Source organism: Peromyscus maniculatus, chromosome 8 (assembly GCF_049852395.1).
Source record: "Peromyscus maniculatus bairdii isolate BWxNUB_F1_BW_parent chromosome 8, HU_Pman_BW_mat_3.1, whole genome shotgun sequence".
In the NCBI taxonomy this organism is placed as follows: Eukaryota; Metazoa; Chordata; class Mammalia; order Rodentia; family Cricetidae; genus Peromyscus; species Peromyscus maniculatus.
This window is the reverse complement of record NC_134859.1, coordinates 63,484,644-63,947,213: the sequence shown is the minus strand read 5'-3', so window position 1 is coordinate 63,947,213 and position 462,570 is coordinate 63,484,644. Positions and strand designations below refer to the sequence as shown.

At 48.2% G+C, this 462,570-nt stretch overlaps 8 protein-coding genes, 3 long non-coding RNA genes and 2 pseudogenes across 42 annotated transcripts; 6 read left to right on the top strand and 7 right to left on the bottom strand.

Annotated features, from left to right (window-relative positions):
- Nucleotides 1-12,680: 12,680 nt before the first annotated feature.
- Flot2 (flotillin 2) lies at nucleotides 12,681-32,884 on the bottom strand. 9 transcript variants are annotated; one of them, XM_076542944.1, is made up of 12 exons: nucleotides 32,685-32,864; nucleotides 23,883-23,964; nucleotides 19,495-19,585; nucleotides 17,934-18,024; nucleotides 16,856-16,979; nucleotides 15,846-15,964; nucleotides 15,611-15,724; nucleotides 15,387-15,506; nucleotides 15,089-15,303; nucleotides 14,509-14,692; nucleotides 14,047-14,196; nucleotides 12,681-13,934 (listed from the first exon to the last, which is right to left on the bottom strand). In XM_076542944.1, exons 4-12 carry the CDS (start codon nucleotides 18,006-18,008, stop codon nucleotides 13,896-13,898), a joined length of 1,140 nt encoding a protein of 379 aa, XP_076399059.1. In that variant the 5' UTR covers nucleotides 18,009-18,024; nucleotides 19,495-19,585; nucleotides 23,883-23,964; nucleotides 32,685-32,864; the 3' UTR covers nucleotides 12,681-13,895. The 9 variants fall into 9 exon arrangements, with proteins under 9 accessions (XP_076399059.1, XP_076399061.1, XP_076399060.1 ...); XM_076542946.1 differs by having other exon boundaries at nucleotides 32,716-32,823; XM_076542945.1 differs by lacking the exon at nucleotides 32,685-32,864 and adding an exon at nucleotides 25,837-25,969.
- Nucleotides 32,885-32,932: 48 nt separating this feature from the next.
- On the bottom strand, nucleotides 32,933-39,034 carry Dhrs13 (dehydrogenase/reductase 13). Its single transcript, XM_006977452.4, has 5 exons — nucleotides 38,809-39,034; nucleotides 38,604-38,722; nucleotides 36,926-37,049; nucleotides 36,479-36,790; nucleotides 32,933-33,946 (listed from the first exon to the last, which is right to left on the bottom strand). Exons 1-5 carry the CDS (start codon nucleotides 38,933-38,935, stop codon nucleotides 33,495-33,497), a joined length of 1,134 nt encoding a protein of 377 aa, XP_006977514.1. The 5' UTR covers nucleotides 38,936-39,034; the 3' UTR covers nucleotides 32,933-33,494.
- Nucleotides 39,035-41,049: 2,015 nt separating this feature from the next.
- Phf12 (PHD finger protein 12) lies at nucleotides 41,050-91,603 on the bottom strand. 2 transcript variants are annotated; one of them, XR_013041755.1, is made up of 15 exons: nucleotides 91,380-91,589; nucleotides 90,559-90,740; nucleotides 65,669-65,741; nucleotides 62,413-62,806; nucleotides 59,059-59,179; nucleotides 56,347-56,479; nucleotides 52,696-52,860; nucleotides 49,162-49,320; nucleotides 47,840-48,635; nucleotides 46,577-46,850; nucleotides 45,571-45,714; nucleotides 44,134-44,232; nucleotides 43,249-43,331; nucleotides 42,602-42,740; nucleotides 41,050-42,261 (listed from the first exon to the last, which is right to left on the bottom strand). XR_013041755.1 is itself a non-coding variant. In XM_006977450.4 (15 exons), the coding sequence occupies exons 1-15, from the start codon at nucleotides 91,443-91,445 to the stop codon at nucleotides 41,927-41,929; spliced, it is 3,015 nt and encodes a 1,004-aa protein (XP_006977512.1). In that variant the 5' UTR covers nucleotides 91,446-91,603; the 3' UTR covers nucleotides 41,050-41,926. The 2 variants fall into 2 exon arrangements, 1 of the variants encoding a protein (XP_006977512.1); XM_006977450.4 differs by having other exon boundaries at nucleotides 46,577-46,702; nucleotides 91,380-91,603.
- LOC121831371 (uncharacterized) lies at nucleotides 91,111-92,823 on the top strand. Its single transcript, XR_006074746.2, has 2 exons — nucleotides 91,111-91,186; nucleotides 92,655-92,823. It is a non-coding gene; the product is annotated as an uncharacterized LOC121831371 (long non-coding RNA).
- Nucleotides 92,824-96,282: 3,459 nt separating this feature from the next.
- Nucleotides 96,283-143,608, bottom strand: Sez6 (seizure related 6 homolog). 3 transcript variants are annotated; one of them, XM_015996236.2, is made up of 17 exons: nucleotides 143,387-143,608; nucleotides 120,576-121,238; nucleotides 119,720-119,853; nucleotides 111,034-111,229; nucleotides 105,899-106,084; nucleotides 102,375-102,543; nucleotides 102,108-102,274; nucleotides 101,311-101,505; nucleotides 100,961-101,099; nucleotides 100,653-100,849; nucleotides 99,927-100,121; nucleotides 98,652-98,843; nucleotides 98,374-98,571; nucleotides 98,065-98,103; nucleotides 97,699-97,816; nucleotides 97,511-97,613; nucleotides 96,283-97,341 (listed from the first exon to the last, which is right to left on the bottom strand). In XM_015996236.2, exons 1-17 carry the CDS (start codon nucleotides 143,439-143,441, stop codon nucleotides 97,312-97,314), a joined length of 2,976 nt encoding a protein of 991 aa, XP_015851722.1. In that variant the 5' UTR covers nucleotides 143,442-143,608; the 3' UTR covers nucleotides 96,283-97,311. The 3 variants fall into 3 exon arrangements, with proteins under 3 accessions (XP_015851722.1, XP_006977510.1, XP_076399058.1); XM_006977448.4 differs by having other exon boundaries at nucleotides 96,283-97,357; nucleotides 143,387-143,605; XM_076542943.1 differs by lacking the exons at nucleotides 119,720-119,853; nucleotides 143,387-143,608 and adding an exon at nucleotide 120,463 and having other exon boundaries at nucleotides 96,283-97,357; nucleotides 111,034-111,123; nucleotides 120,576-120,761.
- LOC143266919 (uncharacterized) lies at nucleotides 105,862-110,691 on the top strand. Its single transcript, XR_013041756.1, has 2 exons — nucleotides 105,862-105,951; nucleotides 110,528-110,691. It is a non-coding gene; the product is annotated as an uncharacterized LOC143266919 (long non-coding RNA).
- Nucleotides 143,609-150,366: 6,758 nt separating the features above from the next.
- Pipox (pipecolic acid and sarcosine oxidase) lies at nucleotides 150,367-191,434 on the top strand. 3 transcript variants are annotated; one of them, XM_076542941.1, is made up of 9 exons: nucleotides 150,367-150,699; nucleotides 178,325-178,499; nucleotides 180,172-180,320; nucleotides 187,958-188,171; nucleotides 188,600-188,782; nucleotides 189,270-189,416; nucleotides 189,777-189,935; nucleotides 190,481-190,556; nucleotides 190,811-191,434. In XM_076542941.1, the coding sequence occupies exons 2-9, from the start codon at nucleotides 178,386-178,388 to the stop codon at nucleotides 190,987-190,989; spliced, it is 1,221 nt and encodes a 406-aa protein (XP_076399056.1). In that variant the 5' UTR covers nucleotides 150,367-150,699; nucleotides 178,325-178,385; the 3' UTR covers nucleotides 190,990-191,434. The 3 variants fall into 3 exon arrangements, with proteins under 3 accessions (XP_076399056.1, XP_076399055.1, XP_042138374.1); XM_076542940.1 differs by having other exon boundaries at nucleotides 178,321-178,499; XM_042282440.2 differs by lacking the exon at nucleotides 150,367-150,699 and adding an exon at nucleotides 177,939-178,138 and having other exon boundaries at nucleotides 178,321-178,499.
- Nucleotides 191,435-194,683: 3,249 nt separating this feature from the next.
- Nucleotides 194,684-198,305, top strand: LOC121831650 (uncharacterized). The gene is made up of 3 exons (XR_006075164.2): nucleotides 194,684-194,812; nucleotides 196,497-196,576; nucleotides 197,961-198,305. It is a non-coding gene; the product is annotated as an uncharacterized LOC121831650 (long non-coding RNA).
- A 6,985-nt stretch (nucleotides 198,306-205,290) lies between these two features.
- Nucleotides 205,291-309,882, bottom strand: Myo18a (myosin XVIIIA). Of its 18 annotated transcripts, XM_076542931.1 has the most exons (46): nucleotides 268,955-269,043; nucleotides 263,100-263,238; nucleotides 261,141-261,202; nucleotides 258,220-258,936; nucleotides 256,372-256,449; nucleotides 255,223-255,258; nucleotides 253,274-253,361; nucleotides 252,953-253,059; nucleotides 252,680-252,856; nucleotides 252,144-252,357; nucleotides 251,782-251,924; nucleotides 250,869-250,969; nucleotides 250,060-250,123; nucleotides 249,736-249,880; nucleotides 247,467-247,643; nucleotides 247,169-247,259; nucleotides 246,746-246,938; nucleotides 245,870-245,956; nucleotides 243,234-243,375; nucleotides 242,960-243,119; nucleotides 241,716-241,902; nucleotides 241,183-241,426; nucleotides 238,735-238,844; nucleotides 234,307-234,372; nucleotides 229,903-230,031; nucleotides 229,123-229,266; nucleotides 228,695-228,784; nucleotides 228,448-228,567; nucleotides 228,162-228,273; nucleotides 227,436-227,563; nucleotides 227,032-227,186; nucleotides 225,283-225,406; nucleotides 224,998-225,198; nucleotides 224,302-224,412; nucleotides 223,708-223,812; nucleotides 223,275-223,421; nucleotides 222,611-222,724; nucleotides 221,167-221,283; nucleotides 220,766-220,849; nucleotides 220,189-220,326; nucleotides 217,667-217,852; nucleotides 217,143-217,282; nucleotides 216,364-216,408; nucleotides 212,762-212,884; nucleotides 210,301-211,608; nucleotides 205,291-206,549 (listed from the first exon to the last, which is right to left on the bottom strand). In XM_076542931.1, exons 2-45 carry the CDS (start codon nucleotides 263,134-263,136, stop codon nucleotides 210,309-210,311), a joined length of 7,239 nt encoding a protein of 2,412 aa, XP_076399046.1. In that variant the 5' UTR covers nucleotides 263,137-263,238; nucleotides 268,955-269,043; the 3' UTR covers nucleotides 205,291-206,549; nucleotides 210,301-210,308. The 18 variants fall into 18 exon arrangements, with proteins under 18 accessions (XP_076399046.1, XP_076399037.1, XP_076399043.1 ...); XM_076542922.1 differs by lacking the exons at nucleotides 258,220-258,936; nucleotides 261,141-261,202; nucleotides 263,100-263,238; nucleotides 268,955-269,043 and adding exons at nucleotides 294,802-295,881; nucleotides 309,751-309,882 and having other exon boundaries at nucleotides 255,115-255,258; XM_076542928.1 differs by lacking the exons at nucleotides 258,220-258,936; nucleotides 261,141-261,202; nucleotides 263,100-263,238; nucleotides 268,955-269,043 and adding exons at nucleotides 294,802-295,881; nucleotides 309,751-309,882.
- A 31,720-nt stretch (nucleotides 309,883-341,602) lies between these two features.
- LOC102923178 (small ribosomal subunit protein eS12 pseudogene) lies at nucleotides 341,603-341,986 on the top strand (annotated as a pseudogene).
- A 2,242-nt stretch (nucleotides 341,987-344,228) lies between these two features.
- Nucleotides 344,229-351,925, top strand: Cryba1 (crystallin beta A1). The gene is made up of 6 exons (XM_006977442.4): nucleotides 344,229-344,271; nucleotides 346,112-346,176; nucleotides 346,953-347,071; nucleotides 348,624-348,765; nucleotides 351,250-351,392; nucleotides 351,778-351,925. Exons 1-6 carry the CDS (start codon nucleotides 344,229-344,231, stop codon nucleotides 351,923-351,925), a joined length of 660 nt encoding a protein of 219 aa, XP_006977504.2.
- Nucleotides 351,926-354,894: 2,969 nt separating this feature from the next.
- Nucleotides 354,895-394,813, bottom strand: Nufip2 (nuclear FMR1 interacting protein 2). Of its 2 annotated transcripts, XM_076542921.1 has the most exons (7): nucleotides 394,757-394,813; nucleotides 394,186-394,324; nucleotides 388,970-389,169; nucleotides 388,453-388,850; nucleotides 381,508-383,226; nucleotides 366,349-366,381; nucleotides 354,895-361,598 (listed from the first exon to the last, which is right to left on the bottom strand). In XM_076542921.1, the coding sequence occupies exons 4-7, from the start codon at nucleotides 388,721-388,723 to the stop codon at nucleotides 361,546-361,548; spliced, it is 2,076 nt and encodes a 691-aa protein (XP_076399036.1). In that variant the 5' UTR covers nucleotides 388,724-388,850; nucleotides 388,970-389,169; nucleotides 394,186-394,324; nucleotides 394,757-394,813; the 3' UTR covers nucleotides 354,895-361,545. The 2 variants fall into 2 exon arrangements, with proteins under 2 accessions (XP_076399036.1, XP_006977503.1); XM_006977441.4 differs by lacking the exons at nucleotides 394,186-394,324; nucleotides 394,757-394,813 and having other exon boundaries at nucleotides 388,970-389,252.
- A 50,606-nt stretch (nucleotides 394,814-445,419) lies between these two features.
- LOC102924104 (small ribosomal subunit protein eS28 pseudogene) lies at nucleotides 445,420-445,689 on the bottom strand (annotated as a pseudogene).
- Between the last annotated feature and the right edge of the window lie 16,881 nt (nucleotides 445,690-462,570).

The following is a 462,570-nucleotide window of genomic DNA, read 5'->3' as shown; positions in this document are numbered from 1 at the left end:
GACAGGGAGGGTCCTGGCAGCTGGATCTGTATAGAATCTATCAGGGAGCAAGCTCAGTGGACCTCTCAGCCTAAATTTCCATTCTAGAATTGGTATTTTTGCTGAGCCCAAGAAACTAGAACTAGATGGGCAGAGTCAAAGCTTGTTCACCACTGTTCTGGCAAGGTCCCCTGGGTGAAGGTTACTCTGCTGGGAAACTGAAGAGCACCTGAGTTCCCAGCTCTTGTGAGAGCCAGTGTAAGGGCCTGGGGCTCAGTCCTTCAGAGCCCAAGACACTTAAAATGAGAGCCTGGCACTATTTGGGTCTCTCCCTGTGGGGAAGGGGAGATTTCTGGTGAGACACTCTCTCCACAGCGGAGCCTCTGCCGGAGCCTCTGCCATTTAGACCCTCATTCTGGGGCATGTTCCGCCCCCTTTTCTTATCCTAGACAGTCTGGCCTGTTTCCTCCTTTGCAGGTGCAAGCTGCATTAGGATGGGTGGGGGTGGGGTGGGAGGAAAGACCTAACCTTTTGGTTTTTCAGAGGTGTTCTGTTTCCTGCCAAGGACTAGGCGTGTGGTCTGCCTCCGCTATGCATGGTCTTCCCTCGTCTAGTTAGCACTGTTTTCTCTGCAGGTCTGTAAGTGTTACCTCCTCTGTCTAGTCTTTTGGTAGTGGTGGTGGTGGTTTTGGTTTTGATTTTTGAGACAGGGTCTCTCCATGTAGCCTTGGCTGTCATGGAACTCACTCTGTCCACCAGGCTGGCTTTGAACTTACAGAGATCTGCCTATCTCTGCCTCCTGAGTGCTGGGATTAAAGGCGTGCAAACCATACCTGGCTCCTGTTTTTTTTTGTTGTTGTTGTTTTGGGGGGTTATTTGTTTTTGAGATAAGGTTTCTCTGTGTAACAGCCCTGGCTGTCCTGGAACTCTCTTTGTAGATCAGGCTGCCCTTGAACTCACAGAGATTCCCTATCTCTGCCTCCTGAATGCTGGAATTAAAGGCATGCACCACTACACCCATCTCCTGTTTGTTTTTTGAGGCAGGGTCTCCTTACGTTGTCCTGACTGGCCTGGAACTCAGATCCGCCAGCTTTGCTTCCTGAGTGTTCGGGTTAATCGTGTGCTCTATCGTGCCTTGCTCTTATTATTATCGAAACAGAGTCTCATGTGGCCTTAAATTCCATTTGTAACTGAGGATGACATTGGACTTCTGAGCCCCCTGTCTCTGATTTCTGAGTACAAGGGCTGCAGGCCTTCCTCACTGCCAGGCTTATTCAGTGCTGAGAAACGGGCCCAGAACCTTACGTGTGCAAGCACTGTGACAACTGAACGACATCGCCAATCCTCTACCCCTCTTTTTACTGCCTATTTTAAGTTGCCCAGACTGTCATTTAAGCTCACTGTATAGTTTAGGCAGGCCTTCATTTTTCAATCCTCCTGCCTCAGCCTCCCAAGTCATTGGAATTATAGGCCTTTGCTTCCAGCTCACTTTGATAAAATACTCTAACAGCACCGATGCCAGCCACAAGAGCTGGAGAAAGTTAGTACCCAAGTCTGCTCTGCTCCTTCCCAGAGGAGATCACAGGGAATGAATCTGAACTTCCCCTTCCCTCCCTCCCTCCCTCCCTCCCTCCCTCCCTCCCTCCCTCCCTCCCTCCCTCTCTCCCTCCTCTTTCATCCTTTCTGTGTGTCCAAGTCTGTCCTAGAATTCCCTATGTAACTTGATCCTGCTTTCGCTTGCTGAATTATAGGTAGGCATCCATCTCCATCCCTGGCTCCCATTCTTGAAAACACTTAGGAACCACCGAGCTTGCCCAGCTTTAGCAGTGACCATCCCAGCTCACTGCATCCGGCTCCGTAACTTAGGACCAAATTCAGCCTCCATTTCCTCAAATCTAAAACGGGAGCTCCCGATGCCCATGTCTGTGGTGACTGTGGACCAGCACCCTGGATGCTGCAGCCTGCTTCCCTCCTCTCCTATGGCTCACTAGCTGTGTGGCTGGTGGTCAGTTGCTCTTCTCTGAGCATCAGGGCTGCTGCATGCTCCACCACGAGGTGAGAATCAAGTGAGAAATACAGAAGTGAGAAGCTGTCACCACTGACGCTCTAGCCAGGTCAGCTCCTGCCTCCCTGTGGCCCTCTTTCCTCTCTTGTAACCCTCCTAAGGCCAACTCTCCTCCAGGACCCACAGATAGCCAAGCTTTACGGAGTGAAAGCTTCCTACATCAGGGCCAAGCTTCATGCCACCCACCACAGTGCTGAGGCCCCGTCTCAGGGTGAACTGGAGAGCAGTGACGGGTCCTGGAAGTAGAGGACAGAGATATCTCTGCCAGCCAGAGATTCTGTGGCTATGGCCTGTAAGTATGGGTGGGGGCTTCTGTGATCAGGGTGTGGAACTAGAACAGAGTCCGGGCCTAGGCGAGATAGCCTGGGCTCCCTGATAAGCTGACCTTACTATCAGAGTAGGGGCCTAGCACCTGCTTATCATGCCTGCAGGGGCCAGAGCGGGGACCGAGGCCACTTTCCCCACCCAAGTCTGTCTTCCCTGATGCCTACTCTTCCATTTCTCTGCCTCCCCAGCTCCCCACAGGGAACTGGAACAGAATCCCTCTCCCTTTCTGGAAGTCACATAATAACCAGCAAGCGTGGGGGTAGGGAAACACCGTGGGAGTGCTTGGGCCTGTCCTCATTCTACCAGCCTTTGCTTCATGTCCTGGAGCTTCTTCCTGAGGCTGCCGTGAGCCAGTCCAGGCCTCTCCTGACAGCCAGCTCTGACCCCTGCCTCTGCAGCCTTAAACTCTACGCTCTTATTCAGATTTGTTCAGAAGCCTTTAGACTAAGCTGGGCATGATGGTGCAGGGCTGTTTCTCCAGCGCTTGAGAGGTAGAGGCAGGAGGGTCAGAAGCTCAAGCTTATCCTCGGCTACATAGCCGGTTTGAAGCCAGAGTAGGCTAAAAACAAGTCAAAGCTGAGCCTGGTAATCTATGCCTGTGTTCCCAGCACTAGGAATGCTGAATCGGGTAGATTGCCACAAGTTCAAGGTCAGAGTGGGATACATAGCTATTTCTAGACCAACCATGGCTGTATAACAAGACCCTGTCCAAGGGTTGGGGATTTAGCTCAGTGGTAGAGCGCTTGCCTAGCAAGCACAAGGCCCTGGGTTCAGTCCTCAGCTCAAAAAAAAAAAAAAAAAAAAACAAGACCCTGTCCAAAAACCAGCATAGCTGCAGTCCTTGGTCTAGGTCTGGGGTACAGATGAGTGGGAGAGAACAGTAGCATGTGCAAGGCCTTCAGTACTGTCTGTTGCACCCAAAATAAACCAATCAGTTAGGCATGGTGGAACATGTCTGTTACCCTAGCACTTGCAAGGTGGAGGCAGGAGGAGCAGGAATTCCAGGCCAGCCTAGGCTACAGGAGACAGTCTCAAAACAAAACAACAAAAATCCAAAAAAACAAAGTAAATAGACTGAGTAAAATTAAGAATGTCAAATCTGGGGTAGAAAGTCTAAGCAGTTAAGAATGTAAGCTGCACAGCCAGGCAGTGGTGGTGCACGCTTTCAATCCCAGCACTCAGGGGGCAGAAGCAGGAGGATCTCTGTGAGTTGGAGGCCAGCCTGATCTACAAAGCGAGTTCTGGGACAGCCAGGACTGTTACACAGAGAAACCCTGTCTCAAAAAAACAAAACAAAAAACAAAAAAAGAGCGTGAGCTGCTCTTGCAGAGGACCCCAGTTCAGTTGCAAGCAACCATGTTAGGTGGCTTATGTGGGACCTGATACCTTTGGCTTCTTGGACACCTGTACCATCATGTGCACATAACTATATATAGACATGCTCACATACATATACATAATTAAAGACAGTTTAAAAATTCTACAAGCACACAAAAGCCTTATCAAATCTGCAAAAATCCTTTCAAATGATGGAGTTGGAGCAGGTTTTGCTGGTGCGTGACTGCAGTCCCAGCACCCTGGAGGCTGGGAGTGCTTAAAATTCACGGCCAGCCTAGGTATAGCACGGAATCTGAAAAGCAAGCAAACACGTCAACAACAAAAAGCAAGTCATGAAGCTCAAGTCCCTCATTTATAAAAGAGGGGAAACTGAGGCCTGAAGAGTGGTGGCAAATCATTTGAAGCCTCAGAGTTCCTGCCGCCTGAGTGTCAGGAAATCTCTGGCCCTAAAAGATCAGGAAGGTGGGATGGATTCGCACAGATACTAGGAAAGCACACATGCCTGTAGAGTACTCAAGAACATGTGTACAGACTGCCCGCATGCGCAGACACAGCTCAGAGGTACAGCAGCCACCCCGCTAAGAAAACAGACTGCTGGGAGGATGACTCCCAGCTCCCTCTGGATTGCCTAGGCTATAGGAAGCTAGCAGTCTGTGAGGTTTCGGTGTTTTGTTTTGCTGTTTTGAGACATTGCAGCCCAGGCTGGCCTTAAACTCATGACGAATCTCGAACCTCAGTACCACCAGTGCTGGGGTTACAGGCATGAGCCCATACCTGGCCTTGTTTTATCTTATTTTATTGTTACTGTTGTAAGACAGTATTTCACCCTGTGGTCCAGGCTGTCCTCAAACTTGTGACATCTTTAGCCTCAGCCTCTGAGGATGTGGAATTACAGGTGTGAGTTGCCATGTCTGGCTTTCCTGTTGTGTTTTAGATATAAGGAATTAAAAGTGAGCCTGGTGTGACTCGGAGCTAATGAGTATGAAAAGAGAAACCTAAAAGGCTTGGTATGGCTAGTGGCAGAGCACATGTGTAGTGTGCAGGAGGCCCTGAGTTCGATCCTCAGCATGGAAAAGTAAACAATGAAGAAGACAGGAAAAGAGCAGGGACTGGAGAATCGGCCCAGCACCCACATCAGGCAGCTCACAACTATTATAATTCCAGTTCCAGGGGATCTGACCCCTCTTCTGGTCTCAGGCAGGGCACCTGCACACATGTGACACATAAACACACTCTTACCCACAAAAAAAATTCTTGAAAAAAGCAGAAAGCTTCCCTGACCCTAAACTGCCCATGTGGTTGGTAAAGGACGAAGGGAAGCTTGGCTGTGTATCCCACCTTAGGTCCATCGTGACTGCTCTGTGACACTTCCAACTCGGACACTTTCCCCTGTGTCCACACTTCGCTTCTTTCCTTTCTGTTATCCTCAACACCAGTTTCAGAGTCACGTGATGCCTGGGTATTCACAACTACTCTGTGAATGGGTTCATGTTGGATTTACTTCTGTGGTCCAGGACCCTTCATAGGCCGTATTCTGGGAAGTGTTCAGAGAATGCGTTACACTGAACAGATGTCACCTCTGGGATGGTGCACCAAGTCTCCTCACGGCCTCAATGTGTTCCCATTGGCCCCATAAGCAAGTGTGCCTTGTGATCAATGTCCACAGATGCTCCTGGAGCCCTTCCAGGGAATGGGGTCTTAGACATGGCTTTCCTGGAGAGGGGTCTTGCCAGTGTTCATCAGTCTTCAAAAGGTGACTGCATGCTAAATTTACAATAGGAAAACTGAGGAGCGAGTACTTGGCTGTGCATCCCAGTAAATCAGTTAAGGATGCAGGGCTCCAGCTCTGCTCTCCAAGATTCTGCACACATGTGTGCTAAGAATTTGGTGGGTCTCGTGTGTTTCTGTGGCACCATTTAAGTTTCATGGGCAAGAGAATCAGACCTAAGTTTACCAGTTACCAGTAATGAGACTGATTTGTGTAGACTGCTTAATTGAATCTCTCTGTGCTGCAGTCTGCTTGCCTATAAAAACAAGGATGATGTTAATAGCACCCCCACCCTCCTTGGGCAGATTCAGTGGAAGGATGTGTGGAAAAACCCCTGAAGGACACTGGGTTCCTGTCTGTCTTCCATTTCCATTTCCTGAGACTCCACCCACCCACCAGGTCCCTGCCATATGGTAGGGAAGCACTCTATAAATGAGCTACACACCCAGCCCCAGACCTTTCTCTTCCTCCCTCCCTTCCCTTAAAAAAAAAAGTGTGTGTGTGTGTGTGTGTGTGTGTGTGTGTGTGTGTGTGTGTGTGTTTTGTTTTGAGTAGCCCAGAGTAGCCTCATGCTGTACAAGTGGTTGAGCTGATCTCCAACTTGGGATCTTCCTGCCTCCATCTTCCAAATGCCAGGATTACAAGTATGTCCTCCCACCATGTCCTGGCTACATGGTCTCAGGCAGCCTAGGCTGGCCTTGAACTTGTTATATAGCTAAGGATGACTTTGAACTCTTGATCCTCCTGCCTCCTTCTCTCAATTACAGGTATGTGCCACCATACTCACATCCCAGACCTTCCTGAAAGCCTCCTCTAGTGCTGCTGGTGGCCAGCTCACCCAGCGATTCTGTCTTTCTCTGACTTTTCTGCAGCTTGTGAGCTGTCCGTCATGTGACTTGGCTACCCTGACATCACGGACTGTCCATGACTTGAAGCAGAGCTTTCAGCTTGCATGGACAGGAAGTGTGCCTTGCTTTTGGACCACTGTCCAGGATGGACATAGAGCCAAAGGGAACGGCATGACTTTGAATTTGTCAGGGCCTGAGCCTTACTGACACCTGCTAAGTGGCTCTGGCCCCTGTCTATCATCTTGCAGTTTGGGCTTCTTCATCAGAAACTTTAAAGTGCCTTCTTTTCTACATTCTTGTGAGGTTCAGTGAGATCATCAAGATGGACATTTCTCTCCTACAGCCTGGCGTGTATACAATGGAGCTCATCCAAACCAGGCTTCTTCCCTCTGGCTTTGCAATGGGCGTTCCCTGTTCATCTCCAATGCAGCTGTGGACACCTGTGTTCACTCTCACACCTGCAAAGATGTGTGCATTAGAGTGTGTGTCTCTTGCACACCTGCTGAGACACATGCAGGAAGAATGGACATTACACTATGACCTCCTCAAGCCTGTTCTGCTCTAAATTCTTGTTCTCAGGATCAGGAGGGACCACGGTGTCTATTTACACTCAGGTCATCACCTCTCCAGTCACAGCCCCACAGAGAGTTGTTCAGTATAGAAAAGCCCCAGAGAGCCTGGGAGTCCCCGTCTTTGGAAGCAAACCCTTCCCGCCATCAGAAGGAGGCTCTTAGCTCCCTCCCTTCTTGCTAGGACAACTTGCCTGCCTCACAGCTGCTCTGGAAGAGATAGGCAGTGTGGATTATCAGGCCAGAGGAGGCTCCTGATGACAGTTCTCATCCACCCCAGACACGAAGATTCCTGGCCCCTTAACCCTCCCTGTGCCAGGCCCTCAGGCTTGGGACCTGGGAACAGTGTGAAGCATGGTGAGCCCCTGCTTCATGCAACCTGGAGTCAGGAGCACCAGGAGGTGAGGACAGCAGCATCTAGGAGCCATCCAGGAGTTCTATCTGCATAGTGAACACTTCCTGCCCTTCACAAGTACGTGAAAGCCCACAGTATACTCTGAGAGTGTGCACTCTGGGAGTCTTGGTCCTGCCGTCTCCACTTTGGGAGTCCATTGGTCCCATCCCAACCCCAAACCATCTTCACCAGGGCTCTCTCTCCTTGCTCACCACTTTTTCTAGACTACTTTGGTTGTTTCCTCTGACTAGGCAATTGTTTTTGACCAATCTAGACCAATTGGCCAATCTAGACCCAGTTGGACTCTGTTATGGCACACAGGCCTAAAAGACGTGAGCTTCAAGTCTAGGAGTCTGGGTTCAGGTCCTGGTTCTGGAGCATACACACACACACTACATCACCTTGTACAAGTCTCTTCCCTTCCATGTGGCTCAGTTTCCTTATCTACTAAACAAGGGCAGCAGTAGTCTATTTTTACACAATCAACTAGAGATTAAAGGAGAAAAACATTTAATTAGAGCCAGAGTGGTGATGCACACCTTTGATCCTGAGGCCAGCCTGATCCAGAACAGCCAGGGCTACACTGAGAAACCCTGTCATAAAAACCCTACAAGTCAGCTGGGCGGTGGTGGCGCACGCCTTTATTCCCAGCACTCGGGAGGCAGAGGCAGGCAGATCTCCGTGAGTTCGAGGCCAGCCTGGTCTACAACGTGAGTTCCAGGAAAGGTGAAAAACTACACAGAGAAACCCTGTCTCAAAAAAACAAACAAAAAAAAAAACCTAAAACAAAACAAACAAACAAAAAAAACCCACAAGACAAACAAACAAACAAAACATTAGTCTTTAGGTATTTGTATTGTATTTTTCTTTTTTTCACAGTTGTTTTAAAAATTAGTTTTTGAGGTAGGTGTGGTGACACATACTCTTTCTTTCTTTCTTTCTTTCTTTCTTTCTTTCTTTCTTTCTTTCTTTCTTTCTTTCTTTCTTTTTTCTTTTCTTTTTTTTGCCTTTTCTAGACAGGGTTGTAGCCCTGGCTATCCTGAAACTCACTCTGTGAGCCCAGGCTGGCCTCAAACTCATAGATCTGCCTGCCTCTGCCTCCCAAGTGCTGGGATCAAAGGTGTGTGCCACCACTGCCTGGCTGAATTTAGGCATCCTTATTCATAATACTGGTATGAATCTTATTGTACCTACATATATGCATACTTCTGTTAGGTGTGGAATGGTGGAATATGGGATACACAGACACACACAGACACAGACAGACAGACAGACAGACAGACACACACACACACACACTCAGGAGAGCTATAGTAGTGACTATTCTCCCCTCTGTTTCTATGTCTCTTTGAGACAGTGTTTCGTGCTGGAGGCTTGCCTGCACTCCTGCTCTTCCTGCTCCCACCTCCTCCAGAGTGCTTGGAATGGTTGTTCCTCTGTGCATTTCTTTCTGTCTCTCTGGGGTATGGGGATGTGAACATGGGGTCTTGTGCATAGTAAGCAAAGCATTCTACCACTGAGCTATGGCTCCAATCCCTTCTTTCTGTTTCTCTGATAGGATGTCATATAATCTAGGCTGGCCTTGAACTTTCTATGTAGCTGAGGCTGGCCTTGAGCTCCTGATCCTTCTGCCTCTACTTACTCCCCAAGTGCTGGGATTTTGGCCTATACCAGCATGGCTGGCTAGGTTTCCTCTCTCTCTCTAGCTAGGGGTTGGACTTGAAGTCTTTGACATTCTTGGCAAATGCTCCATCACTGAGCCGTCTCTTCAACCCTTCAAATTAAAAGTGTAAACAGTGGATAACTCTGAAGGATCTCTCTTGGATTCTGGGTCTGAATCTTAGGAGTTTGGCTAGGCAGTCTGGTTTGGGTGTCTTTCATCTAGATAGAGCAGCTAGAGCCTGGCCAGGTAGCTCCGTCTCTTCAGGGAGCTCAGAGCCTGCCCTTATGGTCTCTCCACCTAGACTTTGTCATAGAACAAGGACCTTAAGACAGAGCTACAGTCACATGTGGCTTAAAGACAGAGTGGCTTAAAGACACCAGGCTGGTCTTGGTGGCACACAACTGCAGTTCCCAGAACTGTGGAGGGAAGGGCAAGAAGACCAGAAATTCAAGTTCAAGGTCATCCTGGACTGCTTGAGACCCTGTCTCCACAAAATAAAATAAAAACCAACAGAAAAGAGAGTCTAGTCAATAAGACAGAAGTTATGTCTGTTTGGTATCGCCATCTTGTATGACACAGTCTCAGAGCATCTCTTAGAGGTTACATCCTTGTGACCTAAATAGTGAGACCCACCCAAGCAGTCTGAAGGGAAGGAGGCATGGGCTCTATCTTTAGTTAGAAGGACGTCAAAGGCACAGTGTAAGAGGAACATGTGGGATGGAGGATATTCTTGCCACTATCTTTGGAAAGGATAATCTGCCACATACATTTTCGTTTATCTATTGGCCATTCTGTGGGTGCCCGTGCCAATCATTTTTTTTTTTTGTATGTAGGGCATCTATTTATTAACCGTGAAAAGGCATTTACCCAAATGTGCCTGTCTTTTGTGTTGATTTGTCTACTGAGTTATCTTTTACCTTCTTTATTGGTAAAAAAATAATAATCTGCTTTGTGGATGCTGGGAGGGTTGTTGTGTTTTAGGAGTTACATGAAACCCTTTTTAAAAAGGCCAAAAAAATCATGCTATTAGGTTATCATTGACTTGTAAGTGGTCATTTTTACCCGCCTCCATTTTTCTCCTGGACTAGAATGGTTGGGAATCTAACCTCGTGCTCTGACATGCTGGCCAGTGCTGTCACTGAACTTCCTCCCTTCCTTCCCTTCTTGCATTTAGAGACAGGGTCTCGTTGATCCCAGATTGGCCTCCAATTCCTGTGTAGTTGAGGATGACCCAGAACTGCTCATCTTGCCCCCCCCCCCGGGGGGGGGGCTGGGATTACAGGCCTGCACCATTACTAAAGGCTTTAGGGGTGCTGAGATCAAGCCCAAGCTCTGAGCATGCTAGGCAAACACCTCACTCACTGAGCTACATCCCCAGCTCTTCTGAACCAAGGCAGCAGTCTGTAGCCCAGGCTGGCCTTGGACTTGACTTGATCCTCTTGCTTGTGTCTCCTCAGGCTGGTGATTTCAGGCTGTTCCATTGTGCTAGTGCAGATGGGATGCAGGCTCTTTGCTAGATAGAGAGATGATAACCTGGGGCGTACTTGCCTCGTTTTTAGAAATTTTTTTTATCTTTAATATGTATGAGTGTTTCCTTGCGTGTATGTCTATGTACCACATGCATACCCGGTCCCCATGGAGGGCAGAAGAGGACATCTGATTCTCTGGTACTAGAATTAGAGATGGTCGTGAACCACCATGCGGTGTTGGGAACTGAACCAAGAAGTGCTCTTAGACCCTGAGCATCTCTCCACCACCCCAAAACAAGCTCCCTTTAAAAAGTTTCTTTTGATGATTGCTCTTACTTTGGTGGTCTAATAAATAGGTCAATATTTATTCTTATTTTTTTAGGCAGGGTTTAACTCTGTAGTTGAGTCTGGCTTTGAACTTATGGAAATCCTTTGGGCTGTGCCTCATGAGTGCTGAGGTTATGGGCTCAACTTTATTTTTTTGGTTTTTCAAGACAGGGTTTCTCTGTGTAGCCCTGGTTGGTCTAGAACTCAGAGATCCACCTGCCTCTGCCTCCTGAGTGCTGGGATTAAAGATGTGCATCACCACTGCCTGGCTCAACTTTGGGTTTTTTTAGACTAGATTTCATGTAGCCCAGGCTAGCCATGTAGCTGGTTATGACCTTGGACTCCTAATCCTCCTGCCTTTACTTCTTGAGTGATATGATTATAGATCTGTGCCATCAAGCCTGGTTTAGTATTTTTTTAGGCAGGATCTTACCAGGTGGCCCTGGCTGGCCTGAATTTGCTATGTGGAGCAGGCTAGCTTTGAACTCAGAGATCCACCTGCCTGCTCCCAGAGTGTTGGGATTAAAGGGCTGTGCCAGCACACCTCGCACGGATTCGAACTTTCTAAAAATGTTGTCCATTAGTATTGTGTGTGCATGATGTGTGCAGGGAGGTACACACAGGCAGGAGCATCTGGGGAGAAGCAGAGGACGACCTGTGGGGTCAGTTCTCTCCTGACACCTTTCAGCAGGTTCCCGAGTTGAACTCTGGTAGTCAGGTTTGTATGAAAGCACTCTACAAGTGAACCATCTCCCCAGCCCCACGAGTGCTGTGTGAGTGTGTGTGTGTGTGTGGTGTGAATGTGTGTCTGTTTGTGTATGCTGTGAGTGTCTGTGTGTGGAATGTGAGTGTGTGTCTGTGTGTGTGGTATGTGAATGTGTCTGTGTGTATGCTGTGTGTCTGTGTGTGATATGTGAGTGTGTCTGTGTGTGTGTGGTGTGTGTATGTGTCTGTGTGGTGTGTCTGTGAGTGTGGTGTGTGTCTGTGAGTGGTGTGTGTGTGTGTGTGTGTGTGTGTGTGTGTGTGTGTGTGTGTGGCGTATGTACGTGCTGCAGGTGCATGCATCCTTGTTGCTCCGCCTTGTTCTTTGGAGAGTTCTCACTGAAGCCGGAACTTAACGTTTTTTTGGCTAGGCTGATTGTCAGCAACCCTATCCTGTCCCACTCTAGCACTGGGGTTACGGGGTACATGGCTACACTGTTTCTATGTGGGGGCTGGGGATTGAACTCAGGTCCCCAGGCTTGCACAGTGAGTGCTCTTACCCACTGCGCCATCTCCCCAGCCCCACTTTCGTTGGCACGTTAGGAAATCTTGCTGGATGTCGTGGCACACGCCTGTAATCCCAGCACTTGGAAGGGGAAGGCAGAAGGAAGTGGAGCTCAGGGTCAGACCTGATTACATGTCAAGTTTGAGAACAGCCTGGGCTAATGAGGAGACCCCGTCTCCAAGCAAAAACCCACAAATAGCAACAAAAGAATACTGAGGCCTGAGAAGATGAAGTTATTTATCAACAACAGAATTAAAATTTAAGTTAAAATACAAGCAGCCCTATCAGAGTACAGGCTTTTTTTTCTTATTGATTTATTTTATTTATTTATTTTATGCTCAATTGAACTCAGGACCTCTGGAAGAGCAGCCAGTGCTCTTAACCTCTGAGCCATCTCTCCAGCACCAAGTTCATGCTCTTAGGCCTGAGAACTGGGCTCCATTGCTGAGCGGGAGTAGGTCTGGCAGCGAGCCTGCTACCTGCCCCACCCTCTCCCAGGTCTTGTCTCAGTGCCAAGGTCAGTCTCTACTGAGGGCAAGGCCAGTATACTGATGCCTCCCAGTGGCTAGGGTAGGAAAGGGCAACCCTGATGCTGATGTGGTCACCTGGGGGGACCCAGTTGGTTCCTGGTTCCTACTCTCTCCTCATAGAATACACAATGAAAGGTGTGGGCATAAGAGGTCTTTATTTTCACCAGAGGGGCCAGGCAGGGGGGCAGGGCAACATCCAACCCCCAGACCAGACATGCAGCATTCACATGCAGAACAGCTACACAGGCTGGGGCGGGGCCAGGAGTGGGGACTGGGACCATGGGACACCCTTGCACCCCTACTAGGATACTTGGGCATTGGGCTCTTCTGCCACCAATGGTGCAAAGACACAGAAGATTTAGCTGCTTCCCATGGCTAGAACCCCACCGTGCTGGCCCAGAAGAACATGGCATAGAGTGAGGTTTGGCCAGTCTACAGCACTTGGTTCTCTTAGGGTTGGCACAGCCTTGCCTCCTGGGAGAGCCCCGTGCCCAGGACAGCGTAGCACTGGCAGGAAGAGCCATAGACTTTCCTGTCCCCAACAGAGCTAGACACTGACCTGGGAAAGACTTAGCGGAACTGGACAGAGACCCACCCCACCAGTCAAGGACAAGCCAGTGAAGGGGATGTCCCTGAGCACGAGCAGGGCCTCCTAAGGCAGTAGTAAACTGAGGGAGCCGCTAAGACAGGAGGCCTTGCCTCTGTGCCGCTGGGATGCGGGGGAGAGGGGCAGGGATACAGCGGGCCCGGGCCTGGGGTGTGTGCAGGGCATTACTCTGGGCCCAATAGGCCATGGCCACTCAAGCCTCAAAGGGCAGGAGTGTGTGGGTTGTGGGCTTCCTGTAACAGAGTTTAGGAAGTTCAGACCAGGAGAAAGGAGAGTGAGTGTCCCACCCAGAACCCTTGTACCCATGCTGGGCTCTGCCAGGGCTAGGGAAGACAGACAGAGACATGTAGAATTGAAGGCACCAGGATTCTGAGGAGCAGTGGGGCCACTCCTTACAGACAGACAGTGATTATCATAAACAACTTCATCTTCAGCTTGAACTATCTGATGTGTGTGGAGGTGAGAAGAAAGGGGGGAGAGAAACAGATAGCCAGAGGAAGAGGCACATATGGCAGAAGAGAAAACACACTAGATGAATGTGGCAGTTGATGGGAGGGTGTGGGAGAGAGAGGAAGAAAGGGCTAACGGGAGAGGAGGGAGGCTCGCCAGAGATGGCCTGAACACGCAGCAGTTCTGGTCCCTGCAAAATAAGGCACCAGAGTAGTAACGTCCTCGTTGTCCCTGTGATGTTAGGAGGTGCTGGGAAGGTGGGCAGCTGCTGAAGGCCGTGCGTCTGCAGGGGCCTCACACCTGTGCACCAGTGGCGTTCTTGATCAGGGGTATCTGCAAGGATGAAAGACGACGTCGATGACGGAATGAGGGCTGCTGCCCTGAACCCATCCGCCTGTGCAGTCCCGTGGGCTGCCTAGGACTCCCACCGAGGGAAGGTACACACCTTGGAGAGGTCCACACCGGTGAGGGCATGCACAGAGGCAGGCAGCTCTGCCAGCAGCCGGCTCACTTCTGATGTCACCTTGCTGTTGTCTCCACTGAGAACGACAATCTCATCGACTTTGGTCAGCGGGGCGGAGATTTTGGCAGCAATCTAGGAGGTGGGGTGTTTGGCATTGAGACAGTGCTGACTCTGTTCGTCTGTCCTGTCCTGTACTTCCCCCTCTTCTCCATGTCACCCACACCCAAAGCAACCCGGACAGCAAGGGACGGCCACAGAGGCCCATGAGCCAGAGTCTGGGCCTGCCAGAGGGTCCCTGCCTGCCCGCTGAGTGTTTTCATCATACCCTCCAACAGAGTGTGGATGTTACAGACTGGGCCCAGAGAAATCCTGACACTTGCCCAGTGGTCAAGCAAGGAGACCAGAACGTTGAGTGCACACTTGGGTGGGAGGAGAGAACCTCACCTGGGGAAGGGCCTCCAGCACCAAGGCCATCTTGGCCGCGTCCCCGTACTTCTGGTAGGCCTCAGCCTTAAGCTTCATCCTCTCAGCCTCGGCCTTGCCCATTGCCTCAATGACTGCTGCCTCTGCCTCTCCGATTTTGCGAATCTTCTCAGCTTCTGCTTGTGCCAACAGGACTTGCTTCACCCTGAGGGAGCCCAGGCCAGGCAGATCAGTTAGTTAAGAGATGCTGGGGCTCTCTTGAACCTTACCTGGGGCCCAGCACACCCTCTAGCTCTCTGCTCTGGGGGCTGTTAGGGACAGGAGACACTTGAGGAGGAAGGCCTGTCCTGCTAGCTCTTGTGGAACACAAGCCACCAGTTCCCAGCTGCAAGTGGGAGGGACCGACGAGGAGGCCTCTGTGCTGAGCACTGTCCCGGACACCCTGGACTCTTAGCTTACTGAGGAGTCCTCCAGACAACAAGCCTGGGCACTTATCTGCTTCACAGAAAGGGGCAGACTTGGGCAAGCTGTTGTTGGGAGCATGGAGAACACTGGTGGCGGGGCAGCCTGATTAGCCTGCCTGCCGGGCCCAAGCGCTCACTTCTCGCCCTCAGCAATCTGCTGGATGCGGTGGGCCTCTGCCTCTGCAGGGCGGCGCACGGTGGCGATGAGCTCCTTGTCCGTGCGGAGGATCTCCTGGGTCTCCACAGCGATCTGCTTCTTGCGCTGCACTACTTCAATCTCAATCTCTTCCTGCCGGATCTTCTGCTGCTCTCGGGCCCCCTGCAGCTCGTAGGCCAGCTGCGCCTCAGCCGTCTGTAGCAGGAGGACTGGCATGAGAGGGTGGACAGCGTACCCTGAGGCCTGAGCCCCGTGCCTGGGGACCTCGGGCTTCTCACCTTCATGTTGACCTCTTCGCTGAAGGCTGACTTTTGCAACTCAAAGGCTCTCTTGGAGTCGGCAATCTTGGTGTCTGCCATGAACTTCACATCTAGCATCTCCTTCTTGCACTCAGCTTCCTGGGAGTAGCAAGGGGGTGGTGGTGTGAGGGTTAGCTGAGGGACCACAGGGCCATCCACCCTGAGCTCCCAGTCCTGAGGCATGCAAGGGAAAGCCTGCATACCCGGATGCCCGCGTCTCGTTCTGCCTCTGCCACACCAATGTCTGCATCTCTCTGTACCACAGCAGTCTGTGTCTTGCCCAGGGAGCTTAGATAGTCTACTTTGTCATAAACGTCCTACGGAAGGAAGGAGGCACAGCTGTCCCTGGGAACAGTCATAGGTCCAAAGGGTGGCCCTCCTACCAGGCACCCATCTCCCAGATGGACACAAGGGTATAGCCTTCCTAGTACACCTTACCTTGATGGTGAAGCTGAGGATTTCGATGCCCATACGGCCAACATCGGGGGCTGCCACTTCCCGGACCAGCTTGGCAAACTGGTCTCGGTCCTGATAAATCTGTTCCACAGTCAGAGTCCCTGAGGGACAGAAGGAGCATAAACCAATCTCCAGGGACTAGCCAGCTGAGAGAGGGAGGAAGCATTTGAGGGCAAGCCTGGGTGCATGCAAGGGTCAAGCAATATGAGCTGGATCTTCCTGAAGTGCCTTTTCAAGGGTTTAACTCTGAGCCTCCTTGTGTAGGGACCAGGGTGAATGAGCGAACGTGTCCCAAGCAGTACCAGATGTCTGAGCAGTCTGCCACCGCCACCTCAACGCCCTTCCTCTCCAAGTCCCCATTTAAAAAAAATTTTTTTTTCTTTTGGTTTTTCAAGACAGGGTTTCTCTGTTTAACTGCGCTGGCTGTCCTGGAATTCTCTCTGTAGACCAGGCTGGTCTCGAACTCAGAGATCTGCCTGCCTCTGTCTCCCGAGAGCTGGAAGTAAAGGTGTGCACTTCTACCACCTGGTAATGGTGGCTTTTTAAATTTAATTTTAATTTTTTTGAGACAGAGTCTCTCTGCAGAGTCCCTGGCTGGTCTTGCACTATGTACAGCCTTGACCTCACAGAGATCCAGCTGCCTCTGCCTTTAAAGTGCTGGGATTGAAAGCGTGCGCCACAACCTATTCCAGCACGTGATGGCTTTTTAAAGAACCCTGGGTTCTAAAGACTGAACATCTTCTTGCTTGTAGACAAGCACTTTACCAATGGAGCTATTTCCCCAAGCCTGTTTTCTTCTCCTTCTAGTGTTGGGCATCAAACACAGGGCCTTTTGCATGCTAAGCTTCATCACTGAACCACACCTTCAGTCCACCTCGAGTTTGGAAATTAAAAACTTAGAAAATGTTTTAGCTCAAACCTCAGTGGGACAGGCTCCCGGCCCAGCCATGCACATGTTCTGGCCCTGGCTCAGAGGCTGGGCAGGGCCTCACCAAGGATGGAGCGTAGATGCCCTTCCAGGGTCTGTAGGACGACGTTCTTAATGTCCTGCACATGCTTGCCCAGGAACTGTTCACAGGCCACGGCCAGGAGTTCCTTCTCGGTCATGATTTTCACCTGCCAAGGACACAGAGCGCCGAGTCAGCTGGAAGGCAGACAGAGGCCCAGGCCCTGAGCTGCAGAGGCTGGCTGACAGCTGTGCTCACTCCCTCCTTGTCAGACTGCTTGGCCCCGGGACTGCAGAGGGGCCTTCTGAGACCCCTGAAGGGAGAGCGGCACCACCAGGAACTCTTACACTGAGATTCAGTCTTCACTGGTGGTCCCAGGTCCTGATCTGGCCTCTCCCACACCCATTTCCCCACCCTCCAGCCCACTGTTTTCACACCAGCCAGCTCTTCCTCTGCAGCCTCCCCAGAGATGGAAAAGCCTCAGGCTTAGAGGCAGGAGTGTGAAAAGGAGAGTGAGCAGTAAGGACACAGACAGACAGACAAATGGAGTTGGAAAGACCCTAGACAGGGCAGGAGACAGTTCCTCAGGGTGTAAATGACAGTGGCTTTGCCTCTCCAGGTGTTCTGTCAACTCCCTCATCAGAGACAATAACAGGGAGAGAACCTCACTGCCCTGTGAAGTTGACGGTGGGTTAGGGTGGGACACCCCTCCCAGGCCCCAGCCGAGGAGGTCAGGAGGTCGACAAGCAGCTCCTAGAATACCCAGAGGCCAGAACTCCTCGGCCTCACAGTCTCTTCCTCTGAGCTACCCAGGGAACAAGGGAGGCCTGAACCCTGGGGTCCGTTGGGTCCTATGCCTGTAAAAAATGAGGGTGGGTTAGTAGGACAGGAGCCCTCAACACTGGTTTTGTCTTGAGAGGCCACTGGGGAGAGAAAGAGTGTCTGTTAGTTTTGCGGGAGGCCACTGGGGCCAAGTGGGCATGTTCCAATGATGGTCCTGGTGCAGCGGTGACAGTTCTGGAGAGAGACATCCCCTGGCTGCTGTCCTCTCCTCCTCCCCCAAAACCCGCAATGGGGACGAGGCACCTCAATGGACATGCGTGGGGCTGCTGAGTTACTATACCTGGGCGACACCAGTCACAGTTAAAGCTACCCCCTCGGCCGTCTCTACGTCCTCACAGCGGGGCTGCAACGTCATAATCTCTAGGGAAATCCTGCCAAGAAATGCAAAACAGGGACATGGGTCTGGGGGCCCAGGGCTTGGGGTGTGGAAGAGTCCAGCATCTCACTGCGCCAGCCGGGACAGGCCAAAGGTCCCGGTGAAGAGGAGCCTTCAGCGGTATGTAGCTGGCTGTGTGTGGAGGGAGGGGAGGGGCAGGTGGCTCCAGGGGAAGCAGGTAAGTGGGTGACATATGTATACATATGTGTTATGTTGTTATGTTTATCATCCTGGCTTGAAGTGTAAGGGAAATCAAGCAAGAAAGAGGAGGCTGTGGCGCTCTGGGGCTGATGGGCACAGGGAGAGCCTAGGCAATAGCAGTATGTGTGTGTGTGTGTGTGTGTGTGTGTGTGTGTGTGTGTGTGTGTGTTCTAGAACAGAAAGCGGATGCTGGGCCTCCAGACTGTCATGAAGGCTGTGCGTGGGTGTCACCTCAATGTTCCCCAGGGGTCCCTCCTTACTCCCTGGGTCTACTCAGTACCTCAGTATGCCTTAGGAGGCTCTCTAGAAAGCTCTGCCTACTGGACAGGCATGCTGAGGGTATGCCCACAGTTAGGCCAATATATAAATAACCCTACACTTGCCCCTTGCCAGGGAAGCTGTCTGGCCCTTCTCCTAGGCTACAGGTCATGACTTGAAGGACACCCTTTGGTACTGGGAAATGCAGCCTGGAGTTACACTAGCATGATCACCCTTAGAGAGAGCTGTTGTCCCTAACAATGTGACTCCCCGTGTCTTCCTTTACCTAAGCTAAAAAGGGACCTGGGCATTGCCAGAGGTCTCAAGTATAGTGCTGGTATAGAAGGAATTACGGTTGCTGAGGGAAGCCTGGACACTACTTGTACCACACAGGGGTACAGACCTCTGTACTGGAGCCTGTCTTTCTCATGGGTGCAGAGGCTAATGGATGAGGATGTCCTTCCTCGCTGGAGCTGGTGGGACGGGCAAGGAACAAAGTGGGGATGCTGGGTTTTTGCCTGAGAAGGCTGCAGGGCAACTTAGTGTTGAGGAAAGAGAAGGACAAGGTGCCGTTCAAACCTCTCCAGCCTGGGGAGCTACTGGCAAGAGCTGGTCGGGGCCTCTGATGGGCACTGCCTCATTCCCAGTTCCTGAAACTAAGACAGTGCACACCAGAGCTGACACATGAAGCAAGGAAGACAGGAATCTGCCTGCTACGGAGAAAAGCTCTTGGAACTGCTCAGCAGTCTAGCCAAGCTATGGCTGCAGGACAACCACGGGGACCCGACAGAACCTGCAGACCCCGAGTGTTCTCTACGTAGCCTTCCGGGGCAAAGGCAGGGAACCTGGGGATCTACCTGAATCTACCCTGGCACCTACAGCAGCAGCAGAGTGGGGCGGGGGAGGCACACTCTCAGGAGGAGATTCCATCCAGCTTCCGCCTGCCAGGCCCCACAGGGCAGGAAGAGAAGGTTAGACACAGAGGAGGAGGCAGGCGGGTTATTACCTGTGCAACCCCTGTTACGAATAGCGGGACCCCCTCCGACGTCTCAATATTCTCACAGCGACACAGGATGGTCATAACCTCCAGAGACAGTCTGAGGAGCAGCCGGGGGCGGGGGGGGGGGGGGGGGGGAGGAAGGGGAGGTAGGGCAAGGTGGGGACAGGAAGGGTAGGAAGGGACACAGTAAACACACATCGTGGTTACCAGATAAGCACGGATGCCTGACACACAGGGCATGGTGTGGTGTTCTCAATACGTCCACCCGCCCCCGCCAGCTCCGTCTAAGGCTGCAAGGAACACAGGAACCCCCTTGCTGGCCTGAGGCTTTCTAGCCTTTCATCTTGGCCCCACCCCCTCTTCACAGCAGAGCTGCTGGGCTGGGGGAGAGGTCGGCTTGTGTCCAGAGCCCAGGGGCCTATGCAGAGAGCACCCAGGTTGCAACAATGTCACTTTTCAAGACACTCCTGCCGTGATCTGGGGAACTTAGCCTTATCTCCACCCTCCTAACAGGGAAACCTGTTTCCAGAAGTCAGGATGAGGTGGCCACTCTGGGAATTAACAAGCCACAGCAAATACTTAATCCTGTTTGGGGAATGGACCCTCAAGGTTGGGGTTAATATCACTAAAAGGCAATTTAGATCTAGGATATCTCAAGGAAAATCTGGAATGTCTGACTGGGAAGGGGGACCAAAGAAGGCCGGGGAAAAAAAGAATACTTTTGCAAGAATATTCAGAGACTGATGAGTGATGATGGGATGATAGTATGTGGAATCCCAAAGTTGGGGATGGGCAAAGAAAAGAGTACTAGTAAAGAAAACAAGTGGGCGGTGGTAAAGAGTACTAGTAAAGAAAACAAGTGGGTGGTGGTGGCGCACACCTTTAGTCCCAGCACTCGGGAAGTAGAGGCAGGCGGATCTCTGAGTTGCAGGCCACCCTGGTCTACAGACCGAGTTCCAGGACAGCCTGAGATACACAAGAAACCTGTCTCAACCAACCAACCAACCAATCAACCAAACAAACAAAAAAGAAAAAGATAAAACAGTGCCTGTAGGCTGGGAGATTCACTCCAGCTGTGTGCACATGTGCAGGGCAGTGGTACAGGCAGAGGCAGGCTATAGATAGTGTGAATGGGTTCCTTAAACCCAAGGAAGGGCAAGCAGAGGTTGAGAGTCAAGGGGCAGAGGCTGGTGGATGGGGTGGGAAGGCTGGGGAGGGACAGGCCGCTCTCAAAGCTGCAGCCTGGGGGCTCTGGGCATGCAGATGTGCAAAGGTTGCCTTCAGTTGATCCCTTCATACTGGCACCCCCAAGCCCAAGAGGACGACTTTTTACATTTTTTTCAGTGCTGGGTCTGGAACCCAGGGCCTTGAACATGCTGGACAAATACTAAACCGCTTCACTACACCTTGACCTGGCTCAGACAGGAACCCAGCAGAGCCTTCTTCTGGGAAAGGAGGGAGGGAAGGAAGAAGAGGGGAGGAAGGGAGGGTGAAGGAGGGAGGGAGGAAGGGAGGGGGGAGGGAGGGAGGCTGCAGCTCAGATGCCAGAAGTACAAGAATTCCTCAGGTAAGGGAAAGAGCTATCACATAAGGGCCTCAGGAATACAGAGGATGCTGCAGCGAAGAAAAGCCAGAGGATTCACCTGCCTTGAAGAAGGATGACCAGTATCACAGCTGAGTGACGGACACCAGCTGTGCAAAGTTCTCCAGAAGGAGGCTGAGTTACAGGCCTGATTCTTTCTTTCTTTTTTAAACTTTATTTTATGTGTGAGGGTGTCAGATCCCCTGGAACTGGAATTACAGACAGTTGTGAGCTGCCATGTGGGTGCTGGGAATTGAACCCGGGTCCTCTCGAAGAGCAGCCAGTGCTCTTGACCGCTGGGCCATCTCTCCAGCCCTCTTCTTTCTTTTTAAAGACTTTTACATTTTATTTTTATGTTTAGAAGTGTCTGCCTGCATGTAGGACTGTGTATCATGTGTGTGCTGGTTCCCAAGGAGGTCAGAAGAGGGCATCAGACCCCTTGGACTGGAGTTAGGGACAGTTGTGAGCGGCTATGTGGGTGGTTAGGATTGAACCTGGGTCCTCTGCGAGAGCAATACATGCTCTTTATGTTCTTTACCACCGAGCCAACCCTCTAGCCTCACTCCCCTTCTGTTTAAGAGTCTACAGCCTAGCCTGCTAGTCAAGAACTCTCTGTAGCCCAATTCTATGTTGAACTTTAGGTCTAGTCTCTAGAGTTGGCCACCACACTAGGTTAGAGGCCTCTGCTCTGACCCAGAAGGCTCCTGCCAGGCTAGGGAAATGAAGGTGGCCAGCTATGGAGATGTCCCACACGTGGGCTAGGGGCTGGAGAAGGGGCAAACTCTAGAAAGGAAAAAAGAGGGAGGAAGCTGTAGGTGAAGCCTGCTCACCCAGAGGGAGCATGGTGAACTTGAGGTCAGCTCTCACCTCCTACCTGCTGTCTGTCAGGGAGACTTAGCCTTCCTGTCTTGGAGCTCTGTTCCCTGGGGTAAGGAGGAGGAGACCTGAGATGGAGAGAACAGGAACACACGGCCATTGCCTCGGCAACAGCTAGCCGTACTGGACCAATCTCTGGCCAGGTCTAGCTGTCTGGGCCTTTGGAGGGTGTTCCCATGCCTTCTGGCAGGCTAGCTGATCCAGCCAGGTGTGCCTAGGACTCTTGGAAGTGGAAACTGTAACTGATTACGACATTGATGGTCTTGGGGGAGAAGAGTCCCTCAGGATCCCCTTAGGTAGGGAAAATAGAGTAAAGGGGAAGACAGGAGAGTGGAGGGGGTTACTGGGAATCAGTGATGTTAGAAAGTCATGCTTCCCATCCCTCAGCCTTAGGATGCCACAGACACCCAAGCACCAGCAACTTCATGCAGACATGGGGCTCTTTGCTGACTGGTGGGAGCTGGGGAGGGGGATTTCTGCTGGAATTTCCATTGCTACCTCCTTGGGATACCAGCTCCATATTCTACCATGAGGAAAGGATGGTGGCTGGAATGCTCCTGGGTTGTAGGCACTGATGCAGCGGGGAAGCTGGATCTGGCCCTGTGCTGAGCTCTGGAGGCACCAGCAGGGAGAACTGGAAGGTGGACACTACGGGAAACCAACACTTCTCTGCCTTTATTATGTTTATTATGCTTCAGCCTGGAGATTCTCCATACTGACTTAGGATTCCAAACTGTCTTGCCAGACCCCAGCAGAAAGTTCTTATATCCCTAGACCACTGCTGTTACAGATCACATCTGACTGTACATCCATTCTGACTCTGGTGGGAACTGCCCCTAGGCGAGTACAGGAGAGGATGGATGTAGATCCTGCCTGATGTTTCCTCCCTCTGTATACCCCTTTCAAGTAGTGTATAATTAAGACTTTTTTGTTTGTTTGAGACAGGGTTTCAAGCAGTCCAGGTTGGTCTCAAACTCATATGTAGCTCAGGCTGGCCTTGAACTCCTGATTCTCCTGCCTTCACTTCCCAAATCTGTGCTAGCATGTCAGGTATAATTAAGATCTTTTTGAGCCAGGGTCTTTCTGTGTACGCCAACCTGGATTGGAACTCCGTAGCTTAGGCTGGTGCCGCATTTATGACAGTCCTTGACCTCAGTCCTCCTGAAGGCTGGGCTGGCAGACGTGAGCCTGGCAAGCCTTTCTGAGTCACTGAGCTAGCGTACAGACACTAAGATCCCGCCTGGGTGTGACCTGCAGTCTTTGGGACAGGAGCAGAACCACTTCCGATAGGAAAGAACACTCAGTAAATGGAGGGGAGGGCTGTGCTGACTGTTTCCTGTCAAACTGACACAATCCCAGACACACCCGGAAAGAGGAGATCTTAATAGAGAAAATGTCTCCGCAGACCGGCCTGTAGGCAAGTCTATTGGGTATTTTCTTGATTTTTAATTGATGTGCGAGGGCCCAGCCCGTTACAGGGGTTGCCACCCTGGCCAGGTGGTCTTGGATGGTTAAGCAAGCCATGGGGAACAAGTCGGTAAGCATTCTTCCTCCATAGCCTCTGCATCACTTCCTGCCTCCAGGTTCTTGCTTTGCGTTCCTGCTCTGTGACTTCCTCAGTGATGGAGTGTGACCTGAGAGTTGTAAGCTGAAATCATTTCCCTCTTCCCCAAGTGGCTTTTGGTCATGGTTTTTATTACAATTTAAAACAAAAACCAAAACCAACAAAGACAGGCTGACAGGACAGATCTTCCTGGTGTGTGCCTCCTTTATCCCTGCGCAGCCCATTTCTGTCTCTCCTCACGGGGCCTCCTCCCCCAAGATGGAAGGTGGGATGGGAGATGCTCTGTCTGGCTGTGTGGTGAAAGGAGCGGGCCCACTGGACACCCCCTTCCTGCCCACCAGGATGACAGACGCCAAGCCCCTAGGCCCTTACCTTTGAGTGTCCGAGATACACCACCAGGCCCAGGCCCAGCCGCCAAACACATACTGTTTATAGTCGGAGCCACAGCAGCCCCCTGGGGAGCAAAGCAAACCACCGCTGGTCAGTCAGTTCTCCGTCCACCTGCCCTCCACCCCACGACTCTGGCCTGTTTTACATATTAAGTATTTTTGTTTGGTTGTTTTTTATTTTTATTTTTTTCCCTTTGAGACTGGGTTTCTCGGTGAAGCCCTGGATGTCTTGGAATTCACTCTATAGATCAGGCTGGCCTCGAACTAAATATTGTTTTCAAGTGACATTGATTTGTGTGTGCGTGAAGGTGTGCCACAGCCTGTGTGTGGAGGTCAGAGGACAGCTTGGAGAGGCTGGTTCTCTCCTTCCCCCGTGTGGGTTCTGGGGACTGAACTCAGGTCATCAGGCTTTGCCTACTGAACTCTATGAACTGGCCTTGAACTTTCAGTGACCCTCTTGCCTTAGCCTCCTGAAGGACCAGTTACAGATAGGAACCACAACTCTGGCTTTGTTTTTTTATTTTGAAACTGGGGCTTACTATGTAGCCCAGGCTATCCCGAATCCTCCTGCTTCTGCCTTCCCAATACTGGGATTACGGGGTGTGTGTGTGCGTATGGCACCACACCCAGTTTAACTCTGGCCTTTAACTGCTCTGAGACTTGACAACTGCTACTGTTGGTGGTCAGTGCTGAGATTACACATAAATGCAAGACAAGTTCTCCGCCTTCAGGGTAGAACCTGGTTTTTGTTTTTTTTAATGATTTATCTATTTTTATTTCATGTGCCCTCATGTTTTGCCTGCTTGTATATCTGTGTGAAGGTGTCTGATCACCTGAAATTGGAGTTACAGGCAGTTAAGAGCTACCATGTGGTTGCTGGGAATTGAACTCAGGACCTCTGGAAGAGCAGCCAGTGCTCTTAACCGCTGAGCCATCTCTCCAGCCCCTAAAACCTAGTTTTTAAGACAGGCAATTTGCAACCAGGATGGTGGTGCACACTTTAAGCATTGGGAGGCAGAGGCAGGCAGTTCTCTGTGAGTTTGAGGCCAGCCTGGTCTACAGGGAAAGTTCCAGGACAGCCAGGGCCACACAGAGAAGCCCTGTCTCTAGGGAAACAAAACAAAACAAAAAACCAATCAACTAACCAAATAAAAACTGGAAAAGACAGGCAATCTGTGTCAAAAGGATAACCAATGGAGTATTTTGGAGTGTAAGTGCTTCAAGAGGACAGACCAAATGAATGGACAGGAAAAGCTTCTATTTTAATTTATTCATTCTACCAACAAATAGAGAATCTGTTTCCGTGCTAGGGAAATAGAGATGAAGATAAAATCTTTTTTTTTTTTTTTTTTTGGTTTTCCAAGACAGGGTTTTTCTATATAAGTCTTAGCTGTCCTGGAACCTGCTCTGTAGACCAGGCTGGCCTCCAACTCACAGCAATCTGCCTGCCTCTGCCTCCCAAGTTCTTGTAAAGGTGTGCGCCACCACTACCGGGCTAAAATCTTACAGGAGGAGGCTGGAGAGACGGCTCAGTGGTTAAGAGCAGGGGCTGCTCTTCCAGAGGACCTGGGTTCGATTCCCAGCTCCCACATGCTGGCTCACAGTAACTCCAGTCCCAGGAGATCCAATGCTCTCTCTGGCACCAGGCACACACATGGTACACATGTATACATGTTGGCAAAGCATCCATACACATAAAATAAAAATTAAAAAGCCTCATAGGAGGTAAGACTGGAAGAAGCATATCCTGGGAGGATCATATCCTGAGGCTCACTCACCACTGTGAGCCAGATGGAGCGGGATAGAGGGGCAGCCCTCTGGGGAGAGGGTGGGGGAGGGAAGTCTTAGGAGTCCAGGCAACAACCAAGCTGTGCTTGACAGATCTGTCTCAGAGGGGCTGGTGTTCTGCTCCCAAAGCCCAGAGCACTTAGAATCACCTTGTTTCCCTTGTGGGCACAGGCAGGGAAGTGAGGCCTGAAAACTAAGGCCAGCTTGTAGTAGTGAGATAAGGGGAAGACTTCAGAAGGAGAGGCTCCTGAAAGCTGGCGGTGGTCATGCTTAGCATGTTCTCTGCTCAGAAATGAAAAAAAAAAAAAAATCAATTGCTGAAATTCTCATGGTGAACTCCTGCTACTCATCCATTTCAGGCACTGTTAGTAAAAGCTGCATGGAGAGTTAATGTACTGTGCAAAGAGACACACAGGAAACATGAATCAAAGGAAACAGAATTTTGGAGTTTAAAAAAAAAAAAGAGTTTGGGTTTTCATGAAAGCTTAAGGATGTCTGCCTCCCGAGGGTAAGGGTCTAGTAGATTTTTGTAACTGGTTATGCTGTCTCTGAGGACCTGTCTTACCACCACCACCACCACCACCAACAACAACAACAACAACTACAAAACAAAACAGACACAAAGACTACTTTTCTGAAGGAGGAAGAGACTGAGGTTAAGAAAACAGACTGGAGAGCTCCTGCAGTAACCCAGGCAAAGCACATGGCTGATACAAGTGTAACTTCTGGTGCAGGATTTTTTGTTGTTTTTAAAGACAGAATCCCATTGTGTAGGCCAGGTGGCCTGGAAGTGACTATAGAGACCAGGCTGGTCTGTAACTCCCAGAGATGCCTATGATCGAATGTGGAGTTTCTGAATGCCAGTCAAGCACTCTACTACAGCCCCAGTTTCTGGAGCATTCTATGGTGCACAAAATGGTAGCTACTAGTCACGTGTGGCTGTTGAACACTTTAAACATGGCTTATATGAATCTTACTATGTCTTTTCAATGCTGGGGGGAAAATAGGGCCTTGCACAAGAGTGCTGTGGAATAATCCTCTGTACACCGTGAAAATGTGTTGCTCTCTCTGTTAATAAAAAGCTGACTGGTTGATAGCCAGGCAGGATTTTTGGGACAGAGAGAATGCTGGACGCAGAGAGATGAACGCACCGTGTTGAAAGAAGGTACTGCCACGTGGCAGAGGGTAGGTAAGAAATATGGTTAATTTAAATGTAAACATTAGCTAATAAAAGCTTGAGCTATATAATTAAAATTAAGTCTCTGTGTCAGTTATTTGGAAACTGGCGCGGGGGAAAGAAAAGTCCACCTATACAAGAGCTGTATCTCTAGTACCCTTGCATATTTTTGTGTGTGCATGTGGGTGTACTTACTTATTTGTGTGTACACCACTACACCCAGTTTATGCAGTACTGGGGCTCAAACCCAGGTCTTGAGCATGCTAGGCAAGCACTCTGGGCTACAGCCCCAGGATTTGTCTGTTTTGGTTTTAGGCAGGGTCTTACTACATGGACCAGGCTGGCCAGCCGGCCTCAACTCAGAGATCTGTCTACTTCTGCCTCTTGAGCCTGAGATTAAAGGAATGCACCAACATACCCAGCTTTTTTTTTCTTTTTTCTTCAAATATTTACTTATTTATTTTTTGTTTTTTCAAGACAGGGTTTCTCTGTGTAGCCCTGGCTGTCCTGGAACTCACTCTGTAGACCACGCTGGCCTTGAATTTACAGAGATCCGCCAGTCTCAGCCTCCTGAGTACTGGGATTAAAGGCATGTGCCACCGCTGCCTGGCTTCCAGGATTTATTCTTATTTATTTATATTGTGCATGTGAGGGCAGGCATCCTTAGGGACCAGAGTAGGGTGTCATAGCCTCTAGAACTGGAGTGACAGGCAGTGGTGAGCTGCCTGATGTGGGTGCTGGGATCCAAACTCTAGTTCTCTAGAAGCAACAGTGCTCTGAAGCACCAGACCATCTCTCCATCCCCCCAAACCACTGCCTTTTGTGTTTTTTTTGGAGGCAGGATTTTATTCTTTAGCTCAGTCTGGCCTTGACCTCATGGCCTGGGCTAAGTCTGGTTTTCTGGAGTGGAAATACCTGTCTGCAGGGCTGTCCCTGTCCCGGGTGTGTTGTGAGAGAGGCCTCAGAGGACAGGCAGTCACTCTGAAACCCGAACCATCTTGGGATCAAATAAAACTGGAAGAGAGTCAGAAATCACAACTCCCGCATCTTCTGGCCCGGCCAGGGCTGGGACACGGCTGCCTTTGACCAGCTTTAGGAGACTTCTCAATACACTGCGGAATAGGCAGTAGCTGTGGGGGACCCGTGGGACAGGGTGGTGGGTGTCTACCCTTTACCTTTAATTACTCTTTGGCCTTAGGAGCGTCTGTCACAGATCATGCTTGGCTGTAGCCGAGGGCAACATGCCAGGTTCCCAGAGGCAGTAACAGGAAGCTGGGACATGGCAAACTGCCCCTACTCCCAGCAGCCTCTTAGCCCAAGCACCATTGTGTGTGTGTGTGTGTGTGTGTGTACACTTGTCCATGCAGGCTCATATGAAGGCCAGAGATTGGCACTGGAATGTCTTACCTCAAACACTTCACCTTCTTTATCTCTCCCTCTCTCTCTCTCTCTCCATCCATCCATCCATCCAGACACCCTCACCGACTCCAAAGCTCACTGTTTTAGCTAGGTTGGCTGGCCGTGGAGTTACACCTCCTCCTGTCTCTGCTCCCCAACACTAGAGTCACTAGCGTTACAAGCAATGCTGCAGCACCCACTTTTTCCATGGGTCCTGGGTAGGGTGGGTAAGACATTTCCCGTTGGGCCTTCTATGCAGCCGGTTGTTTGTTTTTACAGCAGGGTTTACTATGGCGTTCCAACTGGCCTGGAACTTGCAGTGAATACGAGTTCTCCTGTCTCCTCAGTGTTGGCATTACAGGGATGAACCAGCATGCCTCGTGAACAAACCCTTTTAATAATCCAGCTGTATCTAAGGACTCATTCTAAAAATGTCTATACATGCATCAAATCAAATACCTAAGAAAAAATAACAGAAGCTAATGAACTGCTAGAAAAACAAAATAGACAATATATGAAAAAAGCTTTTTTTTTTTTTCTTCCTTTTTTTGAGACAGGGTTTCTCCATGTGGTTTTGGTGCCTATCCTGGATCTTGCTCTGTAACCCAGGCTGGCCTCGAACTCACAGAGATCCACCTGGCTCTGCCTCCTGAGTGCTGGGATTAAAAGCGTGCACCACCACCGCACGGCTAACAAGGTGCCCGCAGCTTCGGGGTGGTAGGTAAATATCCGCCGTAGGATCCTGGCTTGTGCTGACACAATCATAGGAAATATTAACTATCAGTTATGGTTCCCCCTTTCCCAATGGAAAGTTTTTCCTTAAAATTTTCTTTTCTTAAGCTGGGCATGGTGGCATACACCTGTTACCCTAACACTTAAGAGGCAGGTGGATCTCTGTGAGTTGGGAGGCCAGCCTGATCTATGTAGTGAGATCCTGTCTCAAACAAACAAACCCTAAAACTTTCCTGTTTTCTCTTCTGTTCCTCTTGTCTTAATCACCTATGTGCCGAGATTACGCTTGGGTGTTCATCACTGTAATTACTGGTGCTAAGATTTAACTCTTACATGTGCTAGGCAAGTACTCTGCCAGTCACACCCCAGCCTCTCCTCAATTTTTTTTAAAGACATTTGTGTCTTTTTATTAATTTAAAAAATGGTTTATTTTTATTTTATGTGCATCGTGTTTCACCTGCATGGATGTCTGTGTGAGGGTGCCAGATCCCCTGGTACTGAAGTTACAAACAGGTGTGAGCTGCCATGTGGGTGCTTGGAACTGAACTTTGATCCTCTGGAAGAACAGCCTGTGTGCTCTTAACTGCTGAGTGATCTCTCCAGGCCTCCTTTAAAATGTTTTTAAGGTAGGAATACACACACACACACACACACACACACACACACACACACACACACACACACACACAAAGGCCTCATGTAGCCCAAGCTATCCTCCAACTCTATATGCAGACAAAAATAACATTAAACTTCTGATTCTCTTGCCTCCCCACCCCCACCCCAAGTGCTGGGGTTAGAGATATGCTTTGGCCTTGTGCACAATTAAGCTACACCTCCAGCCCTAAACAAATAAAATTTCTGACACTAGAAGGAGAAAGCAGTTGTGTGTTACAGAATGATGGAGGGAGGCTGGACAATAACAAGGAATGTAAAAGAGGACCACCGGAATTAACAGCTTCTCCTGAAACATGGCCAAGCGCCTCTGGACTTAGACGCAAGTTCAAGGGACACACAGACCAGAGGGGGCGGTCGCTCTGCTCTGTTCTGGGAATCCATTCAAAAGAGGGCACTGGGGGGCTGGAGAGATGGCTTAGTATTTAAGAGCACTGACTGTTCTTCTAGAGGACGCAGGTTCAATTCCCAGCACCCACATGGAGGCTCACAACTCTCTGTAACTCAAGCATGTGGAGCACAGACTCATGCAGGCAAAACACCAATACATATAAAATAAATAAATAAAACTTAAAAAAAAAAAAAAAAAAAGAGGGCACTGAGTCTGGCATTACCTCAAGTCCCAAGGTACTATTATGCTAAGACACCCCCTCCCTGGTCCTCCAACCCTGTGCCCATCCTTGATTCTCAGAACAGTTCCCAGTCTAGCACTGCATTGCTCTGGCCTGAGAGCAGGCCACCGAGAAAGTAGAAAATGTGCACAGCAACCCATCTCGGGGCCTCCGCTCACCTCGGAGTCGCCAGGCTTTCCATAGGGCAGAACCCAAGCTTTGGTCTCCTCAGCCCAGAGTCTGGGCTTCCTGAAAAATCGTAAGAAAAAGTGCAGTGCAGACTCTGGTTTTGTTTGTCTTTGAGATTTTTTTCCCCCTCGATACAGGGTTTCTCTGTGTAGCCCTGTCTGTCCTGGATCTCGCTCTGTAGACCAGGCTGGCCTCAAACTCACAGAGATCTGCCTTTGCCTCCTGAGTGCTGAGACTAAAGACATGTGCCACACTACCTGTCTTTGAGATTTTATTTTACTTTTGTGTGTGTAGGTTTTTGCCTGCATGTGTGTCTGTGCACCACTTGTGTACAGTGTCAAGGAGGCCAGAAGAGGGTGTCTGGCCCGGGTTTGGAGGTGGAGAGCTGCTGGCTGCAGTGTGGGGGCTGGAAATGGAACCCTGGTCCCCTGCAACAGCAGGAAGTGCTCTTAACTGAGCCATTTCTCCAGCCTCAGACTTCGGTTTCTTCTGATTTATTCGTTGAAAACAATTTTCATTTCTATGTTCTGACAGCCCTGGCTATGGCCTCAAACTCAGAGATCTGCCAGACTGTGCCTCCCAAGTGCTCGGGATTAAAGGCGTGTGCTACCATACCCATTGAAAGAAAACATTTTCAGCATTGTGTGTGTGTGTGTGTGTGTGTGTGTGTGTGTGTACATGCGTGTGGATCTCTTACAGTAGTGGGTTCCTTCCTGAGTCCTGGGGGTTATACTCAGATCATCAGGCTTGGTGCAATCTCCCTTACCTGCTGAACCCCAGATGCTGGTGTCTAGAAGCCTTCTAGGCCTGAGGAGTGCGGCACAGTGATTGACCAGCATGAGTTGAGTTCTCAGGGTTTGGTTCCCAGCACCATAAGCACACTCACACGAAACCAAGCTGGGTGTGGTGGTGATCCCGTCAGTGGGGAGTCAGAGGCAGGAAGATCACTGCAAGCTCCAAGTCAACCTTGTTTACACAGTTCCAGGCAGGGGCACCAAGAAAGTCTTTCTCCCAAAACAAAGAAACACCGGCTGAAGATATGGCTCAGAGGTTGAGAGCACATATTGCTCGTCCAGAGGATCCAAGTTCAATGCCTAGTACTTATGTCAGGTGGCTCATAATCATCTCTAACTCCAGCTCCAGAGGGATTCAACACCTGGGGCCTCTGTGGGCACCTGCACTCACCTACACATATCCCCAGACACACAAACACACTTAAAAATAATAAAAGTAACCTTCCAAAAAAAAAAAACAAAAACCACCAAACCCAAACAACAACAACAACAAACTAGCCCCTCCCCCCCAAAAAAAACCTGGAAACCCAAACCCACTCAAATTATTATACGGCTCCAAAAACCATCTTTAGGTATGGGTGGTGGGGGGAGACGAGCCTGGGCTTTCGGATGCCAAAGTTGGCCTCTGTGTGTTCCCTTCTAACCCCGACTTCTAGTCTTTAATGAGATGGGGTATCGTATTTCTCCCACTGGGGCAGGGTCCGGGTTGGAGACTGTGAGGATGTCTCAGTAAAGAGACTGATTTTGAGATCCCAATCTGAGGGCCCAGTGGATTCATTACCACTCCCCAAGAATGGCAGCCAGAAGCCCTGGCTCGGGGCTTCTACCTCCCCTTTTGGCAGCCAGCCTTGGTAATTCTGCATACACGCTGAAAATCAGTGCTGATGGTGGGAAGAGATACAGCGAGCTAGCATGCAACAGGACCCCAGGTAGCTTTAGCTGCCTCCTAAGACATCCTAATATACCACCTACATAAACATCAGCCCTAAGGCTCCCAATGCGGTAGTCCCCCAGCCCCACCCAGTCAAAGCTAGAGCGTGCAGCATTTTGTAATCTAGAGCTCTACAGGCCAGAGCCCGGTTACCCAACAGTAGAGGCCGCACCAGCGTTTCCAGGGCGCTAGGTCGATGCCAGTAAGTCCTGGCAAGCCCCAGCCTGCTCGGAATTAACGGGTCTGCCTTACCCGGAAAAGAGGAACCCGTGCCTCCGGCCCTCCCGGCCAGGCACCTGCCTTCCAGAGCTACGCGACCGTGCACTGGGACCCACACACATTAGAAGCCCCCAACCCACCGCGGAGGAGAGGAAGGGCTGAGCGCCCGAGGCCACGCCGTGGGGAGGGATACCGCTCTTGGGGGGCTGGCTTCGGGGCGGCCCCGGGGTCCCGCACCCTCGGCCGGCCTCCCCCGCCCTCCCCGTCGCCTCACCTGAGACCACCAGTGCCTCGTTGGGCCCTACCGTGTGGCAATTGCCCATGGCGCCGCAGGTAGGCAAGCAGGCCCTCGGTCTGCAGTGACCCGGAGGGCTGTGGCGGGTCCGCAGCACCGGCCGCGCCCAGCCTATCCCGCCTCCCCCCGCGTCGCCTGCCTACGCCCCTCCGCGGCTGCGGCCCCGCCGGAAGTGTGGCGGCGGCGGAGGGCGGGGCCGGCGAGTGGAGAGAGGCGGGAGCCTGCGCGTCTGTGGTCAACTCGCTTTATTCCAGGGGGCTTGGCCCCCCTAGCACCTTTGGGGCCCATCAGTAGTAGTAACTCCTTGAGCGGCGTCCCCTCGGGCACCTGCCTTACAGCAGACCCCGGGGCTCAAATAACCAGTCTCTGCCCTGAGTCCTTTCCTAGTCCTGCCTCGGTAAAATGGGGGTCAAGGAACTACCTAGCTAGAAAGTTGCAAAGGGCTCCCTTGGTTCAGGAACGTTCAACATCAACAGTGCATCAGCGGCAAAGTCCCCAGCCCTTCCCCGGGGCGGATCATTATTCAGGGAAGAGCCCAGAAACCGGAAAATCAAATTCCAAAAGCAATCCAGTGTCTTGACATATCATCCCTGGACCTGGGATTACTGTCCGTTTTAGGAAGTAGTACTTATTTCCTTTCACTAGGAAAAGGGCTGTTTAGGACATAAGAGGTCCCCAAACTGAACCACCAAGGTAAATGTGGCAACCCCTCCGTGGCCAGGCACACAGCTGAGGTTTTGAGGGGTCCTACTGCACTACAGAAGCATTCTAGCCGACGGGTTAGGAAAGTTAGTGTGTAGGCTCAGCCTTCATCTGAATTCTTCGCTGTGTCAATGTAGACAAGTCTGGTGAGCCCTGAGAGCTCTGAGAAGGTCCAGAAACTGTGGTTTTCTCAGAGCTGGGGGCATCCAGAGAAGATGGGGCCCCTAGATCCTCCTGAGGTCGGGGCTCTTCATCAGGGCTATCATCATCCTCTCCAGGCCCAAGCCCTGCCAGCTTCTTGGTAGCTTTCCATAGCCTGTGGGCAGCCTGGTCATCTCTAGCAGCTGGGGAGACCTCCTCCACACGGCAGTTGGCAAAATATCTCCCACTGAGGGGCTCAATGCCCTCCTGCAGAGCACAGTACAGGGGTGTCTGGGCACCCCCTTGAGGGGCCCGGAGTACCAGCCAAGCCAGTGGGCGCAATATAGGACACAGCCATCCGGGGAGGTGACGCAGGAAGAGCTCGGAGTTCACAGGTCCTGTGGAGGAAGAAAGAAGAGCTGTGGAGGATCGCCGTGGGGCCCCAGGGAAAGCAGGTTAGTACCAATCAGGTATTCAGGGACTCCACGAGGTGACTTAACCCATTTCCTACCGGAAGCCTGTACTACCATCCTAATGGCCTGAACATTCCCATCCCCCAGGCTGTGTCCTCTGCTGCCCAATCTCCATCATTCATTCATCTTTTTTGTTGTATCTCCCGCCCCGCCCCCCCCCCCCCACAGAGGGTTTCTCTGTGTAGCCCTGGCTGTCCTCCAATTCACAGAGATCCGCCTGCCTCTGCCTCCCGAGTGCTGGGATTAAAGGCGTGCGCCACCAAGGGCTGGCTTTAACCATCAGTTTTTAAGCACCTTGGGTCTATCAGCCACTGTTTTGAATGCCAGGGATCTGTAATTGAAATAAAAGCTTAATAAAGGTTCCTAGTAGTACTGCTACTGTAATTACAAAGGAGCCTTGGGCAGTGGTTTTCTCAAATGCAGTTTGGAGAGCTGGGCAGGACAGATGTTGTTGGCCTATTATAACCTAGTGTCTAAAGATGATCATGATTCACGGTCTTTTAAAGACCAGTCATTTTACTCAGAGTAAAATAGTCAAGTGGACCTTCCAACCCTTCAAACTCAAGCCCATCTCTGTGACCTGTCTCTTCCCTGTCATCCCACTCTCTCTGTTCTCCTCACAGCTATCCTACAGCACACCAGGAACTTCTGCCTTTGCGTCTGCTGATTGCTTTCTGAGCTTCAAAGATCCCTTTATCTCATTCAGATCCGTGTTCAATTCTTCCCTTTACAAACCTCTTCCTTGACTGTCACTGACAAAAACAAAACATCCTGAGAACTCTAGACCTCTCTTATGCCTCCCTTCCTCATCATTTTATTATCACCTGTCACTGGATAGGAGGGTCAAGTCTTTGGTTTTTGTTTTTGTCCAGAGAGACAGGGTTCCCACTATAGAGCTCTGAGTGCTGGGATTAAACATTCGTGCCACCACACCTGGCAGATCTTTATTTTCCTTTGCATAATTTTTAGGTCCTGGAGATTGAACTGAGACCAAGGTTGGCTCACTGCTTTTGTTCCAGCACCATAATGCCTATTGTATAGCGGCTGCCACAAAGAAAGGGCTCCTTGACTAAATGGTAATTTATCATCATCACCATCATAACTTTTTTTTTTTTGATGGTGTTGGTGATCAAACCCAGGGTCTCAGCTTGACATGTGGCCTACACTTGAAATCTAAGCATGAGGCAAGACAAATAGGGTAAATTTGGGGCTTAACTGAGCTACATACAATGTCAGGCCAACCTGAGCTCCAGAGTAAAACAGTGTTTCAAAAAAAAAAAAAAACAAACAAACAAAAAAAAAAAAAACAAAAACAGGGCTGGAGAGATGGCTCAGAGGTTAAGAGCACTGACTGCTCTTCCAGAGGTCCTGAGTTCAATTCCCAGCAACCACATGGTGGCTCACAACCATCTGTGACAGGATCTGGTGCCCTCTTCTGGCCTGCAGTCATACATGCTGTATACATAATAAATAAATAAATCTTTAAAACAAACAAACAAATAAATAAATAAATAAAAAACAAAAACCAACGAACCAGGGGCTAAAGAGATGGCTCAGTGGTTAAGAGCACTGGCTGCTCTTGTAGAGGATCCAGGCTGGTTTCCAGCACCCACATGGATGCCCACAGCCATCCCTAACTCTTTACAGTTCTAGAGGGTTCTGGCCTATACAGGTACCACACACACACATGCCAAAAAAACACTAATATACACACATTAAAAAACAAACAACAACAACAAAAACTTGCTGGGTGGTGGTAGCGCACACCTTTAATCCCAGCACTCAGGAGACAGAGGCAGGCAGATCTCTGTCAGTTCGAGGCCAGCCTGGGCTACACAGTGAGTTCCAGGACAGGCTCCAAAGCTACACAGAGAAACCCTGTCTCGAAAAAACAAAAACAAAACAAACAAACAAAAAAACAAAATGAAGCCAGGCATGGTGACCCACACCTTTGATCCCAGCACTCTGGAGGCAGAAGCAGGTAAATCTCTGAGTGTTTGAGGACAGCCAAGGCTACATAGTGAGACCCTGTCTCAAAACAAAACAAAACCAACAAATACCCAAGTAAGCAAGCAAACAGTACAAACTCAGGGCCTTACCTCTACTAAAGCAAGTGTTCTACCACTGAAATGCAGCGCTAGCCCTCAGAGTTACTATCAAGGTCTTGTTCTTTTTTTTTTTTTGAGCTGAGGATCGAACCCAGGGCCTTGCTAGGCAAGCGCTCTATCACTGAGCTAAATCCCCAACCCTAAGGTCTTGTTCTTATTCCCCACCTGGTCAGCATCCAAGCTTGTAGGTAGGAAAGGAAGAAAACAGGTGAGGGGAGAGCCTGGTTCCAAGATCAGAAAGGAACAGGTTTCTCCCTGACAGTGTTTCCATCCTGTGACTCAACAGACTGGGGACTAGCACAGGTAACGGTACACAGATGACAGGCAATTGAGAGCAGTCAGGCCTCACCTGGGTGGGCCGCATAGCAGGTAACCCCAGTGCCCTCAAGCTGGGTGGCAAGCTCCCTGGCAAACAGCACATTGGCTAGTTTGCTGTCAGCATATGCCCGAAGCTCCTGCTGCCAGCCCACCACTGGGCAATCCAGACGTGTGAAGTCGAGGCGACCGCGCCGGTGGGCGGCCGAGGACACTACCACCACACGGCTGGGGGCACATGACTTCAGGCGGGGTAGCAACAAGTGTGTCAGCAGAAAGGGCCCAACGTGGTTCACTCGCAACAGCAGGTTAAAGGCCTCCCGAATCCGGCCACAGGAACTGATCCCTAGGGCAGAAGCCAGGCATGAGTTGCTGTTTCAGGGAATCCCCATCTGCGAGACGAGTCTGCTGGCCCCTGGTGAGGTCAAGCTTACCTCTCCAGGCCACCAGCCACCCCCCTGCAGGGCCTGCTGCTTCTCACCTGCATTGTGGATGAGGATGTCCAGCCTTGGCTCAGAGCTCAGGAAGGCAGTGGCAAAGGCCTGTACTGAGGCCAGACTGGCCAAGTCCAAGGCCATGAAGATGATCTCATTGTTTCCACTCTCCTGTGGAGCAGCAAGGGCTAGGATTGTTACCAGGTACCTCCCTCCTTCTCCCTCTTCCAGGCATCTGAGAGCCTACCCACTATGACTAAAACCTGTCCCAGTGCCTCAGAGTGTATGTAATGGGTGTGTGGATTCAAATCTCAACTTTGCCTCTAACTAGAGTGCGACTTCAGATAAGATACTTAATCTTTTTGGGTCTCTGTTTTCCCACTGTAAAATGAGATGATGATGATAATGATGATGATGATGATAATATAGTAAAACTTTCTACTGGAAGAAAAAGAATTGTGAAGATTAAGTCAGATAAAATACATGTTATGTCTGGTGTGGTGGCATACACTGGTTATCCTAGTTACTCAGGAGTCTGAGGCAAAATGATCATGAATTCAAGACCTGCCTGAGCTAGAGTTAATGTAAAATATTACATGTACATGTACAATATTCAGTCAGCACTGTGCAGATATTTGCTATTATCATCTCCTCTCTCTGTTATCATTTATCTTAAAATCTACTACATACAGCCTATCGCCTGTTGTAGACAGCTTCTGCTCTGTAGCCCAGGCTGCCTTGGAACTCATGAGTTCCCTTCCTCAGCCTCTTCTGCTGGAATTACAGGTGTGCACCATGACCAGCTGTAACGAGTTGTCTTTCTTTCTTTCTTTTTTTCTTTCTTTTCTTTTCTTTCTTGGGTTTCTCTGTGTAGCTTTGCGCCTTTCCTGGAACTCACTCTGTAGCCCAGACTGGCCTCGAACTCACAGAGATCCGCCTGCCTCTGCCTCCCGAGTGCTGGGATTAAAGGCATGTGTCACCACTGCCAGGCTACAAGTTTTCTTAAGAGACTTAACCCGCCCCCCCCCCTTTTTTTTTTGAGACCGGGTCTTACAATGTGGTCCTAGCTGGTCTTGAACTCACAGAAATCCACCTGTCTCTGCCTCTCAAGCACTAGGATTAAAGGTGTGTGCTGAGACCGGCCCTCTTACTCCTGTCCTCTGCAGTCTGGGTACCACACAGCTAGGAGTACTTCATTCCAAAAAGCCATCGGGATGGTCGGTCCAGAGCCTACTGAAGAGTCTTCTCGGAGCTCAGCTGTCTTAAACTCCTCGATGGGATCTGTAAAGGCCTCCAGAAGCTGGCTGTGGCTCAGAGCCCCTTTAGGACATTGCTCTTCTCATCCCCCGCTCCCTAAATCAGACTCTCTTGTCTCAGGGCATTTGCACCTGCTGTTCTTTCTGGGGCTCTTCATTAGCCTAACCATTTCCTTCCTTGTCTTTCCAGTGCCCAGGATGGCCTTGAGCTCCTGGCCCTGGGCTGGGACCACACCTGGCTTCATTAACTCTTTCTGATCCTTAACCATCTCAAGACTAGCGACTCCTTTCTTCTGTACGTCTCCTCCGGGATTTGGTTCTGATGTTCCTCCCCTGTGTGTCCCCACATCCTCTTCAGTGTTTAAGAGGCGGTGCGGCTCTCTCCTCTCTGATCTCGATTCCTCGAGTCGCTCTGCTCCGCCCTCCGTGTCCCAGGCTCACCGCGCCCCGCGTCCCCCGGTGGCCTCACCTGACGGAGGTCGAAAGCGGCCGCCTCCCCTCGCTCCCGGCTGCGGCAGGCCAGCACCACGCGCGCTCCCCGGCGCGCCAGCTCCAGCGCTGTCATCTTCCCGATGCCGCTGTTAGCGCCTGCGGGCGGCGGGCGGGAGCCAGCTGAGCCGGTCGGGCCGCGGCCACCCGCCCGGCCTCCCCGCCGCCCGCCCGCGCGAACTCACCCGTGACCACGGCCGTGCGGCCCCGCAGGCTGCCGATGCCGCCGCACGGTGGGGCCTTCACCAGGTTGTAGTAGACAAGCACGTAGGCGCCCAGCAGCAGCCCGGCGCCCAGCAGCAGCGTCTCCATGCCGGCTGCGCTCCCGACTCCCGCCCGGGCCTCGTCGCTCCCGCTTCGGCCTCGCGAGGGCGGCGGCAGGCGGGAGGTTGTGCAGGGGTGTGCGCGCGCGCGCGTGGGCCGTGCGAGCGCCCCCTAGGCGTGCGTCTGCGTGCCCTGGCGGCGTGCCTGGGCGAACATCTTTGGGGCCCTGGGAGCGCCCCCTAGGCTCGTGAACTCCCCGGAGCGTGTGCCAGGTAGGTACAGGAAACATGTGCGTGAGGGACTGGTGGGTGTGTGCATGCCCGTGGCCTTAAGATCACCGCTCAGGGTTTGGGCGTGCTTCTGGATTCTGGGCGCGCGCCGGTGTGAGAGCACTGCGTAGGCGTCTGTGCCCATGGCGGGAGTCCCTCCAGGCTGTGCCTGCATCTGTAGTCTCCACCAACGCGTGTGACTGAATGAACATCTCTGTTTACTCTAGGTGTGAGTATGTAGCTCAGTGTCTCAGTCTGGAGTCCTATGTACATGAATGAGCCCGTGTATTTGGAGTCGGTCCTGGATGCTTTCCCTTCAATGAACCGATTCTTTAATTTCTCATCCTTTCATTATCCCAGCCTGCAGCTTCTAGGACTCTCCCGGTTCAGGCCAGTGAGGCTTCTCACCATGGCAGACAGGGTTGTCCGGATTCTACTATGTGATTTCCTGACTCCATGACTTCACCTGACCTTTCTCTGTTTTTGAGGTAGTTTCTCTCGGTAGCCCAGGCTGGTTTTAAAACTTGAGATGCTCCTGCCTCAAACCTCCAAAATAGTATTACAGGTATGCTCCTCCACCTGACCCCTGCCTTCCAAAGGAAAGAAAGAGACAGTGTCAGGAGGTAATTTGTCTCTGGAACAGTTATCACAGGTAGCAGAAGTACATGGACACTCCATTACTCAGGAGGAGTGACTGAGGGTAAGATGGACGGGGACAGCTAGGGAGGCGTGGGTGCAGGCACTCCGGGTGGGAAGGACCTTGCCTAGGACAGTGACTAAACACTTGATGTTTGACAATTATGACATGCCTAGCGGTGTGGATAACCTGCTGACACTGAGGGGACTACAGAGCGCCTGCCTTTAGGAGTCTTTCCTGCAGTGGCAGTAGATGGCTTGGAAAAAACTACACCAGGAGTTTGCAGCCAGGGTCAGATTTCTGAGACCAGAGAAACTCTCTATTTAACTGCACTGTGTACTTGGAGCACAACTGTAGATGCTGTGGGTGTAAAAACTCATCCTCGCTGGGTAGTGGTGGTGCACGCCTTTAATCCCAGCACCTGGGAGGCAGAGGCAGGCGGATCTCTGAGTTTGAGGCCAGCCTGGGCTACCAAGTGAGTTCCAGGAAAGGTGCAAAGCTACACAGAGAAACCCTGTCTCGAAAAACCAAAAAAAAAAAAAAACAAAAAAAAACAAAAAAAAAAACTCATCCTCAAACCTCAGCATAGACTAGTGCGTGAGTAGGTATCACTTAGAACAGTGTCAGAACACAGGTGTTTTCTGGGAGACTGTTCTCCAGAAGAACTTCCTGAGAAATCACCTTAGTCTCCGAGAAGAAAGTGGCGAGTTTGCCTTGGTGAGGATGCCCCAGGCTTTAGATACTTGCTGCATTACGTTCACAGTACACTAAGGGTTGCAGAGTCGAGAGCAGCAGCCCTTAGCCTGTGAGTGGAGACCCCTGGAGGGGAGGTGTCGAATGACCCTTTCACAGGGTTTGCATATCAGATATCCTGCATGTCAGATATTTACATTGATTCCTAACAGTAGCAAAATTCCAGCTATGAAGTAGCAATGAAGTAATTTTATGGTGGAGGGTCACCACAACACCAGGTATTGTATTAAGGGGTCACAGCATTAGGAAGGCTGAGAACCACTATTCTAGAGAATGAATTTCACCCTATTACAATTCTCCAGAGAAACAGTACCCCCTAAAAGCCAAGTACTCACCTTTTCATTTTCCTAGCTTAGGCTCACCTCTAACATCTTCCTTCTCTACCAAGCTTCCCTTGGAGGCTCCTTGAGACTGATAATAGTTCAAAGGGTGCAAAAAGTGAGATCCCAGGGAAGGTCCCCTCTAAGGTGATGACAGGCAGGACAGACAGGCAGAAAACATAATTTGAAGTATTTTTGGTTTTTTATATACAGAATACAGGAAAGTTTCTGTAAAGTCTAAAACATTACAATTACTATGTACATTGGTACTAGTTGTGGAGAGGAGGAGGGAAGGAGCTGGGCTGAGCAGTGGCGAGAACAGAAAAGGACACACAACAGGCTTACGACAAAAACGCCTTCGCTACAATAGACATTTGAGAAAAACACTCTACCACATGTACTGTACAGCTTTAAAAACATTGAAAAAATGGCATCACTAGATGTATTTACACAAAATCCAATACACTTTTCCTTATTTGAATAAAATAGATGGACAGCCAGAAAAAGAAATCATTTCTCATTTGTCCATACACAGTAGCTACCTGTAGTGCAACCGCCGCAGAAAGGGAGAATAACTTGTAGGGGGGACCATGGGAGGGGTGGGTAGCGATCTTTATATTAAATAAAACAATGATATTGTATAGATTTTGCTGTATGAAAACTGTATTTTTTTCTTTTAATATAAAACTATTGTCACTGCCACAAAATAGAACAAGTTTCTGATTATTTTACAACAGCAGGCAGGTGGTCGAGGAGGAGGGAGCAGGAGGCGGGTGAGAGGTTGTGCTGGAAGTGTCCAGACCAGGGCCTTCCCCTCCCTGCCCATGCTGTTCCTCAGCTCGGGTCTGCCGCTTTCCCATGAAATGTTGAGTACAAATATATGTGCAAATGCCCCCTAGAACTTGAGAAAAGAAAAAAAAGTCTTAAAAAACAGTCAAAAGGTTTTCTTCATTTCATGCAAAGATTGTGGTTGGAGGGTTTCTGGGATAGAAAACACCCGGGCTTGGTTCGTGTACATTTTTGCATTGCAGGAGTCTTGGGTGGGTGTCCCGGCCAACGCCTAGGGAACGGAGTTGGAGCGCAGCACAGGGCCCTGGTGGGGCTTGAGAGAGAGCTTCTCGGCCAGAACCCCGTCCTGCAGCAGGCTGGCGTCGCCTTTGGGCTGTCTGGTCGCAAACTCAGTGATGCTGAAGACGAACTGCAGGCAGCCCAGCTTGATGTAGCTGCCGTGGTGCAGCAAGGCTGTGCCCTCCCAGCCTGCCCCACTGCCCCCGATCAAGCTCGAGCTGCTGGCTTTGCAATTGCAGGGTCTGCGCTGTGGCCCCTGGGCCTGGGAACTCATCATGGCTGCCTCCTCACTTGGCTCTTCATCCTGTTTCTGGTGTCGGCGGCGCCCTGGGAAAAAGGGGGATGATCATAGGAGGGGAACAGTGAACAGCTGGCCTATCTGGGCTGATTGGCAGGACTGGGCCCCTGCATCTCCCCATTCTCTATGCTATATGATCGGGGCTGAGGGATGCTCAGAATGGGCTGGTGGAGTCTCAAGTCCCCAGAAAGGTCTGATACATATGTGGGTGTTCAGCACTTGGTTCTTGGTGACCTTTCCCAGGCCCACCAACAAGGAGCTTGGCCAATGGGATTGGGAAGGCCAAGAACTGTAGGTCATTGACAGCATGGCAGGACCAAGGTGACCAGGGCCTTAGCTGTGTGGTCACAGGCCTCTGCTCCAACTTACTGATGACATTCTGCACTTTGGCAACAATACTGCTTGGGGGGGTTGGCGGGGTCTTCTCAGAGAAGTCACATGAATACAGCACATTGTCCACCGTTGTCCCGTGCTCACTGTAGTTTAACAGCTCATAATGTTTGGTATTCTGAGGAGGAGGGGGAGACACGATGTGTAGTTGCTGTGTGAAGCCTTGGGCGAAGGAGAGAGGACATAGGGCTTGCTGCTCTGCCTAGCAAGCTCACATACTCTTCTTCAGTTACAGTGTGGCTTTCAGAATTCGTCCACTCACCTTTTTGTGCAAGCCTGCCCTACTGACTCCTTATTACCTCTCTGCCTCCTCAGCACCGTCCTGTTGATCTGATATTCACTGGCACATACTTAGGATGAAACTCAGGGGCACATCCTTCTATTTTGGTCCCCTCCCCCGCTTTGAGGCGGCCTCCCTCAGCTGTTCCTATGAGCAACACCAGCTGCAATGACAGCCTGCTCCTCCTGTAAGCAGCTTGTCATGGTGGAATGCCTTACAGTACTCTTCCCTCCAAGGGAAGGAGGACAGGCCAGGTCTCTGCTCACTCTTGCCCCTGCCCTAGAGCCCAATGCTGGGGAAAGATCTCAGGTTGGGAAAGCTCCCTTCCACCCATCTCGGCCCTCACCTCATCGTAGAATATGCAGGCGTGTTTCCCGGACACGTAGTTACAGTGACCATAGTTTGTAAGGCACACATCCATGTCAGCTCCTGCAGGGTGGCAGGAGTCAAGGAAAAGGCAGAGAACAGACGGTAAGGTGTATGTGGGGGAGTCAAAGAGAAGGGAGGTAGCTTCTGGGTGGCTGCTAGTGGAAAGCTCAAGGTAGCTCAGAGCCCTTCTCTTTCCTTCCCCCCCTTTTCTAGTCTTTTCTTTTTGGTGATGGGGTAGCTTTGAACTCCTGACCTCTTTGCCCCTGTTTGGTAAGTACTGGGATTACAGATGTGTGTCACATGTCCAGCACTTCCCTTTGTTGCTCTAAAGTTAGTCTGCTTTAGACTAACTATGTGGCTGTTTTCCAGATGGAGCACTAAGTTACTGAAGAGGACGGTGAATCTGAGTGGACACAATAGTGCAGGCCCTTTAAGCCGCCGTATCACTTTAAAGGGCAATTTCCAGGATAAGGGGTGCTCTGGGGTGTGCTGGGCTACACCTGTAGTTTTAGTACTTGAGAGGAGGCTGAGAGAAGAGGACAGACATGAATTCAAGGCCAGCCTGAACTACAGAGGAGACCCTAACTTAAATCAGCTCGACGGGGTTAAGTGTGAGCCTGTCACCCCCGGGGATAGAAGTGTCCCCTTTTTGAAGTCCTTCCCTACAGTGTTTCAGATGCCCCTGAGGAGCAGGTAAAGCAGAAGGCCTGAGCCAAGGAAGTAGCCCACTGGAGTGTCTAAGGTTCTTAGTCTCTCCTGTCCGGACAACCACTGCTTAGACCCATCAACTCCTGAAAGGGCTTCTGTAAATGTCCATCAGGCTGAAGATCCAGTGCCCCTCCCGGTTTCCTGGCTGGCTCACCTGTCCCGATGTAGAGGGTTCGATAGCACATGTTCACAGCTCCTCCCAACCCTAAGAGGGGGTAGAACACAGCTCGGGCCTGTACCTCCTTTCTTTGCACTACAAGACAAACATAGGGATAGGATCATTCAGAAACTCAGAACCTGTGACCCAAACATAAACCCACAAAATCTGGGAAAAAATCCCACTGGGTGACTCATGTTAAAACCCACACCTGACCCAGAGCTGCTTCAGGGGAGGCTTCACCCCACCCACAGCATTTCCAACACAGGTTAGGAAGGATCTTCACTGGAGATAGTTAGGATATGATATTTTAAGTTTCTGGGCTCCTGGTAAGGAACTTAACAGGGATATTCCAACTGATGATAAAAAGAGAATGATAAAAAGAAACATGGAAAAAATAAGGCATAGGCCAGTGTTTCTCAAGCTTTAATGAGCACATCAACTGCCCATGGATTCTGTTCAAAGATAGAATTTAGCTGTACAATACTTGTCCAGTAAAAGTCAATGGATCTGATCCCTAGGACCACCACCGCGACCACCACTACCACCCATCCACCCACAAACTGATTTTGGATTTGGAATGGGAGGATCTAGAATTTGCAAATTTGAATTTCATGTGTGCTCATCTACACACACGTGATCAGGCATATGTGAAAAAACAAACAAAAAACCAATCCAAAAAAAAAAAAAAAAAAAAAAAAAAAAACCCACCACCTTTGGGTGTTGTTTCTCATATTCTTTTTTTTTTTTTTTTTGAGACAGAGTCCCTCACTGGCCTAGAATTTGAGAAGCAGACTAGGCTGGACAGCTAGCAAGTCCCAGGGGTCCATCTGTCTCCACTTGCTCAGCTCTGCGATTTAAGCATGCACCACAACTGGCTTTTTAACGTGGGTTTTAGGAGTCGAGCTCTACCAACTGAGCTTTCGCCCTGTCGCCAGAATTGGTATTTCTAAGAAGCTCTTGGGATTCTGAGAATACTGGCATGGTATTTTAAGTTCCTGAAGCATCAAAGCTCTTGAGGGCTAAGAGCTCAGAGATAACAAAGTAGGATTAGTATTTGAGAAGAATTTCCAGGAAGCTTACCTACTGTTTTTCTGTTTCTCACCTTGAACCTTGCATAACCCTTCTAATTCAAATATTACAGAGTAACTGAACAGAAAGCATACAACATATACCCCAAGTACTGGTAGCTGCTTTGCTGTGAATCAGAGTGGACTCATGTGAAAGGAAGTTATGGTAAACTCCCCAAATCTGATCAGAAAGTTGTTGTTCATCTTGTTCGTGCTGATAAAAAACCTTGGTGCTTTATTAAACCCATCAAAGGTACAAAGAGTTTGAGCTACTCAAAGTGGGGTTCTCCATGGAGCAAGGTGGTCACTCACACACATCAGACAGGAGAGCTGATGGTGTGGTGGCAGGGGTGTGCGCGCGCACCTTCTGTGTGGTGCCCTCCGGAAGCCAGCGGATGTGTCCCAGCACTGCCCGGTGAAGCTTGGGCCCGGGAGGGGAAAAGCTGATGGATTCTCTGCAAGGCCAGAAACTTGATCAACTTCTCATCCAACATATTTATCTCGATCTCTATCAACCAAAGAGAAAGATCAAAAAGCTGAGAAATGGAACGTGGAAGTAGATTAAGGGCTATAGGGCAAATCCAGCAAGTGACTTTTGCTCAAACAGAGATCTGAAAGTGGGCATCTCATGTGTAAAAGGGAGGGTCATTCACATATCAGACGGGGGGGGCTGAGATTTAAGCATGCACCACTGTACCTGGCTTTTTAAATGTGGATTCTAGGGATGGAACTCAGGCCTATTTTTTTTTTTTTTCTTGAGACAGGGTTTCTCTGTGTAGCTTTAGAGCCTTTCCTGAACTCACTCTGTAGTCCAGGCTGGCCTCGAACTGACAGAGATCCGCCTGCCTCTGCCCCCCAGTGCTGAAATTAAAGGTGTGCTCCACCACCGCCTGGTGAACTCAGGCCTCTCTGCCAACTGAGCTATCCCTCTGTCTCTAGAATTTGTGTTTACAGTGAGGGGTGTCCAGTGCCTTGGTTTCTTGTAAGGTAGGCTAGTTTTAAGTAAATAAAGGGCAGAACCAACAACCCCAGTTGCCTGTGGGGCAAGGTATGGATGGACCCTCTCTATCCACTCTCTGTACAGAAAACCCCAGTGCTTTTTCTCTTTGACTTCGGGGTTTTCCACAGATGGAAGCAAGCTCCTAGTTCTGTTCTGCTAGCACCAAGTGATCTTCTGCCTAATGCGATTCTGTTCTTTCCCACTGGTTCATCTTGGCTGTGTTCTCCTTTTCTTCACCTCTGATTATATTTTGTGCAAACCAGAAGGCAGAGACGGGACAGAGCCTTCTTTCTACCCAAATGGGTGCGGTGCACCCCCATCTCCTTATCCCTCTTCAAAAGGAACTGAGCATTACTGGGACATCACTCACCTCCATTGACATCCATAAACGCTCGAAGTGAGTTGGTGAGGTCCACCATGGCAGTAGAGTTGGCTGGGAAAGAGGGTACGGTTAAAGCGCTTCCTATGGATAACGTGCCGGGGCTGACCTTGCCATCTGGGGACGGAGCAGGAAGACTGTTACTTACGTCGCCTGAGGGAAACCCACCGGTCCAATCCCCCATTGCTGAGACAGTTCTGGATTTCGGACCCAAGGTGATGTTCCCTTCTTGATTCTCAACCCACAGGCTCTGGAACTCCTAGAGCTAAAAACGTGTGGTGAGGAAGGGTAGATGGAACAGTAACACACCCAGGCCGCAGGAGTTTCCAGAGCACTGAGAACTGCTGCAATCTACCACCCTGGGGCAAGTGGTGAGGTTGCTTCCTTCTGTGGGTCATCACCATCTGTCTAACTCCCTGCTCCCTCTACTCTTCCGTGGCACCTGTCCCTGCAATCCCTTTCTGCTCAAGGACCACTGACAGTTCCAAAATTTATTCCCCCTGGCATTACAGAGGAGGAGACAGGACCAGGGGCTCACATGGAAAGAAATCCCAGGCACCTGGTTGCTGAGACTCCTAGCTGACTAGGAGGATGACGTCAGTTCACGTGGGAGACCAGAGGTGAGAGCAGCATGTGAAACCTGGTTCAGATGCTGGGATCAGCAACCTTGAGGTCCAAAAGCTGCCAGGGGCAGCTGAACGAACAAGTCTATACTGGGCCAAGAACAGACCTGAGGGATTTTCCTTAGGCATGTGGCTGAGAGCAAGCTCCTAGGCCAGACCAACACTGCTTTCTGTCCTTGTTTCTTGAACATGAACATTCCTCAAATGAGTTGGCTTAGACTCTGTACCAGGTGTGGATTTGGTCTTGTATGTGGAAGCACACCCTGAACCTCAGACTGACCCCAGTGGTTCCAGATAGCACGTGCCTTCTAAAGTGATGAAACAGACATGCAGAAGACTAGGTCCAGAAGGTGAGGGTCAGTGACCCAAGCTGCAATTCAGGGCTGGACCTGGCAGGCCACCCTAAGGGAAGTGACTTAAATTCATGAGCACAGCCCCATCTTATAGCTGGGACAAGGTAAGCTAACACAGCCTTTCTCCTGCCATAGAAACAAAGGGAAGATGGATCACTGACACAAAGATCAAAGTCCTCTCAAGTATTCACAGGGATAGTATGTTTTGGACTCTCAACTCTGTGTGCTAGAAAGAACACAGGATTGTTCCTGATCATTTGGGGCCGAGGGGCACTCACCTGATGATGGCGCTGGTGAGCAGAATCGTTGGTTGGCGCCTGTGGCCAAGACACTGTCTCCTGCAGCTTGTGGGGGAGTGAGCACCCGGGTGGCATTTGGGGGTGAGCCCAGAGGCCTCGAATCTGTCAACGAAGGTCCTATCTGTGATTGGACAGTCTTTCTATGCAAAGTGCTGGTGTTCTCGATGCTGGCACAAGAGCTGGGGATGGAAGGGGGCAGGCTTGGGACAGGTACCAAACTCCTCTGGGGACAAGAGCTGGGGCCAGTGGCATTTTCTGTCTTCACAATGATGCCGACGGTGTGGTTCTGAAGCCCCCCAGCCGATGGTGGCGTGAGGGGCCGGGGCCAGCCTTGCCGGTGTGTGGGGCCTGGTAAGGGGGTGTTGGCGCCAGGAAGTCGCCGGGGATCCGTGGAATCAGTGGGGCTGCTGTAGAGGTGTGGACCATTGGCTTTTCCCTCTGTGTTCACTGGCCCATTGGCAGTCCCACAAGGGGTTTTCTTGGACTTTTCCACACAACAACTGCAGCTGATGTCCTCTAGGGCTGGGGGTTGGTGGGGTGGAGAGCAGCCCAGGGAATTCTGGGTGCTAATTGCTGAGGGGCAGGACAAAGGGTAGTGGGAAGGTAGAGGTGCCTTGTCAGCGGTTTGCAGGGAGGTGGTGATTGAGCTGTCAGTCACAATAACAGGCTTAATATCAGCCTTCTCTGTCTGTTCAGAGTCCCAATGCGAAGGCATCTGCTTAGCAGATAAATGTTTCAATATGCTGCACTGGAGCGCAACAACACTACAGAGCCACTGCAACGGAAGGAGAGGAGAGGAGGTGAGAGGCCGGGAGGTGCCGCTCTGTCCTGCCACAGGCTCCAGGGCTACGGCAGAGTCGACAAGCACGTAACAAGTTTCCAACTGACCACAGAGGGGTCCCACTCTCATTCCCAGGCAAGACGTACTGGTGCACTCGGCAGTACTACCTTAGTCAGTGGGACGTGAGACTCCTGATTTGGCTCTGCCCTCAAGGCTCCCCTTGTGATCAGCAGTCAGCAAGTACCCCAGTGTATCTGCTGTGTGTCTGGCTGGATCACCTAACCTCTCTGTGGATCTGCTCATCTACTCCTACAGTACAGAACTGCCCAGCTCGAAGATGGGGAACGGATGAGGGAGCCTGTTTGATGACGTTCTCTTGCCTTTGGCATTCATTCCATGGTCACTCAACTTTTAGGGACTAGGGTGGAGAATAGGGCGGAGGTAGGAATGACCGACAGTGGAGCTCTGTGACACAGAAGAGACAGATGGATTTGGGAATACCAATTCTCCTTCCACTCACCTCTTGCTGCTCTGCCTGGGTGGCTAAGTGCTCAGAGTTCAGAAGGTGCATCTGTGATTCCTCAGGGACCCCATTGCAGATCAGCTCCCCATCCCGAATGGCCGCGGATGCAATGAGAGGGGGTGGGAACTGGTACTGGGATTTTATAGCATCAGGAACCTGTTGAGGATAGGAGGAAAGATAGTGCCCAGCTGAATTCTGCCGTCACTAGACACTGTTTCATCTGTAGTGCTGGTGCCCAAGGGACCTTCTACTCTGTGACCCACCAAGGACAAAGAGGCTCAGTGTGCTGCAACTGTTTTGGGTTGCCCTGACTCCAGCACAGCCATTCTGCCCTCAAAAAGCACAGCTATAGAAACAATAGGTAGGGCTTTCATTCTTCTTCATTAAGGTCCAAGGTCTTACACAACTTTTTTTTTCCCCGAGACAGGGGTTTGCCACGTAACAGTCCTGGCTGTCCTGGAACTTGCGCTGTAGACTAGGCTGACCTCAAACTCACGGTGACCGCCTCCCTCTGCCTCCTGAGTGCATGCCCCACCACCACCCGGCCCCTTGCACAGTTCTAAAACCACCACATGCTATCTTCCATTTTGTCCCAAATATGCAAGATTGACACTGGACTGAGCTTCAGCATGGTCCAGGCTGTAGGTCTGTAGTTTCTAGTGCCAATGGGCAGGGGTGAATAGTAACTGAGAAATAAGTTAAAGGGGTGATATTCATGGTAGAAAGATTAAGCAGATGCCTGACTAATATGAGCACTTAATCAATGTTAGTTTTCATCATCCATTCATTCATTCATGACTGATGAAACAAATGAAGACTTCTTTGTTACACAAAGAAAAGACACACTCTGACTTACATTATATAAGAAAGACTCACACAAAAAGTCATTCATATAGCCAACCAACATTATTGAGTGTCTCAGGAGTCTGGAACTGTTCCAAATTCTAGAGGTCTAGAGATGAATATAAAACTTAAGGCCTGCCCTCAAGGAACTCACAGTCTAGTGGGGGAAAACAGAAATGTTATCACAATACAAGGAAATTCATTACAGAATACAGATACATCTGAAGTGCTATTAAAAAGGGAAAATGAGGGGTTGGGGATTTAGCTCAGTGGTAGAGCGCAAGGCCCCAGGTTTGGTCCTCAGCTCTAGAAAAAAAATAAATAAATAAATAAAGGGAAAATGAGCCAGGTGTGGTGGCGCACGCCTTTAATCCCAGCACCAAGGAGGCAAGAGACTGGCTGATCTCAGTGAGTTCAAGGCCAGCCTGGTCTACAAAGCGAGTTCCAGGACAGCCAGGGCTATAGAGAGAAACCCTGTCTTGGAACTTCCCACCGAGAACATAATTTTAGCCTGGAATTGGGAAGATTTTCTAGGAAGTTAGTATTCGAATTGGGAATTGGAGGTTGAGAAGAACTTTTGAGTTGGTATATTTGGTAACCAGTCCCATGGGGCAAGGGAAGAGGAACTGAAAATGATTTCTAGAATTTTGACCAGAGAATGTGAGTAGAGATTACAATTACTAATTGGAATAGAAAATACAAGGGAAAAGTAGATTTGGAGAGGCAGAAGACTTTTGGTCTTAGGGTGAGAATAAGGCACCTGGAGCCAGGCGTGGTGGCGTATGCCTTTAATCCCATCACCCAAGAGGCAGAGACAGGCAAATCATGGTGAGTTTGAGGTCAGCCTAGAATACGTAGTGAGTTCTAGAACAGACAGGGCTATGTAGGAAGAAGACCCTGTCTTAAAAAACCGAAAATAAACCAACCAACAAAAAGAGGTATCTGTGAGAATGGTAGGCAAACACGAGCACAGAGGAAAGGATCATGGAGTTGGGAATCACCACCTAGTGCTATGGCTTTCTGAAGCACCCGAGGAAGAGCAAGGGGCCAGACCCCAGCTGCCCGCTGTGGGCAGTGCCAAGGCAGAAGGCTCGGACACAGGGTTCAGGTTCTCAGCAGCTTTTTCTCTACACTCCTAGTATCGGGCTTATCACTGTCCTATGGTGCTGTAGCCTTCATTTCATACTTACTGTCCAAGAACAAACTATTCTTCAGGCAATTTATAACCCCAACTTCCTCCTCAACAATAAGAAAGCCAATGAAAAGATCTAATCAAGGCCTTTAGCATCCAGGCTATCTTCTTTTTTTTTTTTTTTTTCCTTTGAGACAGGGTTTCTCTGTGTAGTTTTGGAGCCTGTCCTGGAACTCACTCTGTAGACCAGGCTGGCCTCGAACTCACAGAGATCCCCCTGGCTCTGCCTCCCGAGTGCTGGGATTAAAGGCGTGCACCACCATCGCCCAGCCAGTCTATCTTCTGAATCTACATAGTAAATGAATTACAATTTGGGTTACTTTTAGATCCCTTTAAACAGAGATATGAAGCATAGCACCTCATATGCTATTCCTGCAATGAGAAATGCTTTAATTTGAGAAAACCACCTACTGAAAGATAAGTAGTTACCCAGTTAAGAGGATGTTGTACAATTTCCAGTAGTTAAGCATCTTTGCTAGTTCTGGAATGACACCCACTAAAAGTGATGGGAATAATTGAGGTTAAAACATGGCTGCCACCAAGTGGCCATTTTTGAGAATTGCTAATGGAGATCTAGAGTGTTAAGCCTTCTAGATCAACTGAATTAGGAGATTGAAAACTCTGAAAATAGCATGTTTTTCAATGAAGGAAATTCTCTCAGTTTCTTTGGTATAGTTTAGCAACATCAAGTACACAGAAATACTAGGCAGCAAGACTACAGTTGTCTTGGTTGTCATATTAGTCTAGAAGCATACATAGACCCATAGGTAGAACTTTCCTTTGGACACATTTGTTCTTAAAATTTTCAGCTGAATATCGATCACTCTTCTTCTACACAGCTATCTGCTTAACACAACTTCACCTCACCAGAGTTCTCAGAAGGGGGCCATTAACAGGGACAGACAACAGAAGTGGCAGTCAAGTATTAAGCTGGTTAGTTTTATGTTAACTTGATGTAAGTCAGAATCACTTGTGAAAAAGGAACATCAACTGAGAAAATGCCCTTTCCAGAGTGGCCCTGGGTAGTCCACTGTGGGCAAAACAAACCCTGAGGTCCAGGCTAGTAAGTGACATTCCTCCACGGCCTGTGCACCACTCTTACCTTCAAGTTCCTGTCCTTTGAGTTCCTGCCTGATTTCCCTCAGCAGCGAAGGTGCAACCTGCCCCCCAGCCCTAAGTAGATTGAGGTCATGGTGTTTATCACAGCAATAGAAACCCTAGGACAAACATCGCGTGTGACAATGGGGCACAGCAGGGCTTGCTGAGATGGGCTGCAGGGCGCTCATCCTTTGGAGAAGTATGAACAGATTTCAAAACCACACCCGGAATCATGCCTTTGTCATCCTGACTACCATCCTCAAGGATTACTACACATTTATTATTTGCTGAGACACCAAAGATGTATCTCTGGGGCTTCAGTCCCCCAATGTGTGTTCCTGTGCCATGAAAGACACCGGAGCCCCCCTCTTGCCTGTTCTGATTGGGCTGTGACTCACCTTCAAGCCTCTTCTTTTGACAGACTGGAGCACACGGCGGTTAGGAGGGTGCTTCTTGTGGATTCGGTTCAGGAAGTCCACCTTGACAACATGCTGTGAAATGGTGTCCTGGAAACGATCGAACACCTGGCACCGATTGCTCAGTGTCAGATTCTTCTGGTTCAGCTGGGGACAAGCAGAAACGCCACTGTGTTGAATGTCTAAGTGCTGCCCCTCCAGCTAGCCCCATTCTCCAGGCTTAAAAAACAGAAACTCTCAGCTAAATGGACAGAAGGCCTGTCATGGAGCAGGGAAACTCCTGCTCCCCTAGAAAGGCTTTCAGGAGTTAGGAAACAGCAAAGTAGCCTGGAAGGGCCTCTAATTCAGCCAGACAGTACTCTAGGTCAAGGCAACTCATTAGGGTCCTTCCTAGCAGCACAGATTTTAAAGGAGATGGCGGCCTTGGTCCTCAAGTGAGCCAAAGGACCAGACTCCCTACTCATCAAGGAACTCTACAGAAACAACTGTCCTACATAGAAGCCTTGTTGGGTTAAAAATCCCACGCATTCTGTCCTCTTCCTGTTCCAGGGTACCAGGAAGCATTACCGAACTTATCTCAGTTCAGATATTACGTCTTCCCCCGTGGAAGGAGAAACCTCTGGCCTGCTTTTAAAGGTCAAAGGGAAAGAGAAGTTGCCGACCTCTTCTATTGTATCTGACCCTATACTTTAGTTCAAAAGACAGGATCTGGATGGTAAGAGATGGCTTGGGGCTAAGAGAACTTTCTATTCTTCCAGAGAAAACACGCTGAGTGGCTTACAATCACCTCTGCTCAGTTCCAGAGTCTGATACCCTCCTCTTTTGTCCTCTGAGGTCACCCACACACATGTGGCATTCACTCACACAAACATCCATGCACAGAAATAAAAATAAGTCTTAACTATTTTTTAAAAACTTATTACTTTTTGCTGGGTATGGTGGCACACAACTTTACTCTCAGCACTTGGGAGGCAGCTGAGACAGTCGAACCTATCTGAGTTCCGGAACAGTCTGATCCACAAATCTAGGCCAGCCTGGGCTAGAGAGAGACCATCTCAAAAACAAAATATTTTTTTCTTTACTTTATGTGTATGAATCTTTTGCCTGCATGAATGTATGGTACCTACAGAAGCTAGAAGAGGGTGTTGGATGCTCTGAAATTGAAGTTACAGAAAGCTGGGTGCTGGGAATGGAACATGGGTCCTTAGCAAGAACAACTGCTTTTCTTTTCTTTTTTTTTTAATGATTTTATTTTATTCTTTATTTATTTTTGCTTTTTGAGATAGAGTTTCTCTGTGTCACAGCTCTCACTATCCTGGAACTTGCTTTGTATACCAAGCTGGCCTTGAACTCACAGAGATCCGCCTACCTATGCCTCTCAGGTGCTGAAATTAAAGACACGTGCTACCACTGCCCAGTTAAACAAGTGCTCTTAACTGCTAAGTCAACTCTCCAGCCCGGATAAAAATAAATCTTAGAGACTCAGCAGGTTTTGTTCCTGCAGCTTCCTAGTTAGCAAACTAAGTGGCCAATGAAAGTAACCAACGAGTAATTTTCACCTGTTGGAACTGCTCCTTAGGATGCATATTTGGGTGAACTGTGTATGGCTCTTTTATCTGTTTAAGCAGGACGCAAAGCCCCAGAGAGAAGCTTCCTCCTAGGTCAATCTCTCTGAATGGTATGAATCCAAGAAAGGAAGTAATTCTTCTGTATTTCTGTATGTGCAAATTTTTCTTTCTTTTTTTAATTCGTGTGTGTGTGTGTGTGTGTGTGTGTGTGTGTGTGTGTGTGTGTGTGTGTGTGTGTAGCAGTGCTAGGATTGAACCCAGAGTTTCATATGTACTAGGCAAACACTCTGCCCCTCTACCCTTCAGCCCTCTGCATGCAAGTCGTTAACAGAGGATCCTTCAGTGCTCAGCACATTGGCACAGTGAGGGCTAACAGTCACTCCATGGTTAGCATCACTGGGCATAGGATTCTCATTCTTTCTCTTCTGACCCTTTCTTCCCTCTACCCCTTGTCTTGGGGATAAAACCCAGGCCTTAAACTGCTCTACCACTGAGCTACACCTCTATTACCTTATTGTATGTCTTTTTTGGTTTTTATAGACAGGCTTTCTCTGTGTAGCCCTGGCTGTCCTGGAACTCTCTCTGTAGACCAGGCTAGCCTCGAACGCGGAAACTGCTGCTGGGATTAAAGGTGTATGCCACCACTGCCCAGGCCTCTCATGGTGTGTCTTTGGTTTTAATTTAAAAAGGCTGTTTTTAATGAAGTTGCCCCCATTCAGTGACTGCATAGAAGGACTAACCCTCCTGACGAGGTAGACAACAGGTCTGTTCTCATATAGGAAGCTGTGTGGATAATGTCTAAAGAGGGCCAGTGAGATGGCTCAGTGCATAAAGGTCATTGCCAAGCAAGCCTGGTGAGCCCAACTGGAAAGAGGGGCTAGTAAGATGGCTGAGAGGGTCAGGGTACTTATCACCAAGCCTGGTGACTTTAGTTTCATCCCTAGGGCCCACACAGGGGAAGAGAGAAATGACTTACAAACACTATCCTCTGGGGAGCACACATGTGCACACAGACACAATAATAACAAAGCTGGGTGTGGTGACTCAGACCTGTAACTCCAGCACTTGGGAGGGGAAAACAGAAGTTCTCAGCTACATAGTGAGTTTGAGGCCCCTCAAAAAACAAACAATAACAACAACAACCAAAAAAAGGGCTGGGGAAGGCTCAGTGGTATGTTCTTGCCGAGGATCCAGGTTCAGTTCCTGAGAGACCTGGTGCCCTCTTCTGGTGTGCAGGCATACATGCAGACAGAAAACACTATATATAATAAATAAATCTTTTTTTTTTTTTTTTTTTTTTTTTGGTTTTTCGAGACAGGGTTTCTCTGCGTAACTTTGCGCCTTTCCTGGAGCTCACTTGGTAGCCCAGGCTGGCCTCGAACTCACAGAGATCCGCCTGGCTCTGCCTCCCGAGTGCTGGGATTAAAGGCGTGCGCCACCACCGCCCGGCAATAAATAAATCTTAAAAAAAAAAAAAAAAAAAAAAGGAAGAGAAAGAAAGAAAAATTATCATGGCCATTGGGAAATAAGACAAGATTTTTTTTTTTTTTTTTTTAAAGATTTATTCATTTATTATGTACACAGCATGTATGACTGCAGGCCAGAAGAGGGCACCAGATCTCATTACAGATGGTTGTGAGCCACCATGTGGTTGCTGGGAATTGAACTCAGGACCTCTGGAAGAGCAGTCAGTGCTCTTAACCTCTGAGCCATCTCTCCAGCCCGACAAGATTTTTTTTTTGCAGCATTCACTTTCACTCACTCAACAACTCACTGAAAACCTAGGATGTGCCGACCCAAGCTGGTTATAAAGAACTAATGCAAGAGAAGGGAAACAAAGTCATTTGATGCTTGGGCCACATGTATTCCAACAGTCAATCATTTGTTTTCTTAAGGTTGGCTCTAATAAACTCACTCTTTAGGGCTATAACAGCAACACAATGTTTCATTGCAGGGTAGAACCAACGAGCAAGTCAAGTCTGTCGCCCAGCCACACAAGATCCACGGGGAAGGCAAGATGCACAGGCGAGACCCATGAATAGAGACCTGAGGGCACTGTGCTTACCACCACATGCTCAATATGATTGGGACACATCCATCTGCCCAGGGGCATGGCAGTGAGCGGGGGCTCGAGGCAGTCCATGTGAAACAGGAGCGGGCAGTAGTCACACTGGATGAGAGGGGCCACTCGGCAGCTCCTGCAAAGGAATGAGATGTGACCGGTGATTTCTATGGCATGATGGGAAAATTCAAGACTAACTCTACTCTGTAAGAGTCCTTCCTCCTCAGTCCTCACAGCTCCTTCCATACCCCCTCCCCATCCAGGCTTCTGTCACATACCCAGTCAGTAAGGAAAATGAAAGTGGGTCCTTCATTACTTCCTCTTGTGAATGTAAATGTTTATTTCGAGTATGGCTAAAGTGGCTATCAGAGCAAGAATGACCAGCGCTCAGGACCCAGCTCTGCTCTGTGATCCTCCTATTTTTTTTTAAGGAATTCTCACTTAAAATAAAACAAAACTGGAAGCTGGTGAAACTACCCAGTGGTTAAGGTACCTGCCACCAAGCCTGACTACCCGAGTTCAATTCAGGGGACCCACTGATTAATGGGGAGAATCAACTCTTTCAGGTTGTCCTCTGATCTGTACACATATGTTGTGGCATATGTGTATCCTCCCCCCACAAACAAACAAAAACCCGAATGTCTTTCTGGAGTTGTCCCAACACAACAAAAGATTTCCCTTCTGTGTGAAAAGACTGATAACCAGTACTGAAAAATGGAGATGGAGGCAAGAAAATGATTTTGTATGTATTTATGTAAGCATGCTTCAAGGAGAGGTTGTTGTAAGCAAATACAGACAGTCCCAAAGATATACTAGAGCCACAGCCCAGTTCTGGCACTGAGTTCTATAGTTCTTTTTTTTCCTGAGACAGGGTTTCTGCTGTATAATAGCCCTGGCTGTCCTGGAACTCATTTTGTAGATCAGGCTGGCCTTGAACTCACAGATCACAGAGATCCATCCACCTGCCTCTGCCTCCCAAGTGCTAGGATTAAAAGTGCACACTACTACCACTGCCAAGTTCTATAGTTCTACCATCTAGTTTCCCATAGTTTTTGTTGTTGTTGAGGGTGTGGTTGTGAAACAGTCTCATGTCGCCTGAACTCACTATGTAGCTAAGAATGATCTTGAATTCTTGTTCCTCCTGCATCTAACTCCTGAGTGCTAAGATTAGTTTGCACCACCATCCTGGGTGTCTGTGATGCTGGGTATCCAACACTGTATCCAGGCAAACACTGTACCAACTGTGCTATATCCTCAGCCCCCAAGCATCCTTTGTGATAGCCATTTCCTCCTGCTATCCTGCTCCAACCATAACACAGTTTTTCTGACATATGCAAGCCAACTAATCCTGCTTCAGTCATTGAAACATCTGGTTCCTATAACTGAGGAGAGCTTCTCTGAAGGAAACCAGTGTCCTAGGTCTACTATGTAACTTAGGTAGCCAAAAGTCTTTTGCAATTTGTCTAGTCCAAAGCACACCAACTACCATGGCTAGTTACCCATACGACTTTAAAATTTATCTTGAACAATTTGCTAGCTAGTCTAAACACCTTGTTTGGTTAAAAAAAAAAAAAAAAAAAAGGAACAATCATTTTATGTGCATTGGAAGGAAAGCCCATGTGCCACAGTGTTTGTTCGGGGTCTGAGTCTCTCCTTCCAGCATGTAGGCACTTAGGGTTAATCTCAGGCACTAGGCTTGGCAGCAAGCCATCTCATCGGCCCCTCATTCTCCAGTGTAAGTTTAATTCTAACTATTCTTCTTACGATCGCTCTCAACTGAATTCACACTACTTCTGTACTGTGATCTGTGATTTTTCTTTTTGAGACAGATTTTCATTATACAGCTCTGGCTAGCCTGGAACTCACTCTATAGACCAGTCTGGCCTTGAACTCACAGTAACCTGCCTGCCTTTGCCTGTGGATTAAAGATGTGTGCTACCACACTTGCTTTTTTTTTATTGTCTAGTCTTTGATGGTTTCCTAATAAATTTTAGCTAGGTTCCCCTCTCACTTCCCAAGTCCCTCTGAGTTTCATCTCTTCTATGGGTGTGACCCAGAGTTTAATTTTTTAAAACATTTTTTAAACATTAATTTTTTAAACATTTATTTAGTGTGTGTGTGAGTGTGCATGTGTGCGTGTGTGCATCTGTGTGTGTCTGTGTGTGTGTTTGCATGTGTGTTCATGCATGTGCCATAGCTCCCATGCAGAGGTTAGAAGATAACTTGCCAAAGTTGGCTTTGTCCTTCCAAGATGTGGTTCCTGGGAGTTGAGCTCGGGCTGTGATGATAAGAGCCTTAACACGCTGAGCCATCTCATCAGCTCTGACCCACTGCGTTTAATCACTGTTGATCATGTGAGTTGGGTAGGAGGTACTTACTGAATTTGGTCTTTTCAATGGCTATACCATTAAAGAAAATGACACTCCCTCTCCATCAACCAATAAAAAGTGGGCTTTGTGAGCCTAGGCTAGCTCTGAACTCTCCAAACTGCCTCTACCTCCTAAGTGCTGGGATTATAGGTATTTATCATACATCTGGCTCTGTACCTTGATTCTTCAGGTAGTTTGTTACTGACATATTCAAGGAGGTGGCCAATTAGTTCTATGTGCTTATACCATCAAAATATGGGCTGTCCACAGTTAACACACAGGACTTACAAGGGTAAGAAGAAAAAACCAACTCCATTTGCTGAATATAGGCATAGAAAGAAAATACCTGTTACACGTGAAGCAGACTTTGACCGGCAAGGGCACGAGACCATTATGATCTAACTCATGCTGTGTTCTTTTAACATTCTTCCCTGTGGTTTCCTCCTTTCTTCTCCGTTTGCTAGAACCTAGAAAAGAAGCTGCTGGTGCTGAACTGTCCTTGGCATCCAATTCCTTGTTGGAATATGAAAACATTAAGTGAAAGGAACAGATCTAAGCAAAAGCATGTACATTGGCTGGGGCAGATTTCTTTCTGAGGACCCTAGGGCTGGTTTCAAGTAACAAAAGAAGAGTAAGAAAGAAAGGGGGGGAAAGTGGGGGTGGGGAGACAGAGACAAGGTGACCAGGAACAGATATTACCTGCTTTGTGGCAGAAACACACTCATTTTACCAATATGAAATAAGAAACCTATGATAGTAGCAACCTAAGTATATTTATGTCCAAGTTACATGCTCAGCAAAGACTAGTCTGTGACAATAACTGAGCAAAAGACTGCAATTTAATCATGTTTCTATAGAAACCAGAAAAGCAGATTCCATATGCAGCCCTCACTCCCAGTTTGACACAGGATCTCTCTATACAGTTCTGGCTGACTTGGAACTTGCTCTGTAGACCAGGCTGGCCTAGAACTCAGAGATCCATCTGTCTCTGCCTCCCAAGTGCTGAGATTAAAGATATGCACCAATAAGCACAGCTATATGTACCCTTTAAAAAAAAATAGTATCTGAGGGTACACATGCCATGTACATGTGTAAAGGTCAGAGGTTAACTTTTCCCTACTTCCACTTTTATATGGGTTCCAGGGATCAAACTCAGGTTATTAGGCTTGCATGGCAAGTGCCTTTACCATCTTAGCGATCTTGCTAGTAGCCCAATAGGCATATTCATTCATTCATTCATTCATTCATTCATTCATTCATTCACTCACTCATTCACTCATTCACTCATTCACTCATTCATTCATAGTCGGGTCTCTCTATGTAGCCCTAGCTGGCCTCAATCTCACAGACATCCATCTTCCTCTATCTTTCCATACTGAGATTAAAGGGATGTGCCACATTTGGCTCATGTATACTTCCTGGTACTCACTTTGTATAGGAGGCTGGCCTCGAACTCACAGAGATCCACCTGTCTCTGCCTCCCAAGTGCTGGGATTAAAGGTGTGCGCCACACCGCCAGGCTTCAGGTGTACTTTTTAAGCCTTCCAGTTTTCTTGTTTTTGCATATGCATGCGTGTGCGTGTGCGTGTGCAGGCATGAGGTTGATGTCAGATGTTTTCTTTGACTGCAACTCTGCTTAACAGACCGAAGCAGGCTCTTCCTGTGGAGGTGGCTATTTCCGTGTATTTGCTCCACCTCTGCCTCGCACAGTCTGAGGTTACAGGAAGGCTGTCTGTCACACCCCTGGGATGACACGGACTCTGCAGACACGAGCTCCAGCCCTCACATTTGCATGCTGAGTCTTTATTCCCTAAGCCATCTTCCCAGCCCGCTTCGGTTTTTTGAGACAGGGTCTCATTTTGTAGCCCAGGCTGGTGAAGCCCAGTGCATAGCTCAAGCTGGCTTTGAACATCTGACAATTCTGCTTCTGCCTCTCACAGAGGCAGGAACTACAGGCATTTAAGACACCATGCCTAGTCAATCTCATTTTTTGTAGGAAAAAAAATTAAGATCTAGAAGCATCGTGGTATCAAATAGAAGTCATGACTTGATTTTCTTTGTAAAAGGGACAATTTGATAACAGCTATCAAACTTACCAGTGTAAACTGTGACCTAGCAATTTTAATATTAGGAATCTATCCTACAGATGTCCACATCTTCCAGGTGCAAGATGACGTATTTACAAAGTTATTCGCTGAAGCACTACCTTTGTAACCAAATATTGGGACGGGCTAGAGAGAGAGTTCAGTGGTTAAGGGGACTGGCTGTTCTTTCCAAGGACCTAAGTTCAATTCCCAGCACATGGTGGTTCACAACCATCTGTAACTCCAGTCCCAGTGGATCTGACACCCTCTTCTGGTGACTGTGGGTACCAGTCACACACTTGGTGCACAAGACATACTTGCAGGCAAAATAGCCATATACATAAAAATAAATAAATTAGAAAATACATTAGGAACAATCTAAATGGCAATGAATAGAAAACTGTTTAAGTTAATTATAGTAAATTTGTATAATGGATTATTATGGAGCCATAACAAAAACCTAATGAAATGCTACAGTAAGGTTAAAACCACTGGACTGCATTATAAGAAGAAATAAAGAACAAACTGCAGAACAGTTTGTATAGTATGCTATTTAAGAAGAAAATACAAGCACATACACAGACACACACACTCACACTCTCTCCCCATCTCTCCATGCTACACAAGAACTAATCAATGAGTAGTTATCTGCAAAGGGAAGGAGGATATGCTGGGGATCAAATCCAAGACTTTGTGCATGGGAGTTTATCACCCATGGTAGCTCTGTCACCCAACTATATTCCTAAACTTTGTTTCTTCATTTATTTATTTAAGAACTTAAAAAAATTAAATATGTGCATCTATGTATCTACATGTGGGTTTGTGCATGTGAGTGCAGGTAGCTACAGAGGCCAGAGGTGTTGGATCCCAGAGGCTAGAGCTGGAGATAGCTGTGAGCTGCCTGATATGGGTGCTGGGAATGGAATTCAGGTCCACTGGAAGAGGAGCAAGAATTCTTAACTGCTGAGCCATCTCTCCAGTCCCTCTTTTAATTTTATTTATTTATTTACTTATTTATTTATTCCTTTATGCATATGAATGTTTGCCCACCTGTATATATGTGCGCCATATGCATGCCTGGTGCCTGTAAAGGCCAGAAGAAGGCATCAGATCCCTTGAAACTAGAGTTACTGATGGCTGTGAGTCACTATGTAAGTGATGGGAACCAAACCTCAGTCCTCTGCAGAAGCAGCCAGTGCACTGAACCACTGAGCCATCTTTTTGAGCCCTCTTTTTATGTTTTGAGACAGTCCCAATATGTAGCTCAGGCTGGCCTCAAAATCACCATCCTCTTGCCTTATCCTCCCAAGTGCTGAGATTACTAGTGTGTGTCACCATACTTGGCTTCTTATGTATAATTAAAAAAAAAAAAAAAAAAAAAAGAATGTAGGTCCATAATAGGACAGGAGACAGAATACTCAGAAAACGAAAAATCGATTAAGTGCTATAACAACTAAAACCTTTGATGCTATCTCCAGGCAGACCAAGGAACAAGAACAAAACACAGTGGCTACAGGCAGTAACCTTCAGGCAGCACTGTTCTTTGGGCTGAATGATAATCCGTTGGGAAGCCAGGGTAAGAGAAGGGATATGATGATGATGATGATGTCGCTAACCTGGTAGTGCAGTGGTACAAGTCAGTTCATTGGGTAACTGAAATTGGGTAGGGTTCCGCTCCATGGCGGCAGCAATCAGCAGCTCAAAAGGCCGCCGAAGCTGAGGCTGCACATAGTCCGGCTCTGTTGCTACTGGCTCCTCGTCCACGTCAATGATGTCCTCATCGACGTCATTATGCTCAGAGGTGGGGGTCTCTGTGCTGGCGTTGGATGTGGGGGTGCCAGGCCGGCTGGCTCTCCTTTCCAGGATCCGGGCATGGGCAATGGCCTTGAGTTCAGTTTTGCTAGCTGATCTGTCCAACAAGTCAGTGTCACTGCTGGGGGATGTAGTCCGTTTACTGGATTTGTCCACCAGTCCATTGACGTGGCCCAGCTCCTTTTTCTGCTCTCGTTTCTGTGCAAATGAATAGGTGGGCCCGTCATGAAAAGAACAAAATAGAGATGGGTATACAGTGTCCTGCTAGACCACTTAAGAAAATTACAAAGTCCTTACACATCACAGAATCATCCACCTCGGGACCTGGGACAGCAGCCTATTAAAGTTGAGATATATATTTCACATTTTAATTTTTTGTGTATTAGTGTTTTGCCTACATGTATGCCTGTGTACCATGCATGTGCCTGATACCCATAAATGCTAGAAGGCGGCCTCAGATCACCCAAAACTGGAGTTGAGAGCTGCCATGTAGGTGTTGGGAATTGAACCCAGGTCCTCTGGAAGAACGGGCAATACTCTATTGCTGAGCCATCACTCCAGCCCTGGATATAACTATAACTAACTGAACTAACTAAAATGGAGAAAACATAGCAGTAGTGCATCACCAAAAACAGTCTGGAAAGTTTGGAATAATTGCAATTCATTGTATGATACTTAACATCTATATACACAAGGCAAGCAGCTAACCAACTAAACATAGTGAGAACAAATTCAGTGAGATCAAGGTAAGAACACCATAATGCAAACAAAGGTCACTGTCACTTACTTGCCTGTGACAAGTGCATCCTGACCTATTGAAAGGTTTTGAAAACAGCTCAAAACAGAGAAAGTACACAAAGGTAAAACAGGCTGGGAGAGCTCCCTTTTCAGTGGGGATGGCACAAAAGGGTGCCACCTGAAGAGAACCAACATGGCAAGCAGGTGCCAAGAACTGTGGCTTTCCATCTTAACTAGAACTCTAAAAGTGACACTTCTAGAAGGTACGAAATGGAAAAGGACTGCAGGAAACTTAGCAGGACTGGATAGCGGTCGATGCATTTTCCTAAGACTCTAAATCAAAGGAATGTCACACTAACCTCATTCAGTGGACCCTAGCCAGTTCGTCTGCAAATGAAAGCACTAAATCTTTCTCCTCTTAGGGGTATGGTGGCGATAAAAGGACTGCATATATGAAAGACATGGACGGCTCCGGGCTGGGAGAAGACCTAGCTTCCACTAGGAATCATGAGAGGACTGACCATCAGGAGTTCTTGAGGCCCCAAGGATGCATATATATTTCAATCCATTTCACTGTGAACACTGGAGGTCAAAGGGGAGTGGTAGATAGTGGCCAAGGCAGATTTGGAACTGTTAGGTAGAAAGGTCCATGTGAAAGTGAGTCAGAGCAGCATCTAAGGAGGAACGCCCTATCCTAGAAAAAAAATCATACTATTCCCAGCAAGCAGCACTGTTTCCAAAGAACTCAAGAGGTAACAGAGCTTTAGAATGAGATAAAATTTGGTTCCAATCTTGGCTCTTTCCATCCCTTTGAGTCCTTGGGAAAATAATCTGTATTTCATAGCCTCAGTTCCTTCCCTTCCATAATTAAGATAGACTACCAGCACTCTTGGACAGCTGCTGCACAGAGGAAGTGGAGGAACAGTAGAACACCTGAAACGGCACCACCAAGTTTTTTTCTCCTCTTTCCTCTGGCCGATCCAACTCTTTCAAGCCTGGCTTCTTGGCATAGCAAGTTCCTGAACAGACAGGACACACTCTGTGGGATGCACAGGAAAGGGCTTTGGAAGCTAGGTAGCCTGACAGATAGCCTGTTTTTTTAGGCTTCAGGTCCAAAACTACATACAGTTCTGGTTAGTGGCTGACTGAGCTCTGGCTTACTTTCTAATGGGAACCACTGTGCATACAATGGAAAATTAATGCCTGCTTGTTTACCTTCTTCTTAAATGTTGAAAACAGATTCATAAACCACAATCTCTGAATTAGCTCATTCTGTTTCTGCAACTGAGGAAGTCATCACTGACCATGACATCATGTTGTGACCAAGAAAACAGGAGTGACGTCACAAGAACAGAAATTCTCTGGTTATACAATTAGTATACGAAGAAAGCAGGGTAGCCTACAGAGAAACCCTAGTTTACAGCCTTTAATGTGAGGGTGGGATTAAATACAATCTGGTGGAACACGCCTATTTCTTTTTTTTAATAAAGGAAAGTTTAGCTCTTGCTCTCCATAAAAAATTTCTAAGTAGCCAGGTAGTGGCAGTGCATGTGATCCCAGCACTCAGGAGGCGGAGACAGGTAGATCTCTCGAGTTTGAGGCCAGCCTGGTCTACAGATCGAGCTCCAGGGCAGCCAGGGATACACAGAGAAACCCTGTCTTGAAAAACCAAACAAGCCAGGCGGTGGTGGCGCACGCCTTTAATGCCAAGCACTGTGGAGACAGAGGCAGATGGATGGATCTCTGTGAGTTCAAGGCCAGCCTGGTCTACAGAGTGAGTTCCAAGACAGTTTCACAGAGAAATCCTGTCTTGAAAAACCAAAAAGGAAAAAACAAAACAAAACACAAATAAATAACTAATTAAATTTAAAACTTTCAAAGTAGAAAATGATGAGCCATGCTCACAATTCAGTTAGTACTGAGCTAACAGAAGAGGAAAGGGATGGAGGGTTAAACTCCACCTCTACTACTACTGACCAAGTCTATGGAGACCCCGTCCAACTGAGAAGAAGCAGCCTTCTTTTTTGGAGCCACAGACAGAGGACACCACATTCAGGCTATTTCCTAAGAGGTCAACAAGATCAGACTAAGCCTGTCACTAGTGACTACACAAGGCTCACTGAATTAACACACCCCTTCTGCCCTCTTTCACACCCTTGTCTGGAGTTTTAGCTCTTACAGTCAACATGGAGAGAGTGTAGTGAGTCCAGCGTTAAGAACAAGAAGGATGACAAGGCCCTTAGGATCAAGCCCTTAACTCTGAAGTCTCACTGCTCTAGATCTGGCCTTCGGAGCGAAGCCTTCAGAACGCAGCATTATTACCTTTCGGCGAACAGTGCACCGGTGACACATCCACTCCCCAGGAGGCAACATCTCTTCACTCAGTGGAGGGTTACTGTGGGGAAAAGACAAGGGCAAGACTAAGTAACTAACCCTTGGATGCAGCTGAAAATAGACCTGGCACAAGCTGCATGTCCCTAAACTACTACTGTGGCCGGTTCTGGAGCCCTGATAGAGCTCTCCTGTCCTTCACAGTGCTATTTAACAAATTCCGTTCACACCTTAGAAAGAGAAGCCAAATCCACAGCTATTGACCCTAGGCTTACAGGAAAAGGCATAAAGTACTAGTTGAGAGCCTGAGAGTCATTCCCAAAATCTGGACTATGCTGTACCAAGAGGTCTTCCATACTGTTTTAAAAGTCTGAGTCTAACCCCAACCTCTTCTCTGTGGTTCAGAGTCTTGTCATACAGTCCACTCCAACCTGGCAGGCTCCTCAGGTACCCAGGCCCACTAGTGAGCATTTGCCACCTATCTTTTGTGATACTCTTCTGCCAGGAAAGCTGTATCTCCCCAACTATCCATTCTTAAAGCTTGCTCTGGGCTCCATGGTTTTGTCTCCCATCCACAAGCAGTCCTTTGCCCTCCTCTTGAATTAGGCTTGTCTTGTGACTTGCTTTGACAAACAGAATGTAACAACGTGACATGCTGTAACTTCCAAGTCTGAGCCTTAAGCAATCTGTAGATTCCAACCTTATGTTTGGAATGTTCTATCTCAGAGCTCTGCAGTCATGCTAAGAAAGCCACATGGAGGAGGTCTGAAGTACTCTAATCAATGGTTTTAGCTGAACTCCAACAGGTTGTACCAACTACTGCTATGAATCATCTTAGACATACCAGAACAGATAAACCTCCAAATAACTGTGGTCCTGGCCAACTACATGTACAACAGAAAACCACCCAGCTGACCCCAGTTCAAGCCTCAGAATTTTGAGATAACTAGCTTCTGTTTTGGGCCACTGAATTTTGGTAGTTTGTTATACACTGATAGGTTACCAGATATGGCTTCTCCATCAATACTTTCTAGACTTCTCATAAATCTTATTCTCCCTGCTAAATAGTTGAGTTCCTTTTTCTCTGTGTGTAGGTATGTGCGTGGAGTGCAAGTGACTTCAGTCTCCAGAAGAGGGTGCTGGATCCTCTGGAGCTGGAGTTATAGGCAGCTGTGAGCCACCTGATAGGAATTCTAGGAGCCAAACTCAGGTCCTCTGAAAGAACAGTATGCACTCTCAACTTTGGAGGCATCTTTCTAGCCCGCCTCCTTGCACTGAATTAAATAATAAATGAAGACTGAATTAAAATCAGAGCCACATCAGGCATGACATATGCCCAGAATTTGGGAGGCTAAGGCAGAAAGATTTTTAGTTTAATGCCAGCTTGGGCTACACAGTAAAGTTATAGGCTGGCCAAGGCTGTATGAAACTCTGCCTCAAACAAAGCAAAACTCAGACCAAACAAAACTCAAGCTGTGTAGGACTGGACTTCACACACCGTTAGATCACTGATTTCCATTAAAATTACATGAAGATTTTTATCAATTTCTCAGAAGAGTCACATTTATATTGCTCTCACAAAAGGTATTTTGTTCTAGAAGTCTGATTCCCAGTTAAACAGCAGCAGTAGCATCTGGAAATGCATTAGAAATGTAAATTCTGAACTGGGAACATCACTTAGTTGGTGGAGTACTTGTCTAGCATGCATAAATCAGCTGTGGGGTACACACCTACAATCCCAGGACTCCCGATGTGGAAGCAGGAGGATCAAGTGTTCAAAGGTCATCCTTGGCACAAGTTCAACCCTGGTATTGCTTTTGTTTTTTTCCAGAAAGAGAAGAAAAAAAGAAATGCTAACTCTAGGACTCAGTAATCTGTGTCACAGGCATGCCTTTAAAGTGATTCTGCTGAACCAAGTTTGAAAATCATGCTGTACAGAACAAGGCTACATCCATGCTCATGCTGAAAAAACCCCCTGCCTTTGGTTCTTACGAGTCACCTAGTCAGAATGCTAAGAAGATATGAGAAATATGGAAAGAAGAGTGGGGAGGAACACTTTTATATGTACTACCACTGGCCTTCATTTCCCAGTGCTTAATGCTCTGCTGTTCCTTCCTCAAAGAGCATTAGACCTTATGTTTTCTGTGTTCCTGCTTTGCCATGTTTCCCTAGAGCTCTGGGTACACATGCCAGACACCCACCATTGCTTTATAGCTTACTGCTTCCCTCCTTCCTGTTTTGTGAGTGGCCTGTTGGGACAGATCTCCAAGCCCTAGAGGAGCACAGGTGAACAGCACCTGTAAATTCTTCCCTAATTCTCTCCACTATATCTCTAAACAGATCATTAAGTAATGAAATGAAGGCATGCCATCTGTGAAGGCTCACAGACTTTCCAATGCTTCAACAGCTATTGTAGTAAAATTAACCCTGAAGCCTGTTACTTCTAAGTCTGTTTTCATATGTCCGCTGGCACTGTACCAAGATACCCTATATCAAATATGGGAAGCAGAGAAGGACAAGGCAAGGTGGTTTGGGCTTAGATTTTTTTGCCAAGATGTCAATGTTTATTGGGTACCCTTTATGATTCAGTTGATTCTCAATGTTGCTGGCAGAATGATCTAAAAATTCTGGAGCAGGCATTTGCATTGGCATATGCCTACAATTATTCATTAAACTGAGGCAGGAGCATAGTAAGTTGAGAAGTGCTAAGGCTACAAAGCAAGACCCTGTTTCGAAAGCCCCCCTCCCATTCTCCCATTCTAATCATATCACTCTTCAGACTAGAAAGCCCTTCAAAGCCAGGCCTGGTGGCTCACACCTACAATCCCAGCATTAAGGAGGCTGGGGCAGGAGGATCACTGTGAGTTTGAGGTCTGCTTGGACCACACAGTGAGACTCTGAGCCCGAGGCCACCTCCTTCAGAACCCACATGTTGGAGGAGACAGCAAACTCCTGCAAGCTGTTCTCTGATATGCAGGAACCTCTCTCTCTCTCTCTCTCTCTCTCTCTCTCTCTCTCTCTCTCTCTCTCTCTCTCTCTCTCTCTCTCTCTCTCCCCCCCCAATATTAGGGAGGCACAGGCAGGCACATCTCTGTGAATTCGAGGTTAGCCTGGTCTACAGAGCGAGTTCCAGGACAGCCAAGGCTACACAGAGAAACCCTGTTTTGGAAAACCAAAATTTCAAGCTCCTCACTACTAGAAGACCCCTGTGGCCAGAACCTCATCCTTTTATCCGGCCCCATCAGTCTGCTGGTGTTTTACAGTCTGTACTGTCTCTCTCTTCCTGTCTCTACTCATTGAATGCCACAAGCCACAACCACACAGGCCTTCGCCCAGGCCTTCAGCCAGAGTGCCTTATCTTTTGAGGACTTCTATCAGGTGAGGCATTATTTCTAGAAAGTTTTCTCTGAGAGCTCTGGTTCCTCACAGCACCGTGTCTAAAAATGGGCGGAGACACATACAGAAAGAATAAGCTTACAGGAAGTGAGCCAGGCCCTCAGAAGTCAGGAGACAAGGTCATGCAGTTTGGCAGGCACTTGTTTTGGTGGTCAAATCACATATGAAATTATTTGTTTTCTAAGTCACAAAACAATGAGAAGATATGGGTGTCAAAGGTCACACTTGCAAACTATCTCACCCCTACATTTTTCCTTGTTTCTGCTGTGCTGGATAGCAAACCCAGGGCCAACTGCATGCTAGATGAGTTGGTTTTCAAAAGATCACTTTATAGATACTAAGCTTAAGAACAACATACACTTGAATAATAAAAAATAAGAGTTTTTTTTTTTCTTTAAAAGAACAGTGTTTCTACTAGTTTAGTGTACAACTCTGAAAACTGTAATATGCATGCTGGTCTTTATGATGTGCCTGTTGGGAAAAACAAGGTTCTGCTCTACTCCCACTTCTGCACATACCAATGAAGATAGGGTGCTGGAGGCCACCCTTCATAAAAGGAAATCACTAGCTGGGCAGTGGTGGCGCACCCCTTTAATTCCGCACTCGGGAGGCAGAGGCAGGCAGATCTCTGTGAGTTCGAGGCCAGCCTGGGCTACAGAGTGAGTTCCAGGACAGGCTGCAAAGCTATACAGAGAAACCTTGTCTCAAAAAACCAAAAAAATAAAAGGGAAATTACTGCATGTCAGATTATGCTGAGTTTATTTCTATCCATTTCAATTGTGCAGCAATGGAAACACAGTAACAAGCCAGGGCTGCCTAAAGATATCAATATGTCTCCTAATCACTGAAGCCTGGAAATGGCAGAATGATGACTTCATGTCATGTCTGGTGTATTACAGTTCACAAAGTATTTTAGAAGATCTCTCTCTCCCTCCCTCCCCCCCCCTTCTTTCTGAGACAGGGTCTCACTACGTAGCACTGGATGGCCTCCAACTCTGAGATCCATCTGGGTTAAAGGGACAAGCTACCACACCTGCTTCCGATGCTCTCATCTGATCTTTATTACAGCACTGGAGTACTTCTATTCTCAACGCACAGACGAGGAATTGACACATCCAAGACTACGGAGACAGTCTGTAGCAGAGTTAGAACCTAAATCAGTGTCTAGGCTCTCAGATCTTGAAATGGAGCTGTTTTTTCTTTTAAGACACAGTCTCCTGAAGTTTCACCACATGAACTTCAGGCTGGCTTTGTTCTCCATGTAGGTGAAGATGGCTGAACTTCTCAACCTCCCATCTCACCTCTCAAGAGCTAATGTTCCAGGAATAAACACATCTGGCTTGAGACCAGGTGGTTTGTGTCTGTTTTTAACAGAGTAGAGCTACCTCAAGTTTGTTCCTTTTAGGAACAAAGCCATCTATGGAGGGTGTGGAGGGTTATACCTGTCTATCTTCACACTGGCAGATAGATCCTTTTTATGAGGTATTCACAGGGGCCTGACCTGGAACTAGCTACTGTGTTGGCCTTGGTTTAGGCTTTAGCCTTTGGTGGCAGAGCCTATGCCCTTGGCTCTTTTCAAGCTTGGGGTGAGCAATGAAAGCAGTCAGCAGAGCTTGAGTTGGGGTCCGCTGGCACCCTGGACTTCCCCGATGCTTCCCAGGACCTGGATGGTCTTCACATGCGCACTCACTGCCTCGGCACTGTGTGACCCATCGTCTTCAGGCCCCTCTTGTGCTTCTCGGCAAGCTGTGTTCCTCAGGAACCTGGGGTCTATCTCCTTAGAGATCCCTATCTTTGTGATCGGAGATTCTTGGGCCTCTTTTGGGCCTGGTTGTGTGTGGTCTGATTCTTGGACTTGGCTATGTCTGCACAGTAACCTGAGCTCCTGATCGAAGCTCTTGGGACCGGAAGGCCCAAGTTGTTTTTTTAAAGAACCTTTAGTACTCCTATTTCTGAGGACACAGTGTGTCACGCCTAGCAGAGTCCTTAACCTCCACCCTGAGTGTTTCCAAACAGATCCGGGGAGAGGACCAGACTAGTCTATTTGTCCACTCAAACACTGACAGGGTGCTTTACGCCAGGCAATGTGCTGCTGGGGTTTCAGACAGGGTCTCTTTTCAGAGATCACAGGCAAAGGAAAAAGGGTCCCCAGTAACACCACCACATCTACTCAACAACAAATCAGTTCTTACAGATAGACCTACACCAGTCATTTGGTATTTCAGTGGAAAGCACACTTTCTCTATTATTCATAGCTATTTAGTAAATGGTAATTCAGCCAGTGACCCTTTGAAGTTGGTGAAGTTAAGAAACACATGGATTCTAGAGGAAGCCAGAGTTTTAGAAGTATTTATTTCTGCAGTTTGGTAGCAATGGTCTAATAAAGAAAAGGCTCAGCCGGGTGGTGGTGGTGGTGGTGGTGGTGGTGGTGGTGGTGGTGGTGGTGGTGGTGGTGGTGGTAGTAGTAGTAGTAGTAGTAGTAGTAGTAGTAGTAGTAGTAGTGGCACACGCCTTTAATCCCAGCACTCGGGAGGCAGAGCCAGGTGGATCTCTGTGAGTTCGAGGCCAGTCTGGGCTACCAAGTGAGTTCCAGGAAAGGCGCAAAGCTACACAGAGAACCCCTGTCTCGAAAAAAACCAAAAAAAAAAGAGAAAGAGAAAGAAAAGGCTCTGGGAATAGGGACATATTTCCTAGATGGGTGCTTAGATACATAAAAGTACTGTAGCATCTTAACTTGAAGATTCCCCTGAGAATATCCATGTTCTAGGAAGGTTGAAGTCCTGTAGAGCAAGGACCTCTACTTCCTTTTCTGGCTTTAAAACAGTGTTGGGTGCTTGGGGGACGGCTCCGTTGATAAAGCACCTCCTGAACAAGCTTGAGGAGCCGAGTTATCCCGACACCTTGGTAAAAACCGATCTGGGTGTGATGGTGTGCACGTGACCTTAACACTGGAAGGCCAGACAGGTGGATTCCCTAGGGACTTACCTGCCAGCCAGCTTAGCCTAATAGATAAGCCTTAGGCCAATGAGCAGCCCTGTCTCAAACACCAAGATAGATGGCTCCAGAGGAATAACAACCAGAGGCTGACCTCTAACCTTCACAAGCGTGTGCAAATATTAAAGGTCTGAGTATTCATAGATTGCATATGCAACTAAAGATAGGCTTTTTGATCTTGGTGTGGCTTTCTGTTAGGCCAGAGAAGCCCTATAGATTGCTATTATTTATACATCAACCAATTAGAAAGTTAGTTATGGATATTTTCTTTCTTTTTTTTTTTTTTTTTGAGACAGGGTCTCACTATGTAGATCGGGTTGGCCTTGAACTTATACAGATCTACCTGCCTCCACCTACTAAGTGCTGTGATTAAAAGACATGTGCCATAACACCTGGCCAAAACAAATACTCCTTTTAAAGCCAACTCTGCCGTGCGACTCCAACATAGCTAGATTCCCATGAACAAATTCAAATGACCCAAATGACTCTACCACTGATGAGAATGTCTAGTCATACAGAAAAAACTACAGACATCCCTCACCGGGTCACTGCAATGCTTACATTGACAGACTTCTCCGTCTAAGATTCAAAGTCCATGGCCAGATGATCCCAACTCACAGTCCAGTTCTAATTTAGAATGTCTTTCCTTCTCTAGTGAGCCTGTAGCTCACCACCGCCAACGAGAGATGTTAACAGTTGTCGTGGTTCTTGGCTCTCTAAGAGCATCTATTTCAAGTCCTATACCAGTGCCATTGATCTGAGTCTAACTGCACACATTTCCCTGGCCCACTAATCCGTGGGACCCTGGACAACACTAACATTTACTTGAGACCAGTCACCACCAGCGGGACCTGTTGCCCCACAGCACTATCTTAATCACCCACCCAGCATGAGCAGTTTTCCAAGATGGAACTGGAAGGGAGGGGGAGGGGAACACAAGAACAAAGGGAGGAGAGAGACAGAAGCAGAAAGACTGCCTTCTACTTCAGAGATCCTTTCTTTGTATTACAACAGGCAGATTTGAAAATACAAAACAAACTGGCGTTGAACACTAGACATAAAAAAAAAAAAAGGAAAGAAAGGAAAGTGAGACCGCTAATGTGTGGCTTGCGAATATCCACTCATCTAAGCAGTAACACAAAACTGGAGTCAATGGCAGCCTGAAAACAATGAAAAATCTCACTTAACCAAAGGTGTCGGGAGATATAGAACAAAAGGGGAAAAAAATGGATGAAAATACTAAAAAACAAAAAAAAAAACCAAAACCCAAAAAAACCCAAAACATTCCATTTTCTCTGTAGACTGATAGAATATTTGGTTTAATACAAATACTTAGCAGAGACACTATACAAACACCATCTCAACACAACAGACCAAGAAGCTCTCTCCCGCGCTTGTAAAAGAGGTCAGTCACATGGTAGGGTCCCTCTGTCAGAAAGCATCAATCTCCAAGATTTAAGCTTTCTAAGCCATTTATGGCAGTTTCAGTTGAAATACAGTGGCAGACTCAGAAAAGACTTAACCCCGCGGATGTACATCCCTGCCTTGTTTTGGTGTGAGATGTGGTATTCACCAAGCAAAAACTAAGCAGTTTTGAGTTTTAATTTCATAGTTCACGAGTCTTTTCTATCCATCTGAGGTCTATTACTAGATTAAAATCTCCCAATGATATTTAGCAGCATCATAAAGGCCAACAGAAAAGACAATACAGGCTAGAATTACTCTCAGATTGTTGCTGCTGACCTAGGCTGGCTTAGAAATTAGCACATGTGTGCATGCACACATACAAATTGGTGCTAGCAATAAGGGGTAAGGTGATTGCTTACAGAACCACAATCATTTCAGCCTCACAGCAGCCATCTTGATCTAAGAGGACCCCTGGGTCCTTCCGAAAATAAGCCTTTTGGGACTGGAAAGGTGGTTCAGCGGCTAACAGTACTTACTACGCCCCCCCAAGACCCAGGTTTGGTTTCCAACACCTATATGGTGGCTTATAACTGTCTATAACTCTAGTTCCAGGGGATCTGACACTTTCTTCTGGTCTCTACAGGCGCCAGACACACATGTGGCACACATACATACATACAAGCAAAACACTCATACACATAAAATAAAAATAAACCTAATTTTTTTTAATCTAAAAAAAAAGAAGGGAAGCCAGGCAGTGGTGGTGCACACCTTTAATCCCAGCACTCAGGAGATAGAGCCAGGCGGATCTCTGTGAGTTCAAGGCCAGTCTGGTCTACAGAGTGAGATCCAGGACAGGCACCAAAACTACAGAGAAACCCTGACTCCAAACATCAAAAGAAAAAAGGGGGGGGGGGGGAATATGCCTTTTCAGAAAATATGCTGAAACCAGGTATGTTCTGGAAAAGCTAAGAGGCAGTAGGTAATGTTTAACTTAAAAACAAACAAATAAACAAACATAGATAGACAGATAGATAGATAGATAGATAGATAGATAGATAGATAGATTTATGTAAGATATATATCTGAGCCTGTGAGATGGCTCGGAATAAAAGCACTTGTAATACAATAGTGACAATCGGAGTTCCATTCTCAGAACCCTTGATGGAAGGAAAGAAACCAGCTCTTCAAAGTTGTCCTCTAGTCTCTACTAACATTTTCTCTTTCCTTTTTGAGACAGGGTTTCACTCTGTAGCCTAGGCTGGCCTCCAACTCAGAGATCCACCTGCCTTTGCATCCTGAGTGCTGGGGTTAAAGGTGTGCGCCACTATACCCAGCTAGCCTCCTCACCCCCAGAGTTTCTCTGTGTAGCCCTGGCTGTCCTAGAACTTACCATGCAGACCAGGTTTGCCTCAAACTTAAGAGATCTGCATGCCTCTGCCTCCCCAGTCAACTAAACTTCTTAAAAAATTAAAAAAAAAAAAAAAATCCTTCAGTTAGAAATATAGCTTAGTTGGTAAGTACTTGCCCAGCAGGCACAAGGCTGTGGGTTCAATCATCAGCATTGCACAGATCAGACTCAGCAATGCATGCCTGTTATCCTAGCTCTTGGGAGGCAGAGGCAGAAAGATGAGGATTTTAAGACTACCCTTGGCCATATAATGAGTTCTAGGCCCTGCTGGCTTACATGAGACCCTGCCTTGTGTAAGAAAAGAAAAGAAAAAATTCTTTTGAAACCTGGTGTCATTAATGTAGCCCAGGGCTTTTCATTCTCATTTTCACCCTCCCACCGCTTTTGAGTGACATTGGAAACTAAAACAAGTGTGCCTTGGGAATGCTAGGCAAGTGCTCTATTACTGAGGTATGTGTCAGCCTTGAGGCTGTTTTTGAACTCATGAACTTCTTCAGGAGTGTACTAATTTAAAAATATTAAATGACAAATTTCTAGCAACATATCCAAATGTAATACTTTAAGGAAATGAAATTTAAGTGTCAGCAAAACCAGCAAGCTTCCCCTGGACACCTGTGTGGGCACTAGCTGTTATCTTTAGGTATGGCCTATCTCTCAAAGGCAAAGAAAATGGCCACATTGAAGGATACTGAGAGGGAAGTGTCTTGGGGTGCCTGAGTGAATTCTTTACTAGCCTAACCACTCACTCAAACAGAGCTAAGGCCACAAAGTACATAAATGTACAAGGACTATGGTTTTTTCCTGCAAAGCCTCAGTGGCAGTGTTAACAAGGAAACCAACCAAGTGCCAGGCAACTATAAATGCCCCATTGAGAAACTTAGCTATCTGCGTACGTCACTTCCACAGGCACACAATGCTTTCAAACTAGTTGACTGTGCCCCAAGTTTTATTGCCTTCCATGTAGAACTGGCTTGTGGCATCCTCTCAGCAAAGGGCACCTGGAGAAAAGCATGGCAAGTTAGGAAGGGAGGAGGCAGGGAGAGGACCAGAGTTCTGCCAGTGTTTCCCTCTGCCACCTTTGCTACAAGATAGGCCCAGTGCCACATGCCTGATCTACCACCTGGCTGTTCTCGAAATTTTCTGTAATAGATGGGTTGGCTTTTCTCTTTCACCTCCTGGTAGATGCTACAGCCTACGTAACTTTGGGAAAGGGTCAACACTCTGGCCTCAACACTAATTTTCTTTCTCCTCCTCCTCCTTTTAGTCTTTCAAGACAGGGTTTCTCTTTGTAGCCCTGGCTGTCCTGGAACTCACAGAGATCCACCTGACTCTGCCTCCCAAGTGCTGGGATTAAAGGCGTGTGCCACCACACTTGGCAACAGTAACTTTCTAATACTCCTGGAGAATATTTTAATGTCAGGAAGAACAACTGTATATTTCATAAGAGTATCAGAGGTATGGAAAAACCAAAACCAAGTACTGTTCTGATGTCAAAATTGTGGTTTGTTTTGAGACAGTCTCACTGTAGCCCAGGTTGGCCTTGAACGTGTGAAGTGTTGAGATTTCAGATGTGAGACATCACACCTAGCTTCTGTCACCAAATTTTAGAGAATGACCAAGGAAAAGGCAATAGCCAGACCATACTCATATTATAGAAACAACTCAGTAATCTGGGCCAGTTATTAATATTGGATATAAGACTCTATAAAGGCCTAGAAAGCTAAATATACTAACAATATATTTTTCTGGTTTCTTTCTCTTTTCTTTTGAGACAAGGTCTCACTATATATATCGCCCAGGCTGGCCCCAATTCTCCTGCTTTGGCTTGTGTGTGCACAAGTGTACACACACACACACACACACACACACACACACACACACACACACTGTAATAAAAAAATTGATGGGCTGGAAAAATGGCTCAGAGGTTAAGAGCACTGACTGTTCTTTCAGGTCCTGAGTTCAATTCCCAGCAACCACATGGTGGCTCACAACCATCTGTAATGAGATCTGGTGCCCTCTTCTGGCCTGCGGGGATATGTGCAGACAGAACACTGTATACATAATAAATAAACAACATAATAAATAAATAAATATTTTTTTAAAAATTGAACTTATTAGGCAGCAAGTTTTTACTTAATATTAAAGAGATGCAGGGTGGTGGTGGCACACACTTTTAATCCCAGCATTTGTGGGTCAGAGTTAGGCAAACTCTCTGTGAGTTTGAGGCCAGCCTGGTCTATAGAGTGAGATCCAGGACAGGAACCAAAACTACACAGAGAAACCCTGTCTTGGGGGGTGGGGAGGAGGAATAAAATAAAATTAAATTAAAGAGACTTCTGTCTCACTTGCTACCCTCTGACAGAGGAGGGAAACAATTACTTGGGGCCTACATTATCAGGCTTGTTCCCCACCCCCAATTCTACTCATAAATCTCAAAGCTCCCCATCCTTTAGGACTGAAGTGATCTGGACACGCTGTCAGGCTGTGCTCTTGTGGTTTGATGCCACAGCTAAGTGGTGACTCGGGCTTCCAGACCCTGCAGTTACACCTCTAGTGACTGCCCTATTTAGAGGTTGAACACACTTCTCAGAGAACCATGATTTTCCCTTTGGCCCACTTTGGGATATCTGTGCACATACAAAGTGAAGTAACGCAACAAGCACACAAGCCTGGATATGAGTTATTTACCTTAACTGCACACACTTTGCTAATATACACACCTTATTTCAACACCAAAAAAACCCCACAGCCTACAAAGATGTCCGATATTAACAGAATTAGCCAGGTCCGTTTATTCACTAGGTAAAGAATAGCTATACTAGGCAAAACCGGAGGACCCTAGGGGAAGGATTAAGTCATCACAAATGACAGAGCAAAGCAAGTACCAAACAGCTTAAGTCAGTGACAGAATTCTCTCTAAAATCATTAAAGAAGACACTTTCAAAAAATATGGCAAAGCCAGGCGGTGGTGGTGCACGCCTTTAATCCCAGCACTCGGGAGGCAGAGCCAGGCGGATCTCTGTGAGTTCGAGGCCAGCCTGGACTACCAAGTGAGTCCCAGGAAAGGCGCAAAGCTACACAGAGAAACCCTGTCTTGAAAAACCAAAAAAAAAAAAAAAAATATGGCAAGCCGGGCGGTGGGGGTGCACACCTTTAATCCCAGCACTCAGGAGGCAGAGCCAGGTGGATTCTCTGTGAGTTCGAAGTCAGCCTGGGCTACAGAGTGGGTTCCAGGACAGTCAAGGCTACACAGAGAAACCCTGTCTGGAAAAGAGAAGGAAAAAAAAAAAAAAGCCATGGTAGTGGGGAAAAAAGCAAGAGCAGATAGGTCCCTGTCACCTGAATTCATAATGCAGGGCCTCATCCCAAGTTCTCTGCGTTTTACTAGCTTCTTTGCTCTGCACAAAGAAGACAGGAGAAAAATAATAGCCATCATCTTTGTATGGGTCAGACGGAGTGAAACCCTCTAATCCAGGTGTGCTGCTGTTGCTACAAGTTGGGTTTGACCTGGAACTCAAGCTTGTTAGTAATTTTGAGAGGTTCCCTGCCTGGCCTGGAATTGGAAGTGAGGTCTTCAGGCTGTGGTTAAAAATCAAACCCATGGAGAGTCCTCTCTTGTTCATTCATGCTGGTTTCAGAAGGAGCCTCACACAGAGCAGACAGGGAAAGACGAGTGTTAGGTTCTGGCACTCCCCAACTCACTGGCACTCCATTGGTGTTTTGTCCTGTCAAAACCAGCAAACATTTTTGCGATATATCCCATATTTATATAATTTCTTCAGAAAAAAAGGAAGGAAAAATTAAATACCAGAGTGATTAACATACAGGAAAGCAAATGTTATTACTGGAGGAGAGGAGTAGCCACATTTTGTATTAACTAAAGTATCATCCCCATAGAATAACCTATGTAGCATGGCTGTTCCCTAGCCAGTGTTTATTTTGCACGCCTCTCACTTGTAATCATGCGGGAAAAGCAGGAGGAAAAGCCAGTGGCTTTCAAGTCCTTTCAGTGAATGTTCATTCAGTGCAACAGCAAATGGAAGGCGAACTCGGAAGGAGTGGATGAAGTTTTTCATTACTTGGGAAATTGCATCAGTCTGCAAGATGTACTGATTTACTTATTGTGAATGTAACAACTGTTGTATGTAGTAGTGAATTTGGTTCCTTCTTACTGATGGATTAAAATCAATAACTTCTACCTACCATAGAGATATTCTAAAACCTCATCTTTGTTTTCACTTGCTTAGACCCAGAGTCAGAAATAACCAGCTTCAAAGGATGAAGATTCTGATAGCCTGGAATCACAGGCAGGAAAAACAGTCACCATCTTATTCTCCTTAACTGCTTACAAGTCATGGGAAAAGTAGTCAACAAGTGACCTGTGCATGTGTCCTGGGCATGGTGACAAACAGCACCACCACAGTGCCTTTCTGAAATTTTGTGGTCTAGGACTTGTACGGAATACAATGTCCTCCTCTCTCAGGAACCTGGCAAGGGGACAGCTGTACTCCTGTCCGGTGTCTCCTGGGAGGCTGGCGTTATGTAGAGGTCCTCTAAGTGTCACCTGTGTGAATGCCGATGCAGCTGATCATGTTGTATTCCCTCAGGGCCTTAAGTCAGAGGAACCCAGTGCTGAGGGGTGGGGAGAGGTGAGGAATGAGATAGGAGAAATTATTGATTTTAATCTGTCTTCCAATCGATTGATTTGGAATTCTGGCACCTAAAAGCAAGACTACTGGGGCTGGAGAAGGGGCTCAGTAGGCAAAAGGCTCTGGCCATGAAGCCTGATGACCTGAGTTTGATCCCTGGGACCTACATGGTAGACACAAAGACCTGACTCCCACAAGCTGTATCCTGATTTCCACACAGGTGGTGAAAGTACCCACCCCATCCCTATTTAAACAAAATAAAACAAAAACCAAATACTGATTTTGAGAAGCTTATACCAGGGGATGGAGAGATAGCCCAGTGGTTAAGAACATGTATTGTTCTTGCAGAGGACTTGAGTTCAATTCCTAGCACCCACACCAAACAGCTTACAACTGCTTGTAACTCTATCTAGCTACAGGGAATGGGCCCTAACCTCAGGTACACGCACATATACAGATATATACACATGTACACATAAATAAATAATAATGAAAATATATATATAAAAAAAAGAAGTTTGTACTAATTAAAGAGCCACTAGAAGCCCAAGGAAACTGTCCCACTGATGGCCCATTTAACCACACACCCAGGGAAGTGTATGCGCCGCGCACTGGAGATTGAAGACAAGTTTAGAGATGGATTACCACTCTTACCCATAACCAAAAGCACACATTTATTGCCCTCTGTTTTCTATTTTGTCACTTGCAAAAGAAAAAGATATAACTCATTCTCTCAAAATGATACCTGCATGTCAAGGTAGAAAAAATTGTCTTGATTCTATGAGCTACATAAAACCTTGAGGCAAATATTCTCTACATTCTGATTCCTTATTTACTATCCTTTTGTTTGTCTTTTATCTTTTTTAGGACAAGGTCTCACACAGACAAGGTGAACCTGACCGGATCCTCCTGCCTCTGCCTCCCAAGTGCTGAGATTACAAGGAATCACTACACACATGGCCCTAGTTATTACTCCCCAAGTTTACATAAAGATATGTACAGGCAAGTGAGTATGCTTCAGGGCACAAAAGACAGATCTTGTTAACCAGTTCAAAAAGCTTAAAACTGATTGACATGGAGTTATTTCCACCCCATGCTTTTACCAATCAAACTAAGGCAATTAAAAACTTTATACTTGGAGTTGGAGAGATGGCTCAATGGTTGAAGACACGGACTGCTTTTCCAAAAGACTTGAGAGTTCAATTCCTAGCATCTACATGGGAGTTTACCACTCTCTGTAACTCCAGGACTGGATGGTCCGTCCCCTGGCCTCCGTGAGTATCACACACAAGGTACATAGACACATTTGCAGGAAAAACAGCCATGCATACATAAAAGTAAAATAAATAATTAAAGGGGGGAAAAAAACCAACAAAACCCTTCCTTTTTGGGAACTGGAGAGATGACTCAGTGGTTAAGCATACCTACTACTTTTCCAGAAGATTACAGTTTGGTTCCCGACACCCGTTCCAGCAACCCAATTGGGTGCTCACAATAACCTATAACTCCAGTTGCAGGAAATTTGATGCCCTCTTTTGGCCTCCATACAGTACCTGATATACACTCATATAGACACACAAATATACGTGAATTATAAAATAATAATAAATCTTAAAGAGGACCTGGGTTCAATTCCAAACAGCTACACAGGCAGCTCATCATGGTCTGTAACTAACAGTCCCAAGGGATCCAACACCTTCTTCTGCCCTCCATGGGTACCACACACACATGGCATGGACATACATGCTGTCAAAACACCCATACACACAAACAAAAACAAAAACAAGGCAGCCAGGCATGGGGGAACACACCTTTAATACCAGCACTAGGGAGGCAGAGAACATTTTTAAACGTAAACTCCAAGAGACTAAAAGCAGGCAGTGGGTTTTTGTTGTTTTTCGTTTTCACGTTTTTATGCTTTTTTAATTTATGGGTGGGAGGGTAGGGAATAAACACATGCCATTTCCTGGGTGTGAATGTCAAAGCAAAGCTTGCAGGAGTTGGTTCTCTCCTTTCGTCATGCAGCTCCTGGGGTCACACTCAGGTCATCAAGCTGGGCAGCAAACGCCTTTACTCACTTCTTTTTTTTTTTAAGAGTTTCATGTATCTAAGGCTGGCCTCAACCCCTGATCTTCCTGTTTGAGCACTGGGATCACAGGCGTGTATAAACCACGCCTGCTTTATGTAGTGCATACAGTGCTGGGGACTGAACGCAAGACTTCCTGGATGCTAGCCAGGCAAGCAGTCTACCAATTGAGCTATAGCTCCAATTATTTCTTCTAGTGTAACTCCTAGCCTTAGATTTTTTTGCTGGGAGAGTCATCCAGAAATGTTGAAACAGTATTAAATCAAACCACATAGTAAGTAAGGTTCTCTTCACTGAGATGTATTACTTAAAAAAACAAAACAAACACACACACATTTATTTAGTGTGTGTGTGTGTGTGTGTGTGTGTGTGTGTGTGTGTGTGTGTGTGTATATATATATTTTTTCTTTGCGTGGAATGTACATGGAGGTCAGAAGACAACCAGTACAAATTGGTTGTCTGAGCTGGGCGTGGTGGTGCACACTATTAATCCCAGCACTCAGGAGACAAAGGCAGGCCAATTTCTAAGTTAAAGGCCAGCATGGTCTACAGAGTGAGTTCCAGGATAGCCAGGGCTACACAGAGAAACCCTGTCTCAAAAAGACAAAAACTAAAAAAACTGGTTCTCTACCTCACATGTGGTTTACAGGGATAGAACTCAAATGTGGAGAGCAAGTGAAGTTCTGAATGACTGTGTGCTGTTGACATGGACATAGTCATGTCAAGAACACCAGTGCCTCAGCCACGGGAATGACAAAGTCTTCCCAGGGCAAAACTTGCCTCTGGCTCAAGTGCAAAAGTCAATAGTGTGTGCAGCCCACCCTGGATGTTTACGGCCTGAAGACTGTTCCTACTGAGATTAGCTGAGCCTGCCTCCTTGTTCAGCTGCACATAATACCCTGCCTTCTTGACATCTATATGTAATAATCCCACCCCCTTATTCAGCTGAGAGTAATAACCCTACCTCCTTATTCAAATTATATATACATATATATCATACACACACACACACACACATTTTTAAACATGCTAACTCCAGCTCCAGAGGACCCAACATTGTCTCTGACCTCCTTTGGCACTAGGGTATTTGAAAACACACACACACACACACACACACACACACACACACACACACACACACACACACCCCAAAAGAAGAAAAGAGATAAGGGAAGTGAAAAGACACCCAACAGAATGAGAGAACATCTGCAAACCATATATCTGACTAGGGACTTGTATCTGCATCTCTTATAATCCAATGAATAATAATAACAACAATAAACAACTGGGATGTAGCTCAGTAGTAGAATGTAAGGTCCTGGGGTTTGATCCCCAGTAATGCCAAAAAAATTTTTTTTTTGAAAAAGGCAGCTAGGCAGTGGTGGTGCATGCTTTCAATCCCAGCACTCAGGAGGCAGAAACAGGTGGATCTCTTTGAGTTCGAGGCCAGCCTGGCCTACAGAGTAAGTTCCAGGACAGGCTTCAAAGCTACAGAGAAACCCTGTCTTGAAAAAAAGAAAAAAGAAAACGGACAAAGGAAAAAACAAAACAAAACTAACCACCTGGGCTGGGAATATAGTTAGGTGATAAAGTACTTGACCAGCACGTGAAAGGTCCTTAGATGGATCCCAGCACCAGAAAAACAACAAAACCTATCATTTCACAGAAAACTTACCTTCTTTCCTACTTTTAATATATCTGCTATTTCCTTTTTAAACTCAAAACCATTTGGGCCACAAATACACCAAAATTATACCTCATTTGTCTTTAATTAAAAAAAAAATTAGCTGGGCGGTGGTGGTACATGCTATTAGAACTAAGAACAGTTCAGTCAGGGCTGGAGAGATGGCTCAGAGGTTAAGAGCACTGCTTGCTCTTCCAAAGGTCCTGAGTTCAATTCCCAGCAACCACATGGTGGCTCATAACCATCTGTAATGAGATCTGGCACCCTCTTCTGGCCTGTAGGAATGTGTGCAGACAGAACACTGTATACATAATAAATAAATAAATCTAAAAAAAAAAAAAACAACAAAAAAACAGTTCAGTCACATGACAACATACAAGAATATGTAAGAGAGCCAGTCAGTGGTGGCGCACGCCTTTAATCCCAGCACTCGGGAGGCAGAGCCAGGTGTGTATCTCTGTGAGTTCGAAGCCAGTCTGGTCTACAGAGCGAGATCCAGGACAGGCACCAAACTACAGAGAAACCCTGTCTCAAAAAACAAAACAAAACAAATTTTTAATGTGTTTGGAGTTAGACAGCATGTGTGTTTGGGTACCATGCGCATGCTTGATGCCAAAGGCCAGAGAAGGGTACTGTAGTCTCTGGAGTTACATACTGATGTGAGATACTATGAGGGTGCTGGGAATTGAACCCAGGTCCTATGAAAGAGCCTACCCCTAACTCCTTTGGGACAGCGTCTCACTATGTATCCCTTGCTGGTCTAGAACTCATTAGGTAAGATTAGGCTAGTCTTAAACTTGTGATAATTTTCCTGCCTCTGCCTTATTCAAAGTTTATATCTATGTGCAGATGAGTGTGCATGTGGAAACTGGAGGTTGATGTTGAGAATTTTCCTTGATTCCTCTTCCACCTTATTCTTTGAGGCAGGGTTTTCCATCAAATCCAGAGCTCACCAATATGACTAGTCTTGCTAGCCAGCTTGCAAGGGATTGCATGTCTGGCTTTCCTAGGATGGACTTAACAGGTAGCCTGCCATACACATCTGGCATTTATATGGGTTTGGGGGTCAAACTTCAGCCATCTTGCTAGCACAGCAAATGTTTTAACTGCTATCTCCCCTTCCCCCTAGCCTATTCTAGTTTTTTCTTTTTTTTTTAAATGTGCATTGGTGTTTTCCCATGGGTGTCAGGCCCCCTGGAATGAAGTTACAGACAGTTGTGAGCTGCCATATGGGTGCTCAGAATCGAACCAAGGTCCACTGGAAGGGCAGTCAGTGCTCTTAAGCACTGAGCCATCTCTCCAGCCCCTAGCCTAGTATTTTTAAACAATGAGTATCCTTTATCTTTGTACTGACCACACATCTAAGACTAACAGCCAAGCCCCACATTAAGTCAAAAAGCATGCATTACGAATCTGAGCTCAAGTTGAACACTCCTTTTTCAAGTGGACTGTTATAAACACATCTAGATCCCAATTCATCACAGTAAAGACAAAGTAAGTAAGTAAATAAAATAAGCATAAAATCAACTTAGGTTTGTTTACTGTGGGATGATATTAGTTCTGGGATAGAGTGAGGGAAAGGAATCCAAGACATTGCCACCTGCAGTTCCTCAGGACCGGATTCCTAAGTACTCAGAAAGCAAATTCATGAGTTTAAAACAAGACAAACAAACAAACAAACAAACAAACCCCCAACAAACTACACATTTTTGTTTGTTTGTTTGGAGACAGGGTTTCTCTGTGTAGTTCTGGTGCCTGTCCTGGATCTCGATCTGTAGACCAGGCTGGCCTCGAACTCACAAAGATCCGCCTGCCTATGCCTCCCAAGCGCTGGGATTAAAGGTATATGCTACCAACAGCCGGCTAAACCTACATATTTTAATTCACTGGTTACCTATTAGTCCAATGAACCAAACACAACATAATCAGAAAATTCTTAAAAGTTTAGAGGGAAAGATTTTTCAAGCACAAAACTTGTAGATGCCTTTGTATGTGTGAAACCTTTGTTATGACTCACTGGAAATTAAACATGCAAAACTCCAAGCTGAGCTTAGTTTTGCCTGCGCACAGAGACCTTTTCACTCTTATTCTTCGAAAACCTCATTTTGGATCTTGCTGCCAACACCAGAGAGGAAAGCCAGCCAACAATTCCAAATATAACACGCGGAGGCAAATGCTACAGAAATCTGTCTGACAGGAAGGGACCACGCTGAGATCTGCTGAAGTGGATGCACTTCTCAATCAGACCATTTCGGTCCCTGTCGGTTTGGAGCAGAATTCCATGAACCGTTTTAAGAGGAAACCACCCACTTTGCAGTAGCCTCGTTCCTGCTGCTCTGTGGCAGTCACTCTATCAGTGACAATAATCCTCCAACTCAAACAGAAAGACTATCATCAACTAGAGCTCCACCGTCAGCCCACTTTTTTTTTAAGATTAAAATTAAGCTGGGTGGTGGCAGTGGCGCATACCTTTGATCCCAGCACTGGAAAGACCAAGGCAGTGGGATCTCTGAGTTAGAGGTCAACCTAATCTAGAGTGAGTTCCAGGACAGGTAGGGCCCAGGGCCACACAGAGAAACCCTGTCTTTAAAAAAATAAATAAATAAAATTAATAATAATAATAATAATAAAATAAATTTAAAAATCATTTTATGTGTATGGGTGTTTTGTCTACATATATGTCTACTTGTGTGCCTGATATCCACAGAAGCCAGAAGAGGGCATCAGATCCCCTGGAAGCAGAGTTACAGAGGGTTGTGAGCCACCCTGTGGGTGCCTGACTTGAACTTGGGTCCTCTGGAAGAGCAGCCAGTGCTTTTATCTGCTGAGCCATCTCTCCAGCCCAGCTATCCACTATTTAACAGATTTTTAGGGATCTGTCTGTGTAGATCAGATTTTCAGAAGGCTCAACTTACACAAGAAGGTCAGGATCACCAGGGGACACTTGGAAACCTTCTAGTTTTCCAGGGGCAGGTGTAGTAACTCCTATTATTACTCTGAGGTTATTAATACCAAGCACAGAACAATTCATTTCCTAAACCAGAGGATCATCACAGAAAACCCAGAAAAATAACTGGAATGACTTATTACCACAGTGGGTGAATCCCTGATAGAAAGGCAGCACAAAAGCAAGTTGTGACCAGTCCTTTCCTCCGGTAAGGTGATTGATCTCAGAAAAATCTGCAGTTAAGTGCTGTGTCTTAAGCCCAAGAGATAAGGTTTGCGTAGGTATCACTTCTGTCTAGGCTTGGTATTTCAGGTTTACAGTCTTGGCTACATGGGAAACTGTGGCAGGAGAGTATCAGGCCCTAGCTAGGTTCAACCCCCAGTACCATCCTACCAAAACGAAGCACTTCTGGGACATTTTAATATATACTGATTAAAACAGCCACACAAAGGACTTGTCTCACAGAGCTTTTCTTTTCTTTTTTCTGTTTGTTTTCTTTAGACAGGGTCTTTCTATATAGCCCAGGCAGGCTTGGACTTCTCAATACTCTAGCCTTTAGAATGCTGGGATTAAAGGCAAGCAAACCCTTACCTAACTGTCTCATAGAGCTTTCAATGACGAAAACACAGCAGCACTGAAATTATGATCCACAGCATTAATAAAATTCCAACCTCATTCTCGTACACTCTGTACATAAGGGGCACTATCATTACTATGCTTATCTAAGTGAAACAGTCTCGGCCAGTTCAAAGGGAAAACAGGAGAAAATACAGTTATACCGAACCTCACCCGCACACAAATAAGCAGTAACAGGAAAACTATTGAAAACACACTCAGGAATCAAAATCTCAGGCATTAACTGCTTGACCTCACAACTCTGGCTGAATTAGTACTTCAATTTTGTTGGAGAATGTGGCTTAAAACACAGAAAAGTGAGGAAACCCTTACTTAGGAAGTGAAAGCACCCAGGGTATTCTATTTACAAGATGGCTTCCTGCTCCTGCACTCATACTTAAGAATGTTTTGTGATTTAAAGAGTAACTCAGATAAGTCAATGGTACATTCATCCAGTACTGACACTTTCCAAGGGAGCACTGAAGATATGAAACAGATTCTGCCTCATTCACTACCATTTTCAAACCTCTGATTACCAGTTCTCATTCACGGTCTCAGAAGGGAGGAAGCAGTCAATGAAATGCATAGCCTGAGCAAGCCTGAGTCTCATCAACAACTCGAGTCCCTCCTTCTTTCTCCTTCCAGCTAAAGCAGAAACTGTAGTTAAAACTTGACAAGATTTATACTCATCTATTAAAAGATTCAGAGTTCAGCTTTTAAGAGTTTAAAAGCCCAACCTTAGGCACAAAGATAGCACACTTTTTCCATGTCTCAATTTTTTTTTCTTTTTTTTAAATAAAGGTTATTTATTTTAGGAGCCAGCAAGATGTCTCAGGAGGTAAAGGTACTTGCTGCCAAACATGGCGACCTGACACCCCAAGTCCAATCCCTAGGAACCACAACAGTGGAGAAAAACGACTCCTGGGAGCTACCCCCGACTTCCACCTGTGCTCCACAGCACCCCAAAATAAAAAGGTTTTTTTTTGTTTGTTTGTTTGTTTGTTTGTTTTATTTAAGATAGGGTTTCTCTGTGTAACAGCCCTGGCTGTTCTGGAACCAGGCAAGCCTTGAGCTAACAGAGATCCACCTGCCTCTGCCTCCCAAGTGCTGGAATTAAAGGCTTGTGCCACCACATTCTGGCAACAAATGTAATTTTTAAAAAAATAAAACTAATGTGTGTCTGTGTATGTAGGAGTGAAGGTACATGTGTCCAAGTGCACACTCCTAAGCAGAAGGTCAGAGGGCACTGGGTGTCCTCCATTAGTCTCTGCCTTTTTCTTTGAGAATTCCAGGTGTTTTCTCAGCTAAGCTATGACCTGGACCAACCTGGCTAGAAGCCAGTTAAGCGCCAGTAATCCCTTGTCTCTGCCACCGCCCCGCCCCCCATACACCCAAAGCTGGAGCTAATGGCATATGCAAGACCCCCCAGTTTGCTGTGTGGGTGCTGGGATCTGAATTCTGTTCCTCATGATTGTGAAGCAAATGCTATTAAGATGCTTCAGATTCTTAATAAGGAATCACCAATCTCAGTTAACACCCACTTCACCCTAGAGGCAATAAATATTAGACCAAAATAAAAAAAAAAAAATTCAGCTGGACATGGTGCACACCTGTAAACCCAGTATTCAGGAGAGTGAGGCAGGATGATGGGCATAGGTTGGAAGTCATTCTGGGCTATATAACAAGTACCAAGGCAAGCCAAACCAAACAGGACTACACAGCCAGATTGTCTCAAAAATCATAGAAAAAGGAAGAAAGAGAAGAAATTTAAAACATAGCTTAGTAATATATCAAGTAAGTACAATAAAAACCATAAGCAACACAGACTCAGGTACAAATATCTCCTGTGCTCAAGAACAGCAAGGGAGAGCCAGGCATGATGATGTACACTTTGGAGGATGACTGAGTTCAAGGCCAAGCTGGGCTAGAGTGAGGCTAACTTAACCCACACCCCAAACAAAAGACTAGCAAGAGAAACTGGATCAGAGACATTTTCTGCCGGTGGATTACATTTGAAAGGAAGTAAAGGCTAAAAACAAAACCCACAGGCCCTTACTGCTGGCATTACTCACTTCATATTAAAAATTTAAAAACCAATAGCAAAGCTTCCTCCAGGATAATAATTTTTGTCCCTGGAACATTACAAGCCAAGATGGGGTGCCCTCCTAGGCAAAAGTGTCTTGGAATTAGTAATGGGAATGTCCCACATAACTCCTGACCACAGTCTTAATTGGCCCAGTATCAGTCATCTGTCTAATAAAACCTGCAATTAGTACAAATACAGCAGGCATTATTCCACAAATCAAGAGATGGACTGTAGATGGAACTGGGGAGAGAGCCCTTAAACATTTTTTTATAAAACAAAAGGCTTTAAAATGGGCAACACCAGCTAAAAAGAGCAGCACAAAAAGAAAAAAACAAAAACCAAATCAAGAGAAAACAAAAAACCAGGATCCCCTCCCTCCCAATCTAAGTGGGAGGGCCCTACCTCCCTGCCTCACAGAACAGCCCCTACCGGACCCCAGGAGCCCTCTCCTCCCAGACACTAGCCTCAGTCAACTGTTGCTGAACAGAACAAGAGGCTATTTGGGTTCCAAGTGCAGATGTGGGATTTTTGTGCAGGGCAGAAAGGTGGTCTCCTGGCAGAAGATAGTGTAAACTATCTTTTTTGCCGGATTGTTCTGCGATGAGAAGGATCAAGCCCCGGCGATCCACCCCTCCCCTCCCCCCATTCAGTTGGGGTGAGAGAACGAACAGCTTTCCAGCTCTCAGCTCTTTAAAACTGCCTTTCCGGAGCCACCAAATACAATCCTGCCCCAGCAGCAAAGAATTTTGCAGCGAAGGGCTCGTTGATCCAGAGCAGGGAAGAGAAATCGGCGCCCAAGGGCAATTTTAATTGTCTAACTCGGCCCGATTTCCTAAGAGGCAGCAGAGCAGGGAGGGAGGGAGGAGGGAAGAGGGAGGAGGGAGGCAGCTCTGGAGTGGCAACAGGGGGCAAGCTGCAGAGAAAGGGATCAAGCCGGCGAGATCCTAGCCCTGGCCCTCGAGGAGCTGCTGCAAAAAGGGCTCAAGGGCTACCCCCACCGTTCTCCCAGAGACGTTTGCAAATCATATATGCAGCCAAAATGGCGCTGAGAATAAAAATATAATTTAAAGGCAGGTCGCCATATTGTAAACAGAAAGGCAGAGAAGTGGACTCGAGAGACACCCTCCATGATTTCCTACATCGGCGCAAGTACCCGCTCGCCTGGGTCTGGACCAGGGCGAACTGGGTGGCCGTGGGCTCCGCGCACCAACCCCAAGGAGAGCTCAGGCAGGCAGGAGCCCTGAGGGCGGCGGGAGCGCGCGGCCGCCAAGCGGCACTGGACCTGGAGCTCCTCCCCTTCCTCCCCCGCCGCCGCCGCCGCCGCTGCCGGCCGCACTCGGCCCCATCAGTCCCAGCTCCCTATCTACTTCCAATCTCAGATGGGGCTCACCTCACTCCTCCCAACCCCCACCCCGGGGTCACGCCGCTGCTCCTTCCAGCAAATCGTCCGGATCCCGGCAAAAGCCGGGATCGCAGAGGCGCTCGCCCCAGCGGCTGCAGAGTCAGCTAGCGGCTGCAAGCGCCCGTTATTTCTGCAGGCCTGGTGAAGGAATGTGCCGAGTAGGGTCTGCCAACGGGCTCCAAAGGGGTCCCCAGCCCTTACCAGCACTGGAGGTGGAAGGCGGCAGGGCAGTGATCGCAGCACAAGAGATCCCCACCTTCCTTGCAGCTATCGCAGCTGTCGTGGTTGGTGGCCCTGCCGCTTCTCCGGGACTCTTTCTCCGGCTTCCGACTCCGCTTTTCAGTCTCGTCCGTCTTGGGGGGAGCCAGCAGAGCTTGGATTTGCTGCACACACATACAAACGGCATGTGTGCACATTCGGAGTTCCCGGGCGGCCCGTAGTCCCCGAGGCGCGGCTTCTCCGTCACCCACCCCTCTCCCCCCTTTTGTCCTCCTTCCTCCCATCCAGGCTGCTTCCAGAACCTCTCGGTCCCCGGAACCAGGGGGAGCCCACCCTAACTGCGCTCCTGCAGCACAACAACGAGAAAAGCTCCTTCCAAATGGGGAGGATCAGGGTAGGGGGATGGGGAGAGGGTGCGCGGTTCCCTTCTCGCCACTTCCTTGTATGGACAGTGGGGGACTCCAAAGCCCGGCTCCGAGAGGCCCGAAGCTTGGTACCCGGACGTGCAGGGGGAAGCACAAAGGGGCCGACGAGAAGGGGGTGGGGAGGCCTGCCGGTGCAATGAAATGGAGTGGGCTGAAGCCTCAGGAGAGCAAATCGAGGGCGGCGGGTAGGTGAAACTGCTGCAAACATCCTCGGAAGCTCGGGCTCGGTCCCCCAAATTGCAAAGACGGGAGGGAGAGGCTGGATGAGGAAGAGCCCCCGCCTTCCCCGGCCCTCTGGCGCTTCGAGCTTAGGGCCGGCTTTGTGGGGCGGAGGTTCCCTCCCGGCACTGGGGGGAAGGGGATGAGGGCCACTCTTACCTCCATCAGCCCCCCCGACGTGTCCAAGTCGTATACGATCGTCTTGGTCTCCATTTTCTCCCACATTCATCCACCTCCTGGGCTGGGCGCTCTCTGCTCCGGCCCCCCCAGCCCCGGGGGGAGGGGGGAGGCGGAGGAAGGGGGCACTCCTGACCCCCGACCCCCTTCTCTCTTCCCAACACAGGTTCCGACTTCCTCGCCCTGGCTCCCCCCCACCCCCCGGCCCCCAGTCCCTGGGACGGCAGCGTCCTCCCCAAGGGCCGTGAGAGGGGAGCAACCCCTCAGCCCCGGCCCGGCGGCTGGCTGCACAGTGGGTCCCGGCTTAGGGGGGGGTCAGGCCTCGGCGGGGCCTAGGCCCACAGGCTAAAGCTGGCGCTGGCGACCGCCGGTCCGGCCGGGAAGGCTGGAGGGCGCTGCCATCCCGGGATTGGGGGACCGGAGGGGGGGGTGAGAGGTTAGGTGAGGTTGTGAGACGTGAGGTGACTCGGGGGAGGATGGTGGGGGGTGGTCCCCGGGCTCCGCCTCTCGCCGCTGCCGCCGTCTGCGTCCCGGCTGCCGCGCACTTGGCGCAAACTTACCGCGAGCGCCCGCAAAGCCACCCGCGCAGGCGCCCCGGGATCGCCGCTCGCCGCGCGCAACCGCAGTGACAGCCGGCGGCCCGGCTCCCGCGCAGCCGCGGTGATGGGGTACCCCCCTGCGCGCAGCCGCGCTGGCATTCGCCTGGAGCCCAGAAGGACCGCCTTTCTGCCGTGCGCCAGCGTACTGGGATGGAAGGGCGGGGCCTGCGGCCTCGCTCAGGCGCCTGGGAAAGCGCGTAGGGGTCACGGCGCAGCCGCAGGAACCTGGGGACGCTTCGCCCATTGGTGTTTGTGTGCCGACCGGGGGCTGTGTTCCCGCGCAGGCGTGCTGGGTCGCCACCCTCCCGTCCCCTAACAACGCGCCCGCCTCCCGCGCAGGCGTATTGTCACCTGGCGGCCTGCACAAGAAAGCTGCTCCTTTCGCCATTTTGGCAAGGGGGTTTGGGCTACCCTGCCCTTGGAGTCCTCAGTCACCAAGATGTGAGGTTGTGTGGCGCTGGTGTGCTGTCGGCGGCAGTAGTACTCATAGGCACGTTGTCGTGGATTGTTTGCCTCCAGCATCAGGTGTGGCTGGAGCAGGCCGCCATATTGGTAAAGGGAAAAAAAAAAAGCCATTGCGACAAAAAACGACGCTTCGGGTGGCGGTTTGGATGGCTGCTGTTTCCACTTAACTCCCGCTCTCGACACTTAATTTTAGCACGGACATCGCTGCCTGGCATCGCGATGGAACCAAGGACCGTTCAAGCTGCCTCTTACTACCCTCTCTTAGCCACTGTCCCTGAGAACCACTCTTAAAGAGGAAGTCAAAAGCCCAAACAGTCCGTAATCCTGACAACGCCCAGCTACCTGCCTACAGCTGACTTCAATCCCCAACTTGCAACGCGGCGCAGTATTCAAGGGTGAACGGGAACGCGTTGCACCCTGGGAGTAAGAATCGCGATGGGTCTGATGAGTTGTGGGAGTTGTAGTTTCATATGCAGACGCTGCCCTGTACCGTAGGATGTCTGGGGCCGGGGGATGGGGAGCCTGCTGGGAAGGGTACTGGGATTTGTAGTTTGAGCCCCTCGCCTCAAATTCTGGGTAGAGAGACATATTTCTCTTTGGGTGTGCGCTGTTATCCCCTTATTACCGCCTTCCGATATGGACAGATACTTCTGCCTAACTGCGGATGAAGCCATTGAGAAGGGGACTGGATGAATAAACCCCACTAGACGTTAATTAACATTAGTGACAATACAACTGTGTCCTGCCTTTCTTCTTTTTTCTCCCTTTCCCTCTCCCACCCTTCCTCCCTTTTTCCCTTCCTTTCCTTCCTTCCTACCTTCCTTCCCTTCCCCTCCCCTCCCCTTCCTTCTCCTCCCCTCCCCTCCCCTTCCTCCCTCCCACCTTTCTTTCTTTCTTTTTTTTTTTTCTCCAAAGACAGTCTTACTCTAAAGCCCTAGCTGGCCTAGAACTCGCTATGTAGACCAGGTTGGCCATGAACTCACAGAAATCCGACTACCTCTGCTTCTGGTTCCATTTCTGGGATTAACGTGTGCTACTATTGCTACTATGCCTGGCTGTTCATAAACTCTTCTTCTTCTCCTCCTCCTCCTCCTCCCCCTCCTCCTCTTCTTCTTCTTCTCCCTCTCCTCCTCCTCCTTCTCTTTCTCCTTCGTTTTTCGAGATAAGGTTTCTCTGTGTAACAGCTCTGGCTGTCCTGGAATTTGTTCTGTAGACCAGGCTGGCCTCAGACTCAGGGAGATCCACCTGCCTCTACTTCCCGAGTGGTGGGATCAAAGGTGTACATCATCACCACCTGACATCTAAACTCATTTTTTAAAAAGATTTATTTATTTTTATGGGCATTGGTGTTTTGCCTGCATGTATGGCTGTGTGAGGGAGCCAGATTCCCCAGAACTGAGATACAGAGCTGCCATGTGGGTGCTGGGAATTGAACCCAGGTCCTTTGGAAGAGGAGCCAGGGCCCTTAACCACTAAGACATCTCTCCACCCACCCCCCCACCTAAACTCATTTTTATGTTACTACACACATCATTCTCAGAGTCGTAAAACTGGGAGGGACATAGAGACTATTTGATTTAAACTCTGCATTTCCAGAGTGGAGCAGTGATTTGCTTAGGTTTCGTAGTGCATTTGTAGAAAACCTAAAAAGGAAACATTTCTTGATTCATAGGTCAGAATGTGTCCACTACACCATGTTTACTGTCTCTGAGGAACTGTTGCTCCTCCTTTTGGGACAGTCAGAACTATAGGTCAAAAGGATATGGATAACTGTGAAGTTTTAGGTGTGTGTGTGGCTTTGTACTTCTCCGGTGGCCCTGTGTTGGTGCCCGGAAAGACTAAGGCCACGCAGAAGTGGAGAATGTCATGCAAATTGGCAGCTCTCGGACTTCCAACGTCGCCATGGCCACAATAGATTAGTAACCATAGGACTGAGGTGCGACTCTCAGAGGAGAGGGCTGAGATAGGTTCCTTGAACGGAGAGGCCAGGCTTCATGCCTCCTTCATGCCACATGACCTCAGAAGTTGAAACCTCATATGCCCTCTCTCACTGGCTTCCTTCCTACTGCCCGGAGCACAGCTGTGCTGCTGTGTCAGCCTGAAGGTATTACTGGACAGAGAAGTGAGCTGCTGGCACATGCCCAGTGAGCAAGGCTTCGCTTGGAGCCACACAGCCGTTGCAGCTGAAGGCAGGAGCGGGCAATGGGCTAATGAGGAAAATGAGAGTTGGCTCTGTTGACAGGTGCCAGAGGAACAAATCACTCCACACACCTTTCTTCTGGAGCCTGAAGGATGAGGTCAGCCCAGTGGGGGGGGGGGGGGGGGCAGGTCTTGGTACCACCTTGGAGAGCTCCAGCTCAGGGTGTTCAAGGGGACTCCAGGAAAGAGAGCAGGTGGGATGCAGAAGCCTTTGGAAGCGACCTCTTGTGGTCAACGTAGGTATTGCACTGTGAATGACCTGGAACCCCCAGACGTGTGCATGCGGCAAAGAGGCAGAGGCTGGGAGGAATTTCTGGTCCACATCCACATCTTCCCGGTGAAGATGGTAGGAACAGAAGGTGCTAGTGGATGCTGGTCTTCCTTTCAGGGATTTCTGTCTTTTATCTTCCGGTTGCCCATAATTCTCTGTTGCCTCCCTCCTGGGAAGATACTTTCATCTCCAAAGGCTTTAGGGGCCATAGAGAAGGGCAAGCCACCACTTCTTAAATTTTATTATTTATTATTTATTTATTTTGGTTTTTTGAAATAGGGATTCTCTGTGTAAAAGCCCTGGCTGTCCTGGAACTCGCTTTGTAGACCAGGTTGGCCTCAAACTCACAGAGATCCGCCTGCCTCTGCCTCCTGAGTGCTGGATACACTTTATTTTTATTTTCTGGCTTTTACTAGATAGGATTTTTGTGTGTGTGTAGCCCGCTGTCCTGTAGACCAGATAGGCCTTGAATTCAGAGATCTGCCTACCTCTGCCTCCCTAGTGCTGGGATTAAAGGCATGGGCCACCACCACCACCCACCTTTTATTTTTTGAGATTATAATATAATTACATCATTCCTCCTTTCCTTTTCCTCCTTCCAGCTCCCCTCATATATCCCTTCTTGCTCTTTTCAAATTCATGACATCTTTTAAAATTAATTGTTGTCATATACATATGTGACTACACACACACACACATTTCTAAATACATAAGTACAACCTGCTCAGTCTGTAAGATGTTACTTGTATGTATATTTCCTGCAGCCACTTTACACTCGATCTTAGCCAAAAGGCCGAGAAGCGATTTCTGCAGCCACTTTAAAGAGCCGAGGGGGAGGGCTCTTGCCTGTGCCCCCAGGGTGCCCTGTCGTCCTGCTCACAGTCTGGATGTTTTCTGAGGCCAATCCAAGTTAGCCAGTTTGTGTACAGGGGTTCCGTCTGATTCCAGTCTCTCAAGCTTCACTTGGTAGGAAGAAGCAGAAGGAAAGTTGCACCAGACGTGGGGCCTTGTCAGCAGTCCAGCGGTACTAAAGGGGTTTGGGACTGGGCCAATCTATAGTTCTAGCCACGGCAAAGAGGAGGAAATGAAGCACTGGGGTGGATGAGCACTTGAGTTCGCGAGTCCCCACATCCCTGTGGTATTAATCACCAGGGACTCTCACTTGAGCAGCCATCTGTGACACTGATGTCTTCGGGGCAGTGTTACCTAATGAACTATATAGAACACCTTTTCTCATAAAATCTGGGGGTGATTGATTGGTGGGTCCAGCAGGTCTTCGCATGCCAAGATCTACACCACACTCATCTACCACCTCTCTTCCCTCCAAGAAAGCACCGTTCACACTGCTGAATTGTTTTTTCCAAAAAACGCCATTTTAATAAGGAAACAACAGAAATAAAAGATTGTTCTCTGGCTGGAGCCCAGACCCCATATAATACATCATATGTACAAAGTGGCCTTCGGTCTGGACCGGGCTTCCTCCTCGGGATTTCTCACTTCAGTTCTGTGCCACGTTCCTGGGTCCTTGGACTTCTGCTCCTCTCCAGAATGTACCTGCCCTCTCCTGGTGTGCCATAACCCAGTGGCAGGAAGCAGGTGCATGGTGAGTGGCTCAAAAGAGGGACTCGTGGGGAAGGGGGGCATTTGTGACAGCCAGATAAACATCAAGGAAGGTCTGTCCCTCCTCAGAGTAGAGGGATGCCGGGGAGCAGTAGGGTGTCCTGCTTTGGTGTGGAGCATGAGTGTCCAGTGAAGCCCAACCTGAGCTTAGGACAGAGTCCCTGAACCTTTTAAGATTCCTTAAAATCCTCCCTTCCCCGGGACAGGGCAGAAGGCATAACTCCACTTCTGAGCCTTTAGAGAAGACCAGACATCGCCCTGAGGGGCTGGTGTTGGCATGCCAGGACTACCAAAAGGTCACCGTTGAGAATCATCTTGGCCACTGGTGATGGCCCTGTGAGGGGCACTCTGGTCCCATTTCCACTGCTGCAAATCAGCTCTTCCGGAGTCCCCACATGCCAGGGCTGGATGATGGCAATGTGTAGAAAGTGCCTCTGCTCTGCCTGAAGTTTCCAGGCCTGAGGGCCAGGGCATAAGAGAAGCAGGAGAATGTTGGCTGGTGGTAATGTGCTCCAGCTATGTTCTATCCAAGTCAGGTGCCCCCTGACTTGGACCCAAAGAAGGGCCCGAAGTGGGCAGTGGCTCCAAGAAAACAGGTCACTGTGGGCATTGCAGGCAGGGAAGGGCACAACGTCTTGAGGGATTGGTGGTGTCTCTTCCCAGGTGGTATGTACAGGAGGTGAAGGGACAGCAGAGAGCCGGCAGCCCTGCCACTGGCCTGTGATGCAGGCCTGCGTGCGCATCCACAGGCTGCTCCCACCTAGATGGACACTTCATATTCTCTCGTCTCCTGCAAAGGAAAGAGACTGCGGGGAGTTGGACACTTGTAGAAGATTGGTTGGGCCAGAAGCCACCTTCCCAAGGCAGAGGCGGGACTTGGCAGGACCCACAGGGATATCCACCCAAGGGAGCAGAGAACTGAGTCCTGAAGAGGTATCTAGGCCCACATGGATACTTACTCCAGTCTCATAAGTTGGGTTGTCAAATGCTGACTCCACCGTGATGCGGTTATAGGGGCGAGGGTGAGTTCGGGGGAGTTGCAGGGGACTTTTCCCCTGGAGCCTGTGAGAACAGAGGAGCCGGTGAGGCAGGAGCACAGGGCAGGGGTGAGCTGGGTATGTAGAAGAGGAAGAGAAGCCAGACTCACCTGGAGAAATAGAGGTACACACCTCCCACCAGCAGCACCATGGCAGCCAGTGGCAGGAAGATGGCAGCTGCCATGTGGGCAGCATCCAGGGCACTGGAGGTGGCAGGTGCCTTGGCAACTGAAAGCAAAGGGTGGGTGGGATTGGAGCTGATGTCCCTGTCCCTTAGAGCCTATGTCCCCTCCCTTCTCAAGGGCATTCAGAGACCAGCTCCCATTAGCTGGCTGGGGAAGGGAAGAAGCTTTGTGCTCTTCTAGGCCCCAACTGCTCTTCCTCTGCCTTCCAGTTGTGGGAACCCACAGCCTGGGAGCTGTGAGAACCAAGTGCAGCGGGACCACCAGATCTGGCTCTCAAGCATGGGGACTCACCATCCAGGCTACGGCCGTTGTAGAACCCATCCAGAGAGGCTGGAACAAGAGGGGAGGGCCAAGGGCAGTGGGTGAGCCTGATGGACCAAGCCACCAATGCAAGGAGCACAGAGGTGGGCTGGTCATGGGGGAAGAACTGACCAGGGAGAGCCCACTCCTGCGTTGTCTTGGTGATGTTAGATCAGAGACGGGCAGAGACTGGGGGACAGGAAGGGGCGTGGGCAGGTGCTTCTGATTCTCAACGTGGAATTGCTTTACTACAACAGCGCTTCGGTCCAGACAGGGCTTTAAGGGAGCAGTGGCACTCACCAGCCCTGCAGATGGGTGGGGGGTCACTCCAATGTGAGGGGTGTCCAGGCACGCATTTGATGCTGGCCTGGCCCTTCAGCACATAGCCAGGGGCACAGGAGAAGTGGATGGTGGCCCCTGCTGGGTGAAGCCGCTTCTCAGGACTGCGGGCGCCATTCTCGGGGGCACTGAGGCCATGGCAGGGCTTGAACTGTTCCACTGCAAGGCGGGCAGAGTCAGGTGAAGGTGTCAGGTCCCCCTCATTCTAAAGGGCCCCCTCCTACACACTCGACACTTACAGAGACATTTGGGGGCCCTGTCACTCCACTTGGGGCTGCCAGCCTGACGATCATGGCAGGTGAGGATGGCGCTCCCCGTCAGCACAAAGCCCTGGTCACAAATATACTGCACAGTTGCCCCCACAGGAAACTTGGGGCTGGATATGAGGCGTCGGCTGTGATCCACATCCCCTGGGTCACGGCAGGATGTCACTGTGACGGAGAGGGAAGGAAAAGCAGGGAAGGCTCAGCGTCTGGGGGCATGGCTCAGTTGGGAAGAGTGCTCTGGAAGCATGCATGAAAGCCTGGATTTAACGGACAGCACTAGATAACCCCGGGCTGGTGGTGCATGCCTGTAATCCCAGTACTCCAGATGGTGGATGTAATCCCAGTACTAAGAAAGTGGAAGCAGGAGGATCAGAAATTCAAAGTAATCCTCAGTTTCATAGAAGCTTGAGGCCAGTCTAGGTTAGAGACACTCGGGGAGGGACAAGAGAAAGGCCTGTTCGCCCTGGTTTTGTTCAGGTGGCACAGGCCAGCTAATGCCAGGCTATATGGCTCTACTCTCATTTAAATGTCTCCATCTTCCTTTTTTGGTGTTAGAACCCAGGATGGCATGCATGCCAGGTGGTACTCTACCACTGAGCTATATCCCCAGCCTTTTGGTTTTCTTTGCTTCATTTTTTTAAATGTATGTGTGTGTGCAGAGTTTATGTGTACTGCATACATGTGGATGCCCACCAAGGCTAGAAGGTGGTGTTGGATCCCCTGGAACTGGTTACAGGAGGCTCTGAGTTGCCTGATGTGAGTGCTGGGAACCAGATCTGGGTCTTCTGCAAGAGCAATAAGTGCTCTTAGCCACTCAGCCACCCCCCCCCTTACACACACACACACACACACACACACACACACACACACACACCTTTTTGGGGGAGATAAATGCCTCACACCATACCTTAGGCAGTATTCAAATTCCTGATCCTCCTGCCTCAGCTTCCTGAATGCTGAGATTGCAGGCATGTGACACACCACGCCTGACTGTGCCTACCATTTTGCTGACGTATCCTTTTCCCACTCACTAAGGTCAGCACTGCCTGGTCACCAGTCAGCCAGGGAATGCTCGCAGGACTTACCTGGAAGTCCTGTGACAAGGGAATCATCTCTATTTCACAGATAAGGAAACTGAGGGGACAAGTTGGAAGAGCAAGACTACTAGCAGACACAGGCCCAGTGCTGGATTTTCTCTGAGAACGCGGGACTCAGGCTGGGAGGGACCATGGGGCCGGGCACACTCACCCCTTTGGCATGAGGGCAGGTCCTCACTCCAGCTTAGGTCCCACTGGCACATGAGAATACTGGATCCCACCACCTGGTAGCCAGGGTAGCACTGGTAGGTGACCACTGTGCCGTGCACCAGCTCAGGCTGTGACGGGCTCTTCCAGCCGTTGGGGATCTCGGGTAGCTCTGGACATGTATCATTGCGGGGCACCTCTGGAGACACAGAAGCAGGGAGATGCAGCCCCTTGGCCAGTACCAAAGTGACTGTGCTGGTGCCAACTCGGAGTCCCTTTGGTCCCTGCCGATTATCCTGGGCCTACACTGGCCCAGGAAAGCTCAGTGATTCAGCCTCCCTTCTCAAGCCCCACCCTCTTGCCCATCCCCTGACATCACTGAGCCTCCCAAGATCCCAGGATTGTCCTCTTGGCTTTGACTCAACCCTCAGAAGCATGTGTCCAGATCCTCAGGCCTGAGAGATGGGCAAAGCAGGGTGAGGGAAATCACTTCTGTCCAAGACTGTCGGAAAGGAAGGCCCCGGCACTTTTCTCTAGTTCCTGTTTTTGTTAGGAAGTTCTTGCTGCCTCCCCAAATCTCTCCTGCTCTAACCAGAGGCTCCTGGTGATGCCTGGTGCCCTCCCAGGTTCTGCTTGTCAGAAAGGCCATCCAGGCTCCTTGCTGCCCTGCGCTCTTTGCCCTGCCGTGATTTGGGAATCTACAATCCAAGTCAGACAGAGACAAGCTCACCAAAGAAGTGGATGACAAATCCTTGCTGGTAGCCCAGCGCCGATGTCCCAGGATCTGACTGGAACTGGATGGTGACGTCGGCCATGGAGGTAAAGAGCTTGAAGTGGCCACGGGGCCCTGAGTATTGGCCCAGGACCCGGGCCGTCAGGTCATCCCCATCGTAGAAGGTCAGTACGTCCCCAGAGCCTATGCGCAGCCTGTAGAGGAGGAGGATCAGGGCAGGACAGGCTGGGGGAAGGGCCCAAGATGGGCTGGACAAGAGGTGTCCCCAGCCTCCGGAGCCGGCTTGCCTGACCCGAGGCACTCACACTCGGATGTCCAGCATGATGCGCTTGTCCTCCTCCACATGCACACCCCAGATGCAGTCCTGCCCTCGGCCATAAGGCTCCGGCCAGTTTGGAGAGAGCACCACGCCCGCAGAGTCTGTGATCTCTCCGCTGCACACGGCTGCAAGGAAGGGGAGGCCGGGAAGGCCCATTCTCTCCAATATGGCGTCCAAGAGTGCCCACCCCCACCGCTAGGGGTCCCCACCTCCTCCCTCAGGGGGAAATATCAATCACACACGACAGAGCCTCCGGCGCCCGGCTCTGTGGCTTGCTCCTGGGTGCCCACCCTGTTTTCACTGCCCTGGCAGACCCACCCCCTGGTGCCTGCTGACCTCGGCAGGCTGGCTCTGTCTCATTCCACTGGGGGTCGTGGAGGTCGACACACTCGATGATGATGGAGCCCTGCTCCAGGGTGTAGCCAGGGTCACAGCTGAACTCCACCGTGGTACCCACGGGGTAGGAGGGTGCGCTGCTGCTGAAGTTGCCGTATTTGACAAAAGGCTCGTAGCAGTGGCCCTGCTGAAAGGCTGTGAACCACAGGGCCCAGCCCAGCTCAGCCTCCACCGGGGTAGGCCAGGGGGCGGGTGCTCTCCTACTTCCCTCCTCGGGGCTTTTCTTCCTCAGTGCAAATGGGCTCGGAATAGGAGGCAGGGGAAACAGGGCACCCGACCCTCTTTTGGTCAGGAGGCCATCTTGAATCACCCCACTGCATTCTTGTTGGCTAGTTGGTGCTTAGTATACAGAAGGTGCTCAATACTCTTCTTGATGAGTTAATGAGCACATGCATGTATGTGTGGGTCTAGAATGCCTCTTGCAGCAGTCCCTCGTGTCCCTCAAGTATTGAGGTCCTTTTGCTTTTTTAAAACCTGGGAATCCATTCTCTTAGGCTAGAAATCAGTGCTCGAAGCAAAGGGCTCCTGCAAATACGGGCTGGGAATCTTGGACTGGAGTGAGGGGCCAGGGAGCAGGTGCTAAGCTTGGAAGGAGTGACAGAGTGCAGTTCGAGAGGGGAAGGGCACGGGAGAAAGAGCCCGGGCACCCGGGTTAGGCTCGGCAGGCTCAGCCCGCGCACCCGGGTTAGGCTCGGCAGGCTCAGCCCGGACACCCGCGTTAGGCTCGGCAGGCTCACCCTCATAGCGCAGGGCCATGCCCGCAGCGGCGCCGCTGCTGTCCGTACTAAACTCCACAAAGAAGTGTCTGCCAGAGCTGAGCAGGCCCTCAATGGGCAGGTATTCCACCTCGTAGGAATCGTACACGGGTGGGGCCTCCACGTTGTTCCCATTGCGGATGATGAGCCTGGGCCGGAAGCTGTATGGTTGGTATCCCGCCCCACCCCCCACCCCCCAACAAGGTATTCCCAGGTCCAGGCTCCCAGCCAGCCAGGACAGCCCCTCACCTGTCGTCATCTTCTGCCAGGGAGACCTTTTCAAAGTGCAGGTGCAGCCTCTGGCTCTCAGGAGCCTCTAGCAACCAGTGGCAGGTGAGGTTGCTGCTGTAGTTGCCGGGGAAGCCGGGAGAGACAATGCGGCCAGTGGTGGCGTTTCGAATCACTCCGCCACAAGCAGCTGTGGGTGGCAATGGACTTAGGCTTGGTCCCTGCCTTTCTTCGAAACAGCCTCCAAAGCCTCTTCCCCCCACAGCCCTGTGCCCCTCAGCATGGACACTAGGGACCTTTGCCTGGACATCGGCTTTGCTGGGGTGGCTCCGAAAGCCGGTCTTGCAGGCCTGCCTCTGCGGCTCCAAGCAGCCCAAACCTCAGAATCCCGCCTCCTGACCATCCACATCTCTGAGGCTTCACGTGCGGCTTTCTTGGCAGTGAGCAGATCTGTTGCTGCCTGGCTGTGGGGCCGTGGGCAAGCCTCTTTGCCTTCAGGAGCTGACTCTAATGCCACCAGGCTGACTTCATTATGTTAAAGTGCTTACCCAAGACTGACTGTCTTGGACATAGTTGATATTTTTATGCCACTCTGTCCTCTCCCCCTCCCTCCCTTCCTCCTTTTCTCTAGTCCTTCCCTCCTTTTTTTTTTTTTTAAACCCCAGGTAGGCCAGGCTGGCCTTGAGCTCAGTATGAAGTGGACGATTACCCTGAATTCCTGATCCTCGTGCCTCCATCTCTCAAGGACTAAGATTATAGGCATGCCATTATACATGGCTTCTTCTTTCTTTTCTTCTCTCTCTCTCTCTCTCTCTCTCTCTTTCTCTCTCTCTCTCTCTCTCTCTCTCTCTTTCTCTCTCTCTCTTAAAACAGGGTCTTCCTATGTAGCCCAGGCTAGTTTGGAGCTTGCAGTCTGGCTTGCCTAGCATGATAGCAGGCCTTGGGTTGGAACCCCAGCACACAAAACAACAGCAAATCAGTTATCTGTTTGTGTCTGTCCCTTAACCAGGTCCCCCTTGTCTTTTGAGGCCAGGCTTAGAGTTGGTTTTCCATGTTGAGTGAGCAAAATGCATGCATGAAAGTGGAGAGGAGACAGGACCAATATGCCTTGGCAGATCGCTAGCCACAGATGGCCTCAGATACCTTCTGCAGTAGCTCTCCAGACATCACAACACTGCCATTCATTGACTGACTGCTGAGGAACTCTCAAACTGACCCCTCTGGCCTGGGACTGCAGCTTCGTCCCCAAGGAAAGGCTGAGCTGCTCGTCTGGGCCCAGCAGTGAGGGTTTCTGGGCCGTTTGACCACAGAATTCACAGAAGGGAATGAGGCTGAGAAGCAGACCTGAAGCAGGGAGCTGGTTCCAGGCAGTTCTGGTTATTCTCAGACACACAGCTCTTCTCTTGGAGGCCAGACTACAGACACACAGCTTTGCTCTTGGAGGCCAGGCTACCATTGCCCATAACAGAGCACTATTTCCTCCAAAGGCTTTAGACAACAAAAGAGTTGAATCTAGATCCTGGGGCCCAGGATGAGTCTTGTCTCTTATTCTCCACAGAGCAGCAATCTGACTTTCTGCTTGGTCTCAGCATGGAACTGGCCTTCACATCGACCCATCCCAGGTTTGACTTGGAACCACACGGTGGTTTTCTATTGCCCTTGGGATGAGGGTCAAGCTCATTATGACCAGGACTCTGCTTTCCTTTTCCATCACCCCCACTGGAAACCTTCAGGCATACCCTACTAGATCATGCTGTTTCTGCATGCCTTCACACAGAATCCACCAAACTGCCCTGAGCTGATGTTTCTGGAAGCCCTCCAGGCCATCTCTGTGGGAAGCCCCCCAGGTCTCCTCAGTTTGGAACTGACCTCTCTTGCCCATGCACCTGCCACACTGAGATCACCCCATCCCAATGTTGTCCACACTAAACCACTCCCCAACCTCACCACTAGATGGTGCCCTTTGGAGGCAAGCGAGCATGTCTGTCTCTCGGTAACCAGTGCTAGGAAGACTATAAAAGGAAACAGGGTTCAAAAGCCCAGGTCTCTCCCCTTCCAAATGACAAAGCGCACACGTTGTCTGTCATGTGGCAGACCCAGCACTTCCTCCATGAGCCTTCTGGGTCTGTAGCCATCTCAGACCTAGGAACCATGAACCAGAACTGGCGTCCCTGCTCGCTCAGCCTGGCTCGCTCATCAGCATCTCCGAACTTCCCTCCTCTCAATTCCCAAAGCCACAAAGCCACTACCCCACTTCAAATCCTCTCTACAGGATGGCCTCCCAGCCTTCAGACAACTACTGCTGTTTCTCCGGAGCAGTTCTGACTTCCTCCCCTTTCTCCTAAAAAAACCGCAACACCTGTACACCTAGTGTCTCGGACTGACGGTCCAGGTCCTTCCCACGCCACCTGGCTGTCTTCTATGCCGTAAACACCCTCTCCTTCCTACCCCTCTATCATTGCTCACATTGTTCCCTGCACAGAAACATCAGACCTTCAGTGCCTACCTCCTCAAGGGAGCTTTCTCAATGCCGACTGGGAATGAATGTTTGCTTTCTCCCCAGGTCAGTTCAACCCCCACCCTTCGACAAGGTCTGATGATGTAGCTCAAGCTGGCCTAGAACTCAAAACCTTCATGCCTCAGCCTCTTGGGTGCCGGGACTGTAGTTATGACTACCATGCCAGCCACTTTATGACTCTTCCTTGGTATCTTTTCCTCTCTGCTTTAGAATTAGTGATCTATGCTCGAGGTTGATTTATTATTTTCAAAGTCATATGTATATGAGTGTGTCTGAGTGTGGGCTTGTACATATAAGTTCAGTGCTTGTGGAGGCCAGAAGGGGGCGTTAGATCCCCAAACTGGAGCTACAGGCAATTGTGATCGGCCCGATTGTGTGCTGGGAATAGAAGTCAGGTCCTCTACAGGAGCAGCATGTAGTCCTAACTGCTGAACCATCTCTCCAGCACCTCTATGTCCCTTCTCTCCCCTTCCCTGGAACTGTGGGGCTCTGAGGATAGAAGCCCTGTTCGATTCAGGCCCTTCTTGGCCCCGCTCTCCTTCTGTGAATTCTGTGGTCAAACGGCCCAGAAACCCTCACTGCTGGGCCCAGACAAGCAGCCCAGCCTTTCCTTGGGGGACGAAGCTGCAGTCCCAGGCCAGAGGGGTCAGTTTGAGAGTTCCTCAGCAGTCAGTCAATGAATGGCAGTGTTGTGATGTCTGGAGAGCTACTGCAGAAGGTATCTGAGGCCATCTGTGGCTAGCGATCTGCCAAGGCGTGAATCATCCCCGATCGATCCTGTTTCCTCTCTACATTCATGCATTCATCTTGCTCACCCAACATGGAAAACCAACTCTGAGCCTGACCTGTGATGCTGACATAATGGATGATGAGTGTAGAGTGGCTCCATACCACTGAGATGTGCAACCATCTTCTGGCTTTCTTACAGAAAGCGAGTGGAAGTTCCAGACAGCGATGGAGATGTGAGAAGACCCCCGCGGTACTCCTCTGCTTGGCAGCGGAGACTTCTCCGTGGGGACCCACTCACCAATGCAGACAGGCTCTTGGGCATCCCAGAAGGGCTGGGTAGCATTGAGACAGGTGAGGAACCTGGCACCCTTCAGCTGGTAGCCAGTGGCACAGTGGAAGCGGGCACTGCCCCCTGGGTGGAGGCTGGTGACAGTCACATCTCCGTAAGCTGGACGTCGAGGGAAGTGGCAGCTCAGGAGGTAGGCTATAAAGAGAGAGTGGGGGACGGACGGTGAGGGGGGGGCCTGCACAGCCTGCTCCGGGTGTCTGTGGGCTCCGGGGAAGCATTGGAAGTTCCACAAAAGTGTCCCATCTGTCCCCTTGCAGAGGTCAGTGGGGCTTGGTAAGCAGAACAGCAGAGGACTCGGAGGCTGAGGTTCTGGTCCAAGCCCAGTAACACATTGCACAGCTTTCTCTGTGGGTTTCCTTTCTACTGCTTCTCCCACCCACCCCCATGACCAGTAAACGACTTTTTACATTTTGTTTTGTTTTTTTTTTTGTTTTGTTTTCAAGACAGGGTCTCTCTGTGCAGTCTTGGCACCTGACTCTGCCTCCCGAGTGCTGGGATTAAAGGCATGCGCCTCCACCTCCCGGTTTACTTTAAAAGTAAACAGCTTTTAAAGATGTGGGAGGGGTATGAGAAAGTCACACTAACCTTCTCAGAAATTGGAGGTGGGATTAGCCTTTCTGGGAAACTTGGTTGCTTTTGGACTTATTATACCATATATGACCATATGGTGGCAGCAAATCCCATAAAATTGCCTGGTAAACCCCAACTCTTAAGCTAAGTCCCAGAAATGTTTATAAATGGGGAGTCTGGCTTGGATCTAAGAGGTAGATATGCCCTGGAGCAGTCAAGGAGAGAAGGTTTGGCTATGCCTCTGTGTGCCTTTATGTGAATAGAAAGAGGGGGCTGTCTTTGGGTAGATGAGGTTCCGAAGCTTGAGTTGACTGTGACTCAGTTTTGAGGCTTTTCACACCTGTCTTATTCTTAGTTACTAAGCGAAAACAAGAAGAGAGTTCTGAGGGTATGACCAATAAGAGGCTAGTTATGATTGGCAGGTGGTACATCAATGCCTATGAGATGGGTTCTGGGTTTAACGAAACCAAGACTGCCTGCATTTAAATGCAGACTCCTCTACTTCCCGAGCCGCCTTGGGCAAGTTATCTCTTTGCTCCGCGTCTTGGTTCCTTTGTTCAATCAGTGATTTAGAGTACTGCTTCCAATGCTGGGGAGGTTAAGTGAGAGGCCATGTTGTGGTGCCTGGCACAAAGCACCCACCTAACACCCCAGTCGACTGTTAATGTCTGCGGTCATGAATCCTAACCGTGCCTCACACTTTCCAGCTCCTAAAGCACCGCCACACCCTTCCCACTTAGTACCTGTAATATACGTGGAAGAAAGAAGGTAAGGTAGGGGCTGTGAACCCATTTTAAGATAAGGAAAGCTGAGGTTTGGAGAGCCTGTGTACCCTCGTCATACTGCAAGTGTATGGTAGGGTATGGATTTGGGTTCCTCAGTGCCCCCTGCTTCCTACCTGGCCCAAGGGGTCAGAGAAACCTGAGAGAAACAGACAAGGCTGGCCTTGGAGGTTGTTCCGTGGGTCGTCCCCCCCCCCCAGGCTAGGATAGGGAGGGCTATAGAGAATGGAGGGGTGGGCGGCTGACCCCCTAGGAGCCATGGCCAGGTGTCAGGCTCAGCCCCTGTACTTTCTTCTTCCCTGTGAGTCCCAGCACAACCAGGGAAGGGAGTGGGCTGGGATGATGTGAAAGCAGGAGGCTGGTGGCATTGAGAGGCACCCCCAGACTCCATAATGGGTAAGTGCCACTTCCCAAGATGAGCTTCCTCCTATTGCCATGACAACCAACTGTTCCCAGGGAGTCTGCACCACCACAATCTGTTGAGTTATTTTCTTGCTGGCGGCTGTTTCTGGAGCCAAGTCCAGTGCCAGGAATGCTTGGATGGAGGAGGGAGGGGCCTATCAGGCACTCTGCCTCCCCACCCGGCCTGGGACTGGGCCAGAGGAATCTATCCTGCCACAAGGCCTGTGTGCAAGCTCATAATTGTGACCTCCTTCATCAGCTTGGACAGTGGCTGCATAGGCGTGGTTCTCGGCCCTCACTCACGTTCCGGCATCCTCTTTCTCCAGCCCACGAGAAGTGCCTGTGAGCATACGCTCCTCCTGTTCCCATCTCTGGGATCAGGGCTAATTACAGCCTATAATTAGGGGAATTACACTCATTAAGGAAAGAGCTGATCATTGACAAAAACTGGGCAGGGGAGGGAGGGCTTCTGGGACAAAGAGCAGGAGCGGGCCAGCTCTCCAAGTCTCTCCGAGGGATCCGCTCCCTCTAGCTCGGCCTCCGGCCCCATTGCATTCTCCCACTTTTGTCTGGCCACACAAAGAGGGGACTGGAGTTTTGTGCAAAGGAATTTGCAGCAAGAGAAAAGGTTGCTGTGGCGTGAAATTATGCCTGCTGCCGAGGAGGATTGATGAGCCATTAGGGAGGATGGAGGGGCCGCCCAGTCGGTCATCCCTGCCCGGGGGCGAGGCCTTACCTCCGCTGAGTGCCTGAATAACCTCTGCCCGCCACTAGGATCCCTGCTCTCACACCAGGCTGCTCCCCTAGTTTGGGTGACAAAGCCTTGACAAGGTGAGTGGGCAGGGTGCAAGCATCCCTAGCGCCAGAGGGCTTGCCCATCCATCAGCTCCCCCCCCCCACGGGGTTGCGGAAGTGGTCCATGCCAATGCAAGACAATGCCTTGATTGTTTCTACCGATTATTTCCCTATTAGCACTCCGGGATCCGAATTAAAGTTAACCTGTGCAAAGGATGGAACTGACTTCCAGCCCAGGGAGGGGGATGGGCAAGAAGGATCCCTGCGGGGAAGCGGGGAAGCGGGGAAGGGGCAGCTGTGCCCCGCCCTCTCATCCTGCAAACGGTACAATACTAGTTTCTTTAATGGAGGACACGCTAAGCATTTTCTGTTTTACGCAAATCTTAATTTTGCGGTATAGATGGTTTAGCCTTATTTTACAGCAGGAAAGGGAGGGTCAGATAGCGATGGCCTGTGAAGAGCAGAGAGGGGAAAAGAATTGAGGGTAGATGGGGAAGTGGGAAAGCATTTCGTATAAACATTCTTTTCCAGCCAGCACAGTAGCTCAGGCCTGTAAACCGTACAGTAGGCCTTAGGGTTGTGTGGTGAGTTTGAGGCCAGCCTGAGCTACGCGGCAAGACAAGGGTTGGTGAGATGGCTCATCGGGTAAATGTGTCTCCAAGCTTGACAACCTGAGTTCAATCAACCCCCTGAACCCAAATGGTAAAAGAAGAAAATGGCTCCCTGCAGGTTGTCTTCTGACCGTCGTGTGTGTGTGTGTGTGTGTGTGTGTGTGTGTGTGTGTGTGGTGTGTGTGTGTGTATGTGTGTGTGTCTCTGTGTATGTGTGTGTGTCTCTGTGTGTGTGTGTGTGTCTATCTGTCTGTCTGTCTGTCTGTGTGTGTATGTGTGTTTTGTGTGTTCTGGTACGCCTTTGAAGCATATGCTAATAAAAACTATAAATAAATGTGTGAAGATGCTGGCTAATTCTGAATTGTGGTGTGTAGATAATTATCTTATTTTTTGTACTTTTCCATAGTTTTAAATGTTTTCAAAATGAATAAGAATTGTGGTCAAGGTGGGAACTTGACACTAGAAATACTACAATAGGTCGGGTGGTGGCGGTGCATGGCTTTAATCCCAGGACTCAGGAGGCAGAAGCAGGCAGATCTCGAGGTCAGCCTGGTCTACAGAGCGAGTTCTAGGACAACCAGGGCTACACAGAGAAACCCTGTCTCAAAAACAAAACAAAAAACAAAAGTAACAACAACAAAAGGTATCACCATTCATAAGGAATGAAACTGGGGATCTAACACGGAAAAGAGACAAAGGGCCAACCCCTTGCTTACTCAGGGCGCTGGATAGTTTTATGCCAACTTGACACAAGCTAACCACCTGAGAAGGGGGACTCTCAGTGAAGAGAATGCCTCCATGGCCGGGTGGTGGCAGCACGCACCTTTAATCCCAGCATTTAGGAGGCAGAGGCAGGTGGATCTCTGTGAGTTTGAGGCCAGCCTGGTCTACAGAGTGAGTTCCAGGAAAGCCATGGCTACACAGAGAAACCCTGTCTTGAAAAACAAAAACAAACAAACAAAAAAGCAACAACAACAACAAAAATTATAGAGTTAAAAAAATAGAGTAATTCCTAATCAACTACTTTTACTTATTATTTTCATTTGTCCTGGAACTCTCCCTGTAGACCAGGCTGACCTTGAACTCACAGAAATCCTCTACTACCTGAGTGCTGGGGATTAAAGGTGTGTGACCCCATGCCCAGCTAATTTTTTTTTTTTTTTAATTTTTTGAGAAAGAGTCTCACTGCATAGACCTGGCTAGCCTGGAACTTACTGTTTGTTGACTAGGCTGGCCTCTAACACATGGAGATCCACCTCCCTCAGCCTCTCTAACGCTGGGGTTAAAGGTGTGCACAGCCATGTCCAGTGCAAACACTGAACATTTTACAGAAAACATTTCGAAAATTTTATCAGTGATGAATGGCTAGTCTTGATTCTCTATGTAATATGAAATTATCATGTTTATTAAAATTACAGAAAGGGACCATAGAGATGGACAGATTCAAAGACACCTGCTCCCAAGCCTGATCATCTGAGTTTGATCCCTGGGACCCACATGGTGGGAGAAGAGGAGAGCTCTGATTTCCACAAACTGCCCTCACATTAAATAAATAAATAAGTAAATTTTTAAAGATCAAAAATGACAGTTAGTGTACTAAAACGGAATAGAAGGAAGAGAACTCAGAGAAATCAAACACCCAGCTCAAAGTCGGCAGCTAGCAAGAAGTCCATGTCCTCAGTCAGAGCATGGCTGGTTTCCTCAAGTCCCTCTCCTTTCCTGAGGCGTTCTCAGTCGCCACATGGGGCCTAGACTGGATCCCAGGTGGGTGAGGAAACCCAATCTGGTTAGCTAAAGACCTCCAGATGGTCATTGTCAAGTCCCTTCAGCTCCTGCCTGACCTAGACTGTAATAACACCAGAGCCACCCCGGAGGGCGGGCAGTCAGTCCTGGCTGGTTCCTCTCTCTCTTCCTCAGGTCTTACCTTGGTAGTGGAAATGGAAGGTGCCAGGCCCAGCAGGTAGTGGAAGGCTTTGGAACCTCAGGGCTGCTTGGTGGGTGGGGCTGCGGATGACTTGGCCCCTCAGCAGGAAAGACTGGTTAGCCAGGGGCACTGGGTCAGGCCCCCCCAGGCCCTCCACCGTTATGGTCTCCCCTTCCTGAAGGCTGATGTTCTCCACCTGCAGGTGGACGGGAGAGAAGGGAACAGTGCTCTCAGGACTTCCTGTGCCTGAGCCCTGCTGACCTGTGACTCCATCGGTGTCACGCGTGAGCCTCTTTCTTGTACACTGGACCCCGAGGCCCCACACTAAGTGCCTTACCCAGAAAGAGCCCACCCTGCCTCCTCATAAGTGTGCGATGGGACCCGAGGTTCAGAGATATTCAAGCGCGTTACCCAAGTTCACGCAGAGGTTATGGGCTGACCTGCCGACCTGCTTCCTATCGCTGCCCCCTCTGGGCTGTATTTTTTTTTTTTTTTTTTTTTTTTTTTACAATACCATTCAGTTCTACATATCAGCCACGGATTCCCTTGTTCTCCCCCCTCCCACCCCCTCCCCTTACCCCCAACCTACCCCCCATTCCCACCTCCTCCAGGGCAAATCCTCCCCCCGAGGACTGCGATCAACCTGGTAGACTCAGTCCAGGCAGGTCCAGTCCCTTCCTCCCAGACTGAGCCAAGTGTCCGTGCATAAGTTCCAGGTTTCAAACAGCCAACTCATGCAATGAGCACAGGACTTGGTCCCATTGCCTAGATGCCTCCCAAACTGATCAAGCCAATCAACTGTCTCACCTATTCAGAGGGCCTGATCCAGCTGGGGGCCCCTCAGCCTTTGGTTCATAGTTCATGTGTTTCCATTCATTAGGCTACTTTTCTTCAATAATTGAGTAAACCCGAAATTTATTATAAGCCACAGTCGTCCTAGGGACCTCCATACTATATATATACCCTCTATGGTTCTATGGGTTGTGGTCTGATTGTTCTTTATTTTATTTCTAGAATCCACTTATGACTCGAGTACATACCATGACTGTCTTTCTGGGCTTGGGTTACCTCACTCAGGATGATTTTTTCTAGTTCCATCCATTTTGGGCTGTATTTTCTATTCGTAAGTTTGATGGTACTTGAGGGTCTGGCCAGGAGTGTGAGGCCCTAAATCCAGGCCCATGTGCCCAGCTTCCCCTGGTCATTCCCGTTGTATGCGACACATACTCCTCATGCCCAGCCTGCCCTGTGTCCACCTCTCCCCGCAACAGCAGCTCCTCAAGCTGCTGACAGTCATCTTGCTCACTACCCGGGCACCCAAAGCCTTGCTTCTTCCCTCATACCCCACATCCAGTCAGGCATTCAGTCTGGCAGATGGACTGCAGACCCGCAAACTCGACGTGGTCTCTATTGCCCATTCTCTAGCTCATCACTGTCATGACTCACCTAGATCACCGAAGCGGCCTCCCGGCCAGCCTCCCTGTCTGGAGGGTCTAGCCCACTCCTCCCTGCACGTCAATATTTTCTGAACTGAAACCATTAATAGTTTTAGTCCCTGCTACTCATCACAGGGCTTTCTTGTTTAAATCACCCAGTATTTCTCCATTGAGTCTAGGAAACCTGTGGTATTAGTCCAGACTCTGTGGCTGGCTGGTTCTGCCAAGCATGAACCTTGCTGGCCCCTCAGCGTGCCCTTCTTTCATGCCAGGATACCTGCTCTGATTACTTCGTTTGGTTTGCAGAGGTCTCTTTGAACCATCCCGTTCTTCAGACCCTTATCCCTGAGCATGCTTCTGGGTGCCATGCTTCCTTCCGTTCAAGGACCAGACAACAACAGACTCGGACCAGACAGGAAAGGTGCCCTGGGTTGGTAGAAGGGGCCTAGAAATAGAGGGACTCATCTTCACCCCGTGTTCCTGGACAAGTACACTATTTGGGCTTCATTTTATTTTTTATTATTTTTAGTAGAGTCTCATTATGCAGCCCAGGCTAGCCTCGAATTTATGATCCTCCTGCCTCAGCCTCTTGAGTGCTGGGATTAGAAGTGTGCGCCCCCACTGCCTGGCAGAGCTTTGTTACTCAAAATATGGCCCCTAGATCAGCAGCATCCACATCACATGGGGGCTTCTAAGGAAAACAGAACCAGGGTTGGGAATGCAGCTCAGCTGATGATAGGGCGTTTGCTTAGCAGCATCCAAGCAGCCCTGGTACTGAGCACTACATACACTGTGTGACGGTGTCTGCCTGTAATCCCAGCACACAGGAGGTGGACACAGGTGATTCAGAAGTTCAAGGTCATCCTTGGTCACATAGTAAGTCTGACACCCCACCCCCACGGAGCGGGGGATGGAAAGAAAAGAATTGGGACAGCCCTTAGACCTCACTTCAGATCCATGAACTCATCATACCCCGGATTGGAATGAGGTACTTGAGCAATGGAAATGGATCTCTAAACTCTAAAGTCTGTAGCTTGTTGCTCTGATCGAATGACTTAAATGTTGGGCCTTCAAGAGTTAACCACCTGCTCTGGTTAAGTGGCACCTAGTGAGTCACCAAACCCTTCCCGATCTTGTCTTCCAGGCACCTCAGCTGGTTCCTCCTCATCCTCCTCTTGCCCACTGGTTCTGAGCATGGCCTCTGACCAAATCCCGCCCCTCCTACCCCCACTCACTCTGCCCCAGGTCAGACCTATCCTCTCTCCCATTCCAGCTCCACGGGAGGCTTCAGGTTGCTCAGAGGACAAGGTTCAAACTCCCCACTCCCGATCAGCTCCAGGGGCTTTTCCAGTCTCGGTTCCCTGTTGCTCAGTCACAAAAGTGCCCCTGGTTCCTGCCCCTCTGGACATTAGCACAGGAATTACCGACTCCCCTTTCCTACCTCTGTTTCCCACACCAAACCATCAATCCCTCTTCCCCAGGCTTTCCATCAGATCACCCTCTCCTCATCAAGATAGACAGGTGCTACCAGGCTCAAAGGGATTCCTCTGACGGCGGCTGAGGATACACATGTTCTGGGGACCACTGGGGAGGGGAGCAGCTGGGAGGAGAGGAGAAGCTCCCATCCCTGGCAGGGAGGAAATATCAGGTGGGGGTGGGGGGTGGGGGGTTGAAGAGAAGGTTCAAGTCAGGACGCTAGGGGCAAAAACACCTCCTGTATGCCAGGAGCTCCCCGCCCAGGCACATTTGGGTGGCGGCTGCCTGACCATCTGTTGGGGACATCCCTCAGGGAATCCCTAGCAGGCGGAGGCTGGATGAGGTCCCTTCAAACTTGGAGATTGTGTGATGCTAGAGTTGGGAAAACAAGCCTCACACACGTGGAATCTGTAATTATCGAGAGATGCCAGGCAGCATACAATTCCGCCTTAAGCGGCACTGAATGCAGGCAACAGGAATCCTCAAGGGGAGAGTGGAGGGCTTGGCAGTTCCCAGATCCGCATGCTGCAGGTGGGCCTCAGAGCGCCTTTAAGAGCAGAGAGCTGGGTGTGGGAGGAGGCAGAGGTGTTGAAATCAAGGAGGCCTTTTCTTCCTAGTTTCTCAAAGATTAATACCTCCAGCTTGACTTCTGACTTCCTGTATCTTGTCCTGCTGGGGCCATAGAGTGGGTGCAGCAGCAGATGCCTCAACAGTGACCATTTGTAGAGCATCTACAGTGTGTCGAGGGGGTAAAAGAGCCTCAGAGAGGCTAAGGAACTTTGAAAAGGGCACGCAGCTCTTAAGAAGCAGAGTCTTGCCTTGCTGGAGACGCAAGGCAGCTTCTTTCCCCTCCCAGTCTCCTGGGGCTATCACCTGCAGAAATAGACTTCTAGACATCTTTATTCCCAGGCTCCAGGGCCCCAGGTTGAGCAGGGAGGTGGATTTTGGCTTGGCCTGCCCTGGCCTTTTCAAGATGTTGGGATTTGAGTTCCCATGAGCCGTCCTTCCTCTGGCAGTCTGTACAGCTTGGGAAATTGAGAGCTGAGACCTCTGCACCCCCCCTCTTTGGAGCCAGGAAAGGGGTCTGGCTCCCAGCTCAGCCTGGGGATGAGGGCTGGGATGGGGCTCCCCGAGCAGCCCAGGGATAGCTGTGCGACCGCCGCCTCTGAGCCTCTGGATTCCGAGGACCGGCTTGCAGGCCTGCTGCAGAAGCTGGGATGTAATTCGTCACTTGTTGGAGGACTAGGCTGACAGGGGCCAGACAGGGCTGGGTGTTGGACAAGGGGGGAGATGAAGTCTTGATGTAATTTGCAGGCATCTGAGGAGTCGGGGAGGCAGATTGAAATGTCAGCTCTGCTCATGAGGGCTGTCTTCCCACACCCCATCCAGTGACAGGAGGGGCCCTGGGAGCCAGGCAGCGGGAGCCAGAAGCACAGAGAGCTTGGAGGACAATTCCCATAGGACCCTGGCCTTTCCAGGAGCACTCTCCTGCCTCTGGAAGACCAGGGAGACGTTCAAGGAGAAAACATAGTCATTTTGCTGGGGGCGGGGGTTCTTCCTGGATGAAAGGTAGGGAGGGCTCAGGTTGCCTTCTGCACCCCCAAGGTCACGTGTCTAGTCAGTCGTGTCCGATGGACATAAGCAGACTGCAGTGGTGTGACCCTCCTAGGCAAGTAAGATGATGCTACCGTTTTGTTAGTGGACACCAGGGTGAGCCTGTGTGTCGTCCCCCAGATTCTGGCCACTCCCACATCTAACAGAAGCCCCAGCTTGTAGCTACCAGGAAGCAAGGCCAAAGCCTGATGGACCACTGTGCAGCTGAGCTTAGGGACGAATGTCCTGAAGCAGAGGGACTCAGTGGCAGGGACTGATCTAACTTAACCTTTTGAGGCCCAGAGAAGGCCAGGGGCTTAGCCAGTCACTAAGAGCTGGGCTACGGAAGGCAGAACCAGACTCCAATCCCTTGAGATCTGGTACATCTCTATAATACCTTTTTTGTGTGTGTCGGGGAGGTGGGGTAGGGTCTGCTTTAGGGATGGGATGAAGGACCTAAATGCACGGAGCCAGACTTTCCAGGTACTCTCATTGCCCTCAGATGGGCCTTCCCAGAGTCAGGAAGTAAGGAATTGCCCAGAACCGCCACCCCAACCCATCACACATTACTGATGCTCTCATCAGGGCCGGTCCTGACCTGGCTCAGCAGGGTAGGGTGTTCTGTCCATCAAACTGACAGCTGGCCTGAGGAAGCTGTGTGCCAATGGGGCCGTCTGGGCATGAGGGCAGGGACGGTGGGCAGCTGTGCCCGGGCTCCAGATGGCACAGAGAGCAGCCAAGCCAAGATGGAGGCTGGCAGCGGGAAGGCTCTTAGAATGCCAAATATCGTGAGAGGCAGGCACCAAGTCTCAAATGGCCTATAGTACTCATGGGTGACTGGCTACCCAGGGAGGGCACAGGACCCATGTGGGTCGTAGGGTCCATGTCCTCTGACCTGAGGGGTTTCTTTGGATCTTTCAGGAAAGAGTCCAGCCCAGTGCCCAATGCTCAGCTGCAGCAAGTCAGACTCCTTGGACTATGGGGGAACCTGGCCTGGCCTCCTCCTGGCTCAGACCCCCAGAGGGCATGGAGAGGTACAGCATCATGGAGAAAGGGCAGGCATGGAGTGGAACAGATTATGGAGGCTTGTGGTGGCCCAAATGGGAGAACTCAGCTTTCAGAGAGTCTGGTATTCCCAGGCTGCACCTTAAACAACAAAAGGCAGACCAGAGTTGGATTAAGTGCTGCTTCAGCCTGGAACCTGGCTAACCTGCCCAGGAGTGTGATTTGTGGGCACTTAGTGCCATCCTTTCCCTGGCTTCTCACATCTCCCTTGCCCATCTCCAACTCCCACACGCCCTGGTGATCCTGGTGAACTAGAGGTCCACACTGGGGTTCCCCATAGTTGAGTCCCCATCCCTGGCCCTCATCTGCTGCCTACACAGTGACAATGCTTTCTCGAAACACCTGGAAAGCCTCCCGGGGCCAAGCCTGGCACATCTGCTTCTTCCCAACACAGGCAGTGGCTGCTGCCTGTCACCCTACAGGCTTCTAGAAAGCCCTTCCAGGTTGAGGGAGGAACCCAGAGCCTGGAGTTCCCAAGCTCTTCTGTGTCCCAGTCCCACCTGCACTGAGCATCCTATGGTGACCCTCCTTGAACGGGACCTCTGTGCCCTCAATGCTCAGCACAGAGACCGGGAATATGGTGCTCAAATTCTGATTGTGAAACAAACCTGTTAACCAAAGGCCATTAGTTAATCGTTAACTGAATGATCAAGGGCAAATCCCTTTCCTTGCCTAGGCCTCAGTTTCCCCAGCTATGTAGTGGGTATATTGGTCTATGGTATCGGTAACTCTACAGGTCCCAAGTGGCCTGTGTGGTGTGGCCAAGAGGACCAGGTCTAGGGGAGGCAGCCAGGAATAGTTCCGACCTTACATCCTGCTATTCCATCTTTTTCTCTTTCCCTAAAGTAGGTGGTGACCTGGCTGTGGTCACGCTGTTTCCCCTCCCCCCCCACCTCCCACCCCAACCTCAGATTCTGTCTCAGGCTACAGAGTCCTCAAGGACTCTGCTTCTACAGGGATGAGATGGAGGGTGAGCTAGCACATGCCATGTTTCCTGATGACCGTCCAGGGCTGTGGCTTTCGTCTCAAGGTTGCCTGGTAACCGCTTTTGCATTCTGATGAAAAAGTGTGGCAGTGCCAGACCCAGGGCTGCCTGAGGGGTGGGCATCCAGGGTGGGGCTTGGACTTGGACTAGGGCCAGATTAGGGCCAGGCAGAGCCATCAATACATCTTGCCCCATTATCTTGTTCCCCCGCCCTAGGTGTGTGTGGGGGGTCCAAGAGCTGAACCCAGCCTGGCCTGAGATTTCAGGTGGGTATCAGAGTTGAGGGACAGGTAGGGCCAGTCCAGGTTTGCAGTGGGGTATCCAGTCTGGTACTTGCCCCCTCCCATCTCCTTCCTCACACCTGCAGCTGGCACCTTCCACCCTGTGAGCCACAGCCGGTGCCACCTCTCATTTGGTGATGATTTTACATTAATTACCTTAATTAAGCGGTGCTGAGTGCTAATGGCTTGAGAGGGGGGTGGCTGTTTCTAATTGCCCTTCCAGTCAGCCCACAATGAGGGGCCTGGAGCTCGCTAGAGCAGGAATAAACAGTTGAAGAAAGAAGAGGGGAGGCCAGTACAGGTAGGAGAGCCCCTGCCTCCCCTTCCTGGCTGGGAGACCTGAACTTGACTACCCCAGAGAGGAGAGCTGGAGGTGCTGCCTGGAGACGTGTGCCCGCTGGCTGCCTGCCCAGATCCAGGGCCCCTGTGAGCTGGGCCAGGTGGGAAGCAGGCCCGGAGTGGGTGAGCGGGGAGCAGGGTGGCTGGCGCAATCCAGAGTTCTGAGCTCCCTTCCTGTGGCTTCCTGGCTTCCGGCCTGCTTCCCTTCCACAGTCTTTAAGACGCCAGTCAAATGTCCACGTTTTTTTCCTCTCCACCCATGGTGATCCCTTGTACTACAAGATGCCCCTCTAGCAGCTTACAGTCTAGTCGGGGAGGTGGACAGCTGCAAAGAGGACCACGGAAGGAGAGTGGCGAGGGCTAAGATGATAGCCCCAGACCCTGGGGATAAGGCCCAGAGAACCTGATACCAGTGCTGCGTCCTGCATTTATCCTGGCAAAGGGACTGGCCTGTGTGACTGGGGCTTGTGGGAGAAGACGCGGTAGTCTGTTCAATCAGCTGCAAGCTGTTCAAACCAAAGAAGGAGCGGGCTGTGAGGTAAGAAGTAGCAGAGGTGGGGCCAGGGCTGCCCAGATTCAAGGCCCTCCGGGGCAAGGTGGGAGACAAAAGTGCTAGACTCTCACCTGGGAAAAGTGACTGCTGCGTGGGTAAGGGAGGCTGACAGGGAACGTGTAAGGCGGCCACCAAATCACCAGGAAGGATGACTGGAGGGCCATGCAGTGTCTGGGGTGATGGGGGAAGAGAAGCAGGGGAGGATGAGAGTTTTTCAAGGCAGTCGTGGTGACAGAGTATGGGGGTGAGTTTGGTTAGACTAAGAAAAAAAGACCAGGGGGACCCCATGTTGCTCAGGAGACAAAATCCACATTGTACCGTGGTGGCCTATTCCAGGTTTCTGGCCTGGATGTAATGGGCTAAAAAGCAGGTTTGGGACAACAAAAGGAATATCTAGCTTTGTGGAGGCCGAAAAGTCTGTAGAACATCGGTGAGGATGTTCAGGCTCGGCTCTGGGGCTTCAAGGACCTTCTGAATCCAAAGGAAAGGATGAGCTGCTCAGGAGACTAGGGACAGATTTGACCATGGTGCAACCATGGCAGCCTCCCCCACATCTGCCTCCCAGGACACATTCATGGAAGGAATGAAGAGAGAAACAGGTGCATGGATGAGGCGCCACAGCTTCTTCACAGGTGGTCCTGTGCTGTCTCAATTCCTGTGTGGTTTCAGACGCAGAATTCACATTCACCCGGTCCCCCGTCCACCCAAGGCTGAGCTCCTCTTCAGGCTCTGCTAAGGCATTCATGGAGCCCGAGGAAGAGGCGAAGCACACTCGCTTTTGCTTGGAGCCCTCCCAGGCATGGCTACTGGTGCACAAGACAGAATCCAGCCACGTCTATTCCTCAAGCCCTAGGCATCCCCCACTCAACTGGTACCCCTAAGCATTTCTACCGCTCCCCATAGAAGGCCCCTTTCTGGGGGAGGGTGGCTTTGCTCTCGATGGGTCCAGATCACTCACCTTGATCTCTACTCCATAGCCAGGATAGACAGAGATGTAGTAGAAACAGTCCAGGCCAACATCAGAGGGTGAGCTGGGGGCTGTGGGGGAGTCCAGAGAGCCCTCTGGGCCTGAGAAATTCCAGCTACAAGGGCCTGGGAAACAGGAGGAAACAGGAGGCTAAGACCAGCTCAGGTGGGATAGAGTCTTAGCTATAGCTGAAGTGTGTGTGTGTGTGTGTTGAAGCCCACCTCTAGGAATGTCTATTCCCTTGTTGAAAGAATGGAAGGAACCACCTTATATTGAGTGATTACTATGCAATGCTATTTCATTTCTCACAATGGTCCCGTGAGGTAGGCTTTCATTTACTTATTACTATTATTACTATTACTATTATTATTATTATTTTTTTTTTTGTGTGTGTGTGTGTGTATGAGTGTTTCACCTGCATGGATGTGTGTGTACCACATGTGTGCCTGGTGCCCACTGAGGCCTGAAGAGGCCATCAGATTCCCTGGAACTAGACTTACAGATGGTTCTTAGTGTCCATGTGGGTGCTGGGAACCCAGGTTCTCTGCAAGAGCAGCAAGTGCTCTTAACTGCTAAGCCATCTTTCCAACCCCAGGGTAGGCTTTCTAACCATCACTTTACATTTGAGACTCAGAGAGGCTGAGTAAAACCTCTAGAGCCATGTTAGATTTGGAGAATCAGAACTTGAACCTGGGATTATATGGTTCCAATCCATAGGCTTTATATAAGATGACCCTTGGTGCAGAGGGTAGGGTAGGTTGGTGCAGTGTCAGAAACAAAGGCATTAGGGATCATGGTGTGCCCCCCGCCCTCACTTTCAGCCCTGCCAGCCAGCAGGTAAGCTGACCTGGTGGCTGGACTGTGGTGATGGTAGTAGTAATGATGGTGGTGGTGGTCTCTTCGTCATCCCCGGAAGCTGGGGAGGTGGCAACGGTCCCCTCGATACCAAGCCCTGTGGTCTGAGACATGACCTCTGGAACCCAAGGTCTGCCCATGTCTCCAGGACCCTCCTGGGTTGGAGTCCATGTTCGGCTGGTGGGTGTCGTACTGGGTCTGTCCTCTGAGTGCAAAGTGGGCACTGCCATACTCGGCCCTGGAGGTAGAGGAGATGTGATATGAAGCCCAGGGGGCTCTGACTCTAGGTTCCAAGGCTTCTCCCTGGAGTGGGGCTGGGTGGGTGCTGCAGCCACAGCTGGAGTCGGACTGGTAAAAACCGGGCGGCTGTCCTGGTTGGCCAGGCGGGGAAGCGGGCTTGGAGTGAAGGGTGTAGGAGAATCAGGCTGGAAGGGCAGTGCTGGCCTCAGGGCTTCCTCACTCCTTTCTAGCCCCTCTTGAAGGAATTCCTCCAGGAGTGGATGGTGGTTGAGCAGCTTGAGGGTGGGAGCTGTGGTGACAAAGTGGACGCCTCGGTCTGGCTGCTCAGGTGTTGGGGCTGCGGTCAGCTCCCCATCCATCTCCTTGATGCCTGTGGCTTGACCTTCCCCTGTGATTGGAGTCTCTGAGGAGAGTCCTGAAATAATAATAATGAACGATCAGAGGTTCTCCTGCTACGCCACAGTGAACAGCATCCCACCCAGCACAGGCAGGAGGAGATCCATCTTGCTTTTGACAGAGAGCCTTGGAGAGTGTGCTCATTGTTGAGAATCATGGAGCTATAAAATTTTAGAGCTGGAAGCGAGGTGATATCACATACTTCAAAGATGGCACATGAGCTATCCTTTCTCCTCCAGCAACCAAGACAGACATTACAAATCGATCATTGCACTATTTCCTGCTGTTTCCAGATTCAACTTCAGAATCCTTTTCAACACAGAATGCTAAGAAGCCATGACATGCCAAATATATACTTGCCATTCCTAATGTACCTCAAAGGCCTTATTTTACTAATGAGGAGATGGGTCATGAAGAGCAAGTGCTAGGGCTGGGGCTATAGCTCAGCTGGAAGGATGCTTGCCTAACAAGCATAAAGTTCTGGGTTCGATCCCAGCGCTATATAAACCAAGTATGACAGCTCACACCTGCAATCCCAGCAGGACAATCAGAAATTCAAGGTCAGCTTGAAATTACACAATGAGTTTGAGGCCAGCCTGGGATATAGGAGACTGTCTTTTTGGTTTGGTTTGTTTGGTTTCGGTTTTGGTTTTTTGGGACAGAGTTTCTCTGTGTAGCCCTGGCTGTCCTAGAACTCTGTAGACCAGGTTGGCCTTGAACTCACAGAGATCCACCTGCCTCTGCCTCTTGAGTGCTAGGGTTAAAGCACTGGCTCAGAGATGGGCAGTGGTGGCCCACACCTTTGATCCCAGCACTCAGGAGGCAGGGACAGGAAGATCTCTGTGAGATTGAGGTCAGCCTGGTCTACAGAGCAAGTTCACGGATAGCCAGGGTGGTTACACAGAAAAACCCTATCTCAGGGAAAGAAAAAAGAAAGTAAGAAAGAAAGAAGAGCAGATGTAGCGGCACCTTTGGTTGATCATGCAGGGGGCAAAGGGTTCGAGGCCAGCCTGGTCTATATAATGAGTAGGATAGCCAGGGCTACATAGAGAGACTCTTTCTCAAGAGAAAAGGAAAAAAAGAAAGAAAGAAAATAGGAAGGAAATGCCTCTCTCAGAGTCATATAACCTGCAGTGGGAAAGACAATGATTTTTACCAAGAGTGGTGTCCCTCACAATAGTGACTTTCCTGGCTGAAATTACAAGACATTCAAATTCATGTCCTGTTCCCAGTGAAACTGCTCGTCATTAGTTTCAGGAAACGTACCACATATTTGGAATTTTATTTTAGATCTTCTCAGGCTTGGCTTCTTTGTTTGGTCCCCATGAAATCTCAGTTCTCTAACTTCTTAAGAAATGATTTCACTTCTCCCCTTTCCTGATGATGACGATGTTATTATTAATTATTATTATTATTATTATTATTATTATTATTATTATTATTATTAAACAGGGTTTCTCTGTGTAGCCCTGGCTGTCCTGGAACTCACTCTGTAGACCAGGCTGGCCTCTTACTCAGAAGGATCCACTTGCCTCTGCCTCCTGAGAGCTAGGATGAAAGAAAGGTATGCACCACAATGCCTGGCATCCTTTCCTGATTTTTATGGTCCTTCTAGAGCAGTAATGTTGGTAGAATGGAGAGGCCCAAGTTCTGGAGCAGATAGGACTTCAGATCTCAGGTCCATTTCTTTGGGGCTATGTGGTCTGGGTAAGGTACCTATATCCTTTAAACCTTGGTTTACTTATCTGTGAAGTAGAGCTTCCTTTTTAGATTGGTTGAGAAAATGCTGTTTCCCACTAGATATGAATCATTGAATTCTCCCTTTCTTTTATTTCGAGACACAGTCTCACTCCATAGACTGGCCTGAAACTCATAATCCTCTAACAGCTGAGTGCTGGGATAACAGGCATGCACCCACGCATTATCATGCCCACTTCTTTCATCTTTCTTAGGATACTAGGCAACATCTTAAACAGAGGTAGAATGGGATGCCACCCCTCCATTCATGGCATATGTCCCTGATCAGTTTTGATAATTTCTTGCTAAGACCACGTGAGACTTCAGACTCCTTCTCAACAGTGATCCAGACAGCCATTAGCAACCAATCAGGCTACAGAAAATGAAACTTATTTCCTATCCCTGGTCAGCAGTATAGACTGCTCTGCTATTGATTATGTTGACTCATCACTGAAGAGATGACGCACGTTCTACTTGGGGCCCACTGGACTCTCTAGATCCTTAACTGCCAAGAAAAGGTCAGTGGATGCTGGTTCCACATTCAGTTCATACAGAATTTTGTCAGCTCTGAGAAGTCGGGGGGAGGGGACAGGGAGGGGGTGCGGGAGTGGTATTTCCAATCTCTACAGCTCTCAAAATGGCTGCTTGGAGGATCTGGAAAGGACGTATAACTGGGGTGAGATAACAGAGTTTGCAAGGAGATCGGTTCCTCTCCACGTCTGCTGGTGGGGCTGTCATTCCAAAGGCTCACACCCACCCCATGGACTGGCAGGCACAAAGAGGTGGCAGATGGGCTACATTCTGTTCAGGAGACCATTGTAGCTCTGATGTGTCAGACAAACGGGAGGAGGGAGAAAACTGGGGTGGGAAAGGCAGGTTTTAGTTTGGAGGGTTCTCCATTCTTCTGGGTCACGGGGCCCAGGCTGTCCAAAGCTTTGAGAAACCTGGACCAACTGCTACATCCTACAATGCCCACTAAAGTAGCCCATCTGTGCCCTGGCATTTGTGCCAAGCACTGATATCACAGTGTCCAAACTAGATACTCAGCCAGGCTCATATCCCCCAGAGCAGATGGTCCGACAGTGCTGGGTGTCTTTCATCTGAATCAGTGATGTGGAGGGGAGGGATTGAGGTAGTGTCTGTGACATGCCAGGACAAGGCTACTTTCTTTTTCCACTCCCCAGATGTCATTCTGTCTTTGCCAGGTAAGCAGTGACTATTCTTAGCATGACACACAGGCTGGAACCCCTGGAACTCTCTATTTGTTCCAGGTCCGTTTTCCAGGGGTGCCTATCAAGAAGCATTTTCCTATGGCTCTCGGGGTGGGCACCTGTGGGCACCTTGGAAGAGCGAGAGAGCACACAGAGAGCCTCTGCCTCGGGAAGTGACCATAGCTGGCACAGCTCTCCTGCCAGCAGTCAGGTGGGTGCTGGGCAATGGAGTGGAGCTAATGGGCACCTCCCGTCACTGTCAATTGAGCTGATTGTGTTATCTAGGGGGACCGAAGCACTTGGTTAAATGAGATCGAGATAGCATATCAAACGAGCAAATTGATTCCCAAATCGGCTGCCACTTGTTCCCTGCAGGAGCCACCCACTGTCAGCGAGGGTAAGATAATCTCTGGGAGATAAGCTATTTCTGCAGGAGGTATCTCCTAGATACCCTAGTTGACTGTTGGAGGCCTGAGGGTGGGTGACATGTCCCTGGGGTCCCAAGGGTTGTGGTGCGGAGGTCATGGGCTTCTCTTTGCCTGGCTGAATTCAATGTTCAGGGGCTGATTTAAGGGCAGGGTGTGATACAAGGAGCAGCAGAAGCAGGTGCTAAGGGTCCAGACTGCTAAACCAGTTCCCTCCGAGACCTTGTATTATTATTTACCATTACTATTGTTATTATTAAATTTTGCTACATAGTCCAAGATGGCTTTAAGCTTTCAATCCTCCTGCCTTAGTCTTCCAAGGGCTAGGGCTTTTGGTTTTTATTTTTGTTGTTCTGGGTTTTTTTTTTTTGTTTTTTGTTTTGGTTTGTTTTTTTCAAGACAGGGTCTCATGTAGCTCAGGCTGAACTTGAACTTGCTACGCAGTCAAAGGTGGCGTTTGGCTCATGGATCCTCTTGTCTCTCTACCTGTCAAGTGCCAGGATTATAGGCAAGTGCCAGCATCCCCAGCAAGCCTGCATTACGTAATTGACACAGCCACTCGGTGACAGAGGACTCTTCCTCATTTGTCACTTAGACTTGCCCAGTGCTGGAGCTGAGTCAATCTGGACTATCAGCTCACTATTGATTGTGGGGGCTCGTCTAACCACGTCACTGAAGAGATGACGCACATTCTACTTGGGGCCCACTGGACTCTCTAGATCCTTCACTGCCAAGAAAAGGTCAGCGGATGCTGGTTCCACTTTCAGTTCATACAGAATTTTGTCAGCTCCGAGGAGGCTAGGAGAATAGTCCTGATCTCTGTTTTCAAAATGGCTGTGTGAGAATCAGACAGGGGGAGCCACAGGGGTGGCCCCCAGTCATTCCAGATCATGCTGACTTGTGGCAGGGGTGAATGAAGCTACCAACAGTAAACACTCTAGCCATCTGAAGAAGCCACAGAGCAGACAGAGAGGAAGGGATCCATCCAAGTACTCTGCAGGTTGGAATTGACCCTGGCTCTTGGGAAGGTGTCTCGGCTGGAACCGAGAGAGCCCCCATTCCATTCCCAAAGCTCACCAGTGCTAGAGTACAACACACAGACCTGGTTCCCAGTGTCAGCTCTGCCGCTTAGAAGCCACTTCAAAGTCATCTTGGCCCGCAGGCAGACTTCCCTGCACCTTTAAACTCAGCACTTGAGAGGCAGAGGCAAGGCAGATCTCTCGTAGTTTGAGGCCAGCCTGGTCTACATAGAATAAGAAGAGGAGGAAGAGGAGGAAAAGGAAAGAAAGAAAGAAGAGGAAAAGTTGGTCTCTTCTGGATGCTCTAGATAGCAATGTCCTGGGGCCTGAGACAAGGAAGCAGTTCACTAGGATAGGAAGGATTTAGCTGAAGGTGAGGTCTCTCTTTGGGGAACTATCATATCTGTTGGGTGACAATGTGTATGATCGTGGGACATGCCATCCACAAAACAAGGATAGCTCGGCCTCAGCCACGAAGAGGGCGGTTACCTCAAGGCCTTGCTCATCCCTGGGGACAAAACTGGGGGTACAACCAGATAAACTTCCATGATCCACACCTGCTCAGTTCACCTGGTACCTGGACACAGGGAAGACCCCCGACCCCCGCAGGACTCCAGGGACATGGGGCTGCCCTCTATCATGGTCTGGGTCTGGGAAACACCCTCCTTCGGCTTGGGCAGTCCCCTACAGCAGGGCTGGAGGCCCTCTTGAGCATCCCAGCAACCCCCAGCCCTGGGCGCTGCAGCCTGGGCCCTCCCCCCGCATTAGCTCTTAAGCTATGCAAATAGACATCCGAGGGAGCCCTGTTTAAAGTATTTAGACGAAATGAAAAAAGGCTTTCATCGGCACTAATGAGCCATTCAGGATGCCTCCCCAGAGGATTCTCTCCCGCTCCGCCTCCCGGCCCCTGTGCCTCCCCCGACTGTGGCCCCTCTTAGGAACAGAAATCCCACCCCTTAGGCCTAGCCTAGTGGATCCCTGTCCTGTTTCCCCCTGCATTGCCCAAAGGGGTAGGGGTACAGATGAGGGCTGTGTGTTCCACACCTGGCAGGTCTGGATCAGGAGGGAACACTGGAGACCTCTCTACCTTCTGCTAGGTAAGTCTTGAGGTCTATTTCACAGATGACCACAAGGCTGGTGGGCAGTGAAGCTGGAGGCCTTATACAGTGTCTCTTCCTGGAGGACTTGTGTGCAGCCTCAGGACTTGGCCCTCGGTCCCATCACATCTATAGATCTTTCTGGACCACAAAGCAGGAGCGGGCTCTCACTTCAAAGCTGTGTCTCACTGGCGTGTGAACTGTCTCCCCATCTGTGAAGGGAGGACCTGAGTTCTGGTAGGAGAACTCTCCTGACAGACACAGCTTCCACCCGCCAGGCCCAGCCCCAGCTTCTACAAGCGTGGGGTTGTCTGTCACTTCAAAGCCCAGTGCAGGGCAGGCCCCAGCTGTGACCAGGGCTCATGTCTCAGAGACAGAAGGCCTAAGAGGCTTATATGTCCAGTATGGGGAGAAGCCCTATGGTTCTGGGATGGGTTCAGATGAATTCTCCCACCATAGGGTAGAACCAGTCCTCAGCTTGGAAGTGAAAGTATGACAACATGGGGGGCCAGGAGAGCCTGGGGGATGCAGTGGGTAGGGAGTCCACTCCTCTGAGTTCTAAAGGTTAAGCTGGCCCAGCACTGGAAGAATGAGAATTTAATGGGATCCATTTATTATCCCATAAAAATTAATGAGTTTATTCTGGAGGGTTCCTGGCCCCTTTCAAGTTTTAATAGGGGATTAGTGAGGGCCTGGCCCTGCAGACCCCTATTATCCCAGAACCTGAGGGAGGGAAGGGGGCCGTGTGTGTGTCAGAGTGCCAGGGTGTCCCTAGGTCTGAGTCTGATCACCACACTGACAGAGTAGTGGCTCAGCTCTGTCTCGGTACTGAGGTACCAGGTAGAAGTTGGCAGGGCCACAAGGCCCTGAAGTCCATCCAGTTCTAGAAACTTCTGATTCCATACTCATGTAACCATACTACCCCATGGTATCCAGCCTTTGAATAGGTTCAATGCTGTGTGTCTGCCTCATACTATATATGGGGAAACTGAGGCCCAGAGCTGGGATGTGGTTTTCCAAGGTTATCTAAAAGCTATTCAAGAGCCAGAATGGACACACTTCCTGCTGTGGTCTAAGGCCAACAGCTGGAACTGGTAACAGCTGTCATCCCCTGCCTTCCTCGGGTCTTGCTGTATGAGGACTGTGTTCTCAGCACCCTCTACCTACTCCGTCTAGGGAAGTTTGTGTCATTATCCCAAGAGACAGACATTCTGGGGGCCCAGAGTGGTTAAATAATTCATTCATGATCACACAGAGACCTAGGATTAGAACCCACAGCCCAGCTCTGTTGGCTGCTCTCACTGGGCCTCCTTTCTCCCCTCTAATCTGGGTGCTGTTATACTAGGGCATCTGTGTGGTGAATCCTGCAGCTTGTGGTGATGGGGAGGCTTGGTGGTGTCCTGGAGGGGAAGTATTTTAAGGTGAGAAGAGATTTTCCTTGTCAGAACAGGTACCTTCCACAGTACCCCATTTGCTCATCCCAACCATCCTCTTGCCATGCTTTCTCTACCCCTTTGTCTCTTCACAACCTCCCCATCCTGTCTCCAATTCCTGTCTCCCCTCTGGATGGCCATCCCTGCCTGACTGCCCTCTGATCTCCTGGGATACTTCGTGATGGGTCCCGAGCACATGATTAGTTTGCAATGTGGCAAGGATACAGCACCAGGCATCTCTCTTCCCACATAACTGCCCACAAATGTTGGTCCCTGGTGCTGGGCTTGGTGAAGGGTAGTCTCAGAGCACAGTTCCTGAGCCCAGGTCTGCTTGTCTACACAATCAAGAACCACCCTGCTCCCCAAAGCCTGGCTCTTGACCACATTGGGTGAGCAGCGGTGGGTCCAGCAGGGAGAAGCTGGGTAGCTGCCTTTGGCAATTGGTGGGGAGTGTCTGCTAGCAGGAGCCAGCAGGTCCCGCATCCACATCTGTCTGCTTTCCCTATGACCAACTTTTCCCTATGACAAACATCACACTTTGTCACCGTCCTCTTTCCTGCTCAGCTCCTGCTGATCCAATGAAGCCCAGACTTCAAATGTGAGCAAGGATGCTTCCTTTCAGCTAGATGCTGAGTGGAGAAGTGGCTGGTTCCCAGCACTTGAGTTCTTATCACCTCTGAGCATCTCACCCGTCGTCCTTCGTTTGCCCAGGAGGAAGCAGTGCAGCAGGTCTTCCACAGCAGACCAGGGGTAGGGCCAGATTTAGTGCTGCAGCTAGGAAGCCACCTGTCCCAGCTGCTCCAAAGATGGAGTCCTCCAGTACCTGCCATCCCTGGTCATACCTCCAGGGACAGAGCACTCATTGCCTCCTAAGTGGCTAGGAGCAGCTACCACCCCAGTATGCTTTAGTATCTTTAGGTTGGAGGAGTCTTATTGCTGGGTGGAGGGGGCAGGGGTGGAGACAGTGGTACAAACCAGGGGTCAGGCCACCTCCCCAGGCCTGGTGCCACTGTCCAAACCACTTCCCCAATCCAAGCCTCCATACCCCATCGATAAAATGGAGAAGGGTGTAGGGGTGCTGTCTGCTCTCACATACTAGAACACCACGAACCATGAAGGGCTTAGTGTGTGGAACTATTGCAAGGTACTGTTTATCCATCATTTACCGCATGCCCAGTGACATCCCAAGGGTTTCACCAGAGTCAGCTCACTGAGCATCGCATAGTTGTATCAGATAGGAACTGTCACCCCCCTGTACAGTTGATGGAACAGACCAGGGAAGCACAGCTCCCAGGTTTAGAGTTTGGATGTGGATTGTCTAGCCCCCAAGCAGTACATTTTGCAATAAAAAAAAATTTTGCAATAATGGAGATGTTTTAAAGAGTATTTTTTTTTTAAATAAAATTTTTGTTTTTATTTTATGTGTTTTGGGTGTTTTGCCTGCATGTATGTCTGTGCAACAATTGTGTAGCTGGTGCCTGCAGAGGTCAGAGGAGGGTGTCAAACCCCCAAAGACTGGAATTATAGATGGTTGTGAGCCATCATGTGCATGCTGGGAATCAAACCTGGGTCCTCAGGAAGAGCAGCCAGTGCTCTTAACCACTGAACCATCTCTCCATTCCCTGTTTTAAATATTTTGAAAAAGATGTATTTTTATTTTGTGTATATCTGTGTTTGCCTGCTTGAATATATGTGCACCACATGTGTGCAATGCTCACAGGGGCCAGAAGAGGGCATCAGACCCCCCCCCCAACTGGAATAACATGATTGTTAGCTGCCATGTGGATGATGGAAATCTAACTAGGGTCCTTTGTGAGGGCAGCAAGTGCTGAGCCATTTCTCCAGATCCCATGGAAATGTTTTATGTCTATGTGTTCAGGATGATAGTCAGGGAGCAGGGGCATAGCTCAGAAGTAAAATGCTTGCCTAGCATGCTCAAGGGTCCAGCTTTGATCTCTAGCATTGCAAAAGGTTAAAGACAAAAGTTAGCCATAGTCACATGAAGCTGAGGAGCATTCTGAATGTGGCTAGTGAGGATGAGGTAGTACATTTTAACTTAATTTCATGTTAGTGACTACTACATACAATGAAAAAATGCAAGGTCCATAGTCTGATCTCCCAACCCAACAATATTCACTACCTCTCAGGAGGGAAGAACCTAAGGTGAGAATCTTGGAAGAGTAAGATTGGAGAGGCCGTAGGGAGCTGGAGAGATGGCTCAGCGGTTAAGAGCACTGGCTGCTCTTCCAGAGGTCCTGAGTTCAATTCCCAGCACCCACATGGCAGCTCACAGCCGTCTATAATGAGATCTGGTGCCCTCTTCTGGTGTGTAGGCAAATATACAGGCAGAACACTGTTTACCAAACCTTAAAAAAAAAAAAAAAAAAAGATTGGAAGCTGGAGAGCTGAGCACTCAGGATGGTCAAGGAAGACGACAAAGAGCCTGAGGGCTTCTTCAGGGTTTTCGTGAAGCCCACGGGAGGGCTGGGCCTATCACCCCTCAGTTCTCTAATGGCATTTGCTTCCCAGCTGTAGCCAATATTCTGTGGGTTGTTGGGTGCTTTTTTTTTTTTTTTTAAGATTTATTTATCTTATATGTATGACATATGAGCATTTTGTCTGTATGCATGTATAAGCACCACCCACCTGCCTGGTGTTCTCAGAATCCAGAAGAGGGCATTAAATCCCCAGTCACAGGGTTACAGATGGTTGTGAGCCACCATGTGTCCTGGGATCTGAACTGAGTCCTCTGTAAAAGCATCAAGTGCTTTTTTTTGTTTGTTTTTGTTTTTCGAGACAGGGTTTCTCTGTGTAGCTTTGCACCTTTCCTGGAACTCGCTTTGTAGACCACGCTGGCCTCGAACTCACAGAGATCCGCCTGGCTCTGCCTCCCGAGTGCTGGGATTAAAGGCGTGCGCCACCACCTCATCAAGTGCTCTTAACCACTGAGCCATCCCTCCAGCCCAGGTTGTTGGGTGCTCAATGGGCAATTCTGAGGACTGGAGCAGAGGCAATTTAAGATGATCTTGACTTTATGGAAAGGACATTTGGCCTCCTGTGATCACATCTAAGTTGGGCCTGGGCCTGTGTGTGTTTCGAGGACACCTGCTCCGCTTTTCTTTCCTTCCTCACTGCCCAGTCAGCCGCAGAGGGCAGAGCACCCTGGGGGCAGTCCTGGGGCGGCTGCCAGCCATGGGGCCAGGGTAGGACACTCATGTTTACCAAGCATCGCTGTGAGCCGGTCACAAACCTTCCCAAGAGCCGTCTTCCCTTCAGAACTGTGCCTAGAATCGATAGTTTACATTTTTCATGCGAAGAACTTGAGGCGGAGAAGCAATATGGACCATCCTAGTTCTTTTGAAGGGAAAACGGCCATCAGGATCTGCCTGTTTCACAGCCTGGCATCAGCGCTGCTACTGCATTGGTTGCTGCTTTGTTGTGTGTCTGTGTCTTTGTGTGTGTGTCTGTGTATGTGTGTGTATGCATCTGTGTATGTCTCAGTATATGTGTGTGCATGTCTGTGTGTGTGTGTGTGTGTGTGTGTGTGTGTATGTAAATCCAAATATATGCATGGGCCACTAGTCATTACCGTTTGCCCTTGCTTATGACTATCACAGCCTAGAACCTTGAGCCCAGAAAGACCCTAGGACCCAGCAGAAGGGGATACTGTTGCCCACAAAGGCTGCTGTGGCCCCTTTTTTAACCGTCCTCCTTGGACCCTAACCTGACCTTTCCCAGAGCTGTTTGTCTTGACAGCTCCCCAGACTCTGCGGAGGCGGGGAGGAGGAGAGGACACTGCTCTGGGCTGCAGCAGCCAGGCAGCCCTTTCACCCCACTGTCCCTTCCCTCCTGTGAGGCTGGGATCAGGGGCCCAGGGTGGAAGGAGCTCCCTGCTAACTGCCACGTTCTCCGCTTTCCAATTTAAAATCTAATACGGTCTCGCCACTGCAGAGCTGGGGGCTGGAGAGGTGATTAATGAGGCCTCTGCCACAGCGTCACCTGCTGCGTTCTACACCTTCCCCTGAGGCCTTGTGTTCTCCCCTCCTGTCTGCCTGCTGGCCCTGGGGACCTGGGGGCCAGAGCCCTGCCTGCCTGCCCACTAGTGATTCCTGGGGCCAGGGCCTTAGAGTACTGCCGTGAGGAGTAGGGGCCGTAGGATTGGTCCCTGCCCTTGGGACAGGATGGAAGCAATGGAAGGAGTCCCCGTCTTGTTACCCTTGCCAGTCTGATCCACTGTTCCTCACCTTGACTGGGCTGTAGCAAACAAAGGGTCTAATTCGGCACTGAGGCTGCCTTTCCTCATGTGGGGTTTCTATCCATCAGCTCCTCTGTCCATCTGCTACCAAAAGCCCCTTCTTCTGTTTAGGATCTTAGGAGACAGGGGGGCTGTCTGCTGGTCCCGAGGCAGAGGTATAGAGCAGAGGGACAGAAGAGCATGGCCTGAGCTGGGTGCTCAGGTCACAGCCGTCCTCCACCAAACCATCAAGCAGCAAAAGACTGTATTTCTCCGAAGGGCAAACCTTGGAAATGTCAGCAGGACAAGAAGTCTGCAGAGGCAGGAACTATATTCTCCCTGGAGCCAGTAGCTGGACCAGCTCAGCCAGTCCAGCAACAAAGCTGGGGGACAGGGATGACCAAGAGAGGAACAGCCATCCCCCCCCCCACACCTTCTGCCCTCTCCTCGCCATGAACAGTCCCTTAGAGCCACCAGCCCAGCCAGGCAGAGGTGCAAGGTGACAGGGCTGGAAGGCAGCTATCTTCCTGGGCCCCAGACCAGCATCTCAAGGCTGCTGCCCCTCCTAGCCCCTACCCCGGTGTTCAAAAGCCGCCTCCTCTGAGGCCAAGCCCAGCACTTTTGGCAACTTCTGGGAAGGGTCATTAGTGGGTGTACTCCCAAGGAGCTTTGGCTCCTACAAAGGGACTTACTTGGTGCCTGAGGGCCACTCACCTCCCTAACTCTGCCGTCTTTGCTCCCTGATGCTTTCTGTCTGCTGCATCTGGGGGACTACGGATTCAGAAAATGCAATCCAGGAAGAAAGGGTCCCTGGTTCTCAATGCCGAGCTGGACTCCAGCTACTACTTTGTCTGAAGGTCACTGTGGCGTCTGCTCTTAGCTGTGGAGGCCTTCTCAGAGCCCTGGCTCCCATGTGGCTGTACTTCCACCACCGATGGGCTGTGTGACTTTGGTCTTGGCCTCCCCTCTCTGGGCCTGTCTCGTTTTTTGTTTGTTTGTTTTGTTTTTTGTTTTTTCTCTAGGTTCTTGATTTCTTAAGAAGTCTTTAGGTGGGAAGGGGCAGTTACAACCTTTCTGTTATTGGTGCCCAACTCCAGGAGCTGATAGAGCCTCCTGGTGGGCAGAGCGGGGGGATTGTACCTTGTTACTGGCCGCTTTCCTTCTGTATGCTCTGGAGTCCATCTCCTTATATCTGTCTTTTGGCCACTGTTTGCTGAGCATTGGAGAGTTAGGCTATGTGCGCACATCTGTGAGAGTGTCTATATGTGCACGTGCATGTTACCTGTATGCATGTGTGAGCATGCATGTGTATGTGCAAATGCCAAAGCATGTGTATAAGTGAGTGGGTGCGCATGTGTCTGTGTGTGGGCTTGTGGCATGTTTGTGCTCATGTGTGCATGCATGAGGGGGGGTCTCAGGTGGGGCTGGAGGACCATGAGAGCCCCACAGTTTCTGAGCACCTGCTGTGCTCTGGCTCTGGATCACTGCTTTCTTGCACTATCTGATAACTGTCCCTAATCCCACAGGTGAGGAAGCCCAGACAGAGAGCCAACCTGTGGCAGGTGGTATGGCCGGGAGGCAGGCCTAGGAGTCCGAGATCAGGACCGAGGACAGATGCAGAAACAAGAGGCCTTTGGGAGTAAAGACAGGCTGTGCCCAGAGAAGGGCCTCCTCTGAGGGAGCAAGGGCCGTCTCCCTTTTGGGTCCATTGGCTCAGCTCCTGGACCACTTTGCTCTGTGCTCTGCCAGCTGAGACTAGTTTCCGGGGCCAGTGGGAGCAGCAATAGGGTGAGTGCTTGTTTCTGCTGGGTTTGGAGATAAGGATTTGACGGTGGCCTTTGGATAGAATTGAGCCTTAGTTTGGGCCTGACACCCCACTAGGAAGTGCGAGGACCATATCAGAGGCCCCTGGATGGGTAGCTTCATTGGGCATGCCTTCCTTCTCTCTGCTTCTTGACCCTTCAGCACCCCTCTCCATCTTCCCCAGCTTCTGTGGGGGACTGCCAGGAGTTCTCCCCTATTTCCAAACAACCTAGGGAAGAGTTATTTGGAAGAGAGAGTTAAACCCCATCTTTGGGGACTTGGTGAGGTGGGGTTGGGGAGCAGAAGGAGAGAAGCCTAGGGTCTTCTTCCAGCGGGTACCACTTGCCACCCACCACCTGTGGACTTGGCTGCCCAGTGAGACAGTGAGGCATGGTGGGGGGTGGAGGGGGTGGGGAGCAGGGCGGGGATCAGTGTGCTTTGCCTCTATGTTTTTTGTGACTGAGGGAAGGGGCCTCAACTTCTGAGCACCCCAGTCTGTGAGGCGCCCCAGACTTGCCCTGTCCCTCAACTTCCACAGAATTCTTCAGCAAGGAAGTGGGGGACTCCGCCAGTTTCCTTGAGGGGCTCAGTGGAGCCTGAGATGGAGGGGAGAATGGAGTAGGCTGGTGGGAAGGGGGAGACAGCAGCCCAAGCTGAGGTGTGATCTACTTATTCTGTAGGTCCCTGCCCCAGAACTCGGAGACAGAGGGCACCGACACCCAGGAACAGATGGACAAGTCAGGCAAGCATGCCCAGTCAAGGCTACTTGCATGTCTAGGCTTCTTTCCCCCACAGATTCTTAGGGTTGCTGGTTGCTCAACTCCCCCACCCCTCATACCCAGTCGCTTCCCTCAACCTTGTTTTGACCTCCAAGGACTCTGCTGAGCTGTGTGGATGGATACCTCTAATAGAGAGAGCTAAACTTTCTCCCCGTCTCTTCCTGTTTCTGTTGCTTGAGGCCCAGGGCAGGGAAGGCCGAGGGAGTGCCAGAGTCAGTAATGAGGTTACAGGTACAGCAGGGCTCAGAATCAGGACCAGGCAGCAGTCGGTACTCATGAGCACCACCTTGACCTGAGTAACAAGCTGTCTTAGCCTGGGCTGTAGACAGAGAGGGACCGGAGAAAGGTGACCGGACAGTAGGGTAGAATAGGGCTCTGCTACAGGATGGGTATTGAGTGGGCAGTGCAGGAAGGAGGAGAAAGGAACCTGGGTAAATAAATGTGCCAGTGAGCTGACTTTTGCATGCCTTATTGGATACCTCTTCACACTTTTGCATGGAGATATCGGGGTACTGTGATCCTCAAAATGGGACTTTCCTCCAGTCTCTTTAGCCAGCCACAGAATAGGGTGTCTTGATAGGAGGGGGACTGCCAGCTGTTGGACCAGATGTTTCAAATCACCAGCACATCTCCTGGCTGGATATAAATAATGTCTATGGCAACATTGGCAGAGCAGTGTGCCAGGTGAAGACCCTGAAAAGGTCCATGAACCCGGGCTCTCTGTCTAAGTGTCAGTCTCATCTTGCTGGAAGACCTTGTTGGGCTAATGCTCACCCCTGACTTCCTGGGTCATCAGCAAGTCACCCCTCCCGTAACTGCCTGACAAAGAAGCTCCTGTCTTGGTGCCCTGTATCTCTCTGGCCATTGGAGGCCCGGCTCCTCCAATAGGGATGCTAGTCTCTTCCCAGTCCCTAACCTCTCTGATTTCCTTTGATTCTATGCTGTCTAGAAAAGAGGTGGGATAGAATCTGGTACCGTGAATTAATTCCCACTGGCACAGGGAGGTGACATGATTTATCTAAGGTCACCTAGACACCCAGAGCCAGCACAAGGTTTAAACTTGGGTCCTGGCTCTCTGATTAGCTCTGTGTTGTTGGCATTTTTCCCTGAGACACAGTGTGGCTCTCCACACTGCCTGATTCTCCCGCTCCCCAGGCACTGGGGACTCCCTAGGCACCTGCTGGCTTGTGGGACCCTGGCCAGACACTCAGCAGGTGGCTGCTTGAGGGACAAAGAGGCTGGTGATCGGCTGCAGAGCTGAGAGGGAGGAGGGAGCAGCGAGAACTGAGCGGGGCAGTGTAGCTGAATCTGGGCTGAGAATCGGGACAGAAGGAGGAAAACAGCGTGTAGATAAGATGTAGGGGTGCTCGGTGGCTTGGGGGCTTTCTACTGAGCCTCCCTAAATTCTGCCCTTTCTGATTGATGGGAGGGAGAGGCTTGATTGTAAAAAGAAGAGCCTTTGGGGAAGGGATAAAAGGGGTGAAGGGACCTCTGAAGGACATGATGAGGTTATTACCAGGGTATGACAATTCTGGTTAAGCCCTTGGGGATGCACTTTGGGGATGGAAACCCACAACTTGAATTATGCAATGTATTTGGTTTGGTGACAAGCAAGTGGGACCCTGTACCATATCTGCCTGTTGAAAGTTACAGGGACACACAGACTCAGCAGAGATGGGAAAGGTTTTCTTTTCTTTCTTTTTTTTTAATTGTTTTGTTTTGTTTTTGTTTATTTGTTTTCTGAGACAGGGTTTTGGTGTGTAGCTTTGGAGCCTGTCCTGGAACTCGCTCTGTAGACCAGGCTGGCTTCAGACTTATAGAGATCCGCCTGCCTCTGCCTCCCGAGTGCTGGGATTAAAGGTGTGTGCCACCACCACTCGGCGAGATGGGAAAGTTTTGATGAAGGACTTTCATCATGGCCTGGCCTGGCCTGGGGACCCCAGAGACTTTCTGGGCCTTTACAGAATGAGATGGTGATTTCCTGCTACAAGTGAGACAGTGAGGAACAGAAGGATTCCCAGCCAGGAGTCATCCATCCTTCTGAAGTCCAGGGTAGTTGCATCTGTAGGTTGTATGCTATTTGTATCTGTTGTATGCTATTTGTCATATCTAGCTCATTCAATTAATATCAGAGGGGAAAACAACAATAAAAACAACAAAAATAGAAGTCTCTGGTCGACTTAGAGAGGTAGCAAGGGCTGATCTTAGTTATCAAGGCTGTAGCTTGTCCCTAAACCAAGTTCCTTAAGGTCAGGGCTTGTGCTGTAGTCTGGTTTTTAATAGGTGCTTGTTTTAGTAGGGATTGTTGAATGGAGAATGGAAGAATGGGTGAATGAACAGATGAGTTCTTGACGGGTAGTATTTGCTGGGTGATCAGGAAAGGGGAGGCGGGAGAGTGGAGACAGACAGAAGGACAGAATGCCAGTCTGCAAAGTCAGGGCCAGTCAAGGCATCCTCACTGCCTCTCCTCCCCTCCCTCCCATGCTTCCTCAGTCCCTGCGCATCTCCTGGCAGAGTCCCTTGTTCCTGCTGGTCTCAGCCAGGACCTCCCACCTCACCCCTTCTCTTCCTGCCAGACACCCTGCCAGCAAGACTGCACGCAGGCTCTGCAGCCAGAGCCTGGGATTGTTTTTGGAGACGTGGCAGGTTTGTTTGCTCCCAAGCCCTCTGAGAAATCTCAACAATCAATGGCCAACAACACTCAGCCTGCAGCTGCAGCATCGATCTTCTCCCCGAAGGGCTGGCGGCCGGCTGGACGGCAGGTAGGTAGCTGGAAGGAAGCTGGGGAAAGGCTTCGGCCTTCCGTCTGGGGACTGGGCCTCAATAGAGGCTGATGAGGTGGGGTAACCCAAGATGCCAAGACGGGTGAGACCAGTTCTCTCATTTACCAAGGCTCCCAAAGGGCAGGAGTTACTCTGGACCTTTGAGCTGAGATGTTTCTGTCCTTTGCATTAAGGATAGAGTATGATAAAATGTTAACCTGCTACAATAAAGATTGAGAACAGACATCACCAGGAAAGCAACTGCCAAGGCCAGAAATGTGTCAGGAGAAAGTTATGGACTATTGAGTCTGTCAGACAGTATAAGCTTGAACTTGGTCTACAAAAGGCAAGGAATAGCTTTTATTTCATGGAAATGATATGAGGGGCAATGAGAGAATGCATATAAAGAACATAGGGAGCCTGGCATGTAGTTGGTCCTAACAAACATTTGCTGTTATTGTTGCCACTGATATTATTTGAATCGTGGTGTTCCAGGTTCCTATTTGCCTATACTGCTGCTCTTCTCTAGGCTAGAGGAGACAGAGTCCTGGCTGATGCAACACCTTGCAAAATGGGCAGGCACTTTGGGGTATCCTTTCTGTTCACTAGCCCAGGGTAAGTGACTTGATCTCTCCCAAACTCAGTTTTCCCATCTGTAAAGTGGGGACAGCAACCTCTTACTGTGAACATTAATTAGAAAAGCGGTGGAAAAGGCTTGCTCAGTGAAGCCTGGGCCCCTGTGGGTGAGGGTGTTCTCTGGGCCAGTCCTCACACCCCGAACCATGTTTGTGCATTAAGCAAATGAATGATGGACTGAATGGTTGGATGGCTGTACCCCAACACCTGCTTTTTTTTTTTAAGGAGCTGAGAAAGGTTCATGGACCTGCATTGCTATCTAGATTAATCTTAGGCTTCCGAGACTCCATTCAAGGGCATATCTGATCTCAGAGCTCCATATTGGTCTCTCCAGGCTATGCAATGGTTTCTGAAGCTTGAACGGATGAGTACACTCAGGAGCCCCAGTCCTTGAGTTCATATGAGGCTTCCCTCTCAGCCAGTTGTGAACTGTGGGAGGGAGGGGCTTTGAAAGGCCAGGCCCTGCGCTTTGCTGTGCTGATTTCTACCCGCGCAATTCCTACAGATGTCTTAACATGTATTTAATGTGTGCCACGTATGAGGCCCAAGCCACTGGGGACACAAGCAGTGGTAGCACTAAGGGATGGCTGAGAAAAAGCTTTACTGCATTAAGAATGGCCATCCAGGCCCCACCCCCCGAACCACCTAAGGCTGATGGCATGACAGCTTAATTTGCAGAAGGGAAAAAAAAAAACTAAGTAAAGGCTGTAATTTACAGGCAGAATAATTGGCCAACTGTTAGGGAAGGGGAAAAAAAACTCAACATACAATCTATGTAAAAATAGTGTGCTTGCTATGCCGATTCAGCTTCAAGACGCAGTCCCAGCTGCCAGGGGCCTATCATCCCATTCTAACCGGAACGCTGACCCCCAAGCTCCTCGTAAGTAGGAATTCTGGAGCTGCCCGAGATACACGGGGTGAGCAGACTTCCTCTTTGCTGGGTTGTTGCTGCTGGAAAGGGGCATCAAGCGACCAGCAAAGGCTTCTGATCCAACCATCTGGGGACCAGACGGGGCAGCAAACAGACAGTGGGAGCATGGACAAGTCCTCAGACCCAGGCTGAAAGACACACACCACAGAGCAGATGCCTCATGCCAGTTACCCAAGTGCCAGTCAAGCCGTACTTGAAGCATGAAGTAGACTAACCAGGCTGGCCGAGGAGGAGAAAAACAAATCAGGTAGAAGGAACATGAAGAGCCCAAAAGCCGTTGAGTCTGAAAAACTGATTTGGAGATTCCTTTGACCTGGATTAATCATCTTTCCGGTATGATGTTGCTTCCTATTGAAACTGGCCTTGGAGACCTCCTGGTACCTGCCTTCTACCTCCTGGCTGAGGACTGGCAGCTTTTCCTCTTCTAGGTGACTCTTTTTTATAGAGCTTACCCTCTCACAGGTGAAAAAGCCGCCTTGGCAACTGTCAATTTCATGCAACCATAGACTGAAGGCTCTGGAGAGTGGAGATCTAGTGAAGCCAAGGACATGGTAGGCTGGGCTCCTCCCTGTCTGGGCGGAGAGACTCCTACTTAAGTTACCCCTGTCTATCGCCCCCTCTTCTCTCCGGGGAGGTTGGAGGATAGAATAATGAACCCTGATAGCTCTGCCCAAGTGGGGGTGCAGGATTCCTAAGCTGAGCCCCACCTAGAAGATGGACTTGACTGTCTCTAGGAGAGGTGGAGACAAGCAGGGCTGGAGGAGTCTGGAGGGCCTGGGACTGGATGAGGGAGAGGGGACGGAGGCAGCCTTCTGACATGGCCCCTCTGTTTAGGCAGACATGGGGGGGGGCATGGAAGCTCAGTTTCTAATTAAGCCCAGTCCCATTGTCTTCTTGCTCCCCATTAGTGCCCCACAGCATCCCCAAGGCATTTTAAGCTGCCACCCTGCTGAGGAGGCTGGGATGGCCGCCAGGGCCTGCCAAGCTTGATTCACTTAGGCCCGTGAGGGGCAAAAAGCCAACTCAGAGTTATCCTCCTCTGAGAGCGGTCTCCTCAGAAACCCAGCAGGGGTTCCCTGCCTGCAGTGGCCACCTCTGGGCCTCGAGTGGAATCCAAGCTCTCTCCCACAGGCCCTTGTCCCCAGGAAAAGCCCTCATCCTAAAGTGCCAGGCTAGACCACAGGAAGCAGGAATGCTTCTGAAGCAGCCCCCAGACTCAGCACCAACCTGAGCTCCACCGCGAGCAGCAATTAGCATTTCAGGTTAAGTCGGTCCCAGGCTGTTAGCCCTTGCATCAGTGGGGATCCTGGAAGCCAAATCATTCTTTTTTTTTTTTTTCTCCCACACACTATCCTCCAGTTTTTGGAAGAATAAGCAGTTGAGGTTTGCTATTTCTGGTCCCCCCCCCCCATCTTTCCACCACACTCTCAAAACAGCTTAGAGAGATGGAACCCCGGGTCCAAGGTCACACAACTATGGAAGGCAGCTTCTATACCTGGAGACCTAGTCCCAGCCCAGTCTTGGCTGCTTTTACCTTCACAATCTCCCCAGGCCACATTCACACACGCAGAGTTTAATTAACTTTATTGATATTCAGAAATTAAGAGAATGACTAAAGGTAATTGCTCATTAAAAATCATTAAACTGACACAGCAGGCCTAGGCAGGCACAGCTCCTGACGAACTGTCTTCTCCCCCACTGTGGGAAGACATCCCTGGCACTTCCCATGGGTTGGGAGGACGCCCCATAGTCGGCAATGCCTGTCATACCTGGAACCAATTACATCTAAGAGTCTGCGAAAGAAATGGGGAATTGAGCCTATGGGGTGGGGGCACCACCCATCTATCTTCTTGGTTTTCAGGGCCTCTGCCTCCCCTGGACCACTGAAGGTTGAAAGTTCAGACTGTGACTGACTGCATCCTGTGGCCTGAGTCCCTCTTTTGAGCGAAGCTCTGAGGTCTCCCAGGCTGCCAGGCTGCAGGGATGCATCCTCTGGCTGAAAGACTTACAGTGTAAGGCCTTTACTCCTCACATCTCTCCTAAAGTCTCCAGGAACCCGAGATAGTCAAGTGAGCTACCTCCCAAATGAGAGGGCTCAGAACCCTAATGGGTAACCTTCCTCTATGTCTAGAGGTAAGGGCCTCCTGGCCACCCAGCTCTGGGTTCAGGCTCTCTCACCTGTCAGGCTTGCCACTGATTCCAAATCATATTATTCTACCTATGAAACCCACCAGAAAGGCAATCCCACAGCACCAGAGAATCTAATGAATCACAGAAGGACACTGGCTGGGAGCACAGACTTCTGGCCAGAGTGGGTAAATTCCTCCCGATAAGAACCTCCACACCTCCAGTCTAGGCTGGACTGTTAGCCATACCAGCTTTCTTCCCACAGACCTGTGGTCTTTTTCCCAACCTGCAAGGAGCTGACTGGCAGGGACTAGATCTGCACACTAGTGGCTTAACTGATGAACTGTCACCCAACACTCAAGAGCTCCTGAAGAGCAGACATCCTGCGACCTGCAGAATCCAGACCACACTCACACCCTCTGACAAGGACTCCATTGCCAGAGAACCAACACAGACTCTGTGCCCCAGGGAAGGAGCCAGGATGTGACCAGACCCCATACAGGTCCTGAATACAGAGAGGTATCCTTAGATTGTTGGCCCAGGAGATGGATTTCTCTTCATCCCTTCTCATCTCTGGAGTGGGGCTTGTGAAATTCTTCCACCTCCTAGCAGGGTGAACATACAATCACAAGTTTTCCTAGCTCTAGGAGGAGCCAGTGTGGGCAGCCAGATGGACTGGGTAAAGACCTGGTCTGCTTGTGGGTAGACCTAGAGGTTCAAAGACGTGCTCCAGCGCCCCCAGGGCAGGAGAACAGCTGCTTGGTGCCAGCTCAACCCAAAACAGCCCTAGCCGGGCTGATCTGACCTCCAAACTCTCAGCCTAGGAAGATGGAACCCGAAGGTTAGAAATTCCCTTTCCTCCCTCCTCCACAGCAGACGCTAGGAACCATAACCATATGGCGAGGGACTTGGAGTCCCAAGTCCAAGAGCGGTTTCGCGGACCCCACCAAGCGACCAGTAAAAGCGGAGAAGGACCTGAGCAATTGTAGACTCTGAGACCGCTTGCCTCAGATTAGATTAGCATCTTTTCTGCTTCCCATTCATCTTGCCTCCAAACTCCCTTGCTGCCTCCTACTCCAAGGCCAAGCTTTTCTTGACCGAGACCAATGAAGTTGGGACTTGACTCGGAGTCCGGGGCGGGGGCAAACGGTGAGCTCTGCCAACTAGTCTGCCGCTCTGGGGTCGATAGGACCCTGCAGGAAGGCAGACTCAGAGGGAGGCAGCACTCCGGGCATGTGCATGTGTGCATGTATATATGCAATAAAAGAATTTCGGGGAGGACAGCCAGTCCCAGGACCTCAGTCGCTGCAGCCCAGCAAAGAGCGAGGGGATGTACAGAAGTCTCCTAGGGTCCCCGAATATCTCCCCAGAATCGTGCAATAGGTTCCAATTCTGACACGACAGTGCCAAGGCGAAGAGAGGTGAGAGATGTCCTAATCCCGGGTCCCGCCATCACCCTACCCGGTTCCTCTGCAGTGAGGATGCGAGGGGACACAGACTCAGCAGCAAAGTCGAGCGAAGTTTGGAGAGCGGCAAGGGAAACAGAACGGCGGGCCGTGGACGGTCCGGACTCCGCACCCGCACCGCGATCTCCCGGACCTCCCCACCCTCGCAACGCGCCCTGGCGCCCCTAGACGCCTGGAGTGGAGCGAGGTAGCGCGCGGGTGAGCGTGTGTGTGCGGGGAGGGGGTGGCGTGATGAATTGCAGCAGAGAAATCCCATTAGATCCGGGGAGATGATTAAAGGCGAGGTCTCGGCCGGGAGCGAATGGCGGGAGCCGAGGCAGCTTCCCGCCGGTGGAGCCCGCGCCCCGCCCGGCTGGGTCGGCGCCGGGGACAGCGCAGCCGGCGGGACATGGTGCTTGGGAGGGACAACAAGACGCGCAGAGCGAGGCGCTGGGATGGTCCTGTTTTCCTACCCCTGGGAGTCCGCGCCCGCCCCCCGTCCTGTGGCCGGACGCCGGGGTCCCTTACCGTGAGCCAGGAGCGCCAACAGCGAGGGCAGGAGCAGCAGGGCTGCTGGGCGCATGGTGCTGCTTACGGCCGCGCCCCGGGTCGGGGCCGCGGCAGGGGGACTGGGGAATCGGAGAGGCGTGGGCGCGGGGGGAGCAGAGTCGGTCCCCGGGAGAGCAGCGGGGCCGCCGCCGCCGCCGCCAGCGCCTGACAGAATCAGCACCACGGCCAGCGCCTGGCGTCGGCGCCGGGGATCGCCGCGCGGGGCTGGGGGCGGGGGCGCGGGAGGAGCGGCTTACCGTAAAGTCTCAAGCAAAGGCGCAGAAGACCCGGAGGCAAGAGCACAGGCATCCGAGCCACGCCAGCCCTGGAGAAAGGACTGTCCTGCTAATGTGGCACAACGCCCCCCCCCCCCCGCCCGCCTTCCCGAGCTGCCCACCCCCAGCGAAGCTTGCCACCCTCTCCCGAGTTAGCAGCCTCCCAAGGTGTTAGGTTCTAATCGGATTCTTCATTAAAGAGAACAACCCCCTACCCACCTTTTTCCACCCCATCCTGGTACCTGAAGGCTCCGAGGGTGACCAGGGAAGATGCACACCAGTGAGGCAGCTGGTGAGGCCCGCCTGCCCTTGTGGCAGCTCCATCCTGGGCCGATAATGAAGACGGCTTTTGAGTGTACAAAGGACAATAAATTATTACTTTGCGCTCAATAAATGCCAGGGCTCCAGGCAGCTGCATCAGCAGCAAACTGTGCTCACAGAAAAGCTTAATTATCCTGATATTATAGTTAAAAGCCAGTGGCACTTGTGTCCTGGGGAGACATTCTCCACTTGGTAGGAGACAACCTGGGTCAGGCTGTGGGCTGCTGAAGGCACCCTGGTCCCCATGCAGTCTTGGACTTCCAGATCCTGCTACCTTTATCCCCTCTGTGGGACCAGAACAGCCACAGTGACACAGATCTTTTATGCCAGTACCAACTCAGGTCTTGGAACTGAAGGAGAAAATGGGGTAAACATGAGCATCAGGGTTCTTTATGGCTGTTTTAGTTTTACATTTTCATTTAACTGCTTTTCCCTCCCCAGTGCTAGGAACCATACTTGATAAAAAGGTGCTCTACCACTGAGCCACCTGCCTGTTGTAAAGAGTCCCGGGCAGCAGGTGGCATGTGGCATTACCTGGGGAAGATGCTGGAGAGGATTTTTGGACAGTTGTTTGGAGAAATCCTCTAGGGTTGTTTCAGATGGAGGGAAACTTGAACGGAGGGACAGGGACCAAAAGGCTATACCATTCGATAGTGTGGGCAAATAAGATTCTGTGACTCTTGGTGGTCTGAGGAGCCTCCGTAATTACAGTCCACAGGCCAACAGCAGGCTAGCCGTAATTGTACAGAACTTGAGCTTGCTATTTAGACCCAAGGGACCGTGGTTAGGCTTGCTAGGGGAGTTTCAATGGACACAAAAGACACCGCCATGTGGCTGATGTTAAAATCTGTAGAGGAACCCAATCATTGTCCACCGCATTTCATCCTGGAAGTGGGTGACTTCTGACAGAAGTTTCAGTCGTCAGAGAGTCTTTTGGTCCTTACGGTCTTCCAGCTCTGCTCCTTTGATTCTCTGTAGATCCTTTTGTGGGCTCTGGGGAGCCACTTGCCTGTTGTAAAGAGTCCCAGGCAGCAGGTGGCATGTGGCATTACCTGGGGGAGATGCTAGGAGAGGATTTTTGGACAGTTGTCTGGAGAGTCCATTGGAGACTACAGTCCCAGAATACAGCACTCTCCCCTGAACCCAGAGGATGGGTCTGTGCTACATGATTGGAATAACAACAAAGCTTTCGGTCACTCTTTACTAAAGATCTGGTAAGCCTGGCTTCTGCGGAATGGGCTCCATATTAGGTTGAGGCAGAGCCTGGACCAAGCTAAGAAGCAGTAGAATTTTTGGTAAGCATCTCTTCTCATGCTTTTCAAAGGGCCCATTCTTCCTAGAGCTTGGTATTACCCATAACCGAGGACAATAAAATACCCAAGGGGACATTCATCCATATTCAAGGCTTACAGTTTGAAAGTTTACTCAATTCATAGACACATTGGAGAGTGGCATGGACCAGTGAGCTGGCTCAGTGGGTAAAGGCACTTGCTGTCAAGCCTGATGACTAGAGAACCACACACACACACACACACACAGCAACCTAGGATGACCTGTAAGGCCCTTTTCCTGTGTCTACACCTAGCTGTTTGCTCTCAGAGATTCTGATTTCTCCTGTGTAATGTGATCACTAAATTCTGTTTTGTTTTTACTAGTTGTTGACCTGGTGACTGACTGCATGGCCTGTGTGCCCTCTACTCAAACCCAGCACAGTGACCAGCACATCCTAGATGTTCCGTGAATGTTGTGACAACGTGGGGGTGTCTAAAGCCTGGGGCAGGCCACTGATGCCATATGAAAGGTGTGAGACAGGGGCATTGCTTTAAGTCAATGAGGTTTTCCCACAGCAGATGGTGAAACCAAGTTGAATCTGCCTATGTTTCAGTGACTGGAGGAGGGAGGGGGACAGCATGAGGGTGTGGCTTATGTAGCCAGTGACGTGATGGAAACTTCCAGAGAGCTGAGGTCAGGAAGGAGACTGGTTCAACAAAGCTGAGCCCCACAGGAAAGTGTGAGGAAGGGCTGGAGTCATCTGTGGCTGGGCTGTAGGAGTTTTTTGTTTTTGTTTTTGTTTTTGTTTTTTTCAGTCATCTGAGTGACAGGTCATTCTTGGTGGCTACCTTGAAGGGGTTGCTTCATGATGAAGGTATACAAACTAAAACATATCAGTCTGGCATCATTTGGGTGGGTTTGGGGCACTGCTAACCCAGGAGGAAGACAACTACAGATTAGGGTTGAAAGCCAGAGAGGGGGCTCCTAGCCACTGCCCAGACAGGAGGGGGTCTCTAACCACTTCCCTGGGGAAGCCAGCCTCACTTCTCCGATTCTAAACAGCCTGTCAGCTCATGAGGTCACAGGCATATTGGTGACTTGTTTTGAAGTCTCTGCTGGGATGACACTTGCTTTCTGATCAAGAAGAGGGGGATAAAATATCCAAATCCATTCTTCTCCAAGACAGCTTTCAAAGCAAAGAGAGCATCCAAAGGGGTTTAGGGTTTTAGGGGGGCAGGGGAAGGGGGCTGTGACTATACCTCAGGGCCTATATGGGCACAGCTTTCTAGTCACCGCCACCATCTTTTTGGAGTAAGTCCACAGACTCAGTGGCTTCTGGCACTGCCAGGGATGTCAAGCCTGGTTTCCTGGGTTACTCAAAGTCAATCAGTCAAGGGTCCTGGCTCTGAGCATTCGCTCCCACTCCGGGAATGGGACCAGATCACTGTGGCAAGAGCCTAGGGTGCATCGAGACAGCAGCAGAAAGCGGTTTGATGTGAACTACTTTCCATCTCCAAACTCAGGCCTCCAGCCTGCCCACCACCCCCAGCCGAGGCCTTTGATCCTCCACAGCGCCATAAATGTTTAATGCCGCTAGCTGGGCAGAAATGAGGAAGGTGCTGGAACATGCAGACTGGAGATAGGACTTGAGACCCATCCTGTTGGCTCAATTATTTGCACCCAGGAGTCCTGGGATGGGTGGGAGGAGGCCCTCCCCCACCATGTGGAGGGAGAAGTCCCAGGGTTCAAGTCCGTGGCACTAATAAATGAAGCTCTTTGAAACCACGATGGGGCTGAAACTGACATGAAGAATCAATTGTAGAAGCCCAATTCTCCTCCCCCTCATCCCCCCCCCCACCTTCCCACCCCCGGTTTGATTGAAGGAGAAAGATAGAAAGTTAAATGACAATCAAATGCAAATACAGCTCAACAAACACCACAGCAATTACCAGGCTCAGGAAACACATGGCTTTTGCAGGCAGCAGGGGTTGGCAATTTGGAAGCCTGGGCCTGTGCAGAGGTGACGGGCATGGGGCTATTTTAATGGACAGTTAAATAGATGCAAAAACCTTGCATCTAGTTTGCATACATGCTGATGAGTGGGGAACTGGGGCCCAGGGAGGTTATGCTACCTTCACAGCTGCCGGCGGGTTGTTTTAGATGGGAAGGGACGCTGAGTGCTTGGGAGGCAAAGCCAGTTTGAGTTCCCGGGCCAGTCTCTTTGGTCCTATGCACAAGCTGGTACTGAGGTGTGAGGATTGAAGTTGAAGAGAGCCCAGGGGGTCCTCCATGAAAGGGCTCCCGGCACTGGCCTTCCAACAACCCAGAGGCTCGGGGAAGAGTGGCCTTCTCCTCAATATTTGCATAATGCTTTGCATCTCATTTGAATGCTATTAATTTGGTGTCAGGCTAGGTTGGCACGGTGTAAGAAAGAGAACAGCTGGCCTTCTCCCTCCCCTCTGTACCCCCGGGCTTACTCTTCACATAGCCCTCCCCAACCTGGGAGACAGAGGCCTCCACTTCCCCCTCCATGTTCCCTGACACACGGAAAGTCTCTTAGGCAAACCAACTCCTAAAAGCCAAGGCCACCTATACAGTGGCTGGCTGCAGAGTTATGCTGAAGGAAGAAGAAATGGTCCCCAAGGGCACCCTTGCCAGACCCAGAGACACCATGGAGGATGCTGGGGGCCTTCGTCTCCCCAAGCAATCAAAGCAGCTTGGCTTGGAAAGTGTCCAAGGATAATAACCAAGAGAGGGAGGGAGCAAAGACAGGTGATAATCTCAGAGAAATATGGAAGGCTCTGGAAATAAAATCCTCTGAACTCAGTTGTCCTAGTGCCTGAACTGACATAAAACATATCCGCCAGAGGCATTGGGTTTACGGTGCTGCTCAGGGGCCGGGGACTCAGGACCAGGTTGTTGGCCAAGTGGTAAGGAAACGGGTCACCTGGTGGGTTAAGCTCTGGAGAAGGTGGAAGAGGCCTTAGGCTTAGACGTCCTAGGTCAGTGGGCACCAGGGATTCCATGGTGATCTGTAGATGGTGGCCAAGAGTCAGGCTTGCCAGTTGGCTGAAACACCCTCTCAAAACATCTGAGTTCTGAGATAGGAAAATGGCTCAGTTGGCCGAGTGCTTGCCTAGCATGCATGAATCCCGGGGTTTAATGCCCAGCACTACATAAGCTGGGCATGATGATTCATGCCTATAATCCCAGCCAGCCCTCAGATGGTAGAGGTGGGAAGATCAGAAGTTCAAGGTCAACCTCAACTGTATATCCAGCTTGGGGTCAGTCTGGGATACATGAGACCCCATCTCAAAGCATTCTCCCCACTACAGTTCTCTCTCTGGGGAGGGGATTGCGGCTGGAATGACCCCTCAGATGCAGATGCTGGGCCCAGCGCCATTCACTTCTGCTGATACAAGGCAGGAGAGGGTTGGTGTGAACCAACGGCCCATCCAGGTAGACCCTACACCTGAACTCATACCACCGTCTCTGATAGCTGCCCAGCCTGGCCCAAGTGAAGGCAAAAAGAGTGATTGTTCTCCTGATGCCTGAGGCAGGACTGGGGGGTTGGTTTGAATAATATGAGAGAATAATCATGTCTCCCCTTTGGAACAAACCCTTCTATGAAGCTTTGCAATTGTAGAAGGCATGGGCTTGTAGCTGATTCACATTTTACAGAAAGGCCTGAAGTATTTCCTCTTTAAAAAGATTGCCACATGCATTGAAAGCAAATTCACAATAGATCTGTCTATTCTCCATTTAAAGGGAGTCAGGCCCTGAGTTCAGTGGGTTTTTTTTTCTTCTTCTTCTTTACCTTTAAAAATAATAATAGCTCCATTTATCATTTGCTGTTTGAGGGCATTAAACTAGGGGATTTAACAACACCTTCATAACAATCCTATGAGGCAGGCACAAAGCTGTCATTGTCTCCATTGTACAGATAGGGACATTGAGGCCCCAGGAGACTTGGTGATTCACAGCTACTTAATGGTATAGTTGTGCTATACTGTGAAGGTTAGGAAGAAAGGCATGTGTCAGTGGGCCTTTGTGGAGCAGGTGGCAGAGGGGTCACAGGTTCTCTGGGCCCGTGATTCTGCCCAGAGTTCATCTGTAGGGGCCAAGGCCTAGAGGGTCACCTAGGAGCAGGGTCTGGGGGGTAGCTGCTTGGAACCAGTAGGGATGGTTGGTTCTATAATTCAGCCAGCAGATATTCAATTAAATGGCCAGCACTTAGCTGGGATCCAGAGCAGACTTCAAGTGCTCCATATCATCAGAGACAGCACTCAGAAGCATCTGGCTGAATGCAAAATGGAGATGTGGCCGTGTGGCAGAGAATGAGGAGCCATTCTCTTGTGTGGCCAAAGCTTGTGTGGCCTCCAGTTCCCCACAGGCCTCTCCACCTGTCTCTCCATTTATCCTTCACTATAGACCCTGACCATTCATTATTCTCAGTCACTTGTCTACAGAATGAGGAAGCCTTTGTTGAACACTTTGTGTATGCCAGGACCAGAGTCCTCAAGGAGCTCTCCAGCCTCGGTCAGAAGATGGAGTCCTAACACGCTGTGGTAGAACATCACTGTCTCTACAAGGCTCTGGAGGTCATTGAGATGCAGCATCTCCCTTGGACCTTGCAATCAGAGACTAGGGTACCTATCCCTTTCAGGGAGATCGTCTAGCTACAGATCCTCCAGGTGTCTAACCCTAATCTTTCCTGCTGTAGAAGTAACCCATTTCCTACAGCCCCACAGTGTGGGAATGGGTTTGTTGTTCCTTTTCCTGGACCCTTTCTTTGAGTGCCAGCACAGTGCCGCCCCATGAGACCCCAGGTGGAGTGTCAGAAGCGCTCGTTCTCCCTCGAGGTCCCTAAGGAGCCAGCTGCAGGCCTGCCTCCCGCCTCTTCATTTTCTGGGCAGGAATATAGGACACAAATCTCAAATGGTGCTCAATTCGAGCTGTGCATTTCCATCCCCGACTCCTCTCCTTGAACTACTTGTCCTCTGATTGTGACATCACAATGGTCTCTATGGCAACCGATTGTGAGGTCATTGGTCCTTAAAGCCACAGAGTCTGCAGGTCCAGACAATGCCTGGAGAAAAGAGAGGCTATAAAATAACACACCCAAGAGTTAGAGATCCTTCTCCCTCCAGAAACAGCAGGGCTTCCAAACAAACGCAGGGAGGACTCTGTCCATCCGTCCTCAGTGAGGCCACAGGGGTGACTTCCGAGGACAAAGCCTGTGAGAAAGAGACACTGTTCACCCAGAGGCTGCAAGAACAGGCCTGAATTCAAGTGATCCCAGCCTTATGCCTGCATCAGGCATGCTTCTGAGTCTCCATGTCTTCACCTATAAAAGGAAAATCATGTCACCAGCCTTCCAGATGTGCATTCAGCGAGAAGACCCACAGGAGGACATGACACACGGTTGGTAATCATTAAATGCTTTTTATATTTCCTATCTCCTCTGTCCTTAGCCTGAATTTTTAAATCTAATTATATATTTTTATGATTTATAATTATTTTTTTTTTATTTTTATTTTTATTTTTTTATTTTTTTATTTTTTTTTGGTTTTTCGAGACAGGGTTTCTCTGTGTAGCTTTGTGCCTTTCCTGGAACTCGCTTGGTAGTCCAGGCTGGCCTCGAACTCACAGAGATCCGCCTGCCTCTGCCTCCCGAGTGCTGGGATTAAAGGCGTGCGCCACCACCGCCCGGCTGATTTATAATTATATATATATATATTTAAGGTAGGTGATATTGGTTGGCTTTTTAAAAAAATTGTTTATGTATGTGGGTGTTTTGCCTACATGTATATCTAAGTACCACTTGCAAAACTGCTGTCCATGGAGGCCAGAAGAGGGCATCAGATTCCAGGGAACTGGAGTTACAGACAGTTCTGAGTCACCCTGTAGGTGCTAGGAATCAAATCTGTCATCTGGAAGAGCAGCTGGTGCTCTTGAGTCATCTCTCCAGCCCCAATCACCTGTGTCTTTCTCACTGGTCACTATTGCTGTGTGAAGACAGAGGGCAGTGTTTAGAGCAGGGTTCAAATCCTGCCTCTGCTACTTCCCAGCTTTAAGCCTTTGAGCCGATTTCCACACCTCTGGACCTCAGTGTCCCTGACTATAAAATGAAAAATAGAAATAGTATTGCCTAGGCTGAAAGGAAACTGCTCGGGTAGCACATCATATCAGAGCAGGGCGGATGGTCTTGAAGTCTGCTTGAGGGTCTGCAGCAGGTCAGCACTGTCTTGAAGGCCCTTACTTCTGCCTCAATCATCTCACAGGAAGTGGGAGTTCCTCTGAGAGGCATCCAGAACTGGAGAGCCGGGAGCCTCAGGACAGGACCACAGGGAAGCTGCCTGCCCGGGAAGGGTCACTGTACCCTTCCTGGGTCCCCCTAGTGCAGTACCCTGTCATGCTACCTGTCTTAGGCCAGTCACAGGGGCTGTGTGCTCCCTGTTCAGGAGCATCCATGACTCACTAAGCTGAGAAGGCCAAGCTGGAGCCTGACATGGGGCAGGGCCTCAGTGATGGTTAAGGTTCGGTGAAGGCCAACATCAGACAAGTTAATATTGTTTCTCTGAATATCCTGGACCAGGCTCTGCCCTCAGCATTTTAAATAGCCAGTCCCTAAAACAACCAATAGATGTGTGTTATTATTGTTATCCATCATTGTCCTTTTGTTTTTTGGTGGTACTGGGGATTTAACAGAGGGCCTCATACACATTAGGCAAGTGCTATGTCTCTGAGCTAGATCTCCAGCCCCACAGGTTGTTTTACTTTTGTTTCTTTGTTTGTTGGGTTTTTTGTTGTTTTGTTTTTCTTTCTTTTTTCTTTTCTTTTTTTTTCTTCAGCTTCCTTTTCAGAGACAGGGTTTCTCTGTGTAGTTTTGGAGCTTGCTCTGTAGACCAGGCTTTGTTTTGAGACAGGGTCTGTCTCTATAGCTCAGGCTGGTCTCCAACGTGTAGCAATCTTCCAGTCTTTGCCTCCTGAATACTGGGATTACAGGGTTACAGATGTGTGCCACCGTGGCCAGCCTGTTTTTAAGTGATGATGAGGAGGATGGATTACATTTGTTTATTTAGTTAGTATGTGTGTGTATGTTCATGTGCCTGCATGGTGCATGTGTAGAACTTTCGGAAGTTGGTTCTCTCCTTTTGCCATGTAGATTCTGGGGATCAACCTTGGCTTGTCAGGCTTGGGGGTAAGTGCATTTACCTGCTAAGCCATCTCACAAGCTCCCTGTTTTAAAATGACGAAGCACAGAGAATGAGTGATTTGCCCAATGTCACATAGATAGTATGCAATGATAGAGTTAGTATTTAAGCCCACACACTCTGTTATTATTATTGCTACTACTATTATTACATTTTGTTTCTCCTTTTTTAAAAACATGTAGACCTGGCTGCCTTCGAACTCCCTATGTAGATCAGATTGGTCTTGAACTCATAGCAATCTGTCTCTGCCTCCCAAATTCTGGGGTCACAGACTTTTATTTTATTTTATTCTTCTTTTCCTTTAGATAAGGGTTTCACATATCCTGGCCTGACCTGGAACTTGCTATTTAGCTGAGGACTTCTGATGGCCCTGCCTCCACCACTGGAGTTCTGGGATTGCAGATGTGCGTCACCATGCCTGGCTGATGACGTGATAAGGCTTCAGGCATGCTAGGCAAGCCCTACCAACTGGGCTTCAGCCCCCTCTGAACCCACACGCTCAATTCCCACTTTACCCACAACCCCACAGCTCCTGCCTGTCCAGTCGGCCGTATCTGCCTAGGCTCTCTCCCAGCTTTCCCCCTTGCTCCCTCTTCTTCTTCTGATCTATTCCCAGTGCAGCCCAAAGAATGCAGATTCTCTGCTTGCCTCAGTCACCCGCCTCCCGCTTCCCTCAAGGAAAGCTTTCAGCAGCCACCACCACAGCAGGAGCCACCACCGGATCCGTTGCTTATTTCAAGTCCTCCTAAAGCTTGTTGAGTTCTTAACTTATTAAAGATAAGCACATGGAAATAGGGAGCAAATCTCTTTATTTATGACATAATCTCCAGCCCAGAAAAGCGGCAGGAACAGTGTTGCCTATATTAGGGAACCAATAGGGAAAAAATCAATTAGATCCGCCACAGCACTTCACTATTAACTTTCTTCTGATGTTTCTCTTAGGGCTGGTCGTGGGGGTCTCTGCAGTGGCTAAGCTAGAGGACAGAGGAGAGCTTTGTAGGAACAGGGGGTGGGGGTGTCACAGGGAAGAGAGCAGGGCAGATTGTCAGGCCGACAGGAAACCTCTCCATCCAGCCTTACCTTCACTGTCCAGACCTCAGCCAGGAAGTCCTTATTGATTTTTAACTTCAGTGTTTCTTGCTGTGACTTCGGCTCGGCTTCTGTGGGATGGGTCCTGGGAGTCAGCTGGTCGTCTCTGCTTCTGGTAAACGATCCCCGAATCTGACCACATTTCTACTGGGTGAAGGTGAAGTCTTTTCCAGGACCGATAGGCTGCACAGACTCCTCTTGACTGGTGGTCCTTGGAACTGTTCCCTGTCTCCATCCTCAGTCCACCGGTATGTCTCCAGGAGCAACTTCCAAGAGATCCCCCGGGGGAAGGGCATTTCTGAGGTCTCCAGTGAGGGGGATGCCCAGCTCCATAGCCACTCCAGACTCATCTCAAAAGCAGGTCACCATAGCTTCTCTAGTATGCAGGCTTGTACCATGTACTCAGTCAACACTCATTGTATTAACCTGCACTTCAGTCCCTTGGCTGCCCACTTGCTCTGTGTCTAGGGTGAGAAGGGCAGGTGTTTATGGCCAGAAGTAGGGGTCCTCTGATACCCCCTGCACTGGAATACTGCCCAGAAGAACCCTCTAGTCTTGTGCTGTCAGATCTAGATTTGTGACGCGGAGCAGCGACTTTGGGAAGCCACTTTACAGGGGAGCAGTCAGGCTCAGGGCCTGGGGAGGTGGCACAGGGGTAAAGTGATTTCCACGCAAGCATGAGGCCCCAAGTTCCATCCCTGTGCCCATGTGAAAACCAGGTGTGGAGGACACTGGAGAGATGGAGAAAGGTGGATCTGGGTCTCACTCACTGGCCAGCCTAGCTGAATCCACAAGTTTGTGCCAGTGAGAGACTCTATCTCTAAAGGTATATTAAAAAAAAAAAAAAAAAAAAAAAAAAAAAAAAAAAAGGTGGCTAGAACCCAATGAACAACACCCAAGGTTATCCTCTACCTTCCTCATACACATGCTACTCACATGCAAACACATACAGAGAAACAGACTCAAACGGAAGCAACCTAAGATTTTAAGCGGATTAATATTGTGTGTCCACGAGGAAGTCTCTCTTGAAGTCTACCCTAAACCTTTCCTGTTCCAGCAGTGCTTGCGTCTTCTCAGTCCTATAGAAGTGGAGGATGGTGTTCTCACCCATGCAGACTTCTCTCCGTCCAGGCATGTCCAGCAGCAGCACTCTGCACGCTGTTGATTTAAAATGAATACTAAACACAGAACCTCACAGAGGCCAGCCCTGCAGGGCAGGCAATGAACCCACCCTCTTCATGCCTCTTCATTATTATAATTAATATTGAGCTGGGGTTGGTGGTAACCTCGGCCTTGCTAGGAATTTGGGCTGTTTCAGAAGCTTTTCCAGATCAATGACAGACAGCTCCGAATAGATAAACTCCCCGCCACCCAGACGAATCAATCGCAACCCTGCCGTCACAACAAGCCCAAGAAATCAATCTGATTGCAAGCATCGTGGTAGGCTCAGCGCTGGGCAAGTTGGTTTTAATTTCCATGCAGCTGAAACTCAGTTTCCTGTGCACACGGGAGCATCCCCCTCTTCCAGCTGGTGCTCCACTCCCAGTACAGCTGGTGCTCCACCCCCAGGCACAGCTGGTGCTCCACCCCCAGGCACAGGAGACCTTCAGAGGGCTCAGGCCAAGGGGCCAACAGAATCCGAGGTCCAGGTGACCTTGAAGAGCTTATGACTTTGAAACTCTTGAGCCCCTAGGTCCAGAAGCAGCTGACTCAGACCCAAAGCTGGGAACTTTGTTTTGCTGGCTTCAGCTCCACTTTCCGCTGCCCGATGCAAAAAAAAAAAAAAAAAAAAAAAAAAAAAAAAAAAGCAGCGGGCCTGGAGGCTCTTCTGGGCTGCCTCCCAAGCAGGCACTGCAGAGGTATGCCTACCTCAGGAGCCACCACAGTGACTTCTCTCAGTGTTGGAAACCCGGCATGTCTAGCAGGGCAAAAGCTCACCGAGATAGTGATTTGGGAGTGCTTGGTTTTTGCCTGGACACTAGGCTGTGTATTTTACACACATCTTTTTGGAGTGCAAAGGATCAAACCCCGGGTCTTGCACACACTTAGGCAAGTGCTCTCCTTCTACTGAACGACATTCTCTACTCTCGGGTTTTGTTGTTGTTGTTGTTTTGTGAGTCAGGCTCACTGTGCAACCCTGGTTGCTGATGTTGAACTCGTGAACTCACAGAGACCTCCCGGTCCGCCTCCTGAGTGCTGAGATCAAAAGACATGTACCACCGTATCCCATTGTTCTTGAGGTTTTGAGACAGGGCCTTTGCTAAGTAGCCTAGGCTGCCTCAGACGTTTTCTTTTAGTGGTAGCAAGACTAGAACCCAGGGCCTCCCCCATGTTAAGCAAGTGCCCACTCACTGAGTACTGCCCTATATACTTAGCTACGTAGCCCTTGTGTGTGTGTGTGTGTGTGTGTGTGTGTGTGTGTGCTTCTGTGATGGGGTGGAGGTAGTAGGGGGTGGGAAGGTGGAGGGTAGAACTTGATGCAAGGTGTCTTCCTCTATTGCTCTCCATCATCTTTTTCTTTCTTTCTCTCTCTCTCTCTCTCCCTTCCTTCCTTCCTTCCTTCCTTCTTTTTTTTTTTTTTTTTTTTTTTGGTTTTTCGAGACAGGGTTTCTCTGTGTAATTTTGGTGCTTGTCCAGTCTGTAGCCCAGGCTGGCCTTGAACTCACAGAGATCTGCCTGCCTCTGCCTCCCGAGTGCTCGGATTAAAAGCGTGCACTGCCACTGCCTGGCTCCATCATATTTCTTGAGACTGATCTATCACTGAACTTGGAGCTCACTGATGGGCTAGCCTGGCTGCTCAGCAGCACCAGAACTCTGCCTAGCCTCCTCCTCCAATGCTGAAGTTACAGGTGGTCTGTTGTCCCAGACTTTTCAGGGGACACTAGGGATCCAAAGTCAGGACCTGCTGTTTGAACACCCCTCACTTCACCCGGGACCCATCTTCTGGGTGCCCTCATTTGCATTAAAAAAACAAAACCCCAAAAACCAGACTCTCACTAAATATCCCAGGCTGGCCTTGAACTCATTTTGTGGACCAGGCAGGTTTTGAACTTACTGAGTAGCTTAGCATTATAGTCCCTTCCATGAGGCACTGGCAAGAAAGTCTTAAATCAGGATTCGCCTCACTGGGAAGGCGAGGCCACAGAAACAAAACAGTTGGGGTGGGATGTCTGTGGGGGCTGGTGTTCCTCACAGCCCCAGTCACCAGCCTGGCCTCAGAGCACGGGTCAGGACTTTCTGGACTCCAGCAATGCCGCAGCCACCAGCCCCCTCAGCCTACTGTGGCTTTAGTGTGTCCGTGATGCTGCCGCATGAAACTACCCTGGTGATAGGGAGGTCCCTCAATCTTCTGCTCTGGGGTAGGGTGAGTGTCAAGGCTGGGGAGGTCTCAGATCATGGAGGGAACAAACGTCTGTCCATCCTGGGGAGCACTGGCTGGCCTGGCCTGGGCTGGGCTGGGCTCCTGAGGGAGGCTCGGCAAATGCAGAGTGACCTAAACCACACAGGTATGAAGCCCTGGGCCTGTGTGCTTTCTGAGGGCTAGGACTTCCCTTGGCTTGTTCTCCCCTCCTCTTCCTTCCCTCCTCTCTGCTCCCGACTCCTGTTCTGCCGAAATCATCTAGCAGCCCTTTCACCCACCCAATACAGAACAAGAAGAGAGAAACTGAAATTGAAGCTGGAGGGAATAGGGTTAGCCCCTGGAGGGACTTCCTCATTAGTTTACGGTCAGGATAGGATATTGGAGATGCATTGTACTGGCTTCCCCGTGGAGGCTCTGGTGGGGTCATAGTTCAGCAGGGCCCCTGGTGGCTTTCACACCCTGAAAGCTACTAAGAGGCAAGATGACCTCTGATCCTGCCTTTGTCTTTCGTAACTTCCGGTATTTTTTTTTTTAATAGATAATTTCTGCACATGGCTCTGAAAATAAGGGCATAGAGGTTGGACCGCGAAGCATCCTTCCCCGGGGGCCAGTGGTGTTACCCGTTTCCTATCTGGATGTGCAGCCGGCAAAGGGACACATGGCTGCTCCTTAGCAGTCCCCGCACACTCCTCTGTGCCTTGCTTGTCACCCGACAGTATATCTTGGCGATGACTGGGAATCAGTACATAAAGAGTGCCTTACTCAGGTGTCTTTTTATGGTCACAGGCTTCTCAGGCGCACAGAAGTAATCACAGCTGGTTTGATTAGCTTCAGATGTTGCCATTTACAACATCTCAGCCCAGAGAGGGCTGGAAACCTCTCCAAGGTCACGCAGCAAGGACTGGAGACCTGCTCCCAGAGCTTCCCCCCTCCGATGTGCCCAGCTCCTGTCCCCCTTCATCGCAGCGCTGCCCAGGCGACCAGAGGGGAGGTAGGGAGGAAGGGGGGGGCGTCTCTAATTGAAATGCATTGCTCGCTCCGGACCAGCACCTGGCGGGATGCGCCGATGCTCAGGGAGAGAGCGGCCGTGCCATGCGGAGGGGGCTGCGGCCTGGTGCTCACGTGGGTGCGGGAGAGGCCGGGTTGCTTCCCCGCAATCCGTTGCCGGCATGCTTCCCGGTAATGAGCTCCCAGGGCCCAAGGTGAGCTTCCCCCGGCTGCTCACACGGCAGCCGCGTGGCACCAAAGAACACCGGTACTTTTTTTTCTCCCCTGCCTGACAGCTCATTAGAAGAATTAATTTACTCCAGCGTTTGCAGTTTAAAGGACATTATTTACTGGTTAATTGTTGTTATTACAAAATGTTAAATATCATTATTTATTTCCCAAGCCCTGACAGCTTCTCTGACAGGAATTTATGGGTGATGCTGTGTCACTGGTGGGTGCCCTGCACAGGGGCAGTGTGAAGGTGAGGGAGTTGCCTCTAGGCCTGGACGTCCTGACAGGGGTGACTGTGAAGGGCCCATTGCCTTCTCTGCACCCTCATTTCTGCCCGATGAGGGCTGGAGGATGGAGGAAGGCAGCAGCCAAGGCCCCTGTGTTTGCCTAAAGCTGTAGTTTGGGGCGGGGGGTGTCGAGGTAGCACTTGGCCAGAAGACAAGCTGCCAAGACCCGGGGTCCCTCCGTTTAAAGGCTTATTCCCAGGGGTGGAGGCAGTGTAGCCCAGTTGCTAGAATGCTTTCAAGCCATGTAGGAAGCGCTGCGTTTTAGCCACAACACCACATAAAACTGGGCTTGGTGGATCGCATCTGTAATCCCAGGACCTCGGAGGTGGAGGCAGGAGGATCAGAAGTTCAAGGTCAGCCTCCGACTATACAACAGAGTTTGAGGCCAGCCTGGGATATATGAGGACCCTGTTTCTGCAAAACAAAAATAAAACCGATAAAAGGTTAATTCCCCAAATGGGAAACCTTTAAGTTTCTGTCCTGAAGTCACAGGGTTGAGGCACCCAGGTGAGTGGGCTGAGGACCAGAAGTAGCTGGGGTGTGAGGCCTGTAGACCAACTACGAATCTGAGTTGGACCTGTTCATAAAAGCTAAAGATTTATGGCTTCTCTTGAAAAATCAGAGACTCTGGCCACACTTGACCCGTGGTCCGTTGGTAATGACCTTGGGGTCACTGGAGGGCAGAGCCGTTTAAGGAGTGTGCCTGCTCTCCAGCTTCTGCCTGGCCCGTCCTTTGTTTCCCTTCTCTGCTGTTTTCCAGGCTCCGTGGACATTCGGGTTTTCAGCCTGACCTCCTGTAATGGCCGTGTAGAGATAAAGAAACGGTTCCCGGATGCCAGGGCCACAGCCTCGTCTACTTTTCACCCTACCGCACTGCCTCTTTCAAATCTGTCAGCTTCCACCTCCTCTGGGTCAGCTTGGAGTGGGTTCTGGCAGCCATGGGGCCAGGAACAAGAGGCAGCCCAGTGGGAACTACAAAGATCATGGCTATATAAATAGCATTCGCGTATTCATTCAGCAAATTGTTTTTGAGGACCTTCCACGGGGTATAAGATGACATGGGAATAAATTGTGCCATAAAGGAACCCAGCCTGGGGAGGCTGTGTATGACCGAGGAACACCTTTACAGCAGGCAGATGGAGACGCTTAGGAAGATGTGACTGGCAGGTGTATGTGGGGAGGGCAGGTTTCCAGGGGAGAGAATTAATACTTCACCCAGCTGGTGGACTGCCTGTGTCCTCACTCAGACACTCACGTCTTATTTCATTCTCTCAACATGGCTGATTGAAAATCGCTGTCAGGATCCCGGCATAGTGGTGCAAGCCTGCGCCAGCACCTGGGAGATGGAGGCGGCAGGGGCAGGGTCTTCTGGCTAGCCTCGGCTATAAGGCACCCTGTTTCATAACAGACAAAACAAGCAAAACCAACAGCTCAAAATAGTTGTTGGCAGCCAGGTGTAATAGTGCAAGTCCAACATGCGGAGGATCTTGAGTTCAAGTCCACCCTGAGCTAAATAACAAGGGGACGGCTGCCTGAGGTTGAGGCCAGGGAAGCTCGAAGCTCCGATCATACAGGCTGACTTCAAACAAAGGCCCTTTAGACAAGGTCTTTGGTCTCAGCCTTTCCTCCCCTGGACCCTGACAGCACACGTAGCCTTGAGGAATATATGGGCAAACCAAAGAAGATGAAAAGTTCTTTGAAAGAGAGTGGAATCGGTCTCAGTGAAAACCTTCCCAAGGGCCGGGCCGCAAATTAGCATCAAGTTATTTCTGGACCGCAGTCTGGTTTATTTTAGACCCTTCCTCATTTCCTCGCCTGCTGAGAAAGAGACTGGCACTATGGGGGTGAATCCAGAGCAGATCCAGAAACCGTAAGCCACAGCGTCGATTTTCTGCAGTCTTCGCGTCTCAGGGCTTGCCGCTCCTCACAGGTCTTCCAGCGGGTCTCTCATTTTATTTTATTGCCATATTAAATTTAAAAATTTTTTCTATTCATTTTTGGAATAGGTAATATGTGCCCAAGGTGCACAATTCAAAAAGCATAAAAGAGCACACAGCAAACAGTCTCTCCCAGTCCTGAGAGGCAGCTGATGCCATCAATAGCTTGTTTCGTGATATTTAAAAATAGCATTGTTTCTCTTTTCTGTTCATGTAGAAAATACAATAATTCCTGCAGAAGAAAATAAAAATCACATGTGCCACACTACTCAGAGCTGAGTGCTCTGCACATTTTGGTGTTTAATCAGCCAGCCTTTTCTCTTCACATAGATGGCTACAAGCTTGCATAACCCAGCTTTATTATTTGTTTACATTAAATATGACTCTTCAGAAACAAAGATCAGAGGGGACACATTCGAACTGGCTGGAAGTGGGGTACCTTGGGGAGAGTGATGGCATTAAAGGGGTACTCTGCCTCATTGGTATTATTTGAAAATGCATTTTATGCAGTACTTCCTCTTGGTACTTTTCTATATTTGATTCTAAACGACTGCTTCAGAAGGCTACTATTAAACTAATCCTTCATTATTGTAATCTTAAGATGTTTACAATGTTTTTTGTTTGTTTTATTTTAGTTAGAGTATTATGTAGTCCTGGCTGGCTGGCCTGGAACTCACTGTGTGGAGCAGGCTGGCCTCGAACTCCCAGAGATCTGCCTGCCTCTGCCTCCTGAGTGCTGAGCTGAAAGGTGTATGCACCACACCTGGCCTCTTTGTGAGTGTTTTGAGCAATGGAATGACTGGGTAAAAGAGCCTGTCTGTGGAACTGGGCGTGGTGGCACAGTCTATAATCCTAGCGCTTGGGAGGCAGGGGTAGGTTGATCTCTAGGAGTTTGAGGCCAGCCAGGGCTATGTAGTAAAGCCTTGGCTTAAAAAAAAAAAAAAAAAAAAAAAAAATCATGTAGCCTAGTGCAGTGGCACACATTTGTGATCTCAACACTCAGGAGCCTGAGGCAGGAGGATCATAGCAAGATTGAGGACAGCCTGGACTATTAAAAACATTAGTTTAAAGGAAGAAAAGAAAAATAAATAAAAGCGTATATACACGTTGCGAGGTTTTTGGATCCATAGCGTCAAATTTCTTTCCTTCTAGGTTGTTCTCATCTCTAGCTCAACCAGTAGCACCTGGCCCAGCCCCGCCACCAGACTCATTCCTCACAGGCCAGGGGTCAGGTTAGGGAGGCTGAGATGGAAGCAAGAGGATGATTGGTTTGCTTTTCCCCTGACACATTATTTATTATTTTATGTGTTTTGTCTGCAGGTATGTCTGTGTGAGGGTGTCTGGTCCCCTGGAACTGGAGTTACAGATAATTCAATTGTGAACTGCCATGTGGGTGCTGGGAATTGAACCCAGGTCCTCTGGAAGAGCAGTCAGTGCTCTTAACCACTGAGTCATCCTTCCAGTCCCATGTTTATTCCTTTATACTGAAGATCAGACCCAGTGACTTGCATGTGCTCTACCATTGAGCCCCAGCCCCAGCCCTGGGGCAATTTTTTTATTTTATTTTATTTTTTGAGACAGGGTTTCTCTATGTAGCTTTGAGCCTTTCCTGGATCTCGCTCTGTAGACCAGGCTGGCCTCTGCCTCCCGAGTGCTGGGATTAAAGGCGTGCACCACCACTGCCCAGCGGCAATTTTTTTTTCTAGGTCATGGGGAGGTGCCAGGGGAGCCTTTGTGACCAAATGGGAAGTTGATGTAACTTGGGGTATAGAATCTCTCAGCAGGAGGGGCAGGGGCCTCCAGGAGTCTGGATTATAAGATCAAAGCGTTAGGTAGCCAGGACAGATCTAGATCTTTCCCCTAGATGTTCCATATCCATGAGTTAATGTCACAGAGCTAAAGGCATGGCTTCAATGGCTCCTTTTAGAGTCACATCTGGTCAAGTTCATATGGCACAGTAGAAGACCTTCTAGAACTAATGTCTCTAGCTGCTGCACCCTCTCAAAGTCACAATCAGACTTCTCTTTGGTCCTGAACACCCAATTCTGTGTCTTGCCTTGAACCTCAGCCCCTTTAGCTTTCTGGCAAGTGGACCCGTGTCATTTGGAAATGTTTAGAGAAACAAGGTGACCGTAAGAAAGACTTGTTGATTTAGTATGGAAAGATGGCTTCCTGAAAGTGCCTCTCTCCTCTGGAGCCCTGCATCTCCATAGTAGCCGAGGTTTCCTCTTGATGGGGGTGGGGGAAAGAGAGCCCAAGATTGCATCTCATTGGTGAGATGAATAATACATTTGAAGCATCTCACAAACTGTGTTTGATCCGCCTAAAGCTTCAACCGTTAACGTACTTCTCTTTATCCCCAGCAAGGGAGGGCTGGGAACTGTCAACATTTTCCTTTCTGCTTAATTTCTGCCCTCTCCATAAAGAGAGAAACAGGGGTTTGGGGGAGAGCAGGAGGCTGGGGAGGAGGGTGGTGACACATACTTCCTGGAATAATTCAAGGAGCCTCAGCATCACGGGGCTGTTCCCAGGGCCTGGGAACTTCTAGGGTTGGCAGGACAGAGCTAGAGGGGTGCTGTTCCAGGGAGGGGGCTGTGCTGTGTGTGTGTGTGTGCTGGGGCTTTGGGGAGCCTGTTTGCAGGATGGTGTGCCCTTAAGAAGCTGGTTCCTGGGAGGGCCCTGCTCCAGTATTTCTTGAGGGTGGGAAGTTGAGGCTGGCTGGTTGCTAAGCACCCAAGATGCTTCTTTCATCTCAGCAAGCAGAGGAGCCATGTCCAGGCTCAGGGCACAGTGCTGTGTTTGTGTTTTTATCTACATGCTTCAGCTCCTCTTCCTGTCTCTCCAAGGGGGTGGCCTGAGTACTAAGTTAGATCCTAGCCAAGGCCTCTTTGGTGGTTGAGAGGGGGCCTCTGAAAGTTCACATTTAAAACATCTCTTCAGTTTTAGTTTATTGATTTTACTTTGTGTGTGAGGGTTTTGCCTGCATGTATGTCTGTGCACCATGGAGGCTAGAAGAGGGTGTCAGATTCCCCCAGAACTGGAGTTACAGATGGCTGTGAGCTATCATGTAGGTTCTGGGAACCGAACTTGAGTCCAGTGGATAGGTGCTGAGCGCACTCCCCAGTCTCTGGAAATTCCCATTCTTAACTACATGCTGCTTCTCTGCCAAGTTAGCCTGAAGTGCTCTGTCCTGTGCTGCGGGGAACAAGAGAGAAGACGTCAGAAGCCTAGACAATGGAAGGCTCCCGGGTCTTCTCCTCAACCTCTTCCTGTGCCTCAGTGTCCTTGGGTATAAAATGGAGATGCTCACAGTGACATTCCAAGATCTGGGTGACAATAAATGTCTCCAGGTCTCCAGAGCAGTGCTCGGAACACAGGCTACACCATGTATATTTTCTGGTTTGTTTGTTTGTTCTAAAGGCAGGGTCTTGTTATGTTGTCCATGCTCCCCCGCCTCCAACTCCTGGGCTCAAGAGACCTTCCTGCCTCGGCTTCCTGAAAGGGCGGGGCTATGTGCCTGTGCCGCCGTCATGTTTGGCTGTAATCAGCTGCTGTCGCTGCCTTTCCACAATCATGTAGCCATTCTCTTCCCAGCTGACCTTGACACTACTCCATCTTCCTTCTTGGGAAGGCCCACTCCTCCATTTCTATTCCGATCCACCTAGCCCTTCCCTGGCCTCATCTGCTTCTGCCCACCTTGGCTGGGGCCCTGTGGTCTCCAAACACTCCCGTTCCTTTAGGCTTCTTAGAGACTTCCCCAAATTCTGTGGACAGGTATCAGATTTGGCCAGATCTTTTTGTTTTTGGGGTAGCGTCTCTTGTAGCTCAAAGTGGCTTCAAACTCATAAGTAGCTAAGGATGACCTTGAACTCCTGATCTTCCTCTACCTCTTGAGCTCTGGGAATACAAGCCAGGCTGGCCGGATCATTTTGTTGTTGTTGGTTTTGGGTTTTTTGTTTTGTTTTGTTTTGTTGTTTGTTTGTTTCTAACAGGCCCTCTCATCCTCGTGAACCTGGCCTGACTTGTATGGCTTTTCTGTCTCCTGTGGTGGCTGGTACAGGACATGTCTATCCTCTAGGGAACTGGTGGTGTATTCACAGGAGGCAGAACATGAAGAGACAGCTTCTCTTAGAGGAAAACAACAGGTTATCTCCACTGGGGTAGGTACAAAGAATGGAAGAGCGAGTGATTTTCCTAACAGTCAGTAATGCGTCTCCATCCTGAGCTATTCATTTCACAGGCTTCCGTACCCCAACCTGCTCTGACAGGGAAGCGACCCATCAAGTCTACCCTCAGTCTGGCCAGCTGCAGCTGAGAACTGAGACTTAGGCACAGCAGTGAAAAGACATCCCAGAATCCCCAGGTGCTGAGGAGGAGGCAGGAATCTACTGAAGCAAGAAGAGAGTGGAGATTTTGGAGACGGGTGGGGGTGGGGGCTGTCCTGGGAATGCAGGACCTCCCTGTAGAACAGATCAGGCCCAGCGGTTCTGGCAGCCTGGCCTGCGTGTCTGCCCAGTGCTCCTGGGCCCTTCTGTTCAGGCCTGGCGTCCCATGGAGGCAGCATTCTGCTTAGGAGCTCGGAGCACAGACGGGAGGCAGGCATTGCAGAGAATCGATTTGCGGGAGCAGCGGGGGCCTTCTCTTCCTCCTTACTTCCCAGATCTTTGATCTCTTGTCCTCCCTCCATAGTTCCATTCCTCTCCACCCCCTCCCCACACTAGCTGAATCACAGCGGGCTCGGTTGGGGGAAGGGGGGCCGGTCTTTGTCCTCTTGTGTCCTGTGACTGGGTAGGTCCAAGCCTCCTACTTAAGTCATGAGGCAGGTTCTGTCCTCGGTGGGAGTGGAGACACACACCACATACACACACACACACATACACACACACACACACACACACACACACACACACGAGAGAGAGAGAGAGAGAGAGAGAGAGAGAGAGAGAGAGAGAGAGAGAGAATCCAGAGCATCAGAGAGACCCTGTGGAAGACTGAGGTGCGGTGAATCAGGGGCAGCGGGGGAAAAAAAGAGAATTCAGCAAATTAAAAATTTTACAACCATCCAGCAAGTCTGCAAAAATGATCTTCCCTGCGGTCTTTCATTTATCTCATTATCTGACTCCTAATGTGCTTCTTCCCCCCTTTCTTTTCTCACCACACTTGGTGCAAAATCTTATTAGCTTTTTTTTTTTTTTTTTTTTTTTTTCTGGCAGGGGCTTCATATAGTCTTTTTCATTACATTTCCTAATAAAAGCAATCACTAGGATGGCACGGCTGGAGGATTAAAAAGCCACCTCAGCAGCCTCCTGGCTAGCAGGGCTGTGGCTTGCTGTAGCTTTGTCTTGCTGCCAGGGGAGTGGGCCAGACCAGGAGGGCTAGATCAGAGACACCCAGGTTAGGTGGCAGAACATTCCAGAGCTGGGGGAGGTGCTAAGACAGCAAGGCAGCCAAATCAAGATGTTATAGAGGTGGTGCACGCCTTTATTCCCAGCACTCGGGAGGCAGAGTCAGGCGGATCTCTCTGAGTTCAAGGCCTGCCTGGTCTACAGAGTGAGATCCAGGACAGCCAGGGCTACACACACACACACACACACACACACACACACACACACACGAGTGGGGACAGGAGCCATTCTGGAGGTACTTAGAGCAGGAATGTTAGACACCCATAGTTAATCCAGCTAAGCTCATCTACTTCCCCCTGACGAGAGATTCTGACCTTTGTCTTTGGACTCTGGCCCACACTGTCAGAGTAACATTGAGTAACATTGTTGATGTCAACTACTCAGCTTTTGAAGAAGATAGACTGGATTTTGTTACCTGAACTTGGTTAAAATTTTCATAAGGCATATTTAAAACAAAAATTAGCATTTAGTTATTTTGAAAGTCACACTGTTCTGTCACCATCTCCAGAACTTTTTACATCTTTCCAAACCAAAATTCTATCCCCCCTCCTCCCCTCCCTCCCCTCCCCCCCCCCCCCACCACTAACCTGACTCCTGCTTTTTGACCTCAGTGAGTCCCTGTAGCAGACAGCCCTTGTAAGAGGCACGTTTTCATCCTGGGTCTGCTGTTCTGCTCAGCGCACTGTCCCCGGGGCTCACCCAGGCTGTCAGATGGGAGAGAAAGTGACCCTACCTGTTTTGTTTCTGTTTTTAGAAAAGATTTGTTTTTATTAATTTTAATTGTGTGTGCATGTATGTGTGTGTGCGCGTGTGTGCGTGTGTGTGCAGGTGCCCACAGAAGCCAGAGGTTCAGGTCCCCTGAGCTGTAATTACAGACAGTTGTGAGCAGCCTGATGTGGGTGCTGGGAACTGAGCTCAGCTCCAGGTCCTCTGGAAGAGCAGCAAGTGCTCTTAACCACTGAGCCACCCCTCCAGCCCCAGAAAATGACCCCCTTTTAAGGTTGCATCATATTTTTTTGTATGAACTGCCAAATTTTATTTATTACACCTTAAAAAAAAATCCGCCGGGAGTCGGTGGTGCACACCTTTAGTTCCAGCACTTGGGAGGCAGAGCCAGGAGGATCTCTTTGAGTTCAAGGTCCAAGACCAGCCTGGTCTACAGAGCAAGATCCAGAACCGGCACCAAAACTACACGGAGATACCTTGTCTTGAAAAACAAAACAAAACAAAACAAACAAACAAAATTTCCAGGCTTAAAAATATTTTACATGTAAGGATGTGGAAGAGAACTCTCCGGGACCCCTCTCACTGAGGTGAGGATACTTCCGCCCTTTGAGACGTCTCACCTCTCCTCTGCTAATAATTAATCTTGTGTCCCATCATTGAATAGCTGAGCTCCCTAAAGGCTGACTGGGAATGCTGCTTGGCTCAGCATGTGGTGTGGGGGAAGGGCCAACAGTGACAGGAAACCCAGGTCTGACAAAGCGGGTAAAGGAGAAAAATGCTACAAAGTAACAAGATAGTGTATTGCCTGGGTTATAAACCCACCTGGAGGTTTTTCACAGATCACCCTGCCTGCAAGACGATTTGGGCCACACATTAGGGGCTGCTGGCTAGCCCCATAGTGTCAAGGGGGGAAAGGCTGACTTTGAAGAGAATGACCATCATTTTGAAACATTTGGTTGGGTGTGATTAAAAATAAGGGTACAGCCAGGTGTGGTGGTGCACGCCTTTAACCCCAGCACTCGGGAGGCAGAGCCAGGCGGATCTCTGTGAGTTGGAGGCCAGCCTGGGCTACAGAGTGAGTTCCAGAAAAGCTGGAGCTACACAGAGAAACCTTGTTTGGGGGGGGGGGGGGACGACCCTATATAAACAAATAAATAATGAATGAATGAATAAATGAATGAATGAATGAATGAATGAATGAATGAAGCTGACAAAGGCCAAATCACAAACAACTTTAAATGTCTTGTTTCGGGAGCACTCGGGCCATCCCTCATCCACTGATGTGTTCCTGTGTGCTTGGCTGGGACTGCATGAGCTGGTCACACCCAGCAGCTCGCCAGGATCAGAGACCACCCCAGGTGCTGGAGGGTCGATGCAGGAGTCATGTCTACAGAAGTGCTCTGCCAGAGCCGTTCGCCCCTAGCAGCTCCCGGTCCAGTTCATGGGGATACTGTCTTTAGTCCGTGCGACCTCCTCGGACCCTCTTCCGTGTCCTCCCATTCTCCTCCAGGGCCTTTTGGGCCCTTACTCCCTGCCATCCTTTTCCCTGCCCCAGACCTTAGAGGATGACAGGTGCTCCCAGAGAAGAGAGCCTGCAGGTCAGAAAGACAGCCTGACTGAGGGGCTTGCCTTCCCTCAGGCGATACAGACTCTTGAAAGACTGGCTTGCTTTGATTAAAGATGCGTTTTTTTTTTCTCTCTCCACCTAAGTGGAAGGTATTGTCCACACAGTTAGGTCTTTTCCTTATACACTGACAGACAGACAAGACCCCACCCTCCACCCACTTCCACTTTTCCAGATCCTTCCTTTTCTCGTCTGGAGAGGCTGCCCCTCCCTTCGTCAATACTCTTGGGGGCTTTTGTTTCCTTGGCTCCCTATCAATCAACCAGAGGCAAACCCTGGGTGAGCAACAGCGGAAACCAGCAGCTGCCGGGACAGTGGGGACTTCATCTCCAGCTCTGACATTATGGATGTGGCACAGACTACCAGGAGGGACTGGAATAAATCGAATGGTTTCTCCAAGGGTCCCTAGGGCTGCTTTAGACTTTCTTCCTATCAGGAGTCGGTCGTCTTCTCCGTCTTTGCAGAAGTGGGAGCATGGAGCATGGTGGTGTGGAGCACAGCCGTGTGCAACCCGGAGTGAACTACAGCCTTTGCCCTAGCTTCACAGAAGACACCAGCACCCAGCACCTAGTAGCACACAGAGAGAGGCTGGGGAGAAGTCCAGGGTGGGAGGGTGCTGGCTCCACACTGCAGCTATCAGTTTCTTCATCTGTGAATTTCGTTTTTAGATTTTTGTCTTGTTTTGAGACAGCGTCTCAACTGTGTAGACCAAGCTGGCCTGCAGCTCTTAGAGGTCTATTGGCCTCTGTCTCCAAGCTACAATATATACATATGTACATATACATACATATATGCATACATACATACATGCCTTCCTTCTTAACTGGGCATGTTGGCACATATAATCCTAGCACCTGGGAATCTGAGACAGGAGAATTACTTCAAGTTTGAGACCAATTTGGACAACATGATAAAACCCTGTCCAGGAAGAAGAGTGGGCGTGAGGGTGTGTGTGTGTATGAGGGTGCCTCAGCATTTAAGAACACTTAATGTTTTTTCAGAAGACCTGAGTTCAGTTCTCATGTTGGCGGCTTAGTAACTCCAGCTCCAAGGGATCTCTTATTTTCTTCTGGCCTCTGGGGGTACCTACACACTTGTAGCACACACACACAGACATACGCATGCACACCCACACATTAAAAATAAATATAAAGGAAGGGAGGGAGGGAGGGAGGGAGGATGTACCAGCCTGTTGATTTTACAGAGCTGCTGGTGATGGACTGAGAAGCCTGGGAAGTAAGTACTCTGAAACCTGTAGCAAGTATATGTGAAGAAGTCATGAGAAGAAGCCATCTGAGATGTCCAGAAGCAGCTTTAAAAATGTTTTATTACAGGGGCTGGAGAGATGGCTCAGTAGTTGAGAGCACTGGCTGCTCTTCCAGAGGACCCGGGTTCAATTCCCAGCACCCACATTACAGCTCACAACTGTCTATAACTCCAGTTCCAGGGAATCTGGCACCTTCACGCCAATGCACATAAAATAAATTAAAAAATAAAAAAAAGAATAAAATTTTTTATTTGTGTGGGGGGTGCAGGGAACAGGGATACTTGACACTGTGTGTGTGTGTGTGTGTGTGTGTGTGTGTGTGTGTGTGTGTGTGTATACAACTTTCAGGAATTGATTCTCTCTTTTCATCTTGTGGGTCTAGGGGCTCGAACTTGGGTCTTCAGGCTTGGCAGCAAGCACCTTGGCCCACTGAGCCATCTCTCTGGCTTTCTGAGGCAGCTCCCTGTAGACCTTTCCTTGTCCATTCCAGGAACCTCCACTTTCTTCTTTCCTTTGAGAATTCTGGGCAAGATGCCCTGAGAGTCTGTTCCAAACACAGCTGGAATCGTCCCAATGTCTTTTCTAAACCTTTCTTTCTCCTGCCCCTCTAAACAGCAAGCAAATAAAGGTGGACAAATGTGTGAAGGGAGAGCCTGCCAGCAAGTGGGGGCAGGGTACAGAGGGGGGACTGCAGGGAGAGGGGAGTGGGGAGGGGCTGACAACCACTGTGAGGCAGGAAGCTGGTAGCAGCTGGTTACAACTCACCATGCCACTGAGAACCCAGCAGGCTCCTTTTAAGGTTCTGTAGAGAACCCTGCTAGTGAGATGAAGCCCAGCATGGGCCCCACAAACCTCCTTTTCTTTATATTCTTGGACTTTCCAGACACCGCTTGCTCGTGACCTTTCACCTATTCTAGCTTTTCTGCGGATTTGGATTCTATCTAAGCCAAGGGCGGGCTGTGGCTGAGAGTGAGGCTGTAGGCAGGATGCTGATGATGCCCAGAGCCTATTCCTGGGTCCCATCAGGAATGCAGTGATCTGCACAGCATTTCCTTTTAAGCCTTTCCTATACATAACAAGATTCCACCCAGCTACACTCCCCAGAGGCAGCTACTGGCGCTTCTTGTTACAGGAACCAAGAAAAACCTGATTTTCTTTAAACATTTGTTCAACGCTTTATTTAGAGAGGTTAGGTACCGCACGGGGGACGATGAACGCTAGGCTGATTCTCAGGTGTTCTCTACCATTTGGGATGGTGGGTCATTATACACCTCATTCTTCAAAACATATGCAGGAAGCAGGACCCTGTCTCAGCTAAAGACAATTAACCTTGGGGACACAGCCTACACCCACACCTTATCAACATGGCCTTCTTTTAAACAAATACAGTGATTTCCTAAAGGCAATCTCTTCAGCAAAATTCCTCCTGCACTTATTTCAACTCAAATGTGCTTTGGTGGATGCATACTGGTCCCCCCCACAGCCAAAACCCGGCTGCCTCACACAAAGCCAGCTCTCCTGTTGCCTATTAGGATGAGATTTCCATTTTGCTGCCCAAGGAGGGAGCTGGTCATTTTTGCTGACAATTGTCATTGTCCTTTTCCACCACTGATATCTAGGAAGGAAGGGGATTGGATGACATGAGAGCAGTATAAATGGAGGCCATCCTGGAGGGTTTGTGTGTTCTGAAGCTCACTGATTGGACAAGAACCAAGTCTGGAAGCCTGGTTATTTGGGCCAACCAGGCCAGTAAACAAAGGACAACAATGGAAAAAAAAAAAAAAAAAAAAAGGATATTGAGGACACACCTTTAAAGCCTTGAACATAGCAAGATGTTAACAGGCTAACATGGAAGAGACCAGAGGGTAAAAACATTCTTTCCTTTTTTTTTTTTTTTTTTGGATTTTTTTTTGAGACAGGGTTTCTCTCCATTCCTGTAGCCTTGGCTGTCCTGGAACTCACTCTGTAGACCAGGCTGGCCTTGAACTCACAGAGATCCGCCTGCCTCTGCCTCCCAAGTGCTGGGGTTAAAGGCGTGCACCACCACATTCTTTCCTTAAAAAGCCTGTGTCAATCTTGCAAATCTCAATTTTCATTTTGATGTCTTGGTATAGTGAGGGACCTAGAAATCCAAGGTCCCTCTACTGCCTATGTAGAGTGGAGAGTTCTAACAGAGAAAGTTCTAGTCAGGCGTGGATGCAGGGGCCTGTGATCACGGATACTCTGGAGTCTGAGGCAGGATGACCACAAGTTCAATGGCTTCAGAGTGAGTCTGAAGCTATCCTGGATTCTGTCTTAAAATAAAAGTTAAAGGGGGCTGGGAACATAGTTCAGTGGTGGCAGCGTTTGTCTGACCCAAGGCCCTAGGTTCAAGGCTCTAGTACAAACCCAAAGATTCCTCCTAATAGGATGCAGCCCTGAAGGGATACCACAGCAGGGGAAGGAAAATGGCAGTTGGCAGTCTGGCAGCCTGATTCATGTTGCGTGGGTAGTCCAGGGAACCTCAGGCTGGGACGCCCACCTTGTAGCGACAATGATGTCGGGCTGTGGAGACTGGGAAAGGCAAGGAAATAAAAGCAGGTGCCTGAGAGAGGGAGGCTGCTGACAGTCCCAATCCCTGACACAGCCTCACCTCCACAGTCATGACGGGACACTTCTCAGACCTCTGACTTGTCCTTCCTCCGATGTGTGCTGAGCTTCGGTGAGATGCTCTTTAGTGGGAGAAATGTACCCACTGGGACGCTTTACTAAAGACACCTGCTAGTGAACACCAGGCGAATTTTAGAGCTCCTCAGACAAGGGTGCCAGATACACACGTGTCCATGGGACCGAGACAGACAAACCTGGAGATAAGGGCAAGAGGATTCAGTGTACGGGGCTGGAGAGATAGCTTAATCACTTGCTGATCTTGCAGAGGACCCAGGTTCAGTTCCCAGCACCCACATGGCAGCTCACAACCATCTGTAACTCCAGTTTTAGGGGCTCCAACGTGCTCTTCTGGCTTCCAAGGTCACCAGCTGAACTTGTGACATGCATATATACATATAGGCAAAACATCCCTACAGATAAAAACAAACCTTAAAAAAAGATTCAGTAATCTTAGGTGAAGTTTTCCCTTAAATAAAATCCTGCCTCAGCTGGCTGATGGTGGTGCATAAATTTAATCCCAACACTTGGGAGGCAGAGGCAGGTGGATCTCTGTGTTCAAAGCCAATCTGGTCTACAGAGCAAGTTCTAGGACAGCCAGAACCACACAGTGAATCGCACCTAATTTTTAGTATATCTCCTTATCCCAGGGAACTCTGGGAATGCCCCTTGACCCTCAGTGCATAGGGTTCAAACAGGATTTTATTCCTGCTAGTCAAGGGCTCTTCTGCTCAGTTACATCCCCAGTTCTTAATTTTTGGAGACTGGGTCTTTCTCTCTATCTCAGGCTTGACTTGAAGTGGCAGTCTTTGTGGCTTAGCCTCCCACGACAGACATGTGCCTCCATGGCCAGTAAAGAGTATTTTATACTCCCCACCCTCAAAAACAGGGTCTTGTGAAGTCCAGGCTAGCTTCAAACTTGCTATGTAGCTGTGGGTGGCTTTGAATTCCTGATCCTTCTGCCATAGCTTCTCAAGGGCTTGGATTATGGTGTGTGTCATCACACCAGGCTGGAGAGTATCCTTTTCTAGCTGTAGTCCAACTCTGTCAGACGCAAAGATGATTTCATATTTTCGTAGCGCTGTCAGCCCTCATTCCCAGGACCTTCATTTATTTCCCTTCCCTGGAATCAGCCTAGGGATTTCACTGCTGTAGAGCTGACTCTGAGAGCTGCCTTTTAATAAATATAAAATCAGAGGGACATCAGGATGCAAGAGCCATGGTCTCTGCACTCACCACCTCAAGGCAGAGACTGTCCTGAGCAGCTCGGGGAGGCAACTCTCCCTTGCTGAACACCTAGAACCAGAACAGCCAGAGTCCTGGGAATCCAGGGCATCTGTTATACCTGGAGAACCCTGTCACCCATCACAAGTATGGGTGCTGTCTCTGTGCCAAACGCCTCCTTCGTACCATGTATACTGCACAGTCATCACAGAAATCTGCCAGTCCTTATGACTGATGTGGATCTCGGAGATAAAGGAAATGAAGCTAGCAGGGTGTTATATAGGATCACACACGGGCACACACGCACATACACACAGAGTACATACTGTATGAGCATGTTTGTATACTCACAGAACATCTCTGAAAAGGCACAAAAGACAATAGCAACAGTGTTGCACCTGATAGGCGAGCTGAGCTCGGGGAATGGGTGGAAAGGAGACTCTTTCCACAGTGTTCTCTTTTGTACGGTTTACTGTTGTTCCGTGTGTATGTATTACCTATGAAAAATGACAATAGAAAGAAGACTCCCTCCTTTTAAGAGGCGTAGGGGGAAGGCAGACATGCAAACAATTACAGCACAATATGCGTATTGTTATCATGGATTCTCTGCAGGATAGAGAGGCAGGATAGGAAAGACTGCATCTGCTTGGGGGTGCCTGGGAGTTTGAAATAAACAGGTGAGTGCTGGAACCTCTCTCTGCTCAGTGTTGCTAGGGTGCCAAGAACACAGTGAGAAAGAAAGGGTCAGTGGTGGAGCTCTGGGAACCAGCAGAGAGGTCAGAACAAAAGCCACCTCTGTGCCAAGCTAAGGAGTTCGGATTTTTATCCTAGTAGGAAAGGGCAGCTATGAAGAAAATTTTAACGGGGAGTAACCTGTCCAGATTTGCCATTTAAAGAGATGGGTGGATGACCAGACCTAAGGGGAGCAGAACTGAGGGGCGGGGGGCAATCAACCTGAGATCAGACAGCCAGCGGATCAGCGATGTGTATGGAAAGCGCTCATAAAGCCTGTTCTTTGCGTTCCCACACCCGGCATCCTCTGAGCATTCAGGACCCCAGGCACCCCGGCAGCGGGAAGGATCTGCCCTCGGGGTACAGCTCATCCCTGCCTACCTGCCTCCTTGCCCCAGGCTTCAGCTCCTTGGCAAAGTGGGGCAGGGAAGAAACAGAAGGCTCTCCCATTCCCTCTTATTTATTCCGCGCTCTCTCTCCATTCGGGTCCTCTCATTATTTCTGAGCTGTACAGCTTGCTGCTTCCCCGGCTCGCTCCTTCCACCCCTGTCTGCAAAGTGTCAATCAAGCTATCGGATGAGCAGTTCAGGCTCACACCCTCAGCGTCTCTGCCCCAGGACACGAGCCGCGACAGCTGACACACACAAGCAGCAAGGTGTAGGGCTGTCGGCTCGCCCTTTAATAGTCCTCCGATCCAGAATGGGTGTTAAAATGGAATTTGAGGGGATCGCTTCTCTCTGCCTGCCCCTGTCAGGACATATGCAAGGACGGGCAATCCTGAGAGAAGGGGAAGCCTTTAGAAGCCGATTTGCTTTTCATTTCAAGGTTGGGCCGTGGCCACTGGCGGCTTTCGGAGGAGCTGCCGTTTGAAATTCTTAACAAGAAACAGAATGCTTGAGTCCAGGAATCCAGGGCAGGCTTGTGAAGTAGGGACGGGGAAATGGGATTGTCATTTTATCTCTGAAGGGATATTATATTAAACGGGGGTGGGGGGAATACAGAGTGGCTTGGCCGCTTCCCTGCAGCTTCCCTGGAGGACTGAACAATGTCTGTAGCAGAAAGAACTGAGATTAGAACAAAGAAAGAACTTCCCGGCCCTGGAACCAGTGACCGGGAGATGTGAAGAGTCTGCTTCCCCCGGGGATTTCTCCTTCTTTTACAAACTGTGAATGGAGGCACCATTTTTATAGAATACGGGAACTAATGAGCATTAAGCTCAATTACCTCACCAATTTCTTCTTAGATCTTTGATCAGCATGCACAGAAGTCATGGCCGTGATCAGTGTGTGTTATGTGTTCTGTGTCTCTGTATCAGTTTCATATCGGCATTTCCACAAAGCAGGGTCCTCGCGCCTGCCATTTGGAATAGCCACACAGTTATTGCAGTATGTCAACATGTCGGCGTTTGCTTAGCTATTCCCTGTTGTTGGGTTGTTTCATTTTTAAAAAAATATTTTAAAAGCACAGATATGCACGCCTTCATACAAAAGCCTTTTCTCCCCTGGGGGAGTGGTTTGTCAAGTAGAATTTCTAGGTCAGAATGTTTGAACTCTTTTATCTTATTATGCATGGCCCCAGAACATTCCACAGGATCCAATCTGAATTGCCACCTGCAACACGGACAACATAGTACGGTTGCATCATTTTTATTTTTGTTTATTTAATAGACACATAATAGTACCTTAGAGTTATTTAATTTCCCTTTCTTTGACTGCTGGCGGAACTGGGCACACGTCCATGCAAGGATTTATTGCCTGCTTTTCCTTGCGTGCAAGCTGTTCATCTCCGCTGACATCTTATAAGAAATCCAGGGGCTGATCTTATATATTTCTATCAAGCCCTTACACACTCGGGGTACCATATTTTTCTTGGTTATATCTGCTAATATTTTACTGTAAGGGATCCGTCCAGTGGTGAGGCAGATGCTGTTCTGCCTTCTGTGGGGTGGGGAGACAGAATGCCGTGACCTTTAGACTCTAGAAGGATTTGTCTTTTTCTTTTCTTTTTTTTCTACTTCTCTTTGGGGGAAAAAAAAAAAAAAACCTGGTCAGATGGCAGTCCCTCCTTGGGCTCCTGTGTTCTTAGGAAAGGAAGGGCTGGCCAGAAAGAAGACAGCTGGTTGCTAAGGCTACTCTGGGGGTTGTCTGTGGAGCAGAAGTGTTGCTGGGGGCCTCAGTCAGCCACTGTGCTGAGGAGGTGAAGCAGCTCCCTATAGTCCTACATGCATCCCATGTCACTATTTTCTCTCTTTATTGTACGGTCATCAGAAAAGCAGCAAAGTATGGAGATCAGAAACTTGACTATAAGCTCTGATGAATTGCCACGATAGCTTTGCAGTGAAGGGGATGTCCTGCAGCCGGCATGTGACTCGGTTGATGGAGCACTTGCCTAGTGTGCATGAAACCTGGGTTTGATCCCCAGTTTTTTTTTGCTGGTTTGTTTTTGTTTTTGTTTTTGTTTTTTTAGAGACAGGATTTCTCTGTGCAGTTCTGGCTGTCCTGGAACTCACTCTGTAGACCAGGCTGGCTTGAACTCAGAGATCCGCCTGCCTCTGCCTCCTGAGTGCTGGGATTAAAGGCATGCATCACCACCGCCAGGCCCTCAGCACCATTTTAAACCAAATAGGATGATAGGGTCTACAGTCCCAGGAGGCAGAGGCAGAAGAACCAAAGGTTCAAGGTTCCCCTCTGCTGCAAAGCAAGTTAGAGGCCAGTGAAGCAATGCCTGAGACCCTGTATCCAAAAAAGAAATGAAAACAATAAGAGCAAGTGAGTTTTGGAGCAGACAGACCTGGGTTCATGTCTCAGCATCTAGATACACTGGGCATGGGTTTGGGGCAGATCCTGCTGCCACCTTTGGCTGTGTGGTGGTGTTTGAGTTACAACTATGTAAACAATCATTCTCGAACATTAGTGTCTAAAAGCACGCGTTTTATTTTACCTCACAAAATCGAGGAATACTGAAGCTGGGTCATGTGGCTCCGACTGGGTCACTCAGTGGTGTTCAGTCAATCTGGGCATGAGGTCCCAGGCGGCTTCTCTCTTATGCGTGGCTCTCTGTGTCATCCTGGGGCTTCTTCATCTGCTGTCTCTCACGGCGTGGCTGAACTTCGAACATGGTGGCTCAGGGTCTAAGGATGAGTTCTCCAAAGCAAGAAGAGAAAGTTGCCCAAAGGCCTAGGCCGGAAATATCGTGGCAGTCACCGTGTTCTATCAGGCGAGCACGTGGTGGGAACACTGACAAAGAACTTGAGGCTATCTTCATTCTGCCAAAAAACGAGGATAAAAATACACAAAAAAATGAGAATTTAATGAGATAATGTATTCAGAGGCAAATTTACCAGGAAGCTAATAAAACCTCAACCATGGGGCTCCCTCATTGAGCGCGCTCTCCTAAGTCCTGCCATTTAATTTTGCATGACTAATTTTTTTCTTTCTATTTTTTTTCCCTCTTATATTTTTAGTGGGGATTGAACCCAGGACCTCAAGCATGCTGAACACAATACTATGCCTCCAGTCTCCTTCTCCTTTTATCTTAAAATGGACCTCCAATTGTGTAAGAATCAGGACCTGCCAACCCTGGCTCTGTCCCCAGTGACTGTAACAATACCCATTGAGCCTGATGCTGGGCACAGAAGGCTTCTCTACACATGGCCCTACATGTGCCGGGCTGGTGCCTGGCTCCCTGTGCGCCTGAGGACAAGGTTCCTCCTCACTGTCCTTTCCTGTCATGTTTTTTTTTTTTTTTTCTCCAGGATCATTTATTCTCCGTTTTCAACATGAAAGGAAAACACACTGAGAATGATTTCATAATCACAAAACTGCCCTCCCAATTGGCCCCTGCATCTACCCCCTGACCTCACCACCCACCAGGGAGGAGGGCCAGACCCTGGGCATGCTGCCAAGTTCTTAGCTGGCCCTGTAGATCTCTAGGGGAAATCAAGCTGCAGAGAGGAAAAGCCAGCAGGGGGAGGCAGCATTCCTGGTGCCCAGCTTGGTCTAGGAGGCATTGAAATTCCAGGGCCGAAGTCCTGAGACAAAGATCATAATGAGACAGGAAGGTGGCATAGGAAGGAGCCCATTTGCATGACAATAATTGAGCCAAGAATAGCAAGCCGGAGGGATGCAAGGGTGAGGCTGGCAGCTGAGCTGGGCTAAACCTCACAAATCAGTCTACCCAGTTCTGCTCTGCAGGGGAGGCGGAGGCTGAGCTCCGTGCCAGGCTTTCGGGAGGGAAAGAAAGACAAGGACACGGGCACCAGGGGATTGTAGGAACTCTGGCCAAGCTGGACTTTGCCTTCCTCCTCCCCTAGCCAGGAGGTGCCTTTGTTTGCTCTCTTCTTCCTGGACTTCGTGACTGGAGGCCTAAGCGGACATCATGGCTGCTCAGAAAGGTCTCTGGGACGCCATTGTGATTGGAGCAGGCATCCAGGGTTGCTTCACCGCATACCACCTGGCCAAACACTCCAAGAGGGTCCTCCTACTGGAGCAGGTACACTGTCCCTTCTGTCCCTTTGCTGTTCAAGACTGTCCCTTCCTCTTTCCTCACATAGGGAGGGCTTTCCAGAACCCGCGGGCTACGGGTGAAGCCAAAAGGCTGGACATCACGAATTCTGTGCTTAGCCACTTCACGTGAATCTTGACAAGTCAAAGAAACGCCCCACCCTCAAGTCCATGTGGAGTTTCTTGGTATATTCTTTTTACTGCCTCTCAGTTCTTGGCCTGGATCAAGAAGTTTCTCACCTCTCTTCATTCTTGCTACGCTGTCTTTTCTGTGCCCAAACTGTTGATCCAGTCCAGAAAAAGAATCAGTTCTGCCCTGGGCAGCCTTAAATAAGGACGGTTTTGCCTAGAAGCAAAGGCTGACGTGTCAGCTTCGGAGGAAGGGATCATCGTCCCTGCTTCTCCTTCCAGAACCTAGCAGGGGCCTCTGTCCATCCCACTGCTTTTAGTAATAGCAGCCTCTTTGCCTGATGCTCAGGAACTAAGACTCAGGCCTTCTTTTCTTTAAAGGAAAGGTGGTCACGTGACTACTGTAAATGAGGGTGGCGCTGGGAACCTGCAGGACCCCTTAGGGTGGAGAGCCTACACTGTCCATCATATGGACTTTTTTTTTCTTTCTTTCTTTCTTTGTTTTGTTTTTTGCATTTTTTTTTTTTTTTTTTTTTTTTGGTTTTTCGAGACAGGGTTTCTTTGTAGCTTTGCGCCTTTTCTTGGAACTCACTTGGCAGCCCAGGCTGGCCTCAAACTCACAGAGATCCGCCTGGCTCTGCCTCCCAAGTGCTGGAATTAAAGGCGTGCGCCACCACCGCCCGGCCACATGGACTTTTCTACTTCAGTGGCTTCTCCCTTTCCAGTCTGCCTGCAGCTCTCCACGCTGGTTACCACTTATCCTTCCTGGAATAGTTAGAAATTGTCTCCAATTTCTCTATCTGTTTGCCCAAAGCCCAAGGGATTCCTGTTACATCCCTCAGGAAGCTCTCCATTTTTTTTCCACACACACCCTCTTCCCACCCCAATCCCAAGGTAGTTCCCTTATTCTGAGTAACCTGAAGACACAGAGCGATGGCATCCTTTTTCTGATCCATGAAGCCAAGGGGCTAGATTGGCGTAATCTGGAAGGTTCTTTCTAATCCTGCTTTTCTAGGAGTCTGACTGGGATGCGGCACCGTGGAAGATGGGAGATTTGCTAACAAAGGGACTAGTGGCTGCGAGGGCTGTTTGCAAAAGGGAAAACTCACTCAGTGTCTCTGAGAAAGGGCCACCGCTTGCCTTGCCAGTCAGTGGGCTGCAAGGAGACGCTGGATGGAAGGATTGTATGGAAATATCTGAAAATAGCTAGGCCTGGTGCTGGGGACCTAAAATCCCAGGTACTCAGGAAGCTGATGCAGAGGATTGCAAGTTTAAAGCCTGCCTGTGCTGTATCACAAGACCATCTCTCAAAATAAAAAGTAAAAAGAGGGCCAGGGCTAAGGCTCAGCTGCACAGCACTAGCCTCGTGTGTGTGGGGTGTGTGTGTGTGTGTGTGTGTGTGTGAGGCCAGAGGTTCAATCCCCGGGATCAGAACAAAGGGAACATTTGAAAGACGAGATGGCTCCTGAAGGATAAAGGGAGGGTTGAACAAAGGGCAGTAGCTTCCATCGTCTCTTGTTCTCCTCTTCTAGTTCTTTCTCCCGCATTCCCGAGGAAGCTCCCATGGACAGAGCCGCATCATCAGAAAGGCTTATCCCGAGGATTTCTACACGAGGATGATGCATGAGTGCTATCAGACATGGGCCCAGCTGGAGCATGAGGCGGGAACCCAGTTGCACAGGTGGGCAAGGGAGGAAGACCTTGAATGCAGGGGCTCCACGCCTCCAGGCGCTTTGAATATTTAACGCTGTAAGGTGTGAGCTTGAAATGTAACTGGAGTGGCACAAGCCTGGGAGGGAGGTGCCAGTCATGGGGAAGCCTTCGGCTCACTGTCTTTGTCTCTCCATCAGCCCTGCTGGCCCCTGCCAGCTCTGAGTCCCAGGCCTGCATTAGACCCTGTGTCCAAGGCCAGTGCACGTTGGGTTCTGAAAACCTGAAGAACCACTATGGGCAGATAGCCAGAGCAGGGCAGGCCTACACAGAGCCTTCTGGAGCTATCTTATAGGGCCTGGGTCAAAATGGAAGAGGCAGCTGTATATTCTTATTCGTGTCATAACTTTAAAAAATTACTTATGCATATTTTATGTGTATAAATGTTTTGCCTACATATATGTAGGTACAACTACATGTGTGCCTGGTGCCTGGTGCCCAGAGAAGTCAAAAGAGGGTATCAGACCTTGGAACTGGAGTTACAGATGTTGTGAGCTGCCTTGTGGGTGCCAGGAATTGATCCTGGACCCTCTCCAAGAGCGACAAGTACTCTCACCCTGTGCCGTCTCTCCAGCCCCCTAGTCTCTATCCTATCTCTTTATGCTGGGTCCTCACCCCCGTAACAACCCACAAATGCATTTTATTGATACATTATCTTCGGGGAACGAAATGAGGGTGTTCCATGGGCCAGACAGTTTACCAGGAAGTACCCCTGTAGCAGTGTTCTGTTCCCCTGCGGTTCTCTCCAAACTTCAGGGCTCCTCTCACTGACCCTCAGACACTCCTAAGGAGGAAGCGGGACCCTCTCCCACATGGCCTTTACTCCTCTGAACTCTTAACTGACCTCCCTTTACATAACCCTGGCTCCACCCCACAGGGTGGCAGTTATTTTAATGGCTGTGAACCAAGAGGTTACTGTTCTGTTACGAAAACACCATTAACTTAAGAACAAAGTGAAATCCATTATGCAAATACAGCCAGGGCAGCTAATTAAGGATTTATTCAGCGACAGCGGAAATAAAGCACCCAAATAGAGGAGGATGTCTTTCTGAGGAGTGGCCTGGCTCAGGGACCCTTCTCTGGCAGTCGGCTGTGACTACTACTGAGCATTTTGAGGTCAGAGATGGGCCTGAGGTCTTGAAGGGTACGAGTCTGCCTAGCAAATGTTGGCAGACACAGTTTGAGCTTGACTTCCTGCCTCAACGCCTACCAGCTATGTGGTGATGGTGTGAGGGTCTCTACCTCTCTCATAAGGAACTGTGCAGGTTAAATGAGACCCTGGGAAATGCTCGGCACAGTGCCTGGAGGTCTTTCCCCCTGTTCTGGCCAGCCGCATCCTGGGTTTGTTGGGGGCAATAGAGGAAGAACGAGGACACAAAAGGGGCGCAGCTCAGTTGGTAGCGTGCTTGTCTAGATTGCATAAGGCCCGGGGTCTGATCCCCGCGCCCCATGATGCTGGGCATGGCGGTATACTCCTGTAATCCCAGCGCTTGGGAGGCAGAGGCAGAAGGGGTGGTACAGTGGTTAGAAGAGCTTGCTGCACAGACTTGAGGACCAGAGTTTGGGGGTCCCTGCCTCCAGGTATCGACGTCTAAAGAGATAAGAAACACTTCTGGTCCCAGGCATTCCAGGAAGGGCCGGCCATTCTCCCTACATGTACAGCTTAGTTCATTCCACTTTATAAAAATGAAAAGGGGAGCCACTGAGGTTAGGGTCAGCTCTCTCTCCCTCCTCTTCCTCCTCCTCCTCTTCTGCTGTTTTTAAAACAGGGTCTCTTTGTGTTCCCCGGGCTGGCCTCAAAGCCCCGGATTCTGCTGAGGCATTGGGGACTGCAGGCATGTGCCACCATGGGCTGTGTAGCAGTCATAATTACGGTAAATCAATGAATTACTGCACTCTTGGTTTGTAACAGGGGTCAGCAAACTTCTTCTGTAAGCCACACAGCAAGTATGTTAGGCTTCCCTGGCCATATGGTCTCTCTTGCAAATATCCAAGTCTGCCATTGTAGTGTGAAAGCAGCCTAAGACGCAAATAAATGAGCCTGGATGTGTTCCAATAAAACTTTATTTCTAAAAAAAAAAAATACACTTTATTTCAAGACACTGAAATTTGAATTTCATGTTATTTCTTTGTATTTCTTTGTGTTTTTTAAAGGTTTTATTTTTAATTTTTTTTTTTTTTTTTTTTTTTTTTTTTTTGAGACAGGGTTTCTCTGTGTAGCTTTGTGCCTTTCCTGGAACTCACTTGGTAGCTCAGGCTGGCCTTGAACTCACAGAGATCCGCCTGCCTCTGCTTCCTGAGTGCTGGGATTAAAGGCGTGCACCACCACCACCACCACCACCACCACCACCACCACCACCACTGCCCGGCTTATTTTTAAATTTTTAATTTCTTTTTATTTTATGTGTTTTGAGTGTTTTGCCTGCACATATATGTGTGTTCAAATCATACATACCTGATGCCCTTGGAGGTACCAGAAGAGAGAATTTGATCCTCTGAAATGGATTTACAGATAGTTGGGAGCCACCATGTGGGTGCAGGGAACTGAACCTAGATCTTCTTCAAGAGCAACAAGGGCTCCTAACAGCTGAACCATCCATCTCTCCCACCCTATTTTTTATTTTTATGTATATGAGTGTTTTGTCTACTTATGTGTATGTGCACCATCCATGTACCTGGTGCCCAAGAACTGGAGTTATAGACAGTTCTTAGTCATCATGTGGGTGCCGGGAACCGAACCTGGGTCTTCAGAAAGAGCAGCCAGTGCTCTTGGCCACTGAGCCATCTCTCCACATACCCTCCTTTTTGAGACAAGGTTTTATTTTGTAGCTGGCCCCAGACTTACTAAGTAGCCCAGGCTGACTTCAAATTTGAGACACCGCCCCCCCCCACTTAGTCTCTGGAGTGCTTCTGGGCATGGGCACCACCCTGCTCGAGATTTGTGTGTTTTCAAATGAAATTCTGCTTTAGATTTTAAAAAATCAACCACTTAAAAATATAAAAGTCATCTTAACTTGTGGATTAAATAGACATGAGGCTAGACTTGGTCCAAACTGGTTACGTTGTCCATGCCTATCTCTAAACAAATTCAGGCCTAAGGAATTCCAGGTTGAAAAAGTGCGTCTGTGCTTTTAAAGAGAATACCATAGCCTTTACGAGAAGAATATTCAGATGTCTCACAGCTCCAATTAAGACAAATGAAGAGTAATGTGAATGTGCTTTTAAAAAAACCTTCAAAGCACGATAGAGTGCTGAGTATTATTATTGTTGTTGCTATTATTCCATCATTAGCAAGTCCTGTCTTATGGCTACCCTCATTTTCTCACGTGTACTAGAGTCTTTATTCCTGTTACTGAGGAGGTTGTAGCACAGCTCCTTCCCACTCTCTGAATGGTATCTGAATATAGTTCTCCACCTTTGGGCTGAATGCCATCCAAATTGCCTTAGCTTTGCTCTTAATTTTGATTTTCTAAATGATTTCATCATCTTTGTCGTTCCTGCTGCTCTCTAGCTCCTGCTAGACACACGGGCATAATACCACAAGATAAATGATAGAAATGAGTATATTTAATGTCATCCGATGATGATTTAAAAAAACCACAAAATCCTTTCCGAGCTGGCAGTGGAGCAGGTTGCCCGGTTCCTCTGTTCTGCCTCCTGCGACAGCGCATACGAAACATGGGTGGGCTCGGGATATTTGCATATATTCTGGGAACAGACAATGACATGTGTCGGATCACAAGGCCTGAGTCTTTTGTGATGTGTACAGCCGGGATGCTGGTACCAACAGAAAAGCCAGGCTCTGAGGCCCATCTCTTTCCTGCTCCGCCTTCTCCCTTTGAGTCCTACTACCCGCTCCTGACCCGGGCTGCCCCTGCTTCACTGACAATATCAGACAGGATCACAGCCGTAGGCAGTACAGCTGCGGGCAGAACCTGGTGGCCCCCTCCGCAGCTGCTGCTTCCTGTGCCTGCGAAGTGTCGGGCTTGTCAGCCACATCCCCTCCCTGGAGCAATCTTTGTTAACCAATTCCACTTCGGCCCACTGAGCAGAAGATGAAATACAGAGAGCTGTTCCCAAACCGACAAAGACAGCAGCCATTACCAAGGCCCTTCCCCAAGGTGATGCTGAAAGCTGGTTCACCTGGCACTTTGAGCCGGAGCAGAGAGAAAGGCAGCCAGAGCCCGTGATGGGAAATGGATGATTCAGGAGGGTTGTCTGCCCCTTCCCGGGCCCTCCTGCTCCTTCCTCCCTCCTGACACCCTGCCCTATTTTGTAACTGCTGGAGATTCCTCATCGATCACTGGCTCCCCACAGTACGTGGGCCACAGAGGCGTCAACAAGGCCCTCCAGAGCAGTCTTCGATGGCCTCTTCTCAGTGCTGGAGCAAAGCAGGCTGTAAGGAAGGTGTAGGTCCTAGCAAGGGCCCCCAGTTCAGGCGATGGGCATGCTGGGAAGTGGCAGTTGCAAACTTGCTAGGGTTCCCTGGTAACCCTAGGGTTTTAGACCCTCCTTTCTGGACTAGTCCTAACTATTCATTTCTTAGTCTCCCCCTCCACCCCTTCCCGCTTTATGTAAAGGCCTCTGTCTTTTCATCTTTCTTCTCAAACTTTGTAGCTTGTGTCTAAGAAAAAAAAAAAAAAAAGAAGAAGAAAAGAAAAGAAAAAAAGAAAAAGAAAAGAGAAAAGAGAAGGGGGGATCCCTAAGCACTCTAAGCATAAGAGTAAGGAATTGATGTCGAATGAGTAGGCTATTTATTGGGATCTAGGAAAAACCATTAAGAAAATAAGCACTTAAATGATTTTCAATCTGCCTGTGGAAGTCATCTGTCTTCATACTTGGGGAAAGGCCCGGTCTCCGATCCCGGTTTTGATTGACTGATTTCCAATTCTCTGAGCATTTCCCATAGGAGCCTCTCACCTATCTCCCATAATGACAGGCCTTTGCATTTCCAGGCAGTGTTTTACATTTATTTCCGATTTGCTCATAATGGTCAAAAATCTCTCTTCAATCCAAGGCATTTCTCCAACAGTGCACGTTTTCCCTCAGGCCAAATAGCTCAGCTGTGATCCACGGAAAATGAGAATTTCCCAAACACATCTTCGGACTTGGGGAGGGTCTAGCATCACAGATTCAGATGGAAAATTTCCCACTGTTAGATCAATATCTGGGCTAAGAAATAAATGCCACAGGGGCAGAGAGCTGGAGCAAAATGATTACAATCGGCACAATTACATTCACCGCAGAATCAGCTCACTGATTACTCCTAGGGTTGGGGAGTTCTGGTTTCACCCACCAGAGGACGGTTTGGGAATTAGAACATCACTCAGCATTTCATAATTCGACAGATTTGCCCCGTTGTCTTGGCACAAGTTCATTTTCCCCACACAATATGTCTCTGCAAATGGAGTTCTGTTTCAAGGAAAGAAGGAAGGTAGGAAGGAAGGCAAGATGGAAGAAAGGAAGAGCACATGGGAGGCCAAGGCTGCTAGATTAAAGGCAGGGCTCAAGAGTCACTCTGTGGGGTTTCTGGACCAGAGAGCGGACATATCTGCTCGGGTGAGCTGTAAGCCGCATCTTTCCCACAATTCCACTCAGCCTCGAGTCCATCAGGTAAAAAGGTTCAAGAACACCTGACTAGGCGTAGCGGTACATGCCTGAAGTCCAACATTTGGGAGACGATGGCAGAAAGACCTCGAGGTTGAGGCCAGTCTAGGATACACAGTGAGTCCCTTTCTCAAACAAACCAAAACAAAAGCACACATCTGAGACGGGGGTGTGGCTTGGTGAGGTATTTGTCTAGTGTGCAGGAATCCCTGGTGTCCGTCTCCAGCATCACAACCTAACTACAAAACACTGGGTGCTTTTTATTTTTGGAGATGCTGGGATGTGACCCACAGACTTGTGCATGCTAGGCAAGGGCTCTCCACTAAGTCCCACCTCCCACCCACACCCTCAGCCTTTGGGGTGGCTTCTTAATTATCTTGTTGACCAAGAAGTTGACTAGGCAAGTTTTCAGGACCTAAGAACTAATCTGAAGTTCTTTTGGGCGGCTACAGAAAAGAGACTGGCTCCTGGCTGAGGATTCTGTCTCATGGAGCCTAAGCTGAGCTTTGAAGAGGCAGAGCTGGCGTGGCTATCTCCCCGTGAATGCCGGGTAGGCGGGGGCCATGGCGAATGGATTGGGCGTGCTGCGCGGCTCTGTGTACTGACACCGGCCCCCAGGCCCACGGCATCCCTACCCCCTCCCAGTCTCCTCTTTAATCCCCACAACCAGATAATGTGGGATTTGGAAGCATGTAATAGCCATGAGACTCCATTATAGGCTATTACGAGCTTTATAGGCAGTACCTGGGGGATGCAGCAGGCTGCTGCTGCTGTGCTGTGGGGCTGCTGGGGCCAACAGGGAAGGAACACAGGAGCAGCCCCAAGGGCCAGAGGCACCTTTCCATTGTTTAGATACCCCCCCCCAAGGGACTCTGGTCTCTGGTGTCGGAGAGTCAGAAACCACCGAAGGGAAACGGCTGTCTCCCTCACAGACTGAGAAGGGTGGGAGAAGCCTAGAGATTCAAACACCAGAGATTCTCCGAGTTTATTGTTGGCGATCTGTGCACCATCCAGTGTCTGCGCTTGCGTTCGGAAGTGCCACAGGCCTTGGGGTGATCTTTTGGAGCGCCACAGGCTTGGCATCCCCTGAAGGTTGAGTGGCAACCCCAGGCATCCTGGTGACAACCACGAACCAGCCGGTACCACTTCCATTCAGTGTCCTGGGTTTCACAGGAGGAATTTGGGACGCGGAGTAGTGAGTCACTGGTCAAGGTCACATCAAGGTGACACCCAGATTAGAAGCAGAGTCAGATCTCCTTTTCGATGAAATAAGTCACAGAGAAGAAGCAAATGAGGCAGACAAATTCACAGGAAGGACAAGGCAGTGTATAATAAGAAGACAGATGGGGTGGGGGTGGGGTGAGGGTGGGGGTGAGGTGAGGGGGGTGGGGGGTGGGAGCTAGAGGCTGGGACATAAGAATGCATACTGCTTTTCCAGAGGACCTAAGTTCTGTTCCCAGCAACCATGTTGGGTGTTTCACAGCTGCCTGTAACCCCAGCTCCTGGAGGGGGGAGGTCAGACACCTCTAGCCTTTGTGGGCCCTTGCACTCAAGTATGCACGCACACGTACAAAATTTTAAAAACTTATAATAAAATAAATCTTTGAAAAATAAAGTGGGGAAGGGGAAAAAAAAGAAATGGGAAAGGAAACAGAACAACACAGAGGGCCCCTCAAAGAAGGGACAGGAGGAAGGGCGAGAAACCGCATTTGGGCGGACACCTGCTATTTCGTTTGGCATTTCCAAGGTGTAGTGAAGGTTGTGGGGACTCAGGACCTCTGCTGTCAGGATGGAGGGACAAGCAAAACAGATCTCAGTGTCAAGGGAGGCCTTGGGAATGGCCTGGAAACCGACTGCGGATCTAGATGGCATCACCTGGGCTCTGAATGTCACAGCAAGCTGGAAGGCTGTAGACGTGGGTCCCTCACTGAGGAATGAGGATAGGTGGCCAGGGCCGCGACAAATCCCTTCACCCAGATGGCCTTTTCTTTTTTGAAACAGGCAGACTGAGCTCTTGTTTCTGGGAAAGAAGGAGAATCCAGAATTAAAGACAATCCAGGCCACTCTGTCTAGGCAGGGAATTGACCATGAGTATCTTTCATCAGCGGATTTAAAGCAACGTTTCCCAAACATTCAACTTGCCAGCGGAGAAGCAGGGCTCTTGGACAAGACTGGAGGTATCCTCTATGCAGACAAGGCCCTCAGAGCCCTCCAGGTAAGGCTGTGCAGCCCCAGACCAATACAGCTCCCTTCTCTGGGCATCCTAGCTTCAGACTGGAAGCCCCCAGTGCATTCAATATGAAAGTTTTTGCCTTGTTCACTTTGGTCCTGATTTTTTAAGGCAGGGTTCTCTCTCTCTCTCTCTCTCTCTCTCTCTCTCTCTCTCTCTCTCTCTCTCTCTCTCTCTCTCTCTCTCTCTCTCTCCACCCTGGCTGTCCAGGATCTCACCTCGAATTCACAGAGATCCACCTGTCTCCGCCTCCCTAGCACTGGGATTAAAGGCGTGCACCGCCGCCGCCGCCACCACCACCGCCCATCCTGAGATTCCAAAATCTTGTCTGCCCTAAGTGAGCAGCTCTTGGTCTCCTAGGGTGAACCACGTCACAATTAATTAATTCGTCTTTCTTGGGCCTGCCCTTCCAGCACATGATTTGCCAGCTGGGAGGCACAGTGTGTGACGGAGAGAAGGTGGTGGATATAATACCCGGTCTGCCTGTCACGGTGAAGACCACCTCGAAGAGCTATCAAGCCAACAGCCTGGTCATCACTGCTGGTCCCTGGACCAACCGGGTTCTCCGTCCCCTGGGAATTGAGTTGCCTCTCCAGGTAGGGCAAGCGGAGCCTGAGAGTCAGTAACTAAGAGAGGAAACCTTGGAGCCAGCCAGGCTTGACTCAGCCTTGGACCTGCCACTTCCTAGCAGTCAACACTGGAAATTAGTTCACCTCATTAAGCGTCAGGTTTTACCAGTGTGGGAAATTACAGCTACCTCAAAAGGCTATTGGTAAACTAATTTATCTGCTGTGTGTAGAGCCTCCAGGAGATGGCCAGACTTCTAGTAAGCATAATATGAATAAATAGGAAGTGTATGGACTCCTGGAAAGATGGTGGAGGAGGGCTGGGGTGCTGCCGTGGGAGAAATCTAAGAATAGAGACAAGATAAGTTTGGAGACCTTTGTGCAACATAATGTGTATTATGAGTACGTGAGACAAGAATTAGGTCAAGCAGGCTGGCTAGGAAAGGGCCACAGGACCCTACCAGAATTGGCTATTCCATGACTTCCCCCTTTATCGCCTATTTCCTCCTGCATCAAGACCCTTAGGATCAATGTGTGTTACTGGCGAGAGAAGGTCCCTGGGAGCTATAGCGTATCACAGGCTTTCCCGTGTATTCTGAGTCTGGACATGGCCCCCCACCACATCTATGGACTTCCAGCATCAGAGTACCCAGGGCTGATGAAGGTAAGCTACTGGACTACTAGGGGTCCATGCACTTCTGGGCACTCATACCTAATTCATGTTCCAACATATCTCTGTAGGACCCTCCCGGAGCCTGCTTCACTATTGATCTATTACACTATTTACAGCATAATACCCTATGTCCCACCCTGCCCTGAGGCCTAGGGTGCATTGTCCTTATAAACACAGGGTGGTGCTGGAGATGAGCACTGGGCAACTTCAGGTGCTAACACATCCTAGCCCCTGCCAGGATCGGGGATTGGGATGATGGGTGGAGACACCCTGCGTCCAAACCCACCCTTCACTGGCTGGTATGTTCAAAAGGCCAGCTTTACAGCCTATGCTATTCCAATGGGGGCATAGATCTGCTATCACCATGGTGACAGTGTGGACCCAGAGGAGCGGGACTGCCCCACAACCGTCTCGGGCACCCAAGATGTTCAGATTCTATGCCACTTTGTCAGAGACCACTTACCAGGCCTTCGGCCCGAGCCAGACATCATGGAGCGCTGCATGTACACGGTAAGCCGGCTGTTCCGAGGAACAGGGGAGGAGATCGACAGACCCATAACTGCCAGGCCTGACTCCATTTGACCTCTCACCCAGTATGTGACTTTAAACTAGCCAGCTAATTCCTGTGGGTGGTTCACCTCGATAAGAGAGGGGCCTGTTAGAGATTATTCATATTTCTTTTTATTAGGCGGCGAGGCTTTTGCCTGGCAGTCCTTCCCTATATTTCCCAGAAGAGCTCTAAAACAGTTCTTGGCAAGATGCTCCCAGTTGAGCAGGCCTTGGGGACAAAGAGAAGAGACAGATGCCACTGGGCCCGAGGCATCTTGGCTAAAGTTAGTTCGCAAAGATGACCACCTACTGTGTCCAGGGCACAGCAGGAAAGTGACAGCTGTTCAGTAAGAACCGGCATGTCTAGAAGGGATGGGCCGGCAGGGGCCGACCTCAGCCCCATGCAGTCCTCTAGGGAAAGAGTCCCAGGCCAGTTCCTTCCTGCCCCAGCCTGTAGGCCCTACCCCTCCTGTCCTCAGAGGACACAGGTATGACCTTCTTTCTAGAACACGCCCGATGAGCACTTCATTCTTGATTGTCACCCAAAGTACGACAACATCGTCATCGGCGCTGGATTCTCTGGTGAGCTTGAGGATGGGAAGGTGGGGAACAGACCCACTGAAGTACCAGACAGACGGGGCTCCCGTGGGCATTAACTGAAGTCCGGACACTGGGTGTATAGGGAGGGTAGGCAGTCAAAAAAAGGGGGCACTTGTGGCAGAAGGCAATGTCTAGCTTTGGGATCAGACCAAGAGGAAAGGAAACACTGTTTGGATGTGGAAGGAACTTCCCTAGAGCTCAGAGTCTGTGCTTGAAGACACACATTCTTCACCCAGGGCATGGATTCAAGCTCTCCCCTGTCGTGGGGAAGATCCTCTGTGAGCTAAGCATGAAATTACCACCGTCCTATGACTTGGTGCCGTTTCGAATGAGCCGCTTCTCTCCACGGATCAAAGCCCACTTTAGACTCCAGCTGACTCCTGAGGAGGAGAGCCCTCATGGGGAAGACTTCTAGAAGGAAGTGACCTTAACATGTTTCCTTTCCTTCTGCTTCTATGGAATCTCCTGTAAACACTAAATGATTGACCCTCTTTTCCCAGTCATCTTCCCAAGTCCATCTATCTCCTTTCCCATCCCCGGAAAGTCAGCCAGAGATTCACCATCCCAGAACAGCAAGGAGCTTTAAGATGGATGTCTCAATGGGGAGGGGCTTGAGATGGGCTGAGTAGACTAGGGGCTCCTTGAATTTCTCTTTCTTGAGCATGCTCTGACTAAATCTGCACAGGGGAGCGTGAAGAAGATTATCTTTTATAAACCACTAGTGCCTTTGGGGTTTCCTTCCCAAGAGCTTGAACCGGTCTCCATCACCAGCTCACATAAAGTCTTACCTCTAATAAATAAACATTTGCCAGGAAAAAGAAAAAAGTTGCTGGAAAAAAATAAACAAAAACCCCACATTGCCCAGTGTCTGAGGAAGTCTTTATTGTCTATGTAACTCTATTTCTTATCAGCTTTAATGATCTAAATTAGCACCCCAGAGTCTGCTACCCCCAGGAATCCACAGAGTCTCTGTCCCGGCGACGCACTGTGCCCTTCTTGTCTGCTGTTTGTCTCATCCTCATCTTCTCTCTGGATCTGTGGAGAGGCTCAGCTCCCCACTCTCTCATTAAGGTGTATTGTCAGGTCCTTATGAAGACAGAACTGTTATACCAGAAAGGAAGCCAGAGACACACTCGCTTAGAAACCCCGTTCAATGTTTGAATGTTAAATGTGCCATTTTATTATCATTAGGATTGCTCCCACTTAATGAAACAGCATTAGCACCCGGGCGGCTGGCCTCCTTGCACTAATTGCTTTGGAAGAGAATGGGGCTTGTAACTACCCCTGGGTGGGTGGAGGGGTGAGGGGTGTGAACAGGGATTCAGGCAAGGTTGATGTGCTTAGATGGTACCCAAAAGCCAGGGGGCAGGGGGCCTCCAAAGAGGGCCAGTTCCACCCTGGAGAGCAGGATCTTAGTGTTCCAGGGAGAGAGAAGCTGGGACAAAGAGGGGTGGGTATGACAGGGAAAGTGAGCAATAGGAATAAAATATCCACAAAGAAACACACCGCAAGGAAAATTACTCCACTTACCTTTCAGTCCTTAAAGACCCAGACTTGTGCCTTAGCCCTGATTGATTTCTCCAGTGAGTTCCAAATGCTAGCTCGTCCTGTCAGCCCCATGACAAGTCTGTTTTTGGGGTAATTTCACACAGTTCTCAGAAACTCAGTTCTATAAAATGGCAATAATAATACTGACCAACTATACAGAGGTGTGTAAGGATCAGATATTATTATCACTTACTCATCTGACACAGAAATATTGACTTAGTTTCTATTATATGTCGGGTACTGTGTAGTGTGCTAGTTAGTTTTAACTGTCTATTGGACGCAACCCAGAATATCTGGGAAGAGAATCTTAATGAGGGATTCCATGGATTGACCTGTGGCATGTCTGTGAAGGATTGTCTTGATTACTGACATGTGAAGACTCAGGCCACTGTGGGCATCATCATTCCCTAGGCAGAGGTCTCTAGACTCTATAAGGATAGGGAAGGCTGCTGAGTATTAGGCAAGCAAGGACACATACAGTTATTCTCTCTGCTCTTGACCATAGATGCAATACTTGTAAGTTTCTGCCTTGACTTCCCTACAATAATGGGCTCTAATCTGGATCTGTAAGACAAGTAAATCCCTTTCTTCCCTAAATTGCTTTTTTCCAGGATATTCGTCACAGCAACAGAAAAAGGAACCAAGACAATCAGTAAACACACAGATGGAAATCCCTGTTCTGAAACAGCAGAGTGGGCCTGTCTTAGTTAGTTAGGGTTTCTGTTGTTGTGATAAAGCACCATGACCATAAACAACTTGGGGAAGAAAGGGTTGATTTCAGCTTAAATCTCTCAAGTCACACTCCACTGCTGAAGGACGTCTGCAGGAACTCAAACAAGGCAGGAACCTGGAGTCCAGAGTTGATGCAGAGGTCATGGAGGGGTGCTGCTTACTGGCTTTCTCTTACTGGCTTGCTCAGCTTGCTTTCTTACAGCACCCAGAACCACCAGCCCAAGTGTAGCACCACTCACAATGAACTGGGCCCTCCCACATCAATCACTAGTTAAGAAAATGCCCTGCAGGCTTTCCTGCAACCTGATCTTATAGAGGCATTTTCTTAGTTGAGAGTTCTTCTTCTTCCCAAATGACTCTAGCTTGTGTCAAGTTGACATAAAACTAGCCCGCACAGGGCCTCAAAAAAATTAGAAAGAGAAGTAATCTATGATCTGGCAGTTCCACTTCTGAGTAGGTCTAAAGATTTGAAAGTAGTGTCTCCAAATGATATCTATACACCCATGATTTAGCATCATTATTCACAATGGCCAGAAACAGCCCAGATGTCCATGAACACATGAATGGATGAACAAAACATAGTCTGTACATGTCACGGGGTAGTACTGAGTCTTGAAAAGGAAGAGACCCTGACACGTACTGCTTCATGGCTAAAATGAGGGCGCGTTAAGTGAAATAAGCAAAGAGACAGAAGGACCAATCCTGTGTAGACCCACCTGTGCGAGTCCAGTGGTGAGATTCACAGAGGCTGAGAGAGAATGCGCCAGGGCTGAGAGGAGGAAGAGGAAGCTGTGCTTTGTTATACATCCAGAGCTCAGTTTTTGGAGGATGACAGAAGTTCTGGGAGTTGTGCGAATGTGTTTAATGTCACTGAGCTAACTATGCACCTCACGGAGCTGAGACGATAAATGTTACATGTATTCTACCACGACTTTTAAAACTTTACTCTTATGGAGCTGATGGTGGCAGTGAGAAGACATGTAAGCAGTGCATGCACGTAAATTAATTTATTTTTATTTTTATTTTTTTTATGAGACAGGGTTTCTCTGTGTAGCCCTGGTTTTTGCTCTGTAGACCAGGCTGACCTTGAGCTAAGAACATACATGTAAGTTATAACACATGTAAATTAAAACATATAATGTTCTGGGGGACATCAGACTAGGGAGGGACAAGAAACTCTGGGAGAAGCTGAGCCTTCCCATGAGTGGTCAACGGTAGTCTTACTGAGGAGTGGGTCACGAAGGGCGAGCCATGCACTGGATGTCTATTAAAGAACGGCGTGAAGAGCTGAGGGGGTGTGGCTCCTTTGGTAGAGTATCTGCCTAGTGTGCATGAAGCCCCAGATTCAGATTCCCCAGCAGCACACAAACCAGGCATGGTGCCCACCTGTAACCTCAGCACTTAGAAGACAGAGGCAGGAGGACCAGAAGTTCAAGGTCATGCTCAGCTATATAGAGATGAACTTGAGGCCAGCATGGTTCTGTTTGAAAAAGAAAAGGAATGGGCACAAAGCAAAAGACTGTGGTATAGTATAACATGTGTGTGTGTGGGGGGGAGGGCATGTCAGACCGCGTTCTTCCCATGAGCTCAGCAACTCCATCTCACGCTGACAAAGCTGGCGAGAGCCGTCTAAGGAGCATGCCTCTGCTGCAGGGCCTACCGCCCGCCTTCTGTTTCCTCTGCCTCTCCGATGCGCTGGCCTCCTCCCCCAGCCAGCTGCAGTTCCCCTTCCAAAATATCCAGCTTTATTCAGCTTGTCAGTGACAGCCAAAAGGGGAGACCAATGTCTTGCAGAGGCTGAGAAAGGACAAGTGGGGGAGACTAGCAAACCCTGCCTGAGCAGCCTTAGGCCTTGACCACAGAGTCTCCACGGAAGCAACAGCCACAGAGCGGTAGCCGTGGCGCCAAGGGGTGTGTGGGACCAGGCTGGCAGAGAATGGGGTGAAACGGAGGGTCAGGTGAGGAGAGACTGGCATCCTGCGGCCAAGGAGGAGAGCCGGGCCTGCGGGAGCATGGCACACACAAAGCCGTGCATCGGTGGGAGGCAGGGAGGGAGCTGTCCGTAGCTGGAGTTGGATGGGATCACAGGAGAGGTGACCTAGGGGGAAGTCTGGGAGCACAGGGAAGCAGAAGTCCCTGCGGAAGGGGTTGGAGGACGGGGTGAGGGCCTCTGCAGTAGTCAGGGCTTTGCCCAGCACAGCAGCATTATCTCATTCGCCTGAGCATGGCCAGGCAGCCCCTTCATGGGCAGCCCCTCCATATCTTCAAGATGGAAGAAAAATCAGAAGCAATTGGGAGGTAGTAAGAGTCCTCAGGAGGGGCAGCTGGGGTCTGCACAGGCTGCGAGGGAAAGATAAGGGCAATGAAGAGAAAGAGGCCAGAGTGGTTGCCAACCAGACTAGGGAAAACAGAGGCAGGCTAAAAATAGACCGGGGCTGCAGAGGGAGGAGAGCCAGGCCAGAAAAGGCGGGGAGCCGAGGCAATCGATGCTGCTCCCCACTCTGACCCAATTCTTCATCCCTCGGCCTCACCAAATTGACAAATGAGGTCTTGGTGGGGAAAGAGGGGGAGACTGGCCCAGAGGGAGGGCAGGACCTAGGAACTCGGCGATCTGAAGGTCAGGCCTGGTTCAACTCTCTCGGCGAAGTCTGGTGGTACTCCTGAACAGGCCCGAGAGCTTAAGGAATGTGCATCCAGCCTGGAAGGGGCCAGAACAAGGCAAAGAGAAGAGCTGACCTCCAGACACAGGCTGGAAAATGACTCTAGGCATGCCTGCATTTCACTTCTCAGAGAGAACAATGAAAGAGAATCTGGCTCTTTCTGTGTCGGACAGGCTTTGCAGCAAGAGGGATTTAGATTAGACTTCAGGAAATCTATCCCCTTAGGCAGAAGCGTGAGAAATTAAGACATGGACATGAGCACTGTTAGAGCACTTTCTGCGAGCATCATCGTCGGCATGGAGAAGCCCTTCTCCTCAGGCCTGGAGAGGCTCACCTGAAGGCCAGGGCCTGTGGCATCCCCCTGGAAGACAGCTGGCTAGGCTCCCTGTGACTCTGCACCATTGGAGACAGGTTGCTAGGTGTAGGAGGGATACACAAGGAGGGTTGGATCTGTCAGCCCGGGTAGGGGTGGGGGAGGGGTGGGGAGGGAGGGACAAGGGGCAGGCTTCTATCCTGCGTGCCCAGTGGCATTTGCATAACTTTGAATAATGAATAAGCCCAGCTCTGGGGTTCCTACTCAGCACCGCTCATCTGCATCTTTATTAAGCTTTATAAATGATTCAGCTCTCTACCCCTTCCCTCAGCCCTGCCCAGCCTGCCCCGAGCATCAGGGTAGCTGATTGCTCATTATTTTAGACTAGATTTGTTTCACCAACATCCAGTGAGGCATGGAGTGGGGGACGCAGGAGGGAGGAATGGATCCAGTGGGCAGGAAGAGTGGAGGGGTCGGACCAGAGTGTGGAAGCAGCTACAAGAAGGCAAGTTCGAGGCCAGCTCCAAGCAGAGACAGGGCAGCTACAGACCAGAGCATATTTCTTTAACTTGATCCTGGGGCCAACATCTTAGGGCAGAGCCATTTCGTAGAGTCCCTGAACTGTATGTACTGGGTTCAAATCCTACTTAAATCCCTCACTTTGCTTAGGTCTGCTGCCAAGCTCCCAGCAGGCTCTGGCTCAGCTCCAGCTCTGCACGCAGTAGCGCAGTAGCGTCTTGAACAGCCAAGTGAGTACAGCCCCTGGGGAAGTTCTCACTTTTTCCTGAGGCAGGAATTTTGCTATTTGCACAGAAAAGGGTAAAAAAAAAAAAATCTGTTATCCTTGCAAGGCAAGAGGCAGCACTGGGCTATTAGGGAGAAAGAGCTGGGAACAGGCACGCACGGTGTGTGAATTTGGAGGGAAAGGAGCACCCTGTCCAGTACACCTCAAAAGAGGTGCTGGAGGAGGTGTTTACCCTCTTGGCCAGCTTGCTCATGCCGGCAGCCCTGTGAACTGCCTGGTCTGTCTGCCGACTGAAGGCTGGGAGATGTATTTCACAGCCTGGATAGGAGGGACCTCCAAGTCCTGGATAGGAGGGACCTCCAAGTGCAGGGACCTCTAAGTGCTGGAAGACAGACAGGGCTTTTCTCTAATCTGGCTGCCCATGAAAACTTATGTGATGCAGGGGCCGCACCCAAGGCCAGTTAAATCGGAATCCCTGAGAGAAAAGGCTGTACACATAGTCTTTTATTATTTTTTAAAGCCCTTTAATCTTGTTTGGATCTCGTTTTGAACAAACCAACCCCCCACCTTTTTTTTCAATACTGAGGACTGAATTCAGGGTCCTGCACACGCCAGTCAAATGTTACACAGTTGAGCTGTATTCCCACCTCTTACTATTTTATCATTTTGTGACCGTGTGTGCACGTGGGTGAATGCAGGTGCAAGCTTGCCATGTGTAGAGATCAGGCCTTTGGTATCTCTCTTTATCTTCCACCTTGTTCACCACTGTGTAGTACTCCAGGCTAGCTGGACAGAGAGCCTCCTTGGATTCTCCCACCTTGTCAGAGCACTGTGACTGCAGATGTGCTACCAAGACCAGCTTTTATACAGGCTCTGGGATCTGAACCCAGGTCCTCAGGCTAACAAAGCAAGAGTTCTACACACTGAGCCATCTCCTCAGCCCTTATCCCCTTTTTATTTTTATTTTTGGAACAGACTCACTAAGTTGCCTAGGCTGGCCTTGAACTTGTGATTTTCCTGCCTCAGCCTCCTGAGTACTTGCGATTACAGGCCTGTGCATCTGTTTGATATAAAACGCATGTATAAATACATGTAAAATAAAAACTAGCAACAGTAGGGAAATTTAAATACTGACTGGATGTTTGATAGTAAGAAACTATTGATCAGTTTTTGGGTGTGATGAGAGTGTTGTGATTATCTTTTTGTAAGAGCCATTTTCTTTTCTTTGGGGGGGGGATCAATAAAAAGGGTTTCCTGATGAATCGTCAGCTCTGCCACCACCTGACGGGGGAAGGGAGTGGGGCATAGATCCCTACCGAACACTGTTGTGACTCGAAGGGTAACACGGAGTCATTTTACTTTTCTTTTTACATTTTGTTCACAAACAGAAATGGCTGCAGCTCTGACCCTCGGGGGAACCAGGACTTAGGAGAGCAGGGACCCAGAGCACCTCTGAGAACAGAACCAGCTTCTGGAAGGGTCTTGCATGATTCTGCATAACAGTGGAAGGCCCGTCCTCTAACATCTGAGGCCTCAGGCTACATGGGCACAAAACCAGAGCTGCAGAGTCCTCATCAGGCTTCTTGTGCCCACCAGCCTCTAGAGCAGTGGTTCTCACCCTTCCTAATGCTGCGACCCTTTAGCACAGTTCCTGGTGGTGTGCTGACCCCCAACCATAAAATTATTTTCCTTGCTACTTCATAACTGTAATTTGTTACTGTAAGTATCTGATTTTCGACTCCTGTGAAAGGGTCGCTGGACTCATAAAGGGTGGCGACAGGTTGAGAATCTGTGCTCCGAACACTTGTCTATGTTCTGTGGACCAGAAAGCCACTTCCTGAAGCATCCCACCCTCAGCCGGCTCTCTAGGAGCCTGACCCCCACTGGCTGTCAGCCACTCTTCCCTGGACTCATCGGCCTCTGACCAGTCAGGGCACACTAGCCCAGATGACTTCATCGTCACGGAGGTGAGGGGATGCAGTACACAAGTGGAGGGAATATGGACGGGCAGGCGGGCGGCAGGCGGGTGCCAGGCACCCACCCACAGCGGCGGAAGAAGCTCCGTGGCTGTTGCCGTGTGCTGGGAGCCGCTTCCTACCTAGGTCCTATTTGCATAGCACACTCCTTTAATGAAACAAATCTCAGAGCCTTAAGTCTCTTCCACCCGGGAGCAGTCTCCTCCTCAGCCTAGCCAGGCCACCCTTGCACCGACCATTCACACCTTCTCCAAGGCCCCGGAGATACAATTTCTCACCCAGTAGGGTGAGTTTCCGGTCACAGAACTTAGCCCTGCCCTCCACCCAGCCCTGCCTGGCACTGCTAGCTCCTCCGGCCTCTCTGGCTCCGTTTGGGTCTCAATCATCTCTGCTCCATTACTTTCCCTGATGGCCTCCAGGGGCTGGGAACGGAGGGGAGAGCTGGGGAAAGGGGAGGGTTGGGGAGGGGGGAGGGGAGGTCTGCTTGAGAGAGTGTTGGAATCCGTGCCTGCGCATCACCCGCTGCCATGAGTTATTTCAGCATCGATGTTTGTCTCGAGCTGATTATTCCAGCTCCAGAACAGGTGGAGCAGCCTGCGGTGGCTTATTCGTCAGCCAAGGCCATCTGTTCCCAACAAGCTGAGATTTGTAGCTGATTTCTACTGGGGAGCCAGGAGTGGGGGTGGGGAGGGACATGAAATTGCACTCAGGCCCTGGGGGACCCACTGTCCTTCCCAGTCCTTCTGGTATGCCTCAAGTCCCAGGTGGCCCTTCTACACCCAAACCTTCTTGTTTCCTTCGAGAAACTCCCTGGTCACTTGATTCAATAACAACGCTTTTTCCTTTTCCTTAAGAGGATAAACCTTCCCAGGTGGAAACAGACATTAGATGCACAAATCTATCAGCCAGTACAAAGTTGGGCCAGTGAGAAATGTCTCTTTAGAGATGGGGATATATATATATATCTCCATATGACCTCCATTTCACCTCCAGCCCCTTTATCAATAGGAATGTCCTTACCCAAAGCCATTCCCTGCAGGGCTCTGGGGTTTGGATTCTCTTCTCCCCATCCTCCCCACCCTCCAATCTGTTTCTTTTCCAGCTTCTACTCTCAGGCCTGCCGGCAGATGCCTGCTGCTTTAAGGGCGGCATTCCCTGAGCAAGGAGCCAAGCAGCTCCTAAGCAGCTTTGCCACATGGCTTAGCCACCCCCCACCACACCACACACAGCCCTGACATCTACACAGAGGAGGCTAAGAAAGAATCTTCCAGCCAGCCACACAGGACAGCGGAGGGGCCTTCTTTGGCGTTAGTGCCCACACCTGTACTGACTTTCAAAAATCACATACACATGTCATGTTAACAGCATAGATACCTTACAACACACACACACACACACACACACGCACGCACGCACGCACGCACGCACGCACGCACGCACGCACGCATGTGCACACACGGGGATGGGGTAGGGAAGGGGGTGTGTGTTTGGCTATGCTGCGGACTGGCCCTAGTACCTGGAGTTACAGATACTCACCACCCTCCCAACTCGGGCACACATGCATGGCTGGGAAGAGAACCCATGGCCTCACACATGTTCTTCACCACTCACAGCTATCTCGCTGGCCTGGGACTTGTTATATAGACCAGGCTAGCCTCGACGAACTCAGGAAGATCCATCTGTCCCTGTCTCCCAGAGTGTTGGGATTCAAGGCATTTGCTACCACGGCCAGTTGTCCTGTGTACTTGTAACCTTTAACAGCCCATTAACATCTATAAAACCATTTCTCTGTCCCATCCTCTTCCCTTCCCACCCTTCTTCCTTTCCTTCCTCCATTCTGGGGATGGAACCCAGGTGTTGCAGAGGCTAGACAAGCATGGTACCCCTGAGCTACATCTTCAGCCCCAAGCTGCCTCGCTGCTCTCTAGGTTTATTCCAGTAGGTCCTTGTGAGCAGGAGCAGCCTTCCTATCACCAGTGCCTGCTTGGTGGCTAAGTATGTGTCCACTAGGAAGAGATGCCCCCCTAGAAGAGCTAAGGTCCATGGAGGCACATCACAAGACTTGTCCTTGGCACAAAACCTTCCATAGCCACCCACCAGGGTTACTATGACTTGCTCTACATCATATAGTAGTACCTAGGGGCAGGACTGTGCCCTCCAGCAAGGGTGCCAACCTGTACTTGATGCCAAGCCCCGGGGTTTAAATGAGACACTGACCTATTTCATCACACATGATTTTATGTGTCTGGCTGCTGGCCGTTGACCTGTCTTTCAAAGACTCACTGTTTCAAAGCGGCCAGCTCCACCTTCCCACAGCACCACCTTTCCCCCCAACTCCCTTTTTTTTATTTTATTCCCCACTTTGAAATCCCCTAGCGCCCTCTCTTCCCCAAATGCATTTGCTTCTTCTCCTAATCTAGTCAGATCGTAAATGTGGCACAAAACATATAAAAATTTATTAAAATGTGGAGACTCTTTGACTCTTGAGTCACCTCAAATATAATTTGCCTGAACGGTGTCAAAACTTAATATCCTTTAAAAAATTTTTTTTGATAAAACTGTCATAGCTGACTTTTGATATCAAAAGCAAATTCTATCTGCACATATAAGTATTCTGCTGGGAGATTTGTGCCACCAACTTCAATCGCAAAGCACATAGTCTTTCTGGAATCTCCCTGGTGGATATGACCCTCCGTAGGAGCATACACTACAGAAAACTCAATTTCTCTGTCAAATTCCTTCTAAACAGATCTAGCATCCTTGTTAGCTCCAAAATGGCTATTGCTTTGGATCTCTCTCTTCCCAGATCAAATCTCAAGAATGGTCTGGATTGTTCTGTCATACTGTCCTGAAATTAGATGAAGTGAATATCACTTAAAATATGCACTCAGAGCCGTGTGGAACTGTTATTCATATTGTAGGCACAGTGGGAGTGCAGTGCAAATGTGATAATGTATGGGGGGCGGAGATGCTCTGAAAATTATAAAGAGTAACACAAATGTGAGGTAGGCATTTTATCCCTAAATTGCCAAGAGCGTTTTCTTCCTCAGGCTGGGCCTGCTGAATACCAAGCACATAGCAGCTATGACAGTAGGTCTTCACTTTCCTGCCTCTTCTTTCTTTTTCTGACAAGCCTGGAATGGTTCCAGATGCCTGGCCAGCTGCTGGAACCAAGCAGAAGAATTTGCTTGAAAAGCTGACATCACCTCTCTGAACCCCAGGGACCTGGGGGGAGAGGGGGACAATGACACTTAACAGAATTGTGAGGGATTATGCCAGCCAAGTGCGCACAAGGGCTGGAGACCCAGCAAACTCGGGGCATGGGAGCCATTGCTACCTCCTCAGCAAACAGGGAACTGGGAAGCTCTCCTCCCACTCACCCCACTCTCCTCCACCCCGGTCCACCGTTGCCTCAGCCCCAAGACTTCAAGAGGCCTTAAAAAGGAGGGAAACGGCTTCCTTGGCCTTCTTGATGCTGAAACCATTAAAAGGGCAATGCCGAATGTGATGAAGACTCCAGAACAATCCAGACCACGCTTGTGATTTGATCTGGGAAGAGACAGCTCCAAAGCACTTGGGAGGCAGTTTGAGGCCAGCCTGGTCTACAGACTGAGTTCCAGGACAGCCTGGACTACAGAGAGAGGTCCTGTAACAGGCAGAAAAAAAAAGGCAATGCCATACACAAGGCCCTGTCAACTGCTTGAGACAAAGCAAGAATTGCCCTTTTAAAATGTGTGGCTTCTGGGAGCAATATGGGGGAATCAAGGTGGGGGTGTGGAGCCAGAGTCTACTGAGCTCTAAAACCAGGGCTGTGGACTTGCAAATAAGATCTGACTATGGCGCACACCTTTAATCCCAGCACTCGGGAGGCAGAGGCAGGTGGATCTCTGTGAGTTCGAGGCCATCCTGGTCTACAGAGCGAGATCCAGGACAGGCTCCAAAACTACACAGAGAAACCCTGTCTCATAAAGACCAGCACCTGCCTGGTCTGGCAGAGTGGGGAAGGAAAGAGGGTGATGAGGGATGAGACCACTGGATGGAAGCCAAGCTCAGCTAGATCATGAGCTTCCCCAGCACCCAGGCCTCCCAGCCCTATGGGTGCCACCTCCGCCGGGTGCCCTGGCTGCAGCAGTGAGCTCTGAACTTAGGAACAAAAAGCTCTTGCTAGCAACACCACTCACTTTACAAATGGGGAAACCGAGGCCAGAAGAGTCAGCCCCTTTTCCAAAGGTTGCGAAGTCGGTAGCCTGTTGGTTTTTGCCACTGTGCCTGAACTCCGACTGAGATAGTGTATTGTCAGCTGCCCCAAAGGCAGAACCGTGGTGCAGGGGTGTCCCTGGGCTAGAGGGTTTAGAGAAGACTGTAGCCCGGGGAAAGATGAAAGGATCTGTAGCTGCGAGCAGCGGGCGGGGACAGACTAGCATAGTCCCGTCTGACATGTGCTGCTGTGTAAGAGGTGATGAGTTGTTCCGGGTTCCCGAGAACCGGCTCCAGCTCCGAGGAAATGAAAGGGGAACAGAAGGGATTAAGGTTAGATTTAAGAGAGCACTTTCTCCCAGGGATGATAATGTGGCCCTTTATTCAGTGACCAAGGCAGGCTGTGAACTCATCCCCTGTCCCTCCCACTCCTGAGGCCTTTGGGAATCCATCTTCCAGTCCCACACAGCCTGCTTGGAGTGCAGGAAGCAAATGAGGTGGCTGACTTTAAAAAGTCCCCGCCATTCAGGTAGGCGCTCCTTTCCCTAGATGGGCCTCCTGGGCTCCTTGCTGAGCGTGAGGACTGCAGTCATTCAGGCTCTGGGGCCCTGGGGGGAGAACAGCAGTCATGGCATCTCTTGCAACACGCTCCCTGCCAAATTGATTCAAATTGGCTTGGATATGAACATATGATTAAAGGAGCGGCGTGATTCATTTATCAGGAGAGATTAAAGAGCGGCATCTGCGCAGCCTAGCTGGGGGACAATTAAGGAGCAAATCGCTAAGTGTCTGTGCCACCAGGCACGGGGGCCGGGGATGGGGGAAGGACAGCCGGGATAATCTGCCAAGAGGACTCGTGGACAAAGGGAGCAGTTCGGGGGCTCACCGCCTGCTGTTGTGGTGTCTGGGCGCTATGGGGAGCCCCCCAGGGCTTTGGCTCCTGCCCTTGCCTCTTATTCATTCAGGGAGAATTGAACGGGACACACAGGGCGGCTGCAAGACTCCCAGCACCGGGACTTGGGCTTTGCTTTGTGGACTCACAAGCATCTCGGGAAAGAGGGGTACTGTGGGTATTCCGGAACTTGTGGAGTTTTCCCGGTGTGACCCAAATGAAGACATGCTTTGGTGGCCTTCTGGGCCTCGGGGAGTGGGAACCAAGAGAGTTGCCCCTTCATAACCTGGAGCCTACAACCCTAGCCAAGGCTTATGTGGGAGCTTGGACAAGCATTGGTGGCGGCAGTGCTGTGGCCTCTGGTTTTCCCAGGCGGCTGTGGTATGAGCACTGCTCATCCCGCTCTGCCTCGGGACCTTTGTTCTTTCTTCCCCGTGGATGCCCCAGCAATAACTGCCCACCCATGCAATCACTTTCCTGCAAGCCCTCACCCCAGATACTGCTTTGAGGTTCCTTCAGTCTGCCTTCCCAAGGCATTGTCTTTTCACAGCTCTGAAGCACCTTCTCTGTCCTCCTGCAATATCCCTCGCTCACACCCCCAGAGGACAGGCTCCGTGATTTACTTTCCTCGGGCCGGAAGCTGACACATGGCAGCAGGTGAGGCATATGCTCTGAGTGTCGAATTCCTCACCGGGATTATCCCTGGTCTGAAAGGACCACGCCCAAACCACAGCCGCTAATAAAGACAGCTTTCTCAACTGCCGAGCCTTGAGTGACACACATTTTCTGACTGGAGCAAAAGCCTGCTCGCCCCAACCTGAGTGTGTGGGCTCGCACCTGGGATCCTGGCATTAGGCGGGGCTGAGGCAGGACAAGTGGGAATTGAGGGTCAGCCTGGGCTGCACAGTGAGATTCAACAAACAAATATAACTTCACTTTCATTGCATTTTCTCTTTGTGGGAGGGCAGGCAGCTTTGTTCTAGAAGAATCCACTTCACAGTTCTCCCCGGCTTGTTTTGGTGACTTCCCCTCCTGTTTTCCTCTCTTGACGTTCTGGGTGGCTGACATCACCAGAGCCTTCCCACATACCTCCCCAGACCATTTAACTCCTGTGGGAAATATGTCTGGCCATGAATGTTGGAGGAGGCAGAGGGGGAGGGGGAGGTCTTTGGTTTCTTGCTCATCTGCAGGAGCTGCCCTATGACTGCCACGAAGCACAGGCAAAATGTAGCTGAGGCAGGCAGGCAGGCAGGGGCTGAGCACGCACGTGAGGCAGTATTCCCAGCTTATTCAAATTCCCTGTGGCCAAAAAGGGCCGAGGAACAGAGAAAACACTGCCAAATTTTGATCAAAAAGTCATCTTTGAAGTGACTAAAGTTTTGAGGAGGATGGGGGAGAGATTGAGAGCATGGTTAGCTGCCAATCCACTAGCCACAATACAAACGTGGGGCTCTGTCTCCATTAGCCAATCTCCTCACCTATTTCAAGTGACCTGCCAAGGCTCCATGAGTGGCCCTGGTCTGGCTTGGGAGTAGGCCTCCACAGGCCAAGGTGGCTCCTCCATGTCCCCATCAGAATCCCACCTCTAACCCTGCCCTGGGGTCACCCCGGATTTCCCCCGGGCCTGCAAGGAGAGGCAGGGACACACATGGCCAGGAGGGAAGGGGCCTTTTATTTCCTCAATCAGGTCCACAAGGCGAGCACAGCCCGATGTGTACAAACCAATTGCAGAAGGGAAGGGGGCGGCAGACAGGTCCAGCACCAGGCACCGCCCTTGGGCCCCTGAGTCTGGTGGAGTGGACGGGATGAGCTTTACGGGAAGCAGCTGGGAGGTCCAGACCACTTGTTGCCGTGTCTGGGGTAAGTGTGTGCGAAGAGGGACACGGGCCCAGGAAAGATAGCAAAGGGTTAGGACTCCGGTCCGGTAAGCAGACCAGAACATCCGCCTTCCATTGTGCCCCCCGCAAGTCCTCAGCACCAAATGAGCTGGTTACACCGTGGACCGAAGGCAGGCAGTGCTGGAAGCCGTGGACTGTGCAGGTGGAAGAGATCAGCTCTTAAATAATTGCTCATTGCACTTAATACTCCAACAAGGCTTGCTAGGCCCAAGCCAGAAGCACCAGGCTGCCATGCCTCCCCACACTCTCTCTTAAGAACGTGTCCCTGGGTGCGGGCTGCATGAGAAAGGACCTCCGGAGGAGTGAAGATGGAGAGGAGATTCCCAAGGCATCCCACGGGGCCCAGCTGCGACGGCAGCCCCCCCCCCCCTTTCCAGGATGCAGCTGCGTGGAGGTTTGGGTATTTAAATTAAACAGTAAAAAGACAGCAGGCACTGAGAAGAGAAAGCCCTCACCCCGGCAGAGGGAAGACATTGCTGCTCCCTCCTGACTCCTTCCCATGGGCCCAGCAACTTGGAGTGGTCCAGCAGGTAACCTATCCACCATCCCTGAGCAGGAGGCTGAGATGGAGGTCCACTACTGGCCAGGCCACCTGACATGTCCAGAATGGCCCGGGGTCGGCGCCAACAGCGTGGCGTTTCTGAGGCAGGAGTGGAAGTCCTCCCTGCGGAGAGAGACTCCTCTTTCCCCCACCTCGTCCACGTGGATCCATCAGATCCCCACAGCCTGGAGAGTCCCCCCCGACAGAGAGCCGAGGTGTTTTCCATGCAGATCGGCAGTCAAGTAGGGGCAGTGGTGCCCCTCTATTTCCTGGGAGAGGCTGTGGGGTGGGAGGGCTGTGAACCACTCCTCCGGGGCTAAGCATCGGTCTCCATCGTCGGCCTGGCCTCTGTGTCGCTGTCACTTAGATAGTTGTGGGAGAGTCGTCGTCGTCGGGGTCTGGAGGTGCTGTCCACAGGGTCATGTTCGTCATCGGATGGGTCAGGGGCGAGGGACTTCCAGTGGCTGGTTGGACTGCAGAGACAAAGGGACAAGGTCAAGGTCGACTGCCACTCTGGGGCACCAAAGCTCTGTTCCTGCCCTTCAAAACCCAAATGTTGCTGGGTCAACGCCCTCCTGGGCTCACCCAGGAGATGCTCAATGTAGAGAAAGGAGCACAGGTTGGCACCTGGAAAGCTTTGAAGATTATCAGGACAGGGAGGCTGGTGGCAGCGGGGGACCAGGCTTCCGTGAGCCTAAGAAACAGCCACATGTCCCTGGCTCCTTCCCCCGAGAAGCTGGGGCTGAGTCATGGGGGAGGAACCCAGGGATTCGGAGTGCTCAGCTCCCTCCTCCCATGCAGGTAGGCCACAGACCACGCAGATTCGAGACTGATTACAGCTTGTCCAAGGAGGAAACTCTCAGGCAAGTCACTCCTGACAGGATCCCAGATCTGGACTATTTCCCCTAATCAGGGTTCCCCTGGGCCTGGAAGACATCTGTCCTTGATCATGGTATTCTCTACTGGAAAAGGAATGGAGACCCAGGACAGAGGCTGGCAAGACCTGTTTCAGGATGGGCCAAGGGGAAAAGTCCTTAGCTCCTGGGAGTCTTCATTAGGCCCCGACACTGGAGGATGAAGCAGCACTGTCCCCTGGAGGGAGGAGGACCGTGATATCCCACAGGACCTCATCTTGCACACTCTCTCTTTCCCAGAGCTTCAGAGCCCTCTCCTGTCCCCCGATCACATGCACCACTGGAGAAGATACAGCCCAACACAGCTTCACCTCCACTGGAGCCCTGTCCTCATCTGGGGTCCCTGGGACTGCTGCCATCGCCCGAGCTGAGTGACAAAGGGACACAGCCCTGCCTCCAGGTCCTCATAGCGAGTTTCTACAATCGCTGGGCCGGCTATATTCTGAACTAGGAACCCAAGGACGCCCTTTATTTACTGGTCCTTTTCAAACCGGGTCTTCTTCTCCCCAGCAACCCATGATGAAAAAGCTGGGTCAAAGGGAAGAAGCACCTGACCAAGGTCACAGCCCGAACCCAAACCGGAATCTGCACCTCAACCTTGGGGCACTCTGCCACTAGATTAGACAAGAGAAAACTAAACCAAACCTGCTGGCTAGCGGGGGAGGGGAGGAGGGCCCGGGGTATGTAAAGACAGGTCTCCATGTCCCTGGCGGAAAGGAAGAGCCTGGGAAAATATATGTTCAATTATGCAAAATGGCTCAGCAATGGGGCAGTCCGGTTAATAGTTATCGTATTTCTCATGAATGAATTACCATTTTTAAAGGAATCAGAATAGCACAAAACACACTTAATACAAACTAGACTGAACATAAATGAGTCTTATTCTGATGGGCCAGAAGCACTTAGGGCCTTGCAGCATCTCCAGGACAAAATTATAAAGCTCAAAGATAACTGTGCAACACAGAAAAAATGGGGGGTCATTGTAGCCCTGGGGTTGTTGAGTCCTGAATTAGTGGGACTCAGTTGTTGTCTTTTTTTTTAACACAGAACTTCCATACACCCTGTACTAAAGGTTTGCTTTCCAGCTAAGGAACGCGGGCTTTGAGGAAAGACAGTGGGGTTATTCTGTGAGCAGAGGGCCTGAGGCAGATGCCAGGGCTGGGGTCCAGATGTAAATGAGGCACAGCCCTGTGTGGGTCTCCAGCCTCCACTCCCACACCCCAGGCACCCAGGTAAACGCAGTCAGGTTGCTCTAAAGAAGAGGCAGAGGGAACCAGGAACAGGGCAAGCTCTGCCTGGTGGTGGGGCCACAAGATCAGTAAGCCACCCACTGGGCTGGGGGGGGGGCAGCTCCCTGTCCCCAGAGCAAGAGTCAGGGCTGGCAATTGGAACATTTTAACTAAATTGTTTAAAAAGCTTTCCTCCCCACAGCCAGCGTCTCCTGCTCTGTGCTGTCACAAACAATTTGGTGCACAAGCTAATTCCTGCTGGGAAAGCCCTGGGTGACCCCACCATCTTCTGTGTTTGGGAATTCTTCACTGGGCCTTCTCCCCAGGTGAGGCTCTGTCCCCCACCTTTGCCCAGCACATCTGGTTCAAAGGCAGCGGGTGCCAGCAATGCCCTCCCCGCACACCCCCTTCACGTTAGCTGGCTGTGTTCTAGCTGGGGACCACCGCTCTGTCAACATGGACTCTAATCCTCAGAGTGACGCAGTGTACGTTTTCAGGACTGGGTGGCTCTCCCTGTAGGCAGAAGCATCTGAGCTGTGGGTGAGAGGAGGCTGAAGGAAACGCTTTTCTGTCTCATTCACTGTGAAAGGTGACTAGGAGCTGGAGGGTTTCAGGTAGGACATCTGCTAATCACCAGTCAGCCTGGGATGGCCCAGAAAGGCACTGGCTTCCTCCTGGGAAGGGGGACAGAAAGGCCCGGCGTTCTTTATTTCTAGACCTCCCCTTCCACCCACCAAATGACTTCTCGCCTGTGGTGCGGGGGTCCTTAGCAAGGCTGCTAAAAGGAAGCTGAAATTGTAGACCAAATATTTTGACTATCTTTGCTCCCGATGGAGCTAACAAAGGCCACAAATGCTCCCTGCTCTCCCTGGAGCACTCTGAAACCATCTGCCAGGAGAGAAGCGACAGAGCAGCGCTGAGACCAAGGAGTGCTTTCACCGCTCAGGCCCGAGCTGCCACAAGCCCGGTCTGGATTCAAGCTCTATTTCCTCAATCACTCCCCCCCCCCCCCCATTTCCAAATGGCCACAGGCAACTTCCTCATGTTCTATTCCTTGAAGGGACCTTCAACAGACCTCTTTTGGCATAGCCCAATTCACCAATTCACCCCACACGACACAAGCATGCTACAGGTGTGTTAGTTCATGCTTCAGGGTAAACAACTGTAGCACCCCAGGTGGTTACAGCCTGGGGGTTGTACCTCCTGGGAAGCAGCAAGCATGCCCTGTGAGGGTGCCATGCTGAAAAAACGCTTCACACCGGCTCACAACAGGGGTGATTCAAAATGTCACCACCCACCAGGGAAACTGGTAACAATGGGATCCCAGTGATTCAGGCTCTGCCTCTCTCTGTGGAAGGTGTGGGCACAAGAGGGAAGAGCCGGGGGAGGCAGGAGAGCAGAGAGGGGGTTGTCACTCAGCAGCTGCTAATTTCTAGTCATTAGAACTTTACAAGATGAGCAAAGCTGAGGTGACGCCCATGTGTGGGCTGAGTGTGGGTGGGGAGGGCTAGGGAGGGCTAGGGAGGCAGCAGGCAGCTCCTGGGTCTGCTGGAGGGTGTGGTACAGTGTAGGCTGCAGCCTGGGAGCCACGCTAGGGAGGAAGCCGCAGAGCAGGGAGCCCGGTGCCCATCAGAGCTCACAGCCAGTGTGCCATGTCAGCTGGTGTCCTTCTCTGGGTCCACCTTGTTGGATGAGAGCTCTGAAATGGATGCGTGCGTGCGTGCATGCATGCATGCAGGTGACACCTATGTGCCACCCACATGCTCTGCAAGTGGCCGCATGGAGCAGTTAAGGTTAAAGGTGGTAAACAGATCCCGTGAGCTCCTGGTAACCTTACTTCCCAGTTGTGTAACCTTGGCAGGTAACTAACTTAACCTCGCAGGGTCTTGACTTGCTATGAAAGAGAGCTGAGCAGACCTTTGTCAGACAGTCGTAGTGAAGATTAGTTCCAAAAACAACACAGGAGGCTCTCGGAGGCCCGAGAGGGGAGCCTGAGGTGGTGGGTGGAGGGGGCAGGGAGCAGGTTAGTTCTCAGAGGGTGGCACACGCCATGCTGCACTCCACGCCAGGCCGGGCATCACCTCCTACGCTAGTCACTCTCTGGCCGGTACAGGTACCGCATCATCAGACTGTCGACCTCCTTCTTGCGCTGCTTCTCTTCCTTCTTTGAGCGTCTGGGCGCTTGCCCGGTTTCCTCCATGTCTGCGGCTGGGCCCCTTTTCACACTGGAGCGGCTGTGGCCTGAGACAGTGGAGCCGCTGGACGAGGACGAGGATTCCGACTCGGTCTCTGTTTTCTTCCTTCTTGACTTCGATCTCTTCTTGCCCTTCCGAGAGCGCCCTTTCCTCCGCCGCTTGTGCTCCGAGGAACCTTCCGAGCTGGAGGAGCTGGAGCTGGAGCTGGAGCTGGGGCTCCGGCGCTTGCTCCGGCGCTTGCTCCGGCTTTTGTGGCCACTGCGTGACCCAGAGACATCCACGGCAGAGGCAGAGCGGCGGATGCTGGTGCCCCTTTCTGGGCAATCCAGCTGCGCACTGCGGGCACTCTGGATGCTCTTCCGGTCGTCATCCTCAGAGTCAGGCTCCAGGCTGCTCCGCTTGAAAGGCACAGGTTTGTAGCTCAGGACCTCGTTGATGGCAGCCTCCAGGTCTGGATCCAGGTAGGAGTGGCGGCTGACTGGTCGGACGCTGGAGCCCTCAGTGACAGAGGCTGAGGCTGAGGCTGAGCCCCGTGGCTGGGGTGGCACAGACAGACTCCGGGCCAGTGACGGGTGGCTGAACTGTGAGTGTGCCTCACTGAGGGCCACGCTGGCTCCATCATCCCACTCATCCAGGCAGCTCCGGCCGAGGGACAGCCGGGAGTCAGGGCTCTCCCGGCCCAGGCCCGAGGCCCTGTGCCAGGAAGGGCTCAGGGTCCTTGCCAGGCTGTCGAGCCTGGACGTGCTGCGGCGGGAGCTGGGCGAGCCTGACAGTGAGAAGCTCAGCGAGGAGCCAGCCCTGTCCTCGCCAGAGCCACGCGTGGCTGAGGAGGCCCGGCTGACTGGGGCGGAGACCGTCGAGGCTCGGTCAAAGTCTGAGCCCCAGCGCTTCTCCAGACCACGGCCAGTGCGGCTCCCAGCCCCCGAGAAGACGGAGCTACCGTCATCCTGTTCCTCACACCTCCTGCCCTGGGCCTGGTCGGGTTCCTCCCTGGGGCCCACACGGGCCTTCCTGGGGGGCCTTTCAGGGGAGGTGGCACGCTCACTCAGGGTAGTGAGGAGTGAGTCCTGGTCCCCAGTGCCCCCGATGGAGTCCTTCAGGGTGAGCCTCTTGCGGTAGCTGAGGGAGCTGAGTGCGGAGGCCGGTCTCTCCTCTGGCCCCTTGCCCTCCTTAGGAAGGCTGCTGAGAGCCGTCCTGAGTGGGACGGGAAGCCCAAGAGGAGAGACCCAGAGTGGATGAACGAGAGCAGAGAACAGAGAGAGAGAGAGAGGAGAGAGAGAGAGAGAGAGAGAGAGAGAGAGAGAGAGAGAGAGAGAGAGAGAGGCATTAACAAAAATAAGGACACAGTGGGAGGGAGGAAGGAGGAGAAAACCGCACAGCCCTGGCAGAGCCGTGGCAAGAGCATCCGAGGAAATGAAGCAAAATAATTTGCGTCAGTGAAAATAGCTTCATGGAGAATGTCATGTAAATTAGACTATTGTTCTATTTCATCACTTTTCCCCCTCTAAAACGTTTAGTTCAATTTATTTCATTGTCAACTACCTGGAGCCCGTGCCACACTGTGGTGAACGGCAGCGGGGCGGGGAAGGCGGCATTATCTGCAATAACAAAGTGTTGTTTGGCCGAATAAATTAAACCAATTACAGGGGGCCGCTGGGTGCTAGTGGCGAGGGGCTGGACTTGGGGGAAGGAGCCTGGGGGAGTTGGAAAAGAAAGAGAGAGATTCTTCTTTCCACTCAGCCTGCCTACGGTCTCTGGAGGGGTGGGGAAGGGAGCAAGGAACTCCGTGTGGGAAGGGGTGCGGGGAGTAGGGCCATCATGGGCCAGCGGCGGATGCAAAATGGGAGCTCTGGCTTCTCCAGGTGGCTGTCTGCGTGATAGTCAGAAGACTATGATTGGCTGGAGAGCAGGGGAGCAAGCCCCCAGATCAGCAGGCAAGTCTGGGGGGTGGGCAGGGAAAAGCATAGGGAGCAGAGGAACAGGAGGAGGCAGAAACGAACGCAGCACAGCCCTGGGGACTGCGACTTTGCGTTGCTGCTCTACGGAGGACAGAGGTCCAGAGCCACTGGGGCCGCCCCGTGCAGGGCTCCAGGACCCCGAGGCCCCAGCGCCCTACCCAAGTCTTGACTTCAAAGGCACCAACAGTTAGATGGTTGCTATACAAGAGCTCACACCCAACCAGGGAACCATTACCTGGCTAAGCAGCTGGCCTTCTGTGTTCTTTCCACAGGCCAGAGGAGCGTACGTACGCATGGCCTGAGGGAGGCACCCTTGGTGCCAAGATGCTGCCCACCCATGACCGGTGCCCGAGATGGCTTTTCCTCCTTGCTGGAGGGCAAGTACTCACCTGGAACTCTTCAAGCTGCCATCATCAGAAGCTGCCTTGGAAGGTCCCTTGTTCTTTGACAGCCAAGACTTGACCCCGTCGACCCGGTCCTCCAGCTCTGAGTCCACATCCGAGTCCCCCTCACTGTTGGGGCGAGGAGCAAAGAGGTAGGCAAGGCCAGGCAGCCCAGGACCGCTTGCTGGCCGGGAGGAAAGCAAGAAGGGAGGAGGCGCACCTTGGGGGGTGGGGGGGATGGAATGCAGGCGGCATGCGCATCAGTGAGTCGGGGAGGATAGAAAGGTTAGAGTGAGCACTGTCACCCCACAAGGTGCCCGTCCCTTCCCTCAGCAGGCCACACTGGGTGACAGACAGCTACTAAGAAGATCCTGGGAAGTGTGGAGGCACCGCCCGTTCCTCCAGGTATGAGTGACAGGCTATTCAGCTGGCCGACCAGATGAGCATGGTAGGTGGGCCATCTACTTCGCAATTCCAGCCTAATTAATGGCGCTTGGTTAAAGAGAAGTCTTAGGGCTGACAAGATGATTCAGTGAGTAATAGTACTCGCCACCAAGCCTGAGTTCAATCCCTGGAAGCCATATATATGCCGTAGCACACCCATATCCACATATATACATATATCCACACAATATTGTTTGTATTGCTGGGCAGTGGTGGCTCACACCTTTAATCCCAGCACTCGGGAGGCAGAGGCAGGTGGATCTCTGTGAGTTCGAGGCCAGCCTGGTCTACAGAGTGAGTTCCAGGACAGCCAGGGCTACACAGAGAAACCCTGTCTGGAAAAACCAAATAAAACAAATAGGTGTGTGTGTGTGTGTGTGTGTGTGTGTGTGTGTGTGTGTGTGTGTGTTTCCTGGGCCCTTCAGCTCCCCCTTGAGGCCTATGTTGCTATTTCTTGTTGAGATGCCTCCGACTGTGGCTATGATTACCACCATTTTCTATGTCTTCATTACAAAAGCAGGGCTGCCAGTCATACATAGGACAGAAGGCAGGACCTTCACATGACTTCAGGCTAACGTGAGCCTGAAGGTCTCTTTAGCTGCTAACAATACAAACCTAAGTTAATGAAGCACCAGCCACATCCTAGAGCAGCTTGTGGTGTCCCTGGCTTTTAGAAACAGGGAAAGAAGGGGAGGGGAGCAGCACCTTCCCCGAGGGCCTGCTGGTGCCTTCAGGATCCAGGCAGCTCCAGGAAGCCCAGTGGGCTCAGAGAGTCTCCAGGCAGGGCTCAGACTCTCTGGGCTCCTCATCCTTCCCTCAGGCAGCCTCCAGCCCCTGCTCCCCACTGCTACTGCTGCACAGGCTGACCCCAGGACCTGCGAGCAAGCCTCAGAGTCTAATTCTGAGGCTAGAGTCGGGGTGACCCCTCACCAAGCAGTGGGGGCACAGAGATGGTTTCTGAGTGCAAATGCTTTGCAAATTCTGCAAAATGTCTGCTCTGTAAGATCCCCTGCGATGGATAGGCAGAGATTTCCCCTTGATATAAATTTCCTCTCATCTGTGTCAACAGGAGTGGCCCGGTCCTGAATTATGTTCTTGAATAAATAGCCACACAGGCGCATGCATGTATACTTGCACGCATGCACACACACACACACACACACACACACACACACACACACACACAAAATCAGAGGAAACCAAAGATCTGGGGACCGCGAGAGAGCCTGGCGTGTGGGAAAGGGGAACAAAGAGGCGTATTTTATGGGCTTCCATCAAATACAGAATTATAACAGGGACGAGGCCTGCGGATGCCCCGGGTAAACAGGAGTTTAGCGGGCAGCCCCCAAACCACCAATGCAAGCTCTGTGCCCATCTGAGCCTGGCAGATTTACTGTGGTGCACGGGTCCCATGGAACGCCAACACCACCTGATTTACACACCCGTGCAAAAAACCTTCCTCTATAGCTTCAGAGCCTGTAATTTATCACCGCCGTTCATAACCATATTGATTGCCTTTAGAAAGGAGGTGCTGTATGCATCGCAAAATCTATGTCTACATGTTAAAAGTGTTTCTGTATAAATCTCCCTTAATACTGCACTGTTTACTGCTTTCATTAAGGTTATGGCAATAACAACTGTATCTCTAAGTAAATCGAAACATTATTTTTCTGCCCGCCTTAGCATGCTCGTTCGATAACTCGGAGCTGCTGAGGAAGGAGCCCCTCTGCCATCAGTGGAGCCTGCTTAGAATTGCACGTTTTCATGCACCTGCTTTGAGTGCATGCTGGTGTGTGTGTGTGTGTGTGTGTGTGTGTGTTGAGTCTGTGTGTGCCCAACTATGGTTCAGAATATGATCTTCAGTGTACATTTTATCAGCCCTCAGAGCGCCTTCTGCCCAAGGACGGCAGGATGGAACACACCGGGGACAGATTGAGGCCCAGAATATGAATTTCCTTCCTTACTCAGAGCAGTCAGTGGGCCGAGAAGCTGGCCTGTCTGCCCTCACCTTCCTTTTAGTTGCAAGAATCCAGACAATGTTCGGGTTCTCTTCCTTAAATAATCAGGCCCGTAAACAAACTCCAGGGGCAGGCAGGCTCAGGGGGCAGTTGAAATTTTAAATGGTCGGAATTAAACCTCGCGTCAAATACAATTTATGTCCGGGCTCATGTGCTATTAGTTAACTGGGAGCCGAATCACGGGGGAACAAACAAACGGAGACAGAACGGCAGGGGATATTAATTGTGTGTGACAACCGGGCTCCAGCGGCCCTCTATCACTGTTACACACTATTACATTTATCATTAGCTCTCCCGGACTCCTTTGCAGGGCCGCCAGCCCATCCTGGCCAGGGGAGGAGGCCTGCCAGGCAGGAAATTCAGTCCTCTGCTGAAAAAACCACCTCCAAAGCAGCCCTGTCGAACTCGACAGAGGATCAGCAAACCCGCGTGAAGGCCTTGCACATCCGCACCGCTTTCCAGCCCCCCCCACCCCCCCCACCCCCACCCCCCGCTGCAAAGAGAAAACAGAGGAGGGCAGATGTCCTAGGCTTCCCACCACCTGACAGACGTACCAACACAGATAGGTTCCTCCTCCCACCAGCTCGAGCACCATGGCTGCCCGAGGTGCCCCCAGGGAGCAAAGCAAACACACACCACAGCAGAGCTGGCCCACATTCGCTGCCTGAAGGCTTTCTCCACACAAGCAGCTGTGAGATGCCCCTCACCTTCAGCCCTCATCCTCCTGAGGAAGGTGACGGGCCTTAAACACAAAACAGACCCATGCCTTGCAGGCAGCTTGCCTTCCAAGAGCCCAGGGATGTATCCTGAACACTGAACCCCTAGAGAGACAGGCCAGGGGGGTGGCCACACTTGGTTCCTAGAGAGGGGAGGCTGGGACTTAGCCAGGCAGATGGAGCCTCATCCTGGCTACCGGGGCTATGAGGGTCAGTCTGGCCTTCTAGGAACGAACACACTTCACAGCCAGCCCGTTCTTCCCTTCCAGCCTAAGGACAGTCAGTGGTGTTAGCATAGAGACCAGCTAGAGAGAGTGGGAAGCTGTGTCTGCATGCCGTGCCGCATGCAGCAGGGGCCGGGCAGGAAGCCCTGTGTTAGGGATGGTTAGACACCCGTGGGGAGCAAAGAGCACACGGCTCTGGTCCTCACAGTTTATTCTTTCTTTTCTGATATTTTGTCACCATGTCCTGCAAACTGGAAACAGAAAGAAAAAACGGTGGGCAAAGGGGCCAGAAGAAGCAGATGGGGGGGTGGGGATCAATGGACAAACAGAGGAGTACCCTCATCCACGCTTCCTTCTTCAGTAAATGAGAGCTCTGGCTGGCTGTGATCAGGCAGAAGTGAGTAGCCCAATCCTCAGACCCAGGCCTGATCCACTGGCAGCACTCACCCCAAAGGAGCAAGCTCACTGGGCTGCCCTGCCCTGTCCCTATGATGGGACCTGACTCAGAGGCGGCAAGTGGGGATCTCCGGGATCTACCTAGGTCCCAGCCCCACCCCCACACTGCTGGTCCTCTGGATTTGTGGCTTTCTCCTTGGCCTAGGACTACAAATCTCTTTCCTTCTCCGAAACCATTCCCCGGGTAGGTTTTATGCGGGAAAATCTCGAGCGCGGTAGCAAGGCACCACCGCCCTTAAATCTCTGCTCTCCCTGGAGTGGAGCAGACGCCATCGGAAGTGCAGCTAAACTGGGGGAATAACTCACGGGGAGCAGGCAGCGCCAGAGCCAGAGGCTTTGGAAGGCCTGAGAAGGAGAGCTCGGGAGGGAGGAGGACGGGAGAGCTTCTAATCCTCCCCTCCCTCCGCCTCTCCCATCTGGGTCTAGCACTGGGAGGGTGATTTGGCAGCTTAGCTATGGGATGACCGAGGTTGCAGCTGCCACCTGGGGCTTTTGTCCCACCTGAACCGCCAGAGGCTCTGCCTCTTACCTGTTGATAAGGTCCTCATTCTCATCGCTCTCCATCTCATCCTCAATGGCTGCTTGCAGGTCCCCAATGCGCTTGAACGCCAGCTTTAGGTCAGCTTGCAGGCTTTGGTTAGCGGCTTCCAGGCTCTCCAGGTCCATTTCCTGGGGGGGGGGGGGTCTAGTGTACAGGAGGGCCACCTTGTCCCCCAGCATCTCTGAAGGAGTCCGTAGCAGGTTACTTGCTGCCAGACAGGAGCTACCCTGGTGGCTTGAAGCCTCCAAAAGCTTCTTATTCAAGGGCTGCTAGGCTGGCTGGGTGGGGGCTTCACCTGATGGAGACTTCTGAGGCCACCCCTGACTCTCTTGCCTGTCCTCGGAACTGAACTGTCCCCCACCCAAGCCCAGGGTGAGGTGGGTGTATACGTAACAGGACTTGGGGACTGAAATGCCCCCCACAGCCCAGGGTGAGGTGGGCATGTACTGAGCAGGACCTGGGGGGTGGGGTGGGGTGCTCCAGCCTGGGACCCACGAGGAGCAGGACATTACCAGTTCATGCTTCTTGCGGCTGGCCTCAGCTTCCTTCCTGGCAAGCTCGCTCATCTCCTCCTTGGTGTCACGGAGCTGTCTCTGGAGTCTCTTGTTCTGTTCCTTCTCACGGTTCTCAGCGGCAGCGCGCTGGTCCCGTTCCTCAGTCAGCTTCTCCATGTTTTCCTTGAGCCGATTGGCCAGGCTCTGGGGGAGCAGGTTGAGAAGAAAGAGCAGCAGGCAGGCTGTCAGCCAGGCAGAGGGGCTGTTGGCGGGAAATCTGGCCAAGCGCTCTGGTCCCACTACTTAGTTATGGCTAAGAGATGCGGGAGTTCACTTTTGACTTCTCCCCACCCCTACCCCATCCTTTCTTGTGTCTTCCTGTGTGTAGGAACACATGTGTAGGCCAGAAGTCAACCTGTATTGTTCCTTATGTGGCATCCATTTTGTCCTTTGAGACACACTCTCTTATTGAGACCTAGAGCTCACCAATTAGGCTGTCTGTCTGTCTGTACAGCAAACCCCGATGATCCAGTGCTGGGATGACAAGCAAGGGCACTATACCTGGCATTTTTCCTTTATTTTATTTTTTAAATTTATTTTTACTTTATATGCTTTTGGGTTTTGCCTGCACGTATGTTTGCGTGAAGGTGTTGGATCCCTTGGAACTGGAATTACAGGCAGTTGTGAGCTGCCATGTGGCTGCTGGGAATTGAACCCGGATCCTCTGGAAGAACAGCCAGTGCTCTTAACCACTGAGCCATCTCTCCCGCTCCCTACACTTGGCTTTTTATGGAGGTGCTGAGTGAACTCAGGTCCTCAGCTGTGCAGGGTAAGCACTTTACCAACTGATCTGCCCCCTTAGGTCTTCGCTGTCTGTCAAAGGGGAAGGTGACACTGCGTCCGGGGTCTTTGCAGGACTAGGGAAGGTAGTAATGAGAAGACCATCTGGAAGAAGAAGGGGTGTGGTCGTTCTTACAACTGCAGATTCGGGCAGGCTCTGGGCAGAGGCTGGCCTGTCATATAAGTGTCTCCATGGTCATCAGGGATTTTTTTCAGAGATGCTGAACTCAGAAGGTGCAGCCGGTGTTCAGAGGTGACCGGCTGCATTGTGAGTGCCTGATTAAGAGAGCCATCCAGAGCCATCTCTCTGGGCCTCATGAATCTGTCTCCTTCAGGAAGACGAACATGTCTTCCGTGCCAGCAGAAGGGTCCTAAGCAGGAAATGATTTGGAGTGGAGGGAGGGTGAGGGAGGACTGAGTCAGTGTCCAGTCTGGTTGTACTAATGACTACCAACCGACCTGCCCCAGCCTGGTGTATAAAATGACAGGCGCAGGTTACAGGGTCACTCAGGATGAGTCTGAACCACAATTCCTTCTGGGTAAAAGGGAATCTGAGGGAAGAGATCCCAGCCTGAGAGAAACGTAAGGTGACAAGTGCAGAGGACGAAGCCATCATCCACCATCAGTGGCTTCTTCTGCCCCATGCGGCCACACGAACCCTTTCCTGTGTGTGATATGGGGACTGAAATGTGACCCACTGCCCTGAGGTTCTGGGGGCAGAAAATAAGCGACTAAGTTCCCTGTAGTTCTGCCTGGTTTTCCATGTTGGGAGTTTTGTCCATACTCCTCTCCTATGTCCAGGCGGGTAATGCCCTTGACTGCCCACCTGTGTCCACCTCTCTCCTGCAGCCTTCTCTGCTGACAGGGGGACTGACGGGAAGGGGCAACAGAGAAGCTCCTTATCCACCACAATGAACATGTTCCCGGGCAGGCCTGCCTGATGGTGTTTGGACAGGCGTCCGTAAGCTCAGGAGAGCTTCCAGACGAGGCTCCACGTCAACACTCAGACTTGGCTCTGATGCCTCTCTTTACCCAGGGAGGGCCGGAGCATGCTGGTTACAGGAGACCAGAAGAGGAAGGGGCCGGGGTGGAGGACGGGAGAGGCCACTGTGGGGAAGGAGGGATCAAAGCATGATGAAAAGAGGCCAACCAATAGAGGGGGGAGAGCTAAGAGAAAAGGGGGGGGGATGAGGAAAGAAATGAAGACGCAGGAAGAGAGTAAGAAAGACAGTAACAGAGGAGAAAGAAAGGAGAAGAGCCGAGCCAGAAAGGGTGGCAAGAGCGAGGGAAGGGGGGGACACAAAAAGGAAGAGGAGAGAGCCACGAGAACAGACTTCAGCCCTCAGAGCAGCGGCAGCATCCGCTGCATATTTATGACCCTCCCGGAGAGTGAGTGAGGGGGACGGGAGGGGGAGCTCGTGGCAGAGGAAAATATGAAGACGGAAAGCCAAGCTGCTCTGGTCCCTTGGCGGAAAGCAGGCACGGATAAAGAATGTAAAATAGGCAGGCTCTACGGGGCCCGGAGAGCAGGCCCGGCAGGCAGGAGGGGAGCCCCCCCGCCCTGTCAGCTGGCCTGGCAGCTTGGCAGAGGGAGGACTCTGAGGAGTCCCTGGCTTGCACAGCCCTTCGGAGCATGCGTGGCTGCAGCCACTAGGGCAGCTTGGCTCGGCTTGCAGGGAGGCACGCCAGGCTGAACCCACCTCCAGACGCTTCACTTGGGTCTTCTCGAACTCCAGGCGTGTTTCCAGCTCCCTGATCTTCGCCTCCTGCCTGCTGACGAGGGACTTGTCCACCATGGACTGCTCCAGGAACTCCACCTGGCTCTGCAGGGCTTGTAGCTAGGGTTGGAGGGAGGGAGAGAAGAAGGAGAGTCCAGAATGAATCCAGAAGCGGGAGGGCAGTGGCCAAGTCTGGGATAGGCAACGTCACCATGGTGACTAGAAGGCTGAGGGAGGGAGGGATACAGGGAGGAGGAGGAGCCCCACCCCCGCCCCCAGCAAAGGCATCCCCACCTGCCCCTGCACTTGGCAGTGATACTGCCCTTCTGGGAGGAAGGAGGTTGCTAAGGACCAGAGAGGGAATAGAAACGTGAAGCGAGGCAGCTGAAGCCAAACCATCTACCATGGTGATGTGGCTTTAAGCCTGGGTCTTCCTGCCAGCTCACACTGCTCTGTGACTTACTGATGGCTGAGAGAAACACCCTCCATTCTAGGAGATCAAGGCTTCAGCCCCAGTGATCCCTGATTTCTCACTCCCAAGGGAAGCCACGGTACCCACCTTCTCCTGCAGCTCTTGCTTTTCCTTGTTGGATTCTTCTAGCTGAGCTTGGAGGTCATTCATCTGCGCCATGTCCCGGGAGGCCTGGGAAAGGAGGGGAAGAATGGGGGAAATGTCCCCCAAACAGAAATTCTGCCCCTATCCATCGAGGGCCAGGGCACCTAGACTCACAAGCGATGTCTCTCCAAATAAGTGTCCGGAGCCAGGCGCGGCAGTGCGCACCTTTAATCCAGCACTTGGGAGGCAGAGGCAGACGGATCTCTGTGAGTTCGAGGGCAGCCTGGTCTACAGAGTGAGTTCCAGGACAGCCAGAGCTACATATCTCCAAAAGGAGGTGTCTATCTAGGGATCTACGAGGTGGTCCCGCGACGGTAACTATGATGCCATTCCTGGAGGGGTACCTGGGCCACGGCTGCCTTGTGCTTCTTCATCAGCTCATTCATGTCCTCCTGATCCTCTTCCAGCCGGTTCTGGATCTCATTTTTCTCACGCTGGAGGCGACTCAGCTGCTCCTCCAACTGGACAGAGGCAGGGGTAGATCAGAGGGCATCAGGCCTGTGTCTTCAGGTCCTGGGATGGCAGGTCCAAACCTGTCCCACCCTATGCCACCTCTCCTAGTGGGGGTGAGAGTGGGGTAGGGACATGATGGTATGCTGGAGTGGGTTCCAGAACCAGCGAAGCTCTCTGGTGGGTTCTGGGCAGGGAGATGAGGGGCAGAGCTGTCTGTGGGGGACAGGCAGCAGGCCCTGGGCTTCTAGGTGCTAAATGACAGCTGCTTTCTGGAAGCCCTGTCAAGGCTAATGAGAAGGTAGAAATTCTGCCCATAACAAATGACCCAGCATCCCCGGACGTCAGCCTGACCATTAGCCTGACCAGCATGCACTCTGCCCACATCAGGCCTCAGGGAAAGACCTTTCAAGCTGGTGACATCCCCTGGGGATGGCCCACTCTTGGGTCATCCAGCTCTCCCAGCCTCGGGGGAGGGGAGGAGACAGGTACCAGCAGCTTCAGGAAATGAATGAATCTATTAGCCTGTAATTCCAAACCAAAATGACTGCGTCGGAGCCTTCTCTGCCCCATCCATCCTGTGACTGGGCTGTGGGGAGCTGGGGAAGCCTCCGACAAGAAATTTATTAACTCAGATTTAAATAAAATGGTAATTTTATAACAGCCTTTTTTAACACAATTAAGGAATTTGAATTACTCACCTGGAAACTGCTGAAGAGCACAAATGTCACAAGATAAATCAAGCCTGTGAGATTGGCATCTCTCAGCAGCAGGGTGACTAGCTAGGGGCCATGAAGCCAACAGCCAAACTCAGCCTCCTCCCCTGCCCCATTCCTGGCCTGAGGAGGTACAGGTGGTGGCCACATCCCAGGAGTGAATACTCAGCCAGTGGATGGGCCGTGGGAGAGGTGGGGAATTAAAAGGGAGGCATTAAATAAAAGCTCTAATTAGCTGCCGCCTGGGCTTGTCAGTGGGCTGGGCAGGGGGAGGGGAAGGAAGCCCAGCCATCCTAGCCTCTTATCGGTGCTTCTGCTAATCTCCAGGCACCTGTTTACATCCCTCAGCCACATTAGCTGCCTTTATTTATGGTTCCAGGGCCTGCGGCCAAGCTCCCAGAGGCAGGTGGTTAAGCAGGGAGATGTGCACCCAAGCTGGTTCCCTCCTCTGCCAGCCCCTCCCTCCTCTCGATACTGTGGGTGGGGGGAGCAGAGGATGGAGATGGGGGGGCGCTGCTCTGTCCTGCAGAAATCCCCGGCATGAAAGGCCCTGTGTGGGGTGACCGCAGCTCCCGTCATGGTCCCCAGCCCTGCCCCGTGCGTCCCTGTCGCTGCCCCTCACCGCTGTCTTGGCTTTGGCGATGTCGTCAATCTGCAGGTGCAGATCTTCCATCTCCACCTCCATTGCTTTCCGTGCTTTGACAGCTGCTGCGCAGGTGAACTCCGACTCTTCCAGCTGGACACAGAGGCACCCCCACCCAGGGGGTAGACGTCAGCCACGCTCTGGGGCACAAGGGCCGTGCAGGGCACTGGCCCACCGGGAGAAGGGGCCCAGGCCCTCTCCCTGTCCTCCCCTGCCACCTCCTCCCCCTTCTTGCCCCGCCTCTTTCTTCATGAAGGGCGGTTTCAGAGCCACAGTTGTGCTGTGGTACACACACTGTTCTCTTCTCCAGTGTGCACACCGCATCCGCATCACCCGAGGGCTTGGCAGTCATGCCCAGGGCATACACAGACCCTGGGGAAGCTGGCTGCTATGGGTGGCTTCCTCCCCACATTCCAGCCATCTTCCTTTTCAAGGATTTAAGAGTAGTGGAGAAGAGGGTTGGGGATTTAGCTCAGTGGTAGAGCGCTTGCCTAGCAAGTGCAAGGCCCTGGGTTCGGTCCTCAGCTCACAAAAAAAAAAAAAAAAAAAAAAAAAAAAAAAAAAAAGAGTAGTGGAGAAGAAAACTAAATAAAAGAGCTTCCTGGCTGCCCCTGGAACCAGTGGATTCAACTGAGCACAGTACCTGGTTCTTCAGCTGGGCAATCTCCCTCTTGCTGGGGGCGTTGTTCTTTAAGTGGTCCAGCATGATCTGGGCATCTGCCAGCAGTGCCTTGGTGCGCTTCAGGTCTTTCCGTAACCGCTTCTCTGATTCAAAGTCCCTCTGGTTCACCTGGAGGGGGACATCATCCAGGAAGACACTGAGCTCTACCATGGGACTCTCTTGAGTCCTTCCCAAGCTGACTGCTAATCTTGCCCACCCTCACACTCTCCAACATGAGCAAGGATGCTCTCCTCCTGGGCATGTCAGGATCACGCTGGCTAATGAGAAAGGCCTGGGTGATGGATGATGCCCTCATCGACCCCTGTGATATGGTACCTGCTGCAGAGCAGCATCCCGTGCCCAGCTTTCTGTCCTCAAGACCCCCGTCTCAGGCCGGTGGAGCAGGGAGCTGTACCTGGTCACTGAGTGTGGAAAGCTTGCTCTCCAGCTCTCTCTTCTCCCGCAGCGCCTTCTGCTTGTCTTCATACTCCTCCTCAAGCTGCACTTCCATCTGCTTTAGCTGCGGGGTCATGGGGACAGAAGCTCGCTGTCCTTTGTGTGCAGGGGCAATAGTCCCTTCCCATGCTGAGTGTCCCAACCCACAACAATGGGGCAGGACAGTGTGGGTGACCAAGGAGCTGTGAGTGCTGGAGGGGGACAGAACGCCACCAGCAGCTACTACAGCCACAGGAGACCTCATAGAGTGAGGAGGGTGGGGACCCGTCCAGCTAGGCTGGCTGACCACAAGTGGCCCCAGTGGCGCACACACAGGTAGGGCTGCTACTTGACACAGCAGACGAGGAGCTTTGGTGTTTTAAGGGCCCAAGCTTTTCTATAGGCTGAACGGCACAACCAGGCCAGGCCTGAGTCCTAAGAAGGGAAATGCTGGTCCAGACCAGCAGTAGAATACAGAGGATAACGTGGAAAACCCCTCACGTTGAAGTAGCGACAAAGAACAGGTCCTTACACCAGCCCAGGAAGAGCCCGGACGGCCCAGATGCCATCATACCTTCTTCTGACACGACTGCCGGGCCTCCTCCACCTCCTCATCCCGACTCTCCATCTCCTTGGAATGGGTCTGTCTCATCCTCTCCATCTCCATCTCCAGACGCAGCTTGGCCTGCGGGTTGGGAGTCAGGACTGGGTTCCTTTCCCAACAAGGTCCTGCCCCGCAGTGCGGCTCCCCCGTGTTCAGGATCACAGGCTCGCCCTCCGTCACAGCTCTTTGCCTGCTCACTCTTTGCCCCTTGGCAGACGGCGGCGTCTCCGGGGCAGCTGGAGTGTGCCTCCTTGCTAAACACCTGGCCGTGACTCAGGGACTCAGGAAGAGGCTTGCTGCTGGGGGTGCCCTGCCGCTTTCCCTCCCTGGGCAGGTCCCCCTGAACTAACTCAGCTGTTTAGTCACGTGCTCGGCTGGCTTCTGGCCCTCTGGCTGCATTATCTTTTCCTCATTCTTTCCTCACTAGATCTTTCCAACCCAGACCTGCTTTTGTGAAAATCTCCATGGCAACTTAACTATCTCCACATTGTGGCTGGCGCCGACCAAGTACTCACACAACATTTTATGAGTAGGTGAATGAGTGAATGAAGAGGGTGAATGAATGATGTGGACCTTGCCCTTCCCTGGCGGGTGCCCTGTGCTTACGGTGAGGGTGGCAATACTTCCTGCTGCGCCTTGTCCCTCCCTTGGCCGCCCCTCTGGTACCTGCTCCAGCATCTGTATGCTTCCCGCCTGTTCATCCAGCTCCTCTTCCTGATCCTTGACCTTGGCCTCCAAGTCCCGGAGCTGCTTCTTGACCTTGGCCAGAGACGCCTCATCCTTGGTCTCTTGAGAAGAAATGTCCTGGAGCTCAGCCTCCAAGGAGACGACCTTCTGGGTAAACCCCGCAATGTCCATGTCTTTCTCCTAGATCGAAGGGAAGGTGAGGTTGGCAGGGCTGTCCCCAGGCTGGGGGTGGGGGATAGAGAGGAAGAGGGTCAGCTCTGGTACCTCCAGCTGCTGCTTCAAGCTGAAAGCCTCAGCCAGGAGCATGTCCTTCTCCCGCTGAAGTTTCTCCCTCTGCAGCTTCTCCCGCTGGGTCTCCTCATGTGCCTGGGAAAGCTCACTGTCAAACCTGTGTGGGAGCGTGGTGGCCTCATCAGCAAAGGACAGAGTCTAGGTCTCCAGCACCCAGCAAATGCCAGGAAGTGGGGCCATAGATGGAGCAAGACACCAGCAAGGCACATACAGTCATCACGTGGGGCCCTGGAGACATGAACTTGGAATTCGGGGCCTATAGGTCAGACTGCTGAGGCACCTGATGAACAGCGCGTCACCAGCGGGCCTAGGAGGGCCGCACACACTGCTTCTGGGAAAGAGGCAGACCAAAGCTTGCCTCAGGAGACAAGTCTCTATATCCCCCAACAGATCAAAGTTTAAGGTGCCGGGGTGAGGGCAGGGTGGCATCAGAGTGAGTAGAAATGATGTTCTGCTTGTACAACTCACTCTATGCTCAACTGGGCAACTGCAGGTCCGCTGCTGGCTTCTCCCGGGCCTCTGGTCAGTACCACCCACCCCAGCAGCCCCGGAGCCACCACCAGGGCACCCCATGCTGGGCTGGACCGCATTCCTACCAGGCCCAGCTGGCCAGGTGCTCTCAGAGGCACGCCTCTACTTCCCAGCCTTCCATTTCCCGCCCAGTGACTCTAAATCGGGAGCAAATTGCTGAAATCCCTCTTAGCCCTTCCCTGCATAGCTAATCAGGTTCCCGTGGAAACTCCACAGCACCCTCCCTATCCCACAGCAGAAAAAGAGGAAGAAAACCCCGGGCAGCCCGAAACCTAATAAGTTGCCCAGCGGGGAGCACAGCGACATGGTAATTAGGCCAAGCTGGCACCGTTATGGGGGTGCTCATGAAGGAGGGTTCCTGTTAAGAGTGCTGTCTTCAGGTAAAAGCACAGGGTCAAAGAACGGGAGAAGTGGACTGCTTGGTTGTTCTGGGAGGGACAAAACAACCTCCCGGACCGCCCTGTCCTCCTCAGAGTAACAGGAAGCCGTTAGCAAGGCAGGTGACTGGGAGCTGGGGCCAGACACATAAGGTAGCTCATTCCTGGGAGGAGCCGGGGATCTGTTCTGCCCCTCCCACTCCCTCCCAGGGTCATGGGGTGAGGTTGCCTTTCACAGAGGTGATGAGTCCCTTTCCTGGAAGCTGGCAGAGGGAAGCAGGCACTGTTCTGCTCCCTGAGGTACCCCACTGTTCCCAGGGTGTGTGGGCTCCTCATGCTGCTAATGAAGGCGTCCCATTCCCATTCCCAGCCAGGGAAATTAATTTAGATTGGATTTTCTCCTGTGAGGGCTGCCCCCCCCTTCTGTCATTACCATAATGAGATGGAAGTGGCACGGGAGTTTAACGACATTAGTCAGGAGAGTGTGTTTGTGTGGTGCAGGCGAGCGGAAGCAACTCAGGCGGGGCCGGGGTGAGGACACCCACCGGGGGCGAGGGCCCAGTGGTTCCCGACTTGGCTAAAGCCTGTCCTTTTTGGTTTGGGACAGGTGACCGGCACGCTCAGAGTGGACACATGTGACTGGAGGCCCGGATGGCCTTCCCAGGAGACACGGCCCGAGTCCTGGGGGATCAGAAGGGCGCCTCTTTCACACGCCAGCCAGCGCCGCCGAGGGCCATGCAGGTGTGAGGCTCCGGGCCACGTGCAGGCCCTGGGGCTCTCGAAGGCTCTGAGCGCGCAAGGCTGGGCCACCGACCTCCTCTGCTTCTTCTCCAGCTCATGGTTCCGGACCTGCTGGCCCTCCAGGTGCAGCTTGGTGTCCTGCAGCTCAGCCGTGAGGCGCTGGCACTTCTTCTTGAGCTGCTGCAGGGCCCGCTGGCTCTCGTCGCTATCTGCTTGCAGGTCCCCGAGCTGGAGGCGGAGAAAGGGTGCGTGGTCAGCAGCCACCAGGAGTTCGGGGAGGGCGGAGGACAAGATCAGGGACATCTTCAGAACCCACTCGGGTTCTAAGGGGAGTGGCGAGCTGTCCCTTCAGGACCGGCTCACACACCACTGCCCTGTTCCTCCCGGGGGCTGCCTGCCTCTGGTCTGTTTGCCAGTGGAGCTGGCACTGAGCCCCAGCCCTCCGAGTTGAGGCCTCAGTTCCCCGGCCAGCCTCACCCGCCTCTCCAGCTGCCTTCTGCTCTGCTGCTCCGCCTCCATCTTGTCTTCCAACTCCTGCTGGAGCCGCTTCTTGGTGAAGTCCACCTCCCGCACAGCACGCTCATACTTCAGCCGCCACTCTCCGCCTGCGGGGTAGCGGGCAGACAGCGCCATTCAGAGTCGTTGAGGGTCCCCCAGGAAGGGGCAGGGGACAGAAGGAGAGGGGTAGGAAGGAGGAGCGGGTGGAGCCAGCCGGAGGGACTCAGGAGTGTTTCTGAATGATGGTTAGAAGGAACCACTATGGGGCGGGGGGGGGGGGGGGGCGGGGGGGGGGGAGTCTAGAGAGGGCGACAGGGGACCTGTACTATCTTCTCCCTGGAGGCCACCAGGACCATGGCCCTGGTCGTTACCAAAGCAGTTCAACCTGTTTATTTCCAGCACCTTGACATTGTGGTTTTGAGGTTTGTGTTTGTTTGGTTTTTGAGACAAGATCTCAGTGTATCCCCGGCTGTCCTTAAGTTTATTGTGTAGTTGATGACCTTGAACTTCGGTCACCTGGGGTTATAAGCATGTATCACCATGCCTGGTTTTTAGCAACTCTACTTTCTCATCCATTTATTATAGTTTAGTATTCAAACAGCTCACAGAGGGGAGACAAGCCTGGACAGGGTGTGTGATGACCCAGGGATGGGCATCAGGGCTTGCCATTCAGGCTTCCGCCTACCTCCTCCACGTCAGACCCACCTGCGTCGTCATCATCCACTTCCCCGTTGATCTCCGCTGCCCGAAGCAGCCTGGCTTCCATCACCTCCATTTCCATGACGTCCATCTGTTTCTTCAGTGCATCGTACTGGGTCTGAGGAAACAGTTGTAAGCCTTGCGAGTCTCCCCTTGCCTGTCCTACCCAGTGTCCCGAACCACACGGGCCACGCGCTTACCCCAGGCAGACAGAGATGTCAGGCTAGTGGGGAGGTGCCAAGCGGAGTGTGGCGGTCACTAGCCTGCGGTCCTCACCCTGGCCTGCTCTCACCTGTAGCTCTTTCATTTCCTTCTCTGCTCGGAGCCTCTCGGCTGTCTCTGCGTCCAGCAGCTGGGAGGCGGACTCTCCTGTGTTACGCTCATCAGTCAGCTCCGATGTCAGCTCTGAGATCTGGGGTTGGGGGAGGGAGGGGTCACCAGTCGAAGTGACTGCCTCACTCAGCCAGAACGCCAGGGCTCCTGGGCCAGGGCATTTTGGGACAGTGGGGCCAGTCTGTCTGGTGACTGAAGTCACTCACCCGGGTCTCCAGCCGGTCACTGTTGAGCCGGAGCTCATTCCGCTCCTTCTCCACCTTCTCAAGCTTGCTGCGCAGCTGCTGGATCTCCTCCTGCGGAAAGCAAGGGGACAAAGCGAGGTGCTATGAGGGGTGAAGACCCCAGGTCTGTCCCGAGGACTCAAGGAGGGAAACATCCCCAAGAGGAGAGGCTCCCAGGACCCCTGACCCCTAGACCCTCCTCCATAGGCAGCGGATGCCTACAATTTCATCCTAAGAAGCTACCTAAGGCCCATACAACACTCTAGAGGAACATCTGCTTGATGGGCATAGTTCAAAGACACCAGTTCCTTTGACTAATCCTAAGAGAGCCTTAATTCAAGACAAGCCAGCAAGACCCTTGTATACACAGAGTCCCTCCCAGGACCCAGCTGGCCCCGGGAGTCACGCACGTCTTTGTTGCGGATCTGTTCTTCCGACAGCTGGACTTGGATGAGGGGCCGCACGGTGGTGAAGAGCTTCCACCAGGGCCAGTCCTTCACCCTTTTGTTCTTCTGGATGTTCTTCTGCACGCAGCGAATGGCCAGGTCCTGGATCTGCAGTTGGGGTCGCCACATGACGGACTTTCAGTTCCCTCGGCCAAGCCATGTCCCACCACCAGCACCAGCTCCCCAGGACCCTTCTCTCATGCCCACCTTGGCTCCCACACTGCCCTACCCCTCCGAGGGTGGGCAGCCCGGGGAGCTGTGCATGGGGCGCTCGCGTCCCGCCATCATTAGGAATAATTTCATCTGCTTTGGTTGCTGCCTGATTATTTCCAGCGCCCTGGCCTAGCTGTGCTATAAAACCTAATCTTGCTGAAACACAAGAGGCGGCCGCGCTGGCTGTTTTATGGACTTGCTAATAAGAAAAGGAGTCGCTGACACAGCTCCTTAATCTTCATAGAGCAGTCCATGAACCAGAGCCCACCTTTGCCTGGGCCCTGCTCCCCCCACCCCCACCCCCCCGCCCGCCCTACTCCTGCAATGCAGCCCCCTGGCCAGGACGCATGTCCATGCTGCTGGGCACACTCAAGCACGCTTCCCACTCTGGCCCGGGCGTGGCGCTCTTGGGAGGTTCCCACCTCCCTCTCAGATGATGGTAACTGCTTGGCCTCCCCGGCAGGAATCCTGCATGCCCTCCCACTGGTGCCCTGCTGTGCCACCTAGGCCGGGGTGTCCCCGGAGCAGCACCTTTCTCTTCTTGAAATGCTGGCGGGCGAGGTAGCCCCGGCAGGCCGCTTGGAACAGGGTCAGGTGCCTGCTGGTCTGCTCATCTCGCTGCTCTTCCAACCGTGCCAATGTGCCTGCCCGGAAGAACACCTGTCGGAGAAGCAGCCTGGTAAAAGCCGGAGACTGGGCTGGGGCCGCCAAGAGAGGCAAGATGAGGTGCCAGAGGGGCAGGCAGCTGGCACAGGGAGCCAGCAGGCGAGGGAGTGTGGACCCTGGGTCAGGCAGAGCCTGAAAATCCACTTGCCCAAGAGTGGAAGGGGAGGTGCCCTAGCAGGGCTGCTGGGAAGCGCCAGGCCCAGGTGGAAGGAGGCTCCGGGTCTGGAGGAGTGAGGTGCAAGTCTAACTTCAAAGAGAAAGGACAGCAGCCCAGGGCCAGAGAAGATCCCTGGGGCAAAGAGGAGCAGGAAGCACTCACTGGCCAGACCAGGAGGGGAGGCCCTTCAGCTACAGCCCTGATGCTGTCACTGTGCCCAGTAACACAGCCCACTGCAGGGCCCAGGCACAGCTCCGGCCACCCGGGATAAGGTGGAGAGTGAGAAGGTGCGTCCTGTCCCGGTGTGAGGAGGTCTAAGAAGCTGCATGTGGGGGGCGACTGGAGTGGGGGTGAGGCTTCTGCCCTTCTACCCGCCTGCTCAGCTTCATTCCAGCCACCTCCTCTTTTCAGTGCCCCACCCCACCCCCACGTTTCACACTCTCATGAAGAAGCTGGTGAGGTGGGCGTGAATCGGCCCCAGCAAGGGACCTGTCATACAGGTTTGGGGGCTGGAAGACAGATGTGTGGGGAACCTGCTGGGCACCTGCACCCAGCTGTGCCTCTCATTCTTCGAGGCCCTGAGTGTAAGAGATGTGGAGCAGGGTGATAACGACTCTGGTGTCCTTGAGAAGGCAAAGGGCCACAAGGTATATACCCACCCTCACCTGGTACAGAGCACACACACACACACATCTCCTTTTCAGGGCCAGTGAGTTTGATCCCCACGACGCACGTGGGAGAAGGAGAGCACTGACTACCTCAGGTTATCCTAACCACCACATGTGTACTGTGGCATGCACGCATCCATAAAGAAACAAACAAGTAAATAAATAAACGTAACACATCCTTAAAAAGACAGTCTAGAGAGATGGCTCAGCAGTTAAGACCACTACCGGCTCTTCAGGAAGACCTGAATTTATTTCAAAGCACCCATATCAGCATAATCACTGTAACTCCAGTTCCAGGGTATCTGACCCCTTCTTCTGGCCTCTGTGAGCACCTTTATACACATGGCATACACACACATGCACATTCACATGGAAGCAACAAATCTTAAGAAAGTAAGAAAATGAAATGGGTAATCAAGAATACAGGTAATCTAGTCTTTGTAGGGGAGGATATCAGGGTCTGCTTCAGGGAAGAAGTAGGGAGAGAGCCTAACCCCGATGAGAACGTTGCATCTGGTGACGTCACAAAAGCCTCATCCTCTGAGACTAGCTTGGGGGGGGAAAAAAAGCCAGCTCAGCCCTTGTGATCCTTCCCCACATCCTACGAGCTGGGATTTCCCATGTATCTTAAGTCTGACTCACATCTCAGTTTCCAGTAATATATATGTGAGCCACTAAGGGAAGAGATAGCCAATTTGTTCCTAGGCCAAGCAAACATACTTGGTTAGCAAACAGGGAAGCAGGGAGTACTGATACAGAGAGACATAATGGTTTGGAAACACAGGGAGAAAGAATGGTCTAGGCCTGGCGGTGGTGGTGCACGCCTTTAATCCCAGCACTCAAGAGACAGAGCCAGGCAGATCTCTGTGAGTTCCAGGCCAGCCTGGTCTACAGAGTGAGGTCCAGGACAGCCAGAGCTACACAGAGAAACCCTGTCTGGAAAAACCACATGCATGTGCGCGCGCGCGCACACACACACACACACACACACACACACACACACACACACACACGAATGGTCTAAAGGCTACAGATGCCTCAAACCTCTTGAACATCTGTGGAGTTGAGAGTCCTTTGAGGGGAGCTAAGGAGAGGGCTCCCCCCCCCCCGTTAAGTGCCTGCTGCACAGGCAAAGGGACCTGAATTCGAATCCCCAGCACCCACATAAAAGCCAGGTGTGGTTCCATTTGTCTGTAGCCCCAGTGCTGGGGACTGGGGAGGGGCAGAGAGAAGAGGATCCTGTAGCTTGCTGGCCAGTCTGTCTAGCCAGTCAGTGAGTTCCCAACTCAGTAAGAGACCTTCTCTCAAAAAATTAAGGTGGGCCGGGTGTCGGTGGCGCATGCCTTTAATCCCAGCACCCGGGAAGCAGAGGCAGGCAGATCTCTGTGAGTTCGAGGCCAGCCTGGTCTACAGAGTGAGATCCAGGACAGGCATCAAAGCTACACAGAGAAACCCTGTCTCAAAAAACTTAAAAAACAACAACAACAACAACAACAACAAAAAAAAAACCCAAAAAACAAAAAACCTTCAATAATAATAAATAAGGCAGAGAACAATGGAGGAAGACACCAGATTCAACCCTTGACCTCTATTCAACAGCGCTCACTACAAGCACATATGTGTGAACACACATTTACACACATACAGAAAACAATCTGGGTCCTTTTGAGTATTAGGTGAAAGACTATGGTCATCTCCTTCTCAAGTACCTATTAATGCACACTTTCCAGTGTCAGGAGGCTCTCAGACGCCCAGAGTCTTCGCCTGACCTCCCAGGGCCCCTCCACTGAAGCATCATGAACACCCAGTCCTTGCTCACCAGCCAGTGCTAAGCACAGCCTGCAAAAGCTAAAGCTTTTTGTCTCAAAGCAAACATCCAACCTTACCCGCTTTCCCCCTGAGTACCAGGAGACCCCGCAGCTCACCTGCCTCAGCTTGGCACCTGGGAGGAATCAGGACAGCCGAGGGTCTAAGATGTGGCCAGAAGAAGACCAACCTGTACAGGCCTGTTCTTGCCTGAGATGTGTCTGGGAGCCTGGGAACTGGCTTGGAGGAGTACCACTCCCAGGACCAGCCAGCAGTGGTCCAGCCTGCTCGAGGGGTAGGAGCTCACAGAAAAGCCTGGGTGTGAACTAACCTGAGAGCCACTGAGCAGCTAAAGGAATGGTTTTGACTGCAGGCGGCCCTGCTGGCTGCCTCTGAGTCTCAGAACAGGTGTGTGTGCGCGTGTGTGTGTGTGTGTGTGTGTGTGTGTGTGTGTGCGCGCGTGCATGTGTGTGTGTGGTGGAGGGTGACCAGAGAGAAAGAAGGGGGGCAGATATCACAGACAAAACAGAGACCAGAGCAGGAAAATGGCACCAAAGGTGTGGAACAAACATGGAATAAGGAGAGAAAGGGAAAACAGGACTGGGAAGCAATCAACAGGGCAGGAGGGACTTGGAGAAAGCCAAGGACACAAGAGACTGCAATGAGAAGACACAGTCAGGGAAAATCGCGACCTTACTCAACCTGCAGACTACAGGACACAGGACAAGGAATATGTATGCCTCTCCTCCACCTCACACTCTGCAGGAGGCTTTGTGACCGGGCCCCTTTCCTCTGCTGACAGAGGAACACATCCATAACTCTTTCTCTGGCCACCCCCTGCCCTTCCTCCATGCCAGTCCCCAGAGCACATTTGAGAGTGCTCCCTAGCTAAGCTTTTTAGCTAGGGGAGAGGTGGGCAGGCTCCCTGCCTGCAAGAAGACTGTTCAGCTGACCCTTTGGTGTGGACCCAGGGCCAGGGCTGCCTGCCTTTTATGCTACACATTCCATTTAGATGAGGAATTTGGCCTGTGGGCAGGTAGTGGTGGCTCAGCAGCGCACCATGTCCTCGCTTGCTCTTCTGCTTCCTCTGGCTTTCTCCAGCCCCCTCCCTCCAAGCCCCGCCCCTCCCTCCAAGCCCGGCCCCTCCCTCCAAGCCCGGCCCCTCCCTCCAAGCCCAGCCCCTCCCCCCAAGCCCCTCCCCTCCCCCAAGCCCGGCCTCCTCCCTCCAAGCCCGGCCCCTCCCCCCAAGCCCGGCCTCCTCCCTCCAAGCCCCGCCCCTCCCTCCAAGCCCCACCCCTCCCCCAAGCCCCGCCCCTCCCTCCAAGCCCGGCCCTTCTGTTTCTCACTCCCCACTTGGGCCAAGTTCAGGGCCAGGTTCCAACCCACTCCCTTCTGACGTCACAGATGTTTCACAGTCCTGAACCAGTCAGCTCTCCTGGCAATAAAGTCCAGTTTGCCGAAACCGGAACATCTACACCCTGGCCTGAGTGGTTAGTGGGGAGCTAGGGAATGAGACTCCGAAGGGACAGAGGGAGATTTCAAAGTCCGACTGAGCAGCAGAACGGGGAGGGAGGGCCTGCCATCTGACTAGGGCCACCAGGAAGTGAGCGCCTGGCTGCCCATCTGTGGGCAACTCACCCGACTCAGGCCCATGCAGCAGCTGCTCTTTTCCAGGTCCAGGGACTCTAGCAGTTCCTCCACAGCCTGAGGAGAGAAAGGCTACCATCAGATCCACACAGGCTCTCCCCATCTCCATTCACTGGGAACTCCCTGGGTCCCTCCCAGAAAGTCCATCATTTCTTCCCCAAGCCCCTCAGGTAGGTTTCCATGGCGCCAGCCACAGTGTCCACTCTGGGGACCAGAGGTGACTAGAAGAGGAACAGCTTGTGTTGCCGGAGAGCAAGGTAAGTGGGAGGCAAGACAAGAGAAGTTCATAAAAAGGCCTGGGAGGCGGTCGGTCGGGAGCGGGGTGTGGAGCACCCCAGAGGAGCACGGCTTGGCCGGCGAATTTAGCTACCAGTTATGCCTCCAACCTGAGCAAAGGCCTGGGGTCTCAAGAGGAGAATACATTGTTGCAAGAGTGAGGGGTGGGGATTAAAGTGCAACCGAGGTATGGGAGCCCCGTGTGCCTGGGAACTCTGCACAGCTCTCTCAGGAAGGGGCAGAGCCAGATCCCAACAGATCACTCACAAAGGCGGGGGACACGTGAAGAAGAGGTTTGAGTGGTCTGAACGTGCTCCGTTTGGGGTAAGAGGACACAGAGAAATCCAGAAGGCGGCGAGAGAAGCATACGCTTGGAGTCAACCATATATGTGGTGATTGAAGTGAGGGGTGTGAATGAGGTTGGCCAGGAAGAGAGAGTAGGAGAAAACATTGGAGCCCTGGATGGAGTATGGAGCAATGAGCTCTTTACTGAAGCAGAGACCTTTAGAGGGACGGACAGGAAGAGCAGGAACAGAGGAAAGAGCATGGTGTAAAGAAGGCAAACAGGAAACATTTCAAAATATTAGAGCTGTCAGTCAGGTCACACGTCAAGAACTCAAGGAACAGCCAAGCAGGTGGCACACACCTTTACTCCCAGCACTGGGAAGACAGAGGCAGATGGATCTCTGTGAGTTCTAGGCTAACCTGGTCTACATAGTAAATTCTAGGAGACTCAGGACTACATAATGAGACCCTGCCCCTCCCCCCCAAAAAAGCGACTGGAGAATGGTTAAGAGCACTGGTTGTTCTTCCAGAGAACCTGGAGGCTGCTGCAAGCCGCAGGAAAACGTAATGGAATCCAGCTACTGTCACAAAAGCTACTACTTGGAAAAGTCAAGGACTTTTCCAAAGGTCAAGCCATGGCTTAAGAAGTCTTGGTGATATTTTAGCTTTTGTATATATATTAGCTGGTTCCTACAACGACTTTCTTGTGTGCTTCCAAGAACTCCTAACAGTGTATTTATCTAAAATATCTATCAAGCATCCAAGGCCAAACAATCTCCTGAACTAAGATAATACCCTTATGGAAACAACACCTGTCTCTTAGGCCAGGCGGATAGCTTCATTTCTTATGCAATTTAAGCTGAGACCCTTTCTTTTTCTTTCTTTCTTTTTTTTTTTTAAGATTTATTTATTTATTATGTATGCAGTGTTCTGCCTGCATGTATCCATGCATCCCTGCAGGCCCAAAGAGGGAACCAGATCTCATTACAGATGGTTTTCAGCTAGCATGTGGTTGCTGGGAATTGAACTCAGGACCTTTGGAAGAACAGCCAGTGCTCTTAACCTCTGAGCCATCTCTCCAGCCTGAGACCCTTCTTTCTTATACAGCCTTACTAACAATTATAGACTCCTAATTTCTTACCTAAAAGTTGATCACATAAATTCCCTTTTTGATATACTAACCGATATTAGCTCTCAGCTGACCTCCTCCTTTACCACTCCCTTTTTGGGTTGTAAAAGAAAGCTTGATGGCCACTGCCTGAGGAAAACTCTTGTCTGCCTTTATGACCCTGTAAGAATTCAAGCCTGGTGACCTTGCTTTGGATAGAGCACCACTATTGCATGGGTGTATAACTGTAAGCCTCAGAGACTGAGGAGGATTTTGACTGGAGAACTAGAAGAATGAGATGGAAGATGAGGAAGAGCCAGATGGGTAAGAACGAGATGAGAAAGACCAAGATGGGACAGAACTAAGATGAGAGAATTAAGATAGAACTTGGAGGGGACAGCAGATAAATGTAGAGAGAAATCAGTCAAGAAAGGAGCCAGGCACAAGAATAGAACTATAGCTCTGTAGATAGGATTTTATCCCAGAGGAATAAAGTAGACGGACAAAGAGCTCAGTGTACTTAGATTCATTTCTCAAAAATAATTCTAGCCGTTCATAGTTTCTCTTCTGGGCCCCTGGAAGAATATTATTAAGGATGGTCCTTAATAATATTCGAGAGGGGCGGTGGTGGCGAATGCCTTTAATCCCAGCACTCAGGAGGCAGAGCCAGGAGGATCTCTGTGAGTTCGAGGCCAGCCTAGTCAACAGAGCAAGATCCAGGACAGGCACCAAAAACTACACAGAGAAACCCTGTCTCGAAAAACCAAAAAAAAAAAAAAAAAAAGATGTATGACACCAGAGGACCTGGGTTCCATTCCCAGCACCCACATGGCTCACAATCATCTGTAACTCCAGTTCCAGGGTATCTGACGCCCTCTTCTGACCTCCATGGGCACTGCATGCAAACTGTACACATACATGCAGGTAAACAGACACATAAAAATAATTTTTTTTTTTTTTAAATTCAAGGAACAGAGGATAGAAAAGTGCCCAGTGGCTCTGGCAACATGGAGACACAGGCAGACCAGCCCCAGGATGCCAGGGTGGAGAACAGGACGCCGAGGTGGGGGAACAGAAGACAACAGAGCAGGGGCGGGGGGCAGGGTATGGATGGTCCCAGGCTAGAGCCGAGACACACATGGGTTGGCGTGAGAGCTGGACAAAAAACCTCTTTCAGGTGGAGGCTGCTGTCCGAGGAACCATTTTAACAGAGAAAAGAGTCGGGAGAGGGGGGAATGCAATCTACACCATGGAGGAAGGAACTGCCCCCAAATGGCTCACCTCCACCCTGTTCCCACCAAGGCAGGATGGGAGCTGGGAAGGAGGAAGAAGATGAAGGGATCTCATTAGTTCAGAATCAAGGTCATCCGCAGGGAAGATGACCTGGGAAGGCGGGGTAGGGTAGGAGAAGATCTGAGGAGAAAGGCAGTGAATGGACGAGCAGGCAAGGAGCTTGGTGATAAGGCCGTCTAGGGAAGGACACACAGAAGACCTACTAGGCCATGCCAAGGGCCCACCTGGGGTTGAAGAGCACAGATCTGTAGGGATTTAAGTCTAGAGGGTTGTGTAGCTTCTCTCCATAGCCCTCGGGAGTCTGATATGGAGAGTGCAGCCACCCCAGGGCTGGCCCTTCAGGGTGAGATAGAGCTAAGGGAGTCTCGGGAGAATGGAGGTGAGGAAGATTGAGTGCTGGGTAGGTGGGGCCATGGTGTCAAGGCTACGGAGTAAAGGATGGAAGAGAGAACAGCCTGGGTCTAGACTTGAAAGGTCTCCATGACTCCAACAGCAGACTTCCCCAGCAGGGGACACCACAGGCAGGGTGCTGTGACCAGAGAGGTTCATGGAGAAAGGACGGTCTGGGAAGGACAGCGTTTCCAGGGAGACAAGTACAGCCTGGCCCTGTGAGCGGGAAGCTGAGATGGAAGTCGGGGCCGGGGAGGAGGGGAAGGTGGAACGTTGACGGGCCTAAGACCACAGAAATCTTTGAGGCTCTCATGAATGCTTGTCCGTGAGTCAGAGGCAAGGGGTAGAAGATGCTGGGACAGACGAGGGGATGTTGTGGGCTTTCCTACCCCAGCCTACAGAGCACACTCCCTTCAGGGAAGCCTCCTAAGGACTGGGGTGCTTTCACAGAGTCAAGCTGGAAGCCTGAGGCCAGTGCCCAGGGGAGGAGGTCTCCTCTATTCAAGGAGCCTTTTGGCTGCCTGAGGAGTTGCCTCTGGGGGTCAAGGTGGCAGTGTGAAGTGATAAAGACACTTCTGAAGCCATGAGTTCACCTTTCTTGATTGTAAGAGACCCACAGACTTATGTGCTCTGGACACCAAAGTAGACTTGCTATCTCAGCCTCCTCCTGGGAAGAACGCTTGTCCAGCCCTAGACAGTTTCCTACTTCAAGAACCAGATCCCACCACAGAAGCTAAGGCTAAGGGGCCCCATGCCGTCAGTGGGATACCCAAAACGTAAATCCTAGTCATCCACTTGGGAGGCTCTGGTATGTTTACTCAGTGTGACTGTCTGGCTTCCTGAAGCACAGACACCCAAATCTTTGGCCTCCGATAACAATGGTTCATCCCTAGCCCCTGCAGCTCATGCTCTGAGCCGTCTTCACACTGCCTCGGTGTTGTGTCTGGTTCTAGCCCTGGTTGGCTGCAACGCTGTAACCCTGAGCCAGAGCAATATCTAGGAAAGACAGGCAGAGGGCTCTGAGTGAGTGAGGGGGCACTGCAAAGATCCTGGAGACCCCAACCTACCCGCTTCTCATCCACCACTATGTAGTTGCGCCCATGCTTCTTGGTCAGGTGTGGAGCCAGGACATCAAAGCGACGGCGGAACTCAGAAAACACCATGTGGTCTGGGTAACCTGGAGAGAGAACCAGAGCCAGAGCCATTGTGGACCCCTGACTTGATTGGGTGAGGGAGGGTGGAGGAGGGGGCTGGGACAGGGAAGGCCCACAAAGGACAGACCATCAGAGCTGTTCTACAATAGGATATGACGACTTCAGCTCAAGATAGAGCATGGGTGTGGCCCCAGGTTCCATTCCCCACATCACAAAAATAGAGAGAGAGAGAGAGAGAGAGAGAGAGAGAGAGAGAGAGAGAGAGAGAGAGAGAGAATATGTGGCTTAGAAGTGGTATGGTCACGTGGTTGTAAGGAGCTGGGTCTGGATTCCAGGCCAGCCCCCACATTTTCCTTCAGCTATAATCTGATGTCCTGTTTTTCCTTATCGAGTCTTCAAGGCTTTGGTCTCTGCATTATCACAGAGTCATGCACTTGGGAGCGAAGAGAGTATGCTAGAAGTCACCCAGACCTCCCAGGCTGTCTTCCCTCATCTTCACTCGGAGGCCTTACTGAGTGGGGGCTCCCTTGTCCATCATGAGCCCACTCCAAACCCGCCTTCACCTTTAAACAGGGTCCCTGGACCTCATTCCACATGGCAGTCATGGAGCCCAAGTCAGAAAATACATAGCAAACACAACTTGGTAAACACTCAGAGAAACAGGATTTCCCTGTCTCCTGTCTCCCGCAGCAGGAAAGGATTCCCTCCTTGTCCTGCCTTGACCTTGAGTTTAAGGCCAAATGACCAAAACCCCTGAAATTCTCTTTTCCTAAAGTATGCCTGGGCTTGAGGTCCAGGGAAGGGTGAGATGGCTTCTGACTTTGAACACGGTCAGAATAGTGGATCGCAGGAAGTACCCCCAATCTCACTGATCTCACCAGGGCCCACAGCAGAGGAGGGCCAAAAGCTCCACTCCTCCAGATTACAGCATTTCAAGCCAGAAAGGGATCCCAGCTAGATCCGCTCCAGCTTTCAGCCAGGGAAACTGAGGCCCGAGATTGGAGCCATTGGGTTGCCCAAGGTCACAAAGGCTGCGGCCGGAGGCAGAAGTGGAGTTCACACCTGGGCTGCTGACGCCGGAGGGGGCGGGGCGGGGGGGGGGGGCTTGCTCTGGCCAGCCAGCTCTGGGAAACCCTCCACCTGGGAGATAGGCTGATGCATGTGCCTGATAATTGAAACAGGAGGCGGGGGCTGCTGAGGGGCCAAGACAAAGTGAGCTATTGATTGTATCTGAATTGCAATTAAATTGATGGGCCAGGATAGCGGTCTGGACGCCTGGCATCTTAATTAATCATCAGCGCTATCGATGGTGGCTGGGGGCCGGGGGAGGGGGAGGGGGAGGCTGCCGCCGTTGGCCTCATCGATCTGCTTGTTTGAGTAAAGCACATTGATTTTGGTTCAGAGCGGTAACAATCTGGTTTTGAAATAATAAACACCAACTCCATATCAAGACGTGGGGACGGATCGATGATTTATTTAGAACAGGGTAGGGAGCCTGTTTCCTGGCTTTCACTGCTGAGGAAAAGTGAGGGTATCCATGGGGATACCTCAAGGGGACCTGTCTGCGGGTGGGTAGGACCCAGCCTGCACTTCTGGCTGAGAAAAAAAAAGAACAGAAACCTGGCAATTCCTAACTCCTCAGCTCGAGAAGCCTGGTGAGCCAGCCTGCCTGGCTGGAATCCAGTTCTGCCACTGGGTGACCCTGGGCATGCTCCTTAGCCTCTATGAGCCTTGCCTCCTTATTTAGGGATGATAATAGTTACCACCTCGTGAGGCTGCTGTGAATTAGTATGTAAAAGAGCTGGGAATAGCACCTGGTGGGCCATAAATACTGCGCGGATGACATGGGCTCCTACCGGCACCCTAGTCCCCTCCAGGAGCTAGGTCCATTAAAAGCTATGTCTGACCTTTCTTGGGAATTTTAAGAACTTCCAAGAGATTTAGACCTTCTTTCCCCTGGGGTAGATAATGGTGAAAGGGCACTGAGTCCTCTGTCTGCTGCTGCAGGCAGAGCTGACCCGCCCAGACGAGGGATGATGGGCAAGAAGAGCCATGAGAACAAATACCAGGGCATTTGGGATGGAGTGTGTGGGGTGTGTGTGTGTGTGTGTGTGTGTGTGTGTGTGTGTGTGTGTGTATACAAACACACGCAAGCATAGGACTTGAATGAGAAAGGCAGAGGAGGAAGAGAGGAGTCCCAAAATAGAAAGCATCAGGTTGGGTTGGGAATAGTGAGGAGAAAGGACCTTCAGAAGGAAGGGGACCTCAAGCCAGTCCCTAGGCAGCATAGAGGCAGAGGAGTGGGATCTGGCCAGCTCAGAAAAGAGCACCAGAGCTTGGTGGAACGGGAAGGTGCCTCACCTTGGCGGTACATGCGCATTGCATCAAGCAGGCGGGATCCCCGAAGCTGGGCACGGAGCAGGGACACATCCAGTTGCAGCAGCCCAGCCTCACAGGGGTCTCCCGGGGGCAGGTCCAGCTCACTGCTGCTGCTAACTCGGCGGGAAGAGGCAGATCGGGGTTCCCCGGGCCAGCCCTCAGCCACTGGCAGGAAGCAGTGCACGAAGTGCATCTTGGACCTCTTGATGGTGTCGATGAGGGCATCCTGCCAAAGGGAAGGGGACCACCCTCAGGGCTCTGATGTCCAGCATCCTAGAAAGCTAGCATCTCCATTCCTCACAGGGTAGAGGCTGGTCTGCCCTCTGCTAGGACATTGCTAAGCCTGGACATCTCTGCCCTCCTCAGGCCTGGCTGGCCAGTCATGGTAGAGGCACTAAAAAGGCAATCCCACCAGCAGTGATCAAAGCAGGTGAGCTGGGTGGGCACTGATGCCACGAGTGTGCTGAGTGCCCACCTGCCCAGGAAAGAGACCTGGGACCTTGCTGGACACCCACCACTTGCAGCTTGATCTGTATACACAGGGACTTCTTCTTGACGGCTGCCATGCCGGTGGTGAAGGTTTTCCTCATGCTGGTCGCCCGGCGCAAGGCCAGCTGGGAGCCACCCTCCAGGCCTGCAATAGAGCCCGAGAGCACCGTGGCACCGCCAGCCCGGCCCAGAAACAAGTTGCTGATGATCTTTCTGCAGGGGGAGGCAAGACCAGAAAAGGAGTTAGAACACAGGGCAATAGAAGCTGCACCCTCCTGCCTCCCCCCACCCACCCCCACACACAATATGGCTGTGGCCAGGGGCCTGGGTCATCTTTGCTGGGGCAGTATGTCCTACACCGTACTGCAAAACTAGAAAAAGAGAAAACCCAAGATAGACAGAGGCCAAGCAGGCAAGGACTGGGCAGTGGGGGCAATCCACTCCTCTTCCTCACTAGTGATAATATACAGTTCAGCACACTATATAATCGATGTGTTTCACCTCTTGTTCATTTACCTCTATTCCACTAGAATGTAACTCCACAGGGCAGGGGGGTGTGCGCTCTCCACTGCTAACTGCCCAGCACCTCCAAGGCCCTGTCTGCTGAGGGACTATCTGCTAATCTATGACACAAATGAATGGATGATAGAGCTTATGGGATTTCTGGGTTTTAAAATAATTTTTTGCTTTTTAAATTTTGCTGAGGGGTCTGAAGAGATAGCTCGGCAGCTCAGAGCGCTGACCGCTCTTGCAGAGGACCCAAGTTCAATTCCCAGCACCCACGTTAGAAGGCTCACAACCATCTGTAACTCCAGCTGGGGGGGGGGGAATCTGATGCCCTCTTCTGGCCTCCATAAGCACCTGTACTCAGGTGCCCATCTCCCTGCCCCCCCATATATACACAGTTAAAAAATAAGATCTTTAAAAAATGTAGCCGAGGACGACCTTGAACTTCTGACTCCCCTGCTTCTAATTTCTGAGTGCTAAGGTGATAGGTATGTGCTGCCGAGTTTGCTGACCGGTGTTTCTGCTTTCTCTGAAGAGTGTGTTAGAGCAGTTCAAACAGAAAATTACACACACCTCTAAACATGTTTCCCATCTCTATTTCTGCAGGCGATTCCCGTGTCTTCAAGGCCACAGGGCCTTGACTGCTGTCTCTCAGGGACTAGAGGCTTCTCTATCTGCCTTGCTGGTGATGGGGCTCTGACACATCACCAGGGGAAGGGAACCCAGAGGACAGCTGCAGGGACAGGATGTGAGATGGCCTTACTTCTGGGAATCCTGCAGGAGCCGGGGTGCATTCTGGGTAGCTGGGTTCTGCTTGGTGTAGTTCAGCCAGCCGGCCACACTGTACTCCACCCAGTTAGTGCCATGGCTGTGGCCCAGGAGAAAGTGCCGTGGTTTGCTGCTGCGCAGGAGAGGACTCTGGCCTGAGGGTACATGAGGTAAAGTTCAGGTCGTCAGGGCGCAGGCATAGACGTCGGACTAGAGAGTGCCCCCTGGCTCTTCCAAAGCGGAAGGGTGGTCCTCCAGGCACCACCTACCCTTTTTGTCCCCTTCCTGGGGGCCGTAATAGGAGAAGAGACGGTCGAGGAGAGCCTCCTCCGTGGCCCCTGGCACCAGTGCCTCCTCTTCCAGCAGCCACAGCAATCCCCTTGCCTCATCGGCATGGGCCAGCGAGCGGACCTATGGACAAGGGTGAAGATCCAGCTCAGCCACGTGGGGCTGATGCTCCCTCCCCACAACGCACCGGTCACCGCTGTAGCCACGCTTGTTGGGCCCTGGCTGCTCACTACTGACACCTTGTGGAATTGATGAGCATAGAATGGGAAACTAGCTGAGAAAGAATTCTAAGAACTCACCACAAGAGAAGATCACCGCTGGGACTTGGGGCCCAAAGGTGCTCAAGACTGAAGCTTCTTCCAGTCTGCACCCATATTCAGAGCTCCTCCTCAACCCTTACCTCCTCAGAGGGCACAGGAGCAAGGCCATCCCCATACTGCCCTCAGTTCCCAGCGGATTCAGGACAAAGTCTATGTACAGCAGAAGTTCAAATGAGGCTTCCTCTGTTCATCCTGAAACAGGGTCTGACTATGTGGACCAGGCTGGCCTCAAAGAAGGCTCTTAATACACGATGGCTGTGCAGTTTACATTGGTCCCTACGGGGAGAACCCAGAGGGTGCCCAGATCACTGCTGGCTATAAACTCAAGGACCAATACCCTGAGGCAGGTGACTATGGAGGCAATGGCCAACTGAAGCAGAGTGGGGGAAGCAGGGTGGGTCCCCATCTGAAGGGAATGACTGGCTGCCACTCAAGTAGACCACTGTCCTGGAAAAACACTAGTTGACTGTTAGTAAACTCTCTCTCTCTGTCTCTGTCTGTCTCTGTCTGTCTCTGCCTCTGCATCTCTCTCTGTCTCTGTCTCTGCCTCTGCATCTCTCTCTCTCTCTCTCTCTCTCTCTCTCTCTCTCTCTCTCTCTCTCTCGTGTGTGTGTGTGTGTGTGTGTGTGTGTGTGTGTGTGTGTACAAATGCATGTGGAGCATGTGGAGATCAGAGGTTAATGTCAGGTGTCTTCCTCAACATATCGAGACAGGGTTTCTTGCCTGAACTTACCAATCTGGCTACTCTAGCTAGCCAGCTTGCTCTACAGATCCCTGTCTTCCTCCTGGGTGAATTCCAATCATCATGCTTACACAGCCTGAGCTTTACCCAGCAAGCTGACTCCAGGCCTCTAAGCCTCTGGTTTTTCAAGAGAAGGTAGAATTCTGCTTCCTAAGCCCATGGAGACCTAGTAAACTAGGCCTGTGGCCACATCTGGCCTGAAGTTGCATGTATGTGTGTGTGTGTGTGTGTGTGTGTGTGTGTGTGTGTGTGTGTGTGTGTGTGTGTGTGTATCTCCCTTGTCTTCTTTAGGCAGGAAGAACTGCCCATACCCCATTCTTGCTTGGCTTTTAGGGCCTGGCAGACAAGAATAATAAGGGCTATTTTCCCTCTCTTTGATCTATTGCCTGCATCTTTTCCCCATAGGAATCACAGGACTCCCAGAAGGCCAAGGGCCAGTGGGTGGTGACAGTATTCTATAGCTAGAGATGAATGGCAGGAAGGAGTGACATGGTAAATGGGGCTGGAGACCCCCCTCCCCAGCACCATCAAACAGCAGAAACCTAAGCGCCAGGACGACTGATCTGCAGCCTAACACACGTCTGCCCCCTGGTGCTCATGAGACACAAGGACAACTCCCTTCCATCTGAAGACAGCAAAGACTCTGCAGGGAGCCAGGTGTCAGCAACGGGAAATCCATCTTCCCTGGAGAGTCCTGGCGCTTTAAGCATTTGTGCCCATGCCTGTGCTAGCCCAGCAGGGCCTCAAGGCAAGGCAATAAGGAGAGCCTAGAGGGAGCGCCAGCCGAAGGAGAACTCTGCTGCCCAGCATAAATACCTTTCCAAAAAAGCATAGGCACCGGGTGGTGGTGGCACACGCCTTTAATCGGGAGGCAGAGCCAGGTGGATCTCTGTGAGTTCAAGGCCAGCCTGGTCTACAGAGTAAGATCCAGGACAGGCACCAAAACAACACAGAGACACCCTGTCTCGAAGAAGAAAAGAAAAAAGGGGGGGGGGCCGCACAGGCTGCAAATCCCCAATCTGAAGACAATCACCAAACGCCAAGTACCCATTAAGCCAGCCAGTGTCCCAAGATGTCCACGATACCAGCATAAGAGGTGACATCTTGTTCCCGAGGTTGAGGGTGAGGGCTGACGTCCTTGTCTGCCCCCCGTTGGGATATTTTAAATTTGGCACTGTTTCCCTGTTCAAGGCCCTGACTGACTGTGGGAAGGAATGACTATATCCTCGCCCCAAAGCAGCAGACATCAGACTTGGGGCGGATACACTGAGGGCTCAGTCAGGCTCAGGACAGGGTCTAAGCCTTGCGTAGCCAGAGAAGAGGGACATGTTCTTGCTTGGCTGGGACTACTCTGAATTATGGATTTCCACTCACTAGGCAGGGGAGTGTGCCACCTTCCCAGACAGACGGAGTGCCCAAGGGTAGAGCCCTGTAGTTGTGCAGGGCATGATATACGGGTGGGACCCTTCTTCAGCCCACAGTGGCAACTCCAGCAAGCAGAGACAGATGAGTAGGAAAGAGTCGAGGCTAGCCCAGGCTTCCCTGGCATTCCTACCAGGGACTGGTGGGAGGCTTGGTCCACAACAGCCACGGAGTCATCTGTGGCCGGCTCCAAGTCATCAAATGCCAGTTCGATGTTCTCCTAGGAAGGAAGGCGCAATAGTAATACTCGAGGGGCCACGAAGGGTAGACAGCCACAGGAGCAGGCTGGGCAGGGCCTCTGGGGGCAAATCCAACGCCTCATCTCCACGCAGGAGCCCCCAAACTATCCCACAGGACAAACTGCTCACTGCCTCCCAAGGTAATACTCAGTATCCTTTGACAGCTAAAATTCTCATAATCTCTTTATACTAAACTCAGTCACACTCTGGTGTTAGTCACAGCAGTTGATTAGGCAGTGCAGAATAAGCCTTCTCTCCATTTCACACAATCATCCTCAGAGCTCATGAAGACAAAGTCACATCCCTCCCTCTGGGGGCTTCTTTTAATCAAGACAAATACCCTCCTCCACAGGAGGAAGAAATCCCAGAACTCAGTGCATCCCAGAGACCTCTCCAGGGAGGGGCTCAACAGCTAGCCACCACCTAAGCCTTAGAGTCTAAGAGATCTAGACAAGGATCTGGGAGAAGAGGCCCCCAGGCCCCCCTTGAGGCAGAAACTGCACTGTGGCAATTCACAGACTGAAAGGGGTGGGGTGGGGCATAAAGAGGACAAAGGAGACCTCCCAGGGACTCTGAATGTGCCTTCAGCTTCCTGGAGCACAGCCAAGGTCCAGGACAAAACTCCTGCTCCAGGAAACAGGGAGGGCAGACATGAGGAGGGACGGAGAGCTGGGGATCCGTTGTGCACATTTGCAGATGTCCTGGCCAGGATGCCTTGGCCAGAAGGCGAGGTGGAGTAGGGTCTGGGCACCCTGACGGCAGCTACCTACCTCCTTGTATCTCTCCAGCTCCTGCAGGAAGGTGCGCTCGTGGAACAGCCTCTGCAGCCTGTCTTGGGCATAGTTGTGGCATAGTTCCTCGAAGGAGGCCCCGCGAGCTGAGCCGCCCCGCTCAGGGTTCTGGAAGCCTGGTGTATCCACGATCATCATGGAGCAGAGCGAGTGCTGGCTGGACTTGAGAGCCCTGAGCGGGAAGAGCCTGAGTCAGAGCTGGGTGGGGCCTTACCACACAGGGGGCCCCACTTCTCTGCCCCTGGCATACGGCCAACCCCTTTCCCTGCCCAGGACCCCTCACCTGGCTTATCGGGACAGCGGGTCCTCTGCTGGTGGAGGACAGCCCTGCCTAAGTCACCGCATAAGCACCAACTACTAAAGCAGAAAGTGGGGAGCATCTGGGTTCCCCTTGAAACTTACCTGTTTACCAGAGAGATGAGAAGGGTGAAGAGCTCGCTGTAGAGGCCAGATGCCATGCCCTCTAAGCACTCCAGAGCACTCAGTTTGGGGCCTGTAGGGTAAGAGGGGCAGCTGTAGCGCCAGTCCTTGGGGCCCCTCCGCCTGCCCAGGAATGCTCTCTACCCACATGGTCGGCTGTCCTGGGGCTATCCCACTGGAAACAGCTAGTCACTCTAGCAGTCCCTCCCACCTCCAGGATGGCATCGAGTCCCAGGCAAGGCCTTCCAGTCCTACTCATTAGCAAAGGGGCTCCAGGTACCTGTGCCCTCTCCCAGGCCGCTCTCCTCGGGGCCCTGACGGAAGGATGTGGAACGTTGCAGGGTACCACCTTTAAGTTGGTGCTTAAAGATAGCTGAGGATAGCTCCTCCAGGCTGCAGCCCAGCAGGTATGCGGCTTTCTGGGCCCATTCATGGCGGGCAAACTGCTTACGTCCAGCTGAGGGGGAGAGGGGGGAAAGATCTAGCATCTTAGGTTTTCCCGGGACAACTGAAAACCTCTGTGACTTTTGGCACCTCACCCCATAGGATGGGGGAGTTGGCATCATCCCGATGATAACACTACTCGAGCTTGACATGGGAACGAACAGCCAGCTGCTGCCAGCTCTTCCCTTAGGGGTGGAAAGAGGAGAGAAGGTCCTAAAAGAGGCACTAACTCCACAGGCTGCCACTAGAGGGCACACAATCGGTTGCAAAAATCTCTTTAATCCGGGGGGTGTACAGCTTGAGCTGGGTGAGGGCAGGGTCAGTCAGAGGATGAGGAAGCCCACCCAGCAGGGACACTACAGCCATGTGTGCCTGCGGGGGGGGGGGAGGGGTTAGCAAGGGAGAGCAACTGCACCTGTCCCTTCCCCGATACATTAAGACATCCCCCCCCCACACACACACCCTAAGGGAGACCATAGACACCTTAATGGCTCAACAGTGGGGAGTCAACTGAGCCGCAAGGGAGAGGGAACAGCCCACACAGACATGTGCGCCTGAGCCCACACGTGCCTAATCACAGCAATTAGGGAAAGCTAACAAGAAACAAGGTTTTTACCTTCAGCAGCTTCTGTAAGGCAAAGGACCAGCATGCAGCATGCAAAGAAAAACAGTGTGTTAGCAAACAGTCATCAACTGAGCCCGCCAGGCCCTTGGGAAGGGACTGTGGGAGGCAGGGGTTTATGAAGATGAGCAGGCAAGAAAACACGATCACGTTTAGCCCTGAGATACAAAAGTACATAGTCTCAAAGGAATGTGTTTGTGGATGTCATCACACTGACAGAGAAAGAGACCCACAAAAGATGTCCTACTGTGTATGTGGGCACACACACACATACCATAAGCACGCACACTTGTGCGTGCACACACACACACACACACACACACACACACACACACACACATATCCCTGGGAAATACTAGAAACTTAGGAGAGAACGACCCTTGTGAACACTCAGAGCATTCCATCTGCAGTCACAACTGAGAAGGGTCAGAGGAAACCTGGGCCTGATTCCTCAGAATACAAGCACTTCTCTCAAGACACAATCACACGCCTTCACACTCTCGGCCCAGCAGTCTGAAGATTTAACCGAAAGCTGGTGCTTCTGGACACAGGTCTCACCTACTGGTAACATAAAGAGCAGAACCCCACGCCTGTTCCCGCATGCACCCACAACCACCAATGCTTCCCAACTCGGGATAAGCAGCCTTCACTTTCTCACATCTCCAAGACAGAGCAAAAGCCAGAAATGCCGTCCAGAGCCAGCACCCCCTTTTCCAAGGCTGGAGGAAAAGGGGGTGAAGAGCTGCTACAATCATGGCCCTTCAGTGCACTATCCAAGGAAGAGAATAGTTCTTCCAAGTCCGATTGTGCCCAGGCGTCCTCAAGCATGGATCCCAAGTGCAGAAGCTCAAGTCCATCCACTACCAGGTGCCTGCTGCCCCCTAGTGACCTCCACCTTGACATGCAGGAGAAAGTGCAAGCAACTACCAAACCAGTGGATTGGAAGATGGGGAAACTGGTCTCAGGAAGCCCCAGGTTCTGGATGTAAAGTGGGAAGATATTCTGGGGGCTCTACCATAGCTAACAGGTTCCTCTTCTACCCTCAACATAGGGCTTCTCCCTTAGACCAGTTCCCCATAAGAATGAGCCCAGTGCCCAGGAGCCCGGGAAGCACCAAGACCGTCAAGCAGGTCCCTACACCCCAAGGTACACCAAGGTCAGTTACCGGCTTCCTCCTCAATGGACTCTATCAGGAAGGGAATGAGAAGGACAGTCACTCCGGGTGCTACTCTGAGGGAGTACTTTCCATCCCTCAGTCCCACACCCCAGCCACCCACTCGTGGCTCACTGTGGCAATCATGGGCAGAGATGTTTCCCTAGCCTTCTGCTCCGGTGTGGAGGACTGAGACAGGGTACAACCCAAAGTATGCATGGGGCAGGAGAAGGTTGTCTGGTAACAGCTGAGTGTGTGGGACAAGAACAAACCACACGGTGGGTAGGGACCTCCGAGGCATTCTGGGTAACAGGACAGGCTGCCCCTTACCTTTGGTAGCTCCAGCAGCCCCCAGGTGGTAGATGGAAGCCAGGATAAGCCAGCAGGCCTTCTGTTCCTCGGGGGAGATGGCCAGCACCTTCATGGCCGTCTGTAGCTTACTGAATTGCTGAGCGGCTTTCTGTTTCTCCTCGGGCTGGAGGGCAGACAGGGGTGCTGCCTCTGAGCCTCCGGTGCTTCCCTTCCAGCCTGCCCCACACCCCTGGACCCTCTGGGAATGCACGGCCATGCTGGAACCACCCATGCGGAACCACCTGCCAATGGAGGCTTCTAGCCCCAGAGCCGCCAACTCAGTCCCCACAGCCCGGCTCTCACCTTGGCCAACGGCACGATTCCAAACACATTGTTCTCTGCCAAGTGGTTCAGGTGGAGCTCTGTCCTAGGGGTACAAAAGGGGACATCAGCATGAGGTTTGGTCCCCAGGCCAAGGCCTTGCCCCTCTCAGGGGAGTGACAACTAGTTAAAGCTTCCAGACTACACGGACTATCTGCCCATCACCCCAATCGCCCCAGCCAGCTCTGCCACCTTCCCTAACTGGAGTGGATGCCTCAGCAGGACACCAGCCTCCCTAGGAGAAAGGGTATCATCAGAACCCTGGGAAGGAGCTGGGAGCCTGCCTGAAGGGCACAGCTAGCCAGGCCAGACTGTGCCTCTGCTGGGAAAGGAGAGGAAGAGGAACCTGGAGCCACCAGCTCGACCCTGAGCAGGGAGCCAGTCTGGAGGCATGTATGGAAGAACACACAGTAGGGACGTCCAATGGGGGTGGGGTGGGGCTGAGGGCCAGCTGGAGGGTCCTGGAGGAGGCTTGGCTTCCAGACCAGCTCAGCTTACAGCAGCCGTGACACTCCAGGCAGACCACCCCACCTTCGTCCAGGTGAACTTCCTCCCCAGACCAGACTGAGCACTGGGGAGCCGGTGGTGCCCCAGCACGACCCCAAGATTTAGGGACAAGCAGTTCCTAAATGGCAAGACCTGAGTCCCTATCATCTCGCCATCCGGAGGACCCAGGCTGGAGCCAGCACACAGCAGGTAATGGACGCAGGGCATAGTGGGCCGGAAGGCCCGACATCCTAGTCAGTGGGCTGGAGTCCAGAGCCGCACTGGAGCACGCCCTCCCATCTCACCTGAGGGTGCTATCACCACAGGCCAGCAAGTAGTAGAAGACATTGAACGTGGCCTCGCTGGCTGGGCGTCGGGCCACACGCAGCTTCTCCAGGAGCATCGTCTGCGGCACAGCGTGAATGAGGAAGGGTCACACTCCGCCTACGCCTCAGCAGGAGGAGCCAGGCCCTGGTCCTCCAAGCCACAGAAGCATCATCAGAGCAGCCTGTTCCCAACCACTTCACTCCAAGACCAGAAAACCAGAGCCAGGCTAAAGGGGAAAGTCCCAGACTCCTGGAACGGGGGGTAAGGGGTGGGCACCGCCATGGCCAGCCACCCAGGGACCAGCCTTCTTTGGGTGACAGCCACTTATGGCAGAAAATTTCATTTAGGGGACGGCAAGGTGGCTTAGCAGACAAAAATACTTGCCACCAAGCCTAACTAACAACCTGGATTCCATCCCCAGGACCACATGATGGAAAGAGATGACTGACTCCAGCAAGTTGCCCTCTGACCTTCATACATGTACATGGCATGTGAATGTATGTGCAGATACACACATACACACAAGTAAATGAATATATGTAATCTTTTAAAAAGAAATTTTATTCGGCATGGTAAAGGTTGGTGTGTCTGGGCCTTCCTTTATTGCCAAGTGTGGAACACCAGCCTGAGAGAAGTCCTAAGTCCCCGGGTCTCAGAAAGTCGGCAGAGAGGGGCGGGGTTCCCAGCAGTAGGGTGGGGAGGGGAAAGGAGATGGGCAGGAGGTCTGGAGGGCAGAATTAGGTCAGCACAGACCAGCCTTGCCTACGCTGTCCCGGGCCTCCGTTCCATCGGGGCGGACTTCCAGGTTAATGAGGCACTGGGGAGGCTGACTCCTAGGGCATGGAACCAGGGCTCCTTCTTTGCTCACTCGGCCCGGGCAATGGCCCTTACCTGAATGGAGGCGGAGGCCACCTGGCCGGCTTGGTCAAAGTCCAGGGAGAGGATCTGGGAGAAGCGGGTGGCGCTGCCGTTCATGACAGTAGGGCTGTTCCCAAAGGCTTCCAGGAGGGTGTACAGAGCCTGCCACTTCTCCACTGCAAGCACAGGCCCGGGGGGACATCAGGAAAACCAGGGACAGCTCACCCTCAAGCCAGGGGCTCCGGGATGCCCCAGACAACAACTGCCCAGGGATTGGGGTAAGTGAGTTGGGGGGATAAGGAACCCGGGGATAAAAGAGCTGGCACCTAGGAGGGTCCTTCTCCTTTCCCACAGCCCTGCCCCACCCGTCTTTTTTCCCGCTGCCCATGCCTCACCAGAAAACACCTTGCTCCCGCTGGTGCCAGCAATGGTGGCCAGATACTGCACCAGATGCTGGAAGCTGGTGGTCTTGCCACTGCCGCTGCTACCCAGGAGGACAATGGACTGGTCCTGGCAGCTCATCAACATCGCCCTATATGCAGTTTGGGCCACGGCGTAGATGTGGGGCGCCATGTCCTCTCGCCGACACCCTTTGAACATGTGCATCACCTTGAACAGGAAGGGCACAACGTGAGGGTGGGGGCTTTTAGAGCTGGGCCCCCCTGGCCTCACCACTAGGGTTTGCATCTCTCTGTACTGCCATTCCACGGATGCCCAGGCATTTTGAGGGCAAGGCCACGCATGGAAAAGCAGATATCCACCAACTCTATTAACGACTGCAGGATATAGCCTTCTGTCCCCCACCCTCTGACTCCTCTTCCCAAGGTCAACTATGAGAGCGGGCAGGAAGCCAGTGGACACCAAAGAGGAAGAGTAGAAAGCCAGAACTGGTAGGGTGCGGGTGGGCGGGCGGGTCCATAGGAAGGCACACCTTCTCTGAATACACCGCAGGGGCCCCCCGGGGGCTGAGGACCAGCAAGCTAGGGCCAGCATAGGTGTGTAGCAGGCTAGCCCCATAGCGCTGGCGCAGCGTGTGCAGGGCGCTAGACTCGTTGAGGTACACCAGTGAGGCTAGATCCTCTAGACGGTCGCAGGAGGGAGCATTCGCCTGGGAAGACAGACAGTGGAGACTCAGATCCCATCTCTGTCATGGCGACAGGCTTGCCCTGCCTGGGTCCTCCCTTGCCAGCAGCTTCCTTCCAACCTTCTCTATATCGTCTTCATCCACATCCAGGATGGCTCCATCATGGTCTAGCTTCACGCGCACCTTCCCCTCAGGTAGGCTGAGCTCCTCCGACTTGAGCTGGCTGGCTGCAGAGCAGGGATAGTCGGACTTGGGCCTGGGAAGGCCTGCTCTTCTCCTTAGACCTCCTTGGTCCTGCCTCTCCCCCCCCTCCCCCCCCCCCCCCCCGCTGGCTCGCCAGCCTCTCCTTGCTCACTCCAGCCCTTACCGGAAGTAGAGGCATTCCCCATACCGGGCCTGAGCCACCTCTTAGCATCTATGCCCCACCCCCCAGAGACTCACCTAAGGAGAACCCATCCTTATGGACCAGCCACACCTTCTCCGTCTCATACCAGGCCTCTTCGGCTGCAATCTGCTCTTCCGTCTTGGCCTATCGGAGGGAGGGGAGGAATAAACAGACATTGCATTAAAACAGAGAGAGACAAAGACAGCAGAAATGAGGAGAGAGGGGAGGAGAGGGCTGAGCCACGGGGCAAGCGGGAAGGCCAGGCGGGAGCCACAGGACACAGGGCCTGGGGTTGGGAGTGAGAGGTCAGGGAAGGAGGGTAGGCCACCGGGGGTGCTGAGGACAGAGACGAGGAGATTAGGGATTATACCAACTGTGAGGGTCCAGGGAGCACCAAGGCCGAGAGGACTGGCCCCAGAAAAGCAAGTCACCAGGCTGCTCCTCCAGCGGCTCTATCCCTTCCTCCCTGGGAGCCTTGAGATCTGCACCCTGACTCAAGCCCTGAACTCTGGGCCACGGTCATGGGTTCTTTCATAACAAAAGAAAGGCCTCTTCCTCTAAGGTGGGAAGAGCCATTTCCTGCATCCTAGGATTCTGCCTTATGGGATGATAAGAGGCCCTGGGCTCTAGCCTGAAGATGCTCTATGTGGGCAAGAGGATAATGCCCTTCTCCTCCAAGTTACAGTCTACAAAGGCCCCTACTTGGAAGATGGTAGCTGCACAAACCTAGTAGGCATATTAATGCCACATGAGGGCACAGGGCTGCATGGGCATGGAGACAGCACTGATTTATCAAACACGGGGAGCGTGGAAAGGGTAGGAAAGGTCCCCAGAGATCACCAATCAAAATAAGCATGTATAAGCCTATAAGTCGGAGCGGGGCTATCAGATCTGACGCCCTCTGATAAGAACACTTGAGCTAGGAGACAGAGGCACCAGAGGAACTGGGCAAGCAAGGGGCCTAGCTGCCTGGTTATCAGGCCCCTTGGCAGCATGTGGGCAAAATGCCAGCCAAGTGATGGCATCTTGAGGGAGGCTGGCCACCCCAGCAGACCAGCCCTCAGGCTTGCACCGGCTCCAACACTGTCCCCAGCTGGCACCCCTCCCCCCAGATGTTTGCCCCAGGTGTGCCCCATTCTCATGAGAGCCAAAACTGAGGCAGAGACACCACCCTGTGGAACTGAACCCTGGGTGAGAGGTCAGAAAATGGCAAGAACAGGTAAGCAGGGTACTGTATAGTCTTCGGCACATTTTTAGGTTTGAAAAGTAGGGAGATCAGCAGACTGATCATAAAGCTGTCAACGTTTTGATTTGTCAAAGTGAGAAAAATTTTAAAATACTGGATTTTTATTTTTTAATATTTGAAGGACTGAGCTGGGAGTGTTGGCCCACACCTTTGATCTCAGCACTCAGGAGGCAGAGGCAGGCGGATCTCTGAGTTCAAGGCCAGCCTGGTCTACATAGTAAGTTCCAGAACAGCCAAAACTAACATAGAGAGATTCTCTGTCTCAAAAATAAATCACCAGTATTTTGTTTTTTTCAGATCACTTGAACCAGCTGAAATTTTTCTCTTGAGTGAGCACATTCTATGGCCAGGTGTTCGAGTGATGTTAAGGGTCATGGCCTGCCACTAGCTTCGTTCGAGATCATCTGAGAACAAATTTCTCATGCTGACCATGAGGTGGAGACAGAGACCATCTCATCTTCAGGCTGGGGCTAAGGGGAGGAGGAAGGGTCTTCTGGGTTTTTCCTTATCCAGAGTGACCTGGACTCCAGTGGCTGAGAATCTCATGAGGCAAAGCTGGGGCCGTGATGCTCCCCGACAGCCACAGCTGCACCATCTCAGCTCCCCTGGGCCCCCTACTAGAGTGGGAACCTGGAGGGAAAGAGGCCTTACGCTCCAGCAGGAGGCCCGAGCACAGACGCCAGCCCAGGTGTAAGGTGGGGGTGGTGGGCTGTCACCGGAGAAAGCAGAGAGCTCCTGGGTGGGGCAGGAGCACCCTACCTGGCTGTGGGCAGGAGAGGCGGCCTCAGGGTCCAGCTACCAGCAGCAAGCAAAGAGAGAGAGAGACAAAGGTGAAGACAGGTGGAGACCACTGCAGGTCCCCAAGAGACACCCCTGGACTGGTGAGCCAGCACTCTGCTCAAGACACAGCGTGGAGGTCAAGAGTACTTGCCCGGGACTAGGGCGCTGGCTAGGCAAGAGGCCAGACCACAGCAGGGTGGTTGGAGGTCCTTGTGATCATCAGACCTTACAGAGAAAGGCTCTTATGGGTCACTCCTCGTGGCACATAGGCATCTGTCACTCCGCCTCTAGTCAGTGTCTCCTGGACTGGCTATTCAGCCCACCCTGAATTAATCTCCCTCTTCCACGCCCTTGGCAGGCTAGGCCACCTCACAACACTGAAGGCCTGGGGCCCCTGGAATCCTCCTGATTTTTTTCCCAGGGCACCAGCTTCCCTATGGCTACCAGGCACCAAGAGAAGGCAGTCCCTCTTCTCTAAACACATGCCCAGGGGGTGACTCTCCCCACGCTAAGGGCGACATTTCAGAGATAACACAAGGGCACCTACAGCCTAAATCTAAGACACCTTCCTCAAGCCCCTGTGGCACAATGTTCTACTCCTGGGCAGGTACACCGACCACATGGCAAGCAGAGGCATAACTCCACCCACCAACCTTAGGGCTACCTGTCAACTGCCCAACCCTCGAGCCAGCCTTGACCTCTACATTACAGTCATGTTACTTAAAGCCCTCAAAAGCCTTTCTGGGAGAAATGGGAGCCAGGCAAGCTCTGGATGTTGCCTGTCAGAAATGAGAAGGGTTAATATCTCCACATGGGTCAAGACACTAGACACCAAAATGGGAAACACTGACTACTGCCTTGTCACATACCAGGTCCTAACACCAATGAGTGCCCTCAAAGTGGGAGAGCTGGGCTAGAGAAGGGGACTAGGTCCCCAGCTATGAAGGGCCCCTCCACGGTCACAGCCCTGGGCTGTCTGGAGTATCAATACTCTATGGAGTTCAGCTTTCCAGAGCCATTGTGAGGTTTCGTGGACAGCCACAGAGTTCCCCTCTATCATCACACACACACACACACACACACACACACACACACACACACACACACACGAGAGAGAGGTGGCATTACAGAAGCTGTGAAGATCCTCTCAAGCCGCTCATGTGCCTCCTCTGCGGGACTCAGCCGGACCTCGGGGTCAGCTCCTGTCTAAAGGTTAAACCACTATTAGTTCTGGCCCAGGGGACAGCAGGAGGCACCACATGCCAAGCTCTCAGCCCAGGGAGCCACCGAGACCCAATGCAGAGCGGAGCAGCATCCGGGAGACAAGCTGAGTGCTAACTTGAGTTGTGGAACTATACGAAACAAAAAAAGGAAGAGGTAGACGCCTGTGAGGGCTGGGGTTTCGTCTTCCTACTTCCCTAACCATTGTGAGCTCCAAATGACCTGCTACCCCCCATTCACTCCTGTCCCAGGATGTACAAGAGATGAACTCCAGGTCAAGACATGTCTCAGCGCCCAACTCCACCCTCATGCACGGAGAAGATACAGAGAGCTGGAGGGAGAGGCAACAGCCCTGGACAGGCACATGATACTCCCTGGCTACTTATAGGTTCCCGAGGGACTGAAGTTCAGCTTCTGCTCTGATCATCAGACCAGAAAGCCCCTGCCAACTCTTCCCTAGGGGCCAGGAACACACTGCCCTGACAGAGCATGCCAGGAGGATGGGGAAGGGCGGCAGCTGGCTTTCCTCTACATCCCGCAATACCCAGGAAGAATGGGGGCAAGGCCACTTCCGGGAAGATGGCTACCAAGAGGAGGCACCCAGTGAGTGCCTCGAGGTCCCTCAGGCCGCCTCCTGGCATCCACCTCATTCCTCTCTTTCTAGCTACAAGAAACTTAAGAAAGCTGAGGGAAGCAGGATGAAAGTTAATGTCTATCCCTCAACATATAGCCTGTGAGACCTCAGCAGGGCCCACAAGGTGGAGGAGCTTGAAAAGAACTGTCTCTAATTCAAGACCAGCTAAGGGGCCATCACCTGTGAAGATGTGGCAGTACAGAGACAGAGGGGTTCATTCTGCCTACCTGACACCCAGGTACGGGGCTTCCCAAGAGTCCTGCGGCCAGAGTGGGTATTCTGGCCAGGCCTGAAGAAAGCAGCGATGGCATTAAGAAATGTCATCAGTATCACTGCCCGTCCTACCGTTTGTGGGTGCCTGTGCCAGGGAGCAATAACCTGTGCCACATGTAATCAGCACAGCCACCCTCCAAAGCAAGTATTACACCTTGTCTGTAATTCAAAAATCCAAAGAGTTCCCCAAACAAAAGATTTTTCTTAATTATTTTGGTGGCAAAGCTGTTGATCTTTGACCCTTCGGTGGTGAGAACACTCATGGGTTCGCTTTGGCAAGAATCACGAGTTTGTTTGCAGGTGGCTGCATGTATGTATACCATAAAACATTCCAAAACATAAAAACGACTCATTCCCAGTACTTAAGACTTCCCAGAAGGGACTAAGGACCCACATTACAACTCTCCACCTGACAGACAGGCTCTCAGCAGTGGACCTTCCTGAAGTCTCACAGGAGTGTGGCTGTGGTTATGAGCCTGGGCCACCTGACTTAAGAACACTGTTTCTACCTTGCCCTCATCTGCTGAGAAGCCGATCTTTAGCTTTGGATATGGTGCCTCAAGCTGGCTTTGTATAGCTTAGAGACCAGGTCTTGACTCTCACAGAAGGGCCTGCAGCATGCCGGTTAGCGGTTCTCATCTCTCAGCACCCGGCCAGAGCCCAGGCCATCATTCATTCTAGCACAGGTTAATGAAAGGCATGCAGCCCTTGCCATGGGTGGGCACATAACCCTGGACCAGCCTGGATCACGCCAGGCTCCTTCGGGCTTAAGGAAACCACCATGAGGGTGCTCAGCCCTCAAGCAAGCGTGGTGAGGGACATGGGAGGTTAATGGCACACTCGGGTACCTCCTGCCGCACACCCGAGGCTGGTGACTTGGCCTGCTGCTCTCCGGAGACGTTTGACTTCGGGCCAGCCGAATTTGGATTAGCCAGCTCTTGTGCCGGGGCTGGGGAGCACTGCTTATTTGGGGTTTCAGGCTTGGCTGGGGATCCTGCTTTCTTCCGGGCATCCACTGTGTCTGGGGAGCCTGGTTTTCCAGAGGAGCCTGGCTCCTGGCTGGGGGCCTTCTCTCCTCTTCCAGGAGGCTGCTTGCTGCGGGACTTGTGGTCCTTGCCTCGGCCCCGAGACATCAGACTGCGCAGGCCCACAGAGAGCTCATCCTTGACTGCTTCCTTCTTCGCTTCAGGCTTTGGTGGAGCCGGAGGAGGAGGAGGAGGCGGTGGGGGTGGGGGCTTGGGACTAGAGGCTGCCTTTTCTCCCTTCTTGCCTCGAGGTGGGTGCTCAGGGGACTTGACTCCTCGGCCTGGGGGCTCTTTAGCGTTCCCAGGCTCCTCCCCAGGCAGTACCTTGCTTACCACCTTCCTCACGGCATTCGCTACCCGCTTCCGGGACAGACCTTGGGCCTCTTCATTTGGGCCTTCGGCTGAGGCAGCCCCCAGGCCATTCATAGTGAGCGTGGGTTCAGGGCTCTTTGCGCTCTGGGCAGCCTCTGAGGGAACCGGGCTGGCGGCAGGCTGAGGACTTGTAGGTGGACCACGGCTCTCTTTAGTGCTGCCCTCTAGCTACAGTCACATAAATACAGGTAGACATGAGTCGCGAACCCACGTCCCTACCCATCTCGTGCACACAGGAGACAATGGGGTGCAGCCTCAGGCCCCAAGGCCGATCTTCCATTCACCCACGGGACAACACACAGATCCTCGCGCCCCCTCACACACAGTGCTCCTCTCGCCACCCTCTAGAGTCTAGACACGTAGACAGCATTGAAAAGCGTGCCTTCTCTTTCTCACAAACCATCCCCCACCCCCCAGAAGGTGTGAAGGGAACTGGAGACACCAACACAAAGGGCCCCAAAGACCCCATGAGCACTCTAGAATTGCTGTCTTTTTTCAGGGTCACAGCCGACCCTCAGCTGAGGAGGTCGAGAAGGCAGCTCCCAGCAGCAGTCTTAGGCCTGTATCTCCACGGGGCTTCCTGCCTTGGTCACTCCGCCTTCCTTCAGTTCCCTGGGCCATCAGACCCACAGCCTGACCACCCTGGGTGGGATGATGGGAGGAAGGGGAGGCAACTCAGGCCCACAGAGGGTTAAGTATCCCAGTGGCCGCAGCTGCACTCCCTGGGGAGCAGGGTCCTGGCTCAGCTGGGTGGTCACTCAGCCTCTGGGCACCCAGGAGGCGCTTGGTGTATGCTGGCATTCTCCATCTAGAGAACCCACCTCCTCCCCGACACTCTGCCAGGAACTGTCCGAGGCGGCCACTAGGAAGGCCACGCTGGCTAATGGCAGGGCAGAGTTTCCTGCAAAGCTAGCCACACTGCCTGGGAGAATTCAGGTCATTTCAGGGGCTGACCAGTGATGTGCTATTCACTGACTTGTAGCTCAGTCCTCCATCCCCTGAGCAATGTGATTGTAGATCACACCGCTGTGAAGGTCTAGCTGCCACGCCTGTGTACAGGCTCACAGATGATAGACCTGCCACATGCCGAGGGCACCTCACCTCCTGAGCATGGGCTTTAGTTCAGGTCTCTGCTCTAGGGAGGTTCTGCTGCAGGGGTGAAGAGGGAGGGCTGGACGGTGGCTCTTCTGAAGCTTCTCAGGCCAAGAGTATTCAGTGGCATGCCAGGGTACTGTGGAACTGGCCATAGCGCCAACTGCCAGCTCTTTCTTTCTCTCTTCTGATTTCTGGCTCCCTTCCCCCACGGGTGAAGAGGACGACATGATGGTAATTGCTAACACATACATAGTGCTTTGCCTGCTAGACTCTCCTAAGTACGTGTTATTTTTGAAGAAAGAAGGAAGGAAGGAAGGAAGGAAGGAAGGAAGGAAGGAAGGAAGGAAGGAAGGAAGGAAGGAAGGAAGGAAAAGAAAGAGAAAGAAAGAAAGAAAGAAAGAAAGAAAGAAAGAAAGAAAGAAAGAAAGAAAGAAAGAAAGAAAGAAAGAAAGAAAGAAAAAGAAGAAAGAACCTCTCTCACATATCTCAAAAACATCCTTTTGAAACCACAGGTTAACTCTGGCCCTCCAGGATTGTTTACAGGTCCAAAGGAAGTCACATGCCTGGCTAGTCAAATCATCCAAGGAAGTAGGGGCAGCTAGGACAGCTACCATTTGGGGTAAGGAAGCATGATTTCGTGCCGCAGTTTGCCCGCCCTGGCAACGACTACATCCTCTCTTGGACACACATCTGGCCCACTGCTCAGATGTCTTCCCTCTCACCCTGTAAAAGTCCAGCTGTATTCGGGGTCTCTGCCCCAAGGTAGCAGGGGGCTGTGGACATTGGGCAGCCGTGGGCAGCCTCCAGGTTGTGCACAGAGCAGCTGAGGGGGTGGGGTGGGGTGGGGTGGGGTGGACGCAGCAGCGGCAGCTGCAGTGAATCCCTCGGTGTCCTTGTCCTGGGCCACCCAGCGCAGTGAAGAGTCCCAACAGCTGAGCTCTTATTTGGTCGGGGCTCGCTGACCTGAGAGTTTACCCACCTGAGCACCGCTGCCCCAAAGGGTCTGAGAAACGGCCTGAAGGTAGGCAACTAAAGGGGGCTGAGGGGGAGGTGGGGGGGACCCCAAAGCACCTTGGCTTACCTCCACTTAATACACCAGAAGTACAGCCACACACACGACACTTTCCACCATTACTGACATTCCCTTTAACCACATCAGCAACACTGGAAGTGATGGCCAATCCACCAGACACGTGTGCACACACCCACACTTGTGTACATGTGCACACATGCATACACATGTACGTGCCCCCCCCCCATCTCAGGGAAGCACTTACGGCCCCTTCCTCTTTGCCAGGAGGGCCAGGTTTTGGCAGAGTTTTGTCCTCCTCTTTAACCTGAGGGAGCAGACAGAGAAGTCACTGGCAGGTCCAAGCTGGGAGACCTGACACCAGCATGAAAAGATCTAGGGGTCTTTCTCTCCCCGAGAACCAGAGCAGTGCTGGGTGTGGGGGGGCTGAGGAAGGCATCTCTTTACCTGCGATTGGAACCGTCCAGAGACAGTGTTTTAAGAACTAAGAGTCTCCATGGAAGTAAACCCCAAGGATGCTGGGGGGCTCAGTAGCCAGCCCACCGGGGCTGTCAGAAGTCCACATCATGGCCTCAGGGTCACAAAATTACCAGCCATGGAGATGGGGGAAGGAACCCCAAGGTAAGGTAAGGTGTGGAGGAGAGAGATGCCGCTGACTGGGGTGTGGGTTTGGGCCAGAGCAGGAGCTGGTAGCCTGAGTCAGGAGGGGCAGAGTCGGGGGAAACAGCAGACGCCGAGCTGTGTGGGGTAAGGACTGGTGATGCTGATGCTGTGAAGGTTCTTCCAGTTCAGAGACTGGCTGGGAAGGAACTCCAAGGGGGTAGGCCCCCAGGTCAGAAAGCCTGCTCTTCTAGGACCTCTCAGCATCTCTCCCTCCTAAAGCCCAGGCAGGCCCAGGAGATTTAATGGGTCTTCCTTCCCTAGGCAGTTCTGTCCCTAAGCCCACAGTACCCCCAGCGTGCCTTGCTTTCCCTGCACAGTAGGGGAGATAGGGGCCCAGGAAGAAGCCCGATCTCTAACGGAAGATATTCTTAGCAACACCCAGAATCAATTATCCAATAGCAAAGTGATGCTGTCCATTTTCAACCAGGATCTGTGGTCAATTTTGAGCTCCAATTAGCAGTGCCTGGACACTGCCCAGCAGGATGACCACTGCAGTATTGAAGCTGCATCTTGTCCACGAAGCATATTCAGTGGGTCCAGGGTTCAGTTAGTTCTCACAGACATGGACAGAGGGAAGATGGCAAATACTCACAGAGAAAACCTTTCTACTTCAGGAACTGGGGTCTGTGCGGAGAAGGGGAAGCGAAGGGCTGGACAGAGAGGATATATGCAGGCTGGCTAGGTCTGTACATGCTGCCCTCCTCACCAAGGGCCATCACCCCTCCCCACAGGGATCACACCATGCATTAGCCCCTAGGCACACAGGTTAGAGGATAGCAGTGTCCCCAAACCACACAGACACTTTCAATAGTGCACACAGTGTTGTTAGCTTGGCTTCAGATATGGCCCAGATTCTAAGTTCACTCTGAAACCCTCACCAGCTCCAAATCTGTCCTTTCTCCAGCAGCTTCTGTTTGGGGTCCCAAACGGCTGTCCAAGGTGAGGCATTGGGAACACTGGTTGCCCCCCAAAGTGTCTGAGACACTGGGCTCAGGTCTGAGCTCAGCTCTGGATTTAGCCTCGGGCTGACTCACGCCCCCTTCCCCTCCCTAAAGGTTCTGGCTGCTGTAGGTCATTGTCCAGCCAGAGACTGCGCATACGCACAAAGGCATGCCCAAGTCTGCCACAGCCTGGATTGCTCTCTGGACCCAGATGCCAACTGGCCTGATGCCCTCACTCTCAGCTCCTTTCTTCTTCTGCCCACCTCAGCCCCCAGACTCGGGGAATCTGAGCTCCAAAGGCATCAGGGCTGAGCCTTTCCCAGAACCCCGAAGTCCCAGGGCTGAGTCTGAGCCGCAGGCTGTAGAAGGGTGTGGAGCGGTGAACTCGGAGGGCACCAGTGGTACAAAAGGCAGCTCAGCTTATTAGTACAGATGGAGCTTAGGAAAGTGACTCAGCACAGAAGCGCATCAAGGCAGGAAGGGCTCCCCAAAGCCACCGGTGACTCTCTGCACCCCCAAATGCACACACATGCTCCAATCCGTCTCTAGCTTCACCATGCCAAGCATATAAGAGAACCAAGATTTTGAAATCCAACTTCCCTTTTGTTCCCAGAAGGCAAATCGTGATGAGAAGGCCATAGTGCTGAAGGCGGCCTGCACCCTGAGTCGGAGAAGAAACAGGGGCAGGGCCTCTCAGGGACTCTGTGTCGTCCTAAAGGCCAGGACCCGCTGGGACAACTGCTGTGGGTAACAGGAGGAAAGGAAGACAGACGGGAGGCGTGACTCAGGTCACATTCCTCAGAGAGAGGAATAAACTGTTGACGAAAACATAAGCAAGGTGGACATAGAATAGAGAACTTCTGGGAAGCTGTGCGTCCTCCAATAACCCACTTCACCCCTCTGGGCCTGCCTGGGGCTAGCCTGGTCTAGATAACGGATAAAGTCACTTCCAGATCCAGCACTGTAGGAGTCAGTGAGAGCCCCCAAGCCTTTGATTCTCCAGGAGGCAGACATCTCTCCCCTTCACCTGCAGCTCAAGCCGCCTCCCAGGAACGAGAGGTCTGTAGATGGCAAAGCTTTCCCATCTGCTGGTCCTCCTGACCCTCAACGCCAGAGTCTGCCCTTGCCCAGGGGAGGCTTCACCAAAGAGTCACTTCGACTCTATGGAACTGGAGATCTGATTTGTTCCCATAACTGACTGTGATAAATAAATAGTTAGAAATTAGTTTTGTTTTGAAGTGCGAGGGATGGAACCTACGGCCTCACATGTACTAGGCAAGGGCTCCACCTGTGAGCTATGCCCTAGCCCTCAATTATTATTATTATTATTATTGTTATTATTATTATTGTTGTTATTATTTGTGGCTGGGCTTCAAGACAGGGTTTCTCTGTATATCCCTGGCTGTCCTGGAACTCACTATGTAGACCAGGCTAGCCTGAACTCAGAGATCCACCTGCCTCTTCTTCCCAAGTGCTGGGATTAAAGGTGTGCGCCACCACCGCCCAGCTCCCTCCACTATTTTAATTGGCTCTGATGACTTCTTACTATCCAATTAATATGCTACCAGCTTTAAATTTACTTAATTAACTCATTTGCTCTTTGAACTCAGGTCCAAGTTTCCCGATTGTCTAGGGAGGTCCCATCTGACCCAGGACACTGGCCTCTAGACATCTGGTTCATTCCTCTGCTCCAGCTGCTCCAGGGAGCAGTACTCTGACAGCACGTGGGGACCTCCCCAGAGGAAGTCGCCTCTGTGCCTTGGGAAAGAACTGCCTGAATCTCTCCTCTCCCTTACAGCCGCCTGGGCCCAGGAGCAGGCTATCTTTATCCAACATGGAAAGAGCTGGTGGCGGTGCCTCTGACGGTCACCCCGATGGAAAAACACGTTTCTCCTGGAACTAGGAACTTGCTGTGGAGCGAGGCTTCCCAGAACAAAGGACTCTTGCTCTTGACACACTTCTGCTCTAGTAATTCCAGCCATTTCTAACATTAACTACTGAATGTGGAATGCCTACATTGAGATGGACCCTACACAGGGTATTCAACATACATTTCCTCCTTTATCCATCCACGCATTCTTTCTTTCATCCATCCATTCATTCTTTTACGTATGTGTGGGTGTGGGTGTCCTCACCCATGCAGAAAAGTATGGAGGCCAGAGGTTAACATCACAATGTCTTTCTCAATCATGTTCTCACCTTATTCTTTTAATTTTATTACCTTAATTTCTATATGTGTACATGTGAGAGTGTGTGCACACATGCATGCACCATGGTGTGTGTGTGTGTGTGTGTGTGTGTGTGTGTGTGTGTGTGTGTGATCACTGGACCACTGTCAGAGTCAGTTCTCTCCTTGAACCACATGGGTCCTGCCAACTGAGTTTCTGAACTGTAAAAGGGAGACTCCAGTATGTCCCCATCACCTTCTGAGGCCCTGGCCACCTCTCTCTGTGTCATTTCTGACCTCTTCCCTTGGAAGGAAAGGAAACCACCACCTCTGAGCATTCTCCGGAGTCAGGCCCAGGATCAGGCACTGCAGACCTCACTCTCCCCGTAGCAACCCACTTTTCAGAGAAGCAAAGGGGAAGGGTTGCTGAGAGGTTCCCAGCTAGGAAGAGGCAGGGCTGGCATTCACAGCCAGGAGAGGTCTTGGAACTATGTCATTCTCTGTCTGGGGTTTCCCCCTAGCCAGGACTCTCTTACCCATCACATCACTAGGCGCTTACAAGTGTTTGTCACATGACAATACTGGAAACAGGGGTGGGGGGGCAGAGTTCCCATCTGGTCTCTCCCACATATACACTACAGAGAATTAGGCTTGTCCATCCTGATTCTCAGAGATGTGACTCAAACAAGAGAGGTGTAATCTCCAAACGTAGCAACAGTGAAAAGATAGCAAACTCCATGCCATGGGAGTCAGACAGGGAAGACAAGGGCTTGCTGGAAACGCATCATCCTCTGGTCTAGGCAGCCCACCCACAGGAATGTATGCCCAGTGAGCTGACTTCAAGACACAAAGAGGACAAGAAAACCCACAAGCTCATGCTAGCATTTTTTCGTAGATGCACTCTACGTAACAACTGCAAACTGCAAACAATCCAAAGGACTAGAATCAGAGACGGTTAGGTAAACAATGGCTTCAGCCCAACACATGGCTGTGCTGCCATCGAAGCCGACAAAGATGTGGACAATAAAACCATATGGAAAATTCCACACAAAATGACATCAATCAAAGAGAACTAGAACATAAATAGCATGCAAATGGTGATCATAATAATTTTGGAAATGGTGTGGAGTAGACACAGTAGACACACTTGCTATTTATTTTGTGTGCGTTTGTCACTTACTGCTTGTTTTTATTGTCAAGACGGCTAAATAGTCAATAAACAAAGAAAAAGAAAAGGAGATAATGGCTAGAAGCATTTGTGTTCACAGAGGAGAAATCTGCTGAGGGACTGTCTCTACCCACAGACCCAAAGGCGCCTGTCACTCAGGGAGACGAGGCTGGTTTTACCGTCCCCAGTGCCGGCAACCACCACCCTCCCTTAGCTACCACAGTCCACTATGCTAAGAAAAGGGGAGCCTGGGCTGGAGAGACGGCTCAGCGGTTAGGAGCACTGGCTGCTCTTCCAGAAGCTCTGGGTCCAATTTCCAGCACCCACATGGCAGCTCATAACCGTCTGTAACTCCAGTTCCAGAGGATCTGGCTCCCTCACACAGACATACGTGTAGGCAAAATAGAAATAATATAGGTGCACACACATAAAAGTAAATAAATCTTTAAAAAAGAAAGAAGGAAAGAAAGGAAGGAAAAAGAAAGGAAAGAAAGGAAGAAAGAAAAGAAAAGGGAGCTCAAAGACTTCAAGATTAAGGTTGGGGATTTAGCTCAGTGGTAGAGTGCTTGCCTAGCAAGCACAAGGCCCTGGGTTTGATCCTCAGCTCAAAAAAAAAAAAAAAAAAAAACACTTCAAGAATAATCCTATCCACTGGGCAGTCCCTCGGGCCAGGAATGCCTGGCCACATGGATATGGTAAGGCCTACGTGTCTGAGGCAGCCATCTAAGCCCAAGAGCAGTAACTTCAAGAGAGAGACTGTGTCTAGGAGGAACCAGAACGTCATCAATAGCTAGTAAGTTCCCAGCCTGCCCCCGTGACAACACTGGCAATGCTCTTCCTTCTCATTCTGAGGACAAGGAAGCCCAGAACCGCCTCTTCTCTCCTCATCCCCATTCTGAGGCACAAAAGGCAGCTCTTGGGAGACTCTGTCCTTGACAATCTCAAGCTGGCAGCCACCTATCTAAGGAACAAGGGTTTTTGAAAAGAACGAGGAGAAGGGGAGAAATAATAACAGCAGCAGCAGTGACTTCTCTCGCAGTGCTGGGGAATCAACCCCGGGCTTCACACATGCTCAGCAAGCAGTCTGCTGCTGAGCAACACATCCAGCCCCAGCAGCACATCTGTATTGAGCATCTTCTTGGCGCTGGGCACTGTGCTCAGCCCCTAACAAGCACTGTCCCATTTGATGCTCACGACATCCCTTTGAAGCAGACACCAGCGTGAGTTTTCCTTTACAAATGAGCAAAAGGAGCCCCAGAAGATCATGTGACTTTCCCTCGCCTCATGACAGCAAGTGGCAGATTGAGGAGCCACACTCCAATCTGTCTTCTATGAAGCCTTTAGGGCTTACTTGAAGGGAAAGTGGTCAGCCCTCCCAGTACCTCCTGTTCACCCATACCATGGGCCGTCCACATCAGTAGCAACAGCTTGGGTAGAAAGCAGTGGTTTCCATGCAAGACCTGGCTCTCCACTCACGACCTGAACACACTCTTCAAAGAGCTGCTCTAAAGGACAGCAGTTCAGGGAAGGGCCTGAAGGCCACACTGCCAGCCGGAGGAAGAGGAGCGGGCCCTCAGGGCCAGCCTCTAGCCAGAGCCCTCCCCCACTGCAGGGCGGAACAGAAAGCAGCAGAACCCCGGGCCACTGCCCATCAGCCCGGAGGAAGCAGGTGCATGGGATGGCTTCCTGCTGCCGCTGCGGTTGCAAAAGGGCCAGGGCTTCCTCCGACGGGCAGACAGGCCTGCTGGAGGCCTCCCCTCCCTGAGGACACTCAAGGCTCCTCTGCAGGGCACTGTGCCATCTGCTAGCATCATTTCCCACGGCCCTGAATCTGTGACAGTCAAGGTACTGGTGTCCTGGGTACGCAGGACGGGGTGGGGAGTAGGCCAGAGCAGGAAGCAGCCCGCTCACAGAGCAAAGAGCTCTCTCCGGCACCACCCTGCTCTGCCCACACACACCTCCACAATGGTGCCAGTTTGGCAGCTGGGACAGGGCAATTCCTTGGGCACAGAGAGATACAAATGCTATGGGCATATCTCAGGCTTCTGATACACCTCCGCACTAGGCCAGCCCACACTCTGCCAACTGCTGACTCAATTGAAAACCTTACCCTTAGTGGCTGGGGGAGTAGAGGGGAGGACAGGATGGCCTGGGAGGCAGCTATGTATCTCCTCACTTGCTTTTTTAAGGAACTTACTTCTCTGGAATGATCTCTGCTAAAAGAGAGCCATGGGGGGGGGGGGGGAGGATGGTTCAGTAGGTAGAGACGCTTGTTGCCAACCAGGCCTGAGAACCTGTGTTTGGTCCCTAGAATTCATATGGTAGAAGTACAAAACTAACTCACACAAGTTGTCTTCTGACCTCCACACACATGCCAAGGCATGTACATGTGTGCTCATGCGTGCATGTACACACACACACACACACACACACACACACACGCTCACACGCACATACACACACTCACGCACGTGTGCGCACACACACAAAGATAAAGAGTTTTCTTTAAATTAAAATAAAAAGAGGCTCATAGACAGGGCATCCTGAGATGCTACATTGTGTCCCTTCTAAGTAATTCTGGGCACAGGAATAGAAGAGGCCATGCTGGGTTCTTCCTGAAGACAATAAGAAGATTCCAGCCAACTTCGAGGACCATCCCCTGTTAAGCCCTTTTTCCCTGTCTAGTCCTATCTAGAGAAGGGGCCACAATACCAGCCCAAAGCAGGACCAACATCTCCAAAGAGATGCTTGGGTTCCTGGGCTTTGGAAGAAATAAAAGCCTCCATAGCAGTCTTACTGTGGGAAAGGCGTGCCTCATCCTGTGGTGTGGGAGGCAGCCCCAGGAAACTGAGGTTTAGAAGATGACTCCTATCAATGCTCCCCAAATCATGAGTCAGGCCTAATATGTGCCTTGTCTCTTAGAGGTTTTGAGGCAGCTGGAGCTGTGCACTGCCCTTTCAACCAAGTAACTGAGAGAGGAGCCCCAAGGCGGCACCACCCCTTCCTCTCCACCTACTTCTGCCACATCTGGGGAAATAACAGGACACCTTCCTTTCTTAAATGAGAAAACATCACGGGGAGCCTGGGGCATTTCCGGGGTTGGGGGTCAGAAGGACACTCACCCGCATGGCCTGGCCTGGAGCAGCCCAGAGCAAGGAGTCTCCTCTCTGCTGCTCCCGTTAGCAGCTCAAAATAGCACAGGCTGCAGCCCCGCCCCTGGTCCCCTCCCTCTCCCAGGCCCCTCCCGCTGCAGCTGCCCAACCCTGCCAGAGCTGTGGAGACAGCAGAGGCTGGAGGACAGCGGGTACCAGGTATGCCCACGGCCAGAGAGCAATGGGGTCTGGGTGGAGGGGAAAGGAGGCTATTCAAATAAGGGCATGGGTCGGGACAGACAGTGTCCTGGGGTCAGGGACAGGAGAGAGGAAGGGTGGCACTTTCCTTCTGACACACACTCAGGCTCCTGGACAGCTGAACTGATATGGCCCCTAAAAATAGCAGAGGAATTTGAGACCTGCAGCCCCCGGCCCCTCGGGCCAAGATTGAGGCTAGCACATGCACGCTCGCATACACACACACACCAGCAGGCATACACTCAATCACAGCACGGTGTACTTGAGAGCACGTCAATCCTACGCCTAACTCTGCCATCTAATTACTGTATGGAGATCCTAATACTGCAACCACCATGACATACAAGGTCGGTGCACACTAGGCCCAGGCAGCAGTCACGCAGCAGTCCTGAAAGTCCAGAAAGCGCAGAGACCCACAAGATCAGGCTGGGTCCCTTCTGCTACCGCCTCATAACAGATGCACAGAGACACGCAGGGAATCAATCGCTCTCCCTCTGTCTACATTTCCCTCTCCCACACACCAGCCAGCTGCTGCACAGGCAGAGGAAAGTGGGGTGGGTGGGGAGGGAGGGGTGGGTCTTAGCCCTGCAAACAGAGGAAACTGGGGGTGTCTGGCCAATGATCAACGGTTGTCAGTGAAGAGCTTGTGTTCCTTGTGAGAAATCCTGGCCTGGTTCTAAGTAACACTACCAAATATACCCATCAGAACTATAGATAGGCTGAGATGGGCACTAGGAGAAAGAAGTCAATAAGCAAAAAGACAGGACCTGCCAAGTGTCTATAGAGAAAAGGAAATAGTCATTGCTTCCTTCTTCCTCTCCAGGGAGGGAGGGATTGGAAAAACCCAAGCTTGTCACCCACAGCTAGTTCTAAGCAGCAGTTGTCCTGCATCTAGGACGTTCTCCAGGAACAAACTGATAAGCACTGCCCAAAAGGACCAAATCCAGCTCTCCTTTCTACACGACACTGTGCAAGTCACCTAGTCTTACCATGCCACACACATGCACATACATACACCGGCTATCAGGAACAAGCTTGAGCCTCTGCTTGCCAGGGAAGTACAGCATCTTCCTAGGGAGGTCCTCTGGTCCTCCTGAGGCAGTGCAGTGTCCAAGGTCCTGCATCCCCACAGTGGTGCTCACTGAAGCCCCTGAAAGACTTTCGGATATGATACCTAGATCTCCCCGTTTCCCTCTCAGTTTCTGACTTAATTGGTCTGGGAAGGAGCCCTGGGCACTGGAATTTTTAAACCTTCCAGGTGATCCTTTGGGTGTTCTTTTGTTTTGTTTTGCTTTTAATGTGTATGGGTGTTTTGTCTGCATTTCTGTCTGTGTACCACATGAGTGCGTGGTGCCCAAGGAAGTGAGAAGCAGACATCAGATCTCCCAGAACTGGAGTTGCAGATGGTTGTGAGCCACCATGTGGGTGCTAGGAACCTTACCCAGGTCCTGTGCAAGAAAAACAAAGGCTCTTAACCATTAGGCCCTCTCTCCAGTGCTGGTTTTACTTTTTGTGAGAAGGTCTCACTTTATAGCCCAGGCTGACTTGGAACTCATTATGTGTAGCCCAGGTCACTTCAAACTCTCAGTTAATTGCTGTGGGATGTCTTTCTGTATGCTGTAAATATGTGTTGCTCTGATTGGTTGATAAATAAAGCTGCATTGGCCTATGGCAGGGCAGGATGGAGTCAGGCAGGAAAATCCAAGAGAGATAGTGAAAGAAGAAAGGAGAGTAAGGGGAGACACCAGCTGCCGCCCAAGGAGCAGCAAGATGCCAGCAGATCAGCAGTGCCATGGCCACATGGCAACTTATAGATGAACAGAAATGGGTTAAGTCATAAGAACTAGCAAGCAAGAAGCTTGAGCCACAGGCCATCCAGTTCGTAATCAATATAAGCCTCTGTGTGTTTACTTGGGTCTGAGCGGCTGTGGGACAGGACGGGACACAGGAAAACTTCTGTAGCATGAATCTTAAAAGTTATTAATAAAATAAAATCCGAGGCCAGTTATTGGGGTCAATGCTGGTAGATCAGAGAACCAGAACAAGCCACAGCTACCTCACCTCGCCGGATCCTCAGCTGGTCCTGTCTCCTCAGACTGGAGGCCTCTGAGTCCTCATCCAGAATGGGTCTCAGCTGAACTGCTGCTCAAAAGCCTGAATGCTTAACCAGCCAAATGCCTTTAGTTTCTGGTTCTCACGCCTTATATACCTTTCTGCTTTCTACCACCACTCCCTGGGATTAAAAGCTCGCTTTCTGGGATTAAAGGCGTGTGCTACCACTGCCTATCCTCTATGTTTAATATTGTGGCTGTTCTGTCTCTGACCCCAGATAAGTTTATTAGGGTACACAATATTTTGGGGAACACAATACCACCACATACTTCCAACTACATTTTGGTGCCCAGTTAATCATCTTGCCTCAGACTCCCAAGAGCTGGAATTACAGGCATGAACCACCATGCTTAGTGTTTTGTTTTTGAGAGAATCTGGCTAAGTAGCCCAGACTGGCTTTGAACTTAAGATCCTCCTGTCTTAGGCTCTCAAAACTGGGATTACAGTGTGTGCCCTAAGCTAGGCTCCTGGTGATTCTGGCTTAAGCCAAGGCCAAGAATTGAGGCAGGCATAAAGCCTAGCACTCATGTGCCCCAACTGCAGGCTGGATGGATGGATGGGTGGATGGATGGACTGATGGATGAATGGGTAGGCTGGGTTGGTGGGTGGGTTATGTAGCCAAATTCCCCATTATCTCTACAATGGAAATTATGCTTATACTATTTCCCAGCCAACAAGAGGCAACTACAGAATAGATAGAAAAGAGTTCTCCAAGTGTGATCCTCAAATCAGCAGCATCCACACCAACTGGAAACTGGTTGGAGATGCTAAAGCCTCACTCCAGCCTCCTGAATCCAGAGCGCTATGTGGGGCCCAGTATTTGTGGCTCCAGCCAAGCCTCTAGTAATTCTGATGCCCATTGAAGCCTGAGAACTACTGCTTGAAAGGAATTATTCACAGTATACCATGGTTAGAGACAACACCTTCAAAGCCAGACTTCCTAGTTCGATCTTGGTTCTTATTTTTTTTTTTTTTTTTTTTTTTGAGCTGAGGATCGAACCCAGGGCCTTGTGTTTGCTAGGTAAGTACTCTACCACTGAGCTAAATCCCCAACCCCGGTTCTTTCACATAATAACTATACACAGCAAACATTCTACAATTCAATTTTCTTCACCTGTCAAATAGGGGAACTAATAGTACCTATGGCACAGAGTTAGCACAGGATAAAAGATTTAGTGCATACAAAGTTCTAAAAACACTGTCCAGTCCTGGGGCTGGGGCATATTTGAGCTCCTGGGTTCCATACCCAGCACTTGGGGGAGGGCACCGCAAACAAAATGTACATAACAGCTGAGACGTCTCAATGAGTCAAAACACTTGCTGTATGAGCGTGAGGACCTGAGTCCAAACCCCCCCTGGAACCCACACTAAAACCCAACAACAGGGGCTGGAGAAGAAGCTCTGAGGTGAAGAAAGAGCATGGCCTGCTCTTCCAGAGGACCAGACCAGAGTTTGGTTCCCAGAACCCAAGTCATCACAGCTGCCTGTAACTCCAGCTCCAGGGAATCCAACGTCCTCTTCTGGCCTCCACAGGTGCTCTCACACATGTGGCACATACACAGACACACCCACACGTACATGGGCACACATGAGAGAACACGTGCACACATATATGCACATGCTCACACATGCCTGGGTTTTAGGCCTGTAATTCCAGGGCCTCTGCCCATGCATATGAGCAGGTATCACACAATACACAAATTAAATACATAATTTTCTATTAAAAAATGATTGAAGGAAGCCAGCTTGGGGGGGGCATGCCTTTAATCCCAGCACACAGGAAGAAGAGATAGATAGGTAAGCCTCACAAGTCTCTGTGAGTTCAAGACCAGCCTGGTCTACGTAGTGATTTCCAGGACAGCCAGGGCTACATAACAGAGACACCCCGTCTCAAAAAAACAAAAACAAAACAAAGAGATTGAAGAGGACACCCAGTGTCCACCTCTGGCCTCCATATATAAACCAAAGGAAAAAAGATAAAGGGGAAAAAAAGAAGTAAATATTGTTATCTTAAAGGGGATGGGGAGAGCTGGATAGACGGCTCGGGGGTTAAGAGTCCTCTTTCAGAGGATCTGGGTTCGATTCCCAGTACCCACATGGTGGCTCACAACTGTCTGCAACTCCAGTTCCAGGGGACCTGACACCCTCTTCTGGGTACAACATGTAGCAAAATACCCATCACATTAAAAAACAGAATCTGTCTACAAAGCAAGTTCCAGAGTAGCCAGAACTGTTACACAGAGAAACATTGTCTTGAAAACAAAAAATGACAACAAATCAAGCACAACAGCACATGCCTTTAATCTCAGCTCTGGGAGGGTGGAGACAGGAGGATCCCCAGGACTTGCAGGTCAGTTAAGTCTAGCTGAATTGGTAAGCTCCAGGTTCAATGAGAACCATGTCTCAAAGATGAAGTGGAGAGCAATTATGACACCCAACATTGATCTCAGCCTCCATGTAAACCCACACACACACACACACACACACACACACACACACACACACACAACCTATACATCACTGTGAGGTTTCTAAAATGAAATTCTGTATACATGGCGGGGGATGTAGCTAAGTGACAGAGCGCTTGCCTGGCACCTGCAAGACCCTGAGTTGAACGCCCAGCACTGGGGGAAAATGTTCTCTGGTATATTAGCTTTCCAGTAAACTTTATCCTCATATGCTGAGGTTACTAGGAACCCAAAAGCGGGTGGTGTGGGGGGAGCTTTAGAGATGACTCAGCGGTGAAGAGCACCAGCTGCTCTTCTAGAGGACCCAGGTGCAATTCCCAAAATCCACATGGTAGCCTACAACTAGTGAACTGTAACTTCACTTCCAGGGGATCTGGCACCCTCTTCCTTCACACATTCAACCCATTCCCACAGCCTCCTGTACTCAAGGTAAACTGTGCCCACTGCGATGGCTCTGGGCCTTTCTGTTGACTACAACAGCTTGGTTCCTGCCTCCCAGCACCACAGGCTCTCTCGGAGAGTGCCGGTCCCATCAAGTACTATCGCCAAGCTCAAGCCTAGGGTGCGCGAGGAAGGCCGGGCACTCTCTGTGGCCGGGCGTTTGCTTTTGAGTCTTCTGTCTGGAACTGTGTCGGGCTGTCAACTCTCCCTCACCTGACCGTAGTATGCCTGCATCCAGGCGCCCCGCTCCCTTCCAATAAATATTTCTGCAAAGGCCAGAGAAGCATACAGCCAGGCCTGGGAGAGGAGTGTCCAGGGCAGAACAAGTCGAGATCCTGCAGTAAGCAAAAGGCCTGGGCTTTCCAACAAAGCCTCAGCATCCTCTATGGGGGCTGCTTGCCAGCTTCAGCGATGCCCCGGAAGGTGACATCTGGGTGACAGCGAGGTCACTTCACCTGCAGTCTTGCTCTGAGTTACAAGCAGCCACGCCCCCACCTGTGTCTGTGGGAATGACTGACTCTGGTCAGCTCCCTGAGCTGTTTGGTTCCACAGGGAAATCACCCCAAAGCAGTTTCCCTTCCCCTAGAGAAAAGGGCAGGCTCTTGGGCCAGAGAGAGAGACCCGAGACCCCAGAGCCCACACTGGGCTTCACCGGTTACCACAGCCAGTCCTACTGCGCAGGCGCTGCCCACATGGTCCACATCTTCATGAGACCAAGAACATCTTTGTGGCCATGCAAGCTCCACAGCCCGCCAGAGCAGGCCCAGGCAGCTCCGCCCGCCTCCAAGCAGTCTGGACCCTGCCCATTCCACTCGCCCTCGGCCTTTACTTTTCTAGTCATCTCTCCCTGTCCATGGCGGGCCTCATTCCCTTCCCTCTCCTCATGGAAATCTCCCTACACTCCCTGCCCACATGGTCACCGGCCCCTCCACCCTGCCCAGTTCTCCTCATTCCTAGAGACCCTCCTCTAGCTCTGTCTTCTTTACGATACATTTCTGGGGTGGAAGAAAGGGTTAAAAAATAAAAGGCCGGCTGAATGGTGGTAACCGTAGGCCTTTAATCCCAACACCCGGGAGGCAGAGGCAGAGGCAGGTAAATCTCTCTGAGTTCAAAGCCAGTCGGGTCTACAGAGTGAGTTCCAGGACAGCCAGAGCTACACAGAGAGACCCTGTCTCAAACAAACAAATAAACAAATGATTGAATTAATAAATAAATAAATGGCCCACCCCGAAGTGTAGAGAGTGAGTTCCAAGACAGCCAAAGCGGCACAGAGAAACCCTGCCTCAAACAAACAATCAAATAAATGGATGAGTTAATAAATAAATAAATGGCCCACCCCGAAGTATAGCACAAAAGGGACAGAGCAATAGCACACCCTGAGGCTGAATCCCGGCTGAGCCTCTTTCTCGCCATCTAATCTAAGACAGAATTATTCCACTTCTTCAAGTCACCTCTTCTCTTCCCCGTTACGGTAGTGTAATGTGATTCTTGCCTTGTGTGGTTGTTGTGAGAATAGAAGATAGCACATATAAGCTTATGCTTGACAAATTAAATTGTAGGTGGTAACTACATGATTAACACCACTAAATTATCGTGTAAAACCACAGCAGTGATCACCTTCCCTACCTGCACACCTCAGCAGCGGCTCCTGATCACACCTGGTGTGGGGCTCTGCTGCATACGGAGGTCACACATTATGCAGGATCAGACTCTGCCATCATCACGTAATACAAAAGTAGGGCAGAGTAGAAACTCCCCGAGCTGGAGGAACGGCTCACTAGCGAAGACCACACCGGCTGCTGCTCTTCCAGAGGACCTGGGTTCAATTCCCAGCTCCCACAGGTGGCTCACACCCATCTGTAACTCCAGTCTCAGAAGATCCTATGCCCTCTTCTGGCCTCCCCAGGCACCAGGCACGTATGTGGTGCAAAGACATACAAGTAGGCAACCCCCCCACACACACACATACACATAAATAAATCTAAAATCCCTAAAATTGTTCAGCAAGTATAGTACATGTGGTTTTGTAGCAATCCCTTTCTGTGAAGTTTCATGGTCCAGACTTTCAGTTGTCTGAGATTAACCATGGTTTGAAAATATTAGACGATTCCAGAAATAAACAGTTATCATAAGTTTTTGTTTGTTTGTTTGGTTTTTGGTTTCTTGAGACAGGGTTTCTCCGTGTAGTTTAGTGCCTGTCCTGGATCTCACTCTGTAGACCAGGCTGGCCTCGAACTCACAGAGATCCGCCTCTCTGCCTCCCGAGTGCTGGGATTAAAGGTGTGCGCCACTGCCACCCAGCAAGTTTTATAAACTTTTATTACATGCAGTTCTGAGTAGCACAATGAAATTTCCCATCATCCCACTCTGTCCTAACCAAGACATGAATCCATGCCACAAATGCTGTCTGTCCAAGAGTCACTGAGTAGCCATCCTGGCTATGAGGCAGACTGTCACAAGATCCTGGGGGCTGTGTTTAATAATTCTAACAATAACAATAACAATAATTCTACTTAATAATGACCTCAGAGATGGGAAGGCAGTTCAGTGGTAGAGGACTTGCTTGGCATGCTTAAAGCTGTGGGTTCAGTCACCAGAACTGTTAAATAAAAAAATACTAAAGTGGGGAGTAGTGGAGCCAGCGACTCAGACACGCAAACAGAAGCTGCAAAGGGCTTCCTGGAGGTGAGAACACAGTAAGACTTTTGGAGAGAGAATTGACATTCACATAACCTTTAATCACAGCATGTTGTTATTATTGCTGTTATTTTATTACTTACTATTAATCTCTTACTGTGCTTAATTTATAAATTAAACTTTACCATAGGTATGCATACAGAAAAAAAAAGTTATTTATAGGACTTGGTATTAGCCAAGCTTTCGGGCATTTCCTATGGATCTTGAAACACATCCCCTGTGGATGATGGGGGAGCCACTGTACCATTCTATACAATATATCACTTTGGAAGTACAATATACAGGGTATACAACACATAATAAAAATACCCAAAATACTACTTTTATAATTTTAGGCCAATATGATTTCTTGCACAAACATATCATTGAACTCATTGAAGTTTATTGTGTGTATGCCATGACTACAGAGACTAATCTAATGTTCTGAGTGGTTATCGGCTGATGTCAGATGTTTAAGCCTGCTCTCCCATAAGGACCACTTTCTGCCCTCTTTATATGCCATCTGTAGAGACCTGTCCTCCACATTCTAGCCAGCAAGCTGCTGTCTAGCTGTTCTACAAGCCAGGCTACAACAAAAGCCAGCCATCTTTCCCACAGCTGGATGGTGTTTGCAGAGATTGGCAGAAGCTCTGGTGAGGGCAAGCGTGGAATACACACACGTGTTGCAGGATATTTGATCACATTGTGTCTTGAAGATGTGTCTCTGTCCTTCCTTACCTGCCTCAGGTACCTTCTGCTTGGTTTAATCAAAACCTGAACAGCCAATAGCTAGGCAGGAGAGGATTGATGGGACTTCCGGACAAAGAGAGAAACTCTGGGAAGAAACTGAGGTGGAGATTTGCCAGCCAGCTAGGGAGGAAGTCAGACATGTGGTACTGAGGAGAGATAATGAGCTACGTGGCAGAATGTACACTAATATAAATAGGTTATTTTAAGTTATAAGAGCTAGTTAGGAACAAGCCTAAGCTAAGGCCAAACAAGCTTTCATAATTAGTAATAAGTCTCCATGTCATTATTCGGGAGCTGGCAGTCCAAAGAAAGACCTGTTGCACACATGCATACAGCTTTCCCAGACTCTGTTCTGGTCTATGCTTTTTGGTTGTCTGGCCCTGGAGCTAAACAATGGGTAGCACTCAGAACCCAGTTTTGTTTTTTTTTTTTAAAGATTTATTTATTTATTATGTATACAGTGTTCTGCCTGCATGCCAGAAGAGGGCACCAGATCTCATTACAGATGGTTGTGAGCCACCATGTGGTTGCTGGGAATTGAACTCAGGACCTCTGGAAGAACAGCCAGTGCTCTTAACCTCTGAGCCATCGCTCCAGGCCAGAACCCAGGTTTATAACAATTCTGTTGCAGGCTAGAGCCAGATAAAATAGGACCTTGGTGCTGGGACAGATTGGTGACTTCAGGAAAATACAACTGTTCAGTGTTCATCGGTTTTACTCATCAAAATGAATTTGAAGAGCTGTCGTTCAGTGGTAGAGTGCTTGCCTATTATGCTTGAAGCCCTGTGTTCAAGACCCAGTACAGGTCCCTGCCTTTGCAGTGTGGGGGGATGTGATGACAAACTTGAATGAGTTGCTCTTCTGGCTGTTGGTGCTGGGGGTATATTTAACTGTTTATTTTCCTGGAAGACTTACTCAACACCATCCTACTCTCCAATACTAAGTACACAGTAGGTAATTCAACAAGCCACAGGATTTTACCCAACTCATCTAGAAGGTGCAATAATAAGCTGGATGGAATGAGGTTGAGTAAAGAGGATATCCACGTGGGGCCAAAACTCTGCCCCGCCATGCTGGTAGAACGATGAGGTGAGAGGTCGTCGGCCCAGTAGATGACTAAGCAGAGCCTCGGTGAGCCTGGCGGGAAGCTGGAGAGGCTGAGGAAGCTGGCCATCCGCTAGCAATGCAGCGGACCACCTCACCATGAATGTCGTGGGGCAACACAAGGTCTGGTTCTTTCCCGTCTCCGGAGAACAAACCACCCTTTGAGCAGGCAGAGGTGGGATGCCACTCATCCACCACTGGACTCTGCTTAGAGATGAGGCATATATAAGAATGGGTGAGTGGCACACAACAGGGACCTCGATTCTAAGTCCCTCCCACCTCCCCCCCAGAAAATGGCCAGCAGAGGAAAGAATAAATGCATTCCAATAGGTACAACTGAAGTCAGCCCATGCTCCTCCAGCAAGGGGCACCAACCGAGTTCTGGGGAGACTCAAAGGCTGAGAATGTCTCGGGGGGGGGGGGGGGGGATAGACACACGGTACAGACAGCTCGGAGCAAGGCCATGAAAAGGGTTTTTTGATTGTTTGTTTCTTATTTTTTTAGAGACAGAGTCCCTTTGTGTAGTTCTAGTTGTCCTGGAACTCACTCTGTAGACCAAGCTGGCCTCGAACTCAGAAATCCGCCTGCCTCTGCCTCCCAAGTGTTGGGATTAAAGTCGTACACCCAAAACTCAAGTCCAAGTGGATCAAAGACTTCAACATAAATTCAGTTGCACTAAACTGAATAGAAGAGAAAGTAGGAAGTACTCTTGAATGTATTGGCACAGGAGATCACTTCCTAAATATAACACCAGCAGCACAGACACTGAGCACAACAATTAATAAATGGGACCTCTTGAAACTGAAATGCTTTTGTAGGGCAAAAGACACGGTCAATAAGACAAAAACACAGCCTACAGAATGGGAAAAGACCTTTACCAACCCCACATCTGACAGAGGACTGATCTCCAAAGTATATAAAGAACTCAAGAAACTAGACATCAAAATACTGAACAATTCGATTAAAATAATGGGCTAGCCGGGCGGTGGTGGCGCACACCTTTAATCCCAGCACTCGGGAGGCAGAGCCAGGCGGATCTCTGTGAGTTCGAGGCCAGCCTGGGCTACCGAGTGAGCTCCAGGAAAGGCGCAAAGCTACGCAGAGAAAACCTGTCTCGAAAAAACAAAAAACAAAAAAATGGGCTAAAGAGCTAAACAGAGAATTCTCAAAAGAAGAATCTCAAATGGCTGAAAGACAAGGTTCCTAGCTTTAAAGACAGTATTTACAGAAAACACCAAAGCAGGGGTGCCTCCGTATTTAATACACTAAAGTGATTGGTGGATTCTGAAAGGGGAAAGGCTAAACTCCTTAAAGAAGACTAAAGATGACTTCATAGATAGGGGCCGACCCCGACTGGCTCAAAGTCCAGACACCGAGAGGTCTCAGTGGCGGTCAAATACATCTTAGCCTGGAAATATCTCCGCACTTCCTGTTCCGCCCAGCCGCCAGCGCAAGGGTGGAGCCAGGCTTAGCACATGCGCTTGGAGCTCCAGGTTCGCTCCGCCCTGCAGCTCCACCGGAGCCCGGCAGAGGGCAGCCTTCCCCTTCTCATGGATCTGCTGGCACCCAGGAGGCTGCAGGACTTGGCCTCCGCTGGGCCCCGCCCCCAGCAAGCATCCCGGGGAGCAGAGGCTTCAAGGGGGCTGCAGCCGCAAGATGGCCTCTCGCTTTACCCAGGAGAGAGCCGGCAAAGAAGGTGCAAAAATGAGCTGGCGCCTACATTTTTTTTTCACTACTGACTTATCCTTAGTACCTGAAATAGTTCCAACACATAGAAGACATTTAATAAGCGTTTACTGATGGAATAAAATGAATGAATGGATACCTGAGTTTACAGTTGGAAGATTCAAAGGACGCCCTGGATTTTATAGTGGAGAGAGGGATGAGACAAGCAGTCAGTAGAGTCAGTGGGCAAGGAGAGGAGATCACTGGTCCTGGAGTCAGGGATCAGCCACACACACCCCATACCCTCCATTCCACACATCCAAAGGTTTGCTCAGAGCCCAGTACCGCCACACCATTTTGCCTGCTCTGCCAAGAACTGGTGTCTGCTCCAAAAACTAAGAAGTCCAATTCAAGGGAGAGTCCACCTGATTGGTGGCTCCAGGGTCCTGCTTCTCTCTAGGGACTCTCAGTTGCTGGGGATTTCCTCAGCTCCGGGGGGGATTTCCAAATTGCCTCTGCTTTCCCAACCCTCCACAAGGCCCAAAGCCCAGGACCAGTCTTGATGACAGTCTGCCCGAGCCTTCCACGCTCTGGGTTGACCTAAACACACCACATTCAACTATGCTCACATCCCATTCCTGTCTGGCCAACACTCGAGAATGAGCATAATGAAGTATTGTGCTCTTTTCATATAAATGACCACTCTTCTCTGTTTGCACAGAAGCAGCAAGGAAAACCAGCGTCAGGGTTGGCCTCACTGGTTAGCAAGGCCCCAGGGAGGTCTTCCAGGGTGTGAATGCTGAACTGTATGAATCCTTCCCAAAGTCAGAGAGGCCCCCCCAGACACCCTCAGGTTCCCCTAGTTGGGGTGGGGTGGGGGAGGGGAGGACGATGACGACACAGAGCCAGTGTTTGAAGATCTGTATGTTCACCTCTGGAGGCCTTCACTGGGCCTGTTTCTAGAACCCTTTGAAGTAACAACAAAGCCCATCCCAGGCCCCGCAGGAGCAGGAAGAGAAGGCTTCTGCTCTGCCTACCTGGTCTCCACCCCCGCCCCCACGTGCACAGCCCGCCAAACCCACCGGGGCGGGCGTGTGAGCACCTGTGTCGTTACCAGGCCGGGCAGGAGTCACGCTTGGCAGGATGAGGAAGCAGTGCCCCAGTTGTGGTGGCACACTGCCAGGGGCCTGCTGTCCCCCGGGCATCGGGATTCCAGAGCTGGCGAAGTGGAGAAGCTGCCAGAGAGACCCAACCTTCCTTCCGGAAAGGAAGGGGAAATGCCACCGGGCCCAGCCTGGAGGAGGGGGAGGGGCAAGGGGGAGCGGGGCACTCTGCAGAAGGAGATAAGACTGCCAGACCTACCTCCCCGCCCCCTCTCCACACTTCGGGGAGCCTTGTGGAGCCGCACTGTTCAACACAGTAGCCACTGGCCACTGGGTGGCCATTTAAATCTAAGTTAAATCAAAACATCAGGACTATTTCTCCTGAAATTAAAATAAAATAAAATATAAAGTTCCCTTTCTCTGTTGCACTAGCCACATTCCAAGCGTTCAGTGGCCGCAGGACCACAGAACATTTCTGTCTTCACAGCGTTTTCTGTCGGACAGCCCTGGTCCAGGAGACCCCCCTCCAGGGTGCTTCAGGGCAGCCTGGTGCAAGCCTCCTCCCGAGGGTGTCCCTGCCTTGCTCCTGTTCTCTTCACCCCTGCCCACAGTCTGCTTCCACCCTGTCCCAAGTGACACATCTTGTTCCCTGGGCCTCAAAAAGAAATGGGGAAGGGGGAGCAATCACAATTAGCCTCCAGCCAATGAGCAGAAGCCAGATGCCACAGGGCTGAAAAGACAGCCTGAATGGAAGCCTGCCTCCACCCCAAGGCGTCCTGGCTTGGGAGAAAGCCCCTCAGTCCAGCACAATCCGTCCTTGTTTCCAGTCTCTGGGCCAGGCACGGGTAAGGCGTCTGGAATGTAACGGCCTGAGGGTTCCCCACCACGGCACTGGCTGCCGGACTCACAGTGGTTGGTAGTCCCCCAGAACAGACCTAAACGAAACCTTCAATGTTCAAGGGCAAATAAAAGCAACGAAGTCACCTTGTCCCAGGTCAGGTCTTCGGTCATGGGGCCCTGAAGGCCATAATTGGACATCAACTTCTAGCCAGCCGAATGGAGTAAATGAGGAAGAGGAGTGGACTCTGGGCACCTGCTAGAGTGGCTCAGACAAGCTCTACCAGGCCTGGGTGCATGGAAGAACAAGGCAACAGAGTGGACCTGACTGCCAGAACATTCTACCACAGGGACTGAGGGTCTTGCTAAATTCGTTAGAAAGTCCACACAAGAGAGTCTGGGCAAACTCCTATGTGTCATGAGGACGAGGACGAAGCCAGGAAATCGCCGGCGGGGGCTGCCTCTAGTTCTCTGCCTACGCTTGCTAAGCGCTGCTGGAGCTGGGCTCCTGGGAGCAAGACGGGCATGAAGACAGACAACGGCGGAGCAGAGGAGGTTTGCCCGCCAGAAAGCAAATAGGAAGAGGTTCCAGAGGGGCCTCGAGGAAGCTGGGGCTGCTTCCCTGTTTCCACTGGAAAGACACTCTGGGCAAAAGCCCCAGCCCGAGGGCATGAGTCAAGGACGCTCAGCTGAGTCATGAGCAGGAATGGAGCCTGCAGCACTCCCGTGGGCAGATGGTCTCCATGCCAGACACCGAGCACTTCCTGGGGTTCAGAGCTGGACTGATGACAGTGATGCTCACTTCTGAGCCCGCACAGCAGTCCTTAGTCATGGTTCCACCTGCTGTGGTTTCAGTCATAATAGCAAGTTCACAGCAACAAATAATTCTTCAGATTTGTCATGTGCTTGTTTTTGTGTGTGTGCATGTGCGTGTGCGTGCGTGTGTTTGGATAGGGTCTCATGTAGCCCAGGATGGCATCAAACTCACTATGTAGTCCAGAGTGATCTTGAATTTCTAATCCTCCTGCCTCCGCTTCCTACATGCTGGGATTACAGGTGTCAATCACTGCACATGGTAATTTATAAATTTTATTACAACATTCTGTTAGGATTATTTTATCTATTACTGTTAATCTCTTACTGTTTCCTAATTTATAAATTAAACTTTACTATAAATATGCATGTAGAAAAAACAGTATGTGCAGGATTTGGGGTGTCCACTAAGGATTTTACACCCTCTGAGGATGTGGGAAACTTCCTTAATAGTTCTGAGGCATTACTCAAAATGACTATAAATGCACTATCTGCATCAGTCCTCAGAACACTCAGAACAAAGCACCATCATCACTCTCATTTTATAGTAGAGGGAAATAAAGCCCAAAGAAATGAAAGAATTTGTCCAAGGTCATTCAGCTAAAGGCCAGATTTGAACCAGGCAATCCAGCTAGAGCCCACACACTGCCCAAAACGTTACAACACATTGAAAATGCCCACACAAGCACACAACAGTCCTGATTTCTGGGCCTTTCTCTGTGCGCTGCCTTCCTCCTCCTTCTTGTCCCAGATGAGCTGGGAGCAGTTCCTACAGACAGAGCCAGCCCCCAGCTGACACTGCCCTGTGTGCCATGCCATGCTCCTACAGGGAAGGTACGAGATGCAGTGAGGACTTTGAGAGTGGGAGGAGCAACCAGAAGGGCACCTTTTACAGATTGTGTTACCCCCCCCCCCCCGTCTTTACTCTTTTTTAATAAGTCAAACATTTTTAGATTTATTTACTTTCATATGTTTATGTGTAAGAGTGTTTTGTCTGCAGGTATGTATGTGGACCATGTGCGTGCCTGGTGCCCACAGAGGTCAGAAAAGGGTGTTAGATTCTCTGGAACTGGAGTTACGGGTGTCATGAGCCATCATATGAGAACTGAACCCTGATCCTCTGCAAGAACAAGTGTTCTTAGCCACTGAGACGTCTCTTCTCTCCAGTCCCTTTTGGTTGTGTGTGTTTGTTTGTTTTTGTTTGTTTGTTGAGGCAGTCTTATGTAGCCTAGGCTGGCCTCATCTCAAACTTGCTGTGTAGCTGATGCTAAATTTGAACTCTTGATCTTTTTGCCTCCAACTCCCAAGAGATACGATAGATTACAGATGTCCGTCACACCCAGCGAGGTCCCTCTCCAATGACAGAGAAGAGACAACTGAACACCAACCGCTGAAGAAAAGACAGATGGGCTGGGTAAAGTGGAAACATTCAGCTTTGCCTTCCCAGAGGCACCACTCCTCTTCTGGGGAGTTTCATATGGACAGAGAAGGGAAGGACCAAGGAAGGGCTGGAGGCATAGCAAAAAAAAAAAAAAAAATGCTTTGGAGAGTCTGGGAAAAAATAACAGCTCTGTCTAGACTCTGCAAGGGGTACATGGGCAGCAGCTAGGCCATTCTCACGCTAAGGATAAAGCCAGAGTCCAGTGGAGCAAGAACCAGTCACAGTGCCTAAGTGAACACAGAGGGGCCTCCGCGTGCTCGCAGTGTGACTGGCTTCCACCAGCGAGGGCAAGGGTACCCCTCACTTTCCCCAGTCCCCACAGCCTACACAAGAAACTCCTGTCATCCCGAAGTCCTGAGGCCAGACTCTGAAGCCACAGTACAGCGGCGGCACTGTTGGGCACAGCTCCGTGCTGTGGGGAACAGGGCTGTCTGCTGTCACTAGATTCCAGAAGGGAGACCTCAGCCATGCTTTCCCAACACACACACACCCTGCCTCAAAGGCTGTGGGCCCAGTTTCTCTCTTGCCTCTATTGATATCTATCCCTCCCCCAACTCCTGTGTGTGTGTGTGTGCGCGCGCAAATGCATGTTTGTGTACGCCTCAGTGTACCTCTATGTGTGTGTGTGTGTGTGTGTGTGTGTGGTGTATGCATGTTTGTGTGTGCCTCTGTATATCTGTGTGTGTGGTGTATGCATGTATGCATGTTTGTGTGTGCCTCTGTGTATCTGTGTGTGTGTGTGTGCATGTTTGTCTGTGCCTCTGTATATCTGTGTGTCTGTGTGTATGGTGTATGCATGTTTGTGTGTGCCTCTGTGTATCTGTGTGTATGGTGTATGCATGTTTGTGTGTGCCTCTGTGTATCTGTGTGTATGGTGTATGCATGTTTGTGTGTGCCTCTGTGTACCTGTGTGTGTGTGTGTGTGTGTGTGTGTGTGTGTGTGTGTGTGTATATGTGGTCTGTCTGTGTGTGTGTAGGTCAGAGGCTGATGTCAGGCATCTTTCTCTACCTTTCTACCTTTTCTTTCTTTTTTTATTTTTTTAAAGATTTATTTCGTTTTAATTTTATGTGTATTAGTGTTTTGCCTGCATATATGTATGTACACCACAGAGGGCATTGGGTCTCCTGGAACTGGGGTTCCAGATGGTTGTGAGCCTGCATGAGATGCTAGAAGCCAAGCCCAGGTCCTCTGCAAGAGCAATAACCTCTTAACTGCTGAGCTAAGCATCTCTCCAGTTCCATTGCTTCTTTTCACGAAGACAGGGTTTATCACCGAACCGGGTGCTCAGTGACAGTCAGTCTGGCTGGCCGGTGGTAAGCCTTCAAGATCTACCGTCTGTGCCTCCCAATGCTAGAATGACAGGCATTCCATACACTTAGCTTTTTATATGAGTACAGTGCTCCAAACTCAATCCTCTATCCGTTCTACCCACTGAGCCATCTTGCCAGTCCCCACTATTTTTTCTTCTTAATCTTGATGTATATCCAAATGAGCAGGGACTTGATCCCACCCTGTGCCTGGTCCTCTAGGTAGTAACCCAGGCACCTTCTCTGAAGGATACAAGGCTCTGCTAGACTCAGCACAGGCTGGGTCCCCCCCCCCCCCCCAGTGCCTACATCGTCAGGCACACAGGCTGTGACAGCCCGCACAGCCCGTGAGGTGGAAGACACCAGCCCAGCCAGGGCTTCTGTAGTTGGTTCTACAATCAAACCATTTCATTAAGGAGGGAGGAGGCAGAGCCCAGCAGCAAGAACTCACACAGGAGACCGCATCAAATCTTTGTCCCTCACCGCACATCTGGAAGGTTCTATTGAAACCTCCAACTACTGCCCCTTCAGTGTGATGGGCCTGGGCGTGACGGGGTGTCACAGAGGGTCATGACGTCTTCAGGCTGCCTGACCGTGCGGTCACCACTTGGCCTCTGGCCCATGCCACCCAGAGCTGAGATCTCGCTTTCTGCAGGAGCCTATAGTTCCCGTGAAAGCCTGGGCTGCTTCATCACAGGGCTGGGACGGTCAGTCCCCTCCCCAGACAAGCCCACAGTGTGACACGGGCAGGTGCTCCCTGGTGCCCTGCCCAGACTGCACAATGGCGGGGGGCGGGGGGGCGGGGGGGGGGATCCCTATGGCCTGGAACCACCCCTCCTTACCACCTCACAGTCAGCGCTTTCCTACTCCAGAGCCAAGGCTAGCCTCCCAGTCCCACTGAAGGGCCCTGGGTGAGGGAGAGCTCTCTCCCGGTGTACACCCTGTTTGCCACAGGGCCTGGCAGTCAGAAGAGTCAGGGAGGCGGGAGGAAGTGAGTCAGCTCCTTACGGAGAAGGGAATGGGAGGGAAAAGAAATGAGACCAAGGGACAAAGGGTACAGGAGCTGCAAAGGTCACCGAGCCAGGAGCCAGGTCCTAGAAACGTTACGAAGACAGAGATGGCTGACGAACTCAGGGGAGTCTGGATGGTCCCCCATGGACCAGAGAACCTGGTGCTGGTAGGCAGGCCCCACCTGAAGATGTAATCTGAGCCTGCTCCCTTCCTGTTTCATGTCAGGGCTGGACAAGGCAAGGCCTTGTGGGAAAGGACCCAGCCTCCTCTCCCCTCGGGCCTCCCAGGCCTTCCCTTCCCACTACTGAGTCCTGCTGCTCCTGAAGCCGAGCTTCCTCAGGACCGGGCCGAGAGAGGGAGAGATGTTTACATCTGCCTGTGGGGACGGAAAGCCCACCACTCTGGGATCCTAGAACACATCCGTTCCCACTGGCCCAGCACTCCCGCCGCGCTGTCTGGTGGCCTCTGTACCCATGTGGGAGCTGTCCTCAGGCTCCAGCTGGAATTTGTTGCTGAGACTGGAAGAGATCCTTACCATGAACCTTCCCAGCCTGCCGACATTCCAGCACGGAGGCAGCCTGGAGAAAAACAGCAGGAGGGAAGAGGGAGCCGGGAGCCCAAGCCACATTCCAACCCCTCAGAGACCTGCAGATAGGCACATTCCACTAGGGGCTTCTGGACCGGACACTGTGGGCTTCCTGGTAACCCTGGCTCTCCAGGGGCTCATGGGGACTTCCCTGCAGGCACAGGAACAGGCCGCACCTGGGTCTCTCTCCCTCGCCAGGATCCTGCTCCCGGATACCTGTAGAACCTCATTCTCTCCTCGCCTGTGAGAGATGCCAAGTCCTAAACACGCAAGAGAAGGCACCACACTGCAGACAGGTCACCAGAGCCTGGCAAAGAGGAGAGAGCGCTAGCAACCAAACCTTAGCTACACAAAGAAGACCAAACAAGAGAATGGGAACCCAGTTTCTGGCTAAAGGACCATCTTATGGAGAAACAAGCGGGTAACTAACCAAGTCCCAACAGATGCTATGAAGGAGAAGGGGGGGGGGGGGTTGCTAAGATGGACCCAGACATGGCCTGAGAGAACCGGGGAAGGCTTCCCGGAAGAAGTGACATTCAAACTTTGGGAAATGTGCCTGTGTGCATGCGGCATGCAGGGCAAAGTACTGTGGACAGGAGGAATGCCCCAGAATTCCAGATTAGGAACCAATGAGAACCTCAGGGTTGGACACCCACCTGACGGGCCCTCCACTGGCCCTACCCCTTCAACTTCTCCCAGGGTCCACACAGAAGGACAACAGTGCCCGGCCCTGTGTAAGGCGGAGGGGCCTGCCATTGTCAGAGGAGCGGCCCTGCCACCCGGAGTTCTGAGGAGAGCCTGAAAGGATGGGGAGAAAGGCCAAGTCCATGCCCCCTAGATCCAGGGTCTGCAAGGGAAGCTGTGAAGGGGGCGGCTCAGTGAGTCCCTCCTCCGGCCTGGGGGGACCACACCCTAACCTGCCAAGGGCAGCTGTCCTAGCCCTTCTCGGGGCTTCCTCAGCTCCCCTTCTTCTGTTCCGTCCTCAGTCTCCGGTCACACTGGAGACACCTGCTGTTCATTCCTCCAGCGGACTCTCGGGGACAACTGAGAATGCCAGTCACCTCTAGCTCCCCTTCCTTCATTGCAGAAAGGCCAGGAAGGAGAAGGGTTCCAGGCTTGGGGCATCAGAGGACTCAGGTCTGCAGCGGCGGCGAGTTTATAAGCAAGACTGACAGCCTCGCCTGTCATCACTTGCCATTCCTCAAGGCTTTCCTGCTCTGTGTCATCCTATCCTGATCCAGTCATCGCCACTCGGGAGCCCACCTGCCCCCACATCCACACTGGACTGGCCACCACATATTCCTCCAGGCCAGAGTCTATGCAAAGTGGAGGCTGAGCCAGCCAGGGCTGAAGGCTGTGCCTGCCCTGCTGCCGGGAGGCATATGGCGGGGGATTAAGGGACCCAGAGTTGGTGGTGACCCAGGTCTAAGGAAATAGTCTCCCAACCCAACTGCAGCCAACTGAAAACCAAGTGTGTGGACACTGTCCTCTGTGTTGAACAGCTCCAAGGCTGTTGCCAACCACCGTCCGGTAGCTGGAATCGGCTGCCCCCCTCCACCCCCCATCCCCCCCCCCCGCCCCGAAACTGCTCCACAGGGGACATGGAAACCATGAAAACCAAGCCTATCTGACACAGTAGGTGCCCACAGACTTGCCTGGTGCCTGGGGCACTTCCGTACCACAGGACTGACAATGGAGGCGCCAGACAGACGTCGTGTCCTGGCAGCAGGGGAGCCCCTACCTCAACTGGGTGGTGGATCCCCACTGCTCCCCCACCATGCTGGCTTCCACTCCAGGCTTCGCCAGGAGAATCTAGCTGCTCAGTGCAGTGGGGTGGCGGGAACCCTGCTGGCAGGCAGAGCACATGCTTGTGGTTTCTGGGAAACGCTGTAGAGATTTGCAGCATTTTTAAAATACTTGCGTTCCCACCCGCCACACACACACACCCCCTTCACCCCACTCCCCAGCCACCCCCAGTCAGGGTGCTTGCCTATCTGGTATTTTCCAGAGCCATTTCAATGTAAATAAGAGATTAGAAGGAAGCAGAGGGCAGAGGGCAGTGTCCTGGGTGGCTCAGAGCAAGCTACTTTTAAGACCCTGCCCCCATGCCGAGCTGCGCCTACAAAAACAACCATTGACCAGGGCATGTACCCACACCCCGTTCAATGTGGCCTAGGCACTGTGCCCACCACCCACGGGCTGCGTGACCAGAGCACTCTGGGACTGCCCTTCACCACAAGGAAGTAGGAGAATGGTGCCTCTGAGGACAGAGAAAGGAGACCTGGCTGAACGGAGCCAGCCTGGCTCACTGCTCTGCTCCTGGACCCCAGCGGCGCAGGGTGGGGAACCCCAAGCACGCCCGGGACCTTCCACTCACCACTTCTTGCACCTTTGACACCTGCCCACTGGCCCTTCATTACCAAAAGAACTTAGTTTGGGCTCTCACGTGCTAAGACTCTGATGCCAGAGGGGCCTGAAGCTTTAACATAAAATGAAATAAAAATGTCCTGTCTAAAACACACAAACAAAAGTCTCAAAAGTCCTCTAGGGATCATTTGGGGAAAAAAATCAAGAACAGAAGCACCATCAGACCCGAACTCCAGCAGCACCCAGCAGCTCTACCCCTGCCACATCCCCACCCCAGCAAGGCCAGTCCCCCGCAGCTGGCCTGGAGACCCCGGGACCCTGCAGGTCCCATTCCTGATGGCACCTGGAACCTCATTGACAAGGTTAATGGTTCACACCATTTCCACCCAGGAGTCTTGAAATTCCACAACAGCCGAAGGGACTCTGGTGTCCTCTTCCCAGACACAGGCAACCCTGACCAGGCGGTCTCCCACGAGTCTCCACTACAGAAACCTGGATGAGGATTCGGAACACCCAGTATACCTCTTCCTTCTGCTGACTTGTTTACTTGTTTATTTATTTATTGATTTCAGAGCTGGAATAACACCCGGGACCTCCCCACGAGCTAAGCAATGCCCTGCGGATAGCCCAGCCACTGCTGGCCATCTTCAAGAGAAAGCTTAGGTAAAAGCCTGGGAATCCTCTTAGAGAGAAAACTGTACCAGAAGGAAGCACAGCAGAGTATGAATGAGGAAGCTGCATCCTTGGATGGCTTAACAGACTGGGCAGGGGTGGTGGTGGTGGGGAGGTAGTGGGGGGAGGGTTGGTGGTGGGGTGGTGGTGGTGGTGATGGTGGAGGTGATGAGGGTAGTGGTGGTGGTGGTGGTAGTGGTGAAGGGTGGTGGTGGTGGTGGGAGGGGGATGGGGTGGGTGAGGTGGGTGGTAATGGTGGTGGAGGTGGTGATAGTGGGGGGAAGGGTGGTGGAGGTGGTGGTGATGGTGGAGGTGATGAGGGTGGTAGTGATGGTAGTGGATGGGGGTGGGGAGGGGTGGAGGTGGTGGTGGAGGAGGGGATGGGGGTGGGGGTGGGGGTGTTGGTATTAACTTCCCAAAGTCTCACATGAGCCAGCTCACCTTCTACCATAAACATGCTCACCTTCTATAAAGACCCACAGAGGACAGCGCCCTGGGCTAAGCTGCTGGCCTCCAGCTCTGCCTTTCCCAGAGATCCCAAGAGGAAAGTTGCTGGGTGGTGCTGCTTATCCAATCTAACCTGAATCTCGGGGAGGAGAGGACAGACACATCTTCACAGAATCAAGGGTCACCTCCACTAAGGTGGCCTGTGTGACTGCCACCTTTCCTAGGATCCGACTTGGCCACTTCCTCCTTCCCACCCTTCTGTGCACGAGCCCAGCCTTACGCTGAAGCAGCTCCGATGCCCCCTGGCACATCCGATGCCCCCGGCGCATCCGCACCCAGGGCTGTGCTTCCTCAAGGTCATAGTTTACTTACTTAACCCCCTCATGCCCAGCACTGTGCCTGGCCCTTAATCAGACTTCTCTGTCTATTGGGGGAATGAGTTAATGGCTCAGAGGAGTTTGGAAACTGGCAAAGCCCAAGCCAGGCTCTTCAAACAGAAGTCTATGTGATGGAGGACAGGTGTCAGGGGCGTGAGAACTGGGTGCTTCTCCCAGGCCTTCTGAGTGATTTCTGTCACTCAGACCCCAAGTCTCCCTCACCACTCTGGTTCACCCCTCCCCCCCTCCAAAGGCACTCTACAGGACAGATGGAAAGGGTTTGCAAATTCTGCATACACCTGGTGAGGGGGGATCCCAAAGGGTGTCTCTCCCCCAGGGCCTTCAAAACAGACCACAAAGAATCCAGGCCTCGGGCCCCGTCTGTGTGGGGGAGAGAACAGATGGCGAGTCGACTCCCTCGGAGTTCCCTGGAGACAGGCAGCGTGTGGACACAGTTGACGGATGACCGGATGGGAGGGTGGCTGCCAGTGCTGTCCCTATGGAGCTACTGTCTTCAGGGTACCCCACCCAGAGGCTCGAGGATGCGGGGAGACTCTTGGCATGGAAGTGGGGTTGGAACTATTGCCAAGACGAGGAGCAGAAGTTGGAGTGGGAAGAAGAGGAGAAGATAAGCTGAGGGCCCCCAGGAGAGTTGGCAAGCCTCTCCACTCAGCTCAAGCTGGGCTCGCCATGCTCCTCTGCTTCTGCACGAGTCCTCACCGCTACCCGACTGGGAGAAGAAGATACAGAGGTTCTTTCAGCCCCCTGTGTCTTACTGTGCTGTTGCATTGCCTCAGAAGTCACATAGGCATGGGGTTCCCTACGGTGTCCTCTGTCAGATCTGCTAGGCTAAAGTCTGGGCAAGATGTCCTCTGGGCACCAGCCAGACTTGTCCCACGGGGGCCAGAGAAAGCCAGACTTCGGAGATACCAGCTGCAAGGTGGATGCTACCCGCCTCTTCCAAGCATCCTCTTCCCTGGGGATGGGGTAGCAGCAGCTAGCTGGGAGGGGAAGGTGGCTGGGAAATGTGAGATACCGGATGGTCCCTGAACTATAAAGAATAAACGTGGTGGCATCTGGGATGCCAGGCTCAAGGCCCCAGAGGCCTGGCTGTGGTTCGGCAGGGAGCTGGCAACAATACTCTGGGGGATTCATGCTTGAAGAAGAAAATTCCATCTGTGAAAAGCAGTATTGGCAGAGGAGAAGCCGGACAAGCATGACAGCACACTGTGGCCTGGGATCTGAGATAAAACGCTTCTCTTTCACTTCGTCCCTTACATCGTCGTTTCTTGAACTCAACATAGCTGGGTGGACAACACAGAGAAGAGGCTCAGTGTGTATGGCTCCCTCTGTGTGTTTTGTTTGTCTTGTTTTTGTTTTTGAGACAGGGTCTCTCCACATAGCCCTGGCTGTCCTAGAACTCGCTATGTAGACCAAACTGGCTTCAAATTCACAGATGATCCGCCTGCCTCTGTGTCCCAAGTGTGTGGGGATTACAGGCGTGCACCACTGCACCTGGCCTCTTTCTTATTTATTTATTTTTTTTAAGATTTATTTATGTGTAAGATGTAGGAGCATTTTGCCTGCATGTATGTATATGCACCTCAGCATTCCTGGTGCCCCAGGAAACCAGAAGAGGGCTTCGGATCCCCTGGAGCTGGAGTTATGTTTGGTTGTCAGCTACCATGTGGGTGCTGGGAATGGGACCCGGGTCCTCTGCGGGAGCAATAAGTGCTTTTAACTACGGAGCCGTCTCTCTAGCCTCCTTTTTCTTCTTCTTATTTTGAGTGTGTGTGTGAGTACAGGCATGCATGTGGAGGTCAGAGGGCACTTGAGAAGTCAGTTCTCTCCTCTGGGATCTGGGAACCCAACTCAAGACTGCTAGCCTTGCAAGCTAAGTACATGTACCTGCTGAGCCATCCGGCCCTCAACGTGTATCTCTAGAATGAAGAAGTCCAGGTTCCGCTCTGAATCCCACATAGGCATCCTCTTAGCCACTAACCTCCCTCCTGTGAAGCTGCTAAGCCCAACCAGTTCCAGTATAAAGGAAGGCCTGGAACACAAGTCCAGTGTGTCCTCCCAAGGCTAACCTGCCACTCTCAGCCTCCTCTGGACACAGCATACTGTAAGACTGAGCCAACAACCACGGCATCCTGCTCCCGTCACTGGGAGCTGGGCTCTGCCTGCTTCCTCCCTGCTTCCTCCCTTTTCTGACTTGGGCACATCTGGCTAGTCACTTAGTGCTGAAAGGTCCCAGGCAGGTCATGCCCTGCTCAGGCTGCAGGGCCTAGATCTGCACAGTCCTGAAACACACAGCTGGACAAGAGCAACGACTACAGGCCACCTTGTCCTTCACACACCATGTCCACACAGGACATTCAACATCCTTCCACTCTCCCTGCACCAAGAGATCCCTGAGGTCAGAAGTCTTGATGCTCCATCGAGACCTACCCATGCGTTTGCTCTGAATCTCTGCTCTCATGCCTTCCACTGGGGTCTGTCACAGAGATCACAGCTGGTGGGTCTCGGGGACAGTCAGGACGCAAACTGTCTCTGCAGTGTAGGTAAATCTAAACTGCAATCATGGTTCACAGGCTCTGTCCGACCTGACTCCTTCTAGCTCACCTGCTGTTCCATGCCTCACTCACTCAGGGTGAAAGGAAAGCAGAAGCCATCTCCCCCAGAACTGTAACCCCCAGATAGCCATGGTTTAAGTCATTTATCCTATTGTTTTCACCTCTGAGATCTAAATAACATGGACTTCCTACCCTTTTTTCCCCCAAAACAGGGTTTCTCTGTGTAGCCTTGACTATCCTGGAACTCACTCTGTGGACCAGGCTGGCCTCAAACTCACAGAGATCCGCCTGCCTCTGCCTCCCGAGTGCTGGGATTAAAGGTGTGCACCACCGCCCCTGGACTTCCTATACTTTGATGCTCACATACTCTCAGATCTGGAGACACCTGTTAACCTGTAATTTAGGGCTTAGGAAATATGGTACCCAGGCCCCTAAGCTATCTCTATATGATGAAGCTGAATACTTCCTCACCAACTACCATGGCATCTCACTCCTCCTGATAGTGCCAGGGAAGCGGCGAAGTTCAGGAGACCCAACGGCCTCCAAAAGGATATTGGAGGGAAACATCGGAGCAGGGGGCCCAGCTGAATTGCTGAGGGCTTTGTCCCAGTGAACTTTTGGGGAATTGCCTTCAGCATCTTGACAAGGCACAGAAGAAGCAAAGGTGTGATTTCAATGAGTATCTAGTATGAGGCACCCTGTCCTGGAGGGTGGTGCCTCCCGACTGGCCCAGCTTTCCACTTCCTCTCTTGCTAAGCTCTGCTCAAGGTTCTGGGTACCCTCAATCACCCACTCCGGTACACCAACGGGAGATGCTCACATGCCCACTCCCCTGCTCACCCCTGATGCCCCGGGAAGCACTCACATCAGCCGGCTCCCTGCGGTGTCCCTCGTCAGTCCGCAGCCAGCTCCGGCTCAGCTCGCTAAGCTCTGGGATGGGCTGTACCTTGAGCCGTACACTGTCCCCAGACTGCCGGATCATCTCCACAATTTCATCTCTGGACTTACTCTCCACATTCTGTCCGTTAATCTCCACCAGTCGATCTCCTGGCACTAGCCCCAAGGCCAGGTCCTTGGTGCCCGCACCTGGCTCTGCAAAGTGAACCACCCGTCGATAGGCCTGACCCTCAGGGGCCCGGTCCAGCATAGTTGTGCGCCGAAGCGAGAAGCCAAAGTCTCCTGTGGGTCGGCGTTGCAGCTCCAGCTCCCGGAGAGCGGGAGGTGGGGGGGGCACCAAAGCGGGGAGGCGGAGGTCAGCTGGGAATCTCTTCGTCACCAGCTCAGGGACTCGAGACCGTGGTCCTGGTCGAGGGACACCTAGCCCAGGATGCTGCATTAGCTGTCCCTCAAGCGTCCTCACCTCTACCTGAGGGGACGGGGCTGCCGAGTGCTCTGAAGGGGTGGAGGTCTCGGAGGCACTCTCATCCCGGCTCCGCTGGGAAAAGGAAAAACGTTTGACAATCATCTGCGAGTTCTGCTTGGCCAGGGAGCCGAACTTGGCTGCCCGCTGCAGCACAGAGCCCCGGAAGCTGCCTTCCTCACCCTTGAGGTCATCACTGGAGCTGGCTGTGCTCAGGTGGCCTGAGTCCAGGATGATGCTGCCCCGATTGCTGTCAGAGTCAATGTCAGTCAGGTGCAGGTCAGAGCCGCTGGCCACCTTGATAGGGATGGGGTTGGAGATTTCCAGGCGTGTCTTGGATTCACGCTTGGAGGACCGGTTCAGGTTGAAGAAGCCACGGCGCATGCTCATCTCTTCCAGGCTCCGCAGTTCTGCGGCTGACATCCGCTCCTTCTTCTCCTTTTTCTCCTTCTTCTCTTTCCGCCCGCCATCTTTGTCCTTATCTTTCTTCTTGAGATTAAACATGGTGGGTGTGCTGTTTTTAGGGGTTGTACCCCTAGCGGATTATGGGTGGTTAACACAGCGTCTTTGGACCCCACCTTGCAGCTGTAAGTAGAAATAGAGAAAAGCTCTTCAGTCTTTTCCAGTTCAGACAGAAGCAGCGGAGACTGATAAACCTGTCGCCCCTCACCAGGCGCTAATGATGTACCAGACACTCTGATTTACATAATTTTACCTAACTTCACTCTAGACCAAAGTGTCGGTGTACCTGGAGAGACCTGACCTACAGAAAGACCTGTGCCAACCTGGAACCCAAATGAAGAGCAGAGCACAAAAGCAAACAGAAGGAATTCTGCAGCATCACTCCCCACCAGCATGTCCACTGAAGCAATGGACATCCCGTGTGTCTGGGCGCTTGCCTATGCCTGGAATCCCCAGAGCAGCAGCCTTAGCCCTGCCTCAAAGACCTTGAAGGGTCCAACTTTTAAAACAATATTCATTTGTATGAGTGTCTTGCCTGCCTGCCTGCCTGTATATTCACCACATGTATATCCAGTGCCAAAAAAGACCAGAACGGGGTTAGATCCCCGGTACTGGAGTTACAGACAGTTGTGAAACCCCCCAGGGGATGCAGGGAACTGAATCCAGGTCCTTTGCAAAAACAAGTGCTTCTAGCCACTGAACCATCTTTCCAGCACCTGGTACCCAGTATTATTTGATGTCTCTTATCAGGAACTACACACACACACACACACACACACACACACACACACACACACTCCTTCCTATTCAATCCTCACAGAATCCCTGCAAAGTCTTCGTGTCTGCTTCACAAATCAGAAAAAAAAATGCACTTAGGAAGTTGAGCAGATGTTAGGTGTTACCCATGAACTGAGTGGCAAGACTACTGTGTCCCTTCTCAGGCCTGGGTGCCCAAAGCAAAGCAGGGAGAGAAGGAAGGGGAAATCCCAGACTGGACACAGGACAGACAGTTGTGAGGTGGGGGTGGGGTGGGGTCAGCTAGATAAACAGGATCCTGAAAAACTCACATCCTTTTCCCCAGACCAACACCTAAATATAGCCTGGAGAAGAAAGTTGTGGTAGCCCCAGAGAAAGGCCCCGCTCCAGGATGTGAGCACCTACGGTCCCATCCTACCCCCCATTCCCCTGCACACCCAATTCGGGGCAGAACTAAGAAAAACCTGGTGGGGGTGGAGCTCGGAGAGCCTTTCTAGTTCTAACCAGCAGGGAACACAAAACAGAAGTAGGCCATACCATCTAATTAGAAATTAACTGTAATTTCTCTCTCTCCATGAAAGCCTCCCCTCTGAATTCCAGACAGAGGATCTATGAGCTTACCCCCTCCAGTAATGGCCTATTGCCAGGCCCTGGACAGGCCTTTCCTCTCTACCCCACCCCCACAGCCAGGCAAAGTCCTGTAGTATCCCCATTCCACTGAGAGGGACCAACACTCACCACCCTAGGTTCAATGCCCAGGAAGGCGTCAAGACCAGCAACTCCCAAGTACACTCCTGTGTACTGCCCAATTCTTCACCTCTGCAAATCACCCTGATCCATGGGGTCCCTGGCAGACCTTCCTTCTAAAGCAGTACTAGCTACATGGAATAAAATCCAAATTAATATATATGTGTATACAGACTTTTTTTTAAATAAGTAGCCATATTTTAAAAGATAAAGAGAAATAAGTGAAGGGGATAGAGAGATGGCTCAGCTGTTAAGAGCACTGGCTGCTCTCCAAGAGGACCCAGGTTTGATCCCAGCACCCACATGGCAGTTCACAATCATCTGTAACTCCAGTTCCAGGAGACCCAACAGCCATTTCTGGCCTTCATGGGCACCAGGCACATATGTGGTGCACACACATACATACAAGTATGTGGTGGTATTGTGTTCCCCAAAATACTGTGCACCCTAATAAACTTATCTGGGGTCACAGAACAGAACAGCCACAATGTTAAACACAGAGGATAGGCAGTGGTAGCACACACCTTTAATCCTAGCATTCCAGAGGCAGAGATCTACCTGGATCTCTGTGTGTTCAAGGATACAGCCAAGCATGGTGACTCACGCCTTTAATCCCAGAAAGCAAGTCTTTAATCCCAGGGAGTGATGGTAGAAAGCAGAAAGGTATATAAGGCATGAAGACCAGAAACTAGAAGCTTTTGGCTGGTTAAGCTTATTAGGCTTTGAGCAGAACAGTTCAGCTGAGATTCATTCTAGATGAGGACTGAGAGGCTTCCAGTCTGAGGAAACAGGACCAGCTGAGGAACTGTCGAGGTGAGGAAGCCATGGCTTGTTCTGCTTCTCTGATCTTCCAGCATTCACCCCAATAACTGGCCTCAGGTTTGATTTTATTAATAAGTACCTTTAAGATTCACAAGTAAAACACCCATACACATAAAATAAATAACAAAGAGGAAGAAAGAGGTTAATTTGGGTAGGGCGGTGCATACCTATAATTCTAACTACTTGGAAGGCTGAGACAGAATCTTAAATTTGAGGCCAATTTGAACAGGAAATATAAATCTTGTTTCAAAAAAACTAGATGAACTTAAGTTTAATAATGTATTTCATTTGATATATTCAAACTGTTGTCATCTCAACATATAATCTTCATAAAAACATTGGAATATTTTATATTCAATTTTCCATATTTGGTTCTGTTTTGGTCTCAAATAAATAAACAAACAAATAAAATTCTAGTGTGAATTTTACATTTAGAGCATAATTCAATTCAGACAGGCTACATTTCAGATATTCAGTCCATGGCTGCTGGAGGGGCCAGTACAACTCTAGAGAACTCTAGCCATAGAATGTATCCTGGTTAGTTTTTTGTGAACTTGACACAAGCTAGGGTTATCTGGGAAGAGAAGAATCAGAGAATGCCCCCCATCAGACAAACCTATAGGGCATTTTCTCCACTAACTGTGGGCAATGCCACTCCTAGGCAGGAGGCCCCAGGAGGTATAAGCAGGCTGAGTAAGCTATGAGAAAAAAGCCAGTAAGCAGCGCTCTTCCATGGCCTCTGCCTCAGTTCCTGCCCTGAGTTCCTGCCCCGACTTCCCTTCAGGAGGAACTCTGAAACCCCTTTCCTCCCCAGGTTGGTTTTGGTCATGGTGTTCATCGAGTCAAAAGAAGGCCAACCAGGACAGAACGTATTCATAGGGGTAAGAAATCTGGTTTGGCCACTAACTCCTTATAGCTGTTGTAGCAAGAACCCATTTCCCTCTCCGACCACAGTTTCTCTGTGTGTGCACCGGTGCACACAGGTGTGGTTGTACATGTGCAGATGGAAACCAGAGGTCAACCTCAGGCAGGGTCTTTCACTAGCCTGGAGCTCGCTCACAGAGTCCGCTAAGCTGGCAGGCCACCAAATTCCAGGGACCCGCCTGTCTCTGCTCCCCAGCCCTGGGGTTACAATCTGTACCACCACCATGTCCCACTTGCTCATTTGTTTTTGTTTGTTTTGTTTTGTTTGTTTGTTTGTTTTTAAACCTGAGTCCTGGGGAAGGAACTCAGGTACCCGTGCTTACAAGGCAAGCCTTTTACCAACTAAGCTATCTCTCCTGCTCCTCAGGCCTCAGTTTCTCCTTGGTAAAACTGAAATTTTTGCTTCGAAATGTTTCAGTGAACAGTCAGTCCCTGGAAGCTGGAAGACAGGAAACACAGACCCCCTAAAAGCACCAATCAGGAGCATTCCTGGCCAGCTGGGTCTGGACTCAGTGCAGTGGGCAGAAAGTGTGGGGCACTTTCTAGGGGGACTATCTCCTCCCAGTGCTGATGGAGGAAGGCAGAGATCCACCCTACGCCAGGCTGTGGGATCTCTGGCTGACCACCACCCACACTGCCCTAACGGACTAATTTAGATGTCGGCTCCGGAATACCTGGAGAAGAAAATGGAGAAGACTTGGGGACTTAAGAGGGGACAAACAAGGGGACCTTAGCCACGGAGAACCAACTGTCAACCATGCTGTCCTTACCCAATCCTGGCTCGCTGGAGGTTAGATAACTGAGCGCTATCAACGGAAAACAGTCCCACGATTCTAGAATCTGCCGGGCGGTGGTGGCACACGCCTTGGATCCCAGCACTTGGGAGGTAGAGACAGGCGGATCTCTGGGAGTTCAAGGCCAGCCTGAGCCACAGAGTGAGTTCCTGGACAGGCTCCAAATCTGCACAGAGAAACCCTGTCTCAAAAAAACAAACAACGAACAAAACAAGGACTCTAGAATCTTTGAGCTGGAAAAGTCCCTTCGAAGTAATTTCAAGTCAGCCCCTCTCCCACTGATAGCTTGTCCCTCACTGTCACCACAACAGACAGACCAGACGGCACCACAGGGGATAGCTGACTAAAACCGTTAAGGATTTTGTATCTAGGCCCAGATTTGCCACAGATCTCCAGGGGACCTTGAGTCTGTCACTTTGCTCAAGGTTGAAAACTAAATGATCTAGACCTCTTCCAGCTCTAAAACTCCAACAGTCCAAGCATCTTGTGGACACAAGCTAGCTATTAACTGTCTGTCAGAGACACTCCTCTCATCGCAAGCCTTAAGAGGCTGCGCCGTGAGTCTCTTACCACTCCTGTCCTGCGACTATTATCTGCACAGCTCACAAGGCAGCCTTTCCCCACAGCCAGCCCCATGTGGTCGGGCCTGGCTGTGGGTCAAGTCTCCGCTGAGCCATGTGTCTGCCACTACCTGACTCCTACACCCTCCCTCTCCAGAAGCCAATTTGCCGAGCAGCGACCGCTGCTGCTGTCCTCCTCAGCCTTGCTCAGCTCCCTGAAGAGCTGGGTTCCATACCCTTCTCGGAGTCCTGGGACTTGCCGGCCGCCCTGGCCTCAGATGGAAGCCTCCAGCAGCTCGAAACCACCATCTCCCAGATCCTCATTCTGGTTACAGTTCTCCCGCCCCGCCCCTTCCTCTCTTGCCCTCTCCCTTCCTTCCAGTGACTTTAGCCTTATAATCATCCTGACTTCTTTCTCTGACTGCCCTGACCAGGAAGCTTCTCCTCATTTGGACTGGAGGAAAGGTAAGTATGTCCCTAAGTTATCTTGACCCTCCTGTCTCCAAGGACACTCTGTCAGCTCAGCTGCTGTCATATTTTAGCACAGTGAGCCTCCTGAAGGCAAGGAGCACTCGACGCAAATGTGCCTCCATTAGCCCAATGTACAAGAATAAACAGTTTACATATCCACAAACGGAATACTACTCATGTAACAAGAATAAATTTCAAAAACATTTGAAACAGGAGGGAAAGAAACCACTAACACAAGCGTACACATTAATATGATTCTGTTTGTTTGTTGTTTGGACAGGGTTTCTCTGTGTAGCCCTGGCTGTCCTAGAACTCGCTCTGTAGACCAGGCTGGCCTCAAACTCACAGAGATTCACCTGCCTCTGTCTCCCAATTGCTGGGATTAAAGGCATGCACCACCACCGCTCCAGCTGATTCTGTTTTTTTCTTTTTCCTTTTTTAAGACAAGATCTCATATAGCCCAAGCTGGACTTAAACTCACTGTGTAGCTAAGGATGACCCTGAATCTCTGATCCTCCTGAGTACAGGGTTGACAGGCATGTGCCACAGTATACCTGGTGGTAGGAGTCTACTTATTGCCACCAAAACTAACCTATGGGGAGAAAGGCCAGAGCAGCGGTTATCCTTGGGGCCTAGAGGTCAGGAATGTATGAGAAAGGGCATGAGGGGACTTTCTGGAGTAATGATCACGCCATGAATGTTTATAGAAGTATGAGCTGAAAAATTTATGGATCTGTCAGGTGTTATCAGATAGTGTGATGTAAGATCAGTGCATTTGTTTGAGCATAAATATTTACGAGAGAGAGAGAGAGAGAGAGAGAGAGAGAGAGAGAGAGAGAGAGAGAGAGAGAGAGAGAGAGAGAGAGAACGAGAACTGCTGGGCATCGTGGCACATGCCATTGATCTCAGCACTTGGGAGGCAAAGGCAAGTAGATCTCTGAGTTCAAGGCCAGCCTGGTCTACAGATTGAGTTCCAGGACAGCTAGGGCTACACTGTGAGACCCTGTCTCAAACAAACAAACAAACAAACAAACAACCTGTAAACAAATATCAAATTCTAGTTAGTGAATATTTGCTACAGGATTTGGAGTGGGGCATACTGACAGCTTTAACTTACTTTGAGATTTGTCAAATTTTTCATACAACTTCATGGTTAAGTTGGGGTAAGTCACTTAGAGACCCTGAACGCTTCCTTTTCCTCATTTGTATGATGAACAAAATAATAGTACCTATAATAATAATACTATAATATATAATAATAATATAATAATAATAACTTCTACCACAAAAGGAGTGGGAATGAAATACGTATAGGTATCATTTACTATATCCTATGTACATAGAGATGTTCTTACAATGCCTAGCCACATAGGAAGCTCTCAAGAACGGCACCAAAGGGCTACCAAGAGAGTCCAAGAGCTAAAGGCATTTGTCCCCTGAAATGAAAACCTGATGCCTTGAGTTATCCCCGGGCCCCTGGAAGAGTAGAAGGAGAGACTTAACTCCGGACCCCTGGAAGAGTAGAAGGAGAAACTTAACTCCGGACCCCTGGAAGAGTAGAAGGAGAGACTTAACTCTGCAAGGTTGTTCTCCAATCTCTGCATGTGTGCCATAGCATATCAGACACTTCCCTCAAACACACACACAAATTATTTTTTAATTCCTTTTTATAATTAATAATTATCTAACAGAAGCAAAACATTTTTTATTTTGGAAGGGACAGGTTGAGCTAGCCTCAAACTCAGCACACAGCAGAAGGATGACCCTGAACAAAATGTTATGCCTGCTTCCACCTCCCAAGGCATAATCTTTGCCTTTAGTACTGAAGAGTGCACAAACCAGCACAAATGTAACTAAATTAAGTCCAGACCTTTGTTTCTGTTTTGCTTTAGTTTTTTGAGACAGGGTTTCTCTGTGTAGCTTTGGTGCCTGTCCTGGATCTCGCTCTGTAGACCAGGCTGGCCTCGAACTCACAGAGATCCACCCGCCTTTGCCTCGTAAGTGCTGCACTTAATAAAAGTATGCACTACCACTGTCCTGCTTTAGACTTTTGTATGTAGACAGTGAAGCCCAAAGGTGTGAAGTCAAGCCAGTGAGCACGTGGCCAGATGGGTCTGCTGGCTTGAGTCCAGAGCCCTCCATGGCTACTGCTAAGAATATAGACAGGAAATTCACGGATGCAGAAACACAAAAGGCTGGCAAACAAGAACAGCAATTCAGCTTCCCAAGTAGTCACAGACACATGACACAAGCACGTAGTACTTTTTACTTAGTTTAACAGAAGGCTTCAAGAGCAATATCAGCTAGGGATTGGGAAACAGACTCTCATATATGTTGATTAAAGTACAAACTGATGTGATTTCTTTAAACAATTGTAATGACATGTATTTATTCTAGGGGTGGGAGCAGACGTGCACAGGTCAGAGGACAACTTGGAGTCGTCATTTCTCTTTCCACTATGTAGGCTCAAGGGGTCAAACTCAGAACTCAGGCCGACGGTCTCGGTGGCAAGTACCTTTACCGGCTGAGTCTTCTCACCGGCCCCAGAATTTCTTTCTTTTTGACTATCAAAAAGGCCAGGCCACTTTTATTATAAAAATAGGAACTGCTAAGCTAGCCTAGCAGTGGTGGCGCACGCCTTTAATCCCAGCACTCAGGAGGCAGGGGCAGGTGGATCTCTGAGTTTGAGGACAGCCTGGTCTATAGAGCAAGTTCCAGGACAGCCAGGGGACACAGAGAAACCCTGTCTGAGGGTGGTGTGTGTGTGTGTGTGTGTGTGTGTGTGTGTGTGTGTGTGTGTGTGTTTGTGTGTGTGTGTGTGGTGGGGTGGGGTGGAGGAGGAGGCAGGAACTGCTTCTTGAACTTGTATGTGGTCCATGCCAGGAGCCATGCTAATCCCTGGATCATTCAATTTTAGTGCACACGCTGTGGGAGTGAGCCCTGGCATGATTTTCTAGTAGGGCAAGTGGTGGTGCCTATGAAATTACTTATATACATGTTTTTTGACCTGTCCAGTTATTTTAAGTTTTATGTGTATGTGTGTGTCTACTTGGGTAACACCACGTGTGCACAGGTACATGAAAAAGCCAGAAGAGGGTGTCCAGTCCCTTAGAGCTGTTCTTACAAGTGGTTATGAATCTGCACCCTGGTAGCACATGCCTTTAATCCCAGCACTTGGGAAGTAGAAGCAGGTGGATCTCTGTGAGTTCAAGGCCAGCCTGGTCTACAGAGTGAGTTCCAGGACAGCCAGGGCTACACAGAGAAACCCTTTCTTGAAAAACCAAAAAAGAAAACAACAACAACAACAACAAAGACGTGGTTATGAACTGTATAGAACTGAACTTGGGCCCCCGGAAGAGAAGCAAGTGCTCTTAATCACAGAGCCATCTCCAGCCCCTGCCTGGTCAATTCTACTGGTGCATCATCTATAGACGTTTCACACAATAAGCATAACTAATCTTTTGTGGCTTTGTTTATAATAGCAAATCTATAAACATAGATGTGCTCCACTAAATAAATTGCTAAATTACAAAATAACTAGGAAGTTATTAAAAGAATTGAGGTACAGGCTGTGGGCATAATTCAGCATTAAAGTGCTTGCCTAGCATGTACAAGGCCCTAGGTTCAATTCTCCAGGCTGAAAAAAAGGGGGGGGGGTACATTTGTATATACTGAATGGAAAAATTCTATACTGTTAAATTTAGAAAATAGCAAGTTGTTGCATAGTGTATTCTGGTTTCTTTTTCTAATATGTACCAGTGTTTTGTTTGTATGTACCTATAGGTGCCTATGAAAGCTACAAGAGGCTACTGGATGCCCTAAAACTGCAGCTACAGAAGTTGTGAGCCACCATGTGAGTGCTGAGAACTGAACTCAGGCCCTCTACAAGAGCTGAGCTACCCATGTTGCTAAAATTTTTCCTTGTTTGTTTTGTTTTTCCAGACAGGGTTTCTCTGTATAACAGCCCTGACTGTTCTGGAACTCACTCTGTAGCCCAGACTGGCCTCAAAGTTACAGAGATCCCCCTGCCTCTGCCTCCCAAGTGCTGGGATCAAAGGCGTGTGCCACCACTACCCAGCTAAAAATTTTTAATGTATGTATGTGTGTGTGAATGTACACATGTATATTACATATTTTATTTGCATGTTCATGGGGTGGGGAATGTATGCTTCAAGGAAGAGATACAGAGTTTAGAACAGCTAAAAACAGATTTATGATATATATGTGTGTGTGTGTGCGCGCACTTTTAATTTTTATTACATTTTATTTATTTATCTGTGTGTGTATGAGCTTATGTACCATAGCACCACTGTGGACATAAGAGGACAGCTTGTGAGAGTTCTCTCCTTCTATCTACCATGTGGGTTCCAGGAATTGACTCAGATCATCAGGCATGTCAATAAGTACCTTTTCCAGCTGAGCCATTTTTTTCTGGCCCATGTTATAATTTTTTTTACAATGTGAATATTCTTTTTTTTTTTTTTTTTTTGGTTTTTCGAGACAGGGTTTCTCTGTGTAGTTTTTGGTGCCTGTCCTGAAACTCGCTCTGTAGACCAGGCTGGCCTCGAACTCACAGAGATTCGTCTGGCTCTGCCTCCTGAGTGCTGGGATTAAAGGAGTGTGCCACCGCCGCCCGGCATGAATATTCAGCTGGTAGATGTGTATGTGTGTCCAAGTGTGGGCAAGGAAATTGAGTGGAATGGGATTTTGATCAACTTTTCTTCTACTTTTCTGCATGCCTTATTTTCTACAGAAAACATAAAAATAAGTATGTTATATTATATTTTGATGTAACATTTAACCCTCTCTACATATCCACACAACAAGCCTTTAAAAGCTCTGCAGAGCTGGCCTATAGCTCCGCGGTAAAGGGTTTGACCAGCACCTGCGACAGGCCTGGGTTTGAATCCCCAGCGCTGCACCAAAAACAAAAGGTCTAACTCCAGAGTCGGAGATGGGGAGGGTGGCCACTTCAAAAAATGAAAAAGGGAGTCTTGACAAGGTCGTGAGCGATCCACCGGTATCAAAGCTGTAAACAGGATTTGCCATGGTCAGTACAAGGCTTGCCTTCTCGTCTTCAAAAACTTTGAGTGGCATTCTGCAGCTTTAGGACAGAGTTAAATGGACCATCCTGCCGTGGGCAAAGAAGAAACCCCAGGAAATGGAAACTACTACAGCATTGGCGTCCCCAAAACGGAGGCCCTGACTCGGCTGCTGTGGATGGACCCTCAGGTCAGTCCCCCAGCCCCCACCCCACCCCACACTCATAAATAAACACAAAGGAAATGCCTTCCCGAGGGGGGCCGGCCTCTCTCCCTTGGCCTCTGACCTCGGGAGCCGCGGTTCCCTCCAGCCGAGGCCCCCTCCCCAGGCCGGCCTGCGATGATGCCGCGCCAGGCAGGGTCGCGCAGGCTGACCTGGCCCGCGCCCGCCGCCGCGCCCCGCGGGTTCTGCTGAGCTCCGCAGTGCCGCGTGACTCACAGCCAGGTCACACGGAGCTTATCTGGCTCCAGGTGTGCGCACTTCTCACATGACATCAGCCGGCCCGCCCAGAGCAGCCCGGTCGCCCCGCGGCCCTTGGCCAGCCAGCCCGCACAGCAGCAGCAGCAGCAGCAGCAGCAGCAGCAGCAGCATCTGCATGCAGTTCCTGCTGCTGCGGAACCCACTCCGGGAACAAGCAGCAAGCTGCCAGCCGGGGAAGACCAGGGCAGGAGAATGCCTGAGTTCCAGCCCGGCCTGGCCAAGTGTCACCTCAGCCTCCAGCGCCTCCTGCCCGCAGCCCAGCCCTGCCATGGCCCTGCAGGCCATCCACCCCTTCTGTGTGACCTTGAGCAAGGGGCATCTCCTGTCCAGCCTCGGGTCTTCCAGCTGTAAAATCCTCAAGGGTCTGACAGCCCAGACTTGGCCCCTAACCTCTGCCTGAGAGAAATTCTGTTCTACTACAAAATACAGGTTCGAATCCCTCTCTGGCTCCGGCTTGCTGTGTGACCTTGAATCCAACACCAACATCCCTCTGAATACCGGAGGAAAAAATATATATATACTCAAAGATGATGAAGTACCTGGCAAAAAGAGAAAGCCGCCCTTGAGCCCTGTAAAAACCTCAGTCTACAACTTGAAACCCCTGTTTGTCTAAACCGAAATGTCAAGGGAACCTGTATCATTTACAAGCCACCCAATTCCTACCTCCACAAAGAGGGGGGAGATGAGGCAAGTGGGGGAACTGCAGAGTTGCCACCCACTCCCACCACTCTAGCTCCAAACTTGACTGCTCTGCACCCCCTAATTCTGGCTACCCCAGAAAATGGTTAAATAAAATAATAATAATAACAAAAGGCCTCAGTAGAGCTGGGGCGAGGAAACAGTGATGACTGGGGTAGGATGAGGTGTACAGATCTTAGAGCAGCCAGGACCGAACCCAAAGCACAACTTGACAACTTCATTCAGCGGGTCCTGAGTCCTGTGAGAACCTGTCAATCACAACGCACAGCGGCTCCCAGCCCTTCAGCTTTACCCTCCATCCCAGGACTCACACAGACGCTCTGCTTCTAGGCTGTGGTGCCCACTCCAGAGGCTAGGGACAGATCTGGGGTTTGAAGGAGCAAGAACAGCCCTGCTCTCCTGAAATCCTTTGACACACTAAGTCTGGATGAAGACTTCCGGAGTCCCGGTTCCCTGCTCCACCCCAGCAGGGTGGATTCCCTTTGCGCGTAATGCCCAGTTCTGCCCCACCCAGTTCACCTTCAAATACCTGCTTCTGGGGAACCCTAAACACATGCCCCCTTCAAGGAAAAGCTACTGAAGGGGGATCCGGGCAATAAGCCCAGACAGCCCTGGAGTCAGGAAGGGCACTGTCCATGTGATGAGGGCTTCTGAGGAAGAAGCCTTCAGGCATACAAGCTGGGACCTGAGCCAGGCCAGGAGAGAGCAAACAAGTGAAATACTCAGATGCTGGTATCCGGTAGCCAACTATCCAAAGTCCAAGCTCTCAAAGGAAGTGTCCATAGCCCGTGACCTTCCTCCTCCCTCCCTCCCTCCCTCCTCCCCTGGCTACAACCCTTCCTCAGTCTCCTAAGCCTGCAACACAACAGCTCACACCAAAGCCATTGTTTTCCTGGAATTGAGGCTCCACTCCCGATATCCTCGATTCCCCAGTAGCCAAGCACACCTCCACCCAAGGCTATATATAACCAACCAAGTCTTGTCCAACAACCAGGAAGATGCTTCCTGGAAAGCCTCCTCATGAAAGGACAGAGGGGAAGCTGAGGAGGCAGGCCTTTGAGAAAGACCCAACAAGGCCTGTCAGGAAGCCGGAGACATCAGGAGAGCAACTCTCAATATCCCCAAAAGAAAGTAGCCCCAGAACCAGAAAGGGTGGGCGCACAGTTTAGCCAGGCCTATTGCCATGGCAACAGGACACCAACCTGCTCAAGGAAAAGGCTCCAGATTTGGTGAGCAGAAGCCAAGGCAGCCTGAATCAGCGTCCTCTGGATTCATCATCTGCTAGAGTGGCCCTGCTCTTAGTCCTGGGGTGAACTTAACCTTCTTTCCAGTATGTACTCCCTCAACTACCTACCAGAGGGGAGCTTTCAGGGTCTCCTCAACCACAGACATATGTCAGGGACCCAGAGGGGCAAAGTCAACCAATGCAAACAAGCCCAGGGCATCAGTGACAGGAAGGGAGAAGGACCCTAATTCTATTATTTGGAGGACTCCCTGAGGGCAGGAAGGCCCTGCAGGAGAGCCCCTTCCAGGAAATGCCTCCCTGCCCTCTCCACACGCTAGGAGGCTGACAAACACATGCCTTGCTGGCTACCAGACCAGGCACAATGAATACAAGACCAAGCTGGCTGCCCTCCCTTCCCACCTCCAGCCACCCCTGGCTCGCTCTGGCAGCAGCCTTCCCAACTAATCAGTCAGACACATGTGCCTTGCCACCGGGCGACACTCCCCCACACACAACAAAGCCCCAACCTGTGGTGTGTCCCGGCGGGCCTTATCTCCTCCAGGAGTGTGACCCACTCCTTGGGTCAGGCTGGGTACCAACCTGTGTGCCTCCAGCCCAGGGAAGGGCGGGGGCACCTGACCCTGCCACCTCCCCTTCCATTGGCGGAGCAACTGGCATGGCAGGTTCGCAGGGCGGGGCATCGGTGCTCTCTCCCAGAGGCCTGGGGCAGGCTGCCCTACCTTCCCACACACACACACACACACACACACACACACACACACACACACACACACCCCACCCCCTGCAGGGCAAGGTGAAGTGGGCAACCAGTTACCACACGGGGCAGCCTACCCGGCTAATCCCCCTAGCCTGACATTCGCCCACCCGCCCCCATCATCTGTCCCAAGAGGAGGGGGCCCGGGGAGCGGGGTCTCCATTGTTTTGCCAGCTGTCTAGCAGCTGCTCCTTTGAGAGGAGCCCGCTGTCGGCCTGGCAGCGAAAGGGTGAAGGCCGCTGGCAGGGATAAAGGACTCGGCGGAGGTGCTCGCTCTCCTTGCTGTCTTCCTCGCTGCCTCCTCCGCTCGCTTCATTTGGGGGTCTCGGGCCTAGCCCAGAGACGCCTCCCCGCCCCCCGACCCAGTCCCGAGGCTGCAGCCCCCATCCCGCAGCTCTGGGCCACCGGGGTCCTCCAAACCTTCAGTCCCTCCCAAGCCAAAGGCCACCCTTACCCTGCCTCCGGCGCCCAGCCTGCCAGCACGGGCCCCGCGCTTTCCCTGCCCGCCGCTCCCGATCGGCCCCCACCCGGGCTGTCCAGCCCCGCGGCGCCGCCAGGGACAGAGCCTAGAGCCCGGGCCGCCGCTTCCAGGGGACAGGGGAGGAGCAGGAGCCCGCGGGCCCCGCCGGCCGGCCCCAGCCCACCGCGCCACCCTCCCGGGCCCGGCTCACCGCCGCCGGACTGCCCCGCACTCACCGGCCGCCGGAGCCCGCCCGGCAGGCAGCAGGAGCGGAGACGCGGCATCCAGCGGCCCCGGCCGGGTCCCGGCTGGAGCGCAGCACGGCGCAGCGCAGCGCCGCCCCCCGCGCCCGCGCGAGTCGAGCGGACCGAAGGGCGCCCCCTGCTGGCGACTGGCGGGATAGACACCCGCCGGCCTAACGCCCGGGCGCCCCGCCAGACCCAGAGCCAAGGGGGCGCCCGGCGCTGCCCAGAGATGGTCCCCGCAGGACCCCGAGACCCTGGAAGCCCTGTTCCAGAGGCCTTGCCTGGAGATTCTGTCCGCTCCAGCCGCTGAAGGCTGCGGGCAGATCTGAAAGGGGCTGAGCTGCACTGTCCAGGGAAGACACCAGAGGGACGTGCTAAATTTTGGAAGTTCTGCACAAGGCAGGCACTGGACATTCATGGGCTTGGTCAGGAAAGAGCTGTTCAAAGACTGGAACTGAGTCTTGGTGGCTGCCGCTTCCCAGAGTGGCTTTGCAGAGGTACGCACAAGTCCCTGCGGGACGATGCCAACTGGCTAAATCCAAGAGGGCACTTCCAAAGCTACACCCCAAGGTGGGAACAGGCTCTCAGTAGCTTAGTCAGAGAAAGCCCTTCAGGCTCTGAGAGTCTGTCTAACACCGACAAGGCCCCCGAGTCCAGAGCCCGGCTTGGAAGAGGAGGGAAACAAGTTCAAACACCATGGTAGCAGGGACATAGCTACATTGAAAGACGGTTTATTCAATATAATTAATTTATTTATTTTGCTCTTTCGAGACAGGGTTTCTTTGTGTAGCCCTGGCTCTGCTGGAACTCTCTTTGTTGACCAGGCTGGCCTTGAGCTCCGAGATCCACCTGCCTCTTGCCTTTGCCTCCTGAGTGCTGGGACGAAAGGCGAGAGCCACCACACCCGTCTCTGAAAGACAGTTTCCTACAAAATGTAACCTCTTCTTGATATTTACCCACAAGAAATTGAAATCATGTGCACACAAAAACCCGCACATGACTTTCCAATAGCTTCATTCATAATCGCCAAAACATGGAAGTGAGCAAGATCTCTTCAGTAGGTGGATAAATCAGTAAAATGTATAGTACATCTAGACAATGAAATATTCAATGCCAAAGAGAAATGAGCGACTAAGCCGTGGAACGACGGGGAGGAGCCCTGCTGCATATTACTAATAAAGAAGCAATTGGAAAAGGTTACATACTTTTTGTGTATTGTATGTTGTTCTGGAAAAGGCAGAGCTAGTGAGATTCCTGGAGAGGTGATGGGAGGTTAGTGGTTGTCAGGAGCTAGGGTGGAAGGATGGACAGGTGGGCAGCGCGCAGGGATTTATTTCTTTTAGGGTGGTAAACTAGTCTGTATGCTACTACATTGGTGAACAAATGTTGTGACATTTTTTGGAAATCCACAGATTGTATATCACCTCAATGAACCTCAGCTGGTGTGTTGGATAGCTGTATATCAGCTTGACTCAGGCTAAAGTCATCTGAAAGGAGGGAACCTCAGCTGAGAAAATGTCTCCATAAGATCCGGCTGCAGGCAAGCCTGTAGGGCATTTTCTTAATCAGTGATTGATGGGGAGGGCCCAGGCCATTGTGGATGGGGCTACCCCTTGGCTGGTGGTCCTGGGTTCTAATAAAAAAAGTTGGAGCCGGGCGGTGGTGGCTCACGCCTTTAATCCCAGCACTTGGGAGGCAGAGGCAGGCGGATCTCTGTGAGTTCAAGGCCAGCCTGGGCTACCAAGCGAGTTCCAGGAAAGGCGCAAAACTACACAGAGAAACCCTGTCTCGAAAAAAACAAAAACAAAAACAAACAAACAAAAAAAAGCTGGCTAAGCAAGCCATGGGCTGCAAGCAGCACTCCTCTGTGGCCTCTGCATTAGCTCCTGCCTCCAGGGTCCTGTCCTGTTTGAGTTCCTGTCCTGACTTCCTTTGATGATGAGCACGGATGTGGAAGTGTAAGCAGAAATAACCCTTTGCTCCCCAATTTACTTTTGGTCATGGTGTTTCATCACAGCAATAGAAACACTAAGACATCTGGGAATCCAGGTGGTGGTGGCACACACCTTTGATCTTATCACTTAGGAGGCAGAAGCAATCGGATCTCTGAATTCAAGGCCAACTTGGTCTATGGCCAAGGCTACAACGAGAAACCTTGCAAAAAACCAAATTATTTATAAAAAAAAAAAAAAAGACACCTGGGTGATGGAGGAAGGGGTACAGCCGTGTGGTGGGGGCACACACCTTTGATCCCAGCACTTGGGAGACAGAGGACATGCTTTGGAAAAAATAAACAAAACAAAACAAACCCTCTGTACTTTCCACTCAATTTTACCATAAATGTCAAACTGTGAGGGTTGTTTGTTTGGATCTGTGTTTTTGGTTTTTGGTTTTGGTTTGAGACAGGGTCTCAGTATGCCGACCTGGAACTCTCTATATAGACCAAGTCAGCCTTGAACTCACAGAGACCTGCTGCCTCTGCCTCCTGAGTGCTGGGGTTCAAGGTGTGTACCTCCGCTTTGTCTTCATTATAAACTGAAGTAAAAGTAAAACACCTCTCCCCCCTCACAGAAAAAAATACCAGAGGGATTTCCCCATAAAATAACCCAGGGACCATTTCTTTAATCATTGTTTTTAAGACACAGTCTTATGTAGCCTGAGCTGGCCTTGAACTTCTGATCTTCCTGTCTGTGCCTCCCAAATGCTGGATTACTCACATGGGTCACCATGCCATTTTATGGGCGAATGGGTTGAGATCACACCCGGGATTTCATGCATGCTAGGAACTGGGCTATACTCCAGCCTTGTTCTTTTGTTTGTCTTTGTTTTTGTGACAGGGTCCTGCTATATAGCTCTGACTGGTCTGCATCTTACTAGGTAGCTCAGGCTGGCCTCAAACTCACAGTGAGTCTCCTCCCTCAGCCTCTAGAGTACTCGGATTACAGACATGGGCTACCACACCCCTCTTGTTTTTTATAGACTTTTTCCTAAACTCCTAAGGTAATCTTACTTTGGCAGGCCAATGAGAAACAAGCACAGTGATTAAAATCCCCTTAGTATGGGTCAGACACCAGCGGACTCCTTGATAGAATTGTCTCATTTAATCTCCACAATTGCCCTATTAGAGAATTGTTATTATTGTTTCCATTTTAAAGGTTAGAAGCCAGGCTTCAGAAAGCCAAGACACCCTCCCTCCCTCCCTGCCCCCTCCCCCGCCCCCCAAGGCCAGGCCGTGGCTCTAACAAGTAGCAGATCTGAGCAGCTTGCTCAGAACTGCTCAGATCAATTGTATCCTGGGAGTTTTCAATGAATAGCACCTGAGCTTTGGAGCCATACAGAGAGGATCCTTGACTCTACCAGCTGCCAGCAAGCTCCTTACCCTCTCTAAACCTCCATTTCCTCATCTATAAAATGGGATAATAATAGCGCTTAGCTTAGCTCTGAAGGCTGGGAGAAGATCAAACGAATAAATTCACTTAAAGCAATTAGCCCAGTACTTGAAATGTGGTACGTGGTTAGCAAACGTTAGCTATTATTCATCTCTCTGGACCTCTATTTCCTCATCTGTAAAATGGGAGGTGCTCATAACATGTATGACATAGAGTTAGTGTGAGGCTTCGGAGACAGCAGGTGCAAAACTCACAAAATGACTAGCTACCATGCCATAATCCTCCAGAGAGAACTGGTGGGGACCTGTAGCCCTGGATACTTGGGAGGCTGAAGGAGCATCCCTGGAGCCCAGGAGTTTGAGAGCAGCCTAGGCACGTGATGAGAGTGGATTTAAAACAAACAACATCAAACCCTTGCAAATCAAGATATTCAGTTGTTATTATTATTATTATTATTATTATTATTATTATTACTTTATGTGTATGGGTGTTTGGCCTGTGCACCATGTGCTTGTAGTACCCACAGAGGCCAGAAGAGTATGTCAGATCCTCTGGACCTGGAGTTACAGACGGTTGTGAGCTGCCATGAGGGTGCTGGGAATCAAACCCGGGTCCTCTGGAAGAACAGGCAGTGCTCTTAACTGCTGAGCCATCTCTCCAGGCCCTCCAATTTTTGTGTTTGCTTTAAGAACATAGATGAAGATGAGTGTGGTGGGACATGCCTGTCATTCCAGCTTTGGGAAGGCAGAAACAGAAGGATCATTGCAAGTTCAAAGTCAGCCTGAGCAAGACACTGCCTCAGCTAAAACAGACAAACACACACACACACACACACACACACACACACACACACACACACACACACAAATAAATAAAATAGCTGGGTGTTGTGGCACACATCTTTAATCCCAGCACTTGGGAGGCAGAGGCAGGTGGATCTCTGTGAACTGAAGTCCAGCTTTATCTACATAAGAAATTCCAAGCCAACCAGGGCTACACACAGTGAGACCCTGACTCAAAAATGAATAAATAAAACACAAAGAGACTTTGTTTGGGGAAATTCAGACAAATACAAAAGTAAGCAAACTAATATGATAAACCCAAACCTGTAGGTACCTGCCTCAACTTCAGGAGTCACCAACTCACAAGCTCTCTCAGCTGCATTCCTGACTCCCCCTGGTCAGTATAAATTTGAAGCAAATCCCAGGTATCACACATTTCCAGCTGAAAATATTTTGAGTGTTCCACTAAAATGAGGACTGTTACGCTTTCAAAACTGTATTTTCATTTTTATTTGTATGCATGTGTCTGTGTGTCTGTATGAGTGTATGCCGTGTGTGTGTGTGCCTGCAGAGGTCAAAAGCTAATGTCAGATCCTGAAGTTACGGGCAGTTGTGAGCTGTAGGTGTGGGAACCAAACTCAAGTCCTCTGGGAGAGCAAGAAACATGCTAAACGGCTGAGTCAGCTCTGTAGCTGTCTTCACAACGAGGCTTATTTTCCTTCCTGCAGCACTCAGGAGGCAGAGGTAGGGGGATCTCTGAGTTTGAGGACAGCCTGGGCTGCACAGAGAAACTCTGCCTCAAAAGAAAAAAGAAAAAATTCAAATATTCAAATGTGCAGATTCCAATTATTTCTGAAAACATGTTTCTAAAAGCAATTTGTTTGAATCAAAATCCACATATTACTGTTAATTAATTGGCTTCTTTTTTCTTTTTTCTTTTTTTTCCTTTTTCAAAAAACTTATCGTGGGCTAGAGAGATGGCTCAGTGGTTAAGAGCACCGGCTGCTCTTCCGGAGGTCCCAAGTTCAATTCCCAGCACCCACACGGTGGCTCACAACCATCTGTAATGAGATCTGACATGCAGGCAGAACATGTATACAAAATAAAAAAATAAATCTTTTTTTTTCTTTTTAAAGATTCATTTATTTCTTTCAGTTTGTTTATATGGTGTATTACATTGACAGATTTTCGTATGTTGAACCATCCTTGCATCCCTGGGATGAATCCTACTTGGTTGTGATGGATAATTGTTTTGATGTATTCTTGGATTCAGTTAGCCAATATTTTGTTGAGTATTTTTGCATCAATGTTCATGAGGGAGATTGGTCTGTAGTTCTCTTTGTTGCATCTCTGTGTGGTTTGGGTATTAGGGTAATTGTAGCCTCATAAAAAGAGTTTGGTAATGTTCCTTCTGTTTCTCTTGTGTGGAACAATTTGAAGAGTATTGGTATTAGTTCTTCTTTGAAAGTCTGGTAGAATTCTGCACTGAAACCATCTGGTCCTGGGCTTTTTTTGGTTGGAAGACTTTTGATGACTGTTTCTATTTCTTTAGGGGTTATTGGTCTATTTAAATGGTTTATCTGGTCTTGATTTAATTTTGGTATGTGGTATTTATCCAGAAAATTGTCCATTTCTTCCAGATTTTCCATTTTTGTGGAGTACAGGTTTTTGAAGTATGACCTGATGATTCTCTGGATTTCCTCATTGTCTGTTGTTATTTCTCCCTTTTCATTTCTGATTTTGTTAATTTGGGTGCTCTCTCTTTGCCTTTTGGTTAATTTGGCTAGGGGTTTGTATACCTTGTTGATTTTTTCAAAGAACCAACTCTTTGTTTCATTGATTTTTTTTTTGTATTGTTCTCTTGTTTTCTATTTCATTTATTTCAACCCTCAGTTTGATTATTTCCTGGCGTCTATTTCTCCTGGGTGAGTTTGTTTCTTTTTGTTCTAGAGCTTTCAGTTGTGCTGTTAATTCATTGGTATGGGATTGCTCCATCTTCTTTATGTGTGCATTTAGAGCTATGAATTTTCCTCTTAGCACTGCTTTCATAGTGTCCCATAAGTTTGGGTATGTTGTACTTTCATTTTCACTGAATTCTAGGAAATCTTTAATTTCTTTATTTCTTCCTTGACCCACTGATATTTCAGGTGGGCATTATTCAGTTTCCATGAGATTGTAGGCTTTTCTACAATTTTTGTTGTTGTTGCAGTCTAACTTTAAGGCATGGTGGTCTGATAAGATACAGGAGGTTCAATTTCCAGCACCCACGTGGTGGCTCACAACCATCTGTAATGAGATCTGGCATGCAGGCAGAACACTGTATACAAAATAAATAAATAAATCTTTAAAAAAAAACATTATCATATGTATGTAAGTGTTTTGCTCCCATGTATGTCTGTGTGTGTGTGTGTGTGTGTGTGTGTGTGTGTGTGTGTGTGTGTGTGCATGCCTGGTGCCTGTAGAGGTCAGACAAGAGCTTTGGAACCCCTGGAACTGGAGTTATAGGTGGTTGTGAGCCACCATGTGGTTGCTGGGAATGGAACCTACATCCTCTGGAAGAGAAGCCAGTGCTCCTTTTTGTTTGTTTGTTTGTTTTGTTTTGTTTTTTCAAGACAGGGTTTCTCCGTGTAGTTTTGGTGCCTGTCCTAGAGCTCTCTGTGTAGACCAGGCTGTCCTCAAACTCACAGAGATCTGCCTGGCTCTGCCTTCCAAGTGCTGCGATCAAAGGTGTGCGCCACCACTGCCCGGCGAAGCCAGTGCTCTTAACTGCTGTACCATCTCTTCAGCCCCCTTTTTGTTGTTATTGTTTATTACATTTTAAATTTTTATTATGTGTAAGGAGGGGGTGTGCATACCCCAGCACACATGTGGGGGTCAAAGAACAACTTTCAGGAGGTGGATTTCCCTTCTACTTTGTGAGTCCCAGGACTTAAACTCAGGTTGTCAAGATGGGCGGCAAATACCCTGAAATACTTTTATCCAAAACCAAATGTACTAGTTTCTCCATCAACTTCATTCTGTTTCAGTTTCTGTGGTTCTGGGACTGAAAGGAAGGCCTGATGCATGCTGGACAAACACCCTACCACTGAGCTTCATTCCTAGCATTAAAAACAAATCTTTTTATCCAAGCATAATGTCGTATGCCTTTAATCTTAGCACTTGAGAGGCAGGGGCAGGTGGATCTCTATGAGTTCAAGATCAGCCTGGACAGAGAGTTCCAGAACAGCCAGAACTACTTGTTTTAAATAAGATAAGTAATGAACATTTTTTTGGTCTGAGTTTATCAGATGTTACTGGACTGGACATTGTTAATATATATAATAGAGTTTTTATCTGAATCAGTCAAATGTTAATGGACTAGACTCATTAATGTAATTTTTGGCTGTATATATTTTATATACTTATTGGATAGTTTTTCTTGTATTAGTTATAAGCTTTCTTTAATTTTAGACAAAAAGAGAGGAAATGTGGTGGTATTGTGTTCAAATGTGGTGGTATTGTGTTCCCCAAAATATTATGTACCTTAATAAACTTAAGTTAAGTTTATTAAGGTACACAATTGGGGAACACAATACCACCACCTTTCCTCTCTTTTGTCTTTTAGCTTATAACTAATACAAGAAAAACTATACAATAAGTATATAAAATATATACAGCCAAAAATTACATTAATGATGTCTAGTCCATTAACATTTGACAGATTCAAATAAACACTCCATTATATATATATTAACAATGTCCAGTCCAGTAACATCTGATAAACTCAGACCAAAAAATTTTCATTACTTATCTCATTTAAAACAAGTAGTTCCTTTTTAAAAGTAGATTCCTTTTAAGCCGGGCGTTGGTGGCGCACGCCTTTAATCCCAGCACTCGGGAGGCGGAGGCAGGCGGATCTCTGTGAGTTCGAGGCCAGCCTGGGCTACCAAGTGAGCTCCAGGAAAGGCGCAAAGCTACACAGAGAAACCCTGTCTCGAAAAACCAAAAAAAAAAAAAAAAAAAAAAAAAAAAAAAAAAAAAAAGTAGATTCCTTTTAAAAGGGCTACATAGAGAGACCCTATTTCAAATATATTTTTTCTTATTTATTTATTTGTTTGTTTGTTTGTTTAGACAAGGTCTTGATAAGTTGCCCAAATTGGCCTTGAACTTTAGATCTTCCTGCCTCAGCCTCCCAAGTAGCTGGGATTATAGGCCTGGCCCTTATCATCCTCTTCTTTTATTTTTATTTATTTAGTTAGTTAGGGTTTTTTGTTTTGTTTTGTTTTGTTTTTAATAATTTATTTTTATTTTATGTTCATTGATGTTTCACCTGCATGTATGTCTGTTCAAGGGTGTCAGAAGGCCTGGAACTGGAGTCATAGACAGTTGTGAGCTGCCATGTGGTGCCGGGAATTGAACCCGGGTCTTCTAGAAGAGCATTCAGTGATCAACTACTGAGCCACCTTTCCAGCTCCAGTTTTTTTTTTTTTTTTTTTTTTTGAGACAGGGTTTCTCCATGTAGTTTTGGTGCCTGTCCTGGATCTCACTCTGTAGATCAGGCTGGCCTTGAACTCACAGAGATCTGCCTGGCTCTGCCTCCTGAGTGCTGGGACTAAAGGTGTGCACCACCGCCTCCCAGCCCTGCTTGTCCATTTAGAGTCAGGTGTTTTGTTTGCTTGTTTGTTTAAGATTTATTTTTATTTATATGTATGTGTGTGTATCTGTGTGAGTATATGCCACATATGTGTGGTTGTGGGGTCCTTTGGAGGTGGAGTTACAGACAGTTGAGAGCTGCCTGGCATGGATGCTGAAAAGTTAACTCAGGTCCTCTGGAGTACACCAGGTAATCTTAACCACTGAGCCATCTCCCCAGCCCCTATACATTTATTCATTTTGAGACAGGATTACATAAAGTTCAGGCCAGCCTCAAACTCACTACAGCTGAGGATGACCTTGATTTTCTAATCCTCCAGTGGCCACCTCCCCATGTTGGGATTACAGGTGTGTGCCACCCTGGTGTTTCCAAATATATTGAAATCAATTAAGTTAGCATAATGAGCTGAGCCCCTAATCCATGTATCCCCTGCAAGACACACACACATACATACCACACCCTGCATCACACCCCCTGGTCCTGCCCCTCCTTGTGACTGAGATGGATTGCCCAGAGAACAGCGCACAGCAACACAGCAGGATAGACTGAAATGACTCAAAGCAACCCAGCAGGATAGACAGAAATGTTCAAGACCACAACAGGAATAAGTCACAGAGCCAATTATGAAGTGGAACGGGTGACTAATTATGAAATGGAATGGACTTGGGGCCTCATAGGGAAGAAATGGGGGGGATGGGTAGGGCAGGAGCTTCCCAAAAAGAGAGGTGATCAGGCACCTAAGGACCTCACACAGGCTAGTCCGGCACTCCCATGGGGCTCCATCCAGCCTCTCTGCCTGTTAAAGCATGTGTGCAGCTGGTCTTGCATTTTTTAATTTAACCTTTGCAGCAAGTAGCATTATGAGATTCCTTTTTATACATGGGAAAGTGTCACCACAGTAGCACAGCCTACTCAAGGCGACACAGCCAGTCAGTACTGGGCCGGTGTGCACAGGCTGGTGACAAGCGTCTTTCTCGGTCCCTCTCCACCTTTTTTGTTTGTTTTTTGTTTTTCAAGACAGAGTTTCTCTGTGTAGCTTTGCATCTTTCCTGGAACTCACTTGGTAGCCTAGGCTGTCCACCTTATTTTTTGAGACAAGGACTCTCACTGAACCTGGAGACACAAGATTGGGATAGGCTGGCCGTGGATTGCCAAGCTTGAGGATCTTCCTGTCTCTGCCTCTCTAAGCAGACTTACAAGCACAGGCCTCTGTGCCCAGCGGTTCTCTGGGTGCTGGGGACTGGGCTCCGGTCCCCACATTTGTGCAGCAAGCACTTTACTGAGTGGGCCACCTCCCCAGTACCACAGGCCTCTTCTATCACGGTGATCTCTGTTGAGGTAGCACCCTCCGGAGGAAGAAGAGGGATTTACTGTACACAGTCCACATTTCTCACTTTCAAGGATAAACAAGGTGCCAGGATTTTTCCCTGGATGGCTGTCCTGGCTAGTTTTATATCAACTTGACACAAGCTAGAGTCATCTGAGAGGAGGGGGCCTCAACTGAGAATCGGCCTCCATAAGATCTGGCTGTAGGGCATTTTCTTAATTAGTGATTGAAGGAGGGCAAGGACTGAGCAAGCCAGTAAACAGCACCCCTCCATGGCCTCTGCATCAGCTTCTGCCTCCAGGTTCCTGCCCTGTTTGAGTCCCTGTCCAGACTTCTTTCAATGATGGTCTACAATACAGAAGTGTAAGCCAAATAAACCTTTTCCCTCCCAACTTTATTTTTAGTCATGGTGTTTTGTTGCAGCAATAGAAACCCTTTCTGAGACAATGGTGATGCCTCATCAGAGGCTGGGTCCCTCCTGCTACCCTGTGCTGTGAGCCTGGAGAACACCATTCTAGGGCCTGGCGTGCCCAGGCACTGACCGGAATGGGAATAGCTGGAGCCCAGTCCTTCTTCAGAGTGGAGGGTAGACGGGTACCCCTCAGCCACAGTTTCTGTTGGCACAGGCTGCAAGGAAATCTGGCAGAAAAGCTCGACCCTGGCACTGCAGCTCTGTATTAGTCAGGGTTCTCTAGAGGAACAGATCTGGTAGAAAGAAAGAACACACACACACACACACACACACACACACACACACACACACACACAGGATTTATTACACTGACTTACAGACTGTGGTCCAACTAGTTCAACAATGGCTGTCTAACAATGGAAGGTCCAAGAATCCAGCAGCTGTTCAGTCCATGAGGCTGGATGTCTCAGCTGGACTTCAGTTTATGCCAGAATCCCGAGGAAGTAGGCTCTAATGCCAGGGGAGAAATGGATTTGCCAGAGACAGCAAGAAGACAAAGAGAGCAGGCTCCCTTCTTTAATGTCCTTTCTCTAGGCCGTCAGCAGAAGATGTGGCCCAGGTTAAAGGTGGGTCTTCCCACCTCAAAAGATATGGATTAAAAATGAGTCTTCCCAGGCTAGAGAGATGGCCCAGCAGTTAAGAGTACTGGCTGCTCTTCTAGAGGACTTGGGTTCAAGTCCCAGTACCTACATGGCAGCTCACAACTGTCTCTAACTCCAAGATTTGACACCCTCCTACAGACATACATGCAGGCAAAATACCAATGCAAATGAAATAAAAGCAAATAAATTATTTTTCTAAAAAGTGGGTCTTCCCACTTGAAATGATATAATTAAGAAAAAAAATCCCTCACAGGTGTACCCAGCCCCTTGGGTCTTAGTTACTTCCAGACACAGTCAGGTTGACCACCAAGAACAGTCATCTCAAGCTCCACCAGGTATGGAAGGGAGCAGCCCGCCACCCACCACCCACAGATGGCAGGAAGACAGTCTTCTCTGAGGCACTGGACAGAATGCGATGGGCATTTCTGAGTCAGGGGAAGGCTGACAGTGAAATAAACCTAGAATACCAAACCCGGAGAGCATCACCCCACAGGTCCAGCTCCAGGAGGTTCTGCAGCACCCTAGGGTGATGGACACTGCAAGACCCCGTGTAACTATGGACCAGGCTTCTAGGCTGCAGCCCCAAGAATGTAAGGGGAACCTCCCCTTTAGCCACATCCCTCTAGGAAGGACCAAGACCCTGAGTCTCAGACTGGCAGCTTCTCTAAGGCCTCTCCTCTCCATGCCTGTCCAATTTCATCTCTGCCACAAACTGGTACAGAACATAAAAGGTGGAGGGGATGGCCTGCAGTAGGTTCTAGAAACCCTGCAAGTAGCCATGGGAATGAGCGAGAAGCAGATGCAGTGGTTTAGTGGTTTAGCCTGACTGCAACATGTGGCCCATGAACTCACGTGGCTTGTCCTCACTGCATCTCCCACCAGGGAGCCCAGCAAGACACCGAGTTATACTGACATCCACTGCAGAGTGTCTGGGCTTTTTGGTCAGGAGCTGAGACCAGGAAGGACCGGACACCATCTGTGGACACAGAAATCACAAGCCTGAGAGAAGGTGAAAGGCCAGGTGTCATAGTGCACAAAGGTCACCCCAGCACTTAGGAGGCGGAGTCAGGAAGATTGTTAGTTCTAGTAAGGTCTTGGATACATGGTGAATTTAATGCTGATCTGGGATACATAAGGAAACCTGTCTCCAAATTAAAGAGAAAGAGGAGGAGGAGCCAGGCATAGTGATCCAAGCACCTGGAAGGCTGAGACAGGAGGATCACGAGTTCCAGATCAAATATGAGCTACATAGCAATACCCTGTCTCAAAATGAATTAATCCAATTAGATAACTTAATCTGAGGTAGAGGAGAGGTGGAAGAGGAAGAAGAGAAGGAGCAGGAGGCAGAGATGGAAAGGATGGGCTTAGGAGAGATGGGAATGAAAAGATGGAGCCTCCAGACATGGAAAACTACTTCAGACCCACAACAAGAGCTCCAGTCGACTTGTTTCTGATGACCAGGCATGCCACTAGCCTTGACAAGGACAGGAACAACAAACTAAAGGACAGAAGGACATGGGTGCCAAAAAGACAGAACAGCCGCCCTTGGATGCAGCTCAAGCCTAACCCCAAATCACTTCACTGGACCGCAAGCTGAGGGCCCAGCAATCTCCTGGAGAAGTGTTCTCAGCACAGTGGGACTTCAGGGATTCCCGAGAGCCCAGACATTTTCCCCAGTCCTACAGTGAATCAGGTAAATCTATTCCAAGACATCTTGACGGTCAATTCATGACTTAGCTTCGTTTCTCCTCTGGGTCCCAGGATCACCTTGTCACTTTACCTTTCTATGAGAGTATTTCTTCAACAGTGTACTAGGGAGCAGGGATCACCAGTGTAGTAGGGAGCAAGATGACTTTGGTCTTAAGTTGTGCTGGTTTCTTTCTTCCTTTCTCTCTCTCTCTCTGTCCCTCTCCCCCCCTTCCTTCCTTTCTTCCTTCCTTCCTTTCTTTCTTTTTCTTTATCCCCCCCCACAGGGTTTCTATGTGTAGTTTTGGAGCTGTCCTGGATCTCGCTCTGTAGACCAGGCTGGCCTCAAACTCACAGAGATCAGCATAGGTTATCCAGTTGAAACTGGTGTCCAGGTATTCAGTTGAAACTTCCGGCCAGCCAGGAAGCAAAAACTCCAGCTCAGTGAACAGCTGCTTTCCTCCCTTCCCAGCTCTGAACCTGCAATCTTCTAGGAATCTCACCAGAAACCCCATTTACAAGAAAAAGACCTGGACTAAACTTCCGGTGTAACCCTGGTGGTTTCTGGTTTTATCTTATCCGATTACAGTCCCAAGCATGGCACCTCTGGAGCCACCACATTTAACTCACTTAGCAAAAGGGTAAACACTGGCTGGAGAGCTGGCTCAGGGAGGAAGTCTGTGAACGCGTTCATGCCACGACACACAGGAGCTGACAGGACAACCTGTGGGGGGCAGCTCCCCCCTCTACTGTGTGGGTCCCACGACTGAACTCAGGTCACTGGGTTTGCTGGCAAGCACTTCACCTACCCGCCTCCTCTCTTCATAAGTTTAACAAAATCCCCAACCCTTCTTCATCATGCCATCTATTCCTGAGATTCTTTTCAGCACCCAAGCCACGAACCCTGATCTGAGCTGCATCAAGGTCCTTCAAAGATTCGGGGAAATCCTCAGGTTACCAGGGTGACAGTATGGAATTGTGTCCCTGTCCCATCCATCACTGTTGACATTACATCTCTGTAGCTCTGACCCTGAGAGCTTCTGGACAAATCAACAAGTGGTAGTTTAGGGAGGACAGTGGCACCCATGATGAGAATGAACACCCTCCTTCAGCCTCCAGGACAGACAGAGTGAGGGCACGTCCGCAGCAGGCAAGCCTTCCTGGACCGCCATCCCTGCCCGCCTCAGAAACTGCACCCCAACTGCCTGTAGACCTCTTCTTTAGCTTTCAGGAAATGAATGGCTGCTCCATCTGTGGCCAAAATGTCACTCCCTTCCTACTGAAAACATCCATGTCTCCTAAGATGTCTCAGCCCCTGCCCAGTCCTGTTGAAAACAGTCTGTTAGGAAGAGGCTGCAAGCATCTGTAACTCAGCATGTCCCAGGTCACCTTCCTCCTTGGGGAAGGAGAGGCAGTCTGTCTACAATGAGATAGGAGCTATATTAAAATGGTAACTTGAGGGGATGATTAGATATGGAGAAGAGGCAAAAGACAATAATTGTGGGTAGGGTTTGGGTTTAGACAATGGTGCCATTCACCAGCACAGGAAGACTGATATGTTCAGAGCAACGACAGTAGCATCCATTGTTAATGAAGCACCCACTCTGTGTGTGCCCAGCTCTTTTCTCTCAGCTTTATATACATTCATTGAAGAAACCAGAACAACTTGGGCCGGACAGTGGTGGTGCACGCCTTTAATCCCAGCACTCGGGAGGCAGAGGCAAGCAGATCTCTATGAGTTCGAGGCCAGCCTGGCCTACAGAGTGAGATCCAGGACAGCTCCAAAACTACACAGATAAACCCTGTCTTGGGGAAAAAAAAGAAAGAGAAGGAAGGAAGGAAGGAAGGAAGGAAGGAAGGAAGGAAGGAAGGAAGGAAAGAAGGAAGGAAGGAAAGAAAGAGAAGGAAGGAAGGAAGGAAGGAAGGAAGGAAGGAAGGAAGGAAGGAAGGAAGGAAGGAAGGAAGGAAGGAAGGAAGAGGAAGGAAGGAAGGAAGGAAGGAAGGAAGGAAGGAAGGAAGGAAGGAAGGAAGGAAGGAAGGAAGGAAGGAAGGAAACCATTGCAATTTGATGAGGCCAACCAAAGTCACTCTGCCCCCTCGCACACCAATGAAGAAACACTTCTGTAGAAAGATGAAGTGACTTGCCCACCGTCGTCACATGGCTCTAGACAGCTGTAGTCACTACTTTTCTCTACTCCGACAAGTACCTGACAAAGCCACGTCAGGGAGGAAGGAGGAAGATTAGTTTATTTTGGCTCCCAATCTAAGGATGCAGTCCATGATGATGGGGAAGGGGTCACATCCCATCTACAGTCAGGAAGAGAGAGAGAAATGATGCTAATGCTCACTTCATTATCCCCGTGTTTTTTGTTTGTTTTTTTTGAGACGAGTCTCTCTGTGTAATCCTGCCTGTTCTCGAACTCATTATGTAGACCGGGCAGACCTCAAGCTCACAGAGATCCGCCTGCCCCTGTGTGTGTGCCACGACACCTGGCATCACTCTTTTTTATTTATTTATTTATTTTTATTCAGCCCAGGAACCCAGCTCAAGGGATGGTGCCACCCACTTTCAGTTCCCAGCACCCACAGGGTGGCTCACAACTGTCTGTAACTCTGGTTCCAGAGGATCTGACAGCTTCTGACCTCTATGGGCACCAGGCATGCACATAGTGAACATACACACATGCAGGCAAAACACTCACACACATAAAATAAAATAAAAATAAACAAATCTTTTTTTAAAAAAGTTTTAAATAAATTAAAATAAAAGGGTTTTTTGTTGTTTTGTTTTTGTTTTTTCGAGACAGGGTTTCTCTGTGTAGCTTTGTGCCTTTCCTGGAACTCCCTCTGTAGACCAGACTGGCCTCAAACTCATAGAGATCCACCTGCCTCTGCCTCCCGAGTGCTGGGGTTAAAGTGTGCGCCACCACTGCCCAGCAAAATAAAATAAAAGTTTTTTTTTTTTTTTTTAAGATTTTATTTTTTTTTTATTATGTATACAGCATATACGACAGCAGGCCAGAAGAGGGCACCAGATTTCATTACAGATGGTTGTGAGCCACCATGTGGTTGCTGGGAATTGAACTCAGGACCTCTGAAAGAGCAGTCAGTGCTCTTAACCGCTGAGCCATCTCTCCAGCCCCAAAATAAAAGTTTTAAGAAGCCTAACATTATTCAACTATATAAGTGCAGAAGCTGAGCATATATTTAATCCCAGCATTTGGGAGGCAGAAGCAGGCAGCTCTCTGTGAGTTCAAGGCCAGCCTGGTCTACACAGTGAGTTCCAGGACAGCCAGGACTGTTTCATAGAAAAACCCTGTCTTAAGACGGGAAAAAAAAAAAAAAAGACAAAAGTCAGAGTTGGAGAGATGACTCAGCCATTAAGAGATCATACTGCTTTTGTAAAGGACCTGAGTTTGGTTCCTAGCACCCATGTTGTGTGGCTTACAACTGCCTGCAATTCTACCTCCCAATGATCTGGTGCCCTCTTCTGGTCTCTGAGGACATTGCTCTCACATGTACACAGTCACACAGAGACACACATGAATAAAAATAAAATAAGGGATGGAGAGATGGCTCAACAGTTAAGAACTCTGGATGTTCTCCCAAAGGACCTGGGATTTGATTCCCACCCAGCACCCACATGGAAGCTCACAACTGTCTGTAACTCCAGTTCCAAGAGGTCCAATACCCTCTTCTGGACTCCGAGAGTACCAGGCACGTAACTGGTACACAGACATACATGTAGGCAAAGCACCCACATATATAAAATAATAAAAATATTTTCTAAAACTGACTGTAGAAAGAGAAATCGATAAGACCTAGGGGGATTGGGATAAAAATGCCAGGTAGCCCAAGGACAGGATGGGACTGAGGAATTTGTCTGTCTGTCTTCAGGCTAGTGGGAAGAAAAGGCCATAAGAATAACACCAGGAGCGAACAGGGTTAGATGGTTCTGCCGCCCAGGACTCCAAGGTGATGGAAGAAAACAGACTCCCAGGAGGACTTTGAAAATGGGACAGAGCTCCAGCTTTGCAGCCAGTTTCTCAACTTCAGCTGCAACCTCAGCACAGTGGCACTGGGGACACAGTTTGGGGTCTCTCGAGGTCACTGGGAGAGAGAGCTATGGCAACATCTTGGCCTGGTCTACCCTATATGCTGGCAGTATCTCCATCCTCAGTCATGGCAATCAAAATCAGCTACTGCCAAGTGTCCCCTGAGAGGCAAAATCTCCCCTGCCCCAACCTGAGACTCACTGATCCACACCAGGCAGTGTTTCCTGGCTGGAGGCAGGAGAGCTACATCCTTTTCTTTGGTAATGCTGATGACAGAACCCAGGGCCCCACACAGGCCACTCTAGCGCCCCACTGAATTGCAACCCCAGCCTTCTTTTGTTTTTTGTTTTTTGTTTTTTAAGATTTATTTTGCAGGGCATGGTGGCACACTCATTTGATCTCTGTGAGTTCAAGGCCAGTCTGGCCTACACAGTGAGTCCCAGGCTATTCAGAATGATACAATGAGACCCTGAATCAAAAGAATATTTAGTTTACTTTTAATTATTTGTGTGTGTGTGTGTGTGCGCGCGCACATATGAGTGCAGATATTTGAGTAGTTCAGAGAGGGGGTTCAGATCCCCTGGAGCTCCAACTTGGAAGCTTTACCTGCTTCTTTGGCTCCCTATTCTTTATCAGCCTGAACATAGGGATCCTGCTCTCTATCACTTCCTGCGTAGCTTTGGTCAACACAATCAATCTATCTCTTGTGGGAGGCCTGCGCCCACCTTTTCTAGGGTTCTCTGGAGGAGGAGAAAGGAATAAGAAATACTAGGTAGAATGATAGGCCTAGCTGAAGAGAGGAAAGACAGAAACACAGGGTAGCTTCAGGAGGACCTGGGTCAATACCCAACGGCCCAGAACTTTATTCAAAAGGGCTTTTTTTTAACAATGCCATGGGGTGAGGCAAAAGACCTCCCCCTTGCTAGTTACAGCCAAGTGTAAAGCCTTTCAAACCCCTGGTACCCAGGTCCGTGGTCCAATCATCCTCTTATGCAATCCTGCTGGGTAAAGCAAGCTCAGATCTTACTAGAAAACCTCTGTGGACTCCCACCATCTCTCTGGTCCTCCACTGTATTATAAACCAACTTCTCCTGATGGCTTCCCAGGGCCAGACACATGGACGCTTCCCATCCCTTGCTTCATTCAAAACTTCCTACCAACAGTATTAGGCTGATAACAGAATCTCTGTGCTGGGGGCTGGGGATGTGAGTCAGTTTGGTACTTACAGAGCATCCACATGGTGGCTCACCACCTCTAGTTCCAGGGAGTCTGACTCCCTCTTCTGGTCTCCTCTGGCACCAGGCATACATATGGTACACAGATATACATGCTGGTGAAACACTAATACACATAAAATAAAATAAAATTTAATTAAAAAAAAAAAAAAAGCAAGCTCAGGCCACAAAGCTGAAATTCAAAGCAAGGCCTGGAGACTGAAACCCAGGCTACAGCTTTATGTCATCAATCACACAGTGCTTGACCTAAGCGGACAGGAATGGCTATCCTTAATTGCAGGCCATAGGGAACAGATGGTCACTTTTGTATACTCAAGCAGCATTAAGCTCTTCTTCCAGCCACAGCAGCATTTTGTCAAAATGTCCTTAAACAGGTGTGAAGCATTAAGCCACTACGTACTCTGTTCCTGGTTGGTATCTCGGGTCACCAACCATCCATCCATTTAAAGACATATGGTGCCGGTCACAGTGGCGCATGTCTTTAATCCCAGCACTCGGGAGGCAGAGGCAGTCGGATCTCTGAGTTCGAGACAAGCCTGGTCTACAGAGTGAGTTCCAGGACAGCCAGGGCTGCACAGGGAAACATTGTCTTGGGTGTGTGTGTGTCGGGGGGGTGGGGGGGGTGGTCCTCATGTGGGTTTCCACTGAGGTGACTTTAATGATTAGCCTGGTGGCTTTCCCTGCTCCCTCCATTCCAGGCACGAGCTCCTAGGTTTTGAAGCCAAGTTTCTGTCTTCCCAGCCTCACGCCACAGCCACTCCCTTGCCATGTCCCCAGGCTCTGTCCCCACAAACACAGCAGGATCCCTCTCGCTAGAGTGACCACCCCCTCTGTCACTTCCTCTTCTATGGAGAAGGCCTAGATTCTACTTTCTTTTCTAGTTTCTCTGGCTTCCTGCCCCCTCATGCCTAGGCCACCCACCATTTATTTATTTATTTATTTATTCATTCATTCATTCATTCATTTATTTATTTAATTTTATTTTATGTGCATTGGTGTGAGAATGTCAGATTCCCTAGAACTGGAGCTACAGACAGTTGTGAGCTTCTCTGTGGGTGCTGGGTGGGAATCAAATCCCGGGTCCTCTGGAAGAGCAGCCAGTGCTCTTAACCGCTGAGCCATCTCTCCAGCCCACAACCTATCTTTCATTTCTGTATTTTGCTGGATCTTCCAGGCTATGCCAGGAGGATACCCTGGTCCCCTGCAGTCCAGGTCAAAAAGAAGCTTGATTCCTTTTTTTTTTTAATTTAATTTAATTTTTTATTATCAGCTTGATACAATACAAATTCTTATCCTAATAGTGAAATGTTTCACTGAAGAAGCTTGATTCTTGAGCCTTGTCTCTGAGGCAGTGAGCACAGGACAGACAAGCCCCTTGGAAAGGAGACAGTGGTGAGCTGGCTGGAGAGCTGGCTCTGGGATCTAGAGCGTGCACTTATATCAGGTGGCTCATGACCTCCTGGAATTCCAGCTCCAGGGGATCCAATTGCCTCTTCTGGATTCAAAATGCATCTGCAGTCATGTGTGCACATAACACACACACACACACACACACACACACACACTTAAATGTAAAATAAATCTTTCTTTAAAACAACAGGCCAGGTGGTTGTGGTACACACCTTTAATCCCAGCACTCAGGAGGCAGAGCCAGGTGGATCTCTGTGAGTTCGAGGTCCGCCTGGTCTACAGAGTGAGGTCCAGGATAGGCACCAAAACCACACAGAGAAACCCTGTCTTGGGGGAAAAAAGAAAAGAAAAGAAAAAAACACCAGTAAAAGCAGGGTGATGGTGGTACACACCTTTAATCTCAGCACTCATGGGTGCTTACAGAAATGTAGAAGCCAGAAGAAGGCAGTGAATTCCCCTAGAGGTGGAATTACAGACAATTGTGAACCACCCAATTTGGGTGTTCGGAAGTGAACTCAGGTCCTCTGGAAGATTAGTAAAAGCTCGTAGTCACTGAGCCTTCTCTCCAGCCTTAAGTTTGTGATGATTATTACTTCCATTTCTTCTCAATATCTCTATCCCCGACTCCATTTTTGAAACAGGGTTTCACTACATAACTCAGGCCAGCCTTGAACTTGCAATCTTCCTGTCTCTGCCTCTTGAGTGCTGGATTCCAGATGCACACCAGTTTCTCTTTTATTTTTTTGGGAGATGGGGTGAGGTTCAATTCCCAGCACCTATATGGCAGCTCACAACTGTCTGTAGCTCCAATCCTAGGGGATCTGGCTCCCTCACAGACATGTATGCAGGCAAAACACCAATGCATATTAAAAAGGTTAACAAGGTATGTCTATGGCTGTTTGCCTGCACGTATATGAAGGCTCTATGTGCAGATAGTGCCCAAAGGCCAAAGATGTGTCAGACGTCTTAAAAGTGGCGTTAGACTGCTGTGAGTCACCTTGTACAGTCTCAGAACCAAACTCAGATCCTCGGCAAGAGCAGCAAGTGCTCTTTACCACTGAGCCATCTCTCCAGTCCTATTTGTTGGTTATTTCGTTTGTTTGTTTCTAAATACCAACACACACCCACACCGGAAAAAAACCAATCAAACAAGCGGCAGCAGACCATTTAGATTGGACCTTAATTAAGAGAAAAAGTGAACTTCGTTCGAACTGGTTTACACCACTGGTTTCTTGGTTATCTTATCTGTCATTCCTGTCCTTTCTCTCACACATGTACACAGATGTTCTCCCAAGATCAGTACATTCAGCCCACATGACAGGAGGGGTCAGCAGACACTGAAATGGCACAGGGTCGCTTTCGTGTGCTCACGTGAACTCATTCATCATACCGTGTGTAGCATCTCCCTCTCCGACACTCACACCTCCCTCGGCTCCCCCTACCCAGTGCTCCTCACCACGCACCATTGTGGTCAAAGATGTACTTGTCTGTATCATCCTTGCTCAGGTCAACTCATACTGTCATCATCCTCTGTGCGCCAAGCTCAGGGTTCGATTAATCTTTGAGCAGCTTCGTGTTGCACAAACAACCTTCCTTTGGCACTCTGGGCTGCTGGAGACTGGAGATGCGTGTAGAGTCCTGAGTCTGGTTAGAAGCCTGCTCCAGCCAGGTGCTGAAGTGATGGGTCCTTTGGTGAAAGAGGCCTCAGTTAATGGGATGGGAGAAATGGGGAGAGAGCAGGAGACAGGTTGACAGGCACAGGCAGTTGTGGGAGGCAGGAGGCAAAGATGGAGAGTGGACGTGACCGGTGACACTGTTTGCTGAGAGAGGAGACAGAGAAGGAGGCTCGGGCAGGTGTAAGAAGCTCAGTGTGAGCCCCCACATTACAAATGGGAGGGAGGAGCCAGAAGACAGCCAGTGCAGCCGTACTGGAGGGAGCTAGAAGCAGAGTTGAGGGACCCAAAGACAGTGAAATGGCATACTGGGCATTCAGAAATACCCCAGCTTGTGTGCTTCGGGCTCCTCTGAAGTAGATGCTCTGGATTTCCCTCAGAGCCTGTAAGTCTCTGTTGTGGAGTATTATTTTAAGATGTGTTGCATTCGTTTATGCTGTAGAACATTTGTTTTATGATGCGAAGATGTGTTGCATTCTTTTATGTTGCATTTGTTTAACTCCGTGAAGCTGCATTATTTTGCCTGTCTAAAACACCTGATTGGGTTAATAAAGAGCTGAACAACCAATAGCATGGCAGGAGAAAGGATAGGAGGGGACGGCAGGCAGACAGAATAAATAGAAGGAGAAATCTGGCAAGAGAGATTCGAGGAGCAAGAGAGGAGAAGGAGAGGAGGACTCCAGGGGCCAGCCACCCAGCTACACAGCAAGCCATGGGGTAAGAAGTAAAGAAAGGTATATAGAATAGAGAAAGGTAAGAGCCCAGAGGCAAAAGATAGACAGGATAATTTAAGAAAAGCTGGCTAGAAATAAGCCAAGCTAAGGCTGGACATTCATAAGTAAGTATAAGCCTCCATGTGTGATTATTTGGGAGCTGGGTGGTGGACCCCCTAAAAGAGTAAAGAGTTAAAAACAACAACAGCAAAACAATTACAAGTCTCTCTCCTTTTTCAAAGTATGGAAGGAATCAGCCTCCAGGGCAGGGATCTGGGCTGGAAGGCATCAGACCCACAGCCTCACCAACCTCTTCCCAATGTGTGGTGACATGAAGGCCCTCCACCTGGCCTCCTAGTTTTCTATTTTGTTTTAAATGAGAAGAAGGATACCACAGGTCTTCCTCTTCTCTTCTACTCCTGACATTCTGTTATTATTAAACTATAACAATAATTTAAGAATTAAAAAAAATATGTGGCTGTTTTTTTGTGCAAGCATGTCTGTATATCACTTGCATGCCTGGTGCCTGAGGAAGCAGAAAGCATGTTTCCCGAGAACTGGAGTTATAGATGGTGTGAGCCACTGTGTGATGCTGGGACCCAATCCCAGTCCTCTGGAAGACTCTCACCTGCTGAGCTGCCTCTCTAGCCCTATGATTATGATTTTTAGCTAAGGTTAAATTGTTTTAAATATTTGGAGTGCAGGGTACAGGACACTAACCCCTCCCCACCACCTTCTCCTCACCTCAAAAAAGAAAAAAAAAGGGAAAGAAAAGAAAAGAAAAAGCCCATTAGGAAAAGCAAGTTAATTGCTAGAGAACCCTGGCAGGTGAGCCGCATCCTAAGTAAGCTCTTACCTCACCCTGTTTCTCTTCTCCCCATCTCCCCACCAAGTTCCCTGTCTACCCACTGCTTCAAAATGCCATCTTTAGGCCCCCAGGGCCACCAGCCATTCCTGCCCTCTCCTTTCAAAATATATTTATTGCATTTTAAATTATCTATGTGTCTGTGGGTAGGTATGTGCACATGAGTGTGGATACCTTCAGGGATCAGAGGCATTGGGTCCCCCTGGAGCTGGAGTTGCAAGTGGTTGCTGGGAACCTGATGTGGGATCTGGGAACCAAACCTGGGTTCTCTGCAAGAGCAGTACACGTGCTCTTAACTGCTAAGACATCTTGCCAGCCCTTCCCTGCTATCATCCTATAGAATAAGTTAGAGTCAGGAACCTGAGAGGCAGAGGCATGAGAACTTCAGCAAGTTCAAGACCATCCTGGGCTACATAGTGAGACACTCTCTCAAGTCCTCCACCAAAGAAAAATCTAGTAGGAATGAAATTTATCTCTACACCTTCATTTTTGACATTCTTTGTATTTCTACTTCCTTCAGTAAAAGTGACATTTATTTGTTTGGGGGTTAACTTTTTTTGAGACAGGGCTTCTCTATGTAGCCCTGGCTGTCCTGAAACTTGTTATGTAGATCAGGCTGGTCTTGAACTCATAGGGATCCACCTGTCTCTCTGTCTCCTGAGGGATTGGATTAAAGTATACTCCACCACCCCCAGCTTTCTCCCCAACCCCTGACTTTTAAAAATGTGTGTGTGTGTGTGTGTGTGTGTGTGTGTGTGTGTGTGTGTGTGTACACATGTGTGCTGATAGAGGACAGAAGAGGGTGTTGGGTGCCATTGAACCACCCAATGGGTACTGGATCCTAACTCAGCCAATTGCCAAGCCAATTTCTCCAGACATTTGTTTTGCTTTTGAGACAGGGACTCACTATATAGTCCTGACTGGCCTGGAACACACTATGTAGACCATTGTGGTCTCCAGCTCACAAAGGTCTGCCTGCCTCCCTTCTGAAGTGTAGCCAGGCATGGTGGCACATACCTGCAATCCTAGCAGGAGGCAAGAGGATGAGGAATTTGAGGCTTACCTGAGACTTTATCTAAAAAACAAAACAAGTGGGACATGGTGGCTTGTGGCATCTTTAATCCCCCACTCAGAGCAGATGTCTCACTGTGAGTTCAAGGACAGCCTGGTCTATATAGTAAATTCCAGGACAGCCAGGACTACACAGTGAGACTCTGTCTATAAGGCAACAAGGAAGGAAGGAAGGAAGGAAGGAAGGAAGGAAGGAAGGAAGGAAGGAAGGAAAGAAGGGAGGGAGGGAGGGAGAGAGGGAGGGAGGGAGGGAGGGAGGGAGGGAGGAAGGAAGGAAGGAAGGAAGGAAGGAAGGAAGGAAGGAAGGAAGGAAGGAAGGAAAGAAATATATAAGTGCTAAGATATGGTTGCGATGGATGTAAATTAGTGCTATGGTAGAGGACTTTTTCAGCATGTGTGAGGCTCTGGGTTTGTGTGTGTGTGTGTGTACATATATGTGTGTGTATATGTATGTGTAGTGTATGTGTGTGTGTTATGGAGATAGGTGCTTCCAGGTTCTACTCTTTATGCAAGTTGATTCCTTTACTGCTCATAGCAATTCTAAGAGCTAGATGTGATTTTGTGTCAGCCTGAAAGATAATAGTGAATAGTAGATTAACTAAATTACTGAAGATCACGTAGTTAACATGCCCAAAGCCAGTGTTGAGCCCAGGTAGTCTAAATACAGTCAGTCCTGCCCTGGGGATAGAGGGACTGGCTATTGCCATTGTTTAACATAGAATTCCCAGGCTCCATCCCCAGAGAGTCTGACTCTCTAGGCCTCAAATCACAAGCAGGATTGCATTTTAATTGCATAGCCTGTGGACCACACTGAAAACTCCATCCTTTCTTCTAGCAAAGTCTTTCCTATGCTTCTGATCCCTCATCCCCAAGGAACTTGCTTTCTGGATGGGCTGGAAATGCTTGTGTTCTGAAGCCGGACGTATGCCCCCTGGTGGTCAGAGACAGAAGATCAGGAGGATAGCCAGCAGGATCCTTGTCAACAGGACAAAATCCAATATTCTAGAATTCCATTCAGCCAATGAGCCCCTGCCAGCAGTAAGCCAGTGCCACACACAATATAACTCAGAGAAACAAGACTTCATATGCCAGATACTCCAGGGTGACTGTCCACCTGATTTAACCCATTGATATATTCACTCCAAACTGCAGGTGGACCCATTGTATCTGGTCCAGTTATTTGTATCTTACAACATGTAGCTCTAGATTCTAGGACTTTACAAGACTTCACAGATATTTTCTTTTGTTTTGTTTTTATGTCAAGGTCTCATGTAGCCAGGCTGACCTCTACCTCTAGGCTGAGATTATAAGCATGTACCATCCCATCCCACACAGATTTTTATTTTCCCTTCGAGACAGGCTAATCTGGAACTTAAAATCCTCCTGCCTCAGCCTCCCAAAGTGCTGAGATTACAGGTGTGCGCTATCTTGCCTGGCCTCACATCAGTCTTAAATCATCCATCCTGAAAAAAAAATAGCAATAATTTTCAATGCAGTCGAGGAACAAGACATGTCCTAGTTCTGAATCCTCTGTGACCTATGGGCCTCAGAACCATGTCACACTGTGAGTGCAAATGTCAAGTTGGTACATGTTGAAAATCTGTTTACAGTGTCTACTAAAATTGAGTGTATTTCTCACCCAGTGATTCCATCCTGTGTATCTCCCCAACAGCTATGAAAACCTCTATGTGAACCTGAAACACAGACGAGAAGGTTTTTACCAAAGCTATGAATGATAGATGCAAAGTGGGAAAAGTGCTTAAGTTAATGGTTCTCAACATGTGGGTCAAGACCCCCTTTGGGTGGACCAGTGACCCTTTGACAGGGATCACATATCAGATGTTTATGTTACCATTCATAACAGTAACAATATTACAGTTATAAAGTAGCAATGAAATAATTCTATGGTTGGGAGTCACCACAACTTGAGGAACTGTATGAAAGGGTCGAGCATCGGGAAGGTTGATGAGCACTGGCCTAAGTGATTAGCAACGCTAGAATAGCACTGTTACAGGCCAGGGTACCACCCAGCACTGAGAGTCAACACAACCTGGCTTCATGCAACAACATGGCAGAGCTCACTCACACAGCTGTGAGAGGAAGGAGGCCAACGCTGACGAGCCAATCTGGATGTGTCACGCATGCAGAATCCCAGTGGCTGAAATGAATCCACAGTGCCAGAACAGAATAGGAGCTGGCTTTAAGTGGATAGAGGGTGACTGGAAGTGCCTGGGAGGTCTCAGTAGGGGGTGCTGGGGAGGCTCCATGAACTCTGAGTGTATTTCATAACATCTCATCAAATTATTTGTTCATAATTTGTGAACTGTTGTGCTTACGTTATATTTAAAAAATAAAAAGGGCATCTAAAATCTCTTGGTAGGAGGTGGGTGTGGTGGTACACACCTGTAATCCCAACACTTAGGATACAGAGGCAGGAGGATTATGAGTTCAAGGTCAACTGGCTACACTGGGAGACCCTGTCTCAAATATTCACAAGTCAAGCAAATGGAAAACAAAAACAAAAACAAAAACAAAAAAACAAACAAACAAACAAACAAAAAAAAACTCCTCTACATAGGACAATGCTCAGGACTCTCATGAGCTGAAGCCCAGAGTCCCATGGGGTATCAGAATCAGGAATGTGATGCCCTTCTGGGGAGAAAAGATGTGGCCTCAGACCTGGAAGCTGGATCCAGATTTCCTGCTCAAAGTCAGCCACAAAAGGGCTGTCCTGAAGATAAGGCTGACTCCAGAAACGCTACCACACTGGGCTGTGGAACACAGCAGAAGGTCGAGGCATCTGCCCAGAGTCTGTGGGAAGAAAAGTCAGGGTCCTAACACTGAGCCAGTGTCAGAGGTGGAGACACTGAGCACACTCGAGACCTGCTGAGAATGCCTGGTCAGTTAATTGAGGTTAACTAATTGAGGTTAGTTAATCAAAACTGTTCAGTTGTGATGTGGAGCCATCAAATACAGGAGCCCAAAATGGGCTCCATGTGAAGATTTCCAAAACCTAGCAACAGAAACAAATTGGCAAAGAAGCAAATGTCATTTGGGCCTGGTAGTTCAAACCTGCAATCTTAGCACTCAGGATGCCGAAGCAAGGGGATTCCTGTGAGTCTGAAGCCATCCTAAGCTACCCGGTGGGATCCTCCATCACAAATGACACAAATGTCATGACAGGGAGAGAGACGTGTGACGAATGGGAAAGTTCATAACCTAGCTACTACAGCCAGTGGGACAAGTGTAAAAGATGTTTCCAAATGAAGGTGGATTTAAAATAATGCTGGGGACCAATGAGGACCAATGGTAAGATGTTTGTTTAGCATGTGTAAGGACCTTCATTTGGTTCCCAACACCACAAAATAATAGAGTTTGGATGGAGAGATGACAGATTGATTCATGATAGATAGATAGATAGATAGATAGATAGATAGATAGATAGATAGATAGATAGATAGACAGATCATTTAAAATGACCAGAATCCCTGGAAGAAGGAATTGAATCTGTATAATAATGAGATGTTATGGAGGAATGGATGCTTCTGGGGAAAAACAGCTAGAGAACCGGGGAGACATCTCAGTGGATGCAGTGCTTGCCTTGTGTACATGAGGATTTAAGTTCAAATCCCTAGCATCAATGTTTTAAAAAAAACAAACCTGGGCATTTCAGTGCATGTTTGTAACCAGTGTGTGTGTTGGGGAGGTGAGAGGCAGAGACAGGTGGGTCCCTTAGAGCTCATCGGCCAACCAGCTGGCCAAATTAATGAGTTCCACATTTAATGCAAGAGAGAGTGTCACAAAAAGTAAGGAGGTGCCGCTTTTAGTAATCTGCAACCTCTCATCCCAGCACTTGGGAGGCAGAGGCAGGCAGAGCTCTGTGAGTTCGAGGCCAGCCTGGGCTACAGAGTGAGTTCCAGGACAGCCAGAGCTACAGGGTGAGACTCTGTCTCAAAAAGAAAAGAAAGAAAGAGCAAATATACAAAACCGAAGTAGAGGCCAGCGAGCTGGTTCAGCAGGGGAAAGCAATTGCTGGGAAGCCTGGCGGTCTGAGTCTGAGCCACGGAACCCGCTGTGGGAGAAGAGAAGAACTGAAAGTCATCCTCTGACCTCCCTCTCCATGTGACCATGGGATGGTAAAGAACAACATCAATAAATGAGGAGGGACACAATAGAGGGGCACTAGACAGGGACATGTGACCTCCGGCTTGCTTGCTTGTACCGTGCACAGGAACACATAACATATACATGATTCAGAATGCCGAAGAGTGGACAGGGTACAGCTTAATAATAGAGTGCTAGGCCGGGTGGTGGTGGCGCAAGCTTTTAATCCCAGCACTCGGGAGGCAGAGCCAGGCGGATCTCTGTGAGTTCCAGGCCAGCCTGGTCTACAGAGCGAGATCCAGGACAGGTACCAAAACTACATGGAGAAACCCTGTCTCGGGGGAAAAAAAAAAAAAAGAATAAAGTGCTTATCTATTATGTTCCAGGCCCTGGATCAACCATACACACCATACACAAAAAAGGCAAGACTAGAGAACCAGAGCCAGAGAATTACAAGTGGGAGAAACAAAGTAAGGTAGTAAGATTACACATTGCAATTCATTCACACTGCCATATACTCTCTAGGGCTAGATGCTAAGCCATGAAATGTGTTAATATGAGTGAATTTCAAAGACAGAATGTTAATTCATGCACATATGTGTGTGTGGAGGGGTGTAAGTTCAAAGAAAGTGATTTGCAGAACTTACATGTATCACATACATCATATGTAATGTTTATATAATTTATGAATCATTTTACAAAATGAGAAAACCACACAATGGCCAGCTATGGTGGAGCACACCTTTAGTTCCAACACTCGGGAGGCAGAGGCAGGTGGATCTCTGTGAGTCTGAGGCCAGCCTGGTCTACATATCAAACTCCAGGCCAGGCAGGACTACATTGTGATACCCTGTCTCAAAACAAACGAAGAGATGGAAGATTTGAAGCCGATGTGGCCAGATCTTATCCTGTGAGGCATGGAGTGGGGATTGCTGGAGCTCCTGAGAAAGGTCATCTTTGATCTTCAGAAAGCCACAGAAGCCTCTCTGTCTCTCTTTGTGTCTGTCTGTCTCTGCACCTCCTCTCCAGAACACTCCCACCAAGTGACTATGTACAATGAAGCCACAAGTCCAGTTGCTACTGGAAAACACCCAACAATGAGGGAAGCAACCAGCCTTAGAACGAAGTCAACAATGGCGTCAGTAAGACAGGATGGAAAAAGCCTGCATCTCAGAATCATCACTGGAAGAGGGCTCAAGCTCAAACTTACCATCTTGTGTTATTAAAAGAATTAAATAACTGTCTTATTGTCTGAGGCACTTCGCAGTAACTGATACAATAGGGCTGGAGAAATGGGGGGACACTGAACTTTGGAGAAGGCAATTCGAAAGTTTCAGCCAAACAGTGGATATTGGTGAGAAAGAGAGTGGTTCAGAATCGGTTCCCAACAAGACATGGCTGTTTGTACCTACCATCCCAGCCCTTGGGAAATGGAGGTAGGAGGATCAGAAATTCAAAGGTGGTAGCTCACACCTTTAATCCCAGCACTCTGAAAGCAGAGGCAGGCAGATCTCTGTGAGTTCAAAGCCAGCCTGATCTACAGAGTGAGTTCCAAGACAGGACTATACGGAGAAACCCTGTCTTGGAAAACAAACAAAAAACATAGTAAGTCTGGGACCTCTTTATCCTAATGCATTTATTGTTGATCTGAAGTTGAAATTTAACTGGGTGTCTGAAGTCCTCCTCCAGGCAGGCAGCCCATTCAAGAAGCAGTCTACCTCTGCTTGTCAGGAGTAGAGAGGAGGTCGTGTCATGCATAAGACGCGGTCTACCTAGACACCCATTTACTGTATCAGCTTTGGGGATTCTCTTAGGAGGAAATGGGCCCGTCTGCAGACTGAAAATTCTGTGAGGCTCCGCTGAACTGAAATGCTCAAAAGCTTGTCTCAAATGAAAGAAGGCAGCCTTGGAGTTCTCTGATCAATGGACATCCAGCACTCTATGCCTGGAAGCAGAGGATGATCTCGGGAGTTTGAGATGTCTCCCAAGTTCTCTGCTACTGTTGGCCTTCTTAGCCTTTTCAGAATCAGCCAGGCCCCAGCTCTCCTTCCTGTTTTAAGAGGTAGGAAGGGACAGGGGAGAAAAGGTCCCCCAGCGGAGGCCCTTGTAGGGGAGGCAGGAGCTGGCTGAATGCTGACGGGCCCTTTGCTTTGTACCTTTCCTGCTGTGTCCAACAGAAGCACTGCTCAGCTGCCTGGCTGGCCCCATTGTCCTCTCCACAATGTGCTGAGTCCAAGGGCTTCCCTGGCCCCGTGGCCTCACTCCCCTACCCCTGGGCCCAGAGGCAAGGCCAGGGGGACAAACCACCCATAAAATCCAGTTGAGCACCAACCATCCCTGGCATGTGGCCAAAGTGTCAAAGGTCCAAGCTTTAAACTTCCCAGCTGACACTTTGGAGGAGGAGGGCTGTCATATCCCCCCCCCCCCCGTCAGTCATCACCCCCGCATCTAATAGCTCATTCACTGGACAGTTGTTCTCCTTGCTTGTACAGTGAGCGTGGGGGCTAAGAACATGTTCCCCAGTCCATGTCTCTGATAGAGCTGCAGAAAACTAGCCTGACAAGTGCTGGGGTTGGAGCGTGCTCAGGTCTCTTGGGTTCCATCCCCAGTGCACACGCATAGACATCATGGGGGTGGGGAGGGGAAGGCTGATTGAAGACACAGTACAAATAATAAAGAGAACCACTGGAAACGAAAACTGAATCAATGTGGCCTTTCCCAGCTCAAAGAAAACATTGCTCTGACACATTTTTTTTCTAAAGTCTGTTGCCTGCTCCTACTTGTCTTTATGAGACCTAAGCATAGGATGGAATCTTATTTGGCACAATTAATGAAACGGTTGTGATTTGCTGAGTTCTGAGTACCATACACTGCCTTGATCACTTCACCTTCCTCATCGGACAGCTGGAGGTGGCCCAGCAGTGATCATCCAAAGCCAGGTGCCAGACCAGAGAGGAAGAAGGTTTCTTTACTTACAATGTAGGCTCCCCATTCCTCAGTTTACTCACCTGTAAAATTATTGCAGCCTTGACCTTCTTCATGGGGTTGTCCTGAGGATCGGGAATGACTTGTCAGACTCACGGTCAGTGTTCTATATGCTGTCGTTGCTAAGGATGAACGGGAAAGTGTGATGTCTAGTCTGCAAAGGGATTGCCAGCAGGTTTCCATTCATTTCCACTCCTTGGGTAGCCTATGCCCTAACTTCCCCGGAAAGAGACAGGACCTGGAGCTCCGAGGTCATGTCTCATGCCGGACAGGCAAAGCAGAGTCTCAGACAACAAGGAAGGAGAAGGAGAAAGAATGTTCCACATCTTTGTGAAGAGTCACGTAAAGAGGCTGGAGGTGTGGCTCAGGGCCAAGCGCTGGTCTAACATGTTTAGGCCCTGGGTTCGATTCCCAGCACCGTAAAAGAAACAAGAGCTCCTCAAGCCCCCATATCGGGTTATCTGAAAGCTTGGTAATCATCACAAGAGACCTCACAGTCCTCAAGTGTCTGGGACATAAGGCGATAAAAGAAAATGATGTGTGTACTGGGGTTGGCAGCTGAGGCTGCCTGTACCTCTGGGAATACTTGGTGGACCCATGTCAATGGTTTGCATGCTGACTGATCCACACACCGTCTCCCATGCTATCGTTTTGTTCATGTGCTGGGCTTTCCAGTCAATCCTAAAAGCCTCCATTTCTCCTCTAATGTGAAAAATTAGCCAAACTAGTCTTTATTGAACCAATAGTTCACTACAATATAAAACTCGCCCCAAAGATCCTGAGTGATTTCCCCGGCTGTCACGGCTGCGCGGAGGTGGAGGCGGAGGTGGAATCCACCGCCATGGCCGAGGAAGGCTTTGCTGCTGGAGGTGTGATGGACGTCAATACTGCTCTACAAGAGGTGCTGAAGACGGCCCTCATCCTATGGCTTAGCACGTGGCATCCACGAAGCTGCCAAAGCCCTAAGCCCGTCTGTGTGCTCACATCCAGCTGTAGTGAGCCTACGTACGTCAAGTCGGTGGAGGCCCTTTGGGCTGAGCACCAGATCAACCTAACTAAGGTTGATAACAACAGGAAGCCAGAGGAATGGGTAGGCCCTGGTAAAACTGACCGAGAGGGGAAACCATGGAAAGTGGTCGGCTGCCGTTGTGGAGTGATTAAGGACTATGGCAAAGATTCTCAGGCCAAGGATGTCATTGAAGAGTACTTCAAGTGCCAGAAATGAATAAATAGAAATTTTGGCTCGTTTAAAAAAAAAAAAATCCAGGGGGCTGGAGAGATGGCTCAGAGGTTAAGAGCACTGACTTCCAGAGGTCCTGAGTTCAATTCCCAGCAACCACATGGTGGCTCACAACCATCTGTAATGAGATCTGGTGCACTCCTCTGTATACATAATAAAAAATCTTAAAAAAAAATCCAATCGGGTGGTGGTAGTGGTGGTGGTGGCGGCAGTGGCGGCAGCGCACGCCTTTAATCCCAGCACTCTGGAGGCAGAGCCAGGTGGATCTCTGTGAGTTCGAGGCCAACCTGGGCTACAAAATGAGTTCCAGGAAAGGTTCCAAAGCTCCACAGAGAAACCCTGCCTCAAACAACAACAACAACAGCAACAAATCCTGAGAGTGGAAAAAAAAATACACAGACCGCCCAGGCAGGGTGCTATGGCTGGATGAGCGGGCTGTGCACAGCAGGGTACTGACAGCATTGGAGACACATTTTCATCTGTGCCTCCTCCCGAGTCATAGAACCCATTCATTTGTTCAAAATGTATTTACCAAGCTAAGTAGAAGAAGCAGTTATGTGATTATTTATTTTCAAAAAGAACTGTTTTAATTTTGTTCTAAACTTCAGTTCTGCTCTTTGGATCCCAGTATATCTACTTTCTAAAGAAATTTCTACAAAATGAGACTATCTAAGCCAGTTGAGGGATTAGGGAATGAAATAAGGAATGATTGACCAAAGAAGTATTTTCCTAAAATGGTAGTCTGGAAGGGAGAAAAAGATGATGAAAAGGAAATGGGAGGGGCAGCAAGATGGCTCAGCATGTAAAGAGGCTTGCGGCCAAGTCCCACCACTGAGTTATCCCTGGAACCCACATGGTGGAAGGAGAGAACCGACTCTCACAAGACGTCCTCTGACCCCAACATGAGCACCATGCACGGGCACACACACACACACAAATAAATACACACACACACACACACAAAAAAAAATGTACCAAAAGCTTTTTTTTTTTTAATGTTTTGAAAAGAGATGGGGGAAAGAGAGACAGAGAGACGGCTCAGGAGTTAAGAGCACTGGTTACTCTTCTAGAGAACCCAGGTTTGATTTCCAGCACCCACATGGCAATTCACACCAGCTGTAACTCCAGTTCCGGGAGATCCAATGTCCTCTTCTGGCTTCTATGAGTACCGGGCACAAAAGTAATGCACAAACATGCAGGTAAAATACACACCTGAGTTTTAAAAAACGGTTGAGTACACGCCTACTAATTCCATCGTTCTGGAGGGTAAGGTAGGGCTGCCTTGAACTGAAGATCAGCCTGGGCTACAGTGTAAGACATTGCCTTAAAACAAAACAAAACAACAACAACAATAAAAAAACCCACGTGGCCGGCAAGAGAATTCAGTGTGTAAATGTATTTGTTGCCAAGCTGAATGACTTGATTTTGATCCCCAGAACCTGCATGGTGGAAAGAAAACTGACTCCTGAAAGTTGTCCTCTGACTTCAGCATGCAAGCTTGAGTGTGCACACACACACACACAGTAAGTAAACTAATGTAAACACACACACAGACACAAAGTGACAACAAAAAATCCTCAAGGTTATTGGCTCCAAATTTTTTAAAGCAAACTGCAATATTAAAATGAATACTTAATAAAACAGGGTGAGATTTAGATCTACATATAAATTGTAATTAAACTCAGATCCTATAGAGAAAAATAGAACAAGGAGTTCTGAAAACAATCGTTTTTCCAACAATGCTCAGTTTTGTAAGAATACTTTCACTTTATTTATTTCATTTTATTTTTTGAGATAGAGTTTCCCTGTGTAGCGCTGGCTGTCCTGGAACTCACTCTGTAGACCAGGCTGGCCTTGAACTCAGAGATCCACCTGCCTCTGCCTCCCCAGTGCTGAGATTAAAGGTGTATGCCACCACTGCCCAGCTTTACTTTCACATTTATGGAATATATATTTTATATATATATATATGGTTCTCTGGTGTGTTTGGTAGAACTTCTGTCCTCAGCCCCCAGCTGCTCTGAGAAGAGCCCCCTAGGCAGCCAGTCCTGCCCAATATAGGGCCTCTGCACTTCTATACCCTAGACAAAGCTCAGAGGGACGCTCCCCCAGGAGGCTGAGCCACTAAAGCTCTGGGGATCAGGAGAAACAAAGGGAGAGGGAAAAGAGAGTGCTGACCGAGCCACTGGCCGCCAGCGGCACGAGTATAAAGAGGGATCCGTGGAGGATGTGGCACCAGATGGAGACCCAGACTGTGCAGCGGGAGCTGGGTGAGTGAGACTCCAGGGGAGCCTTTGTCTTCCCTTCCTTTCCCCCAAGGGACAAATGCGGAGGGAGACCCAGTTGTCTCCTGCCTAGAGACAGAGAAAGTGGGGGGAACTTTGCTAGTGGACAGCTTCGTTTGCTACCTTGAGGAGTCACCCATATGGCAATAACCACATGCCTAGAAATTAAGACTGGGGATCAGTAAGAAAGAAGCAGGTTATTGGGCACACAGGAAGGTGTAATGGGCAGGAGATGCAGCTTATTTGGAGGCTCCACACAGAAATGCCAGAATTTTTGTGCATTACTTCCTGGGCTGGATACGAGGTAGAATCCTGAATGTTGGTTCTGAGTCTAGAAACCTGATATATACCTACCTATCTTCTTCTTTCTTCCCTGATCTTCTTCCATCCTTCTCATTATACCATCAACGATGACTACTCAACCTCTATGGTCCTTAGTCCTCATTCATAAATGGGGTGGTGATGGTATTTGACTTGTGAGGCCTAGATATATTAATGCAAGTAAAGCAGGATCTGACATAGAGTGAGCTATCATTGTATTTTTATAATTACCCATTCTTCATTACACACACATACACACACACACACACACACACACACACACACACACTACTAGGCATTAAGTCTAATGGTTCACACATGCTGGGCAAACACTCTAGTACTGAGCTATATTCCCAGGCCCCAAGACTACCCTCCACCCCCTCCCCACCCACTTTGAGAACTGGTCTCACTATGTAGCCCTAGCTAGCTGGGAACTCATAGTCCTTACTTTTTATTTTGAGACAATCTCATTAAATTGTCCAAGTAGATCTTGAACTTGCAATCCTCCTATCTACCGTTTCAAGTAGCAGGCATTGAAAGTCCGCACCACCAAGCCTGGCTTCAGTAAGTCTTTTTCTTTCTTTCTTTCTTTCTTTCTTTCTTTCTTTCTTTCTTTCTTTCTTTCTTTCTTTCTTTCTCTCTCTCTCTCTCTCTCTCTCTCTCTCTCTCTCTCTCTCTCTCTTTCTTTCTTTCTTTCTTTTTTTGAGACAGGGTTTCTCTGTGTAGCTTTGCGCGTTTCCTGGAGCTCGCTCTGTAGACCAAGCTGGTCTCGAACTCACAAAGATCCACCTGGCTCTGCCTCCCGAGTGCTGGGATTAAAGGCGTGTGCCACCACCGTCCGGCAGTAAGTCTTTCAAATGACCCTCTTCCCCATCTAACCACAGCTTTGGCGTGGTGCTGTATCAGTCATCCAGGCAGGAGGTGCCATCCCTGCTATTGAGATACTCACCCAGTACATAGTTAATAATGACACAGATGAGTGCTGTGAGCAGGTCTGGGAAGTGAGGGAGAACTCAAAATCTGCAGGCTGGAGAAGACAGCAAGGTCAAAACAGCTAAGTCTAGGAGACAGAGAGGGAGTGGTGGCGTGGACACGCAGAATTAATGGGTCAATTTGGGTGTTAGAAAGACCACAAAAGATCCCAGTACAGGCTGCCTTTTAATTGGAGCAAGTAAGGTGGGGGAATTCTGACCCATCTGCCTGAATGATTAGATATGTGGAGTCTAGACAGTTGTCAGGGAGTTGATATCAGGGTGTGTAAGACACAGGCAGTGTTGTTCACTGAAGGTGAGCAAGAGGACAGAGGGCAGATTTATCAAGAGGTCCAAATGCCTTTGCAGTCCTCCATCTGCATCACTATCCTCATTCTTACCTAAGGTTTGGGCACCAGAGCCAGGATCTCAAACAAAATCTGGGACCTCAAGCCTCTTTTCCTTTCTCCTGTGCCTTCTTACCTCACTACACCCATCCTGAAAGCCTTATCACTGATGTGTATGTCTTCCAGAAACTCTTCCAACCACCAAGATGGCTCAGACCAATCCTATGCCAGGGGCCTTGGGGCCATGGAAGGTAAGCTGATCCAATCACATGGAAAATGGAAAGATCCCACAGGCATGACTGAGGTGCTGCTACATAGTAGTTACAAGGCTGTACTTATTCTTTGACAGTTCCCGTCCCACAAAATACTGTTCTGTAGGAGGAAAGCCCATCCAACATCCAGACACTGCTGGAAGGCTTCCGTGATGGGTGACCCTGGATGTCCATGACGGGTGGGAGATAGTACCATTAGATCCCAAACAAGCTATGAGATCCAGGCTCCCTACTCAGACTGAGGGTGGATTTAGCCATGAGCTGAAGTGGCAGACCCCAGGCTTTTCACTGTTTCCCTAACGCTTAATCCTTTCCTCATTGGACAGCTCTGAGGCAAGTTCACAGTTTTGGGAGCTTGCCAGGTAAGGAGCCAAGTTCTAGTGCAAAAGAAAGAAGATTTATCACAACCCCTTTCTATTTTAGAAGCAAAGAAATAATCCACAGGGTATTTCTAGGAGTCGTAGAATCCTGGCCTCTGGGTCATATGGGTGCAGGACACTTGCTGGAATCAGAGTTGTCAATTGAGCTCTCCATTGTCCCTGAAAGACCATTCTTATCATAAACTTAGCCTGAACATGAAACTGAGAAGCGGTACTAATTTGAACCCCTTTTTGGCTTGTCTATACTGGAAGAGACCTCATCAGGTATCCTGGGTTGTGGCTACTAATGAAAATTACAGGATAAATACAAACTTGCACCCCTATTCTTACCGCTGTACCTGGTTCTCTTTCTTGTCCCATTTCAATCCACTTCAGATAACCATCTATGATCAGGAGAATTTCCAGGGCAAGAGGATGGAGTTCACCAGCTCCTGCCCAAATGTCTCTGAGCGTAGTTTTGATAATGTCCGTTCCCTCAAGGTGGAGTGTGGCGCGTGAGTATGGATACCAAAAGAGCCTCAGGCCCTTTTCAGGTCTTGTTAGACACAGGACCACATGAGTAAGGATAGAGGAAGATGTTCCCCAGACACTAATCACTTCTTAGGGAGAGGTGTCTTATTTCCTAGAGGAAATTGCTACATGCCTAATTAAGTAACTGAAAGCTAGGGGTTATGTTCATAACTTGGTAGTAGACTTGCAACAGGGCAGGACAGTGACAGTGATTGAATCTGTGCTTTTGAAGTCCATAGGCCACTCCTTTTGATTTCTTCAGAACAGGCACAGAAGACTGTTTCTCTTGCCCATAGAAAATAGGGATAGGGGAATTACTTTTTTCTTTTTCTTTTCTTTTCTTTTTTTTTTTTTGAGACAGGGTTTCTTTGTGTAGCCTTGGCTGTCCTGGAACTCGCTCTGTAGACCAGTCTGGCCTCAAACTCAAGAGATCCACTTGCCTTGCCTCCAGAGTGCTGGGATTAAAGGCATGCACCATCACCACCTGGCTTGAAGGGAAATTCCTGAGTGACAGACTTTTTATGGCATATAAACAGATGTCCCAGAGCAGACACTGTTAACTAATTTCCTTATTAAAAGGAACGAAATCTCAAGGATCCAGAGACGTAGTCAATCTTGGTGAGAGAGATTTTCTGGCTTTTGTATTCTGATTCTTGGCAAGCTGGCCTAAGTGTGAACCCACGTTAGCACTCTTGTTGGTCTATGAAGAAGTGGCTTTGTATGTGATCAAGCTTTCACAAGCTGCTCTGTGCCAAAACAGAGATCCTTAGCCCTTTAAAAACAGTCAACTCTTTTAAGATAGCTTCAATAAGTAAGATTCAGTTAACAGGGCTGGAAAGATGGCTCAGCGGTTAAGAGCATCTGGCTGCTCTTCCAGAGGTCCTGAGTTCAATTCTCAGGAACCACATGGTAGCTCCCAACCATCTGTAAAGAGATCTGGCGCCCTCTTCTGGTCTGCAGGCATACATGCAAACAACACTGTATACATAATAAACTAAATCTTTAAAAAAAAAAAAAAAGATTCAGTTAACAACTTAACTAGAATGCTCCATGAAGAAGGTATAAGTACAGATAGCAAGAGGAAGAACCCTCAAAGTATCAAAGAAACAAATATAGATACCCATCCCATCATACTTTTGCTCTCTTAGGAAGAGGCTTACAAGATCTAGAGCCAGGGTTGGGGATTTAGCTCAGCGCTTGCCTAGCAAGCCCAAGGCCCTGGGTTCGATTCTCAGCTCACAAAAAAAAAAAAAAAAAAAAAAAAAAAGATCTAGAGCCAAAGAAATGGTCACTGGATCATCATCCATCTATACCTCCAGGACACTAGAATGGAAACTTGTTAATATATACTGCTAGGACAAGAGAATCTTCAGCAGGTAATTTCAAAATTTATTTACAAACTGGTTCGATACAAAGTCATGACCGTTCATTACCTAGGGCTTTGTGATTGACTTGATATTTTATCCCACTATAAACTCATCTAAAACAAGAGAGGCCTTCTCTCCAAGGCCATATACCATTACCTATCTTTGGCAGCTGGATTGGTTACGAGCATACCAGCTTCTGTGGACAACAGTTTATCCTGGAGAGAGGCGAATACCCTCGATGGGATGCCTGGAGTGGGAGCAATGCCTACCATATTGAGCGTCTCATGTCCTTCCGCCCCATCTGTTCGGCTGTGAGTTTGAAATTTCATTTTTTTTTTTTTTTTTTGCATGTGAGTGGGGTAAAGAAGGATGAAGTCAGATTGACATTGTGTTGCTGCTGTCAACTATGTTGAATGTAACAGGGAGGATGAAAGTCAAGGATAACAACACTGTTCCCTTCCTTCAAATCTATGATTCGATTCCCCCTTATGCTAAAAAGGAACCACAGCACAGAGGCAGGACGCACATACTCAAGACCTGAAGTGCTATGGGACAACCAATGAGAAAGCACTTGCCATGTAATACAAAGTCAATTTATGGCCAGTTAAATTGCAATGTGTTAAGATTTCACCGAAGAAACAGTGTGAGGCTTAAGTACATCTTCAACAAATACAAACTAAAGTAGGCAGGTCTTCTAGTATTGCTTATCTGCATCGATAACTAAGGTTTTAATACCAAGCATTACTTAACAATGCATTAGGCTGCATTCTAAATTGAATCTGAAGATAAAACTTTAAGTCTATTTTTAAAATGATGTAACAATTAACATCCTTGTGAGATATATTATGTGTAAATGGGGAAGAAGCATTTATTCCTAATCTGTTTCTGAGAACATATGAACTACTTCACTGTAATTAAATATTTCTTGCACGACTTGGCCACATTTAAAAAGAGTAATTTCCTTCCTTAAATATAAGCAGCAACTCATCATTTTCTTTCAGTTCCTTAACAATATCCAACTTTCCATTAAACTCTCATTTAGGATATAACTGAACTAGCCAAATGGTCATTTTTTTTTCTAATTTTGAAAGAACTTTTGTGTTGCCGTTTTCTCATTGTTGATGGAAGTACCTGACATGATTTAAAATGGACAGTTTTCTTTCAGCTCATGCTTTTAGTCTGTTTCCAGTGACTGATTTAGGGGTTATGGTGAAGCCGATTATGGCAGGCAGAAAGAGTGGCAGACATATGCACCTGAAAAATGTCCAAGGCAGATCACAGCAGCTGTCCATAAACCAACCACACTTTAGTTTAGGAATAGGGTGTGCAGGTACTGCCTGCTTCAGTCCCCGTCTCCACGGTTCCCCCCTCCAACATGGTGACCCCAGTTGAAAATGGATGCCTCAATCAGGGTGCATTTAGTCTTTGAGAGATCTGGGCATGGTGGTATATACTTGTTAACCCTAGCAACCCAAGAAACTTGACGACAATCTTGAATCTGAGGCCAGTCTAGGTACACAGGAATCTTTGAATAAAAAAGTTCTTTAAAGTTTAAGCAGAAACAGACCAACACTTAAGATTTCTAAGAGTTTAAAATGGTTTTGATATTGGGAGTGACATTTGTCTGGGCTAGAAGCTTTCCATATATTCTCTTATGATTCCTAGTTTAGATATTAATACCTTTAAACCTAAATCATGTACTAGAAACATAAATGCATGCAGACATGTACTGAACATAATTAGTGTTTGAATCTGTGAGATTGTGGTGGGGCAGTTGGTAGAACAATTGCACATGGATGAGGCCCTGGATTAGATTACAGCAGTACCAAATAACCAAGTGGCTATGTTTTGCTTTTTTTTTTTTTTTTCCGAGACAGGGTTTCTCTGTGTAGCTTTGAGCCTTTCCTGGAACTCACTTGGTAGATCAGGCTGGCCTTGAACTCACAGAGATCCGCCTGCCTCTGCCTCCCGAGTGCTGGGATTAAAGGCATGTGCCACCACCGCCCAGCCACGCTATTTTTTTTTTTAATGTATTTTTTTTTTTTTTTTTGGTTTTTTTTCGAGACAGGGTTTCTCTGCGTAGCTTTGCGCCTTTCCTGGAGTTTTTAATGTATTTTTGCCTTACACTGTCTTATATTGGTTATTAAGTTCAAAGATAATCTTTGATTTGGGTTAAATAGAATTATAGATTTTTCTTGTTTTGAGACAGGGTTTCTTTGTATACCCTTCCTTGGCTGTCCTGGAACTAGCTCTGTGACAAAGCTGGCTTCAGAAATCCACCTGACTCTGCCTCCGGAGTGCTAGGAATAAAGGCGTGCACCATGATCACCCAGCAGGATGTGTGTGTGTGTGTGCGCGCGCGCGCGCGCGCGCGCCTGTCCTGGATCTCTGTAAGACCAGGCTGGCCTCCAACTCAGAGATCTGCCTGGCTCTGCCTCCCAAGTGCTGGGATTAAAAGTGTGCGCCACTACCGCTCGGCTAGGATTTTTCTTACACATTCTTGTTTAGCCTGAATCTTGTCAATGATCATGCATTTCTGGTTTTTTTTTTTTTTCGAGACAGGGTTTCTCTTGTGTAGCTTTGCGCCTTTCCTGGAACTCACTTGGTAGCCCAGGCTGGCCTCGAACTCACAGAGATCCGCCTGGCTCTGCCTCCCGAGTGCTGGGATTAAAGGCGTGCGCCACCACCGCCCGGCCAATCATGCATTTCTGTAGGCAAGAAATAATTTTTTAATTTTAGGGAAAAAATAGCAATAGAATAACTACACTACTAAGGTTTTAACTTCTGGATTATAGAATCATAAAGAGTCTAAGATTACCATCTTTGAGAAAGAGAACTTTATTGGACGCCAGTGGGAAATCTGTGATGACTACCCTTCCTTACAAGCCATGGGTTGGTTCAACAATGAAGTTGGTTCCATGAAGATACAATGTGGGGCGTAAGTACAAAAACAGAGCTGGAGGACATTTCAAAGCAATTCCTATATTTCTAAGACATGTGACTATTAAGACCATGGTTTACTAGATTCCATACACTGGCATATTAATACCAATCTAGAATTATTTGCTCCAGCTACCATTTGTTCAATTTCCTTCCACTAAGTATCTCTGTAAAAGCTTTTATAGACTACTGACACTTTTTCATAATTAAGGCTAATCTTCTGTAGCCATACTATGCACAGTAACAGTGCCTAACATGTTAAGAATAACTTGTTTCCTAAGTATCCCGATACCACTGTGTTGATGGGCAAAAGATTCAGATTTGGGGGTACATGTCAGGTTCTTAATTAGATTTAATAATGCAATGTACTTTGAATTTCCTAGCTGGGTTTGCTACCAGTACCCTGGATATCGTGGTTATCAATATATCTTGGAATGTGACCATCATGGAGGAGACTACAAACACTGGCGAGAGTGGGGGTCTCATGCCCAGACTTCTCAGATCCAATCAATTCGCCGTATCCAACAGTAGTGGATCAAAAGTTCCAAATTTCCTCAAGCATGAAACCTTACTAAGCACTCTAGAATTTTATGTTCTGCCCAGACACTGCTTCCAAATGTTAGCTGCTAAAATCTACAATAAATGTCATTTAAAAAAAAAAAAAAGAAAAAGCCTTGGAGACTGAATCAACTACCACACACAAATCCCTTTTGTGGCTGACATTTCAAAGACAGTCTTGATAAAACCCCAAATCCCCAGGTCAGGTGGTGGTGGTGCAAACCTTTAGTACCAGCACTCTGAAGGAAGAGGCAAGAGGATCTTTTGAGTTCAACTGAGGCCAGCCTGGTCTATAGGGCTAGTTCCAGAACAGCGAGAGCCACACAGAAAAATCACCTTGGAAAACAAACAACCCCAGAAGGCCCTTGTCAGTTATTTGCCAAGCCAAGGACAATATTTTCCATATCAAAGAATAATCCAAATACTATCACTATGACTGATTATGCATCCTTTCTCACTATCCCCACCATTCTAATAATCTTATCTTTAGCATTTAAACATACAAAAAATATATATGGTAAAGAAATTTCTTTTGGGGGGGCTAGAGAGATGGCTCAATGGTTAAGAGCATTGGTTGCTCTTCCAGAGGTCCTGAGTTCAATTCCCAGCAACCACATGGTGGCTCACAACCATCTATAATGAGATCTGGTGCCCTCTTCTGGCCTACAGGCATACATGCAGTAGAACACTGTGTACATAATAAACCTTTAAAGAAAATTTTCTTTTTAAGTTATAAGAACTTGAGAATTGGCTCATTGGTTAAGAGTGCTGTACTGTTCTTACAGAAACTCTTTGGTTCCCAGCACCCACTTGAGGCAGTCCAAACAACTTAAATACAGCTCCAGACATCTGATGTCTCTGGTCTCCACAGGCACCTACACATACATACCTCACCCCATCCTGATTAAAAAAAAAAAAACTTCCTTTAAAGTTATAAAAATCTAATAAACACTCTCTAGAAGGCAAGAAGACATCTCAAAGATTATTCAAGAAAAAGTAGACAGGCAAGGCCATGTTCTTGGGAGGCAGAGACAGGATCTGTTTGTTTGAGGCCAGCCTGGTCTACATAGTAAGTTCCAGGACAACCAGAGCTACATAGCAAGACTGTGTCTCAAGGAAAAGAAAAGACATATAATCATAGTATCTTTAAGACTGAAGTCCTAGCCGGGCGTTGGTGGCGCACGCCTTTAATCCCAGCACTCGGGAGGCAGAGCCAGGCGGATCTCTGTGAGTTCGAGGCCAGCCTGGGCTACCAAGTGAGCTCCAGGAAAGGCGCAAAGCTACACAGAGAAACCCTGTCTCGAAAAACCAAAAAAAAAAAAAAAAAAAAAAAAAAAAAAAAAAAAAAAAAAAAAGACTGAAGTCCTTTGCACAATTAACTTTTGGAAAGTAGTCACTGTCACAATTCTAAGTTTTCAGTAAAGAACTAAAACAAAAATTAAAGCACACACATAAAAAAACACAAACACCTCAAAAACTTGAAATGTTTTTTATTCAACAATGTACACTTATTGTCTTATTTGATCTACAAATCTCTCAAGTTTTTCTGATAAAATAAGTAAATCTGAGTATGGTTGTAGAGTGTAATTTTGTATTTTTAAAACACTGAACATTAAGTAAGACATTGATAAAGGAAGATCATCATGTAACTGATACTTCCTTGGAATCCATAACACCGGCAACAGCTTTAGTAAATACGTAAGCAGTTAGTTACTTAGCAAAACGGTAAATTTCTGGTCACTGTTCTTCTATCTAGAAAATACCTACTTTTATTATTTTTTAGACTGGGCAAAACAAATACTGAAAAAATTCCCAGAGGGAAAAGGGCCAACATCTAACATAACTGTAATTCACTAATTATTCTTTCCCAAAATTAAAAGGCAACCCAGCTCCTAAGTAAATGTCTGTGCACACAATACAGAGATTACTTCTCCAATAAGTCTGCTGTGTTGTTGCTATGCAGGCCAGTCTAGCTTTGAACTCACAATCCTCCTGCTTCAGCCTTCTGGTTACCAGGGTGTTCTAAGACTGGACATAAATGAACTACTGGTAGATGCTCAGGAGTACTCAAAGCTGTCCACGCTGTTTGCTACTACCTGTTTGTATACAGGAGAATTTTTGCTTTCTTTTTAAAGTCAACAACACACACCAAAATGAAAGAGAAGTAAATCCTTTTAGACATAGACAAAGCTATAAAATGAAATATCTCATATCTAGGAGCCTGGGGAAAATGCCATTGTTAATATCTTCTACCCAACTCTCCTACAAATGTCCTAAGAAAATTTACAGAAGTTCTCTGTTAAAAGATGAATGACAAGATCTGGCCAGCACATCTATACAACCTTATTAAGTGCACACTTCATGTTAAGTGAAGTTACTTAGTACATGCAACTGCAGTGAATGAACCCAATGTGCCCAACTCCTGAACTTGTTATCAGCTTGGGTTTTTTGTTTTCTAAAAAAAAAAAATGTGTTTTGACTTTTAAACAACTGAATGATTTTGGTATCAAACCATCCAGCTAATCAAATTCATGTTAAAGCAATAAAGATTTAAAGGGGGGGGGGGCGCTACCCTATCTTTAAACCAGCTTTAAGACATATAACATTGTCATAGAGCTTTGGTCTGTGACAGAGCAAAGGTCTTTCCTTCATTTCAGCTTGAATGACTGACTTTCCCTTTCTTTTCATATTCAAACCCTCAATGAGAAGAGCATTAGATCCATGGTTTATAAAGCTGATACAAATGCCCTATTTCAAGAAAAGCTCTTTAATAGATAACAAGTCAAGCTCTCATTTCAACGGAACTTTATTCAATGGGTGCCAGTTTTCCTCCCTTTTACTTCCACTGATGAGCTAGCCCAGAATTATAACTTTGAACCATGTTTCCAAAGATGGTAAAGCTAAGAACAGCAAAATAATGACTTTTGGTAATGACACACAAATTAAATTTTCAAAACATGTGCATAGCTTTATTCATCTACTTAGATCTAACCTTTTCACGGAGCTTCGGCAAAACTGAGTGTGCAAAATGCATTTCTAAAACGTAATGCAAGCAAAGCTTTTCACATTTACACTGGCAGGAAATACAGAAACTAACAAGTCACATTAGGGAGTTCAGATCTGTTTTTGTTTTGTTTTTTTTAATGACAAGAATTGCACAGTTTATTAGAGACAATTGTTGCAGACATGAATATTTAAAAATTTCTAAGCAAGGTGCTTTAACAATAAAAAATTTTTGTTGGAAAGAGCCAATAATTTGGATCAAAGCTCACAAAGAATCCCCAATTAATGTGGACTCCCATCATCTTCCTGTATTTTGCAAACAATGCTTTTAATAACACCTTTCATAACACTAAAGGAGACAGCAAGCTGAAACTTTCTTCAAAGCGCACAAAGAAATGGTGTCATCACATTACTTGAAGGTGGTGTTGGGGGTGGGGTAGGTAGTGAAGAATCTTTTACTATTTCCCACTACAGACAAGCCACTAACAGACTGGGAGAGAGAGGGGGGGGAGAGGGAGAGGGAGGGAGGGAGGGAGGGAGGGAGAGGGGGAAGAGAGAGGGAGGAAGAGAGAGAGAGAGAGAGAGAGAGAGAGAGAGAGAGAGAGAGAGAGAGAGAGAGAGAGAGAGAAACTAGTGAAAAAGCAAGTCCCTTCCCCAGTTTATAAAAGAGTTCCAGTTTGACAAGATCTATGACTTTAAACAGAGAGCACCAGTTGGGCAATAGAATGAGCATTTCAACTGCATAAAAATCAGTGAGGTGGTAAGAACCATCAGCATCTCAGGCATTACTACATGGCCTTTCCAAAAGTTAATATACATGCAAGGCACACTGATATAAAAATAGATCTCTGGCCAACAAATATATTAAGTAAGCAAATTAAAATTTTGGCTCTGTAATATTGGCAACATCAAAATATAACCAGATAGCTTTGGACCACACATCTTTCTCATATTCCTCCACCTCATTTGGTGTTCCTCTCCTACACATTTTGGGTTTTTTCCCCTTCATGTTTTGAGTATGTGCTTGAGAAGATTTTTCCTTTGTCAAGTAGCATTCTTATACTTTGTTTACCTTTGTTAAGTAAATATATACGAGAGAAGCAGAATAGTTGGGAGCTTTGTTAAACTAAACGTGACTGGGTCAGGGCAGCATTACTTCTCTAATACAAATTTTTAAAAAAGCCAGCTTACTGATTTAAAAAAAAATTACTTCCTTTAATTCATCCCAATTTTTTTTTAAAACAGAGAGTAATAGAAACAAAGCTAAGATTTAAACTATTTTCAGTAGTAGAAGACACTTTAAGGCCAAAAAGTATAATATTAACCAAAAGTTTATTCCTAAGTTACTGTCCCCTTCATAGGTCAACACAAACTACAGACTACTGACTCACTCCTGAAGAGAATTATAAACTCTGTTCACTTTTGTTAGTGGCTGTGCTACAGAGAAAAGGTATTAAAGCAACCTATGGTATATAGTAATGTTAAAAAGTGCATCACATTCTTGATTTTCAGTTTCCCATAGCAGCAGCAGCAGCAGCAGCAGGCGTTATCTAAGACAAAACAGTTGTTTTCATTCTAAAGATGCAATACCTAATGAAATGTATTCAAGATTGTGAAAAATTATCTACAAAAGATAAATGCAAAGACTTAATAGACAAATAGAACCAACTTAAGGTATTCGTTCATATTTACATATTAAAACCACTTTGTTAACACCAAATCTTTACAATTAGCAAAAGAAATGTGCATTTTAAGAATAAAACAGATGTCACTAAAGCAGTATTCATTTTGGAGGCTGTGTTTAGCACCTGAGGAAAAAGGGGCATATATGGAAAGCTATTGTAATGTTGATCTAAGTTGGTTTGGTCTGTGATAACAACTGATATACAATGAAAGCAAAAGTGAACTAGCGGGTAAACATTTGTAGCTTTTATAATAAGGCTGTTAAAGAACAGACACCACAATGATGTAAAATGGCTTCAGAACTCTGGACAGAACAGTATTTTCTGAATAGGAAATGTCTGAACCAGCAATCCCACTACAGCTCAGGTGTCTGTCTGTTTCCAGTTCCTAACTGCTATTTTGATAGTCCTTGTAATAAAAAAGTAACAAACTACTGATGCTTTGTTGAGCATTTTACAATAGAACTTAAAACTCTCAAATTACTGCTGGCATCCTATAATTCAAGACCTTTCTTCCTTAAAACTCAGTAAATCAGCACTTGAGTTGAGTTGATGATTTATCATTCTTTATACCAACACAGAACAGCCTTGCTTCTAACATATCTAAATGTTTCTAAACACTCACTTTTAGAACTGTTAGCCTGTGTTCTTCTGGCCATCTTTAAGCAGTTACTCATGCATCTACTCTGGTCCTGTGCTTCCTTTTCAAACTACTGGGGGACAGGGAAGATAAGCGTATCCTACCCTTTCTAATGGGTAGACAGTTCTATCAAAGTCTACCCTGGCAGGCATACATCAACAGGCTACTGTTCATTTCATGTATTTGACCCACTCACTACATTGTACTAGTTCTTCAGTTGGTTAACATGAGGAATTGTGTCCTTTGAAGATATGGTCAAGTGGAAGTGGCATCAGACCCATAGCTATTTGAGCACAAAGTGACTTGAGAGACACTCACATACCCCATTTGACAGACTTTTAAATTGAGCCAAGTCTTAAATTTCCTTGCCTGAGGCCATCTGGTAATTCACATTACATACCCTTTCTCTGACCTTAAAAGTTTACAAAACAAACAAAACAAAACTTTTGGTAAGAGCTGGCAACAAGTCTACCCACCAAGTGTGAAACTGCTGCTGCTGTGTCCTATTGTGTGAATAACTACTACATCAATTGGGGTTTATTTTCTTTTAAAAACTGTCATTAAAAAAACAAACAAAAAAAACCCCACTTTTTTTCATTGATGAGATTTGTGCAGATTCTGAGTGGTAACTAGGAAAGTAGATGGAGGACAGCAAAAAGTTGTCACTAACAAGTCTCTAGATATTGGCTATCCCCTCCTAGAAAGTAGAAAAGGGCAGGCTACTATAGACACCATAAACACACTTTATTGATGTGAAGGTTCATTACTAAGGTTAGAGGAAACACTATTCAATTAACTTCAGGTTGTTGAAGTGGGGGTGAATAGAGAAAAGATAAATACACCCTGTCTTTTGTGGGGAAGGGAGATTATTCAAGACATTTTACACAAAAGTGAGTGGTATGTGACGCAAAACCTACAATCAAGACAAGCTGAAAAAGAAATCATTACCCATAATTAGTTTCTTAGCTATTAAAAAAATAGGTCATGATTTCATCCTTAGTGCCATTTTTTCTAGTACTACCCTTTAAGGATTTAAACCACCCGACTTTATTCCGTGTAATGAAAACAAATGGCACAAAATAAATACAAGTTTACTTCTCTGAATACTAATATAATGTCTTACACATTCATTTACTAATTCTTAGTATCTTCATCTTTCCCTCACACACAAGCACCCCAACATACATACATCCACACACACACATCTTTTTCAGTCTTTTAAATGGAGGGATGTTAAAAATCCCCTCTAGACTGTATTTGGTTTATGCTACAGTACTAATACTCTGAGTTGAAGAAAAATTCTTTATGCCAACAACATACTGTTATTTAAATGTGCTAAATTAATCATAGCTGATGTTTCTTTAGAAGCTTACACAAAAATAATCAGAAAACAGATGAACTCGTAAGACTTTTTTTAATAAGTGCTCTGTAAGGAATTGTGTGAGGACCTAAGGAGAAATATTGAGACAAGTATCCAACAGCACAAAGGAGATCTGTCCCAAAGTCCTGCTTGTACTGAGGCAATTAAGTCCATTAACCCAATGTCCAAAAAATACTGACAGTTAATCTGATGGGCCACTAGGGATCCCAGAAAGTCGAGAGACATATATACCTCTTAACCATATGAACCAAGAAAATTTCAGTGGAGCAATCAAAGTGAAATGTTGTATTGTTTCATTTAAAAGTGAGACTCTCAACCTTTGGACAAACAGAGAAGAGATACATTCTCTTCTCTGAACAGGTCTGAAGGACATGGAAAGGGAATTATGAAAGAGAAGGCTTTTAAAGGTACTAAGCATTACTTCTATGTTTAAAAGCCCAATTCAGGAAACTGGATTTTTCTTTCCATTTTGATTATGTTCAACCTTGTATGCCACAAACCAAGGAAGTTTTTTTGTGATTTGTGCAACCCAAGAACTTTAAAATTCCAGGCAAGCAAAATGGACATTTAAAAAAAGACTGGGGTAAGAATTTGGCCCTAAGGCGACAAGTGGTTACACAAGGCAATTAAACACACAGCAGAACTTTAAAACCTATAAAACAAACTGGAGCCTCTTTTTTCTTTAATCAATTTTTTTTTTAACTTTTGAAATTTTTATTAAAAAAAAAAAAAAGAAAGAAACACAAAACACAAGACTTTTTTCAGTTCAGTATGTGGCGTGTTGCATTTTCCAGTTTGTTCAATGCTTTAAAGCTCAAGGATGCCTCCCTTTGACTTGTACACGGGCCTGAAGCATCCTAGCTTTTGGCAAGCAGGCAGGAGACTCAACAAAAAATCAAACTAGGAACAAAGCACTAAATGCAGGGCACATCTGTAAACATATTATACATTTGAAAATTACAATATCAGTAAAAGTGATACAGTTTACAGGTGAAATGAAACTATCTGAAACTGGCCTACCACAAGTTTCTGAACCTGGACTGATACAATAAGTTATTATATATATTATGTATAAAAAGTTTTGTTTACATCAAGTGGAATTGGCAATCCATGCTTATACTTTTTTAAAAATCTAAGCAGGGCAGAAATCCAGACTAAAAAGTATTTTCCTCTGCGGTAAATCAAATAGCTTCTTTCGTGAACTATTTGTTAAAAACCTGAAATAATTAACAAAACCAGAAAATCCATCCATACTACAATCACTCAAAACTGGACATTTCTTACAAAACAAATAGAGTAAAAAGTACTTTCTCCCCAAACGTGTCCAGGGGACCCAGTCTGCCTTTGTTAGAAGACTGCAACTTCATAAATGCCCTGCTATTTTAACTTGTATTTGACATACATGGAGATACACTAATTTCTCTGTATGTGTATGTGTGTGATGTGATGCATCAGGCCAGAGAACTTGTTATTATGCCACTAACATCACCCAGTCTTAAATTGGACCCTTAGTTTACACACACACACACACACACACACACACACACACACACACACACACACACACACACACTTTAGCATGCTATACACAAGCTGCAGCGCAACAGGATGGTAATGCGATGATAAGACAGGGCTAATGCTCTTTTCTGCCCAAAACAAAATTTTCAGAATTTCACATTATTTTCCTTAAAAAAAATCCATCTTGCTCTAATAATAAAATATATTACCATATAATTAGAAGCTAGTAAGCTCAGAAGTAGAATTTGCATGAAAACACACCTTCTACAAGCAGTGTTTATTACCTCCTCACTGGCTAAAAACAAACATTTTTTTCATGAACTTTTCCTTTTTAGATTTTGCTGAGAAACTGAAATTAAAAGAATTTACAGAAAGATACATAAGTTTCTCTTAGATGTTTGATGAAAAACAAGAGTACACATTTAGTGTTAGTGACGGAGAGCAAGTCTGAGCACCTACAGCGAAAAGCAGAATATATTTTTGCTCCCAGTTACACAATTATAATGGATAATTTATCAGCCAATTACTTGTTCTGCAACTTTTCTTTAAATGACATTCTTGGATTCGTCAGCTGTTAAAAGTCAAACATGTAACCAAAGTAAGTTAACTATGTACCCACCAACTATTCCAGGAACTTCAATGCCCTCCCCTTGTCCCCACCCCACAAAAAATAAAAGGAAAGGAAGGAACTATTTCCCCAACACCCCACAGAGGCTGCACAACTCCTGGCAAGACATGCAAATCATCGGATTAAAAAAACAAAAACAAAAAAAAAAAAACAAACAACAAAAAAAAAAAACATCCCTGCAAACTTCAAGGCATTTATCCAGCATTCTCGCAGGGCTCAAAATAAAACTAAAAGATCAAGGGCGGAGTAGGGGAAAAGTGTTGCATCATTCTGGGTTCCCCGTGATTAGTGTATCACTTTAGTCACAGAACAAGATACAGATCTCTAGTAAGTGGATTTGCCTTTCCAGTGGGTCATTTGTTGCCCAAGTCGATGACAGCAGGAACTTTAGAACCACGCTTGTTAAGTCTGTATTCATTAATCACTTGCATTCACACTTAAAAACAAAAACTAACAAAATAAAAGAAAAAGACTATTCAGTACCGGAGATTAAATAACCATGTGTAGTCTCTTGAAATAAATTTGATTCCTTAAGAAGTCTAATTACTTTCAGTTGCCTTTTTTTTTAAATAACTATATATATATATATATATGTATATATATATATTTGTATATATTATCCTGTGATTCTACTTATGGTTCCTCTGCTGCGTTGAAGATCTAGGAGCATAAAAGCCTTGTGTCCCCCATGAACGGTGGCTCTAATGCTGCAGAAAGGTTACAAACAGGCAGTCTGGTCCTTCATTGATCTGGACTATCCATGGCTTCATTGTAAGTGATTATCCTTTTGGGATCTAGAGGCAAAATGGAAACAAAAAAAAGAAAAAAAAAAAAAAAAGAAGAAAAAAAAGTCAATTACTTAAAAATCAAAACAAAACCCTAGAATTAACCCAGAGACAAATCTCAAGCAATCACCATTTAAACCGCTACATGTCTGATTAAAATAAAATTTAAAAGCAATTTCTTTCCAAGTGTGATCTAATTTCTCAATTCAAAATGCAGCTGTTCAATACTCCCAACAAATTCCCAACAACATTGTCTTCTACCAACCAGTAAAGACTAACAGTAGTGAAGTTCATTTAATAAGGAGTTTTCCTTATTATTCACCTGATTATAAAAGCAGCAAATGTGAAAGCAAGGAGTAAGAAGTTTAAGTCAAATAATACTAGAACTTCTTCTTGGGCTTATTTTGTTCTTTTTGGAAAAGGAAATATTTTTTGCTTGCTTTTAAGACAAGGTCTCACGTGATCAGGCTGGTCTCTGAAATTGCTATATAGCTGATCTTGAACACCTGCATCCTTCTACCTCTTCATCCCAGCTGCTGCATATGCCATCATGCCCCAGTCTGAAGTCTAAATTTTTTTTTTTTTTCCGAGACAGGGTTTCTCTGTGTAGCTTTGCGCCTTTCCTGGGACTCACTTGGTAGCCCAGGCTGGCCTCGAACTCACAGAGATCCGCCTGGCTCTGCCTCCCAAGTGCTGGGATTAAAGGCGTGCGCCACTACCACCCGGCTGAAGTCTAAATTTTTTAACCAGAGTAGGATGTGCACCAAGAAATGGCTCAAGTAAAACCTAGCAAATATTTAATATTAATCCATGATAACACAATAACCAGTTTAGTTCTAATAACTTATTTACTCCTTATTTCCCACCATATTACTTTCCCCCTCTTCATTCTCAGCAAACATGAAACTGTCAAAACATCCCTGGATAAAGACTACAAGGTAATTTTTTTAATGTCATTCTAAATTCTTTTAATTATTTTTGCCCCCCCCCCCAGATATCATTAAGATTTGTTTTATATTTACACACTTCTATGTTTATGTATGTTCATGGGTATGCTGTGGCACATATAAAGGGCAGAGGACAACTCTCTGGAGTTAGTTCTCTTTCCTGTCCACCTTTATTTATATGAGTTCTGGGGTTAAACTCACAATGCCAGGCTTGACAGCAGACATCTTTACCTGCTAAACCACCTATTTTATTATTATAGCCTGGCTGGCCTTGATCTCAAGAGATTAGATTGGCCTGACTCTGTTAGGATGATAGATACTACCTATACTCAAAGGAGACAATATTTTTTGTTCTATACTATTTCCAAGAACTCTGGGACTCTTTCTTCAGCCCAGGTTGGCCAAGAATTCATGATCCTTTTGCTTCAGCATCCAAGTGCATGGAAGTTAGTATGCTTTAGTAACCAGGAAAACTAGGATTTAGAGATATAGCTCAGTAGCATAGTACTTTCCTAGCATGCTCAAGGTCCTGGGTTCTCCAATCTCCCCTCTCCCCCAAGTAGGTCATGCAAATCTTTAATTATTTAATATAACGGTAGAGGCCTGATAATAATATTAAGTTTTTCTCAGGTTAAAAAAAATTAACCTATCAGCTGGGCAGTGGTGGCACATGCCTTTAATTCCAACACTCAGGAGGCAGAAGCAACCAGCCTTGTCTATAGAGTTCTAGGACAGCCAAGGCTGCTGAGGCAGACTCTGTCTTGAGTTTCCCCCGCAAAGAATTAACCTAGCTTAAACTGGACAGGGGTGGCACACACTTGAGTTTGAAGACAGCCAGGGCTACACAGAGAAACCCTGTCTTGGGAACCCCCCCCCCCAAAAAAAAGAGTTACCCTATTAACAAGGAGATAATATAAAAAATATCCTTTCTGGAACTCCAAAGGCAACCTGGCCTGAAGACAATGTTCATGCCCATAGCCAACAGCCATTTTATAATACAATTAGTTGGTTCTATTTTGAGAAGACCATTTTCTAGTCTATTTTTTCCATTTTTGTTTGATTTGAAATGTGTAAGGAAAGCAATTCTTAAGTGTTTGCCAATTATCATTAGGTAATGGCTGTGTTAAACAATAAGACTTGATCCTTGGGCATTTTAAGAAACAAGCAAGAGCAGCTATAATGCCTACAAACCACAACAACCACACAACCCTAAGGAAGCAGTACTGGCACGCATACCTTACCAGTAACCAACAAGTCTCTAATGAGATTTAAGATCCACTCAATTAAGAGGGAAATCATTCCTGGTACTAGAAACCTAGCCAATTACTATGGCTAGTAAAATCATGGATCTGGGATGAGAACCTACAACCACTACTTTACTAATCCACCATAACCCTAACTACACTGTAAATAATATTTGTTTTTATACTGACAGGTGAAGTATAAGCCTCGCCTAACATCACATCAAGAAAACTTCTCTTTGCAATAGATGGAGACCATTAAAGAAACTACAACCAATCAAAATGCAGAGTTGTAGAGCCCAGTCAAAATGGATGCATCTACAAAACAACTCTGTACCTAAGATCAGGGAACATTGCAGAAGATGGAGAGGAAAGATTATCACAAGCTAGAGGATCAGGAGTTTGTTGAGAGACTGTCTCCTGGCAATGTCAGAAGCTACACCCTATAAAGTCTCACCAGCATAAGTGCCTAAACATGAGCTGAACAAGGACAACAAGACATGCTAAAGCAAACAAGGAAAGCCCAGGAGCCTCAATCCTACACAAAGAACTACAAACAACTAAAAAACACTTGAGGCTGGGTGGTGGTGATACACGCCTTTAATTCCAGCACTCAGGAGGTAGAGTCAGGCGGATCTCTGTGAGTTCCAGGCCAGTCTGGTCTACAGAGAGAGATCCAGGACAGGCACCAAAACTACACAGAGAAACCGTTGCAAAAAAACAAAAATCCCAAACAAAAAACACTTGAGTGCTGAGAAATAGTCTTCCCTACCAAAGAGCACACCAATTGATTATCCAATATCAAAGAGTCGGCCCTTAAAACATCATATGAGGGGGCTGGAGAGATGGCTCAGAGATTAAGAGCACTGGCTGCTCTTCCAGAGGTCCTGAGATCAATTCCCAGCAACCACATGGTGGCTCACAACCACCTGTAATGAGATCTGGTGCCTTCTCCTGGCCTGCAGTCATACATGCTGTATACATAATAAATAAATCTTTTAAAAAAATCATACTAGTAACATCATACAAACTGAGCCGGTTGTTATTTATGTGTTCAGGAGTGTGTGAGTGTGTGTGTGTGTGTGTGTGTGTGTGTGTTTATTCACACATGCATGCACAACAAATAATGAAAAGAGACCATGATTTTTTTTTCCTGAGACAGTTTCTCTGTGTGGTTTTAGTGCCTGTCCTGGATCTCGCTCTGAAGACCACGGTGGCCTCAAATTCAGAGATCTGTCTGGTTCTGCCTCCCGAGTGCTAGGATTAAAGGCATGTGTCACCGCCACCCAGCTGAGACCATGAATTTGAATGCAATCAAGGAGGTGTAAGGGAAGGTTTGGAGGGAGGAATGGGGAAAATGATGTAATTATAATATAATCTCAAGAAGAAAACAAGGGAGATAGAAAAAACAATGTTAGAAACCAAACTCCCTAGCTGTCTGTGAGCTGAAACTTCCTAACATGTAGAGTCAAAAAGAAAATAAGGACATTCATCAGGTAGTTAGGGATTTCAGAGTTACCTGAATTTCATTTACATTAACTAGTGAAGTAAGTGAGACATAATTCTATCACATTTTTTTTATTTATTTAGTGTCCTATTGACTTTATGCCAGAAGAGGGCATCAGATCTCACTACAGATGGTTGTGAGCCATCAGTGCTCTTCATCGCTGAGCCAGCTCTTCAGCCCCTTTTACAGGATTCTAAATATCCAAATCTAACATCAGTGAGCACTTTTCCAGTCAAACTATAAATTTCCAAAGAAGACAACGTGTAGACTGTACACCCAGGCCCTGTCCTCCTTGTCAAATCTTGATTATGGGTGAAGGATAAAAGTGAATTTGCTATTGTTTGTATTTCCGAACACACGGTATGGTATTTCGTTAACATTGTAATTTTTCATTAAATTATGAATTTCAATTCTTAAGCTATCATTATCATCCCTTTGTCTACCATACAAAGACAGACAGAACGGCTAAAGATAAAAACATGTATATTGGTTTCCTCAGTTAGAAACATTTATACTTGGAAGGGACAGGAAGGCACCAGGAAGGGCTGTAATGGGGTCATACCCAAGACCATATATATATTGATCATGAGCTCTACCACTGAGTAAAAAGCAGCCTCTGTCGGATTTGGTGGTGCACACCTTTAATCCCAGCACTCAGAAGGCAGAGGCAGGCAGATCAAGGCCATCATGGTCTATAAAGTTAAGCCAGGGCTACATAGAGAAATCCTGTCTGAAAAAACTCTTAGCCTCTTGTAATCACACCCGAGTATAAAAACCATTTCAATAAATAAGAGTTTTTCCATTTTTCCTGCAACTGTCTTACACTGTAGCCCAGAATAGCCTTAAACTGAAAAGCCTCAGCCTTTAAAGAGCTAGAAGCACAAGTGAGCCACAATGTCTTAGCAGTCTTGTTATGGTAACTACTGCCTTTTGACTACAATTAGTTAAGGCTATACAAAATACAAAGCCTGTTCATTTGGTAAGCCATGATTCCAATTATTCTCACTAAAACAAAGTCATATTTTAATTAGTACAAACATTTCAAAATAGTTAACCATTCTTACCTTGCTTCTGCAAATTCCATATAGATTCCATTTCTATAAGAAAGAGGAAAAAAATTATTTTACACATCAAGCTTCAATGAATGCAGTGTAAAGCTCTACTTCTATTCCTTATAATGCTATGCTTTTGTTACTTACATCTGAAAAATCTACTGGTTACTGCTGGAATAAAGATAGGGCTGACTGACAATAGTACAGCTCTATGCAGCACAAGATACAGAAATTTCAAATAATTTTTAAACATCATCTAGATTATGTACATACTGACAATGAAAAATCAATTGTTGGGCTGGCAGGATGACTTCCTGCCCAGCCTAATAACTCAAGTTCAATCCCTGAGACCTACATGGTAGAAGGATGTTTGTTATTTGACCTCCACACATTGGTGAGACACGTATGTAAGCACATGTGTATACAGACAGATACGTATACACTAAAAGCCAATTACTATGTAAAACTAACAATATTCAGTGTTTATAAATAGCAAATATATACAAAAAACTGCATATATTAAATATTTCTCACTTCATTGTTATTACCCAAGTACTTACTGGGCAGCCTACTCCTCAGCAGAATGCTCAAGTCTCCTCAACAGAACATTTTTAAACATTTGAAAAGTAGTTCTGACCCTTAAACCACACCCAAGTCCATATGCCAAAATGCCAATTCACATCCCATTTGTTAACACAATCATCATTTGTTTCAATTTCTGTAAAACTTGCTTTGTGCTTACTTTGTTTGACATCTTACAAGGGCATGTATATGTCTAAACCACTGTGACAGAGAAGGCAGTGAGAACCACCTTTGCAGTGCTTTACAATGAACATCTAAATGAGTAAGACCACATATAGCTTATAATACAAAATTATAGTATTCGTCCTGAGAATTAGTCCCTGAAAAGAGACGTAGCCAAACTATCCAGAAAAAGGAATGAACCATCACAAAAACAAGATAGTACTTTTCTCATGCATATACAAAGACAAAAAAAAGATGATTTTGCACTCTAGAACTTGATCTTCTAACTAGTTTCATTATGTATTAAGTATAGCCTGTTTAGGGCTAAAGAGATGGCTCAGAGGTTAAGAACACTGACTGTTCTTCCAGAGGTCCTGAGTTCAATTCCCAGCAACCACATGGTGGCTCACAACCATCTGTAATGAGATCTGGCTCCCTCTTCTGCACTGCAGGGATACATGCAAACAGAACACTGTATAGATAATAAATAAATACATCTTAAAAAAAACAAGTATAGCCTGTTTAAATAGGACTCATTAGGGTACAAAAATAATCCCCCAAAACTAGAAGAAACTAAGTATAAAGATCTAAAGTTTCAAGTTTACTGCAAATAAATAAACAGAAGCTGAGAATTATATACTACACTCTCCCCACAAGGATATGCCAGGCAGTGGTGGCGCATGCCTTTAATCCCAGCACTCGGGAGGCAGAGCCAGGAGGATCCCTGTGAGTTCGAGGCCAGCCTGGGCTACCAAGTGAGTTCCAAGAAAGGTGCAAAGCTACACAGAGAAACCCTGTCTCGAAAAAACAAACAAACAAACAAAAAAAGATCAAAGATACAATAAAAGTCATTCTAATTTTTTGGTAGGGAAGCAGGGGGACAAGGCCTCTGTGTATCCCTAGATGTCCTGGAATTCACTATGCAGACCACAACACAGGCCTTGAACCTCCAGGGTTATGGAATAAAAGGTGTGGATCACTAGGATCAGCTATTAGCAAGATATTAAATGTTACATTATATGTGTTTGAATTTAGCTGTATGTTTATGGCCTTCAAGCCCCTGGGCAGATATCTATCTGGAGAAGCAAAAACTACATATCCAGGCATGGTTTAGGCAAAGGGTAACAATATGAGGCCAGCCTAAGTACACAGCAAGACCTGTCTTCAATACCTCACCACTACCAAAAAAAAAAAAAAGATGACCCAAGTCAGTTTTATTGATACCAAAGATAATGACAAAAATTTCCTTCTCCTTGGAGGACTAACAAGGGAATAGAACTATAATAATCTGGTCAAAGAGAAGGGATTAGTAAAGGAACTGTTATCTGATGGAGATCATACTCATCACTCCAAAATTATTTCTAGTATCAGAAAAGAAATGGTTTCTTTTAGAGCTGTTATCTTTGGTCTCTGAATCTCACATGACTTATTTTAATATAACCAATGATAAGCTTATCTCGGTTGAACTAAGGGAAAAAATATGAATTAAGCATAACTATTTTTCTTTCTTTCTTTCTTTTTTTTTTTTTTTTTTTAATTTTTTTCGAGACAGAGTTTCTCTATGTAGCCCTGGCTGTCCTGAAACTCACTCTGTAGACCAGGCTGGCCTTGAACTCAGAACTCCACCTATCTCTGCCTCCCAATGGCTGGGATTATAGGCATGTGCCACCACTGCCCGAGTACACCTATATTTTTGTTGTTTTTGTTTAAGAGATTTTTATATACCAATTTGAAACTACAATCAAACAAAATAAACATAATTATCTAGATCACCTAAACATACACAATAGAAACGAGTGCAAGTTATTTTCATTTTTTTCTATGAATATACTTCAACCACTGCTACATAGTAAGACCCTGTCTCACAAAAGGAAACTCCAATTTCTGTGAATTTTTTCTAAGTGACCATTCAAACCAATACTACCGTAAATTATCACTGTGCCAGTAAAGCATATGAGAAATCAAGCAGCCAATAAAGATTCTAAACAGACAAATCATTGGGGTTCTTACACTGTTAATTATTTACTGTATCTTTTCTCACACTTCTCTACTATAGAGAAAAGTACAAAACTTTTCCAAATATAGGAAATCCAATTAAAGGATAAAGCTAAAGTACGTATTTTAAAAATCTGTCAAATTTGGAGGCTAATGTAAGATTCCTATAAATATGACGTCAGAGGCATTCATGGAATTTTAAATAGAAATTAACATATGCAAAGGAGAACATTTTATATTTGGACTTATTGGGAACATATAAATTGTATAAAGCTGACCCTTGAGCAATGAGGTCAGAGGTGGAGGATCCTATTCCTACCACTACTCAGTGAGTATATACCCTGCTCCTTTCGGTGCTAGAGACTGAGGAAAAAAAGCCTTAGTTTCCTATCACTGAGCTAAACCCATATATAAGCCCTATATAATTCTGACTCCCAGCAGATGGCTACCAAATCTTTATAGTACTGTATTATATACATTACAGTTCATTTTAGACAGTCTGTAATACTGCTTTGTTGAACTTCTGCTTAAGGTGAATGTTTGTTTTCTGTGTCCATTTTGAAATAATCCTAGAACTCATGAGGCAGGGGGAGGAGGAGCTCTGTAAGTTCAAGGCCAACCTGGTCTATGCAGCAAGTTCCAAGACAGTCAGGGCCATGACTAGTGACATCCTGCCTCAAAAGCAAACAAACAAAAACATTAACAAAAAATGTTATTTAAAAAGAGATTAAATGCGGAATATTCCTTTACACTGTGTGAAGATGTCATTGTGATTTGTTTAATAAAGAACTAAACTTCCAAAAGCTAGGCATGAATTTTCAGGGCAGAGAACACTGGGAAGGGAGTTGCCAGCCAGATGAAAGAGGAAGCAGCATGGGCAGTACAGAGTAAAAGTAATAAAGTCACAAGACAAAAAGTAGATTGAGAAAAATGGGTTAATTCAAGTTCTAAGACCTAGTTAGTAACAAGCCTAAGCTATTGGCTGAGCTTTCATAGTAAAAAGTCTGTTGTTTGTTTTTTAAAATTAAAATAGCCAAGCGGCAGTGGTACAAGCTTTTAATCCCAGCACTCGGGAGGCAGAGCCAGGTGGATCTCTGTGAGTTTGAGGCCAGCCTGTGCTACAGAGTGAGATCCAGGACAGGCACCAAAAACTACATAGAGAAACCCTATCTCTAAAACCCAAAATACATACATACATACATAAATGAAACAATAAGGCAGGGTTTAATTATGTAGCCCTAACTGGCCTGTAAATTGTTATATCCAAGCTGGTCTTGAACTCAAAAGATCTTGCTTTTACCTCCTGGAGTGTTTGTTTACTGTACACAGGGTTTACCTCTAAAGCCCAGGCTGGTCTAGAACTAACAAAGTTCAGACTCACTTTGAGTGTAAAACAATCCTTCTGAATCAATCCCAAGTCAATTTTACAAACCAACCACAACCTTCTCTCCTTATACTCAATTTCCAAATTCTGTAGAAAAGAGTTAATATTAGTTCCCTTATGTACCCTGACCAATCTACAATTTTTCAATAGTTTGGTCATCCACATGATTACAAATACAAAATACCTCTTTGTATTTCTCTGCCTGGGCTATTCTTTTTTGTTTTACTCACTCAGAAGACTAGGCTAGCCTCAAACTCATGAGCTCCACCTACCTCTGCCTCCTAAGCATGTACCACCACCACCAACAACCTGGTTTTCTGCCTAGGATATTCTCTATCTTCCTTCCACTTAAGTTACCAGAAAAATAAATTCTAATTTTACCTACAAACTAGTGCCATATTAATCTAGTTTAACACAATAAACTTAGTATCTGGGTTCAACTAAAAGAAGTACTTCAATCTATTTACAAATGCTAGGATATTCATTTGTTCATTTTTTTTTTTTTTTAAGATTTATGTATAGTGTTCTGCCTGCATGTCAGAAGAGGGTACCAGATCTCATTACAGATGGTTGTGAGCCACCATGTGGTTGCTGGGAATTGAACTCAGGACCTCTGGAAGAGCAGCTGATGCTCTTAACCTTTGCGCCATCTCTCCAGCCCCTCATTTGTTCTCTTAACACAAGTACAAAGTGTAGTGGGTGGTTGTTTTGAGCCATGCCCCAAAGCACCACCCCTAGTAAGGTAGCAGGTAGCTGTTACACCTGCCTATGACCTTGAGGTACATGCCCCTAGGGGGTGTCCACCAGGTATGGCACTCTCTTGGCTTTGGCTATCTTGTGGTTTTGGATGCTGGTATGGACTAGGGCAGAGCTCGCCAGAGAACTGCACTGGACCATGCCTCACTCTTCCAGGATCCTGCAAGAAATTCCTCTATTCTATCTTGTGAGTTAACCCCCAAATAAATTCCTCTGATCACTAAATAGACTCCATGGACTAATCTCAATAACAAAGTAATTGGAAGTTATCAATAACAAAACCAGCTGAGCACCCTGTGGCTTTTTAAAAGATTTATTTTAAATTATATATACATTTGGAGAATGTGCTTGAGTGCAAGTCCTCAAGACCTCAGGCATGGGTGCCTCAAACTGCATGCTCTTCACTGAGCCATCGCTTTAGACCTATCCTGACTTTGAGCATGTAACCATCATGCTTTGAGCAGTAGCTTCTTTTTTTGAATGAGACACTCTCCCTTCTCAATCACTTCTCTAAGGAGTCTTGTTGTTTCATCTTAAGAGTGAATGGACTATTTATTTAGAAGCCAAAATCTGAGTGGGGCTTATCTGTGTTTTTGCTATTAGACAGAGGCCATTATCTATCCATTTTCTCTGATGTTTTGAGACATGTAGCCTGGTCTCCAACTTGCCATCATGTAAGATGACTGTGAACCCCTATCTCCACCTCCCAAGTACTGGCATTACAGGCATTTACTATAAATCGTGGTGCTAATCATATTCTGTAATTAAAATGAATACTAATATTTTTTTCCTTAGTAAAATCTGGCCACTTGATGCCCCTATTTAGGCACTTCCTCACTGTTCTTATTATTTTATTCTTTTTCGTGTACGGGGGATTAAACCTAGTCTTCTTTTGTGTATAGGCAAGCTTTTGTTAGTAGATACATTCTTATGAAGCAAGTCCTTTTGTTAGTAGATACATTCTTATGAAGTTACCTAGGTAGGCCTTGATTGTGTAAGCTACTGCTTCAGCCTCTCAATTAGCTAGAATTACAGGCCTGTAGTACCAGACCCTCCTTTCTGTCTGCCTTATTTAAGACAGTCCTACCATATATAGCTTGCCTTGAAGTGGATATCCTACCCCCACTTCCAGAACGCTGAGATTACAGCACTTCCACACCCACCCCAGTTCATGGATTCTCTTATTGCATTTATTATTTTATCACTCACTGTGAAGATTTTCCAAGGTCCTGCAGGCCCCAGTTCTTAAAACTAGTTTGAGTGTAAACTGCTGGTCTGGAATTGGTAATTTCCCAAATACACAAGGAAGTCAATAATTACATGCACATTAGAAAAATAATAGTGCTTGCGTTAGCAGCACACATACTAAAAAAAAAAAAAAAAAAGTAGCCAGGCAGTGGTGGCCCATGCCTTTAATCCCAGCACTCAGAAGGCAGAGCCAGGCGGATCTCTAAGTTCAAGGCCAGCCTGGTCTACCGATCAAGATCCAGGACAGTCACCAAAGCTACACAGAGAAACCCTGTATCGAAAAACCAATAAATAAATGAATAAATCTAACAGCTGAATAGCTTAAGCACTGGCTGTTCTTCCAGATAACCCAAGTTCAATTCCCAGCACCCACATGGCAGTTCACAACTGTCTGTAAACTCCAGTTCCCAAGAATCTGATGTCATCTTCTGGCCTACACAGGTTCGTATATGCACTCACTTAAACTCCTAAGTACACACACACATCCCTAAAAATTAAATAAAAATTTAAGACCACCATCAGGTGGATATGAGTTTCAGGCCAGCTGATCTAAGTAGTTCAAGGCAACATAGTGAGACCCTGTCTCTAAACAAAAAAGGGGAAAAAAAAGTAACCCATCCATCAAAATTCAGATTATATGTTCCATGAAATACAAGCTGTACTTATTCTTTTCTACCCTTTCTATACTGGAAATCCTCTCATCTCTACTGAAATTCCCTATTTTAGTCTCCTCCTCACATTTAAAATCTTATCATAAATGTGTTTTTCTCCCTCACCTAAATATTTTTATCGAGTCTCATGTATTCACACTGGCCTCAAACTCTATGTACAGGATGACCCTGAATTCTTTTGTTTTTTTTTCCCCACCCCCAGAGCTGAGGCCAGGCCTTACGCTTGCTAGGCAAGCACTATACCACTGAGCTAAATCCCCAACCCCGACCCTGAATTCTTTATTCTCCTCTTCTACCTCCTAAATACCACCAATACACATTTTATGTGCTACTGCTAGGCAAGTATTTTATGAACTAAAATATATCCCTAGCCTCTACACCTAAGTATTTTTAAGGGAAAGGATTCATCTTGTCAAAGTAATCCTCATAAATAAGCCTAAGTACTTTAGTCTATGGTAGGTATTTCATAAGGGAAAAAGAAAAAATACATTTCCAAATTAGTGCTATACTCCTTAATAATACAGAAAACTGTGGCAAAGTGTGTGTGTGAGAGACAGTGAGAGAGTGAGTGAGTGAGTGAGTGAGAGAGTGAGTGAGTGAGTGAGAGAGAGAGAGAGAGAGAGAGAGAGAGAGAGAGAGATATCAAGCCAAGATTTTAGACCTACAGGTTTTTTTTTGTTTGTTTTTCGAGACAGGGTTCAGGGTTTCTCTGTAGCTCTGGCTGTCCTGGAACTCAGAGTTCCTGGAACCTGCCTCTCTCTATGCTGGGATTAAAGGTATGCGCTACCACCGTCCAGCTAGACCTATAGTTTCTAACTGAAGCAGAAAATGAGCCTGTGCAGGCACGTGAGGGGTGTGTGTGTATAAAATAGGCATTTTTTTGCAAGACCAAACCTGAAACTGTAGACCAAACTGTCTATGCTAATAACCTGTCACAAATTGTCTTAATAGTCTCTAGTTGTCTGAAGTATATTTCTATACTAGTAGTTTCTCCATAAAAGACATTAGCTTCAGGTGATTAAAAGATCAAAACTGGGGCTGGAGAGATGGCTCAACAGTTAAAAAAGCACTGACTGTTTTCCAGAGGGCCCAGGTTCAAATCTCAGCAGTCACATGGTAGCTCACAACTGTCTGTAACTCCAAATCTGACACCCTCACAGACATATATGCAAGCAAAACACCAATGTACATAAAGTTTAAAAATAGATCATAACTGTTACTCTAAACTAGCTGACACGCAGCTCTTAGAAGCCATCTGTAGTGTTATTACTTTAACACTGAATTTGCAAGGTAATTTATAACACATTAAAATATTTAATCATTGGGCTATTAAGAAAACTTAGAAGGTAAAGACACTTGCTGCCAAACCTATAGACCTGAGCCTAATCTCTGGGACCTACTCCCACTAGGCTTACCTTACATAATTTTTTTTAATTTACTGATTTTATCTGATGGATAACTTTCAAGCTGTCTCACTTATCCCAACCACTAAGTATAAATTCTAATTCATTTATCTTGCCACTAAGTATGCTAGGTAAAATTTATCATCATCTGAATTGTTTTGTGGCACTGATGTTTGAACACTGACCTTAAACACCTATGAGGTAACTGTTCCTTCACCGAGTTATATATACCCAGTCCTCCTCTTTTTAACTTTAAAAAAAAAAAAAAAAAAAAAAAAATTATGGGAGCCGGGTGTGGGGTGCATGCCCTTCATCCCTTCACTCCAGGCAGAAACAGGTGGATCTAAGTCTGAGGCCAACCTGGTCTACAAAGCAAGTTCTAAGACAGCCAAAGCTACAGAGAGAAACCCTGAAAAGAAAAAACGAAAAAAGAAGGCACAAAACTATGCCAAGTACTTAGAAATTTCTCTATAGATATAAGCACATAAAAAGATGCTAAATTAATCATCAGAAAAGTATAAATTACATACAAGATACCACCCATCCCTCATACACAATGGGATGGCTACTATTATACAGAAACTATGAGGTGACCAATCCAAATCCTTGTGTACACTCTTGGTAGTACAATGTAAAACTGCTTTTGAAAACAGTATGGTATTTCTCAAAACACAACAAAAATCAAGAATTGGAAGCAGGGTCTTGAAAAGATAGTTCTACAGCAATGCTCAGGGTAATATCACTTATAATAACTAGTATAGAAGCAATCCAAATGTCCATCACAGACACAGAAGAATGGAGAAATGTGACAAACACACACCCAGCTTTAAATGGAAGTGAAGCCTTTACCTTCCTAGTATATTTATGGTCCTGATTTCAGTCCCCATAACAGAGAAGAGCAAAGAGAGAAAAAAAATTGATCTGATTCTACCATAGTTAAAACAAGGCGACTCCTCAGGATTTAATGCTTAAAAGATTTGAGCTGGGCCAGGAATCGTGATATAGGCAGAGGCAAGTGAATTTATGTTAGCTTAGTGTACACTGTAAGATTTTGTCTCAAAAACAAAACTCCAGAAGAGGCATTATCATTACTTTATCATGACATAAACAAAAAGGACCTACACTTCACCTGAAATAGTTGACACTGCTCTACAGTAGCACACAAAGATAAAAATTTGTGGTACTAGGGAATGGAGGGCCTTACCATGCATGTTAAGCAAGAACTCTACCACTGAGTTCTATATCCAACCAAGTATTTTTCTGTCTTTTTCAAATAGAATTTTGTATATCCCAAGGCAGTCTTGAACTCTAATAAAACTCCTGATCTTGCCTCTCCTGCCAAGTGCTGAGATTATAGGCATACATCAATCAAATTGGGTTTTCTTTTTTTTTTTTTCTGGTTTTTTTCAAGATAGGGTTTCTCTGTATGGCCTTGGTTGTCTGAGATCGCTCTCTGTAGACCAGGTTAGCCTCGGAACTCAGATCTGCCTGCATCTGCCTCTGCCTCCGGGTGCTGGGATTAAAGGTGTGCACAACCACCACTCAGCCCAAATTGGGTTTTCAATAGTCTTTTTTTTTTTTTTGAGATAGAGTCTCTCTATATAGCCCTTTCTGTTCTGGAACTTACCATGTAGACTGTGCTTGGAGAGTGTTAAGATTAAAGGAGTGATCCACAATGTGCTAATGATCATTTCTTAAGCAAAGTTCATAACACAATACATATGCATGAATAGCTAAGAGAATGCCAAAACTAGACTTTATGCTTTAATGTAGTCATTTTGTATCTTTTTTTTTTCTCCTGAAGGTTTCTCTGTTCAACACTCTGGCTGCCCTGAAACTCCCTCTGTAGACCAGATTGGTCTTAAATCATTCTGTATCTTTTAATTGCACTAACATTTACATTTTTTAAAAAAATCAGTAGTACTTCTGAGACTGCAAGTAATGTTAAACCTAAAATGTATCACTCCTAGTAAAATGACATAACACTCTTAATACATATAAATTAAATTGTTAAATGCCCCCCCCCTTTTGTTTTTGTTTTTGGCTTTTCGAGACAGGGTTTCCTCTGTGTAGCTTTGCACCTTTTCCTGGAACTCACTTGGTAGTCCAGGCTGGCCTCGAACTCAGAGATCCGCCTGCCTCTGCCTCCCGAGTGCTGGGATTAAAGGCGCGCGCCACCACCGGCCACCACCGCGCGGCTCCTTTTGGTTTTTGAGACAGGGTTTATCCATGTTGTTTTGCTGCCTCTCTTGGATCTCACTCTGTAGATCCAGTTGGCCTCAAACTCAGAGATCTGTCTGGCTCTGCCTCCTGAGTGCTGGGATTAAAAGTGTAGGCCATCGACACTCGGCTAAAGGGCCTATTTTTGAAGCTAGAGAAATGCACAGAACTTTAAGTTAGGCTTTAATTTTAAGCCTAACTTAAAATTAATTACTTAACACTGAAAGGACCAGAACACTAACACTATATATAATAAAGTATTCCTGATAGTCTAGTTAAGCTCAAATGATTGAAAGATAAACTCCCTTTAAAAGTTTAAAAAAATAGGGCTGGAGAGATGGCTCAGCGGCTAAGAGCACTGGCTGCTCTTCCAGAGGTCCTGAGTTCAATTCCCAGCAACCACATGGTAGCTCACAACCATCCATAATGAGATCTGGTGCTCTCTTCTGGCCTGCAGGGATACATGTTATATATATACACAGTAAATAAATAAATCTGTTTAAAAAAAAAAAAAGTTTAAAAAAATAAAAAAGACTGAAGAGGTGGCTCAGTGGTCAACACTTGCTGCTCTTCCAAAGGGCTGTCCAAAGGGCTGTAGCTTGTTACCAGCACTCACACAGGACAGTTCACAGCCATTTGCAACTCCATACTTGCAAAATACGGATTCAAAACAGATTCAAACAGAAAAAAAATCAGTAGGCCAGTAAACTACTACTGAACCAAGCAATATTTAGTAAGAAGACATCAAAGAACTTGCCCTCCTGGAACCTAAATGAACTATTATCTGCTCAGTTCTTTTCTGTTTAGGGGGAAACATCTGTTTGATCAATTTTATTAAAGCTTCAATTGCAAAATTCAAGCTGATGAACTTTACTAAATTCAATATAACTGCAACCATGCAGAATGGCATTTAGTTTACCTAAATCAATTCTACATTTAAAAAAAAAGAGGCCAGTGATGGTGGCCCATGCCTTTAATCCCAGCACTCAGCACTAGGGAGGCAAAGGGAGGAGGATCTAGAGTTTGAGTCCAGCCTGGTCTACAGAGTGAGTTCCAGGAACCTTGTCTCACAAAAACAAAATGGGGGTGGGGGGGACACTACAAAGCTGGGAGTAGTGGCACATGCCTTAAATCCTAGCTCAAAAAGTAGAGGCAGGGGGATCTCTAAGGTCAGCCTGGTCAAAAAGTGAGTTCCGGGATAGCCAGTGAATCTGAACAGATAGCTGGCTCAGCACTCAGCCCTTAAAGAGTTCACATGCCTTTAAATCCCAGCATGTGGCAGAGGCTCTGTGAGGCTAGCCTGGTCAACATAGTGACTGAAGATACAGCTCAATGGTAGTATGTCACCTAGCATGTACAAGATCTGGGTTTGAACTCAAGCACCACTACAAAAAAAAGTTTTTTGGTTGTTTTTTTTTTTTGGCAAGGCTAATCTGGGCAATATGAAATCCCTGGACCTAATAGATAAACACAACACACATAAATCTACCAACTAACCACCTAAGGGGAACATCATCTCACTGCTTTTTGGAAGTTGCAGGAAACACTGTCTTCTTAGGCTCACATAATTATCACAAACTACAAGACACTGATTTTCTATAACAGACCCTGGAGAGTAGATGACACAGAAAATGATACCAAAACTACCCAACTACCTTGGCAGAATTTAACATATATAATTAAACACACTGTAAGAGACTTAATAAGCATTTCTCTTTTGCTCTACTTTCAGCTTCTAAACTTTTATTTCCAAAGAGATCTGGAGAGCAAGTCAAAATAATCTTTACCTGTCAAGATTCCTACTTTTAAAACTACAAATTGCTAGGCATGGTGGTATACACCTTTAAATAAAAACTAAAAACACACACACACACACACACACACACACACACAAAACTAGTCAATCCCAAAGCCCTCCCCATACCCATGCCTCTTAAGTGTTTTGAGATAGGATCTCTCCCTGTAGTCCTCTGTCCTGGAATTCAGAAACTGACCTGAGATTAAAGGTGTGCCATCACACCCAGCTTCCTATTCTTTTTTTTTTTTTTAAACAAAGGGGAAACAAATATAAAAAATGTACATGTTTATAAAGTACATGTCTTTCATTTTGCAGATCAAGGAAGGCAAACTAGTAGGAGAAATCTCACCAATGCATTAACCTGGATGAAGAGCTTCAGGAAAGGAAGACACTGAGAGGGAAAAAACAGTCTTTTCTAGGATAAGCGCCCTAATCCCCAGCAGACAGCCCTAAATGAAAACTTAAGCAACATTAGATGAACTCAGCAAGCTGTATTCTTACATACATGTGTGCATGTCTACACATGTAAAAAACACTAAAAGAGGTAGCCAATTTGGGGAGAAGGACACAGGATAAGTCTGAAAAAGAACAGAGGAATGATGGGAAAATGATGTATTCACATATGAAATTTTAAGTTTTTTTTTCAATTTAAAAGGGGTACTGGAGAGATAGTTTAAGAGTTAAGAACACTTGTCCTTTCACAGGACCTCAGTTCGATTCCCAGCACCCACATGGCAGCTCACAACTGTCTCTAACCCCAGTTCTACAGGATCCAACACCCTCAACAGACATGCAGGCAGGCAAAACAATGCACATAAAAGTTTTTTGTTTTTTTAAAAAGGGGCTAGCTGGAGAGATGGCTCAGCAACTAGGAGCACCTCTTCCTCTTACAGAAGACCCAAGTTCAATTCTAAGAGGATCTGACACCCTAGGCTCTAGGCATTAGTGTGTTGCACAGACACAATAGCAGGTTAAATATTCAAATACATAAAATTCATCGTCCAAAGAAAGAAGCCATACACAGCTTTGTTATTCTCTAAGGCAATGGTTCATACTAAGAAAAATGTGGTAATTCCTTCACCCCTACAAACTGATAGGCTCCCTCATTCCTACAGATTCCTACCTAAATAAAGCAGCATTTAATAAAAAAAATTAGCATACACCTTTAATCCTAGTGCTCAGAAGGTAGAGGCGGGCGTTGAGTTCAAGGCCAGCCTACTCTACATAACTAGTTCCAGGACAGCCAGGGCTACGTAGAATTTCTCCCTTTTTTTTGGGGGGGGGGGGACCTTAGCTGTCTTGCAACTCTGTAGACCAGGCTGGCCTCAAACTCAGAGGTCTACCTACCTCTGCCTCCCAAGTGCTGGGATTAAAGGCATGCATCACCACCACCTGGCTATTCTTTTTCGCCTGAATATTTTCTTTTTAATTATATAAAATGCATGAGGCAGGGCGTGAAAATGTGCACGTGAGTAGAGTACTTGCAGAGGCCAGAAGAGGTCATCAGATCCCCTGAAGCTGGAGGATAGATTGCACTGTTTCTTGATTTATGCAAAGGACTTACAATTATAGTGAATGGTTGTAATATAGTAGTTGAAAGGAATTTGGAGAGGAATGCCATGATTTAATTTATAAATAAAATTTTGGTGGTACTAGGAGTTGGACCAGTCTTTCATAGACGCTAAGTATGTTGGTTAATATTTCTTATTCAATTTGACAAACCTAGAAGCACCTGGGAGAAATTCTCAACTGAAGAATTGCCTCCATTAAATTGGCCTGTGGACACATCAGTGGGGCATTTTCTTGACTGCCAATTAATATAGGAGGGCCCTGTATAATGTGAGTGGTACCATCCTTAGGCAGGTGGTCCTGGGGTATGTAAGAAAGCTAACTAAGCAAGCAACAGGGAGCAAGCCAGTTAGCAGCACTGCTCTCTGCTTCAGTTCCTGCTTCTAGGTTCCTGCCCCTGGCTTCTCTGTTGTTTGGTAACTGTAGATCAAATAAACACCCCCCTTTTTTGCCCAAGTTGATTTAAAAGGTCAGTGTTTTATCACAACACAGAAGCCAGACTAACATCAGGAAGCAATCCACTAGCAAGTTACATCTGCAGCCTGTGAATTTATGTTAAGATTATTCCACCTCTTTTGTGAAGAATGGTTAGGGACTTATGAATGGAAGTCCAGAGATTTAGGCCAAAAGAAGAAAAGATAGAAGGAAGCAAATTTGCTGGGTGGTGGCGGTAATCCCTTTAATTACCTTTAATCCCAGCACTGGGAAGGCAAGAGAAGCAAGTGGATCTGTTGAGTTCAAGGCCAGCCTGGTCTACAGATTGAGTTTCAGGAAACCCTGTCTACCCTCAGCCCCCCAAAAATTTTAATTTATTTTGAAGGTGGAGGGATCTGCCATGGCACAAATGTGGAGGTCAAAGGACAACTTGCAGGAGTCAGTTCTCTTTCCACCATTTGAGAAGCAGGGATCAAATTCAGGTCATAAGGCTTGAAAACAGGTGTCTTTGCCCATCTCCTAGGCCCAAGAGTTTGTTTTGTTTTCCTGTTTTTTTTTTTTCAAGACAGAAGTTTATGTAGTTCTGACTGTCCTGGAACTTAGCTCTGTAGACCAGGCTGTTCTCAAACTCAGATTTGCCTGCCTCTGCCTCCAGGTGCTGGGATTTAATTGGTAGAGGGGTAGGTCATACTTGGCGGCATAAACCTGCAATCCCAGCAGCACCTGGGACATAGGGGATCAAAACTTAAGGCCCTTGTCTACAAAATTCATTTTATGTTGGGAAACTATATTCCTCTAAAACTACATTGTTTCCAAAGACCTTGAATCAAGAAATTCATACTAATTATTTCTTCAGTCATTCATAATACAGAACCTCAAATATACTAGTATATGTATACATACAAAGACAAAATTAGCCCATCAAAATCTTTGAAAAAGAAATGTTACCTTTAGTGTGATATACAATAGCAGCCCTCAGGTCAAAAGAACCCCAGCTATCATTCCTTTCTAGGCCTCTCTGGTATCTCTGTTCTTTGGCGGAGCCTAACAAAGTGTTCGTGGGAGAGGCCAGAGGATTTTGATTTTCTATTTCGTAGTCCTTTGAGAGAAACACTAAAGCACCTTGACTACTGGTGTCTGCTTTTTGCAGGTCACCTATATGACTGGGTTCCAAGGATAAGGCTCCACTCTCAGTAGTCCCGGGTTTTAGAATGTTACCCAGAACTTGAGGACTAGTCCGTTTTTCCAGCTCATAAGCCTTGGGAAACACAGGATGCTCAGTTCCTGAGGGAATTATTTCAGCACCCTGTGAAACCAAAGTGGCAGGATATTCTCCTTGAAATGTCACTTCCATCACTTTATGATCTGATGACTTTCCAATAACAGTCTCTGGGCCAGCACTGGGCTCATTTATAAATGATAAACCCCATTGATTCTGGAAGATATCCCCCAGGTTTTGCTGATCTGTCTGAGAGGGCAGATCTACTTGTGCAGTGCTTAACAGCACCGTTTGCATATTTGAAGGGTAGATAAAAAGGCTAGACTTAATTTGTTCAACAGCTGCTGAAGTCAGACTCATGTCCTGAAGAACTGAATCAGTCCCAGTAGAGATGGGTGTTAAAGTATTAGCAGCAGTAGTTAGCAGTGGCTGACCCCCTGATGGATACATATTTCCATCAGTTCCTGCTAAAACAGGCCCATTAGAAAAGTTGGCAGAAGTAACAGATTTCAGAGCTGACATGGGGACCTGGGATAATCGGCTTGAAGGTTGGGTCTGAGTTTCCCCAGTAGATAATGAAGAGGATGAAGATGACGATGGTGACACCGAAGAGTTCTGTACAGTTTTGTTGAGGTTTTCCTTAACTTTGCTTGCATAACTTATTTTAGGAACTATTTTAGCACTGCTATTGTCCACTGGAAAAACTGGGGGTGGTTTAAACAAGGTCCACGAGTCCTCTTTGGAGGCAGCAGCTGAGGCATGCTTTCCTTTAGGCCGATCATCAAACTTTTTGCTGTTCAAACCAGGTTTAATATCTGAGCTTTTACGAAGTATGTCACCCACAGCAGGTTTTCCACGACTTGTTCCTCCAGGTCCAGTTTCATACTTCCAAATAGGCTTCGAACTATCTGCTCGAGTTCCCTTTTGTTCACTGTAGTCAGGCTTTAAACTTTCAAGTCCCTGTTTTAATGCTGGGACACTAGTCTCCTGCATTATTTTGTCCTGCACTAAATTAAGGTTTTCACAACCCTTGGCACTATTGCGCCTAGCTTTCCTTTTTTTAGGAGTGGTATATCCACTCTCAGATCCGCTGCCATCATTATCTGCTCCTTTGCCCATATAACCATTAGTGATATAACCTGAATTATTTGTTATAACGCCATTTGGAATTGCTACAGTGTCGGTCTTATCTATAGCCTGGTTCTCTCCAGATTTATTTTCATAAGACTTCCCATTCTTTTTGTCCATACTGTTTTTCTGAATAAAATTCTTGGTTTTAATTCCTGCTTTTCCAAAGGTGCTGGTCTTTACAGTCTGCTTCAGGCTAGTGTCTACAACTTGCTGGTTGCCATTGAGGACCCTAGAAATAGGGTTAGTAGCTTCATCAGAACTGAGGCTCTTTAAAGATATCTCTCTCTCTCCGGCATTACCATTTACTTCACCATAGCCTACAGAAGGAAAACAAAAACAAAAACAAAAAAAAATTTAAATCACGTAGTACTGAAGACTGGAAAACTGTTTATTGAAGGCCAGATACTATTCTGTAAGGTTTGTTACTTCCCATTTCTATGAAAAGAATCTTGTCAGCTCCATTTCACAGATTATGACATTTCACTGCTAGGCAGAGGCAGAATTAGGACACAATTCACATCAGGTCCATCTACTGGACCAGTAGCCAGAATTAACTAGAAAGAACAGGACCTCTCAAGCAGCATACCATAATACTCCTCTAGATTATCTAAACAAAATAAACCTACACATTATGGCCATGAGGCTGTTATAAAAATTTCCTTACAGCCGGGCGGTGGTGGCGCACGCCTTTAATCCCAGCACTCGGGAGGCAGAGGCAGGCGGATCTCTGTGAGTTCGAGGCCAGCCTGGGCTACCAAGTGAGTTCCAGGACAGGCGCAAAGCTACACAGAGAAACCCTGTCTCGAAAAACCAAAAAAAAAAAAAAAAAAAAAATTTCCTTACAATTAATTAAATGCAATACAATTCCAGCACACTGAAAACAGAGGAAAAATGTTTGCCATGTTTGAAGTCACCCTGGTAGAACCTTGTTTCAAAACAAACACAATTAGGTAGGACCAGTGCTACCCTCTGGGCTTTTGTTCAGATATAGTAAACTGTAAAAGGGAAAAAGTTAAGGCTGTGACCTTTGCCTAGCATGTATGACCACTGAATTCAATCTTTAAAAGGGGCGGGGGAGGGGAGGAGTGAAGACCGTAAGTAGGTGGCTAGTTGCCAACACACCTAACAAAGCTAGAAGCCCTGTGGACCTTGATATCAGCTCACATCACAACACTTAAACAAAAATATGTACCACTGTTTCTAACCCCTAAGAATTGTTTTCTTATACCTGGGTTAGAAAGACCTAGAGAGATAAAGCAATACCCAGGTCACAAAGTGGCAGAACTAGAAATCTAAACTTTGGTCTGTCTAGAGTTCTCAGCTTTCTATCCTCACAGTAAACTTGCTTGCTCACAAAACTTCAAAGGAATCTAATTTTTTTAAAGCTGTCAAGTATGTGAATGTAAAGACTTCACTGTTTACAGCTAACACGTTTAAAGATTACAAATGATCTACTGGGTCACAACTCCTACTTGCTAGTAAAACGGTGATTAGCCATCATTACTTTATGACCTCTGAAGTCCTTTGGGAAATCTTCTCAATTCCAATGGTAATCTTATTAAGTACAGAAAATACTTGTTTGGTTTTGTTTTTTTAAACAAAGCATTTCTCTGTAGCCCTGGCCATCCTACAACTCACTCTGTAGACAAGGCTGGCTCAAACTCAAGAGATCCCCCCTGCTTCTGCCTCCCAAGTGCTGGGATTAAAGACATGTGCCACTACCACCTTGTATCAGAAAATACATTTTATAGAAGTTCTTAACTTCCTGACTTTGAAGTCCAAAGCTTAACCCTTAGTCCTTAGGAAAAAAAATAAATTCTTACTTTCCAGTGTTAAAAGTACTATTTTTCATTTTTTAAAAACCTGTGACACGCCGGGCGGTGGTGGCGCACGCCTTTAATCCCAGCACTCGGGAGGCAGAGCCAGGCGGATCTCTGTGAGTTCGAGGCCAGCCTGGGCTACCAAGTGAGTCCCAGGAAAGGCGCAAAGCTACACAAGAGAAACCCTGTCTCAAAAAACCAAAAAAAAAAAAAAAAAAAAAAAAAAAAAAAAAAAAAAAAACCTGTGACAGATTTCCTGTGCTGCCGAGAGCTGAGCATTCCTAGCAGGTGCTCGACCACTGAGCTCTGTCTCCAGTTCCAAATACAAGCTTTCATGGAGAGGTAATGGCCATACCTCCAATCCCAGCACCGAGAAGGCAGAAGCAGGGCAATCTGTGAGTCTGAAGCCAGACTATTCTATATAAATGAATTCCAGGCCAATCGGAACTACATATTAAGACTCTGTCTCAAATTATTTTTTCCCCTCATAGAAGCAGTCTAACTATGAAATGAGACAATCCATTATGTGGTATTTTTCCTATAAAATTTTCTTTAAAAAAAATGCAGAAAGCTGCTGGGCAGTGATGATGCACACTTTTAATCCCAGCACTCAAGAGGCAGAGGCAGTGGCAGGCCAGAGTTGCAGAGAAACCCTGTCTTAAAAAACAAAAAGCAGAAAGTTGAGCCAGGCATAATGGTGCATCCCTGCAATCCTGTCCAGCTCAGGTAGAAATGGTGGCCCACACTAACTCCAGCTACAGGAGTGTGAGACACCAGAACTACAACTTATACTGTAAGGGCTGAGTCTGTAGCTGAGTGGTAGACAACTCCTGCCTAGCACACTGAGGTTCAATCCTCAGTTTACAAAACAATACAGCCCACTATACTTGTTTTAATGACAAAAGTTTTGTTTTTTTTCTTTTTACATTTAAGTTCATAATACTTTTCCCCTGTGGCCTTGGTATGCAGAAAGTATGAAAGGCATCTTTTAAAGCTTAAATATTTAAGAACAATGTGAAGAAGACTGTAGTTATTACAGAAAGAAATTACAGAATTCCTAGCACTTTTATTATTTAGGGCTGCCATACTAACTCCACTTCAAATGGACTCAGCCAAACATTGAGTATTGATAAACACAGCTTTTGGATCTGCCACTGCCATCACTCAATACATATGGTCTTCTCTTTTCCTCTTCTGGATTCAGAAAACCAGTTACTGAAAGGTTTGGGAGTAACAGGTCATAAAAAACCACAAGCATGTCCCAAATATGTTCTACTTTTCTTAGTTAGCACTGTACACAATGAAGCAGCAGCACTGTGTGGCCAAACCACACATGAAAAACCAATCACCCCAAACTGTTAATATTCTCTCAAAATTTCCTAAACGAAATTTCCCTCCTTATTCTTCATCCCATATTTTGAGGGGTGCCCCTTCCAAAGGTTCAGGGTCTGCATCTCTATGGAGTGATGAGTCCTGTGGGGAATACATAAACTTCATAAAACATAAATTTTAAATCTTAAAGAGTACCATTATTTGACAACCTTAATATTTTCTCACCTTCTGAAAAACATAAAATTAATGCAGTGTTACGTAATTCCTAAGTTTCTAGGCTGTTCTACTAGATTCTTACAATTAAACACTTCTTCTGCACAGTCACGTCAGTCCCTACCACCTTACAAAAGAAAATCTGATACCGAGCTTGTCTCCAACCTTACATTGTCCACGGCAAGTTTTTCAGCAGAAACGGCTTGTATTAAATGCCAAGCTGAGTTTAGCATTTCTCTTAAGTTTTCCCTTCCATTTCTCTTCAGTTTATAAACACTTTTAATCTGCGACTATCGAGACTTCGATGCTTAGTTCTTGAGTATTTCCTCAAGACATTTTTATGTTTAACATGTTAAATAAAATTCAGCTTGGGGATCGACATCAGTTTTTAAATTCGCCAAACCTCTTTCACTGGAATACCCCCCGAAAAGTCTTGTCCCCTGGCATGGCCACAACCTCACGGACAAGCCACTTCAGTTCCGTTAAAGAGGGGACCCAAACTGCCCTCGTCCCTCCACGCCAGTATCTGATCAATCCCTCCTCCCTGCACTCGCTACCCCTGCCCACAAGTTTCCGTGTTGTGTGGAAAACGGATGGAAGGAGGGTTAAGAGGTTGTTTTTTCCCCCTTTTTTTTTGGGGGGGGGGTAGGAAAGGGCCTGCTAGAAAGAAAAGGGCCTAAGTGAAAGCCTCCGAGGCGGAGTCGGGAGCGAACCTGGCAGGAGATGAGATTCCTGTGGCAGAGAAACTCGTGACCCGGGAGCCGGGTTCCCGCTGGGTCCCCCACCCGGCCTCCGGCACCGCCTCTACCCGAAACGAATCCCCTCGCCCCTCCGAGGCCCGCGGGGAAGGCCGCGGCCGCCGCCCGGGCCTCCTGCCCCCCCCCCTCCAAGCTCCTCTCCGAGGCCGGCTCCCCGCCCCGGCCGCCCGCCCGCCCGCCCGCGCCTCCCGCCGCACCCGGGAGCGGGAAACGCGGCCGCCGGCGCGCGGGTCCACGGTGCAGGCCGCTCCCCTCGTGGCCGCCTCCCTCCCCCACCCCAACCGCCCCCGCCCCTCACCCCAAGGACCCGCCCGGGGCCGCGCGGCCGCCACCGGGTTACACAACCCGGCGCGGGGCGGGGGGGAGGGGCGCCGGCCGCCCGCAGTGGGGAGGGCGTGGGGGGGGGGACGACGGGACACCCGGCCGCGGCCGCCGGGGGTCCCGGGGGCCGCCGGGGATCCGGGCCTGCCGTGTGGCCCTTCGGCACCCTTCCTCCCCCCCCTCCTCCCGCGCGGCGTCCGCTCCGCTCCTCCGCCGCCGGCCGGAGTCGGTGACAGGAATCGGCTTCCAACATGGCGGACAGGAAGCGGCCCCGCGAGGAGGAGAGAACATTCCAGCCTCGCCGGCTCCGGAGGAGAGCGGGGCCAGGGGCGCCGGCCTCCGGAGAAGCCTCGCGGGCCGACAGCGGGGCCCCGCCGCCGGCCGCCCCCCACCCCGAGTCGGGGGCGTGGAGGGGTGGTGGGCACGACCCTCCGAGGGACGAAGGACGGGGTCCCGGCCGGCCGGCCGCCCTCCCCCGCCCCCAGGGCGGCCAACCACCCCAAGGCCACAGGTGGGCTCGGGGCGGCGGGGGAGGAGGGCGGCCGCTTCCTCGGCGCAGCCCGGCGCCCGCTCCCCGCCCGCCCGCCCGCCGGAGGGTCTCGCGACACCGCCCGGGCCGGGATCCACTAGGCCCGCCTGAATTGCACGCACCTCGGGGGGATTTTTTTTTATTTAAGGGCGGCCCCGAGTTGCATCCCTTCCTAGCCTCCCCCCCCACCGCGCATTCAGGCCAACTCCAGGGCCGCAGGAGAGGGGGGAAATTAATAATAATAATGTCGGGAGTCCCGAGGCCGGGCGTCCAGGTCTGCCTCCAGCCGGGGCGGGGGCCGGGGAAGGTCACGCAGGCCTGCCCGGGCCTCTCCCATGCTGAAGGGGGGAAGGAGAGGGCGCTGCAATCCCCCCCCTCCCCGCCGCCGCCACCTCGCGGCCCGCGCCCGGGAAGAATGGAAGGGGGCATCCCCGGCCCCGCGGGACGCACACCCCGAGCGGGTCCGCGCTTTTCACATCTAGCCCCACCCCCATCCCCTCGTCCGCGCCCCCCCCCCCTTTCCACTCCACCATCCCGGTCCCCTTCCCCCCACCGCCCGCCCTCCCAGACCTGTTTTCTTCTTCGGCGTTTCCTGGTGCTGCTGGAGGGTGTGTTTCTGCTCATGTTTCAGCGGCTTGGGCTGGGCCTTGGGGCTGCCCTCGGCTCCATGCTGCAGGTATTGGTGAGGCTGCTGGTGATGGTGGTGGTGGTGGTGGTTGTGGCTGTGGTTGTAGAAGTAATAATGGTGGTGGTGGTGCGGCTGCTGCTGCTGGGGGTGATGGTGCGGATGGTGGTGGCTGTGATGGTGCTGAGGCTGTGGCTGGCCGGGCTTCTCCTCCATTGAAAGCGGCTGGGACTCCCTGGCTGAGGCTGCGGGCTGCTGCACCGTCGGGATCTGAGGCTGCCTCTCCGCGCTCGCTCAGTATATCTGAGCGCGTCTCGCCAGCGCACTGGTTAAGCGAGCGGATCTGCAAGATTGGCAGCCGCGCTCCAGCAATCAGGGGCCACGCTGCGCGTCAAGCCCCGCCCCTAGCCCAAATCCTCTTCCCTTCCCCTTCGCCACCGCCGCCTGGCCAACGCCACTTACCCTATGCAACCTCACAGGGCCGGGCCTTCAACGTCAGCATTATGGCTCTCTCTTCTATCGCTTTCTCTCCTTCACCACGCAGTTAGCGAACAGCACTTTCTACACTCCTCACAGGCAAGCAAGCTGATTTCGAGTGTAGCAGATTCCACTGGCGATTACTGGCGCTAGGAGCCATCTGTTGGTTTTGCACCTCCTAGAATCTGTTGGGGTGTGTGTGTGTGTGTGGTTTTTTTAAAAAATCCTTTTCCGGGTAGCCAGAGCAGAGGGGGAAGCTCAATTTCCTTAACCCTTAGGCCACGAAAGGGGCAATACAAAAGAGGAAATAAATTCATTTTTAAGAACACAAAACCTTCACAACTCAGATAGATCGTTTTGTATTCTGGATTCATTTTGCTTTGTATTCATATGCTAATCTCTTCCTTTCCACGGAGGGATTATAGGGTTCCACAATGGGGTATCTGTGTAATTTTCTAAAAGGGCACAAAGGGCTTAAATCATTGTTTCTTTGTAGTTGAAGGCAAAAGAGAGAGGGAGGGGTGAAAAATCTATGCTGAAGTTTTTTTGTTTTGTTTTAATTAAACACTACAGGTGAGGTCAACTATGGAACCAAAATGGGTTTTAGAATAAGAATTTCAAGAGTGAAGGAAGGAAGGAAGGGCACCTTTAAAAGTTCTTACGGTTTTGTTTTTTACATTTTTTTTGTTTTGCATTTACAGAAAACATTGAAATTTAAAGCTGTATTTGCATTGTATGCCATTAATTCAACTTGTCATGGTAGGAAGAGGGTTGTAAAGAGGATAGACACAGGGTACCCTCAAAATATATTTTTGTGGATTTTGGTAAGGGTGTTGTTTATTTGTTTTTGAAGCAGAGTCTAACTCTGTAACCCTGATTGACTTGGAACTCCCTATGTAGACAATGTAGACTAGGCTGGCCTCCAACTAAAAGATACCCCCCTGCCTCTGCTGGGATTAAAGTCCTACAGCACCACACCCAGCCAATGTGCTTTTTCTTTTTTTTTTTTTTTTTTTTTTTTTGAGACAGGGTTTCTATGTGTAGCTTTGTGCCTTTCCTGGGACTCACTTGGTAGTCCAGGCTGGCCTCGAACTCACAGAGATCCGCCTGGCTCTGCCTCCCGAGTGCTGGGATTAAAGGCGTGCGCCACCACCGCCCGGCAATGTGCTATTTCTTTTTTTTTTCTTTTTTTTTTTTTTTGGTTTTTTCGAGACAGGGTTTCTCTGTGTGGCTTTGCGCCTTTCCTGGAACTCACTTGGTAGCCCAGGCTGGCTTCGAACTCACAGAGATCCACCTGGCTCTGCCTCCCGAGTGCTGGGATTAAAGGCGTGCGCCACCACCGCCCGGCGTGCTATTTCTTAAAACTACATTACATTACATGTACACTTGCTTTATAAGTTGTTAAATGTGATGAGGGAAAGTTTATATGTAAAATTTACCATCTTGTGGGGCAGTGGTGGAGAACACCTTTAATCCCAGCACTTGGGAGGCAGAGCCAGGTGGATCTCTGTGAGTTCCGGGCCAGCCTAGTATACAGAGTGAGATCCAGGACAGGCACCAAAACTACACAGAGAAACCCTGTCTCGAAAAACAAAAACAAAACAAAACAAAAATTTACCATCTTAACTTTTTTTTGTTGGTTCGTTTTTGTTTTATTTTGTTTTGTTACTGAAACTCCATACCTATAAATCTCTTGAGGCTGGGGAGATGGCTCAGCTGGGAAGAGCATAGTCTGCTCTTGCAAAGGACCAGAGTTCCATTCTGAGCATTAGAATGGCAGCTGATAATCATCCATAATTCCAGGTCCTGAGGGTCCAACCTCTCTTCCAACCTCCAAAGGCACCAGGCACACACATGGTGCACACACATACATTCAGGCAACACACACACATAAAATAGATATTTTTTCTTTTGTTTTGGAGACAGGGTTTCTCTGTGTAACCACCCTGGCTGTCCTGGAACTCTGTAGACCAGGCTGGCCTCACTGAAACTCACTTGTCTCTCTGCCTCTGGATCGTGCTGGGATTAAAGGTGTTTGCCACTACCAACCGGCAAAATATATCTTTTTTAAAGAGACAAAAGATTTACATAATAAATCCCCTTCCTTTCCTTCCTTTATTCCCTGTTTTAAGTTGACTGCTCAATGTACCTCATGTCAATAGATTCATACAGTCTTTGTGAGTGGCATATTTCAATTGCCATAACCTATTGTTTTTGTTTTTTGTTTTAAATGATTTATTTACTTTTATTTTATATGCATTGGTGTTCTGCCTGCATGTGTGTCTATGTGAGGATGTCAGATCCCCTGAAACTGGAGTTATAGTTGCCAGCTGCCACTTGAGTGTTGGGAAATGAACCCAGGTTTTTCAGAAGAGCAGCCAGTACTCTGAACCTCCAAGCCATCTCTCTGGCCCTTTAACGTTTTGTTTGTTCAATTAGTTGTATTTTGTGCACTCATGTCATGAGTGCTTTGCCTGTATGTATGTATGTATGTATGTGTGTGTGTGTATGTATGTGCACCATGTGTAGGCCTGGTGCCTGTAAGGTCAAAAGAGTTTGTCAAATCCCCTATATGTGCAGTTAAGAATGGTTGTGAGGGGGCTGGAGAGATGGCTCCCAGTTAAGAGCACTAGCTGCTCTTCTAGAGGACCTGGGTTCGATTCCCAGCACCTATATAGCCACTCACAATTGTCTGTAACTCCAGTTCCAGGGCACCTGATACCCTCATGCAGGCATACATGCAGGCAAAACACCAATGCACATAAAATAAATCTTTTTTTAAAAAAAATAAAGAATGATTATGAATCACCATGTGGATGCTGGGAATTAAATATGGGTCTTCTACAGGACCAACAGGTACTTTTAACCTCTGAATCATCTCTCCAGCCCTAATGTCTTGTTTTGAGAATGTATTTTTATTTGGGGTTTGTTGTTTTTATTTATTTTTTTTTTTTTTTGAGTCAAGGTCTCATATAGCCTAGACTGACCTACAACTCACTTTGTAATTAAGGATGACCTTGAACTCTTGATCCTTCTGCTTCCTAAATGTTGGTATTTCAAGTGTGTGCTACCATACCTGCCCTTACCATAGTGTCTTTAAGACATATTTATATTACACAGGATGTATAAAAATGTCTTTCTCTTTGCCAGGCAGCTGTGGTGCATGCCTTTAATCCCAGCACTCAGAAGGCAGAGCCAGGCGGATCTCTGTGAGTTCAAGGCCAGCCTGGTCTACAGAGTAAGATAGTAAGATCCAAGACAGGCACCAAAACTACACACCTTGTCTCGAAAAAAAAAAAACAAAAAAAAAAAACAAAGAACAGAAAATGCTTTTAACCACTGAGCCATTGCCCTAGCCCACAATTACTCAATTTTGAGAGCTAGGAACCCAGTAGTAATATCATCTTGATTAGTCTCTACTATTCCCACATGCTTAAAATGTAAATAGAATTCAGCATTATGGAGTGTGTGTGTGTGTGTCTGTCTGTCTGTCTGTCTGTTTGACTTAGACATTAAGTTGGAAAATAGACTTCCCATTCTTGATTCTAACTTCTTTTTCTATATTTCCTACATTATACTTCCAGACAAACAGAACACACTCAGTGAATTTCCAGCTTACACTTTAACTTGCCTTAGTTTATGCATTCATGTGCAGTTGTACTGACTTAAACAGGCTAACTCTTAGCTGGGTATAGTGATGAACAACTTTCATCCTAGCATTCAGGGTCAGGTAGAAGGAGGGGACAGTGACCTGGAGGAGATGTAGGAGTGTCAGGAGCACAAGGTCATCCTTAGTTACACATGGAGCTTGGTCTGAGGTTAGCCTGGTCTATATGAGACCCTGTGTAAAATAAATAAATAAATAACACTTTGAACATAGTAATAAAATAGGTATATAAATAAACATAAACTGATAATAAATTATAAGAAAATTTGCTGGGCAGTGGTGGCACATGCCATTAATACCAGCACTCTGTAGACCAGACTAGCCTCGAACTCACAAATTCCACCTGCCTCTGTCTCCAAGTGCTGGGATTAAAGACATGCACCACCACTGCCCCACTCTTGAGTCATTAAAAAAAAATCATTAAATGAATTTCAGTTTGGGATTAGGACAGAATGTCTTCTTCCCTCCCTTCCTTCCTTCCTTTTTTTTTTTTTTTTTTTTTTGAGAAACCTGTTTAATGGTAAAGCTGAGCAAGCTCCACTCCGCCCACAGTAGGAACTGCTTTTATTACAGGGTATAACTGCATATAAAGGAAAGCTGAGAAGTGAAAACAGTAAGATCTGTTTAACTTACCTAAACATTTGCAAATATTTATTGAACAGTTTCTATTTGTTGATTTGGGGGGGATTTTTTTTGTTGTGAGACAAGGTATCATTATTGTAACCATAGATGGCCTGGAACTCACAGAGATCCACCTGCCTCTGCCTCCTGAATGCTATGATTAAAGATGTGTGCCCTTAAGTAAAACATAGCTCTCTGAACAGATGAAGATAGGTTTCTTCTGTATCCCAGAATCTAATCAATATTTATATGTATAATTCAGCTACCATTTGGCTTAAAAGGGCTTATTGGGAAACATTATCACTTATACTATTTTCTACAGAGAAAATATTTTACTGTTTAAAATAACCCTAGACTTTTGTATTATAACCTGTTTTTGTTCAGGCTATCTGTGTATTATTTCTCCTGCAGTTGTACATAAAATGTTTTTACATTTAAAAAAAAAAAACAGGACAAATACTATAGAATTGTATTACATGAAATATATAGAATATACAAATTCATAGAGACAGAAAAATTAGATGTTATCTCAAGACAGAGAAGAAAGGAATATAGATCAATGATTTACTAAGTACAGAATCTCTGTTTTGTGTGATGGAAAAACCTCACAAATGGACAGTAGTATCAGGACATAATATCATGAATGTAATAAATCAATACAATTAATATAATTAATGAATATCATAAATATAATTATTGAATGAATACTGTGAATGTAATCAATGATTATCACAAATGTAATTAATATCATGAGTATAATTAATATCATGAGTGTAATTAAAAAATATCGCCTTTAAAATGAAACCATAATAATATACATTAAAGTCTGTTCTTCATAATGAAGGAAAAAATTAATTAATAAAATTAAAAATAAATAAATAAATAGGTTTAAAAAAAGATACTTGACTTGTACCTGACATTCAGACAGGAAATCCTTTCTTCTTTTACTTTTACTGAGCTCCTACAGCACCCACCACCTCCTGCAGTCCAGAGGAGCTGAAATCCTGGGATGTGTCTCTGAAGAGGACCAAGTGAGATCATAAAGATGACTGCTGCTGAACAAAAATAAATACATACAAGTGTATAGTGACGTATGGGGTTAATTACTATTCCCAGAAACATCTAAAGGAATATTCAGATTATTTGTTGGTGTTGTGTTTATGCTTACATATGAAAGGAGGTTAACATAAAATTGAGCTGGAGCTAGAGAAAGGAATCAGGATTTGTTCACCTGGGTTTTGTGCTTGCCTTATGGGCATCTGTGGAAGTTTGGCCTAAGCAGGGTAACATTAAAAATTCAGTGGAAATGCTTAGCCTGGTGGTCAATGATTATAATCCCAGCACGTGTATTGAGGTAGGAAGGTGGTATTGGGGATATTGAAGCAGGAAGAACATGAGGAGAAGCCAGCCTGGGTCTGAGTGGATGTGAGAAGTCATTCTGCTTGTCTATGTGCACGTGGGAATAAGGAGAGCCAAAGATCCACCTGCACACGTTGGTGTGCCTGGAGTGAAGTGACCTTGAAGAAAGCTTTAATACTCCATGTCTGAGGAAATTAAGACATGGTTATCTATTTCCTAGCCAGACCAGCTAAGCTATTCTAAATGGTCTGACATCATAGACGGTGGGCTCTAAACATCTGTCTTTGTGAGAATGCTGAATTCCTGGGGTGAATTGGCTGCTACAGGGAGCAGCAGGTAAAGTGATACAGATGGTGAAAAGAATACTCCCCTCTCTCATCGCTCTAAAGAAGTTAGAACAAGGCTGTGCTTTCAGGAAGGGAGGCTAAAATCTTTTTAGAATATGGATTAGCCTATAGAAACATGTCTGCCATAAATCAAACAGTGAAGGGGAAGATGAAGAGGAAGCTCACCTACACAACTTAAGTAATACATAGCTCTCTGAACAGATGAAGATAGGTTTCTTCTGTATCCCAGAATCTAATCAATATATGTATATAATTCAGCTATCATTTGGCTTAAAAGGGCTTATTGGGAAATGTTATCATTTATACTATTTTCTACAGAGAAAATATTTTACTGTTTAAAATAACCCTGAACTTTTAAATTATAACCTGTTTTTATGTTAAGAAAAAAAATTAGAGCAAGCTCATAAAAAGTCCAAGATTTTGAACATCCCGGAAAACAGGACAGTGAAGAGGACTTCCCTGATAACAATGAGACAAGGCGGCGGAAGGAGGCCATGATTCATCCCTGAGTTCTCCTGAGAGCAGAATTCCTCAGCTCCCTTTGAAGGCTTGAGGTCCTGAGTCAGTTTGGGACTTTAAGGCAGAAAAATGTGGCTTATTTATGTAAAGATCATGTCATTTGGATCCGTGTCACTCACTGCAGGATCCGAGATGTTAAAATGACTGCATGTTAATTTTCTTGCTTGTCAGCACAGCACCACCATGTAACTATTATGTTATTACTAAGTCCACTCAATGTCTAGAGAAGAGAAAACTAAAGATTTCAAATGCCTGAAACCCCAATCTTTACAATAAAACAGAAAATAGCCCAATAAAAAAATAAATAAATAAAGATGTGTGCCACCACACCCAGCTTGTTTAGATTTTTGTTTTTTTCTTTGAATTAGTTCTCAGTAGCCTGCAGCTGACTGTGGAGCCCAGGCTGTGGAGGCCGTCCCTGAGCTCATTTTCCCTGCCTCCGCCTCCCAGATGCTGCTTTAGAGCCCTGGCTCCTCACACCCAGCTGATTATTGACCATTTTCTCTCTACCAGCTATTATGTGTTTATTTGGAAGTTTGTTGTTTCTCTTTGGCCAGTTCGGGAAATTAATAAGTAGAGTTGAAAGGCCACGCTAATTATCGAATGAAAACTTCATCTCAAACACCTTATTTTTCATGTGCCTGTAATCTTTTACTTTGGGTTCTATTGCAACCTAAGAGATACAGAAACTTTGAACTCTGAGCTTTGATTTTCAGTTTTCTCATCTCTTAAGTTATGGAGGATGAGCAGCATGGCCTCTAACTTCCTTTGCATTCTAACATCCTATGATCTCTGCTCTTCCCAGAGAGCACTCTTTTAATTTATTATAATAAATCCTAAACAGTAAGGAATTTTACTGAAACTTTCTAGTTTTCAATTCTAACTTTATAGAAATTTTAATCAGAAACGGTATTGGGTAGTTTTGTGTAGATGGAAAATTACTCTTTGATGATAGTTACAGTTTCAAAGTAAGGCAGCACACTAGAAACATTCACTGTTTCATTTTAGCATCTGTGGTGGCTAAAGAAACTCCATTTTTGTGCTAGGCATCCATCTTGGTATCTAATAGCTGTCTCTGACTCAAGTTCCTGGAAGTAAGTTTGGCAGCCCTGACTTGATATGGACATCAGTTTTATGGTCAGAGCTGAGATGGAATCCTTCCTCATTTGCTTTATTTGTACCTCAATTGAGCAGATTACTTACCCTCCCCCCCAAACTGTTTTCTCATTTGAAAAAATAGTTCTAGTGTCTGTAAATGATAGTTTTAAATATTGATGCTATGAAATGATTAAATACTATATACGTTATGGTTTGTAACAGCCCCCCACCCCCCTCCATCCCACCCCATCTCGCTATTTTATCCAAGATGGTACGAATAGCTGGGCTCTTAACTATGCCCTGCAGGCTCCTGTGCTTAAGGCTGGTTACCAGCATGTGGTACCATTGACAATCAGTACTCTTTGGGAAGTGGGATCTAGTGAAAGGAAGCTAGGTTATCTTAGTGAGAGTCACTATTGTTGTGATGAAGCACCATGGACAAAAGCAACTTGGGGAGGAAAGGACTTGCATATCCTGAATCACAGTCTATCATTGAAGCCAAAGCAGGAAGTCCAGCAGAGCAGGAACCCAGAGGCAGGAGATGATGCGGAGGCCATGGAGGAGCGCTGTTACTGGCTTGCTCAGACTCTTTTCTTTCTTTTTTTTCAAGACAGGGTTTCTTTGTGTAGCCATGGCTGTCCTGGATTTCACTGTGATGGGATTAACCATGGTGGCACACACTTTTAAACCTAGCGCTCTGGAGGCAGAGGCAGGTGATCTCTGAGTTCAAGGGCAGCCTGTTTCTACAAAGCAAGCTCTTTGGGCTGGGCCCTCCTCTATGAACCACTAATTAAGAAAATGTCCTACAGTCTTGCCTGCCTACAGCCATATCTTTTGGAGGCATTTTCTTAATTGAGGTTCCCGCCTCTCAGATGATTTGACCTTATGTTAAGTTGACATAAAAACTAGCCAAGACATAGGTCGTCGGGTGGAGCCCCTGGCCTCTCTCTCTCCCTCGATTCACTTCCTGGATTGCACAGTCCATGAAGCTCTGGTCCACGACATGCTTCCAGTCATCCCTTGCCAAAGACCCAAAACCAATGACCTAAAGAATTCCTTCTCGCCGGGCGGTGGTGGCGCACGCCTTTAATCCCAGCACTCGGGAGGCAGAGGCAGGCGGATCTCTGTGAGTTCGAGGCCAGCCTGGTCTCCAAAGCGAGTTCCAGGAAAGGCGCAAAGCTACACAGAGAAACCCTGTCTCGAAAAACCAAAAAAAAAAAAAAAAAAAAAAGAATTCCTTCTCTCTTTAGATTGCTTATCTCAGGGAGTTTGTCTCAATAATGGCAAAATTTGACAAAACTTTCAGAGACTTGATTGAGGTCAGTTTTAGATAAGGCAGTTAGCAAACTCATCGAGATTAGTGTTTTCCCAAGTTTCAAAAGGGCAGGCAAAATGCTCTGGCATTCAAGAGCAATGAGCCGGGCAGTGGTGGTGCACCCCTTTAATTCCAGCACTAGCTAGGTAGAGGCCAGCCTGGTCTACAGAGTGAGTTCCAGGACAACCAGGGCTACACAGAGAAACCCTGTCTGAAAAAAGAAAAAAGAAAAAGAACATCAACTTTTGATTCCTTTTTGCTTCTCATTTTTCACAAAAGAATGAAATCAGCATATAATTGTCTTCTGAATATGAATACAAAATAAAATTTCATTTTTATATTAAATCTTTAACAGTAAAATGAGTTTATGTGTGGATTTATTAAGATTTAGCTGTTGGCTGGGCATGGTGGCACACGCCTTTAATCCCAATACTAGGGAGGCAGAAGCAGGTGGATCTCTGTGAGTTCAAGTCTAGCCTGGTCTACATAGTGAACACCAGGACATCTAGGGCTACATAAAGAGACCATCTCAAAACAAACAAAGATTTAGTTCTCAATATGTGTACTTAGTATGTTGGAGTCTATAGTTAGATGTATCCAGAAGTTGGACGCAAGGTTTGCCTGAGAGTGAAACAACTTAAAACAAACTGGTTTAAATTCGAAATACAGAATTTAGTCAGTGTGGTCAGAATGTCTAAGAAGCCATAAGGAAATAGTATAATCATGGAAACTATAGCCTACTGGTTTTATTGCCCCTCTCCATTCTCAGAGTATTTCAAAAGTCATATGATTGTTACTGTTAATTATTGATTGTGGTGTAATAATTTACCTAATCACTTTAGTGCCTTTAACAAACAGTTATTATTTTCATTTCTTTGTACCACTTTGAAATTTATTTCCTTATTATATTATTTTCTCTCTCTCTTTGTGTGTGTGTGTGTGTGTGTATGCAGGCACAAGTGTGCCATAGCACAAATGTAGGCATTGGAGAACAACTTGAGGGAGTCAGTTCTCTCCCTCTAATTTGTGGGTTCTGGAATCAAATTCAGAGGCAAGGACTTTTACCTGCTGAACCATCTCACAAGCAGTGTTTTACAGTGTTCAGTGTACAAAGCTTTAAACTCATTAAAATTTTTAAATTATTAATTTGTATTTATGTCTATGAGTGTTTTGCATGCATGTATTATGTTGTGCACACACACATGTCTAGTGTCCATGGAGATCAGAAGAGAGTGTCTGATCTCCTGGAACCAGAGGTATAGATGGTTATAAACCACCAGGTGGGTGCTAGAAATTGAGCCTGAGTCCTCTAGAAGAGTCACAAGTGCTCTTAACCATGGAGTCCTCCATCCCTCTTTGGTTAAATGTACTTCTTTTTTTTTTTTAATTTTATTTATTTTATTTTACAATACCATTCAGTTCTACATATCAGCCACAGGTTCCCCTATTCTCCCCCCTCCCACCCCCTCCCCTTATCCCCAGTTTACCCCCCATTCCAGCCTCCTCCAGGGCAAATCCTCCCCTGAGGACTGCGATCAACCTGGTAGACTCAGTCCAGGCAGGTCCAGCCCCTTCCTCCCAGACTGAGCCAAGTGTCCCTGCATAAGCTCCAGGTTTCAAACAGCCAACTCATGCAATGAGCACAGGACTTGGTCCCACTGCCTAGTTGCCTCCCAAACTGATCAAGCCAATCAACTGTCACACCTATTCAGAGGGCCTGATCCAGCTGGGGGCCCCTCAGCCTTTGGTTCATAGTTCATGTGTTTCCATTCATTTGGCTAGTTTTTTTTTTCAATAATTGAGTAAAACCGAAATTTATTATAAGCCACAGTCGTCCTAGGGACCTCCATACTATATATATAGCCTCCATGGTTCTATGGATTGTGGTCTGATTGTTCTTTATTTTATATCTAGAATCCACTTAGGAGTGAGTACATACCATGACTGCCTTTCTGGGTTTGGGTTACCTCACTCAGGATGATTTTTTTCTAGTTCCTCCATTTGCCTGCAAATTTCATGCTTTCATTGTTTTTCTCTGCTGAGTAGTACTCCATTGTGTATATGTACCACATTTTCTTCATCCATTCTTCCGTTGACGGGCATCTAGGTTGTTTCCAGGTTCTGGCTATTACAAATAGTGCTGCTATGAACATAGCTGAGCATGTATCTTTATGGTATGAATCAGCATTCCTTGGGTATATGCCCAAGAGTGGGATGGCTGGGTCTTGAGGTAGTTCGATTCCTAATTTTCTGAGAAACGGTTAAATGTACTTCTATTTTGTGTGTTTACTTCTTTATATATCCTGAGACTGAATCTCACATTGCTCCCTCTGGCCTTGAACTTCCTGTGTAGTTCAGATGACCCTGAACTTCTGATCCTCATCTGAACCCCCGCCCCCACTTAGTTGTGTACAAAGCCAGCAGTGGAACCCAAGGTTTCATAAGAGCTGGGCGAGCATTCTGCCCGTTGAGCGACCTCTCCAGCCCTAATACTTCATTAAATCGATAGTATTGTAAATTTCATCATTGTAATGAATTTTTTTTTTTTAAGAATTTTTGTTGTTTGCACTGGAGAAATGGCTCAGTGGACAAAAGTACCGGTCTGCCCGTGTAGAGACTTGGGTTCAATTTCCAGCACTCACATGGCAGCTCACGCTGTCTCTAACTTCCGTTCCTGGGGATCCAACGCCCTCTTCTGGCCTCTGTGGGCACTGCACAGATGTAGTCCACAGACATACATGTCAGCAAAACACCGATATACATAAAAGTAATCAATAATATTCTCAAGAATATTTTTTGCTATTGGTATAGAAATATAATTAATTTTGGGGGGGTGGGGCAGGCATGTTGGTGTATGCTTTTAATCCCAGCACTCAGGAGGCAGAAACAGGTGGATCTCTCTGAGATAGATAGTTCCAGACCAGCCAGGACTACATATTGAGACCCTATCTCAAAAATAAAAATAAAAATAAAATAAAATGAATTGTAAATAATTTTTTAAACTTTAAGTTTTTGTTTGTTTGTTTTGTTTTGTTTTTTGAGACAGGGTTTCTCTGTGTAGCTTTGGAGTCTATCCTGGAACTCACTCTGTAGACCAGGCTGGCCTCAAACTCAGAGAGATCTGCCTGCCTCTGCTTCCCGAGTGCTAGGATTAAAGGCATGCGCCACCACACCTGGCTACTTTAAAATTTTTATTTATTTGTTTTTATTTATTTATTTGCCTGTATGTGTGAGGGAGGGTGGGGATCCAGGGACAACTTGTGGGAATTGGTTGCTTTTTTTCCACTGTGTGTGTTCTAGAGATTGAATTCAGGTCTCCAGCTTGCTCACAGGTTCAGTTCCTAGGGTTCACATGGTGGCTCACAGCCATCAGAAACTCCAGTTCAGGGGGTCCAGTGCCCTCTTCTTTCTTCTGTGGACAATGCACGCAACACACATGGTGTACTCTTGTTCACATAAAATAAATACATCCAATACAATTTCAAACGATATTTTTAAAAAAAGAAAGAAAAAACAAGGCCAAATAATGCTTTCATCATTTGGTTGAACTTTGCTTCTCTTCTTTGCATGTGAATTACTACAGAAAGATTATTCCCAGCTGCCAGGAGACTGATAGGAGGCTCACTAGAGACCAGGATGTTGATGTGAGCTACCCAGGTAGAGCTCTGCCTGTGTTATATCCTCTCACAGGATGTCCACTTCTGTACACACACAGGCACATGTTCTGTAATAATATGCATCAGATTTTTACTATTCAAAATATTATATATATTTAGACTTCAGAAATCACTCAGCAGATAAGAATAGTGACTGCTCTTCCAGAGGACCCAGGGTTCAAATCTCAGCACCCACATGGCAGCTCATAATTGTCTGTAACTCCAGTCTAAAAGGATCTAATGCCCTCTCCTGTCCTCCACGGCCACTGCGAGCGTATGGTGCACAAACAAACAGGCAAAACACCTTTTTTTTTTTTTTTTTTTAAATTAAAACTGCTCGGCCATTAGCTCAGGCCTACTACTGACTAGCTCTTACTATTAAACTTAGCCCATTTCTGTTAATCTATATGTTGCCACGCGTTCCGTGACTTTACCTGTGTGCCGTTACATGCTGCTCCCAGGACAATGGCCTGGTGTCTACCAACTCAGCCTTCCACTTCCCAGAATTCTGCAAAACACCTTTATACGCATAAAAAAAAAAAATCTAAAAAATTTAATTACATTGCTGTCTATGTGTAATCAATTACACTTTCTAATAAGGTTATTAAATGTTAGAAAAATAAGTGAGTCATTCAGCCTGAGTTCCACACAGGAGGAGGAGAGGCCTGGAGGCTGTGGTTATGATGAGGCGTAGTCACTGGCTCATCTCAGGCTACCTGCAGCCTGTCTAAACAAACTCTGAGAGGCCATTGAGATGGCTCCACTGATGCTGCTGCTGCTGCTGCTGCTCTCTGGCCGGGTCAGCCTAAATCCAGTCTCTGGACCCACGTGGTAGAGGGGGAGAACTGACTCCCCAAAGTTGTCCTCAGACCACCACATGTATACCAGCACATAACCTCCCCCTCCCCAAAAGAAATGAATGTAATGAAATATAATAAAAAAATATTAAAAACGTTATTATACTCTTAGTCTCTTTCTGTATGCTGTACTAACCAGCTACACCCAAATACAATCTCATTTCATAGGTGGCCGGAGAGTGTATAAATTGTAAAGTTCTTGATTTTTTTTTTCTTTTTGGTTTTTTGGAGACAGGGCTTCTCTGTGTAGCTCTGGCTGTCCTGGATCTCACTCTGTAGACCAGGCTGGCCTCCATTCATCATGAGGGTACACTTGTCCACATATGGAGGCCAGAAGCCAACCCTAGAGTATCCTCCTCTATCATTTTCCACTGTGATTTTTTCGTTTTGTCTTTGTTTTTGTATTCTTCTCTCATACATTACATCCCCACCTCAGTTTCCCCTCCCTCTACTCTTCCCTGTCCTCCCCACCACCTCCCCTCTCTTCCAAATCCACTCCTCTTCCATTTCCCTTCAGAAAAGAACAGTTCTCCCAGGGACATCCACCAAACTCGGCATAGCAAGTTACAATGAGACTAGGTATAAACCCTCATTTCAAGGTTGGATGATGTAACCCAGTAGGAGGAAGAGGGTCCCAAGAGCAGGTGAAAGAGTCAGAGACACCCCCACTCCCACTATTAGGAGTCCCACAAGAATACCAAGCCACACAACCATAACATATTTGCAGAGGACCTAGCTCAGACCTGTACAGGCTCCATGATTATTGGTTCAGTCTCTGTGAGCCCCTATGAGCCCTGCTTAGTTAATTCTGTAAGCCATGTTCAGATGGTGTCCTTGACTCCTCTGGCTCCTACAATCCTCCCTCCTCTTCTGAGGGGTTCTCCAAGCTCTGCCTAATGTTTGGCTCTGGGTCTCTGCATCTGCTCCCTAATTAATTTTTTGTTGATTTATTGATTTACTTTTATTTTATGTGCATTAGTGTTTTGCCTGCATGTGTGTCTGTGTGAGGATGTTTTACACCCCAGAACTGCAATTACAGAGTGTGAGCTGCCATGTGGGTGTTGGGAATTGAACCCTGGTTCTCTGGAAGAGCAGCCAGTGCTCTTAACCACTGAACCATTTCTCCAGCCTCAAGTTCCCGATTTATTAAATTAGCAAACATACGGTACTGGGAATACAGGTATGTGCTACCACACCTGGCAATAAATATAATCATCCTCACTCTCAATCATTCTCTTTCTTATCTCACTATGTAGCCCTGACTGGCCTAAAACTCACTATGTCAACCAGGCTGGACTCCAACTCACAGAAATTCACCTCTGATTTCTCTCCCTGGTATTGGGATTAAAAGTGTGTGCCATTATGCATGGCAGAACTACAAAATCTTAAAAGAAAGAATTAAAGCAATATATACACTATTATAAAATGAAATAAAACAATAGATCAAAGTCACTGTTGTAGGCTAGGAGGTAGTGGCACACACCTGTAATTCCAGCACTGGCTAGGAGATCTCTGTGAGTTCAAGGCCAGCTTGGTCTACAAAGCAAGTTCCAGGACAGCCAGCCAGAGCCATTACACAGAGAAACCCGAGAGAGAGAGAGAGAGAGAGAGAGAGAGAGAGAGAGAGAGAGAGAGAGAGAGAGAGAAGAAAAAGAAAATTATGGGGGGGCTGGCTTAAGGCTTAAGAGCATTTCCTGCTCTTCCAGAAGACCTGAGTTCTGTTCCCAACACCCACGTTGGGTGGCTCACAATTACTTTTAATTTCAGTTCCAGGGAATCCACACCTTCTTTTGGTCTCTGAATGCACTACACACATAACATACATTCACATAAACATAAATCTTTTTAAGAAAATAATAATTATGCTGGGCATGGTGGCCTACACCTTTAAACCCAGCACTTGTGAGGCAGAGGTAGGCAGATCTCTGTGAGTTCTAAGCCAGCCTGGTCTCTAGGACAGCAAGGACTACACAGAGAAACCCTGTCTCAAAAAACAAAAACAAAAAGAAAGGAAGGAAGGAAGAAAAAAAGAAAGAAAGAAAGGAAGGAAGGAAGGAAGAAAGAGAGAGAGAAAGGAAGGAAGGAAGGAAGGAAAGAAAGAAAGAAAGAAAGAAAGAAAGAAAGAAAGAAAGAAAGAAAGAAAGAAAGAAAGAGAGAAAGAAAGCCAGGTGGTGGTGGCGGCGCACGCTTTGAATCCCAGCACTCGGGAGGCAGAGCCAGGAGCATCTCTGTGAGTTCAAGACCAGCCTGGGCTACCAAGTGAGAACCAGGAAAGGCGCAAAGCTACACAGAAAAACCCTGTCTCGAAAAACCAAAAAAAAAAAAAAAAAAAAAAAAAAAAAGGAAAGAAAGAACCTAATCACTACCTCCAAGCTCAATCAAGTTCTGAGCATAAGTTATCATCTATACATGGTGATTCAGACCTGTAAATTTCAGCATTATGGAGGCAGGAAAATTGCCAAGAGTTTTAGATGGACTACAATGTGAGACCCTGTCTCAAAGAACAGAAAGTCAGGCTGGAGAGGTGGCTCAGTAGTTAAGAACATTGGCTGCTCTCCCAGAGTCCCTGGTTTAAATTCCCAGCACCTGCATGGCAGCTAACAACTGTTTGTAACTCCAGTCCCAGGGGATCCAGTGCCCTCTTCTGGCTTCCACAGGCACTGCATGCAGGTGGTGCACAGACATATATGCAGGCTAACCACCCATACACATAAAAAATAATTATTTAAGTCAAATAAACAAGCCCCCCCCCCAAAAAAAAAATCACCGATTTCCTCTCTAAACTACATGGTTCTCTCAGTTTCCTAAGTAATTCCTTTAATGCCACATCTGCCCAGTCCTCTGATGCCTTGCTTCCAAGGCTAAAATATCTCTGTAAGTATTCACTTCTAATGCATGTTTTCATGCTCTTTAAACTCCACACTCACAACTGTTTTGTTATTGTTATTTTTTTTAAGATTTATTTATTTATTATGTATACAGCATGTATGACTGCAGGCCAGAAGAGGGCACCAGATCTCGTTATAGATGGTTGTGAGCCACCATGTGGTTGCTGGGAATTGAACTCAGGACCTCTGGAAGAGCAGTCAGTGCTCTTAACCTCTGAGCCATCTCTCCAGCCCTGTTTTGTTGTTGTTGTGTGTTTTGTTTTTTATTTTTCAGTAGGGTCTCACACTGTAGCCCAGGCCAGCCTGGAACTCTTGGCACTCGCCTCCTGAGTGCTGGGATTACAGGTAAGCTCCATGCCCAATGTCACAATTGCTTACTTGTTATATTTTTAGATAGCTCATAGGTATTTCAAATGTATCATGTCCGAAATCAAACCCTACACTCATAAAGTGTCATCAACATGACTGCCTAAACATGAGCTGTGTGTACATGTATTTTGTAATGACAATTAATGAAAAAAGTGGCTATGAATTTGAAAGAGAGCAAGGAGGGGCATATGGGAGGCTTTAGATGGAGGAAAGGGAAGGAGAAATGGAGTAATTATAATCTCCAAAGATTAAAGAAATAACTTTTAAAAATCTTTGGCTGTTTCTTCCAAATCTGTCTTCCCAATCTTCACCAATCAGCAATGATGCCACCATTACTGAATGATTTAACCCTGAAACCCAGGAGTCATCCCTGATTCCTCCTTCTCTGGCCCACCTCAGACCAGTTCCTATCATCTCTGCATATAAAGATATGCTAATTGAATTTGCTTTCTTCTTCACAGGGTTTCTCTGTGTAGCCCTAGCTGTCCTGGAACTCACTCTGTAGACCAGACTGGCCTTGAATTCACAGAGACCTGCCTGCCTCTGTCTCCTGAGTGCTGTGGGATGTTGTTCTGTATGCTGTAAATATGTATTTCCCTGATTGGTTGATAAATAAAATGCCGATTGGCCAGTAGTCAGACAGGAAGTATAGGTGGGGCAAACAGACAAGGAGAATTCTGGGAAGAGGAAGGGTTGAGTCAGGAGTCGCCAGCCAGACACAGCTCGGAGGCAAGATGACAATGCAGAACTGAGAAAAGGTGCCAAGTCATGTGGCTAAACATAAATAGGAATTATAGATTAATTTAAGTGTAAGAGCTAGTCAGTAATAAGCCTGAGCTAATGGCCGAGCAGTTATAATTAATATAAGCTTCTGAGTGATTATTTTATAAGCAGGCTGCAAGACTTCAGGGACTTGGTGGGGTGAGAGAAACTTTCCGACTACACCTGAGTGTTGGTATTAAAGGCCTGTGCCACCACCACCCAGCAAATTTGCTTCCTTCTATCTTTACTTCTTTTGGCCTAAGTCTCTGGACTTCCACTCATAACTCTCTAACCATTCTTCACAAAAGAGGTGGAATAATCTTAACATAAATTCACAGGCTGCAGATGTAACTTGCTAGTGGATTGCTTCCTGATGTTAGTCTGGTTTCTGTGTTGTGATAAAACACTGACCTTTTAAATCAACTTGGGCAAAAAAAGGGGGGTGTTTATTTGATCTACAGGTTACAGTCTCCATAACTGAGAGAAGCCAGGGCAGGAGTTCAAGACAGGAACCTAGAAGCAGGAACTGAAGCAGAGACCAGAGAGCAGTGCTGCTAACTGGCTTGCTCCCCGTTGCTTGCTTAGTTAGCTTTCTTACATACCCCAGGACCACCTGCCTAAGGATGGTACCACTCAGTATACAGGGCCCTCCTACATTAATTGGTGTGGTGGTGTTGCGTTCCCCAAAATACTGTGTACCCTAATAAACTTATCTGGGGTCAGAGAACAGAACAGCCACTAGATACTTAGGATAGGCAGTGGTAGCACACGCCTTTAATCCTAGCATTCCAGAGGCAGAAATCCATGTGTTCAAGAATACAGCCAAGCATGGTGACTCACCCTTTAATCCCAGAAAGTGAACCTTTAATCCCAGGGAGTGGTGGTAGAAAGCAGAAAGGTATATAAGGCGTGAGGACCAGAAACTAGAAGCATTTGGCTGGTTAAGCTTTTAGGCTTTTGAGCAGCACAGTTCAGCTGAGAGCCATTCGGATATGAGGACACAGAGGCTTCCAGTCTGAGGAAACAGGACCAGCTAAGGAACTGGCAAGGTGAGGTGGCTGTGGCCTGTTCTGTCTCTCTGATCTTCCAGCGTTCACCCCAATACCTGGCTCAGGTTTGATTTTATTAATAAGAACTTTTAAGATCCATGCTACAAATTAGAAGTCAAGAAAATGTTCCACTGATATGCCCACAGGCCAGATTAATGGAGGCAATTCCTCCATTGAGAATTTCTCCCAGGTGCATCTAGGTTTGTGTCAAGTTGAATAAGGAATATTAATCAACACACCTAGCATCCGTGAAAGCCTGATCCAAATCCTAACACCACCAAATTTTTATTTATCTATTTATTCATTTATAAATCAAATCATGGCACTCCTCTCCAAATTCCCTTCATATTGCTCTCAACTACTATATTACAACCATTCTCTGTAATTGTAAGTCCTATGCATAAATCAGGAAACAGTGCAACCTATAATTCTAGCTTCAGGGGATTTGATGATCTTTTCTGGCCTCTGCAAGCACTGTTCTCACGTGCATATTCTCACACCCTACCTCACGCAGTTCATATAATTAAAAAGAATAGCCAGGCGGTGGTGGTGCATGCACTTGGGAGGCAGAGGCAGGCAGATCTCTGAGTTCAAGGCCAGCCTGGTCTACAGAGTGAGTTCCAGGACAGCCAAAACTACACAGAGAAGCCCTGCCTTCAAAAATGAAAAATGAGCCAGGCAGTGGTGGCACATGTCTTTAATCCCAGCACTCAGGAGGCAGAGGCAGGCGGATCTCTGAGTTTGAGGCCAGTCCAGTCTATAGAGTGAGTTCCAGGACAGGCACCAAAACTACACAGAGAAACCCTGTCTCAAAAAAAAAAAGCCAAAAAAAAAAAAAGAAAAATGAATAATAACAACAAAAAGAAACAAAGAAAAAAGAAGAAAGAAAATGCTGTGTCCTTGCACAGCTCCAGGGATTGATATAACTTTTATGAAGAAATGATAGACACCTAGACAGGGAAAAGCTGGGACTGGGTGGTCTGGGCTCTCAGAAAGAGAAGCTGAAGCACCCTAGAAACACAGCATGTTTATTATATACAGCTGAACAATGAAGTAGAGTTATGGTGTCCAGGTGAACAGGAGGCAGGGTTATCACATACAGATAACAAGGAAAGAGGCGGGGTTGTTACACACAACTGAACCAGGAGGCTGGTTTAGCTCACCTCAGTAGGAGCAGTCTCTGTAGAGAAGCAGTATTCAGGCACTGTAGTGGGAAGAAAGATATTAGTGGATGTTTTCTTCACACACTGCCAACATCTGTACTCCGACCTGAGATAGGCTTTGTCATCTGAGCCCCAGCCTGGGAAGACTTTGCACTCTCGCGGGGCTAAAACATTGATCCTTGACATAGCTGTGCTGATGTCAAAAAATACACATTCACTCAGGACTTCACTCCACCCTACACAAATCTGTTTTTAAATAAATTAGATTGCACTGGAGCATGGTGCTGCTCGACTCCAATATCAGCACTTGGGAGGAAGAGGCAGGCAGAAAGAAAAGAAATTGAATTGCACCATACAGAAAGGCTTAATAGGTTGAGCCTAGAAAGTTTTCCCTAGGAAATAAGATGCTTTCTTTAAACTTCTGAGATGGCCATACGGGTGATTCTTTTTGCACACTTCAAATCCTCTGACAAAAATAGACAACATCTGCTGCCCATGCTGGCCAGAAATACAAAAGCTGTTTATGACGCCATAATTAACCTACCCAGAGGCCTTTATTTCCATGAATAGGGGAGGCAAAGTAATCAGATAAACCTGGCATAGTAATTTGTCCTAATGGGGAAGTAGGACTCCATTCACCACTCTGCTGAGTCTTACGCAACCACAGTGTTCAAAGGTGGTGTCCCGGAGCTGTACTTCAGAACTGCTTTGCATACCAGCTTCCCAGCTCCAGCCCTCATTGGCTGTTTCTTCAGCAGACACTTTATGAGCCAGGTTGGACATACTTAAAGCTACAATAGTATTCAGAGAATAATCAAGAGACCTCAGATTTCATTAGTGTGTGTTTCAGCAGTTCAGAGAGCTTCCACTATAAATATACACATATACAGAATACATATATTATGCATATGTGTGATATATAATAAAATATGCATGTGTAAATATATATGTATATTTCTTTCCCCCTGTCACACCATGACACAAGAATATCTGAGATTATAGAACATGAAGTTCAAATAGTTTGTTTAAAGCCACGGTAAAATTACATATTACGGTCATGCTCCATTCTCCCAATCTCATTACACCATGTAGCTTCCCAAGGGATCGGAGATCTTATGTGAAAAAGTGTAAAACTACATGTAGTCATGAGTCTGGAACACTTTTTTCCCAACCTTAGCATAGAGAAAAAAATGTTACTATGTGGTTTTTAAAATAAGAAGTCTTTGTGGGACAGGCTTCTAAATCGACTCATTCCTAAATTCACATTGAAATGATCAAAGGACTAAAAATAGAGGGAAAACCTTCTATATGCCAGAGACTTTGAGGAATTTCTTCTGCTCGTTAGAATGTAGAAGGGCCCAATTAGAAGGAGGGACTGGGTCAGGATTCCACTTCTATTCAGGCATCTTGGGTAGCAGGATGGCTCAGCAAGTGAGTGAGAGTGCTTGCTGCCAAACCCGAGACAATCAGAATTCAATCCCTGGGACCATGGGGTTGAAGGAAAGATCTGAACCTGCAAGTTCTCATCTGTATGCGTGCGCAGGCACACACACACACACACACACACACACACACACACACACACACACAATTTTTTTTTTTTTTTTTTAGTTTTTTGAGACAGGATTTCTCTGTGTAACAGTCCTGGCTGTCCTGGAACTCACTTTGTAGACCAGGCTGGCCTCAAACTCACAGAGATCTGCTTGCCTCTGCCTCCCGAGTGCTGGGATTAGAGGCATATGCCACCATGCCCAGCATAAACGTCATTTCTTAAATTTAAAAATTACAGGTTTCATGATCCTTGGAAAAACTATTTCTCTTCTTGATAGAATCAAACGAACATTCTTTTTCTCAGGATAGAAGGCTGGGCGAGGACAGGAGTCAGGTTCTGCTCCTGCGGTTCCAGCACCTCATCTACCCTTCGCAATTTCTGTTTCAGTATTCACCAAAGCTGACCAAGCACAGCTCTCTCTCTGCTAAGATGAACAAGTGAAGCCGGGCGGTCGTGGTGCATGCCTTTAATCCCAGCACTCGGGAGGCAGAGCCAGGCGGATCTCTGTGAGTTCGAGGCCAGCCTGGGCTACCAAGTGAGTTCCAGGAAAAAGGCACAAAGCTACACAGAAAAACCCTGTCTTGAAAAAAACAAAAAAACAAAACAAAACAAAAAAAAAGATGAACAAGTGGAGAAAAATCACGGGGCATCAAAAGATGCTATAGTTCACAGGAATAAGGTTCATTTGAAAAATCAGAATAAAAATATGGGTGATAGGGAGGGCAGAGGAGAACGTATCAACAAAAAATGTAATCATTTTCATTGCTTAATGATGTAACTCCAGGACCCAAAATAGTACCAGGTTTAAAGCAGTTGCTCAAGGATGACTCACTGAAGGAATGGAGTGGACACACCAGCAGAGAGCGTAAGGATAGCAGCAATAATCAATACCACCCCTAAGACTCACGTCTGCCTGCCAGTGCATAAAAGTAAATCAACAGTCAGCGTCAACCAGGTGACATTTTGAAATATATCACAGATAAAGAAATAAATGCCTTCAAGAACCTAAACAAGGAAAGAGAAAAAAAAAAAAAGGATTTGTTTCTCTCCAAGGAAGGGAAGCCAACTGACCGCAGGTCTCTTCTGCAACTCTATGGAAGTCAATAAGTATATGAGAGGTAGATGAGGCATGAGTTCAAGGCTAGCCTGGGCTACATAAGACCACACCACCACCACCACCACCACCACCACCCCGCAAAAAATATTAAAGCAATATGTAAGTATGTAAATAAATAAGAATTCTGGGCCAGCAAGATGGTTCTTCAGGGAAAGGTTCTTGTTGCCAAGCCTGACGACCTGAGCTTGAGCCCTGGAATCTACGTGGGGGAAGAAAAGTACCAATTCCTGCAAGTTGTTCTCTGACCTCCAAACATGCAGCATGCCGTGCACACCCAAGTGACACCCACATACACCTGCACAAAACAAATAAATGTAAAAATATCAGAAAGGGAGGAAGGAGAGAAAGATGTTTTCCAAGAGGAGTGTTCAAACTATTTCTATGGTAATTCCAACTTAATTGAAAACAGAGACATATACCCAGATAGCATAATAGTTGAAACTAGGGAGTTTAGAATTAGAGCTACAGGTGAACCCTAGATCTACCATTCACCAATTATATAGCCTTAGGCAAATAAATTATACTCAGTCTTAGTGTACTCAGTTGTTGAGTGAAAATAATGATATCATCTTATACAACTATATTGAGAGAATTACACAAGGTGTGATAGGTAGATAAAGAATAAATTGCGGTGTGTGTGTGTGTGTGTGTGTGTGTGTGTGTGTGTGTGTGTGTGTGTCTCGGCACCGGTGGCACACGCCTCTAATCCCAGCACTCGGGAGGCAGAGCCAGGCGGATCTCTGTGAGTTCCAGGCCAGTCTGGTCTACAGAGTGAGATCCAGGACAGGCACCAAAACTACACAGAGAAACCCTGTCTCGAGAAAAAAAAAAGAATAAATTAAGGTGTCTGCCATACTATATAGAAGATAACTGCACATAGGCTAACTGCATGCGCATGATAGCTGTTATAAGAACGTGTGCCTACTCCATGAATATAAAAACAAGGCTGAGAGAAACAAAATCAAAGTGCTAGGAATGAGCCCAAGTGGTGATGCAGGCCTGTAATCCCCGCACTTGGGAGGGAGAGGACTGTACTTGGGATTGTAAAAGGGTGGAGGCGACAAAATGAGACCTTGCCTCAAAAGATAGAGAGAGAGTAACAAAAATAAACAACAAAAATTCAAGCTTTTAGGAATGGTTATCTCTGGGTGGTGGAATTTTAAGTAATGTTTTGTTTTCTTTATGCTTTTTTAAATCTCCTTTTTGTTTCCTATATTTTCTGTAATTTCTACAGCAAACATGCTTGTTTTTGCAATTAGGAAAAGAAGTCATTGCTGGGTGGTAGGTCTGTAATCTCAGGAGGGTGAGGCAGGAGGACAGAGTAGGCTACATAAAGAGAATGTCAAAAAACGCAACACTCAATACAGAATGTAGGTTTGTAGCAAGACAAGAAAGAATGTAAGTATCCAAAAGCGACTCTCACTCTTCGATGCCCAAAGTGCACAAAAATATCTGCAAAAGCAGCACTGTCTTTCGTATAGCTCCAGTCCAGTTTTAGCTAAACAAAACAAATGTCTCTTTCCTTTCAATAGTGAATGCCCTGGAGTTCCTCCAGAATAATATTGAATTATTCACATTGAATAGTGAATGCCTGGAGTTACTCCAGAGTAGTATGAAATCAACTTTACTTCAGTAAGAACTTTAAAACCGAAAACCCTGGCAATTCAGTCAGTCTTAGTACATGTACGTACTCTCAAAATTAGTCTTCAAATTGGGAACTACCAGATGAGATTCACTAAACAATTGCCCCTTGAGGGTGAGGGCCAACATGAAGAGGGGCAGAGGATGCTGAACTCCTACATAAGGAACTGGGGTGCAGCTTGGTGGTAGAATGTGTACAAGGCCCTGACTTTAATCCCCCAAGCAAAAAGTAGACAACTGAAATATACCCAACACCAGCCTCTGGCATATTATGGTCAGTAACATCTGTTCCCACCCCACGCTATTCTTTACTGGAATACTAGTGATCAGCAATGTTTCACTCATTCCTTTACTCTTTCAATCAATATTTAAGACCCTGTTATACATGCAACACTACCACTAGTTATACATGGATTAAGCACGAGGTTTACAGTAGAGAACAAAACAGATGAGGGTTTTGTTTGCATAGGGCTGAGAGTGTAGTGGAGAGGACAAACAGGCATGTAATGCAGGTGCTGATGAGGGCTGTGAGAAGAGACACTGTGAAAGAGAATGGTGGAGGCTTAGGAGATGAGGAAGCAACAAAATATGACTCTGTTAGTCATGTTCCCTAGAGGAACAGAACTTACAGAATGAATATATATATATATATATATATATATATATATCCCATAAATAAATAAATATTATATATGGATATATATATATATGACTTATTAGAATGGCTTACAGGCTGTGGTCCAGCTAGTTCAACAATGGCTGTTTACCCAACAAAGATCTAAGAATCCAATAGTTGTTCAGTCCACGAGGCTGGATGTTGCATCTGGTCTTCAGCATCCATTGGAATCCCAAAGAAGTAGGCTGTAATGCCAGTGAAGGGATAGACTTGCCATGGAGAGCAAGCAGGCAAGAGAGAGCCCCCTTCCTTCTTCCATGTCCTTTATTTAGGCTGCAGCCAGAAGGTGTGGTCCAGATTAAAGGTGGCCCTTCCTACCTCAAAAAATTCGGATTAAAACTGGGTCTGCCCAAGCCTGGGGAGACCTTTAATCCATTCGTGCCTATAATCCCAGCACTCTGGAGGCAGAGGCAAGTGGATCTCTGAGTTCCAGGTCAGTCTGGTCTACCAAGAGAGTTTCAGGATAGCAAGAGCTGTTACACAGAGAAACCCTGTCTCAAAAAGAAAAAGAAAAAGAAAGAAAGAAAGAAAGGAAGGAAGGAAGGAAGGAAGGAAGGAAGGAAGGAAGGAAAGAAAGAAAGAAAGAAAGAAACAAAGAAAGAAACAAAGAAAGAAACAAAGGAAAAAAGAAAAAAATCCCCACAAGTGTACCCAATCACTTGGGTTAATTCCAGGTAGTCAGGTTGACAATCAAGAATAAGCACCACAATGACTCTCTCTCTCTCTCTCTCTCTCTCTCTCTCTCTCTCTCTCTCTCTCTCTCTCTCTCTCTCTCTCTCTTTCTGGTTCAGTGGTGTAAACTGGGATCCCCAAAGGTAATAATTAAGTGAAAGATGCCAGGAGTCATGGTGCATGCCTATAATAACCCAAGCACCTGTTGCATGTATAACAGGGTCTTAAATATTGAAGCAGAGAGATCAGGAGTTCAAGGCCAGTCTGGGCAACATGAGACCCTGTCTTGAAATAAATAAATAATTAATTTAAATAAATAAATAAATAAATAAATAAATAAATAATTAGGGAAAGGAACCGAGGATGATAGTGATAGAACATCTGTCTAGCATGTGCAAGACCCTGGGTTTGATCTCCAGTACCAAAATGGGGGAAACACACACACACACACACACACACACACACACACACACGCACACGCACACGCACACGCACACGCACACAGGATTTCCTTTATAAACCCTTTGTAAAACTTCATTCTATTTCATCTGCAAAATACTTGCCCTTTTAATGATGTTACATAAATATGTATGTAATGTGATAGTTAACAAGATACAGTGTATTTACTACTAAAATGTGTGTCCTGAGGAAGAGTAGGAACTCCACAGCATCAGGAAAATGAAGAGAATGAGAACCTCTCGTTTGTGATTGCCTTTCGGTGCCAGAAGGCTAATTATGATCATGAGCTAGGTCATCTATTTTTGTGAAAGTAAACTGTTATTTGCAAAGAAATGGTCCTATTTGAAGCCCTCTCAAGGGAAACCCAATAGCACAGCCAGAGAATTTTGTTGTGACATCCTAGATCTTCATGGCTTTGCTTAAATGGACTCTTGCATTGAACTACATGGGACCTGGATAAGCAGAATCAAAGACTACCCAGAGTGAGGCTCACCATCTTCCCCACGCTGTAGCTCTAATCCCCACAGTGCTAACACACTGCTGAACAGGTGCATGTAGCAGTGAGTGAGTGCAAAGGACCTGCAGGGACTGATCTTACAGTTACAAGTACATTGAAGCATTAAGGGAATTTGCAGGGACTGATCTTACAGTTACAAGTACATTGAAGCATTAAGGGAATTTGCAAATACCGATGGTGAGTGATGAGCATCAGCTCCAGGCAGGAGATAGGGTGGGTACTGGGGTGGCAGATGTAGCAGCAAATGAGATTATCAGGGACAAGCTCCACCCCCCTTGTCTATTTCTATTCTGTCACATTCAGTATGTTGGCATTTGCCCTCTGACCCATCTCCTGCAAAACAGGCTGTGTAGTCTAGGTATATCACAAGCAGACACCATCACATCTAACAGAAGAGGAGCCATTTTGTCTGTGAGTGTCATATTATATAGCAGGGACAAACTTTCTCCAAATTCCACCTCACCCCAGCAAACCTGCCTTCAGTGTCATGAGCCAGAATCACAGCTCATGCTCATTCCTAAACCCTGACTAGCTTAGAGAAACAAAAATTCATCTCCGGAAGATAGGAAACACCTCAAGGTAGCCACACCTCAATAAAACTGAGATGGTGTTAGCAAGAAAGAATGGGAGGAGGGAGAAAGAGTTGAGTTAGCAACTGAGAGAGTTTCTACCATGCTGATAATTAGTGATTGTTTAATATTTGTCATGCCCACAGGCCAGGATCAGAAAATACACTGTCCAGGCCTTAGTACTTATATACAAAATAGACATTGATTACTAACAATGTCATAATCCATCGGCCATTCTTCACCATTTATTTACTTTCTTTGCAAGAATGTTACAAATAATGTCTCTGAACCGTGTGCATGAGATTGACAACACTGTGCTCCAGTACCCACAAGTAGGTTAGAGTGTAATAATGCCTCCAAACGGTATCCTACATAACCACAATACAGCTCTCACAATCAGGAAACCAACCCTGGCAGGCCACTACCACCTGCCACTGTCTAGTCACGTGTTATCTAATGACCCAATAAAGTCTGCAAGTATAGGGGTCAACCCAAGATCACTTGTTGCATTTACTTGTGCCTTAGCTTTTATTTATGTATTTTTAGATTTATGTATTTATGTGAATAAGTGTTTTGCATAAATGTATGTTTGTGCAATATGTATGTGCCTGATGCACACATAGGGGAGGTCAGAAGAGGTCATTGGATCCCTTGGAACTGTAGTTACTGATGGTTGTGCCAGCAACTGAACCTGGGTCCTCTGAAAGAGCAGTAAGTGGGTTTTTTTTTTCCATTTGGTTTTCAAGACAGAGTTTCACCATATAGCCCTAGCTGTCTTAGAACTCACTCTGTAGACCAGGCTGGCCTCGAACTCACAGAGAAATCTGCCTGCCTCTGGAATTAAAGGCATACACCACCACTGTCTGACTTGCAGTGTGTTTGTTTTTTAATTAATTCTTTTAAACTTTTTTATGTGCATTGGTGTTTTGCCTACATGTATGTCTATGTGAGGGTATCAGATCTCCTGGAACTGGAGTTACAGACAGTTGTGAGCTGCCATGAGGTGCCAGGAATTGAACCCAGGTCTTCTGGAAAACCATCCAGTGTTCTTAACCGATAAGCTATCTCTCCAGCTCTACAGTAAGTGTTCTTTTTTCTTTTTTTTTTTTCTGTGTGTTCTTCTTAAAAAATAATTTTTATTTTATATGAATGTTTTTTTTTTTTTTTTTTTTTTTTGGTTTTTCGAGACAGGGTTTCTCTGTGTAGCTTTGTGCCTTTCCTGGAACTAACTTGGTAGCCCAGGCTGGCCTCGAACTCACAGAGATCCGCCTGGCTCTGCCTCCCGAGTGCTGGGATTAAAGGCGTGCGCCACCACCGCCCGGCTTTATATGAATGTTTTGCCTCCATGTATATTCATGAAAAGCATGTGTGCTTGTGCCCTATATGGCCAGAAAATGCAATTGGATCCCCTGGAACTGGAGTTATAGATGATTATGAGATGCCACGTAAGTGCTGGTCCTCTGGAAGAGCAGCAAGTGCTCTTAACCGCTGAGCCACCTCTCCGGCCCAGATAGAGAATAGTTTGCCCTCAGTAGGATGGGCTTTTCAGTCAGTGGGAATGACTCTTCTCATGAGATTTGACCCACACCCTAAAGATCAAACCTAGGCCAGCAGCTGGAAAACCATAAGGGCAAGATAGAAACTACTTTTCATTTGTTTTCTCTCTCATTCCCTTCTTACTGTCCCTTAATTAAAGGAAGTATGTGTGCTAGGTAAGGCTAGATGAGCAGAACCGATAGGACTAGAAAGGGGATCTAGTGTACTATAAAGAGAATTTACTGGGAAGGCTTGTAGCCGGAAGTCCCACCTAGGTCCCCAGTCCCACAGCTACTTATAAAATAATCACTCAGAGGCTTTTATTAATTACAAACTGTATGGCTAATGGCTTAAGTTTCTTGCTAGCTAGCTCTATCATCTTAAATTAACCCACTTCTATTAATCTATGTTTTGCCACATGGCTGTGGCATTACCAGTCTGCTGGCATGTTGCTCCTTGGGCGGCGGGCTGGCATCTCTCTCACTCCGTCTCTCTCTTTCCTGTCTCCCAGTAAGTGTTCTTAACTGCTGTTCCAGCCCCTTAGTTGTGACTTTAGATCTAGAATAGTACTTCCTTAATCTTTTGACTTCTGATTTCACTTATATATTGAAACAGGGTTTCCCTACGCAACCCAGCCTGGCCTCAAATGTACCTTGGATTCCCGAGCACTGGGACTGTAGGTACACACCTCCACTCCAGGCTTTTCCTGATGCTTTTGAAGGTTATTTTAGAACATTGCCTAGCTTAAGGTTGTCTGAGGATTCTTCACGACTGGTCACTTGTGGAGAATTACCACAGCTTTCTCTTGCTGCGTCTCATCAGATAATGCACGTTTTCAGTTTGTGCCATTAGCTGGTGATGCTAACTTTGGTTGTCTGATTAAAAGACATCTGCCAGATTTCTCCACTTTGAAACTAGCCTTCTTCTTTCATTTTATAATTATTAAGCATTTTGTGGGAAGATATTTTGAGACCATGTAAACATCCTGTTCTTGATCCAGTCTTCACCTACTGGTCTTAGCAATGTTTCTTGGCTGATTTAGCTACTGCTATAATGGTTTCCGAATGGTGATTTCCCTAATCTCAGAATGCTATCTGCATTTATTCATTCATATTTTTAAAATGTTTTTATTGAATCATTGGAAATTTCACATCAATGCACCCCAATCCCACTCACTTTCTAGTCCTTCCATGTCCTCCCCCGAACCCTTTGACCTCCTCCCCCCAAAAATAAAAATTTAAGTTAGAAAAGAAAGCAGGGCAGTTGTGGAGCACACCTTTAATTCCAGCACTCTGGAGGCAGAGGCTAGTGGATCTCTGAGTTCAAGGTCAGCCACAGCTACACAGAGGAACCCTGTCTTGAAAAACCAAAAGAAAAAAAAAAAACAAGAAAAAGAAAAAGAAAGAAAGAAAAGCAAAACAAACAAACAAAAAACAAAACAAAACAAAAAACCAAGTCCAATTTGTGTGTGTCTCTATATACTTACTAACTATATACTGGAGCATGGTCAAACTCGCAGTGGGCTGCCTCTTAAGTAGAACTGGGTTGTCCCTTCCCTTACCACCATCTGAAGCCATCAATGTGGAGAGCTAACTTCAGCATCCTTATTACACTTTAATGGGGGCTGGAGAGATGGCTCAGCAGTTGAGAGCAATAGCTGCTCTTCTAGAGGTTCTGAGTTCAATTCCCAGCAACCACATGGTGGCTCACAACCACATGTAAGGAGATCTGGCGCCCTCTTCTGGCCTGCAGGCATACATGCAGGCAGAATACTGTATACTTAATAAATAATCTAAAAAAAGTAGCTTCTTGCTCTTCACAGTCAGCGGGAACACAGATCATGGATTTCCACATGTTTTCTGGTGACAGCACGAACCAGGGACACAGACGACCCTGTTTGCAATTGGACCACTGACCCAGACAAGGCTCTCAGAGGCAGCCCAGACCACAGACACCAACCTGGTGGCAGTGCAGGCCACTCTGGTCAGTACGGCCCAGGAAGCAGCATGGCCCTTGGACATCAACATGGCTTCAGACTGCAGCCCAGACCACAGACATTCCCATGGCCTTTGGTGGTAACACGGGCCACGGACCTCAACACAGACCCTGGCTTGCTGGGGGATGTCTTTCTGTATGCTGCGAATATGTGTTGTTCCCAATGGTTAATAAATGGGTTGCTTAGCGAGGGGGCTCATAGGCAGGCTGGGAAATCCAGGACAGTCAGGAAAAGGAGAGGCACAGGCAGAGAGGAGACACCAGCTGCCAGGAGAAGTGAAAGTACTGATAAGCCACGGCCACGTGGCAACTTATAGATTAATAGAAGTGGGTTAAGTTATAGGAGCTAGCTAGCCAGAAGCCTGAGCCATTAGGCCATACAGTTTGTAAGTAAGATAAGCCTCTGTGTGTTTACTTGTCCGAGCAGCTGCGGGACTGGAGGGACACAGGCAAACTTCTGACTACACTGGGTGCAGTAGGACCACAGACCCAGATGCGGCCTTCAGCAGCAGCAGCACGGATCTGGATATCACCATGGGCTCAGATGGCAACCCAGACCACTCACATCAGCCTGGTCCTCACTGCCATGGCGTCCTCCGGTCTCCAGTTCTGCCTCTCTCCACAGCCCACTCACCACTCCACTTCTCCATCTCTCCCTTCTCATCACCACAGGCTTGCTCGCTGATGCTGGGAGGTGGTGACTGGCCCTCTAGTCATTCCTATTTTACTGTAAAGAAATCTTTTTCTAGCGCCAGAGATGTAGCCCGGTGGAGGAGTACTTGCTTAGCCTGGGTGTCGCCGTAGTTTACCCTCTAGCATTACAAAAAAAAAAAAAAGAATCTGGGGCTAGCGAGATGGCTCAGTGGTTAAGGGCACACACTCACATGAGAGTTCGCAAACCATCTATAACTCTAGTTCCAGGTAATCTAATGCCCTCTAGCCTCCACAGGCATGCTTTTGGTGCATACACATACACGCAGACAAAACGGTCTAGGCCACATACTCAGGTTCTCCTCTGAAACCTCTTGAGCCAGGCCCCACAGTCCAAATCACCCTCAGCACCATTGTATTCATGTTCCTACTATGATGGCTCAGGAAGCCCTTCTTAAAGTGTTTAACTACTTCTTTTTTCTTTTCTTTAGTTTTTCATTTTTTGGTTTTTGTTTTGTTTGTTTTCTTTTGGATTTTGAGACAAGGTTTCTCTGGGTAGCACTGGCTGTCCTGGAACTCACTCTGTAGCCTGGGCTGGCCTCGAACTCCAAGATCTGCTGCCTCTGCCTCCTGGCTGTTGGGATTAAAGTCTTGGTTCAATTGTTTTTCTTTCTTCCTTCCTTCCTTCCTTCCTTCCTTCCTTCCTTCCTTCCTTCCTTTCTTTCTTTCTTCCTTCCTTCTTTCTTTTTTTCCTTCCTTCCTTCCTTCCTTCCTTCCTTCCTTCCTTCCTTCCTTCCTTCCTTCCTTCCTTCCTTCCTTCTTTTCTTTCTTTCTTTCTTTCTTCCTTCCTTCTTTCTTTTTTTTCCTTCCTTCCTTCCTTCCTTCCTTCCTTCCTTCTTTTCTTTCTTTCTTTCTTTCTCCCTTCCTTCCTTCCTTCCTTCCTTCCTTCCTTCCTTCTTTCTTTCTTTCTTCCTTTTTTGTTTTTTTGGGTTTTTTTTGTTTGTTTTTGAGACAGGGGTTTCTCTATGTAGTTTTGGTGCCTGTCCTGGATCTCACTCTGTAGAACAGACTGGCCTGGAACTCACAGAGATCTGCCTTCCTCTGCCTCCCAAGTGCTGGGATTAAAGGCATGTGCCACCACCGCTTGGCCTCAACTGCTTTTCTAATCCAAAACCCACATTCCTCCAAACAAAAGAATGGTCAGGCCTATCACAGCAATCCCCCAGTCCACAGTGCCGACTCCTGTCTTAGGGTTTTATTGTTGTGGCACCATGACCATGGCAACTCTTATAAGCATTTCACTGGGGCTGGCTTACAATTCAAAGGTTTAGCCCATTATTGTCATGGCAGGAGGCATGGCAACATGCAGACAGACATGGGAGCTGAGAGTTCTACATCTGGATCCACAGGCAGCAGGAAGAGAGTCAGACATTGGGCCTGACTTGACTATCTAAGAACTCAAAGCCTAGTGACCACTTACTCCAACAAGGCTTTACCTCCTAACAGTGCCACACCCTATAGGCCTATGGGGGCCATTTTCTTTTAAACTACATACAATTGTAAAAAAAAATTTTTTGACTTCCCAGTTTCTTTTCTTTATTGTTGTTTTGTTTTGTTTTTCAAGACAGGGTTTCTCTGTGTAATAGCTCTGGCTGTCCTGGAACTTGATTTGTGGACTAGGCTGGCCTTAAATTCACAGAAATCCACCTGCCTCTGTATTCTGAGTGCTGGAATTAAAGGCATGTGCCACCACCGACCTTTGACTTCCCATTTTCTTATTAATTAATTTATTTTTACAGACTCATGGATTTCTACTTTATTGTAGATGGAGTTTTCCTGTGTCCTGCCTGGTCCATAGCCACTCAGACCCAAGTAAACACACAGAGGTCTATATTAATTAAAACTGCTTGGCCATTAGCTCAGGCTAACTACTGACTAGCTCTTACACTTGGCCCATTTCTGTTAATCTATATGTTGTCATGTGTTTCATGGCTTTATTTGTGTGCCATTACATGCTACTCCCTGGACGGTGGTGGACTGGCATCTCTTGACTCAGCTTTCCTCTTCCCAGAATTCTCCTTGTCTGCTTATCCCGCCTATACTTCCTGCCTGGCTACTGGCCAATCAGCATTTTATTAAACCAGTGTACAAAAGCATTATTCCACAGCATTTCTCCTTTTTTGTTTAAACAAAAGGAAGGTTTTAACTTTAACCTAGTAAAATTACATATATCAAGCAAGAATTACAGTTACAATATCTAGTTTATTTGTATTTTGTAAAATTAAAGAAAATATTCTATCCTATATTTGTGAGTCTAAAGTTTTATATCTAATTTCTCTTTTATCATAACCAAGGAAAATTATAACTGTCTAGTCTTCAACTACATCAAAGACCTCAGAAGGATATAATATTATCTAAGTAAACAGGAAGAACATTGTAAGCAACTTCCAAAAATCTAGAATGACAGAGGCAGCTAACTACCTGGATAGTTACCCAAAGTTCCTCTGCAACATTGGGGCATCTATCTTCAGTCTATAGGCCTAAAGTTTCTCAGTCGCTTCTTTCTGTGTCTTGCAGAATATCTGGCAGTCTCCTCTGAGAAGCAGGAACCTGGAGGACCATCTCACCTTGCAAAGTTTAGTGGTCACCTTCCGATGGGTCCTGTATATCCAGTTGATACAACATTTTGTCAAGTAGTCCAGGCAAGAACAGTTTCTTGCCCAAATGGCTATTTTTGCCAAGAAGAAGATAAACTCCATATGGAGTGTCTTCGACACCCATCCTCCTCCTTGAAGTAATTGGTGCTGCCAGGAGCAGACATGTCTCATTGTCCAGAAAGTCTAAGTTTTTAAAACATTTTAAATGCCATACAAACTCTGTAGGTCTTTGAAGTGTTTGAAGATTACCTACCTAATTGAAATATATCTATGTATACCTAGAAAACTTAACTAACATGATTATAAGTTTGATTATCATAGAAGACTAATTATTAATCTGTACCTTTTTTTTTTTTTTTGAGACAGGGTTCCTCTGTGTAGCTTTGGTACCTGTCCGGAGTCTCGCTTTGTAGACCAGGCTGGCCTTGAACTCACAGAGATCCACCTGGCTCTGCCTCCCAAGTGCTGGGATCAAAGGCATCCACCACCACCACCACCACCACCACCACCACCACCACCACCACCCGACTAATTTGTATTTCTTATGCATTATTATAGTTTTATAATCTTGTGTATGTGTGTGTGAGGGTGAAGGCACAAGCATGCCATGGCACACTTTAGAGGTCAGAGGATAACCTTTTTGGTGATCCTTCCACCTTGTTTGAAACAGTGTTTCTTGTACAAAGCTGTGTGCCCCAGATCTCCTGGCCTGTAAGCTTCCAGGGATCTTCCTGTCTCTGCCTCCTATCTCACTTTAGGAGCTCAGGGATTATAGACATGTCCTACCATGTCCAGTGTCTACTTGGTGTGATGGTTTATATTAGTTATCCACTTGACAGGGTCTATAATTACCTAGGAGACAAGTGCTTGGACATGCTGCATAAGGGATTATTTTTCAGATTAAATTGGCCTCTGAAGCTCTGCCAATGAGGGATTGTCTTGACTGGCTTAATTGAGGTAAGAAGACCCATCCTTAAAGTGAGCGGCACCATTCCAAGGACTTGGGTCCTACCTAGGCTGCATAGAAAGGGAGAAGCTAGCTGAGCTCTCTGCTCCCTGATGTCATGCTGCCTGCCAGGACATCCCCCTGTGATGGAGCATACTCTGAAATAGTGAGCGAAATGAACCCTTCCCCCCCCCCCAAGCTGTTTTTAAATGTTTGTGTCCGTGTGAGTGTTTGTCCTGTGTGTCAGGTGTCCAAAGAAGCCAAGCAGGGCATTAGATCCTCTAGTGCTGGAGTTACAGGTGATTGTGAGTAGTTTAACATGGGTGCTGGAAAACAAACTTAGATCCTCCACAAGAGCAGTGTGCACTCTGAACTACTGAGCCATCTCTCAGGTCCTATAATTATTTATAAGCATTGACCCAGATTTGGCTTCATACCTGTGGTCTTTTAATATATATATTCCTATCCTTTCTTTCTTTCTCTCTCTCTCTTTCTTTCTTTCTTTCTTTTGTTTTGTTTTTTGTTTTTTGAGATAGGGTTTCTTTGTGTAGCCCTGGCTAGCCTGGAACTCACTTTGCAGACCAGGCTGGCCTTGAACTCACAGAGATCCATCTGCCTCTGCTTCCTGACTGCTAGGATTAAAGGCATGTACCACCACCATCCCTCCAAAATTATTTTTAATTGTTAATATTTTACTTTATGTGTCTGAATGTCTTGCCTGCATGTATGTCTGTGAACCACATGCATGCCTCGTGGCTGAGGAAGCCAGATCGGGGCATCAGATCCCCTGGAGCTAGACTTACAGATGGTTGTGATCCACCTTGTGGTCTGGGAATCAAACCCAGGTTCTCTGGAAGAACAATAGGTGCTCTTAACTACGGAGCCATCTCTCCAGCCCCTAACTTCTTATCAGATACATGATTTGAAGATGTTTTCTCCCACTTTGTGGGCTACCTTTCTATTCTATTGATTTTGTCCTTTGATGCATACAAGTTTTAAGTTTTTGTGTAGTCTAGTATATTCTGTTTTTTTTGTTCCCTGTAAACTTTGGTTTGGGTGGGTGGTTATTATTGTTTATTTGTTTGCAATGCTGGGGATTAAACCCAAAGCTTACAAATACTAGATAAACACTACCACTGAACTGTGTGGCATGTCCCAGCAACTTGGGAGACTGAGACAGGAAAATTATGTGAGCTCAGGAGTTCAAGACCAGCCATGGCAACTTAGCAAGATCCCACCTCAAAGAGAAACAGAAAAGTTGGGCATGGTGGTACATGTGATTTCAGCACTTGGGAGGCAGAGGCAGGAGGGTTCTAGGAAGTTCAAGGCCAGCCTGGTCTATATAATGATGTCGTGAGTTCTAGTCAAGGCTAGACAGAGGAGAGGAAAGAGAAGAGGGAGAGAAGGAAGAGAAGAAGGAGAAACAGTGATGTCAGCTGCATCAGCTACCTGGTTATGTACAGACTAATGTCTGAGCCAGTTACCTGTAAGGACTATAGTAAAATTCAGTAAGAGTTGCCAACATTCAAAATTAGCTTTCAAGAACAGTAACAAATTGTTTTCCTTTACTTTTATTATTGCAAAATGTCAGTTCTGGTATCAGACGGACCATGATCCAGATGCCAGCCTGTAGCTGCTGTCCATGAAAACTTGAACAAGCCTTTTAACCTCTGAACTTCCATTTCTATATTTGGAGCACTAAAGCTCATGAGCTATGGGATACAAAAGCCTTCCCTTAATCCTGCTTCTGGTGCTGTAGACTTGAGCAACCCATTCATTCCCCCAGACCCCTAAAGAGAACAGAGACTCTTGTGAGAAATGCTTGTCAAGTTCTCAGCACAGTGCCCTGGCACATGTCATGTGTTCAGTTAGTTAACCCTGTGTCCAATTTTTAAGTTTTGGCTGTGAGAGCTTAGATGGGAATATAGAGTCTGAGCAGCATCTGGCATAAAGTACATGCTCAGTGAACACGACCCATGCTGCCTCTTAGGGCTCTTGGGAAGAATAAGAGGAACCGGAGAATCTGATACTCATAGTCATTAGCTCCCTCCCAATAAGGCCGAGTCTCCCCCTGAGTTTCAGAGTTTTGGTTGTTTGTTTAGTGTTGTGGAAGAATTGTTCATATGGCCATTCCACTGTGCCAATAAAGCTACCTTGAATCAAAGGATGGAGTCAGCGATTGGCTGGCCAGGATTAACCATAGAGTTATTGGAGGACTGGGGAGGTCTGATGGAGAGGGACAGGAAGAGAGAAGAGGGAATATCCAGGGGGATTTCTGGGTATGGTGGATCAGAAAAAACATGGAGAGAGGATTAGCTGATTGACTCTCTGCTGTTCCTTAGATTTATCAGGTCTTTATCTCAATTTCTGACACCCGAGTTTTTATTAGACCACAACAATTTAGGTAAACATTATATCTGGTGTTGAACTTGGGGCCTTAGTTCATGCCCCAGGACCCATGCTGGCCCCAGCACGAGCTGGCTCTGTCACCCTATGCTCTAACAGGCTGTGCCTCGCCAGCCCCACTGCTACATGGGCAGGTGTCTTCAGCCCTGCCACCAGCCTTGTGGTGTACTGACAGCCGGTGGAGTACACTCCCAGTCAGCCACTCAACTGCCACCAGTGACAGGTGGCTGCATTCCAGCTGCATGGATTTCTGCTACCGGTTTCCATACATCAGCTCTTCAGACAGCTCACTCCCCTTCCCTCACGGCATGCGAGCATCCACAGTGGCCCCCAGCCCAAGTGTGCAATTAGAATGGCTTGGGGTACCCCACCACACTAGCCCTCTGTGCCACAATCGAACATTGTCACTGCAGCTGATTACCCACCCCCACCCACCCCCACTCACAGCTCCACCTACACTGTCAGAATCATCAGATCTGGTAAGATACTTGGGAATTTTTAAACAGAGAATTAGGTTTGTTTTGTTTTGTTTGTTTTGTTTTTTTGTTTTTTGTTTTTCAAGACAGGGTTTCTCTGTGGAGCTTTGGAGCCTGTCCTGGAATGGTTTTTGTTTTTTTAAAGGGAGGGGGAATCTTTCCCATGTTAAGACTCATAAATATCACAATGCAGGGAGTTAGGACCCTGTTTAGTGCTACTATGGATGGCTTGCACATGGAAAAAAAATAAATGAGGGGATAAACCACTTAGCTGGGATTGACATAATACTGATTTTAATTACTATCAGTTTGGTAATTCATATTTTATCGTTAAAAATGGTTTGATAACCGTGCCTGACTGACAAGATTCAAACCTTATAAAGACATGCTATTGATAGGATACAAGTCTTAGAAAGACTCACTAATGGAAATAAGAAAAGTTTGACTGATAGGATACAAGTCTTAGACAGACTTACTATTAAGTTTTAGAAAGACCTACTAATGAAAATAAGAAAAATACTCAGACACAGACAGGAATTTAGAGCAGAACATACTTCACCATTGCATTATAAAACTGAAGAGGAGCAGTGTAAGGTTGTTAGAAAACCAACCTTATTCTATCCAGTTACTGTACAAGAATGACCACTAGATGATGGGCACCCCCAAGGCTATGCAGAAGTCACTTAGGATCCTGTAGAAATATTAGATTTGAGAGACTTAAGGAAGCAGTTGTTTCCTATGGTGTACATTCACCCTTTGTGAAGCCGATGTTAAGTTCATGGGTAACTAGGAACAGATTATTCCACAAGACTGGAAAGATACAGTTCCAGCGATACTGGAAGCTGGTCCTCAGTTACAACAGGGAACATGGTGGAGAGAAGAAACTAGGCTCACAGGACAATGAAATAGGGCTAGAAGCATTGAGATTTCCCAAGATCGGATTCTCAGCCAGGGCCAATATGCTGATTTGCAAAGACAGTCTGCATTTGATGATCATACCTTGGTTCTATGCTGTATATCAGCTTTGGATGCTTGGGTCAGGGTTGAAGAATCAAGAGAGAGGACTGAGTCATTTACTAAAATTATACAAGGCCCCAAAGAATCCTTCACTGATTTTTTTTTAAGAAGATTGAGTTCAGCTCTAATAGAATGATATCAGATCTAGAAGTTAGACAGATATTAATTGAATCTTTTGCTTTTGAAAATACTAGTTTCAGAATGCAAAAGGTTGATTAGGCTTTTAAAGGCAAGCTCAGAACCCATAGATGAATGGATCTGAAATACAGCTGATATTAAACCTCACACTTTTTTTTTTTTTGAGACAGGGTTTCTTTGTGTAGCTCTGGTGCCTGTCCTGGATCTTGCCTCTGTAGACCAGGCTGGCCTCGAACTCACTGAGATCAGCCTGGCTCTGCCTCTTGAGTGCTAGGATCAAAGGCGTGTGTCACCACCACCCAGCTTGATGCTGCTTTGATAGAAGTAATTTCTAAATTTTTTTTTTCTTAAGATTTATTTATTCATTATGTATACAGAAGAGGGCGCCAGATCTCATTACAGATGGTTGTAAGCCACCATGTGGTTGCTGGGAATTGAACTCAGGACCTCTGGAAGAACAGTCAGTGTTCTTAACCTCTGAGCCATCTCTCCAGCCCCTAAAATTTTTAAGAAAAATCAAAATGTCAGATTTTTTGTTTTGTTTTGTAAGACAGAGTTTCTCTGTACAACATCCCTAACTGTCCTGGAACTCACTCTGTAGACCAGGCTGGCCCCGACACAGATCCACCAGCCTCTGCCTCCTGAGTGCTGGGATTAAAGGTGTGTACCACCACCACCACCACCACCACCACCAGGCAAAATGTCAGATGTTTGAATTGTGGTAAACAAGGTCATCTGAAAAGGGATTGTAGGCAAGGCATTCCTAGAAATGATGTTTTTTTTTTTTCTAGAGATAATCCAAATAGAAGACCCCAGCCTTCTGGAGTATGCAGAATATGTAGCAAAGGTCGCCAGCATTGGACTAATGAGTGTAGATCAACAAGGGACAGGCAAGGTAGCCCTTTGCCCTTTGCTATTGGGAAATGCCCTGAGGAGCCTCCGACAGACCCCAATATCAAATTTGGCGCAATCATTCCCTGTCAGCATCAGAGAAACTCATCCACAGAGCAATTAAAAGACTTAATACCTGTTTATTGAAAACCACACTGCTCTGGCTGTGACCAAAGACAGAACAACGTCTACAGATAAAACAAATGTTCAGGAGAAATCAGAAAACAAGTATTTTTGGTAAACCGATATAAATGATCAGAGACCAAAGCTAAAAATCCATATAACTGGCATTGAAATTGAGGGCTTGGTGGACACAGGTGCAAATGTAAACAATAACTTCACCAAACATTTGGCATCCACAGTGTCCTCTTCAGGAGGTAAATGTTCAGCTTCTTGATTGGAACTTTATCTCAGGCAAAACAAAATGCAAGATGGGTTGAGTGTATGGGGCCAGAAGGACAGATAGGAAAATTAAAGCCATATGTGGCTAACGTAGCAATGAGTTTATGGGGACGTGATTTATTACAGCAATGGAAAACACAGATTAACTTTCCTCCAATCTCAGAAACAAGCCATAAAGTAGAGAATTCTTCTGAGGGAAACATTAGAAGTTATTCACAAGAACGGTCACAGACTGTTAAGGTTGTACATAAGCAGGGCACAACATCTGGTGATCTTTCAAAGGTACCCACAGCCCTACCTTTGAAACAGCTAACTGACAAAGTTGCCTGGGTGGAACAATGGCCTTTGACATCAGAAAAATTACAGGCACTAGAACAGCTGGTACAGGAGCAGCTGAGTGCTCAACATATTGAAGAACCGACAAGTCCTTGGAATTCTCCTCTATTTGTCATTAAAAATAAATCTGGGGGACTGGAGAGATGGCTCAGTAGTTAAGAGCACTGGCTGCAGCCGGGCGGTGGTGGCGCATGCCTTTAATCCCAGCACTCGGGAGGCAGAGGCAGGTGGATCTCTGTGAGTTCGAGGCCAGCCTGGTCTACAAAGCGAGTTCCAGGAAAGGCGCAAAGCTACACAGAAAAACCCTGTCTTGGGGAAAAAAAAAAAAAAAAAAGAGCACTGACTGCTCTTCCAGAGGACCCTGGTTCAATTCCCAGCACTCACATGGCAGCTCACAACTGTCTGTAACTCCAGTTCCTGAGACCCAACACCCATGGCAATACATGAAATTAAAAAAATAAAAATAAATAAATAAATAAATAAATTTAGAAAAAAGAAAGAAAGAAAGAAATCTAGAGCCGGGCAGTGGTGGCGCATGCCTTTGATCCCAGCACTCAGGAGGCAGAGCCAGGCAGATCTCTGTGAGTTCAAGGTCAGCATGGTCTGCATAGTGAGATCCAGGACAGGCACCAAAACTACACAGAGAAACCCTGTCTCAAAAACCAAAAAAAAAAAAAAAAAAAAGAAGAAAGAAAGAAAAGAAAAGAAAAAGAAATCTGGAACGCGGAGAATGTTAACAGATTTAAGAGCCATAAATAAGGTGATTTGGCCAATAGGCTATTTACAGTCTGGAATTCCCTTGCCTTCTTTATTACCTAAAGGATGGTCTATTATAGTGATTGATTAAAAAGACTGCTTTTTCACTATACCTTTACAAGAACAAGATAGAGAAAAATTTGCCCTCACAGTGCCGACTTATAATAATTCTCAGCTTGTTAAAAGATGTCAGTGGTTGCCAGGCGGTGGTGGCGCACGCCTTTAATCCCAGCACTCGGGAGGCAGAGCCAGGCGGATCTCTGTGAGTTCGAGGCCAGCCTGGGCTACCAAGTGAGTTCCAGGAAAAAGGCACAAAGCTACACAGAGAAACCCTGTCTCGAAAAACCAAAAAAAAAAAAAAAAAAATGTCAGTGGAAAAGCGTTCCACAAAGGATGTTAAACAGCCCCACCTTATGTCAATATGTTGTACAACAGCCATTAGAACTAATTTATAAACAGTTTCCTCAGTCTATAATTTACCATTGAATGGATGATATCTTATTGACTGATTCAGACATGGATACTTTAGAAAAAATGTTGGATGAAGTAAAAAGAACTTTGCCAGCTAGGTGGTGGTGACACACACTTTTAATCCCAGTACTTGGGAGGCAGAGGCAGACAGATCTCTGTGAGTTCAAGATCAGCCTGGTCTACAGAGTGAGTTCCAGGATAGCCAAGGCTACACAGAGAAACCCTGTGCTGTGGATATTGCTCTATATAAATAAAACACTGATGGCCAGTGACCAGGCAGGAAGTAGGTTGCCAGGCAGGAAGTAGGTGGGACAAGGAGAGAGGAGAATTCTGGGAAGCGGAAGGCTGAGGAGGGAGACATTGCAGCCACCGCCAGGACAAGCAGCATGTAAAGACTCTGGTAAGCCACCAGCCACGTGGCAAGGTATAGATTTATAAAAATGGGTTAATTTAAGATAAAAGAACAGTTAGCAAGAAGCCTGCCATGGCCATACAGTTTATAAGTGAAAAAAAAAAATGGGACACCGCAGGAGGAAGGGTGAGATTTTAGCTCTGAGCTCTGACCTCCGAGCAACTTTATTTATTAACATACAATCAAAATCACATTTCAGTACAATTAGAATACCACCACATTTCCCCTTTTCTATTTTAATAATAAGAAAAAAACCCAAAAGGTTATAACTAACAAAAGAAAAACTATATACAAAAGTACAGTAACTATATACAATATATACAAGTAATAAATACCTAAACAGGTATTTGACAAATCAGAGAAAATAATTCCATTATCTATCCTATTTTGGTAAATCCAAGATGTATCTAATGCACTTTCTATCCTAATTAATTTTCAACTATAACTAACTAATCTTCAACCATAACTAACTAATCTTCAACTCCCTCAGAGACCCAAGAAGGGAATAATATTAGCTAACAAAAATAAAAACAGGAAGTGCATGCAAGCAACTTCCAAAAAATTTGTGAGTTGACAGAGAGAGAATTTTGAAAAGAGAGAGAATTTTGCCTTACTGGGGATTACAAATTGCTCCTGAAAAAAATACAAGGAGGAAATCCTATTAATTATTTAGGATACAAGATAAGTTTACAGAAAATTCAACCACAGAAAGTACAAATCAAGAGAGATCAATTATGAACTCTTAATGATTTTCAAAAATTGCTGGGAGATATTAATTGGCTATGGCTCACAGTTTAATTAACAACTCAAGAACTAAGTAATTTATTTCAAACATTACAAGGTAATAAGGACTTATATAGTTCAAGAAAACTATCAGTTGAGGCTGAGAGAGAATTGGCTCTCGTAGAAAAGATATTACAAGATGCACAAATGGATCATCTGGATCCTTCTACACATTCTCCCACAGGAATTCCTATGTAGAGAGAAGATAATATCTTAGGGTGGATATTTTTACCACACAAGCAGAGTAAAAAGTTAGAGACCTATGTAGAAAAGGTTTCTGAATTGATTCTGAAAGGAAAATTGAGACATTATCAATTAGCAGGAATAGACCCAGAAGAAATTGTGGTATCTTTTACTAATGCTGAAACCGCTTCATTATGGGCAGAAAATGAACATTGGCAAAGAGCTTGCAGTAATTTTTTGGGAGAGATTAGCAACGAATATCCCAGAAACAAGAGACTTCAGTTTATAAAGAGAACCAATTGGGTCCTTCCTCACATTGTACAGGGAACACCAATTTCTGGAGCCCCTACATTCTCTACTGATGCAAATAAATCAGAAAGGTAGGTTATAAGTCAGGAAAAATACACAAAGTGGCTCAAAGCCCTCATGATTTAGTTAAAAAATCAGACTTATATGCTATTTTCATGCTATTCTTCTTCTTTTGACTTTCCAGAACTTCTTAATATAGTTACTGACTCTCAACATGCAAAAAAAGTTGTTCTACGTATTGAAACTACTGAACTTATTCCATATGATTCAGAATTAACTTTGTTGTTTATTCAATTCCAAGAAATAATCTGAAATAGGAATCATCCTTGTATATAGCACATATCATATCTCATACAGGTATACCAGGCCTTCTAGCACAAGGTAATGATGAAATTGATCAGCTATTGGTAAAAAATGTGCTAAAAGCTTCAGAATTTCATAAGAAACACCACGTTAACAGCAAAGGTTTGAAGAAAGATTTTTCTATCACTTGGAAATAAGCCAAGGAAATTATAAGGCAATGTCCTACTTGTTCTTTGTATAACCAAACTCCACTATCTGGAGGAAGTAACCTGAAAGGTCCTCAAAGAAATGAAATTTGGCAAATGGATGTATTTCATTTTGCAGAGTTTATAAAATTAAAGTATGTGCATCATACCATAGATACTTATTCAGAATTTCAATGGGCAACTGCTTTGAGTTCTAAAAAGGCCAATTCTACAATTACACATTTATTAGAAGTTATGGCCATCATGGGGATAGCTGTAATGTAACTTCTAATTGGTCTTAATAATAAAAACCTGGAGCCAGATATTGGGTTAAATGCTGAAAGGTCAGAGAAGTAAAGGAGCCAGCCACTAGAGAGACCTCTTACCTCTACCAAATCCTCAGACCAAAAGGGTTGAGCTCCTATCTCTATCCTGCCTTATCACTTCCTCTCTCTGCCCAGCCATATCACTTCCTGTTTCCTCCTCCCAAGTGCTGGGATTAAAGGCATGTGCCTCCCAAGTACTGGGATCAAAGGCATGAGATCCCAAGTGTTGGAATTAAAGGTATGTGCCACCATTGCCTGGCCTTTAGTGGCTAGCTCTACACTCTGATCTCCAGGCAAGCTTTATTTGTTAGAGCACAAATTACCACCACAGATACCTGTACATATGCTGTGGGATGGTCTGCATGTCAAATCTGTTGCTCTGATTGGTCAATAAATAAAACTCTGATTGGCCAGTGGCCAGGCAGAAAGTATAGGTGGGACTAACAGAGAGGAGAATTGAGAGAACAGGAAGGTGGAGGGAGACACTGCCAGCCTCCGCCATGACAAGCAGCATGTGAAGATGCCATGGGCTGTTGGACTGCCGGGGCTTCATGGGACCCGGAGAGAATTCTCCAGCTACAGTACATATTAAAACTAACAATGCTCCAGCAACAATGTCTCTAGTAAAATGAAACAATTTTTTGCATATAACAATATAAAGCATATTACAGGTATACTACACAATCGTACAGAACAAGCAGATATAGAAAGATCGAATTGTACTTTAAAAGACATGCATAATAAATGGAAAGGGGTAATAAAGACCCACAGAGACAGATAACACAATGCTTTATTAACTTTAAATTTTTTTAAGGCTAAAATGAGAAAGGAATGACAGCTTCAGAGAGACACTGGATAGTAGAAAAAAATCACTGAATTAAATCAGCCTGTATTATATTGAGCTCAGAATGGAAACCAGAATATGTGTTACATTGGAGAAGAAGTTTTGTTTTTGTTTCCATAGGAGAAAAGCTATGGAGACCATCAAAATTGATAAAGATTAGATCCAAACAAAAAAGACTGCTTGACTAGAAGAGGTGATAGTTCATCAAACAGCACAGTTGGTCAGTCTAAACTAACTTATAAGACTGACTAATGCCTTTGATTTGATCAGACATAATCTGTTGGAAAAAAGAAGCGGGGGAGGGGGATCTCCCCAAAGTTAGAGTTGGGGAAGGGTTTGTTTTTGTTTTTCCAGGAGAATAAAAGCATCCAACTAAGAAATCTGAAGACTACTGGGCAAATGAGAAATTGAAGAAAAAGGGAGAATCACCCAGAGAAAATGTCCCAAGAAAAAGAGTAAATTGGCCTAATGGCGTAGCACACTTCCAATAGGATAAAAATCTCATAAATCTTCCCAAATGCTTGTCTCTACTGTTCTCTACAGACATGTAAGGCAAATGGTCTTCTTGTAGTCTCAATTCAATTAAAAATTAAAGCTGGCTTTGGAGTTGGAACATGGCTTACCCCTTCTTCACCAAGCATGCTTGTTAAAGGAAAATCCAAAATCTTTGTCTCATGTCAGAAGAGTCACCTAGTATGGGACAGAAGGAAAACCAAAATTAAAGGAATATTCCATTGTCACCAATCTCATAATCCTTTGGTTTTATTTTGATTCTTTAAAACTTTTCTTAAGGTATAAATATTATCTCAAATTTTATAAGATTAATACATACATATATTTAAACCTTCTATTGTGATATTAATGGTCATATAGAGTACTAACTAATTCTAGAAATAGGCTTCATCTAGCTTCCTGTACATGATTTAGGGCTTGAGTCTGAAACAGGTAACTAGGAACTAAATTTTTGTACCCCAGGTATATTTAGTAGATTGTGGTCCTTTAACCTCTCCAAGATCTGCTGCATATGACATTTAAAATGTTTAAGTTTTTTGCAGAGAATCATGACCATTCCTAACAGTGGCCTTTGATATCTCCAAAAGGATGATGGGGCCCCACAATGATGATTCCACCTGTACTGTGGTAACGCCACTAAACTGAAAAACACCATCCAAAGATCAGCTTTGAACTACAAACTGCTCAGGACAATTTCAAGGTACTTTGCTAAGATGGCCCAGCCTCATGGACTACTCCAGCCAGGACTTCAGATAAGCCTTGCACTTTCCCATCACACAGAGCATAGACAACAAATGGTACAGCTAGTTTTCCCAGGACTTGACCCTTATCTCAATTTTCTCAGGGTCCCTTAAAGATGCTGTTGCCCCCCAAACAGCAGGAAGTAATTTTAAGAATACAACACTTGGGCTGGAGTGATGGCTCAGAGGTTAAGAGCACTGGCTGTTCTTCCAGAGGTCCTGAGTTCAATTCCCAGCAACCACATGCTGGCTCACAACCATCTGTAATGGGATCTGGTGCCCTCTTCTGACATGCAGGCAGAACACTATATACATAATAAATAAATAAATCTTTAAGAAAAAAAAAAAAAAGAATACAACACTCACATTCCAAAGTGGTGAGGTAGGTGGTTTTTTGTCATTCTGTGGGTTATGGATGTTTGGTATCATTTAGGGGGATTGGTTATAAATTGTTACTGGTTAGGGAAGAAACTAAGCAAGGGAGGTTAGACTCAAGGATCTCTTTCTGAAAAGAAAAAATGGAGTTATAGGAATGATAGAATAAAAGGGTAGATTATTAAATCTACTTTTAAACTAAAAAAGCAACTATTAATCTAAAATATTTTACATTGGTATAGATTTTTGTATATTGATACAAATTTAAGATTATTTTGTGTGGTGATATTGTGGTCCCCAATATATTATGCACCCCAATAAACTTATCTAGGGGTCAGAGAACAGAACAGCCACTATATTAAACATAGAGGTTAGGCAGTGGTAGCACATGTCTTTAATCCTGGCATTCTGAAGGCAGAGATCCATTGGGATCTCTGTGAATTCAAAGCCACACTGGAAACAGTCAGGTATTGTGACACACCCCTTTAATCCCAAGAAGTGATGTCAAGAAGCAGAAAGGTATATAAGGCATGAGGACCAGGAACTAGAGTTTTTTTAAGCTTTGAGGATTTTAGCATCAGTTCAACTGAGATCCATTTGGATGAGGACGCAGAGGCTTCCAGTTTGAGGAAACAGGATCAGCTAAGAAGTTGGCAAGGTGAGGTTAGCTGTGGCTTGTTTTGCTTCTCTGATCTTTCAGCATTCACTCCAATATCTGGCTCCCATGTTTTTTTGTTTGTTTGTTTGTTTGTTTTTATTAATACAACCCTTTAAGATTTGTGCTACAATTTTGTTATACTGTATATATGTTTATATTCTTGTTTAAGAATATGCGGCTCACTTGAGAATTCAGTGTAAAATTCTAGTCCTTGAAAGCTATTTATTATAATAAAGAAATACAGGTTAATATTTAGTCATCTGTAACAATCAAACTTATAGTCATGTTAGGTATGTTTTCAAGGTCAAATAAAGATATATTTTAAGAGATCTATAGAATATGGCCTTTAGGATGTTTTGATAACATAGGACTTTTCTTGACATTGAGGAATGTCTGCTCCTAGCAGCACTAATTTACTTCAAGAGAGGATGATGGGCATTGAAGAACCTCCATATGGAGTTTGCTTTTACTGTGGCAAGGCTGGCCATTTGGGCAAGGGGTTGCCCTTGCCTTGTCTTCTGACAGTATACTGTCCAAACTGGACAAGCAGAACACAAAAGAAAGCAACTGCTGAACTTTGCCAAGATAAGGTAGGACAGTCCTCCAAAAAATCCTGCTTCACAAAAAGTCTGTCAGATATTCTAGGCCCGTAGGCCAAAGATGGATGCCCCAAATTTGCAAAGGAACCTTGGGGTGACTGTCTAGGCAGACAGATGTCTCTGTCATTTCTATAGTTTTGGAAGTTGCTTGCTCTGCACTTCCTGTTTACTCAGGTAATATTATATCCTTCTTGGATCTCTGATTGTGTTGAAGATTAGATAGTTATAGTTACAGTTTTCCTTAGTTATGATATAAAGTAAATTAGGTACAAAACTTTGAACTCACCTAGATAGGATAGATAATAGAGTATTTCTCTGAATTTGCCAAATACTAATGGACTGGACATTTCTTACTTGATAATTGTTCTTTTTTTGTTTGTTTGTTTTTGTTTTTTTGGTTTTTTGAGACAGGGTTTCTCTGTGTGGCTTTGCACCTTTCCTGGATCTCGCTCTGTAGACCAGGCTGGCCTTGAACTCATAAAGATCCACCTGCCTCTGCCTCCCAAGTGTGGGATTAAAGGCGTGTGCCACCACTGCCCGGCAATTGTTCTTATTGTATATCTTTTACTAGGTTAGAATTAAACCTTTCCTTTTTATTAGAAAAGAATGGGGAAATGTTACAGCCATTCTATTGTGCCAATAAAGTCATCTTGACTCAAAGGATGAAGTCAGTGATTGACTGACCAGGATAATCATAGAACTATTGGATGACTGAGGAGGTCTGATGGAGAGGGACAGGAAGGGAGAAGAGGGAATTTCTGGGGGGTTTCTTGGTGTAGTAGATTGAGAAAAACATGGAGAGTGGGTCAGCCAACCATCTGTCCTCTGTTCCTTGGATTTATCAGGTCTTTATTTAAATTTCTGACTCCCAAGTTTTTATTATACTAGAACAACTTATGTTGTTTGTTTTTTACTCTTTTGCTCTTTTGGGGGGCCTGCCACCTAGTTTTCAAATAAACACACACAGAGACTTATTATTACTTATAAATGACTGGCCTTAGCTTGGCTTGTTTCTTGACAGCTTTTCTTTTCTTTTCTTTTTCTTTTTCTTTTCTTTTTTTTTTTTTTTTTTTGAGACAGTGTTTCTCTGTGTAGCAGCCATGGCTATCCTGGAACACTCTTTGTAGACTAGGCTGGGCTGGAACTCTGAGGGATCCATCTACTTCTGCTTCCCAAGTGCTGGGATTAAAGGCATGTACCACCACTGCCTGGCTTTCAGAGAATTGTTTCGTAGCCTGCAAGCCAACTTCCATTTTATTTTTAGGCTATTTTTTTTTTTTTTTTTTTTTTTTGGTTTTTCGAGACAGGGTTTCTCTGTGTAGCTTTGCGCCTCTCCTGGAACTCACTTGGTAGCCCAGACTGGCCTCGAACTCACAGAGATCCGCCTGGCTCTGCCTCCCGAGTGCTGGGATTAAAGGCGTGCGCCACCACCGCCCGGCTTATTTTTAGGCTATTCTATACCTCACTTAATCTCTATCCTCCTCACTTAAATAAGTGCCAGGATGCCTTTAGAAAGTAGCAATTGGACATTTAAACTCAGATCAAGCTTAGTGCTGCTCCTTTGTCTCAAGGTCCTGCTTCTGAAATCGCTGGCACCACCGTCTTCCTAGATGTGCAGCTGGATCTGAATGGAAGAAAGGGAAAAGAGGAAAGAAGTAGAAAGAAACTGTCCCAAATCTTCCACAAGGTCAACACCAAAGAAATGTGTATATAGGAAATGTTTGTTTATTTATTTATTTGTTTGTTTTCGAGATAACAAATAGCTAAGTGGAGCTTGATTTGTGGACCAGACTGGTCTTGAACTCACAGAGATCCTCCTGCATCTGCCTCCCCAGTGCTGGGATTAAAGGTGTGCACCACCACTGCTCAGCCTGGAACAGATTTTCTTTTAAAGGAGGGACAGTGGAGAGAGCAGCCGCCAGCTGCCATGGCAACTGGAGTTTTGTAAAGTTTTTTTCAGCATAGCTTGTTCCTCAGACAGACAAAGTGACTGTTCTTCCTATTCACTGGTCCCCCCCCCACCTTCTGTCTCCCCTCTCCATTGGTGTCCCCTCATTTCTACCATACCTGGGAGCAAAGCAAAAGAACTTCCTGAGATTTTTTTTCCCCCTGAAAATAAAGTTTACAAGCAAGTTTTTTATACAATGAGAAAGGATGTGTTCCTATTGTGTGTATCAGGATCCCTGTCCTTCCTTGGGTGTTGTCATATTGAGCTCCTGGGAGGTGTGGTAGGCCAGGGATATCACCCAAAGTCCTGATAGTCAAAATAATACTGCCCTGCTAACGATTTGCCAAGTCGCCAGACTCCTCAAAACTTTTCGGGGAATGCCGCTCTAAATTATAGGAAATATGGGCAAGATTCGGGTCATTTGTATTCTTCTTGAACTGACCCAGTTTGGACCCAGTCTAGGCTCTCACTGGCTGCCTGTGCCATAGCCAAGCAAGGCTGCGTGTTCCTGGCACACACACTGTGCCTTGGCTCTTGCCGTCCTCTTTGTCTCAATGCCCTCTCCCCTCCGCCCTCCTCGCACTTCATCCAACTGTCACCTAGCCTGAAGTCAAGCAGCCCCTCTCCCAACAGTCTTCTTGATTTCCATCACTGGCAGAGATCTTGCTTTTCTTCGTTTTCTTCTTTTCTGGCAACTGTAGTTGTTCACCTGCATCTTTCCTTCTCATCCTTGCCCCAGAACTGATGAAGCAAAGACCATTGTATCTATCCTGCCTTATAGTTCCAAAGTAGAAATGGCTGTGTATCGTCCCATCCAAACCTTGACCCGTACGCACTTTGAGATCAAGAAAGAGCTCTCTTCTTCCTCCTCCCCCTCCTTTTTTTTTTTTTTTTTTTTTTTTTTGAGACAGGGTTTCTCTGTGTAGCTTTGCGCCTTTCCTGGAACTCGCTCTGTAGACCAGGCTAACCTCAAACTCACAGAGATCCACCTGCCTCTGCCTCCCAAGTGCTGGGATTAAAGGCGTGCGCCACCACCGCCCAGCTTATTTCCCTTTTAAAAATTAGATTTATTTATTTGTTTATTTATTTGTTTATTTATTTATTATTTATTTATTTATTTTTATTTTGTGTGTGTGTGTGTGTGTGTGTGTGTGTGTGTGTGTGTGTGTGCGCAAATGCTCACATTCTATTCCGTGCTGTTTGTGTGGAGATCAAAGGATACTGCAGGACTCATTCACTCCTTCCACTGTGTGAGTTCTGGGGATCAAAATCAGATCATCTGTTCTGGTGGCAAGCTCTGCTGCTCTCTTACTGGCCTTCAAGAATCATTTCTTGTTCCTTATTATATTCCCAGCAGCTATCTCATTGATTGGCACATAGTTGGTGTTCCAAAAGTATTAGTTTAAGTAATGATTAAAAAGAAATGCTTTGCTGAGAAATGGATTACATTAATTTTTAAAATAAAACTTTGATAGGGAAGTATATTAAATAGTCATAAGTACATGAAACTCATCTATTCATTTATCAGTAAACAAGACAAATAAGAATCTTTACTTTAGGGGGCTGGAGAGATGGCTCAGCAGTTAAGAACACTGGCTGCTCTTCCAGAGGACTGGGGTTCAATTTCCGGCACCCACATGGCAGCTCATAACTGTCTGTAACTCATTCCAGGGAATCTGACATCTTCAAGCAGGCAATGAGTCAATATACATAAAATGAAAATAAATTATTTTTTAAAAATCTTGACTTTAGCTCAGTCTAGTGACAAAGGTCTGTAAGCCCAGATTCTCAAGAGACCTCAATGGTAGGGTAAGTTCAAGACCTGCCTGGACTTCAGGTTGTTGCAGAGAAATTTGGTATCTGCACACACACACACACAAATATATTTTTTGGAGATAAGCAGAGATTTGGTAAGTCAAAAAATAAAGTAAATGCAGATTATGACAAGTACTTTGAAAGAAAGAAATACAGCAATAAAAGAGGATCATTCAGCCAGGTGGTGGTGGTGGTGGTGGTGGTGGTGATGGTGGTGGTGGTGCACACCTTTAATCCCAGCACTCGAGAGGCAGAGGCAGGCTGTGAGTTTGAGGCCAGCCTGGGCTACAGAATGATTTCCAGGAAAGGCACAAAGCTACACAGAGAAATCCTGTCTCAAAAAAACAAAAAAAGGAAAAAAAAAAAAAAAAAAAAAAGGACCATTCCCAATACAATGTTACTCAAAGTGTTATTTAGCATTGTTTCTGCAGTATTCACATTTTGTCCTGGATAGTTCATTCTTTCTTTTGTTATTTTGAAACATGTCTCTATATGTGGCCCTGGCTGGCCTCTACCTCACTATATAGACCTGACTGGACTTGAACTCAAGATCCACCTGCCTCTGGGGATTAAAGGTGTGCATCAGCACATTAGGCCTCTTTCTTTTTATTCCATTTAATTATTTTAGAGTGTGTATATGTGTGTGCATGATCACAGGAGTCTGTCCACCATATGGCTCTCAGGGATTGAACTCAGGCCATCAGGTTTGGTGGCAAGTACCTTTACCCAATGAGTCATCTTTCTAGCCTTGTGGGCAGTTCTTTCTTGCACAGGGATGCCCTGCTGAGTGTTTAGTAACATCCCTGGCTTCTGTCTGCAAGTAACCTACAATCCTTTTCATCATGACAAAAAAAAGTTTCTAAAATTACCAGAACTCTGGGAAGTAGAGTCATATTCTCTGCTGGGACCCACTGTGGTAAAGGATTGCCTCTTTGAGTGAATCACATGAGCTGAAAAATGAAAGTCAGAATAAAAATAAACCTCCAAAGGTTGAGGGTGTCGTGGAGTTAGCTGAGCACTTGCCTAGCACGCGTGAAACCCTAGGTCTGGTCCTCAGCACTCCAGAAAACTGCGTGTGATGCTGCATACCTCCACTGAGCATGGGACAGAAAGGTGGAGCAAGGAGCACCAGAAGTCTTCAAGGTTTGTTTACTGATTTCCTGTGGATGAGTGTTTTCCCTCTGTATATATGTGTGTCATGTGCATGCCTGGTGCCCAAGGAAGTTAGAAAGTGTCAGGTCCTCTGGAATTGGAGTTAGACCTGGTTGTGAGCTGCCACTGGGGGCTGGGAACCCAACCCAAGTCCTCTGCAAGGGCAGCCAGTGTAGCAGGGCGGAGGTGGTGCATGCCTTTAATCCCAGCACTTGGGAGGCAGAGGCAGGTGAATCTCTGTAAGTTTGAGGCTAGCCTGGTCTACAAAGTGAGTTCCAGGACAACCAGGACTGTTACACAGAGAAACCTTGTCTCGAAAAATAAAAGAAAGAAAGAAAGAAAGAAAGAAAGAAAGAAAGAAAGAAAGAAAGAAAGAAAGAAAGAAAGAAAGAAAGAAAAGAAAAAGAGTAACCAGTGCTTTTAACTACTGAGCCACCTCTACTGCCCCAGGATGGCCTTAAATTTAGAAGTTCAAGGTCATCTTGACTATACATATGCCCCCCCACCCAGAATATAGGAGACACTGACTCAAAAATGAATAAACAAAAATACCACAAATATTTCTAGTCCCAGGACCCAAGAGGCTAAAGTAGAGAAACAACAGCCTAGGAGTTCTAGACTCTCTTCTCAAAGAAAAAATAAATAGGCTGGAGAGGTGGCTCAGCAGTCAAGAGCGCTGGCTGCCCTTCCAGAGGACCCGGCTTCAATTCCCAGCACCCACATGGAGTTCACAACTCTCCCAACACCCTCACACAGACACACATGCAGGCAAAACACCAATGCACACGAAATAAAAATAAATAAATCTTATTGAAAAGCAAACAGACAAGCATGGGAACCAATGAGATGCCCCAATGGGTAAATGCACTTGCAAGCCTCAGTTTGCGACCCGAGTTCTCCCCCCAGAGCCCAAGTAAAAGTGGAAGGAGAGAACCAAGTTGTCTGTCCTCTGACCTCCACATGCACAGCCACATAGGCACCCGACAATAATAATAATATTATTAAAATTAAAAAACAGTAAGGCAAACAACAAACTAATGAAGTGTACTCTAGGGGGAAAATACTCAAAAGAAAAACTGAAGGAAAAGTAGACTGTAGCATGAATAAATAGACCCTGAGGGCTGAAGGTAATGAACTGGGAGGCTCGTGGGACACTGAGTGACTGTGGAGGGAGGGAAGGGCTCAGTCAAGGTGTCTGAGGTTACAGATGGAAGCCGAGATTTTGCTTTACGTTTTTCGAAGGTTACGCTGACTGCAGTGGGTTGGGAAGAAGTGAAAACAAGAGAGCGGATGAGGGCGTAGCTCAGTGATAAAACACGGAATTTTTTTGTGCGCACAGCCTGGACGCCAGCGCCAGCGCCACTCGAGGAGAGAAGCCTTTCCTCTGAAGCTACAGTCACCAAGACAGTGTAAGTGTAGCTCGAGAAGAGAGACGAAGAGTAAGAATGTAGAGGGAAAGCACAGCAGATGACAGGGATCAGCACCAAATCACCAGTATTTGATTGTCTTCTTCTCCTGACCTGATCGGCACGCTCTGCTAGTCCCCCACACCCCGCGTTTCCATTCTCTCTCCCGGCATCAATCCAGGTACGATGAACTCTAGTTTGAACTCCTTCAGTGGCCTCATAATTTGTCTCGACTCTTTCTCTGCTTTTGCCTCCCCACTGTCAATGGCAGCAGTCACTACAATCATATTTTTTGAAAAAACCACAAATCCAATCATGCCAGTCCTCAGGTAAAAATCATTTCCTTATTTTCTCCTGGAAACCCTGAATTACCGGGCTCCTGCTTATTTCTCTAACCTCTTATCATCCCACGCCCTTCCTCTCCAGTGGACTTCTGTTGTTGCTTTGGGAAAGTGATCTCAAGAAGCTTCTTCCTGAATTCCCAGGCCCGGAGTCCTGGTTAGAGACAGAATTGTAAGAAATGGCAAGTACCACGTACTTCTTCAGCTTCCCGTGAAGCAGGGAGTGGGCACAGTGTCTAGGCACAGCAGCAGATGGCTGCCCAGTGTGTGTTTGTGCATCTGTTTCAGAGTGAGTCTCACTGTGCCGCTTAGACTAGCCTGGAGCTCACTGTGTAGCCAAGGCTGACCCGAATTCACAGTGATCTCCTTGCTTCGGCTTTTTACGTGCTCCGATTATGGGTGCATAATCACACGTGGCTTTTTGCTGTTTTTTTGTTTTTGTTTTTGTTTTTGTTTCTTGGGGTTTTTGTTGTTGTTTATTTTTCACTGGGAGCTAGCAATTCAAGGGAGAGAAATTTGGTGGAATAGACGTCTGCAGGAAGAAGGAATTCCTGGGTGACAGAGGCGGTAATGAAAAACTGGTGTCTGCTGTCTGTTCCGATGGCATTGGCAGTTTAACACACACACACACACACACACACACACACACACACACACACACACACATATCTGTACTTAGCAGTGGCAGTGGATAGTTAGATACGGGTCATTGTCCTGGGGCACCTAACTGTGAACCTCATTCCCCAATCCTACAGGTGATTAATCTTAGTTCCCCAGTGACCTTTTGTTGTCGATGAAAGATCTCTGACCACTATATCCTGTTTCCTCTACCTGCCAAATTCTTTCTGGTCAATGGAAATAAAGGACTTTGTTCTGCTTTATTTTACACCCCCAACACTTCAAACAGTATCTGCCAAGTAGCAAATATTTGTAAACGTTACTTCAGCTGAATAGACTGCCAGTCATAGGTCAGCACACAAAATTTTATTTAACCCTCATCCTCCTCTCAATTTTTCTTTTTCTTCTGAGACAAGGTTTCTCTGCATAGTCCTGGCTGTCCTGGAACTCACTCTGTAGACCAGGCTGGCCTTGAACTCAGAGAACCTCCTGCCTCTGCTTCCTGGGTGCTGGAATTAAAGGCTGTGTGCTGGACTCAGTGTTGCTGAGATATGGCTTGCTTACTAGCATTGAAACCAACCAGCCAGTGTATAAAGTATATACTTTGTACCCTGAGTGACATGCTAAGAAATTTGCATGCATCATCTCATTTAAGCTTCACACTTCTCTGAAAAATAGCTGTTACTGTCTAATATCCTTGCTTAAAAGCCTGTTTTCACTGTTACAATATAATGCATCTCCGCACACGGACTTTCTCCCTCTTCTGTTACAATTTTGTTTTTTCCGAGACAGGGTTTCTCTGTGTAGCTTTGCACCTTTCCTGAAACTCACTTGGTAGCCCAGGCTGGCCTTGAACTCACAGAGATCCGCCTAGCTCTGCCTCCCAAGTGCTGGGATTAAAGGCGTGCACCACCACCGCCCGGCCACAATTCTCTTTTTAATTGCATTTTATCTACATGGGGCTTTTTGCCTACATGTATATCTGTGAACTATTTGTGTGCCTGGTGCCCTTGGAAGTCAGAACAGGTCATGGGATCCTTTGGAAATGGAACTATACAGATGGTTGAGAGCTACCTTGTGGGTGCCAGGAATTGAATCTGGGTCTTCTGGAAGGGCAGATGTTCTCAGCCACTGAGCTATCTCTCCAGGCCTCATATTTTCTTAGGATTAAATTTATTTTTATTTTTTTAAAGATTTATTTATTTATTATGTATACAGAGGAGGGCACCAGATCTAATTACGGATGGTTGTGAGCCACCATGTGGTTGCTGGGAATTGAACTCAGGACCTCTAGAAGAGCAGTCAGTGCTCTTAACCTCTGAGCCATCTCTCCAGCCCCTAGGATTAAATTTAAAGAAAATACAAATGCTTTATTTAATAGTTGCAAGTCATCAGGGACCAAGTGGTGGATATCCAGGACCCGGCAGCAAGGTCAGCACAACCTCTGAGCCTCTCTTTCTAACTCCGATAGGGTGAGCACATCACCTTCTCCAACGGCACCTTTGACGTTTCTAATGATAGAGCAGCTGGTATCATCCATAAATTCCATGCACACCTGCATGCACTGTCCCTGCGGACTGGTCCTGCACAGCACTCTGGTTACCCTAGCCAGCTTGATGGGCTGCACATGACTCGTGTCCATGATGGCAGTGATCTGGCAGAGAGGATAGGATTAAATTTTTAGAAGTGGAATTACTAGGTCGAAGAACATACAGATTTTAGAGTCATTCATAACTTTTTTTTTTTGAGACAGGGTTTCTTTGTGTAGCCCTGTAGTAGTAGTAGTAACCCTTTGCATAGTTCCTTTGTCATGAAACTCTCTCTGCAGACCAGGCTGGCCGCAAACTCACAGAGATCTGCCTGCCTCATGAACACGAAGTACGTGCTGTACCACTGAACTACATGCCTAGTCTTGCCTTATTTTACCTTAAATAATTCATTCATTAGTGAATATTTTTTTCTTCTTGCAAAGAAGGCTGGGCAGTAGTGGTGCATGCCTTTAATCCCAGCACTCGGGAGGCAGAGGCAGACAGATCTCTGTGAGTTCGAGGCCAGCCTGGTCTCCAAAGCGAGTTCCAGGAAAGGCACAAAAGCTACACAGGGAAACCCTGTCTCGAAAAACTATATATATAGTAAAGGAGTGTAAGGGTGGGAAAGACCGAAGAATGAGTGTGTCTCACAAACTATTCTGTGAAGTTCCAGATTCACTAAGGAAGGAAGAAGAAAATTTTGCCAGCTCCTTGGCAACCAATAAAACAAGAAGAAAGTGATCAATTATAACAAGATGTAGTGTTCAAAGCAAGAACAGTCTGGTGACTTGAGGAAAATCATCACCCTTCCTGAGGATAAGACTCGCAACTTCCTGTCCTTTCCCTCAAAGAGCAAAGCTTAGGAACAATGCCACCTTTGACAATATATCCTCTATGGTATACTAGGAGAGAAATTGAAAGGACTACTTCTTCCTGTGTCCGCAATAAACCTCGAAAATTCTATAGCCAAATACAGTTCAATAAAGAGAGCACATTACTGTTATGTTTTATGAGGACAGCTCTCCCCTGGTTTTACCTGTTCCGTGGGAATTTTGTATTTAAAGAGCTGGAGTAAAGTGGAGGAGACAGCTGCATGTTGTGGTGCTAGCATGCGGGAGATACGGCAGGAGGATTGCTGGCTGGGCAGTGGGTGGAGAGTTTTTAACCCCAGCCCTAGGGGAATGGAGGAAGCAGAGGTCGGTGACTCCCTCCAGTTCACTGGCCGGCCAGCCAGCTTAGCCAGTCTTCAGTGGCAAGACCCTGTCTTTGAAGATAAGGTAGAGAGTGAAAACACCAATGTGTATCTCTGGCCTCTCACCGTAAAACACACACACATAAACACACCACACTTTTAATGGCCTCCCCCTACACACACACACACACACACACACACACACACACACACCTTAATGCAGAAGGATAGAATTTTGAACATTCTAGAATGGAGGCCAGGATGGCTGGAACATAATAGGCTATAGTCACATAAAAAGCGAGTGAATGGCCTAGTGGTGGCGCACACCCTTAATCCCAGCACTCAGGAGGCAGAGGTAGGCAGATTTGTGAGTTCGAGGCCAGCCTGGTCTACAGAGTGAGTTCCAGGACAGCCAGAGCTTCACAGGGAAACCCTGCCTGAAAAAAACAAAACAAAACAAAAAAAAGTGAGTGGACATGCGGGTAGAGGCTGCAGCACTAGACATCTCTTCAAGGTCCTGGAAAGGAATTGGAACTGCATTCTTAGAAGAACGGGAAGATGTTGAGCTGGCGGATGTAGCATGGTGGTGGGACAGTTGCCTACTGTCTTAGTTAGGATTTCTATTGCTGTGATGAAACACCATGACCAGAAAGCAAGTTCGAGAGGGTTTGTTTGGCTTGCACTTCCATATCGCTGTTTATCGTTGGAGGAAGTCAGGACAGGAACTCAAACAGGGCAGGATTTGGGAGGCAGAAGCTGATGCAGAAGGGGAGCTGCTTACTAGCTTGCTCCTCATGGCTTGCTCAGCCTGCTTTCTTATAGAGCCCAGAACGACCAGCCTAGGAATGGCACCACCCACCATGGGCTGGACCTTCCCCATCCATCACTACTTAAGAAAATACTTTACAGCCATATCTTATGGAGGCATTGTCTCAAGTGAGGTTCTCACCTTTCAGATAACTCTAACGGGGGTCAAGTTGACGTAAGACTAGCCAGCACACCTACCATGTGTGAAACTCTGGATGGGTTCTCACCACCAGGGAGCGAGGAGGAAGAGGAGGGAAGAACTGGGTGTAGACTACTTCTTTGTGTGGTACTAGGGGTTCAACACAGGGTCTTGGGGATGCTAGGTAAGCACTCTTTGACCCATTACTACTTTTAATTAAAAAAGTCATTTATTTACTCATTTTATTTATATGAGTGTTTGTCTGCATGAAATGTCTGTGCACATGTGTCCCCGGTGCCCTGGGAAGCCAGATGATGGTGTTGACTCTCTGCGGACTAGAATTACAGAGAGTTGTGAGTCACCATGTGGGTGCTGGGAATCTAATCCAGTCCTCTGGAAGAGCAGCCAGCGCTCTTAACTGCTGAGCCATCTCTCCAATCTTGACTTTTAATTAAAAAAAAAAAAAAAGACATCTGGGGCTGGAGCAATGGCCTGCTGGTTAAGGGACCTGCTTTTCCATGGGACCAGAGTTTGGTGCCAGCACTCACATCAGGTAGCTCACAAACAGCTGTAACTCCAGCTCCTCTGGCCTCTGCAGGAGCCTGTACTCATGTGTGAGCGTGCATGTAAACATACACACACACACACACACACACACACACACACACACACATACACACACACACACACACACACACTTAAAATAATAAATAATGCACCTATTTCTACGGAGGGATAGTGTGTTCCATAGCTCACATGGAAATGTCAGACAACTCCTGGGGGTCAGTTTTCTCCTTCCATTTTGTAGGTCTTGGGAGTCAAACTTAGGTTGTCACGTTTGGCAGTGAATGCTTTCACCAGCCAAGCCATCTTGTCAGCAGTCATGACTACTTTTTATTTATTTATTTTTTTAATGTATACAGCATGTATGTCTGCGGGCCAGAAGAGGGCACCAGATCTCATTACAGATGGTTGTGAGCCACCATGTGCTGGGAATTGAACTCGGTACCTCTGGAAGAGCAGTCAGTGCTCTTAACCTCTGAGCCATCTCTCCAGGCCCATGACTACGTTTAAACAAAAGAATGACTTGACTGAATTGTGGTTTGTTATGGGGAGGGGGGCTCTCACTATTTCACTCAGGCTGGTTGTCTGCCTCAACTTGCCACGTAGGTGGGACTACAGGTTTATGCCCAACCCTGGTTTTTTTGTTTTTTTTGTTTTTTTTTGGGGGGGGGTTTCAAGACAGAGTTTCTCTGTGTAGTTTTGGTGCCTTTCCTGGAACTCATTCTGTAGCCCAGGCTGGCCTTGAACTCACAGAGATCCTCCAGGCTCTGCCTCCCGAGTGCTGGGGTTAAAGGCATGTACCACCACGGCTTGGATTTTTGTTTTAACATGATTGTAGCTAGTAAATGGCAAGTGAGTTGAAAGAAGGCTAAGGCAATAAGGAGGCTTAGGGAATTTATTTATTTTTTTATATTGATTTTTTGAGACAGGGCTTTACACTGTGTAGACCAGGCTGGCCTCAAACTCACAGAGATCCATCTGCTTCTGCCTGTACCTCTTGAGTACTAAACCTTGGGAAATTTTTTGTTTTGTTTTGTTTTTCAAGACAAGGTTTCTCTGCGTGGTCCTGGCTGTCCTAGAACTCACTCTGTAGCCCAGGCTAGACTCAAACTCAAAGGTCCACCTGCCTCTGCCTTCTGAGTGCTTGGATTAAAGGTGTTTGCCACCACTCCCAGGCTGGGAAATTTTTATAGAAATATTGCTTCTATTAAAAGTGGCTGAGCCGTGGTGGTGCACACCTATAATCCCAGCACTCAGGAGGCAGAGCCAGGTGGATCTCTGTGAGTTCGAGGTCAGCCTGATCTACAGAGCGAGTTCCAGGACAGGCACCAAAACTACACAGAGAAACCTTGACTTGAAAAAACAAACAACAAACAAACAAACATTAAAGTAGAGATTGATTTGATGAGAAAGGTAATGACTTTGTTTTCATTTTTGAGACAGGATCTTACGTTGTAGTCCTGACTTGACTGGAACTCACTATGTAGACCAGGCTAGGGTTCTGTTTGTTTTTTAGATTTATTTCTTTTATGTGCTTGAGTCCTCTATCTTCAGACAGAGACTGCATGCCAGAAGAGGGCTTCAGATCCTATTATAGACGGTTGTGAGCCACCATGTGGTTCCTGGGAATTGAACTCAGGTCCTCTGGAAAATCAGCCAATGCTCTTAACCGCTGAGCCATCTCTCCAGCCCAGACCAGGATGGTTTTGAACTCACAGAGATCTTTCTGCCTCTGCCTCCTGGGTGCTAGGATTACAGTATTTTTTTTTTTTTTTGAGACAGGATTTCTCTGTGCAACAGCCCTAGCTGTCCTGTAACTGGCTTTGTAGATCAGGCTGGCCTCAAACTCACAAAGATCCACCTGCCTCTGCTTCCCAAGTGCTGTGATTAAAGGCGTGTGCCACCACCGCCTAGCGTTTGGGGTCTTTTTGACTGTGAGGTTCTAGCTAGTTTTTCTGGCATGACTTCAGTTGTACTGAGACAAAAAGGCTCTACAGAGTCTGTGTAGAGAATTTCAGAGGCTGTGGATAGATAATGGAAAGGACTGTTGAGGGATGAGAGAATGCAGACAAGCCAGGGTGCTTTCTTGTCCCAAAGCTATTTACAGGGTTATCAGATAGCTCATTCTTTCTCCCCCTCCTGCTCCCTCCTATTCTTCCTCATCTCCTCTGTCTCTCTGTTTCTCACCCCCCCACTACTACTACTAAAAGTAATAATAAGAAGACTTGTTTGTTTTTTTAAAAAACAGGGTTTCTCTGTGTACTTTTGGTGCCTGTCCTGGATCTCGCTCTGTAGACCAGGCTGGCCTCAAACTCACAGAGATCTGCCTGGCTCTGCCTCCTGAGTGCTGGGATCAAAGGCGTGCGCCACCACTACCCAGCATAAGAAAAAATTTTAAAAATACAATTAACCTAATAGAAAGCTAGTAACCAAAGAGAATGTGTTAAACTATGGAAGATATTAAACTGGTTGCATTAACTAGAATGAGAGAATATCCAGTAAGGAAAGATGCTCAGTGTCTGTCTCTTCATATCTGAAGAGGTTTTGGAGAACAGATAGGCAGCTTCCTAAGCAGCATTTCGGAGCATCCCTAGCTGTCCTGGAACTCTCTGTGTAGACCAGGCTGGCTTTGACCTCATGGAGATCCTCCTGTCTCTGCCTCTTGAGTTCTGGGATGAAGGCTTGAACCACTATGCCCAGGTTTTAATGCAATAGGATATTGATTAAAACTTCATTCTGTCATTGGAAAATTGTGGTGGTATTGTGTTCCCCAAAATATTGTATACCTTAATAAACTTATCTGGGGTCAGAGAACAGAAAAGCCACTAGTTAGGCAGTGATAGCACACACCTTTAATTCTAGCATTCCAGAGATAGAAATCCTTCTGGATCTCTGTGAGTTCAAGGCCACATTGGAAAAAGCCAAGCATGGTGACTCACGCCTTTAATCCCAGAAAGCCAGACTTTAATCCCAGGGATTGGTGGTAGAAAGCAGAAAGATATATAAGGTGTGAGGACGAGAAACTAGAGGCATTTGGCTGGTTAAGCATTCGGCTGGTTAAGCTTTCAGGCTTTGAAGCAGCACAGTTCAGCTGAGACCCATTCCGGATGAGGACTCAGAGGCTTCCAGTCTGAGGAAACAGGACCAGCTGAGGAACTGGTGAGGTGAGATAGCTGTGGCTTATTCTGTCTCTCTGACCTTCCAGTATTCACCCCAATAACTGGCCTTGGGTTTGATTTTATTAATAAGAACTTTTAAGATTCCTGCTACAGAGAATTGTCCCTTGTACATTATGTACATTATCCTAAGCAGGATCCCTATTTAAAAAAAAAAATCAAACTGGCTGGAGAGATAGCTCAGAGGTTAAGAGCACTGAGTGCTCTTCCAGAGGATCTGGATTTGATTCCCAGCACCCACGTGGCAGCTCACAACTCACTGTAACTCCAGTTCTAGGGGACCCGACACCCATGCCAAAACACCAATTCACACAAAATAAAAATGAATAAATTTAAAAAATCAAACTATAATTCGGAGTTAGAGAGATGGTTAAGTTAGGTCAACAGTTAAGAACATGTACTACTCTCACAGAAGGCCCACATTCTGTTCCCATCACCTACATGTAACTAACTCCAGATCTGACAGCCTTTTCTGGACTCCATGGGTACCTGCACTCATGTACATATACCTACACACACACACACACACACACACACACACACACACACACACACACACACAAATAAATCTTAAAAAAAAACTATAATTGCTGGGTGGTGGTGGTGCACCTCTTTAATCCCAACACTGGGGAGGCAGAGGCAGGTGGATCTCTGTGAGTTCAAGGCCAGCATGGTCTACAAAGAGAGTTCCAGGACAGCCAAGACTGTTACACAGAAAAATCACCTCCCCACCACCACCAAAAATAAACCCCCAAAACCCATACTTAAACTAAGTGTGGTATGGCACACACCTGTAATTTCAGGCAAAGGTAGAAGAATCAGAAGTTCAAAGCTAGTTTGGCTATATACAGACCAACCTGGGATATACAAGATGCTGTCTCAAAAAGAAAAATGAGGGGGCTGGAGAGATGGCTCAGTGGTTAAGAGCACTGGCTGCTCTTCCAGAGGTCCTGAGTTCAATTCCCAGCACCCACATGCTGGCTCACAACCATCTATAGTGGGATCTGATGCCCTCTTCAGGCATAAAGGTGTACATGCAGATAGAGCACTCATATACATAAAATAAATAAATAAATCTTTAAAAAAAGAAAGAAAATTAAACAAAACAAGTATTTATGTGCACAGGCTATCTCATTCCACAAGCACTGTGCATTTAATATATTTGGATTTAGAATTCTAGCAAAAAAAGTCTAAATACTCCAGAGTAGATCAATTATCCCTCCTCTTTCTGTAATCAAGACATATAAACTATTAAGATTAAAGATATGAGTTTGGTTTGATAATATACTCCTGTAATCCTACACTACTGAGGTAGAGGCAGGAGAAACCGGCCTTCAAGGTCTTTAGCCGCACATAGCAAGTTTGAGGCTAGCCTGGGCTATGTGAGACTTTGCCTCAAAAATGTACAAAATAGGGGTGGGACGTCAGTGGGATGGCTCAGTGGGTAGAGGCACTTGCTGTCTTATCTAGCAACCTGAGTTTGATCCCAGGGACCCACCCCATGGTGGAAGGAGACAATTGACTCCTGAAAGATGTCTTCTGACCTTCACATACATGCTGTGTCTTGTGCACACACACACACACACACACACACACACACACACACACTAAATAATTATATATGTAATTTTTGTTTTGTTTTGTTTTGTTTTGTTTTTCGAGACAGGGTTTCTCTGTGTAGCCCTGGCTGTCCTGGAACTCGATATGTAGACCAGGCTGGCCTCAAACTCAGAGATCCACCTGCCTCTGCCTCCTGAGTGCTGGGATTAAAGGTGTGTGCCACTACCACCTGACTATATGTAAAATTTTTAAATGTTAAGAAAAATGATAACAGGCAGTAATATTAGATTTGTTTTGTTGTTGTTTGTTTGTTTGTTTTGACTGTTTTATTTTGAAACAGGATATTACTAGCTGTTGTGTAGCCCAGGCTGTCCTGGACCTTGCTGTCCACCTGATCAGCCGACCTGGCATTGCAGGTCTGTACCACTATGTCCCACCAGACCTAGTGCAGATCTTGCACACCTCCTTCCTAGTCGGTGGCCGTGGGCAAAACACTCAACCTCTCTAGTTTTATCACCAGTGCTGAGCAGATAACACGGGAACCTACTTCAAAGATTCATTGTGAAAATTAAGTGAAAAGATTGAGGTGTCTAGCTGGGTGACTTGGCACTCCGGCATACTCATCACAGGAGCACGTAATAGAAATGACACAAGAGGACTGGAAAGATGGCCCAGTTGTGGAGAACACTTGTTCTTGCGGAGGACCTGGCTTAGTTTCCCAGCACCCACGTGGCAGCTCACAGCTGTCTACAACTCCAGTCCCTGAGCACCAGGCACAGCCACACATACAAAGAAAACAATCATACACATGAAATAAAATGTGTAAGTCTAAAACAAAATTTAAAAAGACAAGAAAGAACATAACAGTTACTTTTTGTCAGTGACTCCGCTAAGTACTTTATATCCCACTGTTTAACCTTCCTTCTGTGGTGGTGTGAATGAGAAGGGCCCCCATAAGCTCATACGTTTGAATGCTTGGTCCCCCGTTGATAGAACTGTTTGGTAGGGATTAGGAAGTGTGGCCTTAGCTGGGGTGGTGCACACTGGGGAGGCAGAGGCAGGCAGATCTCGGCCAGGTCAAGGTCAGCCTGGTCTACATAGTAAGTTCCAGGATAGCAAGGGCTATGAAGAGAAACCCTGTCTCGGAAAAAAAATAAAAAAGTGAAAAAATAAAGAGGAAGTGTGGCCTTATTGGAGGAGGTGGAAGTGTGTCACCAGGGTGGGCTTTGAAGTTTCAAAATCTCTCTCTCTCTCTCTCTCTCTCTCTCTCTCTCTCTCTCTCTCTCTCTCTCTCTCTCTCTCTCTCTCTCTCTCTCTCTGCCTCATGGTGTTGTCTCAACATGTAAGCTCTCAGCTACTGCTCCAGTACCATGCCTATATCCTGCCATGTTCCTCGACATCATGACCAGAGTGGACTCATTTTCTGAAACTGTAAGCAGGCTCCCAACTAAATGCTTTCTTTTATAAACTGCTTTGGTCACGGCGTCTCTTCACAGCAATAGAAAAGTAACCAAGACACCTTCATTTCTGAGACAGGGTCTCATGTAGGTTAGGCTGCCCTTGACTTTCAATCCTCTTGCCTTGGTCTCCCTAGTGCTGGGGCTACAGGTTTGTGCTACCATATTCAAAAAGACAGATACAGATCCTACACTTTACTCTCATTTTGCTCTCAAGATGTGCTGAAGGCAGGTGTGCTAGCACACACCTTTAGCCCCAGCGCTTGGGAGGCAGAGGCATGCAGATATCTGAGTTGGAGTCCAGCTTGTGCTATGGTGAGAGAGTTCCAGGACCCCAGGATTACACAGAGAAACCTTTTCTAAAAACAAAAACAAAACCAGTTGGTAGTTTTATGCCTTTAATCCTAGCACTTAGGCAGAGACAGGCAGATCTCTGAGTTCCAGGCCACAGAGCAAGTTGTTTATTTGTTGTTGTTTTTGGTTTTGGTTTTTTTGTTTTGTTTTGTTTTGTTTTTGAGACAGGGTTTCTCTGTGTCGTTTTGCTGCCTGTTCTGGATCTTGCTCTGTAGACCAGGCTGCCTTGAACTCACAGAGATCTGCCTGGCTCTGCCTCCTCAAGTGCTGGGATTAAAGGCATGTGCCACCACCACCACCACCACCGCCGCCGCCGCCGCCGCCGCCGCCGCCGCCGCCGCCGCCGCCACCACCACCACCACCACCACCACCACCACCCGGCTACAGAGCATGTTCTAGGACAGCCAAAGCTATGCAAGAAACCTTGTCTTGAATGCCACCCCCCCCCCCAAAAAAAAAAAGATGCACTGAGATTTAACAACTTTCAAAAAATCAGAGAGCTATAGGAATACCCAGTCTGTATAATTGCCTTCAGGTGTGCACAGGTAATTTGAACAAGCAGAAATACAAATACAAATATATTTGCATGCCCACTGTTGCCCGTCTGAGAGTCTTAAGACTTCTATGTATGACTCATAGTCCTGGAATAGCAGCACCCTGGCATTAGTGGACCTGGATTGAACCCAGGGCCTCAGCGAATGCTAGGTCAGCACTCTGCCGTCGAGTCACACCTTCAGCCCCGATGGGGTGGGCGCCTTATTGAAAGGGTAGTACAATGCCTTGCAGAGAACACAACTCTGGCTGTACCTTTCCCTAGGGCCGTGATGAAATCCTCTAGCTAAGGTCTTGGGCCTTTGTTTCCTCGTCTGTGACATGGAGGAACTAACTCAGCTCTAATCCCATCAGCTCTGAACTAAGCAGCTTTTAGGCCTACCACCCAGTACAGACAGTTCTAGACAAACACTCTCACACCCATGGCAACGGCCAGTCTGCCCTCTGCAGCACTGGTATGCAGCTCTACTCCAGCAGGCAGGATTATTTCCATCACAAATTCCTGGGTGAACAGAGGGGGAAGGGATCTGCTAGAAACCTTAAATCCTCTGGCTTTAGAGAGAACTTGTGGTATAAACTTACTATAGGGTGGTGTGTATGTGCTGGACTAGAAAACCCACATCAGTGTTTAGTCACAGGCTCTCCCTTTTAGGGGCAGAAGAGGTAAGATAAAATCTTAGTCTTGGCTACAATTTAAAGGGCCACTTTGTAACTGAGTACTGAGTCAAGGAGTGAGTTCTTCTGAACTGATGGGGACGCCAAAGGAACATTGCCACTGAGTGTTTAAATCGATTGAGGTTTTGAGAAAAGATCCTAATGTTTATTTCCAGCCAGCACAGATTCCTTTTTAAAATTTGTTCTGTTCATTATTAGCATGCTGGTTGTACAAACCTGTGCCTCAGATTTGCAGGTGGAGATCAGAGGACAACTTGGAGGAGTCGGTTCTCTCCTTCCACTGTGGGTTCCAGGGTCCGACTCAGGCTGTCAGGCCTGCATGGCCAGTGCTTTTACACCTGAGCCATCTCGCCAGCTCTGACATACGTAGATTAATTCTACTCCTACCATAGTGGGCATTATCAGAGCTCTGTCTTAAAAACATGGGGACTTCGGGTCAAGGGGCTGAGGGTGAAGATATGGAGGGGGATGGAATTCTTTTCAAATAAAAAAGATGCTGCTGTAGACCTGCCCTTCTCAAAGCTGCTGTGAGCCTGCTGCTCATAACTAAGAAATGGTATTACCAATAATGATGAATACATGTGGGCTGGGGAGACTTGTGAGTTGGTGGATTTTTAAAAAGATTTTTATTTTGTGAGTGTTTTACATATGTGTGCATACCATGTGTGTGCTTGTTGTCTTTGGAGGCCAGAAGAGAGAATCCAAATCCTCTGCAAGTAGAGTAACAGCCGGTTGTGAGTGACCATGTGGATACTGGGAACGAAACCCAGGTCCTCTGCAAGGGCAGAAAATGTTTTTTTTTTTTCTCTTTCGAGACAGGGTTTCTCTGTGTAGCTTTGCGCCTTTCCTGGAACTCACTTGGTAGCCCAGTCTGGCCTTGAACTCACAGAGATCCTCCTGCCTCTGCCACCCGAGTGCTGGGATTAAAGGCGTGTGCCACCTACCCAGACCCCACTCTTGGTTTTTCTTTCTGCACATTCATTCTTTAGATTTGAGCCAAGGGGAGCACTATCCTTTTACAACTCAGACTTAGAGGAAGTAGATGCCAGCCACTAAAACACCAAGTTTAAAGAACTTTCCAGGATGAAATGGTTCCGAGAGAAATCTGCACTTCACTAAATTACCACCTGGGGGCAGCAGAGTTAAGCTTTGCTGACTGCTTAAGGCTGCCGGCCGAGAGATCTGCATAGCCCTGGAATAGAAAAGCATCTAAAACTGTGAAGGTGGGGGTAGGGCAGGGTGGGGTGGGATGGAGTTGGGGGAGCTGGGGGTAAGAAACCAGCTGGTGAGTGTGTGTTCAGGAGCTGCGAGAGAATCTGGGACGAATGTGTGGTCTCTGCTGAAAACTAGCCGGGAGAATCTTCCTGAGAGAAACGGGAGTTACTGACATTCAGAGCCAATCAGTTGGTGTTCAGCTGGGTGAGGTGGCTCATGCCTGCTATTCCAGCCCCCAGGAGGGAGAGAGGCAGGAGGATCAGGAGCTGAGGGTTAGCCTTGGCTACATATCGAGTTTGAGGCCAGCTTTGTCTAAATGAGACACTGTCTTGAAAATGAACAGGGTTGGGGAGATGGTTCAGATGGCACTTCCCTCCAAGTCGGATCACCAGGACCACACGGTGGAAAGAGAACCAACTCCTACAAGCTGTTCTCTCTCTCTCTCTCTCTCTCTCTCTCTCTCTCTCTCTCTCTCTCTCTCTCTCTCTCTCTCCAAATAAATAAATGTAAAAATATATACAAATACTGATGGATTACAAGTTGAGAGTGGGACCTGGAAAGATGGCTCAGCTGTTAAGGCACTGACTGTTTTCCTAAAGGACCCAGGTTCAAATCCCAGCACCCACATGGCAGCTAACAACTGTCTGTAACTCCAAGATCTGACACCATCACACAGACTTACCTTCAGATAAAACAATGCACATAAAATAAAAGTAAATAACCGGGTGGTGGTGGTGGCGGCGCACGTCTTTTTTTCTTTTTTTGGTTTTTCGAGACAGGGTTTCTTTGTAGCTTTGTGCCTTTCCTGCAACTCACTTGGTAGCCCAGGCTGGCCTCGAACTCACAGAGATCCACCTGGCGCCTTTAATCCCAGGACTCGGGAGGCAGAGGCAGGCGGATCTCTGTGAGTTCGAGGCCAGCCTGGGCTACAGAGCAAGTTTCGGGACAGGCACCAAAAGCTACACAGAGAAACCCTGTCTCGAAAACCAATAAATAAATAAATAAATGTAAATAAATAAATAAATAAATGTAAATAAATTTAAAAAAAAGTTGAGAGTGAGTGAAGCAGATCTCTCCTTCCCTTTCTCTCTCTCTCTTCCTCTCTCTCTCCCTCCCTCCCTCCCTCTCTCTCTGTATATATATATATATATATATATATACACACACACACACACACACACACAGATAGATAAACTATATTAGATGTGTGTATTTTATGTTTCATCTGTATGCATGTGCACCACATGCATGCCTGGTCCCTGTGGCGGTCAGAAGAAGGCGTCCAATCCTCTATAACTAGAATTACAGGTGGCTGTGACCCACCACTTAGCTGCTGGGGACTGCTCAGCATCTCTCCTGAAGATTTAAAACCAAAGCGGCAAACAAAACCCTTACAAACTGGTGGTTGCTGCACAAGCTGTCTTCCTTCTTACCACTAGAGGGCAGACTATGAGAAGACTGGAGCATCCTCATCCTCTCAAACAGGCTAATTAGCCCTGGAGGAATTCTGAGTGCTAAAGAGGAGTAAGTCCTGAATTTGCTAACAAATATTTATGTCCAAGATATTTCTGGCTCACACATTTCCAGTAGCTTCCTAAAGGCTCCAGGGTAAAGCCTGGATGGCATACAAGACTCTCCCCAAACTGCCCTCGGTCTTCCCTCCTGGTTTTATCCTTTTACCCTCTGCTCCTGAAGTGGTATGATGGGAAAAACCTGCGTGTTGGGGCCAGCCAATCAGAAGCCAGTGAATCATGCCACTTTACCACACTGTATTTATCACTAATTCCTCTCCAGTCTACAGGCCTTAGTAAGCTCTCCTGAGGGGAGGGGCCATCGCCCATCTTACTCACTGTCATTCCTTAGGGCACAGTACTTTTCCTGGAAGCTATGAAATATTTATTGGTGCAAATAATAGGTGAATCCATGTGTGACGCTGCTGCAAGCATCATCCCAGCTGTTGAGGAAACTGAGGCAGGAAAAGTCACAGGCACAGGCCAGCCTGGGAAATGGAGGCCACATAGCAAGACCCTGAATACTAACAGCGGTACTAACATGTGACTGATGACATCCACATCAAACTTATCATCCTGTCTCCACTTACTTCCCTCCGGTACTTGCTCTGCGCTGGTATCTCAAGCTGTCTTTACGTGCCTTTTGCATTCCTGGAGTGTATTTTACATTCTGCAGCACGGGTAATTTTTCTAAAATACAAATTTGCTTTAAAATTCTTCTATTTTTTAATTAATTTTTAAAACTTTATTTATGCCGGGCGGTGGTGGCGCACGCCTTTTTATCCCAGCACTTGGGAGGCAGAGCCAGGCGGATCTCTGTGAGTTTGGGGCCAGCCTGATCTGCAAAGTGAGATCCAGGAGAGGCACCAAAACTACACGGAGAAACCTTGTCTCGAAAAACCAAAAAAACAAAAAAACCAACTTCATTTATTCATGTGTATATCTGGGTGTGCAGGTCAAAGGACACTTTGTAGGAGTTGATTCTCTCTTTCTACCGTGTGGGTCCCGAGGATCCAGCTCAGGCTGTCAGGCTTGGCAGCCAGCGAACCATTTTACCTGCCCTTCTATCAGTTTTAGAACAAATATCCTGCTATTCTTAAAAATGTTTTCATCCAGGCGTGGTGGTGCATGCCTCCAATCCCCACACTCAGGAGGCAGAGGCAAGCAGATCTCTGTGAGTTCAAGGCCAGCCTGGTCTACAGAGTGAGTTGAGTTCCAGGATAACCAGGGCTACTCAGAGAAACCCTGTCTCAAAAAAAAAAAAAGTTTTAGATTTATTTATTTTATTTATGTGCATGAACCCAGAGCCTCTGTCTGTGCTAGGTGGATCTCTGCGAGTTTGAGGCTATCCTGGTCTACAGAGTCAGTTCCAGAACAGAGCTACATAGTGAGACTCTGTCTAGAAAAAAAAAGAAAAAGAAAATAAAAAAGGTGACTAAATCCCAGGCTGGAAAAATAGCTCAGTGGTAGAGTGCTTGCCTAGATTGCATAATGTCTTGGGTTCAATTCCCAGTTCTACCTACAATCAATCAATCAATCTCTCGTCTCAGTCCTGGAGAGAGAGAGAGAGAGAGAGACCAGTGAAAGGAAAGATATCAAATCTCATTGAGTTAAAAATGTGAATAGCTCCTCCTGGTAAAAGAAATCTGGCATCTTAGCATTTGGAAGGCTGAAGCATAAAGATTTCAAGTTCCCTACAAGCCTGGGCTGCATAATATGACTCTTTAAAATAGTGGTTCTCAACTTGGGGGGTCTCGACCCCTTTAAAGCCACATATCAGATATCCTGTGTAGCAGATATTTACATTACAATTCATAACAGTAGCAAAATCACTTATGAAGTAGCAATGAAAATAATTTTATGGTTGGGGGGTTCACCACATTAAAGGGTCACAGCATTAGGAAGGTTGAGAACCACTGTTTTAAAACAACAACAACAACAACAAAACTGAACAAAAATTATATCTACTTCATAGAATTAAAAGGATTAAATGAAGGCTGGGTGGTGGTGATACATGCTGTACATGCCTTTCATCCCAGCACTTGAGTTCAAGACCAGCCTGAGCTACAGAGTGAGTTCCAGGACAGCCAGGGCTACACAGAGAAACCCTGTCTCAAAAAAACAAAAAACAAAACAAAACAAAATGTGTACAATGAACAATGATTACTGGGCTTGGTTTCGTGATGGCTACAATTACTAGGCCTTGACAGCCAAGAACCTGACTATTGACTTACAACACACTTGGCATAGAAAGAGCAGGCTCAGATTCTCTTTCTCTCAGCGCCCTGCCCCATTTCCTCTAAGTTTATTTATGTATTTATTTATTTATTTTTATTTTGTGTGTGTGTGTGTGTGTGTGCAAGGCGGGTATGTGGAGGTCAGACCAGGCCTTTAAGCTGGCATTTCCCGTCAGCAGGCACTTTACCTGGTGAGCCACCCTGCTGCTCCTCCCACCCCACCCCCACCCCATCTCTGTGTGCTACGTAAAGCTGTCATGTCGCCCAGACTGGCCTCAGACTCACTGTGTAAACAAAACTGGCCTTGAACTCCTTCCCTTCCTCCACCTCCCAAGCACTGGGATTTCGGGCATACAGCTGGGTTTTGCTGTTTTGAGACAGTCTCACCATGCACCTCTTTGGCAAGCCTTGAACTCACTCTGTAGACCAGGCTGGCCTCAGATTCATAGAGATCTGTCAGTGTCTGCCTTCTAAGTGCTGGGATAAAGGTGTGGACCACAACCGGCCGTTACCTAGCTTTTTTGTATGTTTTGTTTGTTGAGGCTGGATCTCACTGTAGCTCAGGCTGGCCTGGAACTCTGACTTAGTTAGGGTTCCTTTTGCGGTGATAAAACACCATAACCAGAAGCAACTTGGGAAGGAAAGGTTCTGTTTGCTTACGCTTCCATATCATGGTCCACCATTGAAGAAAATCAAGGCAGGAACTCGGAGGAATGCTTCATTGAACTGGCTTGTTTCTCATAGCTTGCTCAGCCTGCTTTCTTATACACCCTCAGGTACCACCCACCGTGGGCTGGACCCTCTCACAATCAGGAAATGCACCACAGGCTTGCTCATGGGCCAACCTGGTGGGACGTGTGAGATTCTCTCTTCTGAAAGGACTGTGTCAAATTGACATGAAAACTAGCCAGCACAGACACCCTACGTGATAACAGGCTGGCCTTAACCGTGCAATCCTCCTGCCTCAGCCTCAAGGGACTGGGATTACAGGCAGGAGCCACCATGCCCCAGGCATATTATCTTTTGTTCTCTAATATCTGAATTGAAAGAGAAGAGGGATGGGATGCAGCTCAGCAGGAAAGTGTGTGCTCAGCACTCAGCACCTAGGTCCCATCCCCAGTGCTTCCGAAAGACAGAATGCATGACAGCCTGCGAGCAAGAAAGACAATGTGAAGAACGAGAACAAAAGAGAAAAACTATAATCGGGTGTCTCCAAAAAGGAAGAAAGACTATAAATAAACTCAGTTGTAGAATATTACCTAGCATATGTGAGACTCCGGGTTCAATCCCCAACACTAAAAAAAAAAAAAAAAAAAAAAAAAAAATAGGTTTTGAATTTAAAGAAAGGAAGTAATTAATAATGGTAAAAGCGACCCAGCCAGGAGAAAAACAGCTAAGTCATGCTAATGATTAAGCATTAGGGTAAAAATGCCAAAATGCTGTGTCTTGTTCCTTTGGTCTGTTGTTTCCTGACTTTCTGGGATGTATATCTTTAGAATAAAATTGCTGAGCTAAATGGAGTGAGTTGCTTTTTGTAACTTGGAATGCCTAACCGAC

Bases quoted from the DNA above. Each gene is read 5' to 3' on its own strand.
- Dhrs13 (XM_006977452.4), bottom strand. From the start codon at position 38,935: ATGGAGACGCTGCTGCTGGGCGCCGGGCTGCTGCTGGGCGCCTACGTG. The intron at 38,723-38,808 runs GTGAGTTCGCGC...CGCCGCCCGCAG, and splicing joins CCGCACGGCCGTGGTCACGG to GCGCTAACAGCGGCATCGGG. The intron at 33,947-36,478 runs GTGAGGCCTGAC...CTTCCTCCACAG, and splicing joins CTGCTATGCGGCCCACCCAG to GACCTGTGAACTCCGAGCTC.
- Cryba1 (XM_006977442.4), top strand. From the start codon at position 344,229: ATGTGGCACCAGATGGAGACCCAGACTGTGCAGCGGGAGCTGG. The intron at 348,766-351,249 runs GTGAGTTTGAAA...TCTGGATTATAG, and splicing joins TCCGCCCCATCTGTTCGGCT to AATCATAAAGAGTCTAAGAT. The intron at 351,393-351,777 runs GTAAGTACAAAA...TGAATTTCCTAG, and splicing joins ATGAAGATACAATGTGGGGC to CTGGGTTTGCTACCAGTACC.
- Myo18a (XM_076542922.1), bottom strand. From the start codon at position 295,800: ATGTTTAATCTCAAGAAGAAAGATAAGGACAAAGATGGCGGGCGGAAA. The intron at 220,327-220,765 runs GTGGGTACCGTG...CTCCAACCCTAG, and splicing joins AGCAAGAGCTGCAGGAGAAG to CTACAAGCCCTGCAGAGCCA. The intron at 217,853-220,188 runs GTGGGTTCAGCC...CTGCTCCCCCAG, and splicing joins CCCAAGTGAAGCGTCTGGAG to AGCCTGGCCAATCGGCTCAA.
- Phf12 (XM_006977450.4), bottom strand. From the start codon at position 91,445: ATGTGGGAGAAAATGGAGACCAAGACGATCGTATACGACTTGGACACG. The intron at 90,741-91,379 runs GTAAGAGTGGCC...ATGTGTGTGCAG, and splicing joins CGTCGGGGGGGCTGATGGAG to CAAATCCAAGCTCTGCTGGC. The intron at 49,321-52,695 runs GTGAGTCACAGC...TATCCTCAACAG, and splicing joins TCAAAAGAAGAGGCTTGAAG to GTTCCTGATGCTATAAAATC.
- Pipox (XM_076542941.1), top strand. From the start codon at position 178,386: ATGGCTGCTCAGAAAGGTCTCTGGGACGCCATTGTGATTGGAGCAGGC. The intron at 189,417-189,776 runs GTAAGCTACTGG...ATGGGGGCATAG, and splicing joins AGTACCCAGGGCTGATGAAG to ATCTGCTATCACCATGGTGA. The intron at 189,936-190,480 runs GTAAGCCGGCTG...CCTTCTTTCTAG, and splicing joins TGGAGCGCTGCATGTACACG to AACACGCCCGATGAGCACTT.
- Nufip2 (XM_076542921.1), bottom strand. From the start codon at position 388,723: ATGGAGGAGAAGCCCGGCCAGCCACAGCCTCAGCACCATCACAGCCAC. The intron at 383,227-388,452 runs GTCTGGGAGGGC...TTCCTTCTGTAG, and splicing joins AACGCCGAAGAAGAAAACAG to GCTATGGTGAAGTAAATGGT. The intron at 366,382-381,507 runs GTAACATTTCTT...TCTTTCTTATAG, and splicing joins TATTGTATATCACACTAAAG to AAATGGAATCTATATGGAAT.
- Sez6 (XM_006977448.4), bottom strand. From the start codon at position 143,441: ATGCGCCCAGCAGCCCTGCTGCTCCTGCCCTCGCTGTTGGCGCTCCTG. The intron at 97,817-98,064 runs GTGAGTCCCCAT...CTTTGCTTTCAG, and splicing joins CAACGGCCGTAGCCTGGATG to TTGCCAAGGCACCTGCCACC. The intron at 97,614-97,698 runs GTGAGTCTGGCT...CTGTTCTCACAG, and splicing joins GTGTACCTCTATTTCTCCAG to GCTCCAGGGGAAAAGTCCCC.
- Flot2 (XM_006977453.4), bottom strand. From the start codon at position 32,733: ATGGGCAATTGCCACACGGTAGGGCCCAACGAGGCACTGGTGGTCTCA. The intron at 15,965-16,855 runs GTGAGGCCCTGC...TCTGTCCCTCAG, and splicing joins GCATCTACGCTCCATCCTTG to GGACTCTGACTGTGGAACAG. The intron at 15,507-15,610 runs GTATGCAGGCTT...TGCTACTCCCAG, and splicing joins AACGAGACGCGGGCATCCGG to GAAGCTGAGTGCAAGAAGGA.